General features: G+C 32.6%; 15 protein-coding genes across 21 annotated transcripts; 6 read left to right on the plus strand and 9 right to left on the minus strand.

Moving 5' to 3' along the window:
* Nucleotides 1-1,316: 1,316 nt before the first annotated feature.
* LOC125071794 (zinc finger protein 570-like) lies at nucleotides 1,317-15,051 on the minus strand. 2 transcript variants are annotated; one of them, XM_047682176.1, is made up of 14 exons: nucleotides 14,689-15,051; nucleotides 10,582-10,740; nucleotides 9,901-10,065; nucleotides 9,531-9,779; nucleotides 8,166-8,441; nucleotides 6,144-6,333; nucleotides 5,229-5,406; nucleotides 4,817-5,010; nucleotides 4,036-4,406; nucleotides 3,667-3,951; nucleotides 3,167-3,241; nucleotides 2,654-2,719; nucleotides 2,327-2,419; nucleotides 1,317-1,834 (listed from the first exon to the last, which is right to left on the minus strand). In XM_047682176.1, exons 1-14 carry the CDS (start codon nucleotides 14,821-14,823, stop codon nucleotides 1,727-1,729), a joined length of 2,544 nt encoding a protein of 847 aa, XP_047538132.1. In that variant the 5' UTR covers nucleotides 14,824-15,051; the 3' UTR covers nucleotides 1,317-1,726. The 2 variants fall into 2 exon arrangements, with proteins under 2 accessions (XP_047538132.1, XP_047538133.1); XM_047682177.1 differs by having other exon boundaries at nucleotides 1,320-1,834; nucleotides 2,654-2,716; nucleotides 14,689-15,050.
* A 795-nt stretch (nucleotides 15,052-15,846) lies between these two features.
* On the plus strand, nucleotides 15,847-18,619 carry LOC125072015 (solute carrier family 35 member G1). Its single transcript, XM_047682481.1, has 2 exons — nucleotides 15,847-16,027; nucleotides 16,109-18,619. The coding sequence occupies exon 2, from the start codon at nucleotides 16,119-16,121 to the stop codon at nucleotides 17,154-17,156; it is 1,038 nt and encodes a 345-aa protein (XP_047538437.1). The 5' UTR covers nucleotides 15,847-16,027; nucleotides 16,109-16,118; the 3' UTR covers nucleotides 17,157-18,619.
* A 1,034-nt stretch (nucleotides 18,620-19,653) lies between these two features.
* On the plus strand, nucleotides 19,654-21,833 carry LOC125071749 (mediator of RNA polymerase II transcription subunit 21). Its single transcript, XM_047682109.1, has 3 exons — nucleotides 19,654-19,837; nucleotides 19,993-20,271; nucleotides 20,462-21,833. Exons 1-3 carry the CDS (start codon nucleotides 19,796-19,798, stop codon nucleotides 20,585-20,587), a joined length of 447 nt encoding a protein of 148 aa, XP_047538065.1. The 5' UTR covers nucleotides 19,654-19,795; the 3' UTR covers nucleotides 20,588-21,833.
* A 5,302-nt stretch (nucleotides 21,834-27,135) lies between these two features.
* Nucleotides 27,136-104,044, plus strand: LOC125071849. 3 transcript variants are annotated; one of them, XM_047682251.1, is made up of 3 exons: nucleotides 27,136-27,261; nucleotides 91,943-92,901; nucleotides 102,980-104,044. In XM_047682251.1, the coding sequence occupies exons 2-3, from the start codon at nucleotides 91,950-91,952 to the stop codon at nucleotides 103,573-103,575; spliced, it is 1,548 nt and encodes a 515-aa protein (XP_047538207.1). In that variant the 5' UTR covers nucleotides 27,136-27,261; nucleotides 91,943-91,949; the 3' UTR covers nucleotides 103,576-104,044. The 3 variants fall into 3 exon arrangements, with proteins under 3 accessions (XP_047538207.1, XP_047538206.1, XP_047538205.1); XM_047682250.1 differs by lacking the exon at nucleotides 27,136-27,261 and adding an exon at nucleotides 57,378-57,393; XM_047682249.1 differs by lacking the exon at nucleotides 27,136-27,261 and adding an exon at nucleotides 73,776-73,914.
* A 5,494-nt stretch (nucleotides 104,045-109,538) lies between these two features.
* LOC125071997 (phosphatidylethanolamine-binding protein homolog F40A3.3-like) lies at nucleotides 109,539-115,499 on the plus strand. Its single transcript, XM_047682450.1, has 4 exons — nucleotides 109,539-109,621; nucleotides 112,898-113,021; nucleotides 114,669-114,882; nucleotides 115,344-115,499. Exons 1-4 carry the CDS (start codon nucleotides 109,544-109,546, stop codon nucleotides 115,480-115,482), a joined length of 555 nt encoding a protein of 184 aa, XP_047538406.1. The 5' UTR covers nucleotides 109,539-109,543; the 3' UTR covers nucleotides 115,483-115,499.
* A 614-nt stretch (nucleotides 115,500-116,113) lies between these two features.
* On the minus strand, nucleotides 116,114-128,778 carry LOC125071933 (protein D1-like). The gene is made up of 5 exons (XM_047682371.1): nucleotides 128,746-128,778; nucleotides 118,696-118,847; nucleotides 118,221-118,341; nucleotides 117,014-117,218; nucleotides 116,114-116,329 (listed from the first exon to the last, which is right to left on the minus strand). The coding sequence occupies exons 2-5, from the start codon at nucleotides 118,837-118,839 to the stop codon at nucleotides 116,176-116,178; spliced, it is 624 nt and encodes a 207-aa protein (XP_047538327.1). The 5' UTR covers nucleotides 118,840-118,847; nucleotides 128,746-128,778; the 3' UTR covers nucleotides 116,114-116,175.
* A 2,039-nt stretch (nucleotides 128,779-130,817) lies between these two features.
* LOC125072116 (protein D3-like) lies at nucleotides 130,818-135,874 on the minus strand. The gene is made up of 4 exons (XM_047682628.1): nucleotides 135,764-135,874; nucleotides 134,451-134,574; nucleotides 131,697-131,901; nucleotides 130,818-130,965 (listed from the first exon to the last, which is right to left on the minus strand). The coding sequence occupies exons 1-4, from the start codon at nucleotides 135,872-135,874 to the stop codon at nucleotides 130,818-130,820; spliced, it is 588 nt and encodes a 195-aa protein (XP_047538584.1).
* Nucleotides 135,875-138,694: 2,820 nt separating this feature from the next.
* LOC125071710 (protein D3-like) lies at nucleotides 138,695-143,603 on the minus strand. Its single transcript, XM_047682059.1, has 4 exons — nucleotides 143,359-143,603; nucleotides 140,339-140,462; nucleotides 139,840-140,053; nucleotides 138,695-138,936 (listed from the first exon to the last, which is right to left on the minus strand). Exons 1-4 carry the CDS (start codon nucleotides 143,515-143,517, stop codon nucleotides 138,798-138,800), a joined length of 636 nt encoding a protein of 211 aa, XP_047538015.1. The 5' UTR covers nucleotides 143,518-143,603; the 3' UTR covers nucleotides 138,695-138,797.
* Nucleotides 143,604-145,519: 1,916 nt separating this feature from the next.
* LOC125071981 (phosphatidylethanolamine-binding protein homolog F40A3.3-like) lies at nucleotides 145,520-157,928 on the minus strand. 3 transcript variants are annotated; one of them, XM_047682435.1, is made up of 5 exons: nucleotides 157,806-157,928; nucleotides 153,760-153,856; nucleotides 150,098-150,221; nucleotides 148,932-149,145; nucleotides 145,520-145,949 (listed from the first exon to the last, which is right to left on the minus strand). In XM_047682435.1, the coding sequence occupies exons 2-5, from the start codon at nucleotides 153,838-153,840 to the stop codon at nucleotides 145,811-145,813; spliced, it is 558 nt and encodes a 185-aa protein (XP_047538391.1). In that variant the 5' UTR covers nucleotides 153,841-153,856; nucleotides 157,806-157,928; the 3' UTR covers nucleotides 145,520-145,810. The 3 variants fall into 3 exon arrangements, with proteins under 3 accessions (XP_047538391.1, XP_047538390.1, XP_047538389.1); XM_047682434.1 differs by having other exon boundaries at nucleotides 153,760-153,881; nucleotides 157,806-157,917; XM_047682433.1 differs by lacking the exon at nucleotides 157,806-157,928 and having other exon boundaries at nucleotides 153,760-153,936.
* LOC125071982 (major centromere autoantigen B-like) lies at nucleotides 155,561-157,328 on the minus strand. Its single transcript, XM_047682436.1, has one exon. The coding sequence runs from the start codon at nucleotides 156,179-156,181 to the stop codon at nucleotides 155,579-155,581; it is 603 nt and encodes a 200-aa protein (XP_047538392.1). The 5' UTR covers nucleotides 156,182-157,328; the 3' UTR covers nucleotides 155,561-155,578.
* Nucleotides 157,929-158,060: 132 nt separating the features above from the next.
* On the plus strand, nucleotides 158,061-164,764 carry LOC125071978 (histone deacetylase 3). Its single transcript, XM_047682431.1, has 7 exons — nucleotides 158,061-158,777; nucleotides 159,244-159,432; nucleotides 159,924-160,198; nucleotides 160,610-160,797; nucleotides 161,583-161,723; nucleotides 162,841-162,950; nucleotides 163,399-164,764. Exons 1-7 carry the CDS (start codon nucleotides 158,537-158,539, stop codon nucleotides 163,557-163,559), a joined length of 1,305 nt encoding a protein of 434 aa, XP_047538387.1. The 5' UTR covers nucleotides 158,061-158,536; the 3' UTR covers nucleotides 163,560-164,764.
* Nucleotides 164,765-167,464: 2,700 nt separating this feature from the next.
* Nucleotides 167,465-170,669, minus strand: LOC125071977. 2 transcript variants are annotated; one of them, XM_047682429.1, is made up of 2 exons: nucleotides 170,303-170,669; nucleotides 167,465-168,811 (listed from the first exon to the last, which is right to left on the minus strand). In XM_047682429.1, the coding sequence occupies exons 1-2, from the start codon at nucleotides 170,476-170,478 to the stop codon at nucleotides 167,542-167,544; spliced, it is 1,446 nt and encodes a 481-aa protein (XP_047538385.1). In that variant the 5' UTR covers nucleotides 170,479-170,669; the 3' UTR covers nucleotides 167,465-167,541. The 2 variants fall into 2 exon arrangements, with proteins under 2 accessions (XP_047538385.1, XP_047538386.1); XM_047682430.1 differs by having other exon boundaries at nucleotides 170,299-170,413.
* A 2,656-nt stretch (nucleotides 170,670-173,325) lies between these two features.
* Nucleotides 173,326-247,770, minus strand: LOC125071976. Its single transcript, XM_047682427.1, has 25 exons — nucleotides 247,634-247,770; nucleotides 234,370-234,511; nucleotides 233,600-233,797; nucleotides 212,345-212,452; nucleotides 211,976-212,116; nucleotides 209,934-210,086; nucleotides 208,394-208,524; nucleotides 186,135-186,288; nucleotides 182,871-183,032; nucleotides 182,293-182,392; nucleotides 182,066-182,204; nucleotides 181,013-181,179; nucleotides 180,856-180,935; nucleotides 180,327-180,470; nucleotides 179,750-179,857; nucleotides 177,798-179,664; nucleotides 177,610-177,709; nucleotides 177,296-177,518; nucleotides 176,688-177,091; nucleotides 176,387-176,577; nucleotides 175,729-175,861; nucleotides 175,148-175,275; nucleotides 174,872-175,002; nucleotides 174,337-174,516; nucleotides 173,326-173,539 (listed from the first exon to the last, which is right to left on the minus strand). Exons 2-25 carry the CDS (start codon nucleotides 234,487-234,489, stop codon nucleotides 173,384-173,386), a joined length of 5,418 nt encoding a protein of 1,805 aa, XP_047538383.1. The 5' UTR covers nucleotides 234,490-234,511; nucleotides 247,634-247,770; the 3' UTR covers nucleotides 173,326-173,383.
* Nucleotides 194,741-196,597, plus strand: LOC125071979. Its single transcript, XM_047682432.1, has 2 exons — nucleotides 194,741-195,832; nucleotides 196,371-196,597. The coding sequence occupies exon 1, from the start codon at nucleotides 195,057-195,059 to the stop codon at nucleotides 195,792-195,794; it is 738 nt and encodes a 245-aa protein (XP_047538388.1). The 5' UTR covers nucleotides 194,741-195,056; the 3' UTR covers nucleotides 195,795-195,832; nucleotides 196,371-196,597.
* Nucleotides 247,771-445,905: 198,135 nt separating the features above from the next.
* On the minus strand, nucleotides 445,906-448,533 carry LOC125072117. Its single transcript, XM_047682629.1, has one exon. It carries the CDS (start codon nucleotides 448,531-448,533, stop codon nucleotides 445,906-445,908), a length of 2,628 nt encoding a protein of 875 aa, XP_047538585.1.
* Between the last annotated feature and the right edge of the window lie 100,496 nt (nucleotides 448,534-549,029).

Below are 549,029 nucleotides of genomic sequence, written 5' to 3' on the forward strand. Positions count from 1 at the left end.
TTATGCTAATAATATAATTCTAGTATGAAGAAAAACTCAAGAAGCCTAGCTTTAAAAATATAAAAAAAAATTGAAGCAAATACCTAAGTATAGAAGGCAAAAGTAATTTTTTTTTATAATAACACAAACGAAGGCGTACATCACAGGCTGCGCGTGGAAGCTAGGTATTTAAATCCACATATTTTAAAAATACAAAAATCATTTTCATATTCTTATTTCTTATTTATATATTAATAATGTGCCTTTGTTAGGACGGTATCCTAGATTTTAATGAAATAATGATTATAGTTTCTATTTCTGCATATCTATATTCTGTACATTTCGTAATTTTACAATACCCATTTAATATAATGAGTTATGCATTTAAATAGTTTATTTTCAATAGCAATTACGATTACAGCACCTATAGCGGTCATGTGTGAAATTATATTGATGGCTTTATATTTTAAAACATTATTAAAATCAAAGGTGATATAATTGGTGAGAAACAAACTTGTGGTATAGGTTCTGTATTTAAACCAACAATAACTATGCAAGGTATTATCATAATGTATATAATATGCACTGTTTCTAATTAACGTCTACACTAATCCAGGCTATTCCATATAATAAGCACCTAACACTGTATTATGATTATATGAAAAGTAGAAGGAATAAAGCTAACAAATTAGATTGACATATTACGTATATAACGTCTTTATTTTTAGTACATATATATCCAATAGAATTTTACTTCTAATGTTTTGATAAAAAATCGCCAACATTTAATTTTCCGTTTTTCACCAATCCATAATGATTATCATAGATCTCGATCAATAATGTCATGACAAACTTCAAGGTCAAAGGTGTCTAATTATCTTTATTTCCCTGTCGAATTATTGCCTGCATATAATTTGAATAAGCAAAAAATGAAATGGATTGGATTAGACTACGTCACGTGCACCGTACACATACTATACTATTGCTACTGACCCGACAATGTACGATGCAGAGGCACAAGTGGTAAGTGATATTGTTAATAATGCTTTAATATTTGAATGGGTATGGTAATGGTAAAAAGTTTTAGTTTAAATTTGAGTAATTCTTTAGTTATATTGTTAGTGACTTTATATTTCCATATAAATATAATTATTTGGTGTTTGGTATGAATGTAGAAATAATGAATTTTTTTAGATATTTTGACCAAATCAGTTCAATGACAACCATGTTTGATTATTGTTTTCTTATGATAATTTTAACGTATAGTGATAAGTAAAACAATAAATTTATGACCCAAGCTTAAATAAAATAATTGTAAATCAATTAGTAAGTACACATAATGCTTCAACGTTGAACAAAGAATTGGGACTATAAATTATAAAACAATTGTTATATCTCTGAATAAATGTTACAACAACTTAAATTAGAAAAAAAATAAAACGAAATATGAACAGAACATAAAATTATATTTCAGTCGGTTAAAAAAAAAAACTTTTTGCAACCGTTGACCAATTACATTAAAATATCTGGTTATTTAAACATCCTACTATTTACATTTTGGTACATATAATCAATATTTTTATGTACGCACATTCTCGTCAGTCTCCCTGTGACTCATAAAGCTAACTTAAAATAAGGGTCGAAAGTAACGTAACTATCTTTACGAACAATATTTGTGGCATCACGGTGTATATATAGTTATACGTTTAATTTTAAATCGCCAAAACGTGCGGGGCGAGTGTGTCGCTCAGTGGTGGATGGTGTAGAGTGCGGGGTGCGAGGGCGGCTGCAGGATGATGCGGTGCACGCCGCCCAGCTCCGGCGCCAGCCCCGACACCACGGCGCCCGGCTGCAGCTGCAACGAACACCATCATACGCTTGCTTATCATACATATTCCCAAATATTTGACTGCCTCTTTAGTCTGGTGGCTCACGAGCTTGTAGATCCTGAGGTCTTAGGACCAAACCCCGGCTCGAGCCAATAAAAATTGGATTTAACAGTATAGAAATTCTCAGCAGTAGTCTGGAAATTTGACTATTTATAATAGAGAGTGCACTGATGTTTGCAAACAAATTTGTTTGCTTTTATATGTTACAAATGAAAATCTATTTTTTAATTTTTTTCAATAATCTGTATATATATTTTATTGTCTATGATATTCCTTTCAACCAAAGACTTTCAAAATAGATGTCGCTTCTTGACAGTTGCATTGTTCAAGATATTTATTAGCAATATTGTTTGCCTTAGCCCTTAACGTCGCTCTAACGAGAGTTGAGTCTGTACGATAGGTTTCCCTTACGTACTTAACCTAAAATACTAACAATCAAATCTATAGTTAAGAATAACCTGTAGTATGTTGGGCAGCATGGTCTGACACGAAGACGTAGCTACATGCAGCTGTTCCTGCTGCACTTGCTGTACTTGTTGAACGCCCACCGCCTATAATGCAGTATTTGGCATTAATATATTAAAAAGACTAAAAAACTAGACTTACTATAAGAAAAAACGGTTAAAGTGACTGTTAGTAAATATAACTTCACCTTGAATCAATAAACAACTATTTAGCTGGAAATGAACTGGTGAATCTTACATAAATATAATGAAGAATAAAACCGTTACTTTAAAAAGATTATTGTCGAGATAGTTGTTAAGAAATAAAAGAAATTTAATTACATGTATCTGAATGGGCTGGTGCTGAGGATGTATCTGGATGGTCTGCACCTGTAGTTGCGGCTGCTGCTGACAAATACATTATCAATTTAATAAAAAAATTAATAGCATAGTGAATTCCAAATACGGATATTTGGAAAAATCCATATTTAGATGTCACTATATTAATATTTTGACTGGAAGTCGAATAACAATACGGGATAACTTCAAATTTTATTACACACCATTGGTCGAGATTTAAATAATCTACGTTATTCGTGATGGATTCGTGTCGATTGCTTTTGAATATAAACGAACTTGCTATCAAAAAATGGCAGTAAAATTAAAGAGGACAAGAGTAGCTAAGATTTACAGTTATGTATTATAAATAAAGATATAATAATCAAGAACTGTTTGTTATGTATCATATGGCAGTACTATTAGCAAATCATATGGAATATGTACACCTAAGGTTTGTTTATGTTTACTCCACGTACCATTGAAACATACTTTACATATGAGAATTAATTATCTTACCGTATTTATCTGTTGATGTGTCTGTTGCAGCTGCAATGACTGAACTGATGATATTACCGGGTACTGTTGTCCTCCCTGGAAAAATGTTTTCCCCAGTTATAATTTAATGCTAAATGTTCGTAATTATATTTAATATCTTCTAAATGATAATATATATTTATATTTGTATCTCTGGTAACAATACCATTTATTATCACGGATGTGCATTATATATATACTTGTAAATATATTTATTAATTTACACTATACATAGTATATGAATTTATATAAAATAGACAGATGTATGAGTTAATGGGGCACCTGATGGTGAGTAGTTACCACTGCCCATAGACATTGGCGCTGTGGGAAATATTAATCATTCCTAACAACACCAATGCCCCACCAACCTTGGGTACTGAGATGTTATGTTCCTTGGGCCTGTAGTTACACTGGCTCACTCACCCTTAAAATTGGAACATAGATTGTCCGTCTGTCTATATACTTTATAAAAAAAATCTCACCCCAGAAACAGTGATTCCTTGCTGTACGTGATTAGTGTGTATCGGTAACGTAAGTTGTTGCACGCTTCCCACTTGCAACACTTGCTGTTGGAGCTGTTGCACTTGCTGCTGCTGCACCTGCTGTTGTTGAGCTTGCTGCTGCGCTTGCTGCTGGAGTTGTTGTTGTTGTTGCTGCTGCTGCTGCTGCTGCTGCTGCTGTTGTTGTTGTTGTTGTTGTTGCTGCTGCTGCTGCTGCTGTTGTTGTTGTTGCTGCTGTTGCTGTTGCTGTTGAAGTTCTTGCTGTTGCTATGCGAAAAACAAATAATATAATAAAAATACACACAAAAATGGGGCGCATATTTTAGTTAAATTAGTATTTCGTTTGCATACCTTAAACGCATATAACTTCTCCGACCCGTCCGGACTGAACACACACATCTGCACGTGGTTGAGCATGTGTTTCTTCAAACTGTGTAAATACATATAGCTTTTCACACATATACCGCATTTAAATCTCTTTTGCGTACCGTTCTCCCCTTGGTTTTGCACTTGGACTATTTGCCCTTCTATCTGTGCGTGCGTTTCTTCAGTTTCGGCACTTTCTTCTTTATCGATGGATTTCACTTCGGGCTCTTTGTTCGCCTGCGTTTCCGTTTCGAAATTCGTATCCGCGTCTGTCGTGTCTGGATTAGCTTCATTATCTTTTTTTTCCAGTAAATGTGTCTTTATGTGTTTTTTGTACGAATTACATTCCACGAAACCTGCGAAACATATTTAGCTTCTATTAAAAAAAAAACGAAATCTTCCAGCCTTTAAAAATCGATTTCGTTTCACTGGATTCCAATTTATAAAATCATGATTGCGATTTAATTCACATCGATTTAAGACCACACGCCGCCTTCAGTTCAATATTAATGACGAAAAAAGATTCGGCAGATTTTTTTCTTAGCATAAAAAAACGCTTCTAGGTTTGTTTCCCCTCACCATACGGCTCTCCGAGGCTTTAATTGAAATATGCCCTTCATCTACGCAACCCAGACCAGAAGTGGGGTAGCTGTAATTTGCCAGAAACCACTGGGCGATTATTCAGTATAATTTTAAATGTTTGTTGGGCCACCCTGTTTATTTTCTAAGGAAGTTGTATTCAAATTTTGCAAAGCGTTCGGCTCACCCTTCCCGCAGACGTCGCACTGGTACTTCTTCTCGCCGGTGTGCAGGCGGCGGTGCACGGCGAGGTAGGAGGCGGAGCTGAACCGCTGCGAGCACAGCGCGCAGCCGAACAGCTTCTCGCCCGTGTGCTTGCTGGAGTGCACGCGCAGCTCCGTGCGCGACGAGCAGCCCTTGAAGCACACCGGGCACACGAACCTGTGGCCACACGGACAGTGCTCAGCGTCGGGAGTCGGATACGAGGTCCTGTGCCGCTTCCGACGGTACATATCAATAATGAGATAGATCCAGATTCGGAATCGCTAATAGGGAAAACTTTGTGGTGCTAGTTGTCTGAGCTCTCGGATGTCTATGGGGTGACGTTATGACTTATTAAAGCCAAATAAAATCGTTTCGGATACATCGACAGGACTCACTTTTTGTTCCCGGTGTGCGTGAGCAGATGGTTGTTCCTGGCGGAGGAGGTGGTGAAGCGCGCGGGACAGGCCTTGCAGGCGTAGGGCTTCTCCCCCGTGTGCGTGCGGCGGTGGTAGATTAGGGCGGACTGCTGCGCGAACTTTCGCTCGCAGAACTGACACTCGAAGGGACGCTCGCCTGGCGGGCATCGAATATATAAATATAATGCTTGGTGGTAGGGCTTTGCGTAAGCCCATCTGGGTAGGTTTCCACTCACTCATCAGATATTCTATCGCCGGCAGTACTCATTATTGATGTATTCCGGTTTGAAGGGTGAGTGAGCCAGTGTAGCCAGGCACAAGGGACATAACATCTTAGTTCCCAAGGTTGGTGGCGCAATGATGATGTAAGGAATGGTTAATATTTCTAAAATAAAAATAAATCCTATTAAGGATTACGTTTTAACTAGAATTTCCTCATTCCGAAAGCAGGATGAGTTACCTGTAGCAGGATTGTGTATGCCTATTGAGTAGTTACCTGCTCATTTACAAATTATTCTACCGACAAAGAGTAAAAACTTGTATTGATGTAATTTGTTACGGCTTGAAGTTTAGTGTGGCAGCTTGATAAATAAATGGCATGGCAGCAATGTAAATAACAAGCACAAGACATAGTATATTCGGTTCTTCAAGGTTCTTCTCGGTAGAATCTACATTCCGAACCGGTAGCTTTACTTAAAATATTTTGCTAAATGACGATTCAAAAGTGCTTGTAAAAGCCTACTTGAATAAAGTATATTTGACTTTTGGGCGCTTTTCCAAAGGCTAGCATTTCGCTAATAACTTATCAGCATTACAACCAGCCATAATTTAATACAAGCGATCGTTTTGACAACGTGTTTTATACAAATGGTTTATATTTACGAATCAATATACCTGTATGAACTCTCATATGCGCATTCAGCTTCGAAACTTCATAGAACGCCTTTGTGCAAATCGTACAGACATGGTTCCGGATACCTCGGTGCTTCTTCATGTGCTGACACAGAGTCGAGTGTCTTCGGAACGTCTTGTTACATTCGGAACACTTTAGAGGCTTCTCGCCGGTGTGCAAGCGAAAATGAACCTAAAATATAAATAAACAACTTGAAACATTCACATATATTAGGAAAACACAGCAGACGTTTTCTTGTCTGTATGTTTTATATAACAGTCCAAGCGATAGATACATATAAAACTTTCTCGATTAAAAAGGTCATACGTGCCAATTTAAATTGTGATCAGTCAAAAAAAAGTAACAGCCTGGAAATGTACCACGCCGGGGGGTAAGGTCTCTTCTAACATTTGAGGAGGTATTGAAGTTTACTCTAGCACGATGCTCCAATGCATGTTGTTGGATACACATGTGACAGAATTTCATTGAAGTTAGGCACACGCAGGCTTTCTCTCATGTTTTCCTTCAGCGCCGAGATCAAAATTAATTGTAAACGCAAATTAAGCTCATGGAAATTCAGAGATGCTTGGCTAGGTTCGAACTCGCAATAATCTTTTTAAATTGAACCCGTGCTAACCCCCAGGCCACCTTGATCAGTCAAACGACATTGTAATCAATTTATGTCAGATTTATAAATATTTAAATTTCATTGAATTGAGGTAGGCTGGTAACGAAAGTCTAATATCTTAATAAACTTAATTGTCATTTCACATGACATATTAACACGTCGATTTTTGGCATTTTATAAAAATAAAATAAATATAACATGGGATTTGACTATTACAGCATTTTGGGCGTAAAGCGTTCCTGTGATCAAATCGAAATTAAAAAGGCATATCGGCGGCTGGCACTCAAATATAATCCTGAAAAATACGGTAACGACGAAAACATGATACGAATATTTGGTCTTATCGGAGAAGCCTACGAAGTCTTAGTAGATCACAAAAATAGAGCAGTATACGACCAGTATGGAGAGGAAGGGCTTAAAAGAGGTGTTCCGGGCCCTAAAAAATATATCCAACCTTACACATATCACGGTGATCCCATCAAAACATACCAAGATTTTTTCGGAACGAAGAATCCATACGCTGATCTCCTAGACTACTATGAAAACCCACCACCGATGTTCGAATCTCCACTCGGGAGAGGTTACAAGGAGAAAGATCAAACAATATTTCGGCCACTCGCTCTCACTTTAGAGGAAGTTTACAAAGGGTGCTTAAAAAAAATGAAAATACAACGCTTAGTATTTACAGACGAAACATGTTCAGAATTAAAGCTGAGAGAGAAGGTATTATCAATACCAATAAAACCAGGTATATATCCTAATACGGAGATCATATTTAAGGAAGAAGGCGATCAAGGTCCGACAAGAATACCAGCTGATGTGATCTTCGTCACTGAGGACCGACCTCATGAAAATTTCATAAGATCTAGCGTAAGTGATCTCTTGATGGTCCGAACGGTTTCTCTAAAAGAAGCTCTATGTGGCATAACTATCACGGTATCAACATTGGATGACAGAGTTTTACGAATCAAAATAACTGACGTCATAACACCGTCGTACGAAAAAGTAATCGAGGATGAAGGCCTTCCCCTCCTCCCGTGCCCAAGTAAAGCTAAAGGGAATCTCATAATACGTTTCCAAATAATATTTCCAGTATATTTATCAACACGCAGTAAAAAAGCCTTCGAAGAGGCATTCCAATTTCAAGATAAGGAGAACGAAAGATTCGATAAACTTCCCTGTGGTACCTTGGACACTTTATCTAATTACGATTAGTTCGGTTATATTATTAATATATAATTAACAAATTATAATGTTAAAAGTAACTATCGGTCTATTTGTCTATCAATCTTATCATAATGAACCATAGACACAGAGATAGGCTGAGAATTTGATAAGCCAATTGATGTTATATAAACCTATCAAATCATTTATATCATAAGTAGAGCAAACTCACCTTCAAGTCAGTAGGATTATAGAAACTCTTGGAACATATAGCGCACATGTAAGGCCTCTCCCCTCTGTGCCGAGCCATATGCGACCTTAATGCGTATCCACTAAAGAAGCGTTTCTCGCAAACGGTACACTGGTGCGTTTTCTGTTCGAAGTGCGTTTGTCTATGCCGATACAGCAACGTCTTGGTCGGGAACGTGCGTTGGCATACAGAACAAGTTGGCTGTTTCGGTGGTCGCTGTTCGTGGGTACGCATATGCATTTTCAACATGCCGGGACCCTAAAAATTATAGAAATGCCTAGAAAATAACATTAATAGCAAAATTTTGTCATATGCCGAAGATTTTGATATTATTTTTAAAATATTATTTTATGAATATTCCCATGAGTAGGGCTGCCTGATCGTATAGTTAGATACAAAATATATATAATTAAAGTAACATTATGTATCCAGTTTGTATACTAAATTAGTTGCTCTACTAGCAGCCCTGTTCATGAGTTGAGCGATTCACAGATTAAGAACAAAGAGCATAGGATCACATCGTTTTAAAAAATCACTAAGTAAGTTAAAAAATAGAAATGGTCTATGATATATTCCTAATATCTTTGGTTTACGTATATAAAATCTGAACAGCTAAAAAGACGAAAGATAAATTAAAAGATGAAGTGCATTAAAGTACCCACCGACACAAATAAAAACTTATTAAATATTTAAAAGAGAACGTAATTTTTACATAACATTACGCATATTATTTTAAAGACATTTCATAACTTTTTTTTATTTTATTTCATAGCCTTGATTTTCTCTTTTAAATCTTACAATTTTTATTTGTGTTGCTCAATACGTTTCAATTGTAATAATGATACAATATCAACATAAATTTTATTGATTTGAAGGATCAATATGTATAATTTTATCACCTACAACTATATTATTACAGCTGAATCTATTTATAGTCTATTCCAACCATAAGAGGAAAAAAGTCAAATAAACAACATTTGACAGCAAATTGACGCGATATTGGTCGAGAGCCGAGAGAGGATTTGCCAAAAAATTGCGTTTTGAACGTCGACGAAAGTGTTATCGGAATTTTGGATGTAAAATTAAACTGGAAATAAGTTGGTAATAGCAACAGTGTTGTATTATAAATAAATATATATTAATCATAAACTCTTAGTAGTGCACAATACAGCTGAGTTATTAGCAAATCGCGTGAAATACGTAAATCTAAGGTTTGTTTATCTTTATTCCTACTTCGATCGGAATAGACTATAGATTATCTGGTTTAATTAAAACCTAATGCAGCTGTCTTATAAGATTGTCTTAGAATCCGATCCGCTTTAAGCTTGATATAGTTATGTCACTTACTTTGAAAGTTCTCTCACAAATCGGACACTTGGGCGGTTTCTTGCAGTTTGCTTTGATCCAGTTTGAATGTGAGCGCATATGTAGTTTTAGCCATCTTGCATGTTTGAACTCTTTATGGCATAAATTACAAACATGGCGTCCAGGTGCAACTGATGACGTCGCTTGGAAGACTACCATTTGGAGGTAATTCTCTTCATCCGAATTCAAACCTTCGTCCGTTTTCGTTTGAGGTACTGGTTCAGTATCCAGCTACGAAAATGTTATTGCAGAAATATTAACGTGAAGGCCTTAGCCTTCATTGTAGACTAAAAATAGTAAAGTATAAATGCACGTGAACGTATAAAATATAAGTCAATCATAACGTACGAACCTTATCGATATCAAAATCTTCTTTTTGCAATATTTCTTGAGTTATATTGGTCTGATCAGCTGTTTCCGTGAAAAAACCTTCTAGGATTTGATTCGCATTGCTACTAAGGTTCGGTACTTCTATGAACTGTATAGTTCTGTATACGGATTGCACTTCTTTCTCCTTCTGCAACAGTACGTATGTTGCTGTTACTGGCTTTTATTAAGATATTATTATTTTATTAATGAATCACAGTGAGAGACATATAGCCGTTTGCTTTCTAACAGGTGACTTTTTATCCATAAGTCGTGATTACACACACATAGATGTATAATGTGCAATCATACATCGTTGCGTGTATTCATAAACATCCTTCTAAAATACAATGATATAGATCTATCCATTCACGAAGGCGCGCCACTGCCTGTTAAATTATATGCGTTTCAATGAAATAAAATTAACAAATACAATCTGATTTGTATTTTTTTTTTTGCTATCTGTACTTTTACTCATCTCACGCACACACTTGCGTGCTCGTATTTAGAACAATTTTTGTAAGCACGATCTTCACTCACTCCTACTTATGCAAGCCGATAGTGATTTAATGCAGAGTACACCTTCATGAATGAATAAATCTAAAGTACCCTACTCGTCAAAATGTTGGCTAATAATCTGACAAATTACAATGTTTAAGTTGCGTACCTCTAGATTCTCTTTGAGAGTTTCCTCCGCCATCGCCTTCACTTGTTCGCGGAGTAAACCATCGTTTCTCTCGACGAGATCCTTGAACGCGTGAGAGCGGGATATCTGGTGGACACATTGTAAGCACAGCTGGGATGGTAGTCCGTCGCCCACTGCTACCTGAAACGGGTAATTTATTTAAAGCAATTTCGCACACGTTTGAATATATGAGACAATATCGCTGACAAAAACATCTATAGCAGTTTTAATTAGTATTTTTAAAATGATTTATATGATTTTTTTTTATACATTACATTAACAGCCTGTAAATTTCCCACTGCTGGGCTTAGGCCTCCTCTCCCTTTGAGGAGAAGGTTTGGAGCATATTCCACCAAACTACTCCAATGCGGGTTGGTGGAATACACATGTGGCAGAATTTCGTTGAAATTAGACACAGGCAGGTTTCCTCACGATGTTTTCCTTCACCACCGAGCCCGAAATGAATTATAAACACAAATTAAGTACATGAAAAGTCAGTGGTGCTTTCCTGGGTTTGAACCCGAAAGAATCGATTAAGATGTACGCGTTCTAACCACTGGGCCTTCTCGGCTCTTACCCATTTATATGAATACCCATTCTTATTAAATTCAGTTACATTTGGTATCGCGTAGTAACCAAAGTAAGTTCGAAGTGCAAGAGTCGTGACATTTTTTGCCAAACAAGCGTCTACGATAGTCTAATTAACGTGACCATTGAATCCATTACGTGTTGTAGACTACACAATTGCTTTAGTCAAGCATTTTGCGCTTAGCGATGGTCGCGAGAAATACAACAATGTTGTCATTGAAATAACCACTACGCCAATATGGTAACTCTACTTAGAACCATTCTGATGATCAATCGTAAAAAACGTTAAAAGTTATTACAGTAATTGAGCTTGAATAACTTTTAACAAAAATTACCACACATAGGTACCTGGTAGATATGTGTAGTTATTTTTGAAGCTGATGCATCAGAATGGAATGAAATGAAAAAAAAATGAAACCACAAACTCGGTATGGTTGTAGTCTGATCACTGGTTTAAAGCATGGATTAATAAATCGTACGACAAAATATTTACTAAGAATGCATTACTTTGCCTCACCGGTCTTTGTTAGATTGACATTTGACTTACTTTTACAACAACTAACAGCGGTCTATTAACTATCGCTATTCAAAGGGCAGACTCTTTTGCTCAAAGCCATTATCAAACTCTGTAATTAGTTCTATTCCATTCGCCATTCAACGAAGAAAACCAGTTGGCTTTTCACAGCAAAACTATACTTAGTACAGAGATTTGTGCAAAACCACAGTTGGAGTCTCTAAAGAAAATGGAAACTGCGCTATCATAATGAAAGATTCTAATAAACCGATGAGACATCTATCCGTGATGAACGGTGAGTGCACAGGTGCAGGACTAGAGGCTTTAGCTGCTTTTCAATGCATACCAGTATTAACATTGTCTTCCTTGGCAAAAAAAGACAAAATTTCGTTTGAACCCCAAATCTTACAAGCTAAGCAACAGTACTCAGAATTGTTGTGTTCCGGTTTGAAGGGTCAGTTAGCCAGTGTAACTACAGGCACAAGGGACATAACATCTTGTTCCCAAGGTTGGTGGAGCTTTGGCGATGTAAGGAATGGTTAATATTTCATACAGTGACATTGCCTACGGGCGGTGGTGATCACTTAGCATCAGGTGGCCCATGTGCTCGTCCGCGAACCTATGTCATAAAAAAGGCATTAGGTACATAAAAGTAATAAAAGTGTGGAAAAGTATTTGTCGATTTTGTTGTACGATATACATATATATATATATATATATATATATATATATATATATATATATATAATAAAAGTATTTCTTGACGGTTTTTGTCGATAAAATTACAATACGAATCGGTTAGTTTCTATAAATTTTGTTTTCTATCAATCATGTAGAACGGCTATTGTTTATTTAAAATAGTATGCAGGGTCTTATCTGAAATGTTTATTCTTATTTTACGTCGTTAATAACATCGGATACATAAGACATTGCAGTTACGAGAATATTAGTTTATATAGTTTCGGGTAATTATCTCAATTAGTCATTTAATTAACAGCTTAGTCTCTTTACTAAGCGGCGCCGTTCAATCACCGCAGACTTTCAATTTCAAATATGAGAAGGATGCATATATAACCCACCAACTCCAAATCCTTTTAATGGGTGAATTAAGAAAACAATACCATATTTCCTTCCTGGGTATTCAAGGTCCTTTCATACGAAAATGCATCAAAATCGATTGAATAATTTAGCCGTGACAGCTTAACAGGTCAACAGAGAGACAATTACTGTTGTAGTTATAGCACTAAGGAAGTAGTATAAATATACGAGTATCTAAATACTACTGCTACGACTACTTCCAGCACTCTCGACCAGAGCCGGACCGTGAATTTAGGGGGCCCTGGGCTAATACTACTCAGGGGCCCCACATTAACACACCTGAACGTAAACTTGAATTAAATTAATTGAATGGGTTTTAATAATTGCAGGGCTTCAAACCATACGATCTGTTTAATTTAGTAAAATGATGGATTCTTTTACATTATCGTCTAATTTTGACATTGACTTGACTTAGCTGAGGGCCCCTTGAATCCACGGGGCCCTGGGCTGAAGCCCAAAAAAGTAGATCATAGGTAGATCCGGCCCGCTCTCGAGAATGAAATTAGGCGGTTGACACGTACAATCATACAAAAGACTCCATTAAAATAAACCCATCATATACATAACCGGAAAAATTTACGGAGCCCTTATACGAAATTAATTTAGAAGTTTTATCGTACAATTATATTAAATTGATTATTATTTTCATTATTAAGAGCATTTTCTATTATTATTTCAATCCAATTTTTCTTTTTATTGATATTTATTGTTAAATGAATACATTGTTCTTACGTGTTAACTTCACCTTACTAAAAATACATTCTGCTAATGCACCAATATTGGATAGGTTAGGTCTTATTTACCTACTAGCTGTGCCTGCGAATTCCTGCGCGTTTGAATTAAAAAAAAATATATTGTTGTAGTCTAAGTTACTTCTTATTACAGTCAAGTCAGTCAAAATCGGTCCAGCCGTTCCAGAGATTAGCTGGAACTAATACACAAACAGACAAAATTGGAAAAAACTTATGTTATTTTAGTATATGTACCGTGTATACATATGTATACACAAATGTATTTATAAAAGTAAAGTAAAAAGCGGTTATTTTAATATTAAAAACAGGTACTCCAATTTTATTATATGTGAAGATTTATTACGTATACATATAAAAAATTAACAAATTTTGGCGAATTCGCGGAATTTCTTTTTTTAATACGTAAGTACCGATTACAATTTAATTAATAGTATTTAATAGACTTTCTTTCAGATCAATATAATAAAATATAACATTCTGGTTGAAATAATATCGTTTAACAGCTAATTAAAACATAATTAACTTAGACACATCTTTTAAACATTAACTTATTTCATTTTCATTCAAAATTTTTAAACAAAACATACATATATTTCAGCTTAATGTTTTACGCTTTTACAGGTATTATAAAAAAAATGAAAAGACCTCAGTTAATTATTATAATCTATTCACTTACAATATTGCGATACATCGGAAATATACTATTTAAATATTGTTAAAAATTAAAATGATATTTAAAAAATAAGTTTTAGTATTATTATATTTATTTGTTATTGAATTGTCAAATTTGTATATATTACAAATAATCTAAGAAAATTTTACTTTATTTAAACTTAATTAGTGTTATTTTCGATAACTTAAATTTCGGCAACTACTACATAATAAACCAACCATCTCATTCACTCGTTCACACAAAACGCCTAAAATCAGAAAAGGATAGCCAGCTATTACTCAATGAATTTCCTAGAATATACAGGCACCAAAATCTTAAATGACTACCTGCTATCACGTGATTTCTAAACAAAGATGACTTGATGCGACAACCACTGTCATCACAACTCGCTTACATGCTATATAACGAGTGAGAAAGAGACAACAACAATTTCCAAAAATAAATTTATCAATCTGTTATCTCACCTGCACTTTTGATATGCCCATTAACATTGTAGCAGTAAGTTGCTCAAATAATGGTCGCATGTCCTTCTTTATTTGCAAACAAGCACGACATATTTTCTCAAAATTATATTTCTGCGTTTTATTAGTGGCCGCCATTTTGAAGGACAGCAATCGAGCTGTTTTTGTCCTTGTTATACGGATTTCACATTTAAATTATTAATTTCTTAATATACGTTACTATTTATTTTATTTGCTCACATAATATTATTGACTTTCACACTAAAAAGCAAAACACACATCAATCGGCACAATTTATATATTAAATTTCATCCATTATAAAACGCATGTACACAAGAAAGACAGACATAGCTTTATAGTTATGAAGTCATGAGACTTTGCCAACTAGCCTATAAGGAGTGGGAGAGTGTCAGTTTCGTATGCAGTAAAAGTCCATGAGTTGAAAAGAGATAGCTATAGTTACGCAACATAATCATGGTTACACAAGTAAAATGTGAAAGGTAATTGTTTTGTATTTTCAAAACTACGCTTCAGCTTATCTCATAGAAAAATATGACGTTTTAGCGCAATCGTTTATTATTATTATGTACAATATTTTTCAAGTGAAGATATCAAATAAAAAAATCGACACATATGGATACGACAATAAGTATGTAAGCATGAGAGAAAGAGACAACCATTCTATTCTCACAAATTTTATTTTTTTAAAAATAATCAAAAATTTCAGTATTATTGAAAAATTAAAGCACTAAATATTTTAGGCATCAATTATGTTTTATAACGAGTAATTTATATTTGTTGCTAAATACGTTATATTATTATTGGCAGTTGTGGCTAAATTCAGAACAAAAAATGTCTACCCGTCTCTTTTTTTTAGAGCCAATTGTTAGTATGTAAAAAGAGATAGCTAATTCTATATAAAATGTATCTTGGATTATTGTTAGGGGCAATACCGTATACCAGTTTATTTATGTATATTTTTTAATATATATTAAAATGGTATAAAATTTGTTGATATTACAATAAAAAATATTATTTTATGGTATAACATGATTTAAAATATATTAAACCTTATATCTTGATGATATATGTAAGTATTTCTCTACTACATTGTCAATGTACCTTTTGTCAACCAATTGTCAAATTCAATAAACATGAAAACCTAGATTGTCAATATAGGGAATTAAAAATACGTTCTATATTCATGGGTATTTCCAACTCCAATGTCTGAATTAAAGTATTATGTGAAATTGAAGTAGTGGTATATTATAATAACAATGAAACATAATATCTAACGTTTTCCTTCCTAAACCGCCTAGTATCCTAAATATACAAGACAAATGTAATTAATGCTTTACTAAATTCACCAAGAATTCTTTGAGTAATTATTAATTTTAATGTTATTTTACGGGTGTGCTTACAGATATCGAAATATGCCGGAGCACTTGGAATTGCAACATCTTGTAGATCTATCGGTCGGGAGTGGCGATGAATCTGTACCGAACTTACTGGAGAATAAGAGGCCACTTATAAAACGATGTCCTTATCTCGGTTTGATACTTGCGACACTCTCATCACTATTTTTCTCACTATGCTCAGTTATTGTGAAGAGCCTGGTAAATATAGACCCTATGCAACTTGCAATGTTCCGGTTTATAGGGGTTCTATTACCAACAATACCTATTGTAATATATACAGAACAACCAGTGTTCCCTCAAGGTAAACGCGTGCTGTTAATTTTGCGATCTATTGTAGGCACAGTGGGACTAATGTTAAGTTTTTATGCATTCAGGAATATGCCACTAGCTGATGCATCTGTTATTGTATTTTCCGTGCCAGTTTTTGTGGCACTTTTTGCTAGAGTCTTCTTAAAAGAACCCTGTGGTATTTGGAACACAATATCAATAATATTAACTCTGATTGGTGTTATATTAATAACTCATCCACCATTTATATTTGGTACCTACCAAATTGAAACAAATCAGAATTATAATAGCTTGAGGGGTGCTATTGCTGCATTTGTTTCTACAATTTTTGGTGCAAATGCTTATGTGTTACTCAGAGTTTTAAAAGGCTTACACTTTTCTGTAATTATGACCAATTTTGGTGCTATTGCTATAGTGCAAACACTGTTTTATTCTTTTATTTTTGGTGCATTGTGTATGCCGAATTGCGGGACTGAAAGGTTCCTTGTTGTGTGCCTAGCCTTATTCAGTTATTTAGGACAAATTTTGTTAACAATGTCTTTACAAATGGAGCAGGCCGGACCAGTTGCTATAGCTCGTTCTGCAGATATTGTTTTTGCATTCTTATGGCAGGTTATGTTTTTTAATGAAATACCAAGCAAGTTTTCTGTATTTGGAGCAGTATTAGTCTTGAGTTCGGTAATGCTTGTAGGCTTACGCAAATGGGCTCTGGCATTGCCTCCTGATTCACAATTGAGGAGTAAGTTAGGAGTATTGGCACAGTAATTAAAATATCTTTTTCTATGTAAATGCAACATTTTCTAAACCTATATAATGTTCACTTCATAACTGTAATATAAAAATAAATACTCTTGCATGTCCAAGGGAAGCCTGTTTGACTTTAGGGATTCCCTTTAAAGCATAACCACTCCTGTGGGACCAAGTATTTACAAAATCCCTTTATTTTCTTGGTCACACAGATATGGCCATAACTTTACATTGGTCATGCATACATTTTTCATCTTCGATTGATTTGAGAAACCTTTAGTATCTGTTAATGATTATAATCTTGTAATTATGGCCGACATATTTAATTATACATTATTGAGAAATCTTAACCAATACTCAATTGTAATAATTCACATATAAATATATCAGACTCATATGCTCATATATATAGCATGAGTATTTGATGAATATTTGACAATATATATGTGTTATACTTCATCTTTTGAAGTATGGCATATAATGTAACGGTAAATAATGAAGACTGTTCAAAGTCTTGTGTTGTGTGTACTTGCCTCTATATCTCTTGTGTTGTGCTCCTTATAAGCTTTAAATATTAATTTGTTGACATAATTGCAAATCTATTTCATATGTAAGTTTATCACAATGTTATTTATATACTTAATGTCTTTGTATTCTTCCTATTTAGATAATAAATTCTAGTCTTAAAAGTATTATTAGTTATAAGAAACAATATTGAGCTGTTTAAAACATAAGACCTATTTGAAATATTATTTTACATCCTGCAATTGCTTCTAGTCATTTGTTTTTTATATATATTATATAGAAGTTAGTCTCTAAGTGGTAAATAATAGAAAAAAAAAAAACTAAGTCTAGATGTTAAATTTGATATAAAACGAGGTTTTATCATTGCTGCAAGCACTAGCAACTAGATTTCTTGTCATTCACACTCAAAAACCATAGTATTTAGTATTTGCACAGATAAAACTTATTATTAATTTACAAAATAACAAAGCTAATAAATTTGCTGTATGCGTTACAACATCAGTGAAAATTAATCTCATTTTGTTTAGATACTTTTTAACTATGTGCATGGTCCCCTTTAGGAAATCCTGTCTAAAATGTAAAACAGAAATACTGTTTAATATATATCAAGTCTTTCTAAATTATTTTTAAGTATATCATTGCAAACTGAAGACTATTTAAAATATCGCATCATTGTATAGTAGGTTATTTGTACAAATAAAAAATAACCTGTAACTTATATTAAACAAATAGTCCTTTCAAATTTATTATGTGTACCATGTTGTAAGCTGTTATATTTTTGCCGAATAGGTACTTGTGATATTATTCATAATTTAAATGTATTTGTTTAATCGCATCGCCATATCAATATAGTCATAATTTGAATTGTTATCATTAATACTGCATTAAAACTTTCTTTTATATAAAATTGACAATTATTGTGATATACATCTTTGGCCAGGAATAAACCTATGTATCCATGCTTATTTGAATAAAACTGAAGTTGAATTTGTTTTAGTTTCTTTATTTAATTTACGTTTTAGTCGAAGTAATACGATGTTTATTTATTTTCTTAAAATTTTGGGATGGTAATATTCGATAAAAAAATTGACATTTAAATTTATTAATCCTCAAGTATTCGACCTTATTCTCTGTCCTGAGTAAGTTAAGTACCTACCTATTTATGTCAGAGTTCAGTGGGTCAATAGGTTTGCATATTCCGCGAACAATGGAGTGTAGAAGTAAGGAGAAGTATAATTAAATGGATATTTGTATATAAAACGTATAGGGTATGAAGTCACACTTACAGGAAATTCTGGATTCAGTTTAGTAATAAATATGCATGTAAGATCGATTTAGTTATTAATAAAAATATATTTATAGATCTGTAAAGCATTATATACGGATGGATACAACATTATGGAAAAGTTCATAAGGAGATTTTAATCGAAACCGGATTTGTGAATATTTACGATACATTATAAAAAGTACCTTAATTGTTTTAATTATATTAGGTATACTAATTGGCTGGCCATTTATGTGGGATACAAAGTGTGCAAACACAAGTGCACTCTATTCCTTACTCTCATAATTTGATCGAACGGCAAATGGAATACGTCTAGAAATAAATCAAGTTCAAGACTTTACGTGCATTGCGAGGCAAGACCTGGAAGACCTGGGACATCAGTGTCAGTCCTTACAACCTAGCCACTCAAACAAGGAACGATATACGATAACTATGTTGATAATGGTAGCTGATAGTTTTAAGATCCAGACTTTGCAGTAATTGGTAGCAGCAACAGCAGCAAAACCACCGTTATTGGTTAACAGCGACTCATCAATTGTTCTACTTCAAACAACAATTACATAAATATAAATGACTATTCGAACAAATAAAACTAGTGACTCAGAGAAGAACTTTAAAAGAAGCTCACAAAATTAGACCTTTGCCTAAAAAAAAAAAACCATTCATTATCATTCACAATGACATCTGACAGTGGTCTGACAACCGTGTCATTGCCAGTCACGCATCATTGATTTTGATCACAATTTACATTTTGATGTAGTATGGACTAAAGTTAAACAAATTGATTAATTTCTTTATTTATAATAATTTTAATTCCTAAGCAAACTGCTCTTCATCCCACAACATAATGGCGGATCGACTGACACAGTTACAAGATACCATAAATCAGGTAAACACAAAAATATAATTACAAAATAATCCATAAAAAACATTGCGGTCGTAGCACAAAGATTTATAAATTTTAATTAAATAATCAAAGAAGAAAAACAAGTCATAAAATATAAATTAAAACATAACCGAAAATAACCTAACAAATATTTTTAGCAAGCTGAGCATTTCTGCAACAGTATCGGTATATTGCAACAATTTTCTACACCGAGCAAGTTTCCTGGGTTCGATCGCAGTGGCTCTCAAACACCGCAACAGCAGCAAAACCAAGAGGACTATGCTATGTTATTTGCAACATTAATTTCCCGCTGTGCTAAGGACATTGATACACTAATTGAATCCTTGCCAAGTGAAGAAAGTTCTACAGAACTTCAAGTACAAAGCTTAAGGCGCTTAGAAGCTGAAAATAAGGAGGCTGCTGAGCAGTTAGAAGAAGTGAGTTGCTTTTAAATTGGATACAAGTGTATAATTAATTATTATCAGTATAAATTAACTTGTTAAATCTTGATGCAAATTTTAAATGTAAAAACAGTTAATTCTTAGAATAATTATTGAATGAAAATGATGTCCTAATGTCTAATTGAAATCAGTCATTTGATAAACAATTTTTAATTATAATTTTTAGGTTGTACGCCAGGGCGAGATACTGCTTGAAAAGATCCAAGGTGCTCTCAGTGATATTGCACAGTCTCAGCTCGATATGCAGAACCCAATACTCATCCTCAATAAAGATATCAAACCACAGTTATAGGATCTGAGGAGGTCCGGCGGTTACCTACGTCGGTGATCATTTTGTTACAGGATAAAATAATATGTACACTGAATAATCGCTATGTAATACTTAAACCCAAAATAATGGTTAAAAAGTACATAATATTGAATATGTTACTTTTTAATGTTGATACTGTACTTAAACATCTGTGAGTCAAACAAAAAATTACTAATTTATTTAAAATGAGGCTACTTGGACAGTTTATTGATTTACAAGTTGTATAATATTAACAATTTCAATAGAATTTTTAACTATAAAAATAATATTAACTGTTGCCGTAATATAATAAATAAAAAAACTAATAAACATTCTTTACCTTTGCATTCTTAATATCAAGTTACTAAAGACTGGGAGATTTAATTATTTGTTTAACTTTACACTCATACAATGTTTATTACTAAAATGGTTTAAGTATATTTTTGTTATTACTTGTTTTTTTAGTTTTACAGTTCACACACATGATTTGAAGTAATTTTATGGAAGTTTGGAAGGATCTGAAAACTTTAAATTAAACATTTAAAAAGAGCTTATAAAAGTTCCACTATTGGGTAAAAGAGATGATTTTTCTCCTCTTTGTGTTGGTTATATATAAATGGCAAAAAATCCTCAGTCATTATATTTCTTATTTCATCATAAGGTTTCTGGTATCACTGAGCATGACCATTTGTAGAAATTAAAACTTACAATATTCAGTTATCAAACATATTTTCAATTTAATGGATCATCTCAGCTCTTAAAAATTAGCATTGAAGGTACGTTTCATGCAAACAATAGATCTTATTAGTAAAATAAACAATAAAAGGCACTATTAATGCTTAAAATTGTTTTATATGTTATGGGTCCAAAAAAAATTCCATCCTCTCAAAGACAAATAACCTTTATGACGACCTCCGTGGTCGAGTAGTGCGTACACCGGTTTTCATGGGTACGCCACTCCGAGGTCCCAGGTTCGATTCCCGGCCGAGTCAATGTAGAAAAAGTTCATTAATTTTCTATGTTGTCTTGGGGTTGATTTACCATAACACAAGTTCTTTAACTACTTACATTGGGATCAAAGTAATGTGTGTGAGGTTGTCCAATATTAATTATTATTATTATCAAAATCGGTCCAGCTGTTCAGAAAAAGTTCAGTGACATTCACACATGCTGAAAAATGATATATACAAAATAAAAGAATATAATAAATAAAAAAAAAATTAACAGCAGTATTTGAAAACATTGAATATCGATCTACGCATTTACAAATTAAAGTTCATTGCCACTGAAGCTGATTAAACCAACACAATTAAACCACTTGAATAAGTATACTTAATATATTATTTAGTAAGGTGTGAAATTCTGATCTTGCAGTTTATTTAGATTTATTTAATTTTAAATGTTTTTTTTAAAGATTATAAGTGTTCAAAATAATAAGATTGTCAAGAAAAAAAGAGTTCATAGAGATACTACTCTTTAAAAATCGACATAATATATTGTAAATAAACATAATTGTAAAATGGTTCAGTATTAAACTTTTTTTTATATTGAAATGTTTATTTTCTCAGATATTTTGAATTCGTGAGGAATGTCTTGTGGGCTATCAATATCGTGTTAGCTGAAGTCTTTTTTTTATAGTTGTGCTGGCAAATGTTTGATCTGATAGAAGATTATAGATATTGGCGCATGTAAGAAATATAATACATCCCTTACATCTTCAAATCGTAACCAATAGGCTATTTGACAATGCGAAAAATAAAGTGTCAATTATTGTAATCAGTATAAATTAGAGCTTAAAAATTTATCAACGAAAGTTGAAAATATTAATTTATTTAAAAATCCATAAATAAAAATGCATTTTTTAAACGTTTGTCACGTGACACGAAACGCTCCTCATTGGTCAAGCTTACGATGACGTCACTTGCTTATTAACCTCGATTGCCTTCTGTTTGTGGATTATATGTGCCACTGTGCCAATACAGGTAAGTGACGTCACCGACCCCATTGCAGCGCCATATTGTCAAAGTAGCGTTTTCGCGCGCTATTCAAATATGAAATTTTTATTTTGATATTTTTCAGCAAATATGTACTAGATTTAAAAAATGTATCTTGTACTGGGTTCCTTAACCTCTACTAAATAATGTAAAATGCATTTTAAAAACCATTTAAATAGCCTATTGTGCGAACGTAGGAAATACTTAGTAGTTCTGTCTTGCATTAGAAAATTCACCTGTATAAAAATGGAGTACGAGTCGTCGCAGTCGTATTTTTGTATAGGTCACTTACTATTCGTAATTTAAAAATAAGCAATGTGAGCTTCAGATATATTACAATTATTATTCATGTAACAAACATCAAATATATATTAATTAAAAATAACAACCAATGTTAAGTACATTAACTGAAATATACACACGTAAAAATATAAACACAAAAAAATGCGATGGCGTTGAGGCTGGTGGATAATAAATATGCACAGCTTGCAATGCTTGACATTTAATTCAACACCGTAACGTTCAAAAGTGCTTTTATGAACGTACTTGTATAAAGAACATTTTGATTTGTCTTGATTTGTTAATGTTGACTTCCATAGGTGGTCACTAGTTCCTCTTCTTAAACATTAAATTAGTTGCAAAAGTAATTCAAATATATTCGGGATAGAGAACTGGTTTTAGTACCCTTGTTTGATATATTCTTTGAGTTCTTCAATATCTTAATCGTGACTTTTAAGAGATCTTCTTCGAAATTTATCGATGGCTCATTGTTCTCGTTTTTAAAACCTAAAATCTATTGAGAACGGTCTGTACAAGGAGCATACAATCATTACATTTTAGCTCTGTGAAATTATGGTAAAATACTTAAAAATGGAGAGCCGTGATTACAGTGTTGGTTAAGACTAACATCCTGTAAATGTCAGCAACTGCTGAGCTATAGCATCCTCTCCCTTTTGAGGAGAAGGTGTGGAGCTTATTCCACCAAGTTGCTCTTATTTGGGTTTGTGGATACTAATGTCGAAGAATTTCTAAGAAATTAGACATACAGGTTTCATCACGATGTTTTCCTTCATCGCTAAGGACGACATGAACTATATACACTAATTAAGCACATAAAATTCAGTGGTGTTGGCCTGGGTTTGAACCCGCGATCATTCAAAATACCCGCGTTCTATCCACTGAGCCACTGTGAATCTTAACCGATGATTCTGTTAAACCCAGGCAAGCAACACTGAATTTATGTGGTTAATTTGTTTTTATTTCAATAATGTATCTCATACTCCACGGTGAAGGAATACATCGCGAAGACCTGCACGTGGCTATTGTGTATCTGCCACAGCCTTGACCAGCAGTGGAACATTAAAAACTTGCAAATGTTGGCAATAAGCAAATCCTCCGGTTTTGAAGAGTGCTGATGACGTAACGAGACGACAAGAACGTAATTATTTACCTCTACCTAGGTTTTGCTTGAATTGAAGAAGTTTTCCCGGAAAAAAAGGCAATGACATTTTTAATGAAACTTGACTTAACCCTTTGTAATCGTAAATTAACTTGATTAAATAATTTAGATATATCTATCAAACAAGCAATATACATATTTAATATTTTGAAATTCAGGTTTTCGCGGAGGTTTTCGTCGCGTGAAAATCACCAGTGAACTAATTTCGTATCTCACTCATGATATGATTAAAACTGACATACTATGATATGCTATTGTTGACGCCTGTTTTAAATGTTATAATTATACATATCGCACATTCATGGCCTGATTTCAAGGTCTGGAGTAACAAAGGAATGGAGACTGTCAGTCAGGGTTTTTAATAATTTATTTTGGGAGGACCTTCTTTTATTTCAGTAAATAATAAACGTCAAAAAATATACACATTAAAATGTTAATTTCCTTGGAATGATGTTCTCATGCAGACGCCCATGGGCAGTAGCACTATTTACCCTATTCTAAATCCGGCCCTGCGAATATTATCTGACATTTCACTGCTGACTTTTAAGTTTATTCTTACATAATATATTTACAGTTCAATGTCAAATATATTTAAAAAAACCCATTCAGACTCTCTTAGAAAGCCAACGTAACTGTTTCTGTGTACATCAGCAAACAAGTAATCCTTATCTTTTTCATTAAAACTTTACAAAATATGCAATCGGTCATTCAAGTAACTGCTAACTAAAACTAAACTGCTTCTTGTCTTATTGATTGCCTTCATAACGTAATTCAGCGGTTTCTGGACACGTTCATTCAAATTTTTGCAACTACATAAATAGTGTCGAGGAATAATACAATGAAAAGTTAGTACATTTTGTATTGCTCGCAACAAATGCGCTATGGGACCCATAATACACTGGACGTATGTTAATTGAGCACTAGTGGCATCAGCCCACAGAATAGTTACAAGCAGGAGTATCTTACAGAATATATTTAAATATACAATGTATATACTTATATTAAATATTAATTCATAAGTAGGTACATTATTATACGTAAAATTTATCAAAATTAGTCAAAAAAGGTTCTTAGATTTTTTTTAATGTATAACAGCTGTTGTTTATGTGACATTGACAGGCGATACAGACATCGCGAAAATGCAATTTTTCAATTCAATTCTTAGTTTAATGGCTTTTAGTTGTGTCACAGGGCACAGATTATTTCGCCAATGTCACGTAGGATGGAGAAGACACGAATGAGATTGATCGGTATGGTTGAGATAACAATGCAATTTTTCAGGAGAAGCATATTTTATAACTTTGACATTCTCCAAGCGTCGCCGTGATTCGCGCCAAAACCATAATGACACTCACGCCATCTTACGGAAACTATGTGTTACGGTTATTGCACCAAATAAAGGTTTGCTTCAGGACACTTATTAAGCATTTAACTATTTTTTTAAATTTTTACAGAAGTGACGGTCCCACAGCAGGGGTGCGACATAATGTCAACATATTTTCTTGGAATATGTACATGTATGCAACGAAATGTTTTGTAATGACTTTCTGATTTTTACGGACCAACGTTAAATTTATTTTTCAAAGATCCAATATTTTCCCGTAAAAGATTAAAATTACATTCTGGAAATCATATATGTCAATGTGTCGTACAGTGTTAAGATTTATCCAAAGTAATCAGCAGATTTACGTTTTTTTTTTAATCCAAGGATATTTAATTTTACGTCCCTAGTATATTATTCAAATTGGATTGAAAATATCGGAAGTGCAGGAAATCATATTAATTATTTAATCAATAAAAATATTTTTTTTAGGCGCATAGCTGGATAAGGTATTTTATTATTTATATTGGCGCAAAACAAAGTTAGCACCACAAGACGGAGAAAGCCGAACATTGTTATGCGAAAGATAATGTGTTAATTATATACAAATTGAAATCAAAATGATATATGTCAAAATAATGTCCCACCAATTCCCCATTTAATCGCAGTTCCGATTCTGTAGCTGAGAAATGGGCCAGTGTGTCACCAGTAACACGGGGTATTACATATTTAAATTTTCTTCACTATCTACTCTAAAGACTTTCTGTTAAATGTATATAATACCACCTAATTTAGCTTTCCTCAAAATGTTTTCCTCTGCCGAGTACCATATAAGTTATAATATAAAATAATTCCAGCAAAACAGGTATAAAAAAATAGGTATTTTTTATTAGGGTTAAGAAAGCTAAGGAAAAAATAATGAGCTTCAGTTTATCAAATAATAATATCCTTTTTTATTTTTTATTCTATTTTCTATTAATTTAAAATGCGACCCACCTGCATCGTGTACAATTCCGGGTCATCCGGAAAACCGGCTACTTTGACATTAGCGTCGCATCATACATTGCCTTCTCGAAGTTCTCGAGTTCTTAAACTTAGTTCAGACCTTAAATTAATGAACGTAAAGGTTGTAATAGTGCAGAACATCATACATTCACGCGTCCCCTTACAAATATAATAACGGTCTGCGCGAAACGCATTTGCTGAGTTCTTATGAAAGACTAAGACAGCAATACATGATTTAATGTTGTATGGTTGATGCTATCCAAATTTATATATATGTTTTATTGGTTGGTTATTAATTTTTATTTTGTAATGTTAATAATGTTATATAAATGAAACTATAATTTGTATACAATAGTTGTTATTTCTTAATTAGAAATTATTTATATAAATCTCCTGAATAGCATAATGAAAGAATTTTGTCTTCTTCATGAGATAGAAAACAACATAAATTGTATATTCAGTTTGTATTTATTTATATATTTACGTACCGCGTAATCCGCGCTATACGTCTGTGTAACACACCCAGCCTCTCGCCGGTTCGCTTCGCCTTCCACCTGTAGTTGATAACCAACCTCTTTGGCGTAAACACGCTGATGCCATCGCGAGTTTCTAACTACGTTTTAACTCGTTTATTTTTTTAAACATTTCAATTTTAAATTGACTATGCTGTGTTTAATCTGTACTTATTAGTCTCTAAGTCAGTTTAGATTTTTTTTGTTTTTTTTTTCTTTTTAATTATTTTTAAGTGATATTGGATTTAGTGCAGTGACAATTTTTTTTCGATGTTGTTTACACGACATTTGTTTATTTAATTTACTTCACTGAAGAAGGAGTGAATGTGAAAACTCGAAAACGTCCGGAAGGACGGGCCGACTCTCCCTTCGCATTTCCGCAACAGGTATGTTATTGACCAGTTTAGAAATCGTAATAAGTAGGTTTAAATTTCTGAGATGAAATTTTAATAACATACAGATTAAAAATTCGTCAGTTATTTCAAAATTTGCAAATTGCAAATATATAACAATTAAAGAGTTTTCGTTTAATTCATTTTATATTTAAATTTGACTTTTTCTTATTTATGATAAAAACAGTCTTAATTACGAATTAATTTATGTAAATTTAATTCAATATTTGCATGTGTACGAGCAAGTAAAAGTAAGAAGACATAATTAGCGCATAATCATGCTAGAATAAATGAAACTGATTTAATTTTTTTCTCTTTTTATAGAAATTTTGGTAAAAGGTTGAATTATTACAATTAAAAAAAAAGATTTAGTATTTCAATTATGTACCTAAACATAACTTTAATATTTATTTGATGGATTCTAGATTTTTCTAGATTAAATATTAAATAATAATATAATAATATTGAAATAATATACATGAATCTACTTACATAAATAAATCAATTAAATGAATCCATCTAGTACTATTTTATTAAATAATTTTAATGATTTATTAAAGATAAATCACGGATCTTAATATACTACTAGCATTATGGAAGTTATATCTGTGTTCAATTGTTTTAGTTTAAACAAATTTGTACCGAATAATACTTGTAATTCGATTGATATGGAATATCTAAAATATTATAGGTCGTCAGTATGGACCTATGCTAAGGGTGTTTTGGTGCAGTACACACCTATTATAGTGCACACTTGGCGCAAATACAGAAGCCTTCTCTGTCTATATCTATCTATCTATAAGGCAATGGTACGGCAAAGTCGACACGATCTGAAACTGTTCAGGATCAATGGATTTCTGTCACTTCCTACTTCCAGCTGGGTTCCTAATGAGAATTTTTCGAAGGAAAATTCCGATAAATTGTTATCAGCCCCATCTGGGGTTTGATCTCAGAACCTCGGATTTGAGGCCTTATATCTAGCCACCAGACGAACGAGACAGTCGGTCAATATATCAACAATGCTGTGTTTACTTTCCAATGTCAAATCAGAAAACAGCCAGAAAAGGGGGATAGTGTTTAACTAGCACTCGCTAAGAAACATTTAATTAACGCAAATTATTAGATTAAAGTGTAAATCAGCGTTTAGGCGCTTGTATATATAATTATATTATATAATTTGCTAAAACGTTTGCATATATTTCGCGAAAATAGTTGGTCAAAACAATGTATGGTTTCTAATTAAGTGAAATAATTTCTTTTTTTTTTATAGCAGAATATTTATATTAAATTAGAAACAAATTCATGAGATGAATTAAACTTTTTCGTTTATTTATGTAATACTAGTTGTCACGCGCGGCTTCGCTAGCGTTCTAGGTACTAGCGTGTTAGGGGTTTTTCGTCAGACGTTAGGTATAAAAAAGTAATGTATTTCCTTAGAGTTCTAGGTTTCTCCATATCAAATTTAATCAAATTCAGTTCAGTGGTTTGGTCGTGAAAGACCAAGATACAGACAGACGGAGTTACTTTCACATTTATAGTATATTAGTATAAATAAAAAAATCGACCTTCGGTTATATATACCTTATACTCCAAATATTAGTTGATGTAGTTGTCTTTATTTCTCATTGTACTAGTTGAACCTAGAGCTTTACCCGCAAGAAATGTATAAAATCTCACCTATAGCACACGAACCATCACCCCCATTATGACTCCCTTTAAGGGTCAATTAAAAAAGTAACCTATGTCCTTCCCCGGGACTCAAACTATCTCTAGGCCAAATTTCATCTAAATCGGTTTAAGCGTGAAGAGGTAACAGACAGAGTTATTTCGCATTTATAATATAAGTGTAGAAAATATTTTATTAATATTTATAAAGTATTGTAGTTTCAAAGCAACAATAATGTACATTATGCGAAATGAAATCGCGAATAGTTCTATGTATTGCTTTGTTTAAGACTGACAATTGCTCATAAAGCCTGAAAGTATTTAGAGCCTAAATCATGGTCCATTACCTATAAATTCATAATAGTTATCGAACAATTCAAATTAATATTCATGTCGTTTTCATTATTGCATCACGAATGACCACAGATTCATAAATACAATTGACATGATTTTGAAAATCGTTAATTTTCTAATGTTCTTTTATACTTGCCAATGTTTTAACGTAAAGTAATTTCACTATGTAGTATTGAATTGAGTGAGAGTCCTTAGTTAGGTCTAAGTAGGTAGTAGGGCTTTGTGCAAGCCCGTCTGGGTAGGTACCACCCACTCATCAGATATTCTCTCGCTAAACAACAGTACTCAGTATTGTTGAGCCAGTGTAACAAGGGCTTAATATTTTAGTTCCCAAGGATGCGGAATTGGCGGTGTAAGGAATGGTTAATATTTCTTACACCACCATTGTCTATGGGCGGTGGTGACCACTTACAATCAGGTGGCCTATTTGCTCGTCCGCCAACCTATGCCATAAAAAGAAAATAGTAGGGCTGGGGTGTCGGGATAGGTACCTCATCCACTATTAATTTATTTAAACGCTAAACAGCAATGTAACCATAATAAAAGCTGACGTGGATTTGAAATCATAACTGATATAAAAAAATGTTCTCCCCTTCTCCTGTTTTTTTTTCATATGGTCCATTTTCACTTTTTAAGCGTTGACGTGTTTAGTTCACGGAAAGCGACTACAGTAAAAAAAAGATTTGTTTTCTATAATTTGGCGACCCCAGCTCGGGTCCCTTTCGGGCCCATAGTGAAATTCGCCCCTAAATGCAAGCAGTACATTATATAAAATACTCTTATATTATGACGGTGACCAGTGTTGCTAGTCTTTATAATATAACGACAATGTACTTAATAATAAATCCTAATATACCTATATATATATATTTAATTAAGTACGTTGTTATCAATAACTTATAAAACTTTATGTTTTATTATTAATTAATGTAATGTTATTTCGATAAAATAAATATTAGTATCCTTATCAATATCATCTTGAAATATTCATTAAATTATATTATGTCTATGTGTGCTCAATACACACATGTACGTTTTCAAATACTCATTGTTTAATTCACATTGACTTGACATGTCTCATTGCAAAATGTTTAAAATTGGATAAAGGATGCTAATGAAGTAGGGTTCAATAAAAAATATATAATTATAATACCTAATATATAATATATTCGTTACTGTTTTTTATACTTTAGTCTCATTTTTTGTCACAGAGCATAAATATGGAATAATCATTCTTTTTCCGTCTAAACTTGTTTATATTATAAATGTAATATAATTTATTTAATCTATGTATGTTTATAAGGTATGATTATGATGCAGTAGAAATATAATTATAACATAATACGTATTCAAATGATTTACAAAAAGAGTTACAAAAGATTTACAAACAGAGCAACCAAGGTTTTTCCTAAGGGGCTGTACAACACTCGCGCAATTAACGCTTTGATTTAATCTAATTTTGACTTAAAATTGATTCCACGATGATTACACATCATAAAATATAAGAGTCAAACCATGTTTATGTGTTATCAAAATTGATTTTTATATTAGAATATATTTTTTGTATCTTTTCAATTATACATTCGGTTCCTATATCTTGATAAATTTGATATCTTATTATATTTTTTACCTATTATTAAACTTCTAAATAAATATATTACTTGCACATTAGTTATGTATAGATCTATTCACTTACATAACCGCGCCCCTACGTAAAATTATTATTTATCGGCGTATTGGTACGAGTGAATGACTTTCGTACTTGCAATGTGTCTATGTGTGCGTGTGACAACTAAATGTAAAGACAGCAAAAAAATACATATAAGTTTATATTTTTAATTTAATTTAATTAAAAAATAATTAAATTAACACGGAGGGCATGACTTTGTAAGTGAATAGATCTATAAAACAAATCAAATGTTTAGTACTTATAAATGTTACTTGAGATTTGACTAGTTGACATACGTGTATGATGTGCTTGTTTTTTTTTTATATCAAATGTAACTGAAAAAAAAATCAACGTTAAACTATAACCTATAACAAAAACTCAAAGTTATACCGCTAAACAATGTATAAACCTTTTAATCATGTGTTGGTAATAAAAGTTCCTGATTTCGTTTGTCAACGAGAATTGACGCATTGTTAAGTCTGGGGAAATGCAAATGTTTGAGAAATTAGGTATTATTAACTATTTCAATGAAATATATCATGAATTCATGGTACGTATAACATTAAGTTATTTATATTTTGGCAGTACTACTAGTAATCTTGTACTCGATAAATTAAAAAAAAAAGCTATGTAATATATCATTAGTCTTCTAAGAAACAAAATATAAAACTTTCATTTAATCTTCTGTAAAAAGTTATCATTAGATATAACTTAGTGTCAGACACTTTGAGTACTGGATTATTCGAACTTGAATTTCTATTACCATAAATGTGAATAATTAATTTGTAATTAGCACTTTCGTCATGACCATATTTATATGTCTTGATTTAATTTACACTTCATACGTAGTTTATACTAATAAAGATAGAATTAGTGTTATCTCTTTTTAATTTAAAATCATGCCACGGTGCATTTATTAAAGTATGTAATTTCTAGGTTATAAAAGCGATCGAACCCGTGACATCCCGCTATGATAGGAAGATGGTTTTTAGTAGGTAGTCTCTTACTTGGTCAAGAATCTACTAATCTTGTGTAGCGGGATCCATAAATTAATTTTATAACTTAATATAAAAAAAAGTGAAGAACTTTCTGGACTATCTGTTTTTATAATAAATATTGGAAAAATATAAACTTACCTATTTTCATTTCTTACTTGTAAGACACTTAATTTTTTTAATTCTAATAACTATGTATATATTTTGAAATTAAGTTTTCTCGCGACTCTGACTGCCTTAAATTAGTTTTCATTCACATACATTGCTTCTATATAAATATGTCTTTCTCCGGGTTTTCCTCGATGTGAAATAACATAACGATTGGTTCCTTGGTTTAGTCGTGGCGAGGTAACAAACAGACAGACAAGAGTTGCTTCCGCATTTATTATCTGTTTGTAATATAAACAGTAACACTTTCTAGTTTCTATTGGGTTGTAGTAATTCAATGTAGCAACATCACGAACAAACATTGATATTCATTGGTTCTTACTTACTTAACCTTTACAAGAAACTATTTCGACATCTGGATTCCAAAGAACCGATTATTCAAAACTGTGTATTGTGACCGTTAAAAGTGAATGAAAATGTCATATTTTTTTTATTAAATTGATCACTATATTAAATGTTGCAATAATTTAAGATTAATTTCTTCATAATAATATTTACTTTTTAAAGTTATATATCTATACATATTGTTAATTTAATTTGTACAGGTACATATATGGATTAATAACGTAATATCTTAGTTTCAGACTGGTATAAGTTTTGTTCGTTCGTGATTATTGATTCTTGAATAAAAACGCGTGTGACGGCTCATTAGCTTCGTAATGGCATTAGAAAAATGTGTGAACTTTTCGAATCTGTGCAAATACATTAGCAAAATTTTAAACTATTAGAAATTTCATAAAAGATAGCTTACTTTTACAAGTTACTAAAAACTATAAAAAAAAGAACAGGAATTTTCTAAGATAAATTATCCTATAATATAAAAATTAAAAAGACTGATTTTAACTAGACAATTGAAGGTAAAACCTTTATGTTCACTTGTCATTTACTCTTTAGTCTGTATACTAGAAATAAAAAAAAAAGTTAAAATTATGTTTTAAGCAAGTGTTAATATGCGCTATCAGCTTATTTTCAATAAATACAATACAGTATATAAAATTAATGTAATTGACATGTATAAAAAGTATTTGAATATAATATTTTAATGTTATTTACGATATTATCAAGCCTTCAAACAATTCTTTATGATATACAAATCAATCACGTAAAAACCGTTCGCCACGAGAAAGTGTTGACCCAACGAAACCGGCTTTGTGCCTCATTCCACCTGATCTTCATATATAACATAACAGAACATATGTTCATAGTCATTTTTTTTTCTAATAGAAAATACTTAATACTTTTTTCATTATTATAGTAATATAATTAATGAAGACCATGATCCCGTGTAATTGTAAGGGTACTATGACTAGCTTATTATTAGAACCCCATCTATTTTATAAAAAAAAAAAATTGTAGGTTTAAATTATTTGTTTTATTTTTAGGGATATTTTTTTTCCTATTAACTCTTTCTCTGCGCTGTTTATCACTTATGAGTCATAATTAGTGTTTAACTGTTATGTCGTTTATTTGTACGGTGAACCTGTTAATATTAGTACGAAAAAGTACCAAAGTTTTGTTTTGAGTCGTGAGTTCTCTTTTCTAGCCTATCTAAACCTGTGTTATTGGTAGAAGTTAGTAATAATCATTAATAATTCAATTGAAGAGGAATATGAGTTTGTTACTAAACAGTATCCTCCGTGTGCATCCGCAACGTTACTTAATATAATATACAACTAGAAAAAACATTCAATTCTTGACAGTCGAATGTGGCCTCTATCGACCTGTTATTACGATCACGACGACCAACCATCCACGATCGATCAAATAAAATATAATTATGATATTCACCGTTTATATAGTAGCTTTGTTATATAGCCAAATAACGAATGATTTGAAACGTTTTCTGTTTGATGATTTACATAAAATAAACCCAGTTTGAGATTATTTCTTTTTTTTTTCATATATTATAAACGTGGTGATTTGGAAACGAAAATGCGTCGTGGCAAAGAGACGAAAAAGAAAGAAAAAAAAGTTTTTGAAATGTATACACACCTTTTAATTTTAAACTTTATTGTAATTTTTTTAATTTCAATCCTGACTCAGCTGTTGTCAAATAAAATAAATTTTACAGTAGGTACTCTTTTATAAACATTTATGCGGCCAAGACTTCAAATTTAATTATTCATAATTGTCATATTACTTGAAAAAAATATAACACAGATAGTCAGTTTTAGATATACTTAGAACATACTATTATATTATATATATTACTTTGCTTAATTATATGTGTATCTAAGAAATATATTTATGATTAATTAAAAAAAAAACTAACTCAGAATAAACGTCTAAAAAGCTAATTAAGGTATTCAATACTTTTATCATATAAATAAATGTTATTTAAGGTGTCATACACATGTTATAAATAAAAATGACTTATTCGATTTGTTTTATAACAATTTTAAAGATGGTATTTGTAATAACGAGTTTTGAAAATCGATTACCATATTCAAAAGGCCGTTATGTTTTGAGCCCACGAATTAACTTGTTCTGTTCTTGTTTATATCATTGCCATTGCAGAATATTTTATACATATATAAAAAAAAAACAGTTTTTTCGTATAGAGTTAAAACAACCGTTTTTTTTAATTTATTTATTATTGACTTAGTTGAAACATGAATGATATTGTGAGCTGGTGAATTGGTTTTGTTTTTATATTAATAAAATTAAAAATAATAAAGATTTCTTTTTTATTTTATTTTTTTTTAATTTATTTAATGATATGGTTGTCGTCAAAATTTTTTTACAAGAATCGTGTATCTTAATATTTAAAACTTTCTTTTTACGTCCGTAGTTAAGATTTTTGTATATTTGTACTTGTGCAATATATTTGGTTATGTGTGTCGTAGGAGTAATCTGTTCCGGTTATGAATCTCTTAATATTTAATTGAAATTGAAGTAGGAGTAAAAATACGTTAATTTATGATTATGGTTGCTCAGAAAGGTGACCGGAGGTCAACAGGTTGTGATAAACAAATTCGGAACTCGACATTGAAATCAATCGTGAAGTGTAAATATCGATACCTGTTTTCATGAAAAAATCAATGCAATAATAACGACAATTTAGATTTGATTTTAACGATATAACTCTTCTAGAAAGAGATAGTGAATGTGCGAACAATATTAAGAAGTCAAACCAACCGGAGATTTATTCCTGTGACGTGAAACAGCCGAAGTTTTAGAAAGAGAAAACGCTCAATCCGTTTCATTCGATACAGCGAATCAATATTTTGACATTTCGATTTCAAATTTACCGACAAATTCCCATTTAATTCTTAAAGAATAGTTCTATGATTCATTTGGAAGAGGATTGCAAAGACGTAAGCGACAAAGCGAAACGGAAGTAACAATGACGTTTCTGCAAAATTTTTGACGACGCACTCGAAGCGAAAGTGTATTTCCCATAGTTGCTTCGCTTGGTCGCGCAGATTGTTTTCAGCCTGCACTTGCTTCTATCGAAAGCTCAGATGTATTGTGTAAAAACATTAAATGTTAACTAATCAGTCCACTGGCTCGAACAGAACCGCGATTATAATCATTAAGTTCTATTCTTACAATTGTTGATTAGAAATGAAACGTATTTAAAACGTAGACAATTTCCTTGTTTCGCGTTCTGGCAAAGATCCATTAACGTAATGCTTTTTTTATTTTTATTTAATTATAGTTTAATTTAATAAATTAAAAACAATATCAGTAATGTGATTGCGAATACGTGTGATAGATTTTAAACGAAGAGTAAACATGTGATTAATGTGTTTATAATTCATCTCGTGCTCGGCGGCAGACGAAAGCGTCATTAGGAAATCTTCATAACAATTTGTCGATGATTTTCTCATATGTATATGTAAAAAGGCCAAACTGCTGTAGTGAATTGAGGTAGTGGTGGATAACGCTCCAAGCCTTCTCTTTGACGCGAGAGCTATTGCCCAACAGTGAGACATTTACTAGCTCTTACTCGATATAAATAACATTAATGCAACAGCTAATGGTAGCAGATAATATACGTAGTAGAATATCGATATTAACGAAATAGTCGATAAAAATAACGTCACTATGAGAATTTATACCTTAACGAAATCGATATGTGACGTGGTATTGTTAACATGTAAAGTGTTTTTATGAAAAACAAAGTTTTCAAGGCCGTCTATGTATTTGACGTTTGTGCCGTGTATTCACACCTGTTAAAACTTTTCTATTCTTTAATAATAACAGAAAATTACGTTCGTGTTTTGACAGTATTTGCTAAGAACCACAGATAATAAATATATAATTATTTTTTTTTATACTTCACATTGTATTTAGCTGTTCTTTAAATTATTTATTCGATTAAGATTTTTCTAATATATTTATATCGAATAATACAATATATATTTTAATATCTTATTTCAAATATATCAAATATATATAGGTTCGTAGCTTTCCAATTATTAAAAAATCCGAAAGTAATATAATTATCAAGTGCTTTTATTCTCATATACCTTATGTTCTCGCTTTTTTAAAATGATTTATGAAAATATTTTTAACGCCTTTACTAATCTTTAAAGCGTTTGTATGTTAATATTTTTAAGAGATGATATTTGGTATAGATCGAAGGACGATGCATGATGTCATATAATATTTAAAAACCAGCAAAGTAGATTGTATAAAGAGGAAAATAAGGCTTATTTTATATATTTTTAAGTTATGGCAATAACTGTTTACTTATTCAAATTCGAATAAACTGGTTGAAAATATTTATTTAAGAAAAAGTTGATAATGTGCTTTACGAAATTTGAACTTGGAACGTTATTTTATGAAACGCCTAAAATGACTAAATTTAGGGATCAATTAAGGATTGAATAAACAGTTTTGAATAGTCAGTTAAAATTATTATAATGCAAGCATAATCAAATTATTTGACTCCAATTAAAATCTCAACTCATTTTAAAAGGGTAACCAAAGTGCTTACGTTATATTTCGTAAGACTTTGAAGCACTTTTAATAAAATAACTATGTAGGCCTTTGATTTAAATATTTTCCGACATCATGATTATGTGATACGTCAAAATTCTATAATTATATAATATTCATATTATTTTGCATACACGTTGGTTGTCCGGGGTACAGAAAAGGACCCATTGTACCAAACACGTCACACACATCACACGTGGACGAAGCCGCGAGCGGATACTAGTATTATACATTATTTTAATTTTATCTTAGTTACTACTAAATAGTAATATAGTTTTTATTGCCCTTGCGTTTTTCTGCGTTATATATATCTATGTATAGCCGTGATGACGTTTTTTTGTTTTTTTTTTTCCTAATCGTGTCCAGCGTAGGAATTCATAGATTATAAATTAATTAATTATTATAAATATTATGTTTATATTTTTTTAACACTTCTAATGCCTATTCTGTGGTGATCTTTCAGGTCTGCCAGTCTGTCAATATAACTAAATGTACAGAACACTTATTCGTAAGGTTTGCATTGCAGTTGCTGTTTTCGATAACGCCATCTTGTTGTTCACCTTGACATTTAGCAGATGTGTAAATCTTCTTTTGGATTAAGTACTTGTCTCCGCAATTTATTTTGCAGTACATATTTTTTTTTAATAATGCGGATGGATACTAGTTTTTTTATATAATTTGTTTTCTAAATAAATCCATACTTATACTACAAATCCGATTCTAACTCAGTCGCCAAATGTAGGTATGTCACTTTTACGTCAAATTAACTGATTTTGATGAATTTTGGTATCGAGTAAGCTTAGCTATTTTTTTTAATTTACCGCTCTAAGAGGTTGTTGGGGATGAAGGTTTGTGTACTATCAGCTATGAACGTTTTATAAATGATGTTTAGTTTAAGCCCGCGGCTTTTTTAGTTTAACTTGTGCTAAATAAGTCAAGTAAGAATTACAATAATGTAATTAATAACGTTGATAGCTGTGTGTGCTAAATAATGCATATTTATGTACAGTTTTAGTTAAAACCGATAGACAAAGGTCTATCTATGATTATACTGTATATGTCTATATTATACCAATTTCATTGCGATCGGTTGAACGTTATAGAAATTGATGTACTGCAGCGCTTTATAGCTGAGCGTTACGACAAAGTATGTATTCGGAGTATAAAAACCTTATCATGTATATATATACATATATAAATGGTATCATGCTAACATATTTGTCTACATGGTATATATGTTTTAAATCCAATGAAACATACCAACGACTATATATATACATATGTGTATTTATAGATGAAACAAATTATTTTGAATATATAAATTTTATGTACTAAATCAATTTAGATTTACTTGCAACATATACATATATAAGCCATAACACATATACATAATGTAATTCGATTTCAACGGCGACGGAAATCATGAGTAGATAAACCTGCATGAAAATCTACTAATACATCTACCCACCAACCTAAACTCCAAACTAGCCCAGCAGTGGGATAAGCTGTTAATCTATCTAGCTTCAATTGTCAGTGTAATTATTGTGTCAGCGAGCGTGTTTTACAATTAACCTGGTGATTACATTGAATTTGATTTAGATGAGAAATATCAAGGCGTTCGCGAAATGGAGTAATAAAAAATAATAATTCCAGTTAATGTTCCATCACATGTTCAATATCGTAGATAGGGTGGCTTCGTGTGAAACGGGGAATATTATGAAATCACTCGCTATTACAGGATAACTACAATGATAACAATCCACAGACGAAATAGCCGACGATCGTTTTTTGTGAACATCTTGCTAATCTTCGTTATGGATGTTATGAAATTAAATATGTAATGTATTTACGTAATTGTGTGAGACGTGTCTATGGTAAATCATAGTGAAATATACATTGAGTTTCGTGTTACGAGCAATCAAGGCAGTTAATGTTATTGCAATTGTTTTTAGGCTGTATAAAGATCAGTCTTAAACATATTTGTTTCAGATAAATTATTAATATTTTCATGACACGTTTCTTTTTCGGCGTTTCATGTGTGTTTTGTGTTGTTGACTCTAAAAATATCGACTTGATTGTTAATATAATAATAATGCACCCATTCATCAATTTCATTAATTCTCTAAAATATTAGATACCTAAATAGTTTTGAATATTTTTTATTGAATTGAAAAACAAAACACAATTACCTTTTTTTCAATTATTTAAAATACGTTTATATTTGGAAGTATTCCTATATGTGCGATAGATTATTAAGTTATTTATTTTTATTGATGTAAAATGCTTTCAATTTAAGACATCAGGATAGCTACCCTTTCGTGTTGAAAACGATTTCGTGCTTGAACGGTGAACGGTAGGTAGTTTACTAAAGTGTTATCCGTGCCTTCGAACTTTGCTTAATACCATCAAGGGAATTGGTGCCAAATAGCTATCGTTAAAACAAATTGAAATGAAAATCGCAACGCTTATACTTTATTGTTATTATACATGAATACACGATGAAGTTTTTATCACTATTAAGAGAGTTATTGAGTGACACGGAATAATGAGAAAATGATACGCTCGTTAAATTTCGAAAATCACATTGAAATATACATTAATTTTGAAATATTATGTATAAAAATACTGTTACCCACCCGCTTCGCTTAAATAAGCGAGAAGGATCAACGGAATTCTTTGTCTTTTATACAATAAGTAGGCGGACTGGCAAATGGGCCACTAGATGGTTATTGGTCACCAGCACCAAGAAATCGGCGCCGTAGCCTCTAACCTAACCATTTACATTAAATATCGCCAATACGCCACCAACCATAAAAACTGAGAGACCCTTGTGCTTGTAGTTACACTGGCTCACTCTTCCTTCAAACCGCAACTTAATAATACTAAGTATTGCTGCTTCGTGGCAGAATATTTGATGACTTTATGAGTTAATCTTATATCTTCGTACGAATATAAAATTAGAGCATCAATCAGTTTCCACATGATTGTCAAGAAGAAGAAACATATGATATTGAAGATTGTTTAATTGAATAATAATAATTAAATCGTTAAATATAATATTACATTTTATAAAAAAAAATACTACAGTTAAGGTTGCGGTTGGTATTTTATATTTTATTTTATAGATATTCATGATACTTTTTTTTAAATTAATCTTTTAATTTATTTACCACCGATCACAAATTTACAGCCATATTAAAAACGGACTGAATCGAATTATTTTCAATTTAAATTTTCATCGGCAACCTTTGTTTGAGATTTGCATGGTAAATTTTCGGCCATTTTGGCGTCCGTTTATCGAACTATGATTGCTTTTTAAAATGTTGATACACATTCTAACAAATTAGATATTTAATTTTCTTTCTTTAAATTTAATTTATACTTATATGCTTAAGGTATAAGTCACATTTTTTACCATATTTGTCTATTAAGCCAGTTTTGTGCATTTTCAAACACGATAGGAAATAGCTCAAGTTCCTAACGCGAGGTATAAGATAGACGACTTCCTTTCAATTTTATGAAATAAAATTTAAACACGGATTATATCGGTAAATATACTTAACAAGAATTTACTTAATTTTGTTAAATGCTATACAGACAGACAGATTTTTAAAACTGTAACTGTAATTGTAATTGAATCAATGAAGGTCAACCTACATAAACTAAAAGTTTTAAGAAGTAATCAAAAATATTTTTTGTATAAAAAATAATATAGACAGACGGGCAAATGGGTCTGATGGTAAGTGTCAAACGTCCATTATCGCTGTAAGAAATATTACCCTTTCCTTACATTACCAATGCGCCATCAACCTTGGACCTTGAGCTAAAATGTTGGCCCTTGTGCCTGTAGTTACACTGGAACAAAACAATACTAAACATTGCTGCTTGGTGGTAGAATATATGATGTGGGTATCCTACCCAGACAGGCTTTCAAAAAACCCTACCAGTAATTGTTAGAAAAAAATAAAATAAAAAGTCATAACCTAAAACATACTGGCGGTAACAACATTCCGTCATTGCAGATAATACTATAAGTGCATACAAGTATCAGTCATGTAAATTATTTCGACACAGTTCATTGAGTATGTAGATATGTTATACGGAAAATTCTAAATTCTACACGATTGCTAAACGTCGCGAATTAGCGCGTTCGTTGGCCGAATAAGTAAATAGTTTGAGCAACTAAGCGACATTTTAAAATCGACGTCAGATGTTTATCGAGTGATGTTGAAATAAGGTCATAGGTTATTTTTGTTTAGGACTTTTTGACGAATAATTTAAATACAAGGAAGTCCGTTATATAAGATATGATTTATTGAGTTTTGGTGCTTGCTTGGGTTGGAAGTTTTTGCTATAAAAATACCTTGACTGATTTAAATTAAATTGTAGTGAGTGTGGTATTTAACCTCATTCAATTAAGTCTATACCTACATATACTATTACAAAAAAATGTAAAGAGGTTATAATATATATTATAATCTTGAATTAGATAAGTTTAATCGATTTTAATAAATAGCTGAGATGGATTAGTGGTTAGAACACGTGCATCTTCCTTTGTTGCCGGTTCAAACCCAGGCAAACACAACAGATTTTTCGTGTGCTTAAATATGTATTTATATAAGCTCCAAACCTTCTTATCAAATGGATTGGAGGCGTTAGCCCTAGTAGGAAATTTACAGAATGATAATTTAAAGAAAACAAGATATATTATGACTCATGATCCAATTAAAGAGTATGACAAATCTATAAGTATTAAATACAGGTTCGTGATTTTTAATTTCATCAAAATATATATATATGATAGTATGTAGGTTATTCTTAAAATTGTAACACGAGTAAAAGCAAGGCCTCTTTTTACTTTCGTCGCGATCACCGTCTCCAAGGTTTTTCGTAAAATATCGTAAAAATGTTTCAAGACCATCCTATATGCGGAATAAAAGTAATATTCAATAAGAAATATAAGTCCGAGGATTCTACTTAAATATCAACTTAATATCGATACAAAAAAAAATTAAAATGAGATTACATTGAATATATAAGAATTTATTAATGCTTCATATTGAGTGTATAATTTTAATAATAATTATTAATTAATGTAAAAATAATTAAAAGTATTTGCGACTCATATTTGAAAATGTCAGCCAAAAGTTAAACTGATATTGTTCTGTCAATATTCATCAGTTTAATTACAATTAAAAGATATCACCGTAAGTCAGCAGTGCGATTCTGTAAGAATTCACTTCGCTTCTCACTAGAGATATTCTGTAAGAAGTAAACTAAACTCACCGCAGAACACGTGCGTCAGAAATGATGTGACATTGACGACTATAAATTTATAGGATACACGTATCAACATGGTGTATCACGTGACTTTACGTAACATTTCACGTTCGTGTTTTGCAGCGAGTTTCGAGTTTACACGGAAAACCTTTTTAGTTTTCAAATTTGTACGAGTAAGATTCAAATTCAATTTGATGAAAAATAAATAAAAATATTCATGTTTTCAGAAATAATGTTTGACGTATACCCACGTGGACCAGCACAGCGCCCTCTAAACGTAATGTTATATATACGTAATAGAGAACTAATTATTTCTATAAAAAAAAAAACTACATTATATTTTATAGCGGATATCCGACTAGCTGCTTAAATTCTGAATTCAATTTTAGTTATTAGACATTAAACCGGATTGAAATTGATATACTAGTGAAAGTAATAAATTGCCGATCTAAACGATTATTCTATATATAATAACATAGTCGAACGTTCATTATATATCTATATATCTATATCTATTATAGTCATTCGGTTGCTTATATATGATATGACTTTCAATGTTGGATGTCATAGTTATACGTCTTATAGATAATTGGTTTCGAAATATAAAATAAATATAAACATAAATTATTTATCTAGTTTTTTAGGTGTACTTCCTAGAAAATTGTATTTTCTTAGAATCTTATTTAAACATATATTTTCTTATGTCATTGTCAATGATAGGAAAAAAGAATTGGAATTTGGCCTCATTACTTATATATAAGTACTGGTATTCATTCAATACCTACGCGTTATAAGTCTGTCTGGGTATGTGCAAATTGTTTGTAAAAGAAATTCACGCTTCTTAAGGGCCTGGAAATTCAGATTGTAGTAAATATAATTTACATAAATTACATGACTTATGTTAGAGAAAGAGCTTCGTGCTCCAAAAACTCGGTTCATATAATAAAATGTACAATAATATTATAGCTATGTGCGTCTTATATGGTGATTATGAAGGTCAGAATACGCCGTAGACATCACCCGATCGCGGCCGTGAAATTTAGGGCGATATTCTAGGTTTTTACTCATTTTTACTATGCGTTAGTTCACCGTTATTTACTCCACAATAGCAGAATTAGCCATGCTTGTTAAGGTGATACGGTGAGGTAATGGAAAGTTGCCCAGTAATTGTTGTTTTATTGGCTGTTACATATTTAACGTTTCAACCAGTGGTTTTATTCAAGTCCGTGCAGTGTTTGTCTCATGTTATAAAACAAAAGACAGGAGCGCACGGAACATTAAATAGCGAAACGACGCGTCTCTTTGTTAATAAGTCAATCAATTAATAATTAAAGTGTCTTTTGACGTATTAACTGAATATTTTGTTCTGTGTACTCCATCTGTAGTAAACATCCGAGCCGAGCCGTGTTGACAACGATAGAAGGAAATTATGCAAGTTAAAATCCGGGTAAGAACCACTTAATTGGCGGTACTACTTGGCGGTGAGGAAAAAAATTGTGACGAATCTGCCACATGTGTATGGCCACCACAAAATGCACTAGCGCAACATGATGGAACAATCTCTAAATTTTTTCCTAGAAAAATTTGGATTTTTTTTTGTAATAATTTGTAATAATTCAATTTAGTAGTGAATATACCTACATAACTTTTTGCTTGAAAGTTTGTCCGCAATCCCAGTAGTGTTAATCCCATAAGTGGGAAATTATATGTTATTGCGTTTTTACCCAGAAAATGCCTAATCGCTGTTGTCCTGTACCTGGTCTTTGTAAACGTGTTACGTATCTACATATATTAATTCAATTTATAAAATACAATATCCAGCGATTCCCAAGCCACAATTACACGGGAAGATAGATAAAATACGTTAAAAACGACGCGATAAAAACGTATTTTGTTAACTCAACACGCACTATTGAATCACGAATCTATACAAGAATTTGGAAATTTAAATGCGAGAATGCCTAGATATTGTATTATAAAACATAAGATCTCACTTGGGATTATGTAACGATAATCTATACACCTAAATCTGTACTTACACAGGTACTTAACCCTGAAAAAATTACTCGCGTAAAAACAGATCAAATTGAAATATCATCATTAATTTAGTTAGTTTGGAGTGTCGTCTCTACTCTCTACTCTCTACGTCTCTACGTCTCTACTCGTCAATACGAGTTCGGGTAGCGGATTCTATAGATAAGAATAGGCAATTCAGAATCTTGTATATATAATACCTACAACCAAGATTATTCTTGATAATGTTACATAAAAATATTTCACATAGATTATACACACGTTATCATCTCATCGACACCAAAATATATATAAACGGCGCAACTACGAGGAATTATTATATAATAAAGATGTCGAGTTAAGAAGGCTATTATCCAATCACGCAAATTGTCATTACATCATAAATCTGCCATCACCGAAATATTTGCATTGAAATGTTAATTCAATTCAGTTAATTTAATATTCAATTTCGTGACACGTCAAACGTCCATTTTGGCGCTAATTTTGTACGTTATTGCCTATTGGTCGATCTTAGTTGCTGTGTTTTGTAATGTATAAATTTTATATAATAATATAATTGAATTAAATTAATTCTTATGAGAAATAATTAACGGAATGGATTTGATTTATTTCATTTTAATCGTAAAATCAACCATAAGCGATTCTGCTTCTTTATTTACTTCTTTTTTTTCTTACGTTTATGGCTCAAATTATTCTGCCAGTAAATTTATTTTAATTCCCGTTTTAAACAATATTAAATAATTTAATTTTTGGAATCTACTCAGAGTTCTGAGTAAGTACCTTACGTTGTATGTACTTTAGTTTAAATATTTCAGACATACTACTAAGTATGTCTGAAATATTACTATACGTTATATTTTTGCTTATAAATAAAACTATATATATTGTATATTTCTTTTGATGGCTTGACTATTTTGAATATTTTGTTCACCAGATTCATTTTTTTATTGACTTTTATTTAAAAAAGAAATCGAAACGAGGTACACGATTTAGCATATACTGATAAAGTGATTCTGTCAGGCAACAATAAACTTAATAATAAATCATATATATATTTTTTTTCATCTAAAGATTTATTAAAAGAACGTAGGTATTTGCGTTAAAGAAAACTTGTTTACTACAATTCTAGTTCATATTTCACTCGGTAATAATTATATTTGCTATAACTGTGTTAGTTTAAGAATTAGAACGTCTCGTTAAATAATTCATTCGCCTCCATTTGACCTTACATAGTGCTGGCAATGTGACTGACTCCGTTTGGAATGTGCTGACAAAATATAACATAACTCTTATATCGTAATATTAATATAGTAAATTAAATATTAATTACGTAACAATTATTTAATTAAACATAACGTAAATACGAACAACAACATAAAACCTTGTAAGCACGTTATTTAGGGAATGACACGTTTGAATTCAATAATATTATGTTAATTGCATAATTGAATCTAATTTATGATAATAGAAAAGCCTATTATATTATTTAATTTAGCCCTTAGTAAACAATGATGGACCAAGTGTTTATGTGTGAGAGAGAAATCACACAGGGGCAAGTTCGTAACTTTGTTTTGACAGATGAGTTAATGTCATTTCATTTGTCAAAACATTAATCTATCCGTAATATTATATTATTTACTTCTATAATACCAATATTATTTTAACAAGTCGATGCTAGTCAGTAACGTTGTCGTAATTCCAACGGGAGTGGCTTTGTATGAGGTAACACAGGACAAAACACGCAGACCGTAAATATAAAAAAAAAAATCTTAACAAGAAGCAGTGGGATCCATGTATTGTCGATTTGAATAAGTTTTATTGTATAGAATTTATATGGTTTTATTGATTGCTTGCTCGGTCAACCGGAATGCATGGCGTAATTTAACATGGGAATTGGAAGACACGCCCTTGAATTTCGACATTTATTATATTGTACAATACACATACTTAAATGGCTGCATTCATCATTCCCGAGTTTATTAAATGTTGATACTTTATAAATAAAATCGTTTAGAAATTATTGTAAACGGTCAAGTTTTTAGCAAAAGAAGTTTTCAATACAGTTTAGAAATCCCTCCTCCTGAGAACTGAAAATAAGACTATAAAATTGTAATATCAAAAGATTTTTTAACTATATATTAGACTGCTTATTTAACCTTTTTATTTATTAGGAAATGTATAAATAAATAAAAATCACAAATAAATAATAATAATAATAATAATCGGCATCACTTATAATAAATAAATAAAAATATATAGTATCTCAGCTATGTTATACTAGTTTTCGCAAGCAGGTTTGGTCTCGTGTGGGGCTTAGGTATATTTTTCCGGGATTAAGTGACCAATGTGCTGTTTCAGAATATAACCTATATCAGTAAAATTTTTATTTAGATCCGCTCAACATTTCTGGCGTTATTGAATAACGAATATCCATCCATTCAAAGTTTATAATATACATAAAACTATTTAATGTTTTGATAAATATCAATGTCAACTAACAATATATATTGTGTTATTCCATTTACAAACTAAACTAAACTACAAACTATACTACAGAAAATAAAATACCATTTTTTTCTTTTGACCGGCTAAAGTCTAGTCACGTAAGGTCACAGCAAAAAACTGATAATAATATCAATCTCATATTAAAAAATAAACTCTTTTCATGTAATTTTCAATGACGACGAGGACTTGAATTGTCACTATCATACGGAACTAAGATTGTAAATTTTACCGAGAACTGCATAGTCAGTAGTTACTCTATTATACGGACTGTAATGTTACCATATGTTTTTAATATAAGCTTCCAACTATATAAAAACGATAATAATATAACAACCAAAAATAAGTACTAGTAAGTAAGTAATACATCCCAGTGTTAGGCTTTTTTGCTTTAGTGAAGAAGTCTTGGAGTTTTTTTCAATGCGAGTTGGCTGATTCGAGGGAGAAAGAATTTTAAACGCCGAACACGAGATTATAAATATAAATTAAGCACCTGAAAAGTCAATGGTGCTTGACTAGGTTTGAGCAATCATCGGTTAAGGGTTACGTCTTCGAATCACTTCTGTCTTATCTCTGCCAAACTTATTAAGTGTCAAATGTAAAAAGGCATCTTGATTAGTACATCTCAAATAGCATATCGTGACCTAAGAAGGATGTATTGATTTTGCGAAGTCTAAAACTTAGCATTGAGCTAAGCTTTACTTATCGTATTAACACAATGGTTGTAACAGTTTCTATCAAAATAAATATTATTGGGACATAGCTTTGATGTATAATATAATTATAGATGCAGCATTTTAGTATTATTTTAATTATTTCTGCTTGCGTGTGCCTTTTTACATTTGTGTGTATGTACGCGTGTTTACGTGTATTTTTATTAGTTATGAATAAATATAATTTCGATATGACTATTGTTTCCAGTCATATAATGGGATAGTCCGAGCGTTCGGTTCTACTTCGTTGCACACAAACGCACCGACGTACTTTTACGTAATATCATCGCGTAATAGGGACGGCGAAAGTCTTATAAAAAGTTGAATATGTAGCTAATATACGCACACATCAATACATATGCACCTCGATAACACTGAAGACGTTCATATACGAAGAGAGTAAACGTAAACCTATTTGTGAAGATACATTTATTTCTTGAAGAAATATTTATATTCTAATGCAATAGTTTAATTTATTTTTGCACTAGTCACACTGAAGCCGAATGGAATTCGCTTGTTACGAATGTCATCGTGCTATTTTAATTTTATTTATTAATAATGATGCATATTAAAAATATATATTTTAAAAATATAGAATAATTGGAAGCGGACGTAGTTTAGCGAGAAGACTGTTGGACAGTAACTATACGATCCCAAGTCACGCTTTTCTGATTTTCAGAAGTTATGACTGTGTCAGCGTAGTGGACTATGGCCTCACTTTTCCAACACTGAGAAGAGGCCAGTGTCCGGTAACCTATGCTTACCTATATAAAGGTAAATTTCCTATGTTTTAAAACGAAGGATCTCCATAATATATAATGGGGACTGTATATATTTCAATAACTTTATGATTAAAGTGTAAAAAAAACGTTAAAATAACGTTATGTTTAATTAAAAACTGTTCTCGATACTTCCCTGAGTATTAAGTAATTAACACACACACAGTAATTTACACATTACTGTCTTCAAAAATTATAATATCTTAATTTATTGAATTGCAACTACTTATTTGAGCCCCATTGAGGCTTGATATAACTGTTTTTTATTTGTACCTGAATATTATTGTTGATATTTCTATCGTGACAGTATGGCAATACCGTATGAGGTCCTATTGTATTTCTTTACATAATACTACCAAGAGGTAAATAAGTAAAGAAATACAATAGGACCATTAAAAATGTAAATGTACAAATGGGTATCCATTTATGTACTTTCATCTTCAAAATTGATGAACTTACACAACTCTTTATGTCCAAATTTACCCCCTAAAAGGGTGAATTTAAAAGAATATAGGACCCTTTATCCTTCCTAGCTGCTAAAACTTGATTTATATAAAATTTCATTAAAATCGGCTTAACGGTTAAGCTGTGAAAGCGCAACAGACAGACAGACAGAGTTACTTTCGTATTTATAATTATAAATATATATATAAGTTCTAGTGTAGATATATCACAGGGTTATTGTAAAATACGTGACATTATATTTCCTAGAGAAACTACGTATAATATCACGATACTGACATCAGAATTGCACGAATGATACAAATTCATGTTTATTTTAATTCATTTTTTATGTTACATATATTTTATAGTGAGTCCTCTGTCAGTTTAGTAAGAAGTATATTATTTTAGTCATAATATTATAATAAAATAAAAATACAAGCATACTACTAATTTATTACTTGTATTTTTCGTTTGTTCGTAAGCCATGAAACGTGGCACATATAATGGTCATGTATTTTCATGGAGAAGGTTTATACAATCATATCAACTTCATAAATGGCAGCCAACGGGCAAAGGCAACAGAACGTCCGCCGGATTTTGTTAGTATAATAAATTAATGGGTACGAAAAGTTAAAAAAGCTAGTTTTAATGAAAGCGAATTAAGAAATACGACTATAAATCTTTTATCATTAGTTTAGTTTATTAGTTTTCACACCAGATTTACAACCGGAAAGGCAGTTTATTTTGACCGGTTATTACATGAATTCTGTCGGCATACAAACAAATAAAAGATGTAATAAAAACTAAACACTTTTTTATTTATCCACTTGGCAAGAATGTATCGAAAGTGTCTTAATGAAGATTAACGAACCTCAAATTTCTATATGATAAAAATATGTACATTTGTTAAACCATAGATTATTAATTAATTTTTTAAATATTGTGTATAGATACACTTGGCATAGATGCCAAGTTGGTTTTAGGGAAGCCCATTTAGGGAGGTGCACTCACACGTCGATACTAATTTTGTTTTCACGTTTAGTATTGTTCCGATTTGGTACTTGGTGGTAAGGCTTTGTGCAAGTCCGTCTGGATAGGTACCACCCACTCATCAGATATTCTATCGACAAACAGCAAACCAAACAGCAAATAGCAACCCTTCAAACCGGAACACAACAATATCGTACTCGGTAACTATTGGCACAAGAGATCTTAGTTCCATCTTAGTTCCCAAGGTTGGTTGCGCATTTGCGATGTAAGGAATGGTTAATATTTCTTACAGCGCCATTGTCTATGGGTGGTGGTGACCACATACCATCATGTGACCCATATGGTCGTCCGCCAACCTAGACCATAAAAAAATTAGAGCGTGTAGTGTAATTACAGGCCTTAGAAGCCAAAAAAAACTAATAATGTTTAAATCAACGAAGACAAAGATGCTTGTGTATTTTTTAATGTAATTTTTTTTTTGAAAACGGTAAAAATGTAAAGTTGTATGTCCCCTCTGTCTATTATGTTTCAAGAAAATATTCCTTTGGCGCCATTGTATGTTCGTATACGCTTTTTATTAAGTAACAATCGATACAACCGTTTGAGCAAAAACTTTATTTATTCCATGACTATGCAAATATTTGAATTATTGTTTATTTAAACGGGTATCCCTAAGGAATACGAAGAGCAACATTTTTATGTTTAAATTTAATGATAAAAGTCAAAATAACATTTAATTACTACGACTTAATGTCGATTTTCCTTTGAAGGATTTCTTGCAACGATAATGGCCAAAGAAATTCATGGGAATATTAAAGGAGTTCCTCGTTCGAATTCTCATCCGCCATTAATGCACCTTCATGTATATTCGTGTTTAATTAACAGATAATCAATATTCGACTATTATTCGACGCAATCATTCGATTCGTTCTCAATCCATTGTTTATTTAACGTCTAATAATGACTGTAGGAGATTTATTTTTATGAAATGCACATTAGCACTTCGATGCAATTAATGGCGTAACAAGAAGCGATTCCTGTTTTGTTACTTGTCGGTTATTATTGCAACTGTTTTTTTTTTTTTTAGTATAATTATTTGAACATAAAACATTTGCCTTAATGTTACATTTTGAAAATCGAATAAATCGTACCTAAATCAAAATGTCATTATTACATTTTTAATCTTTTTTTTTTAATAACAGTATATTCTATGTAAAGAACACGATACTTCTATTCGATATTTGAAAATAGTAATATTTGTTTTTGAATATCAAAACAAATATTTTTTAAATTAATTTATGACTGTAGTATTTATATTAGTAGATATTAAGTAATATATTTTTTTATAATGATTTTGATTTTTTTTGTATCTAGTAATGTTCTTATTTATAACTAGAATGATTACTATTTCTATAATCACTTGTCTAAGGCATAATATTATGTAATGTTGAACGAAGTAACTGCTAAAATGCATGTTGGACAAATCCCCTTTTTCTATCAATATTTATTGTCAAAGAAATCGACTCTCAACAGTACGTATTACTCTTGCGAAGATATTCATCGTCAAAAGTTTATTGAACTAAAATTTAGACGTGTGAAAAACCAATAAAACATTTTTATATTTTAAATATGTATATATTTAAATGATAATTCGTGTCTTATATTTATACAAGCTAACGGAAACCTAAAAATATATATATCAAATTAAATTGGAACATTAGTCATTTGTTTTAAAGCAAATGAGCAAAAGATTAGCTAATCAAGGTCACCTGAGAAAGGCTTACATTGAGGTAATCAATAAGAGACGTCCGTCTGCATAATGCATTGCTCATTGGGACACAAGCATGGAATTTGACGTGTTGTACATCTTAAATGTTGATGTTCTATGGATTATCTATGTCAGCTCACCCATTTAACGCTAACTCATTATTGCCAATAATTTTCTACTACTTGGTTCGAGAGTTGGAAGTTGGTTGCCAATATTTGATGTGAAATTTGTCGGTTTATAGTTTTCCTTTGTTTTATGTGAATATTAGAACCATGTACCAAGTACAATACAAAAGTAAGCTCTATCAGTAAAGTATCATCTGCGGAGACTGGTGCCTAAAATGATTCGTCAGTACATCAGGTCGCCAGGCTTTCAAATATTGATATAACATTAAATGCACGATAAAAAAATGATAAATTTAAATTATTTGCATTCATTTCTATTATAGTTATTTGGTTGTCAAAGTTGTCATGATTATTTTAATTTTGGAATAACGAATTAAAAAGTACATTTCTACGAATACAAGTAAGTGTTGCCACTTTTAAATATATCGGGAAATATTTAAATGTGACAGTAAACACAGGTACAATGCTTTACAAATTATTTAGCAAGATAAGCATACACATTTCAAAAGTAGGTAAACGATGTTTTGTGTTACGTTATTGGTTACTGAGGTTAAACAAATGCACGTACATGTTTCGCTGCGTTCAGTTTATGGCTAGGCCTTTGTAAAACTATAAAACAGGCTAAATGGTACATTGAAACACGGTTGTACTCGAGTTGTTATTTGTTGTTATTTTCTTTTTGTTTAATTGATATTTTTTGTTGTTATCTTATTAAGGTTAGATTGGGCACTTGATGGTAATCGCCATTTAGTGCTCGCATTAGAACGTGTTCCAAATTCAAATGTTCCTTAATATGTTGTCAATCATAAGATCTATAACGTTAATTCACGTGGACTTCTAGCTGTATTGGCTCATTGTAGCTGCCCATTGAGCCAAAATAAAAATAAAAAATTCTCTACATAACTAGAATTCTTCAGCCATACACAAAAAGAAATATAGACTAGGTAAGCTTAGTCAGGCAAGGCTTATATAAATGTTTGAGCACCTCGGTCGATAGTCATAAATTTATCACAGCGCAGATATGGCTGGCTCATTTACCCCAAAAACTGAACCACAATAACTTAAGATTCTTTATTGATGGTTATTTAATAATATCCTGGGGACAATTTATAACGGTAATGATACGCGATTATATTCTGATCCAACTTCAACTATTCGTCACAAAAATTAACCTCAGCTTAACAGTAATTGAGGTCCAATTCTATTTATTTATGTCGGTTATTATACGATCCCTATTATATTCCGATCCAACTTTGATCTACAATCGTATCGTTGCGTTTGTAAAAATGGTACTCGACTAAATGGCAACGATTATATTTCGATTCGATTGCGATAAACTGACAATTTGTTAGTAGATTTTGACGCAATGTGTTTTAACAAACAGCTGAATATATAAGAATATTCTTGCTGTAATAAAAAAATAATAATAAAAGATTAAATTTCGACGTCTACCTTTTAACACACTTGTATAAATATGAGCAACTATTGTAACATCATCTATAAAATTTGACAGTTTCTTCAGAAAATAGCAGAAATTTAAAATGAACGCAGTCATATAAAGTTAGTTTATTTACTTAATAAAAGAATTATGTTCGAAATAAAATTCAGCTATTAAAAAAAATGATTTCTTACTAATTTTGATCATATTACGTTTGCCTAATACAATTTAAAAAACAAAAACATCCTGGATAATGTGATTTACAAAATTAAACTCAAAAACGAAAAAGAACTTGATTCAAAACATCTGTTTAACTATTTTCACAATGAGCGAATCAAATTTTACGGTGAGATTGTGAAAATTATTGAAAGATCGCTTGATTTGATTCGTCTCAATAAATCTTTAATTTACAAGATATTACAATATTTGCGTAATTCGCGTTTTCTGTAACTGATGAATACATATGCATGTATGCATTCATTTAATGCATGCGATATTTGTTAATTAATGAGCCGCGTTCGCAACTTTAACATGGAAAATGTCATTGCCCGTGAAATCTTTTTAGTTCCGTGATTTTTTATCACTTATTTGTATCGAAGATATGAGATTTCTAAGCCAAGTTAATTTGTGTACTTTTACGCCGTGGTCTTCGCGTGAATGCAGACGATATTATAGAGATTTTACTAAAAAAACGACGTTTTTTTTGGTAATGAAGCTATATAGAGTAGTGAATCTTTCAAATAATATCTCATATAAATACAAACGTAATCTTTGATATATAACGTTTTCAAACTTAGAGAGAGGTTTCATGATTATATTTTAATATCATTCCTCTGATTTCAAATTATACCTATAAATTTTAATTTAATTCTACACAATGCTAGGATTCTAATTAGATAATAAAGTTTGTCTATGGGACCATCTGAATTGCTAGATTAGAGGTTTAATGCAACTAATGTTATTAACACAAACGATAGTTTATTAATATTGATTCCCTGTTCTGATCCGAATGAAGAGAAAATAGTTCAACAACGGTAACAGGTTTTCCAATATAGTAGCTATCGCCAGCAATACCAGCTCTAAAAATTCATATAACTTCTAAAGACAATTCTAGAACTTCTAATGAAGTGATGTAAAAAAAAATATCTAAGCCATGATTCAATATAAAAAAAAACTATAAATGTCAAAATGACAGGCTAAAAATATCCAAAATAACATAACCTATAAACTGACTCGCCATTAAGATTATAATAATAAGACATGTTTTCCAGTATATTTATCTTGAATTTAATGAAGAAATAATTTGTTCAGATGGTAAAAAATAAAAGGCTATATGTTCAGTAATATCTTGATAATAACTACATAAGTAGGTATGTAGGATCTATGAAAGTAAATATGGAATGTAAAATAAATACGAAAGATCATTTATTAGAAAATAGCGATGTTTTTTTTTACATTGGAAATAAATCGAAAATAGTTAACACTTTCTAAGGCTAATCTTTAATATGTGGTTTTGCATGGAAGTCGGTTAAATGTACATATTTTACAATCAATAAGAGTTTAATTACAGTACTTTAATATTGCATTGGGTTAATGATCTCATACCGAAAATTAAAACGACTTAACTGTCAAGCTTTACCGAATGGAGTAATTTTAAAGACGCAGTCACTTCAATAGAATGTCGTATACGACAGTTCTGATAATATTAAAATAATGACAGAAGTCGTGGGTTGATATTCTTAATTAAAACATGAGATATATTACATCGGAGCTAGTTCAACACAGGCTCCACTGTTTACACCAGTTGACCGCATTCTTAGTAAATGTCCACGAGTGCACTGTACGCTCCCTTTTACCTTCAACTCGAAGTTAAGACTTTTTACTTTAGATCACACGTGCGATAAGAGATACCTAGTGCATTGAATTGTTTTTAAGTGATCACAACCCATTCTAGTTTTGGATTTCCTCTTAGTTATATATAGAGAGAGCTATTTCAAACGACATTTTTGTTTCATCTCTATGATTTTGGACGTCGTGGGCGAAATTGATCAGGAGGATAACACCATAATTAACTAGCAAATATTAACTAATAATGCATTTGCAATACATAATAAAAACTAGTAACGTTTATCGTAATTTCAAAATCTTAATTTATTTGATATGTTAACAAATTAGCTATTAGCGAATATGTGTTTTGAAATCAAATCTTGATTGAATCAGCGATTAATTAGTTGATTCATTAACTTTGATGTATTTTTGAAATCGATATAGAGATATTATGGTATATTAGGTAGAACAAGTGCATCTTAACAGAATATTGTGGGTTTGAAACCCAGGTAACCACTAAGTTATTTGTTTTTATAATAATTCACCTCATGCTTGGTGGTGAAGGAAACGGTCGTGAGGTAACTTGCCCAGCAGTGAGAAGAAAGTGATACTATTTAGCCATTTTAGCCATTAGCAGCCCGTAAATGTCCCACTGCTGGGATAAACGCCTCCTCTCCCTTTGAGGAGAAGGTTTGGAACATATTCCACCACGCTGCTCCAATGCGGGTTGGCGGAATACACATGTGGCAGAATTTCGTTGAAATTAGACACATGCAGGTTTCCTCACGATGTTTTCCTTCACCGCCGAGCACGAGAAGAATTATAAACACAAATTAAGCACATGAATTTCAGTGGTGCCTGCCTGGGTTTGAACCCGAAATCATCGGTTAATATGCACGCGTTCTAACCACTGGGCCATCTCGGCTCTTAGTGATACTATATTCTTGGCGTATTTTACGTGATAACTGTAACGTGTTTATAAATTGAACTTAATTGTTTGTGAATAATAAAGAAGTAGCTATAGGCGTCTTTCAAATTTCCGATCACCATTTTACCAAAATTTCAAAACGACAATTAATACCATACAATAAATTCGAAGCGTCAAAGGCGCAAAGTTTTACGGGCCGACTAGTGGTGTAAAAAGTCGCAGGATCGATCCTGACTCCTTGGGCTGTTGTCGTACCCACTATCAACACAAATGATAAGCTTAAAATTAATTTGGGCATTGCTACTATACTTAAATAAATAAATATCATGTCAAATCAATGTCAAATTTTATATACACTACTATTAAACAATATGATTGTGGCCTAAATTAATTTCATACTATTTCTAAGTATTGTTCTTAGGTAATTAACAAGTGACGTCCAAACGTCAGGTTTCAGAGCATTGTATGCAGTTCACACGGAGAAAGCTGACTGTATTCATAGTACTGTCTCACGAACAATGTGTGTATAATGTGTTATTGTTTTCAATTATTATAATAAAATATGAAAAAAAGATATGGAACAGAATTTTCTTTTTAAAATTCGAATTTTAAATTAAAAGTAATAATTAATGTAAATGTATGTAATGCGAAACCTGCGATTGAGATATGCAAACTTTTTTGGTCCATCGCTCGAAGAGCTATAGACTAGACTAGATAAAAAAGTTCGCTATTAATTAATTACTAACCTGGTATACTAATTAATACCTGGCACCGAAGTTTTAATGCAATCGAATGGATGGTATAGGGTTGTTATATCCATGATTTATTAATGATTAATTTATGACGACCTCCGTGGTCGAGTAGTGTGTACACCGGTTTTCATGGGTACGCCACCCCGAGGTCCCGGGTTCGATTCCTGGACGAGTCGATGTAGGAAAAGTTTATTAGTTTTCTATGTTGTCTTGGGTCTGGGTGTTTGTGGTACCGTCGTTACTTCTGATTTTCCATAACACAATTGCTTTAGCTACTTACATTGGGATAATAAATTATCATTCACATACACATATTATACGTAGTTATTTTTGATATATGAATTATTAAGGATAATAAAAGGAAGTATTTTCGTAATATGTTAGTATTCGACAATAAATTATTTTAACTAGAAGTGTCATTTGATTCTTAGTAGTCACCTGTAATTGCATTGACAGACTCACAATCAAACTGGATTAGATTAAGGATAGAATAAATCTGGTGAGTCGTTGGATGGGATCCACTCAGACGGGCTTGCACAAAGACCTACTAGAGAAGTTAATATGAATAACGCTGGTTACATTGCATTACAAATATTTGCCGTATTCCAGAACTCTATGTGAAAATATTAATCTTTAAAATATTATAACATAATATTAATTTTAAGCTTGATTCACAATACTTAACAATTATTTTTCATTACAGGTAATATCACCCTTCTAAATCAACGTCACTGATCTATTTAATGAGGTGAGAACTATTAAATATTGATCGTATATTTATGAAATCGAAATGCTTATAACTGAACAGGTTTCGACAAAATTAATTTAAACTTTCGCTATTTTTTTTTATACTAAATTATTATCGTTCAAATATATTGAACGACAGAAGCACAAATAAAAACTTGTTAAGATTGAAAACAGAAAAAACATTTTTATAGTAAAGTTTGAACAATGTTTTTTACGTTATAAAATTAGGAATATAGATAGCTTATACCCTGACTCTACTGAACACCTGCCCTTCTCTCATAAACGGGGCAGGTCGGGATCTGCTGATATGCTATATAGCCATGTCTGCAGGATTGTACTTTTATATTTGTCATGTAGTGAAAATTTAACAATATTATGGATGGTTGACTATGAAAGCGTATTTTCATTTATATAGTATTATTTTTAAAAGGCAATGTTTGTAACGAATTTCATTTTTATTTGATAGGCGATAAAGCGATCGCGAAAAAAAAGTATGGCATTCCATAGCATACCATAGCCGTCGTTGTTATTATCATCATGAAATTTTTATTCAATTCTATATTTAGGTTAATAGCTTTTAGTTGTGCTAAGAACGAACAGATTATTGTCACGTACGAGGAAGACTGCATCATAGTTTATTACTTTGAGGTTTCTTATAAAAAAAAATATTGGTTCATAGACCTAGTTACTAGTCTATATGTATATTATAATATTTATAAACTTACATGTACATGAAAAATGATCGGAACCTTTATGATATGAAGCGTGCTTATGTGTAAATGTCACGTGCTGTTCGGTAAATTTCAATAAAGAACAATAAGAAACAAAACAATATATTATTGACATTCTTTCAATATTGTCGAGAGGTTTTGTAAGAAAAATAACTTGAATGTTGAAAAAATAAAGAAGAATATAAACCGAATACTGTATTTATAGTGAATAATAACTAAAAGCACGTGGTTAGCTATTCTCCGTTTTAAATGTTGTTTAAATTAACATAAGATATCCTTATATATTGTAGTTATATAAATGTATATAAAGTAGTTGTTTAAGTAAAGGTGATAAAGAGTACGACTGAGATTCTTTCCGGTTTTCTCATCAGAATGTAGATTCTGTACTAGCTTTACTTTCATTTAAACTGAAGTATTAACAGTCTCTTTGAATACATATATGGGGAGTTTTTTTTTTAATTCTGTAAGAAATAAAGACATGGAACTTAAAATTATTGCTAAAAATGTTGCCATCTAAAATTATATGTTAAATTTAAATCAAAATTAATTTAAAGGCGGTACAAAATTAAAATGGCGTATTTCAAGCAGCCAATGTTGAAATAGCTCTTTCTTTCTTAATTTCATAAAACAGATATTAATGTGATGAATATTGATATTTTATAATTAATATGTTTATTTACAAATAACTCGACGTGTTATAACGCTTATAAAATATGCTGATATTTGACCTAATTTTAACGTAAATTTTATGCAACTGCATGTTGATTAGCATAAATATGGCAATTTCATATGCAAAGAGTGTACATAACTGCGTTTTTTATAAGTGTGTTAAATTAATTGCTTATATGCACTCTCGATAATTTTTCAAATATAATAAAATATATATATATATATATAATTAAAGTAATGGTTCCGTCTATACGAAATACAGTGTAACCTGTTTAAATAGGCCCTTGATACTCGAGAATCCTCTACTACTGATACGATGAAATCCCGTCAATTTTTCAGTAAAATATATCTATTACAGGAGATAATTAAAACTTCTTGACTGAGATTTAATTTGTTAGACTTTTTCGATGTTTAACTCTTTCACATATATGAAGCGGTTTCACTCGCGTTTTAGGGGATTCAAACTTGCTTTAATCATATAATATTTATTAATAATACATATATACAACATTATATTTAATTTAAACTCTATATTTGAAAAACGATATACTGCCATCTCCCGTCCCTCGCTAAATGAAGCAACTGTCATTTTAAACCTAACTTTTTGGGAAATTGGGTAATGAAAGGCTCTTTAATGGATAACAAATCCTAGGTCGCCTGAAATTCTAATTATTTACTTCGTGGTAAGGCTTATTGCAAACCCGCCTGGGCTACCTCTAACTCATCACAAATTTTACAGTCAAACATAAATACTTTGTATGGTTTTGTTCCTGTTTGAAGTATGAGCAATGAGCTACCGACTCCCTACTACAAAAAATGTTATCAAGGCCACACGTTACAATATTTAACAGTTACTTACTATTGAATTTATTGCTCGTCTTTTTATTACAATCTACAAGATTAGTGATGCTTTATTAATTAATTTTGTAAAATGACAAAGTTATTTTTATTTGGGATACTTAGTTCCCGGTGAAGTCCATCACTGTCAAGTTTTCCACACTAAATTAAGTACATATGACAATGTGACTTCGTTATATATATATTGATATATAGACTCAAACAAAGTCTACGTAAACAAAGCCGCGGAAATAATATAGTATTGTATAAAAACATATAAAACAGAACCTACTTTTGAAGCTTGTTAATAAAACGGTTTTCTACAATACAATTCGATGTACTAAATATAAAACCCATAGAAACGATAGTAATTATGTTGTTAAATGCATATCATAGTTCCGTTCGGTTTTAAATGATTCGGCGTTTTTCTTTCACAAACAATAATTGGACATTTGTTTATTAATAGCTCGATTTAATAACGGTAAATTGTTTATCAAATGCATGTATAAATAGATTTGAGACCATTTTTTTAATTAGATAATGATTCAGTTGATTTTTTTTTTAACAAAGAAGTTGTAATTTATGCCTTCGTCCTATTTATACGTAGTTAAACTTTAAAAAAAAGAGATGTGTGATATGTTTCCATTTCAAAATGTTTCAAATTATTTTGAAATCACAAGCTTAACGTTTTTTGAATTTGGAACTTCAATCGTAATATTGCATCATTGGTTTAAATTGTAACAGATTATATTAACAATTTTAATGGTTCGAAAATCAAAAACGAGAAAACGTTGTATAAATAAAAAGTATTTCAAAATATATATCATGTGGAGCTTAAATAACATTTTCGGATGAACTTCTGTCACCTGCACTAGCGCAACATGGCGGAATAATCTCGAAACCTTTAGAACAGTTCCTTGTCCAGCAATGACACATTAACTAACTGTTACTAAAAGTTTTATTTACATTACGTTTAAGTTATTTTAATTAATTACAATATAACTGCCTAGAGACTTAAATTATTAGTATTTTCTTGTAAAATATTTCGAAAGTACGCGTTTGTGCAGGCACGTTCTTAGGTCACATCTATAGAAGTCATCTTTTTCTCGTTTCGACATCGTAGACAAAATGAACAATTTCACATATCGCCCTACTCCGTTGACTCACATACACACAGGAGTGCTTTTATAATGAACATCATAATGACTTAAATATCAGTAGGGGTTTACACACATACATACGTGTAACACGTGCATAGGTTTTTGTTTTTAAATTGTTTTCGAGTCTAAGATATCATTTTTTTTTTTGAGATTATTATGAAATTAAGGAAATAAGTTAAAAATACTTATAAATGATTGAGTACTAACGGTGGTACTCCCTTAACTCACTTACCATTATTTTTAATATCAATTAACAATACTTTGGTTCTAGCTTTAATGGTAAGTGAAATTACGTATTAGACGCCTTGAAGTAGTTTCCATATTACAGTCCCAGTGCAAACAGGAGTGTACTTCATCTTAGATAATTCGTATGCACTTTTAATTTTCTAAAATAATGTCAAGCAAAATGTTTTTGTTGCTTCTGAAAACATTTTTAAAAAGTAATAATAAATCCAATTAATTTAATTTATTCATAAAATGATCTATTTGAGTTAACCACTTGCAATTTGCAAATATACTCGTACAAAAAGTTTTTAATTAGTGCAGCAACGTCTTCATCGATTATAACGAACGTGTTTTTCGTTCGTCCAATTAATGTGTTTGTGTATGTATGTATTGATGTTCTATGTGTGTGTGATAGAGAACATTTTATATATTCGGTGTAATATCATGGTGTAATATCAAAAATATACAATTTTTGATATTACACCATGATATACGAGTATGTTAAGATCTCTTATATACCTTATCTTATGAAAATATATCATATATACTCGTTGGCTTCATATGGGTCTACAAAAAACGTTAATATCAAACATACGAAGATTTTTCTTTTTGTATGGTTAGGAAGTACGCGGAAGAACTCACCAGATTTTTGTGTGTATGTTCGTATGATTACTAAGGACAAACAGACTATCATTTTTTGTTAATTTGAAAATCGTTTATATTAACCTACGTACAGTTTATTAAGGTTATAAAATGCACCTTATATACATGAATATAAGGTTTTAAGAAGAATGTAGATTACAGATTATTCTTATATTTTTTATTGTGTATAAAATCTGTCCGTTTCTGTGCATATGTTAGGCAAAAATCTGACATTTTCAAAAAGATAATAATAATAAATCAGTTAGTATTCTAATAGTCGACTAGTTGTCGCCCGTAGTTTCGCTCGTTTTAGAAGTTCGTCTTCAGGTGTTAAGTTAGTAGTCTATGTCCTTATTGGAGTTTAAGTTTAATAAATAATAAATTTCATCAAATTCGGTTGAATGGTTTGGCTCTGAAAGAATCACATACAGACAAACTTTCACATTTATAATATTTAGCACAGAGATTTTTGTTTTTAGATATGTTTGAAAAATATTTATAATAAAACGATCATTTTGATATTTCTGTTTTTTTTTTTTAATATAACTTATTGCGTGTAATTCTACAATTCTACTAAAACTAAAGATTTAAAAGGCGTACTTAATTACGGAACAAATATCTGGTGAGATAAACAAATAAAAAGTAAAAAATACTCAGCTTTCTCTATGCATGAAACCTGTTTACGGCGAGTTTACACGAAAACGGATATAGATCTTAACATCTAAACAATAAGGATTATAATATATTAAATGTTATCGATCGGTCTATCAAATGTTGAAACATCTAGACTTTACGTCAGCGAAACCTGACTGGAAATCCGTTGAAATTAGATAAAATTAAAACGAAATGGAGACACTAATCAAGGTTGTTAATTAATTTGGTCACGAGTGGTAATAAATTATTTTAAGACATTGCTCTCACATCTCTTTTTATAAAAGTAGGCGATGTATAAAATATATTTTATGAACATGTTGTCAAAATATATAATATTTACTCAAGCGGGCTCATAAAAGCTTGAACACTATTTACCGCCATCTACTAGAAGAACCAGTATCTATCTAGAAGAACCGCCATGAAAGCAGTTACTAGGCTTTGTAAAGCATTAATCAATAGAAATAATATGTTATTGCAATAATCCGTCATTGTATACTTAGTTTTTTTTTTACGTTTACTCCTTGTTTCATCTTAAAGACTAAGAAATAATTATTACAGCTTATATTTTTTAATAAATTATTGTCTTAACAAATATCTATCTTATATTTATATCTTATTATTAATATTGTGTACATATATAAAAAAATATATTTTATTATTATCTAAAGATATATATTTTTTTAAAGAATATGTATACATATTCTTTAAAAAAATATATATCTTTAGATAATATTATTTATTGCTAATAAAGCTGAACTATTTATAGCATCATTGCTTTATTTAACATTTTCGCCTTTCGTTCAGTGTCGCTCCGATAAACGCTGATAGCATTCCCACCGGCATTCCGAGTGGTTATTAATCGTATAGTAATTGCTTATAATTTTTAATCTGTACCGATATTTCATTCTTCTTATGTCTTACCGTATGTAAATGCTTTATATATTTCTAAATCTAAAGTTTTTTTTAAGCTAGCCGTTGCAGTCATTCATCAATTTAGTATCTGTGTTCCTTTTTTAAAGGGCTCATATCACATAAATAGTCAATGGAAGCTTCAATAGCGAAACTCTTGGGTTATCGTCGTCCCCAATCCCAGCACAAGCTTTAACCTTAAATGAAGGGGTAAATAGCGGTAATTCCCTAAAAAGAAGCATTGACAGTATTCTTTTTTTTTTATAGTGTTGCTCAATTTTTGTATTAGCTTATAGAATGATTATCGCGTTAAAGTCAGTATTGTGTCTAAAAAAAAAAAAAGTATTTTTCGGTGATAGCTGTCTTTGTAAATGTAAATTTGCAATCGATTTTTTAAAAAATCTTAATATCAAAATCAAAGAGAACATAATAATAGGAATGACTCAAGATATACAACTACAAATATATAATATATCAAGAACAATATAAAGAGATAGGTTACGCAAATCGTATACGCCATCGTGAAAGGTGATTTCGACTCTGCTTTTTACTTTCAACATAATATAATTAGATTTGTACGTAACTGGTCCCAATCGTGGATCTAAGTGTGATACAGTCTTACACGGTGAGAAACTTTTCAATAATTAGTTTTTTTATCTGTATGTACATAGTCACTTGCAATATTTATCATTAAATCAATTTCAATTTAAGAGGATAAATATAAATGAGGAAGTAACTGTCTGTCTGTCCGTGTAAAAGTTAGTATGAAGCAGGCTTGAACCTTTATACCTAACTATGGCGACGCGAGAGAATCACTATAACGCGAAAGAAATCGCGGGCGATGCCTATTAATACATAATATTATATAGATGATAAAAATAATAATAACAGGATAAATAGATAAGTGACATTATTACAAACGACACATTAACCAGAAACTAAAAAAAATTTAGATGTCGATGTAGAAAAAGTTCTTTACTTTTCTATGTTGTTTTGGGTCTGTGTGTTTGTGGTACTGTCGTTACTTCGTCCAATATTTATTATTATTATATATTATATTTGATCAGTTAATATAATTTAACATGCTATAACCATTGGAATAGTAAAAATGTAGGTGCGCCATGTATCAACTTAAAAGAATTAATAAAAATTGATAAATATACTACTAGAATATATAAACATACACTATGTTAATTAATAGGTGGAAATGTAACTACTGTTTCCTACCGGTTTTCTCGGTAGAATTTTAATTTCGAGCCGTTGGTAGCACTATATTTAATTATTTTATGAACTAGATAGGCGGATAGGCAAATGGGCCTGATGGTAAGCACCACCGCACGTAAACATTGTCGTCGTAAGAAATTTCAATCATTCCTTTCATCTCCGATGCGATACAAGCCTTGGGAACTAAGTTATTGTATCCCCTGTGCCTGTACTTACAGTGTGCGATTAATTATCTGTAATGACAGACATATAAAAGTCAGTAGACAGATGTTTTCCCTTGGACTAAATTAAAATTCTCCTAATTGAATTATGATCTAATAATGACAATGAAATTAACAAATTTATACTTTTTAATTCTTAATAATTCTTTCCTCGAGTTTAGTTTCTCTTAACTTTTCTTTGCATATTTTTTCCTTGATTTTTACTCATTTTTTATTAAATTTCAGAGTTGATCATCTATCATAAGGTAGTCTAATTACGAGTACTTCTCTTCCCTTGAAGACACTTGAAAACAACACCAGACAACGCACAAAATCACGATATGTCTGTGATTTTTATGTTCATATTGATTGTTCTTGTACAAAATTTTGGCTAGACTTTTAGGCTTTTTCCAACACTAAAAATAGCGTAGCAACAGACAGTTGACGATCGGCTTATATTACTAACGTTACCTCGAGGTTCGAATCTCGCCTCGCTATTATGCGTAAACGATACACGTGTTCAGTCACGGTGTTTTGTCACGCGAAAATTATTTTTAACTCACGAACAAATATACAATACGTAATATGTGCTAATTTATAACTTGATTTACTGATTTTAATTTACTTATTGTGTTTAAGGCTTTGTGCGTCTCTCTGTGTGTGTATTTTTATAAGATAGTAATTTCTATTTAAAAAAAAATTGTAAAAGGTAGTTAGGACTGATTTTTAGGCCATCTGATGATCAGTGGTCGCCACCGACTAAAGATATTGAGCATATAAGATATTTTAACCATTCGCTTTGGCACCTGTTTTAGGGACTAAGAAATTAATTTATACTGGCCCAAACATCATCAAACTCGAAAACATAGGTTTCATAGGTGATGCGCCTTCGTGAGTTAAAATCATACCAAATTAAAATATACTTTATTCAAGTAGTCTCTTGCGAGCACTTCTGAATAGTCATTTACATTATTATATAAATGACATAACATACATACATTAGCAGCCTGTAAATTTCCCACTGCTGGGCTAAGGCCTCCTCTACCTTTGAAAAGAAGGTTTGGAGCATATTCCACCACGATGCTCCAATGCGGCTTGGTGAATTTCGTTGAAATTAGACACATGCAGGTTTCCTCACGATGTTTTCCTTCACAGCCGAGCACGAGATGAATTATAAACACATATTAAGCACATGAAAATTCAGTGGTGCCTGCCTGGGTTTGATCCCGAAATCATCGGTTAAGATGCACATGTTTTAACTTCTGGGCCATTGAGTCGAGACTCAATAGTCATTTTACATGATTAAATTAAATGCAAAGCTATCACCGGTTCGGAATGTAGATTCTAACGGCAATAAACTCAGTAGCTAATCCAACATTCAGTCACATATATTATTAAATGCAATAATTGAATGATTTCTTGCCATACATGCAAATTAAAGAATACTAACTGCACACTTTTTTATCATTTACAAAATCCTTTATCGAGAACGCCTTATATCAAAGTACTTTTTTAACGTTTGATTGAAATGAAGTATTTGGCAAAGCTAAAAGTATTTGAGGATTTTTATCATAGAAGCGAACATCTTGTAGAAAAGATTGACTTTGCGGAGATGGAAACCAGGTTCTATAGATCTACATTTAGCTTAATTTGATAAAAAAGAATGATAACAAAGCGTGGAAATAATGCTTGTTGACTTCCAGGCAGGATATATAGCATACATATATAATTGTATTTAACTAACATGACTGTATTTTTAGATGTTGAAAAAGACTAAACCACTGAGTTTCTTGCCGGTTCTTCTCGGTAGACACTATATTCTGAACCGGTGGTAGCTTTACTTAATATAGTTTGTTAAATGACGATTCAAAAGTGTTTGTAAAAGCCTACGTAAATAAAGTATATTTTGATTTAGATTTAGTAGCTGAATGTTTAAATTGCAAGTATATTATGACAATAAAGCTGCACTGCGGTAAAGCAATAAATAACAGACATTTTATATTACAATATTCGCGAATTTATAATTGAGTTCGCAATATTCGCGTGTAAAATGCATTAAAGCGCGACTCGTTAGCCGTGTGGACCAATAAAATATAATTTGTTTCTGTATTGCGTTTTTATTTGAAAGGGTAAGCTATGTTGACTTATGTAATTTAATGGATGGGTGACCGCGTACCCACTAAAAAACAGCGGAACTAACTCCATCTCTCCGGTCATCTTCGTGCCAATGGCTGAAAATGAAATCACTTCACTCGGCTGATGAAGTAAGCTTCCAATTCTGAACCCGGACTGGCTACGACCAGACAGGATGAACCAACGCTCGTCCACTTGTAAAATTAATATAATGTGAAAATAGCACCAATGAAATTTGTGGGGGCGGGGTGGAGGGTAGCTGTACCGAGATCATAAATAAACAAATAAAAAATATGGACAGTTGTAATAAGTGTAAGTCGAAAAAAAAAAGTTATATCAGGCCATATTCTCGAGTGGTAGGGCTTCGGGCTAAGACGGGCTGTATTAATCCGACTAAGATACAAACAAGAGAGTCAGTTTTTGAAATATGTACAGCATAGACAACAATTAAACATTACCATCGTTTTAATTCTGATCAATTAATAAGAATCTGTTAACAAAAAAAAACTATAATATTTGTCGTTCCAACCGTACACCGTACCAATATATATCGGATATAGATTGTTATTCGAATTAGACAGTTAATCAAATATCTTACAGACGATAGAGCAATCGTGTACATGAAGATACACGCGACGTCAAGCGAGCAATTGCGGCTCTTGGCGCCCTTTCACTTTCAACACGTTTCCATTGGATGTGTTGTATATCGGATTATTGTATGGACAGTCAGTTTATAATATTTCTAACTAGATTGTGAACTGTTGCGAAATTAGGAAAAGCGTATATTGTTTATTTATTTATGCTTTATTGCACCAACGCTTAATAATAGATTATACCTAAGAATTAACATTTAAAAGTTGCATGGATGCAACTTTTAAATGTTAATTGCGGCCTTATAGCTAAAACAGCGATCTCTTCCAGGTAACTAATACTTTTTATAAATTATATATTATATTGTAAATAAAATATAATAATACACATAATATACATATAACTAAAAATATAAATGAATACATACATGTATATAATATAATAAAAAATTATCATGATTATTATTATTAATTATTGTTTTTAAAATGACGGGACGGGATTTCACAATAATCCAACCTAAAATATTACAAATAGTCGAAATGTAGCGTTCAAGTGCGTAATTAGACGGTGGAAATGTATATTATTAACTAGTTTAGATAAAATAAAATAAAAAGTATCCTATGTGATATTTCGAACTATAATCTCTCTCTGTGCCAGATTCATTCAGATCCGTTCTTCCGTTCATTCAGTAACCAACATTAATTCATTCAAACATTCGCATTTATTATATTAGTAAGATTATTTTTAAACGACGCCGTAATCACAGCAAATATATGTTTTAGTTCTGCGTCTATGCAACTTAAATTTGTACGTTGAGAAAAAAATAATTTAGAATATTCAGTTGTTCTAGTCTTTAAGGACACATGTTCGTATATTATATGATTTTATTTCATAAAAGTATAGTTATATGATTATAATGCTTTACAATAAAAGTTTTTGTAAAAATCATCTAGATTAATGTTTTGATTTTGATTAAACCTTTATGCCTTAGAATAATGAGTTTTGAGCAGTGACGAATCTACATACTCGGTGGTAGGGCTTTGTGCAAGCCCGTGCAATGGGCAGACACCATCAACTCATCATATTATATTCTTAAACAGCAATATTGTCGTTTTACGGTTTGAAAGGAGAGTGAGCCAGTGTAACTTGAAGTGGTGCATTCAGCACACAAAGAATGGTGATATTTCTTAAAGCATTAATGTCTGTAGGTAGTGGTGACCACTTACCAAGAAGTGGCTTAAAAAAACTAAAATTTGTTTTCTATCTTTTCGTTTACTAATTTCTGTGTCGTAAAAAAGACTGACCGTAATATCGTGTCGTTGTCATGGAGACGCGCACGACCCACGCTGACCCGGCGCGCGTGTTCCGTGAGTTTTTGCCCGGGGCTCTGCTAGAATGAAAGCTGAACTTGCTCACTTGCTTACGGATCTCTAACTAATACATAAGAGTGTGTCAGTAAGCTTCTTCATATTGAAGTTAATTGGATTGAAACAAAGATGTTATGTACTTCATTCCTATTTCCTTTGTTTTACAACTCTATAAAAGTGTGCGTATGTGTTATGTAAAGCTACACTTCTGTGTTCAATATATTTTTCAAATAATTCAAACATAATTTTATGTACAGTTGTATCCGAACATCTACGTAAATACATTACGAATGAGTTAAAAGGATATTGAAGTAAATTAATATAAAATGTTAATTTCAATAATAAGATATTAATAGTTTGGTCGTTATCATTAGAGATCTCGATTTGCGAATTGCTTTCTTATGTTTATAGAAGAGTAAACTCATCAATGTTATGTAAACAACTTTATTTACATAACATTTTTTATAATGAAATAATTTATGTCATATTTATATAGAGTCATCATTATGTATTTAATTTTATATGTAAACTAGCGATCCGCCCCGGCTTCGCACGGTGTGCTGATACTAAATATACTACAGAATATCTTACAACTTTCACAGTTTTTCAGGCATTAAACAATACAACCCGTATTTCGTATGGTTCAGCCAGCGTTTGCAATGTAAGCGCAAAATATATATTTATTTACGGCATCACTTCAAAACCATCCTCAACCTCAAAATTTCAACCTCTATAATTATCAGTGTTTCTCTACTATATTAAGCATGTATTATACATATAAACCTTTCTCTTGAATCAATTTATCTATTAAAAAAAACCGCATCAAAATCCGTTGTGTAATTTTGAAGATCTGAGCATACTTAGGGACAGACAGCGGTAAGCGACTTTGTTTTATACTACGTAATCATAATCAAATCATCAAAACGAATTAAGTCTTCCGCCAAAATAAAAAAAAAAATAGGTTAAGGGGAATTTATTTATATATTTATAACAACTTTACCCTTTGTATGTATGTGTATTTATTTGTATGAATATGATTAAATTTATTATTTGTGTGTAAGTTTATGGAAAAACCCATAGAGGGCTTTTGTTAATGGTTTTTTTAGATCTCTCTCATATGTTGTGTGGAAGAGATGGCTGATTACTTAATTAGTCATAGCCCGTTTCATATACTTTTTTAGTCATTCATTTATTTCTCCTTTGCATAAGTAGAAACTTACTTCCGTGCACTTACTAAGATCAGCGGATAGATAATGCTTTCAACATTAAATCCTTCTTTAAATAAACTAAACAAATGAAATATTTAATTAACAAATCGATCTTTAATCGATTTTATTACTTTTTATAAACTCAAATACAAAACTACAACTTTACAGCTTATGACTGAAATTGCAAATGTTTATGAATCTGTCAATGACATCGACTATCTCACTAACCTCGTTAGCTATTGTTGATAAACAGCTTAACCAGCTCCATTGTAACGACGTAAAGGGTAAATTATCTTATATAAATATAAAAAGTACATTTGTATGGCGTGAGACCGGATATGTCCGGAAATAACTTTCGTTTTGAAAGTAATCGATTATACATTAATTAATGTTACATAAATGTCTCGAGCGAGTTGTCTGACCTCTCTTGGGACTCACATTACTCTGCGATGTCTTTGAACTGTAAACAATTAATAAACAAAACACGTACAATTGTTGACAGTTGGGATTATATAATTAATAAAACAGGAAATTATTTTTTACGATGTGCAAATTGTATGTTAAAAAAAAAATCTTTATTCGAATAAACATTACAAGTATTTAAATCGTTTTATTATATGATTAAATACACCACCGGTTCAGAATATAGATTCTACCCGGAAGAATCAGCGAGAAAGTCATTAGTTGCATTTTTCAGTCAAAATATATATTTAATAATTCTTGTATGTGAATCAACGAATATTAATTCAAAGCTTCGTAATCTATATTATCTCGTACGTTTTATTAATATTATATTATTAGATATACTTAAGTTTATTTATTGATAAGTATAAAATATTAAATGATGGTTTGCATTTTCCGTTGTGTGCTATTCTTTATAATTCATTAATATATAAGATTTTTAAATCTTACTCTTATAACTGCGATGCGATTCTGTTTAAACTCAATAAATATTTAACTCCAAAAACAAAATGTTTGTTACGAGTATTATTTTAATAAGACTTTCTGATATGTCATGATCGTGTTCTGTAGTGAGTTTCGAGTTAGTTTTTACAGAATAGTTCTACTGCAGTGGTATTCTGTAAGACTGCGTATCTCATTCGTGAATGTAGAAATAGTTTAGAAACTATAAGGGAATGCAACACGCTAGTCATGGAATGTGTTAAATTCCATTGCCGCTCTATTTTGTATATATATGAGTATGCGAACATAGATAATTGTATGTTGTTTTAAATATTTATTGTAAAACACTTATATCATTCAAAGATTGATGGTAAATTAAAAGTTTTATACCTAGTATTCATAATTTGCAATATGAATTTATCATCAAAATAAATTAGTCTTAGTTAAGCGCAATGCAAATTCATAGCCAAGTATAAATAAAAACTATGATGTGTGCGTCAGACTGATTGCGGCTGCAGTAGCCGTTATTAAGGGAGACTAACTAACTTTGAATGATATATATGTATTACTACTGTACAAGTGTTTGCGCTTACACTAGAGCACTAATTCCTAATTTATCACTCTTATATTGTGATGGGACGGCAAATCTGATGCGACCGGTGTTCAAGCGTTTAAGTGCAGGACCAACAGCTGTAAGTGCTTCCTGAGGTACGGGACAAAGTCCAATTTTAAGACATCACTTCTACTGATTATTTTTTCCTCAAAAACCCAAAATTTGTGATGCTGCCTGGCAATATAATGCATGCAGATTAAAATAAGAATTATTGTAAATAATGTGACATAACAACAAGATCAGCACGTCGTTGGAGAAATTATAATAATATAAACATATTTTTAAATTATATTAGAAGATATGAAATTTTGTACTAATTATTAAGAATTGCATTATTTTTTTTAAAAGAATGGTGAGTAAGTCGACAGTGAAATATACGGAAAATGTCAATTAGAGAGGTTGTTATTTGAAAAAATATTTGATCTTAAGATGAAGTGTTACAAATGTAGGTTACGGAGACGACTCACGCATTACAGCGAAGACTTTAGTCATTTTTATTGCTGAATATTCCGGAATTGCGTCGTAAGCGGATTTTACTAATAACACCAAGATCCTTATATATGAAATGTGAAAGTCTGTTTGTTCAATGTTTGAGAACTTATTAAGTCCGAACGGAACAAAATCGAACAAAATTCGTCAAGTGTTCCTCAAGAAGGATATCCTAGATGTGCCATTGGTTAGAACACGTGGATATTAACTGTTTTCATAGACAACATTTTTTTTAGATGCTTAATAATATATAATTAATAAATAATGCTTAATTTGTGTTTACAAATTAATCTCATGAAAACCACATGTGTATGAACCAACCAGCAACGGAGCAGAGTTGTAAATATGAATTAAAATACATCACAATTAAAATTAGCTACTATACAAGATCGCGTGGAATTACAAGAATGCTAGCAGCATTTCCCCGTTGGATCGCAATTACTATTCTCTGGTCGAAAAATTAACATTGGATGCAATATAACGGTTATGTTTAAGAAATTATACAGCGTGATGTTTTTAATTCTTACATGTGTTTAAATTTTATCATGAGACGCGTATTCCTTAGAAATATGTATAATAGGGTTTATTATATACGTAGAAATGTTGACACTATAAATAGATATTCTCTCAAAAGTACAGTAACAACGGCTACGTACCGTCACTGTCATCTCCGGTACAGATAAATATAGTAATAATTACTTGTTTAAAGCAGCTTAGTACAGATATGTAGTCGTATTATTTGATTCCTATCCAGCTTTTCCGTTTGTTCTCGATAGTTCGAGATTCAAATTAAAATATCTTTATTCAACCTAGAAGAATTACAGTTTTTTATTGATTGTCAAAATTCTACCAACGGTTCGGAAACAAACTTGAGAAGAACTGGCGAAAGAAACTCAGTGGGATTTTTAAATCGCATTCTTATAAACTTACAATAGAAAAGTTTTCAACGTTTTCTGGAATCTTCTTGTAACAGTGTACACATTGCCCAATAGTCAGATAACAGGAGTCCCAAGGTTATGTTTGTTCCTTGTGTTAATGGCGTGCACGTCAGCATTTCTAGAAAATTAGTTCATATTTTTACAAAAATACATTTAAGTGATTAATTGATTTATTTTAATCGAAGATCGTGTTATCTAATACGAACAAATGTGTTTTTTTAAATCTCATTATTAATTAAAACGAAACATTTGTTGAGAAATAAAATAATGTCCTGACCAAAGAATTAGCAATCTGTACAAAATATTAAACAAAATATTATAGGGTAGCTGTACGCACCACGAGTATACACATATGAGTTAACCACGGATGAAGTGTACATAGGAAATTCTATATCTATTATTTTTAAATGTTTTCTCAAATTAAGAAGGTTTTAATTTTATTGATACGAGTCGCCACGACGACTACGTCGCGAAACAAAATAATAACGCCCTGTCCATAGGATGGCATGGTATCGAATAAGGATTTTATTACTACACATATACATACATTTAAATAATACATAAATTTTTAATTACAGTAAATATTCATAAATTAATAATAATTAAATGTGTAAACGATAAACATATTTTTAACCTAAAACTTTGAGTAGTAAGAATGGTCTTGGATGTTAGTTAAATTTTTATTGTGCCAAAAAAAAAACGAAAATATATAATGATTAGTTAATCTGGAATCAATGTAGGTACAAATTATTTTAATTCTCTTTAATTCGTGTGAAAATAGCCTTGAGATATTATGTGCGTGATTTTTCTAACGTCCGTCTATCGTCACGTCTCGACGTATTATGACATTCTACACAATCGCTACGATTTATTTTGATTACAAAATTCACGTTCTATTTTCGATTTTTAGTATTTTCTATTAACTGTCTAGGAGTTATGTCTTTTAAGAAGAAAAGTGTGAGTGCCGGCAAATTATATAATGTGTGTTCAATCGTACAGGATGTTCCTTAAAAGCTTGTGGACATTCGTGTAAGTTTTTTTTTTAAATTATTGTTTGTCAAAGATAAATTATAATAATGCCAAATAATACGTTTTATAATTATATGTAGCATTTGTTTGAAGGTTTTTGTGGCATTCTTTAGTAGTGAACGGACCCATGTTCAGTCGGATTGTGACTGGATAGGAAATTTTGAATGTATTTGGGCATCCGTTTATAAGGGCTCATAACTTATTTTAAATGACTAAAACGCCTTTAAAATTTCACCAGAATTTTTATCAAAGATATTAGTTTTTATTGCGGTTACATCCGCAGTAAATTAGGATCGTACATGACTGTTACACATATTAAGAAGACGTAGTAACTTCAAGTAAATAGGTTGTTATAACATTTCTCAATAAACAGGCTATTTAATGGAAAAGTTATTTTTCAAACGGGATTAGGGTAGTACCTGATATAAGCGCTGTCAAACGTATAAACATATATAATTTTAAAACCACATATCATTATCTAGTAATATAATATTAACTTTTTAGTGATGTTACGATATAACTTTTTTTTTAAATATTTATATAAAATTATATTATTGATACTGACTAACTGTAATCATTATATTTAAACACTTTATTATATTATAGTTTTATTTATCTGTTATGAATTTTAATTTGTTCATATAGAATTTACTCTGAATAAAAGTAATATATAGTAAAAGTAAAAGTATTATATGTAATCAAATCAATTTTATTAAAGTCAATTTCACAATTAAGCGTTTTTGAATCGTCGATATTTAAATACTACCGTACATACCATACATATGTATATAGCATTATTATTATAACATTATAATACATATACATCAATATAATATAAGACTTTGTGTCGTAAGCTTAATAAAACGATTTTTACAACAACGATTAAAAAAATTACATAATAGTTATCGAATGGTTAAAAGTTTTGTAAACAAGTCGTTCCACTAGCATTATTTTAGTAAGTCAATTGAATATTTTCCTGATATTACAAAATCTAGATTAAAAAAAAAAATTACAAAACAAAAGAATATTTTTATTTATTTCCTTAAAGCGTAACGGTCACAGATGCGAATGATGCGAAGATTTTGAAACAATAGAAATTCACACGCTTCGAAAATGTTTAACATAATTGTTTAGATTAAATCTTTTTCTTTCTTAAAACATGTACTTTCATTAAATATACTTATTTGCGACAACTGTAATCTAATAATAGATAAATATTTCCCGGCTTTGTTTTTTTTTTTTATTTTTAATTATAAAAACTCTTTTACAAAGTGTGTTGTAAACATTTTGGCATGGCATTATGATTTGAGCTTTTGACTTTCGAATTAAAAAATATAATAAAATTGCGAGCTATAAAATCTTTTTAATTTCAAGAGAAGTATCGTATCGTCTATACAGAAATAGGAGTTAATTATTTGTTGATGAGAAATCTGTCATAGAGTACAATCGATCTAGCTTATCTCAACCAGTTGGTACCCAGTAAGAGCTTACTGAGTATTTTTATTAGTAATTCTATCTATCAATCGCATTTGTGGTAGCCAATGTCGCACCTGTATGGTAGCGGAGTGTCAATCTAGCAAAAGCATTACAAATGAGGTTAAGGGTCAAGCAGGTGGGCGGTAAACGTTTGACAAATCCGTTTATTACGTAGCTTACACATAGCGTTGACATAAAATAGATGGTAATTATAATCGTAAGTTATATGACTATTGTTCCATGATACTCCCTATTCTGATGATTTTATCCAAATTTAACTTATAGCTTGTTTCTGATAGCAGATTTAGTAGGAACAAATTGAAATTCATCACAGAATAACCACAAAAATTGGATAAGTATAAAAAGCAAGAGTTGATTTTGTGGTAGGGCTTTATGCGTCTGGGTAGGTCCACTCATCAGATATTCTTCCGCCAACCAGCAATACTTATTATAATTATTATGTTCCGGTTTCAAGGACGAATGAGCATGGCATAACATCTTAGTTTCCATGGTTGGTGTCACACTGGTGATGTAGAAAATGGTTATTATTTTTTACAGCTCCAGAATCTGAGGGCGGTAATGACCACTTATCACCAAGTGGCCCATATGACCGTCTACCTATAATACCGAAAATAAGTATTAGAATTGAACAAAAAAATTAAAATGTTTTTGATTTTTTTTTCATCTAAACAGAAAAATAATATTTCACACGAGTAAATATGCAGAAATAATTTATTCCAACAATGGCAACACAGGCTTAAACAGAATCAAATAATACAGAAAAGTTATGTCAAAGAATACAATTAAATTAATTCATCGTGATGGCAGTTATATTTTTCAACGTTTGTCGCGGACGAACTTCGATCCTAATTATGATGCATATGTGAATATAGATGTCATTTTAACCTTGAGTATCCATCTAACGATACTCACAATATGCATCGCAATAAAAGATAAGTCTGTTGTAAGCCATTGTATTGTTATGTCTCTCGCTTTAAAGGATACGAAAACGAGCTTATTATGAATTATAATTAAAATTGAATTATTTATATTTCACCGCCATTTTATTTTAATGATCCATAGAATATTATGAATCCTGAACTCAAACGGAGACAATAATGCTTGCCCGGATTTCACTGCATGTTTAATATTAACTGCATTTGTTTAATTTTAAAATGTCTGTAATACCTTTAATTGAGAAGGCACTTAGGATTTCTTGTATTTTTATTGTCTGCTTTTATAAGTGTCTTGTCGGTTAAATAAACTTGTAACGTTTTGGTAAGAATGATTTGTAATATTCACTGTGGCATTGGGTTCGTGTTATATGTAAAAAAATATATATTTGATATCGAATAAAATTTCTATGAGATAGCAATAGGCAAAAGGAAAGTAAGGCAAAAACTAATCGGACTTTCGTTTTCATCTCATTGTGCTTCCTATTATAGCTAAGAAAAAAATATTGTTATCTGTGCTACATAGCAAAACCTTTGTGCTCGATAAACTTTGTGTCATTTATTTAACAATAAACATATTGGAAATATTAAATTTATAATAATATTTTAAGTCAGCGTATTAATGCGTATTTACGTAATTTTAGTCAGTGTAGGAATAAGTAAGTTCATCGCTGTGAAAAAATGCAACAAAATGGATGACATACATACGACTACAATCACAAATCACATGTACACATTTAAGTGGAATATATTGATAATAAAAATAAATTTAACTTGAAAATTTATACATGTAAATATTTAGTATCTGATCCGCCGATTAAAGGAAGGAAACATTACGTATCAGTGCCATGACCAACTTCGGTGAGGCAATCAATAAGATTATTACTATCTATAAACAATAAGCGTTTGCTATTACGCCGTCCATTCTTCACCTTCGAATCACGACGCCATTATTTTATCTGACCTGTTGAAAGGTGAAATTTGTAAATTATTATCGTTAATTTTTATTTATGATTAACATTATTACTAGTTTAATTAAAATTGTATTTTCACGAGTGACCCATCCTGAACTCAATGATGAAATGTGTGATGTGTACATCACTAGGCCCTTTACTTTCGGGTCATTGACACACTAAACAATAATATTTTAGAATGCAAAAATATTTATTCTTTGTCATTTTAAAGTTTTATAAAAAATCTGGTGTCAGTTATGACAACAGATTATGTAAAATATTTAATTCATTAATTTATAGGAGTTTTTTTTTTAAATTATTGTACACAATAAGCAAGTTGCTTCTATTTAATAATGTTTACGAGTATAGTTTTGATTTAATAAATTAATTTTCTTTATTTTTTTAACTATCATGATTATGCTTCTCGTCAGCCATTAATTTATCAAGTAGGTGCTAAATTCGGAAACATCTTCGGCTTACTAGTTGCCGCCCGCGCCTTCGCTTGCGTTTTAAGTGTTGGCAAGGCCTTGGGGCCTTGTATCTAGCCAGTAGACCAACATATCAGTCGGTAAATATATTAACAATGCTGTGTCCACTTTCGAATGTCAAATAAATAATGACAGAAAAGGCGGATAGTGTTTAACTAGCACTCGCTAAGAAATATTTAATTAACGCAAATTATTAAAGTGTAAATCAGCGTTTAGACGCTTTTATGATATAATGTGCATATTATTCGCGAAATTGGTTGGTCAAAATGATGTAATTACGTGGTCGTTTATGGTTTCTAATTAATGAAATAATTTCTTTTTTAGTTTCCGCTCCGCTAGCGTTTTAGGGGTTGGTTGTCAGGTGTTAGGTATAAAAAAGTAACCTAAGTCCTGCCTTGAGGTTCAAGCTTGCTTCATATTAAATTTTATCAAATTCGCTTTAGTAGTTCGGCAGTGAAAGAGCAACACACGGACAGACAGAGTAACCTTCGCATTTATAATATTAGTATATGAGCCGGGAGTTGATATACTAACTTGTACGTTGATAGAAACAATTGCTATCAACAATAGTACAAAGTGTCAATTGTGATCTTAATCGGATGAATAGTATAAGAACGCATACGGGACAAACAATGAACCATTTATTTATATATATACTAGATGGTTCGCGTGGTTTTACCCATCTTTGCTGTTCGACCGCCGGGGAACATAGCATGATGTTATACTATAGTCCATATAGCCCATTCATTGATAAAGGTTATATTTAATAATGTAACCTTTATCAATGAATAGGCTATCTAACGGATGTTTTTTAATCGAATTGCTAGATATTTTGATAAGCGCGTTCAAATATCAAACCCTCAGCATTTATAATATAATTATTATTTATATATGGAATGCTAAATACCGCAGATGTTGTTCTTCCTGTGTGTATAAGTATATATATGCCAATAAACATAGCAATCGGTTGAACGGTATAATAGTTATGAGCTGCAGTTACATTGAGTAGCGAGTTTAACACACTAGTCTTCGATCATTGGTCGAAATACGAAAAGAATCATCATTTAAAATTCTAGGAAAATATTTTGAACTTTTCTCCGATTTTTTTTATCGCCAACACCGAATCTCGTTAAAAGTTGCCAATACTAAAAACGGTTTTTTGTCTAACAGAAGAGAAAAAGACGCTGAACTGTTTTGTGTATGCCTAGTTATAGATAGATCTTTGATTATTTATATTCAGATAGACCGTTACAACTGAGAACGCCTTGAAAAAATGTGGCTTTTAAGTGTGAATTTGGCTACTAAGTACACGCACACGCACACTAAGATAAACAACTTAGTTCGTTTGTTTTAGTTCTTTTGTAGTGCGACACTCCATCTAGGTATGTAAATAATCTCAAAGATACACATGACGTTAACTTCCAGAGAATATGTTTTAAATTGCCGATAGTTTATCATACCTTCCTCCTACCAGAGTTCTTCCGTCGCATTATCTGTGATATGTTAGGTAATATTATCCTTAGCTTACAAAAACGCATTATTGCGTGTTGGTGGGAAGACCACACAAGTGTCAGATGTATGCATCAATTTGCATGGACATTTCCTGTATATTTCTACGGTATTTACAGTTAGCTGATTCTGTGAAACGATTTAGGCTCAGGATGGATGCTTGCTTTATACTATTTACCATGCAAATTGCTTTTGTTAATAAACTAGTCCTTTGGATTTACTTTAGATATCTATACTATTATTAAAAGTGTGAAAGTCTGATAACCTTTTCACACTAAAGCCGCTGAACCGATGAAGATGAAATTTGGTATGGAAGTATTTTGATCCTAATCCCAATATTGTTATCCCAATCAGCCCTTGAGGGAGTAAAATGGGGTGTGACGGTATGTGAGCTATACGTGAAGTTTTATAAATTACGCGCAGATACATCAGCAGGCTCAGCTCATTCACAATACACTTATTATTAAAATATCAAATAATAGTATGTTAAGGACTGCACTGTTGATACACTAAACGAACATACAGCAAGAAGTAAAATACCTGTATAACAGTAGTTGTTTTATTTTTGATATTTATCATTAACTTACACGGATCAATGACTTCCGAAATTTGAATAAATTAATTAAATATATCCATTCAAATTAAAATATATCGAATGACACGCTTCTGTCATCCTAATTGACATTATTATAATCTTTTTGATTAGTTAGTTTTATGACGACTTATTTGTATTAAAGTAAAAAAAAAAAACCGGGCAAGTGCAAGTCAAAGAGACACAGACACTCGTGTATCTAACAAAAAGAATTCGGTTATTTATTTATTTCCCTTACTTGTGCTACAAGATATTGCTTCTTGATAAATTTCATGATTCTAGGTTAACGAGAAGTACCCTATAGGTTTTGATTCTAGAAAGTGAAAAAAGGTGAGTTCCTAAAAAAGGGTCTTGACGTACAGAGGGACAGGCAGACAGAATAAAAATGGACAAACGGACAACGAAGTGATTTAATTTTATAAAGGTTCCTTTTTCCGTTAGAGGTACATCTAAAAATAAGTCTTATAATGAATTCAAAAATAGTTTGTACTAGATATAATGGATATGGATAGCATTCAGGAATAATGTATTTTTCTTCCAGTAAAACAATTGATAGGATTGGATTATTACTACTGTAGATTCCTACATACAAACAAACAAATTTCACCTGTTTACAATATTAATGTAGATTATATTTATTTGTTCTAGATTTAATTAAATATCTGAGATCGGAGATCGGAACAAAGTTTCAATTTAAGTTTAGAAATATATGTTTAAAAAATTGCAAATATCAATCGTCCGTTGCAAAACCGGTTCTTTTTGGAACATACGAAAACCGTATCTAATACATTTACATACTTATGATATATCTGCTCGTTGATTTTTGTGTCTAATTTTTATACATATTAATATTTGAGCGTGTTTTATCTGTATTTAGATTCAAATATGGGTACGTCCTGACTATCGTTTGCAGTCTAATAATCTAGATTAACGAGACAATTAACGAAATTAAATCAGCAATAAAAGCCGGAGAGTCTATTACCAAGTATACAGAGCCCTTTTTTCTTGTTAGGGAAACACACATGTGAAAATATTATAATATATATATATATTTATATATAAAGGTAAAAGGCCGAGCAAATGGGTCACCTGGTGAAAAGCGGTCACCACCGCCTATAGACATTAGCGCTGTAAGAAATATTAAACATTCCCTGCGTTGCCAATGCGCCACCAACCTTTGGAACTAAGATGGTATGTCCCTTGTGCCCGTACTTATACTGGCTTACTTGCCCTACAAATCGGAAAACAGCAATACTGAGTACTTTTTTTTGGCGGTAGATTATGATGAGTGGTACTCACCCAGACGGGCTTGCTAAAGCCCTACCACAAAAATAATACACAATAATACCTTGAAACACGTACATATATCTAGTAATATATTTGCTCATCCATGAAATATATTTAAAATATATCATATAGAACTATAGTTTAGATCTGCTTATTTGAAATCTGTCATAAAGGTAAATGTAATTTTAATTAAAATATATATATATAAAAAATTAAATACCTATATAAGTAAATCTTGTTCGGCGTGTCACAGACTGGTGCGTCTGAAATCTGGTTAACACTTGTTAGTCCGGCCGTCTATGACACCGAAACGGTATATTTCTTCAAGAAATTCAGAGAAACATTACTCTAGTAAAGTAAGCTTAAAGTTTAATATAGTATTAATGTAATTAGAATCAACGTTGTTTTTTTGTACGTTATGTTTGCCTAGTACTCATTTTAATAATAAGCACTAAGTAATTTTAGTAGTGTTTTGATCGGGACTACTGGTTGTTCTTAAATTATTCTCTACATAGTTAAACACTGCGCGATCTCTGCCCTCTATCACAAGAACGAGTGGAAGTATAAAAAAATGTTACAAACAAAAGTTGTAGATAATTTTATCTTCTACAATATTGATAATAAATACAAATAGCGTAAACCTCACCGGAAACGAGATATTTGCAAAAAATGTGCAAAAAATCGGAATCTCGAATTCCGAAGTAATACCACTAAGATGGCTATAGTGACAGTTATGTGATTTTCAACATCGATCCGAAAACAACTAATATATAAATAAGTAAGCTGCTCGTCCCGACTTCGCTTGGTGATATTGCAGATTACAGATCAATTGGGTTAACATCGGTTTGAATGTTGAGATATCTATTTACGTTGAAATTAGAGATGACATCTAATAAATCGAACGGTACAAAAAATTGGATTTATTAATCAAAGATTCGAACCTGTTCTGGTTATTTCCATGCATATCTAAAATACTTTTCTAGTCACACCGGTGGTGCCTGATAATCAATAAACAGGTATAACGCATTATTATTTAAAAACTAAAACATCCGATATACGTTGTCCAGTCATATTTACTGTGAATACAAAAATGGCGTAGAAAAAGTATTGTCAATTTAAACCAAATTCCCCGAAACTTTTCTTATTTTTCTTGTCCTATAACGAGTACAGCCGTTCTCAAGCGATGCGCTCATCAAAGAATAGTATTTTATTTTTATCGATAAATATTTTGCTTTAATCAAATACGTGTTACGATACGGTGTAACAATCGACCTAGCAACAGACTTACATGATTTCGTGAAAGTAATAGTGGGTGATAAACGTCTGCGCATGCGCGACTGGCGACCATTCTAAGTGGACGATCTTCGTTAGAAGCGAAATATTAATATGAATGTGAACATCCTTTCTAAATTTACACTCCAATAGTGATTCTGATAATAACTCCTTCGAGACTCGAGTTAACATTTATTCTTATTTATTTATAACTTATTTCTTTTTTACTAACTACCCAATATCTAAAATTTAATCTGAAGCGCCGTAACTAGTATTCTGTATTCAAAGTCTAATGCAAGACAAAGTCAAAAATCTTTATTAAATATGGAAGCGTTACACTTGCTTATTTATATTGAAAAATCTACCACCGATTCTGAAATTAATACCTCGGACCTGTAAAGAACCGGCGAAAGAAACTCAGAAGTTCAAAAAGGGATCTCAGTGTGTATATGTCTGTGTACAATTACACTCAATAACAACCGTTGGCCACTAATAATAATAAACTAATCTTGGGGTGACTAAGTCGTAGCTTTTGATTTTTTATCATGTAGGTTGGCGGTCAGGCAAATGGGCCAACTGATAGTAATTGGCCACCACCGCTCATATAGGTACATTGGTGCTGAAAGAAATATTAAACATCCTTTCCATCGCCAATGTGCTACCAACCTTGGGCACTAACATGTTTTAACTCTTGCCTGTATTTATGCTGGCTCTCTCATTCTTCAAACCGGAACACGACAGTACTAAGCGTTGTTATTTGGTAGTGGAATATCTGATGAGTGGGTGGAAGCTATCCAGACCGGCTTGCACTTCACGCAATGTAATCGGCAAGTTCATTTATCGTCCAAATGATTGGAATTGCGATTCAACGGGAAATGCTTCTAGTATTTTTGTACCCGGTCATGATTTGTACAGTTATTTTTTTTATTTGTATATAATTAAGACCTAAGTTATAATTATTAATATAATGTATTAAACTTATTAATAAATATATAATTGTGTAATGATTTCAAATAAATAATAGTCGTGTATAATTTCACATTCCAGTACCAAATATCTCTCGTGATCATGCTCTGTTTACGATTATACAGTTTTAACAAGCTGAGAATATCTCGTAAATTATTAGATCTTCCTAAGAAATGCAAGTTTTTTGAGACATATCACGTTACCGAGTAATAAAAAAAATATTACGTAAAAAATAATTGTTAGTTACAAAATAAAATACAAAACAAGCCTATTCGAATAAGTAAACTTTAGTATCCGTTCCGTATTCGGATTTTTGGAATAAAATGTGTCGTATTTGGTAAGGTTTAGGACCTTGATCAAAATAACACCACTTCCGTGAATATACAAAGTACCGTTTTCGAGAAAATGCAGAAAAACTATTATAACTTTAAAATGCGTAAACGTATTGAAATATAATGTAATATCACTGTAAGAGCAGGAGAACGTATTGATTAAAAAGTGCAAGACAAGGATGCAAGATTCACGTTTGTCAAAACATTGTCATTGTCAAAACAAACGTGTCAATGTCACGAATATTATAATTGACTTATTTTATTCGTGTTATGATAGTATTCATTGTGCTTAAAAGTTCTATTGTAGTTATTTTTGCACATAGAAGTTAAGTTAATGTAACATTTATAAATTATATTTTATTTGTAGGCATAAACTTAACATTGAACTGATGACCGCGATTTTAAGAGTTTTACATAATTTTCTGGCAATTCTCTACCATTAAACTTAATAAAATATTTCCTTCATTATTTACTACATATATTTTATATATGTACATATGATACTGCTAATCTTCCATTTCTTAAACGTGATTCAAAATCAGATTAACTAATTCTACTTTAATCTACAATCAACCAATGACATTTCAGATTAAGGCCAAAATAGGTGAAAACAGAGGATTAATATCGCATGTGTGCAAACTAGCTAATTTTTGATAAAATTAGTTTCTTTTTTGTGTACATTTTAATAGTACCTTTCGAGTAATATAAGTTTTATTCCCTGTATTTTATTTTAAATATTATAGTAATGTACCTACGTAAATTTATATTTGAAAAATAATAATAAAGGTTATAAGCAAATATCTATGAAAAACTAAACTAAAAAAACATATATAAGTGATACTGGAACACTATCGCACCGCTTTGAATTCGAGGTTTACAAAAATCATTCTTATTTATATTTTTCTGTCATGCGACATCATCCTTATATTAATAATATAACACGAACATCGATGTTCCTTTTCCAAATAAAAAAAAAAAACAAAGATATATTTTCTATAACATGAAAACTGAGCTAACATGATGTGAAAGTTGTCTGTCAATCGGATTAGTAATTCGAAAATCAAATAAAACTTTCTTATTTATGCATGTATATTATTATATGAAATGGGGGGCAAAATAATGTTTGTTTATGATGACAACGTATTATATTTAAACTTTATACATTTATTGTAATGGAATCATATAATAAACGAAGGTAGAGTTAAAATATTCTCGATCCGATAAGACTTTATTGTAAATCGTACTTGAATAAAAAAAATGATTTGATAATAATCCTACTAATAATAAATAATAAAAATTTGAAAGTTTGGATGTATATATATGTAATAAATAACGAATAGATGATGAGTTTTAAATAAAGATAGCTTATACCCTGACTTGCTTAAAATATATTTCATACCTGCCACAACCACACACGCGAATGAAGTCGTGGGGAGAAGATTGTAATTCATAATGAATTACAATTCTATAGACATTATCATAAATAAATATTTTAAAATATTTGTTTATGGTGATGTCAAAATTTTAAATAATGACAAATATTTTAAAAATATTTGTTTTACGTACTTTAAACATAGATGATTGACCTTGTGTATAGAACACGTAGTTCCAAAACAAATGTCTTGGGCTCAAATTTAAAACCAAAAAGAATTTAAGTATTCGTCTCACGATCGACGGTGACGGAAAAAGTGAGGAAACCAGCCATATCGGAAACTTCAAATCTTTTTCCTTAATATTGTCCTTTTCCTTAGTATGCCTTTACTTTATTTTATACATTATTGTACATCACAAAGAAAATAAATAAATAAAACATGCAAAGCCTTTCTTCAAGGCTGCTAATGTTTAGGTTATCTCAGTTAAATATTCCATATATAAACTCTGTTATAAAACTTTAATACTTATCGATACTAATAATTTCGTGCAGGTCTACGAATGACCCGATCGAAAACTATCCACAATTATAGATCGTTAAAAAATAATAATTTTTTTTTAGTCGACAACAAATATATAAGTAAAAATCGTATAATCGAGATATTTCGATTTTCGATATTAAATAAATGACGTTACAGTTCAAGAGGCGGCCATGTTTGACATTTACGGGTGCGTTCAGAAAGTGTGTTGCAAATAATAATATCTTACGCTAAACTCGATAGAAATATATCCACAATAAATTATTGATAACGATTTATGAAAAATTATATGTTATATAAAAAGTATTTGATAAACCGTATTTTTTTTTAGTTTTATTTAGTTTACCCGAGCGAAGTTGGATTTTAATCTAGTACATAATAATGTCATGAATGCAAACGAATTCATAAATCACAATAGAGAATGCTATTCGAATACAAAATTGCAAATCGATTTTCATTAATAATCTGTATTTGCATAGAATTGGCCTTGATCTTCCAAATATTAGGCAATTTAAAATTCTCAATATTAATTTATCCGTGTGTATAATTAAATCATCAGCTTTTTAAATTTATGGTATTATTGGCGTAAATAGAAAATTACAGTACAACTTTAATGAAAATTTAAAATTGTTTATTTATTATTTATATTGATAAAATATACAATTCTTAAGTTAATTAAGTATTTGTATTTGGGACCTTCTAGAAGAGTATAAAGAAAAACTCGTGTCTCAAGTATCGCCTTAATAAAATCGTATTAATTTGTATAAGTTACGTTCTTTGCCATTTGAAAAAAAAACATGACAAAAACGACCAGTACCTAATAACTTACGTTACTTTTAACATTCAAATTAGAAATTTATAATATTTAAAAAAGTAAATTATGTAAACATTATATATAATATATAAATATTATAAAAATGTTTAATTTTTAAATATGTATAAATGTATGCATTACAATATAAAAACTTTTTAATCGTTTGCAAATACTTTCATTAAAAATAATTATTATAAAATGGACTGATTAAATTAGGTGAAACCGGTTTTTAGCTTTTATTAATAACATTCTAGACTAGACACTCAACTCTCCAAATGTTTATGGTAGAAACGTACAATATCACCTTTGCTGGATTATCATAAAAAAACTACATATTCTTGTCAAACAATAGTCATTATTTCTATCGAAGAATATTTTTAAAAATCGATCCATACATAAATACGAAATAAAATGGTATTCCTTCCTTCCTTTGAATTTTTAAAACCAGCGCAAAGTATCGTTTAATAAAAACCTATTGGGCCTTTAAGTTTCTGATAAGTTTTAATATAAATAGTAATAAGAGAGTGATAGTCTAGTAGTTACAAGACGTGAATCTTAACTCAAGGTCTTGAGTTCAAACCTGATACAAGCAACACTGCTATTATTGTCATTTTTGAGATATAGTTTATTATGTCATATAATTTGATTTTTTATTTGGTGCAGGCGCTTTACTTGCTCACGCTGGAAAAACTTTCTATTTATATATATATATATATATATATATATATATTGATTTATAGATATCTTAAAGAGCCCAAAGTGTACTAGTGTGATTTTGTGTATTACACTAACTCACTCACCATTATTACCAAAATACACGTAAGATGGTAGAATCTCTGGTGAAATTAGTCGTCTTAAAAATCTACTCCGTATAATATATGATTAAACTTTTATTCTCAGCAGTTTTTAGACTTCTAAAGATTAAATATTCAGGCAGCAAAGAAAAAAAAAACATTTAAAAATGTGTTCCTAAATGTATGTAATGTATTAATATATACTCGGTAATATGTATCAAAGTCATTGTAGGCCGTTTGAATCATTAATACTCGATGTTAAGGATCAAAGTCGTTTGACTCAAGTGAAAATGTATTTTAGTTTTTACACAATGTGTTTTGTTAATGTGTTCACAATTTAAGTATGAAACTCCCAGAGATAGCCGAGAAAGTTAAGTAGATCCAGCCATTATTTTGTGTAAGATAACAAGCAATTACTTTTTTTTTAAATGCGCATAAATTCATTATATACGTACAAAAAAAGTTATATTAACAATACTGATTTTTTATTTTTTATAAAATAGGAAGCAATTACTTTTGTAATGCAATATATACTTTAAATTCAATTTTCAGTTTCATTTTCAGTAAAAAAATATTTTTTTTTTTTTATATAAAAAGAAGGCATCGAAATGTTCGCGTTGGGTCGTAATATGGAGTTGTTTATGTAATTTCAGTGATTTTAATTTATTCAAATGGTTTTAATATGACATGTTTTCCAAATCAAAAATCGTATTTCCACGTTTCAGAATATTAAAAATGATATAAACACACTTTTAGATAAAAAAAAAGAAATTACACTTGTCTATGAAATAACTATAAAATATATTGTCATATATTTATGTCACAGCTAACCAGTTAAACTTGCCTTTTGATGAACTGACTAGCCATTTTACTAAAGGGAGCCGTTAAACCAGCGGCTTGAATGACGTCAGACACTACACATTACAATAATCTTACATAAATTATACTATATTAAAAATAGAATATCTAATAAAAAGAATATAAATTATGGAGAATATATTAAAAAATATATATATATAATCCTATACTAAAAAATAGACGTTATACCATACTAACGATTTTCTCATGTTATCGATTCGCGGTGTCACCGCCTTATCGCCTAACATATTATGCGGGAAATTACGTGGTGCTGAACGTACCTGACACTTTTCCCCTTAAACACACGTCCAGAGGGTGTGAGATTTCGCACGGATCTTCTTAAAAATAAATTAGCTTCGTTCCTTTATTCGGAGTTCTTTCTTTAAGCGAATCATTATTTTAAATTAAAAATCGATCGTTTCTATGTTACGGCTAGCGAGCCTTACAATCGCTAATACGTTACATATGTACATCCGAATTGTATTTAGACGTTTTTACCGAACATAAGTAAAGCGTAATCGTTTATTAAATACAGTAAATGTACATTAGTTAGCTTTAACGACGCCAAATAGCTATTTTAATTGTACGCTGCCGGAACCACACATCGAGAAAAATAATAAAATAGATAAATATAGTTTTATGATACAGGGCTAATAAAAAATGAGACATCAAGGTTGACCCACATATGATCGTTCCATATATGTAGCGCAGAAGCCAAGGCGAGGCGACTTGTATATTTATAAACTCGGAAGAGCTTTGCAATGGAACGAACTGGCTATTTTTGCTATTGACCTAGTAGTGACCTATTATTTAAGTATATAAGACCATATTTTCTCAATAAAACCTTCTTTTTTTTCTTAGGCTACTAATGATTGTTGACTTTTTAAAACATAGAGCAAAGGTAGAGTGTTTTGGTTAAAGTTTTTTTTTTAAATATTATATTAAAATATCGGCACGGTAGTTCGAGTCAAATTAAATAAAATAAAAAAAAACTATATAAGATTCAATACTGTCAGTTATAAGTGAGGAATTAATTAAAACGATGAGGCGACATTTCATGATTTACAAACCCCCTTTACAGTATCATGGTCGAATAAACCCCAGCCATGATGACCTTAAAATGACAGACGTTTTGACAGCGAGAAATACAAGGACAATTTTCGATTTTCAATATATGTACTTAATTAATATATTTTTGAATATTCCATTAAATATATTTAAATTAATTTATCTTATTTCATTATGCTATTGTTTATGACGTACACATCTATACCTAAGGGCGACTAAGTGTAAATAAAAAAATAAAAAAACAGCTGCAAATGCAAAGACTAGAGACAAACAAATGTTTCTTTGTATAATTATAATGCTATCTAAATTATTATGTCAAATCGTAATTATCTAGAATCGTCATGTAATTATCGTAGTTTCGTCCCCAGCTTTCTATTTAAAGGTTTAAGAGAACATAAACAGCGATATAATCGTGTGAGAATCATTTGTATGGCGAAAACTGAATGTCTCTGAGAACTGGTGATTGTTGATACGGGAGACAATTGTTTTCATTTGTATTAGAAAGATTCGGATTAGAACTTGGAAACCACATGTTGTGTTTGCTTTATTTTCGTGTACGTAAAAAAAAACGGTGATATAAAATGTCAGCGTACATTCAATATGTTCTATTTTTAAAAATGTTCATTTATTAAGAACTATTCTTCTTTATAGAATGCATAAGCCCGTTTAGGTAGGTACCACCCACATGTCATTTATTCTACCGCCAAGCTATAATTTGTTGTGTTCCGGTATTAATGGTGAGTGAGCAAGTGTAACTGACAAGGGACATAATAGCTGAGCTCTCAGGGTTGGTGTCGCATCGGAGATGTAAGGAATGATTACAATTTATCGGGTTTTATCGTCGTCATCTAATACTTAGATTGAAAATTATTTTAAAAATAGTTTTCAAATTTTTTAACGTATTTATGACTTTTCAAATAATTTGAAAGCTACTACAGCTTCATATCAAGAGGCTCTGCGTTCGAATTCAATAAATATCATCAGGGCTTTCCGTCAAGAAGAATAGGAATGGAAAGGCTTGGAAGTAAAAAAGTGTTGGTTTTACAATATCGTTCTTCAGAAAGCACGCGATGTCGTGTTCAGCGTTTGATCTCTTTTCTGTGAGATGATAGAAAGTTCACGTATGCTAACTAACACTTGTTTATACAGTTGTGTTGGATCGATGTCCCATTTAAAAATGAAAATGAGGGCATAGAGAGTGAACCTGTAATTTTGAACACTCTTATGCAATTTATTTCTACTGCAAACTAAAAAAGGTCTTGAAATTCAAATTTATTTTGGTCTAAAGTATTAGACATACGCCGTTCTTCAAATTGTGTTTGGTTTATTTAAATTAATATATAATATTGCACTGCACAGAAAAAATAAATATATATATTTTTTATACGACCGATAAATAAAATCTTTGTTTTAAATATTTGGAAATCTCAGTTCTAATATTTGGAAATGTAGGTAAGATTGAAAAAAAAATGTCAAGGAAAAATTACATTATACAATTTCAATTAATGAATATCAGTACGCTACCGGCACAATTAGCATACACACTCGGAAATGATCTAGATATAATGCTAGTATTTTTATCAATAACACAATCACATCCGGATGACTGGTACACGTGTGAAGCGGAAAGCGGAAAATAGATAAGCATGAACAGATAGATAGAATGAATCAGATGTTGAGAATCGATATAAAAACGATGTAACGTCTCTTGTACCTTTAGTTACACTGGCTCACTCGATCTTCAAAACTAATAATAAAATAATAGGGTGGATATGAAGCTCCGTAGCCGTATTATTAAACCGTCGGATATCCGAAATAAAAATCTATCCGAAACCGTGTAACCTAATCCGATAAACGAAAAGGTTTATAATAGTTTTGTTCTTGCGTTTACTTAAATAAAGTAGCTGATTGTATTTTAAGGCTTATTATGTATTTTCTGTGATTATACCTAATACCAAATAATAACGTACAAATAAATTCAATCTGTTACCTTGTAATATTCTCTTTTACAATTTCTAAACAATCTAATATTCGCTACTGAAACTATTCGAAACAAAATAATCCGAAATCATTTCGTATCCGTAACCGTATCTGACCGGTATTATATTATTATGTCCGTATCCATATACAGATCCGAAATTACTAACATCTCTGATATTGTTGCTGTTTGAGTATTCGTAAATAAATTAAATCGCTGTATCTTGCAACTCAAACCGTATCCGCTGATGACAATTAATCAGCTCCCGGGTGTCTTATTTCCCAGAGTAACAAGGCACCTGTTATTTAAAAAAAAAGTTGTCTGTGACACTTCTTACGCTTTCTCTTGATTACTCAATTGTTTCTTTCTTACATTTCATATTTTATAACTCATTATAGGGCTTCGTGCAAAACAATGCCACACTACATGAAAAATTTCATATACGTAATTTTTTAATTTGACACGACCGAGTGTATTATATTATGTAATTGCTCGATACGAATGAAATAATTTCTTAACGATCGAGGAAGGAGGAGGAGGAATTCTATTAGTACAGATTACGATTGACTATATGGAATAATATTTAAAAATAACTTTATTAATAATTACATTGATTATTTGGTATAAATGCAATTATACATTATATGGATAATTCGTAACCCTCAATATTATTAAGAACCCTTTAAAATACAAAATAAATAAAAAAATAATTACTACAATTACGACAGCAATGAAACAAAATTGAAAAATAATTAGTATTTTTTTTCTTTGTCCACAGATCAATAATGACGGTTAAGAAAGGAAGCCGGTGTGGCGGCTTAGCTGCAATATTGACGCGACAGAAGCTTCACAATTCCAATCAACAGCTGGACATAACTGCCATTAGTAAATCAAATCACAGTTACAACACCAGTGTCGGTTTCAACGAGAAAGATCAGCTTCAACTAATAACAAAGGATGAAAGCAATGAAGATGAGAAACAAAAGCTGATCAAAGATTACGATATCAAGGCCGGCAAGCAAGAGAACATCTGTATAGACGACATCGCAAACTGTGTCAACATTGACAACTATCCGAATTGTGAAAACACGCTTGTTTTTTACGTTACAAAGAATTCAAACAAAGAGGCCATCGCTCTTAGATTCGAAAACGAACAGGATTACAAAAGAATTTATTTCACTTATAAATATTTCAAAATGCGAAACAGATTGACAAGGAACAGTTACAGCAGCAGCGATAGCTTGTTCACGAAAAAGAAAAACGTTGATACGTACAACAGTAGGAACAATGGCGTCGACGATTACAATTCGCTTGATAAAACGCGATCCGAGTTCGATCTGATGCAGACCGTCGACAATGACGGTATGACACATATATCAGTGCAACAGAAAGGCTTTAGCACCCGCTACGATCAACCATTAAGTCTGATCGGATTGAAAAATGATAGAGATCACGGTGAAATAGATAGTGTTATTTATACAGATATAGATATACCGACTAAGCCGGAGAAGAAGAGATTATTTCACAAAAAAACCAAGGCGCCTCCTCCTCCGTTGCCTATTAACAAAGAAACTCCAAAGATACTTAAGGGCGAATTCGTAAGAGTGAATGTTGAAAGATCACCAGACGTAATACCTAAAGACAACAAGCACAATAAAATACCAGATATTCTAATGCTAAGAGATAATAAATCGAAAAAGAACAATCAGAGCAATCTGTGGACCGTTAGCAACAAAGGTAAATTAATTTCTTTATTACTAGTATTAGCGTTAGCAAAACTTACGTAATTCCGTGGAAACTGATCGCAATAAGGAAATAGTGTAGCGTTGGTTACGTTCGAGGCATTAATTATGATGAGCAATTTGTTTCGACGACGAACATCATCCGGCTTTATCGTTATTTATTATTTAGTTGTTTTACTTGGCCTTATGTGATGGCCGTCTGGTGCAGAGGCCTTCTTTTAAAACCATATTTAGGGATATCGCGGGTTCGACTTTCCATTTTCGTCTTGTATTCTTTCAAGTCAGACACATAAGAACACATGAGTCACCAATTAAAAAACAAATAAAGAATATAAAATTCTTATAGCATGTTAACCAATAAAACATAATTATTTAAAAGTTAATATTTAGTGTAGTTATAAAGTCTGATGTGTATATATGACGTTAATTGCAATTTTTTTTAAACAAGATTTATATCGATCCGCATCCACAAACAAAAATACAACAGTTTTGTTTTTAAGCTAACAAATTAATATCAGAATTTTTTACCAACAAATACTACAATGAATCTCATTTAATTAAAAACATTTGTATTGTAATTAAATCTTTGTGTGCGAATAATGGTTTGGAATTACAATTTCCTATATCTAGATATAGACTGGCGATACGAAAAAACATTAGAACAATTTACGAGAAGTTTCGTTGGAAACGTTTTCGTTTCGTAATAAGACAATTAATTGTTTTAAACGTTTCATATTAGCTTGACTAATTAACAAAGTTAATGCGTTAATGAATCTGGGAAGTCCTTTAGGTATACTGGCTGATGTTCTATACAATTTAATCTGTGGAAACATTTGTAATTGTGTGTGATAAAATTTGATATTTGAATCGAAAGAAAGTTAGAATAATCTTCGTTCGTTACTAGGACTAGTAAGTTAATAGAATTTGGGCTCATTTTATTTGAGAGAGAAAAAGTAACAATTTTTTTTTTATTGTAATGACGTAGGCAGGCTGGCAAAGGATAGGAAATGTCAATGTCATGATCAGCGCTGCTCATAAATATTGGCAACGTAAGAAATATTAATCATCATCAATGCGCCAACAACCTTGGGGACTAAGATCTTATGTACCTATTTACCTAGTACCACCACAGGTAACACATTAGCAAATAACTATATTTTTAATGCACGAACAGCATATCTAAAAAGGTGACACTATATTAATCCTTTTTGATTTATACGATTCAAAAAATTAATTCTTATTTTCAAACAACGTAATGACATTGAGGTAATATAATTCGGAATGATTTTTAGCACATTTCAATGCTAAATTATAAAAAAAAAAAAACAAATATCCAAACTCAAGCAGGTTATTCTTAATTCCGTGTTTACGTTTTACATTTATTACAATACAAAATACTTATATAGTATTACTTAATAGAACGCAATTTGAATTTAAATTTCGAACACGGACGAAATTTTAAAATTCTCAAAACGTTTGACCTAAACGATATCACGATTTTCGAAATCTCATACGAACGTTCAAAAAAAAAAAAACAAACCGTGTAAAATTGATGTGTTTTACATACAAAAGCATGTATATAATGAAATTAGTCGAGCAATTGCATGCAAGTCAAGGCCGTGTATGTTACAATAGGTTGTTGACCCGCGTAATGACATTAGGCTTCTTTCGTTATGCCCGTCAGTTTTTCTGACCAAACATTTTACATAATTATTCTTTTATTTCTGTTTTTAAACACCATTTTTAGTCTCATTTATAATATCTATACATATAATAAAATTGGAGTGTTTGTTTGTAATATTAAAATAACCCATTTTTCTAAATGCATATGTATGTATACACGGTACATATACCAAAATAACATTTTTTACAATTTTTGTCTGTATGTCTGTTTGCTCCGGCTAATCTCTGGAACGGCTGAACCGTAATGTAATAAGGAGTAACTTAGGCTACTTTAATTTTTTTTTTAAGTAAAATAACTTAAATTCAAACAACGCGCACGAAGTCACGGGCACAGCTAATATTTAATATAATATTATTAAGTCCGCTATAAAAATATTTTTTTGCGTTGACAGCCTATTTATCGAAAAATATTGTTATAGATTATATAACAACTCGCAACGATTAACGGAGGCGGAGCAGTAGTAAGGCTGGAAGATTGCTATGGTTGAATGCGCTAATCTTTGGAACTACAAATACAATTTGAATTATAATTTCTTGATGATAGTTAGTGCTGTATAATAAAAAAAATTAAGACGAAATAAACTTTTCAACACATATTTTTACCTAGAGACACCAGAACAGCATGGAGTTTGATTTCAGGATGAATTTATATAATTATAATTCTAAGATATTGCATATTATTCATGGCTATAGATGTTTAATTATTTGAAAATAGAATTATCAAAAATATATTTAAATCACGTCTATAACTTTGAAGGGAAGTTAATAATAGCATTTTTTTTTAATTATTCAAGTTCATCTTGTAATAATAATCAAGCACGTTTTTAAAACTTTACCTCCTCATTGGGCAATGTTTGTTGCACAAACAGTAAACGAATCGTTTGACAAATGGACAAATTATTTGCTTTGTGGAGGTCACGCGTGTTTGATATGAGATTAAAAAACAATTCAAACAATTAACCGAACAATCAAAGGCCGCGTTCACATTCAAAGCTGTACCTGACAACAGGTAAGGGAGATACTGGAGTAGCGACAAAGTCAATACCGCATTTTCTTACGGACGTTCGCGGCCATCTTTAATTTATACTTTTTCATAGCATTATTCTGTAAGAACTCACTACAAAACTCACTCTCGAAACGTTGACAACTGTCTTACGGTAAAACGCTTTTTTGGCTCGCGTATTATTTAAATAGAATTAATACTGAATTAATGCTTCAAGAACTTATCCCTGATCCCTTTAAATGGTGAAAAATGTAGCTTAAGTCCCTCCTTGAGGTTCAAGCTTACTTTATACCAAATGTCATCAAAATCAATTGCTGACGCCGTGAAAGTTTTACAGACAACCAGAGCTACTTTCGTATCTATCATATTAGTACAGAAGTACAGATGTCGCAATTCACTCATTGATCACTGCGGTCAATTCCAAGTATTATAATATCACGGAACAGCTTTACTAATTTCGGTCTTGTTAAGATCAAATGTCGGGAGGGTTTTATAGTAAGCAATCTTCAAAAATCCTCTCTAATATCTAATATCTAATATAATAAAAACTATACTGCATGGTACAATATAGAATTACTAAAACAACAATTTATAGTCAAGTGTATACATGGAGCTCATTTCTATTGCACGTAAGACCTGTACCACAGATAACCAGGTCCTTAACCCACGGAATTAGGTATAGCATAAAATAACTTGAAATAGAATCATTTATGAAAAACAAAACAAAATCAATTTACTCGGTGATAAGACATTAAATCAATTTAAAATGAGATTCATCCCTTAACATTACAATCATATTATTTAAAAGTATTTTCAGTATTGGATTGCTTGATTGTTAGAAACAGCATCTTATAATATATATTTAATACGTCGATGTAAAGTGCATTAATTCGATATATAATATTATGTTTTTATATACTACATACTATGTAAACATAATATACAGATATATTGTAATAGATCAATACGCAAAAATCAAAACAACACGGATGTAATTCACATTGGTAAAAGAAAAAAGAATCACACGAAAAACACTGTTTTAAACCAATGAGCAAACATGTTAAACCAAAGTACTTTTAATATAACATACAGGGCAGTTGGTTCAAGGTCAGCAATGGGTTAAGATAGTATTGATGGAATTTCCAACTAACCCTTGCACCTGTATATTGATTTTGTTAACTGGCAATACTAATAAAACTACTATTGACTAGAGAAGAATTAACAAAAAGTCATCGAATCAGCCACATACAAGCATTTGATCGGTTCCTGTTATCCCAATGTCGATCTAGTCCCAAATCATCCTAGTGGCTACAACTTTTTTTTCTATAGTTTCTGTACCAGTGAAAAACTTTTTTTTTTATAGTTTCTGTACCAGTGAAAAACGGCCTTTACTTTAAACAAACATTTGAGTATCCAGTTACAATTGAAGGTCCGTTTACTTAAAATATTTGTAAATAACTTCTTATAAACGACTCCGGTTCGTGATTCTATTTCTAGTATGTCATTGAGGTTTCGTATCGAATATACCTAATAATATCTGAGGATCAAATTTTATTAACCCATATACGTATTTGTATATACATTAAGTGTCAATAGCCCGATGTAAAAAGTCGCAGGATCGATCCTGACCCCTTGGGCTAATGTCGTCCCCGCTCCTTACGCAAGTGGTAAGCTTAAAAGGAGGAAGTAAATAGGAATAATAGTAATTCCTTAATTAATTAGGAGAGTTGCTACTATCCTTAAATTTTACTATCCAAATTCTGCCACATGTGTATCCATCAACCCGCATTGGAGCAGCGTGGTGGAATATGCTCCAAAAATGCATTTCATGCACAAATTTGCATGCTGTTAACAGTAATGCTACTATCCTTAAAAAACAATGATATAAATGACCAGATATTTTAAAGGTTCTTTACTGATTTTAATAATTTTGCATAGATTGTATTTATGTTTTATTTTCGATGGGCCTGTAAAAACTTCTTGGGCAGATATGCAATTAATGAATTGTGATAGTTTAATGATATAAAAACATTTAATCATTACTGTATTATCGATAACGTAACCGAAAAGGTTTTAGTGTTTAAATTCAATAATAGAAGAAACGTTTTGATGTTTTGTAATAAAGTCGTTAATATTCGAATTTACGACGTTGTCATGTCTTACGCTGTCGTAGTCATAAAAGGTACGTCAAACGAACATCAAATGAACGATCTACTGTATTGTGAGGTTCTGCAAGGCCTTTTGTAAAGATATGTTAACGACAGCTCATATTATACTAGTTGTCGGTTGCGACTTCGCCCGCGGGGGCGGTCATAGGTTTTAGGTATAAAGAAGCCTTCATTGGAGTTCAAGCTTGTTTCATTACAAATTTCATCAAATTCTGTTCAGTGTTGACGACCTCCGTGGTTGAGTAGTGTGTACACCGGTTTTCATGGGTCCGCTACTCTGAGGTCCCGGGTTCGATTCCCAGCCGAGTCGATGTAGAAAAAGTTCATTAATTTTCTATGTTGTCTTGGGTCTGGATGTTGTGGTACCGTCGTTACTTCTGATTTTCCATAACACAAGTGCTCTAGCTACTTACATTGGGATCAGAGTAATGTATGTGATGTTGTCCAATATTTATTTATTTATTATTTATTAGTGTTTAATCGTGAAATCGTAAGAGACAGACAGACAGAGTTACCATCCAATTAGTGAGTTTATGATTGATAGCACAACTTGGGAATGAAACGATCGCCTCCTGGCTATTTCTTTTCATATTCAATATATTGTGTAATACCAAAAAAAAGACCCGCTGAGTTTCTTTCGCCGGTTCTTCTCAGAGTATTTTCTTTTCCGAACCGTTGGCAGTGTGTTATTTGATTATCAATAAGTAAGTAATGCTTCTATATTGAATAAAGGAATTTGAGTTTGAGTATTTATAATAATTCATGCCGTCGACATCACCATTGTTGGCGAGTTGGTGTCAGGGGTTAGGTAGAATTGAAATACTGATATAAACCATGACAAACACCATTTGTCTTTCCCTTTAAATTTTTAATACAATATTTATTATGAATGTATATATTTAAGTTTTATTTACGCGTAAATTAATAATTAATGTATACGATATATAATATACATATTGATAACTATATAAGGTAGGTTCGTAAATTTTTTCATTTCTTCCATTAAATCTAAATATCAAAATAGATTTATTGAATAACACTAAATATTACTACAAGTATTTAAAACGGGATATTTACCATTTTTTTTTAATTTTTATTTGGTGGAGTTCGATATTACTATACTATTTAATGAGGTGAATCTGAAATGCTAATGATTAATGTATTTAAAGTTTTGTTGACGATTTCATGACAAAATCAACGCAGACAGAACCTGCTGATATACGCTAGTTTGAAAGATACAAAATATTATAGTTCTATTGACACAGTTACGCATTATTGCAGTAGTACATTATAGGAAGCGATACGTGCAAAACGAACCGCGCGGGAATCAAACCCGCCCTTCATGGTCGGCTTGTGTCACAGATATCCTGTTACTCAGCCACCGAGGTCATACGGTAGGCTGGTAACTAATACAAACTCAAACAAATTTACGTGATCGTCTATGAAGTTTATTTCTAAAATCATTATTGAATTTATATTTATTATACGGTGTTCGGCTATATAATCATACAAAAAAAAAAATAATGACACATTTTTATTACATAAATTGAATGTTGACGAATATAACGTATCTGTACAATGTGTTCTTTATAATATCTGTTTACAAAGGTCAAATCTTTATCTTATCGTACTCAAAATAAATATAAAATTATATAAATCTCTCGTACTAAATGTACCGACGAGCCGACATATCTTTATTATATAATCATTATTTCTCTTTATTTTAAAACCCGTGTCCGTTTGACCTTAGTCTATAGGTACATATTAAAAAAAGATATCGCTTGCGACAATAATTAAAATAATAATAAATACGCAAATATAAAATTTTATATTTCCTTGACAGGTTAATAACAACAAATTTTTTTTTTTAAATAATATATATAGAAGCGAATGATAATAAGGCCAATATTAAGTATTTAAAAATTCAAAAAAAAAATGATAATAATAGATGCAATTTGTAAACATCTCCAGGATACGGAACTGTATGAAAATATTGCTATATATACAATGCATTGCCGGATTACCATTTTAAAATAAAAATCATTTATGAAAACAAATTAATTTCCTTAAATTCTGTATTTATAAAATTGATTTTGTTAAATTAATACATAGTGCACAGCGATTTGAACGGTTATATCATAATAAACGGAAAATAATAATAATAAATACAACAGTTACTTTTACTCTTAAAACCTAAAATATTTATATACTTATACACACACATATATAAATACATATGTATGTGTATAAGTGCATAGGTAGTTTATTATTAATTATGGATTTATTTAGTTCGTTAGTATTTGCTGTGCCCGTTTTGTAAGAAACATTTGTATTCGTAATCCTATAATAGATCTCGCTTGGTGGTGATATTATTATTATCATATAAACTTGCATTATTGCCTTCTAAAAGGCAAAAAACAATAAAACCTATAATAATTATTATTATTAATATTTAATTATTTAAAATCGCAAAAATATTGTGAAAACGAGTGTTCACCATTCAATGAGCATTTCATTTATTGCTGCGGTAACGAACATTTTAAGATAAATCGTGTGTTATGGATACAATTTAGACAAATCTATATATAACAACGATTTTCTCCTTCGGAAACAACGTGTTTACGTGTTGAGAGTACGAGGAACTCGCTGGTACTGGGTGCATCGGAATATAAACTAAAAAACGAACGGTACGCTGTCCCTTCAAGGGATGTCACAGGATTGCATGCTATAATGACGTGATAGACCGACGCTCGGTCCACTATGTCTCCAATACCTAGGCCGGTTATCTTATCTAGAAATATTCCGAGGGGAAATAATATCAAATCGAATTGCGTCCCGCGTAAAAAGTGAGTCATTGCTTTTCCTAATATTGACCTCTAAAAAAGTTATCTCTTGAATCGAGTTTCGAAGTTAACCTCGCCATTTCACGAAAGGTCTCGTCGACTATTGCATAAATTAGGCAATTTGTCTCGTGTCGATAGCAAATACATCTCTACGTGACGTCTTGTTCTGTGCAACATTACAACGAAACATGTACTTAACAGAGTTAAGAAAATTCATAATTTATTAGAAAGTAAATCTCTCATAAAGGTTAATTTAATTAATTACTTTGCTTTAAAAAATATGTTTATATAATAATTAATCGCCTCGCTGGTCTGACCGCTGCAGATCTATAATTTAAACATGCAGTCCGGAATCTGAAAGTTGATGTGTGTACACTTCTGTACACACCTATGCTCGGCTTCCCAAGGGAAGCACGTAAAGCCTTTGGTCTTGCGTCTGAACTCTTTTCCTTCGTATCCGATTGGATTTATGATATGTATATAGGAGATAGTATAGCACATATAAGTGGCTTGTTTCCCTTAAGAACATCCGTACACGAAATTTCTTAATAGGACATTTTATAATTTTTATTAATAAAATAATTGTTAGTTGTAATAAAATATTAACATGTTACTTATTTTAAAAACGATTTTATTCAAGGTATAATATTCATTAAAATTATTTAATATCTGATAAATTAAAAAAAAATGTAAATTAATTCTCGCTTTTAATACTATTTAAAAATGTCATAACGGAATAATTACTTGTATTGAATCTTTATCACATGCAAATGTGTTCCTTAATCAAATTACTTGTAATGTCTCAAATAAAATTGACCTTAAATGTATCTGATGTTTTCCTACATGCAGCCTTGTATCGTCCTCTAGGTCAAAATAAAATTAACTAATATTACATTTATATGCGCCAGAGCACGGAAGCCTCCGTGTATCGAATTAACGAGACTAAAGCGTATTAAGCTTCACGACTACGATACGATAACGACATTTCGATAAAATAGTTTTTTTTTAATTATAATACAGCAAATTTTTTATGCCTTATCAAGTTATCAATTATTTTTTCGTCAAAAAGCAATACTTTGTATATTTGTATTCCTTTTTGATGGGAGTGTGTTACTACGACGCAAGAAGAGACGCAAGTGTCATAACGTCTCAGTTTTCATGTTTGGTGGCGCAATGGATATTAAAGAAATGTTAAAAAGAAAAAGTTTCAAATTTCATACCTTACATACATACATACTCAAAATCTATGGGTAACAAATTGGCGATGTAATGGATGGTTTAATATAGTGAGAATGAGTATGGGCGTATACTGACTGACCACCTGATGATAGGGCGTTATCATCAGGTGGTCAGTCTGATATTGAAATGAAAACTGTTTTCAAATATATAATAATGTTACTATTTTAAAACAATTCTAGTAATGTTAGGCTGGTCAATACCACAATAATATGAGGAGTGAGAATCGTTTTTGATTAGACACAAGACAGCTGCCTACCTGATTAACTATATAATAGCTCGTAATATACGACTTAGACAAGTAAATACTACAATAATTCAACACGACAATAAAATAAAACTTTACCAAACATTTCTTTTAATAATATTATTAATAAAATTAAAAACAAAAATTATACCGCATTTACCACTGTGATTTAAATAAAAAAAAATATTTAGCTGGCTCTGAATTATAGATACAATATAAAAATATATTCATTAAAGGCATTCAAAAAATATACTATAACATAAAAAGTACACACACTCAAAGGTGAAGTTAGAAAAAACTTTGTAATAAATCGAGCTGTCCTGTCCCGTGTCGTGTCCGTGTCGTTACGTATAAAGACAGTGAAATGATGTAACCGAGAACATGCATTCGATGCTGTGATTTACTCGTGAAGAATTACGTAAGATTGAGAAAAAAAAATTTAATTGAATCATTTAAACTTCCTATATAAAATAAAAACTAAATGTCTAGTTTTTCGTTGTTAGACATTAAGTACGTATATAAGTATATATATAAGCAAAATATAAGTACGTATTTTAGTCAAGTAGGGGTTAAGGTGGGTCAGTGGTTAGAACGCGTGAATCTAATCAGAATACTGTGGGTTAAAATACCACTCAATGTCATTTGTCGAATTATTTCTTTCTTATTCCAGCAACTCGGTGGAATGAGCCTTCTCCAAAAACTAGGAGGTATTTGCCCAGCAGTGGGATATTTACAGGCTGTTACGTTTTCCTTACAGGCACTTGTCATTTTCGCGTCACACTTTCGGAATGTCGATTCATCTTGAAAGAAGAAATTCATTGTATTTTGATTAGGTAACATTATCATTGTTATTAAAGTTTAATGTTTAATTAATGTACTTTTTCTATTTCCAGTGACCAACGGCTACGAATCAGACAGAGAAGAGTGGAGAAGCAGCCGCTCACAGTTCTCCACAACCGCCTTCGACAGCCTCGCTCGGCCTACAAAAATGGCAATGGCGTTAACATTTAAAAAGCCCCAAAGACTCGAACCAGTACCGCAATATTTTCGCCTAACGAGCGATTCGAAACCCAAACTCACCCCCCTACCGTTCCGCCCGAACAACTTTCTCCAAAGAGCACCGAGATTGCCGCGACCCAGCACAGAGATCAAAAGGAATCTCACGACGGATCATAGGAAATATATGTCGCTACAAAATCTCGAACTACCGAAGAAGCTAAGCGAACCAAAAAAGCAGAATGACAAAAAGGCGAACTACAGCAACATCTCACACAGGATAACGGGTCTTACGAATAAACTACGTGATTTAGGTAATGGCAACACCATCGGTAGATTTAGAGCTCAATCGCAAAGTGATGTTGCGAATTTAAAACCAGTATTGAAAATGAACGTTCACGATGGAACGAAACGTTCAGTTGTAAGGACTTGTAGTGTAGAACCACCAAAGAAAGTTACGTTTAGTGCCTTCGCCACCGTTCAAGTAGTTTAAATTTTAAAAAGTTAAGCTCAATTTTGGCGGGCCTTAAATTATAACCTTACATTCATAGTATTAAGGTTAAATAAATATAAAAACATTGACTTTTAAATATTTTCTGTAATAAGTATTTAATTGTTGTAATAATTATTTCTTTGTAATGATTCGATTTGTTTCTTAACTTTGCCCTCATTAACAATTAAGCCTAAAAATGTATTTCCAATTTTGATTAACTAATACTAATAGTTGTATATCATAGATAAGTAGTAAACAAACAAAGGAAAAGGTATTATTTAAGTACAAGTCATGCTATAATTAGGGTTCCGTAGACTAAGAGATATTTTTTTATAACTAAATATTTTTTTATAATATGACACACGTGTCAACAAATTTGATTTGGTCATGTAATTTTTGGGGGGTTGAGGTTTTGCCAATAGCACTAACGTTTTGAGTAACGTTTCCTGCAGACTGACGGGTAATTTTGAACGGCTCAAATCTTTTTGCAATTTAGATTTGATTTGATACATTTTTTTACGAATATATATAATGATTAACGTATAATCATCCTTAATCATTAATTACTGTTTATTGTTTAATGTTTAATGTTAATATTTGAGATACGTTTGTGTCACATAATTATCACATCTACGGAACCCTAGTTCAATGGTTAGTATTTTGTAATAAAATGTTATTATCACCTAATGGGCGCGGTAAAGACAAATCTGATTTGTAATCTATATGACGGTTTTTAAACTTTACTTTTTTTTTAATATTAATAGATACGTAATTCGTTAAAAACGAAACAGGTCGGGATTGTGTGAATATAAAATTCGAAAAAAATGTCATTTAAGCATATATTGTTTATAATGAAAATGATGTATTAATTCGGGAAATCGTTCCGAAGATATTTAAAAGGTATTCATTATTCAAATCTATTATCCATTAGGTATATAAGAATACTTGTAAATAACATAATATATTATTATCAAACTTGTCATAATTTTTAGTCTGTGTTGCATGTACATAGATAATATATTGAAATTAATAATTGACATTGTTACGAACTGACATTTATTCATAATTTATTAGGAGGTTAGGATATTTTTATTTTTTTTGAAAAATTTTAATTGCATTTGTATTTTAATGGATTCTGAAAATATAATTATAATAATTTTATCCGATTTGACAGTTGTTGAAAGATTCTAACTCATTCGCTCACTGTACATTAAAATTTACAAAAGTGTGCAAAGATTAAAGGCATATTTACCTTTAAAAAAATGGACCAGTCAAATAGATTCACTATCTTATTTTGAACGCAACGATTAAATATTGACCACAATACTTAAACTACTTTGATCAATCCAGGACACCTTATAAACTTACAACAAATTTTAATCTACTACTAAACTAAATGGATCAAAAATTTCAAACAGGGGGACAATTCTACGAACTTAACGATTATGATACGTTCTCCGTTCTATTCTGATGTTGTGTTAATGGGAAGACGGAACGTCAACGATCACGTTTCGATTCGATTGCGATTAAGTGATAATTTATAATGTCAGTAGAATTGGCGCCCTAGTTTGTTCGACAAGAAATTTATATAGTTAAATATTTTATATAAAACTTATTAACATAAAACCCGCCGTCCCAGCTACCTGTAATCTGTTGTCCGATTATTTACACAATCTTTTTAATTATTGACGTGAATACGACTATAGTTTCACGCCCCTTGCTGTTAGACTTTGAAATTTTTTGATTAATCACATACATTGCAATAATTTAGTATAATTCTGATATATAATTATATCCTATTTCATATTGATCATGAACTTGAGTCATACCTCCTTTGATACTGTCATCGTTTGTTTATATATATATATATATATATATTACCTACGTGTATGTAGTTTTAAGTATATTTTCTCCATCTTTATTATTACTATAATCTCTTTATCAAATACTATCAGCTTAATCAATGTGAGAATCGTTAAGAATGTGATTCACACCAGATATTTATTTATAAAATAAAGCCGTATCTACATGTCTTCAATACATAAACTGTATACATGAAAATTATTTTTTTAAAGTAGAAAAATATCTGGTGTCTATAGTATTAGCTTTCGATCGTTCCTGTTCGTGTGACATGGATAGTTATTAAAGGATTTGTTAGGAAAAGTGAGCCAGCTTTCCGAAAAATTCACAGATAATATAAAATTTGTTTTTTTTTTTTTTTAATTACATATTTTTGCTATTATTTTTTGGTAATATACCGCTGCATTTGTATTACAAAAAAAAACGCCATTTATAATTTATTCTGTTTATTATATGTCAATTTATTATTGTATTACGGAAAGCTTGCTCAACATAGTATTTTGTTCTCGAATGTTCCAAAGATTGAAATGCCACCAATCTTTAAGAGATTGCTGTCGGTCAGTTTCAGGTGTAAATAAAAACCTAAATATATTATTTTATGTTATAAAAATAAGAATATTTAACATAATGTCTTTAAGACTGGCCGGCGAGTTAATGTTATATGTAAATATTTGTCACGATTCGGTACACCCATGTAAATTGATCTAACGATTTTGACGAATAATCGATTAAATTTAAAATTAAAAAGAAAATGTATTATAAATTAAATATGTATAACAAAATTCTTCATTATGTAATTTTCTTTCAAATGTGTGTATTAATTGTGTATTAATCAAGTCCTTATTTTATGTTATATATGTTTAAACTTTTATATTTATACCTTCTTGTAATTTATTCTTTATGAATAATTTGTTATTCAAGAAGAATATTAATAAATACTTATGTTCCGTATTGTTCGTTCTAATTAAAATAGTTGACAATATTTTCGTTTGCAACTTTCAGTGTCCATAAATGTTTTTAACAATGTATAAATTTTTCGTTGACCTGCGTGAAAAAAGATACTTTTGAACCCATATTGTTAATGACAACCGTTTTTAATTTTCTCTTTGGTTGAGACGCAGCTTAAGATAGATGTAAAAATGAGATATTTTTGCATCGATCTTAATCTGCGTCTATAACGGCTCGATAACTTCTTACTAAAAAAAAAAAAAAATTGTCAGCGGAGAACCTGACAACGCCCTGAGCACTTAACTGCTTTTAGTTTTGTAAAGTAAAATTTAATTTAATAACGAATTTTAAATATTTTCTTATTACTTTAGAGACGCCATCATAATTCCTAGTCCAGTAAACTCTAAATTCTATATAAAAAAAATACCGCATTCATATTTAAGTCATTCAAGGCGCGAATCATTTTATAATTCTTATTTCATACTTTTAAAAGAAAATAAAAAATAATCATAAATAACAGGTGACATTCAAATTAGTCATTCTTTCTCTTAAAAGACATTTGCTTATATTTTAAATGAACGGGTGAATGATTAATTGTCAAATCGTACAACGCAATCTTGAGACTTGAAAATATGAAGATTGCTTAAAAGATCCATTCATCGATCCATTATATTATGAAACAATTAATATTTGATTGAAGATTGGATTATAAAACTTTTTTTTAAACAAGCTTTTATTTAATGCATGTCGTTAAAAATATACAATATAGTACAGTCGATTGTCACCAATCACAGTAATATTCAATCTCAATTGGTTGGTTAAATATGGGGGCAATTCTATTAAATATTGTCACTATAGCAATCGAATCGAACCGTAACCGATGCCGTTTGGTCGTATCAACTAACACTACGATGCAGTTGCGATTCGGTCGAAATTGCATCGGAATAATTCGGGAACGTATCGTAAACGACATCTCTAAAAAATGTATCACATTTTAAAATGTGTAAAGAGTTCATAATCGATTGATAAGTTTTGACAAACAGAGATACCAACATAAGATGAAGTTAAATAAAAGCTTGTAATGATTCAACATTATAGGTCGGGAACACACGTGAGAACAAGAATATCGCGAATACGAATATCTAATACGAATATTTGGTTCATAAGTATGGACACAAAGCAAAACGAATATAAAACACAGTTCGACTTGAGTTCGCACACAGTCACACACAATAGTAGTAGTCTCAGTAGCCATGGCTTCATGGTTGAGTATTCTTCGGACAGTCCGATTACGTGAAGTTTATTGACGTTCTTTGAACATACATTACGTCTTCATGGAATCGCACGAACATGTTTGACGTATTCAGAGTCCGATGTTCGTTAGTGGTACGCATGCGCAGTTATGTATCATGAACGCATCCAATGTGTTTGACACATACGATTTAAAGTTAGCAGTGAGTAATGGGAAATATTTTCGGACAGAGCTGCAAGCAAAGCACTAGTGCGTTATAGTAGTTTGTTTTTAATAAAAGGCATGGAATGGGTTCGTCTAAGTCATGAATTGAAGAATGAAATTATAATTAAACGTTTCGTAAAAGAACTAGTTGAAATTAATTAAGTTCATTGTTAATTAATGATAATCATAAATGCTTACGTGTTAAATAATTTAGTGTTAATTTAGTATTTACGATTACTGTAAGCGTATGATACGTAAATTGTTGTTACTTGTTTTTGATTTCGTCTTAAATTTGTTTAAAAAAATAATAAACTTTTTTTGTCTGATTTCTATTGTTTTTGTTAATACCCGCACAAACATTAGTTTTTTTTTTAAATTGGTAACAGGAAAATAATCTTTGTTTTTGGGTTTTAGCCAAGTGTCATGCTATAAAAGGCATTACAACTTTGGCGCTCTCTGATTCCCACCTTGCAAAAACTTTAAATACAAAATAGACGCCAATTAACACTCATACCCATTTTCTACCACCAAACAGCAATACTTGGTATTGTTGTGTTCCGATTTGAAGGGTGAGTGAACAGTGTAACAGGCATAAAGGACATAAAACCTTAGCTACCGAGGTTGGTAGTGCATTGGTGAAATGTAAGGAATGGTTATTATTTTTTACAGCGTCAATGTCTATGTGGTGACCACTTACCATCAGTTGGCCCATTTGCCCGTCCGCCTAACTATAACATAAAAAACACCCGCCAGGTAACACTATTGTGATACGTAAAAAATCAGGATTGGTCCAGTAAGTTTGATTTTTATGTAAAAAGCCTCAAAAACTCTCAAGAGCTTCGAAGGCTGCCTATACTATCTCGTGTTCTAAAAAAACCTTATACGCACATGTGCCTATTATTATCTGCTACATTTGTCTCCATTGTATTCATTTGAATTATCGATTTCGACCACAAAATATATTCATACCATAACCAGTATATAAAGATACTCTATCCATAATAGCACTTGTATAATTTTGCCAATAAAATGCCACGTTATCGCCAATTGTTCGAATACCTAAGGAACGTAGGCTATCGCACATTGGCTCTTATCAGTATAATTTTGTTTTCTGATACGTGAAGTTTCGCTGGTCAGTTTTTATAAGGAATTCATCTTGTGACATCGCTTTTACAAAGGTAATCAAATGTAATATTGTATAGATATTTTAAATTATCACACATGGCAATATTTCGTACTAAGTATGCTTTGAATTTCACAAATATTTATTATATTTTCACTTTAGTGATAAATGTTTTAGATAAAGCATAAAATAGAGAGAATCGTATTTTAATAATTGAGATTTTCAAAAAGTGGAGTCACAATTGAAGTGCAATCTTTAAACCGCTTTTTCCTTTTTTTTTAAGTTATTTTAAATGTAAACAATATAATATACGCTAATAAATTATACGCTTTACAATTTTTATAAACGAGTTAAATAAATATGAAATATATTATATTTATTTTACACACACATAAAATATTTATCTTCCTGTCAAATGCTAAATATCTCATCTCATCTATCATTATCATAGAATTAATGATACATAGTATTATTAATCCCTCCCAGTACTGTAAAGTTGCCTGGATGATTTTTTTAGGATCAGTATTTAAGATTTTTTTTATTTATTTATTTGTACCAAACAAACATTTTTTACAGACAAAATGTCGGTCGCCAGTGCCTTCCAATCGAGCAAAATTGTTCCAGATGTCATCCCTACCCCACCCAGCAAAACCATAGAGGTATTTAAATTTTTACAATATTTTAGGATTAAATTTAAAAAATGACAATAAATAAATACAATGCTATCGGCTTAAAATAATTATTAACGTAACGGACATAGTGTTACTCGTTGATTTATATACATATTGTGATAAAATAAAACTAATTCCAATTTTAAAGATAATAACACGTAATAATTATTCTAAATATGAAGTCGTTTACATAAATAATAATATATATAGTATAGTCTTTGTGTTTTATATGTGTAAAACTAAAAACTAAGTAAATAGGTAGTTATATAATTATTACATGTTGGTGGTTGGTTGGTTTATAGCAAATAATAGTTTTGTTTTTACGGTCACAACAATGCCATAAAAATGCTATATTGTCTGATTCATTCATAAAAGCGCGTTGTTTTGCTTTATTTTAGCATACAACAGTGTTAGGTTACGGTTTATTACCAAATACTACTGTACTGTACTGTACTGTAGCCATCCGTTTTTTAATACGATTTTATAGAAAAAATTAATGGACGCTTTATTGTATCGAGTTGCATCATGTTGTATCAATGTAAATTATTGTATTCTCTTTACATAACATTCTCTGTCGCAATAAGTAAATGATAAAATTAATTAATAAAAAAAACGTACGTACGTTTTTAGTACTCAGAATTATGGTTACTTACAAATAAAATAAATAATACTGAACATCTAGCTCGCTCGATTCTAAGGATGCTGAATAACGCTAATGTTTACACATACAAAAATAAGATGCTACTTACAACAATATTTATATATTGTCCACTGTCCTATATAAAAAAATAGCGAATCTTGCCATCGCGATTTTTTTATCATTTTAAAATAACGCCATCTAGTATTCGGAAGTTACAACACGTAACAACAATAAATAGATACTTTTATAATAAATACGCACAATGTTCACGAATACTTTAATTCATACTGTAAATACTAGTCTATGGATTATTAAAATTAAAACTGTAAGGCTGTATCTAATATTATAGAATATCTTTATAAAATATATTAATAACTCAACTCTTCCTAAATGGTTGCACAGATTTCGGAGCTATAATTTGTTTGAAGCAAATAAAATAAAAGACTAGTTCCGGACGAAGTCAATGAGACCTTTAATGACTTATTAAAAACATTTTTGTAAAAAGATTCGTGTGTAATTACAATGGAATAATGTTTACATACTTTAATTATCATTATATAATCAAATTTACACATACATATAATATTACACTTATCATTAAATTCTAATCTTAGTTCGAACATTCCATTGTCACATTTATCTCATTTTTATTTTGTGATAAAGAAATTATCACAATGAATGAAAATAATGATTTAAGCAATTATGTAATTTATCTTTAACATAAATTTAGGCGATTGTCTCGTCGAATAAAACAAGTTATATCTTGCACTGAGTACTGCTATTTGGCGGTAGAATATCTGATGTTTGGGTGGTACCTACCAAGACGAGCTTGCACAAAGCCCTATCGTCAAGTAAAATTTGTAATCTTTTGAGTAGTTAATGTGTATGTACGCGAAGTAAACATGAGTTATATTGATTATTTTTTTCTCAGTAATCGTACTGGATGTTATATACAATATATACAATTAAAATTAATTATATATATTAATAGCGTAAGCCGATTTTTATCCCAGTAATTATGGGACAATAGCTGCACACAAAAAAACGGTTATCTCATTATTAAGAGCTCCAGTCGTAGATGTGCAGAAAAATAAAGAGGATTCTTGATTGTAGTTTACTGAATTGTTACGATACTATAATAACGGCTGTATAAGAAGAAAGATTTAAAACGTAAACATTCTAACTGAACTTAATGCATACTATTTGATTTAAAAAAAATCATTTAAAGGATGTTTCATCATTTGGCGCCGAATGATTATAATGATATGAAATCAGAACAAAACCTGTCATAGGTTTCGTCTTCATTAACTTCCTAAAAAATCTGTTGAATAAACGCGAAGTATCGCAGGTGACTCACTAGTTATATATTAATTAATTAATGAATTGGTTTACGTGTGTGATTGTTACTACATACATTTAAAGATATGGTATACATTGTAAGGCATCTTTTATTTTTAACAATTTTTCGAAAATACTTTGCTGCGCGTATCTTGCTGGTACTATGCCAGAAACCAAACGTTTGTGCCAACGATAACTGTACAAAGTTGACTCAATTGGATAAAAAATATTACGTATGTAAAACTTAAGTTGAGTTTTAAACTGTTTTTAGCTTATACAAACTTTAATTATATAAGAATTGTTCATGTAATATCGTTAAGTATCTGCAAATCGAATATATTCTTAATCAATTTAGAAAATTAATAAGAATCGAAAAGAGTTTTATTTTTAATTTGTTATATTTGTAATGAAGTTTATTTATTAATTTCCATCAGTAATGTATTTAGACATAATAAACAATCAAAGGTAGAAAACTAATTACAGCAGAAATAACCGTATGATTGATTAATTGTTTTGCTGAAAGATATTTAAAAAAAATGGTCACGTAACTATTAATTTTATCTCCATATCTTTGTTGGATTGAATAATAAAATATTTATATAATAGCGTAAGTGAATTTTAAATTTCAATCTAATATTTAAAACAACGGTAAATAATTGCTTGTGACGATATATTTCAGACACTCGATATCAAATTATAGTTCATTCAATGATAAAATGTGTTGATAAAATGTACAGTAAAAAGTCAAGTATACAAATCAAAATTTAATTTTGATACCCTGTAAAAAATATAGCATACGATAAAGTTTTTCGAATTTGACTGATAACTATTTAGACATTTATAAAAATATTGACCGAAAGAATATCTGATGAGTGGGTAGGTACATCTATTGATGTTGAAAAAGAGTAACTACTGAGTTTCTTGCCGGTCTTCTCGATAGAATCTACATTCCGAACCGGTGGTAGCTTTACTTAAATTAGTTTTTTAAATGACGATTCGAAAGTGCTTGTAAAAGCCTACTCGAATAAAGTATATTTTTATTTTGATTTTATTATTAGATCGTTTATGAGTTTGTTAGTTTTTGAAATGATAAATTTCTTATGGGAGATACATACACAAAATTCTAATGTACATATTAAAATTATCGTTTCAGTTATCACCTCTATCGGGCGTCCCTTGACGCACATATATTTTTTATTTAGTTTATAGATTAGCCGATTAATAGTCAATTTCCTTAGCGTAAGTGGTTATTGTTATACTAATATAATTGTAATGTTCCTAATTAGCTCACATACCCAAGCGGTGTCGTAGCTCAGCAGGGAAATGAACTCACCCCCACTCAAGTGAAGAACCAACCTAACGTCTCATTCGAAGCAGACTCCAATTCATATTATACCCTCATTTTCACCGGTAAGTGTTCTTATATGTATATCTTCGTTATATTTTAGTTAATTTTTCTGTGCTTTCCATAGTGAACTCTTTCTTGTACAGCATACCACATCCAGAAGCCGAGATGACCCAGTGCTTAGACCGTGTACATCTTAACCGATGATTGCGGGTTAAAAACCAGGCAAGCATAAGCATATAGGTGATGGTGGCGGTGGTGACCACTTAGGTACTATCATGTGGCCCATAAGCTCGTTAGCCAACGTAAGCAAAAAAAAAGAAAATAAATCCATCAAGCGCACATCATCAAATCATCATTGTATCAATCATGAGATAAGCTGCTTACTTTCAGCCTATCTGTCATGTAATCTACTTTTAAACTTACATACTATTTGCTATCATTCCAGTCACGTCACTCTACAAAACCATCTTATAACTAAAAATTATCTTCTTGACATTTTGTATTCGCCTTCTACTCTTACAAACTGATGTCAGTTTTCTATCCTTTCCTTTAAGTTCAAGGAGAAGGTTAGTTTAGCAAGTAATCCTTGTTGTAATTTTAATACTTACATCATGTATGCGTGAATTTTTTATCCAGATTCGTTTCGTTTGATATCCCGATAAGCCGTGTGTCCGTAAGCCAAATTTAAATACCGTAATCGAAAACGTTATCAAAGATTCTCTGAGTATTTTAATCTTGTCTGAATTTTTTGACGTATAAGTATTTTATTTTATCAATAGCGGCTTAATAGATTTATTCCATACTTGTTACATTATATTGTATTTTTTTTTATTTTTATGGCATTGGTTGGCGGACGAGCAAATGGGCCACCTGATGGTAAGTGATCACCACCGCCCATAGACAAAGGCGCTGTAAGAAATATTAACCATTCCTTACATCACTTATGCGCCACCAACCTCGGGAACTAAGATGTTATGTCCCTTGTGCCTGTGATTACACTGGCTCACTCACCCTTCTAACCGGAACACAACAATACAGAGTACTGTTATTTGGCGGTAGAATATCTTATGGTACCTACCCAGACGGGCTTGCACAAAACCCTACCACCATGTAAACAAATAACCTCTGCATTGCATGATATTTAAAACGCTATCTGTAAATATGCAACTGATTGTGTTCTCTCGTTGGGGATACTGTATGGCATAATAGTTTGTACAAACTCAAGTGCTCGATCTACTTTCTCCCAATCTTATTTTTTTATGGTACAGTTTGGCAAACAGACAATAGGTTATCTGATGATAACTTATAACCAAGGCCCATAGACATTAGTGCTAAAAGAAATATTACCATTTCTTTCATCGCCAATGCGCCACCAACTATGAGAGCTAAGATGTTAAGTCCCTGGTCCCTTGAGCCAATGTAGTCTGTAGAGGCCAGACTAGACTGGCTCACTCGCCCTTCAATACGGTACACAACAATAAATATATTTTATAAGTATATTTGTTTCGCGGAAAATTTGATGTACTGGTGGTACCTTCGCAGACGGACCAAATCGGGACAAAGTACAAAAATGCAAACTCTGGTCAGTTACTGAGAGTTTCAAACTTACACGGTCCCGGGAATAGTAATTCGGAATTTGCAAACTATTAATTATGTATATTCCAGTAATATTATCGGATTGAACTTCATCAAAAATTTTACCTTTATAGATCCAGACAATTACGATGGTCCAGAGAAGGTCTACCGTGAATGGCACCACTGGCTTGTAGTGAACATTCCAGGCAGCGATGTATCTAAGGGCGAAGTCTTATCCGGATACATCGGTTCCGGCCCGCCAGAGGGTACTGGCATCCATCGCTACGTGTACATACTTTACAAGCAGCCTGGAAAACTAAGCTTTGATGAAACGAGGCTGACTAACACGTGAGTTTAAGATGATATTTCTTGTTTCATAGCACGAATATTTAATGTTTTCACTGGTTTTGATTTGAGCATGTTTTCAAAATAACTACTTGAGATACCCGTGACCCGTAACCCATGACCCGCGTCCCGTGTAAATTTTTTTATCAATATATAAAAGGGTAAGTTAGATCGGCAAATAAAATCAAATCATACTATATTCAAGTAGGCTGTTACAAGCACTTTTGAATTGTCACTTTAACCCAACAGTACTAAACGTAAAGACTAACAGACGTAACAGACTCAAACTCAGTAGTTATATTGAATCAGTACCATAGACTGAGTGTTCAAGACGTTTTAAAATGCAGTGGGACTTATATATCCTATTATCAATTTTGGATACATCCTTAAATTTTTGTCTTAATTTCATAAAGATTTAATTCTATTTTTATCCCCATTTAAATGTCCAAATTTTATTATATCAGGTCGATCGACGGTCGTGCTGCTTTCTCCACTCAAAAATTCGCCGAGAAGTATAACTTAGGAGCTCCAGTCGCTGGGAACTTCTACCGAGCACAGTTTGACGACTACGTACCTCTCTTGTACAAGAGCTTGGGCGTTTAATAAATTCTATTCACAAATATATTTTTTTATTGTCACTTTCTCCCATATTATTGACATTTAAATGGGTCCAGTACCGTAGGCAAAATAAGTCAAATGGTTTACATTTGTACAATGAATATTTTCATTAAAATTATTTTAAAACTGTTTGTTTTAAAATAATTCTACGATATAATTTCATACTAGTTGCTAATTCCACCCTGGATGGATGGAATAACCTTCTGCTGAACATTAAGGAGGATAACCCTTTACTAATGGGCGCTCTACCTGTTCTCTTTCCTCATCGTATCGTCAGTTCATGTGTCCTGTGTGGGTTATTATAATACTAAAGATAATTTTCAATTTGTAACGTTTCAATGGACATTATCTAAATATATTTAAATCTTATGTACTGTAATCGTGTATATAACTTAATTCTTCTTAAATGGTTGGACTGATTTTGTGATTTATTTTTGTGCATTTGAGTGGTTTATTTTTTTTGGAGCCAGTATGTGCTGCTACTATTGGAAAGTAAATAAAATTTACAGATGATGTCCGAACGTACAGCTAGTTGAGATGACGAATTTAATCATGGATATTAGAAATAATAACACCATGAAGTAAACTGAAATACGTTTATTTTGATTTTAGTAATTCTAATCAAATATGTTAATAACACGCAATATGTATTTAAATCGAAGTGCAATAAAATAAATACTAAAGAATGGACGGTCGTAAAGAACTAATAATATTTTCAAGCGCATCAACCGATAAGTATTGTTCTCGCATAAAATTACCAGCTAAGGGTCCGGTGAGGCTGTGTTGTCTCTTAAACTCCACGGGGTCAAAGCCCGGACGATTTAGAATTAAACTGAAAAAAAAACATATTGATAAATAATTTTCTAGATGCTATGGCATAATCAACAACAGGAGCTGTTAAGACAAATAAACAATCATGTCATTGAATTGATGGGAGCCGCTTTGGCCGATGTCCTCAATGTTCTATGACGTTGGTTATGGATTCGTAATTCTTAAGTTTGTTTATGTTTCATTTCTTCCCCCTTCCATGCATGGAAATCTTACTATAATACGTATTTACCTTTCAGAAGAAAGCTTGTTTAAGGAATGGGAACACAAAGGATAAGATGAGGCTTACCAAATATATGTGGTTTATTCACTGATCAATATTATGTTTCATGTCACTGATTCATATGCCCGTGTCTTAAAATTCAAATATAAGTCCTGTTTTTTCTAGAGTTGTCATGAGCAGGTTTACTTTTACACCCCCTTAGTAGTACTCCCATAATATTGAAATAAATAATAACTTAATTGAAGAATTATTTTTATAAATTACTTTTCTTGACTCATTTTTTGAAACTAGATGGCGCTGTAGAAATTTAACCTTTGACTAGTATAAGGTCCAATCATGGATCAACCGACTGCCATTAAAATTAATAAAATAAGCATAAACATAACAGGCAACATTTGGTAGGATTTGTTTGTGCAGTAAAAATATTAATTCGAATAGAGTTTATTAAAACGGATAATTATTTACCGTAGCGAATTTAGAGGTTCAGGGTCAATCCTCTCGTTCTGCTTATAAAGGAGAAATAAGTAGGGGAAGCCTCCAGGGTACGGAGTGGGTGGAAAATGTGTAGACACGGTGTCGCCATTTTCCATATCTTCACCCGGAATGTTCACGATCAACCAGTGGAGGAACTGCGTGTATCTTGGAACCACGTCGATTGGAAGATCTGGCCCTGATTTAGGAGATATTTATTTAATATAATATTATCAATTTAATATTGTATCATAATAAAATGAAATAAATAGGCGGACTGGCAAAGAGGCATCTGATGGTCAGGTCAGACCATCTGGTCTGACCGGGTACGTCAGTGTGGTGGTGGTAGCGGTGGTGTCCACCACCATTAGGTAGCGGGTAGTTCTTGGTTATCTATTATAATTTAAAAAAAACATTACCTTAGAAATAATATCTCATACCCATTGTGCCTGCAATAACTCACTATCTCCACTCTCCACTCTGTTTAGCAGTGGAATAAATAATGCCTATCATCGAATACTGTAGATGATATAGTTAAGCGGCCGAGCAAATGGTCCACCTGATTTTAAGCGGTCACCACCGCCCATAGACAATAAGCATTTTAATTTACTTCATTAAAAATTCCTTACATTGCTAATACGCCACCAACCTTGAGAACTAAGATGCTATGTCCCTTGTACCAGTATATTAAACTGGCTCACCCACCCTTTAAACCGGAACACAACAATACTGAGTATTACTGTTTGGCGGTAGAATAGCTTAGACGTTCTTGAACAAAGCCCTACCACCAAGTAAAAGACAAAGCGGCATCGGAATATAATCGGGATCGTATCGTAATCGATATAAAGATGTGTCGTTGAACACTCGGTTTGAAATAATTAAATACGTATTAAATAACAGACACAATAAAATAAATTAACAAGACTTGAGAAAAATAAATTAGCGTTGCAGAACTATCGATAGTTGACCTCGAAAACTTTACTAACTACGTTACGTAGCCATTATAAGTTTATAGAATTGGCCCCAAATTTATACCAGTACATTTCAGTAAGCACTAGCAGAAGGCAAAAGAGCAGATTAAACGTGTCTTGATTCACTTCCATTGTCTTGAGCAACGGTGACACACGATTGTGATTGACTGTCAGTTTTAAAAAAAAACTTTACAAGACCATATTAAAAAAAAAGTTAATTATTACATTACCAAAAAACATAAAAGTATATAACTCGGTCGAATTGGCTTCGTAACTCACAGACGGTTGGAATAACGTCTGTATAGGGTTGACTACAGTACCCAAATCCACATTTACGGATGAGTAATTAACCTGAAATTGTAATTAAACATTTAGGTCTAAAAATAAGTAACAACTTTTTTAATGCTCCACTGCTGGGCTAAGGTCTTCAACTGAGGAAAAGACTTATAGATTATTCCACTACGCTATTCCAATCTGAGTGAATAGATACACAGGAGGCAGAATTTCATTGGAATTTGATACATGCTGGTTTCCTTACCGCTTAGCAGAAGACAAGTTATAAACATAAATTTAGTGGTGCTGGTCTCGAGTTGAATCCCCGGTTATCGGTTAAAATGCACCCTAACCTCCACCTCATACAACTGTATGTAACATGAATTTCAAAATGTTTATGCATTTTAATAGCATCGCCTGATAAATACTTACGCTTATAAAATTTTGTGGCGCCACAACCTCAATGTTGGGTACGAGATTGTTATCTAAAAATGCGGTTGCGACTCGTGAGTTTTGTGTGTCTCCATAGCAACCGGCTAGGACAAGCGATACAAAGATGCAGTTGAGAAAGTACATCTTTCCACCTGCAATTAGATAATATTTATAATTTACTAGCTGACCCGGCAGACTTCGTACTGCCATAATCGATAAATAAAAAAAGTTAAGCTTTCGTATAAAATAAATTTTCAAACAAACAATAGGAATTCGTAATTAATAAAAAAAAAATGCTTGTATGTAACCTCATTTATAATGAGGTTATATTATTATTATTTTCAATTAATTCCATGTGTAGTTATATATTACACATGTAATTAATATATAATTAATTATTATATTTTATTTTTGGGCTACTGTATTTGTCTTTCATGGATCACAAATGAAAAGATACGCCAAATTGCTTCGTTTCTACTTATATAGCGACCCATCTGGTACTGTGATACTTCATAATTTGCATCGGTTATAGCGAAGACGGCCATATCGCTACCTTTGCTAACATTACATATGTACTTTATAGACATCACAGAGTTACAATGTTCTACATTAATGTGAGTTTCAAAAGCTTTGGACAATATTGGCGAGTATGGCACAATCCAACGATTGTCTACATCAACATTTTGTCCTTTTACCCTAACAACTTCCAATCGACCATTGTCCGCAACTTATCGCCGACGATACAATGAGTATCCATCATTTCCCGTGATGGTTTCAGCAATCAGGTCTCTTGGGAATCGCTTGGAACACTTGCCGTCGACCATACAGTTGAAAACTCTGCGAGGTATAGACCTTGCAGAGTTTAGATACAGATAGATACATGGGTATCATGTGTTTGGTAACTACTGCATGCAATTTTGGGTCAACTGTTTCATAGCATTTATAATTAATGTATTTTTCAGATCGAAGCTGTCTTTGGTTCAATCGGATGTATGTCAATCGTTCAGTCTCAATTGACATGCATGTCAACTGCAAACTGATGGAAAAGCACCTCAGAATATGATAATAATAAGATTTACTTCACCTTCACGGATCATGAGTCTTTATGAATAGAAATTCATAGCAATAACTTTTTGTGGGCACCTGTTTGGCATCAGCGCCTGTTACTTGTGTAACCATTTTTATATTAAAATGGTACCCATCGTCTCCCTGCCAGACGATCAAAGGAAATTGTAACACATCATAAGTCCTGTGTGTTTTAGATACATGTTTCAAATCATTATTCCGACGATGAAGCACAATATCTCTAGATTGTAAATTTTCTCCTACAATGACATCATCCACTTCGTCAATGGTGAGCGATTTAAACCTCCTTGTTTGTCATCAGCCTCATCGGCATCGGCATCGGCTCATCGGCAGGTGTTTTGTCAGCTCGAACGACAATATTATGGCTTTCGGATGGCATTCGATACAATGCTATTTTGAACATGTTTACTAAATTGTTGTTCCGATGAAGAAAATATTGTAATTCATGGACAATGGTTCTCTTCACTGTTAGATTGTGAGCACAACGCTTACCAACTTCCGCATCTGAATTACATAACATAAACAGCCCGTAAATGTCCCACTGCTGGGATAAAGGCCTCCTCTCACTTTGAGGAGAAGGTTTGGAGCATATTCCACCACACTGCTCCAATGCGGGTTGGCGGAATACACATGTGGCTGAATTTCGTTGAAATTAGAAACATGCAGGTTTCCTCACGATGTTTTCCTTCACCGCCGAGCACGAGATGAATTATAAACACAAATTAAGCACATGAAATTTCAGTGGTGCCTGCCTGGGTTTGAACCCGAAATCATCGGTTAAGATGCACGCGTTCTAACCACTGGGCCATCTCGGCTATCACAAAAGTTAAAAAAGAGCACATCGCAAAGGATCACCGAAGTAAAAAAAGTTCTCGCACACGTAGTAGTAACCGTCACTTACAAAGATAGAAGCAAAGAGTATAATAATATATAGGGGGATAGAAGGATGCAGAATGCACTCTTTGTCATAAGAGGAATCAATCGACAGTAAAGGTTCGATCTATTTGTTGGTTGGTTTGTTGGTTACCATGTTGCAAAAATATGATTATGGCGTCGATAATGACATAAACTAAACTACTATGTTATGACATAAACTAAACGCACTAAACATCGATGTTAATTGATGACATCGGTGTTTTTTTGTAAACTTTGCGTCGTCCTAAAGGTAAGAAATTATTAAATTTGAGAAATAGATGTAACGATGCTTTAAATAAACCAAAATCAATTTTAAAACATCTATGTTTTATTGTCTAACATCGAGGATCATCGAAAATCAATGATAATCGACCATCCCTATTTCTAAGGAAAAACAAAGCTGTTTTTATTAAATTCCTAGCATTATTATCATCCTTACTCACCTTCTAAACCTTCCCTGGACTTCCACAAATAATTCAAGACCAAAATTAGCCAAATCGGTCCAGCAGGTCTCGAGTTTTAGCGAGACTAACGAACAGCAATTCATTTTTATATATATAGATTATTAAATAAATATTCTATGAAAAAACTAAGTTAAATAGTACAAATTATAAAGCTTCCCACATAGCGAATATTTCTCTACGAAACGAGTTCCTAAATAGAAATCCCTCGTGAACTCGTAGGTTAAAAAAATACGCGTGACATTCAGCCAAATCATTTAATTAGGTTTTTTTAGTCGCGCAAATCTACCGAAAGAGTGAGAGTAAAAGATGCGAGTATTTTGTTCATGAGAAGTTCGACTCGTGGAATGGACTTTAGTAATCCCACGCTAGGAGACCAGTTTTCATATTAATTCATAAATTTATCAATAATATATAATTTAAGCAAAAATATAAAAGATTTAAAGGCTCAATGTGATAATACTTTATTTGGTTTTATTAATTTACAAAAGTAACTAGCAAGGTAATATAATAATTAATAAAAATGATTAAAATTATCTATGTTCAAAACTTATTGTTTTTATACGCTTTCTATTATAAATATTCCTTTTATGTTTTCACTACACTTGAGTACATATAATATTTGTAAGCCAATACGCTATAGAAAAGTCTACGACGGAGGTCTCTGTAATAATAACCTAATAACAATACAACTACATATGGGTAAAATAGGATTTTATATTCTATTTTTATTTAACGAATGATATAATTATATGTGTTACAGATAAATAACTTAATTGGCTATTGAATAAACAGCCAAGACTTTGAACTAAGCGGCGCGCTTAAATCGACGATTTTTATCTTTTAAATAGACATACTAAAATGTTTATTTTCTATAATTGTACTTAATTAAATTATTTTGCTATAGCCTAACAAATATTAATATTTCTTTTCTATTTTCAGGAGAATCTACTCTTACCTATATATTCTATACATATACTAAAATTGGAGTGTCTGTTTGTAATATTACAATAGCCGCTTTTTACTAAATGCATGCATATGTATATATAAACGGTACATATACCAAAATAACCCTTTTTTAATTTTGTCTGTCTATCTGTTTGTTCCGGCTAATCTCTGAAACGGCTGGACCGATTTTGACCGGACTTTCACTGGCAGATAGGTGATGTAATAAGAAGTTACTTAGGCTACAAAAGTAATTTTTTTGGTAAAGTCGCGGTAACAGCTTATCTATTCCTTGAAAGGAAGATGTATTGGCTGAAAGTCATTTAAGAGGACGCTTGTACGCTGGTAATTAAACACCTGATAAATTTTGTTGGCTGCGACACATATAACACTAGTGGGTCTCCTGCGAAACTTCGCCTATATTCAAAAGTTTTTTTTGGACTTTCGTACCTTTAATAATTCTAATTAATTTAAAATTAATAATATTAATTAATATTAATAATATTAACTTTGATTATTATTATTACTTAACAAACATAATTTTAATACACACTACCGCATAGATTAAATAAAACTTACTTATTGATAGACAATGTCAAAACTACCACAGGTTCCGTAAAGACAATACGCTGACCAGAGAAGGACCGGGAATAGAAACTCTTTCCGAAATAACTTATAAGTATTAAAGTAGCTGATCTATTTGCACAGGTATTTATACGTCAAAACTAAATTTTCAAATGCCTTAAAATGCCTAACCTCTATATATAGATATAAATAGAATTTGGTACAACGCATCACATACAAAATTATTTTTTTAAAAAAAAAACAGGTTAATTGCGAGTCGGTCTCCGATAAGGTAACTAACTATTGAGACAGGAAATTCTCAATATTATGACAAAAAAATCGTTCTAATACTAAAAAATAATAATTAGGAAACATAATCTCACGTTACTACTACTACTACTCCATGCATTTAAAACTATATTAACTATACTCTGGGCGGGTACTCCCCAGTACCAGCTCCTTCCATTTGACCTTATCCAACGTAGAGCAGCTAGAATTATCGACGATCAAGCCTTTTCCGATCTGCTTGATCCTTTGGCTTCGCGTAGAGATGTTGATGATTACTCTGCATCTTCTACCGGGGAATGTTCCGAGGAATTGTTTGGATTAATCCTGGCTGCTGAATTTCACCTTCGGACATCTTGTCAAAATTAGAAGTACCATCCGTAGATGTATGAAAATCCACAACAGCCCGATTTTCAAGATATTTTCTGCCTCGCACAACCACTCTGTGGAACCAGCTTTCACCGGTGGTTTTTCCGAACCGATACGACTTGGGAACCTTCAAGAAAAGAGCGTACTCCTTCCTTAAAGGCCGGCAACGCATCTGCAAGCCCCCCGGTGTGGCAGATGTCCATGGGCGATGGTAATCACTTTCCATCAGGTGAGCCTCCCGCTCGTTTGCCACATATCATATAAAAAAGTACTACTAAATAATATAAATTTTTTAGCTACAAAATTGGACCCAAATGGATTGTGTAATCTAACAGAAGCTAAATAAAAGTTAAACAAAAATGTAATGTGTGTATAAGTAATTGAAGTATAAATCAGAACAGCCCAAAAATCCTAATATTTCCCATGTAAATTAAACAACGTAGGTTTGACAGACGGTATTTGACACAGACGAGAGTCATCGATAAGATAATAATTAGCTTTCTTATCAGAAGCACAAAAATATAAAGAAGATTACATTAAGGTTAAGTTTTATTTATAATTTAATAAAAAAATCTAAATCCCATTTATAATATTTCTACACAGTATAACACAAAGTCACATCCCGCCATACGTACCTAGTCTGAGATATTTTAACCTACGAACGGTTTTTAATATCAGAGTAATTCAATAGGAATCACTCTGATTTAATAGGAATGAAATAAAATCATATTGAATCATTCATATTGAATCACTCTGATTTATATTATAGTAGAAATAAGCCGAGAATTTGTTCTTTAAAAAACAATATTTTTTCTATTTTTGTTTGTTTTTCAATCTAAATGTTGTATACATACCCTTATTGTACCCGATTGAAGCCGGGACGACAAGCTAGTATAATATAACAGGTGTATATGCGAGAAGCATGAATAACTCATACAAAACAAAGTCATTTAAATTATTAGAATAAGTTCTATTCACAATCGTCACGTTGCACGGTATACAAGTATAATTTAGTAGCAGTAGAGCGGTTTCCTATTGGAACAAACTCGAATCTCACCGGAGAACACGATTGTGAAATATCAAAAGTTATATGCGACACTCGGTATAATAATTGATACCTTTAAAGGTTAAAATAGGCCTTAAAATAGGGTATTACGAAGTGAGTTTATATATGTAATACTAGTTGTCGCCTGCGGCTTTGATGGCGTTTTAGGTGTTAGTCATCTGGTTTTAGGTGTAGAAAAGATGAAGGAGATTTTTTCAAGTTCGGTGAAAACTGAGAAATATAATAGACCATATTTGTGTACAGGAGATTTGGTAATGACCAAAATTTCAGAAAATTCCGAAATATGGGTTTTCGGTATGTTTTTGGCAGTAGCTTAGTTGTTGTTTAAGAAAAGGAATTACATAATTAGATCGATTTATTTATTATATTGAATCAATCCTTAAAAATATACTAAAGAACCGTTAATATTTTTAAATTAAGAGTAGTTTCAATATTTATATAAACGCATGAGAAAGAGGTTAAAAAATCTGCTTCGTTTATAGATAACTATTATGTTATTTATATATATTATACTACTATCATATATTATATGAAGGGTTGGTCATCAGGGCTCAAGGCTACGCTTTATATGTTTATTAAATATATAAATACGAAAGAGAAGGTAATAGTAACAGAAACCTTGGGTAGTAAATTGTTCTTTGTACAATTTACGCAAAAAAATAATAATTAAAAAAAAACAATTTATTTGATAAGATAAGTCTTATTTCCTGTTTTTTAACTAACTAAAACGTAATACTAGTGTGTCACCCACGAAATTTCCGTTCGTCGTTCAATCAAAATATTTTTTAGGAATTTCTAATAAAATGACTGAATGAATAGACTTTAGAATAGGCGCCAAAATGATTAAACCATGGCGCCAAATTATTTAAATGTTTTTTTTTTAATGTCAAATAGTATACAGTCATTAAAAAAAATGTATGGTTTCAGTCTCAGCTGCTAACGATCAACATTCCAAAAACTTACTTCATTATAGTTGTACCTAAAAACAAAAAAAAAATGCTATTTTTACACCTCTTGTTATAAATAATATTGCTATTGAAAAATATTTAGGACTTGTTTTGGATAATAACACGACACGGAAACCTCATTTAGATAAAGTAAAAACAAAACTAGTGTCTTTTACAGGAGCATTACCCGGTATAATTCGATACCTTCCGCAGCGAGTACGGTACATTATTTATAATTCACTCGTGAAACCTGACTTAGACCACCGTATTGAAGTCTGAGGAACTACTGCCAAAACTCATATAAATGTTTTGCAAATAGCACAAAATTAATTAATTAAAAGATTATTTAAATATAACTATATATGGCAAACAAAATATTTTATTTACAGGCGCTAAACTACATAACCAGTTATTATTATTATTAACTTTAATTATGTTTACGTTTTTGTTTCTTATACAACAGTAGTACCGCTCTCTATCCGGCCAGTAACTTTTTTCTGCTCTCCAAAATTAATTCTTTGTTAAATCGTAAATCGTAATTTTCGTAAATTGCAATCAATAAACCTCTTTATTTTTCTGCACATCTCCATAGATGGAGCTCTTTAAAATGAGTCCATAACCGAATTTTTATGTGCAGCTATCGTCCCGTAATCACTGGGACAAAAGTCGGCCTATTAATATACGTATAAGATTTGTACAAGCCGATCATTGTTTCCGATCGCCCTGTTAAATAATAACGAAGATAAATATTATATAAGTGTTTAATACGTACAATATGTTCACACTTGTGTACATATTGAATGAATAAAATACATAGTTATCGCGTATTTTCGGCCGAGCTGAATGCTTTAAATCGTTTTACAACCTTATTAGTCAGTTTACATTTGTGTGTACAAATAAGTGATCATGATAATTTAAAGAAAGCCTTATCCTGTTTATGAATATCAGTACACACTAATATACTGTTAAATATCATCGTAATGAAATTTAATATATTTTAAATGAAGCCAATTTTTATTTCGACTTAAATAGGATGTAGTGCATGTAAATGTAGGCGTACAAGAGTGAATTATTTTCACTTCATTCATGCATTTGCATGAATATGTACGATTGTAGAGTATAAAACGTTCAACGGCTTTGTCTTTTCGTATTACGTAGATACCGAAATAGCTTTTAATGTAGTTGTATTTTACATACGAATCATCCTTCATAGTTTGTTTTAGTTAAATAATGTGTAATTTACAGAAATCAATTACCTACATTCAAGAATTTACAATCACTAAGAAGAATTGTGGGGTAGCAATCGATTTGTGATCGATACAATTTTGGTAATAATCTATAAATTAAATAATATCTTAACCACAGGCGATGCGAACTGCGGTTAAAGTGTCGAATGAAACAAACATAGCATGATGCGGAATCCCAGGTTTTGTAGGAGTTCAAAACTTCGATTGTCTCGTCAATTAGTGTTATGTTTAACACCCGTCTGGCGGGGCTTGGGGACCGATCTCAGGTACAAATATCACCAGCGGGCGGCTGCGAACCAGAGGTGCAGCAAACTGGTCCAACAAATGTCCAGGCTAAACCAACACCCACTATACTCCTAAACGAGAACCATCAGCTGCTTCACCAGCACGGATGATTCAGCTATAGGAATGCAGGAGAAGTCCTGGGCTGCTGTGGTTTATAAGCGAAAAAGGGTAAAAAGGCTACCCTCCCTGAGGGAATTACCACCACGGTTGCACATAAGGCACCTCAAGTGGCCAAACCTAAACTAGCCGCTTGCACGGCTGCAATGGTGGTAACGTGGTGGCAAGGCGGAAAAAGAAGAACTTTGCTTTCAGTGCAATGTTGAAGGCCACAAGTCGTCGATATGCAAAGAAAAATTGCACTGCGCAGTTTGCACAGACGGCCCCGTTTCTTACGAAGGAAAATGCGTTTTTACAACGAATAAAAAAATTATAGATATAAATCAAATCAAAAGTATTTTATTCAAGAAAACTTTACAATAAAGCGTTTCTTGAATCGTCAATATTTAAAAACTACCACTATTTCCGAAAGCAGTCTCTAGCGTGAAGAAACGAGGAAAACGAAGAAACTCGCATAGTTACTTTAATAGTTTAACTTGAAATTTGACAGGGAATGTAACACGTATTAGCATTTATTTTTGTCAAACAAACCAAGGACATGTGTCAGAGCACTGCTTACAACGTTGTTCGTCTTTGTGTCAAGTTTAAAAATAAGAGATCATCTGCAAATAGTGTAATGTCACAGGGCTTATTAACAAAATAAGGTAAATAATTTACATATATTAAAAACAACCTAGTCCTAAAAATGAGCCCTGAACCCGTTTGCGTCAGACTAATTGATGAATGAATGAATAATTGAATGTTTTTTTTTAAATGAAGAATGTATAGACCACGTATGCTTTTTGTTGTTTTAAGTGTTCGTAAGAATCCTAACTAATTAAATATTAATTTAACAACACAACATTTGTGTTTAAAAGAACCTCCAATCGAAACTTGCATGTACAAAAATACACTTTTTTTGTGTTAGCGAGAAATTACTGTAGTAGCTATAGATATCTTAGTAGTAGTAAATTTTCTTTGGGAAGTAACACAGAAAAGAACTGAAGAAAACATTGTTTATTCCTCAGATGATACTATAAAGACATGATATACAAATTATAGAAAAAAACACGCGGTCCAAAAGTTCTCCTATGATATTATACCTCAGACTCTGGGATTATTACCTCTCTGAATCACAGGGCTCAGTCTTTAAGCTAAGAATCTAATGGGTCACCAGAAGTGGACCAGCTTAGAAAGGTATTTTATTAATTTTTTAGTATCCAGATGACCACACCAGTTTGGTTCGTTTTATAAATGTAAGAATTTGCGTCGCTCAAGTACTTTTGCAGTGGCAGCATCTGCATTGGGGACGTGCTAGACAAGAATGACACGTTTGGTATTTTTTTTAGGAAACCGACGAATAATTGGGTAAATGGTCACCTTATTATAGAAAAACTGGACTATAAGAAGAATTTATTAATAGTCCAGTTAAAATAAATTTCTTCCAAAACCATCAATCGTTACCAATCTCAAGTCTGGGAATTTTTGTTTTATAATCGTATTGGTTTATTCACCTTTCTTGATCAACAATCTTGAATTTTACCCGCAATTTCAGGTATCCTTTCTCGATACTTCAGAATGATGAGAGTTCAAATACATAATGTTTGGTATATATATTGTTTATAATTTAATAAAGAAAAACTTAAAGAATAATTAGTTAAAATAACATATATAATTTTTACACTACAATAATTTAAAATTTATAAATACAATTTAAAAATAACAATTTTAAAATTCAGCTTTGTGAAAAATATTTTACGACATTATTAATTGTTGTTACTCACTTGACTGTCTGCAATGCGTTATGTGAAACTTAATAAAATATTATCAGTTATATAATTGTATTCTATATAATATTCACTTTTATAACGTTATATTACAACTATAACATAAACAGTTTGGTTTGTTTATTTAAATTAGAAAAAAAAATATATATTTCCTAATTCATGACAACTTCAAGTGAAGCCAAGTAGTTACGTATTTTCAAGTCGAAGATATCATAAATATATTGATATGAAAGGTTAAACCTTAAGCAAAACCATAAAAGTAAAGAATTTAATTAAAAGAATGACCTTATTTAAGAAAGTTTGAACTCCAAGGAAGGGCGTAGGCTACTTTTTATGGCTAAAACCTGATGACTTCTTTTTATGACCAACTCCGAAACCGTAGGCGAAGTCGCAGGCGATAGCTCGTTATAAATAAAGTTAAATTAATCACAAACTATTTGTAATGCATAACATAGAGCTATCAGGAATATGTAAAACTATCATTTGTTTATCTATCCGTTTGTTTATCTCGATTTTGCAAGCGATTGGCGTAACGTGTCGACTTAAATTATTTATTTAGACAAACCTAATGAAAGAATAATTTAATATAACTTCTTTGTTACAATAAAACAGCATTATTGCAGTTATAGTTATATATTGCTACAAAATCGTGAGAAATAAATATATTTTATTATTTATTTAAAAGTTTAAATGTTACGTTAAAGAGCGTTTGTGTGCTAAAGGATATTATAACACTAATGACTTTTTAGTTGACTGCACACCTTGGGAATGAAATGATCGCCTCCAGGCTGTTTCAAATAACTAAAATTGTACATGGAAAATGGTTAAAAAAAAAATATATATCCTCTAAAAATATAGCTGAGTTTCTTTCGCCGGTTCTTCTCAGGTCCGAGGTGCTAAATTCCGAACCGGTGGTAGATTTTTGACAATCAATAAGCAAGTGTAAACACTTCTATATTGAATAAAGATTTTTGACTTTGACTTTGTCATAAATTGTTCGTTACAATACGTACGTCACGTATGTAGTATATTACTAATATACAATTATGTAAACGGAATAATTTTTAACGATTTTTAAAACTGTGTTCAAATTTATTTTTTATGAAAACAGACTTATCAAATTTAACAATAATAGTTATCAAAATGAGCTTGTTGAAAAACTTTCGCAAGATCATCATTACATCAGTTGAACTTGACAGGTTAAATATTTTACTTTACTTGGTGGTAGGGCTTTGTGCAAGCCCGTCTGGGCAGGTACCACTCACTCATCAGGTAATCTGCCACCAAACAGCAACACTGAGTGAGTCAGTATTACACTGAGTGTTAGTGGCGCATAGGAGGTGTAAGGAATGGTTAATATTTCATACAGCGCCAATGTCTATGGGAGGTGGTGACCATTTAACATCAGGTGGCCCATCGTCCGCCTACCTGATATACATAATATATATAATCGACTTGACAAAGGCATAACTAGAGGACAACAAAAACGGAAGCGACAAAGATGAAGTAAACTGTACAGGCTACGATTTTGGTGCGTTTCGAAGTTTCGAGTGTTTCGACGCTGTATATGTCAATTTAGATGGAATTGCGGCTGTAGTATATGAAAATTTTCATAACACCTACTGCGTATGATTACATAAATTCTGGAGCAAATAAACATATTTGAAGAATAAAAATTGCTTTGTGTAGCTTAATATGTAATCCATTAAACTCTTTTATTTTTAGAATTTGTCAAGGGAAGAAACCTGCCATTGTATGTGATAGTATATTGAAGTTCAAAAAATATATATTAAGACGTCTTATTTATTAAGCCAGATACAGAAAGTAGTTAAACCAATCCAATTCAGAGTAGAGGAGCCGCATTAGCCCAGAAATTGGACATTAATAGGCCGTTACTAATTGTAACTCATTACAAATAATAAGAAATGTTTTTGCTGCTAAATTTTATTCACGCAATAGTAGAATGAATCTTTTCAAATAATTTTTCATTCTTCAATTAATAATATTCATTATTGTATAAAAATAACAATATCCATAACATATATTTAGTGATTTGCGACGTTGATATTTTAGTTGTCATTTTGATTTACGAGTTCATGAAGGATGGGTACATAATCATCGTACTGGGCTACGTAGAAGTTCCCGTTGACGGGGTCACCAAGACCGTACTTCGTGGCAAAATGTTTAACGAAGAACCAGTCACGATTTGCAATAGAGCTGAAAAAGACAAGGTTTGATTGAAATAAATTGTATTTAAAGCTTAAATCTAAAATTGGAAAACCAATCTAGTATAAATAATAAGGGAGGAGGTAATCATTAGATATTCTTTTTTAAAATCAATACAGCAAAAATTTGTTTGGTAAAAAAATTGCTACTGCCAAAAACAAACCGAAAACGAATTTCGGAATTTTCTGATATTTTGGTTCCCACTCCTGTACACAGTTGTGGTATATCTGTTATAGTTCTAAGCCTGCTTACTGAAAAACATGAACTTACAATTATCTCTTTCCTATCCCTAGTTTTTATACCAAACAATAAAATTTTGATTTTAACATTTTATCAAGGATTTATATTTATATTGTAGAAATAGATTGAATAATGCATACATGGTTACAAAACGTTATGTTGTCGTTTATATGCATAATAATCGTACGGATAGTACGCCCTTCAACTCGTCGTCTTTTCCCAAGAACACAGGATAGGGGCAGCCGTCTATGAGGACGTGCGTCGTACGCTACTATTTTGCCACTTATAGTATCTTATAGTATATACACACTAGTAGGTATCTTATTGATTGAGTATAAAATGCACATTCCATTGTGTTTTTTACATGACATAGTTCTCATGTTTGTAATATCGGCCAAGCATTGTAGCAATAAATAATTTTTTTATAGAAATACATATTTTATATTAAATTAAATAATTAAAGCTACATTTAAATGATCAACCTGTTGGAGATACGAGGCTCATCGAAGATCAATATCTCGGGCTGTTGGTACACGAGAAACACGTAGATGTTGCGATCTCTTGGTAGAGGTGCGGAACCAATATATTCAGAAATTGTCTCGCCTGAGGTCACGTTGTTACCGGGAATGTTACCAACCAGCCAGTGTTGCACTTCGCGTTTTATACGATTCTCGATGTTCGTGGCATCTAGAATATGGAAATTAATATCAAGATATATAAAACCTTATTCAATTAATTACATATATACAGGTAGGACACCAGTGTATCTTTAAATAAGATGAGATTATATTTGTGTTTTACATCTTTTCAAATTTTTTTAAATTACTCGTAAGAACATCTATGCTGTTAAATGACAGACAGTTTATTTTGTAATGCCTAACTGAACAAACTATACAATATAGAAGTGGCTGAAGATGCAGTGTGTTTCGGAGAAGATTTTGGTATTTTGGTAAATACTATTATATAAGTAACCTTCCTCGGTTCCTCGGGTCATATTGACCCGAATCTGATTTTAACTGGCAATAAAAGTCGTAATTATTAATATAATTTATTACGACTTCAGGATAATTATTAATTATGCATTCACTCTATATCAGTACTGTAAAATTATGGTGGAGTCTCTTATCTTAACAAACATAAGTTTTTTCTATCTAAGGTTCCACGGGTCAATAATACCCGAGTCCGAAAAAAGTCCTCGGGTCAGGGTAATTTGAGAAAAAATATTTGTTTACATTTGTATGCGCTTAGATTATATTAGTTTCGTGAGATGGATACTTTTATTTGATTCATTTGTTGTTTGGACTTGACTAATTCTATGATTTCGAAAATCCTAAACTACTATATAAATCGATCGAAAAACGGAGAATAGTTTGGATGAAAATCCTGCCTACAATTTTCAACTCAGTTTAGACAATGAAATCAGTAGTGACGAAACAAATAGCGATGAAGAGCCTCTTTCAACCAATACCAATACCAGTGCTAATGAAAACCAAATGCTATCGAAAAATACTGAATTTGTATGTTCAAGAACCCCATTTGAAGTCAGAGGTCATTTGAGTAGCGCAAACGTTGTAAAACTTACACTAGGTATTACCAGGTATGTTTCTAAACGCATAAATACATTTATAATTTAGCGTATAAAATCTATAATTTTGAAACAAACAAATATAGAAGGTTCTTCACGTTTCAGAAATAAATGGGAAGCGTTAGATTAAACGGAGTTAGATGCATATCTAGGTATTCTTATTTTTGCTGGAGAGTTTAAGTCTAACGATGAAAGTTTAGAAAGATTATGGTCCAAAGTTTACGGGAGACCTATATTTCGGGCAATAATGTCCCTGAAACGCTTCAAAGAAATTTCAGTGATTATGCGTTTTGATAAACGTTCTGACCGAGAATCAAGAAGACGGAGTGACAAATTAGCGGCTGTGAAAGATATGTGGAATGAATGGGTAAAGCTGTTGCCTATGTTTTATAATCCAAACAAATATCACAATTGACGAACAGCTACTTGCATTTAGAGGTCGATGTCCTTTTCCGACAATATATACCAAGCAAGCCAAGTAAATATGGCATCAAATTCTGGATATTGTGTGACAGTGAAACAGGATACGTTCGCTCAATTCTAAAAAAAAAACTACATGGAAGTGCTCTGGTAAAAAAACAAGGAATGCGTGTAGTTTTGGATCTGACAGAAGGTTTAAAGGGGTAACAACCTTACATGTGACAATTTTTTTTACATCTTATGAATTAGCTGAAAAACTTTTAGATTGTATAACTTACTATTCTTGGAACCTTACAGAAAAATAAACGTCAGATACCTGTAGATCTTTGAGATATAAAGAAACCTGTGTTTTCATCCACTCTTGCATTCAATTCAAAAATGGTTCTAGTTTCGTACATTCCTAAAAAAAAACAAATGTTATTCTGTTGAGCACAAATCACAACAAAATAGAAAAACATGATTCAGAGCAGAAAAAACCAAAAATGATCATAGACTATAATGCAACGAAGGGTGGTGTTGGTTTTCTAGATAAAATGTTTTCGACCTATAGTTGTAAAAGAATGACTAGAAGGTGGTCAATAGCCATATTTCATAATATGATTGATATTTCATGTTTCAATGCTTACGTATTATACTGTGACATCCACCCAGACTGGAAACATAAGAGAATCGTACAAAGACGCTTGTTTCTAGAGAAATTAGGCATGAAATTGGTAAATGATCACATCGAGCGTAGGCAAACTATTCCTCGGACAAATGTTTCGCGGGAATTAGTACAACGAATACAGTCAGATGTTATCGAGACAATGAATACTTCCACTGCTCAGAGTTTTAATAAAAGAAAAAGGTGTAGTGTATGTCCATCTTCAAAAGATGTAAAAACTTCAAAAATTTGTAAAAAATGTGAGAAATATATATGTCTGAATCATTCTGAAATTTTGTGCCTTTCGTATTGCCAAGAAAATGAGTAATTTACGTATAATGTAGTCGTTTAATGTGTTTGTAATTTTATTTAAAAATGTGTTTTAAAAATAATTAGATTTCGTATTTAATCCAAAACAATTACTCCATATTTTTGACATCGGGTCAACATGATCCGAAGGCCTCAAGTGTACATTGTATTTGAAGAACCGAGGAAGGTTAAGTCTATACTATGGGCAATTTCATGTCTTTGTAATTTATGTGTGTAAAATTGGCCTAACGTACATATAAATATACAGCTTGTACATACCGACCATGACGAGCACGTAGTAGCTGTCAGATTTGGCATTCCACGTCACGAATGGCTCATCCTTAACTTGAGTAGGAGTGAGCTCTTTGCCTAAATATACTTCAACGCCGCTTGGGTATTTCACCTGAACGAGATAGTAATATGCACTAAGAAATTTGAACTTACTTTCTGAATTATCAAGGAATTAGGGAAAAATCTCTTTCTTAAAGTAAACATATCTTTACGTAATTTGACGATTTTTAAATTAAATAATGGTCACCGCCGACCGTATACCTTGCTGATGTAAGAGATATTGACCATTCGTTATATCGCTAATAACCAAACTTCAGAACTAAGATGTTATGTATGATGTTAATTATTTAGTTAGCCTCGGGACGTATCGTCCCCAACGTGGACACTAATACACGGTTTAACTCTCTCACGTTATGATTCTAAATATCTAATTTATAAGGAGAATTCCATAACCTTGCATTCTGTTTACCAACATTCAAGTTGAGCATCACTTGGTGGGAATACAAATATTTTGTTTTAGCTAATTGCTTTGGCTTTTAGACAAAATTGTTTATCACTACTATAGAGCATCGTTGATAGACCATCGGTGTCGGATTCTATGGATACATTTATTTACACCTTGCCCCGCCTGAAGCGGGTTGGTACTCACCGGCAACCGAATGCCGGAATGCCTACTAAAAACCAGTGTCTGTCTCGCCAAAGGGCGCCATGGGATCGCTTGTGCATACAGCCGTGACGCCCGACAGCGGGACCGCCAATCTAGACGAGTTCCAGAGTTCAGAGTTAACAACGTTAGTCCTTGTAATGCTCGCGGCTGGGAATAGAGATGGACGCACTCTCCTCACGCATCCGCTCCTACGACCGCAAGTAGCTTGAAGAGTCTCATCTCTAATTTGCTTAGATAAGTATTCATTAGGCGATATGTATAGAAATGTAGATAAAAGTGGTCTTAATGTCTTATGAATAACTTTGAGAAATAATCTTAGATGTAGCACTATCTCGAGTACATCTTACATACCAGCTAAATGATGTCTCATTCAATAGTAGTATATTTATATATAATGTATAGTATATGTGTGATATTGCTCTGTTTTGAATTCTTAGTGTTGAGCAGAAAATAGTTGGTTCGCTTTTCCTATGATTGTGATTCGCGTTTTGTTTAACCTTTTAAAAGAGATGTTAAGATTCTGTTTGCACGTGCGTAATGGTTTCTAAGTGACCTAAAAATGGTTTCGAAGGTTGGATAATTCGATTTTAATTCATAGAATAACGATAGATTATTTTATTATTATAATACTGACCTTAACCAAACACGGAGGCGCTCTGGGAATGACATCGGGCACAATATTGTACTCTTCGAATGCTCTTATCACAGGTGAGACATCATCAGCTAGCGCCAATAAATTGATCATGTTATTCTCTGCTAATAACAAAACAAACGCAAACGAAACGCAACGTCTCAATAGACGACTCATTTTGATAGCACACGACACGTACGAGACTGTCTTCAGTGGCTGTTAATAGTCAAATGAAAATTTGAGAAGGCAATGTCTATTTAAATTGCTTTGAGTTTGATGAGACCCTCGGAAAAAAGTGAAATAAAACTGACTGAAACGTTAATTGGAAGAATAAATTTATTTGATGTGTTTGTTTGTACGTACGTATCATTCGCGCAATAGGAACAAACACCTACCTTGCATCCAGCGAGTAAAAGTGACATTTTCCAAACGTTTTTTGAATTTTTTCATTGACTATAGGTTATCTTACAGCCAAGTACGTTTATGATAAAATTGTATATTTCCTATGAAATTGGCTTGAACGTCCTTACGTCACTAATACTAGTAGTTCTTTTAAGATGATGATCACTTGGTTGTAGGGATTTGTGCGTCTGGGGAGATACAACCCACTGAGCAGATATTCTACCGCCAAATAACAGAACTCTTTGTTGTTGTATTCCGTTTAGAAGGGTGAGTGAGCCAGTGTAATCAATTAAAGGCCAATTTGGAAGGCCTTCGCCTTCCAAATCGGAAGTTTTCAACCTCGGTGCCTATCTCCAGTAGTTTACGATTGACTGATGATTGAGCCAGAACGATAATAAAACAAAAACATAGATACACCGTATAAGAGTGGATGACTATATTTCAGAAAAACGAAAATAAGATGAGTAGACGACGACTGGAAAGAAATGAGCAAAAGGGCAAAAGCAAATTATGAGAAAGGGTAGGCGTAGGTTCATAATGAATGTAATCTTGGAGGATTAATTGAGAACAGCTAGTTTATCTATTCAGACATGCAAATGTGAAAATTAGACGTCATAGATACATATTTAATTACACAATGAATATATAATAGCATTATTGCACTCTAATAGGAAATTTTATATGTCAACTAGCGGAAGAACACGATTAATAGAATTGGAAAACATAATAATATTAATGTACAGAATAAAATAATGTATTGCGATTTTTTCACAACTCATTTCGTACTCGAGCACAATTCATCATTTTACTTGAAAACATAGTAGAAAATGCAATAAACTGAGCAATAATTTTTACTAATATTATGAATTTGAACGGGATAGTGCCGATTCCACTCGGCGTCTTTCTGAAAATCTGCAACGTCCGTATTCACCAACCAGTGTTGGAGCAGCGAGGGAGTCTTAACGCACTAATGGGATACCCAAAGGCTGCTTGTTTCATAAGACATTGGAAATTTGTTTATCAAAATATTAAATCATACTTAAGCCGAATAATTACTAATGTTAGTTGTATATTAAGACAATAGACGAACATATTTTCAGGAGGACTGTTACGTAATCTATTTAAAAGAGAGTATAAAACAACTACAATATTACAAAAAGGCTCACCTTAAGAGATGAATACCATCTCTTTTAACACAATTTAAATGGGACTAAAATGATAATTGACACCATTGAATTTGCATGTACTTAATTTGTGTTTATAATTCGTCTCCTGCTCGGCGGTGAAGGGAAACCTAGATGTGTGTAATTTCAAAAAAAATCTGCCACATGTGAGACCCGCATTGGAGCGGCGTGGTGGAATATGCTCCTCATCTTATCCTCAAAGGGAGAAGATGAGGAGCATATAGGCCTTAGGCCCACAGTGGATTTTATTTTAAGATAAATTAACAGGTATTTATTCATTTTGCACAATGTACATGTTGTATTTTCCATGGAACATTTGTATTTTATAATTATTTTGTTTTAATTTTATTAGGACCAGGTTTTCTCAGTTAACCCTCAAGATTGCATATACAGCGCACCTATCGTTTGTAAACTTTTCATTTCACTATTATTATTATTTATATTTTAATCGAATTTCAACGTTTTACTAGTTTTAGGTTGAATATAAAATAATTTAGATAACAGATATCGAATTTTTAACAACATTCAAATAGGTTTGGTAAAAAATAAAGTGTGGAAATTTATCATAGTGACGTTGGGAACGTGGTGTTAGAAGGTTTACACAATGATTATTACTGTTTATTTCAAAAAGATCAATATTATAGTACACATCCTCTTTTTTTTTAATCTATTTTTTTTTTTTGTACTTTTTAGCGACAAAGCTAAATGTCAGTCCCATCGTTGCCTTAGTAAAAATTAAACCACCAACAAACATCCTCTTTGTTAAGACATTTTTTTCCATCTAACAAAACTTGAAAACCTTGTAGATCCGTCAATCAACAACTACTACTGAAATTACTTTTTTTTTTATAAACTTTATTTTAAATTTAGTAGTCCGTAGTAGTATGTTTTTGTTAAATTATTAAGAATATTTTATAATACTGCAATAGTTATATTTTTTTAAATAAATTATTATTATTATTTTCTTTATCTTTTTTTCTCCCTTTTAGAGGGTTGATAAAACAGATACAAGAGCCCAAGCCAAGCGTATCAGTTTGTAGAATTAAGTATATGATGTGCAAGAATTTAGGTGTAAGACGGTAAGTGTTGAGAATAACTGCTTTTTAAATAAGTGTAATGGTGGATGCAGGCATTTGATTTGCAGGGCGTTTAGGTTATTCAAAAGGGTTTTTGTGACAACGCCCGTTGTAGATATTACAATGGGCAAGATTTTTACATTATCTGCTTGCCATTAACTTAACCTTTGGAAGTATTGAGGTAAAATCCAAAAACCCTGTTGCTAACTAGTAACAATACTTTCTACAATCATAAATTGTACATTTGCTTTCAAATAAAAGGTTAGTTTTAAAATGATAGTTTCGTCATCTTTATTTTATAAAAAAAATATAGTAACAATATTAAACAAATGCTATAATATTAATAACAGAATCAAAGTACAGTTTCGATGCTGCTTAAGGTCGAAGTTGCTTAAACAGGATGGGTACATAGTCATCGTATTTGGCTTGATAGAAGTTGCCTTCAATGGGGTCGCTAAGATTATATTTCGCTGCGAATTTGGCGATCGAGAAACCTCCACGATTATCGGCAGATCTGAAAAAAATATTGGGATTAACGTCAGTGGGCCATAATATATTGGTTGCCAAGGTTGGTGGAGCAATGTCGATGCCAGGAATGGTTGATATTTCTTAAAACACCAATATAGACATTGGTGACAATTTACCCATATGCGTCATGTTGGCCAGTTGCCGTCCACCCAAGCAATATTATAAAAAAGACAACAATAATCTTCTATTTTTTCCTGATGTTATATAATCTGATCCTGCATTGTGGTAAAGAATGTGGTGTGTGTGGTAAATAATGATGTTGTCCTCCTGACCGATTTCGGTCGTGATGACTAATTTTAACTGGGACTAACCAAATGCATAGGATGTATGCAACAAATCCAGTCTCTATTCCTTTTTTTATAATCCGATGGATAATCCAGAAGAAAAGATTCAGGTGCACGACTAACTGCTTTTCGAGACGCAAGAGTCTAAGCACCAAAATTTCAACAACTTTTATTTGCCCAACTTGGGGAATAAACCCAAAGCCTTGGAGTCTGCAGTCTTATGGTCTGGGTAAACAGTAGTTCTTATTATTGTAGTGTTCCAGTTGGAAGGGTGAGTGAGCCAGTGTAACTACAGGCACAAGGGACATAACATCTTAGTCCCCAAGTTTGATGGCGCATTGGTGATGTAAGGAATGGTTAATAATTCTTATAGCGCCATTGTCTATGGGCGATGGATACCATTTATCATCAGGTGGCCAATTCACTCGTTCGCCTAACTATATATATCATAAAAAAAAGTCTTGTAAGATAGAAGATCAAAGAGACGGCTAAATCTTTTTTGTAAAGTGCACTAATAGTGTATGTAGCGCAAGGCGTTAACCTCATAATTATGTATTCGAAAATAGTTATTTGTTATTCGTATAAGATTTGAAGCTTTTAAGTACTTGTTGGTAAGACGTGGCTCATCGAAAGTCAGTTTCCCAGGCTGTTTGTAAACAAGGAACACGTAGCGATGCAGGCCTGTCCCCTTCGGAGGTCCAGAGCCGACGTACTGGGAGAGGGTTTCGCCTGAAGCCAGGTTGTTTCCGGGAATATTGCCAACCAGCCAGTGGTGCCATTCGCGCAGGGATGGTTCGTTGCGGGATGGCGCATCTGGATCTGTAAATGTTACATATACATCAATATAATATTAATAAATATATTTTTTATAATTTAACTATAAGTGTATTCTTGTTCTGTTTAAATTTAAAAGTACATTACAAATAGGGATACATTAGTTAATTCAAGATTTTTCTATTTATTTTATCACAGTTTGAAAAGTAAATTGCAGGTAAGTGAAAAACATTACATTTTTTATTTTACATAATAATGATTGATAATGGCATTGAGATATAGTTTGTATTCAAAATTGAATAAGATCAGATTAATTTAACTTGTAGATACCCGTCATGGCGAGCACGTAGTAACTGTTAGTTTCGGCTTCCCACGTCACGGATGGTATATCCTTCACTTGCGTTGGAGTGAGCTCATTGCCAAGGTTTACTTCAACACCGCTTGGGTATTTCACCTGAAACAAATTGAACTTTACCTTTTATTTAGATTCAATTTTCAAATTACAAATTAACTTTACTTCTGTCTTCTTTTCCTTTCTGTTTTATTTAAAATAATTAAAAAAAACAGAAGAGCAAATTGACCACATTAACTTGGTAACCTTCGTTTTGACATTGGAATTGTCGTTATAATAAGTAGGTTACCTACGGGATCGGATGTCTCTTTTAAACCTAGTGTTGGTACAGTGACTTAACGTTCAAAGTATTGATGTTGTCAGTAGAATATTTGTTGAGCGGGTTATGTACCCGTCCAAATAAACCAACTCCTGGTGAGTTGGTTTATTTGGTTTTTACCAGCAGTACAACGATACTTGCCGAGATCACCCAGTGGCTAGAACGCGTGCATCTTAACCGATGATTTCGGGTTCAAACCCAGGCAGGCACCACTGAAATTTCATGTGCTTAATTTGTGTTTATAATTCATCTCGTGCTCGGCGGTGAAGAAAAACATCGTGAGGAAACCTGCATGTGTCTAATTTCAACGAAATTCTGCCATGTGTATTCCGCTAACCCGCATTGGAGCAGCGTGGTGGAATATGCTCCAAACCTTCTCCTCAAAGGGAGAGTAGGCCTTTATCTCAGCAGTGGGACATTTACGGGCTGCTAATGCTAAAAACAACGATACTTTATCAGAATATCAATGCAATCATGGAGTGATGTATACGCTTGGTCAGACGACATTTATATAACATATAGATAAAATAAGTTTACAAAAGTATGTTCCGGATAGTCTTTGCGTAGAGCACTTGAAATAAGCAAAAGTTTTAATTCATTACAATTAGACTAATATATCGTAAAGACTAGAGGTTGGAAAATTAATCTCCACGTGTATGTGAGAGTGTATATTACAAATTAGAATGATACTATATTGAGCCTTTGCAATTGCAAAACTTGATCAATAGAACAGTTTGTACAGGAAAAGATCTATTACATCCAATAAAAAAGGGAGACGAAATATGTATGTCAGAAAAGGGATAACGTCAATAGTCAACAAACAAAAGTAACAGAAGTTGAATTCAGGAAGATCTTCGAAAAGGCCTGTAAGATAAAATTGGTAAGGCATTAACAATAAATTGGGAAGCACTAATTGTGACAAAGCATATTTATTTAGAGAGACATTGCATTCCTCGCTCAGTCAAGGAGTGAGAAAAGGTGTTCGAAAAATTATCTGTTCTTTTATTCCTATTAATTCCGGTATAAAGGTCGACAAAACAGCTGCATTTGCAGCCCATTTGGCATGTTCGATAAAATAAAAAATCACAATAGACCGTATCGGAGGGCAGAACAGCGAAGATCAGGTAAACAGTCGCTGTAGCAGAAATCGGCTAGGTAAGACAGTGGTATTTCTAAAGTCCGGATACAGTTACTCACATTAGTGGTATTGAAGAACAGTATAACTTGTGTAACAACAAACTGTGTTAAAAACTGTGGGGCTATATTAATACAATTGGTACTAACTAATACTATCCTTGGAGTTACAATTTTTATTATTATTTGTAATCAGCTCAATATAAAACTTATATTAGTTTTTGTAATCCGTCATATTGCTATAACTTTTTACAAAGGTTCACGGGACTAAATGTAGGCAATTTGATGTAAAAGGGAATGGAGCTAAAAGGTGCATATTTTTATCATATCGCTTATCAACGCAGTCTGTGAGGAAATTTTCAATGAAGGCGCGTTCCAAGCGTATACTGCCAAGACAATCTGTTACACGGATACAGGAAAACTTTTCACGTTAAATTTGTAGATTTTGAAATATTTACAGAAGTATCTGCATACAGCAGAGCAAAATCTAACTGATAGGCAAACGTCTTTCCTCATTTTGAAAGTCAGAGTCAGCGGGTTTGTGGAAACATAAGTATTTTTTTAATGAACCTTAGATGTTGGAGCTGTAACAAATATTAACCATTAAAATTTAAAACACCAATTTTGGGAACTAAATGTTGAGTATTGCTGTTTGGCGGTACAATATGTGACGAGTGGATGGTACCTACTCCGATGGGCTTGGACAACGCTCTACCGCCAAGTAAAAAATAATTTGCACAATAACAGTATTAGTTTCTTCTTGTCCGAGCATGAGATGAATTATAAAAACAAATTAAGCACACAATCATTTAGTGGGTCTTGTCCGGATTTGATCTTGCGATCTTTTGTTAAAATTTACATGTTGTCCTCGAAGCCATGTCGTCTTTTACAAGATACCTACCATTACCTACCTTATACCTACCTACCTATTGATCAAAATAAATACCATTAATTTGACAATAGACATTATAATATTTTACTTTATATATTGATCTATATATAAAGAAAAAAAACATGTTTGGCTGTCTAAAACATAACTATAATGCGAAGTCGGAACAGGTAGCTTCGAGGTACTTTAAAAGATGTTGGCGCAGTATAGACTTCTCCTTTCTCATGACATACTATCAATTAACACATACATATTTACTAAAAGAGAAAAGGCTACACTTGTTATTTTGATATATTTAAATGATAGGTTCGATTATTTGGTAGGTATATTCAAAAGATATACTTCTGTTTTTTTTGTACTTTCATATACTTTTACCTGGATAAAACTGCAAGAAAACTTTACGCTATTAAAAAAAAAACAGATGTCAAACAAAATAAAACAATATTAAATCTATATACATACATATGTATTTCTTCTCAGTTTGTCAACCGATTTTTTTCTTTAATAGCAATTGATAAACTATAGCATAATCAAAATTAAAAAATGGAAATAAAAGAAGAAAAACATGGCCATAAATAAATTTTCAACAGTGGTCGGTCGAATTTCGGTCACAGATACGCGAACACTAGGATTAACAATGGAATAAACGAACTCACCTTGACTAAGCACGAAGGAGCTTTAGGAATTACATCAGGCACAACTCCGTTTGATTCAAATGCTTTTGCCACAACTGACGAGTCTTTAGCGAACACCCTAAAATTGACATTGCTCTCTGCTACTAACAGAATTATCGTAATTTTTAATAGACGACCCATTTTGATTGCACTCGACGACCGCTCAGATAACAGATAAGACTGTCATCGATGGCTGAAGACCGGCGAATGACAATTGTAAGAGGCACCGTGTCTTTAAATAGAAACCGGTTTTATCTGAGCATCGAGTGAAGGTGAATGATTTTTCTTAACACACTTGTCTGTTTATGTGCATATATTAACAACAGGTAAAGGATAAAATCTTAACATATTGTTTACAGAATTTGAAATCCAAATTGTTGTTAATACATTAATAAATGAATCAGCCGGACGTTGAATGGGGAATAATTTCATATATCAACAAAAATATCAATTTATGATAAATATATTTTTATTGAGCTATTTAAATAAAACTAAATATTTATTATTTCAAAGATAAGCGGCTTAGATCGAGTGATAGCTAGCTAAATCTTTATATTATAATATAAATATAATAAAAAACCTAAGTACAGATAAAATTCAAGTCAAACCGATATTAAACAAAAAATTACTAATTTGGAAATAAATCATGGAAATAATTACGCGTTTTTAAGCATAGATTGTTGGCGTCTACTAAGTTCACGTCAAAAACTAAAAAGGCAAGTGCAAAGCAAAAGAAAAAGATACAGTACAACGAGAAAAACAACATTAATTTTGTGCACAACGAAACTCATGTACAACGTGAGAGTAAATACAGGAAGATAAACAACCGAAAAATAACTCATTCATCCGAAATTAATGGAACAATTCTTAAAAGATATCAAGAATATCGTGCTCGTATGTATAGGTTTTTTCTTCGAAATGTTTTCCTCAAATTTAAATTTCAAATTTAAAATTATATCAAATCTTATAATAACATTTTTTCTGGGCATACTAGACGTTTTTTTAAAAACACAACTTCAATACACAAATAAAGATAACCCGATGGGTTATATTAGTTTTGTTTGCAATTATCTTAACAGCATTCAAATGTTTAGACGGCGTAAAAGTCCTTACTTAAAAATATATAAATAAACACGAAAAAAAAAATACAGAAGAATTTGCGACAATTTCGTAAACTTTGTGCCAAAAAAAAAATTCAGTAGGTATAGGTAATATTAAAAACATTAATAACAGTTTGGGGAAAATAGTGTCATAAGGAAGAGGTCCATCATAACACTACCACTTTCATCAAAGGCAACTCACAGGCTTCACTTCGCCTGACTGAACGTGTTCTTGTAACGATATTTGATCAAATTATTGACGTGTAAATTAAACCACAACCAAATTCACATAGTATAAAACAAAGTCACTTACCGCTTTCTGTCGGTGTTTTTTAATAAATTGATTCAAGAAGGTTTATATGTATAATACATGCACAATATAGTAGAGACCACAGATAATTTTAGAGGTTTCTGTAGTGATGTCGTAAATAAATACATTTTTTGCGCTTACATTGCAAACGCTGGTTGAACCCTACGAGATATATCAAAATAATGTACTACAGTATTGTACATCTTAAAAAGCAGGTCAAAAAAGGCCGCGATGGTATACGTCTATCTCTTAGGGAAAGCCCACAACTATTTTTTATCCTTTACTTATTACGATAAATTATTTTAAGGCTTATTTTCGAAGCGATTTTAAGCAAAACAGCATTAATCCTTATCCAATTTAATACCTTGAATATATTGTGCGTTTAATATGGACATGGCAATATGGCTTTTTACAGCATGTAATATAAATATTTTCGAATATTTTCGAAGATATTACAGATTTCAAACGCAGGGACACTTCAGGGACAGGGGTTTTTATTGTCTAATGACTGAAAAACTGTGAACGTTGTATACATTCTGTAGTTGTTAGTATCAACATTGCACCCGTGCGAAGCCGGCAGGTCGTTAGTTTGCTATAAATTTCGATATATGTCATATTTGTCCAAATAGAGGAATTCAAAAGATTCTCTAAATATTTTTGTGTCCGGACAATTATTGAAAATACGCGATCACGATTTCTGTTAATGTGTACTGGAATAATAAAAGAAGCTGAACACACGACGAACTATATATTTTATTTTGGAAGGTAATCTTACGAGCTAAATATACATATTTATATGCCATTATTTCAAACACCTTAATGAGTTTGGATTTGATGTTTCTTGATTATATTCAAGTAATATATCAACTTTGTTGATTTCAGTCTTTTTATAAAATCCAAGCTCATTAAACAACATCCTGTATAGCATGATATGAATCATAAATTATTTTTAAAAGCAGAAATAATAGGTATATTTCACAGGAATTAAATATTAACAAACTATACAGGGGTGTTTAAATGTGGTTTAGCCTCCCAGTTGCTTATACAGAATTGGTACGTAATCGTCGAATTCAGCTTGATAGAAGTTTCCTTCGATGGGATCGCCAAGGTTGTATTTCGCAGCGAATTTTGCAATGGAAAATCCTCCACGGTTATCGCCAGATCTATAAAAACATTAACATTTAATATAATTCGGTCATGGATATGAAATTATACATAATAATAGTGAAATAAATGCTACGAACGTGACAATGATTGTTTGTGGAAGTTAAAAAGGAAGTAAGTATCAACTGCGTCTTCAATATAAAACAGGTCTTATGTTTCACCTATGTGAAGTCGGCAATTAGGTGTACAAGGGATATGGGATATCCTTACAACGGATAGTTATTGTAGTTCTACAAACAGGCTGTCACGTTAATCTATTCATAGACTGTTTTGGTTATTTTCCATCATACGATGGTACGTCGGATACATTAACAGCCTGTAAATTTCCCACTGCTGGGCTAACGTCTCCTCTCCCTTTGAAGACGTTTTGTAGCATATTCGACCACGCTTCTCCAATGCGGGTCAGTGGAACACAATTATGGCAGAATTTCGTTGAAATTAGACACATGCAGGTTTCCTCACGATGCTTTCCTGCACCGCCGAGCATGAGATAAATCATAACCACATATTTTAACATTAACATTAGCGGCCTGTAAATTTCTTACTGCTGGGCTAAGACCTCCTCTCCCTTTGAGGAGATGGTTTGGAGCATATTCCACCACGCTGCTCCAATGCGGCTTAATAGAATACACATGTGTGCAGAATTTCCTCACGATGATTTCCTTCACCGCCGAGCACGAGATGAATTATAAACACAAATTAAGCACATGAAAATTCAGTGGTGCTTGCCTGGGTTTGAACCCGAAATCATCGGTTAAGATGCACGCGTTCAAACCACTGGGCTATAAGCTCGGCTACAATTTTTTTAATTTTTCTTTAATATATATCATCATTATACCCAAGAGTACAAATTTTACAATTTATTTTTTACTTGAATGTGCTATTTTACGCGTTAATGAGTTTTATGATAAGTTCTCGTTTTATCGTCGTTTGTACTCGTTTGTACAAACACACAGGAACATATATTCAACAATTTATTTTTTTACAAGACTTCACGTCTATTTAACGAGTTAATTGTTAGTTTTATAAATATTCGGTTATCTTTTACCCCTTTAGGTAGAAACAATTCATAATGCGGTTCAATTTGAGATAAACCTGGTACAATCGAATATAAGTCATAAAAATTAAATACCTTTTGCTGACCTACCTCTACTACTACTTCTTTTTACGCAACCCCGTATCTCTTACCCCCTTAAAGTACATGCGATCACATCAAATGCGGTACAATCGAATGGAAATCTTTGAAAATAAATATTGTATGTATACTTGGTGGTAGGGCTTTGTTCAAGCCCTTCTGGGTAGGTACCACCCACTCATCAGATATTCTACCGCCAAACAGCAGTACTAAGTATTGTTGTGTTCCGGTTTGAAGGGTGAGTGAGCCAGTGTAACTACAGGCACAAGGAACATAACATTTTAGTTCCCGAGGTTGGTGGCGCATTGGTGATGTAAGGAATGGTTAATATTTCTTACAGCGCCATGGTCTATGGGCGGTAGTGGTCACTTACCATCAGGTGCCCTATTTGCTATTCCGCCCACCGATATTATAAAAAAAAAATACCTATTTGCCAGGCACATATAGGTTTAAGTTTCCTTAATAAAAGATACAATAGACAGTCTAAAACCAAAATTGGGAGGTTTACTATATGACAATAACAGAACAATTGCAGATCTTTACATATTTAGTTGAACCAAGGTCAACATTGAATATTTATCTTTATTATTAAGGAATACAAGGAAGAAAATGGACATCGATAAAGCAAGCTTTTGGTGTTGAGTGAGTTAAGTCATGATTTGCAAGTCTCAACTGCTGTCGGCTGTGGACGTTCGGAAACGTTTCGAGAAAGGAGCACAGTGGCAGAATTGGCGAGAGGCTGGTGGGTCTTCCTACAGGAACACGTGTGTTTTGGTCTCTCGCTAAGGCTGTCTTAGGGTATTTGTATCGGCCTTCTTTTCTATCTTTGCACCGGGACGGCGAGTTGCTGGCCCATACCGCGATGGAAAAAGCTGATATTTTAGGCTCTTTTTCGGGTCCAACTCGACTCTGGACGACTGAGGATTGACACTACTAACAACCCCATTGTTTTATACCACGGTACCGGATGTAAAAATCCGACTAAGTGCACTTCCTAAAACACTTCTTTCCTTGGATATTCACGAGTCGATTGGTCCCGATAGCATACCTTTCATTGTTCTACGAACATATGCTCCGCAATTAGCATTAGTTTTGGACACCTTTTACACCGGCTGTGCTAATATTTCTCGGGAAAACGTCGAGTCTCCTTTACTTTCGCGGTCAATTGGTCATCTCTAAATAAGGTATGTAAGTATGATATAGTTTATAATTATGTATATAACATTTGATAGTCTATACTTATATAATCTTATATATATATTAATGGCATAAGCCGATTTTAGTCTCAGTGATTATGGGACGATAGATATATACATAAGATAAGATATGCACATAAAAAATCGGTTATGGTCTCATTTGGATCTCCAGCCATAGATGTGCAAAAAAAATAAAGATAGATTTAATGATTTGTTACGATTTAACAATAAAATTAATTTTAGACAGCGGAAAAAAGTTACTGGCCTGGTAGATCACTATGAATGTTCGACCGAATTTGACCGAGGTATTGTTTGGATTAATCCAGGATGCCGAATTTTCCCTTCTAACATCGCTTCAGAATTTGAAGTTTTGTTTGCATGAACTAGATGTTCAAAAATCCATAACAGCGCGATTTTTAAGACATTTTCTGAATCGCACTACTTTGAGGAACCAGCTTTTGCTAGCGGTTTTTCCGAACCGACAAGATTTGGTAACATTCAAGAAAATAACCCACACATTTCTTAAAGGCCGGCAACGCAGCTGCGAGCCTCCCAGTGTCGTTGGCGGTCGTAGTTATTTTCCATTAGGTGAGCCACCCGTTCATTTGCGTCCTATACCATAAAAAAAATATTACACTACAATTATCTACCTGTTGGTAAGACGCGGCTCATCGAACGTCAGCTTCCCGGGCTGTTCGTATACAAGGAACACGTAACGATGAAGGCCAGTCTCTGGCGGGGGTCCTGAACCAACATACTGGGAAAGTGTCTCGCCTGCGGCCACGTTGTTTCCGGGAATATTGCCAACCAGCCAGTGGTGCCATTCACGGAACTTTGGTTCCTTTCGGGATGGCGCATCTGGGTCTGAAAAAATATCATTTATTGAATTTTTACTTTTTTTTAAGGTGATGGACTCTAGTCTTTATTTTCCTCATTTAAGATATGTCTATGAAATCAGTTACCATTTTCAGTATTAATTGACACCCTTCCAATATCAAGACGCAATATCTCGATATTTTCTAATAATTTCTCGCCTTGAATTTTTGAATTTTTGAATACGACTTTTTCTGCATATTACAATTTCTTAACTTACAACTTTATTAGCAGTAAATTCCTAACCATAAAGGAATAAATCAAACTTTACATAACTTTCATGCAATTAATATATTTTGTAATAAATCCTGAGCTACAAGTGTTAACAGAAAGTTTTCTTACATATAGTTGCTGTTGGGGTGAATCTTGGGCACATGTGATATAATAATATATTATATTATTCGTTATAATAAGTAATCTCAATTACACAAAAGAAAATGAAGCGTACACAGGCAAACCCAAGATATCTCAATATAATTATAATTATTCATGAGTAGTAATAACCATGATACGCTTTTTTACTTATAGACACATCTTATTGTTTGAATATAGGTAACAAAATAGTCAAATGTGATAAGTAACGCCATCTATGTATTGCTATGTGTAACGTTCTTAAGAAAAATAAAGTTAGTCTATTACGGAAAGCAACTTGTTTTGATATCTATGTGTGGTCAGACTTTTCATTAAATAACAATTGGAAATTGTTGATATCATTATCATTACATAGTATAATACAAAGTCACCGCTGTCTGTTCGTCTGTAAAATTACTTTACTTTATTTAAAACGCAGGGACATAGCGGTTTGTATTGTCTAACGACTGAATAACTATGAACGTTTTAAGACATTCTGTAGTATATTTTGTGTCAACATTGCACTCGTGCGAAGCCTGGGCGGGTCGCTAGTAATGTATATAATGTTAATTTATATGTAATATGTACATACCAGTCATGGCAAGCACGTAGTAACTTTCAGGTTTGGCATTCCACGTCACGGTTGGCACATCCTTCACTTGAGTGGGAGTGAGCTCATTGCCCAAATTAACTTCAACGCCGCTTGGGTATTTTACCTGAACAAGATAAAAACAATATTTTACTTTTATTTATTTTCAGAGTACAAACATCTTCTTGTTCTCCATAATTAGTACATATACAGATTATTAAGACTATATACGTATTAAAGGTAGAAGAGATATATAAAATTAAAGACTTGTTATTATAATAATAAATGTGCGAACATATATACACTTAATTAGCCGTCTTCGAAAAGAAGGAGGTTATCAATTCATCCATATGTTTACAGTTGTATTATTCTCAATAGCTTTGTGAAGGTATTGATAATTTTTTTTGGATAATTTCCGAAAACCGGATTCTGAATTTCGTCATGAAATCTGGCACAGATTTTCCATTAGACAATCTAAAGAACTAACCACTGAACGAAACTACATACAAATTTTTTTTCGTTTTCCACATACATAATATTATTTAAATATATTCAGCCATACGTCGAAATAACTTTCAGAATTTAATGTTTCGTTAAATATATAAGTCACCAAAAGTTATTTTGAGGTACTCTTAGTCCTATCCGAAATTGAATCCGAATGACGAAATTCGTTTTCCGGTAATCCTAACTTCATTTTCTTAATTTATTTAAAAATAAAACCTCTCCTGAGAGTGGACAAAGGGTAGACAATATTGCATTAGTCCCTTCTTCTTCGTCAATCATCGCATACTTAACAATTGTAATGATTCTCATTTTATTAAATATTTTTTTGGGTGCATAAATTAGAAACGTCAATAAAAATGATAACAATAGAAAATTAGGTCATATGTCACTAATTGTGTATGCTAGTATAAATTGATCTTAATAAAACGTGGTGATGAAAATTGGAGCTGGTGTTAGCCAAAACAAAGCAAGATAAAACTTAGTTTAGGTATGAAATACGGACTAATGTAATTGGTTTTAATATGAATACCATTAAAAAAGTTTCTTAGAAAATAATCCTTCCCAAAAACTGCCCAAAATTTTGGTATGACCGAAACATCGGAAATGATCTCTATTCTTGGGTACTAAAGGCTCAATTCATTTTGTCTATCATAGAAATATTTTATTATGACAAGTATACATCTCAATTATTCTCATAAGGAGTAATGAGATGTTTTAACGAGCATATAATCTTACTTTAATTCTTTATAGTTTTACTCGATTAAAGTGGTACGACAGATATATGGTCTCGCAAATTACGGTAATCATTCTCATCACACACCGGAAATATTATAACTAAATCATGTGGTTACAGCAATATAGTCGCAGTGAATATAATCTATATACTCTATTCTAACCATAACAGGAAAAAGTCAAATAAACAACATTTGACAGCAAATTGACGCGATATAATTGGCTGAGAGCTTGATTAATCTATGATACTCACTATGGATTTGCGTAAAAATGGCGTTTTGAACGTCGACAAAACTGTTATCGGAATTTTGGAAATAAAATTAAAGTGGAAATAAGTAATAGTGTTGTATTATAAATAAATATATATTAATCATATTCAACTCTTAGTAGTACACAATATAGTTGAGCTATTAGCAAATCGAATGAAATACGTAAATCTAAGGTTTGTTTATCTTTATTCCTACTTCGATTGGAATAGGCTATACGTGAATCATTATTAATAAATAATTAAACGACATTTCATATCAGACATTTGACATAGTACGAAAGTAAAAGTGTTTTTATTATTTTTTTTATTTACGACAGTATTTTCACTTTGAATGATCAAATTGTATATTTGACATTTATGTCGTAAGAGATAGTGCTTTGTCTTTTAAGAATATGAGTGAATTAATTTAATTTAAATTAAAGTAATGTGAGGTCATAGCAACTAAAGTGAAGTGGTCTGAAGTTGGTGATGCTGAAAACTTAAGAAATTCTCCGAAAGTAAAAATTCACGTCAAGTGGTCCGGAGATTAAAAACGTCGGTGACATCTGAGATGATGAAGATAATAAAAAAGAAATAGTCTATTAAGTATTAAGCTACAATTGTTCACTATTAGTTAAGAGAATTCGAATATAGATACCGCAGAATGTCGTACATTTTTTAGAGGATGTAACGATTTATTTAAGAAGGTTTGTAAGTTCTGATGAAACTATAATTATATACGCCTATTTCAAAATTTAATCCAACAAAGGAATGAGAATGTTGGCTTCAACTCCAAAAAATCCTACGGTTTGGCAGCATAAGTGACTGGTTTCAAGTTTTGGGACGTCATAACGACGAAAAGTTCCGAAGAATCTTCCGAAAATCAACTAATGTAAAAAATATATATATCAATGAATTTAATTGCAGTATTGTTTTTGTACAAAACTAAAGTAATAATAATTTATTATCACATTTCCAGCATGATATTTCACGTAATGATGAACGATAATGATAAATAGATGTTGTTATAAAAGTCCTTACATTAGCCGTAAATAACACACGCTAAGTAGCAGCTTGATTTGAGAAAACATACAATTTCCCGTAATTGTGAACAATGGATGGCGGATTGGCGTAATGGTCATTACCAGTATCTTCTACTTTAGGGGTCCGATCTGATTACCGCGAGAAATTACACAGTCGGGATTATTTTATTATGCATACCTTCCAAACTATATCAGAACATATATATTTAATTTTATATGTAAAGCAATTATAGTCCATTAACATTGTCTGAATACAACTTATAAGACTTTTCAAGATAAGATACGATTAGAAGATTTAAAAAAATTGATAAATGTTTGCGGTCTAGTGAGTTCGATAGGTAGAATTTTTCTAGAACTACGAGACATACAAAATGGAAGGACAAGGCTTTATCCACTGGAAACTAGGACAGGCATGTTTCTCTTAACAATTGAATATTTTTTTCTTAAATGTACAATGATGATGAAATAAGGAATAGGGATCCTAAGGCTAGATGATAGGACGATACTCGCAAATAAACTAGTGGCGGACAATAAAAGAAAACTACCTGCTGATGATGATTTAAGATTAAGCTTAAAGGTGAAAAATAGCCGACTAAAAATAAAAGCCGTGTGACCAATTGTCAGGATAGTAACCTTACGCCGTCTAAAATGTGATCATGTGTGTCGGATACTCACCGTGACATCGGGTAAATTTTACAAAATAGTTTTGTATATTTCATTACGCTTCAATGCAATTGTGGCTAAAATTTTTACCAAGTACTATTTCAACACCGTGAAAACATTAACCGTGACAGATTACAGATTATTTTTGAATGTTACGTTCTCGTTGTTTTCATAACACTTACGTTTTGACCAATAACATTTTTAATCCTGTTAACGTTTCGTTAAATGTTAACGCAAACATTTCCTATAAGTAGGATTTACTAATTACATTAAAAAATTAAATATGTTTTCTCCAAAAGAATAAAAGCAGACTTCAAAAGTTTTCCTGAAGTGTGTGAAGCGTATTTTCAGGTAAATTCTTGAATTCGGTAATCCAACACATAAAAATATTTATATATACAGACGAATTAAAACCACTTTGAAGTTTTAAGTGTATTTATAAAACAATATTTTCTTATTTGAAAAGAAAAACTCACCTTGATGTCTGTCGTTGGTGCTTTAGGAACGACATCGGGCACCACGCCATGCCCTTCGAATGCTCTCGCCACGGATGACATCGCTCTCGATAGCACCCTAAAATTGACCATAGTGCTCTCTGCTAATAACAAAACAATCGCAAGTCTCAATAGACAACCCATGTTTATAGGACAGGACAATTACATAGACAGCAAGACTGACTACGATGGCTGATGGCCGTCGAATGACAATCGTTGAAAAAAGTCTGTCTTTTTAAATGGAACCAGTTTGATCTGTCGAGTACAGGCGAATGTAAAGCTATAATTAATTTCACTAGCTATTTCCTCCATCTTCGCGAGATGATATGACGTTTTTATATAACTATTTTTTTTTTTTTCAAAAGTTTAGAGGCAAAAAGAATACATTCAATATCTCAGGGTAATGATATAATAATTAATTTTTTAATCATAATATTATTCTACTTGTATATAAAATATCCTTTATTTTTTTTAACAAACTTAATTTTTAATTTAGTTCCTAAATAAATACATAATTTAATAATGATATGTACATATATATTCAAACAGAATACAAAACATTACTAATATGTATATTCAAAGTTCTATAATATTTTGTTTATAAGAAATTATAAAAAACTATTATAGAACTTTGAATATAGTAATATTTTATATATTTTTATATTTAGTTTCTGCTCGAGAATATGCCTGAGAGTGACATAGAGACAATTTCGGATATTACTCTTTGTGCTTTTCTGTGCCATTGATGTATTTGCAAAAATCATGATGATTGGTGAAAGCATAACAAACAAACTTAGGCATTTATAATATTAGTTAAAATAACTAAATAAAACATCTATGAGACTTGTCTCCACATGTGGTAGCACATCACTAGAACTCATGGAACCAGACCTTAAATTTGCAATTGTATATGCTTTTTATATTTTTTCAATGCTGTTATGTTATTATTCAAGAATATGTATATATATTTTGAAAGTTAAATTAACCAATGAGTTAGCTTAACAATTTAATGATATATAAAAAGAACCAAAGAATTTATGATTTTTAAATGCTTAAAATGTAACCATCATGGGACATAAGTAGTATAAACATTTTTGATAGTTTTTAGTGACTGTATTGACATTGTAATAGATGTGGTCCCACAAAGGTTGACTGTCTCATGCTATTAGATTAGCAGCTATTTGTTGTATGTTGGTGCACATCAGCTTTCATCATAATTTAAATTACAAAAAGGAATGATAATAACCATTCAAGAACATTCCAGATCATCCACACACTATATACAAGAAAAAAAAATCATTGAATTAAATTTTTTCAGTTTTCAGTTTCCAGTTTCTTTGCTTTTGTGGTTTGAAATACATATACAATACAAATTATAAGATATATATTTTTTTGGTTTTTTATATGTTCCAAAATGGCATAGATATAAGAATTTTCCATCCAAATGTAATTACTAATCATATGTTTTTCTAAACTACCTCCAAACTATGTGGGCGAAAAATTATACTAATGTACTTAAGTAAAAAAATACAGTCAAAATCTGTTATAACGACATTGAAGGGACTACTCATATTTAGTCGTAAAAATCGATAGTCGTAACAACCGTGATGCTTATTTTTTAATGAAGTGGTATCATTTAATGTGTAGGTCATAGGTATTAATAGGCAAAATATATTAATTTATGAAATTAAATTATATTTCATTTATTTCAATCAAAACGTTTATTAAAATTAATATTAAGAAAAAAACAATGTAATTTTCCTGTATGCATAAAATCTGTAATTTTTGTTTGTTTGGAACACTACTGTCTTGTATATACATTTTGTAATTCACGTTGGAGTTTAATCAGCTTATTGTTATAATTGCCCTGCAGGTGAAACTGTTCATAAAAAAGAACAATTTTGCGTAATACACAAACAGCATTGAGACCATCACTTAAAGTTGGCACTGTAAATTGTTCTTCAGAGTCGTCCTGTTCGTCATTTTCTTCTTTAACTTCTCGAACTTCTTGTACAATATTATCTTCCGTAGCCGATGCACAAGTCACAATAGACCTATCTATATTAAGAAACGCGTCTGCTTCAGTAGTAGATGAAGCAGGTCGTAAATTTTGGGCTAATTGGAATAAAGAAATGTTGTCCTCTTCGTCATCGTCAGTCACGTAATCTGAGGTTACTGTTGGGAGATCTTTAAAACCTGCATGTCTAAAGCAGTTAGCTATAGTTTTCTGTGAAACTTTTTCCCATGCTTCTGATATCATCAAGATGGCATCAAAAACCGTAAAGCTGTTCTGATTATTACTGTCCAGGTTTTGTATTAATTTTAACACTTGCATTGTTCTATAATGAGATTTTAAACATCTTATTACACCTTGGTCCAGCAGGTTGCAGCACAGATGTAACATTTGGTGGTAAGAACACAAGTTTAATGAACTTTAGATTGGTAGCAGCTGGATGAGCAGGACAATTATCAATCAAAAGTAGTACTTTCTTATTGTTTGCTTTTAATTCAGCATCCCAGTCTCGCAACCATCTTTCAAAGATTTTTGATGTCATCCATGATTTCACATTGTTTTCATACGTTACCGGTAGTGAGCGAACAGATTTAAAGCATCTTGGTTTCTTAGATTTCCCAATAACTAAAAGCTTCTTTTTACAGGAACCTGTCATATTTGCTGCAACCATGATCGTTAGTCTCGTCTTGGACATTTTTCCTCGCAAACAATTCTCTCCTTTGAACTTTAAAGTCCTGTCTGGTGTCATATTGTAAACAAGTCCGGTTTTGTCCGCGTTAAAAATGTCGTCTGGTGTGTAGCCTTCGCATAACGTGGGCCACTTTTGCGTCATCCAATCTTCTACAACACCTTTATCAACACTGGCAGCTTTATCACTCATTTTCCCGCCGACATTGCCGTGCCGAGCCCGGAAACGTTGAATCCAACTAGACGAGCAAACAAAATCTTCACCAAAGCGTTGAGCAAAATCGTTTGCTTTTTGTTGAAGAATTGGTTCATTTATTGGCACATTATTTGTCCTTTGATATTTAAACCACTTTAACAAAGCTTCTTCAATCTTCGTATGCTTCGTTGTACGGGCTCGTTTCATTTTCAAAAAGTTTTTGTCATAGAGGTTTTGAATTTTTTCCCTCCATTCCAAATGGTGGAAATTGTCGAGTGTGATACGCCATATTCTTTAGCTAAGACTTTGTTTGGAACTCCGCTATTTAACTTTGAAATAATACGCGACTTTTCTTCGATATTAAACTGCTTTCTTTTGGCTCCCGACATGTTGACAGTTTCACAATTAACTCAACACTGTGTTTTGGTGCGTCTTGTGTACAAATAGGTGTGTTTTGTTTCTAAGAATTACAAAAGACCCTAAATCTTTAATTTGCGCTTAAACTCGACACGTGTTTACTTTTACGACTTTTACGATAATAGCCATTTACCATAAATTACATTGTGCCTATTCAAATTGTTTACAATACGGATCAGCTGGTTGTTCGACAGATACAATTTTCGAAAACATTAGCCAAATGTGGTCGTTTAATGTGGTATGTCGTAAAAAGCTATATTTTTATAAGACAGTTATATAGCATTCAGCCGGGACCTTTGATTTTGGTCATTATAACCGATATGTTGTTCTAAACGATGTCGCCATAAACGGTTTTAACTGTATATATTTAAAAGTGGAACACAGTTGTAGAAGATTTTGAACTACTTTATAAGCTCATTAAACGGAATAACCTTTACGGGTGATCATTCGCAATAATCTCATAATTATCTAAAACGTAAATGTCACCATAAAGTAGTGATAACCGGTTTTTAATGGAACTAACTAACAATTTTGAAATAAGGAAATATGCACTCAACATTAGCACCTTTACGTAACGTGCCTCGAGGGATTAATGTACATCTGATTGTGATAGCTATGTGATATGCATTGATAAAAATAAAAATACAACCACGAAATAGGTTGTTAAAAATAAATCAAATATATATGGTAATATTATTCACTTATGAAACTTACTCAAGTCACTGTTGAAATATTAATAGCGAACAAGAATATATTATGTAAATAGTATTATAACAATTCAGACAACAGTTACTATGCTATACTTTTGGTTTGGAGCCGGTCAATTAGACATTTAGTTGTGACGTATCAGATAACAATAACAACAGAGTAAATAGGAATAACTATTTAATAAATTTTGTTTGTAAGCATTAGTAAAAATATTAATACATACATATTATGATGCCAATTTATGTTTATGAAGACTGTAAGAAGTACTGAGCTTAATACTAATCAATTTTATTAACAGTGTATATTTTATTTTGCATAAGCATAGACGCATAATGGGTTCAATATATTATTTAAACTCATGCAATTTTCGCGTTTGCTCTTTAATATAATCACTATGCCCTTATAAATAATAAGGAACAAGTATATAAGAAAAATATGATATTAAAAAACTGTATAGACTGACAAGTGACAGTGACACATTCTGACCTTCGGGTGTCGAAACTTCGAAAGCCAAGAAGTTTTGTTGACTGTTTTCTATACCATTAATATCCAGATAAATATTTTCAGTAGCTATTGTAAAATAAGACTGACTTATATTGTCAACTGAAATATTATAGTTAATAGTAGACGATTCGGAGTATGTTCGGTGACATTCAATTAACAAAGCGTTTAATTGTTATTGCCCTAGTCCTCGGCATTATTTTAATTCTTAAGGAATACGTGTTTGTTTTTCCACTATGAGTCAGAGTAGAGTTGCATATTTCTATAATCCAGATGTAGGTAATTTTCATTACGGCCCTGGTCATCCTATGAAGCCTCATAGGTTATCCGTGACCCACAGTTTAGTTCTCAACTATGGTCTCCAGAAGAAGATGCAGATATACAGACCGTATCGTGCGAATGCGCACGACATGTGTCGTTTTCACAGTGAAGACTATATTGAATTTCTGCAAAATGTGACCCCTCAAAATATACAGAGTAAGGAATATTATTATTATCAGAATTATATCTGGCCAATTTAGACCATCATGGAATGCTTCTATATAAAGTTTAATAAATGTAAATGAGATGTTTGTGGCATTTATTTAGTTTATAAAATTAAAAAAAAAAAAACGTATATACTGCATTAATATTTTTGTGTATCAAATCTAATTATTCTTTATAAGTAGACTCATAAAAGTATTTTTGTATTGTCATGTTACAGTGTTAAATTAAGTGTAAAGCTACAGTAGTTACTCTTTTCTACATAGTACAATTCAATTTAAATATATACAGCCTGCCTTCAGAAATCAACAAATAGTAAGGCTATTTTTATCAAAAATATAATCTTGTATTATGTAATATGTCTTATTTATCAGTTTTTTTTTTAACATGAGCTTCAAATTGTTTTATTAGGCCAAATTGTATTCATTATTATAACAGGTATCAATGCATTTGGTTTCAGCATACTCAAAGGATCTTCTCCATTATAATGTTGGTGATGATTGTCCGGTATTTGAAGGTCTGTTTGACTTCTGTTCAATGTACACCGGTGCTTCTTTAGAAGGTGCAATGAAACTAAATAACAATGCCTGCGACATTGCCATCAATTGGTCTGGTGGATTGCATCATGCTAAGAAATTTGAACCTTCAGGTAAGTTATGTTATTTTACAGCATATTTACCAAAATATCCCATCTGAAATTATTTTTTTTAAATTCTTGCAATATAATAATAAAATAATAGCATTTTTTTTAAATGTTTTCTTTTTTTAGTTAAAAATTGTATATGTTTATATATTATGTTGCAAGTTCTGTGTTTTTCTTACTAACATTTGTGTTTCTAAAAATCTTATGTTCTACAAATAGTACAATAGTAATAATAGTGCTTTAGATCAAGATGGATAGTTTTTGTTTTTGTTACTTTAGATGTGACACCTTCTTGTCCATATAATCTTTGTCTCATATGTGCTTAAGTTACTTAAATTATTTAAAAAAGGCTTTTTCTTAACAATGCAATATTAAATAGCTTTTTTAATTTAATTAAAGTCCATAGAATAAAAAAAATTACTGAGTTTTTTGAATGAAATCAAATTTACTGAAATATTTTGATATATAATATATTTATTATTGATCTTTGTTTACAGGTTTCTGTTATGTGAATGACATAGTTATAGCAATTCTAGAACTCTTGAAGTATCACCCAAGAGTTTTGTATATTGACATTGATGTACACCACGGAGATGGTGTCCAAGAAGCATTCTACCTGACAGATAGAGTAATGACTGTTAGCTTTCATAAGTACGGTAATTATTTCTTCCCTGGAACTGGTGATATGTATGAAATTGGAGCTGAAAGTGGACGATACTTCTCGGTGAATGTTCCATTGAAAGAGGGTATTGATGATCAAAGCTATGTTCAGGTAAGATTTATAGTATTATAGAAATGGTCAAGCTGTAAATTGTTTGTGTCAATACACTAAGGCAATATTTACCATTGTTTTATGACTTTCAGTGTTTCATAGCCATTTTATTGAGAAAGGTTATAGATTATATAACATCATGTTGATATATATGATATACGAAGCAGCTATACAATGTAGATGGTCTAGTTACCTAGGTTTTAATTGACATAAGATATTTAGTAACAATTTTATTTTTTGTTAATTTATATATTCTTGAATTTTGTTCAATATTGTATTGTGCCTTTTATTTTATTTAATAACAATATATAACACAAACAAATTTGTTTCAATTGGTTGTCCCATGTTACTTTTTTATGTTTTCAGTTTTTATGTAGCTCGAAAATTTGTATTAAATTTTTTTTTTTCTAGGTTTTCAAACCAGTGATATCCACTGTGATGGAGTTCTACCGTCCTACTGCTATTGTACTGCAGTGTGGTGCTGACTCGCTGGCTGGTGACCGACTAGGATGCTTCTCTCTATCGACTCGTGGACATGGAGAATGTGTCAAATTTGTCAAAAACCTCAATGTGCCCACGTTGGTTGTGGGTGGAGGGGGGTAAGTCAATTAGTCACTGTAATAGAAGTTAATGTTTATTGTGGCCAACATTGCCATGCACATTTGTATCCTGACTCTCATTGATATGTAACTTTGTTAACAGAAATTGAAAAGATTAAATAAAAAATATGTAACTATTATAATAATCACGGATGCATCGATACGCCTTTTTGCCGATACGATACCGATATCGATACTCTTAGAAAAATATCGGCGATACCGATACCGATACACTTATCGAATTTAAATAAAGGTAAAATGAATGTAAGTAGACATGTTGATTGATTGTTTTTATTTAAAAAAATAAAACGTTACAGTCTTGGAATGTGAATATTGGTAATTAGGCTCAGTAATTAAGATTCATTGATAAGAGTTAGTAACTAAAAAAAACAATAATCAATATTTTTGTTTAAAAACAAAATATTATCTCGTTTGCAACGAAAATGACAAAATAGGAGGCGCGTTTACATTACTTTTTTAAAACATGTAATTTGAAAAGTATCGTTGTATCGGCCAGAAAAATATCACCGACACCGATATATCGGAAAACCTGCTGTATCGCCGATATTTCGGTATCGGTATCGGATGCATCCCTAATCGTAATGATAATAAAAATAACTATTAAAAATATTAAATTTGAAGGTGTTATTCGAGTCAATACAACACAGGCCATAAAAATTAAAGAATAAATCAATTTATTTTGTTTTAAAACTAACACAATAACACAATATTGCTAATATTTGTACATATAACTATAAATCAATAAAGAAGCTAATAATTTGTAGATATACACTTCGGAACGTAGCAAGATGCTGGACTTACGAGACTTCTCTCCTTGTTGATGAGAACATTTCAAATGAGCTGCCTTATACGGAGTACCTTGAGTTTTTCGCGCCAGATTTCCAATTACATCCAGAAATAAGCAGGTTTGCTATACACTATATTACAATAAGTTTGCGGGTAGTTGTATTTGACAGCATCAACATACAACTACCCGCAGAAGACGTTACAAAGATAAAAATGATAGACGGCCTCGAAATTGTAGAAGGAATAAAAAGACTGAAAGTAGAAAAATGTCGAGGGCCTGATGGAATTACTAAAGAGGCAATAAAAATAGGTTGTAAATGTGAGAGGGGACAGATGGGTGCAAGATGCACGTCCCCTCTCACTCTCCCCTCTTTAACTCCATATTAGATTCCGGCACCACATCTTTACAATGGTCAGAGTTGACCATGATTCTGCTCTACAAAAAAGGCGATCCTACGAATATAGGCAACTATCGTCCGATCAGTCTGCTGCCCGCACTCTACAAACTTTTTTCAGTAATAGTCGCAAAGAGTATTAGTAAGTGCAAGCTGGTTTTAGACGTGGATATCATATACAGGCGATTGAACAAATTATCGAGAAATATAGTGAATATGGAAGAGGCCTTCACCTGAGAGAGGTCCATGCAAACACAAAATTTCCCAGAAGAAACACCTTACCTATGAAATCAAATTTATGTTTTATATATTTAAACAATTTCATAATTTTTTTACTTATTTATATTACAAAAATTTATTTTTATATAATTAAAAAAAAAAATATCTATAATTATAGATTTTGCATGGAATGCAATGCAATGAAAAAAGCTTTTTTATTTATTTATTAATTTATCTTTTTTTATCACTCTATGTTACGTCGACTATCAAAAAGCCTTCGACACAATCGTGTATTATATAAGTTATAAATTCAATTAATATTATACCCATAACTACATTATTTATTCTAATAACTATCTAATATTATTATTAAAATGTAATTCATAAATAACTTTAATTATGTTAGAAATAAAAAGCTTTTTATTTTATTTATTACAATGCTTTATAAACATATATGCACTTACAAAGATTATCTTCCTAAAACATTTGTGTAGAATGGACACAGAAAAAAAAAATTATGCCTTTTCTGGTGTATTTATAATTAAGAAGACAAACATACTAACAATTCTTTTTATATATAAAGTTGACACAGTGTATTTATATATAGTTTCATTATTTTCAGCACATCAAATGCTAATACTAAACAGTATTTGGAGGCCATCACTAAACATGTATACGACAATCTCAAGATGTGTCAACATTCGCCTGCAGTTCAAATGACGCATATACCGGGTAAATTATTTCTCATCAGTTATTTATAGGAAACTTCTAAGAATATTTAAAAAAAGATACAATAGAACAATAGGTCACTATGCTATAACATTTTGTCAAATTTCAATTTATGTCATAAATGAAGGTGTTATGGCACAAAATGAAAAGTTACCTATCATCTTCATCCACTCATGCCTTTTTTATTATAAAGCCTAAAGTAAAAAGATATTCATTTGCTTATTGCAGAGTTTTAGTTCTTTTTTTTTCCCATAGTTTTCATCTCCAATTGTAGAGGGGTACCATTTACATAAATAAAAAAAATATTATATATCATAATTGGTTCATCAAAGAAACTATATACACTGAACTGATGACAATAATTTTGAGCTCCACTTTAAATGAAGAATGTCTGAATATTTATGTTATTTTTATTATATAATGATAAGTTTTTAAACTTTCTGTTTCACAGGTGATTTTCTACCGGAAGAATACAGGATAAAGGATGAACCTGATCCTGAGATACGTATAAGTCAAGAAGAATCTGACAAAATGATTGAGCCCAAGAATGAGTTCTATGAAGATGAGAAAGACAATGACAAGGAACCAGTTCCGGAGACTAAAGAATCATAGCATACGGAGGAAACCACCCCTGCGGTGGCCATTTGACAAGAGACACCTTACAAGAAGTATAAGAAGAAGTTCATGTGACCTCTTACCGAAGAGGAACAGTGAGGTGATGGAACACAAGTGACTTAGTGAGGTTAACATGGACTTAAGTGATAAAGTGTTGCCCGTTAATAGAGTAAAGACTAAAGAGCTTAGTTAAGATTATAAGTGAAAAACCAGTAAATAACATTCTTTATTCCATTCCTATATAAATTATATATAGGATAACAATAGTGATATAGATAACAATTTTACACTATTTGAGTTGTTATCTATTAAAAATTACACCAATTAATAATCAAACTAATACATACAAAACACAGACAGAGAGATTTTGAGTTGTTATAGTATTTGTACGCCCTAAATATATAATATATTCATGAGCATCAGTATATTATTAAAGCAAAATTTCATATACATTAGAAAATTGCCAATGAGGGAAGATTAATGTGTATGTGAAAGAACTTTTTTATGCTACTGCCGAGTTTCTTACTCTGTATTGCTGATTGGATCTAAATTACAAGTAAACTTATGAGTAGAATCGGTTGATGCAATTGAATGAGATACTGATTGTACGAATGTGCAATGTCCTAATCCTTTCATGAACACTTGTATTTGTTATTATTTGTACAATCTTTCTTAAAATTATAGATATTTACTCTAAAGAATCATTAACTGGACTTATATATTATGAAGAAACTCTGTATGGGTAGATATAGCGTTATGTAATATAATCCTTTTTTATGTTTATATTTAAAAGATCATAATGCAAATAATTTAATGTAATAATTCATTCATTCATCGTAATTTAAAGAATACAGTTCCTGAATTAGATCTAGAACTACTTATGATAATCATGATTAATGTATAGTATGATATTCGTCCAAGGTATCTGTTTAAAGATATCATCATTATAGTTGTAAGATCATATTATGCTATTTAATGAATTGATTCTGTTATTTCAATCAAGAGATAAATCGTTGATATTTTACACTAAGTTGAACTATGAAGCTTAGAGTGAGTTTGAAGTAATAATATCTGTTATGTCGTTTAACACTAGGCATATTATACAAATAATTTAAGAAGTACTTAAGACCTGTATAAACTACATGTATATACAAGTCTTAAGTAGTTAAGTTTATCTATAACTATAATTTTAAGGCAGATTTTTTTTTTTTTTTATGTCATAAGGTGGCAAACGAGCAGGAGGCTCACCTGATGGAAAGTGACTACCACCGCCCATGGACATCTGCAACACCGGGGGGCTTGCAGGTGCGTTGCCGGCCTTTCAGGAAAGAGTACGCTCTTTTCTTGAAGGTTCCCAAGTCGTATCGGTTCGGAAAAACCGCCGGCGAAAGCTGGTTCCACAGAGTGGTTGTGCGAGGCAGAAAATGTCTTAAAAATCGCGCTGTTGTGGATTTTCGGACATCTAGGTGGTGCGGGTGATATTTGGAATTTTGACGAGATGTCCGAAGGTGAAATTCAGCAGCCGGGATTAAAAAAGAAAAATAAATAACTTTAACCTTGAATTGATTTGCCATCAATGGTCAGCTCTAAGATTAATCTGTGGTATTTATTATGGATGTAAGTAAAAATTGTATTAACAAATTGTATAAAATTTGTAAAGATAAAATCTTAGATTTGTTTCTCTAAACTCCTGCTATTGTAATATAGTATACACATTGTATACGCTTTTAATTGTTACATTTAAAAGTATCATAAGTATTAGTATGTAATTGTAAATGGTCGGTGATATATATATTTTACATAGATATGTATCAATTATCTGTTAGATGTTCAACCAACCCGTTAACAATGGGTTAAGTATCACTTTATCATTGATAAAGTGATACTTATCACTATTTTATCATTGAATTATTGTAATATATGCTTCCGATTTGGCAGATATTGGGTTGGGTTTAGAATTCTTCTGCGCGATTGTGAAGAAACAAAGTGTTGTATATGTGAGAAGTATGGTCCCTGATTACAAAAATACCACACACGTCGTGCCAAACTGCATAGTTTTCGAGAAAATTAAAAATAATTCTTAACTAAAAACACCTCTAATATATACAATACTTTATTTCACCAAAATCGTGCAGAAGAATTCTAAGCACTTACCGATGTAAAAAACAAATCAGTTTCAATGATGGAATGTGTCGTCACACTAAACGCGCCAACGGATAAAATGACATATGTGTAGTGTGAAATATCCGAATCATGAGATTAAAAATGATTTTCCGTCAGCAACAGTTGGCATCGTCCCAATAAAACGGTAATTTATAGTAAAAGTAAGTACTATGATGTCTTCTTTAATTATTTAAGACAATATGCAGCGTAGTTATAATTAATAATTATAAGAATATTATTAATCTTGTTGCAAATCAGCCCTGCTTTCATGTACAATTGTTATACAAATAAGGGTTTATATTAAGCAATAAGAATAGGTAATAGTAATATTTTATAAGCTAATTAAGTATTTCAAAATAACAGCTGTTTTCAGTTAAATTGAAGCGTGTACCTATATATATATTTTTTAATTTGGTTTAAAGTTATCTAAATCTTAAACAATGTAAATTCATTTCAACAATTCAACACATTCAAAAAATTCAGAAATGTTTATAGTAAAGCCTTTTTTTTTATATATATATACGTGTCTACCGACTAGCAAATGTACTTTTAATAAAATGCTACAAATTTATTATCTGTTTTTATGATGAGTCAGTTTATGAACGAATATACCTATTTTTCGAATTTCATTTTAATTGGATTGTTTAAGTTATATGTAATATAAAGCCTAGTCCAATCAAGACTATCTTAAATCCAGATCGCTGAGATAAAATGAAATGATGACCTAGATTTATTGTAGTAGAGGAAATATGGGGTTGCCATTTTTTTGCATACTGACTTTTCCGTTCCCTTGTATTTTAGTTCCAAATAGAAAATAATAAATATAATGCAGCTGTTTTATTTAATATCTCAGAAAGGTATCTTTAAATAAATATTCACTATTGTATACGTCTTTATTTTGTTGTGTGCAATTCAAATTGTGTTCAATTAAAAGTTTAGGGTTAAAAGGAATGGCAAGTGGTTTATTTTTCTTCCGAATAAGTGAAACTTAGATTACCCTTTTTATAAACTTAGTACCTTAATGTGAATGTAACTAACGCGAATCCTGCTAAACCGCTTCTATTCATTAATAAAATTTAAAATAAAGCACATATGGCCCATAATATTTACATCCACGTGGCGTCTAATGTCCACAGTAGCAAGTAAAGGGACAAATGGACAAGGAGCTATGATATTTTTACAAGGACTTTCTTTTAACACATCTTACGTTGTTAGATATTATATTGACTTTAGTGTCAGTATCAAACGTAATATTTTAAAAAGAGCACTGTTCAAATTCAAGGGCATCTAAGATTTTTAAAAAAAGTTAGGTATCATCAAGTCAGTAACAGTTTTATCAATGAGAAAGAGAATTGGACCAATATTAGATCCCTGAGGGACCCCCGAATTATCTAGAGCCTCTCGAAATATAATTGGATCAGCATTATATTATAGTATTGTTGCTTTATATCTTCAGCTTGCGTTACTAAAATATACATAAACGATATGAATACATATATAAGGTATTTATTTGTGAACTTTGACACTAATTTTTACGTGTCCTTGTATCACAAATTAGTAATATAAAGTAGGTACATTTTAATGGTTTAATTATTATTAGAGAATTAACTAAAAATATACAAAACTATTATTGTAACTAGGATTTAAGCAGTTCCTATATTTTGTCCGGTTAGTTACTATCCTATTATTGTTTAATTTGACATAGAAAACACATTCAAGTGAAGAAATAAAACAAGAAACCATAAAAGATAGTTCTTTATTATATCGCTCCATAACAATATCAATACAATTATAAATAAAACGTAATAGAAATAAATTAATACCCTCCTAGTTTTAAATCGAGATTATTACTATTTATATAATCTAAAATGTCACAAGTGTCTTCCGATAAATCTACCGTGAGCATTGTTAGTGTATCACAAGATCGAATTATTTGTATAATGATGTCCTTAGAAACTTCTAGAGTACAGTCTAACCACAAATTATTGATATTTTTGAGATAGCCCTTTTGAAGAAGACACAACAATATCTCACCAAAGACCAACTTCGTCTGATATTTCAAAACGAGTTTCTGCAATTTCTCCGTGTTATCTAAGAAAAAGAGCAAAATTTCTTCGAGATTAAAGTTTTCATTACCCAATGTCAAACTCCGAAGTTCGGTGAAGATTTTTTTCGGTCGTCTTAAAAAACGCGGTATGAATAAATTATTCGATTGAGTCATTAGACAAAGACATGTTAAATTGGGACAGCACAAACCTATCGTAATAATTGAGTCGATGTTAACGGATTGGTCAATTTCCCACAACGAGAAATGTGTTAAATATTTACCTTGGACTTCTAGAAGTCGCTGCAGGGATTGCGTGTAAGAAAAGAAGGAAGTATTTAATTTTGTGAGTCTTAAATCGCTAGCTCCTATCTCTTCGAGGATAGATTCCTTATCATTAGCCGATAAATGTGTTACGGATAATTCTTTTAAATGGGGACAAATTTTTATTAATTTCCGAATACCGTTAGCTGATGCGAAATGACAATTAATTTTTCTGAGACTTAGAGGTCCAATATTAATGTCGGCTCCTATTATTGTCGAACCGATGTCACATGATTCTATATTTAGTTCTTCGAGATAGGGAAGTTCGCTTAATAGCATAATGATACCGGCTTGGGTTACACATCGACCTATACGACTAGACTTTTCGTTGCGTGGTGGATCCATCGATAGAATTCTTAATTGTTTGAGAATGCTTATACAACACAAACCGACGTCGGACACGTTTCTTATCAAAACTGAAGCGTTGATTGGAGACTTGCAAACGTCAACCCTAGACACAATGTTCAGTTCTTCGAGAAGAGGACAGTGCGTAGCGATAACTTCAAGGATTTCGTCAGTACAAATAAATTTGAGGTCGAGAACGACTAATCGGGTAAACCAAGGAATGGTACTAATCCAGTAATGCTGAGATATGCCATTATCGATATTGCATTTGCGAAATATAGACATCTTGGGATGTATCAGGACATTGAGCTGTACTCGAGGGTCGCCGCGGTACGGGCAACATCCTCTTTCTAAACAGAGGATATCAAATAACCTGAAACAATAAAATATATTTAATAAATTTAGTAATGTAATCACAGGCACAAGGACATAACATCTTAGTTCCCAAGGTTGGTGGCGCATAGGTGATGTAAGAAATGGTAAATATTTCTTACAGCGCCTTTGTCTATGGGCGGTGGTGACCACTTACAATCAGGTGGTCCATATCCTCGTCTGCCAACCAATTCCATAAAATAAAAGTAAAGATAACATTTATTATAATAATATTAATACAGTCACTTTTTTATATTTTATATTGAATAAGACACACCATAGTACATAGATACTCTGTACTATGTACTCTGGTGATTAATTACTATTGAGGTTAGTAATGACAATCCTAAAGCTAAGGAGTAAAAATAAAGTACTTCTGGCATCTGTATAAATACTGATTACTTGTCAGTAATTTTACTAGTTTGAATGGAGAATTTCTGTTTAATTACAGTTGCAATAGACTTTACGGCTTAGACTGAGCTTACATGAATTGACAGTGTAAGGTATGGCTTATTTTCCAATCTTACATTGCTAATGATTATCTGACTCGTTTATATAAAATTAGCCACACTGCATCATTTTACATAAAAATCATAATATTTATGTAAAATATGTCAGATTTTTTTTAAATAAAAGTTTTAATTAAATCCTAATAATTGGTCCTAATGTTTAAGACATTGTGCATAGGTAACACACACTTATTAAATATAACAGTCAAGGAGGTATATTTAGTATTGCATCAGTGTACCACAGGCACAAAGGATGTAACATCTCATTTGGATTAGAACATGACATCAAGTTAGGTGGCTCTTTATTTATATAAGAAATGGTTAAAAGTTGCCAATTATGTGAAGTGTTCAAACCAATTCCCATCAGATGGTTTATTAGGGCATTCGTCTACCACTACCACCAAATAAATTAATGAATTGTCTTTTGAATCATATTTTTTTCCGTGAAGATATAATGTATATGTATAAAGTTGCATTTTGAATATAATTTTGTAATAAAACCTTCATGAATTTATCGAACAAGTATGCACCAAAAATATTCTTCAATTATTACACAAGGGTGAAATTTGATAGGGCTATATTTTTTAAATCCATCAATTTAATTGTATTATTAAAAAAAATACTTTAAGAATAACATTCACATTTTCTTATATTTATTTTTATTTTTGTAGAGATTGTATCAAAATGACATGCATGACACAGCACGAGACTTCCGGTATATCATTATTATTAGTGAAATATTTTAATCTTTGTATTAAAGTTAGATTTAAATTTAAATTAAATAGTAGACTGAATGGATTCTGTAGTTATTTTTATTATGGATACATTTAAATTGTATCATGTTAATGAGAAAGACTTAATTATACCAATAGAGATTCTGTTTTTCTTTTTTTTTATGAAGATTTTAATTTTTTTTTAAACTCTATTGATGTTTACTAATTGCGTAATTAATAAAAAAAATGTCTATATAGTTACATACAAACCTGGCAGGAAGTGTAGACATTAAGAACCCTTTCAAAACATATACTCTATTTTTGCAATCCGTATATTCAATTTCTGTGTAACTTTTTTCGATGCGATAGCAACTATCATTTATCAAACTAAGGGAACTCTTAATACATAATTTAAATAAGTTAGTTGGTTGTTTACGAGGCGACATACTTGTTTTGAATAAATGAAATTATGATCAAAAGTTAATCACTTTGTTATCATTAACGTATTTCGAATATACTGTATGAAAATCATCTCATAAGATAAAAATGGGTCAAAACAACGTTGACTAATTGCACCATAACAATAAATGTTTTGAGAAAATCTATTAATTAATTGATTTATTTTATGTGTGAGTTATCTAAATTTTTGACACTGACAATTGACAAATTTTAAAATCTTTATTTTATATTATTTTTAGGTAAGCAAAGATCTACGCTATACAGCCTTGATTGATATGGACTATCAAATTATTTTCTCTCTCTGTTATTTATTATTCGTTACAGCAAAAGTCCCATTTTAAGGAAAAAGATATAGTAAGTAATTTGTATAGATTTGTTTTTGCTATATATATAAATAAATATACAGAAATTAGATCAAAAATAAAAATCAAAATATTATGTATTCAAGTAGGCTCATAAAAGCACAACTAAATGAGCTTAGTACAAGATTTCAGGTACCAACCACTTGTTATGTATTCTACGGTTAAATTGTACTTTGCTATGTTCTATTTCCGCTGGAGAGTAAGGGAACCAGGTGGCGCATTCACAATTTATGGGTCTGTTAATATTTTTTACAATGCAGTGTTACAAAAGTGGCTCATTTACCAATCTGATTATTTACTTATTAATTAAAGTGAACTAGTAATGTATTTATGTTTAGTCTTCAATTTATCGTTTTGTGTAGACGATTGTCAAAAACTTGATAGTTATCACAACTACTACCATGAAACTGTTTACCTTTCGTCTTAATATGTGCTTTTATATTATAATTGTCAATCAGATAATATATTTTATAATAAAACAGTTTGCTTAGATTAAGCAAACCATTAAATTTAGGTAAAAAAAAAATCATTATTTAATTTTTTTTATTACGTATATTTATTAGTAAAAGTTAAGCGATTTGGTCATTAAATAAAATTACAAATTGCATTGAAGTTTTATTTAATTAATATTTTACCATGAACAATCATAGGCTAAATGAATAATACATTTAAATATATACTACAATACCTACAATCTATGGGCTTTTGTTAGAAAAAAGCTCATCACTATTATCTAAAATGAATATAATTACAATTTGTTAAAATGTCTATTATTATAAGTTTTCATACATTTATAATTTATTCTTGTGCTACAATGAATTCGATAGTAGATTATTGTTAGTATAAGAGATATGCATACCTAAAAAAAAGGTGTTATATTCATTGTCAGAATGCTTATACATTCTCTCCTACTAACAATAATTTGTATGAATCTTTATAAATAACCTAAATTTATTTTTATGAGATATACTACTTTTTATGCAAATAATAAATTTTCTATTGTAAAGTGCTTTTTTATTCATTTAAAAAATTCGGTTTTTAGGAACAATACGTAAATATGGAATGAAATAATTTCTTCTATGAAATAATAAAGTAATACAAAAACGAATAATAAATTGCACCAGAACTTTATATAGAATTTCATTTTATTTTATGACTTTCATTCAAAATCATTTAAAATTTTATAGTTCCTTTTTAAATAGCTTTAAAATCTAGCCTAATACGATAAAGGTGCCTTTTTAAATCTATATTAAATATTTACTTATATAATCAATAGGTACAATATTTTGGCACTAATTTTATATGCCTATAATCTTTTTATATAATATAATATATTTTTCTCATTCAATCGATCTAGCTGTCTTTATAAATAATAAATTTAATGGCGAAGTATAATTGGATTCTAATTATGGCGTTAAAATACCTAAAAAGTACTATTTTTATGTGTGATATTATTTAAGTTGTTGTAATAATTAAGTTTTTATGAAAATTTACGTAGTAGATGGTGGTCGTATCAAATAATATTTGTAAAGTCCACTCCACGAAACGAGCTTCCAAGGGGAATTGCCCTAATGTGCTCATTGTTTAATACGCGTGACCTTGATTTGCCAAAGCAATTCTTAGGATTGCCTCACATGTCAGATTTGTTTCGTTTATCTATTGGCTTTCAACAGCACGCATCCAACCAACCAATGAGGTTCGAGTATTTTATTCCCTACGAAAACGAATCGTGGAATGTATTAAAGTCTAAATTTTTTAATGTAATGAAATGGATAAACTGAGGCTTAGTATAGAAATAGTGTTTTAAACTATTTCTACCGATCATCAAAATTACTATTGAGAATTTAAAACATTACTATAACGACATAGCATTTTGTCAGTTGCAATTTGAAAAACTTAAGTATTTTTGAATTAGTTTAAAAATATATGTCGCGTCCATTTTATTTTATCTGTGGTGTAAAAAACAGCCATCAAAATAATATTTTGCAATGCTTATTGTGATTTAGCTTCGTCAATAAATGCATTCAAAACTATACTAGTTTTTGATTGTAGATGAATATAATTATTTAAAAAGATGCTATGCGACTGTTTAGTTTGTTTAGCTTGCATTGGCTTAGGTTGCTATTGTTTAATATACCGAAAAACCGAATCTTTATACTTTAATAACAAAATAAAATAAGAAAAAACGTGTATCATTCGTTATTACAATGATTATTAATAATTGACTGCCAACAATAGGTTGGTCGTCGCGAAGTCGATAACTATTGTCTCGTCCGTTACTTACAAAACCCATATCTAAATTTTCAATAAATACGGTTGGGAATATATCAATTATATGATTACTTTGACCAGAATTTGATGTACTATTTATCTTATCGTTTAAAATAATATCTTGTTTCGATATAGACGTTTTTGAATTATATTCTATATGATTTTGTATTTTATTTTTACATGCAAAATATTTCTGGTTAATGTTTAATATAGTTTTATTTAAATTTTTGGTCCACGTTGGGCCGTGATGGAAAGCGGATCAGAGTCTCTTGAGATTCTTGTGTGAGTCCGTGCTGGAACTCTTAAGGGAGCCGCCGAACCGTCTGGAGTGAGAGGGGGTCGTTCTCTCTCTGTCTAAACTTGCAGCTCGAAGGATGAGGCCCCTTGATTGTAGGAGGGACGAAGTCGGTCTTACCTGGAAAGTAATGATTTTAAAATATAATTATATTTGTCTATTCGAATTCGATTTGAAAAATAATAAAGAATAATAATATTTTTCTGTGCTCTTAAACGTCAACAGCACAATGTACCCAACGTTATAATGAGTTCTGGCCCCTTCGAATAGTGTCGTACGTACATGGCAGAAAAGTATTGAGCTACCGAGTGCTATTCCGTAAAAACGTAAAAACTTAACTCACATCTCACTCGTGTAATGTTCAAAATCAATTTACTGATAAGCCATTTTGATGTGTTTGTCCTTTAAATGTTATGAATAGTTATTTCGTCAATGCCCATCACTTAATAAAATTTTTGATTTTAGGTTCATGTCTGTTTGTTAGTTTTTCACGGCAAAACCACTCAACCGAAATTGATGAAATTTGTTGTAAAGCAAGTTTGAACTCGAAGAAAGGACATATACTACCAAACAACTACTAAAACGCGAGCGAAGTCACCCTGCGACAATTAGTATTTAATATTATAACTATGTACTTTTATGATATTATAATTAATTATATATTTTTTTACTTTTATGTCGATATATATTTTATTGACTGACAAGAAGGTTCTAGAGAGAAGACCGCGAATTGGCAAGCGTAGTGTAGGATGCCCTGTGGCATGCTGGAGCGATGATGTACGGAAGGTGGCTGATAGAACTTGGATGGTAAGGGCCGAAGATTGGGCTCAGTGGCGCGCTTTATGGGAGGTCTATGTCCAGCAGTAGACTAATACAGGCTGACCATGATTATAACTACGGGTGAATGTTTTATGTACTTGTTCTCCAACAGATCCAACTCGATGCGGTCTCCCCGTACTACTCTCCGTGAAGGAGGTTTCCATTGACTTGTGCGATGCCTCGCTGATTGATTGAGACAGTAGTTGGGTCGTTGAATTTGAGTCTTCCATGTTGGACAGATCGTCTGGACTGTCTTCTCGATGTGGGGTGTCGGATTCCTGAAAATGCACCCATTTTTATAAATATAGTATATACATAGGTAGGAAGGTAGGAAGCAGGTTTTAGTCTATCGTTACTACATGAAAAACAAAGTAAATTTTATACCCTCAGAAGAAAAAGTTAGGATAAAACGAAAGACGGAAATAAATCTTGTTTTGATCATAGAAAAAAAATGTCTGATTCTTTAGTGTCTTACACACTCGCAGTAACATTTTATATAAAATACCAGTATTCGATTTTTAAAATATATACGTATGTGTGATTAATCGAAGTACTTTTTTAATTATTTAATACTTAAAGAGGGAGTAATTGTAATTCTTGTTTATGTCTATGTTCGATAGATATATTGATTACCTCTTCTAAGTCTCTTAAGCCCACGGGGTACTGTAGTCTTTTATTCTCATCTCTTTCCTTCTCCCTCTCTCTCTTTTCCAATTCATCCGCAAGCATCATTACTTCCCAATGGCTACCACTTCCGGCGTAGGCTAGCAAAATTAAGAATTTATTCATTATATCATAATATTTCTGAAGATTCAGTTTTACACAAAAAAAAACTTAAATTTAAATGAAATATTTGTATGGCTTAAAATAATTCTAGTTAAAAAAGTAATCAATTAAAAAGTCGCTTACCTCTGATTGGTGATTCTTGGCCTTGATTAGAAAAGCAACGCGACCTTCTTGAGTTGCTTTCAATGAACTCTTCAAAAACTGGCGTGCGAGGAATTGATTCCGAGTCACTACTTGACGATGTTGAACTACTGAAATACAAATTAAATCTTTCAATATAAACTATTCATACTTGATGCAAGAACGACTGTTACTTATAATTTGTGTAATATGTTCATGATTGATTTGACAATAATAGATAATTATATTTTAAATTAAAAAAGAATTGCGCAACGGTTTAAGTTCTGCCTAGGTATGTAAAAAGTCGCAGGATCGATCCTGACTTTTGTCCTCCACTCATAACGCAAGCTTTAAGCTAAAATAGGAATATTAGTAAATCCTTACAATAGGGCATTGCTAGTTAAAAAAAAAGAGAAAATACATACATACAGGGACTAACCTCTAAATTTCTCATTTTATCTATAATATCTTGTACGATAGAATATTTTTACTATATATTAAGCTACATAATATTTTTTGAAATTCTTTGTGTAATTCTACTGTAACTGCTAGAAAAATCCTAAAGTAAATAAGGTTAATTTTACCAATCGCTCCAACTGTAGTCGCTGTCTATATCCACAACCACATCATTACAGTTCATTTTCGCTGTGGCACCGCGGTTGTAACCGAAAAAAGACCCCAGGCTAAATTTGCGTTGCGGCCGTTGCGAGAGTGGTTCTGTTTGATTAATATTTAAATTAAAGGAAAAAGTATAAATTACATTCAATCAAAAGGGAAAGGAATTGATTACAATACGTTTTGAAATTTATATTGTGTTCTAATGTATTTTTCATATTATACGGTAGCTTAGACGATAAATATTTTTCATGAGATAGGTAATATCTCAAATTTGCATTAAAGCAATCGACACTTACATGAAAAACAGCTGTTAAATATCTTGCTAATAAAAAACCTTCTCTCTTTTTCCGATAAGGTTTCGAGTTTATTTCACCACGCTAATTTATTACGTTTTAGTCGATATAGGTATATACATATAGGATAAATTAATAGGTACATATGTGTATTTTTTAGCATAATATATATATATATATATTTAGATATACGACAAAAATCGCAAATTTCATAATGTTTCTAGACAAATACCATGAAGAATTATTTGACCTAATAAGTATAATTCAATACAGGCTTGGAAATAAAATTGCAATAATTGAATGGATAAGTATTAAATTATATTCAACTCACTTCTGTCTTTCCTACCCGTATGATGCATTCCTGTATCAACTGATAATGTCTTCTTTATCTTCGTTTTAGTGTTGTCGAGGTGTGTGCCCAAGAATTGAAAGGGACGTATTCCTCGTCTACTCATACGGAGACTTGACTGTTCGGGACTTAGCAATGATCGGTCTTCTGATGTCATGTGAGGTGATAGTGGCCTTAAAATAAATATTTTAAATAGGATTTATTTTTAAATTAATAATTAAATATTCAATATTAATTGTTTTTAATTGGTAACTAATTTACTTTTGGTACTGATAACAATTACCGTGTTAAATCTTGTAACTCCATTGTCTCTTGGTAGTTTTGATCCTCCCACGATTTTCTTTGTCTTATCTTTTCAGCTCGCTTTCTCGAATATGTGCCGGCTTTTCCGTCTAAATTTAAATCTAACCTCTTAGACTTATTTACAGACCAATCTTCTTTACTAGAAGATGTTTTAGCAGTTCTTTTAGACAGCGATTCAGCTAACGACTGTAGTTCTGAATAAGTTAGTTTGGATAGTTCTATTCCTTCCGTCATTTCTGTAAGTTTTTCTTCCGACAAAACCTCACTAGATTGTGTTTCTCTTAAGTTTGGCGTTGATGATATTTTTTTATTAGTTGTTTTAATGTCTGTAGCGCTTATTTCCGGTGGAGAAGTGGTAAAAACTGTGTCTAGCGAATCGCCTCTCTAGAAGTGTTTTAACGAATTTATTTTAGCGAACCAAATTATACAATCAGATAAACAAATTGTATTAAATTTTATTTTGTATTTATTATACATAGTTTTTATTATATATTTAAGTATATTTTATTTTAAAAACTATTTTTTTTTTAAGTATTTACGTTTTAGTTGATGTAAGATGGACTATGGATTACAATAAAATGGACATACCATGAAACCTTCATCGACTCCTGATATTTCATCACTTCCTGAGCTATTTTTTGATTGACCCATTGTTTTCAAGTCATCGTTTCTTTGGAATTGCATTGCTTGTTCCGTAGTAGTGTTTGTTGGCACTCCAGGTAACCCTAACCTTTCTAGCTCTTGTATTCGATTTTGAAGTTGACTTATAATTTCATCACGCTTACGAACTTCATTCTCTAATGTATCAAATCTATTAAATAATACATAACATTACTATGTCATTCATAATTAAATTATAATAAAACCCATTAGATAGATAAAAGATAAAAATATGATTAAACCTTTCTTGAAATTTGCCTTGGACGTCGTACAAATGCCTTTGAATTACTTTCTTTATTCCAAAAAGTACTTCTCCAAAATATTCCTGCTCTTCAATTGACCCTGAAAAAATAAAATGATCTTGATTTAAACGAAATATCAATAACTATATTTCAAATTATAAAAACTTGTAGAAACTGTGAATATTTACCTCTTAATAACTTTCTTTGATTTGCAACCGCTGATATTAGTGATAGCTTAGGTTTATCTGAAGGTACTCTAATTTCTTCAGGTCGTAAAGATTTGTAATCGTAGACAGGTTCAAAATTTGACTGTAGTTTGTATTCATGTTTGAGGTTCGGTTGGATATTTTCAGCATTTAATATTGATTGTTTAGTTACTTGAGGCGGAGGTGTTTCTAAAGAATTTGATTTATTGATATCTGAGGGTATTGTTTGTTGGACAGGTACCGCTGGAGTTGGTAATTCAAAAACGTCATCCGAATCATCCATTGGAATACTTGCGGGTGGTGAGGGTAAGGTATGACGATGAAATGTAACGCTTTTTGCGAATTTTGAGTGCCTCATAGCGTATCCTTCTACCGTTGGTGCTCGAATTAGTTTTCTCAATTCCCTGCTCTTTTCAGGACTTTCTGCAGGAGTTACATCTTCCGACAATTTTTTTAATATAGATTTAAGTGTTCGCCTTTCGAGAGTTTCATTAGACCCGTGACTTTCAACTGAATCTATAGATTTTCGTTTAAATTTCCTTTTATCCATTGTACTACCTTCTGAATGGCTTCTCGTAAGGGTATCACAAAGTAAATCTTCAGAGGAGCTTGCACAGTCTAAACTAGAACTTCTAAATTTCATAACTTTTTCAAGTTCTGCCAACTTCTGACGTTCATTGAGTATTTTAAGCTTTTTTACAAATGGAAGTCCACCATATTCTGGAGAAAGATCATCAATAGATTTATATTTTTTATCTTTTGATAACGATGATCTTATAATAGCTATTTTATCATTTGGGACACTACATTTTTTTGGTGACATTGTCAATAAATCTAAGGACTCTTGTTGGACGGGTTCTGAAGGGGTTGACAAGCAAATCTTGGATTTATCTTGCGTTACATTGTCACTTTTAATTTCAGTACTAGCGTTATCTATCTTAACTAATTGCGCAGTATTAATTTTAGGCACACAAATACTTATGCTTGGTTCTGGTAAATTTCCTTCTATTGAATCTTTAGATTCATTTTTATCTTCTGAGCTAGGTTTACTTTTTGTGTCACCTAAAATAGCGGCCTTTTTAAGTTTAGTCCAAGGTTTTTTACTCTTTGGCTCCTCTCTGCTTTCCTTAGTTTGAATAGGTGCTATTTCTAAAGACGATTTTTCAATAACTGGTGTTTTACATTTTTCTGTCGAAGAACTGTCACTTTCTTTTGACGATCCTCCCCCCTGTAATATTTTTAATTTTTCTCGAAAGCTAGACCCGACAGACTTGGCTGGTGACTTTATTTTACTTACAACAGAATGGGGTATTGATATTAAATTCCCTTCTGTTTTTGGTGTCGGTTCTACTACTGCCGCTGGTTTTTCGGCGATTCCTTTACTTAGTGGCTGGCAAACAGCCGTCCCATCACTTTTTACTTGTAATATTTTATCTCTAAAACTTACTTTAGGTTTTGAAACACCATCGCTTGAGCCTGAAGAATTTTTCCTTGATGTTTTGGTTGTTGGACTCTGTAGTTTGCCGGGTGAGCTAGATTCGGAACCTTTTCGCATTGGACTAAGATTTTTTATAGTTGGACTTAGAGGGCTTTTTATTGAGCTTGGACTTATAGTTTCAGAGCTAGAAGGCTGGTTACTGACTGATGGAGTTAACTGATTTTTTTCTTTTTCTTCTTTAGCTTTAAGTAATAACAGCCTTTGTAGTAAAGGGAGGCCAGCACCAATAACTTCTGGTTCTACTTCTGGTGGTGCTGAACTAGTCGAAGGCAATGGATGAGAGGAGGGAGGAGGAGATAATATCACTGAAGATGTTGATAGTCTTTGTTTGGCAACTTTTTCTTCACGATCCTGTTTAAAGTAAAATGGTTGTGAATAACGTACCCCGTAGCTTAGTATTACTTTATATTAGTAAGTATATTTTGCGATACTATACCTGTTTTTCTTTTAACAATTTTAATCGTGACAGTAATGGTAAGCCAGCTCCAATAGGCGAAATAACTTTTTCGCCATCTTTGCTCCCTGAGGTCGTTTCGTCATTGTCCTAAAAAAATAATACTGAAAATGAAGACGATGACTAAAATGCTTATAAAAGCCAAATCAAAAATACAGAATGTACATTATTTACAAATCTGTTTTTGTTACAATATTTTTTCGTATAACAGATTGTAAGTGACACAGAGATAGACATCACAACAATGTGCCTCCAACCTTGGGAACTAAGGTGTTATGTCCGTAGTTACACTGGCCCGCTCACCCTTTAAAACGGAAAACAACAATACTAAGTATAGCTGTTTTGCGGTAGATTATATGATGTAAGTGGTACCTATCCAAACGGGCTTGCACAAAACTCTTCCACTTGCATTTATTTTATAACATTTCTGATTAAAAAAAATGCTATGAGTTATTTAGGATATATAACTTTCCTTATTTCTTACTTATCCTATATACTAGTGGCGCAGGTAATTGCTGTTAAATAAAAATAAATGGAAAAGTAAGAGGTATATACATACATCTTGATGCTGTGGCTGCGAGTCGTCGCTCTCAACGCGCGGCATGCGGCGTAACTTGGGCTCAGCAGCGAGCGCTTGCAGCTCCATTGACTCGCCGGAGCGCCGACCTACACGTGACCTGCTTCGGATCGCGTTTCTTATTCCCTGGTGAATTAAACGAGTTGTTTTGAAAGTGTACTGAATTCTCATAACTTCAATTTGTGTTTGTGTTAAGATAATAATAATAATAACGTGGATGTTTGTGATGAATCCTGTATCTTTAAAAAGGAAATAATATACATTATTTGACATATCTTCTAATTTATTTAAATAAAAGGATCAATACAATTTTCTTGATTTTAAGATACAGTGTATACGTATTTTCAAAGTCTGTAATTAAGAATTTAAATATTATGACGTAGAATTTTTTGATTTACGAAAATCCCAGAAGGTAAAAGATATATTCAAATGCAATTAAGTTAATTAATTAATACTAAATAAGTAACCTTCTTTAATATACATTAGCAAAGTGAACAATTAGGATAATAACCTTTACATCAGTACGTAATTTGTGAACTATCCTTTTTGGAGCACTTTCGTCTCCGGCTGATTTATCTGGACTAATTTCACCTAGAATAAAAAACATCGTTTTATTTTTATTCCTAAGAAAAGTAGTAGATATCATTATTAAAGTTCTCGATTAATACTTTTAACTTTTTGCCTCGACATGCTTTTCGCTTCTTGCAAACGTTTCCTGCCTAGAGTCTGTAAGATATCTTGAGCTTCAGGATAATCTTTCATTGCTGCTAAAACATCTTCTCGTGAAAGAGAGAAAAGTTCAGAATATCCGACAGATCTTACGTCCGCTGTCCGCCTGGAAAAGAACAACAATTAGAACATGTAAAGAAAATGGAATGTCGTTGTCGCGTTTGATGATAAGTTTTAAAATATAAAAGTTGATAAAACTTAAGTACAATAACTTTTAAACCATACACATAGAGAAACGAATACAGAGACAGGAGTATCGATACTTAAACAACGGCATATTATTCGATGATTCTTGGAAAAAACATTATGAGCTTCTTAATGCACAATTAAAGTACGTTAATATTCAATTTTATTTTATTTTAGGAAAACAAACAATGAAATGACACTTAAAGCATAACCATAAAACATATAATATAATTTTTATGATTTATGTATATTAATATGCTAGAAGTATCTATTATTATAAGTGTATTATTATGCTTTGACATGATAAGCTAAAAAAGCGCATCAAAATCTTCATCAAATAGGAATGCTATAAGAAAGCTCACTACACAAGTTGAAGACGGCGGAAGAAAGGAGGTCACCACATAAAATGATAACCAGATGAGGTTATTTTCTATATCAGACCACAGTTTGGGATAAAAGTACACAAACAGTCAACAACGAAACAAGTTGATGATGAATATATAAACTTTTTCGGTTCGTCAATATTGATCCAGTAATGTATGTGATGGATTTTTAGAGCAAACCGAATCTCACATAAAAGATGGATATCAATATACATTAAATGTTTTATGTTAAAGTACTTCAATATATTTATGGAGGCTGTATCGTCAGTGACTTTGTTATAAGTAAATGTGTATCAAGAACTTTTTATGGTTTTTAACGAAACAATAAATTTAAGTGCATCAAAAATAATCTATAAAAACGTATCTAATTACAATTTTAAAAATAAATGTGTGCACAGAAATTGATTTTAAAAGCAAACTAACTTGTTTAGACCATCGAGGTTTAAAATGCCTATTTCACCAAAGAAATCGCCTGCTTTCATTGTAGTTAAAACTCTTCCAGTTTCTGATATTACTTCTAGTATACCATCTGCTATTATAAACATTTCTCTCGCTACTTCGCCTGAAAAATATTTTCATTATAATACTTGCATTATGTTTTCATTAAGTATAAAAGTATTTTATTTATACAATAGAATTATTGTCTCTACCTTTTCTACAAATCGAATCACCAGGTGTAAATATATAGGCCTTCATTTTTAAAACCAAGTCATGAAGAAATTCTGGTTGACATTCTTGAAATATAGTCACCTGAAACAAAAAGTTTATTTTTAAGATTTGGTGCCCAACATGGGACTCATTTATATAGCAAGAACTTATAAATCTGTGATATAGTATTAAAGAAAATATTTTTTTAGTTTTCCTATTTCATTTTTAATGCCTAGTCACTATCTAAGAATCATTATAGTACACTAATAAAATTATATTTATTAAATATAAAAACAATTGAAAAACAAGAAAATATAATAGAAGTTTAGTTTAAAATTGTTTTGAAGTATAAGATTTTAAATTAACATGGTTATTTTTATTACTAACAGTATTTAAGACGGGATATTTACCATGTTTTTTATTTTTATTTGGTGGACATCAACAACATCTACCCGCAAACGTCAGTCTCGTGAACAAAACATTCGAAGATAATGTCGAAATATCGAGCTCCACCAAATAAAAATAAAAAAACATGGTAAATATCCCGTTTTAAATACTGTTTTGAAGTAATTTTACTTACCTTTTTTAAAACGCTTAAATTAACATGCAAAGCCAGTTCGGTCTTCAGTTTATCTGGTAATAGACCCAATGCAGTGTTTATATCACCACCACCCTGAATTCTCCCACGAGACCACGAGTAGTCATACCAACGAAGTACTCGACGCTTCATACCGCCTGGCACCTACAGTAATGAAGCAAAATACATAGTAAAAGATCAATTATAACAGATAAAAAAACAACTTTCACAAAAATACTTAAACGACTACAGATTCCGATTATATTTCCCTCAGGTTTACAATTTATTTTATGTATTTTTCTCAGTCAAGTTAAATTTAATATACCTACAATAGTAAAATCTTTAGTACCAATATTTGATATATGTATTTGTATGTATTTTGTCGCCATTAACACATTTTGGCTACTAGCTAACTTTGTACAATTAGATTCTTCTTTTACTCTAAGAAGAGCTATAAGATTTGTAAGCAAATACACTAAAGTAAAACTTAATTATTAACTTTCGACCTCCGGGATCTGAATTTATTCAGATAAACTCCAATTTATTTGGCTTGTTTAGTGATTTGTCTAAAGAGATCTAGTCTAAGACTATTTGTTAAAAATTATTTCAGATCTAGGCTTTATCAGGTAAGATTACACTAATGAGACGTTTTCAATCTTTTTATATAGATATAATCAGCTCGCTGCTAAGTTATTGTCAAGCTTAATTTTTCTATATTATATAGTGCTATAAATGTAAATATAATTTTGATCGTTGTAGCATGCTATTTAGACGATGAAAAAAGTCGCTATCGTTTTTAAAAAATATTTAAGTTATTTTAGCATGATATAATTATTATTATACATGCAATCCATTACGTACTTACGTTTATGGATTCGGTGCACGGTGAAGTGCTTAATTTGCACGATGGCGCATTATAAAGGAAAGCCAATCATTTTAATGAATTGTGAAAATACCATTGACAAAAGCTTTGTCATCAATTTTGTTAGTTTAGGTTCATAATATATTAATTACCCTTTCATGTGATTCATGTATATTTTTTATATTATTTCAATGATTATAATGATAAATGATACATACAAAATCATTATTAGGAATGAATTCTTAAAATTTGAACCAATGTTCAGTTTATATATAATTATGGCATAAATAAATACTAATTTTTGGAGAAAAATAACTCTGTCATCATTGATTTAATATGTTAAGATAAATTTTAACAACTTTAAGTGGATCGTGTTATGCAGATATGTAATTCCAATCCACAGAAATAAAAATAAAAGTTATTAAGATTTTTGAAATAAAATCATTGAGATGAAATAAAAAAAATATATTTACAGTAGATTAGTTAGATAAGAACAATTGTTATCTCTTTTAAATCTTAAATCTTAAAAATAAATTAGTTTTTTCTGAGAGTTGGAAAAATTCTGCAAAACACGGTCTAAGTATCCTTCAGTTTGTCATTCAGCTTTAATACCGGAGTATAAAGTATTTATATGCTATAATACCAAACTACTCAGTGTTTTTAGAATGGTTATTTGATCAAATTGCACCTTTGTGTTGCGAAAGTTCCAGAAAAGAGGAACAGTAGAAAACGGGTTTCTAAATGCTGTTTTAGATTGTTGACTAGAAAATTTCGGTCAAACTATTCAACTATTCAAAGACTTTTCTGTTTATTATGTAAGTGCTAATATTATATACTACAAAAACAATATTACATCATAATTTAATATTAAGTGTTTTTGGGTGTATTTTAAATAAAACGTTGCTAATAAGGTTTAAAATGCAAGCATGGTTTAAATTTAAGCTTAACCGTCATTTGTAACATATACGACGTAGGAAATTAGGTAGGAGTTAGTGTGAAATGGTGTCAAGTGACGTTTACTACCTTAAAAATTAGCGCAAGTAATGCTAATTGCTAAGAAAATGAGTTTTTCCTATTGTTTCTTTGAACAAATTGTGTCTAATCTGCCTTTGTAGATTAGACACAATTTGTCACTCTCTTATTTAGATGAAAAATAGTGACTGTTTCAATTATGTGTACGTGAAAATATTTGTCTTTATTTTAAAGATCTAGTTACGCGGACGAACAAATGGACCGACTGGCATGGAAATTTCGGCATCAAATATCCGATGACTGGGTGGTACTTACCAAGATGGGCTTGCACAACATAGCCCTATCACCAAGCAATTTATTTAAGTAATTAAATTGTATCAGAATTTTACCTTTCATTAAATTACGTTTGCACAATTTTTCTTCGAATTCCATAAATTGAAAGAATGGATATGGATAAGGTTGTTATACTATAAGTTGAGCCTTTTTGAAGAATTTAAGGTTAGCCTCAAAAGCCTGACTTTGCCTCTAAAGGCTTCAGTAGAGCTATTCTGCAAGAACAAACTCGAATCTCACCGAAGACCAGGATCATCATAGGTTCGAAAGTAATATGGTTCATTGATTGTAATTTTACGTTCAGAGGATAACCGCTCAGGTGACTGTATTAATGTTTATAAGTAATTTTTTAACATTTTAAGAGTAAGATGCGAAGTCTTTTGCTAGAGAATAGTACTGCTTGCTGCAAAGAGTTCGTATATTTTCATTATATAACTACTTAGTACGAAGTGAAAGAGTGTCACAACTCATCACATGTTGTCATGATTTTACACGTCACGTGGAATTAACCAGCCTATTTTTGTCGCTAGAAAAACGCATTACGCGTTTTCCCCACGTGAAGTGGGGGAGTATGTGGGACTCGCCGGTGCCCAGTACGACCCTAGTACACCGGAATAACCTACTAAAAAACCAGCGATACCCTCTCCGTCTTTTCAGCGGGCGTCACAGGATCGCTTTCGCATGCTACCGTGACGTTTAGAATAAACCGGCCTAGCGTCTTATATATATATCTTATATATATTTAGGTAACGTTATCATAATTTACGCGGAGCCCTTACATTAAAACTGTACATAACTGTAATAAAACTGTATCAATTTTATTATAACAAATACTTATATTGTTAGCTAACTAATATATGAGGTACTAGGCAACTATATTATCGCGAGAAAATATTTCGACTTATTTTCCTTATTTTTATTTTTTACTAAATATTTGATGCTATATTGATTATTTTTTATTTTAATTTATATGGAATTTTCACTTGTAAGTGATTCTGTTTACTATAATTAATTATTAAAATATATTTCCGTAAGACAATTGAGTAAATCACTAATTAGACTGAGATGGTAATATTGAATTTAAATGTTTATTTTTTTACCTTATGATGTCTCATGTAAGTCTTCGCTCCGTCCAATAGTCTCTCGAACTCTAGTCTGTTCGCGTTTCTATTTGTAATGACGTTTCCAACTTGACCCACTATCGTTGCAAAGATGAAAACGCCAATCAAGTAGCTTACAATCGTGAATATGTATCTGTTGAAAAAGTACTTATCAATGGCTTAGCAAATTATGTCTATTACCTAAGTCATAGACTAAGTTACACAAAGCTAAATACTTAAAAAAAAGTATAAGTGATAAAATAATATTACAAGGTAAAAAATAAACAAGTGTAAAAAAAGAATTATAGAACTGTGCAAAGTTTTCGAACAGTTGCAATATAAAACACGTTAAAAGTAAATAATAAGCGTAAAAATTACAAAATGGCGGTTTCAAACAATGAAGGCTGTTCGAAAACTTTCAAATACTTCCCGAAACTAACAATCGATGAGAAATAAAGGAAATGGTACAAACAAAAATAAACAATTTCATGACAAAAGATACAATTGCATTCACATCAATTTATGTTACCCGAAGTTTTGTCACTGCGAAGCGAACAGCCTCCAAATTTCTGCCGCCGCCATTTTAATTTTATTACTCATCAAAATGGCTGTTTCCCTCCAACACGTTTTCACAAGCATTAGCTGTTAAGTAGTTGTCGTGTTGCTCGAAATTGAATTCAAATGTGTAATTCTATTGATAACTAAGTTTTTGACAGCGTTGTTAGTGTAAAGTTTTAATTGTTACGTTTTAAAGCGCAAAAAAATAATCAAAACGTGTTTTTGGTAAAATGTGCCAAAACTTACCTGATTCTCTGCATTTTCTCGTAAAACGGATAATCGTTGATTTGAAGAATTTTGTAACATATTATAATAAAATAAATCAACAAAAAACACATTTTATTTCATATAGCTACTAACGGTTGAGATAAACAGCCATTGTTAAATATTGTTAATTAATTGGTTATTCAAAAAGCTTTTGATTGGTCAGATCATGATTACGGTTATATGGAAAAATAATCATTTATTTTTACCATAATTCGAAGATACGATTCAAATTATTTTATTTAGAAATATCTACGTGCGTGGTTCGATCGAATCGTATGGCTTGACAGCGAACGTCATGCCTTTGGCCGTAGTCTCTGTTCAGTAGTACTCTGTACCCAAGTGTGTACGTATCGCAAATACTTCGTTGGTATATATAATAATAATAATATTATAAATTTATTTATTAGTTTCCTTTAATTATAAATTATTCCAACACCTATCAATTTCTATGTCACCTTCTCCTGGGCGTCCAGTGATGTCGTCATGTACAAAAGATTTAATTACAAAACGATATTATATTTGGTTATTCATCGTCTAATTTATGTTTCAGAACTTTCCAGAAACAATTAAAATGACATAATTGTAAATTGGGTTCGTTTGTTTAAATGCTCACGTTGAGGTTCGGAAATTGAAATGATATTAAAATAGAAGATATATACGAGAACGTTATTCATCCATTAAGGGAGCATATAAGTGGTACAACTATTACGGGGGCGGGAACCGATCCACTAGCAAAAGCTTCACAGGAGTATTGGCGTTAGGATTGAGCCAAGCGAACGGTCGTAAGTATACATCCTAAGTAACGGCGTATCGCAAATACGGAGCCGTCCCAGCCTACCTAGTCTACGCTAGCCATTCGTGGCCCAAGGCATATTCAAATATGGATCCTAAAAATTCAGGATAACTTTTTTATCAACAAATATACATATACATTAATGACAAAATTGCTTTTTTTATGTTGTCCAATTTTTTTTTTCAAAAGAGAGGTGCATGTCGAGTATTTGTTACGTGCGCGGCGACCTCTGGGTGCGCGGTACATCTTTACTCAGGTTGCACTGATTGTGCGACATTTGTTTGTGCAACTTAAACGCTGTGCCGATCTCAAGCAAATGGGATAGATTTAGGCGAATAGCGATGTGCCAGAGTTATACCATTATTAATAAATGTAAACTTATTATATAATATTTTCCGTATCCTTCAACCCATCGCTCACTTTCCGAGCTATACATAATATATTTTGGATAGTATAATATGGTAACGCAATAACCACCGCCAGATGCATGAAGACTTCACTTCAGTAAATGTGCAATATGTAATTTGAATATTCATGTAAGTAAGATGAAAAGTTATTAAGCACTATGTTATTCAGAGCAGATTACTCAAGCATTCTATATATATCTATCTATAGTAATATATTATTTATATAAATTAAGCTTAAACGAAACCTAATCGTACCTGTCAATGTTATCTGATATTTAGTTGTAATTAATATTCAAGAAATGTTATATGACAGTATGAGTCAATAACGCATTCGTTGAAAGGAGGTTATATAGGTTAGAATGGGAAGTTTATCCTACAAGACAAAAAAGTTTTTTTTTTTTTAAATCGGTTCATAAATGACAGAAGAAAAATTACAACCGTATTGATTGACAACATCCTGTAATTGAAGTCGTTAATTAAAAAATTATAGTCTATTACTACGTCTAAGTCGAAGTCAACTCAAATAAATTTTGCAGCTCAGGTCGATAAAGTAATTAAAGTAATCGAAAGTAACTTTTATCCTTTAAATACTAATACCAATCTTCGACCAAATTACATTAAGTTCAGAGTTCTTACTGAACTGAAACGTAGTCTTGCTCTTCTGGGAATTGTAATTCCAAGATTGCGGTATTCGTGTTATAATAACGTATATGTTACTAAATCGTAAAGAGAGAAAGAAAAAAGGTTGTATATATTTGATACTATGTCTATATTTTTAGTTTTATATTATAATGTTTAGATTTTTTTGCCTCTTGGATTGGAATTCAGTTATGCTTTTGGTATATTATAATCTACACAAGGAGTTGGTCGTAGACTTAGTCATAGCTCTTAAATATTCCACTGTTGGTTAAGGCTTTTCCGAAGAAGGTTAGATGCTTATCCAAAATGCGGATTCTTTGAACTCAAACATGTAGGTTTCCCGATACTTTCCTTTAACATGAGCACGACGTTAATTATAAATACAAATTATACACGTGAAAATTCAGTACTGCTTCCTCGGGAACAAATCCTCAGCATCGGTAAAGATCACGTCACGAACTTTAACCACTAGGCCATATTGTCAGCTCGTAATGGTTGATTATAATATTCATTAGTAAGATAATTGTTATAGCAGCGTATGTTTCAATATCAGTTACATACAAGTTGATGAAAGCGAATGCAATGTAATAAGTCTTTGAATGAAGTTGATATTATGAAGAGGTAAAATTTGTTTGTTTGTATGCATGTAATGTATGTAATTTCAGGAAGTTATTAAAAAAATAGCGAGTACAAAGCTGCATTATGACAGAGTGCTATAGGATACACAATATATTTATATAATATATTTTTTTAAATTATATTATAAGGAGGATTAGTGCGACTTTCCGAACGTCATACGTCAAACTGTCAGTCGTGATTTAATTCATTCGCTTTTTAGCGGGAAGCGGGGCAAAATACGGTCAGGCGTATCATTGTTAAACTGTTTTTGTAATAATATTAGCAAACCAGAAATTGATTAAAGGATATTGTTATGAATTCATTAATATTTTATATTCTTGTAATAATTTTAATAAAAATAAATTTGTTTTGTTAATAATATTATATTATATATTTATATAATATTATTATTATACAATATTAATACATGTGTGGATGGACACGGAAGGAAATTACGAAATTAGATCGTATTCGCTGAGACGGAAAATTGTTCATATTTAGTTAGGGAGTTTTCATATGAAAATCATATTGAATACGTCTTGTTTATATATTGTATGTTCATAATTCATATTACTGTTAGGAGAGGAATAATTCGCTTCTTAATTTGATAACATTTATTTGGAAATTTTGTATGGAACGTATTATTTGTTCAAAAAGTAAATCATTGAAATCCGTATTATAATAATTGAATCCATTCCATAGAATTATTAAGGTACCAATTTTATCTTCAAAAACTAAAATCGGTCGATATTCATGATGCGATTTCTCTTATATTTGGAAATTCGACCAATGATTTTTTTTTATTGTATATGAGGCAAACAAGCAAGAGGCTCACATGATGGAAAGTGATTACCACCGCCCAAGGACATTTGCAACACCAGGGGGCTTGCAGGTGCGTTGCCGGCTTTTAAGGAATAAGTACGCTCTTTTCTCGAAGGTTCCCAAGTATCGGTTCGGAAAAACCGCCGGCGAAAGCTGCTTCCACAGAGTGGTTGTGCGAGGCAGAAAATGTCTTAAAAATCGACATTTAGAGAATTTTGAGAATATCATGGCCATGTAACTTTCAAATAATATTAATCCTTATAAAAATGTACTACATTATTCGAAGTTCACATTTCAACGTATTACGGATTATAGCACCGTTTTCAGTCATCGTCATTATCGCATTTTTGCGACATTAATAATATTTCCATTAAATAAGGGTTCTTGGGCGAAATAACGTCTAGGACTGGCAAGTGATCCCTTTCCTTTTCAACTGTCATCCTGTACGATTACGGGCACGGCGGCCAGTCTAAAGGGAGACACGCCAACTGCGCAGGAAAAATTACATATATACGCAAAAAACAGGACAAATCACTGTTCCCTTGCTTTAATAATTCGATGGGACGGCAAATCTGATAGGATCGGCAATAATTGAGGCGTAGGGAACCTTTACGTACTTTTAAACTTTAATACTTGCTGATTTTTTGACAGAAAAAGTGAACTAATTCGATCTCAAGGTTTTTATGAATTTTAAAATGTTTTTAGGGTTAAGAATGTGTTATTATTTATTAAACACGGGATCGTACAGGTAAAGGTATATTACCAGTTATAAAGGATTAAGTACTACAATATTTTTTATAAATATTATTTTTATTATTTTTATTTTATGTTATTTTTTATAAATATGACGGCGCCTCGAGCGCGTTCTAAATCTACCTTTTTTTTAAGTTAAGTTAAATGTTAGACAGAGCCATCTAGTATCGATGTCTATGTTAATTTAATTCAATGTTGGAATTTGTAAGGACGAGAGTGGCAACCCAACTGTGGTGGCAACACTCTAGTGAAACGTCGTTGTGAGCGGACGTCCATCTTATGATTGACATCGGTGATTGTCACTTTTTGAAAAAAATAGCGTGGCTGAACGATCGACAACGACGGATCGCTTACGTCCAGTGACTTTAATCTAATTAAATAGAAGACGCTATATTTTTGTTAAAAGACTTCATTGTGATAAATAGAACGTTGATTTATTATCAAAAGTGCCTTTATTTTCGACATACCACGCCTGTGACCGAATCAAGGACTTTCTCAAGTTTAACTACAATGGACCGTCCTGATGAAGGCCCTCAAGAGCCTTTATCAGAAGTGGGATGCGGAGATCGAAAAGAGGCAAGTGATGAGACCAGCGGTAGTAAACTTTTGAGTACCATGGAAGCTTTGTTGACTCGCTTGTTGGCTACAACTTCACCAGCGCCTCATGCATCCACAGCAGCTTCAGCTATGACGAATACAGTGCATTTGGTCCAGTTTAACCCTGACGATGTTGACGCTGACATCGAGGGATGGTGTCGTGTCTCGGAGATAATTGTAAAAGCGAAAAACTTAAATGGAGTTGAACTTTTAGTGGCATTGACAAGCGCTTTAAAGGGACGTGCTGCAACTTGTTTGACTAAGGTACGATTGGAAGATTTGACATGGGACACTATGAAACAAATTCTTCTCGCAAAGTTTTCGAAGCCCAAATTGATCCAGGACTATTTTGACGATATAATGCGCTTCCAATTGGGAGTAAAGGAAACAGCGAGTGAGGCAGCTATGCGTTTGTGGAATCTAATAGAAAATATACCCAAAGTTGAAATGCCAGAGGAGGTTATCGCCGGATTCGTTGTATCTGTGTTGAGCTTGAAAGATCACCTGATTCGTCGTGAGCTGAATTCTCATGCTATCAGTACCCGAGCACAACTATTCCGCATACTCGGTGGTGTTACTTTGAAAAGACGCCTTGACTCTAATGATGATCAGTACCCAGCTGATTCGAAGAAACCTCGATTGAACGATACAAAGTTTAACGGAAAGTGTCATAGATGTGGAGTTCCTGGCCATAGAATAATAGATTGTAAAAGACCTCGTCCAGAACCGGGCTCTTCAAAATCAGTTGAAAACTCATCGTCATCAAAAGAAAAATCAACATCGCCAATTTGTTTCTCGTGTGGAAAACCGGGTCACGTGTCAACGGGGTGCCCAGAGAGGAAGAGTGGTGGAACTGCAGTGAAGGAGGTCAACATCTGTGAGCATAGAGTATCGAGAGGTACCCTTAGTGTGTCATCTGGTGAGAAATTTTGTTTTCTATTTGATAGTGGATCATCTTGCTCTTTACTAAAAGAAAGTATTTCCTCGCGGTTTCATGGTACTGAGCGTAAGAGTTTGGTTTATTTGAATGGCATAGGGAGCTCCAATATAGAATGTACAACACAAATTTTAAGTTTAGTTCAGATTAGTGGTTTGGCGGTGACACTTCTATTTCATATCGTCCCAGACGATTATATTACAGAGTCTGTAATAATAGGTAGCGATATTTTCGAACACGGCGTGCGTGTTGAAATAGACCATGATAATCTTTGTATTGTAAAAAATGAAAAGACCAACGCTTGTGAGCACAAAACGACTGGTATTAATTTTGAGTCCGTAGATACTGATTTAGTAGGTAAAGAAAAAGAAGCACTTCTGTCTATCTTGCTCAAATATGCTAACCATTTTGTTGAAGGCAATCCTACTAAACGTGTTAATACAGGGCAAATGGAAATTAACCTTATAGATCCTAATAAGATAGTACAGCGAAGTCCTTACAGATTATCACCTCCGGAAAAACAAGTGGTAAGGGAGAAGGTTCAGGAGCTATTAGACGCGGGAATCATTCGGGAAAGTTCATCTCCTTTTGCAAGCCCGATAATATTGGTTAAAAAGAAGGACAACACCGACCGAATGTGTGTTGATTATCGGGAGTTAAATTCCAATACACGCCCTGAACATTATCCCTTGCCACTTATCGATGATCAGATAGACCAGCTTTCGGGAGCATACTTCTTTTCATCTTTGGACATGGCGGCTGGTTTTCACCAGATCCCAATTCATCCTGAATCCGTGGAAAAAACTGCGTTCGTAACGCCCGAAGGGCAATACGAATACCTCGCTATGCCTTTTGGGCTGCGAAATGCACCTTCCGTCTATCAGCGATGCATTAATAACGTGTTCAAGGATTTAAAAGACAAGCCGCTTGTGTACATGGATGACGTACTATGTTATTCCTCAAATATAACTGAAGGGCTGCGTCGTCTTGAACAGGTATTAGAAGCTTTGGCTCGGGCTGGATTTTCACTTAACTTAAGAAAATGCAAGTTCATGAAAAATAAAGTCGATTACTTGGGATATGCTATCCAATCTGGGGAGGTCAGACCAAATTCGCTAAAAATACAGGCATTAGCAAATGCACCCGCTCCAAAAACCGCCACTCATGTACGCCAATTTTTAGGTCTGGCGTCCTACTTTCGGAAATTTATACCAAATTTCTCGCGGATTGTAGGTCCTCTGTATCCTTTAACCAGACTCAAAGGTGGTATTAAGTGGACGGAAAATCACGAAGAAATCCGTCAATCAATTATTCAGATTCTGACGTCAGAACCCGTGTTAACTATTTTTGATCATAACCTGCCTGTAGAGCTTCATTGTGATGCCAGTAGTGAGGGTTACGGCGCCATCGTTATTCAGAAAAAGGATAATATGCCACATGTGGTAGCGTACTTTAGTCGTCGCACGACCGAGGTGGAGTCTCGATATCATTCTTACGAGCTCGAGACACTCGCGGTCGTACGAGCTATCGAGCATTTCCGCCATTACCTCTATGGCCGTAAATTTACAGTGTACACTGACTGCAATTCTCTTAAGGCCTCAAAGTCTAAAGTGGACCTTACACCGCGTGTGCACCGTTGGTGGGCTATTTTACAAGCTTACGATTTCGATATCGTATACCGCGAAGGCAAGAAAATGGAACACTCGGATTATTTATCACGTAATCTGCAACCGGATCCGGAACAAAGTAAAGTGGGGATAGATGCTTCGAAATCTGTACAGAGTAAAAATATCGTTTCAAAATCGGTAAAATTTGTAGAGTTGCATGAAGGTTGGTTATCTGTCGAACAGAAACGAGACAGTGAAATTCAGGACCTTATATCTAAATTTTTTAACAAAGAATTGCCTCAAACCGTTGCGGATACATATGACGTTAGGAACGGAATACTTTATCGCAAAATATGCCGGAATAAAGCTGTCTCTTGGCTTCCTATTGTACCGCGATCTTTGATTTGGACGCTTATTAATCATATTCATTCGGAAATTCAACACTTAGGCCCGGATAAGACCCTAGATAAAATCTACGAGTTGTATTGGTTCCCCGAAATGTCCAAATGCGTGCGACGATTTGTAGACTCATGCATAGTATGTAAAGCATCTAAGGGACCATCGGGTGCCCAACCAGTTCGACTTCACTCAATCCCTAAAGTCGCTGTGCCATGGCATACGCTACATATAGATTTCACCGGTAAATTGAGTGGTAAAAGCGATCAAAAAGAATACTGTTCAGTAATTATTGACTCGTTCACTAAATATGTACTACTGGAACACACAACTTCTCTTGATGCGGCTAGCGCTGTTAACGCTCTTAAAAAGGCAGTCTATCTATTCGGAGCTCCAAAACGTGTTATAGCCGATCAAGGTCGCTGTTATATAAGCACCGACTTTAAAGCGTTTTGTGCTGATAACAACATCCAGCTTCACTTTATCGCCACAGGTTCGAGCCGGGCTAACGGCCAGGTAGAACGTGTGATGCGGACCCTAAAATCTTTGTTAACGATTATTGAAAATGACCCGAATAAAAACTGGCGAGATGAGTTAGGTAATGTGCAGCTGGCTCTAAACAGTACCAGGTCAACTGTTACAAAATATACTCCAACTGAACTTCTTACTGGAGTTCGCGCACAACCATTAGGGATTTCTAAACTGACATATGGGAATGAACAAAGCCAAAGGTTAGATATTGAGTCCATCCGCGCAGAGGCTTCCAAAAATATAGAAAAGGCTGCCAAAGCTGATACTGTACGTTTTAATCGTGGTCGTGCCACTATCAAACCATTTTCGAAAGGAGACTTTGTGTTTGTTAAAAGTTCTGAACGAAATCAAACCAAGCTAGACCGTAAATTTAGAGGACCATTTGTAATCACCAATGTCCTTGAAAACGACCGTTACGAGTTGAAAAGTATCACTGGCTCTAGTAGAACATTCAAATATTCTCACGAGAACTTACGTTCAGTACCGAGAGGACATGAAGGGCTAACCGAGGTGGCCTTTAGCATGTTAAACGAGAATGAGGCCATGACGGCGGGGGATAACGATGAACAGTTAGACGGATACCAGTACGACGATTCTGATACATTGTCTGCTCATAGTGATACCTTGACTGCAGGGTCCACAACTTTAACAGCACAATCAGAGACTATGAGCGACGACTCCGAAGATGAATCTCATCGTGAAGAGATAGTAGGTGTGGAGGTTCATCATTCGTAATAGATAATGTAATCTGCACATCTGATTGCACTAAACAGGTACTTTAGTTGTTATTGTGTTGTCCGGTTTCACAGGCTTGTGATTCGAAAGGACGCACGATAAGATATTTTTCTGTAGTATTTAGTTCAAGGAATTGTATTGTCCGGTCCACGCTTGCTTGCGTGTTCGAAAGGACGTACTCTTCCGATCCGTAATGAAAACGGTCGAAAGGACGGTGTTGTCCGGTCCATGTCTAGGTACATGGTCGAAAGGACGCATTTGTCCGGTCCGGTTTGTGTTGAGTACTTTTAAATGTTGTCCGGTCTAAGCACGGGTGCCTAGTCGGAAGGACGCATTTTGTTCCTACGTCACAGTCGAGAGGTGCTTTCTGATCCAGCACAATTTATAATATGGCTGATCGGTAATACGCATTTGTCCGGTCTGTGACGGAAGTCTTTTCATTTTAATATTCACTGTTTAGAGTGTTGTGTGAACTTGTATGTAATATGATCAGAAGTTTAAAGTCAGGGTGGACGAGCCGGATGATTGCGGGGCTTATTTAAATCGTATGTGATAATGTGTGTTTGCTCATTGCAGATACTCGTGATCGCCCGAGGACGGGCGAATGTCAGTCCGGCCGTGACGGCGCCTCGAGCGCGTTCTAAATCTACCTTTTTTTTAAGTTAAGTTAAATGTTAGACAGAGCCATCTAGTATCGATGTCTATGTTAATTTAATTCAATGTTGGAATTTGTAAGGACGAGAGTGGCAACCCAACTGTGGTGGCAACACTCTAGTGAAACGTCGTTGTGAGCGGACGTCCATCTTATGATTGACATCGGTGATTGTCACTTTTTGAAAAAAATAGCGTGGCTGAACGATCGACAACGACGGATCGCTTACGTCCAGTGACTTTAATCTAATTAAATAGAAGACGCTATATTTTTGTTAAAAGACTTCATTGTGATAAATAGAACGTTGATTTATTATCAAAAGTGCCTTTATTTTCGACATACCACGCCTGTGACCGAATCAAGGACTTTCTCAAGTTTAACTACAATGGACCGTCCTGATGAAGGCCCTCAAGAGCCTTTAAATATTATTAAATGTCAATATTTGAAACATTTTAAAATTTGTTATCGTCACAACGCTATTGTCTCGAGGTAAACAATAGACTCTAAACACAAATTTTACTATGCGCGTCAAGATGGATACTTCTTTTAATTATGACGATATAGCTAGGAAACCGATAAAATTCATTTTAAAAGTATATATCTATAATGTTTAATAAAATGACTTTATGAACTCCACTGTATCGTTAAAACTATCCCAATAACGAATGATAAAATTTTGTATGTCATTTAATTCTTAAATTAATTCTTACCGGCACTGATATCGGACAGTCTTGTAGTACATATAAAACCTCAACTTATATTTTACTTTTTAATGCATTTTGATATTTTACATCTGTTTTAAATTTTACATTAATAAGTGTATTGAACACACGCTGTTTTTGTTGATGATAGGGATTGAGAAGGGATTAAATGTGGTGGATTAGTTTAAAATTCAAGCAAACTCAGATAGACAGGTATTCAGTTTAATGTATGTATATCCAACAAAAAACGCAGCATACAAGCGTGGTGCGTTGACCTTGAATCGGAAAAGTCAGAAGGGATATTGAAATACGAGTTTTAACTGTGAAAAATTTTCTTTCACCAAAGCCTTGCTTGAAGAAGTGCTTCTTAAAACCTAATAAAAATAGATAATAGAAAGATAAAACGATAGACCAGTGGCTTAATCATTATTAAATTTATAGACGTCAACCTATAAAAGAGAAGTGGAGTGTTCTTACGGCCTTCAGTGAAACGATATTTTATGGGTGTCGAGAGGCGTCCCATAACTCACAGATATAAGGCCGGACAATTTTCAGCCAGACCTTATGTAATATATTGGGTAAAACTCCACCTTTTTATGTGTTAGGTCGTACTGTGACCTTTTCAAGGGATCGAATTATTATTGAATATTGAATTTAACGTAAGAATTGGCTAATAATCAAACTCTTATTAATGTAATATAAGAGCATATGTCTGCTATGATTCCAAATAGTTAATTATTTGGAACTTCATTTGATATTGATGTAGATTATATTAAAGACAGAGGGTCCATTATTCCTGATTAATTTTAAATTAGAACGGTTTTTGTATATGACCTTTAACGCCTCTTGAGTGATAATTTTTTAGAAACGCTATCTTGTTTATTCTAAAATAAAGTAATTATACTGATTTCCATATTTCTAACTTTTAAAAATGACAGAATTCCAAAAATTCCATTTCATACAAAATTTCATCCCGAGTTTCACCCTTTTGTTTGATGAATATCAATATTCAATCTTTCTTTTTGACATTTGTCTTAAATAAATTAACATATTTTTTAAATCAGATATGAAAAATTTACGTACAAACTTTTATCCCCTTTTAACCCCGTTAGGCGATGAATTTTGAAAAGGCCTCCTCTACGTTCCATACAGAATTTTCTCTTGTTAGACCCACTGCTTTAAGCTGTGCGTGGTATGTCAGTCATTTTAAAATATTATTAAGTAGATAAATACCTACATGAATAATGTACATATATTAATAGTAGGAATGTAAGTTTAGGAATGTGAGTTCGAAGCAGCGGGTGATAACTAGTTCAATATATATATTTGTTAATAGGTGTTCGTCCCGACTTCCTACTCTTATTGAGCTTCGTGGAATTAGTCATGATGATAGCAGAGACCTGACAGACTGACATTGGTTCCCTGGGAACGAGGACGAGTCCTCGTGTGGACGAAACAATATTAAGAGCCGGAGCATTCGCGGAAAATCTGAACCATACAAACGATCCAAATATTCATCTCTTATCCCAAATTTGATATCTTTGTCCCATTTGCAGTTAACAAACTGTAATTTGGAGTAGCAGTGTAATTTTATCCCCAAAGGATCCGAATTGCGATCTTGCTGTTCCACGAGGTCATGATTCGTATAGTTACAATTTTTAATTTTTCTTTGTATAGTGAAGACACTAATGTTAATATTTCTTATGATAATGAAGATTCTACTATATTTACAACATATATAAATATTGTAACTACCAAAGATGTATTAATCCAATTCACCGTCGTTTTTACTGCCATTGTTTCTTTTTTTATAATATATCTTAGTCAGAAGAGAAACCTCAGTCAGACAATTCTTTATAAGAACCATATATATCTGTCAGTCGGTGTATCTTTCACAGCTATTTTATAGATTTGATCAATATTTTTAAATTAATAAATATCCACAGATATTATACGCGCTTAGTATGTCTTTTTAGTACATTGATTTAGTTTTTTTTTTCAAATACCAGCATGTTTTTATTTTCGGTCAGCATTGTATTGGAAATTACCAGATTACAATTTTAATTGCCTCCTTTGTTTTTAACTGTGACTTATTAGTTGTTGTTGGTCTTTCTTGATGGCTGTTTCCCATGCACGTCCTCTTTGTAGATATTCAATTTCATATTCATTTTATTGACCATAAAAATATTTTTTTTGAAATAATAATATGTTTAAAATACATGATTTTCATGCTATATATTATTTACCGAATATACATTTGGAATTCGTTTTAAATTGGCTTTAGAATAACAATTTAAAACGACAGCAAAGATAAATTACAAACGTCGATAGAATTGCTTTATTATCCACGAATGATATATTTAGAAGAAATTGAACAATTTTTAAGATTAATGGGTTCCTTTGCTGAGAAGATTGCATGATAAAGACATTATTGAGACTGCTTCATTTGCTTGACAATTTAGGTTTATTTACTACATGGTTAACGAAGACTGTAAGTAAAAATATTCATCCGTGTGTTTCCTAGATTTTGCTCATTTTAATTTACTGTTTAAATCATCAATCAATTTGGACGAAAGGTGGACGGAAATGATTTTCGAAATGACATTTTTGGTCTATTTTTCACGATAGAAACTCATTGTAGCATATCGATCTAAGACGGTTTTATCATTTAACGATTGAAATACGAAGTGAGTTAAAAAGCTATTGAATTAATTAAATCGAATCTAAATCATTAGGTTTAGGTTTACATAACTTATCAACAAACACATACTACAGTCACTTATGTGATAACATAAATTGAAGTAGGAATATGCAATTCGTCGTCATTGCCATTCTATGTACAATTATTATAAGCATAAACAAATACAATTATGCTGAATTTTGTTCTAATGTTGTGATGTCATTACATCTTAGGTCACAAGGAAACAGTCTATTTACTGCCTTTGCAATATCCTTTGTGAATTAGACGTATCCTCAAGGAAATGCAAATATTTTACTTCCTAAACATAATTCGTTCGCCATTATTTTTCTATTATATCCAGGCCATCTGATGGTAAGTGGTAAAACTCGGCAATCGAAGCTCAACATATTTGGCAAATTCTATAATACTGGACAACATTTTGGGAAAAGAGTATTAACAAAGAAATTCCTTCACTTTCCCTTTACTTGATCCTTTAAATTAATTTAATAATAATAAAAAAGACTACTGCATGGGATAAAGGTAAATAAATCAGAGGTGAAATTGTTTGTTTTGTGATTATGTTTAAATAACTATCGGCTTCACACGGGTTTCGAAATTGTTCATATACAACGTCTATATTGAAAAACAGACGTTTTTTCTTTGTATTAGTTTATTGATGAAAACCGCATTAAAATGTGTTGCGCAGCATAAAAGATCTAAGCGCGCGGATGTCGGGAAGCTACTTAATTTTATTCTAAGTATGTTAGAGATAGCGTTCAACATGATAAATACTTCTTGAACTAATGAAACATAGAAATTCCATTAATTACATTTGGAACTATAATCCTTATAACTTTGCATAATCTTACCAAAACATTTAAAATCAATTAATAGTTCATTTTGACAAACACGAGATACACTCGGGGCCTCGCCAACCAAAGCTAACCTAAATATATTAATGAGCTTGATACCCTAGGTGATAAATGTTGTTCAAGAGGACTGACGTGTGATCTTAGGGGATATACCCAAAACATTTGGTTGAGCATAACAATATCTGGTCAGAAAATGATGATGATTGAATTAGACAAAGTTGTTGAAAGAAGTTAAACAACACCTAATGGCTTAAATATTTTTTTGTCATCTCATAACTTTTCCTGGTGTCTGTCAATATGTTATGACAATTGCACTTGTTTTTAATAAACCGTTTTTAATGCTTACATTCTAAATATTATTATTTCTACAAAAGTGCGCTCGACTTTTTGATTTCTTATTTAAACAACCGAATTTCAAAGGTCGACGTAAATGGAATGAGATTTCCTGTGGTCTCTGTTAATATGGAAATCCTGCCAGGATCGATTCTTGGACGTTTCCTCTATCTCATTTACATAAACTAGTGTTTGCTCAGTGGTCCAAATCCGGCCACAATAGGTTTTATCAACTGCTCTGATTGCTAACGTCAATGATAACAAATAACCTTTTGCTTTCAATTCTATTATTGATTTAAAGATCGTCAATTGTTACCAATAAAAAAAAGATAAGAAAATCGGTTGATGAACAGAGAAGGAAAAGAGTTTTGAAACTGTTTTGTTCTTGCCTATTTATATATAGGTATATAGTATAGATAGACCAGTAAAATTTACGGAATTTCTCGAGCTTGCATAAAGCCCTATCACCAAGTACAAAACCCTATCGTGTTTATGATCTTTTACTTGTAAAACATGAAAAAACTTATCTATGAGGAAGAGAAGATGATAGTTTCAATAAAACTTATAGAATTTCTTAACATTATTATTGATATAAATTACAAAAGGTTACATATGCAAATAGGTCGGTGAGTAGACTAAGCGTTGTGTAGCTGAGTTATACTTAGAAGAATAGCTTTTTATTGATATTAATGCGATTCTTCTGGTATATACGCAAAGATGTAAATCATGCTTTACGTTTTCATGGAATTATTCAATGAATTTCGAATTACTAAATAAGCAACACTGACAAACCTGGATTCAAGGAAATTTAGAAATTTGTTCAAAAATAACAAATGTAGTATTTTTTTTAATTGATGTTAAATTTTGAATAATTAATATTATATATTAATAACCCCCTTCAATTTATAATACATCAGATATAGTAGATCATCAAAATTGAAGAGGGAAAAAACAGCCATCCATCAATCTCAATCATGTTGTTGTAGTTGTCACATTTCATATTCTAGATTCGAAGAGCCGAAATTGCCCAGTGGCGAGAACGCGTTCATCTTAACGAATGATTATGGTTTCAAACCTAGGCAAGCCATCACTGAAGTTTCATGTGCTTAATTCAAACATCCTGAGGAAATCTTGAGCTGTTTCTAATTTCAATGATTTTGCCGCCACGTGTGTATCGACCAACGCTATGTTACACCCTACGATAATATGATCATATTCTTTAATCAGCATTTACAATTTTACTCGAATATTCCATTGTTTTCAAAATCATAATAAAATAAAGAAATACATAATTATTGTATTTCTTTATTTTATACAATTAAATTAAAAGTTAGTTCGATCCTGCCTGCCCCGTAAAGCGCTTGTTTGCTACCGGGATAACAGAAGCCGGTTACAGTGTAAATAAATTGTACAAATAACGTTTTGCGCATGTAGTAACGTAGTTTTTTTTTTTAAAAGACATTTCGGGTCAGCCTCTTAGCAGCTAACAGGAGCAGCATGGTGGAATAAACTCTATACCTTCTCCTCGAAGGTCGAGAAGATCAGCATTGGGGCACTAATAGGCCGTTACGGTAGCTTTAGATACAGATTCACCGTTAAAATCCGAAACAAAACTTTCCAATAGGTAAGATAGGTAGATATTTTATGATTTTAATTTCTGACGGCGACCTAGTTACTGCGATTTAATCTGTTCAATTTCCTTTGATTCTATAGCGGAACGGATATGATAAAGTTGAATTTTAATTAAAGTATCGATTACAAGTAATCGATAATTAGATTACTTGTGTAGAAGTTAGATGCATTTTTAATAACTTTACTTAGTGGTAGGGCTTTGTGCAAGCTTGTCTAGCTAAGCACCACCCACTCATCAGAAATTCTTCCGCTAAAGAGAACTTAGAAATTTTATGTTCCAGTTCAAACAGTGAGTAAGCCAGTGTAACTACAGGTACAAGAAATCATACCATCTTTGATACCATGGTTGGTGATGCAAGCCAAATGGGCGGATAGTGTTTTGTAGAAGAACACAGAGATTCCTTCTCAAATCACGAGTCTCGTAAGAGCTTGCTACATCCTTAGATATCCAATTGAATGGTGGCACGTTAAAGCATTCTAGGAAGATTGCAGACAGTCTGGTAAATGCGTTTTCAAAAATTGGATAAATTACGTTTTAATTGATTAATTGAGTAACAGTTTATAAATAAAAAATCTTTTGGAGATTCGATATATAAAATTTTCGGCCATCATCACGAAAATCTTCTGTTTTTCATCACTAAAGAATAATTAGTATTTTTATTTATCCAAAGTAAAGTTGAGTCTCATCAAAATCCATAAGGTAAGATAATTAATGGATTATTTCTTATATATAAAATACGTTTCAGAATTAGAAAGCTATTAATATTCCTCAATATCGACCAATGGAACGCTCCATATAGGTCAAAACAACGAAAGAGGTTTCCATTAACATCAAGTTATATTAGAAAAAAAATATGGTGCTTTTAGAAATGTACGAAGATTTCAGATTATTAAGGATCTTTATATATTCGAAGTTCTACAGCCTTACATTCATACTTTGCTTATGTATCAGATACATGTAGGTGGTATTTTTTAATGTGTAACTTCTTTCTTTTTGCTTTCCTGCAATCGGCGGAAGTGAATTTGAGTAAAGGGATGGTAATGTGTAACAGGAAGCCGGACGCGCGCTATATTTGATTTACACATGAGCGCGCGCGGTCCTTGTGTTGGTCGTCACTGTACCAACTCATTTTCCGAGCGGATGTAATGGTAATGGCTTTATAATTACTTCTTACCAAGGTGAGATGTCAGATTTGTATTTTATACTGTAAGACCCGTATTTTTTTTTATTAGACTTGGTATCAATGAATACAGCTTGACCTGGAGAATAAAAAAGAATATTTTTTTGATGACATGAATTTGTTTGATGATTTTACAACCAGTTTGTGCAAACTTCAGTTTTCGAATTCACAAATAAGATCATTTACATACGTTCTTTAAACGGACTAATAATTATTATTTTAGTACATGTATCCAATTTTTCTCCATAAAAATAAGATGACGTTCTTATTGTAATGTCTTACTGTAAAAACTACTAAATCCACATACGCGAAAATTATACTAGAAGACGCGGCGCGTTTAGTATACAATTTTTTAATACATAAGTAAGTGCAGTATAGCTAACTGCAAAATTATTTTGTCTATTTCTTATTTTGACTGTAAAAATAAAGTAAATCGCAATATTTTTCGTTTCTTTACTTTATTTCTTTGACCGCGATTCTTTGGAAGAAGTTTAATAAAATTTATGACCGATTCGATTTTACAAACAAATACAGTGTACATACATACAGTGTACGTACATTTATATAAGTGACATAAATATACAAATGATTTCTCCAATAGTATAATAATAAACGTAATCTCAGTTAAGCTAACCAAATAAGTACAGTTTACATTTTTTAATGTTTCATAACGTTATGTAAAGAGTTTGTCTGTCATAATACCACAACAAAATAATGGACACTGACTTTTGAAGTAATACTTTTTTTTTACATATCAAAGGAGTCAGGTATTTTTCTAATTGAAATTGTAAACGGCGTTACCTTAAAAATATTTATATTCAAACTCATTTCACAAAACTTTTTCGTTCATAGCATTAGCGCTAGACTTTAAGCAAGTTAATTCCACCTAGTAAGGCCCGGAAGAAGTTACAAAATGTAAAGTTATGAGGCGAATTTAAACTAGAGCAAGGTCTGAGAACTTTTAACAACGTTAATTTTAATTTCAAATGCGGGAAACCATTGAAAATATTTACCTTTGTATAGAAAACGGCTCGTGGTTACGTTCAATTATAATTTTAAATTTCACTCTTAAAATATAGAAATTAACATTGGCTTAAATGAGAACTCGGTGATATTTTGAATGAGTTCAAGTGGATGATTGTTTGCGTGAGTTTCGAATAAAGATAATTCTTTCTTTTATTGTTGATCTAACTGTGTGAATATTCATGAGAAATTTAAATGGATTTCACAACCAATTCTCGAAGTTTCCTAGGTTATTACCTAAAAATAAAATGAATTTAAAACCAAAGTCTGTTAAACGAATGTTTCTCCAACCTACTCTAACAATTTTAGATAAATATTAGACTAACACGTATCAATGTATGTTAATGTATACGTGAAAATCCACTAAATTTTCGTTTACGTAATTTTTGTTATAAATCATCAGAATATCATAAGAAAACTTTTGTACGTATTTATTCAACAACCCGCATCGATGACAACTCCAATGAAAAGAAAATAAAGTTAAAAGCAGCAATGGGATCTTTATAGACTGTAACTTTTACTTTTAATCTATCTTCCAGACATACTGGTATTAGTTTTTAGGGTTCCGTACCCAAAGGTTAAAACGGAACTCTATTACTAAGACTCAGTTGTCCGTCCATCTGCTGTCTGTCTGCGGCCGTATCACATGAACCGTGATAGTTAGACAGTTGAAATTTTCACAGCTGATGTATTTCTGTTGTCGCTATAATGACAAATACTAAAAACAGAATAAAATAAATATTAAAGGGGGCTCCCATACAACAGGCATGATTTTTTTGCCGTTTTGTAGATACGGTACGGAACCCTTCGTGCGCGTGTCCGATTCACACTATGCCGTTTTTTTATTTCTTTATTTAATTAAGGTATATGTATATAATAGTACTAGATGTAATGTTAATTTTCTTATGTTGCATAATACAAAACGGATATACATTTGAAAATTGCTTAACTATTCGTAACACGCACTAGGAATGTTACAATTTTCAGAATCCCAAACCTTAATTTTCGGTAATCAAAATTATTATTACCATGAAAAATTTAATCATTACTTACATTTTTCGAATGCGAATTCATTTCCTCTATTAAAGCTAAACACATCTGAACTAACGAAGCGAAAGCGACTGCGACGCAGCATAATGTAAGGCTACAGCCACATCTGATAAAGGCAGTTATTTAAACCAGTCTCCGCTATTCCTTATTCTGACAAAACGCTGTCATAACTCATGGGCTGAGTTTCGAAATGACAAATACATGAATTCTCTAATGATTCATAGAGCAAATAACTTTATCGTATAGTTTACTTTGTTGGAAACGCGGTCACAGAGGGGCCAGTGTTTGCTAAAGTTCAGACTAGGTTACTTGTTTGCTTACAATTAGGCACCTAGTTGAGAGTCCACAGAGTAGAAATTTGATATGGAGAAATAAGGGCAGCTAACCTATTATTTCAGTTCACAAAAAAATTTACCTATATAATGATCTATACAAATATTAAAAATGCGAAATTAACTCTGTCTTGCCGTCTGTTTGTTGATCTTTCGCAACCAAACACTACATCGAATTTGATGAAAATTGGTACGAAGTAAGCTTGAACTCTAAGGATTTTTAAGCCTAGCAATTAACGACCAGCTCTAAAAAAAAACTAATGGAAAATACAAAATCGTAAAATAACTCGCGTATCTTGGCGATTTTTTCTTAATAGACTTTATAAAAAGTGGTAATTTTAATGATGATTATGGGTTAAAATCCGATAAATTTCTATGTGCTTAATATTAATTTTGTACTTGGCTGTGAAGAAAAACATCCATAAATTTCAACCACCAATAAGCAATGGAGCAGCGTGGTGGAATTAGTTCCAAATTTGTCCTTAAGGGGAGTTTAGGTTCGGCCATGGTATACTTAAAGGTTGATACGTTTTTTAAACCTGAAAAAAGATTCTTAATCGTTTGTAAGTCTATTTCAATAGAGTTAATAAAGTCAATTGAAATAATTCAAGTATCTAGTTCTAAAGATATCTCGATATTTGAAGCACTTTTGAGTAGTAATTTTACCAAAACAATTGTGTACAAGAAGATAACGCCGACGAGAATATAAATTATAACACTTTTTTATACAATGGGTAAGTTAGACGGAAGGGGAAATGGCCACGTGTGGTAGTGGTCACCACCGTCCATAGGCATTGACGCTGTAAGAAATATTAACCATTCCTTACATCGCCAATGTGCTATCAACCTTGAGAGCCATGATGTTTCGGCCCTTGTGCCTGTTGTAACACTGTCACGCTAACTCTTGAAACTGGAATACAACGATTCTAAGTATTTCTGCTTGGCGGTAGACTATCTGATGAGTGGGTGGTACGTAACCAGGAGGATTTACACTAAGTAATTTTAGGTTGTACCTTTGGCAAAGTTTCGAGAAGGAGAGCCATGATGGCTGAATCTTCACACTGCTTGTAGAACTTAGCATTAGCGATCATACGCTCTACATCGGCTTTGCCCACTGCCCAGATCACCGATGGCCGTCGCATTTTCCTTCGTAATATTGATTAATAACGCGCTTTTAATTTCAATTTAATTTGCTTTGTTACGTTTGTTTTGATTAATTTTAAAATCATGTCAATTTTAATACGATATCCAATATAAATTTCTAAAATATTTTCTTCTCTATTTGAAAAATGATCTGTTTATAAAAATAATCATGATCTGACCAATCACGTGCAATCATTAACGTACCCCCGGTTAGATCTGAATTGTAGAAGACGGGATTTGAGTCCCCGCCGCGGCAAAAATTTGGGGCCTCCATGCGCGCTACACATACAAGCAACGACTCAGTTAATAAAACACTCTTTATTAGAATTATTTACACTCATTTGTTAGAGTGCACTCACTTAAATGCACTCAACTATTAATTTGTTAAAAATTTCGATACATAGATTTTAAATTTTAATAATGATTAAATTTATCCTAATTCGTATCTTAAATGTAAATGAACAAACTCAACCTGGATTAGTATGAGTAATGTTATATGAATCAAAACCTCAGAATTCAATTCGTATTAAACAATTTATAATGGAAAATGTATGTTATGATGTAAATATTAAATTTACGTCTATCCTCATATTTCCATATTAATTGTTTCGTATATTAGGACGTACGCGCACTGCATGTGAAACGCTCCGATTTATTAACAGTTATATAAAAGATAAAATACGATAAAAGCTAGTGTTAGTTAATTTATCGGAAAATGATTTAGGTTTCTATTCGTTCTAATTGAATGTCAATTATTTTGTTGTATTAACGAATTCTAATTGGTATAACTGAAAAAAACAACACTTTTGTGATATTTAGAAATATTTAATACTATAGGTTTTTGTATTAAAAACCTACAAGTACACATAAAAATTACTTACGCATCATTCTGACATTGACTTACGTAAATTTTATAAGACGTAATATTAATTTTAAAGCCAAATAAATATTAATTAATTTGCTTAAAAAAACAACAACAAAATCATGCACGTATACTCACTCAGCGTTAGTCTCAGGCGTAGGCAGGTCTCCTATCGTGGTTAAGGTCAAAGTCGACCAGTAGAGTGATCCAAGATATTTACGCGTCAAAGTCGCGTAGTCACCTGGTCGATGCGGATATGCCCAATCCCCCTAAACAACAAACAAATGTACTGATTGCATGATACTGTCGATTCTGAAATACATCAATTTTATAGCACGTGTATGCTATTGACATCCACAGAGTAATTGCATTTATTCCCCAGAGAAGACTCGCAGCTTCTGAACACAATTTGTCCAGTTCAATTGTTTTTTTCTTTCATAACTTATTTTGTACTAGAATCTATTATTGTTAAACTTAAACGGTTTTATTTATAAGCGATGTGATTTCTTTAAGCTTACTTTTAACTAATTACCTCATAAAAAAACATTTTAAAGTACGTTTGAATAATTTTAAGGTCATATAGAGTGGTTGAAAGTTAAAGTTGAAGACAAATATACCATAGAATTTAAGAAAATGTCCAAAATTAATTCTGTGCTTTGCGATAAAATTGCATGAGGGCAGTCTTATTTGTTTTTAATTTAATTATTATTTTTTACAGATTATTAGAATATGATTTTATATTCAAGTGCAATTTAAACTTATGGATAAAAATACATTATATAAAACTACACTAACTATATATAGAAATTAAAGAAAAAACACGCCGTCGAAAAGATTGTCATGTGGCATTGTACTAAGGAAACTGGCAGGCACTATTACCTCTTTAAGTCACATGGCTCATTTGTCTTTGAACTAAGCAATCTACCTCTTGGGTCACAAGAAGTCTGCACCAGTTTGTTAGTGAGGTATTTTATTACATTTATTTCTTATTTAGAAATTTAAGAATTAAAGACACCAATAAAGTGTGTTACAAGAAAGAACTTTGAACTGAAGCGATTCCAGCAAAGTAATCTACTTAAATGGATTCATTTTCTGTGTATGTATACATTTAAAACTAGTTCTAATCCTTTCGGGTACTTACACAAACCCTTTTAATCTGTTAAATGTTCCACATAATCCGCTTGATAATTTTTGTGTAATTTTTACACCAATTAAAGTCTTGAAGGTTTTGATTAAAGGCGACGAATAAATAAAAATAAATCTTGAGGTGATTGACCTCAAGGTTGATTTTTATTTATTAATAGTTTTAACGGTTTCTGGGGCGTGCTTCGCAATATCTAATTAAATTATAATTAACATAAACCACTAAAGTGTCTTTTATTTTCTTTCTCTAATATAAATTCATAATTATCAATTTCACCACAAGGACTGCTGTTAACGGGGAAATACCGCTAGCGTTCTAGCCATCATTCTTTACGGTTATTATTGGTAACAGTAGATATTCCTCAATTTTGATTTGTATTTAATTGGTTATGTGATAAGGATGTAAATAAATTAATTTCAATTTTAATTATATTTGTATGTAATCTTAGTATTGATTGATCACGTTAATATTGATGACCTTGACGATCATATAATATCCCGTTGAATTATAAAAGATTAATATTATTCTAATTACCTGGAATCCTTCAGCTTCAGACAATAGAAAGTAGAAGCATCCAAACCAATGAGCCAGGATGAGCAAGATGTGGATTAAATTAATCACTCTCCAGAAGTTTGGGTACACAGTCCTGGATTCGACTATGTAGTAGCAGTTTACAGCTCTGTACACCTAAAACACGTTTTAAATATAAACAAATTTAGAACTAAGAAGTATTTTCCATAAAAGTTTGATGGAACTTTAAAATTCGATTCCTTACAAAGATTCTGAATGGAATTAAATTCAATTTTAATATTATTGTTATTTAAATATCTACAAATAATTTAGAATTTTGACTGAAGAATAACCTACAGAAAACCTGAAAACCCTTATTACCCAGAAGATTCAAGAACCGTAGGGATTATAAAAATTATTTTTAGTTCTATTAATGTTAGAAAATAATTGTCTTCTGTCACTTTCAGTAGATCTACATTATATTTTGTAAATCTAAAATTTGTATTATTTGCTTTTATTCGTACTGAGAGCTTCCTCCGTAACATTTTATGATCGATGTGGAAATTTAAGGTGTGTCTTTTATTTTGTCTATAATATTATCTATCTCATTTATGCATCCGGAGATCGCTATGTCTATTTCAAGTTTTCATTATAAATATTGATAATGTTTTGTATGTACCCTTTTTATGGCTTATATTTTTTTGCTGTTTCTTGAGTCTTTTATCTTTTCTTTTATTTTATTTTTCGTTTCTGTAGTTACTGTGTCCACTAAGAACTACCTTTATTAACCACCAGAAATTAAATTATTGGTTAGAGATTGTGTTTAAAAACGAATTTTTGTTTTTTATAATTTCCAGCTTCCAGCGGTGATTGTTCTTTTATCAACTAGCCTGATTTATCAAGAATTATTTTGCCTAGTCTCATTGTGTCAAGATATTTCTTCTATTTGACTCGAAAAATTACTAGATTCCTTTTAGTAACTGAGTTACTTATAGAGAAATTAAAATTTCTTGGTTGTTAATTTTTGTTGTTCTGATTACACTGTTCCGACAAAAGTTCTCGCATATTTTGAAAAAATATAATAATCTTAAATTGTTTTGACAAAACATGCGTAGCGTGTCTAAAATAAAAAATATGTTTTTTTGGTCAAGTATTAAGTAATTGTCTTTATAGTTTCAAACAAAGACTGAAGCACTCTTAAAATGTAATTATTTGAGACGAATAAAAACTCTAAATTAATTCAATTCCTTCTAAAACACTTAAATGCCACTTTCCTTGCACTGATTGACCTCAATTACATTCTCTACTATTTTTTTCCAGTTTCCTCACATTGAAGCTTCTGCAAAAACTAGATTCAATCTAATTTTTTTGCTGAAATTTCGCTTCAAGTTGCAATTTTTCCGGTTCACCAACAATTGCTTCAGCATTGCTTCAGTTTTCAATTTTCTCTAGTTCGCTATCCGGATAGTAAAATACATGAACACAGTTGTGTCCTTTATCCTCGGATTAGCATTACACATATAATCTAGTATAATTTTATGTGTCATTTTTAATTACAATTTTATAACAAATCAACATTATTCATTTCATTGTTTGAGCTATTTCAATAATAAATTTAGCTTTGGGTAACTATTATAAGTAATTGAGAACAAATATTGTAAAATATTAAATTAACATGGTTATTTTTATTACTAACAGTATTTAAAACGGGATATTTACCATGTTTTTTATTTTTATTTGTTGGAGCTCGATATTTCGACATTATCTACGAATGTCTTGTTCACGAGACGAGAAATATCGAGCTCCAACAAATAAAAATAAAAAACATGGTAAATATCCCGTTTTAAATACTGTTAGAAATATTGTAAATACCCACCATACACCATCAATACAAATTAAAGAGTTTTAAAGATGTGTATACTCTTAACTCTATTTGATTTTATCATAAAAATATTGAGTTCACTGTTCTCTATAATAATATTTTGTTTATCGAAGTTTTCTAATTTATCGTTACCGTCGTATTAACTTATTATACAAAAAATATAATATATAAATGTTTTGATTACCTTAAGGAATCTTGGGAAGCGTATAATCGGATTGGTTCCAATCTTCAATTGCAGAAGGTCCAATGGTAGAAGTGCGGTGATGTCTAGCAGAAAAGCTCGTGAGTATACGTAGTGTTTTGCTAATTTTTTTGAATCATATACCTAAAAAATAGGATTTATAATTAAGTTTTTACTTATAATAAACGTCATATGATTTTTATCAACAGCAACATTACGTGAACATTGATAATGTCTGTGCATATAGTACTTTGCAGAAATATCGAAAAAAAATTGGTCAATTTATCGTCTACCTAAAATTTTGAAAATTTTGATTAAAAATCAAAATTGATTCATTTGAGTTAATTATCTTACCATTATAGACAAGCTTACCATTAATCCTTGTTCTAAATATCCGGTTCTTAGCTGAACGACCAGATCCAAAGCGAAAACAATATCTCCAATGCCATCGCAAGCTACCCAGAAATAGTGGCACATTATCTGTTGACAAAATCAAGTAAATTAATATATTAGTAATTTCTTTTGTGAGATAGATGATACCTGACGGTAAATGGTCAATATTGCCCCTAGACATTGCTGCTGTGATAAATAATCACCATTTATTACATCACCAATGCTCCACCAACTTTGAGAAAGATGTTATTTTTCTTGAGTCTGTAAAATGGGTTACCCACTCTTCAAAATCGGAATCCAAATATTGCTGTTTGACGGCAAGTACGAGTATAGGATTAGTTTGTGGTACCTACCCAGTACCCAGACGAGTTTGCTCTAAACTCTACCACCATGTGTAAAATACACCAAAAATTTTCTTGGTTTAAAAAGGTTTTATTATTACGTTTTATGTGTACAATATATTTCACTAACTATATTATATATCTAATATGCGGTTTGTAGACGATAAAATATAGAGGTAAACATACTAAAACGCTAACAGAAATGAAAGTAGGGTAGGATATTGAACACTTTTCCGGTACCTAAAATAACGCAATTGAATTCATGAGCCTCGTAATAAATTCAATTATCTTATATTGCGTAGCGGTGCTACAATTGTATTTACGCTACGAGAGTAATGGCTATGGACGTAGACGGTTACATAAAATCTACACTTTACGCTACGCTACGCTTACGCTAAACTGTTATTTAGTTAAAAACAATAGATGACTAAAAAGATTAATATGAAAGAAATATTTGAATTATACAGATACTTTAACACACAATATATTTATAAATAATTAGTTGTCGTTTCCGCGGTTGGTTGTGTTTTAAGTGCTAGGCCTTTTTATTTTAGTTTAACTATGAGGAAATGCATTTACGCATTCCGCCCGGTCGAAAGAGGGGACCGGGACGGATATGTGGGACTCCCTGGACAGGCCCCGTCCTTTCCACTAAAACCTCTTCGGATTTCTGCCTCACCGTAAGGCGGCAGGACTACGGGAACGCGCGTGGCTCACCACCGCGGATTACGTGCTAGGCCAAGTGTAACTATAACACGCGTACGTTCACAAATCCGGACGTTAAGGAGATAGATTCTGAAATATGTTCGTTTGAACAAATATTCGTTATCCTGTAACGACTGTGCCGCATTTGGCGTCATTGTATTGCTCTCTTTAAGATAAAATAATCCCTAGTTTCTATTTTGTCATCGCTTCGGGTTTTAATAAACTAATACGCCACAATGTGTTTATTTTATCATACAAATAGGTGGACGGGCAAATGCGCCACTTAATGGTAAGTGCTCACCACCACCCAGAGAAATTGGTGCTGTATGAACTATTTACCAATCCTTTCATCAGACCTATGGGCCACCGACCCTGGGAACTAATGCTATGACTTAACCTTATGCCTGTGGCATTTGCGACACTGGTTCACACACCCTTTTAACAATAAAACTTTAGAACCTCTATATTTCCTATGTTATATTTAATCAAGTTCAGTTTTATCAAATCACTATAAATGATTAGTTTACAAGTTCGTTTCGTTTGCTTGATAGCATAATTGTAGTCGTAAAAAGCGTTGATTAATAGTGAACTAAGTAATCAAAATAAATACACTTTTATTGGGGGATGTTTTAGGTGTATTTACAACATTACATTTTCTTAATTACAATATTCATTAGCAACGTTTTATTATGCCACTAACTGAGCTTACTATGAATGTATTACTTCCATAAAAAATACCTCTTTTTGTTTACTAAATAAGTACTATAAATAAAGATATATCGGAAAAAATATTTCACCAAGAAATATCTTAAAAAATCAAAACATCTGTATAAATAACATTGAATAAGAATTTCTAGAAAACGAACAAACACAATCAATACTGATCTATCACTTAGTACAATATAGATAGTGTTTACACAAGTAATTTTTGATAGAGAATATGAAAGATAATTTATAGAAAGTAAGTAGAGAAAGAATTTTTTTTGTCACTTAGTTTTTGGCAACAAATAGAAATGAATTAAATTATATATACAATTCAAATCATAAAGTTTATTAGACCTAGTACTCTACATATTATGTATTTTATTCTACACAACTATATAATATATAATTATTGATATAGCTATCCGACATAACATGTTTGAAAAACTTATAAATAAATAAATATATTCTTCGTCATCGGGAATACAGATAATAATAGGTATTCGCGTTAGACTAACTTTATATTTTTCTCTGAAGTGTAAATAATACTCGCGCTTGGAGATGAAGGGCAAACATCGCAAAACTTCAAGTGTTAGACTAACTTCTGCTACATGTCAACCAAGCTTCAAACATTTTTATTAGGAAATGAAATATTAATATATATTTAAAAATAAGTTCAAATGTTTTATTAAAACTATTTGAAAATAGTTTGAATGGCAAAACTGGCAAATGGGCCACCTGATTGGCACTGTAAGAAATATTAACATCCCTTATGTCGTCAATGCGCCCATGCGCCCTGGCTATTTCAAGTTGTAACACAAAAATACTCAGTATTGCTGTTTGGTTTGGGCTTGCTACTATTCCTTGGTTTTTAGAAGAAAAAAATGTTTCATGGTAATGTTTATACAATATTTGAGATAGTAAAACATGTAAAAACTACGAGTAATGGGTCCAGTAAATTTCTAGAATTTCTTAATATTATTTGTTGATGAAAATGATAAATTACGAAAGGTCCCATATGCAAATAATTTGGCGTATACCCTGAGCGTTGTGTAGCGCACACAAGGTTGCTGAGTTATTGTTGGAAAAATAAAACTGTACAAAGCCCCGCACTCAAGTAAATAATTCTCTTATGTAATAACTGTTATTTATATGCTGTGACAATGATAGTAGTAATACATGCACGTAAGTAACATATGAAGCTATAATGTAAGAAATTACCGATTAAATGAATCGAAGCGAATATTTGCTTTGCTAATGAGGCTATAGATGACTGCGCTCTGGTGTTGGACAGAACTAATTACATAAACGTCTTCCAACGAAGTCATCACACTCGATTGCCATCTAATAATAGGGAGTGAGACATTCTTTACTCCCGAAGGGACAATAACGAGCTTCTCGAGGTCTCATTTTACTTAACCATCTTTGAAAGTTTCAGCTGAACACAGACATGACTTAGGGCAGTCTTTTTTGATTAAATCTAACTAATCTCTATAGATGTGCTGTCTGTATTGTGTTATTCACAGCATACCACAGCACCACAATCAAAATAACGGTCAATAAAGACACAACTTTGAAAGAATAGCAATTATTTCAAGGCATTGACTGTTGACGACCTTAGTGTTTAGAAGGCGACAATTTTAACTGAGGATAGCGGGTTTAAACACTGAGAAGCACTACTGAATCTCATGTGCTTGAAAAATTACCATATATATGTTCACTTCTTTTATTCTACCACGCTACCCCAATAAGGGTTTTATTGGGGTAGCGTGGTAGAATACACTGCAAGCCTTCTTCTTAAATTTCGCGGGTTAGCCCAGCGAAGGGATATCTACAGTGTGTTACTTACTTTTTTACGAACAATATAATTTTTATTTTTTTATGTGCCTTCACGTGAATTCTATTAAATTGACCTTAACAACATGCGACAGGATTGTTGCATTTTTTAATGATTAAATCGGCAATTCTTTATATGAATGTATTAATAGTTAAATAATGAGTCAATAAATTAATTAATTTGTGCTAATTGAAATTTATTAAGGATTGTAAAAATATTTATTGGTACGATTTATTTTGTCTCATGTCTGTGGGTTTCTTAAAGGTTGGATGGGATTGAAGTGCAGTCTTAGGTTGAATAAATAACAGATGTATTTTCAAGATCGAAAACTCTTCTGTATATAAAGTTCGAAGAAAGCGACGGTGTCAATAACATCGTCATCGTTCAGCTCTTTTATATATATATATACTTATATATTTGTGGAGATATTCTATAAGAAGAAAGTCGAAGTTCACGATCGTGAAATACCAGAAATGTCGCATATTATTATTGACAATAATGATTATAACATTTAAAACGAGAAAACAGAAAAAGGCTTACTGCTTGATGGATGGTAAGGGATCAACACAGACTATAAAAAAAAACCATTCGTTTACGCCGTTAAAGTGGTGCCACACATGGGTACTGAGATATAATGGTTGTAATTAATCTGTTTAGGGCTGATTGATCAATCTTTAAATAACTAACTAGCGAACTAACTTATCTGAGTTTTAAAAGAACAAACACATTTCTCGCATCTTTTAATATCCATTTATCAAGCTTATAGTTATCAGTGAATTTAATTGCCAACTTCACAGTATTCTTGTATGAGCGAGAAACATGCATATGGTATAATGTGTGTTAGAAGAGGACAGCAAATGCTTTGAGAATAATTTATTTGACGTTTTTGTTGAGTTTTTGCAGTTTGATGTTTGGTCTTTTGTCAGGGAATCGGTATTATTTTGATATTAATAAAATACAAATAAAATAGCGCGCTGCTAAGTTAAACACTGCTGAAGTTACAACAGTAGTTTCGTTAGTCTTGTCAAAAGACAATAACAATAACATTGCTGGGGTTACTAATGAGGATAAAGACGGGGCTTGGAAAAATATTGGGTGTTCTTTTAACTGAATAATAATTACTTTTACTGAATAATAAGTACAAGGAAGACATTCAAGTATGAAGGTATCAACAAATGTATCCAGAATAATTTTCTGTGCAACGGCAGGAGATTATATGGTCGTCGATAGCATAATGTTAATCTGGAAAAATAAGAAAATCTCGAACCAAATATCAATGTATCTATTTATATCTAATTTATTACTCAGGATGCGGCATTATTGACCAAGTAGAGCCTATCTGACGATTGAAAAATCGGCACTTAATTACTCTTCAAATCGAAACAAACCCATTGAATAACTGAAAAATATGCTAACACATACATTTTCTAAATTTTTTTACTGATGCGGTTTTTCTACCATCTCGACAAAAATCCCAAAATACAGTTTCAAATTGTAAACTTTCTTCCGTTACAGTATTAAGTTAAAATCATTTCTACTTATGATTGTTTGATAAGAATCAATAATGTTCCTCTATAATATATACAATATAACTTTACTAAGGATGATGTAACTTATATCAGGTAGTGTTTATGAACCATGAACTGTTCGTAATCTGGGAAGCAATCTCTCTTGTGGTATTGTAATATCCTGAGGTTCGATAGGAAGGCATTGTTCGCTCAATTCGTTATCTCGCTTAAAGTCTTATAAAGAATTACTCTACTGTATCGGTTAATATATTATATGTTGATAATTATAATTTATTTACTTAAATAAATGTTACATAAGATTGCTTATAATTAAATACACTATAATTATCAAAAATATATATAAGCATGGAAGGCGTGACCTAATAACCTTTTTTTTCTTGCTGTGGAATCTTTCAGAAACATCCACGCGCTCCTGGGAGCAATCAGGCTATGTGAGAATCGGCCATTTGGACATCAGGGGTCAAAGGTGACCCCCCCCACGCACTCCTCGCTAGTGCGTACGTTAGCATTAAGCTATTCTGGATACCGTACACTTCGGGGCAGCCTACAAGGTGTCCTAGTCCGCGCCACTATATATATATATATATATATATATATATATATATATTATATATTACTAGAGAGTAGTTAGATAGAGTTAGGTAGAGTCTAGTCTAATATACTAAGTGTGAAAGTGAGTTCGTCTATGTGTTAAGTTTCCACGCACGTTACTTCGAAAACTGGGTCACAATAAAACCAATGCAATGTAAGCTTAAAAATTTACAGAAATACCTTTTCTTCTTTGCAACTCTAATAAACCCCATTAAAGCGGTATTTAACCAGTAAGTTAAATAATCTATTATCTATTATCACGTAAACAAAACTTTTAAAATTTAACAATATATTTTACAGAGCCTTACTATACTAAAAATATTCTGGGGACTCCTAACTCATGTTACTGTGAAACCTGGTATTGATATATTATTTTTTTTGAAAATTCTCATTTTATTCGTCTGTTAAACATAACTCATGTTACGGTGAAATCTGGTATAATATATGAAATAAACATTTTTTTTGAAAATTCTCATTTTAGTAGTCTGTTAAATACAAGCTAAGTTTCTTATTGTTGTTTTAATTACAAAAGATAGATCTGGAAAAGCTTTGAACACAACCCATCTCAAACTTTGCGATACCTACAATGCTTAATTAAGATATATCTGCGATAGTATCTCTCAATTTAGATAAATCTATATATATTTATAAATAAATATAATAAATATTGGTCAACATCACATACAGTATTCTGATCCCAATGTAAGTAGCTAAAGCACTTGTGTTATGGAAAATCAGAAGTAACGACGGTACCACAAACACCCAGACCCAAGACAACATAGAAAACTATTGAACTTTTTCTACATTGACTAGGCCGGGAATCGAACCCGAGACCTCGAAGTGGCGAAAACCCATGAAAACCGGTGTACACACTACTCGACCATGGAGGTTGTCAAATTTCATTAAAAATACATTAAATATTTAAAATTTATTGGAATAGTCTTTTACTCATAAATATGCTTAAAGACTATTGATGTATGGGTGTAATTCTTTTTAGTTACTTTACACTAATGTGACTTACACTGAATATAATATAACATTATTTCAGATATAAGAGACAGATAGAGCGCCTGGAACATTAAAGCGAAGCAAGAAAAGCGAATATAGAATCAATAGTGAATTTAAATTCACGGTAGAGCAAAACGACGCGTTTTTGTTAATACGTCAAAAGTGCTGGCACTTTAATTATTAATTTTTGACGTCTTAATAAATATGTTAATTACTACAAACACTGCACGGAATTTACAATCGTTTTTAATATTATATTCGCTTTTATTGCTTAAGTATAATGTTTGATGCTTTCCACCTGCCTTATGTTTTATATTCTGATAATAATTATTGAATTTGAAGATCTAAAGTTTGTGATTGTATTTATTTACAGTATAAAATTATCTTTGAAAAAATTAAGAGGAAATTAAGCCTCCGTAGCATCTTAAATATTACACAACTTTTAAATACCGCATAAAAATTAAGTTCACAGTCACAAACTAAATAATTTATAGAATGCTAACGATAATAAATATCTACGTTCATAATACGTACTTTCTTCCTCTTTTAGAGTCGATGGTAATGTAGGTCACTACTTTTAAATACTTTATTTAATTATGTAGCAGAACTTTACGATGGATAAGTTTTGTCTGCTTTAGTTAGATATATGAGTCGAGACAGTAGAGTATCCTTGGTGGTAGGGTTGTGTGCAAGCAAGATATTCTTCCGGCAAACAACAATACTTAATGTTGTTCTGTTCCGCTTTGAAGGGTGATGGAGCCAGTGCAGTTACACACAAGGGACAACATCTTAGCTCCCAAGGTTGGTGGTACATTGGTTGGTGGTAACGAATGGTTATTATTTCTTACAGCGCCAATGTCGCCAATGTCGCCAATGTCGCCAATATAGGTTGTGGCGTCATGTAGCATCAGGAGGTCAATCTGTCTATCCACCTAACTATTACATAAAAAAACTATTACAGTGCCGATACATACATTCAAATCGTTTCTTAAAAAAACATAATAGACAAGGCCCATTATTCAACACAAGATTATAGAACTGATAAAAAAGTGTAGCTAATTCTTGTTGACTTTCAGACAGGATATACTATATGCATTTTTTTTTATGGCATTGGTTGGCGAACGAGCATATGGGCCACCTGATGGTAAGTGATCACCACCGCCCATAGACAAAGGCGCTGTAAGAAATAATAACCATTCCTTACATCACCTATGCGCCACCAACCTTGGGAACTAAAATGTTATGTCCCTTGTACCTGTGATTACTCTGGCTCGCTCACCCTTCTAACCGGAACACAACAATACAGTGTACTGTTATTTGGCGGTACAATATCTGATGAGTGGGTGGTACCAACCCAGACGGGCTTGCACAAAGCCCTACCACCAAGTAATATCAAGGTTATGTATAACCTTATGACATAACCTTGTATTCTAAATGTTAAAAAAGAGTAACTACTTAGTTTCTTGCCGTTTCTTATCGCTAGAATCTGCATTCTGAACCGGTGTTAGCTTTACGTTTAATACACATCTGTAAAATGATTGAAAAGTGCTTGTAGAAGTCTACTTGAATAATGTATATTTGTAATGAAAGACACGGTTTTGTGATTGATTTGTCGTGTGTATTTATAATTAAATTAGCCTCAGCTTAATCGTAACTGAAGTCCAATTCTACTTATTTATATCGATAAGAAATAATTCCGACTATATTGCGATCCATCTTTGACCAAAACGCAACTGGATCGTTGCATTTGTAGAATAGGTACACTGCAATAATAGGTGCATTAATTGGGTTTCTGCATGATGAAATAAATTCTGAAACGTAGAGCAAGTATGTAACGTAAGAGCCAAGATTGCCCAGTGGTTAGAACGCGTACATCTTAACCGATGATTGCGGGTTCAAACCCAGGTAAGCACCACTGAATTATCACGTGCTTAATTTGTGTTTATAATTCATATCGTGCTCGGCGGTGTAGGAAAAGATCGTGACCTGCATGTGTCTAATTTCATCGAAATTGTGCCACATGTGTATCCACCAACCCGCAATAGAGCAGCGTGGTGAAATATGCTCCAAACCTTCTTCTCAAAAAGGAGAGAAGGCCTTAGCCCAGCAGTGTTAAATGAACAAGTATGTAAAGAACAGGAACTATAATGTTACGTAACTATCGTTACTTGTTAACTTAATTTTAATAATTAAAATAATATATAACCAATAAAAGTCCAAGATGATAATTTTAATGTCATCTTACAAGAATGATTCATGTTCAGAGTTTTAAATATGCATCAGGCGTCTCGCTTTACCCTGAATTCAAATAGAAAGTTCCGTGAAATGAGAACCTAAGAATTGTTCAAAAGTTAGCTAGATCGGTTTTAATTAAAATGTGGCTCGATTAATTTTATGAATCCATATATAATATTTCATTATGTTTAATATAAATCTATAAGTGTGTTTGTATAGAGTGTTTTTTTATCCAAGAGTCATGGTCTGAACCAGAGAGAATCAGTCAAACTAAGTGTAACTCGATGGACTGTAACTTGATTACTATAACGTTGATGATGAAGATGTCTTCCTGACTGATTTCGATGGCGGCTAATTTATGAGGAGATTAGCCAGCTACGTTGGATATACTATAGTGCAAATGTGTGTGTACAAGCACACGTTTACTTTGTATTCCTTCATTCTTAAAATGGGAGGCAAATACGACTAGACCCAAAAGAGTTTACTGATAATTTTTTGACATCTAATAACATCGAAGGGTGAGTGAGCCAAACTAACTGCAGTGTCCCATGCAGTGGTTGCAATTTATGCACACGAAAAACGACGAATTTTCAACATCGAAGACGCTTTGGTAGACTAGTGAAGAACAAATGGCATTGAGGAGATTCTGGATTACAATATCAAAATGGTGATTCCCAATAGAGATGAGCAGGTTACGGTCAAACGCGGATTGGCGATTTAAGTAACGGTAATATTTCTTATAGTGTCAATGTTTTGTGGCAATGATTTACCATCAGGTGCCTGTTTTGTCCATTTGCTTATGTATTTAAAAAAAATAAAATTACAAAGTTTCATTGTAATAATATAATTGTTCTCGTCAAAATACCAGAATAGAGGATATCACTATTAGGACATTCAACGATTACGATTAGACTTATAGTTGTTTTGAAAATGTTTAGTTAAACACTAATTTCTCTCCTTTTTTCAACATTGATTTGGCATTCGCGAGAAGAAGACAACATTGTTTAAAAACTTGCCCTCTTAACATAGTTTATAGCTAAAGTCGCCAATAAATCGTCTATGGTCGTAAGAAAGAGGTCAAGAAAAACTTTCGTACTCCATAACTTCTATAATTGTTTCTGAATCTACTGTTCATTGTCCATTTCCCCCAACTGTCATTATTAATTCTTAAAACAATTGCTTTAATTTATAACAACTGGGCCTAGATGGTCCATTGGTTAGAACGCGTGCATCTTAACAGATGATTGCGGGTTCAAACCAAGGCAACCACTGAATTTTCTTGTGCTTAATTTGTGCTTATTATTCATCTCGTGCTCGGCGGTAAAGGAAAAACATCGTGAGGAAACCTGCATTTATCTAATTTCAACGAAATTCTGTCACATGTGTATCCACCAACCCGCATTGGAGCAGCGTGGTGGAATATGCTCAAACCTTCTTCTTAAAGGGAGAAAAGGCCTTAGCCCAACAGTGGGAAATTTACAGGCTGTTAATGTGCTTTAATTATTCATAACTAATTTTGAAGATATAGAATATTATTTATATATAGAATATTATTTATTCAAGTAGACTCATAAAAGTTTCAATGTTAAAAGATTAAAATTAAATGATCAAAATTAAATGTACTACCGGTTCGGAAAGTAGATTCTACCGAGAAGAACCAACAAGAAACTCTATGGTTACTTTTTTCCAACACTTTAATTACAGAGTATGTCAGTAAAGTACACATATATTAACATATATCCTGCCTAGAATCAACAAATACTACTTCCACCCTATTTTACCTTCAATATAATATAACAATATAAATCAAATAATAATAATTGAGACTGTAGTTCTTTAAGAAGTCAATTAAATAGTTTCGGTTTTGATGGTGATTTCGACATTAAATTGTTTGTGATTCATCTTAGTTGTCCAATAATAACGATATTTATATTTTATTTCTAAAGATAAAAAGTGTATGTACATGCAACCGAGCGCTTCCTTTGTTCTTAACGATTACGTCGCTGAACATTTACCAATAGTTTCGCTATTTCTGTCAGCAGCACAACCACCATTGCTTGCAGCTGTCGTGTAGATAATAGCTACTTATTCTTACTAATACATTAGTCTTTATATACAAACAGAAAGCGTAATTTATTTCATCGGGTAGTTGCTTAGTGTGGTAATCATCCAATTTTCTACCGCCTAATATCGATCAATACTGTGTAATATCTAAGGTGTTCTAAAGGGTGATTAAGGTAGTGTCACTAAAGGTATAGTTTACACGACAGTGCCTTTGATCCTATATTTGATAGCGCATTTAACCTATAAGGAGTTACTTATATAACTTGTAGGGTCATTTGGAGACCCGTTCTCCTTACAATGAATAAAAATAACAGGCAGTCGAAATATAATACTGGATCCCAAATCATTTGTACTGTAACACAATAATAGTATCTATGTTTATTAGTAGAATATTTTTAAATAAATATATTTTTTTAACGATATAATTTAATTATGCTTATCATATATATTAATAAGAAGATTTGTTGCTTCTAAGAATCATCTAGTTAAAAATAAAAGTTGATTTTATAAATAAAATGTTGTCATTAAAGTATAAATAAAAATAAAGTTTAAAAATTATTAAAAAATATATTGATTAAATTATTAATAATGTATTATTTGGATATATGGTCTCGATTCGCATTCATTAATAAATTTATGTCAGGATACATTAATATGAAACACTTATAAATAAATATGAACTCGGTTTAAATTCATAAAAATTAATAATCAGTAATATATCATACACCCGAATGTATTTCCATTATATATGTTCATTGCAAACGACCATAGTTCGCATTTTATGTTGTAAGCATTAGCATTAGCAGCCTGTAAATTTTCCCACTGCTGAGCTAAAGGCCTCCACTCCCTTTGAGAAGGTTTGGAGCATATTCCACCACGCTGCTCCAATGCGAGTTGGTGGAATACACATGTGGCAGAATTTTGTTGAAATTAGACACATGCAGGTTTCCTCACGATGTTTTCCTTCACCGCCGAGCACGAGATGAATTATAAACACAAATTAAGCACATGAATATTTAGTGGTGCCTGCCTGGGTTTGAACCCAAAATCAACGGTTAAGATGCATACGTTCTAACCACTGGGCCATCTCGGCTCATGTTTATGTTGTAAATTTAAACTAAATCATAAATATCGGTACTTAGCGTTAATTTTCTTAGTTGGTACAAAACGAAAAAGCTATTTAGAGATAATATTATAACACTGTTATATTAATATTGCAGAACACATTTGCGTTTATTTGAAAACTTGATAGTATACACAATGTTTTGATGTTTATGACATTTTCATTCGATGTAATATTCCTTTGACGATAATTATATATCTTTTAAAACAATACATATAATTGTAAACAAGCATTATACGTTTGTGAGTGATGAACGTAAGGTAAGTCTGAGTTATTTTACTTTTTTTGTATTTAAAGTTCACAAATAAAATAATAGATACTTATATATTTTTAAAAATATATATATTTTTTAGGACGATTTTAGAAAAAGTAATATTTTTTTTTTTATGAATGACGTATTATTTTAGTAAGTAAAAAAATTAAATAAAGTTGCACACGTTTCTTTTTTTTTTTTTTAATTTTGGACGTTTGTCCTGTGTTTAAATATTGATTGTTTTTTTTTTATTATTTATTTTTCATTGTCTTTTACTACTTCTAGTATCTATTATGATTGACCAGATGGCTATGTAACAGTGGGGTATATGCCGAATATCTCTGTTTTAATTACGTACATATGTCTCGTTCCAATTCCACGTGGGGTTTTAGGGCTTGGTCGTCAGGTGTTATTTCTAAAAAAGCCTATTTCCTTGAAAAACTATATTATTTAAACTATATAAAAACTATATATATTAAAATGTTAACTAATTAGATTCAATGGTTTGACCTTGAAATCTTAAAAGACAGACAGAGTTACTTTCGCATTTACAATATTTGTATACATAAATAATTAAATAACACAAATAAATTGAAAAAGGAAATAATACAGTCTTATATGAAATATGTTTATGAATGAATTATATTAAAATACGTCTTTAAAATCAGATGGTTTTCCAAAGCAACAATATTAAATGGAGGATTAATATTCTCTATATTTTTATACAATTAGAGTGTTATAAAAGTTGTTTAAAAAGATTTTAATTTTAAAGAGTTTTACAATCAAGTCTTGCCTAATGAAAGAAAGGGCAGCAAAAACTTTAAGTCACGAAAAAAACCCCATTCTTTATCTACTTTGTGAGCTGAATAGGGTCGAATATCTGCGCGCCAGTAGAAGACGTTATTTACCCAGTTTTAGCACGGACGTAAATACTTTTCTGACTTTATCCAAATAATAAAATCGATTGAATCTAAAACTACTAGTTGCGATGATTTGTCTAAACTGCAATTATCATTTCTATTTTTTCGAACATGTTCTTAATTTAACTTTTATCCTTTCTCTTTATTTATATATTTTTCTTATATGTTGAAACTTTATGATCAACGTCGTATAACGCCTACGTGAGCACATATTGTTAGAAAGCCCCTAGTTCATATATCTTCTATTATACACTATTATTAATATTATGTTATATGTTTTTACTACAGACAGTATAGATCAATATTTATTTTGTAGATACTACGTATGTATGTACTGTATATGTCAGTATATGTTTTTTTAGTTTTATATATAAGTATGTACATATATTGTTATGTATTGTTAGTTATTAATTACCGCCGACATGGTTTTCTGTTTGACCTATAGGTTGACTGACAGAGAATGCCTTCAGGTAATGCCTGAAGTCCGCCTTTTATACCATTTACTTTGCGGTGGTCAATAAAGTATTTAAATAAATAAATAACTCGACTGAGATCGATCAATCCGGTATTTGGTCAAGATATAGCATTCAAGGTCTTGGTTCAAGATTTAGGTAATATTCGTTATAGCAACGATAAAACAAAACCTCTACCTGGAAGTTAGAGTAACAAATTTCCCGCCTCTTAGTAAACATAAACAATCAGTGAAAAGTTCTTAACTTAAATCAATAATGTGTAAGTCGTTAAATCAACATTAATCTTACTCGGTTCAACTTTTAATTGGCTGCAAATGTCAAAGAGAAATAAATGAAAGCCCTTCATTTGTTAATTAAATTCTGTACATTTTTTATGAAAAATAAACTGAAAAAATACACGGGATAATAATGACCAAGTACGGGGTTCTTTGAAATTGTTGAAAGAACTCCAAAAAAAATTACAACCATTACAGACAGACAGACAAACCAATAAATACACCCTAATACAAAGTGTGTGGATTTTTCTTTGTGCATTCCTGGAAACGTTACACCCACTTATTACACCACCCCTTGTCTGTGATGTCTACCTTCATATAGTATACGTAGTATTGTCGTGTTCCTATTGAAAGGATTATTGCATAAAGCTATCGATACGTTACAGATGATGAAGATATTTGTCGTAATGTTTGTAGTAAAAGTGCTCCCGAATAATTGTGGAGACCAAAGAGTTGACCATTACCATATTTGGACCATTCGTAAATTATAAAAAAAATATAATGTTAGACATAGCCCGAAGAATTGCCACACTTAAGTGGCAGTGGGCGGGGCACATTGCTCGAAGAACCGACGACCGATGGGGCCGACGAGTTTTCGATTGGAGACCACGGATCAGATGACGCAGCGTGGGTAGGCCCTCCACATGGTGGTCCGACCTCCAGGTGAAGGTCGCGGGAAGCCGCTGGTTGCGGGCTGCACAAGACCGGTCATTATGGCGATCTTTGGGGGAGGCTTATGTCCAGCAGTGGACGTCCTTCGGCTGAGAGATGAATAATGTTAGAGTATACTTTTCTCTTTTCCTCTTAACATAATGCACCCAGACACCCCCCCCCCCTTTTATTAAACGTGGCCTCACAATATTTTGTATTCCTCGTTTTTGGTTCAAAATACTGGTGTCTCAACGTGAAAGATCAATATGATTCACCCGCTATACGTTTAATATTAAGGCTTAAGTGTCAACTCGGGATTTAAACTTACTACAAACGTTTGTTTTGGGTATAAAGACCAGTCGCCTTCAATGACATAGTTAGTTCGATCTTAATCCCTTGGACCATCCACATAACCATTTCCAACACAAGCATAGATCTCACTTAGAAGATATGTGTACATATAATGCCTTGATAGATTAAATTAATAGCCATCTCTGAAATATAAACAAAAGACCAGTTAACAGCAATTAGTATGGAATTTACAATAATTTGGTACCATCTAGTTAACTTGATTCCCCGTTTCTAAGCAAACCAAAGCTATATATTTTTATCATAGAAGATTAACATGTAAAAAACTATTTTAAATATCACAATATTAAAGCCCATTTATATGCGAGTATATAATATATGGCTCAGTCGTTAGAACGTGTACAACTTAACCGATGATTGCGGGTTCAAATAGTATAGTATAATACATTATAAACACAAAATATAATATATATAAACGAGATGAATCTCGTGCTCGGCGAACGTCAAGGAAAACATCGTGAGGAAACCTGCAAAGGTCTAATTTCAACGAAATTCTGCCACATGGGAATCCATGACCACAGCGTGGTGGAATATGCTCCTAACCTTCTCCTCAAAATGGAGAAGAGGCCTTAGCTCAGCAGTGGGAAATTTACACGCTGTACATGTTGTTGTATATAATATATAACCGAAATAAGTAATAAAAAAACTCTATTAGATATATTCCAGTGATTACAACTGTATAAACATACTACATAGTATGCTGGTGAGCACCGCGTTTTATAGAACGTAATTTCATTCGTACCCTCCACGGTCCTCCACTACTGATTGGGTAAACACGTCTTACAATTAGCTAGAGATTTGAAAATTTTTAATTATCTTTATAACATTTTTTTTTCCTTATCGAACACCAGAGAATTAATTTGAAATTAAGAGACATTAAACTTGATAATATCGTAGAAGCGTTATGTGCTTATTTTAGACGTCTTTTGTTTTGGGAATGCAACAGCCAAATTGACCACCAGATGGTAAGTTGTTGTAGCCGATGGGATCTGAAACTTTAAAGCCTCGTGTACTTACTTATTTTCACCCTTCAAACTGGAACACCGCAATATGGAGTACAGATGTATGATCTACCATCATCATTATTAAATGAACGGTATTATTAAAAGGAATGGGTCTAGCTGAAGCCCAGTCACTGGTAGTATCTATAAATATGATGATTACTTTCAACATTCGCCTTTATCTTGTCTTTGGGGTCGATTCGGAATGTAAACTATATGCAAATGATTTGGCACAATTTAACGACCGTCTACTTGACGCCGTCCTTGTAATTACGTAAACAAAAATCATTTTTGCTAAATATATCAATCAAAATAGTAATTCATTAGCAAATATTCTCACAAACGGATACGAATGAAAGAATGCTTTGTTTATAAATATTATTGTACTATTTTTATTTACAATTATATTGCAAAGGGTTATAATGGTACAAAGTATGTTTGCAGCCATATAATTAAACACTTCCCGGTGATTTAATGGATATCATCCACGATACATTGTTTTCGTTTTAAATGGCATTGTTGATTTATTTTGTTAAGTGTGGTCTAGTGGATTGGTGGCGGATTTTTACATGTTTATACTGAAAATGTTGCGATCGTACAGTAATTATATATTTTTTAATTTTATTAGAAAAATGATTAATTTTTTTTCCTTATCCTCTCAAAAAGGGAGAGGAGACCTTAGCCCAACAGTGGGCAATGTACAATACATCTTGCATGTTGTAATTAAATTTGACAATCGAATTGCGATTAAGGTGGACATTGGTCATACAAAAATTGGACTTACAAATTCAAATCCAAAACTATTGCTCAAGAATAGAGGAAGTCATTGCCAAGCAGTGGGTCATTAAATAGCTGTTTTTATTTTGGTCAGGTAGACCTTTGTCCTGGATACGGTCGGAACTGTGGATAAATGAGAAGAGAACAGTACTTTGGAGCATTGAAGAAGTTTCATATTAAATTAACAAAGTTTTAATGTTCCTGGTATTGTGCACTAGTGAAAAAAAATGCTCTGAACAACGATTATTATCAATGATAAAAGAGCTGAAATTTCTCATTACCTGCAGTGCCTACAGAGGTAAAAAAATCTATCTGAAGTTTTCTTTATACCGAACCGATTTCCATAAAATACGTGATTTTGAATTACTTGTCTAATGAACATGGTGATACCTGATGTACTTACAGATACCATTTTTTATAACCCCAAAATAAAATATGGGATCATCTGGGAACTAACTACAATAGAATACTTCAATAGAATAAAGTTTAATCCAACTAAATCAGTTTCTGATTAATCGATTCTCCTTCGTCGGATGCGGTTAAAAATACAGTGTAAGGCAACTTTAAATTTGATTATAGGTTGTAAAATGTTGATTCAATAGTTTACGTCAAAGCCTAATTAAGTTCGATTCATTATGATTTTTTATTACAAATAAACATTTATTTTTTGCTTATAGAATTGGCATGCGTATGGTTAAATTTACGAAGTCACCTAATAGTTCAGGGCGTCACGGTAGCATGCGAAAGCGATCCTCTGGCGCCCGCCGAAAATTATATTCGATACCTCTGGTTTTGTAGTGGGTATTCCGGTACTAGGGTCGGCTACTCGTCCACCTCTCATTTTACGTGGGGGAAACGCGTAATGCGTTTTTCCAGCGAGTAAAAAACATCACCTAATAGCAGTGATCACTGTCACCCATAGACATTGGCGCTGTCAGAAGAAAATTGCCAATGCACCACCAAACATGGGAGCGAAGATATTATGTTCCATATGCCAGTGAATCCTAGCTATTACAGAGTAAAGTTAGAATTTACACTTTTATCATTATACATATTTCCGAATTATTGATGATTGAAATGATTACGTCATCCTTATCTTCTTTTTACGAATAAAAAAGTCACAAATATGGAGCACATGCCCTTAAAAACGTAGACACATCATTGGACAAGCTAGGTCAAGTAGCGAGCTCATCGATTGAGTATAAAAGATTCAAATAGCATACGACATATGTGAAATCAACTCTGTTTTATACAAAAATATACACTTTGAACCAGTTTAACAATATGTAAACCAAAAAATTTCTTTCTTCAAAGTGATTCGTTTCCAAAATAGAGATAAAGATATGAACATTTATGATACTTTAACAATTATTTATAATACGAATTTATATACTATTATAATATTTAATATTATAAGGATGAGGATTAAGCAATGTATAACGATATAAAGTATTTTTGTTTGCCGATGAAGTACAGACCACTTGATGATAAGTGGTCACCACTGTTCATAAGCAATTGCGCTGTAAGAAATATTAACCATTCCTTACATCATAACAATGCGCCACCAACCTTGGGAACAGTTACACCGGCTCACTCACCCTTCGAACAGGAATACAACAATACTAGTAATAACTAGTAATAGCTGTTTGGCGGTAGAATATCTAATTAGTTGGTGTTACCTACCCAGATCTCGACGATATTGCACTTGGGTGCAATACAGGACTGTTTTTATCACAAGAGTTTTGTCTCCGATTTTTCCTACCCGATAATCTCTCAAAACCATATAACCATCTTCCGCTTGTTACGTTAATACACAGGGCCAGATAAGCTGAGATTGATATGATATAAAAATGTGTGTATAAAACGCATTCCATCATAATATTACAAACTGTGTTTATCAGACAATCGTTATAAATGAGATTTTGAAGAGATGACTCTTAAGCAGCCGAGATGGCCCAGTGGTTAGAACGCGTGCATCTTAACCGATGATTTCGGGTTCAAACTCAGGCAGGCAGCACTGAAATTTCATGTGCTTAATTTGTGTTTATAATTCATCTCGTGCTCGGTGAAGGAAAACATCGTGAGGAAACCTGCATGTGTCTAATTTCAACGAAATTCTGCCACATGTGTATTCCGCCAACCCGCATTGGAGTAGCGCGGTGGAATATGCACCAAACCTTCTCCTCAAAAGGGAGAGGAGGCCTTTATCCCAGCAGTGGGACATTTAGGTGCTGCTAATGCTAATGCTTAAGCAGTAATATGTTTTTAAGACAAGAGTAACCAGATACAACAGTTGAATTAAGTAATGACCCTCTAGGTCATCTGAAATATGAAGCAGATATATTGTGTCAAATCAATTCAAATCTAATTCCTTTATTCAATATGGAAGCATTACAATTATTGATTGTCCTGACCTGAGAAGAATCGGCGTAATAATCTCAGCAATGTTTTCATCTTTTTAAGAACTTTCAATTGTAAAGATAGAAGGGTAATCCTACGCTACGAAAATAAACATATCAACGGATCAATCGTTTAACCATGAGACGTGTGGCATTCGGTCGACGGAACACGGTCGGATGACCCGTGTGATTGAATTCCAAGCTCCAATTCACCGCTACGTGCGGAACACCTAAATGTTACTATGGCGTCTTTATTTGTAATTAGTCAAGTCATTTTTTTTTTCATTAGCCACTTAAAGTCAATCAATTAAATTACACTGCTATTAAAACTAAATATGTCGAATTGATAAGAACTTATTAAATGTAAAGCTATATCAAATTTGCATGAATTTATAAATAAAGAAACGCTTTTTTCTGTAACTAGCCGAATTTACTACTAAGCCGATAAATTTTGACAAGGGTTCAGATCGTAAAAAGGATCGGTGTTTGATCTTGGTTTTAGAGCCTTGTCGATGAAGAGCTTTACTGAGAAAGGTTACAGAGTACATAATATAAAGCTACGTCGCTCGGGGTCGGAGCAGTAACGATTAACTCAGGTGATACCGCTAGATTGATGATCAGTTTATTTTCTATAAAAAAATGATCACAATGAATACAAATATGATTTTGATAATATGTTATTGCACTGGGAGTGCAGATCTCTCTATTCCTTCAGTTTAATTAATCTAATGGCACCGTAATACGACATTACCTACCTCAGAAAGATTAGGTGCAAGGCCTTACGCGCTTTCCGATTTTAATCTTCCACCAACCCGAATTGGAGCAGCGTGGTGGATTATGCTCCAAACCTCAAAGGGAGAGGAGGCCTTAGCCCAGCAGTGGGCAATTTACAGGCTGCTAATGTAAAATGTGTCTTGCTTATGATAAATTATGGTCAGTGGACCCAATAGCTTTTAACGTTTCGTTCTGGATTTCGTACCTAACTTCATGACTACTAATGAGTAATGTATGAATTAATTACAAATGCATATACAACTCTATATTTTCCTTGCAGTTGAAACACTTGGACCTAAGAATAGTAGAACAAAAACATTATTTTTAAATATACGCCTTATTGCCTCCACTGGTGAAAGGCTCATTTTTCGCCCAAAAAATCGGAATTGCGATTTTCTCTATCTACTTCTATCGATCTACTTTTTAGTTCTTATTTATTTATAGTTAAGGAATTGATGGTCTTAGACTCTTTAGGATATTATTGTTTATTGTTATACGTATATGATACGAAATATAGTACATGAAATTACAATGTTAATAAAATTATACTCATACTCTTGGTATCCAGAACAAAGATTCTGTTATAATACAAAAATGTACACGATCAGTATCAGCCTGTATATGGCTCCAAGTTAAGATTTATGCAATATTATAGTCATATCAAGCGAAACTTTAGAACTACTTGTAGGTCGTTACTTATTGTGATTAGTTTGGCTTTAGTGCTTCATAGCAAGTTGAACGATGTTCGAACATTAAAAAGACTTTTCGTTAGCGTAAGACTACCGAATTATCAAATTTTCATATAGTTGTCATATATTCATTTTAGAAACCTGTTCCAATTTTGTGCTTATAAAATAAAGTTCTTTCTAGCTCTCTCTAAAACACAGTCCGTTTCATATCTTAAACTTAAACCGCTAAACCAAATTAGTAATTCTTGTAATGTAACAAATATAAATCCTAAAGTAAGTGATATGCATATATTACCAGTGGCTAGCAGGAAGTGGATGAGAAGGGCCGAAGATCGGGCTCAATGGCACTCCTTGGGGGAGGCTTATGTCCAGCAGTGGACTAATACAGCCGTTATATTGCATGTAAATTAGTCTCAGTATGTATAATAATACATATTCAGTTAGTGGAATATGCTGAGATATATATCTAGATATTTTGAGATAATTAATACCAAAACGTACATTGTAAAATGTATTACCTGCAGTTCAGGGAAGCTCTGTCTCACGATGAGGGTCCATAGATTATATAAGACGCAGATAGTGATCAACCAAAGCCAGTAGAAGTAGAAGTTTTCATCAGGATTCACAACAGTTCGGGGTACACGGACTTTCCGTCGCCTCTGTCGGTTCGTTACTCTTTGCTCGCCGGTAGCGCCTTCTGAGCCCGTGTCCTCTACCTGAATGAATAAAAGCTTTCTTTATTAATCTTGGGATGATTTTTTGTGTTTAAATTATTCATTAAATTTATGCTAATTTTATAACATAAAACAGTTTAAAAAAAATGTTCGTCTTGAAAAGCTTTACCAAGTATCTTGGACGTAAAATTCTCTCAGTAAGTCAAGTGAAATGTTATCTGAACTGCGTTCCCATAATTCTGACAATACGATAGTATAAAATTGTTTGTGACTTTATAAAGGATTGGAAATAGCTGCTAAGGGTGCAGTGGAAACGTACCCTAATATATGAATTACCCGTCTTTACAGATGGTTTAAATAGAAAACCTGGATTATCAGGGACGTGTCCTTGATGGATATAGACGATTATGAGATCGGAAAGACCGTCCGCACCTCGTGCTATTGACCATTGAATATATGTATTTGAAAAGTTTTTAAATTTATCAAACTAATTTGAAATTTTAATCACATTAGAGCGAATTATAAGGAATGACAATTATCTTAAAAACTTAACGATTGCTCGTTTTATTCCTAAAATTGTTAGGGAACTAATGTTAATTCTCTTTAAATCTTACTGTTTCCTGGGTTTCTGGTATTTGTCGTGTCGAGAACCTCTTTAAAAACGAATCTTCTCTCTTCAATGGGGGTTTCTTCTGGATCGCTGAACTCAGTTGCACTGTCGTTCTCAGCTTCATCCATCTTTGATTCGACTTTGTTCTGCATTTGTTCAAGGTTAAATTTTAATTACATTTCGAATTGACAATACGTAATTTTATAGAAGAATTTACGGAAAGGAAATACGTATAAGCGAATGTGTATTTAATTTGTCGTGATTTTGATGTCTCGGAACTTGACACAGGCTAATAGACTAGGCAGTTTTAACGGCCTTACTAGTGAACGTTGTATATCTGGTGAGACGCATCTCTCTCCCTTTTCTGGCATCAGTTACTTAACATTCGAAAGAATGGGACAAAGCATTGTGTAATTACACAAACGTGTTACAACGTTTATTAGTAGGGGAATGGAGTTTAGTGTTAAGTGATAAAGGATCCGTTTCATTTGAAGGCTAATTTGGTGATGTTGCTTTTGATGTGTATATGTAGTATAGGCTACAGATATTGTAATTACTTTTATAAGCGTAGTAAATGCTATCTATATGATAATAAATATGAATTCGAAAACTAGGTAAATACAGATAAATATTTTTATACCTTGTATGTTATTATTATTAATATTAATAATTATTATCATAAAGAAGCATTTGATTTGTACCTTGTGTATTATAGGTAAGGCTTTGAATATAATACTGAATTTAATAATATGTGTATGTGTTGTTAAGATTTCGCTTATAACTGGTATGTACATAGTTTTTCGTGCACACAATAAACATATCTAACTTTATGGACATGCGGCATTGCAATTATTAATAGAAAAGGCAGTTTAGAATCAAGTATTAGTCGTGTGAAGTGAAATAGTGATATCGTATTAAAACGAGAAAGTATATCTAAAACTAATCAACTAACTGAATCTAATTTTAAATTCACTAAGACTTATAAATCTATCAAAATGTCAAACGGCAAGGATGCAAACAATAACAAACACTGAATAATATTTAATTTCCCAAGAGACAGTACGGATAGAAAAGTAGAATTCTTCAAAGTGAAACTAGATAAGGCACAATAGACACGATAAGAACACAATAACCATATTAAGTTACCATTCTCGAAATCCTAGACATAGACGTTTAGCATATTAGTTGGAAACGATAAACAAACAGACAATATATAAATACAGAACAATTGACAACGATGCGGCATTACCGTCTTCGTCATCGAACCTCTTTATTTTCCTGAGTGCCTGGTAGTATGCCATAACAGCTTGGATGTGTCTCCATTTATGGCCTCGTTTGTCAGAGTCAGATCCTGGTCTCTCAGTGTCCTGCATGGACTTGTGAGAGCTTGACGAACTCGATGCAATGATCGGTCGCCTATAAAGGGATGTTTGTGTTACACGCAGTATAAGTGTATTGTTGTAGGTGAAAACCATGGAGTCACGTACCACGTCCTGTTGTGTAAAAATATTTTAACAAAAATACATTTAAATGCGTTCTTTCTTTGTTTCAAAAGGTTACGCGATCAAATGAACCGATATCATATCGTTTCAATGGAACGTCCTAGCTCAATACGAGCGGACGTGACGTGAAAATTTACACGACAAAACGGGTTGCGAAACTCAATCACTTTCAAGTATATTTTGCAAGACTTTACAGAAATAAAAAATACATGCATAATAAAGGCCTTACTGGTAATTCGCGCTGGGTTCTGTACAGTATGGAAGTATGTGGTTTAATTAGCAATGTGATTTCTATATCCAGCTGTGCAATCGTGTACTAATTTAACAATATTCTATGCTTTATGCACATCGACTGTCAGGAGGACCAATTACGTCTTATATATCATCGGTATGGACATCAAACTTGCGTTTATTCTTATCTATCAAATACATCCCATCAAAAGCCCAATGTTGCTGGTTCTTTGAAGCTAAATAAACATTATTTAAGTGTAATATACGTTTTAAATTTGGAATAGTTAAGAAATATTATTGTATAAATATTAGATACACCATTTAATCTCTTCGAATGAATTTTGAATTTCGAATGTAATTTTCTTTTATCTGGTTTTATCCTTACTAGTCTCATGAGGTTTGATATTGATCACTATTAGCTTGATAGCCATACCAATGATAGCGATCGCGTACGTAATCGACGTATACGTGCTGTTCTATCGATAAGCGTTTCCAAAGCGATTGTTCCCATTTCCTTAAGCACTTACATCTCTTCATGGGTCCCATTAGTCGTGAATGGTGACAACTTGTTCAAGAACCTAAATTAACAAAATGTATTGTTTTATTTTTAATCCGATCTTTTATATTTTTAACATTTTCCCTTTAGTTAGTCTATTTCTGCTATATTTTTTAGTACAACTTTTATTGCAGCTAATATTATTTTGTAGGACATTTATTTCTATTTCGTTATTTAATAAGTAGTTTTATCGGCTACATTTGTTACTTATTAGTATCGGTGTAATATTAGACTGTGAATTACTGTGATAGGTTTTTTTTTCTATTTGAGTATAATGTGTGATATTACGAGTATTTATAGAATCGATGTTATTTTTGTCTTTGAAATATTTTTAATTTACAGTGAACGAAGAAGATATTATGACGTTCGATGATTTTATTTTCGTTATTCCATCTGATATTTTATATTATTTTCTTGAAGCATATAAAATTTCTTATAAAATGTTAGTATTTTTTAGAGTTATTTTTTTTTAATTTTTCCTTTTTCAAGACATATAATTCCTTATTCTTTACCTAATATTGATTGTACTAATTTGAAATAGGTATATAATATATATGTTACATACATTACGAATATATTTCGCCGCAGTTGAAACATTGTTGAAAATATATTACAGAACGAACTCATTCCGGCTACACGACAAAAATTTATCGACTCTTTTAGGACTTTGAATATGTGACATAGGTCTGAAATATGATTGACAGGACTGCGTTATCCTTCTACTGAGATACACTACTTACGTCTGGATGGCACTTAAATAAATAACGTTACCCATGTCGGTGTCAAAAGTATAACTGATTTTGTAGGTTAAACTTTGATTTGACTTGAAATAGGTCCAGTCGCATTAAATATGGTGCCGTAAAATTGCAAGGAGTTTATAATCTTATTGAATACTTTTAAATCGACCAGTAACAGTAACTATTAAAAAAAATGTTTTCGTTTATTTATCATTAACTTCTTGATGCAGTTTCAGCTCGGTTTTCCGCCTCGTGAGCCGAGATGGTCCAGTGGTTAGAAAGCGTGCATCTTAACCGATGATTTCGGGTTCAAACCCAGGCAGGCTCCACTGAATTTTCATGTGCTTAATTTATGTTTATTATTCATCTCGTGCTCGGCGGTGTGCTCGGCGGAAAACGTCGTGAGGAAATATGCATGTGTCCAATTTCAACGAAATTCTGCCACATGTGTCTTCCACCAACCCGCATTGGATCAGCGTGGTGGAATATGCTCCAAACCTTCTCCTCAAAGGGAGTGGAGGCCTTAGCCCCGCAGTGAGAAATTTACAGGCTGCTAATGCTAAAGTTCCGCCTCGTTTGGTCAATATTATAAAGTTATAGTTCATAACTAAATTATTATTATTTTATTTAATCAGCGCGTTAAAGCAAAAAGTGTACTCTTGAGCTATATAACATTGAAAAAGTTTTAAATATTAAATCATAATATACATTGTTCAATAACATGATAGTTGAATTAAATAATAAATAAGCCCTATAATATTAGTATTCATATGAAAATAAGGTCTATATTTTTCAACGAATTATTTGATCAATTATATAATAATAATTCACCATGTCCTTGACTAACGGAGCTATTTAGTTTAGTCTAGACATATTATTTTCATCTTCATTAACCCTTATATAACGAGTCATCACTATACTAGACTGATTACTGTTATGAAATTAAGTAATCTTTTAATTTATTTATTTCCATTCAGCTGAAAGACGAGAAACAGTTATACGTGCTTTATGGTCACCCTTGCGGTCTTTCGTTCGTTCTATTTATCAGTAGAACTACTGAATGGTTTATGTCCCACATAAACGACCTTAATATATTCTGATGTGCACGTACGCCTAATTATTTTGTTGACGTTGGTAAATAATCTATGTATTATGTATAATACATTGAATAGCTGCTAATTTATGGTGTTTTAACCAAAAAGATATTTACAACGTGGCTTCAATGTAAACGTTATTATTTTTAACGACAAACATGGTGATAATAACAAAACACAGCTGTCAAAACAAAGTCGATTTATATACTGAGCATGGAATCAAATATATATGTGTCTTATGTAATGTCCGTATATGCTCTAAACTTTATCGATGTGGCTCTGTGCAAGTTCGTCTTAGTGGGCACCCTACCCATCAGTTATTTCGCCACCAAACTTTGTTTGCTATGTCCCAGTTTGAAGGGAAGCAAATATTGTAATTACAGGCACAAGTCTTATATTGAAAAGAATAATTGAGGAATGGTACGTCATTTGAGGATTGTTTTATTTGTGTTTTTAAACCAACCCAGATTTTTTTAACAGCACTTTACTATTGAATAATATGGTACAAGAATAATATAATTACATATTAAATTACTGATACCAGATTTAGATTAATGGTACGGCTTCGTGTAAGCCATTCTGGATGACTATCGCCTCAATTCATCATCAATTATTCAACCATCGAGTATCACTCTGTATAACTATGTACCGGCTTGCAGGATGATTGAGCCAGTGTAATTATAGGAACAAAGGATGTATCAGCTTAGATCTCACTACTGACGACGCATTGAGGATATAAAGTGTGGCCCATGATTCAGGAAGGTGAACATCAGTCGGCCAATTTGCTTGTCCTAATATATATACATTAATACAAAATCATGATTTAACAATTACCGTGTCAATGTCAACAGACGCCCTTATTCCGAGAATAAAGCGAATCGATAACCACTAACGAAGAAACGACTGGAAGTCTCTAAACTCTTAATAAATTTATCGATTATCGGATATTGACGCAGCAAACATTTTAAGCAACGTAATTTATCAAGAATATTGGCGGTTTTTATCGAATTATACCGCCAAGGGGAGAAATGCATTTACATTTTCTACAAGGCGGAGCACTTTTAGAGGAGGTCGCGGAATATGGAAAATATGTATAATACTAAGAGTGGTGAACTGGTTCGTTTTATGTTATACCGCCTCCAAGTATAAAATAATTTGATTTAAACAAATAAATACAACAGTAGTATATGGATAGCATCCTGATTCCATACAAAAATCGTATTAATCGTTTCTTATTACTGTCTCGTTGGTCTGGTGGTGGTAGTTAGTTGGTCATAACTCAGGTGGGGCAAATAACAGATTATTAGGTTTTTCTGTCAAAAAATTCTCAGTAATAACCAGAGGTTTGGAAGTTGGAAGTGTGTACAGAGCAATGCCTTGTAAGCCATTGGTCACCTGACCAGACCAATACTTTGAAAGCACGTAAAGCCGTTGGTCATCTGAGCTCCTTCCAATCGTGTTGGATTTGCCGTGTTGGATTATGAGAGTGAGTAATTAGAGAGCACCTTGTTTGTGCACACACTTGTGCACTATGAAATGTCCTGTTTAGTTGCTTAGTCCTGCTTATTGGACGAGATCATTATCTTTATTAAAACTCTATAAGTGGTATCGATTCTGAGTTTTTTTATTATCTTATATTATTAGCGACTACTTCTTATTAATCTCTATCCCAATCAGTCTGTATCAACCCACTACTGAGCAAAGATGTTCGCAGTTCATGCTATAAGCACCATGCTCCTTTGCGGGAGGTTGTCTCGTACAATTCCAGTCGACGCACTGATTTTCTTATGATATTTTTTTACATATCCAAATACGAGATATAAATACAATTTAGGCAAATGAAAACTTAATTGCCATGCCAATAAAGTTCGAGGAAAATTTTGTAATCTGTTCGAGCCAAATAAAATGACGTAAAAATTTTCGTAGTAATTTTCAGTTTCAAGGAAAAACCTTTTGACAAAATATTCACATCAAATTATAATGATGTTAACATTTTGTTCTTGTGTGTTTTACGAGCGACTACTAATTATGTCAATGTTGTTTGAGAGATAAAATAAGGTTCTTTGTGGCGAACGTAAAATAGTAAAGCAATTCTTACTAATCTTATTAAATAAAATGTTTAATATTATAATTCCGAAAGTGGCTCCATCTATTTATTTGTTACTTCATTACGACCGATCATAGTATGACGTAGAAAAGCCAAAAAAATGGCAAGCATAAACCAAATGTGAAATATTAAATCTTTTTTATTCATGCTTAATGGATTGTCGGAAAACATTTACCTGAAGTTAGACATGGAATAAGATTTTGCTTAAAAAATATACTTTCTTACAAAAGAACATGGAATGAAATTTGTGTGATATCAAAGACGCAATAAGCACATTTTGCTAAAAAAAAAATGCTGGTTATTTGAAAATATTATTCGTATTTTACAATATTAAGACCCAACAAACCCTCTGAAGACAGAGTGGATCGTTAAATCAGAAAGTATTGAATACTTAGGCCCTTGTTGAAGTATAAAATCAACAGCTCTCGACCAAACCATTTAAAACACTTCACAATTCTATTCTAAGTCTCAGGTATTTTAGTGTTGCCATTTCACCTATTTGTAGGTTGATCAATATGTATTTATAAAAATAGAGAGAGGTTTGACGTCATATTTGACCTTGACAGATCTGTATTAGTCTACCTGGCAATTGTCGTCTCTGTTCTCTTGTCTAGCTCATAATGAGTTGGATGGGTAAATCTTAGGTTAGGTCAATAAAGTATTGTTGAGTTTTCTATGAATAAATTTGCGGTAACACTTCGGAATTAAGAGATTCACTTACTCACGCTCCGTATGATTGGATTAATATGATGATAAAGGTAATAGAGGAGGCACCAGTGTTAGCACACATACGTTAGGTTGATAAGAATTCTGGTTCAATTTTCGCCAAGACAATACTGCTATTTACGATTTAACAGAGAAATACACCCAGCATTCTCGCTATCGTTCCATGCGGTCATAATTTGAGTAGTAGTTAATTTAAATTTTTATCTGTATCTTGATTAAATCCTTAATATATATCATTATTATATCATTATTAGCTTGTAGTATTTTTCTTTAATAAAATCTTAATATATTTAATTCAAGTAAGTTCATAATATTGTAAGTTATTTTTGATCATCATATTAGAGCATTTAATTAAGGTAAAATTATTGGCAATACATAAAATAGTTACATTTTTTTCTTAAATAAATATCTAATTATAAAGTTTAATTTAAATTTTACGGAAATCAACAACGAAAATTATCTTTACCGTTTTATAAAACTTTCGTTCAGAAAGGATGCATTGATATAGTGGAGTCAGAATTTTGGCGTTTTAAGTTTACCATTACTTCTCATGCTCATAAAATCAACTGATTCTATGAAAATTATCTCTGTAATATACTGTAAAGTTTACGATACTGTGTGATAAAAGCCAATAATGTAGGAATAATGGCGGTGTGAATGCCAGCCTGGACGTTATCTGCTCTAGAAACTGTTACAAAACTTTGTTTTCAGGAAATTTGAATCTGACAAATGTCGTATAGATTATCCCGTCACATTATATATTAATCTCTTGTGAATTAGTCGTTGAATCTTTAATAATTAAATTATTTAATTTTTAACCCTTATGTTCAGGACTTAGTGTTAGGCCTTTGCGTAAGCTCGTCTTCGTAGGTAGGTAGGTTCATCATAATAATATATTCTACTGCCAAAGTACTATACTCAGTATTGTTATGTTCCGGCTTGAAGAGTGAGTGAGTCAGTATAACTATAGGCACAAGGGCCATAACATATCAAATCACAGGGTTGGTGACACATTTGTTATATAACACATGTTTAAAATTTTATATAGCTCCAAGGTCTATGGATAGTGGTCACCACTTACATTAATTTGGAACTATTGGAATGTTTGTGTGGTCGCCACGAGAACAAATTATGGTGTCTATACCATTATGGTATAGAATTTCAGGTGCTTTGTATGAATAATTTATTCAAAACATTGTGAGGTAACTTACGTGTGTCGCATGAAATTCCAACCCACCTTGAACCCGTATGGGAGTTGAGTGATAAAAAAGGAGATATTATACTGCCCAGGTGTGTGTGTAAATAGATGTACATCGTCTTTTACCTCGCATTAATCTTAATCTGGTGGAGCAGTATTCGACGGCTTCGTTCGTCTTATGTCTATAGATCGCGAAGTTCTAGGTTCAAACCCCAGGTCGAGCCAATAAATAGTTATTGTATTTTTCTGTCGAAAAATTTTCAGTCAAGCCAAGTAACACTCTCAGGCTCTTTCCAAAATACTTAGTTCTAAGGTACGGTAGTTTTTCCGAGGAACACCATAAGTCCTAACTACTATAAATCCTACTACCTGTTTTACAAACATATATTTGACTAACTAGACCAACCACTAGATCAATGAGGCAGATAACTACAAATTGCCAGTAGTTACATAATATTACCGTGCAGGACCTACTATTATATGCTGATAGGTATAAAGTCACGGGCGACTTGGTTCATGGCTAATAGACAGAAACCCTATAAACGCAATTTCTCTGCTCCACTGAAGTAGGTCACAGTGCAAAAGTCAACACGTCGTCTGATTAGAAGTTTTATTTTCTTTTTTGTTTCTTGTGGCTTCATCCATGTGAATAGCCTCTGTGCTCAAGATTTTTGCGAGTTCTGTATAAATATTTAATCAATCTCTTTACGATTACCCTTACTTCGCTTGTATAAGCGTATCAAAACGAGATCGCGTTAAAAAAATATTCAATATTGAAAGCATTAATCTTGTTTATTGGTTGACAAAAACCTACATACTGCTCGAAAAGAAATACCTCAGATTTAAGAAAAAATAACAAAAGAAACCGTCAAATTATTATGATATAGATTATTATGATTCATTATGATGATATGATTATTAAAAATAAGATACATATGTATGTATATGAAATATATTGTAATAGACATAACGTCTATGGAATTAGAAGGACATTATAATAATTATATTTAAATAATCGCTTAATTTTTGAATAATAAATTAATTTTTTTGTTCACATTAACGATAGAGAAGATCCAGATGAATCCAGTCAGAAATATATTCAGAGAAAGTAAAGTTCCTAAGTGGAGGAATGACTTTAAAGAATTTCTACGAAACGATTTTTTATCAAGTTTAGATGGATTGACGGTTTAACTATTTTTCAAACATATACTAATGTCTCCTTTAGGAAATAATTTAATTCACTTTCAAAATAGTAAATTATAATTGTGATTATAATAATTATCATAGTGAGATTAGAGCACATTTTCGAATTGAGATATTATTATTATTTATTGTCTTCATAAATATAATTTGCCAAATGTACTTTAAAAAATTGATATGTTAATAGAATAAGCTTAATATTTGTCACAGGAACAACTTTGAAACGATATGCAAAATAATCAGTTTTGATCACATCATATCATTTCACGAATTCTCACTCAAATTCTCGATATTTCTTTCAAAATATAATACGCAATTTCAGTGAGGAAAAACAAATTTAATTAGTCTAGTTCGTACTTGGTTGTAGCCTACTCATCGTCGAATAAAGTTCGAATTTTTCGCATGGTAAGTTTCGTATTGCTTTTTAACTTCGTAAGTATGGTGTTGTAAAATAATATTTTCGTATAATTTTTTTTTTTTCAACTTTGGTCAAACATTTTCTGGAACTTATACATTTTAATACAGAAAAAATTATTTTTCCTATTCCTTATTTACTTTGAAACTTTTTTTTATCAAGTTTATCAAATAACATTAAACTTTTTTAACGTATAATCTTTTGACTTTGATTTTAAGTATACGTCAAGGTAATTGGATGGGCTGAAATTTTGCACACGCTAGGCACTGATGACTGATGTATTTTATGTATAGGTGATAGAAATATTAACCAACCCTTACTTCGCCACCAATCTTGGGAACTAAGATGTTATGTCCCTTGTGGATGTAGATACACTGGATCACTCACCCTTCAAACCAGAACACAACAATACCATGTATTGCTGCTTGGCGGCAGACTATTTGATGAATGGGTGATACCTACCAATACGGGTTTGCACAAAGTCCTACCACCAACAACTTATATGAAACAATATATTATATTTATAGTTCTATACGTTTCTGTGGCGCCAAAAGTGATCAGTTTCTAATCACATCGATCGAATCACATTTCAAAAATCGAAGACCTTAATTGTTCGATTTTTTAAATTAAAATAATAAAATTCAAACAAAAAGAGAAACACTCTTGACGTAATAAAGCGAAGAGGAAATAAACTTTATCGCTATGACTAAATAGATAAATTTATATTTCAATTGGAGTATTATAATGTAAGAGAGATGAGTTCCCTATTACGTATTGAAATTGCTTGTCTTTTTCTTGTTATACTGGCTATCTCTTTTCCATTAACATTACCTTTACAACAGCTGACAGATAGCAATATAAAATGTGGTAGGTTCATATTTAATATAATATGTTAAGTAATTGGGCTATGACGGACACAGATAATCGCATTTTTAGGGTTCCGTAGCCAAATGGCAAAAAAGGAACCCTTATTGATTCGTCGTGTCTGTTTGTCCGTCCGTATGTCACAGCTTTTTCCGAAACTATAAGAAAATGTGAACCATATTAGGATTTTCACACAAAAATAAAAAAAAGGGGTTCCCCATACTTAGAACTGAAACTCAAAATAAATGTTTTTCATCAAACCCATACGAGTGGGGTGTCTATGTAACTTCTAAAATAATGATAAAACTAAAAAATATATATGATGTAATAAACATCATATATATTTTTTAGTTTTACCATGCAAACTTCCACCCAAAATTGGTTTGAACGATGATGATTGAAGATCTAGTAAGTGTTTTTTTTTAATACGTCATAAATCGTAAACCGCAATTTACCTTTCATTAAAAAGCTACAATGAACTACAAGAAGTTTAATATTATGTGCTGCTACGGAACCGTTCATGGGCCAGTCCGACTCGCACTTGGTCGCTTTTTTTTTTTGGCCACATCAGGGAATATACTGGCAAAAGAAATTTAGCAGTCACAGGTTTTCACCTATCGACCAATGACTAAGCTAACGTTTAATATTACTCGGTAATAAAATCAGAGAATCCTTGGAGACGTTCTGAATAATTAATGATAAAGATGAAAAATTAATTACCTTAGCAAACTTCTTTAAATGAGAAGATATATATAATATTTTAAGGTCGAATTTAGTAACTTTTTTTTCTATATAGACGTTTGTGACCCAAAGTTTAATATATTAGATACGCGCTCTTTCCCCCTTGTAATTTACATTACATCATTTGACAAATATAACTATTTAGATAGCTTTTTGACTAATAGGTAACATCGGGATAATCTCTGCATATTATTTTAAGAGAAATGTTATTTATAAAGGTAAACGGAAATGATTTTCAGACTAAACTAGATTCTAACGGATTAGTTAGCGTTAGAATATCGGGATTGTATTTAAGGTTTCCTATCTAATGTGAAAACTATTATTAGTTAACACTGTCTAGTTGCCAATTACTGGGGTTTTTGAAACGTAATAATTGGTCGTAATTATGGTCGTTACCATGAGACGGGGATGTATAGAAAGAAGTCTTCATATGCAAGTCCAATTCGCTCTTAGTATTTTTTTATTTATAGTAAATATAACTTTTTTTTATGGCATTGGTTGGCAGACGAGCGTATGGGCCACCTGATGGTAAGTGGTCACCATCACCCATAGAAAAAGGCGCTGTAAGAAATATTAACCATTCCTCACATAACCTATCCGCCACCAACCCTGGGAACTAAGATGTTATGTCCCTTGTGCCTGTGATTACATTGGCTCACTCATCCTTCTAACCGGAACACAACGATATAGAGTACTGTTATTTGGCGGTAGAATATCTGATGAGTGGGTGGTACCTTGACGGGCTTGCACAAAGCCCTACCACCAAGTAGACTAACTTTACTCTCTTAGTATTTTAAGTTGTCTGCGGGATAAAAACTCGAAGGTGGGTAGATATATAATAGACCAAACACTTAAAATAGCATCTTTACAAGTGTTATAGATCCATTGTTGAGTGTAAGACATTTTATTTGTACACACGAGCAAAATAGTATTAGAAATAAAGCTTCAAGTTTTATACCACTGAACAAAGGCTTTTTCGTGTAGATAATGTCCAAGATAGTTCTATTATAGTGTAAAATATTATCGTCAAATTTTATTCCTAAAATTTATTCTGTTAGTGAACGTTTAATTAATACGTAATTTTATTTCGTGATTTGTCTAAAGGCAGGTGTTATTTATGCAGGAATTCATGCATCTTATAAGTAATTTAATAAATTTTAACTTAAATTACATATAAATACTTTCATTCATAAAAATGTATTAACTAACAATAAGAGTTGATAAATTTCAACATTGACCAGAAATTTGTACAAATTTAAATAGGTTTTTTGGATTCTACTGAAAATTTATAAAGGTTGAGGTTGGGTTTATTTCGTAGGTTCAAACTCATTTACCATTCATTAAATAATGAACTTATTTTATGTATATGGATTTGTATCTAATTATTTCGGTTTTGCAGAGGGTTCGTTGTTTGCTAATGTAGGTGCTTTTAATTAAAATTATAATTATTTATCACATACTTACTTGATTTGAATAATCATCAACGATGATACTAGACTTAAAATATAGACGTATCTACATACTGTTATGTAAAATCAATTAAAGAATAACCATAACATAATAACCTCATTAAGTTGATTTCAACGGTATGACAAGTAAAGGTAAACAAACAACCTTGACCTTGAATGGACATGTCATTATTGTTCAAGATCTAAATGATCTGTGCTGATGGATAGAAAATCGTAAAACAATTGAATGTAAGAGACAATTTGAATATGAATATGAGTAGTTAAGTTGAATAGTTCATCTTTACTCCTCTTGCCATTGGAATGTACTATAGATGAGTTCATAATTCATTCAACTTAGATTATTGAACCATTTTTAAAATTCATACATTTTATATTCCCTTTGCACAGTTTCTAGTGCTTAGAGAGTTTATTATTAGTTCACTATTTACCTTTGTCCAGGACTCTTGCTTTCATTACTAGCGTTGTTACTTGAGTCATCGTCTTCTTCTCTAGATGTGGCTGCTGAGATTGCTCTCGAGGAACCAGCATTGTTGTCGCTACCATCGTTTTCTTCTCCATCTGGTGTTCGAGTAGTGCCTTCTTCAGCCTGGAAATATATTTAATATTTTAGAAAAAACTTTTGTCTGAGAGAAAAAATGTCTGTCATCCTTGGGATGTTGCAGAACGTTACCAATTTAATTCTGCATATATTTTTAAATGAACTAAATAAGTATTACAATTAAAATTATAATTCTTTGTATTTAGTTTTACTGGTCTAAATCACATTTACTTAAGCCAATCTTGTTTAATTATATAATAAACATTTATTTCTCTCATTCTGTTCTTATCAATGTTAGATTCGATAGAAAGAGACACAACATTGTTTAACTGGCACTATCTGAAAATATAATTTTATAAGTAAAACCGTTGTACGATTAGTAGCCGCTTCGATTTTTGGTAGATATTGTTCTTATTTACAAAAATTATATACATTGATATCCAAATTATATATTACTATTTATATTATTAATATATAACATCAAAACATGGACACGAAATTTTGCCTTACCTCACTTAACATCAAAGTAAAAATTTTAATGTTACTGCACTGTTATAAATCTAGAGTGATTTATATGTCAACATATAATGCAGCCAAAAGTAAAATCATAAAAATACTAACCAAACATAAAATGACAACCACAATAATTTTCGACGGCTTACACAATACAATTATCCTTAATTAATGGAATCCACACAAATTATCGGCGATAAATATAAATAACGACCCTTCATAAGACTTACCTGTACTCTTATAAGTGGAATTCTTTCTTCAATCGTACAAGAAAACATCATGAAAATCAATCAATGCTTTAAGATTCAATTTCAAATCCTCATTTGTTTACACTTTACAAGTCTTTACAGGGTTACTGATTGCGGATGACGGTAGATAATGGATTGTGTCGCTTTATTGATTTTTCTGACGGTGAAATTAATATTTATTAATATAAATAAATTAAATAAATAAATATTGGACAACATCACATACATTACTCTGATCCCAATGTAAGTAGCTAAAGCACTTGTGTTATGGAAAATCAGAAGTAACGACGGTACCACAAACACCCAGACCCAAGACAACATAGAAAACTAATAAACATTTTCTACATCGACTCGGCCGGGAATCGAACCCGGGATCTCGGTGTGGCGTACCCATGAAAACCGGTGTACACACTACTCGACCACGGGGGTCGTATAGATTAAAAAATTGTTAAAGGATGAAAAACCTATCAGAATAAGAATGTAGATGGGAGTTGACGATGGTTTATTAAAAAGCATTGCATTAATATTTAACATTGCGCTTAAGCATAATGAGGAATGCAATAATAAGTATTCTGCTATGGCTAGAACAAATCAAATACACTATAAACAAATTAAAGATATCAAGATATTAACTGTTGCTTCTCAATATATATTCTGTAATGTTTTGTATGTACGGAATAATATAAATGATTTTATGAGAAAATGTGATTTTCATAGCATTGGTACAAGGAACAAACACAAACTTGTTACTCCTGTTACTCGACTGCATAGAGTCAGTAACTCTTTTGTGGAGCAATGTATACGGTTTTACAACAATATCATCGCCTCCTGGCTATTTTTATAATATTAAATATATGTACTTAAATTGATTGACAAAAAAAAAATAAGACCCACTGAGTTCCTTTCGTAGGTTCTTCTCAGGTCAGGGTGTTTTCTTTTCCGAACCTTTGGTAGTGTTTAATTTGACTATCAATAAGTAAGTATAATGCTTCTATGTAGAATAAGGGAGTTTGAGTTTGAGTTAAATATATCGCATATGGTCAAACAGATACTTAATGGAACGAAAAGCGTGCCTACGGTTGTGAAGTCGACTTCGGTGCAGCTCGATACTCGAACTTCACTGCGCTTTCGACAGAGTCGTGAAGACATCGCTCGGGTCTGTGCAGCAGGGCTAGACCGTAAGTTTAGAGGGGCCCTGGGCTAACAATACTTAGGGGCCCACCTAAGACACGTATGAACGTAGACTTGACTTTAATTTAATCAATAAAGTTATGGATTCTTTCGCATTATCGCCTATTTTTGACTATGACTTGACTTAGCTGGGGAACCCTTAAATCCACGGGGCCATGGGCTGAAGCCCAAAAAGCCATATGGTAGATCCGGCCCTGCTGTACAGAAACACTTAAACAACGCATTAGCCGACTGAGATCACGGAACTATCTTACCGTTCCTTAAGTGCTTAGTGTGTTTTAATTCTTATTTTGTGTGTTTACCTGTAATTAAGAACATTCAATTGTTGTAAACCTATTTGTAATAAAGTGTAATTAATTATTGACTAAGTGTTAGTGTCTTTTCACGATAATCCAATATACGCCCACACGATGTACAATAATAGTGATAATACACACTTCCTCACTGCAACGTCAAATACAAGTCCTATCCGAGGTCGTCTGGAAGAGATCGCTATTTCAGCGACGAGACCACCATTTCTACATACTTCTGTAACATTTATATTTGTACTTTATTTAATTTTCTGGTATACCAATGAGGATGTATTATGTACTCTATACTAATACTTTTTGATGAACTTTTGATTCGTCATTTTAAAGAATGCTGTTATATATACAGCTACCACCTATTCGGAATGTAGATTCTACCGAGAATAACTGGTTAGAAACGATTGCAAAGAATTTAAATAAATGAGACGTTAGAACAATGGGCTATAAAATAAATGATCTACATCCCGTCCAGATCTTAAATTCTATTTCGAAAGAAGAAATTGTGGATTTTTTGTTCTAGAATCACGCAACCTTACATACATAGATACAAAACACACCCACATATTAACTGTTTATTTTACTACCAAAGCAACATTTTGTATAATTGTGTACTGTTTGAAGGATGAGAGAGCCAGTGCTATTTATTTTTTTATGATATCTGTAGGCGGACCACCGCCCATAGACAATGGCGTTGTAAGAAATATTAACCATTCCTTACATCACCAATGCGCCACCAACTTGGGAACTATGATGTTAAGTCCACACTGGCTCACCCACCCTTCAAACCGGAGCACAACAATACTGAGTACTGCTGTTTGGCGATCAAATATCTGATGAATGGGTGGTACCTATCCAGACGGGCTTGCACAAAGCCCTATCACCAAGTAAGTTATTATGCGTATAATAGGCGCAAGAGAAGTACCATCTAAAATCTCATGTCAGAATTAGCATTTGCTTCTTAAAATTTATGCGTGAAGTTAGGAAGAAAACAATTTATAAAACCGCTCAACATGTTAGTACGTAACTGTTTACACGATATGATTAATGATCTTAGGTCAATATTCACGTGTTCTATCAACATTTGGCCTCTTGAGTAATCACTTTAATGGGATAATTTAATATAGTTCTAAATTGATCATGTTTCTATAATGATCTATTTAAAATAGTGTAGGTGGTACACAAGTAATACCTGAAGGTATTATCGACCAATCAGCGTTCAGTCAAGATTATACATTTTAATTTTTTATGTATATTAACGACATACATTATTTTGACAGCAGAGACACTAAAGAAAGTATTTAAAGCAAAATAGCTACAACTTTATATGGATATATCTAGTTCAAAATAAAAATAAGAGATTATACGTATGTATATTTTCATCTAGTTTTGAGGGCTTGTGATTGATCAAAAATATTAAATAATAAAAATCGATACAAAAAAAAGGCACGAAATGTCCTCTCATCTCTGGAGATCTATCATTTATTTATACTATACTATATAGCAGGTTGAGACAAAAAATCATCAAGGGCTAAATTGAGGGATGTTTCGTAAAGCCCTTTCATTTTGTTTTTATAACCATAAAATGCTTTTTCCCTTATTACATTTTCTTCTCGAGAATAATTGCATTTCCTGTCGCATGTCATTCAAAATTCAAACATAGATTTGTTTCTTAAATACGTATAAAATATTCACTACGTTGTTTGATAATCAAATTATAGTTAAGAACTATGCCATATCCTTCAGGATCATTTGTAAAATACAAACTAGATATTCTACCGCCAAACAGCAGTACTCTGTATTGTAGTGTTTCGGTTTGAAAGGTAAGCCAATGTAACTACAGGCACCAGGGACGTAACATCTTAGGTCCCAAGGTTGGTGGCGCATTGGTGATGTAAGGAATGGTTAACATTTCTTCCAGCCACAACTTACTACCAAGTGGCCCATACGCTCGTCCGCCAACCAATGCTATAAAAAAAAGACCTGAGATGCATACAATTTCTGATTATATAACAAATAGCAGATGGTGCGCGCGGAACATTAAAGTGTAGCAACAAAAGCGATTGCAAATTTCCGAGTGCGAAACAATACTTATTTTTGTTGAAATGTCAAAAAATTTGAATTGGTGCTTAAAATTGGAAAATACACTCAATTAATTTCGATTATTTAGTTCATTGCTTATCCTAATTATTATAACAAGGAAGAAAGCCATACTTTTGAGACATCAGCGTGCGTCAAAACCAATTGCTGACGTGCAGTATTATTATACAGCTAGTTTAACTACTGGTTGTATTATTATATTTATTACTTTATTTAAAACAATTAAACGTTTTTTTCATTTTTAAAAACAGAGAGGAAGTTGCGTCTCAGCGAGTGATCCCATTGGGTATCTCGTTTGAAATGTTGCCACCAAACACTATGACAGATCAAGGGTCTGGACAATTTGCATATAGATTGATTTGAAGTCACGTGATCAAAGAATCACCAAAGAAAAACGATGGAAATCGCTTCGAAGACGCTTATATAAGCCCATTTTTTTTATTGACTTATATAAACACACAACCACACAAACGCTCTATTTCGTTTATGTAAAAATGGGTAAAATGATCAAGTATTTGTACTGTATATGGTGTATAAGTTATATGTTAAAATAAATGGACTTATGTCCTTTTTGTACAAAAATTTACGTATCTAACGTTGGGCTACGGATGACGCCCCTCGAGGAAGAAGTTGGAAAAAGGACATATGTGACAGATTTTCACCCAACATGCACGAAGGTTCCTCGAGATATTTTCCTTCACCGCCAAACGTGATGTGAATTATAAACGCAAATTGAGCACTTAAAATGTAATGGTACTTACCAGTGACTGAATATGTAATTAGTTACGATTTATGACCTCACCACTGGACCATCTAGGCTCTTAAGGTTTGTTTCATGTTAATCAACATGTTATTTGGAAGCTCAGGATCAAGACGCTCAAGCTCTCTAAGACCAGTGTTTTCTTATACTCAATAGAAGGTCAAAAGATTGTTAAACTTGTAAAAAAAATAAAATAAACAATTTAATCAGTATGACAGAAATGTTTGCAAATACATAGTAATTATTAACTTTTTTAACTTGTGGTCTCACTGGCTTTTTTATTACATACACTTAGTTTTATATGTATTGTTGTTATCATTTTTGTTTTGTTTTTTTTTTTTTAATTTTCCTATTCTCAGTCTCTTTAATGTTATATGTGAGAACTGTTAACCTAATAGTTATTAAGTATTTGTTATTTTTGTTTATCAACGGCTGGATGTTCTCCAATTAAATAAATAAATAATTTACAGTAATAATTTGTATGGGCTTAAAAAAATATTTGCTCCGTACTTACATAGGTGCGGTTATAACGTTACAAAATAATGCGTACAGCTTAGCAGTTACAACTGCTCAACTTATTAATGAAATTGTTACTTAAGTTATTGTTACTTTACATCTTCTGTGCCCCATACTGTCTACTATTCAATTCGTCGTCAAAACTCATAATTACTTATTCAAAATTAGCTGACCTATTGACATTCTAGAAAGATATTCCAGAACTTTCTAAAAATAAATAAGGTATGTTGAAATTAATAAACAACTTCCAGGTCAGTCTTTGGTGACGGTGGGTTTTATAAAAGTGGATGCAAATCAGTATATGTGATGGATAATAGAAGAACTTTTGGAATCTTACACATGGCGTGTTGCACTAAAAGTCGGCCTTGAACTTCTCATCGATAATAAAATAAACAAAACAGCGCTCACTGGAATGTTCTTTTGTGTTGAATAAAAGTATCTAATTTTTATAAAAATATTTATGGCATTATTGAAAAAATATGATCATTATTTTATTTAGTATAATTCCCAACTAATATTATAAACGCGAAAGTGTGTTTGTTTGTTTCGCTTTGACATCTAAACTACTTAACTGATCATGAAATTATGGATACGCGTTGTTATGGAACAGAAAAGGATAGGTAACTGACATTTACTTCTCCCTCTCACACGTGGGTGAATCCACTAGTGAGAACTAGTTATCTATACATATAATAAAATTGGAGTGTCTGTTTGTAATATTAAAATAACCCATTTTTACTAAATGAAGCTGTATGTATACACAGTATATATACCAAAATAACATTTTTTACAATTTTTGCCTTTCTGTCTGTCTATGTGTTTGTTCCGGCTAATCTCTGGAACGGCTAAACCGATTTCGACGGGACTTTCACTGGCAGATAGCGGATGTAATAAGGAGTAACTTACTTTTATTTTAGAATTATATATAGAATAAAAATAAAATCACGCTACAATATCCAAATAACTTAAATTCAAACAACGCGCACGAAGTCGCGGGCACAGCTTGTTGTGTAATAAAAATCTATATCGAAGACAGCTAGCATGGCATTCGATGCAAAATCAAAACTTCGAAAGTACATTTCAAAGGTAAATCCCAGGTTTCCGAAACATATACCAACGTCAGTCGTCAGTGTCACATGTCAAGGGATTCCACTGAGAATTCTTTTGAATGGAGTTTTACTTTAGATATACCTACGCCATTGTATTTACAGAAATTTTGGTCTTCATATTTTTCAGAAAAGAAAAACAATGATTGTGACTTTATTTAAAAAAGTTATATAGTTGGAGAATTCAAACTAAGAACTCGAATCAACCAGTTCCAAATTCTATTCCAGTCTAAAATAATAAAAAAAAAACACGCAAAAGTTTTTAACAATTAATTCTTTAAGCTCTTCGCGTATTTCGATAAAATTATTATCAGTACCGAATCTAATATTTAAAAATAGAATATTTGCAAAGATTATATCGCTTTATATAAATAAATATTTTTTATGATTATTCATTATACACATATACACACACACACACATCAGCACGTATTCATTATATACGTCCCCCAGATAAATCTTCATAAGACATATTTGACAAAGATTATTGTTAAAAATAAGAGAAGAAATTATTTTCGCGCATATTCGAGTATACACTTGAGCTTTTCCCCTCGAACCAGTTATAACCGGTTCAATGATATCGGATGTTAGAGTCAGAACCATTAAGAAGTGTCCCGTTCCGTTTAGAGACAGGAGTTGACAACCATTGGCGTGAGATATCTACCGGTTTCGATTTACGACGCAAAGCTTTGTAGAAAACATTTTCAGTATTCGTTATGAATAAGAGTTTTCAATTCACAATACGGCTTTGTTTCTGATATTTGAAGTTTTCATTTCATATATCTTTCTTCAAAAACTATTCAAGCAATATACACTGCATTTTTGTAACAGTTTGAAAATAATTTAAAGTTGAAATGTTTGATAATATGGACGAGTAATTTTTCCTTACATATATTAAGTATGGTAGAACTAAGTGTTAAAAGAATTATAATTTGTTACAAATTAAGAAGCATGATGATCCAATGGTTACAAGACCTGAATCTTGTCTAATGATTCTGAGTTCAAAATGCATGAACAACTGGATGAATGTATTTATAATGTATCGTGTGCTCGGCGGTAAAAATATCGTGAGGAAACCTGCACGTGGTGGATGAGAAACGGTCTCAATCGCATTGGAGCAGCTTGGTAGAGTTAGGTCCTGAACCTTCTCCTCCAAAGGGAGAGGTGGCCTTTGTCCAGCAGATAGAAGTTACCATGCCGTTGCTTACAATTGACCTCTATTAATAAATTAACTAGGCTTTGGAGAGATACGCTTTGCTGTGCTTTCGATTTGGCTTTGCGTGTTACTCGATAAGACTTAAGTTTACTTGGTGGTAGGACTTTGTGCAAACCCATCTGGGTAGGTTAGGTTACTTCTCATTATATATTCTACCGCTAAACAGCAATACTTAGTGTTCTTGTGATTGATAAAGTGTAACTACAGGAACAAGGGAGTCAACATCTTGTCGTTATCCTTAAGTTGTTGGCGCATTGTCGATTGGAGAAATGGTTAATGTTTATTACAACGCCAATTCTTTGGTTGTTCTCCTATCTATATTATAAAAAAAGGTATTTGTACTTACTATTGTAAATTAACATAACCTGTATACTATTATTGTATTAAGCGTAGCCAAATCGTTATCTGATATGTGATCTCAGCAAAAAGTACCTATTATTTGGAAACAAAAGTAAATATCTTCTAAAAGGTTCAAGGTTGCGTCTTTCTTAATGGCAAAGGTATCTTGATGATTTTGATAGCATCCCCGTTATAAGGTTACGGACTTTCTAAGTTGTTTAAGTGTTTTGTGATTTTATAAATGATGCAGTCAAACGGATAAATAATTTTGTCTGACTGAATGATAATAACAATATTCTTCTGATCGATTTCGGCCACGGACAATATTAATGGAGACTACTGCGTAGAAAGTAAAATGTGCCCAGACATTTGCAAATTTATCCTCTGTTCTTTCTTATTATATAATGGGATAGGCCACTAATACGACACAAATCTGGGCGGCGACGAAGAATGTGACAGCAGAGCAATTTTTTTCGCTGGACGTTTTGTTTAGACTACGATCTTGGGTCTACAGCTTTGTGAGCTAGCCAACAGATCAATTTGGCAGTAATAAATAATACGTATATTACATTGAGAACAATACATATTAAAAAAATCAAAGTTAAGTGTTTTGTTATATTAAATATTGTAATATAATATTTCTAGCATTGATTATTATTATATTACATATGATATTAAATATTTCGTTCAACTACTTTCAATGATTTCCTTTGTTATATTGAACGTATAATTTATGCCATTCTAATAACCACTATCAAACAACCCTTTGAGCTATGCAGAATAAAATGTCGCTTTTTAATGCTTCATTTCCTTAAAATATGCTTAAACTCGCCATCAATTCTTGTCAATTTGGCTTGACATCAGCTTTCTGCGGCTTTATAGACATTCATGCAGTTCTAAGTCCTAAAGTTAATACGATAGGGTTTAGATTTGTCTAAGATAGCATTTAGCAAGATTTTACATCGATTCTGTTGAATGTTGACATCAATTTAGATGTAATTTGCCCTGAGATACAGGAAGGGGTATTTAGATTTGTTATTTGTTGTAATTTAGATTCAGGTTTTATTAAGGCTTTTTTTTATGCTTGCTGTGTACCGACATTTTTTTAATTTCCAATGGCAATTTTATGAATATTTAAAATAAACTGGTAAATTAAATGAAATTGCATCGATGAATATGTGGATCTCAAATTTCATTATTTTTCTAACTAAGATCGTTTTGTTTCGTTACGTAAATATCTGCTCGGTGGTAAGGTTTTGTGCAAGCCCATTTCGGTACTCATCACATATTCTACTCAGCGTCAAGCATTTGATCTGGCTTTAAAAGTGAGTAAGCTATTATATAGTACACTACAAGGACATAACATATCAGTTCTCAAAGTCGGTGGAGCATTGACGATATCAAGGATTTTTATTATTTATTACATTGCCAATGTCTATGGAACAAGGGAGCACTTCCCATCTTGTGGTCAATTTGTCAGCCTGAGTATCTAATTAAAAAAAAAAATATGTTGAGAATATTATATCCGTATTGATTGATAAAAATTAAAAGCTAGTAGCACTCTGATCCGGTAATTCCTCTTTTATCGATAGCCTAACAATAGTCTTTATATTTAACGGTCATTTGTTATTTTCCTGACAAATGTTCACCACGTCGGTCATTGTCAAATGATTTTTTTTTTATAGATTCCTTAAGCGTAAAGCAAGCTATAACCGTAAAACGTAATTAACTCCAAGGTTATTTGGAGTCGTAATATGTAATTAGGACCTTCGTAAATTGTTAAAAGAGTTTAGTTAACATGTTCTATTAAGAGTTAACGTGTAGCTGAGAATACCAGGAAAAAGAAATTTATGTTTTTATTGCATTTTGGACTTAGTGGTGGTAAGTGGTTTCGATACTAAAGTTTAGTTTATTAAATTGTTTTTTTTTTAAGTATGAATAATAAAAAAGCTTTCCAAAAGGAGAATCTTCGTACATGCATTATAATGATGAGGATGTTGTCATCCGGACTCTCAATTGAGATCAGCCAACAATGTAGGACGTACTATAGCACATAAGCTTGTGCACAAACACAGTTGCACTTTCTACTCCATAACTGGGTTGGCAATTTCGACACGAATGAAAAGAGGAAACGAGACGAAGGAAGCCCGAAAGTGTACAAACTTCAAACTTCTAGATTTTTTAATTAAGAATTATTTTTTTAGAATTGGATCATTAGTTCCGAAGGTAAATATACAAACAAACATATTTTTCCTGTTTATCATATTTTACCTCATATGTTATTGATTAATATCTATGGACTATAATTTTATCATACTGCACTGCGCTCTCTGTAGGTCTTACCGATCGATTTCCTACAGGCAACATCCGCCTGCAAGAGATCGCCTTTGCATGTAGTTTTGTTAATTAGCCGTAAACTTGTTTTTTTTTATAATTAATTCATTACCATTTTTTTATAGATGATAACGCTGAAACGCGATTATATCAAGCTAATTAGTATATTATCGTTTTCAAAATCATGTAAGCAAAGCACTGATTTCGTCAAAGTCAAATGTTACTTTGGTTGCTTGTTTGGGTTAGTCCCGCCTTAATCATGTTCAGTCGATATACCGATCCCTTCTATTTCTGTCATTACAAAGGTTAAATTGTGATCATTAGATCTCTCCCACGCTTATGCTTTTCACTTGATGAATCAGTGAAATTGAATTTGTTTTTTTTTTGCAATGTACGTACATAATAGATGTCATTGGTGATATGAACAAATATAACGAGACAAAACGACAGGAAACTTTATGGAGGGAACAGCGTGGGCCGGAAAAATACCTATGAAAGTCTTCACGAGTAAAATATAATTGAGGCTCCTCTTTAAGAGAAAAAAATGTATAAAAGTACAATTATATTAATTACAACATCCAACAGTCTAAGCCAAAAAAAAACACTCTTCAGACCATTTCAACTTATATATTATTCAAAAGACACTTTAAGAAAATCCCGATTTCGTATGGACTCTTTATTATTCAAGAGTGGTGAGACACCTCGTGTGATAGGAAAATCGTCTTTATCAGATTGCAATTACCACACATAATCCTATAACTTTGCTATGATATTACACGAAGTGCCAAGTTTCATATCTTTACATTTTCATTCGTATTCACTGATATTTATTAACCAGATATATGTGGTATTTTGTCAATGGAAATTATTTCAAATGTACTAGCTCAATGTTAGAAATTCAAATAAGCGTCTCTGATCCACCGAATAAAAGTTATTGGCTTAAACTGATCACCTGAGCTGATTTGTGCCCTACTCGTTTACCTATGTTGGAATATTGACAATGCCTTTAAAATGGTCATTGGATATATCTAAGTTTTAAATTTGATCAGTACACAACTTTATCAATAATTATTTCCATAAAAACTTCTTTTATATGAAAAAGTATGTTCCTAAGCAAAAAAATATTTCATTTAGATATAATTGTAACGAAAATCAGACTGAAATCGCGAGAACATGAGCTCATATTTCATAAAAACCATTGCCCATTTATGAACTGCCTCGTTTTCCTGCAAAAAATGGGTCTTAATAAATCGTTGGTTGATATCTATTTGGTGAATTAAGAGAGCCAGCGAGGCGATATCTTCCCATCGATCTTTTCCAGTACCTAAAACGCGCTGAAAACTAGACTTGAGATTACGACATAAAGGTATTTGTTGATCCAAAGGGAAGAAATTGTTGGATTAATGATCTTCATATCTAAATAGTACAGTTTATATTATCATAGAATATTAAAGGTTACAAGAAAAGATCAGCAAAATTTGATAAATTATTCACCTTTGAAAACCGCAGCAATTTGTGATGTTGAATTGTAAATATAAACAAAAATGAAGGTACTTAAGTTTTCTTTGCTTTGAAGTTTCTGAATACATATACTGTTTCACTGACGCCTCAATTACCCTAAAAAATATTTTCGCCTTCTTACGTAATAGCACTCGGCAGTCTACCGGTCTCGTAAAAGACGGAAAAATGAGAGTACTTCCCCAGATTCCAATTTACAAATACGTGATAATTTAAATTTATACAAAACTATGTATCGATATTTTTGGAACAAATTATTTTAAAGAAGCTGACACAATATTTATTCAATTTTCTATATCAGTTAGATTTTTATAAATAAATGTAGGGATTTATGCTCTATAATGCTACTTTGCAGTACTCCATATTATCCTCAATATTATGCACTGTTTCTGTAGCTACGTGTAATTTGTTGCCTTTGTTTGATAACTATTTGTTCACCTCTACGGATTTCTCACGGTCATGTTACATCGAATCTGGAAATATTGATTCTTATTCTATATTTGTGTAATTTATTTAACAATAAATTGTGGCAAATGATGTCAAACGCCTTACGAATGTCTGCACTACCCTGTAGGAGGCTAAATTTTCTTATTAAAGAATTCTGTTACTGCTTATAAGTGACAAAAACTTTCGATGGTAGTAGAGCTGACCTTTTCTTAAGCCACTTTGTGTACAAAATGATACATCTAGTTGGAAACTTTTCTTGGTCAAAGAATAGGTTCAATTTATAGGTCAATGGAATACCTTTCAGTTTACGTAATACCATAATAATAAAAGTAATTATTTGATAACTACTTTGTTTATCATATTTTATTTAATCCATTCATAAATTAGTATTAAATATAATTTGGTATTATAATCCTCTACATATTAAACTATCATAAAAAATTGTCAATATTTTTCGTCAAATAATTACATTTTAGTATTGAATACGATATTCCATCTATTCAGGCTTGAGAATACTTTTGTAGATTTGTTATATAATATTTTATTGCCCAGATTTTGAACTTAAAGCAAACATATTATTTTAAAAGTCTATTAATCATATAATTATTTTGTTGTTTTAAAATTTTGTTGTAGTTTTTGAATGAAATAATTCAAAAAATAGAATCAGTAAGCCGTGTTAACTGTAAAAGGCAACATTTAGATACTGTTTAGATAAAGTGTCACAAAAGGAAAGGGCTGACAGATAACCCTTGAGCTTTTAAAATTTTCTCGTGAATAATCATTTCTATTTTCGAATCTAAATTTTAGCTTTGGCTTAATCTTTGGGTCCTTTACACTGTTTTTTTTTTCGTTTTTATCTGGTAAAGTTAAATTGTATAATAAGTTCGAATTACTATCAAGGATATTAATCGTCGGCTAAAGTATATAATTATGAAGATTGGTATTTTAAAGAGTAAATATATCTTCTATATTTTAAATAAAATATTAAAAATAAAATTTTGTTTTAATTTTAAACAAAATATTACCAAAACATTTCGAGAGGAAAGTATCCAATATGTTAACCTAATACTAACAGTACCATAACCAGTGTAGCAATGCGAAGGTATTTCGATTTTATTAAGTTCGCAGAACGTAGAATTTCAATAAAGTATCCTTGGAACTCACTAAAGATCTTTATTAGCTTCAGGGAGAGATGCAATTTTGTGAATTGTTATACTATTTTACGATTTATTTGGCAATATAGCTGAGATTTCGTAGATATATTTATTACGAATAAATGTTCAAAAACTATAAAATTCGAATGAAGACGAGCTTACATATAAATCTTGAGTTATGTGCATCCTCGGAATCTATTAAGTGTTATTGTATCGTATGATTGTATTTTGTTGAAATTTTATGTATCGGATTTACATTTATTATATTAAACTAGTTATAATAACCATGTTCAAATCAAAGATTAAAGGATTAAAGATAAATATATCTTAGATTTATTATATTCCATGCGATTTGCTGATAGATCTGCCAAATTATACACTATAGGTTCTTGATTAATAAGTCTTTAGTAGTCTGTGAGTGTGAATATTGTAACTGCGCAACTGTGAAATAAACCTTCGAAATTCGAAACATTAATACTACTGACTGAGCTTTGTGTATGATATTTAAGAATGATTATTGATAGTTTTCACTATCTAAACAGAAAATATAGATGTTCTATAATCATAATGTTTATAAAAAAGTTATATGTTATATGAAAATTAAATGATTAACCTTATTTGTTTAGTTTTATTTATTTTACACTTTCTCATCTAGTTATTCAATATTTTACTGATCGAGCCAGTGATATCTTGTCAATTCAACGTCGAAGTAGTTTATTTTAAATTCCTTTGTTCTTGGTTATATTAAGTAGGCTGCAATGCTTCTTTAAGAAATAAAAGTCGAGGAAAAGATGATAAAGAAATATGATTTATCTGCTAATGTATTACAAAAATATTATCAGTGTGATGTCGTGATTGAAAAACTTCTCAAAAAAATGAAAATGGTCTAGTACGTTATAATAATGTATGTTGTTATAAAAATAAATAAAATATTTTTTAGGTATTAAATGGAGAGAAACAACTGAAAACAAGAGATAAAAAAAAAGCAACAAACGAATTGTGGCAGTTTTATAGCAATTATTTCAAGTGCGAATTTAAAGCTTAGGTGGCTTGATAAATAGAACATCGAAAAATACGGGTTCAATTTAAGCATCAGTAAGTTTTTATTTTATTTATCTTTATAATAATTTATGTCTTTTTCCGCAGTTATGAAAAGCAGACAGCCTGTATCGCACCTGCCGGATAAAATTATAATATTTTAATCATCCTGACGCATAAACTCAAAATATTTTTAAGAGAACAGGAGGCCTTTACCAGGGGACGTTTATGGACCGTTACTTTTCCTTACTCACACATTTCTTGTATTACAGTTACAAAAGTTTATTGTCGAATACAGCGTTTTTATACTTATTGAAACCATGAAATGCGATTACAGACGTCTATAACTAATGTTGTTTCACTATTTCTATTTGTAATATGTCTAATCCAATTTTGCCGTTCTTAAGGTTTCAAGACAATACTCCCTATTGACAGTGTTCTATATCAATGATATATTTCATATTTAGAATCACTGTTATAATATCGTTTGAATTGTTACTAAAGAATCTAAGACTCCTTTCTTTTTGAGAAGAATGTTTGATACTTATTCCATGTAACTTGGTATCAATGCGGTTGGTTGGTTGGTGAATACACGTTGGAATCATAAACATAAATTAGGCACGTAAACATTTTATGACGCTTTCCAGGGTTTGAGCCCACAATAATCAGTTAAGATTCTTGAACCATTTTTCGATTATAGATCTCCGCGTATTACATAATAAAAAGGCAATATGATTGCTTCGTATTGAAACAAAATTGAATTAATTTCGTTAGTATATTATAAAACAAATATTTCGTTAGTATTAGTTATAAAACAAATATTAATATAATTTTAGTGTACTTAACACTAAAATTATGTATTTTTAAAGCTTTTATTTGGCAGCCGTTTTAAATAATCTAAAGAAATAAAAAGGAGATTTTGTGTCTCCTAATTAAAAAAAACCTATTAAACCATTATATACAAAACGTATACAAACTTATGCGCGTTTTGGAGAAGTTTTATAATACAAGACAATGTCTATCGAAAGCAGTTTTGCTTATATATAATTTTAAATTTTTTTGCCAACAGAAGCAAGAGAGTACAAAAAATCGATAGTTATTAAAAATGTAATTATATATGCACCAATATATATGCCAGTTGAATGGTTTGTAAATGGTATGGTAGATAAAGCTAGGCTAGTTTAAATATTTTTTTTCAATTAGTAAATACAAGCTAAGAGAACGTAATTAATTTATCTATTTTCACAGACCTGCCTTATTGGTTAACTATAAACTGAACTATTCGCTGATTCCGAAGACCTTTCGAAGGCTTCATATACTGGGTCGGGTGACATTGTTTTATCTGTTTGAGATTACCATGTTTCCAAATGATGAGGGATTATCGGGGAAGTGGATACAAGGGTCGATTTAATACCTAGGCGGCTCTAAATCTAAGGCAGATTGTCGCCAACAAATAATTTTAAAACTGGAAAATTTAAATGATGTAAGTAAAACAATTCAATTAGGTTTTAACTATGGTATATACTCATTTTTGAGTTTTTGAGCATATCTCTTTTAAACTCAATGCTTAAAAACACGTATTAATAAACTACTATATGTAAAAATGTATATATATATAAATGTATATACTAAATGTATATATGTAAAATATATGTTATAACAGTAGGAAGGTTTTTGTATTATTCTGTTTGCTAAATTGATATTCATATAAAAATATAGATACTTGGTATGGGAATGAAAATATATACCGGTAAGATAGCCGTCGGGGTTTTGCTTGAAAATTAATATTTAATTTTGCTCGTTTTCTATGATTTTACGTATCGTTCAACGAATTGAGTTGAAACTTTATACAGTTATCAAAAACGTTGACAGGTCCGTGAAGGTTTACTGATGGTAATAATGTAATAAATAGTTAACCGGTATTTACGATAATAATATAGTTAAAAATGACAATAATTTTAACAAATTCATTGGTAGCTTGTACTTTGACTATAAATCAAAGAGTCTTCTATTAGATTAAATAAATTAAAGAATAATTTGAATTTAAGAAGAATATTATAAATTAATATTCTAGTAAATAGTAAAAATTATGTTAAAATTAATAAATTTAAATCCTTATAAGCTATTTAATAAGAACAATTATAAACATACGTATATCTGTATAAAGATAGAAAAACATTTTAATCGTCAGAACCACATTGTTACCAACTAACTTTTACGTTGAAACTTTTCTATGTAACCAAACGGATTTCACTAGTAGAGACAGTTGTTATTGGAATAATATTCAACAAAGTTGTATCTAATATACGGGTTTTGGGGTTCGTTACATCGGCAAGTGTACTTACAGTTCAAATTTTGATGTAAGTTTAATTTTCAGGCACACACGTCATTTCCCACGTATGTATATATAATATTAGATTTTTTTTAATTAAAAAAATACTTTTAGCATTAGCATTAGCAGCCCGTAAATGTCCCACTGCTGGGATAAAGGCCTCCTCTCCCTTTGAGGAGAAGGTTTGGAGCATATTCCACCACGCTGCTCCAATGCGGGTTGGCGGAATACACATGTTTTTTTTTTTTTTATGGTATAGGGGGCAAACGAGCAGGAGGCTCACCTGATGGAAAGCGACTACCACCGCCCATGGACATCTGCAACACCAGGGGGATTACAGGTGCGTTGCCGGCCTTTAAGAAATAAGTACGCTCTTTTCTTGAAGGTTCCCAAGTCGTATCGGTTCGGAAAAACCGCCGGCGAAAGCTGGTTCCACAGAGTGGTTGTGCGAGGCAGAAAATGCCTTAAAAATCGCGCTGTTGTGGATTTACGGACATCTAAGTGGTGTGGGTGAAATTTAGAATTTTGTCGAGATGTCCGAAGATGGAATTCAGCTGCCGGGATTAATCCAAACAATTCCTCGGAACACTCCCCGTGGAAAATTCGGTAGAAGATGCAGAGTGATCCAACATCTCTACGCAACACCAAAGGATCGAGCAGATCAGAAAGGGCTTGATCGTCGATAATTCGAGCTGCTCTACGTTGGATACGGTCAAATGGAAGGAGCTGGTACTGGGGAGCACCCGCCCAGAGGTGAGAGCAGTACTCCATGTGAGGCCGAATTTGCGCCTTGTATAGTCTTAGGCGATGGGCCGACGTGAAATACTGTCTTGCCTTGCTGAGCACACCAAGCTTTTTTGATGCCAATTTGGCTTTGCCTTCCAGTTGACCGCGGAACTGAACGAGGCTCGAAACATCAACGCCAAGTATTCCGATACTAGCTGTGGTGGCTAACGGAATGTTCTCGAATCGTGGAGATACGACGAATGGTGTTTTTTTAGCGGTTACATGTGGCAGAATTTCGTTGAAATTAGACACATGCAGGTTTCCTCACGATGTTTTCCTTCACCGCCGAGCACGAGATGAATTATAAACACAAATTAAGCACATGAAATTTCAGCGGTGCCTGCCTGGGTTTGAACCCGAAATCATCGGTTAAGATGCACGCGTTCTAACCACTGGGCCATCTCGGCTCTTAAATAATATATATTAGTTAAAAAATACTTAAATAATATATATTAGTTCGATAAATTTGAAGAGTTCGTTTGTTTGATTGCACTAATCTCAGAATTTACCTGTCGGATTTAAATAAATATTTTTGTTAAAGATAGTTTATTTATTGAGAAGACTAGATTCTTATCTAGTCTAACTAACTCCTGATCTTTCATTTTAGGAAAAAAAGATCGCAGCAGCTATTTTTCTAATTTTGAAAATCGAAGGTCACGTATTTACTACTAGAAAATGTTTGGAGCATAATTGACAACGGCAAAATCAACATATACTGTATTTATTATAGAAGACTAATCAGTTCTTTGAAGCAATGAGCTATTTATTCAAACTGTTGTAGTTTGAACAAAGCCACTACGTTTCAATCCAATTTTACTTGAGCTCTCAAGATCAAAACTTATCCGATCGGATTTACAAGTAATTTTTATCTTTCTTTTGTTTTTATGGTTTTAGATAAAATCGAAATTTATCGAATAAACTATTTATATATAAACTTGCATATTTTAGCGTCATCGACTTATTAAATTCAAATAATATGGATGTATACTTTCAGTTGTTTCATTTTAAGATCTGAAGTTCATGTAAGTAGCATGCCAGTAGCATGACAGTAGTATGCAAAGAGCTAAAGGAAAAATATGTAGAACGGCCATACAAATTTTATTAAGAATTAAAGAGCACGTACTTTCTATTCTTTAATACATACCTACATTCCTTTAATACTTATTTGTTTCTTAATCAATAATGTTCTGAATAAGAAATAGTGTATAGTGGTCGTCTAGACTCAACGAAAAGTATCGATGATGGATGACGTCGACGATAGCCAATAATATCTAATGTCTAGTCGATATATCACTGGTATATCAGTATTACAGTTTATAGATGTCGTAATTCTGTGATACAGAAAAGAGATCTGAAATGTTGATTTAAATGACGAAGATCAAATAACGGCAAGCATTCGTGAGTTTTTTATGCTTGTGGTGTATTCATCTCGTTCACTGTGGTGAAGTAAAACATCGCGAGACACATGCATTTGTCGATGAATTACAGGACCACGGAAGAAATTTGTTCTAGGTTAGTACCGACAAATACTGGTAGAAGTTACGCAATATCTTAGAAACAGTTATCGTGATAACAGAACAGTATAAATTGTAGATATAAGATATGATGTATGTAGTATGTAAATGATTATTTTTCCAGTATCGACGAAGGCGAAGGTGACCTTACCATCTAATAGCCTGTGGTATATGGACGATTACATTAAATTTCTTTGAAAATACTTCAGCGTCAAAATCAAATCCACAATTTTTTTTATCATAACTTATTATTTATACGACACCATAAGCCATAATTGGTTATGTTTGTTCTTGAATGAATTCATGAGCAATTCGTTCAAGAGTTTTTGTCAAAGAAATTTATTTAACTGATAATAATGAAATTTTAAAACTATCTTATAAGAATTTAAATATCGATATTTATAAGCAGTTTGCAAAATTGTTTGTTCTTTCAAAATTGAGATATTTTACATATAAATGTGTAACAAGGTTTTTTCACAAATACGGACTTTGTAAGGCGTCCTATACATATTATTATCGGAAGCGAATCACGAGTGCCACAAGGTGGCTCTGTGTAGAGTTTGAATGTCGATTAGTCAGCGTGCTTTCAGTTCAGTTGCATAGTGAATGTTGCCCGCGATACTACCTGCCTAGAAACTTCTCGCTGTTGGGTTTTCTATTGTGATTTGTTATTATTTGGGACTTTTGTGATTACTTATACATTTTTTTCATTTACACAATGATGAAAACTGAGATCTTAATCCATTTTCTACCTTACATTTACGAGTCCATTTACGAGAGTAAAGTAAATTAAAATCGTATTACAAGGTCTTTTTGACAATAGTATGGAAACTTCAAAGAAATCTCAGGCAAATAAAACTAGTAATGTAAAACTATGTGTTAAGCAACAAGAAAACGTATAAAACTTTCTACTCGGTTTAAAATAAAGCCTCAAACCACTTTTAATTTTTCGAACGTTAAATACTTTCTCGTAAAACGTATTGTTCCTGTAAGCGGTTCTCGTGCTTAGTTACTACTTTTTTCTATACAAAAGCTATGAAATTCTAAGCAATTAACTAACGACGAAATGATTTTATGATTTAAAATACGTAACGTTTGCAACGCTGACGACATTTTTGGCAATTGGAGAACCTTTTTCTTTATTTGTTATCAATTTATAAGCGAAATAAAACATTTATTATGGTAAATTTAAGATACATTTGTTAAGCAAGATTTATGGTCTCTTTTTGTGTCATTCAATTGACTCACCCACTCCATTTCTCCTGGTCAGCAACTTCAGCTGATGGTAAGATAGTGCGTCACGATCGATATAGACCATAACCATTAAATGTCAAAATATTAACGATATATACAGGTTTATTGGTAATTCGACGTATTCGACGTTCACATCAATAATATTTTACTAATGGGTCGCCCGCGAAACTTCAATTTTATTTAGCAGTTTTTTAGGAATTTCGAAACCTATGACATGTTTTATTTTTATTTAATTTAATTTTAAACTGACTGAAAAAAAAACAAATGTAAAACGTGCAAACAGACGTCTGTTTGCACGTTTTAGATTTGTTTTTTTTTTTATTTAGCCTTGTACCTTGGTAGAAAGCAGCGTTCTACCCGACTCTAATTAATTTTTCGTTAAATCGTAACAATAATTTTCTGCACATTTACGACTGGAGCTCTTCAGAATAAGACAATTACCGATCTTTGACGTGCAGCTATCGTCCCATAATCACTGGGACGAAAATCGGCTTACGCTATTAATATATAAGAAGGTAGAGTGTGAATTGTACATAAAATACATTTAAGGTTGAGGAAATTGAAATAGAAACTACATAAATAAGAAATATATTACATACATAATAATAGATATGTAAAATCAATCGTTCATAAGGTTTCATTTGTTTAATCGAGTTTAATCCAATACAAACGATCTGATCTTGATCTTATACATACAACAACACAGCAATATAACAGTTATGTACATAAAACATTTATGTATCAGAACAATACAATAGTAGCGTATAATAGTAGTGTTGTACCTTGGTATTAATACAAATTTTATAACGAGATCAAAATAAATACACAACGCCGAACTAGAATGGAATTCGTTGATTTTAAATAAAGAATGCATAGTAAAATATTTTTGTACAAAAAAAATTGTTTGGAATAACGAATACTATTTTTTTTTCTTGGTGGTAGGGTTTTGTGCAAGCCCATCCGGGTAGGTGCCACCGACTCATCGTATATTCTACCTCCAAGCAGTAATACTTAGTATTATTGTTATTATTATTATGTAACTTGTGCTTAAATATATATTATATATTTAAGCACAAGTTAAAACTTAATAATAAGTCTAATAAATGTAAACACTGATTGGGAAGCTAAGATACGGGTTCTCCTAGTTTAGGGGTACAGGGCCTCTTTGTAATTTGATGTATTAACAATAAATATATTTGATTGTAGTGTTACAGTTTGAAGGAAGAGTGAGCCAGTGTCACGTATGTCTGATTTGATTTCCTACTGCACCTATGTCTATAAACAGTGGTGACCGCTTACCATCAGGTGGTTTGCCCGTCTACTATATCATAATAAAACACTTATTATATTGTAAAATTAACGCGATTCTCATTGTTTTAATAAATACCGAGTTTCTCGTCGCATTAACGATTAAGATTAAAATTATGTGTGTGTGTTTGTGTGATTTCTGCGTATGTCTTTAATAAATATATATATATTTTTTAAAACAAGTTAGTTACAACTGTCTCATAATGATATATGACAAGGTGCAAATTCATAGATGCAATCATTCATTCATATTCATAAAATTGTAAATTATTGTTTCCGAATCGGAATTATAGGAACCAAAAAGAGTCTTGACAATTCATATTTTGGTCTTCCCTTTTGATGTAATTAAGGAATTAAAAACTGATTATATAAGTATCACGTTTATCTAGAGGATAGCTTATGAGTAGGTAGATTCAGATTTTTTCACTAATTAGAATTAGAATCAATCTAGAAAGATACCCTAGAGAGTATCTTGGTCTTTCAGGCTAAATCATTTCTTTTTATATCTGCGTATTCTATCCAGTCTATTTGGTTAGTATGTCAATGGTATCCGAAAATCAATTTAATTACATACGAGAAACAATGATAAGAGACGATTCTGCTGCGGGAAAAAGTGGAGCAAAAAAACGAACCGAATATTTGTGTCTTATGTCAAATTACTTTTTTGTCCCATTCGCTGTCGAAACACTTGGCCCTTGGAGTAGTAGTGCAAAAAGCCTAATTAAAAGTATAACACCTCGCCTTATTGCCTCCACTGGTGACAGGAGGCCCGGTTCGTTTTTTACGCAGAAGATCGGAATTGAGATTCAACGTTGAAATGTTTCTGGCGTTCTTGCCACCATTCCACTCACTCAAGATTTTTACAATAACTATTTTTAATTAATATTTGTATATATTTAAGGACTTAATGTTAATTATTCTTATATTCTTATTATGCTTATTCTATTTAATTTAAATATTCTATAATAAAATATACTTGGGCGCAGTTAATCTAAAATACAAAATATATGATGCCTCTGAACCAACATTGGGATAAAGACATATTATAAACTGCGCCCAAAAGAAAATTTGACGCAATAGTAATCTACGTATAATTGTGTATACTATATTCTGAATGTTTATCGATAGGTCGAAAATAACTTGACTGGCTTAGGTTTATTGTTAGGCTTTTTGTATAATTAGCATAATACAATACGAATTTTAATCAGTCGTAGTAAAACGTCAGTGTTCATGTGCTACCACTTATTAATGGGATTGGAATAGTGATGTGAAAATAAAATCGATTATCCTTTCGTTTGTTAAGATCATTCAGTTTAAAATCGATCCATGTTAATCACATAAATTGTAATCACTAATGTTTTATTTAAATATTCATATTTTTTCGTATGTATGCAAATAGTCTTGTCAATGTTATTTCTAATGAAAACGTTAATTTACTTATTTAATTATAAATAGTTAGTTAGGATTATTAGAGTAAAAAATGAAACAAGAGTTGCATGTATGACGTTTTAAATCATAAATAAAGCTCGGTATATACCTATAACGTTTTGAAATCGGTTAAGACGTTATACAAATAAATTAATTGCCAGACAATTTTATGCAAGAGAAAAGCTTATGGAAACGATGGAATACCTAAATATTAATGAAAATTATCGAATTCATAGGAATTCGATAGTGTAATATAATAATATAAGGTATAGACTATAGGTATAGACTATAGGTAGGTATAGACTTACCCTAATATGAATATATTGTAGCGCTCCATTTCCTTTTTATAAAGAACATTCGTGAACAATTCACGTCGCTAATACGACTTCTTTAAGTTGAATGGTTCTTACTTTCGTCATACACCCGTAACAATTGGGAATATTTTATGAAAGAATTTGCCATTAATAAGCAAGCAAATGTATGGATTCGTTACAGCTATTATTGTTACACTTTGCAATAATAATGAAAGTTACTTATTGACCTCTAAGTTTATAATAATACGAAATGATTTATTATCTATTGATTTAAACTCCGTTTAATAACTCACTATCAAATCAAACCAACATTTACAACACTAACAGCCTATAAATTTCCCACTGCTTCGCTAAGGCCTCCTCTCCTTTTGAGGAGAAGGTTTGGAGCATATTCAACCACGTTGCTCCAATGTGGGTTGGTGGATCAAATCAAATCAAATTATTTTACTCAATATACATGCATAGCGTTATTTACTTGTTGATTGATACATTAAATACTACCATTGATTTGGAAAGAAAATACCCTGACATGAAACTGAGCGGGTAAACTTCTCGAAAATCTCGCATATCCTTGTAATGTGAGTTTTATTAGTGTGATAAGATATCATTATTAAAAAAAAACGATTGGTTCAGTTTATTTTATTTTATTTTTATTCCAATAGATTGGCGTAGTGGCAAATGGGCCGTCTATTGATCACCACTGCCCATAGACATTGGTACTGTATGAAAAACTAACCATTCCTCATATCACCAATATGCCACCAATCTTGGGAGCTAAGATGTTATGTGCTTGTTACTGGCGCACTATGTTCACGCGTTGTACACGCGTATTATGTTCCGTTTTGAGGGTGACTTTACTTCTTTTACTTCTACTTTATTGAAGGCAGCAATACCTTTTTAATTTAATATACATCATCTTTTATTTTTTGACGGTGGTTAATAGACCTCGAATGATGAGGGGGCACAACCGACTATAGACATGTGTACTGTGTACTAAGATGTTATGTACCTTGTACGTCTAGTTACACGGACTGGCTTCAAGTTTAAATCGGAAGACAGCAATACTAGGCGCTGTTTGGCGGCAGAATATGTCGTGAGTGGGCTATGCGTACCAAAAACCCATAACCGAGTAAATATCGATTACAAATTATTGCGTCTAATCTAACTATAGTATCAGACAAATACAAATGAAAATATTAAAAGAAGTAATTTATTTAAGTTCCAAACCGGTGTGACTAATAACAGCCGCTAAAACAAATTAGACTTCACTTGAAGGCACTCTATGTGGGGCATACTTCGGATTCCACATGTCGCCTACGTGACCATACGGGTCCACGTATTCCTCGCACGAAGTTTAAGTACTTTAATTATGATGTTGAATGTGTAATTACTTTTAGAATGTTTGTAGTTTATTTCAATATTTTTTTTTTAATATGGATGTCACGTTGTGTGAAAGACGATATGGTTAGAAAGAATGTTACTTGTGAGATGACGTCCGACAGAGAAGTATGGAAGAAGAAGACATACTGCGCCGACCCCAAGTAAAATTGGGATAAGGGTAGGAGGATGATGGAGGATGATGACGTACCCCTTTACTTAACACGTATGAAGTATAAATACACATTATCTTCTAATAACTTCACCATGAGTATAGTAATAGTAATTTCCAACAAGTCACCGGACAGGATACCCAGTAGATGTAAAACATCGAAATTGAGATTATTGAATGAACTCATAATTAAATCAAAATCTTTTATTCAATATGACACTTAGATACAACTTTTATACTCACTTATTGGTTGTCAAATTGAACACTACCACTGGTCTGTAATAGAAAATACCCTGAGCTGAGAAGCATCGGCAAAATCAGCGGTTTTTAGTATCAATTTAGAATTATTTACTAATAAATTAATTAAACTAAAAACATTAAACAAACGATCAGGCGGAAATCTATGAACTCACTAATTGTATAATAAACATTGCCCTACAAAAGACTTACTGACTTCATGCAGTCGAGTAACAAGAGCTGTTATAGATAGATTATTATATCAAAGATAGCATTGTTTACGTTTTCATTATATATATATTATATATATATTTTCATTATATATATATTTTCTTCAAATTTAAAAAAACGAAGCAATAGTCATCAGTGTACAGAGTGTTGTTGATGATATCTTCCTCGCTTGCTCCAGAAAAAGGCAACATATTTATATATACTGGAGGGACCTCCATACCAACTGAGATCCCAAGAGACCTTTTTCCTTTAACTTCAACCCTCTGAGTTCTATTGTTAGAATAAGAAGTCAAAAGGTCGACCGCATCACGTCGTATAATTCCGTAGTGATATAGTTTCCTGATCAGTTTTACTATGAACACAATCAGAGGTTTTGGATAAGTCATAGAAAATCCCTGATATATTCTGAGACTCCTCTGAGGTTTCATAGATATTATTATTAAGCTCGATACCCGCATCGCTTGAGGACCATACGTAAACAGATTATTTTCAATGAAGCAGATTGTGTCAGGTAATGTAGGCAAATAATTGATTTAAGATATTCCTTCTACTATTTTGCTAAGGGTTGATACTATTGAGATTGGCCTATAATTGTTGGTGTCTGACGAACTACCAGATTTAAGTATTTAAATAATTTTACTGAGTTTTTAATATTTTTGCAAGATAAGGTGCAATCATATCAGTTATTGCATCTTTCTCACCTTTACGTAAATCCATACAGAATAGCAGTTTGCTTTATATCGAATGGCTTAAACGTAATTTTGGTTTATTATGTCGTTGGTATTAGCGATGGTAAAATTAAAGTTTGCATTACATTATCTTCTATCACAGATTCAGCAGCATTTGTAGAAGAAATCAATGATTAACTCGATAAGGCTGGGATGCCGGCAAAGATTTGTTTTTTTCTAATCTGTGGCATAATTCCTTATACTATTTAAGAGCCAATTATTGTTATTTAAGGTCAATTCAGAGCTGCATATGGTCACTCTAACATTTTAACAATTAATAAATTTCCTAGTCATTTCTATTTATCATGTGTATCCACAAAAAATAATTTCTTTATTAGATCCCGATATTTTTAATATAACATCTTCCAAAATATATATTTTTTAACAAATCATTACTACGTTCAAGCTATTCACAGGCTTTACGTCTAATAGCTCAAAAGAAAGATTCACAATAAGGTCTTAACGTTCTCTGAATCACAAATGTTGAATATTTTGGGTGCAGCAGGATTACAATTTTATTATTATTTATATTTCTATTCCCTTTATTGGTTTCTATGTTAGATTTTTTTTTTCATAATGAAAATTGAAGAAACTTCCTCTATTGTGTTTACTACATTACATTCAACTACTAAATTTCAAATAATTATTATTACAATTCTCAATAGAAAAACTTTTCTGATCAACAAAAAATTGGTTGATTTAGTAATAATAAAGTATGACAACAAATTTGTTATCATTTAGATTTAACAGTTAGAGTAAAAATATTCCAAAAGTATTTTTACCTAAACGAGAACGAGGAGCACGTCCTCATCATCATCACTCTTTATCCCAATTAACGAATACTCACAACCACATAAGGCTCGAAAGTTTCATTATCGTAGGAAGTAGGAAGAAAACAGGTTTTAGTAATAACACCAATTGTATCAGCTAAAATTTTACTGTTTATAGTTTTCTAAGAAAGGACATTTGCTCTAAAGACTCGCTCTTGTCCATATATGTAACGAGATTAAACCGGAGCATACTCACCTAAAAGCCCATTCACTCTTGCTTTGAAGAGAACTAAATTAAATTGTTCAGGAAATTGTCTTTGAGAAAGAATGCCACGGCTCGTCTATTATATTATATATGTCGAAGCATCAAAAAGTTTATTTTTTATCGTATCGTTTTTTATCGTCATTATGACGTAGAGAACACGTGACAGCCGAAAGTGTGTCATAGTTGATAGAGTATCAAAGAGTGATGTATTAAGAACGTGAACGAATAGACTTACATTTCGGATATCATCATCCATAACCCAGACAAGCACCACGAAATTTTCATATGCTTAATTTGTGTTTATAATTCATCTCGTGCTCGGCGGTGAAGGAAAACATCGTGAGGAAACCTGCATGTGTCTAATTTCAACGAAATTCTGCCACATGTGTATTCCACCAACCCGCTTCGGAGCAGCATGGTGGAATATGCTCCAAACCTACTCCTCAATGGAAGAGGAGGCCTTAGCCCAGTAGTGGGAAATTTACAGGCTGTTAATGTAAAATAAAGGTGTAAGTCTTTTAACTTATTAACTTTTTCATATAAGAACTAGGTATCCGGTTCATATTGATATATAATTTAATAAATATGCTACATATAAAGTATCTGCTAGATGCTAGATGCTAATGTGGTAGATACATTATGTAGTATTTTTGTTTTTTGTGGATATACTTGTATAGATATATACTAACGGCGGACTAAAAATTGGGCCAAAATGGTACTGTAGTATAAAAGGATTAATAATTATTTTTGTATCACCAATCCGCCATCAACCTTGGGAACTAATATTTTATGTCCATTTTGTCTTTAGTTACACCCTTCATACCAGAACACAATGCTAAGTATTACTTTTTAAACATAATATCTGATGGTAATAGATTTTCTGACTGACAAGTGAATGTACCTGATGGTAAGTAGTAACCACCGCCTAATGACGTTGTCGCTGTAAGAAATTTTAATTATTCCTTACATCACACCATTGCGCTAAAAAACTTGGAAGCTAAGACGTTATGCCCCTTGCGCCTGACCTGATCTGAGTGGGTGGTACCTATCCAAAGGGGCTTGCACAAAGCCCTACCACCAAGTAACTCAATATTTATAAAAAGTGCTTCTTTATTGCACCACTTTCTCATCTTTTTCACAGTATTATTTTTACCCAAAAATTTTCTGGAAGAAATTTTTACTTATTTATTTATTTATCCGTTATTCTCTTGCTTATCGTTTCTGTAGTCGATACTTACTGCATATTAATATCAAATTTCTGGCATAAAATATAACAAATTGTTAAGGTTTATGACAAAAGCGAGGACCATATAAATAGAAGGAAGTCCTATTAGTGACGTGAATTGTTCACGATTACCGTAATAATCAGTCAGATTTTCCATATAAAAAATGATCAGATTTCCTTATAATAAATGTAGCGCTACAATTCATTCATATTAAGTCAAGTGTAGGATATAATAGGCACTTCGATTATAGCCATTAATATTTATTTCTTCGTTTCCATAAGATTTTCTCTTGCATAAAATTGCCTGGTAATATAAATGGATAAATAATATCCGGGCGAAATGTTTCGCATAGAAACGTTGACTGCATTTTGTTACTGAATCGTAATTTCCGTAGGTTGTTCTCGATCGAATTCACCTTCCGAACCGGTGTAGAATATAAGCGACTTCTTAGATAAAAAATCTATAGATTTTTATTTTATTACAAAGGTGCCTACCTTTGGCCGGGCAAATAGGTAACCCTGATGGTAAGTGGTCAACAGCGCAAACAGACATGGAGCTGTCAGAAATATTAACCATTCCTTGCCAAGTATGTGTATGTATATGTATGTGTATGTATGGATGTGTATGTATATGTATGGATCAATTATACTCACTTGACGTTGTATTTATTGTTAGTGTATGTTTTTGTCGCCTTCATATTATGGGCTTCGTCCAAATCGATGTTGGACATTCAAAACTAAATACATATTATCTATAATATTAATAACAAAGAGTCTGTAGTTATTTTAGGCATGTATTTTTGATGTAAAACTGCGATTAGAGAAGATTAATATAACTTTTATTCAGTGCATATATCGATCTCATAAGCGTCTACAACACAAATTGTTTCGAGAGACTATTGCACCAGCAAAGGAATTTCCAAGGAGAGAGCTCGTCTTATTGTAAGTATGTGTAACTGTTCCTCATAAAGCTGACCTTGTTACGACGTCTACAGATACATTAATTTATTAGTATTTTTTTCCGCCCTTTGCCGTCTACTGCTGGACGAAAGCCTCACCTATAGAACGTCAAACGACCCGATCTTGGGCAGCTCGGCTCGGCCAGTGGCAGGTACGGAATGGTACGGGACGGGGATTAAAAAATTATTATTATTAATGAAATATTGTTTGTTCTACAATATATTTTTGTCGGCACGTCCACTGTGAAAGCAAAAATGTAATAAAAACGTCTGAAATTCAATCGGGCAAGTTCATTCAAATAGAATGGCGGCACGAAATTGTTCAAATATCGCCAGACCAAAATATCTATACAAAAAAAAAAGAAACGAATGGCCGTCTGTGATTTCAATTACCTTTTATGTTAGGTTAATTTGTTTATTCGCAAGTTATCAAAACCGTTACCGCCTATATTTTTGCTTGTTGTATCAAAGAGTAATCTCCAAAACATTTTACAATGTTTATTTCAGTACATATTTAAATCTGTGAGTACGTGTTATAGTCGTTTTGAAGAAAGAATAAATTACAATTATCATAATTTTAATATCGGTAGGAAGTTTATAATTAATTATTCACATGCAATTATAAGCTATTTTTCATCTGACAATGAGTATAACATGTCAAATGCGTACATAACTAAACGCTTCTTTTTTATAATAAATCAATGTTTAATAAAAAAGTCAACGCGAATAAAAACCCGAGGCACAGCTAGTTGCGAACAATACGTGAAGGATTTGCAAGGAAAGAACGTAGATGGCAAATTTGAAATATCTTTGTTATACGTGCCATAACCTCAATTGCTTTATTAAAACAGCCATTTAATGGCCACAGCTGTTATTAAGAAATGTTGTTTAATATTGTACAAATAAGGAACAAGCTTATTCTTGTATTGTCAGTTGTTAGGTTTATAGACATTTATTCTCAAAAATACATAAGCTTACATGAGAATACACATACATGGTAATATAACATTCGCGTTCGTCTTAAATAATAATAATAATATCTATATTAATAGCTACCCATTCAACGTATTGTTTTTTTTTAACGTGTATGTACTTTTATGTAATCAGCCAATTTGGTCTTAAATGCGCTAAATGAGTTTACATTGTTTATGTGAGCGGGTTTTTTTTTTATATGGTTGCGCTCCTTCATATGTAACGGTTTTGTTTACCATATGATGTTCTAGTTTTAGATAATACAAGAAAATAAGTCGATGGTACGAGACAAGCTTTGTACAAGTTTGTCTCGTACCACCGACTCATCACATATTCTACCGCCAAACAGCAATAGTTAGTATTATTGTATTCCGGTATGATTCATGATTCTTACAGCGGCAACATCTATGGTTTTTCTTGGATTTTATCCGCTTACTGAATTATTCTACCTTTAGTTATTTATATTTGAAACTCGCACTGGGGTATGAATAAAATGGAGAATTTATTAGACTTGGAAGGTGAATATTTTATTGAGAGATTTAAGGAAATATAAAGGAGTTACGCGTACACGATGCTGCGTTTTAAATAATCTTAATGTTCCTTCTGAGTGAGTGAGTGAATGTTGACAACCAACTAACCAACTATTTTGATACATACATACATTACATACATTTACATTAGCAGCCTGTAAATTTCCCACTGCTGGGCTAAGGCCTCTTCTCCCTTTGAGGACAGGTTTGGAGCATATTTCTCCACGCTGCTCCAATGCGGGTTGGTGGAATACACATGTGGCAGAATTTTGTTGAAATTAGACACATGCAGGCTTCCTCACGATGTTTTCCTTCCTTCCTTCCTTCACCGCCGAGCACGAGATGAATTTTAAACACAAATGAAGCACAAAAAAATACAGTGGTGCCTGCCTGGGTTTGAACCCGAAATCATGGGTTAAGATGCACGCGTTCTAACCACTAGGCCTTTCGATACGATATCCTATAATTCATTGTCGCATAACACATTTGAAATCTCACGCTCGTGTTCTACGGTGATATTAAAGTTTCTTTTAATATATAGCTCTACTGTCCAGACTGTGGGCAACAGTGATGCACACGAACAGTTGTTCTGACGGATCCGCGTACGTCGACATTCAGGACGTACACTTACTGTGATGATATGTTCGTTTTTCTCAGCATTATTGACATACATAATCCTGATTGGTTGTAAATTCACTAGCAGTCCCCTAAAATCAAAACCGACATATATTCATTGTACTTTAAATAATATGTATCTGTTGGATAATTTATTAATATATTTGGTGTCGAATTTTGGAACATTTCACGAAATTCTCCTGGAAATGTACATCAAAGAAATAACCGTCTTTAATTCCAAATTATATCTTAGTTCCGTTTGCACTTGGAACAGTTGAACCTGTAGTAATATTATAAAAGCATTTTTAAAACATAACACTCCTCGTCTTATTGCCGCCGTATTTCGTCCAGAGAATTGGCATTGCGATTCAACGGGGAAATAAAGCTAGTGTCATGCAGCTATTCCACGTAGATTAAGTATATATATTTTTATTTTTTCGATGGCTTAGGTTGGGGGATGAGCATATGGGCTACCTGATGGTAAGTGGTCACCACTGCCCCTAGACAATGGCGCTGTAAGAAATGTTAACTCTTTTAAATATTTCTTACAACGCATTAACCTGGCGAACTGAGATGTTATGTCCCTTGTGCCTGTAGTTACACTGGCTGACTCACCCTTCAAACCGGAACACAACAAAACTGATTAATGTTGTTTGGCGGTAGAATATCTGATGAGTGAATGGTACTTACCCAGACAGGCTTAAATAAAATATATCATTATAACAAATATAATTCTTCTTAGAGTAAGAACTTTTTTTTTTAAATCACGAACAAAATGTGGTTACTGTCTTAACCATTTGAACATCCAACAATATAATGTGTAATTTATATGATGATAGGATTAGTGGTTTGCGACGCCGATGAAGCACCTCCGAACGCTAGCACTGTTATCAATCTATTCTTCAACTCGATCGTATGCCGTCCTATTGTTATTTACTAAGTAATGAGGCGAATCGCGACCTTGCTTGAGGAGCTCTCACTTATACTCTTCTCTGATTGGCTGCTGCCAATCGTTATAAGATACACTTGACTCGAAATCGATGAAATTTCAAAAATCTAACATTTAACATGATAGTAGGGCTAATTAAAATATCGAGGATTTGCTTGCGATATAAAAGTTTATTTTTTTACTACCTATTTGTAAGTTTTATTTCATGTTTTTTTTAATCGTTAAAATTTACATCGTTAATTATCTTTGCATATTGTTACACAATATTTTGTCTTCCTCTTTCGAAAGTAATTTTAACTATAATAGAAAGTGACAAAACACTCTGTCGTTATTTACTATGCTTATTTGTAACTGTCACAGTTACTATAAAATATGTTACAGCTTCGAAATGTGTCACCGTGCTGCTTAGCTATTGATTATGCCTTCCAAAATTTCTTATAAATATTTTTTTCGATACGAAATGTTTTACAAAAAAAAATTTTTCTCTAAATGCTTACACTTAAATTTGAATTCAATAATAAATAATTCTTAAATATGTAACCTATTTTCAGAACAAGTAGAAAATAATATAGATTGTTTTGTTAATAATTCTTGTGGGTAATATCTTTGATAAATTCGTACTGGTTTGTTTACCTATACGTGAATACATTATATCCTCATAAGATTACCATGTCGAGTACACGAATGTGGAAAAATATATTTGAAACGCTACCGTACTCAACGTATTTCAACTTCATGGAAAAACACCAGCCGAATACGACGGGAAAATTACTACTCGTGTGCCTAGACGTGAATCTGTTTACTTTGTTTGTACTTAAGTTCAATTTGTTGCATCGATCGAAAGTATTTATGTTTAATTTTGAAAATCGAATCAAAGATTGTGAATGCAGTCACACGTGTATCCGTTTCCAAATTGAACTGAATAGTATTTGTAATTACAGAAGTAAAGAACAAGCAAATGTGAATTCAGTGCTGGGCCTGTACCTATGACCTTCGTTTAAGTTTGAAGTGTATTATACGGTATTGAAAAGTTTGTTATTTTAGTCTGAACGCGCCAATCTCTGGAAGTAGCATAATATTTCGAAAAACTTTTCTTGCTTCGGTCTAAACTTCACCTATATAAAGTGGAACCTCTTTCATCCACTACAGTGAGTTTCTAGCGGTCATTATCTCCCCTTTAGATTTATGAAATCATCTCCTTTCCTCGGTGTTTCCTCTGAGCTAAAATATATCCGAGCTTTGCTAACGCTCACGGTGACCATTTACCATCTACGACCCGTTTGCTCGTCTACCTCGAAAGGCAATAAAAAAACCTTGATGCATTTGATGACCCAATTCTTGAGAAAGGTGATCACGTAACGCTACGGCCCACGTCGTCCGGAATAGTATCGTTTAACGTCGAGTATCTAGTTTACATCATATTATAGCAATAAAGTTGGAAGAGAACTGATATCAAACATAACTACATTATGTATTATAATACTAACTGAACTTTCGGCTTTATCCGCGTGAAATTTATAAAACATTACCTATAACACACAAATCGTCATCACTCCATTATCCCCTTGAGGGGTGAATTAAAGAAGTGACCTATGTCCTTAACTGGGAGTCAAAATATCTTATACCAAATTTCATCTTAATCGGTTCAGTGGCTTAAATGCGAAGAGATAACAGAGATACTTACTTTCCCATTTATAATATTAGTATAGATGTTGTGAACTAATCTTGATACTTGATACTTACTAAAGATTAGGACAAGGGTCAAATAATTGATTTAAAAATGTGTTAGTTAATATCAAATCTTATAAAATTGTACATAACTAAAAATAGTATGTTATTTATAATTGGTGGTATATAAGAGTTAAGCTTATTAGGCCATACTAGACGACTAAAAAGCTTTCCTCCATTCAATAAAGAGCTATACGCAAAGTTATCTATTTTATTTATTTATAGAATTAATAGAGTATAGATGGACTAAAACAATACTTAAGATTTTAGAGGTATTTTAATGAATAATTATTAATTTATTTTTTCCAAGTACGTGTTATGATTCGATAAATAATAGCTTATCTTTGATTAGCACTTTATCAGTGGTAGGCCGGCTTTAAGCAAGGTTAATTGTAGTGGACATTTGACCGCTTTTAGTTGCATTTTAAATAGTTTTTATAAATACCACATGTGGTCACCTGTACGGTTCTCTGATGAATCACCAACTATAAAAATTGTTTTAATGTTTTAAGTTATAACGAAACTAGCCTTTCTAAGCTTTATTTGTAGCCAAGTCAGAAACTAGATTAAAATAATACAAAAAGTAAAAAAACATATACTTCACAATGGGTGAATGACCTTTCCAAAATTCAAGACTTATTTCCATATCTCAGAATTTGTTCATTAAAAATTGCTATTAATAAAGTAATGCCAACTTCAACCAACGGCAGTCATTTGTTCAGAAAAGTATTAGGCCTGCATCCTATCCATTCAGAATTTATATTACAGATAAACACCTACATAAATTATTCTTGTGTTTCGTGTGAGCCGGTGTAATTAAGACTAGTTTACTTATATTGAATAAGCTTGACATAATATAGTGACGTGTGGATTTGTGTTGACGAATGATGTGAAAATAAATATTTTTTTTTTTTATAAAACTGCCGAAGTAAGCGTATGTCAAGGGCTAACCCCTAAAATGCAAAGGTTGGTGGAGTATTGACATTTTAAGCCGAGCAAAGTTAAGTCAAGCAAAAATCTTTATTCACTTGCTTATTTATAGTCGAAAATCTACAACACCTCGGATCTGAGAAGAACCAGCGGGTTTATACAATAGGAATAAATATATTTTCGTTGTTTGAACTACCCTGGAGGCGATCATCTCATTTCCGAGGTGTGTAATCAATTAAAATGTCATTAGTTTTATAATAACACCCAAACTATTTTTAAAGATTATTTTAAATTTTACAATTGGATAAGGATAGGATAAATATCGCAGTGGCAGTCTATAACTAAGTATGTTTATGTATCTGTTCAATCACGAAGGCGCGCTCCTCCACGTTAAATTATTATCTACGTGCCTGAACAGATATAATCTAATTGGTATTTTTTGGCTGTATTTATATCTTACATTAGTCAACTCACGCACACTAAGAAATCTTGTAAGCGAGAGCGTCACTCATACTAGTGCAAATGTAAATGCTTTCGTGAGTGAATAGATCTATTCAGTATATTTACACGACTGCTCTCCTAAAAAAACTGGTACAAAAGATGAACAGAAAATTTAGCATTTAAGTTTCGCATCGCAGTTCACTAAATCGAAAAGCGAAGATGAACTCTCAAAGTTCCTTGAACGGGCAACATTTCCCATCAAGGTTATACTAAATAAATTAGAACAGTTTGAGAAGCAATAATCGTAAATATCTCGTTTGGTATTTTCACACGGACGACATTTCGTATCCTTTCTCATTCTTAAAATATTCCTACGATAACGATTTTGTAAAAATCGTGACTACATCCAGAACTTTATATTGGAAAATGATATTTATTTTGACATTTGATTTTTTTATTTTCAAATCGTATGTAGAAGATTCATTTTGGGTATAAGCAACCTTTCAGATATTTAAACTGCTGTATTTGCCGAAACTATAGACATAATGTCTCTTAAGCCTTTATAATATTTACTAACATGTATAGTGTACATATATAAACAAAAATAACTACAATTATTACTTATATGTAATATATTATATTTATATATTTATAATTAGCCAGTCGCTGCTCATGATGAACATGTGTAGGTACATTATATGAGTATACATGGGTCAATGATTGATTTGACTCACTCGTTGGTCTGGTGGTTGAATATAGGGTCGTAGGTCGGGCCCTGGGTTCTAATACCAGGCGTAACCGATTAAATTTTTTTTTATTTTTTATTTATTATATAAAAAAGTTATTGGTTTTCCTATCAAGAAATTCTCAGTAACAGGTTAGTGTCTGGAAGTTTAAGATCTTTGAGAGAGTTTCTTGGAAACACGTAAAGCCGTTCATACTCCATCTAAACTCTTTCAAGTAGTGTATTTGCCATCACATCGGCTTATGAAAATGTGGGATTGTATCTGTGTATCTGTGTTTGCGAACACACTTATTCCCTATAATATGTCTCGCGTAGTTGCCCGGTCTCCCTTGAGATCGACCAGGACATTATTATTATAATTAGTCTTCCTACTGTTTCGTTGATCTAGTTGACAGAATATAAAAAACAGATTCCGAGGCCTTGTATTCAAATCCCCGGTAAGTACAATAGAAATTAGTACTTTTCTGTCATTTTTTTTTTATATCTAAAGCGCCTCGAAAAGCATATAAAACCTTCGGGCATGCAATTCACTATTTACAAAAGATTATTTAAAATGTTAAACGATCTTGACGTAAATGCAATTAAAATATTTCCAAGAAATATTTTTTGTCATCCTTCAAGTTACACCTTAGTGCAGATTCCATGTTATTTTAGCACTCAAACTCAAAAGAGAAATTCAAAGACCTAAAAAGGCTATAAGTCAACTATTTTACTAAACATATACTGTATTATATTTAATTATTATTAGAGAGTCGAGACAGTTCAGTGGTAAGAACACTTTGACTTAAATATTCCCAATCGATGATCGAGGGTTCAAAACCAGAATTTTTATGTGCTTAATTTAATCCTTGCTACATGTGTCAGATGATAAACTACCTCATATGTTAACAGTGCGTTGGAGCAGCGTGGTCCAAGCCCACTCGTCAAGAGACATCATACCGGCTGTTACAAAATTTAATAATAATTAAACCAATCAGCGCGGAATGTCTTAAATAATATTGATTATTAATTTAATAATAAATTACTCGTACAAATACAATTTCATTATACAAACATACATCAATTAGCGAAGCAAATGAAATCCATAAGCCGATTTATTTACATCGTATAGTAGGTCATAGTGTATATCTGTTATTGGGAACCTTGTACTGACACCCATTATTACCTCCCATTATGTTGATATTACATTTTTGTACCAACTATGTATTTAATTATATCTTTCTTATATTTCGTTGATAAATTAAAATAAATTCTATGAAAAACGTATTTAAAAGCATTCAGATAAGTTGAAATAATTTGACATAATATATATGCCACAAATCAATATTACTTATTAAATTGGTTGAGCAAAAAAAGATATAATGAATATAATGTATACTATAATAAATGAGTAAACTACTGAACAAATATACGTAAAACTTTTACCAGAGGATGTGTCGCATTTCGGAAAAGGTTTTTGTAATTTTAGTTGTTTTGCGTTCCGCAGTTCTACTCACTTTGAATTTAGACTATTGACGTGACAATGACGTGACGCATACTTCATGGTCTCCGATCTTACATACGAATAATATTTTTGTTTGTGTCATGTATGTGCGTTCCTAAGCCATTTATCCGATTAAATTGAGTTTCGTTGTAGTCGATACTTCCGTAAAGGTTTCTCGTATAGTATACGTCACTAACGAAGGCGCGCCCTTCCATTCTAAACAATCAACGTGCATTAGTATGAGTGCTTACAGTATGTCTTAGTGTGTATGAGACAATTTTTTTTTTTTTTTATGGCATTGGTTTGCGGACGATCATACGAGCCACCTGATGGTATGTGGTCGCCACCGTCCATAAACAAAGGCGCTGTAAGAAATATTAACCATTCCTTATATCACCTATGCGCTACCAACCTTGGGAACTAAGATGTAATGTCCCTTGTGCCTGTAATTACACTGGCTCACTCAACCTTCTAACCGGAACACAACAATACAGAGTGCTGTTATTTTGCGGTAGACTATCTGATGAGTGGGTGGTACCTACCCAGACGGGCTTGCACAAAGCCCTACCACCAAGTAAATAAGACTAGATAGCAAAAAAAATTATTTGTAATAATTAAACCATAAATTAAATTTACTGCACGCCTTCGCGATTGAAGCGATCTATACTTACTATCAGTGCTAAGTAAGACAAGTCGTCGTAACAGATAATTATTTAAAAATATTTAGTAACGAATACAACAAAACATCAATAATCTATCGAATTAAATATGTATCTATATTTTCTATTTCTCTATGACACATTGGTTTTTATGTATAAAAGTTGACATGATTTTATCGCTTTTGGTCTGAAAAACAACAACGTAATCATGAAACTTCGAATATCAACTATTTATGGACGGGGGTGAAGAAACTTATAAAACAAATAATCAAATAAATAGGAGAAATTAATCGACTGGAAAAGTGCTTTCCAAAATTTATATTATATTAAAAATAATAAAAGCAGTTTAATGCTTAAAAACTTTTTTATAAAACCTTCTTTTAATAATAATTGCAAATTACTAATTGATCGATCGTTTCTGAATATTATATTGCTTATTGAAGAATTTTCATTGCAATGTGACGTGTTTTGAACAATACATCTGATTAACCCAATTATTTATTGTTTCATAATTATTATATCAAGACGAATTATATAATTTAAAAGCATTGCAAATTTCGTTATCGATTCCTTTTTAATAGAATATGATACTTTAATGACTCTTTGCCTCAAATGGGGAGCATTTATCTGGTTTTCGGGTATATATTTTTTATTTTACTTTAAATATTCACTCTACGTTCCTTATCAATGATATGTGCTAACGTTTAAATAAAAAAAAAGTGTAAATACCATTATATGCCATGCAAAGGTGCATTATGTAAAAACCTGTAAACATGCTCATATCCCAATTGTACTTAATTCTTACCACGGAAGGCAAACGAACAACTTTTTTTTTGGTTGCCATGAAAATTACAGGCTTAACAGAAAGAGAACTCCTTTAAAAAAAAACCACAAGCACTTTTTGGCACTATGCACACTTTTCTTGACAGTTGACACTATAAAAAAAAAAAACACGCGTATATTTTATCCGTCGAAAGAATTTACGAGTGCGCGGGGAAATACTACCTCGCTTCGAAGCTGGCGGTGAACTGAAGGGACTCGACGTCTAACGTAAGAAATAGCTTAAACCATTTGTTTTAATTGTATCCGTTGAACTTCAAGTTAAAATTCGTTAACTTGACAATCAAGTTTATCTAGACTTTGACATGACAGAGAGTTACAGCGCAGCCATTTTGGAATTATAATCAGAATTAATTTCGAATATTTAAATCTTATTTACAACAACATTTGTTCTGGTAATCAATTGATAAATATTGTTTTATTTTTTAAGCATTTATTCTTTCTAGAACACAAGCTGTTTAATTTTCTTTTCAAATAAATAATCATTCTAGATATTTGAAATATTTTTAGGTCCCACTTAGAATCACACTGGTCATGTTAATACTTTCATCCATTGATGATATATGTTTAGGGTTCCGTTCCCAAAGGGTAAAGGCCTATTACTAAGACTGTCGGTTCATCCGTTCGTGTGTCCGTCTGTCACCAAGCTGTATCTCATGAGAAATTTTTACAGATGATGTATTAAAGGGGGCTCCCATACAACAGACATGGTTTTAGTGCCGTTTTTATAAATATTTTATATTTAAATATAAGCAATGTGAATTTGGATAACGTACACCACGTTATCCAAATCCACGAGACTTATCCGCCCGTTCTTTGGTAATACGTCTCAAGCTATACGTATTTTTCTTTCGCGCCTTTCCGGATATACTGATTAATATTGCAAAGTGTTAAGTGTGTTTTTTTTTTATGAACAGAAATTGCTTAAAGTTTTTGTGTTTTATTTTGATAAGGATTAATAATTGAACTATAACCTTTTTGATATACTAGGTGTTATTGTAACTTGTCTATAAATTTTATTAAATATATATATATATATATATATATAAATATTTTGTACGTATGTATGTAGCTAAAATCCTCCTAAAACTTTGGATAGATTTCGATGTAGTTTTTTGTATATATTTAAATGATTCCCTAAGTGGTTTGAATTAGAAGCAGTAGTTAGCGCTGCATTCAAGAGAAAAATAAAAATCTTATTTTTACCGTTGTCGAAGTTGGGAAGATCAGTTAGTATAATTATTATTATTATACTAGCTGTTTTTTTTTTGCAAAGTTTACGTTACGTGTAAGCGTTCGCTTCAAAAGCGCTTGAGCTGGAAATTTTTACTCCGACTACGTTGACGAAATGATACATCGAAGGTATCTCGAAAAATATTCATAATATAAATATTATATGGTCTAATCTAACATCAGGATTCTATAAAATAAATTCGAATATAACTATAAAAAAAATTTGCTTATCGTTGTTAAATTAAAACAATTGAAAACGAAAATCTGTTCTCTTTTACAAGTCTATGCTGTAACCAAACGCTTATTTAACTGCTATAGTTAAACCAATACATAAGATTTTATTGACATAGAAAACAGTCTATTTTTACTCACAATACAAGAGCTGTTCCATGCTTGAACGGCCATGCAAGTACGAAACAGCTCTAGTACTATGAGAACTCTTGTATTCTTGCTTATACGACAACCTTCGCTGAATAATAATAATAATAATATCATATGTGCTTTTAGGTGCACTGCGTTGCGTTATGTCTAATTTAAAACTCTAAAATGACTAACCTCTTACTGTGTATTTACAAACCAATAATATCATAAAGAAATTTAAAAAAACCGGCCAAGTGCGAGTCGGACTCACTCACGAGGGATTCCGTACCGTGCCGTATAAAAACGGCAAAAAAAATATTTCTGTTGAGTGGGAGCCCCCTTAAATATATATTTTTAGTATTTTTTGTTATAGCGGCAACAGAGATACATCATCTGTGAGAATTTCAATCTATCTAACTATCACGGTTCATGAGATACAGCCTGGTGACAGACGGACAAACAGCGGAGTCTTAGTATTAAGGCCCGTTTTACCCTTCGGGTATGGAACCCTAAAAAGGTGTATAAAGCTATGGAATATGCCTTTGTTTCCCCGAGAATCTTTTTCGTTCCTCTAGCTTTACCTACGAGTTGCTTGAAGGAGGTCGCCCTTTTAGCAATAGGGCCGACTCTAGTGCATTCCTGTTCTGTATAAAGGTTTCATTAGTGAGATAGAGTGTTTGTATTGTAGGTTATTGTTCCTGTAACGTCACAAATGGCCAGCTTGAGATGGATCCTTGGCAAATAGTTTTGTAAAGTTTAAGCGTTTGGAAGACACTTAACCTTTTTTGTAGTTGAATACAAAAGATTTTCAGATATACGTATGAATATGTATATGTATGGATACGAAATACGAAGGCAGATATTTACTTTGGCGTTAGTTACAACAGACTCATTAGATATTTTGCTACCAAACTGCAATATTTAGTAGAGTTATGATGCGTTTTGAAGGTAAAGAGTCCGTGTAACTAGGGACAAGGGACATATCATCTTAGTTCCCAAGGTTGGTGGCACATTGGCAATGTAAGGAATGGTTAATATTTCTTAAAGCGATAATCTAGAGCGTGGTGTTGAACACTTACCATTATTAGAGCTGTCTTTTTAAACACAATGTCATAAGAAAATAATTATGAATTAGGTCTCACATAATGTCTATTATAACTTACTCTGTAAATGCTTAATAATTGGGTCTTAAAGAATGTTTCTTAGCTGTATAGTTTTAAAATTGACATCTCTCACTTGATTCTGGAACGTTCTCGAATGTGTTAATATACGGATTAAAAATCTTTTCTCATCTCTTTGGTGTTTGCATTTCCGACATTAATCTATCAACCATCACGTGGTACAAAGTTGGCTAGCCTCTTTTGACAAGTGGAAAAACCTGCGGCGAGCTTACTTCATGTGATCGACAGATACTGAGTTCATTTCATTCTGTGTCTTAGCGGAGGAAACATCGGACGAATAGTTTTAAATTAAAGTAAAACGACCGTATAGTTTGCCCTTATTATAAACATATTCCTACCTAGACGACCTCCGTGGTCGAGTAGTGTGTACACCGGTTTTCATGGGTACGCCACTCTGAGGTCCCGGGTTCGATTCCCGGCCGAGTCGATGTAGAAAAAGTTCATTAGTTTGTTTGTACCTATGTTGTCTTGGGTCTGGGTATTTGTGGTACCGTCGTTACTTCTGATTTCCATAACACAAGTGCTTTAGCTACTTACATTGGGATCAGAGTAATGTATATGATGTTGTCCAATATTTACATAACATAACATATTTATTATTTATTATTATATTATTATTCATTTTAATATTGTATTTCAATGTATTTTATTGATAAAAATTGTAAATCTCTTATTAGAGTATTATTAATCATGTTAACGTTTTGTATATTAATTTATAGTATAATATGTTATTTAAAATAATTTATCGTAAATTCGGGTTGGTGGAATACACATGTGGCAGAATTTCGTTGAAATTAAACACATGCAGGTTTCCTCACGATGTTTTCCTTCACCGCCGAGTACGAGATGATTTATAAACACAAATTAAGCACATGAAATTCGGTGGTGCTTGCCTGGGTTTGAACCCGAAATCATCGGTTAAGATGCACGCGTTCAAACCACTGGGCCAACTCGGCTAATGCTCTCGGAATATGCTCCAAAACTTCTTCTCAAAGGGAGAGGAGGCCTTAGCCCAGCAGTGGAAAATTTACAGGCTGCTAATGTAAAAAATGTATGTAAAAAATATCGTAAATTTAACCAAAATCTATTAATATTGCTTGATAAATAAACGAGTGTTAAATATCGTTGTTTTTAATCATCGTTTCGAAGTTTTTTCATTTAGGCATCACAAAAATCGTCTTCTCATTTATTTATAGCTACATAGAGAATTTGTGGAGGTGTCGATACGTACGATGTATTGAAATGCTTCAAATGCCGTTCACAGTTTGACGTCACGTGAAGCATTATTACAAACGGTAACTGTAATAGTAGATAAACTAATAAGATAATAATGAAATACTTAAAAAAATGTTGCATTTACGAATATATATATATATATATATATTATTACCAATTATTTTTATTACTATATTTAGTATATTTAATAATATTGTCACCGGCGTTAAAATTTGATTACAGTTTCGAAAAAAAAAAAACATTGTCATTTGATGCTAAGCTTTCAATAATTCTAAAACGGGACTTATGTTTGCATTATTTCATATAAGTGGTTTAAATAATCTATACAAATAAATATAGTTTAAAAGTAAGTTTTGAACGTTTGTTCTCGATGCGTTTCGAAACCATTGATTGATGGTTTTTGCTGGTTTATAAACAAAAAAAATCAAGGTATTATTTCTGCAATATAAACAGCGTATGTATTCTATATATGTGAAGACGGGGCGGGTAGTGAACGATTATTTATGGTTAACTAGCCTGCGGTATCGCTCGCGTCTTAAAAATAGTTAGGCATAAAAAGAGCCTATGTCCTTATTAGGTGTTAAAATTTGCTCTGTACCGAATTTTATCAAATTTGTTTCAGTGAATTAATCACGAAAGAACAACAGACAGAAAGACATTCAGAGCTATTTTCGCATATATAAAATATTAGTATAGCTATACTGGATGTAGATATATCACTTTGACTGTTAAGGTTTAGATTGAATTAGTGTTATTACAGTCACAAGGGACATAATATCTCAGATAGCTTCACATCAATCGGTTCATAAGCCAGTAGACGTTCTATTAGTAAAGGTGAACATCAACACTACAGAACTACTATTGAAATATGTAAATGTAAAATACTTATTATTATTTTTATAAAAAAAAAAGTAGGTGAGTAAATGGGCCATCTGATGGTATATGTACACTGCTGCCCTTAGACATTGGCATTGTAAAAAGTATTCCTCGCATCGCTAATGGACACCTTCAAAAACCTTAGGAACTAAAATGTTATTTCTCGTGAGTGACATATTGGTATCCAACAATATGAACTAATGCTGATTCTTTTAATTAAACTGACAAAGTTTAAATTTAATAAAATTAGTAGTTGGTTTTCTAATTAAAAGTTAGGAAGTGAAATTATATATATATCAACTCCAATACTTGTGTTTAAGATTTATTATTTAACGATTATTTACATGTTATTACGAATATTATTTTTATTATAAAAATAAGAGGTATGTTTAAATCAGCTATGTACGAAGCAATCAAATTAAATTAATGTACCAACAAGGTACACGAAGCGCTAAATCACAGTTGACCCTTTTAAAATTAGTATTATAAATGAGTTTCCCACCCATAGGACTAAATACAAGAGAAAATTGCGCTGCCGTAATACTTTATCAAAATATATTATGGGCACTTTGGGGTTGAAAAAACAGGGACGCTTAAAAACAATGGAATCTGTTATGTTGTGTGACCGATGAGATTTGAGATAAAAATAATATTTAAATAAATTATACGCCTTACTTATATTATCATCCTCTTAATATGAACGAATCAATACTTAATACTTGATAATATTTACTTCCTCTTTATGAAGTTTAATGTTTTTTATTTTTATTTTAATTAACCTCTAGATGGCGCTGCAGCTCATTAATTTTTATTCCAGCTGAACAACGTATGGTTGAGCTATACCAGTATAAATACGAACGTAACTCTGTCTGTCTGCTGCTCTTTCATGACCAAGCCAGTGAACGGATTTTGATGTAATTTGATATGAAGCAAGCTTGAACTCCACGGAAGGACAATGGTTACTATTTATACTTACCTAATACCTTATGACCAACCACAGAAACGCGAACGAATCCACGGCCGACAACTAGCTACACTATAATCTTGTAAAATTGCAATACAAAAGTACATGTACAATAATATATATATACTATTTGTTTTAGAAAAAAAAAATATATATATTAGACCGTGTTGTGCAGAAGTGTACCAAGCCCCAGAATCACTAATAAAAGTTGTTAAGATTTAAAAGAGCTAACTTGTTTATGATGTTAATTTATACATTAAAGACATTTTATATATTTTTTTTTATTTCAATCGTTCTCTCATTTAAAACATCACATGGATTGATGGGTCAAAACAATTACAATGAAAATCACGATCGTAAATAACAAGAATATATTATAAATTATATTCTCTTTAATTTAGTTTATTAGACCGAATTTAAGCATATATCTGATGCGATGATTAGTCGCGGCGAATTTTAATCGAGTAGCCGATAAGTTAAACGTGGTTTTTAGGGATTTACGTGTATTTAGACCCTAAATACCGCGACGTATATAGTGTTAGTAATTAAGTTACTTTTGGACTTTTTAAATTATTTCAATATGATGATCAATAATTGTAATATACTTCTTAAAAACACATAAATATTAGATTTCTAAAGTAATTATAATATTTATTTATTTATTTATTTATACTTTATTGTACACCACAAGATACAGATTAAAATATGTTACAAGAAAAATTTAGATATTATTGTAGAGTACAACGGGCGGCCTTATGGCTAAGTAGCCATTTCTTCCAGACAACCCAATAAAGAGAGAGGTTGTATGGAAGTTGGGTAGGTGGTGCTAAGGCGGTATTATAACTACACTTGCATACAAATATCTACATGTAAATACTTATACAATGTACATATATACACTATATATATATATATACATATACATATACACATACATATATATATACATACACATACACACATATACATATATATCAATATTATAGACTAATAAATAATTATAACTAAACTAATAAATAAGCACTAATATAAATCGTCTCTATGCAGATTCAAGATAAAATTTCTTTAGGGAATTTTTGAAAATTAATAATATTTTAGATTTTTTTATATTAAGCGGTAAATTATTCCACAACTTAATTGCCTGAACGGTAAAAGAGTCACTGTAGAATTTTGTTTTATGTGATATGTATAATATGATATGTATAATATCATGAATAGGTGTAGCGATTTTTTTTTATAATAAATTTTAATGTTTTCTTAAATTATGTTGTTTGTTTTGTCAAATTATCCTTAAACTTTACTTTTACATTTTAGATACGATTTATATTGACATGTTTGAGAATTGACTTTTTAAAGGCTTTTTTAATTTTAATTTTTATTCTTATTTTGTTTTCATAAATCGAATAAATTGTGAACGAATTTACGAACTAAGTAGAACTACTAATTCACTTCTCTTATTTTATCTTTAATCATATGAAGCTGCCTTAATAATTCACTCATAACTCATGAAATATCTGAGGTATTATAATATATGTAAATGTTATTTATTGTATTATTGCCACATATTTTATTGTATTATTAATTTGATACAATAGTTTCATTTATATATTAAAGTGATTAATATATTACTTTATTTAATTTTACATATATCTAAACGATGACCTGTGATAAGGGCCTAGTACCCTTGCGCAATTCCTATTATATTTGCTCCTGAGACCTTTAATCAATACGAAAACGCAATAGGTATTGCGCTAGCATTTAATACTTCGTAATATTGGTCTCCGTTACTGAAATGACTCATAAATGTCTCAATACTGAGAAAACCCCTACTTTTCTCTTGATTCTCAGATTTTGAGATCTGGAGGGTCTGGGGTTACAAAAGAATTATTATTTTCCTTATAATATTATTATTTTTTGTCATTCGGTGAGTTCAATACGGTACAAATTAAATTCTTTTAACAAACACAATTATGTAGATATATATTTGAATACATAGAATTATTTTATTATATCACACTTATATTTAAAATGTTATCTCGGCGGAATTACGTTCTTTTACAAATCTCAATTGCCCCTCTCTTGTGAAAACCCCGGGGCTTTTTCCCCGAATACCCTCTTTTAAATACGGCGCTGCTTTTAAGGTTTGCCGTTTGTTCATCCTCACTGCTCAACTGTGGGTTAAATTGTCAAGCTGGTTGTTTGATTGGGTTGCCTTCCAGGACCTTTGGTGTATTACAAAAAATATCACATAAAGCTCCACAGAAATACATATGTATATGTAAGTAAGACTATCTCTCGTGTTACTTGATAGTGACTATAGATATAGTATGTACGATACGGATGTTTTTTTAGCTCGTTCAATGGAAAACGGAACATGCCTTCGTTACTCAAATAAGAACCCAAGCGAAGAAACTCTTCTAAGAAATACTCGCAACTTCCAATAGATGGCGTTGAAACGGAATAGAGTTGTTTTTCCGGACGTTTCCAATCTTGTATACCATTGGGAATGAAGATTTATATTTTTATTGTACTATCTGGCACGTGTACCGATATATTATAGATGTCGAAAGTGTAATGTAATACCTCAGGGGATACCCTGGTTAATTTTGTATACTTTTTCTTGGATACAAATTATAATGATGGTGTTGAATGATAAGATTTTATCAGTCCCGTCTTAAGCACAATAATTACTCGGAGGCGAGGGGGGTACAGTGTTCTGGAAATTTCCACTACCCCAAATAAATGTTTAATGCTCCAATTAAAATGATTCACCATCATCGGTAAAGCCTAGTTCCAACGCGCGGCGCTCGGATGTTTTGCAACCCTGCATTTTCGATTAAGATGGAATATACAAAAATCGAGGCGAGTTTATCCTGCGATAAGTTTTTAAGTGAAAGTAATACAATTGGATTTACGCTTTCAATGTTGATTTTCTTTAAGAAGGGCAAAAGGTAAATTGCTCGAGGAAAATTATATTTGTCTCCAGAGAATTTCTGAGATTTATATACGTTAAGCCATACTAAAATACTGTGTTGAAACTAATGTTTCTGGGAGTAATAGGACAGAAGACCTGAGGCCAGGGACTAGTTGTTTTTAATATGCGAGTATTTAGTATTATTATTATTATATTTATTTCAGATATATGTCTATACATTTGTTTATATAATGTACGCAGTATCTCACAATTTGAATATATATTTATATATTCAAGTCAAAGTCAAAGTCAAAAATCTTTATTCAATATAGAAGTGTTTGCACTTGCTTATTGATTGTCAAAAATCTACCACCGGTTCGGAATTTAGCACCTCGGACCTGAGAAGAACCGGCGAAAGAAACTCAGCGGGATATATTTTTTTTTATTCAAAATGTAATCCACTCGAGTAGTCTTAGAAGCACAGATTTAAAAGTCTAGTTCGTGACTCTTTCAAAAACAACATTGATTTCCTCATAGACAATTCCACGTCTATGATTTTATTACATATATTTTTAAGTATATCTTGCATAATCCTCCCAAGCAAGCTCTCCTAAATGTATTTCAATACACTGTAGTATTTTGTTATAGTGTAGCCGTACTGATAGATAGTTCGTCAGCAAGCGAAAATATCTCTTGGAGATAAACTGCATGTTACGTACAAATATCAATAAGCCTTCATTTACCCTTACTAACTTAGAATTTACTAGCTTTAGTTTAGTACTTGGTTAGCTGAAATTTTGCATCTATATTAATATAAAAAAGAGGTTAAATTTGTTTATCTGTATCTCTGGAACAAATGACCCGATTCTAAAATTATCTTCTGGTGAAAATCTTCATAATTCCTGAGAGCATATATGATACATTAGAATATATTATGTTCATTTTTCATTTTCTTTATTAATAAATTGCACCCTTGCGGAACAGGGCTGGGTCGATAGTGTTAAATATGTCAGAACGTTTAAGACGGATTTATGTAATACGCTTTGCTCGAATTTCATAACAGCTGATAATATTTCTATTTCATGTTGCGATAAATGACGGCTATTGACAGGCTTTTAAGATTATTTTTAATCTGTTAATATTAAAAACGGAACATTTTCACTGTGTTTGAGATTTTTAATAATTTATCATGATATCAGCTCGTCTGCCACGATGGCAGATGATAAAAAAGCGTGGAGTTAATGCTTGTTGACTTCCAGGCAGGAGACATAACATACATATATAATTGTATTTAACTAAAGAAGAACTTTGAAAAAGAGTAACTACTGAGTTTCTTGCCGGTTCTTCTCGGTAGAATCTACATTCCGAACCGGTGGTAGCTTTACTTTAAATAGTTTGTTAAATGATTGTTCAAAAGTGCTTGTAAAAGTCTACTCGAATAAAGTACATTTTAATTTTGATTTTGATTTTGCTGTCTTGTACAGAAGTTGAAGTTCGATTCTTAGGTTCGGCCAATAAACGTCATTGGATTTTTGAGTTATGAAATGGGCGTCTTTACTTTACTGTACCTCATAAGCAATTTTTGGCTTTGATCCTGTGTCTACCCTCTTTCCTTTCGTGTCAAATTGCTTTCTAATCTGGAATAGTGTCCCTTGAGAACGCCGCCGTGGTGGATATCGATCGTATTATTATTTTTCCGCTTTATTAATATATGTTTTCAATTACATTATGCCATAAAATAATAAGTGAATATTAATAGTTAACATAGTTGCCATAGAGATCTTGATTTTGTGGGGTGAGTCTAGGCTTTAGACCGAAGGAGAACCTAAGGCTCCAGGTTCTCCTCCAACAGTAATCTTAGCGACTGTGAACATGATACAAACCCGCTTGTCGCTATGTAGCGAGTCACTGGTTGCGAGAATATTTGGCACACTGAACTTTAAGCTGATGCTTGTAATCACCAAACAAGGGTGGTAAAAACCTGAACGAAATAGCCAGGTGGAAGGTGACACCATTCTGCCTTTCTTCGGATACTGCGCGTAACACTCTAATAAAATGTACTCCTTGGGGTACTCCAGTGCTTTTTTTCTGACAGCCATTGTCATCGGACATCTCTCGAGCGTGATAAATAGCTTATCCGCAAGCGAGAGGTGCTGGAGGAGATAGTCTCATTTTGCGAAAACGTAGTGAGTCCGTGAGGAGAGTGGCTTCGCTGACTCACTCCACCGATCAAAACCGGGGTGAAACAGACGATGTTATGTGCTTCTCCCTGATCACAGTTAAATACGCAAACGGTCAAGTGGTGCTCCCCAAAAAGACGAAGAATCCCCCTGGAATTAAGTGCGTTTCGGTACACTAGACGCCGTTGAATCTCATTTACCAACCCGTCTTATGCGAGGGAAACGCGTAAAAACGTTTTCCAGCGAATCAAATACTCTGATTTTGAATTCTGATTTTTAAAATAATTGTTGATGTTGTTGTAAATTTATTTTTTGTAACCAAAATATAATCTTCAAAGTGTAAACTTAAATATTCAAAACAAGAAAAAGTCTACTGGGCTGGTCATATCGTTTCCACCCAACCTTAGGTGTTTACTTTGTTATACATATGAATAATTAAAATAAACGTACATCGTTGTTACTGATGAAACAGGAGCATAAATGACTCATAAAGTTAGTATATTTCAGGCACGTGTAAAAAATACTCAACTGAGAACGCGTTTTATTGTGAAATCAAACTTTTATGATAAAGATCCCTTGGAGGAATTTTACAACGGTTATCTTTACACGGAATTATTAAATAAAAACGGCGTAAAATGTTTTCATAGTAGCAAGTTTATTGTCGGTTAGGAATTTTCAATAACCAATAAAATCAGAGCGAACTTTTCACTTGACTATACAGGATGATAGCGTAGAAGATTATGTTCCAAGTGGTTTGACACGGTTCGACTTCAGTCAACCAGTTATTGTTAGTCGAGTTATTGTTGGTCAAAAAAAAATAAACAATAAAAGTTGAAAGATGATATATATACATATATTGTATCTATTTGGTTGCTTCAATTCAATCGGAAGTTCGTTGAGACGAGTTTTAAGTATTTAATCACCTATAATAGTCTTAACGTTTAAGAACCGTTTAAAAAAACTATGTGTAATACAAATAACACTAATGAGTTCATTGATCCTGAGTGTTAGTGATTTATCACGTGAAGACAGTAGAAAACATCGTGAGGTTACCCACAACGTAGGACGTAAATTTTAGTGATCTGCATCAGTAATTCACCAACGGACGACCTTTAGCCTTTGCGACGTCTCCATATTACTTTTATGAAGAACGGTTTACCTGTCCCGACTGGGCATTTGTGCAATTGAATTTCAATCTCGAGACTGTTTCCATGATGAAAATAAACAAATCCGATCATTTATATAAGAATTACAGTTACGTATGAAATTTTCATATTAGTTATAATTATTGATAAGGTTTATTACGAAAAAATTAAATCCTTGATTTGTATTCGTTTGATTCATATACATAATGTATAAATTTCATTGTTTATGTGATTCATTTTAGAAACATAGCCGCACTTCATCTGTGTAGATGTATCTTTTCTAATATTATAAATGCAAAAATAACTGTCTGTTAACACTTTACGCTTAACACGCTGAATCGATTTAGATGAAATTTGGTAAGGAGATAGTTTGAGTAAGGACATAGGTTAGTTTTTAACGCGTAATACATCTCTGGTGTTAAAAGAATGGGTGGGAATTTATGTAGGGTATCAATGAAGTGAAGGTGAAGGTTTGTATGCTTTAAAGTTTTAAAAAAAGTGCGTGGGTAAAGGTTAGTATTATATATAGATACTAACTGAATCTGCAGCTACCAGCCCAAAATTTATAAAACACAAAATTCGTAAGATTCGTTTTTAGAGGATGTCCACACCCTATAAGGAACCTACCTGCCAAATTTCTTGATTAATCAGTAATTGGTATTTCGCTTATATATGTATAGATAATATACATTAGAAAACCTTTACTGTTCCAAAAGCATTTATATAATCCATAACTATTTATAATATTTTGTATTGAAAAACATTGCAAACAAGTCTTGTTTGCTTACAAATAACTTAACACAATGCAACGTTAGATTCCGACATCAAAGTAACGGTCTGAAATGCGACTAAAGTTTTACAACTAAGAATAAATACTATCCTCAATTCTCGTCACGGTTTTCTTACATTGTTCGAAACATTTCGATGTGTAAACATATGATCGTTACTTACGCTTTGCACTTTTATTACAATCTGTGTGGCTTGGCCGTTTCGTCCTACAAGAACTATTGTATAACAAGAAAGTAATGAATAGTGGATTAATTTTTCACCTTACGCCTTGAATGTAGCGAAATGGCCAAGCCTTTGACTAAGGTGTAGAGTTTGTGAAGTTAGGCCTTATAGAGTTAGAAGCTTGGCTCTACATGTGATCTGATAACTTTTTATCATTGCGAGTCATATGGTCTCGTCTTGATAACATTTAACGTGAAAATGTTTGCGGTGGTATTAAGCTTGTTTTAAATAATACCTATAATTTAATTACAATTGAATATTATACATTGTTCGATAGCTTTCAATGCAAAACGTAATTAGTATTGTATTATTGACAGAGAACGCAAAAAATATATACTGTAGTTGATTTTTTTTTTGTATTTCTTCTTAATATTGTATCACGGATAATTTTGACGGATTCGAATAATCAATCAATTAATTTTGATAAATATTACTTTTTTCGCGTAATTTGTCGTGGTGGCTCTGCGCCTGTAGGTCCTTGTAGATCTATTTGAATCTGTTTGGTAAATCATAAACTTAGCGCGTTCAAATATACAACCCTTCAATTTCACAATATTCGTATTCATATTCCTTTATTGTTTTTATAATTTCAGCTCTTATTAATTGCAGATCAATTATCAATATCTCAGGTCGTATCTCAGAAGTATTTTGTCAAAAGTTTTTTTTTTTATATTTAAAAAATAACCTGACAGTAACTTAACTCTGATGGCTTTTTCAAAACTCATTAAAATTACTTGTTTTGTAAACCAAAACAAATGTGTTAGTAATCTATCAAATTATTAGGTATGTCAGAAGGCTCAGACTGTGTACAAGTCGTGTAAATGTATTAGTATGCTGAATATAGTGAAATTACTAATTTTTTTTTTATGGCATTAGTTGGCAGACGAGCATATGGGCCACCTGATGGTATGTCACCATCGCCCATAGACAAAGGCGCTGTAAGAAATATTAACCATTCCTTACATCACCTATGCGCCATCAACCTCGGGATCTAAGATGTTATGTCCCTTGTGCCTGTGATTACACTGGCTCACTCACCCTTCTAGCCGGAACACAACAATACAGAGTACTGTTATTTGGCGGTAGAATATCTGATGAGTGGGTGGTACCTACCCAGACGGGCTTGCACAAAGCGCTACCACCAAGTGAACTAGTTAAAGAATACCCAATAACTTAATATTGATCATAATACAAAGTTAAATTTAAAATACATAAAACTGTTCTAATATAAAAACATTTAGAAAGATGTGCAAAAATTTTAAAGTGAGATAACGGAACCACTTCGAGCTTCACTTGTTCACACGTAAATAGAAAATGTCGAATGCAAACTTATATCTAAATGTGTTTTAAATTGAACCGAATACACTCGTACTATTATGTAAGAACTCACTTCGTATCTCACCACATGTTAGAAACTGTGATTTTAATACGTCTATTAAAATGTTATAAGTGTTGTGTTTCGCGTTATGACATTTTACGATCGTGTACTGTGATGAGTTGGTTGTCTAGTATCTAGGTCTTATTTTAATCGATATATACATATTAAATAAGTGTAAAAATACTTACTTTATCAAATCCTAATATCATTTATTGAAAATATTGCTCGGCATATTGTTTTATGAATACTGTTTCCATCAGTAAGTAACACTGTTATCACTGAATACTTAGTGATTCCACTGGAAAACATCAACACCTTGTATAGTTGTGTTACAATTATAAGGATTATTTAGCACGTATAATGACAGTCGCAAGTCACAATATTACGACATATAGTCTATTCCAACCACATGAGGACCAAAACCAAATAAACAACATTTGACAGCGAACAGACGCGATATCATTAGCCGAGATCATGATTAATCTATGATATTCATTATGGATTTGCGAAAAAAATACGTTTTGAATATCGTCGAAACTGTTATCGGAACTTTGGAAGTAAAATTAAAGTGAATAATTAAGTTATATATATATATAATTAGTTAAGTTTAATAGTGTCGTGTCATAAATAAAGTTATAGTGATCACTCTTTTGTAGTGCACGATATAGCTGAGCTGTTAGCAAATCGGATGAAATACGTAAATATAAGGTTTGTTTATCTTTATTCCTACTTCACAATATTACGACATATAGTCCTACTTCGATTGGAATAGGCTATATATAGTAGTAAGCAGGCTGTGCGCGACGCGCGATGGTACCTAAAATTATATATTGTTAACACTCTAAAGACTAAGAAATTATTATTTTAAAATCGACTTTAATTCTGTTTTTTTTTTCTAACGTAGACTTATTATATATTGACTGAAAATTAAATTTTGGCGCTGGCTAGTAATAATTAAAAAGATAAGATACACCAAAGGCACGGATAACATGTCTGTGGAGATATAAATACATTTAAAAAAACTTTAATAACACAAAAGAAACTGTTATTAGCAATTGTTTTATGTAATTTGCTGTAATGGATCTTTATATCTATAAGCACAAAATGAACAAAATGTACTGTCGCCTCTAGTGTGTACCAGATGAATGAGTTATTGGTCAAATATAGTCGAAGTTTATTAAAATCGACCATATATACAAATATCCATACTTATTATTATAAATAGGTTTAGCATACAGAAGCCACTAAAAAGGAAATTTGCAGTCCTATCAGTGACTCAGACTACGGTTACATTTTGAACTGGCACGCCGAGCAACCTTATTAGGCATTCAATTGTCGTCTCTTCCGTCAGACGTAGCTTTGTCCGAAGGCAATTTCAGAATAACGACACTGGATATAATTGGAGCATATTTGAATTTACAGGAAGATATTGATTAAAAAAAGTCAATTAAATTAATTAAAAGTCTTTTTAATACTTTTTAATTATGAAATTATGATTTTCACGCCAGTTTCTAGTATTGAAAAAAAAGTTAGGAGGTAAGTATAGTATGTTGACCCATTTGTAGTGAGTGAATTGCTTTTATATTTATTTATTCGAATAAAATAATAGCTGGAAAGTATGAAATTTAAATGGCGATTGGAGACTTTTAAATAATAATATACAATATCGTATAATATAATTATAAAAAATAAAAATAAAAACGATTTGACAAGAAAATTAACATTTTCTACTTGTCAAATGCATTAGCATTAGCAGCCTGTAAATTTTCCCACTGCTGGGCTAAAGGCCTCCTCTCCCTTTGAGGAGAAGGTTTGGAGAATATTCCACCACGCTGCTCCAATGCGGGTTGGCGGAATACACATGTGGCAGAATTTCGTTGACATTAGACACATGCAGGTTTCCTCGCGATGTTTTCCTTCACCGCCGAGCACGAAATGAATTATAAACATAAATTAAGCTCATGAAAATTCAGTGGTGCCTGCCTGGGTTTGAACCCGAAATCATCGGTTAAGATGCACATTATGTATGTTAGTAAATTTTATGTATTCAGCAATTAAATAAAAATGAAAATTACGTTACAAGGTTTTTTCAAGAAGGTAAAGCAATATTTTGATAAGGTGTTCTATTTTCAAATTGTCTAATGAATGTTCAAAACAAATGATGTATTGAATGTCAAAGAGCCATATTATGCATTTAAACATCATCTGTGAGCTAGATTGATAATAATTCTTCTTATCAGTTCTTTTTTTTTTAAATAATGCAAAGCACCTTGATAAGCTATTCCATTTTCAAATCGTATAATTAATGTTCATAACAATTAATATAATGCAACGTCAAAGAGCCATATTATGACGACTGACAGATTGAGAATTCTAAATATAATTCTTGGTAAGGGGGATATAACCGGTCGTAACTAGTTTTTCATTAGTTCTTGGTGAATCAATGAATGATTTGAAATATTTTGATATTAATACTGAACGTAACATTTTTTTTACTTAATTACCATTTGTCATTGGCACTGTTATTCTGAAAATTAATATATCGTTACGTAACGAATAAATGCGCTATCCGTGGGACTAAAATGTCCCCTTTGCGGTGTGCCTCAATTTATGTCGCAGCCAACTGGTTTAATTAGCCTTTTAATTAACAGCCTAGACAATTTGGCGCCGTTCAACCAGCAGCCTGAATTCCACCGGCCAATACATCTTCCATTCATACATATTGGTTGAGGTTCATACAAGCCACTGGTTGAACAGCTCCGTTTAGTAAAGTGCCTAGACGTTTCATTGTATGCCTAATGCCTAGCTAATTTAGCTAGGTGAGTGAGACTTGCATGCACCAAGTACTACCATAAACTAATTACTAACTATGTTGTGAAAACGTCGAAGATATAAAATTATAGAATTTAGCAAAAACAAGACTGTATTGAATCTTTATTGTGAAAGAAGATATTTCTGTTGGATATCGTCTATCGTGTTATTGAATCTGTTGAAAAGCGTAATATCATTGAAAACAGTAAAAGGACCGCTACAGATAAATGGCTCATTGTTTCCAATCGTATATATTTTCCATTGGTGGTTTTATTTTAAGAATTGCTGTAAATGTGATGTGTGTTACACTAATACAAAATGGTGCAAGACTGTACTTGTCTTCTATTCTAGTATCAACCAATCTTTTTGTTTATTTTCCTATCCATCACATCGTGCCATCAACATTGGAAACTGAGAGGTTATGTCCCTTGAGCGTATTGTTACATTGGTTTATTCACACAAACGGGAACACAGCCAATCGTTGCCAAACCAAGCCAAGTATTGCTTATAGTAAGTATATGATGAGTGACTTACTGAACGAACGCAAAGACCTACGACCAAGTCACTTTACTTATTTTTGTAGTCACTGGAATGTAGTACTGCTGAATTCTTATCTCTGAAGTCTTATATCTATAAGACTTCAGACTTCATCCACTCATAAACGTCGTCCACGTTAAATAATCGGCGTTATTAGTACCTATTTATTGACGCTCGAGCTTACAAGATATCTTAGGGCGTGGACCCATGTCTACGGTGCGGCGACGTGCCGCGGCACGGCGTCGTGTACCGGCACCCCACTCAACATGTATACCAAAATTTGGCTTGAGCTTGAAAGAACGGGACGTGCTTCCACTAGTGAAATCAAAAAGTCTAAATCTAAATCGTCCGCCATTTTTTGCAAAAAATTACCGCATTATGCAACTGATAACACAATAATAGTGAGCACGTGCCGGTACAGACATGGGTCCACGCCCTTAGTGTGCGTCAGACGATTTCTATAAAAGTAAAAACAATAGCAATACAAATTAAATTATAATATTACCTTTCTTTTTAAATTTAAAGTGAAGTTTAACGTGGAGGTCCCGCCTTTGTGAGTGATTAGATCTATATTGAGAATTTCTCGTAAGAAATCAATATTTTTTATTCAGACTTTCGTTTTGAGCCAGATATTTCGGGATTTTGAGCCTTGGGAGCTAGCCACTAGACCATCATACATACTGGGCCGCGTTACATCGCTTTATATACTCGTAACATACATTTTTTTTTTAATTTGGTCTAAGTGTTAAAGGTACAATTTTGTAGTAGAAATTAAACACAATTAATGGTTTAGAGCTCTGGCTTCGGGAGACACGTCTGGCTCGGTTACCGGCACGTTTTTAGGCGCCAAACTCGTTTATCATTTCCTCAAAAGGGATGATTACTTACGGCTTCAACAGTCACGTTCAAAAATATTCATAATCTCCAGCGATAAGGACGAATGATCGTTTTTTATACAAAAAGTCGTAAGTGGATATTATAGCCTAAAGATTTTGTTCTTTATATATTTTATATAGCAGGCTATATAAAATATTAAAGATCGACAGTGTCAACATAGTACGTTTAAATACGAATTTGGAATTTGATGGACTATTTTCTTAATTAACCATTTAAAATTATGAAAATAAATAATCTTTTACATTCCAAATTCAAATTAGTAATTTGTAGATAGTATACTAAACAACGAATGTGCAATTTAATTGAATTTTACAACTACATTTAACCCAACGACACAAAACATTACTTGCTGAGTTAATTTTAAATGCAATGCTTTCTTAATGATACTTTTACCTAATGTTTAAAAGTTGCTTCTTCTATTCATAAAGCATAGAGTTTTAAAAATAACAACCTCCTTTCTCGTAAAGTAAAAATGAAAAGAAATATATGGAATACTGATGAATGCAGATGAATACACGCTAATTGGATATTAGATTCAAAATATACTCTAATTTTGAAATATCATTACCAGCTTAGTATTTTTTTAAAGTCATTTTGGAAAGTTGTCTGGGAAATGGGCAATCCGATCGTAAGCGTTCTACGCTGTATATAAAATTTGTACTTTTGAAAATATTAATAATTCCTCATTTAACTAATGCACCATTAAGCTTACTAAGACGAGTCCTCCTCCAGTTTGAGATTTTTCCGAGACGTTTTTCTAATGTAAGTAATTGACACATATGGCGATTTTTTTAGAAGATGTTTTCTTAGCCGAGCACAAATTTTAAAGACAGATTAAGCATATAGAAAGTCGTTGGTATTTTCCCGGAAACTTCTACGTTGAACCGGTCGTCTTCGGTTCTGATTCACTAGTTTAATCCACTAGGCCACCTCTACATGAGATTGACATTTATATATTGTTTTTTATAAGTATAAGGTTAATTACTCAGGTACAGAACATAACTAATAATATATACTAAATATATAAACATAAGCTATGTAACTTAAATCAGTAAAATATATAAGAACTTGAACTTCTATCGACTCGATCAACTTTGAGATACGACATGGCTTTGACGTTAAACTTGGAATCAGAAGTCAAACTTTACAATATGTTTTTTTCTTAATACGAACATACTTAACTTATAACTTAACAAATGTACCTAACTCATGTTAAAGTATTTAGTAAAATGTTTGTTTTTATATAGCGTATCTAAGTTTCGACAGTCAGTATATATTTAGCCTTTTTATGTTCTAAAATGATTCCCTAATGTATTTTTCCTTTATACATAGTATATTTTTTGAGATACTAATTGTTAGGTATATATGGAATGTCCTAATCGCAAGACTTGTCTTCGATGTGGAAGACAATAAAAATAAAAATATATAAAGCAAAGGAGTGTGCATAAATACAGTTGCACTATCCATCCCCTCGCTTGTGTAACCCAATGTAATCGGATACGACCGGTGAGTGATCAGAAGCTAGATCAAGAAAATTCCAAGGCACACCACACACACCACCAATATCACCTTAGCAACTTAAAAAAAAAAATCTACTGGCTCAACTCTGAGCGTGATGTTTGAATTCAAAATTCGAACATCAGGCTTACTACTAAGCCCACACAGCAGTTCCTAGAGTTCTCACATAATTAGCTATTATAGCTATTCAACGATTTGTTATGGTACTAACATGCATACTAATGACAATAACAAAACGAATAATTGTACTATTATCATCAAAACGAATCACCAAATAAAATACTATTGATGTCGTTAGACATCTACATAATGCGGTGTTATATTAATTCACTAAAATAATAAATAATTCATGATATGGAAAGTAGCCGAAGTTAAGGGGGGAGTGAGTAATGAAAAGTGTTTACAAGTTTTTTTACTTTCGCGATTTAGAAGATGAAATTGAAGAAACGGAACGGCGATGGTTATTTTTCTCTCTTGATTTCATTCACATGGATCACGTGGTTCTTTATCGAAGGTCACGTGTCCAAGCAGACGAATGTCATTGACCTTTTAAGTACTTCATTTGTTTTAACATTGAATCTTGTGAAACTTGTGTTAATTTGTCGAATGTTGTTTTAGCAGATATATACCAATCCAATGTGATTAAAATGAGCTTCAGCATTTTCTTCACAAGACAGCAGTCCTTTGATTATTTGTGGAAAAATAGCCGTACGTCTGCTTCGAAAAACTTTAAATGAACACTTTTATTTACTTTGAAATAAATTTGAATCTATACTAATATTATAAAGAGGTGAGATTTGTTTGTTTGTACAGCGGGTTATCCCCGAAAGTTCCAAATTCAGTTACTAGTCGTAGTTAAGCTTGTAAACTTCCCACAGCTGGGTTTCTGTTCTTTTGAGTGTTGGAGCTTTCAGATAGTTGGCTACACAGATGTTTATTCAAACCGTGCTGGTTTTGCCTGTACTTTAACGGCATCTTCGACTATGGATCACATTTGTAACTTCAAGACCGATAGATTCACTATCATTAAAATCAGCGCACAATCACCATGTTTTTAGTGTGAATTACAAAAAATACGTTATAGATTGATATTATCCAACCAGTTAAAGTTACCAAAATTTAATAAATGACGCGTTAATATTTTATAATAAGAAATTTTCATAGAAATTCAAGCCCTTGGTAGATCCTCCGCTCATTTCATAACGCTGTCAAACTTTTGTAATATTAATTAATTTCTAAGAGGCCCATGACTACGTACAATATTTCCTCGCTACGGACTTATCTGTTTTTTATTAAAAATAAGCCGTTATGCAGCTAACAATTTAAGACTCAAATTGCTTACAACATTCAGCTGATTGTTAAATTTTATGCCCAAACCGAAACCAGGGAAACCTCTAACAAATATAGGTGTCTATAAATAATCATCCATCATCCTCCTGCCTTTATCCCAATTTTACTTGGGGTCGGCGCAGCATGTCTTCTTCTTCCATACTTCTCTGTCAGACGTCATCTAACAAGTAACATTCTTTCTAACCATATCGTCTTTCACACAATCCATCCATCGTTTCTTGGGTCGTCCCCTACCTCTATATCCATCCACATCCATACTCAAAACCTTTCTCACAACATGGTCCTCATTCCTCCATATCTATAAATAATATTCTATATGATTAAATAAATATATATCCATTTTGACCGATTACTATAAAAATCTACGAATTTGTGGATAACATTATCCTCTCAGATCAATATATATTTCAATGAGAGTAAATTTTTTTTTTTAAGTTATATAGGGCAAACGAGCAGGAGGCTCACCTGATGATTACAACCGCCCATGGATATCTGCAACACCGGGGTTGCCGGCCTTTAAGGAATATGCCTATTTTTCTTATCAAATTCATTACCAACGCGATGTCTAAGAATACACACGAGATAACAAAGCAGTTTAAGTTTTAAACATAAGCAAACACCCAACTTATATATGGCACAGTATATTGTACCCCTAATTTCGTTTATTTAGTTACTCTAACAAATTTGCTATCAATAACGGTTTAAGACCTTTATATTAAAGTGGTTAAAGTTCAATTTGCAATGTAATTATTAAATACGTCGAGATCAAAGTGACGCATGTCGAGTAATTAATGACTCGGCACTCACTTCACGATCAACATTTCGCGGCAAGATCAACTTTGTAAATTAATCAAGAGTTTATAATGCGTTTTGTTAGCTAAACCGCGTTTAAACTATGTTTAAGTTATAAATATGTTGTTGTCATGTTAAATTAAACGATTAAAAACTATTAATTGTCTGGTAAAAAAATATACATAAATAAATCAGTTCGATCTAAATAAATTAAAGATACTTGAATATAGATACATTTTCAAGAAAAAATATATCAATACCGTTTATTAAATAACATTTTACAAAATATGTTTCAGAGATTTTCTATCGCTAAACAACAGTATTTTTTTTATGGCATTTATTGCCGAACGAGCATATGGTCCACCTGATGGTAAGTGGTCACCACCGCCCATACACAAAGGCGCTGTAAGAAATATTAACCATTCCTTATGCGCCACCAACCTTGGGAATGTTATGTCCCTTGTGCCTGTGATTACACTGGCTCACTCACCCTTCTAACTGGAATACAAAAATACATTATTATTAAATATATATTATTTGGCGGTAGAATATCTGATGAGTGGGTGGTACTTACCCAGACGGGCTTGCACAAAGCCAAGTAACTCAAAAAAAATATTAGTCTTGTGTTCCAGTTTGAACAGTGAGTGAGCCAATGTAACTACACGAGGGACGTAACATCTTACTTCACAAGGTTGGTGGCACATTGGCTGTGTAAGGTCCGCCTACTTATATCATAAAACAAAATAGGAAATCTCATATGTCCGAAGGAAATATAAGACAATGAATATTCTAATCCGCGGTTAAAAAACAGCTATTAGCCGCAATGATTAGTGGTAGGGCTTTGTGCAAGCCCGTCTGGGTCAGTCCAGTCCACTCTTTAGATATTCTACCACGAATACTTGCAATAACAGTAATACTTAGTATTTGTGTTCCGGTTTGAAGGGTGAGTGAGCTAGTGTAACTACAGATACAAGAGTTGTAGGCAATTAGCGCTGCAAGGATTGGTTAATATTTCTTAGATTACCAATGACTGTAAGAGGTGGTGACCACCTACTATCAGGTGGCCCATGTGGCCGTCCACTGACTTATATCATACAAAAAATATATATACAGTATATTCGAATTTTTAAAAATAGAATTAGTGTCTTCACATAAGATACTTATTTTCTTCCAATAACATGGTGGGTGCCATGTTGAATGATGTGAAGTGATGGTATTATCGTATCGGAAGTAATTAAATCGCTATGCAAATAACGAGGTACGTTTTGAACATTAGAGAGCAATTACCAAAGAACAAGGCTTTGGTGATAATGACCGCATATTGTTATATTCGCTAATTGGGGCCAAAGCTTTGGCACCAATATTTGGTGTTTTGCACCAATTAACTTAATTTATTCTCTAGTAACGTAATCCATCTTATAAAATATATAACTAGTCTGTGATCATTTTCATACTCTAAAGTTTTTTATAGAGGGACTTCTTGGACCGGATTGTGTAGAAGTTTTGGTGCACATATGTACATGTTATAAAATTTCATAATATGGGGAGTTCCTTACATTTGACAGACTGCCCGTGACCACGAACACTGCAAAGAGCTCGAAACGTCTGGATGTTAAAATAATTAATATACGCGATTAAATCCGTTAAAAACTAGTTTTATTTCAATGTATAATAATCGTGAAAATCTAAGACAACAGTATATATCCTGACTGAAAATTAAATTAAATTGTACTTTACTGACATACTTTGGAATTAAAATTGTGGTAAAGAGTAACTCCTGGGATTGTTGCTGGTTCTTCTCGTTGGTATCTTCCGAAACGGTGGTAACTTTACATTTGTAACATGACGTTTAATAAAAGCCTTTATGAGCCTACTTGAATAAAGAGAATATTTAGATTTTGTATATCCTAATACCAAAGTTTCTATAGTGTTATAATAAATGGTCGAATTTATTTTGCACAATTATGCTTTGAAATTGAACTGAAGAATGTGGCGTAATTCTTTTCTGATAAGAGCGTCTGCTAGTCATAATGAGCTTGTCGAAGTTTGTGAAGATTTTGATGTTTTCTGCAGAAAACATAATAATATACATGACAGAAATGTTTGCAAAGACATAGTAATTTTTAACTTTTTAACTTGTGGTCTCACTGGCTTTTTTATTACAGACACTTAGTTTTATATGTATTGTTGTTATGATTTTTGTTGTTTTTTTTTTCTTTTATTTTCCTATTCCCAGTCTCTTTAATGTTATATGTTAGAACTGTTATTGGCCTAATAGTTATTAAGTATTTGTTATTTTTGTTTATCAACGGATGTATGTTCTCCAATTAAATAAATAAACAAATAATACTTAATTTATTAATATCTCATATAGCAATGAAAAAACAGAATCTTAAATAAGCTTAATTTAAATTGTAAATCACATGATCAGTATAATTTTATCAAAATTTACATAAATGTTGATAGTCTGATCCATACTGACCTCTACATTTGGATTTGTATTAAAACCGCCAAACTTAGTTTCAGAAAATACATTTGACTATCCTTTCAGTACATTTAATATCTAAAATCGACCTTAATTCCATGGACATTTAGAATATTATTGCTTGAGAATGTAAATTTTAATATTGTATTGTGATTATAATATAAAATACAATACTAGTTGAATCGAAACGCGATTACTTTGAAAGTTAAGTCGGAAACCCTTTTATAGTATTAAAAGCAGGTAGCGTTAATGGATGTTAGAATAATGCTTGAATATATTCATAATCGTATAATATTTTTGAGCAAATTTGCATGTACATACATGTACATACATACATGTACATACATACATATGGAATTTAAAAAATAGAGTTATACCTTGTCTATGGTCACGAGGCAAATTTTAAACGAGTTTTGGAAAAAAGTTCTTTTACTTATAAATTATTAGAAAAATGCTTTCCAGAAAACCTTTTCCTCTCTTTGTCTACCATTCTTTCTCTCTATTAAAACTCACTCTTTCTATTGAAACGGTTTAAATTAAAATTATTTAAACTTATTTCTTTGCTGTTGTTTTTATTTACACGAGATCTTTAATGACAGTTCTTGTAATTTATTTATCTTTTTAAGTTAAGTAATTATCATAAGTCAATTAATATTTAAATCTATTTTATTTTTTATTTTATTCATTTACGGGTCCGATTCGAACACTACAATAACATATATCACAGATATACGTTTTATATGTGTTATGCTTGTATATTTTTAAACGGCTTTATTAAGCTTAACTTGTTTGTTATTCGCGTCTAATTAACTAATTGTAATTTAACCCCTTCCAGTTGACTGATTGACCTGATATTTAGTTTTTAGTTTTGATGACAATACAATGAAATATACGAAGTGTCATTGTGAATCCAAGATGGCTGCCACCACTAAATGACTGAATACATATTTTTTCACAACCTCTGCGATGTGGGTGTCGAATGAAACCTTGACAAAATTAATAATCTAATATGTCTGGTATCAAATGGAAAATTTAATCTACATACGTCTATTTAATAATCCCCTTAATATGCTTCATAAATAAAAAATAGCAAATATGGTTTATATTGAAACTGACTTCTAGTCGTCTAATCAAAACAAAGAACTTCGTTTATAGAGTCAGGGTTCAAGCATGGATCCCACCCAATAAGCCAAGATCTCATTTAGTGTTGAGGTTTGTGTTTTGTTAGGATAGCTAAAATGATACGTCGTTAGCGGCATACCCACAAGTTGAGGTAGAAGATAAAGGCGCGCTGTAGACTGTTGCATTTGATTGGATAAAAAAAAACTATGTCGTTAGCGTTTATATATATATATAAAAATATTAATATTAAAGTTTAGTTAAGTAATATTTTACTGATTTTGGTTCAATAAAATATGCCAGCTAGACTCAGTGTTCGTCACTTGTAATAAAAGGATTTATGAAAGACTTTAAATTTTAATAACATATCTTAGTCTACTCTATGGTAACTTGAGTATATATACGCAGGGTACCATGAAGACTCACCACGATTTTAATTTCGAGTCTGTCTGTATGTAGGAATATCGAACACGTTAATAAACGTAACAATTCCAAACTGTTTCTTTAATTGTACTAGCGTAAAATTGAATGCGTTTTAAACACAACATTCATGTGTCTGACGTCAACATGAAAATTTTCAAAGAAGCAAATTAATCCGAAAACTCAATTTATATCCCAATTTCAAATACAAATTGACTTTCACAATTTCGCAAATCTTCTTCATGTTAATATTCTGCATGTTTTCTTTCTAATAGTCGTGCAAATTTATGCCTTAAATCTTCCACGTAGAACTGTTATTTGCTTATTTCGGGTTATGCATCATATCGGATCCTGTTTATAAATCCAATAATGAGCGTTGTGTACCACTTTTTGTTCCGAATACGAATAATCAGGCAAGTTAAATAATCAAACTCCTGTCAACAGTGAAATATGAATTTATATTGTTGAAATAAACATCTTAGCCGAGCGACATCTGCATGACGTCACACAAATTAAATTAAAAAAGGAGGCGGTAGTTGTGCGGCGGACACATTCGATCCTAGCCTAGTAGGATTAGGACGTATTGTACTTCGTTATTCCTGTGTAGTGTGATTATCGATGGTTATTTGTGTTGTAGATAAAATGTTTTTCTTTTGTTGTAGGTTGTTGTAAATTAAAGATATTTTTTTTAAGGGTTAGCCTATTTGTTTTTTTTTTTAAGTAATTCCTACTTCTGGTACTAAAAATATATATTATACTTTTATTATTATTAACACTATGACCTTAAAAGTGTACAAGAATAATTAATCAAAGTTACAGTATAAATCATGAGCACGTGGAATGGTAGCAAGAATGCTAGCCGCATTTCCCTGTTGATTCACAATTCCGATCCTCTGGGCAAAAAATGAACCCTCTTGTCACCAGTAGAGGCAATAAGGCGAAGTTATACTTTTAATGAAGGTTATTGCAATATCATTCCAAGGTCGAAGTGTTTCAACACCGAATGTGACAATTTTTGTCTTATTATATTTAAATATAAAAAATAATAGACCTTTTTTTTTGTAACCATTTAAGCTCATACTTACTCCGCATTGAAGGTCCTATAATTCCTATAGTCTGGATCAATGAAGTAGTCCATTGGACATGAACTACTTCATTTACCCCCAAAATACGGCTAATACACCGACAATACAGTAAAAAAGACGAATACTTTCATCAATTTATCAACTGCTTATTTAAATTAACAAGGTTAGGTTTAAATATGCGATTGATAAAAAATAAAGTACCATCGTAAACATAAACATGTCACATAAATACAATCAACAGTGTATTCTATGGTCCTAATTATAAGATTGATTTTGGCATATTACGAAAGAGTCGCGTGATCTGTTGCTATAATACCAACGCACATTATGGGATAGTCGGCCAGCCCTTAGATTTACTGACATTACAATTGATTTCGTTTATTTTATTGGTTCGATACTAAAGTAATACGTGTAGGTCACGTTTATTTGAGTAAAACTTTTACTATTGGAATTAATCAACAAATTAGCACTAAAATCTCTTTCGAAATACCTAAGAAGTCGTTGATTCGAAATTTGAATTTCAAAATATTTGCATTATATAATAAGTACATATCGCTTCGACCGATTGTAACAACCTTATTTCTTAAGTTTAAACATGTGCACATACATTCGTCTCTCACAATCATGTAAATACTGCCAACAGCGTAACTGCAGGCTTCGACTGAGAATACTTGACTTATATGATTGGCCGTGAAGTTTGTTCAGTGGTTAATTTATAAGTCTACAGATCTTGATATACTGGTTGTACTCGTGATACAAATAGGATCTCAGTGGACTGTATTAAGTAGAAGGTGGCAAATTTTAAAGGTCTTTGGAGTTGAAGAAGACAAAACAATGGATTTATTTAATAGTATTTAATAAAAGGAGAAAGCCTACATACGAACGTGGTCCACACGTTGTGTTTATAATTAATCTCGTGCTCCGCGAAGGTGAAGGAATACCGCCGAGCACGAGATGAATTATAAGCACAAATTAAGCACGTCATGAAAATTTATCTATCTATCTAACCAATCACCGGTTAAGATGCACGCTTTCTAAACAACCAACTCGGCTCTTTGCCAGTCCGCCTACATGTATTAATAAAATAAATAAATATAAATCTTGGAGTTCGGGTGCTTCCCACAAGAACTAACAGTTTATTTGAATCATATTTAGTACGTTTGGTCGTTGCTGAGGCAGTTTAAAGGCAATATTAATTAACTTCACGCTACGACTCTAAGGAGCGAAGTAGTAACAATAAACGTCAACTAAATTCACAAAGCGTAGGCGAGGAAGCAGTTTGGATATTTTATTATTAATGAAGATTGTGGATTTAGGCAGCTCCACTGAATTTTCACATTCTCGTATATATCTCGGAAAACATCGTGAGGATATCTTGTATGTCGTGTATCTGTTTTTTTTTTATGGCATTGGTTGGCGGACGAGCATATGGGCCACCTGATGGTAAGTGGTCACCACCGCCCATAGACAAAGGCGCTGTAAGAAATATTAACCATTCCTTACATCACCTATGCGCCACCAACCTTGGGAACTAAGATGTTATGTCCCTTGTGCCTGTGATTACACTGGCTCACTCACCCTTCTAACCGGAACACAACAATACAGTGTACTGTTATTTGGCGGTAGAATATCTGATGAGTGGGTGGTACCTACCCAGGCGGGCTTGCACAAAACCCTACCACCAAGTGTATGAAAGTCCACAGCATCCAGTATTGAAGGGGCGTTGTATAATAAAAATAAATCACTATAAAGCTTCTATAATTAAACTATCTTATATAAACGAGACCAAAGCCTAATAGTTCGTATATTGAAATGGCTGTTACTTAAATAGCTGCAGATGTTTTCGTATTTTTATTAATGACTAGCGAACCGCCCTGGCTTCGCACTACTGATACTAAATCTTACAACGTTCACAGTTTTTCAGTCATTAGTCAATACAAACCGCTTTGTCCCTGCGTTCTAAATCTGTAATACCTTCGAAACTATTCATTAACATTACCTGCTGTAAAGAAAAATCCATATTTATTTATATTAAATGCACAACGCATTTAAGGTACTTAATTGGTTAAGGATTAATGCTGTATTGCTTAAAATCGCTTCAAAAATAAGCTATTACTTGTCGTCAAATGTAGAGAATAAAATTATTTGTTGTGGGCTATCCATATACCATTGCAGGCTTTTTTGAAGACCTTTTTAAAGTGTACAATATTGTAGTACATTATTTTGATCTATCTCGCAGGGTTCAGTCTGCGTTTTCAATGTAAGCGCAAAAAAATGTGTTTATTTATTATATCACTTTAGAAACCTCTAAAATTATCAGTGTTTCTCTTCTATATTGTTCATATATTATACACATACACCTTCCTCTTGCGTCAATCTATCTAGTAAAAAAACTGCATCAAAATCTGTTGTGTAATTTTAAAGATCTACACATACACAGGGACAGATAGCGGTTAGCGACTTTGTTTTATACTATGTAATGATTATATATATATATTTTATCGCTATGGACGTTATTTTAAAAACATATTTATTTATTTATACTTGTAAAGCACCTAATTAAAGTAAAGTATTAAGTTATCGTTAAAATATTATTATTGGTCAAAACAAGAATCTTGCTTAAGATTAGTAGCGATATCCTGAAGATATTGTCATTTTGCCAATTAATAAATAAATTTATATTTGTTAGCCGCTACAATTTCTTCTCAGATAGCAACTGAATATTACATTTAAGGTTACATATAATTGCAAAACCAGCTTGTATCAATTTTCATACAATACATTTTGGCAACTTATTAAACGCTGTCCGAGTTAATGCCATAACTTTATTAAGCAGTCTTGTAAATTGTAAATTGCAGTTTATTTTATAAGCGGAAAAGGGTAAATGGACAAGCATTTAAGAAGCGTTTTTTGACCGACGCAAAGCAATCGTTAAACGCGATTTGTAAAGTGAGAACCGCCGTTCGAATAAAATATTGCGAACGAGCTTGATAGACGCTTTTTTGTCACGGTAGCGTTTTTACTTGCTGTTTCAAGTAAGTTGAGTTTTTTAAGCATTTAGCATTATAATAACGTATTAAATCGTAACGAAAATCTAGACTAAAATATCGGTTAAAGTCCCAGTAAAAAAAATAGGGATATATTATGTAGGAAAGTAATGTATAAAGCTTAGAGTTATATTATTATTATACAAAAGTAATGCCTCCGTGTTAATTCTCGAGAAGTTGGTACCACGGTCGCTTCAGACTATTCGCTTAGAATTCTGTCGTAATTAGAACAAATATTTATTATTTATAATATAAATAATCTTATCGCTTATATCTCTTGATTTAAGTCGATATGCTTTTGGCTGTAGACAGGCAATTCATACCCATAGCGGCTAATTTAAAGACCATAGACGATATTAATACGGTACCATTATTCACGAACTTCGAAAATCTTTAAAATAACAGGTTTTATTTTAAGATGTACAATATGTTTCGAATAACGTTTTAGGATTTACAGATTATAGATAAAATAATATCATATTGAAAGTTTAAAAATTATAACAAATATTGCGTGCGTGATTTATATTTATCTTAAGTGTACTTAAGTTGAGTGAAACAGTATATTGCAATTTTAATATCTGTTATTTTTATAAAAAAAATATTATTGGACAACATCACATACATTACTCTGATCCCAATGTAAGTAGCTAAAGCACTTGTGTTATGAAAATCAGAAGTAACGACGGTACCACAAACACCCAGACCCAAGACAACGTAGAAAACTAATGAACTTTTTCTACTTCGACTCGGCCGGGAATCGAACCCGGGACCTCGGAGTGGCGTACACATGAAAACTGGTGTACACACTACTCGACCACGGAGGTCGTCAAGGAAGGAAACAAATTGATTTAATTAAAAGTTTAATTGAAAAGTATGTTGTTCATAATCATAAGCAAAATGTTCAGTACATTATTTATGTTTCAACACACAACGAGTGCATTTTCTTTAGTTGCACCGTATCTAAAGAGAGTTTCTATTTTATTTGATAAGAAATTATATTCAAAGCAACACTCTCTGTCAATAATTTTTATTCAATATTCAATTTTATATCTAAAAGGAAAAGGTTGAAAGGACTACTAGACGTAATTTAATAATATTGCTGATTGAGTATCGGGAAAATTGCTTGCCACCTTGGTCTCCTTTGTAAATGCAAGTTTTGATTGTTAAAGCTTAGCTTGGACTTGAAATTATAAAACAAGAAGTGTTAATATGACAAGAATGTTATATTTAGATTTTTCTATGTGGTCCTTGGTCTTTCTAGCAATGTATACCTCAAGTTCGCTTGTGTTCCCATGTCTTATTGTTAGTGATATACTAACAAGCTTAATATACCTTGTGTTAAACCATGCTAATGCGTCATAATATCGTGGGCACAGACTATATTTAGTAATCAGCAAAATTACGTAACTAAGGTTTCTTTAACGATTTTAACGAAGCCTTTGATTAAATGACACACGAAACGCTCTATGTGAGCTTGAACAGTATAATAGAATTAAAGATAAATCTCATATTTATATTACTCTCTACTCAAGTAAAATAATTCATCATGTTTGCTTTAATGGGTTGAAGTCTTCTGAGTCTAAGCTAAAATAGTTGTTCCACAGGGATCAATTTTAGATACTTTTTTTGTTTTACTATATATAAATGAACTAAACTATGATATAAATTTTATTCGTGGTATTGTAGTTTGCTGAAGATCTTATAAAGTAACTTAAATACTTTTAAAAGCTATCAGAAATAAACTTAATTTTAATGCTGTGCACAACGAGGACCACCGATACAAGATTGGAGACAATAATTTGCTTTTAAGTATATGCCGTATAAACAAGTACCAACTAGTACTTGTTTATGAGGTATATTTCCATTTGATTTAAGTTTCAATAATTCGCACGAGTATTTATTTAAGCTCGTATATGTTTTCATTAAATTTGTTTAATAAATTAAATGATTGGAACTTGTGGAAATAACGGGCGTGAGACTGGAATACTCTGGAAGCTTAGTCTATTTGTTTGTGTAAATGTGTACAATTCAGCTCGTTGCTATCAGATTCCATGAGTAAATCGTTAACTGCTTTTAATAATTATTAATTTTACACTACAATACTATACTTTGTTTATAACGATAGCTTTAAGTTTATTACAAGTAATTGAAATAGAAAAAACTTGAACAATATCTGTAAACGCATTTTATTTAATAAAATATAATACATTTCTTATATTTTTTTATCAATCATTATTTTCCGGAAGGGCAAGTGCTACCAGTGAGTAAGTGGTATCCATTACCTATAGAAATTGGCGCCGTAAGAAAATTTGACCATTCCTTACATCGACAATGCTGCATCAACCTAACTATCTAAGGGTAACTGTAAGGGAACTAACATGTTATATGCCCTGAGCTTTTTTTATGGCTTAGGTTGGCGTACGGGAATATGGGCCACCTGATGGTTAGTGGTCACCACCGTCCATATACAATGGCGCTCTAAGTAATATTAACCATTCCTTACATCGCCAATGCGCGACCAACCTTACGAAAAAAGATGTTATATCCCTTGTACCTGCAGTTACACTGGCTCACTCACCCTTCAAACCGGAAAACAACAATACTAAATACTATTGTTTGGTGGTAGAATATCTAATATGTGGGTGGCACCCACGCAGACGGGCGTGCACAAAGCCCTACCACCAACTAAAGCCTAAAGTTACATGAGCTCACTCAACCTTCAAACCAGAACTCAACAATGCTAAGAGTTGGTGCTTGGCGATAGAATTAATGATGAGTGGGTCCAGACGGTCTTGGACAAAGCCCTACCATTAAGTAAACGATTCATAAGAAAATAAGAATAACATCAATCGTTCTAAAACTTTGTAAATTAAATGGTTACGGAAAACTTAACAAAGTAGGCGCGGGTGTATAAATGAGATATATAAAAATTTACACAATATTGAAATGTACTACCAGACATACGTTATATAGGGGACGAAATGTATAGTGTACTGTACGCGCAAACTCGTCGTGTGCATTACAAATTCCCTCTGTGTCTAATCCGGTCGAATAGTATCTGATACGTATGAAAAGGTGCAGAACCAACCAACCAACTTCAACGTGATTTGCGCCACGTCCTTTAGGCTAAAACTGATAAATCTTTGACCGAAAAATTAAATCGGATTTCATATCAGGGTATCAAAATTTATAAGCTACCTACTAAACTAACGAGAAAGTTTTAATAAAAATATATATATCAAATGTCTGTAACATTTTTTTATGATTTAGGCGAACGAGCAAATGAACCAGATGTTAAGAGGTCACCACTATCGCTGTAAGAAATATCACTTGCATCGCCAATGCACCACCAACCTTGGGAGCTAACTCACTATTCAAACACAATAATACTAAATTATTGCTTCTTGGCGGAATATCTGATAAGTGGATGGTACCGGGCGGTGGTGGCGGGCTTGCACAAAACCCTAGCACCAAGTAAACGAAAAATTATGTCATACATGTGATAATTACAATGATCGTACTACTATGGTGCGGTTTTTGTTTCATTCTTCATAGAAGGCGTAAAGTATGAAGTATCATGTGATTTCAATGAGTTTGATTTTGCTAAACCGAACACTTTAATTATTCGATGACACTCGACCTGGTGGAAAGGCGATATAAAGATACCAAACGAAACAATGTGATAGATTTTACGTGACTATAAAAAAACAACATGAAGTAAAGCTTTTGTACAATCAAACGGTTTTCTATAAACTCAGTTAAATTTTTATACTGTGTTTGTTAGGAAGCATTCAATCAAGTTCTTTTGAAATAAATTCTCAATTTCAATCTCATGCTATTCGGAATGTTGAATTTCTAGACGTTACTAATAGAAGGTAGAAAAATGTGTTCGTTAATTCGCATTGATTGACCAAAGAGGTTCATTGAAAATAGTTGGAGCTAATTCAATGGGATGGGAAGATCAGTTTTTTATGACATCGGTAAGTACGAGCAAATGGGTCCCCTGATAAGTGCCTGCTCAGACGGGCTTGCACAAAGCCCTAACATTGGCGCCATATGATTTTTTTATAATTTCTTACATACCCAAAGCGCCACCAACCTTGGAACAGAGATGATAGTATGATATGTCCCTTGTGCTTGTAACTACACTGGCTCAAATCTGGCCTATTAAATCAACAAACTATAAAATAGAGTGTTAGTGAAATCACAATGAAACCACTACACCTAATTTTATTAAAATTGACGTGGAATTAGTTGAAGTTCACATGTTTTATGAATAATCAAGGATTTCATTTTTTCAGATAAATAAATTCCTTTAAGAATCAAACAAATAATAAAACAAAGTCGCTTTCTGTAATCTACGCTAACTTTTTTTAGACCACTCAACGGATTTTGATGCAGTTTTCACCAATAGAAAGAGCAATAAGCGAGGAAAGTTTGCATAATAATGATAATCAATTTCTACATATATTGTATATAATTGGTAATCTATGATGGTATTATATGTATCATATATAAAACAATATAATAGAAAATCGTAGGTCTTAAAAAAGTCTATAGAAAAGTCCACGATAGCATGTGTTTATCATCTAAGGTACACTATTACAGATAAGTAAAAAACTGTAGGCTATTTGCGAATAATTTTATTTAATTATTATTTTATCAGATAAATATATTTTTTTAGCATTAGCAGCCCGTAAATGTCTCACTGCTGGGATAAAGGCCTCCTCTCCCTTTGAGGAGAAGGTTTGGAGCATATTCCACAACGCTGCTCCAATGCGGGTTGGCGGAATACACATGTGGCAGAATTTCGTTTGAAATTAGACACATGCAGGTTTCCTCACGATGTTTTCCTTCACCGCCGAGCACGAGATGAATTATAAACACAAATTAAGCACATGAAATTTCAGTGGTGCCTGCCTGGGTTTGAACCCGAAATTATCGGTTAAGATGCACGCGTTCTAGCCAGTGGGCCATCTCGGCTCATTATTATAAATATATTAATTACTTTGAATATAAATATTTTTATATGATAGGTGGCAAACGAGCGGGAGGCTCATCTGATGGAAACTGACTACCACCGGCCATGGACATCTGCAACACCGGGAGACTTGCAGATGCGTTGCTGGCCTTTAAGGAAGGGGTACAATCTTTTCTTGAAGTGATGATAAAGATTAAAATTTTCTTTTACATATACATTTACAACACAATACAATGAATACTAAAGATGATATAACCGATTACAAATAACGTGGAATGAAAAAAAAAACGATCGCTGTAAACCGGGTCAGATAATTGGCTCTATCAATTAATGTTTAACCTTGGCAGTTCATTTACAAACCATAAACAATTTTCGATCGACAATAAAACAACTATTTAAACCAATGGTGATATTATTCATATTTTTCATTCATTACCTATAATTATGATCGAACTTATATAGATATAAGTTATAAATAATAAATAAACGCTATAAAATAAATGTACTAATTTAAAATTTTCTTTCCAAGATCGCTTGTAATTCTTTTATTAATAAATTGCACCCGTGCGAAACCGTATCGGTAACCGTATCGGTCGCTAGTGAATTGTAAATAAGTAAGAACTGAGTTTTTTGCCGGTTCTTATTAGTAAAATCTACTTTCCGAACCGGTTGTAGTTTTACATTTAATTCAACACTGTAATATGGTGATTCAAAAGCGCATTTAGGAGACAATTCGAAAAAAAAAACAAAATTAAATTTTGACTAATTTTTAGTTAGTTTTAAGTAATTAAGCTTGTGCCTAAAACTATATTAAATGTAAAGATCTCAATCGGACCTATTCTCGACAGAGACTATAATGGGTAATACATGGGCAAAATACATTACATCCAATAGTACGACAGTCGCCCTCAATTCAATCGAAAAATAAAGAATTTTATTTGTGCTCAATTCTAATCATACGATTTATCTTATTGGTTTCATTAATTATTATTTATCATATAATAATTTTAAAAAATGTATTATATTTCTTATTTTTAATTATTATGCTTATATTTAATTTATATTTTCAATAATAACATTGTGTAATATGATAATGCATGGTGAGACTACCTGTAAGTAGTAGAACTTTTGCCTTGATCATTTTGAAATGTTTTTTTTTTTTTGATTTAATATTGTATCTACTGTTTGTTGTCCTTATGAAAATAAAATAAAATATCCATGTGTTAAATTTGCACACAGTTACACTCTATTCCTTATATATAATCTTTAATTAAAACGAAAGGCCATTTAACACGACCAGATAGAGCTGAGGTGCAGGATCAACGTAAAATAACGTAAAGCTACTATAAATAGTGGAAGGACAATTTCCAGACTTCGATTTTTCCGAATCAGGTTTAGAATCCCAAACCACTAAACCATTAAGACGAGAGATATAATGTATTGTTTTATGATATATTGAAATATTGTTGACCAGTAGACAGTCATTAAAATCATATCAAAGATGTTTCTCAATTCGAGAGCAACATCGCGTTTTACGATGAGAACACGCACCGACTGTTTTATGAGTTATTATCCGAAGGGTATGAAAGTCATTAAACAAGATATTCTTTTATCTGGTATAAAGCAATTGTTCTAGTTTATAAAATAATTATAAAATAATTTTGTTCTTATCTAACATGCGTCACTGTTTTATAATGTCCAAGTTCAATCATCGGTTCAGAAAGTTCAGCTATAATCCGACTATTATAAATTGATGTTACAAGCCTTACACTATCTACGTCACGAAGAGGGCATTTCTTGTTTCGTGTTATCAATTATGATGAGCCTAAATTAAATTTATAAAAGTATAATTATTTAATTATTATTCTAAGCGAACCTCTGACCGTATTTTTTCCATTATTTCGTTAAATACTTTCTGTTTGTTATGTTATAAAATTTTTGTTATAAAGTATTTACAAATAAAATTAAAATTTATATGTCACTAATATTGCTAGTTACTTTTAAAGTCGGATAAGACTGCCAATGTGCAAAACTTAGCTTTATATTTAATTTGTGTTTCAAATTGGTTGGCTTTGGTACAAACAAAGGTTGTTTCACACTGTCCAATTACCATCCCTTTTAAGTTCAGTCTAAATTGACAATGAACAAAATTTACCTTAGTATTGAATCGTAAAAACAACAGTGGGTTAACTTTATACAATAAATTTATATTGTGTCTTTGAAAGCCAACTTTAATGTATATTATTCCATTACATAAAACGATTCGCTAGTTTTCTTTATATTTTACGTTAAATTATATCATGTTTATGATATCACATGGTAAATTGGATTTAGGAATAAATTAAACTTAAGTTAACTTTAAGTTGGCATATTAATATATATATTTTTTATCATTTAATTATTGTAAATTAATTATTTATACAATTAAATTTAGCTTAAGATTAAATATACGATTTATATAAAAAAATCTCAGGATTTGGCTCGAAGATTATAATAACATCCGAGAAGCTTGTGCGGATTAAAATAAATGCTTAAAATTAAATACTAAAACACAGACATAAGAATATTTCACACAAAACATAACACATAATTTATTAAATAATGTTTAATAATTACTTATGAAACAGTGCTAAAGCCGCGAAAATAACTGAAACGACCAAACGATGCAAATATCTTATTCCAAATTATGTCTTTGTCCCAGTTGCATTTGAAACACTAATAAAATTACCATAATAATACACATAAATATTTAACTTGAATTAATAGTGTAAAAACATTAAAAGTGTAACGTCTTCTCTTAGTGCCTCCAATGGTGACAAGAGGATGGTTAATTTGTAGGCAAGAAGATCGGAATTGAAGTTTAAAAAAGTGGTAGTGGTATTGCTTCTAGCATTTTACCCACTATTCTACACGGTCATGATTCATGAATGGCGCATGAATTAATATACAATTATTACTATTTACAAAATAACAAATATAAAAACAACAAACACACAAACAAAATAAAAAACAATATTTTTGTTTTGTTTGCAAGAAACACTTGACATTTTAACAACGAATATTACATAATATAATTTTATAATATAATATAACATATCTTATTTTATTTAGTATTATTAATAGGGATTGATATTTCAACTAAGCTTTATTTATTTAGAAAAATATTTGACATCATATAGAGAAATGATTATTGATCCTTTCGACTTCGATTCACATGAAAAAATTCTTATATGATTTTACTATTCACAGAAATTATGCGAAAACATTTTTTTCTATATAATGAATTGTTTTTTTTCAGCTTTATCATTTCTTCTAAGGATGCGTCTTCTGTCCGTGGATGACTGATGTAACTGCCGAATTCTTCAGGTCATGGAGGCGAGAGAGTACACGGGTGTCTGCACATATTCCTTCGCCTACATGACCTGAAGAACAAGGCACTGATACCGATGGAACTTTGGCCTTGAATAGCTTTTCATACCTATAAAATAAAACTATATTATATTTATAATTGTATTACTACTATTATTTTATTTCATAAAATTAATTAATTAATTTCGTATCGTTCCTTGAACTGTTAATCTTATAAGTTATTGCAGTAAATGAAAACAATTGTATTATGTACAAATTATGAATTAAGTACTACGATATGAACACAGCACTTACACAATCATGTTCTTCGAGAAGTTACTTATCATTATTAATTTTATTAACATTAAATAACGACAAAATAAACTAAAATTACATTTCGTAAACTTGGGTTTGATCAAATTCTTACACTTCTTAGGTACGGTGGATATTTTATTACAATTATATTAAATTGTTTAACTAACATTTTCATGGACGGATGATTGAACTTAGTGTGACGAACTCGTAAATAGACAAAAAGATTTTTAATATAGACGGTCGTATTTTTATGTCACTTTAATGATTATTCTTATTTAGAAGCAACAACGGAACGCGTTTTAAAGTGGTCAAAGTCTGTAAATCTAATGATTTTTATAAACTTTTGCTATTTTTTTAAAAGTGTCTTAATCCGTGTATCAATTTTTTAAAACAGCTTATTAAAACCTCAAGAATCCCAGCTTATAATATTTTGTATTATAAACTGTATCTAAAATTAAGCAAATCGAAAATAGCTCCTCAAAAGTTGGATCTTTGCCATTCCATTTTTGAAAGTATCGATGAAATTACATCGATTAAAAATATAATACGTCATAAAATGTCAACTTTTAAACGAAAAGTTGAAATGAGTCATTCTACTAATAACAGTATAAATATTATCTGAAATTAGTTTTAAAACAAAAGTGATGTAGTTACTATTCTATAATGAAATATTTGAAGTTACATTTTTTTGCTAGAATTTTTAGCTTTTAATATGAAAATTCTTATCGTACACTTTGTAAGATAACTCTGAACTCTGTTTGGAAGTTTAATACTGTATTTATTAAATTAATCCTATCAATTATAAAAATCGTTAAGGACTGCGTCTACCATACTTTCATACTCTGCACAGATTCATTGTCTATTAACGGCTCCATTGAATTTATAAAAAGAGTTAAGTATTTTAAATGAGATAAAATAAGAATTGATGAAGATTGTCGACACTTTGATTGACATAAATTTAGGTAAAATATTTATTATCATATTTTTTATTATTATTTAATAATGATTATTAATTTATTGTGTCTTATCAGAGAACAGCTATGATCGTCACCAACCCTACAAAACCAATACATTCTAACAATAGTAAGCCATCATAAACTTACGATAAGTGGTATATGACCATGGGTATCCTCTGAACGTGATTACGAATATTTATCAAATATGAAATATATCACAAATGAGTAGTTTTGAGACCGGTGTACAGAACCATTTTTAATAATAATAATTGTTTATTTGCTAACAACATTTTACATTATAATAATAAATTAAAAAAATAAGCTTTTGTCTATTGTAAATGGTATGAAGGTGAAAATAAAAATAAATTGACTTATTACGCACCATGATAGTGAATTATACTTTGAATAATAAAGCCACATAAATTTCTATTTCATCTTAAACAATTGCCAACAACTATGATTGAATATATTCTATGATTCTTCCTACGAAGATTCGATATAACGGCGCAACAACATTACTAAGTATCCCACATGGATACTTAGTAATGTTGTTGCTCCGGTTTGAAGGATAAGTGACTCAATGTAACTACGTGAACAAGGGGCAAAACATCTTAGCTGAAATTGGTTTGGATTGGTGGAACATTGGCGATGGAAGGATTAGTTAATACAGCGCCAATGTCTGAGGACAGTGGTGACCACATACTATAAGCCAATTTATCGCATATATTAAAAAATCGATATCTCGTAAAATTTATGACTAAAAATATTAATAGAAATAATCAATGTATCGTATACGCTCCCTAACCATTAGTAAGTTAACAATTTTTCGTTTAATTTAATTTTAAGTCTTTTTAAATATTGATAAATTTGTATGAAATGTATAAATGTGTATTTTTTTGCGGTTGTTTTGATGCGGTTTTTTTATAGATAGATTGATTCAAGGGGAAGGTTTATATGTAAAGTGTATAGCTAATACAAGCATGATAGAGAAGAGAAACATTGATAGTTTTAGAGGTTTCTAATGTGATGTAGTAAATAAACACATTATTTGCGTTTTCATTTTATTTTTTATTATCAAAAAAAAAATCCTTTAAATAAATTTTAAGATATTTTTTTTGGAATAAGAATAATTATTCAATTATTAGTGTTCATGTTATTCCAATAAAAATACAAGTAATGTATGTAATTGAATACTATTATTGATAAAGATGATTTAAAAAAAAAATGTACTCCCGACCAATTTCGTTACATAATATACTATTCACTCTCACCATCCGATCCGATGACGAATTCGATACGAACGGAGAGTTCAGGAAAAGGATCAACGGTTACATGCGTTTTCCGAGGTACGGGAATGTACGTCCAACATTCAGTCTCCACTGCCATTGAGAATTTTTGGACAGAAAATCCTTGTAGCTTTTAACGTGACCTGGAGTTTAAGTTTCCAAGATCTGCGGCCACTATACCAATCAGGCAGTCAATAACATGTGTAATAATATTAATCAATTTAATGTAAACTAAATCATCGATGCAGTAAAATACAATTTCGTCGAGTTTTGATGTGATATTGAAGTGATAACTTTTTATGGAAGGGTAAGCCGCATCGTTACGTAACGCGTTACGGCACCAGTCCGTCTGGTTTCCCTTTCTCTTACGCACACGGTAAGCAACCTCCTCCTCTCCCGCTCTAACCCACAGCGCTAGCCGTATTTCGGACAGACGTTCTCTTAAGTTACTTCAGTTGGGTGTCTCGAGACGCACAAGTATTTTGACTAGTTCTTTTTAGATCGGGAATAGATCGATGATAGAATTTTAACAATCAATAATAATTAGCGAACGTAACTCTTCTATATAAAAAAATTGACTTGGACTTCGTAAACAAAAGTTTGAGCCTACGGAATTTTATTATAGTAAACACGCAAGTCGCAGAATTTTTATATTCAGTAAACATTAATCAAATACTTTTCCTCGCCTTGGGGGCAAAACAAATTGAGACACTTACTTGAGTCTGTACGGGACGTTGATATATTGTATTATTTTCATTATTATATGCTGGAACAGAGTACAGAGAATAAGTGGGCACTCATTAAATAAATCTACAAGTAAGTACTATCATTTGTAACGTTTGTTGCTTTGCTTCTAATTATTTATTGTAGCAGGTTAACGTGCAGTTAAACTCCTGTCATCGTTGAAAATAAAAATTAGAATTTAATGTCTTTTTTTTTTAAACAATAGTAACAATTTAAATAAGGAATTACTAATATTCCCCTTTACCCTTCCTTTTAAGCTTATCACTTGTGTTATAAGTAGAGACGACAATAGCCAAAGAGGTTAGGATCGATCTTGCGACATTTTACATCGCTAGGCAGTCCGTAAACCATTGCGCTATTGTCACTTCAATATATAACTTCAAATTAAAAAAAATAAATACAAAAATAGGTTATACTTTTTTAAAAATTAATAATAATTCTGATCTTTAAATATATGACGGTCTAGTTTTCGTTCAATAATATATATATATATATATATATATATATATACATATAACGAATCTAGGCTGTATAGTCAATTTATGTCATATATTAAATTAGCATATTTTTTTTAACTAAAATCATTCACAATTTTGAATCATTATGGAAATATAATTTATCGTGCTCTAAGGTAAACGAAAAACAACGTGAAAATGTCTTTGTTGAATGTCTTGGTCACGAAACGCATATTAAAGCAGATTAAAATTGTAACTGGATCTAATGCTAAACTACCCCAGACAAGGAAAATGTGGATATTTTAACAAACCTGAAGACGATCATGGATTTATCTGCCAGGGTAAATACTTTGGCACATAAAGGGCAAAAATTAAAAGACAATGTCCATAAGACATTCGGAGCCTGTGTATGCCGTAATGGAGCACCGTCATGGACTCCATGACTATTCCTTACGATTAGATGATGCCTTTGACGAGAAGTTCGTTTACAAGTTGATACTATGTTTGGCAAAATAATAAACGTCTATGATCAATATAAAAGTAATCATAAACCGCCCCAGAAACGCGTATCAATAAAAACATGCAGTCTCAATAAATTCGCTCATAAACATAAATTTAATTTCGGATTGGTTCGCGTTCCTGAAATTATCATTGAAGTTTGAAGTCTCCTAAAACTTTACTAACCTATATTAAAACTCCAAATATAATTCGATATTTGACTTAAGTACTTGATTTGTGTAATAACTATTGTGATGACGATAACATTTTGTTTTATTTTTGAATAATTGGACACTTAATATTCAATTATGCAAAGATGGCTGGACGGATTTGGATGTAATTTAGAATACATAAGCTACGTCTAACTCACATCTGATTCCAAACACACGGGGTGCAAGTTAACTGAAATTCGTAATGTAAACGTACATTTATCTCACGTTTGTCTTGGTGGTAGGGCTTTGTGCAAATCCGCCTGGGTAGTTGCCGCTCTTTATATACTCTACTGCCAAGCAGCAATTATTGTGCTCCGTTCTGAATGGTCAGTGAGCCAGTTTAACTACAAGCACAAGAAACGTAACATTTGACATATCAGTTTGGATGAATGGTTATTTAGGAAATGTTTAAAATTTCTCACGGCTCTACTGTATATGGGCAGTGGTGTCTACTTACCACCATGTAGTATTAAGAGACAAGTTAAAAAATATAGTTCGAAATACATAAATTATAAGAAGAATACGTTCATATTAATTTAATCGCATTTTTTTATCTCAATATGTATTCGATTCATTTTTTTTCCGGTAAAATAAGTTTACACAATATTAGCGAAGTAATTAAATTTTCATGCCATTCTATAGCGGATTGTTGCGTTAAGCATTTCCTGCCTGTCAACATTGTAACCTCAAATGGCAATGTGCGAGTTGAATTGAAATTTGATTTTTGAGATATTTACGGCCAATAATACACTTACACACTTTTGGGACACCCTGTATAAGCAAAATATTTATACGGGAACGTTTCTCTTGAAAAAACAAAATTAGCATGAAGACAATTTTAGAATCAAGATTAAAGCTTTCTAATACACTGATAATAGTTTTATTCTATATTAAGGTCACTTTTATTTTTTTAATTAAAATAATCAATTACAATTTTATTTAATAAGATCATACTAATAAAAAATAAATAAATAAAAGCCTTTATTAATCCAAGACATTTATCATTAAGAGTCAAGGCAAGGCAAGTTTATTGATACAAAATTAATTCTGCGGCTTCGGTTTGGGCACATCCCATGCAATAAGTTTGTATTTCTGATGCGGAAAACAACATCCCCGAACTACACTACTTGTAAAGTACCTGATGATCTCTTGCACGTATTGGAATGTGCTCAGAACGAATCAGTTAGAATAAACTTAATTTAGATTTAAAGTCTATAGGCAGATCCAATGTGTCGCAAAAATGTTGTCCAAATTAATTCATAGACCTCTGAATAATTAAGATGGTTATAAGTTTAATATATATTATTTTTGTATAATCAACCAGAGCGGCATGTTCGAATATGCGAAAAAGCCTTCTTTTTTTAAATAAAAAAGTTTACATAAAATAGTTTGTAATACACAAATTATATGAAGTATACTAGTCGTCGTTGTAGCTACCACTCTAAATATAGTTTGTAAAATGATGATTCAAAAGTTCTTGTAAAATCCTACTTGTATTAAGTATATTTTGATTTTAATTCTTTATCCATATGTTCAATTCTCAATTTTCTTAAACATAAAAAATATTCTACTATTGATGGAATAAGCTTCCAAGAACTTACTTACAATTCAATCCGAGACGAATTTTAATTCAATAAAATAATAATTTACCATTTAGAGCCTGCTTAGGATTATCTATTGTGATAAATTTTCCGAAATCGATATGTGATGTCCAAACTCAAATCGGGTATTCCGAAATGGGGGCTTATGGCGCTATAGCCTTAAATCTCGTCCCCATTTTATATCCCAAGTAAATGAGATGGCTCGGATTGGCGATTTCCGTTAATATTTTAACCTCACGCCAGGACGCTTGAGTACTTTTGAACTGCCTCGCTTCGTTAATAATTGACAAGGGTGAGCCGTGATTTGAGATTGTGAGATCTATGATTTACCTTTTCAAAGGGCTTAGGTTATTTAATAATTTAAATAAATAAAACGTATATATAATTTTTTTTAATTAGTGTGAAGCAAGTTTGTACTCCAAGGAAAGTCAAAGGCTACTTTTATTTCTGCCTAACGCCTGACGATTTTTTTTATGATATAGGTATGTGGACATGCAAATGGGCCACCTGAAGGGTCACCACCACCCATAGACAATGGCGCTGTAAGAAATACTAACCATTCCTTACAATGTGCCGCCAACCTTGGGAGCTAAGATGATTTGTCCATGGTGCCTGTAGTTACACTGGCTCACTCACCCCTCAAACCGAAACACATCAATACTGCTGTTTGACGGTAAAATATCTGTTGAGTGAGTGGTACCTACCCAGACGGCACAAAGCCCTACCACCAAGTAAAGGACGATCAACACCTAAAACGGGAGCGAAGCAGCGGGTGGCAACTAATTTTAAATAAATGTATAATCGTAAAACAGATAAACTAGTTGCTAGTATAAAATGTAGAAACGCTGACATTAAACAGTCGGTCCCGCTAGGCTGGCTTGGAAGCTCGCCAAGTGGAATTGTGGTTTTTGTAACCGCGCTTAGCGGTTTGCAATACAAAACACCCTTTTCCTATTTATAACACAATATTCTAGAATTCGGTAGGCGGTGAATCGACTTGAATAATTCATTTTCTATATTAAAACTTTATCTGAACTCATTGAGTTTAAATAATACAAGGAAATATAATTTATATTATACATATATATTTAATATAGAAATCGTCATCACATAGTATTTGATGACCTCCGTGGTCGAGTAGTGTGTACACCGGTTTTCATGGGTACGCTACTCTGAGGTCCCGGGTTCGATTCCCGGCCGAGTCGATGTGATTATTTATCAGTATAAAACAAAGTCGCTTACCGCTATCTGTGTATGCTTTGATCTTTAAAATTGCTCTAAAAAATTTGATCTAAAAAATTTTAAATTCTTTAAAATTTATGAGAAAATGTGATTCTCATAACGTTGGTACAAGGAACAAACACAATCTTGTTACTCCTGTTACTCGACTGCATAGAGTCAGTAACTCTTTTGTGGGGCAATGTATACGCTTCTACAACAGGATCCCAGAAAGCGTTCAAAATGCTTCTGTTGCGAAATTTAAAAAAATTGTTAAGGAACGCTTGTGTGCGAAAGGTTACTATACAATTAGTGAGTTTATGTTTGATAGCACACCTTGGGAATGAAACGATCGCCTCCTGGCTGTTTCTACTCATATACAATTATGTATATAATTAATTTGACGTAAAAAAAAAAGTCCCGCTGAGTTTCTTTCGCCGGTTCTTCTCAGGTCAGGGTGTTTTCTTTTTCCGAACCGGTTGTAGTGTTTAACTTGACAATCAATAAGAAAGTGTAATACTTCTATATTGAATAAAGGAATTTGAGTTTGAGTTTGAGTTTGCACAACTGATTTTGATGCGGTTTTCAATAGACGTATAAAACATGCACAATATATGAGAGAAACACTAATTTAATTTAAAAGGTTTCTAAAGTGATATCATAAATATAGACATTTTTTGCGCTTACATTGAAAACGCTGGCTGAACCCTACGAGATAAATCAAAACAATGTCCTACAGAATTGTACACTTTAAAAAGATCTTTAAAAAAGTCCGTGATGGTATATGTCTATCTCTTAGGGATAACCCACAATAACAATTTGTTATCCTTACTTTTTACAATAAATAATGGCTTATTTTCGAAGATATTACAGATTTAAAAAGCAGGGCCATTGCGGTTTGCATTATCTAATGAAAAAAAAAGCTGTGAACGTGGTAAGACATTGTGCAGTATATTTATTGTCAGCATTGCACCCGTGCGAAGCCGGGGCGGATCGCTAGTTCATATTTACATCTCTCATCACAAGATATCTGAAACTAAGTCAGATTTAAACTTAGCCTAGCAAAAAAGGCAGGCCTTGTTTTTATTTACTAATTCGTGCGTGTTTAAGTATGCGGGTGTGTAACTAAAAAGTTTTTTTTTTATAAACTAATGACTTATCACTAAAACAAAATGTAATTTAGCAATAGTATAAAAATACATTCTTTTAAATGCACGACAGTGTCACGTCACAGGTACATATATCTAACACGAAACTAAGTTTAAATTGAAAAGTTAAATTACTGATATATCAAGTCCTCGAGTTCCATCGCAAATTTTACAGACGCCAAACCCCTTTGGCCCCTCAGAATCCCCTTTACCCCTCTCTGCGTGAGCAAACGTTCCTTAGGGCTCTTCTGATAATACATATTGGAAAGTCACGTATCACCAGCATTGTATGGATTTTTTATCTCTTCCTATTTAGAAGGGTTCACACACAAACATCATAGCCATAATCCAATGGTTCCGTTTTTTTTTTTAATTTATTTATAATAGGTAAGTTACAAGCTGACTGGCACTTGGTCTAACTTGTTGTAAGTGATCACCACTGTTTATAGACATTTTGCACTGTAAGAAATGTTCACCATTCTTTAAATACACTATACGCCACCGATCTTGGAAACTAAGTAGTTACGTCCCTTTTTCCTGTAATAACGCTGGCTGAATCACTCTTCAAACCGAAACATAGCAACACTAAGTAGCTCTACTGAGCGATAGAATAAGCAATTAATGGGTGGTATCTACTTCGAAGGCCTGGCACAACGCCCAAACACCTTGTATCTATACCATGTTGGTCATGGAACCGATAAAAAATTATCGGATTTTTCGGTCGAAAAATTCTCAGTAGCAAATCCGGGGTCTAAAAGTTAGAAGTGTATACATTCCTACGGAAAGTACGTCAAGCCGTTGGACTTCGCTTGAACTCTTTCCGGTTGTGTCCGATTTGCCGCAAGTAAAAAGTGCAAACGAACGAAGTAAACAATTTCCTTTCCGTCTCTTCCTAGAAGAATCTACATTCCGAACGGATGGCAACTTTGCATTAAATCTTGTAAAATAGCTATTCAAAAGTGCTTGCCTACTTGAATAAAGCATATTTTTCTTTTGATTCGTGCAGGTTTCCTCACAATGATTTCCTTCACAGAGATCTAAATATATTTCCCTACGTACTTATGTAACATTTGTTTTTGTTTGTTATTTTTAAATATTGCAATAAAGCATATTATTGTATTTGTATGTCAGGTTAATCCTAAATCGTACTTAAACATTTTTATTTTATTTTTAGGGAAACAAACAATGATATGACACTTATGGCATAAAAATATACAATATTACACACATCAGCTAAGTTTCCACTGATACTAATTACACAGTTATTAAAATTAAAAAAAAAGACTAACATACATAAAATCAAATAGGTAACATTATACAATTAATGAAATCAATAAACATATACTAAGCGAAATCTTAAACAATTACGAATAAAGTTAAACATAATTAAACGAAATGAAATTAAAAAAATAAACTAAACATATTCTATCAATTGCTGCCTATAAGATACATTCTTACATAAACTTCTTTCAAACCCAAAACCCAAAATATAACTAGAATACCGTACAGATTATTTTATTTATTTCACTCATAGTTCACGAAGATAGCAGTTGGCAAACAAAAGTTTGTAATATCCGCTCTTCGGACGAAGTGGAAATCCTTCTTGAAGTTTCGAGGATATATTTTGAACGAGATTGTTACTTAAATAAAAAGTGATGCCACAGAAATGATTGGCATGGATGTTCAAAAGAACATAAGCTATATTAGAAATAAACTGAGCCCGGGGTCTCCCCACATGAAACTTATAAAACACACACAATATATTTTTTAGAAGAATTGTAGCAATGCCCCTAATTAATCCATTTAAGCTTATCACATGTATTAGCAGTGGATACGACAGTAGCCTGAGGGGTGAGGATCAATTCTGCGACTTTTTACATCGCTAGGCGGTCCGTAAACCGTTGCGCTCTTGACGCTTCGAATTTTTATTCATTCCCAATTTGAATGGTTAATTATAAAACTTAGGCCTATTTCATGAGACTTAAGCTACCTCATAACAAATATTGTTAAAAATTGGCGAAATGGGCCAAGTAGACTGCCACAGATATTGGTACTATGAGAAATTTTACCCATTCCCTGCATCGCTAATGCACCGCCAACCTTGGTAACTAAGACATTATGACCCATGTGAAAACTCACACTCTCTTATGATTGTACACATTTACAAATAGTAAGTTAAAACAATTAGTAATCCTATCGGTCTCGGTCGGTCGAAAATAAATTAAAAAATACATACAAAAGTTGCCTAAATTGGCTGGTTGGTTCTCAGGACCATCTTCTATTTACAGATTTTGAAACTATTGGCCATAAAGCCTTACAAAATTGGTTGGATCAGACACAATATCCAATATAAGAAGTTGGTGCTGGTGGAGAACCAATCGACCAATCTAGACTTTGGAAGTTAATGTTGTAAATAAGTCACGTGTCGCAACTTACCATGGTTTTTTTTTTAATTCCTCAACCGACGATATGACTAATCATTATAACTTCTCATTTGTTCGGGTACAATTGTGAGTAGATAATAGTTTTTGTAAGATTAGTGGTACGGGTTTTGCAAGTTAATCTGGGTAGTCACCACTCGGTACATACCACTATTCTACCACCAAACAGCAATATTAGGTATCGTGGAGTTCCAGTGTGGAAGTGTGAGTGAGCCAATGAACAGGCACATGGGAAATAGCATCTTAGTTTCCAAGGTTGGTGGCACATTGGCAATGTAGGGAATTGTATATATTTCTTACAGCGCCAATTTTTATGGGGTGGTGTCCGCACATCATCACCCATTGCCACGCCAACCTATTAAATAAGAAGTGTTTAAAGGCAGAGTATAATAATTTTTTAGGTTTTTTTTTTTTCAAACTCCGTTAAGCTATGTATTTCTAGAAAAAGAACAACTATGTTTTATATTTATTAGAGAAAACATAAAAAATAAAGCGATAAATTAATGGATTCCTGAAAGGAGGATTATTATTCATGAATATGAAATATTCAAATCACTTTCATTTATATTTCACTAGAACTTTCTCTTTGAATACAAACTAAAGGTTCCTTTGTTATCACGATCACCACAGACTACATAAGACTTATTTGTATATTATTTACATTTGATTGAAGCCGAGAGGAATTAAATAAACTTACGGATTCGATACTTATGAAATATATGGTTTTCCGAAAATGTTAATTTTAGTTTAATATTCATAATATTCAGAGAGGAAGGTCTGTTTACTTGCTCTTTGAAGACTCAATTCCGATTTTATTATCATAAAAGGTTTTTAGTACATCAACTGAAAATAAAAGGTTCGAAACCGAAGCACTGAATTTATATGTGTATTTATTTATATTGTATAATGCGAAAGAACACAACTTGAGAAAACCCTCATGTGTTAAATAAAAATGCCACATTGGATCAGCGTAATGAAATAAGCTCCACTTTTTCCTCAAACGAAAACGAAAGCATGCCTTAGCCCAGCAGCGGGTTGATAACTGTATAGTGTTAATTTTCTATACTATTACATGTTGGCTAAAAAATACGAGAAATGTAGTTAAAATACACAGTAGTTTATTTTGTTTCGTTCTGAGTTAAATTGACATGATCTTGGGGTTAATTTAAAATTTGACACTAAATTATACGCATCCTACATTTGTGTCTAAATGTGTACCTATTTAGCAAATTGTGGGGAAACCAGATAAATCTTTACATGTAGGTACTCATATCCACTAATCTGGAGCAATCATGATGGATTCAACTTCAAATTCTTCTTCCTGATACCTTTGCCCGAAAGCCTACATATGAGCTATACCACCTCACAAATATGTTTTAATTGAACTGTAATTATAGCGCCTTAAAAATACTAAATTCATTTACTGTTATTATATATTCAGACATAATATTCCACAATATTGTATAAATTCTTTGTCAATTTTTCCTCTGAAATCACATCGATAAAGGCGCATTTGTCCAAACTTCGATAAACTTATCCGAAAATTTCATCAAATGTACTATTTACTCGGAAGAAATTTCCGACTCATGATATCCGATAAAAATTCAATAAAGCGAAATGGACACTTCTCGAAAACAACTCCAGAACAAAAGTCATGTTTCATAAAACTCGTGAAAGCTCAACGTGTTGGATAAGGTTATATATGCTGAGAGTTTATACGGCTTGTTGAAGATTGAAATATCCATATGATCGGAAAATTGTTAACTCGGTACATTTTCTGGACATTTGGTGATATGATGCCCTACTTTATTTAATTTTTGGTAATATATTTGATGGATTAGATAAAGAATTATATATATAAATAGAAAAGAATAAGACATTTTCTGCCTCGCACAACCACTCTGTGGAACCAGCTTCTGCCGGCGGTTTTTCCGAACCGATACGACTTGGGAGCCTTCAAGAAAAGAGCGTAATCCTTCCTGAAAGGCGGGCAACGCATCTGCAAGCCCCCCGGTGTTGCAGATGTCCATGGGCGGTGGTAGTTACTTTCCATCAAGTGAGCCTCCTGCTCGTTTGCCACCTCTAACATAAAAAAAAGAATCCATTGAGATTCTTGCCGGTTCTTTTCAGTGGAATCTACATTGCTTACCGGTTTTGACTTGAAATAAAAGTAAGCAATTAGAGGGAAATTCTTATATAAAGTACGCGTTAAAAGTGAGCCTTGAGCTCAAACTCATCGTAGCTTTGAAACTTGGTAAATAAGGCAATATTAAATCTAGCTTAATATTTTTTGTTGGGCCTTATAATGTTTTTTTTATTATTACAAATACATATAATATAGTTATATCTGCTAGATAATAATGAATTAGTTAAACAAAGAGTATGTTATAATTTTAAAAATGAATTATGAGTCTTATAAAAGAATATATAAATATAATATTTAACTTGGTGGTAGGGTTTGTGCTAGCCCGTCTTGGTAGGTACCACCGACTCATCAGATTTTCTACCACTAAACAGTATTATCTAGTATTGTTGTGGTCCGGTTTGAAGGGTGAGTGAGCCAGTGTAACTACAGGCACAAGGGACATAACATCTTAGTTCCCAAGATTGGTGCCGAGTTGGTGGTGTGAGGATCGGATAATATTTCTTACAGCGCCATTGTCTATGGGCGGTGGTGATGGCCTATTTGCTCGCCCACCTACCTATATCATAAAAAAAATATATATATTTTTGTTGCTTTGTGTATTAGGCAAGTCATGTCTGCCTTGAATTTAATGAGACATCACATAGTCAATAAAATGCGGTATAAGGCTTCGGCTACGGGCATCTGTAATATGTGGACCCGAAAAAACCGAGGCTGGTATGCTTTTGACTGCATACGATCCGCATCCGGAGTAAAATTTTATCGGTCGCTAGCAGTAAGGAAGTGTCCGGAACGAGATTGTTTACGGTATCGTGTGATCCACTCAATACAATACATAATTTGTTATTGAATAGGTAGGTAGGTAGGAAGTATTTAAATATCGACGATTCAAAAACGCTTCATTGTGAAGTTTACTTGAATAAAATTGTTTTGATTTGATTTGAAACACGCCACTTGGGCCGGCAAAAAACTGTTACTTGGTGAGTGTACAACAACCCTGTCTGGGTAGGTATAACCCACTCATCAGATGTCCTACCGACTATTAGCAAAACTTAGTATTGATATGTACCGGTTTGAACTGTGAGTGAGTCAGTATAACTACAGACATACGGAGCGTAACATCTTAGCTCCTAAGGTTGGTGGTGTACGGGTACGGGATGGTCGGTCTACGGGTTGTGGTTACCACATACTATTAGGTGGACTATTCACTTGTCCGCTTACCTATATTATATAACATACACATACGAATATATTGTCAAATAAATACTATAATATTGGAACATTGAAGAATAACTGTTTTCTAAATATATTTAAGTCAATATTGACAGCTTACCTGCGGTGTGAAGTTGGGTGGTTGCAAAGGGTTGCAAGATGGCGGCGCTGCGGTACTCCCGTAGTGCTGCTGATAGGACGACGTCAAGATTTTCTTATGTGCAGCAGCATGTGCGCGATACGCACTCACGCTGAGTTTCATTTTTCAAATATTTAACACTAAATATATATTACAATACTATTATTAGTTGAAATTATTTTTTCTAGATACATAGTGTTTTGAAAATTATTTTCGTACTTTACTAAATATTGTATACAGTACACAGTGTTATTCTAGTACAATAAACAAATTCAATATTATCGAATTTAAGTATATATTTACAATTTTTTTAATTTAATTAATGCACTGATTTATCACTTTACGTTCACTTCCTTCCTTTAATGTTGACTTGAATCTGAAACAAAAAAATATATTTTTAAGTCTAAGTAGAATCTACATTTCGAACCGGTGGTAACTTTACTTTAAATAGTTTGTGAAATGACGATTCAAAGTGCTTGTAAAAGAGTACTTGAATAAAGTATATTTTGATTTGATTTGATTTTATTTAATTTATGAAAAACATTAAAATATATACGTGATATTTCAATGTTTACGAATAAGTACATAGATTTATTTTACTTTAGTGATTTTTACTTTACTTATTTGTTATAGTATTAATTTGTTTTACTTTAGTGATTTTTACTTTACTTATTTGTTATAGTATTTTGAATGCAAAGAATTTGTAACCTTTCTATTTGTTATTAGCCTTGCGACATTTCTTTTAAACTGTTTATTAATAAATCATTTGTATGGTCAAATAATATGCATCTATTTTGTATAGAATTGAGAAGATTCAGACTCTGAACAATGTGCTCTACGTGCTATCCGAGATATGGGAATATAAACACTATGTATATACCGAGAGTGATTAGAATTTCTTGTCAGAAAAACGCAGTAACTGTTTATTAGCCAATGGTCCAACGAGGTAGTAACATTTACATATATATATATATATATATATATACTTTTTTTTGAAGAAGAACAGAATAATTGCAATTTTTAAGGGATTACTAATATTTCTATTTACTCCTGTTGAGTTGTGAGTGAGGACGACTAGCCCAAGGGGTCAGGATCTAACCTGCTACTTTCGCTATTGCGCTATTAAGAAATAATCTTGTAGGCTATTAACTTATAGTTCGAATATATGAATATCAATAGTAATGATATTCAATTTTCTATTGATTATATAAAAATTAAAAAGAGACCTGGAATTGCTTTTAAATCTTGAATTTGCCGAATGAGACACGGGAATGAATAATGTTTTAAATAAATTTCGAATTCTTGAACTAATGATGGGATATACGAATAAAGTTATCGATATTAAAAATAAATCAATGCAGTGCATAATAGTATTTAATTTTAAAATACTAAGAAAACTCTTTTTATCGTACATAGTAATATAAATAAATAAATATAAATATAAAACGCAATTATTATGTATATTTCTATACGACCCGTGATTTTCCACTGGTTAGTACACGACAAGCACCACTAAGCTAGCGTATGTTTAATTTTGTTTATAGTTAATCTCGTGCTTGATGATGAAAAAAACACCCTCAGGAGATCGTCGTCATTTTATCTCATATGTTTTAGGTTCACTAAGCTCGTTTATCTCGAATTTGAGGCCTCAGCTCGGCTACATTTACAGGCGGTTACTTTTAATAAGGACTCTTATCCGCCTGCATATCTATTACAACACTCAAGAAATGCAAAATCTTCAGGTTTCAGATGATGTCCAAATCGTGATCATCAAACAAACAAGACTGTCGTATACGTAAGTAATTTATAAGCTTTAATTACCAATTACTACGATGTTCGTTCGTGTACATAAATATACGTTCACATATATAAGTCACATTTTTGATATTATTACATATTACATTAGCAGCCCGTAAATGTCCCACTGCTGGGATAAAGGCCTCCTCTCCCTTTGAGGAGAAGGTTTGGAGCATATTCCACCACGCTGCTCCAATGCGGGTTGGCGGAATACACATGTGGCTGAATTTCGTTGAAATTAGACACATGCAGGTTTCCTCACGACGTTCCTTCACCGTCGAGCACGAGATGGATTATAAACACAAATTAAGCACATGAAATTTCAGTGGTGCCTGCCTGGGTTTGAACCGGTTACAATGCACGCGTTCTTACCACTGGGCCATCTCGGCTCACGCTACATTTATTAAATTTATAACCATAATGAAACTGTTTACATATTATAAAATCGATTTAAAATACCCGATGATGTAAAATAACTAACAATAAAAATACCGATAAACACTACGCACATCACTAAGCGACACGACTGGCGCCTCAGTGTCGAGTGCAAACGGCTGACGATTGAGGGGACGGCAGCAACAAAGCGGTAGGTATTTATTGATCTCGTTAATACCTCTGATATAGGAACAAATGTAACATTCAAATAATTGGCAAACATTGTTTTGTTTACAACTGCTAATGTAATAAGGCTTAAGTGTTTTTAATAAGAAAAGTTGAGACGAGCCAATTACGAAAATATTACGCTCTTTGATAATGTATTTGGTTTTGATAAAACCGAGAGAGTTTTGAGAGTCGAGATGGCCCAGTGGTTAGAACGCGTGCATCTTAACCGATGATTTCGTGTTCAAACACAGGCAGGCACCACTGAATTTTCATGTGCTTAATTTGTGTTTATAATTCATCTCGTGCTCGGCGGTGAAGGAAAACATCGTGAGGAAATCTGCATGTGTCTAATTTCAACGAAATTCTGCCACATGTGTATTCCGCCAACCCGCATTGGAGCAGCGTGGTGGAATATGCTCCAAACCTTCTCCTCAAAGGGAGAGGAGGCCTTTAGCCCAGCAGTGGGAAAATTTACAGGTTGCTAATGCTAATGCTTTGATAAAACAACATCTTATATGTTAATAGCGTAAACCGATTTTTTTCTCAGCGATTATGGGACGATAGCTGCAGATAAAAAATCGACTATGGTCTCTTTTTAAGAGTTCCAGCCGTCGACGTGCAGATAAATAAAGAGGATTCTCGATTGCAATTTACTAAATTGTTACGATTTAACAAATAATTAATTTTAGAAAGCGGAAAAAAGTTACTGGCTGGATAGAGAGTGGTACTACGGCTGTATAAGAAAAAACATGTAAACGTTAACATTCTAACTGAACTATTTGACATTACTAATTTCACTTAAAAGAGGTTTCATATTTTTTGCGCCAAATTTAGATGAGTAACTTGCATACGTTCACAGTGAAATTAAATAGAAACAAAACCTGTGATGGGTTTAGAAATTCCTTAAATAGGTATCTTTTCAATAAACGCGAAGTTTCGCGGGAGACTAGTATCTATTTAATGTCATATTAACATGTACGTTAATGATTATGATTGATGTCAATTGGTGGGTAATCTTAAATGAAACCCGGCAACCATACAGGGCATATAATAGTGCGCAAGTGTGTACGCAAACACGGGTGCGCTAACTATTCTCACAATCTCATAATTCAATGAGATGGCAAATTCGACACAGCCAGAATGAGTTCAGGCGCAGGACCAACGGCTTTACGTATTTTTCGGAGCACAGGAATGTACATACATCCAAATTCCAGACTTCGGACTGTTATTGTGAATTTTTCTATAGAAAAAAACAATTACTTTTTTTTTGCCTGACGTGGGATTTGAACCTCGAGATCTGCGCCACTAGGCCAACCGGCAGTCATCATAATTATACAGTTCGTAGTTACTGTACCTACTGTTACAGTCACCACGAAGTTGAAATCATGATAAAAATTATGTCAACTTACCCAAATAATACATTTTACTTAATTCATATTTTGACATCTCTTTATGAGAAATTATTAATATTGTAATTGAAAAGTAGCTGTGTCTGTCTGTAACGCTTTCACAACCAAATTTTATTAAATTCGGTTATGTTATGAAGCAAGCCTGAAGATAAGGAAGGACTTGGCACTTTTTTATACATAACACCTAAAACGCGAGCTAAGGCCGCGGGCGACCACTTGTCTTTATTAAAGATATTCTTTATATAAATTTGGTGTTCATTATGCTTGTTCTCGATTCAAGGTATATTACTTTGGGAAAAAAATTCACCATTAAGTTTTAGTTAAGTTAGTTACTTTGACTGGAATCATTTAAAATACATGATTCCTTCCTGTACGTCGAATTTTTTAACGAAAACGTATCCTTTTTCCTCTAACTTCTGACGATCATTTAAGTTATAAACACAAAACTAAAACATGCTTAGTTTGCTATATTTATACCTGTAACCATCACTTGAATATTCACGAATCTTGGTATTAGAAACTAATATTATAAATGCGATATTTGAGTATGTTTGTTACGCTTTTACATCTTAACTACACGTTGTTTGGTTATATTGGGTAACTTAACACCTAAACATTACACACGAAACAGCCCTCACACAAGCAGCCAAAGCCGCGGGCGGGCTTATTGTATATTTTACTTATTCGCCCTCTTATCAAATCGACACGTGTTACGTGAGGATAATAAACAGATTTCCCCTTATAATAACATTATCAAAAACTCGTAAAATTTCTCTTTTTCGTCTTATTTCCAAGAGTTCCTTTGACTTTTCTTTTTTTATTATTTAATTTCCGCTTCCTTTACGTACAAAAAAGTTTTTATATATAATATTATATACTAAATATAATAAGAGTTATCGTTATAGATTGGCTCTTATTGTTTAGCAACGAACAAAGTAAATTATACCTCAATTGAACCTTTAATTATATTAGGTTAGGGTTTGGTTGAAGCGACTTTCTCTTAGTAGAATAGTTTTATAATATGTATTTATAACACTGTGAACGAGGACAATTATATCAATGGATAGACTTTAAGTATAGGTGTTCTAATGATGACGTCAATAGCCACACGCTGGTATTAGAATTTTCAAGTGAGTATGCAAAACATAGCTGCACGGTATTTCCTTACTCTTTATAATACTATAATTTGATAAAACAGCCATCCATAGAATTATAGTATGATAAAAGAAAGAAGAAGAAAGTGTAGCCGCGAAATGAACAGCTTTAGGCGCTTTACGAGACACGGGAATGTTAACACTACCAAACATGAGGGCAAATACAGAGAATTTTTTGACAAGAAAAAAATAACAAAAAACTTTTTGTAGTCTTTCAGTGAAATGGTATAATGAATATAATCTAATAATAAAATACATATCCATTTAATCTATCCCCGATTCAAATACCGAGTCGGTCAAATTTTTGGGATTTTCGGTTGAGAAATTTTCAGTAGCAGTCCGGTAAAGCCAAATTTCAGAAAGCACAGAAACCGCTTCTGCGCTTGATCTGTTTCCAGTTGTATCGAATTGATATCATCTGTGCGATTTTTTAAGAATCCATTTCGTATCTCACTCGTTAAAAGTTGGCAACCGCCTTAAGATGACACGCCATTTTAATACCATGTTTCCTCGTATCTGACACTCGTGTACTGCAGTGAGTTTCGAGTTTCATATAGGAATACGAGAGTGGGATGCCTAGAGAAGGCATGATATGTCCTGATGGGTTGGTTAGTTCCTGACCTAACTACCGTCACCGGAAACTAAAAGTCCGATATTATTTTAAACGTGTACATAAGCCGACCTTGAGATAAAAGTTGTTTACGCATTATAATAGATAAATAATTTAAACAAAACAAATGGCTGGGGAGAACTTAAATACATTTCTTGAACAATAATAAAGTTATTTTGTACTTTGCATGCAAAATATGTGGTTATAATAGACAATTACTTCGCAGTCTTTGAAACACGACAAAATGATTATCTTTTTTAAATTGATATGACTATAGTATGTACTGTCTATATCTATCTTATCCGCATTGAGGCAACACGTTGAGATAATCGTCTTAAAAGAACAAAAAGCCTTTGTCCAGTAATGTAACAATTACGGCATATTATATATACGTAAAGAGCCGACATGGCCCAGTGGTTAGAACGCGTGCATCTTAACCGATGATTTCGGGTTCAAACCCAGGCAGGCACCACTGAAATTTCATGTGCTTAATTTGTGTTGATAATTCATCTCGTGCGTCGCATTGGAGCAGCGTGGTGGAATATGCTCCAAACCTTCTCCTCAAAGGGAGAGGAGGCCTTTAGCCCAGCAGTGGAAAAATTTACAGGCTGCTAATACTAAAAATGCTAATATATACGTGATTACTGGTATTTTAGACGAGTAATATATCAGCCTGTAATTATCTCACAGCGGGGCTAAGGCCACTTCTCCCTTTGAAGCTAATATCACCACGCTGTTCCATTGAGGGTTTTTGGACACACGTGTGTAGAGTTTCATTGAAATTCGACACATTTGTTTCCTCACGATGTTTTCCTTCACAGCCGAGCATGAAATGAATTGTAAAAACTAAGCACAAAACAATTCAGTGGCCCAGGTTTGAAGCCGCATCCATCGGTTATCTTAATCAAACACGCGTTCGTTCTATTCACATTGTGGGACATTTTAGATCTTCTTATTTAAGTGATTTGTTTAAAATAAAACTGTACTTTATTCGAGTGGGTTTTTATATTTTATTGTCATTTTAAATTAAATTACACGCTACTATAGGATCACAATATAAATTTCACGAGAGGAAACGGAAAAACATTCGTAGTTACCATTTTCACCAAATAAATGATTACATATCCGTTATAAAGATTCTACGAATTATTAAACGGATATTAATTAAAGGATTTTTTAGTATCTACAACATTAAGTTCATACTTGTCACGTCGATACCGAGCTTCTTGTCGGTTCTTCTAGGTAGAATCTACTTTCCGAATCGATGGTAGTATTAAATTTAATTCAACACTGTGACTTGACAATTCAAAAGTGCTTTTACTACTTGATTTTGATTTTAAAACGCAGAATAAAATCTTCTCCAAAAAGCAGAGCATCTTCTGCTAGTTTGAGTTTTTTTTATAATCGTTCATTCAGTGATACGCCTTATTTAATCTTTTTGCAAGCTACGTCGAATCCGTAAAGTTTTTAAATGTAACGTCTTGCCAATGTTGCAAAAAAATTTCTCAAGTGTAAACACGACCTCCTTTACTTTATACGTGCATTGTTTACGGTTTCCGTCGGTTGTTCATCTGTTTTTCATATGTCTCAGCATTGTATAAATCTAGACGTGTAATTTTGAATTTGGAACAAGTCCTTGGCAAGATGGGTGCTTATTTTTTTTTTTCAATAATGTAAAATTACGCAACAGTTATATAACCTGAATCTTAATTGCATTCCACTTGTACAGAATGAAACGTATAGGTTACAAATTATACAGCTAATTTATTATGATAATATTTAAATACGCTGAAATTGGAGCGGCGCGCTTCGGTTATGATATCTGATATTTTGATGTATTTTCTGTATATTTGTACAGTAGCGTACGAACTTTGTATATGCATTTCATATAAAATGAATATCCTTTTCCAATTAATGATATTTTACCTAGACCTTGGCTCGTGTTCTTTAAAGTACATCTCACTGTATATGTGTGTGAGCTGTTTAAAGGACTGTTGCCTTCATGGGTGGTTTTTTTCATTGTTATATAATGCGTTATGAACATTTATTAACAAACATTGAATGATATATAATATATGATACTAGGACTTAGTGCAAGCCCGTCTAGGTAGGTACCAGCGTCATCATATATTCTACCGCCGAGCAGCAATACTTATTTAGTATCGTTGTTTTTGTTCTGTTTGAAGGGCTAGTAAGCCAGTGTTAGTTACACTGACACACGCGACAGAACTTCTTAGCTTTCAAGTTTGGTTTCATTGCTATGATATGGATGGATAAAATATAGTCTATATGGGTAGAGACCAAGAAAAAATTAAAAAGTAACATTTATGACATCGTCGATTACCTCCAAGGAAATTGAATAAGTTTTAGATATGAGAAAAGGAGACACACAATCTTAACATAACAGAGCAGTGACGAAGAGGATGGATAAATTGTGAGCTCACTGACAATGTTGTCTAGAGCGAAGTGAAAAGTACAGAGGTAAAAAAACGGACCCCGTCGCGAGATGGATGAGTTATAAGTATGTAATATAATGAGTAATTATCTAGTTATTTTTATTTTCGAATTCATCCTAAATGTCTTTTAAAAATTGCATAAAAATGTTCTCAAGTGTAAACACGGCTTTACAGTTTATACGTGCATTCTACATTGTTTACAGATTCCGTTGTTCGCGTTTAAGATGTCGTCGAAAAAGATTCTAGAGAATGCGAAATATAAAGCTCGTATAAATTACAAGAGTCTTGTAATTAAATGGCGAATTCAATGAGACAATTAAATGGAAGTACCTAATAATATTATAATTTATTTTTGAAAAAATGATATTTTTTTTCATTATTATTATTATATTTTTTGCAATAAGAAGTAGCTTAGGGATTAACACAATTACAATAAAATTATTATATCAACTATAATTATGTAAACGTTAAACGTATCATATATTTTTTATGAAAAATGTTTCATAAAATGTAAATATATCAAAACATACTTCGAATATTAATGTTTCTAAAATCTATATTCAAAATATAATACCGAAGTGTGATGTGAAAACAAATTAACAATTTATATATACATATGTATATATATTCTGTGTTTTGCTGAATATTTTTTTTAAACCGTTTTTTTTTTTTTAATTTTTCTATATTCTTATGCCACCGTTACAAAGTCGGGACGAACTCTACTAGTATATATAAAACACAAACATCGTTTCACTGATCTTGTTTAAAATTTAAATAAGGATCTATCCTAAATTTGTAAAAACCTAAATCTAAAAATAATTACCGCAACAAATCAAGACCGCTTGGAATGGTGACAGGAATTCTCCCATCGAATCGCAATTACATTTCTCCGGGAGAAAAATGAGCCAACCCTCCCGTCTCCAACGCGAAATGTAATGGAGGGTTAAGTCTCTCAAATTGCTTTCAAAAATTATTTATAATCAATTTGTAGTATTTATAGAATGATCCCGTGGTTTAAGTACACAGTAACACATTAACAGCCTGTAAATTTTCCACTACTGGGCTAAGGCCTCCCTCTACCTTTGAGGAGAAGGTTTGGAGCATATTCAGCGGCAGCCTTTGGAGCGTCAAGCTCACTTGGGCGATTGTTTCACATAATCTCTCCTTGTAGAGGATGTATTTATACAGCGAAATAAAAAATATATATTTGCAGACAGAGCCATACACATGGCAAAGCTAACTATGAAATTAAACATCTATGACGTATCAACGTTTTGCATATAAGATTTTATATCATTGACTTACTCTGAACCTAACCCAACAGCAACAATAAGTACTACGTGACGCTTGAATACATCTATCAAAGACTAACTATATACAGCTTATATTCATATATTTAAATAAGCACTCTGAGCATGATGTACAATAATGTTTTGCATATAATATTTTAAACGACAAATTTATCTGAGTGTACACGAGAGTTGTACATTTTCTGTTAACTTTTCGAACGGAATTCATTGATTCATTTATTGGTCGCTGCGTGTTCATTTCATCGAGTGTACTACACGTCGTAAATCAGTGAACAGTGCTCTTAATTAAAGAAAAAAATTAAGATGTAATAAATATAAACTAAAATATCGCACAAGGGCACTAGACAGGGTATATTAGCTGGGGAACACAGTTATACTTGTGTATTTATTTATAAAAAAAAGTATCGTTGGATACCCGGTTAGTAGAACTAAGTCGCTAGTTTTTTGTTTTAAGTGTCTATTTAATAGCAGACACAATGAAATAAATTAATAAGTTTTGTAAATAATTAAATGATTAGAAATAAAATTGCCATTAAAAATCCTGTGTGAATTAAAAACATTAAAAAATAAATTTTAATGAGCCGAGATGGCCCAGTGGTTAGAACGCGTGCATCTTAACCGATGATTTCGGGTTCAAACCCAGGCAAGCACCACTGAATTTTCATGTGCTTAATTTGTGTTTATAATTAATCCCGTGCTCGGCATTGAAGGAAAACATCGTGAGGAAACCTGCATGTGTCTAATTTCAACGAAATTCTGCCACATGTGTATTCCACCAACCCGCATTGGAGCAGCGTGGTGGAACATGCTCCAAAACTTCTCCTCAAAGAGAGAGGAGGCCTTTAGCCCAGCAGTGGGAAATTTACAGGCTGCTAATGTATGTATATATGTAATATTTCTAAAACCGTGTTCAATAGAAGATATACAGAGAGAGGAAAAGGTCGCCTGGAGGCATAACGATTTTGACGATTTCGGCAAATTCACTAAATTGCAAGCCGCGTAAAAGGACTTCGTTCCAAAAACCCGCTGAGTTTCTTCGAAGAATAATATTTATCGATCATATGAGGACGGTACGTAGACAACCTGAAATACCAGTCTTTTTTTATATTTATTTTGTAAGCACACCGACCCCGACCAGGATACTAAGACAAACATATGATATTATTGTATAAGAATGGCCCAATGACAGATAAGTCGAAAGATGCCATCACCATGCCAGCCGGTGTTAAGAAGACGATACAGAATATATTGCCAATGGCATTAGGGAAGGTTTAACTACACTTTTTATAAAAACTACTACCTAAACAAAATGCAATCTCTCTTCCTGAGAAGGAGACTTTCCTTTGATTATCGTGAATAATCAAGCTGCTAAATACATATTTTACTATTTATTTTTTGTATCTGGTGATACGATTTTAATACCCAAGGTAGGTGGTACCTTGGTAAATGGTCGCCAATGCCCTTAGATATTGGCGCTGCAAGAAATATTAACCATTCCTTACACGCCAATGAGCAACCGACCTTGGGAATTAAGATGGTATACATCTGATGAGTGGGTGGTACCAACCTAGTCGTGCTTGCACAAACCCCTACCAACAAGTATGAGTTTTTTGAGCACCCCTTTATTATTACATATAATAATAATCCAACCTATAACCGTACTATTTATTTTACCTTATTATATATGAATTTATTGTTTTTTTAAATATATTATATAGGCGTACCGGCAAACGTTGATGTTACCACCGACCATAGATATTGGCACTGTTAAAAATATTAACCATTCCTTACACACACACACATCAGCCCGCATTCGTCCACTGCTGGACATAGGCCTCCCCAAATGCACGCCACTGTGGTCTTTCTTCGGCAACTCGCATCCAGCTCCTGCCAGCCGTCTTGCGCAAATCGTCACAACCATTCCTTACTTCGCCTTAATTTGTCCCTTGTGCATGTATCCCTTGTGCATGTAATGAGTGAGTCAGTGTAACACTGACTCACTCATCCTTTAAACCGGAACACAACAATACCAAGTATTGCTGCTAGAGGCAGAATATCTGTTGAGTGGGTAATACCTATTCAGACGGGCTTGCACAAAATCTTACCACCAAGTAACTTGCAGTTGCAAAGTTGTTGCGATAAATTGTTTAATAATTTTTTACTCTCTGATTAATATTATTTTGTTCATATGTCATTATTCGGGTAAAACATCGTCGCACAACACGAGAATTATAAATACAAAATAAGTACGTGAAAACTTAAAGTTTTTGAAGTAGTTTCGATGATTTCAACGTAATCTCAAAAATTGATTTTCGTGATTAAATTTAATGATTAGGTCTTATATCTTCTTTAAAAGTTTAATCCTTCTAAAACAAACGTAGGAAATAAAGTTATTATGAACGAGGACGGACAAGTTGACTTCTAAACAAAACTTGGAACCCTTGATCAGTGGATCGTAAATGATTCAATTAGCAACCTCTTGCTGTTATAAAAATTGTTTTTTTTTTTCTATTATTTTTGTAATAAATATAACCTTTTTTATAATTCGATTTCTTAAATACAATATAAGGATTTTATCCTAAATTAACTGTACGTATTTTTATTCAATATCTTCAAATCCGATTGCTGCGTCAATAACCGGGTCCATTTTAAAACATTCACTTACTCCAACACATAAAAAGAATTCCATCAAAATCGGTTCGAAGTGACATATACACGTACAGAATAATTATTTATGTATATATAAAAATAAGAAATAATTAAAGACTATATATCAGTTACAATACAGGTTGGTGGACCTACAAAAAACAAAAACAAACTTAGAAACTAAGATGTTATCTCCCTATTACCTGTCCATACACTTGACCATTCACCGAATTAATACAAAATATTGCTGTTTGGCAGTAGAATTCTGATGAGAGATTAATTTGAGGGTTAAGATAATCACGAGAAATATTTTAATAAGATTAAAGGGTTAAGATTATAATATAATTAGAATTGTAGCCTAAAATAATTATATTCTGTAATTACAAACAACGATTCGGCTCATAATTGTTCTGTGATGTCGAGGACACAAGATTCATGTCGTTGTTTGATAGAAATATAAAATGAAATTTCCATTAAAGAAGAATAATATTAAGACATAATATGTATGTTTATAGAATAGAGTAATAATAATAGATCACGAAGGCACACACCTCCATATCAAATTATCGGCGTGCATCGACAAATAAAAAAAAAAATTTTTTTTGCCATCTTTATTTTTCACAAGTCATCTTACGTACACTAAGACATCTTATAAGAATGAGTGGCAGTCATTATAACGCATTTCGTTAATTTAGCGTGTAGGAACGCGCCTTCGTGAGTGAATAGATCTATTATATAATGAGATAATAACTTTAGAATATGTTAACGATTTCCTCCACTGCTGTCAAAACTGTGTGCATTTATGCTGAATCTATATAAAAATTTAGAATAAAATTCTAAGCTCTTAATTAAATCAGAGCTACACAAGATATAATTGATATTAATTATTATTGGTTTCACCAAAAAAACCAAAAGCTCTCAAACGGATTGAAACGCTATTGCAATTACGTGCGGCTAAATGATTATTTAATAATATTTGTATATGAAGCATTGCAAGCTCACATGATGTTTTATCGATTGTAGTATTGATTGTTATCGATGTATATTTTACACATAAGCAAAAGTATAATAAGTATGACGTTAAGTGGTAACCTCTTAACCCAATTGATTTATACCATATAAGCTAAAAAGCCTACAAATTTCTGAAAAGGTATAAAGTATTCTGGGACTGTACTAAAATTGGACATGCCACAAGGATCATTCGAGGTCCTAATCTATTTTTGGTATACGTAAATGATGCCCTATTATATTTTATCAGTATTTGTGAAATTGTATTGTTTGTTTGATGAATAATCCAGTTTTCTTTAAGTTGATGAGATAAACTCTTTTCAATGAACTATTTTGTCTTAAATTTTACTAAATGGAATGTTGCACTTGTGTTATACGATATACTCGTATATATCATAAATGCAATATTATTGGTAGAAATTACCATAGATTCAAATCTTCAATAGAAGATTCATGTAACAGGTAAACTCTGATCAGCAGCATTTGCGGTTGATGATTTTTTTACACTCTTAGGAATATTAACAGGAGTTATTTTAGCATAATATAATTCACGGTATCATTACAATATATTTACAAGAATATCACCGCGATCACCTTGACAAAAACTATTACTTCGATAAGAACTGACACCATTTTTTCGTAAACATGATACGTTATGATAAATTTGTAAAACTAATTCCCAAAATCGTTGAGATCTTCCCGGGGCAGATAATTTGTAAAGGCTCATGTTAAATTAAACCGGGATAGGGCAACTGGGACTTGCGCACTGGAGGTTCCGTACCACCAGAGATATAGACAAACTTACGTTACAACAATTTTACGGTTTTCGAATGTTTTTCTATACTTGTGGTACTAGATATGACTCTTACCAAATTTTTTGATTCTAAGTCAACATATAGGCTTTGATTCCCTTTGTGAATATATGGGAAATGCTACATAAACGGCCATATCTTTTGATTACGTAGATTAAAAGCTTTGATATTTTCACAGTTTCAAGGTACTGCAGACCTCAGAATTCGGTATTCATTTCAAATAGTTACCTCTTTTTTTTATACCTCTACGCGTACCTCTTGAGAAAAGGGTCTTGACGGACAGATAGACTGATAGTCACACAACGAAGTTATCTTGTAAGGTTTCCTGTTTTCCTTAAGAGGCACGGACCCCTAAAAATATTAAATTGAAAAATGTTAGGGGACACTAAGTTGAAGTTAGTTTCGTTGATTTCATATAGACGAAATTATCTTTAATTGTAAATAATTGATGAGAAAGATTTACTACTCAGATTTAAGCAAACAGAGGATGATTTGATGGATCACTGTTAGCATTGGAAATTGGCAACGTCAGAGATATTATATTGGCGTAATATTTATGCCTTATACAGCTGCTGCCAACCGTGGAGCTTAACTCATTATTCCGCTTGACCTAATACTGTAATAACATGTATTCACCATTCACGTAGATAATCTGTTATATTATTAAAAATATGTCAAATTGGTTCAAATTGCATGTAGGGGGTAATATCCAGAACTAATGATCCAATTAAAAAAAAAAACACTTTTAGTAACCTATATTAATAGTGTGTACTATAGAGTATCACCACAAATAGCAGCAGCAAAGCCGGAGCGGGTCCAAGTAGCGTGGTTTCCATTTATCATTTACATGAATATACAAAAATATACGTTATTCAGCAAGCTTTTACTTTAGAAATAAATAATTCATGTAATATAATAAGATTAAATTATAATACGTAATGCTGTTACTTTAATTTATCAAAGGAAAGGAATCTCGATTAAATATTAACAAAACTACATGTTCAAAACTATCTTTACTTTTTTAATTTAATTAGTGCTTACAGTTCATTTTATAAACGAGATAAAACATCGGGAGAAAAATATTTAATTTATTGTTATAGATTCATCTCTCATTTCTTCTCTTTAAAAATAGATGATTCATGATTGCAGGCTATTGCTAAAATACATTTAAAAAAAATCATCATTGAATTTGGTGACCGAACTGGAGAATTCGCCTTTGCGGAAGTGATTTAAGTGCACAAATAAAGGTGCACCCTTTATTAGCTCAATCCCATCTTCCGGTGTAATCCCAATGAACTATATCTATATTTACAAACTTTCAGAAGCATTATATTGTAACAACAATGTCCCTAACTCCAGGTGGCTACAATAAATTTATTGCCGAAAAAGCTAATAACTTTTATTGAACTGGCTCAGGTTTTGGACCCTAATAATCTATTCGACTAAACGAGACTGCAATAATAGGTCGAAAATATAAGAATTTTGATTTTTTTAAATAAACAGACCACGGTAATGTCTATAGGACCTACTTAGTATTTATAAATATGTTTCTTGATACTAAATCAAGATGTGCGAAATTTATATTGTGATTATCAGTTATTGTGCACGAATAAATTTGACAAACAAATGGACGTTTTATCTGTACAGAACAATTAATACTTATTGATTTATTTATTCATTGCAAAAGTTACATCATCAACTTATCGCTAAGCACTTAAAATTAATATCTGATGTGGGTAGCATTCAAAGTGATACGTCTTTAAATGTGTTAACAACATTGACCTTCAAAAAGATTTTTTATATAGTTTATATGAACCAAACTAACCTATATAAAATATATAATCAAACTTTAATAACTAAATAATAATTGAAATAAAGACAACAAAGATAAAATACTGTACTGAGGTATATAAAAGCAAATTAGAAAATTTAAATAAAGAGAAAAACTAGACACATTAGTTAAGTAATTGTTATGACCTCTATTTAGAGCCGTTTGCAGTCCCAGAAGTGTAACCTTAAATTACATGTGTCAGATCACATTTTGTTCAAAGCAGGGCCGGATCTACCAAATGCTTCTTGGGCTTCAGCCCAGGGCCCCGTGGATTCAAGGGGGCACAAGCTAAGTCAAGTCAAAGTCAAAAAAAGACGATAATGCGATAGATTCCATAACTTTATTAAATTAAACAGATCGTATGGTTTACAGTCCTGCGAGTCCTGCAATTAATCAAACCCAATTTAATTTAATTCAAGTTTACCTTCAGATATGTCTTAGTTCCTCCTCCTCCTCCTCCTTTAGCCCCTCAGTAGTGTTAGCCCAGGGCCCCCTAAACGATGTTACCGCCCTGGTTCAAATTAGTCAATAATATACAAAATTCATGTTTATATAATAATTTAAAATGCAAAATATATGTAGTCAAGAGTTGGCCTAATTTTGCAACGGCTGTCGATCAAAACACTTCACTGAAATTGAAAATGTTGGCATCAGGTGCCGAAGCTGGGATGAATTATTCTTGCGTATTAACAGCCAACGCTCTGAATCAATCAGAGATATAGCGAGGGTTCGAGAACATGTGGGCGAATTAATCGGTAAATAAGACAAATATGTCTATTGCGGGGTGAAATTGTTTATTAATAAAATAAATGTCCTACTTTTGAATTTTATTAATAGATTTGAATAAACACGTTTGAATTATACTATACTAAAACTGTGAGTCTTACCCGAAGTTCGCAATTTTGAGCCCAAGCAAACATAGCTGAGTTTTCACTTGTTTCTTTTATTTATACGAGCTCAATGGATAATGAAATATCGTGAGGCAACCTGCATATCTCAGAGAAAGTCTTAAGAAGAGATTTCTCAACTCAGCAGTGAATTTGTATTTCGTATGGAGATTCTAGGAAAACAAATCCGGCTTTTTCATACGTACCTCGATCACAGATTTAAAATATTCCTTATTAGCAAACTTAATGTTCAACTTGTATCTTTCCTTTTTAACCTTTTTATCGAGATCTAAGTACTTACCAAAGTTTTCTGCTTCGACATATCTAAGTAGGCTCTTGTTTGGAAAAGGACAAAACTTTTTCTATACTAATTTTGTGACACATGTGTGTGTATATATTTTTATGTATGTGTTGTAGTTAATATAAATTAATATGTTGTGATATATGTGATATATGTTGTTCTATTAAATTTTAGTTTTTGCTATCTTAACTTCTAGTTATCACGTAACAGAAAGTAGTAGGATTTGATATATGTTCCACTTCGGGATCGCAGTCTGATGAATATTGTCCATAATAATTATTATCTTTCTTCCTATGGTAACAGTTTCTACAATCAGGATAAATGTTAAGAAGATTACATCGATTACATCCCTCGGTTCATTAAGAACCGAGGGATTTCCCTTGATACATGTACATATACGTCTGTTAATTTTCTGATATACTCGTAGTTTTAAGGATTCCAAGTGTATATTTCGTTAGCCATAATCACGACTTGGATTTTAAGCACCTGTTACCTTAATAGTGCTTATTTTTCTTTTTGATCTACATTGTATGCATTTTTTAGTAAAACTCCATTAGAAATAAATTCAAAAAGAGCAATACGATTTTTTGCTTTCAATAAATATTTATCTTAAAACAAATTATTCAGAACCAACAATGGCTTGGTAATTTTACTTTACACTAATTTATCGCCCGGGTGCTGCAGTGTTCAGGCCTTTGTCCCACTAATAGCATACGAAAAATGAATTCAACACATGCAGAAAATATCTCTTGCTGACTCAGTGAAAAAGTGGAAGATTAAAGAGCAAACGAAAAATAAATAGCACGAATACGAAAATTTTAAGATTACTTCTTCTTTACTTTTATTTTAAGATTACTTTTTTTATTGTTTATAGGGCTTTGTTCAAGCCCGTCTGAGTAGGTACCACCCACTCAGCAGATATTCTACCGCCAAAAAACTCAGTATTATTGTGTTCCATTTTTTTCCATTCATAAAGCCACTGCCACAAGGAACATACTATCATAGTTCCCAATCGCGCATTGGTGATGTAAGGAATGGTTAATATTTCTTACAGTGCCATTGTCTATGGGCATTAGTCACCATAAAAACTATAATAAATAATATATATCACTAGCTGTCCGTCCCGCCATCGTACGGCTAAATCCATTCAAAGTTACAACTACTACACTTCCCATTCTCTCTTAAAGTTGAAATTTCCAAATATCCTTGTATAGTAAGCGAAAGGAGAAACCATGTTTATTCGGAGATCTCAGTCAGTAGATTATTTATATACCGGTTCTAATAGATAAAAGGATTGTGACAGCGTCGTAAATTAATAATCAATATTTATTTCGATTCTTACTGACCTAGTTATAATTGTTGAGATATCCTAGTAAGCAAAATATCTGTGTCAAGATATCTCGCTCTTATATACTAAATACATACTCTAAATAAACATAAAAAAATAGTAATAAGAAATTGATGAAAATGAATGAATAAATTAGTATCAACAATTATTACATATCAAGCTGTTCAGCAAAAAATTTAGTATGAGCTACAATTGTGCAAAAAGTATCAGTGTGGTTTAGAAAAAGAGTAAACGATTTAAATTCAAGTCCTGCGGTTGGCACAGCATTGCAATTAGCTGCATTGTCAGTTTCTACATTTAGTTCATGAGCTTTTATTGTATCGCTCTTATTTTAATGTACCATTTCATTATAACTGTTATTTAATAAAGATACCTCAACTTGAGCTGAATTATTGATGGTTCATTATCAATATAAATAACACTTATATAAAAATAATCTGTGTGTTGTATAATCCAATAAAATATTAAGTTTATTATATATGCATGTCTGTAGTCTGTTGTAAAGAAAATATAGATGTATTTCTTGTGTTCTTAAAGTAGGAATAAAAATAAAAATGCTTTTAGTACTTGCTACCAAATGTAGTGGAAGCCATTGTTTGTCAACAACGTATAAATAACGTGTTATTTTAAAATGATGGTATATAACTTTAGGTGATAGATATTATAGGTATGATATGCAGATAGTGAAAATATTAACAAACACATATGTACAATATTATTAAGGATAAATGAAAGGTCAACACTAACGCTGAAATATATTCGCTCAATTGGTTTTGTTGCATATATTTCTCGGAACCTTTTTCTCCAATACAATATTACGCAGATCGATTTGACTTCCAATCCGCTGAAGGGATTGAACTTACTCGTATGTATACGTTGAATAGTATTCTCACTCTAAGTGCACTTTCAGCGACTATTCTTGGAAAACTAGATCCGATTGTATTACAGGATATCTGTATATTTCCCAAGACCGCACTTGTTTTATCTTAATGAAACTTTTATTCGCCCTTTTGTAGTTCTTGATTTTATTTACAATGAATTGAGGGGCTTTAGTTTTAAGATTATTTATACAGATTGCAATATATTTTACTGAAGAAGATACACACGATTCAGCTTGCTGAATCATTTCTAGAAGTATTTGTGATATTTTTTGGCCTTGGATATAAATTATAATCCGTCTATTTATTCATTATATTAATACCTCTTTTTATGTTATTATAATAACTACACAGAGGTGCTGCCCGCGTCCTTGTTTAATCATATTATGTATAATTTTAATGGTGTTATTTTAATGTGTCTGCATTTTATTGCCAACCAGCATCACAATTTAAATATTATATATCGATGAAGGATATATCAACGATTTGCAAAAGCATTTTGCTTCATTTTAGTATTTGTATTTAGAACAGGATCGGATAAAACGTTTAGTTTATTTTTTAATGAATAGTCTTAAATGGTTAAGACTATTAATAATAGTCTTAAATGGTTAAGACTATTAATAATAGTCTTAAATGGTTAAGACTATTAATAATAGTCTTAAATGGTTAAGACTTAAATTTTGATCAAAGTTATCGAATTCAAAATTGTACTATTCCGATTTTAACGTGCATAGTATTTGTCGTAATGCTTCATCTCATTTAAAGCACTATCCAAAAATGTGAGCACCGACCACTGTTGAGACAGCGTGGTGGAATCACTTATTTGTAACAAGAGAGAAGGTATACATGAAATGTTTTCTTATTATCATTTTTAAACATACTAATTACGTCACATGTTTGTTCAAAACCAACTAAATGTAAAAAAAATTATGATATTTAAACATGTAAAGCATAACAGAATGTATAGGTTGGTCAGTGACCTTGGAAGAGGCATAGATCAGCATTAACAATCGACTGAATGACGATGATAAATGTCCTTTTCCCTTAACCAATACTTGAACATATATCACATGACTTTGGTTATTTTTGTATATACGACAAATCTGTCAATCAAGCATGTCAAGATCAGCTGTGATCGTGAACATTTCATAGCAAAAAAGCGACTCACGTATGAGTATTTTGTATTGCACAGTGACAGTACACTAGACATAAAAGCTAAGTAATTATAATGACGTCTAAAGGCGTCTAATCAATATCAAAAAATGTTAAATCTTTTTAACAAAGTTTGCTGTTTTACCGACTGTATTAGTGGCTTAAACGACAGCAGTTTGTTAACAAAATTGCAACGTTCACTTTTCCAGAGAATTAGCGTCAATTCATGACTTATCTTCCCATCATGTAGGTCAGCTTTGACGCTGATAAAATTATGCACAAGCCTATTAAGATGCCACCTGAGAATAATCCATTCAGCCAGAAACATATTTCATTTTAGTATAATGACCCGGAGAAGTAGGTCAATAGTCAAAGGTTTGATATTAGAACATGCGGAAAAAAAAATAGATGAACATATAGATGACTTATTATATATAAATACACTAAGATAGTAAGAATACATAATATAAAAAAATACAGAATTAAAGATCGAGTTAAACTAAATTCCAAGAATAAAATGTAAGCGACTGTTCATAATAACGCACTATGTACAGCGGCGCGACATATCACGTGACATCCATTTCCGACGCCGTAACACCATATTTTGTTGGCCCACGACATTAGTGTCATCATTATCGCAACCGCGCTGGCGAACAACACTGACTATAATAAAACTAATATTGTAATATTATGCACTCGTACATGAACTATGTTTAACTTCCTTATTGATCTAATGTCTAGAAGACTACCGAGCTTGAGGTCCTCGGTTTTGACACTGGGACGTACCAATATAGTGCTATTGAGTTTTTTGTCCAGAAATTCTCAATATGAAACACAGAAGTCGACAGTGCTAACTCTCGTAACTCGCTAAGAGCGTAAAACTACTGGTTCTACGTCTAGCCTCTTTCTCTATCCCATTGAATTATAAAAATAATTTATAAGTGTGTTTACCTGCATAGTTTGCTTCTCAATTGAAAATAGTCTTAATGGCCGAAATTGGAGATCAGTACATAACTCGTACATTAATTTAAGTACAAGTCTATATATTTAAAAAGAACTATCGAAACTATCATGTCCACATCAATAATTTTACCTTTACTCGTTTTATGTTTCCTATTAATTCGGGATATTACACTCTCACTAGGGCTCGTTTTAATTATTACGCGTAACCACATTTCAGATGTCTCATATTGGCGTGCGTCTCAGATTACAGACTATTCGAGATTTCTGATTGGTCGATATAGAATATTGGAGCTAAGATTTTTGGCCAGTATAGAAGACAAATCATACTAATGAAATGAAAAAAAAATTAATCAGACTAATACTACCAATGCGAAAGTAACTCTATGTTTGTTTGTCACGATGAAACCACTGAACTGATTGATAATTGTGAAATTGAAATTTGACTTAGGGGTGACCGCCTCGATAAAGACATAGTCATAAAATTGATGCGATTTTCAAAATTAAACTTGCCACTTATCAAGTTGAAGCGAACAGATAGACCGTAAGATATACATATATTTTAGACTCTAAAATAATATATTCATGAGTAAAATCAATATAACAAATGACCATACGAACTACCAACTCCACCGCACGATTTATCTATCAAACTAACGAGGAAATAGAGACCTAAGTTTTGTATTATAGGTATCTTCTTTCAAAAAAGATTTGGTAATCGCGAAATAAAAATAACCCTGATGAAACAAAGAAAATTTTAAAAAGTAGCCTGACTTCTTGTTTAAAATAGAAAATTTCCTTAAATTCTATCATCTAATTTTAGGATTGTCTTTTTGATTTGAGTTACGAAACTACATTTACACGACTCAGTGATACACAATGATTGCAGATTAAATGGGAGCCGGTAGAAGGGCCTATACTTTTCAAATTTTGCAACACGCGTGTTTGTCCAATAGATTTAATATATCAAGTTAAAATAAGAACTACCTAATCCCCGTACGATTTATCTATCAAGGTAACGAGGAAATAGAGGACGTTAAGTTTTGTATTTTAGATATCTTCCTTTTAAAAGATTTGGTATTCCGAAGAGAACTCCCTGATCGCCAGTTCGTGTAATTTTATCAGCCAAAGTGCACCCACCGGGCCATGTAGATGCTAAACTGTGGTGTATATCGTATTCGCTTGTACGATATGCTTAGAACGATAAGAATTAAAGCTATTATAATTATACAAAATAATTAATATTTTAAAGCGAGTCATGTTATGTAAATTATTGTTTTGTTAATTTATTTTTATTTTCATTTGAATAATTGTTTAAATAAGACTCTTTTAATTCAGTGGTAGCGCATCTTCTGAAGACTAAATGTCAAAATTGCGACGATGCCAAGATTAAGATAATAGAGCGTTTAAAGAAGTAAAGTTACCATTAAAATTGCTATATAATCTTATTGCTGTGTTAATTAGATATATTTTGCTGTTTTTTGATAAAATGTGTGTATAATATTTAGACTTAGTTAAATTGAATAAACTGAGAATTATGTTTTTCAAAAATATTCCGAGATTTAACATTGAACTTCTAATTTAAATAATATGATATATCGTTTATTCGACCTGTGATTCTATGTAGTTTAAATGGTTCCTTTTAAGGAGAATGTTTGAATATTATTCCACTGCTCCAATGCGGATTACATGATAGACGCGTATTAGATTTTTATCGGTCTCTCACGGGTTTTATTACAATGTTTTTCATAGCCGAGCAATGTAGTACAAATTAAGTACACGGAAATGCAGTAGTGCTTGTCTTTGTTTGAACCAGCAACCTTCAGTTAAGATTCTCGAATTGAAACTACTGAAACACCACAACCAATTACCAGTTTAAGTTTAAGCAAGTTTTTAGAAGATACTGAAATGATACCAAGTAACTTTAATCTCGAAATCGCTTCTAACAACTAAGCTTACACATTTAATCCAATTTGCATGAAATTCAAAGTTTTATGACTTTGTAGATCTTACTTATAGCTTCGAGGTGGTTAGATCGAACTCATCTTATTTTGAAGAGAAGTTATAATGATGTAATCTATTTTGATGCAGTTCGACTTTTAAAAGTTGATAACCTTTGGATCTGCACAAATCCGACACGACCGGAAACAGTTCAGTGGTTTCCGGGGCATTGGATTGTAAACATTGTTAACTTCTAGGCTACGGCTGACCCATGGAACTTGGGCATGAATACAGAAACTTCTTGGCCTGCAGTCTTGAAACTAGCCACTATAGCAACAAGGCAGACATATTTTTTAATGTTGTATAAGCTTATGGAATTAAAGTTTTTTATCCTTGGTACGAAGATGGAAATTCTTTCTCAAAGAACATTCCCAAAAGTGTTTTAAGTTTTTCGTATACTTTATAAGTAATAGCCGAGAGCGAAGATGACTAATGGCGAGTTTTATCTGTATAATTTAAGTTTTTCGTTCTTAGCGGTAAAGAAAAACATCGTGCAAAAACCCGGATGGAGCGAATATAATTCTGTCAAATTTGTAACGAGTATAGCAGCCGCGTTTCTGTAAGATACAAGAAATCAATCAATCAACAGTAAACCACCGCTGGACAAAGGCCGAAATTGCGGCAAAACTTTTGGTTCTGCTTCAGGCTGTTGTTCCTGTCATCGGACTAGCCATGGGGTCCCTAACGATGCGTTCGCCTTTGCGGCCTCCACTCTAGGTCACGTCTGTTCTAATAGCCCTGACCTATGTGACTATTCAACAGTCACTTCAATCTGTTAACCATGCAAGTTGTGTCAGCTACTCTGGTTCTTCTCTGGGTCATTTGTTATAACAACATCATCATTCAGGTAAAATAATTCTTCATGTCGCTTACCGAAATACGCAATTTCAATAAGCAATAAAAAAAATGTTTCTCACTCTGCACTGAGGTCCTATAAGAATTCACGTCGTATCTAACTTGTAAAATATTTGACACCTGACTTACGGTGATACACCATTTTGATACATGCGTCCAATTAATTTTATAATTATATGGTCAAGGTCGCAAATCACGTTCTGACATTTCACGCATTTCGTTTTCTGTAGCGAAATTTCGAAATTCTTCTTAGAGAATGGCTCTACTGGTTTGATCCTCAAGCCTTTACGCTTATATTGTATCTACTGGTTGATTTGATGATGGTGTTAGATAAAAGCATTGTCAGATGTGAACGTGTAGTCATTTTATTACGATTTTGTATGGACACGCTTTGACTTCGTCGCAGTTTACAAATCAATAAACATCTCACATCAAAGAGCTCTTAACGTCCAAAGCAGTCCAGCATGTTGCGAAACTATAACACTTTGACTAAAACTAGTCGATTAGCCTTACGGTTTCGTTACGACGAGAATAAACCTTTCAATTAAATTGCATTTCGTAACATATATACAACCTTTAGTATTTACTATCCGATTACATCACCACGTACTTGCCACATCTACTCTAAACTATTCAAGAAGTCCAATTCGTTGAAAATCTCATCGAAATCTTCAGTTCTAAAGTTCGGTTCGATACACCCAGAAGTTTTACAAATACAAAGATAAGCGAAATACCACCGACTCATCACGAGATATCCGATATCATTGACCCAATTGACTTGAAATTTAGTTATTACTTTTGCAACGTAGACGTTCAGTAAAAAACAATTTTTGGAAATTCTACACCTAAAAGGGTAAAATAAGGATTGAAAGTTATTTATGATATCGTTAGGCGGACGAACAAATGGGCCACCTGATGGTAAGTGGTCACCACCGCCCATAAACAATGGCGTTGTAAGAAATAATAATCATTCCTTAAATCACCAATGCGCCACCAACCTTGGGAACTAAGATGTTACGTCCCTTGTGCCTGTAGCTACACTGGCTCACTCACCCTTCAAACCGGAACACAACAATACTGAGTACTGCTGCTTGTCGGTAGAATATCTGATGAGTGGATGGTACCTATCCAGACGGGCTAACACAAAGCCCTATGGTGAGTATGTAATTTTATTTTTGAATTAATAACTATATTAATAATTACATTATATTACATTATTCGACCATATTTCGTTGCTATTTCATTAAAATATAATATACATTAGATTATAGTATATTATGGAATCCTTCATAGATACCAAAAACTAATTAGCTGTCAGTATTATAATAATACATTGAATAAATGAGACGTTATTTGTACTATGTCCTTTATTAGTTGAGATATCAGGTTAATAGCTAATAGTCTCTCGAGACATTAATAGATGAAGCAAAATCGTAATTATATTCTAAAATAGATACTGTCGTGTAGGAAGGAGGTTGACTTATAAGCAAACTCCTTTTAACGTTGATTTTTGCTGGAATTCTAAATTTAAATATTTAATTATTTGTATTTTTTTATTATTTGTTGTTTAAAGCATTATAGTTATTTGGTACTTACTTGAATGTCTGCATAGCTGGTTGACTGACACAAAATGCCAGTTTGGCGTTGAGTCTGCCAGGACACGTTTGAGTTAAATAATGAAATAAAATTAAGTTATGTAATCATCACTAAGAGAATATATTCTGGTTAGTAAATTGTAAATTAAAATTTATTCGTGGTCGAAAATCTTATTACAGCAAAGCACAAATCGACACAACTATTCATATTTTGAATTTAAATTTTAGCGAACCAAACAGTGGCAATGAAAGTAAGTTTATAGGGAAGTGATAAAAATTCAAATAGTACTAAAAAAAAAAATTGTAATAATGTCTCGTATAAGGAAAAATTATTAAAGAGTAGGTTATAAAGACTTTATTATTAGTTGGAAAGCACGTTATATCCTTTTGGTCACAGAAAAATCGAGTATATTGCTTTGGATGTTTTTTTTTTAAATATATATTTTTTTTTTTAAATGCTCTGGGGAAATTTCGTGAGCTCAGAGTTATATCTAGGGCTGATTATTATTATTATTAATCATCTTACTATTAAATATAAATAATACATTTTTGAAGAGAAGCTGTAGAATCGAAATACCTGGTGGAGAATTTGATATGCTAAATTTATATTTATCAACCTTCTTTATTTGATATTGGCAGTTATACTAGCATCAGGCCGATAGGAGTGGTCAACAGTCATGAAACACATGCACATAGAAAATGAAAGAAATAATAATCCCTTACATCGCCAATGCGTCACCAACCTTACGAACAAAGATGCTTTAGTTTGACACAAGTTAAATATTAGTAAAAACGTAGAATCGACAAATTAAGAAGAATACCAAAAACCGTCAATTTGACGAAGATTGAGTTATACATTACAAATTATATTATTACGATTGAGTAAAGATCATTTTCGCATGAGAAATAAATAAATATTGATGATTTTGAAGTAGTAGCCGAGATGGCTCAGTGGTTAGAACGCGTGCCTCTTAACCGATGATTTCGGGTTCAAACCCAGGCAGTCACCACTGAACTTTCATGTGCTTAATTTGTGTTTATAATTCATCTCGTGCTCGACGGTGAAGGAAAAGATCGTGAGAAAACCTGCATGTGTCTAATTTCAATAAAATTCTGCCACATGTGTATTCCACCAACCCGCATTGGAACAGCGTGGTGGAATATGCTCCAAACCTTCTCCTCAAAGGGAGAGGAGGCCTTAGCCCAGCAGTGGGAAATTTACAGGCTGCTAATGTATGTATGTAAAAATGTAATGTAAAAAATGATTTTGAAGTAACTTAATTCGGATGTGATTGGTTTTACGAATTTTGCCGATGCTAGTTCTAAGCTGTGTCGTACTAAACGTCCCTTGTGCATACGACTCACTCATCCTTCCAACCGGAACTCAATGCTAAGTATTGCTATTTGTCGTTAGAATATATAACGATACTATCCGATTATTTTACCAGGCGGACTAGCACAAGCGATTTACGAAAACATTGTGCATCGTGAATATAATCAAAATATACTTTATTCAAGTAGGCTTTTATAAGCACTTTTGAATCGTCATTACACAAACTAGGGTGATAGCTTCACTTATACTCATATAAGTGAAGCACCGGTATCACCGGTTCGGAATGTAGATTCTACCGAGAGGAACCGGCAAGAATTTCAGTAGTTTTACATGATTTAAAAGTAAAAAGTCATGTTAGTTAAATACAAATATACTTATAAGTATGTAATACATCCTGCCTGTATGTCAACAAGTATTAGCTCCATGCTTTTTATCATCTATATAATCTTGTTTCGAATAATATGCCTTTTATTAGCAATGTATTTTTTACAAATGATTTGAATATATAAATCGGCTTACACATATATGTATATCTGTGTGTACATATATATAAATACACACATGAAAGCAGTTTATGTTCAAAGTCAATATAGCCGCCATTTATTGCAATGACTAACTTCATTAAAGTTCGACACGAACTAACTATTGCGAGCTCGTTGAAAATATTTTCGTTACAATTATTAACATAAAAAAAAACTCGAACAAAACAATGGAGAGATAAACTATTATTACGCAGACTGGTTCTGGCTCGTGGCCAAATTTTAATTCCAGTCATTCTATGCGACGGCCAGCAATAACAGTGGAGTGAGCTCTTGTGGCAGAGCAGACTGTAGACAAGACAGTTGTTGAAAAATTGGGTTAATGTCGGAGAGCCGTTGTGAAAGAGCATTGTGCTAAAAGTTTTATGTTTTTGGTATTTAATGGCGTAATTATTTGCGACAATTATGTCGTGCTTACCTATTTCCGTCGCGGCGTCATTCTCAATGGAGATTCGCCATTAGCATCAATATTATAGATTAGTGTGTATTTAAAGGTGCACTTTAAATTTAGATAACAAGACTAGAAATATATGGGCCGCAGAATGAGGACTTTACGTGCCACGGGCTCCCGTTTTGCTCTAAAAATCAGAATATGCTTAATTAATATTTTATTTAAGGAGACCTCTGCAAGCATATTTTTATAGTAATTTTACGGGATTATGTTAAGTGTTAAGCTTTGATATGTAGATTCTATCGAGGAATCAGTAAGGTAATTAATTATCTTTTCCTTCATTGGACATACAAATTTATGTCAATCAAATACAATTTTATTTTATTTAAACAAATTATATCAATATCATATCATAATTCCTGCTGGTAAGTAGTTACTATAAAGGGCATTGTAAAATGCATCAATATTATAGTGCATTGCATAAAGTATATGTGTCCAAACAGCTGAGCAAAGACTTTCCATCATCTTAAGAAGGTTTCGAGCTTATTCTACCAAGGAGTTTTTATGCATGATATTTCTAACACAGATGCAAGTTTCCTCACGCACACAAGCATGAGATGTATTGTAATACACAGAATCAAATAGAACCGTCAGTGGTCCTCGGTTTTATGTTCGCAATCTTGGATTTACATTTACGTGTTCGTGATTCGCGACTAAGAATTTCTTTTAAATTGTTTTTCTTATAATAGAATATATGATCTTGTACTTCTTCACTTTATACACACACATTGAAAACAATAGTACCTGTATCTTAAATTATTATATCCTGTTCAAGTTAGCTTGATCTTTTTGACGGACGGGCTAGTGGTGAGAAACAGAAAATATAACATATATAACAGTCGATGGAACGATGGAATGCGTAATTCAAATTGGAATTCTATTCTTTTTTAACTTATTTTTCTGATAAGAGTTATACCAGCCAAAGAGACTCCAACCAAGAGGACCCCGTTCGTAACAATAACTTAACAATGATCTTTAATAATTTTATTTTTGTAGCAGTTACTGCCTGTTATTCGCGTCCCTACCATCCGACCGATATAATATTGTACAAGCGACTATTATTTTCAGCGTTTCTATTTAAATTTTACTTTGAAGCAATAATATATAATAGAAAGATTCTTGAAATTTTCGGATAACGTTTGAATCCTTAGGAACTTTTGTTTTACTTTTATATGTATTTTTTTAAATATTTTTACAATTTTCAAAATCATTAAATTAAGAAAATAATACGTTTGTCATTGCAAAGTTATGTCGATCAGAAAAAATTATATCTGTCAAAAAGATCGAGCTATCTTGTACAGGGTATAGCGTCAATAGCGCAATGGTTTAAGTGGCATCCAGCGATGTAAAACGACGCAAGATTGATCCTGATTTTTAGCTTTAACCTTGATTGGAGAAATATTAGTAATTTCTTATAATAACCTTCTATTCCTTAAAACAACAAAAAAAAACAATTACTTTTAGTCCTCAATTAAATAACTATTCCTTTTTTTATAAGTATTATTATGTGTCTAATTGCCAAACGGCGTTTTAATATATTTTTGATAGGATTGATAAGTTTCGTGAAATCAGTTACAAGAAGTTTCATCTTTGCATTTTATTAATTTCGAAATTGACCTCAGTATTCTCATTCAATCAAGAATACCTTTTCATGTACTTTAAGGAAATATTTCTTAGTGAGCGCTTTTAAAGTTAAGAAAACACGCGTGAAAGCTTTACTAAACTAAACTAAACTTTCGGCATGGCAAGCAGTTACAAAGAATCCGTTTTGGGTCGATGGAAAGATTGAAGTATTATCTTATTATTTGTACATTTCCCATTACATATGTAAGACTTTCAGAAATAATATGATCTTGTATTTTAAGCTTCCTAAATATCAAATTCTATGTTATTTGTTTTTTTTAAGAATAGTTTATATATCACGTCTTATATACACTTACGTCTAGGTTTTTTTTACATAATCTATATTGAAAAATAAATATTATAGCAACAAATATGTTAATTAAATTATATTTTCAACTATATACCATTTTAAAATGAGAAGTTGACTCGATAATCGCACAGAGACAATTTCAAGTAAATTATTTACCTTTAAGTAGTGCCAACATGACACAGATAATGTAACATTTTTTTTTATCTGGGCTTAATTTGACGTGAGTCTGCAGTGTATTTAAACTTGTATTTTAAAGTCTCTCAATTTATTTTTTGCTAACCTTTCATAAGGGTGAATCCGTTTTTAGTGGTTAGAGCGCATTGCTTAGTACGAACGTTTTAACTCCACTTCAACACTTATTTTTATGTGTGAAGTTTTCACCTCAGGTTTAAAGTTTTGATGCTATTTACGTCATTGTAGTTTTGTGAACAAACAAATGAATGTTTTACATTAGGTTCCATCGAGAGCATTTTGTTAATTTTGGAGATACTCAAAATAATTTATTTAATTGAGCTCATACAAACTTACATATGTAGTTTATAAATTTATTAATAACGTCGAATTATATCACAAGAATATTTATATATATTTAATAACAAATCGGTGAGCGGAGAAAAAAATTATTACAAAAAAAATATATACTAATAATGTTCCTTCTGTTCAAAGACTAAGTTGTGCTTGTTCGTGTATTTAAACTTTTTAATTCATAAACTTTATTCGTAATAATATACACACTGAAAATCCGGCAAATCGTATCTATTAAATCAAAAACAAAATAAAATTTATACAAGTAGACAAACACTTATGAATCGTCATTTTACAAGTAGAACTCTTTTTCAACATTTAAAATACAAAAGTTATGTTATTTAAATATAATTTGAAGACGAGATTAATCAGAGATGATTATAATGCAGCCAACTGTGTTAACGATGTCAACGGTAAGTTACAGATAAGTGTGGTACACCGCACCGTATCATGAAAAGGGATATTTGTATTTTATCACCAAGCGATCTCTTAGATACTATAGAGATAGATACTGCTCGATTAGTAACCGGAAAGTACTGACAATTCAAGTGGGCTCCCATTCAAACCATATTTAATATAAAATTATTAACATTTAGTTTATGAAGTATAATATAAATAGACTAAGCAAGCCCCCCGGTGTTTGTCCATGGGCGGTGGTAGTCACTTTCCATCAGGTGAGCCTCCTGCTCGTTTGCCACCACTGACATAAAAAAAAACTAAGTTGCAACCAAACACCAACTTCAAAAATTAACAAAGATGTACAGTTGTACACAGAGCTTAATACCGAATAGTAAACAAAAATGGTACATTTTTACATAGTATAAAACAAAGTTGCTTACCGCTGTCTGTCCCTATGTATGCTTAGATCTTTAAAATTACACGAAGAAAATATAAAATATAAAAACCCCACAATAACCATTTTTTATCAGCAATACAGCATAAATCCTTTTCTAATTAAGTACCTTAATAATTAAATACATTGCGAATTTAATATAAATCAATATGGCCCTCTACAGCGCGTAATTTAAATGAATATTTTCGAAAATATGACAGATTTAAAACGTAGAGACATAGCAGTTTGTATCCAATGGCTGAACTGTGAACGTTGTAAGACATTCTGTAGTATATTTAGTATAAGCATTGTACGCGTGCGAAGCTGAGGCGGTTCGCTAGTATATGTATACTTTTATTAAATTATATTAATTTAAATTCAATATAATATACTTAACATATGTATTATTATGGTTATAACTTTGCGTCCATTAGCTTAACACTTTCTGGGCAAGGCGGTCAATCTCAAGGGAGACCAGCCAAACGGAGAGTCACGAGAGAGAGTTCACGCAATGGCTTTATATTCTAACCGAGGCACGGGTCTGTACTCACTTCCAATATCCAGTCTCCGGGCTGTCACTGAGAATTCTTTAACTAAAAAACCCAATAACTTTCTAGTGACCCAACCTGGGGTTTGAACCAAGGACCTCGGGATCTGCGGCCTTACATATAACCAAACGCCTACAGACCTTACAATTACTTATCTATTGTATCTTCTGCAGAAACTATTATGATTGAAAATGTTAACAAACGAAATTTAAAAGCTGGATATGATACGCTGCTGGTCACACAGGCCTCGGGTGAAAGTATATTGATGACAGTTTGAGATATGTCTCGCGGGATGATCGTTCATCATCCCTGATTGATGTAATCCGCCTTCATGTTCGAAGCGTACTTAGCTGGCTGAAATGAACATTCGTAACGTACACCACGATAAGTTAAGATTGAATTTTCCTTCATAAATATTCCTTATTTGATTTTTTTTTCCATGAAGACGACATAAAGTGTAGATTGGTTTTTTCTCAGTATTACCTCGTTTAACTTCCTGAGTTTTTCAGTTATCTTGAAATCTTTCTGTATTTATTTTTATTACGAGATAGTTCATTGCGTATCTGTGCATTGATGTACGAATTCGTTTGATTTATTTTATACTTAATATATGCATGTAATGCTTGTTAAATAAATGCTTTTCAGAGAATTCGACGACCTCCTTTTTCGAGTAGTGTGTACACCGGTTTTCATGGATACGCCACTCCGAGGTTCGATTCCTGGCCGAGTCGATATAGAAAGAGTTCATTAGTTTTCTATGTTGTCTTGGGTCTGGGTGCTTGTGGTACCGTCGTTACTTCTGATTTCCATACCACAAATGCTTTAGCTACTTACATCGGGATTAGAGTAATGTATGTATGTGCAATATTTATTCATTTTTTTTTTTGAATAAATTGAAGTTGTAACGATTACGATGTCCTTTAGATCACTCGATATTATAACGTTACAATGTAATTTCACTTCACTTAAAATAAACTTACTTCACTAAAAACAAAACATTCGAATGATTCAACGAACTCGAATCGAAATTCAAGTGATTCGTTTTGGTAAAAGTAATTCGTTTGATTTACATACTTCATAACAGGAAAGAAATATCAATTCTGGTGTATTTATTGGTTCGTGAAAATGTAACACTTTTTATTTAAATTTATTTAATAAATATTTTTATTTATTTAACGGTTAAGCTTTTTTAATTGAATGAATGGTTAAATAATTGTTTGTTTACGGAGCTTATTTCGTTTCAAAAGTATTCTATAACATCCCTTTTTTTAGTTATCTACAACATTTTTACATAATTAACAGCCTGTCAATTTCCCACACCTGGGCTGAGGCCTTCGCTACTTGTGAGGAGAAGGTTTGGAGCATATTCCAACACGCTGGTTGGTGGATTTTAGTTATTTATGTTCGCTAAATTGTACTTTACTGACATACTCTGTGAATAAAATGGTGGACCGGATTAACTACTGAGTTTCTTGCTGGTTCCTCTCGATATAATTTACTTTCCGGATTGGTTGGCAGCTTTTCAACACGGTAACATTCAAGACGATTCAAGAATGATTTTCTGAGCCTACTTGAATAAAGAATATCTTATTTTTGATTTTTGATTTTGATTATTTGTGAGTTTATGTTTTTGCATTTGGTGGTGATATACCATAAGAAGATCACTTCATAGACTATCTCATATAGTATGCAAGTACTGTACATACAATACAGTATGTACTTATGTACGCGCGTGTACTTATGTACACGCGCGTACATAAGTACATAGTAGTACATAGTACTGCTTCTTCTTCGGCGTAATTTTTAATAGTTTTTAATTGCGCACAGAAATAATAAATACAAATAAAATATCAATACTCTACTTATTGATAGTAAAATTATTCTTACTATTATGTTAAATATAATTTCTTCTTTTTGTAAAACTACTATTATCGCTCAAATTTATACATTTACAAATTATATTTTTAATAATATTATCTTTTTTGAACGGCTTGTCACTTAATTTTCGGCCTAACGAGCAAATACATGGTGGTGGTGAAGAATGCCAGCAGAATTTCCCCGCTGAATCGCAATTCAGATCCTCTGGGCAAAAACGAACCAGCCGAACCAGCAGAACCAGGGTCATTCTTTTAATGAAGCTGTTTGTACTACTACGCCAAGGGCCGAGTGTCAACAGCAAATGGGACAAAAAAATAATTTAGAGTAAGACACGTGGAATATTCGTATCACTAGTTCGCTTCAGTTTTTTCCGCAGCGGCGCCTAAATAAAGTATTTTTTTTAAATATATATTATTTTTTATATTACTTGGAGCTCAATACTACAGATATAATATATACAAAAATACAATAATGACGCGTCAAATATAAGGTCTAAAAATTCCTTGTAACGATAACCCGGTACATTTAAAACTCTACCCTATTGTATTAATTTAATATGTATTCCGACGTTACATAAATTGCGCTACATTTCGTTTCATCCTATCACTCGTGAATCACAAAAGAATATACAATGATACTTTATTTTAGGCGCAATTCGTCTCGAGGGAGGAAAAAGTTCTCGCCTCAATTTTTCTGTGCCCACGACTTGTAAACGCTTTGCAAGTCTAATGTAAATTGGCATATCTCTTGTACTAGCAAATTGACCCCGACTTTACACAAACATTTTCTATTTTTCGATATATTCTCTATGTTACTGAACTACTCCTTAACGGTTCTACCGTTGGATTTGATTTTATTTTTTATGGATTAGTTTTTGATTGAACCCATGAGATAAAGCTGCGATCGGGTTTTAGGTTTATTTATAAAATAAATAATGTTCTTATTTCACCCGAACGAAGTCAGAATGGGCCGCAACATATATATATATATATATATATTTATATTTAGAGGCGAGATAGTCCATTGGTTAAAACGTGTCCATATTAACCGATGCTTGCGGGTTCAAACCCACTGAATTTTATTGCACCTTGTTTTGTGTTTATAATTCATCTCGTGCTTGACAGTGAAGGAAACTTTGGGAGGAAACCTGTATATGTGTTTCAACGAAATTTTAGTATTATTTGTATCCACCAAACCACATTGAAGCAGCGTGGTGAAATAAGCTCCAAACCTTCTTCCCAAAGAGATAGGAGCCCTTAGCTTTCTACTTTATATATATAACTTACAACAATACTAAACTATAAATAAACCAATTAAATATCACAACTTGTACAACAAATAAAAAAAAAAATCATACATATGACTGTATTTTTCTAGTTCCCATCTGGATTAACGAACTGAAATATTTTTTTTGGGAAAAAACAGATACTAAATACGTGAAAGATTAATTGCATATCAACTTCTAATACCTAGTCTAAACTACGGTTTTGGGTTGATTTTTTAGAAAATTTCAGATATATGACTGATAAATTTTATTTATTTGGAAGGAATATAATGGTAAGGCCATTATTGCTACATTAAAAAAAAGGATATTCAATTATAAAAGTAAAAAAAAAAAAAAACAATTGCCTTAATCTTATATTTACGTAGAAAGATCATATTTATTTTGTTAAACAGCTTATTACTCTATTCTCAATTGGCTGTCATTATTATCAGATATTTTTTATAAGACCCATTGAAGATCATTAGTGTTGTCAATTAAAAAAAAAAAAAAACTATGGAAAAAGTTTCCAGAACATACAATTCCATTAATGGTTTCGATTGACGCAAAATTTACTTGGAATTCGTTATCGTACGCGTTATATTATTTCATCTATGTTCACTGGCTAGTCTGAAGGTTGCATTTGAGTCGAGGAAAGTGACTGAATATGGATGGATGGCCAAAGTTCGGATTTGGTACTCGGGATGAAATATTCTCCGCAATGCTGTTGACAGTGATCGATTGATTTGACTATAAAGCCGCATTCTCGCTGATAGCGGGCTCGGAGCGAGAGCGTTGAAAATGTGAAAACGGACAAGATTAGTTCGATATCGATGGACGGTGATGAGTACTGCATAAGTACCATTGCTTCTTTATTTTATGATATGATATGATAGACAATGGCGTTGTAAGAAATCTTAACCATTCCTTAAGCCACCAATGCGCCACCAACCTTGGGAACTAAGACGTTACGTCCCTTGTGCCTATAGTTACACTGTTACCCTTCAAACCGGAACACAACAATACTGAGTACTGCTGTTTGGCGGTAGAATATTTGATGAGCGGGTGGTACCTACCCACACGGGCATGCACAAAGCCAAGTAAACTTTTTTTTCGTTTTGACTAGTGTTGTTATTATCCAGTATTCAGTACAAAGCCATTAGAATATATAATTAGTCAATTTTAACACAAATATGTTTAGATTCGTATATGCAGTAAATAATTAGTAATGTATTGAATTTCGAAGTGGACTTGAATTGTGTTATGTAAGCGCCATCATTATTAAAGTTGCTTATGTAATTATTAACCTTTTCTACATAAGGATATCGCATCAGAATTTCAAATTTCATCTACTGTGTAATAAATCAAAATCAAATCAAATCAAATCAAAAGCTCTTTATTTGGACATACACATTGTACAAATCATAAAATAAAATAAAAAATATACAAAATGACAAAAAACAGGAAAGAATGTGATGCCCAAATTGGTAAACCACTCAGCTTGTGTTGAAACCATTGTTAAATGAGCTTCAACGCTGGTATTCTGTGGTCGCCAGTAGCTACGTACGTCACATAATAAATAATAATTTATATATAATAAATCAAAATATACTTTACTCAAGTAGGATTTCACAAGCACTTTTGAATCGTAATTTAACAAACTATTTAAAGTAAAGCTACCACCGGTTCGGAATGTAGATTCTACCGAGAAGAACTGGCAAGAAACTCAGTAGTTACTATATATGTAAGTGTGTATTAGGTGTAGAGCCGAGATGGCCCAGTGGTTAGAACGCGTGCATCTTAACCGATGATTTCAGGTTCAAACCCAGGCAGGCACCACTGAAATTTCATGTGCTTAATTTGTGTTTATAATTCATCTCGTGCTCGGCGGTGAAGGAAAACATCGTGAGGAAACCTGCATGTGTCTAATTTCAACGAAATTCAGCCACATGTGTATTCCGCCAACCCGCATTGGAGCAGCGTGGTGGAATATGCTCCAAACCTTCTCCTCAAAGGGAGAGGAGGCCTTTATCCCAGCAGTGGGACATTTACGGGCTGCTTATGTTATGTTATGTATGTATTAGGTGTAACTTCGTATATAAGATAATATAATTCGCGACTTCATTATTAAAAAGACAATTCGTCTCGACAATTATTATTATCACTGCTTAGGTAGGTAATTTGTCATGTATTATTTTTGAAACGAAAATCTTTTACGTGGCTACAGTGAACTGGCATAAATCGTCACTTACTAATAAGTGTCCCCATCAGTCAACCTTTTCCTATATTTTAAGTAGCAATAGCGCGATGATTTAAGGGAAGCCTAGCGATGTTAAAAGTCGCAGGATTGATCCTGATCCCTTGGGCTTCGCCTACTGGATCCTCGTCCCCACTCCCAACAAGCTTCAAGCTTAAATGGAGCGGCAAATAGGAATAGTAATAACCCCTTAATTTAATTTCGGCATTGCGAGTATTCTTTAAGTAAAAAAAATAATGAGGCAAATCTTTATCTTTCTTTGTTTCTCTCTATTATGTATAAGGTTTAATATAACATTATTTAAACTTATTTGTTTTTGTTTTAATTCACACGATATTAAAAATATTTCGTGTTTTATAACCAGTTAACCAGGCTGACGCTATCTTGTACTGTGATTGCATTGTTATTACTATTTGTCTAATTAAAAATACATTTATATGGTAACTTTCATAGTCATTGGCCAAAACGATATTGAAGCCTATTTATTTCGAAAAGATATTCCAACATACAATTTATGCATGTTTGTAAATATAGCTTAAATTATTATTTATTTAATTCTGTTTTTTTTTTTAACTTGCTTTATCATAAGGCTTCACCTGCAATGTGTGCTGTCAATACTAAGCTTTTCTTTTTGTCTATTGCCGGTAAAGCCTAATATAAAATGAGTTATTTGGACTCTCGCTATTCAGCAAGTAAAAAGAAATTTATTGTTAATGATAGTTCTTTTAGTATCAAAAAAATAGTAATAATAATTTTAAAATCAATGAAAAAAACATCAAAGTCTTCATGGTATGCGTATGAAATTGCGTACCTTATAATATAACAGTATTACTGTTATAAGCTCATTTCTTGGTGATGATGTCGACCTGATCGATTGCGCCCACGGCGGCTAATCTCAAGGGAGATCAGCTAACTATGCATGTTTTAGTGGAACTCTCTGTTTCATCTCTCATAAGCCGGTGGGCCAGCAAATCCAAAACGATTGGAAAGACTTCAGGCGCAGGACCAATATACTGCTTATTTATATTTTACTGAATTCGAAACTTAAAACTCGTACAATTTGTAATAAACGAATTTTGTAATAAAGACTTATTTAAGCAAGAAATACCCCGTAACATTAGCCAGTAGACCAAGGAGGCAGTCAGTCTTTTGGTATAAATTTTATGTATATTTATTAATGTAGATAGTTTCGACATGTTTATTGCGAATATCAGGGCCGCCGTAAGCGGGCGTGCAAAGCGTACACCGCACACGGGCGGCACGCCCAGGGGGCGGCAAATTGAGCAATATATCACGTACCTAAATTATGTCATTGTCATAATACCCACCAATCCTTAAGTATAAAAATTTATTCATAGCATGGAAAAATACCGTACCGAATGAAGTTAACACAGCCACCTATTGGCAACCGTTGAAATTAAGACGCATTCGTAAACGTCCGTCGTCTGTTATCCTATGAAAAATAGTACTGGCGAAGTTAGGTGAATCCCCTATAAGCTTCCTTCTTGATTGGTAGGTACCTAGTTACTAGTACGCATTCTGACAGTGTTTTGGTACATAAACAGTAACGATGACAAATTGAATTGCAATTATTTTGTTCATAGTTATTTTGACGTGTGTTTCGGGTGTGATTATAATTCAATCATAATAAGTACTTAATAAATGTTTATCTTCGTTAATTTTTATTTTATTCCCCACCATAATAAGGAAACATTATTTATCTTTTTTTTTTGACAAAACTCAATGCAGTCGTAGGGCGGCTTATCGCGGCGGGTATCGCGCCGTCAGGTATACTGGTGGTCGCCCGAAATAGCAGAGCTAAGGGCGACGTCAAACCGGACGTGGAGGGCATATGTTCGCTGTCGCAGGCGAAGCGGCCTCAACGCAAACTTAGAGGGACAGCTGTGGGCCACATATCGCCAGTGGAAAAAGGAGTTACAAAAGGCGATAAGTTGTATCAAACAGAGAGCAAAGGAGGAGCTTCTAATGGGCCTGAACAGGGATCCGTGGGGGCACGTACCTATCGTGGTTTGCAAGGGAAGCTCTGGACACACGGAGCTCTTGTTACGGAATTGCTACCGCCAGATCTCCTCCTGCGACTGGTCGAGGAACTATTTCCTCAATCAGCATGTGCGCATGCCCCATCAAATATGGCCATTCGCTCCGTGCCGGTTAACAATGTTGCTCCACCACATATCACGGAGTAAGAGATGGAGATGACCCTGGATCGATTGAGGGCCAGAACTACAGGTCCAGACGGAGTTCTAAGACGTGTTCTGCGTGACGCCCTGAAACACCTAGGAAGGAGGCTTTGGGAACAGTGGACAGTTCCCGAAGCCTTGGAAAGAGGGAAAGTTGGTCCTGTTGCCGAGGGTGGGGCGTCCACAACTCTTCTTCGGCATACAGGCCGATTGTGCTGCTGAATGGGACGGGCAAACTCGGCCTGACACATCCTGATTGAGTGTGCAGCATGGGGGCCTCAGCATCATTACCTGGCGGCCATTGTATGATAAACGCTATGATCGACAGCGAATGTTGCTGGAAGGAAATCTGGAAAGGTCTCGTTCTGTGAAATCGTTATGGTACAGATGGAGGTCACGGAACGGGAGCGTGACAACAGTGCTGCTGAACCGTTTCGCCGAAGAAGACCGGGAAGAAGGCGTCTTCACTATGGACGTCTTCTCCTCCCGCCATAAGTGTCGCCGGGGCTTGAGATCTCTCTACCCTGAGAACCCCCTAGGATGTGGAGGCCCGCAGAGGTGAGGTATGCGCAAGCAATCCCGTGACGTCCCCCAAAAAGATGGAGTGGGTACCGTTGGTTTTATAGTGAGTATTCCGGCGCCTGCAGCGCCGGCGAGCCCCACATACTCCCCACATCATGTGCGGGAAACGCGTTACGCGTTTTACCAGCGAAAAAAAAAAACAAGGGCGGCATAATCGGTATTGCACGCGGGCGACGAAACAGCTAGCGGCGGGCCTGGCGAATATTATAAAACTGAAAGGCAGTCAGCCAAAGAATTATTTTTATGTATATAAAGAGTAGTGTTAGAAAACAAGAAACTATTCCAGATTGGATATTCTAAAGAGAATAAAATGTTGTGCGAGAAATTCATGCAAAAGGCGTAAACTTCACGCCGGAAATCCAGCAACGTCCGATCCGGTAATGCAGAGACAGTTAAAAATCTTTTGTTTCAGCACTTCATATTCTATGTAAGAAAATATTCAGTTAATATTAAGAGGTAAGAGTCAAAACTAACATTACATAATATTTTTTTCTTTAAATTCATCGCATTTTTTTATTTATTATTTAATACAGAAAACATTTGAAATTACCAATTATTTATTTAAAATGAATGAAGCGTCAATACCACAATGGTTTAGGGATTACCTTGCGATTTAAAATTCGCAGAATCCATCCTGACCCCTTGGGCTATTAATTGTCATCTCCATTCCTAACACAAGCTTTAAGCGTAAAAAAACATATTTTTTTTCTTAATTTATTATTAAACTAGCTATGCCCGCGACGCCATGCGCGTTTGAATTTAATAAAAAAGCGTGACTTTATTATTATTTTACATATAATTCTAAAATAAAAGTAGTCTAAGTTACTCCTTATTACATCAGCTATCTGCCAGTAAAAGTCCAGTCAAAATCGGTCCAGCCGTTCCAGAGATTAGCCGGTACAAACAGACAGACAGACAAAAATTGTAAATAATGTTATTTAAGTATATGTACCGTGTATACATATGCATTTAGTAAAACGCGGTTATTTTAATATTACAAACAGACACTCCAATTTTATTATATGTATAGAAGATAAATGCTGTCCAATAATATTTGTAAAAAAGTTAAAGCATCTTATTATAATTAATTTCTACGTTTATCTTTATCATTAATTCGTTTGAAAAACAATGGTTGTTTCTTTGAAAACTTTAGAGTTTAAATTCAGATGAAACGCGATATGAACAAGAAATGGTATCGCAGACTCTTCGAAGTGTTTTTTTTTCTCGAGATGATAAAACATATAATATTATACCATTTCGAAACTTTTAAGTGGTACCATTTGTTTTGTGGAGCATTCTCTGGAGTAATGTGATATTTATTTACTTATATAAGACGCGGTTACTTTATGTTTATTTATTTTCCTGTCAAGAGTCTTATTACAATGGTGATGATGAAGTCTTCGTGGCCACGCCTCTAATCCTAGAAGGAAACCAACTGACTGCGTAGTATATAATTATAGTAGTGCACAAATATGTACGTAACTATTGAATTTCGGAAATAGTACATAGAAATAATAACGAGAAAAGATCGTTAAGAAACCCGTATGTATCGGATGAAATTCTATCTTAGTTATCCAACCAACTCTCTGTGGAACCAAGTGCTGGAAAAAAAAAATAATTATAATTTATTTTATATATATTTAATAGATCCTTGATTTGATTACAATTGCTGCCTCATTGGTCTTCTATGTCATTATCATATGATGCTCGACGGCCTGGGTTCAAACTCCAGGACTGATCGACAAAATGTTAGTGAGTTTTTCTTTTGAAAAGTTCTCTGTCACAGCTTGGAGTTTGGAACCGTGTCTCGGAACCATTGGTCGTACGCTTGAACTTTTTTCGGTCGTGTCGGATTTGCCGTATCATCGGATTTTGCCAGTGACGGAATAAAGTGTGCACCTGGGTTTACGGAAACACCAGTGCACTATAATATGCCCTGCATGGCATATTGGCGGCTGAAAATTGGTCGCCCAGACCAAAATTGGTCAGGGCGACATCATCATCACTAATGCAGCCATAGAAATAAGTATCATGAGTATTATATATAATACAGATTTTTATTTAATTGTTATTGTTATATTACAAACGGAAGGGAGAAGGTCGGAATAGTATTCCATGGCAATACTTTTAAATTGAAAATTAATTAACGGAGTCATAACGAACTTATAACAAGATTGTTGAATTTTAAAGTAAACAGAGTCTGTAGTCAATATTCAAGTTATCGGAAATGTTGATTCACTTTATAATAGAGTGTCGATCGCCAAGTTTTTTTGGGTTCCGTACCCAAAGGATAAAACGGGACCCTATTACTAAGACTCAGCTGTTCGGCCGTCCGTCCGCCTGTCACCAGCCTGTATCTCATGAACGGTGATAGTTGACAATTGAATTATTTATAGATGATTGATTTCTATTGCCGCTATAATAAAATATCCTACCAACAGAATTAATATTTTTTGCCGTTTTTATAGATAAATGTATAGAACCCTTCGTGCGATAATGCAACTCGCACTTGCCCAGATTTTGTTTAACATCGACGATCTCTCAAGGCTACGTTAATAGTCTCTTCTAAGAAATTCGAGTAAGTTTTTTATTGAACATTGTAAATTAAATCAATTTTACTGTTGCATCGGATGTCGATTCTTTTAAAGAAAATTGTTAATACTTAATATCTCTAAAAATTGCTTAGAGATATCACATAATAATAATAATAAATAATGGACAAGATCACATACATTACGCTGATCCCAATGTAAGAAGCTAAAGCACTTGAGGTGAGGAAAATCAGAAGTACCACAAACACCCAGACCCAGAACAACATAGAAAACTAATGAACTTTTTCTACATCGACTCAGCTGGGAATCGAACCTCGGAGTGGCATATCCATGAAAACCGGTGTACACACTACTCGACCACGGAGGTCGTTGAATCAAACAGAAACAAAGAAATATGCAGTACTATACTATACTATTCACGTATCTTTTGATAGTAAAACGAATTATAATTTGTTGATTTACGATATGAGTGAAATAAAATAATATGTTTAACTTTTTTGTTAAAAAGAACATCCTGGAACCCAAGCGCCACCTACCGAGGATCCAATCTGAAATAGATCGACTCAAATGCACAAAAAAAGATTAATCAAAATCAGTTCATCTCTTTAGGTTCGATGACTTTTACAGAAGAATTATAAGTTAAAAGAAAAATAATCTTACAAAAAAAAAAAAAAAAGTTTATGTATAGCAAGTTTAGTTTATGTATTGAACTTGTTGAAAATTGTCTTAATTTTGTACATATAAATGCGCAAAGCATTCCGGCACATTACTCTGATTTTCTCGCATCATTTAGCAACGTGCAGGTCGACGGTATCCTTGTTTCTGAGTCTTGGTTAAAACCTTCTCTTCCTTCAACTCTTTACACTTTACCGGATTTCACTCTAATTCGTAATGACAGAGTTTCTCAGAGAGGGGGAGGTGTTTGCATTTTCTTACGAAATAATATACCCTTTCGGTTAATACAACAATCCTCAAACCTTTCCCCTAACATCCTTGAATACCTCTTCATAGAAATTTCTTCCCATCACACTAAACTCCTTTTAGGGGTCCTCTATTGTCCTTCCTTAAATATTAATTATTTTAACACCTTTGAAGACCTTCTTGAGAAACTATCACCTTCTTATGAACATGTGATCATAATGGGTGATCTTAACACTTGTCTCGTGAAAAATGATCACAGAGCGACAAATCTAAAATCTATCGTGTCTTCTTTTAATTTTACTATTCTTCCTCTCTCAGAAACTCATTTTTCACCTAATTTTACTCCGTCTCTTCTTGATGTCATTATTGTCTCCAACCCTCACAGTGTGTCAGCTCATGGTCAGCTGACAGCTCCTTTCTCCTTCCATGATTTACTCTTCGTTAGCTATAAACTCTCCTTCTCAAAGCGCAAGACTAAAACAATTCTAAGACGCAATATGAAAAATCTAAATATTGCAAATTTATGTTATGACGCCAATGACATTGACTGGAGTAACGTCTATGCGTTTACGAATGTTGACGATAAGGTGGCCTACTTTAATGATTCATTAACAAAGTTGTATGACAAGCACGCTCCAATTAGGAAAATTAAGGTAAAACATCTACCTGCACCTTGGCTCACTCAAACTATTAAAAATATTATGGCAAAACGTGACAAAGCCAAGAGAGTCTCTAAAAGGAATCCTACTGACCTTAATATTGCGACGTACAAAAAATTGCGAAATCTCTGCAATAGGATGTGTAGAGATGCTAAACGCCGTTTCATCCACTCCTCCATCGATAAACTGTCTACTTCACAAATGTGGAGATTTTTTAAATCTTTAGGCGTGGGTAATCCCTCAAAATCTTCTCAACATTCATTTGATCTGAATTCTCTAAATAAACATTTTTGTACTCCCCCTTTAACAATTTCAGCCTCTACGAAGGCTGAAACATTGTTAAAGATGGCGAACGCCATCACGCCTGATTGTATTCCTTTTAATTTTCATACAGTCACAGAGAGCGAAGTCAAGAGAAGCATCCTATCTATCACTTCCAAGGCGGTTGGTAATGACAACATTAGTCGGGATATGTTATTACCTGTTCTTGACTCTTTAAGCCCTGTTATTACCCACATTATAAACTTTTCCTTTGAATCCAATACCTTTCCAACAGCTTGGAAGTTAGCACATGTGATTCCTTTACCCAAATTATCAAATCCCTCTTCATTTTCACAATTTCGTCCCATCTCTATTTTGCCTATCCTATCAAAAATCCTTGAAGACGTTGTACATAAGCAACTGTCAGAATTCCTAACACATAATCATCTCCTTAGTCCTTTTCAATCCGGTTTCCGTTCCGGTCACAGTACTTCCACCGCACTGCTTAAAGTCACTGAAGACATTCGCTTCGCTATGGACAAAAGAGAGTTTACTATTCTCATTTTGCTCGATTTTAGCAATGCCTTTAATTCAGTCGACTTTGATGTATTGCTTGGTATCCTTCGCTCACTTAACTTTGCTCAGCCTGTGATTGATTGGTTCCAATCTTATCTTCGTGGTCGTCGGCAGATGGTAAAGTCTGATGAGGCTTCCTCGGACTGGGCTGATCTCTCTGCTGGCGTTTCGCAAGGCGGCGTACTTTCTCCTCTTCTGTTTTCAATCTTCATTAATGAAATTACCAAAGTTATTTCTTCTCACTACCATCTCTATGCAGACGATTTACAGCTTTATAGACACGCCACCTTATCAAATCTGTGTTCGACCATACATGATATCAATCATGATCTTGTTGAAATTAAGAACTGGGCTAAATCCTTTGGGCTTCTTGTCAATCCCTTGAAGTCGAAGGCAATGGTAATAGGTACCAGACAGTTATGTAGCAAAATTAATTGGGACATTGTACCATCAATTGTCTATGATGGAACTCAAATTGCATATAGCGACCAAGCTACTAATCTGGGGTTAGTCATAGATTGCAATTTATCATGGAGAGCTCAGGTTAACGAAGTCAGTAAACGTGTCCATTTCTCTCTGCATTCTCTAAAACGTTTGCAGAATTTCCTTCCTTTTAAAACAAAAATATTACTTGCACAATCCCTTCTCCTTCCCATCCTGGACTACGCTGATATCTGCTATCTTGATGCGAATGAAGAGCTACTTGACAAACTAGATAGACTTCAAAATTTGTGCATTCGTTTCATTTACGGTCTGCGCAAATTTGATCACATTTCTCAATTTCGACGTCAGTTAAAGTGGCTTCCTATCCGACTTCGCCGGAGCTTGCACATATTATCGCTTCTTTTTAATATATTAAACCATGGTAGCCCTGATTACCTACATGAGCGTTTTCTGTTTTGTCCTGCTCGTGAAAGACCAGTACGCGCATGTGTGGCGTCGAAAACTCTTGAGGTACCATTTTTTAATACTACTTCCTATGGTAACTCGTTTTCCGTTGTTGCCGCTCGCCTATGGAACTCTCTTCCAGATAATATTTTCTATAATAATGTTACGATAAAATCGTTTAAAATCAGAGTTAAGCAACACTTTCTTGCCACTTAAGTTTAATTTATTTTATATGTATGTATATATATTTTTTTGTATCTATGTAAGTTGAATGTATATATATATTATAGATAATGGTATATATTATGTATATATTTGTATTTAGTGTGTAATATATTCATTTATCGCTAAGTCTACTTGAATTCTATAATATAAAACTAATTGATATTGTACCTACACCATAAATATGTATTACAAATAATCTCCACTAAATTCAGGGTTTCTGGAAGAGATCTCTTGTTAGAGATAAGTTATCCCTTTGTACACATTTTTCATTTATATAATTTTCTGTATACTCTGTTGGTACATAAATAAATAAATAAACATTTTATAAACAAACTTGCTTTAACTTAATTTATAACGCGACGAGACTTACGGATCTTAAACTGACTGACTTTTTACCAAATCACCTTTATTTTTAAATTTAATTATCAATAAAAATCTATCAATTTTAAACTTTTATATTATATAATAAGCATACAAGATGGTTTTAAGATGATTAAAATTTAATAGAAAAAAAAAGCGATACAAGCATACGTCACACTTTCGTTCATTTGGTTTCATTTGATATATATTTTTTAGTATTAATATACATCGATAAACTTAATGATATTTAACAAATTATTTTCTATAGAGCCTTTATTTCAAAAGCATAACACACAGTAACCAAACATTATTCATCGTAGATTCCTAGTAAGTAACTATTCTCCTCGCAAATATCCATCCAACTATCCACACAGAGGCCAGAACAAACACATCGTACTTCATATCTTATCCCATTTCTCATACAATATGAGATTGGGTTCTTCAATAACATAGTATGATATAGGCACTTTAAAACATTATAGCTATGAAGCTAGTGTATGAAGTCTAGAATGTTTGCTTAAATAGCTCTGGATATGCAATCTGCAAAATTGATTTAATTTTAGCAGTTTTAGTATTTATTATGTTTACTTATATGTTTTTTATTGATAACATTAAGTGCTTAAATATATATACAAATATGAATTAAAAATAAATCTTGACCGCGTGGAATGATGGCAAGAATGCTTGCAGCATTTCTCCGTTGAATCGCAATTGCGATCCTCTCGGCTAAAAGCGAACCAGCCCTCCTGTCACCAGTGGAGCATATGAGGCGAGGTGTTGTACTTTTGATGATGCTTTTTGCACCATTACTCAAGGGCCAAGTGTTTCGACAGCAAATAGGACAAAAAAGTAAATTGACATAAGACACGAATATTTAGAACTTTTTTTTTTACTTTTTTCTTATTTGATTAACCACTTAATCTTGGAAGTTACGTGTATTGAGTCTTTAGTACACTGGTTCAATCAACATAGATAAGTATTGCTATTCGATGATAAAGTAAATGATATTTGAATGGTATTCATCCACGCAAACCTGCACCCATCTGCTATTAAATGTTTAAGTGCGGATCCAATTCTAAAGTAAAGTCTTAATTGAACCAAAAATATCACGATGGAGATTAACACAAAGGAATTCTCATTACTTTTTTCCTGTGTCCGCTGCAGATAGCTAGAGGCAGATTATTTGGCTCTTTTTCAAATATGCGGTTTCAGTGAACTCTTCTATTTAGCGATTTGGCATAAACGGACCAATTATGTATTGGCACTGAATTCGAACTTTTGAAATATTATTGTTATTACTATTGATCATTACTATTCGATCGTCTTTTCTGGCAAGACTAGACTTGTACAATGGCTATCTTATTTTCAATCCCTTATCACGAACATAGCAATCTTTTCAGCCGATTTAAATACCACAAACATATATGCGACTACGTCTACAAAGAGTCCTTTGTAAAAAAACCACTATTAAATATAAAAAGTACATTTCATTAAAGCCTAGACGGCTCAATGATTAAAAAATTTAATCTTAATCGCAAACTATGGGTTCAGCCCGGGTAAAAAAGCAGTTAAGAAGACTGGAAACGTTTTCAACCGTGCTTAAGTGATGACGTAAAAGAATTTCATCTGACAATATTATTCTTTACCGATGATTATGCGTCGAATTACAAACCCAAATTAAGCACACGAAAGTTTCACACCAGCTATCTCGACTATACGGTATTACTTACAAAGTATATCAAAAGTTCAAGAACTTTTTGGAATGTTCCTCGAGAAAGAATTTCCATCTTCGTAAGAAGGCGAAAAGTTAAACTGCTTTAAATTAAGTACTCAATTTAATTATAAGTAATTTATAATATAAATTTGTTATTGACCCAGTAGATACAGTTTATACATAAAATATCCATTCACCTCTATTGGTGTCAGGAAAGCTGTTACTCGCCCAGATAATCGGAATTGCGATTCAATAGGGTAGGGGCTGCAAGCATTCCTGCCACGATTTCGTTCAGTCATGATTTAAGCCGTTTAATCCTTTATTTGGTAAGAGTTCCAATATAACATTAATTCCACAAATTTCCTCAATTTGAACAGTCAAGCATCGGTTCAAATTCACATTTTATATTTCTATTTCGTCTTATACAAATCACATTGCTAATATTTTGCTTGTAATCTCAAAATCATAAGAAGGAAACGTTTTAATATGTATAATCCAACTGCAGACTGGATATAGCTATTTCCTTGTCTTCAACGTTGAGATCTTTGTCCAAAACACATGTTTATTCATAAATAATGCAATTTTGACGAGTGTGTTTTAGACTGACTTAGGCTTAGTACAAATTAGGATCGCGTTGAATGGTGGCAAGAATTCTAGTAGAATTTTTTTGTTGAATCGTTTCCGATCCTCTAGCAAGTGGAGCCAATGAGTTATACCTTCAATAAAGGTTTTTGCACTATTACTCCAAGGTCCAAGTGTTTTAACTCCAAATAGGACATAAAAGAGTTGCTTGAACTATTTTATATACATTTTAATTAGAATCTGTCGAACTATTCGGTATAAATGATACAATTTTGTGTTGGCACCAATTCGAGACAAAGACTTATCGCTATAGAAGCCTGAATATTAATAATAGGTTTCTTTGTACTGAATGTTGCCAACATAGTAATTTATCTACTCAGTTGCTTAAAAATATTTCAGGCATGGTTATATTAAGATCTTAGTGCCAGTAGTTGACAGCGCATTGTCAGTGTAAGGTATAGTAATTATTTTCTATAGTTCTAATGTCATTCAGCGCTGGCAACCATTACTCAGGTGGTTCATTAGCACGTCTTCCGTCCAATTAAAATTAGAACGCTGATTATTAAAAAAATTCAATATTTTTGAAAGAGTGTATTCATTTTGATTTAGTTCAAGGACTTTACTATATGAGAATATTATATACAGTGAATTTGATTTGATATGTTTAAAAACCTTCTTCCTTCCATAGAAAAACGCTTGAAGTTTATTCCACCACATTCAGAGCGGGTTGATGGAAGAACGGTTAGGTCTTACAAATTACTAAAAATTATATAGATATCTCATCCTATTATATATTATCAGCGGCGTTTCTAAAAGACCGATCAAAGAACGTTAATTTATATATATATATATAATAAAAAATCATATATATAAAAGCGAAATACCACTCAATGATTAATCAAGAAATCTCAGAAACTTTAATACCTAAAAACTTGAAATTTGGCAGATAGGTTCCTTATTGAGTGTAGACATCTGCTAAGATGACCATTCGGATTTAACGAAATTCAACTCCTAAGCGGGTAAAACGGGTGTTGGAAGTTTGTGTTTTATAAATTTCACAACGGCAGAGCCGCAGGTTAAGCTATCTATTATATAAACTTGAAAACGTTACAGGAACATCGTTCAACGCGAAGTTAACTTGTCTGAATGCCTAATTGGCTTCGTTTTATTTCAATTTGATTGACTAGCGGCGATTAGCGATACTGAGAGACACTGAAACGTTAATAATCTTTTGGAAATTTGAACCATTAAGTTAATTTGTTGTCATTTGATTAATGTTTCCGAAAACTAATTTGACTTCACTTACTAACTTTACTCGTTCGTCAAGCAGACTATAACGCTGCAGATACACTGGTCCTGGTTGGAAACACCGGATCGAATTAAAAGTTATTACCCAACTCTTAATTTGATCCAACTTATTGTCGACATTTTTATATATATATATATATTCAATTATTACATAATTTAAAATTAAGTCTCCCCTGCCACGTCTGTCATTCTGTCTTTCTATCTATATGCAAAATACCCGAAAAACTGAACTTATTTTCATATGGTTTTCACCAATGGACGCAGCAATTTATGAGAATTTAATTTGCGAGATATGACGATGTCGGAAAAAATCACGTCGGTTGAGGGCTTTACTGACCTAACACATAAACCAGCTATATTAATGAAGACATAAATATTTTTGAATATCCTTATTCCACCCGTGCAAAGGTAGGACGGGTAGCTCGTGTATTTTAAAATAGACTTCATTGTCTAAGTACTGAAGGTAGCTAAAAAGTTACATGAACCCTAAGAGTTAAAGTTGAATTCTAAGAACCTCATATTCTCGGGCAAAACTTTGTCTTCGGGCTTAGTAACGAAACTCATACCTGAGCTACTAAATTTGCCGATCTTTAACAACATAGTCGCTTAGAAGAATAGGAAATAAGCACTTTCTCATTCCAAGATTCACTATTTAAATGGTCACGTGAATATTAACTGTAGGATGCGGGCGAAGCCAGGCCAACTAATAGTGCTGCTACATTATGAACAAAACTGAGATGGCTCAGTGATTAGAACGCGTACATCTTAACTGACGTTTGCGGGTTTAAGGCCAGTATCACTAGGTTTTCTTAAGTTTAACTTAAATTTATGTTTCATATCGTGTTCTCTGAGGAAAGCTATCATGAAAAAGCCTGCATGTTTCGAATTATATTATGTAACATGACGTGTAGCCACATTATAGCAAGGTCGTGCATTAATCTCCAAACTTTTTCCTCAAGACGAGAGGGTTTTGCCCAGTAGTGATAAAACATCTGGCTCTTATTTTAATTTGATATACTTTTTGTTAGATATTACTGTGAACTCCAACCTTAAAAGACTTCCAAGAACCGAATATTTTGATTACCAGCTTTTGACCGACACTATTTAAAATGTCGAGAACATTCTCCTCATTTCTTCAAAACTGAATAAATATTAATGTTACAAAATTTAAAATTTTCTTTATTTCTATCTTTATAACTATTTGCTAAATTACTGATGTGTAACTTTAGCCCATTATTTAATGTTCTCAATTAACACAATTTAATGAACTTGAATGAAAATGAATTTACCTTTTAGGAAGTAAGGCATACTTCCAAATGTAGGCTATTTCTAAGTTTTATACTTGGGGCTGAGTCGTTGAAAGTAACTCACTAAACTTTGACTTTCTTAAACTAACATTTACAATTGATTAATGTAATTATTATAATAATTATATATAATTATAATATACGTTGTGTTTTGGTTTGAAGTATGAGTGAGCCAGTGTAACAACAGACTCAAGGGGTATAACATCTCAGTTCTCAATGTCGGTGGCGCATTAGCGTTTGTTTTTTGTTATACCTATATTTCTTGTTAATATTTTTCTTTGCTATATTTTTTACGGTGCTGATTCTATGACCTGTAGTGGTCACTTACCATCAGGTCATTCGATCGTCCTTCGATACTTTAACAAAAATCTGCAGACAATACTGTCCGAGTTTTGTAGTTTCAGATAATAACGTAACTTGAAATGCATATAATAAATGAGGCATCGGATGCCACGTACGTTAAATATAATAAACTCACGGCATTGTGTACAAAACTGGATACGGGTGAAAAGATTGCAAAACGAGATATTAATTGTAAAAAAAACGTTTGTGAAATAGTGTAACATAATTACAATACTATCGACATTCGTTCAATGACCCTGGAAATAGAATATTCATCTACGTTCTGAGCAGATTTATTTTGCAAGAGAAATCCAATAAATCAAATTTGGTGAAAAATCTTCCATCGTATCGGTTGAAATAAGTTTATATCTGATATCGATATTTGTCTGAAATACGAGATGAAAAATCGTGCACCGATACTGCAGCTTACGAAGTAAATTATAGTAAAAATTCAATCAACTATATGACCTGTGTAATTCGAATGCTACGCATAAATATATATAAATAGTACTACGGTAATTCTGGATTACTGTTTATTTATTGAAAAAGTTACACCATCAACTTATCACTAAGCACTTAAATTTGATATCTGATGCGGGTAACATTCAAAGTGATAAAGCCTTTAAAGGTGTAAAAAATTACAATCTCAAAATGGCGATCCAAAATAAATGACTAGAATATAGGTAATCAAATAACATCCAGACCAGAGTGCAAACCAGAAACCCATGAAGACTAACAAATCACTACTCAACAAAGACAAACTCCGAGGCAATGAAGAAGTTGTCGTCGTAGAGTTCAATGCAAACTTTTCGACACCAATTTTCAATCCAAAGATTGAAATTGTTATGCTGCCTGGCAATAAAATGCAGAAAACTGTAGTGCATTATATAGCAGAACTATTAGCCAATCGCGTGGAATATTTAAATCATAAGATTATATTAAAGTTCTACACATGTTTCTACATTAAAATTAATTTTATATAATTAAATAATTTACTTAAAACATTTTTGTCTCATAATACATTAACATAACGAATTTTTAGTAAGCTATAGACCTCTTCAAATTATATATTTAATTTTCATTCAATATTCAATTTTCTATAATAAATACATAAATACTTATAAATCTAAATATAAAATACTTATAAATGTAAATTATTGACGATAGATTTTTTATTGAGGAAAAGAAACAAGTGGTAAGTTTGAATATGTATATGGGAATCGAACATAGAATAAAATTGTTAGCACAGAATATTGCCGGAGAGGAGAATGGTATGGCAGTATTAATGAAAACGATTTCACAGCCTCCACAATCCGTGCCGAGGTAGGTAATTATAGGGATTTTAGTATCTTACATAGCCCAGGTATCCCTTAGAGTCTAAAAATCTTGAAATGATTTCCCATGCGTGAAAGATATAGATTTGAAATTGGAATACCGAGAGAAATGAGACGAATATGAAAAAACGAAAGATATTTTGTTTCCATATATATTTAATTATAAATATGATAAATTTTACAAGTGATTATGTACGCATTATATCGTGGACCCATTTAAAAGACTTTTGAAATATAATCAAAAATATAAAAGCAAATACCATATAAATGAATTCAGATCAAAAAATACTTATAACGAACATTGTAGTACTTTAATCCTTTTTATTGTGAAAGTTTTAATCTGCCACGAAACCCTTTGGGATGGAACGTTGAATCGTATCTACACGTGACGGAAATAATTGTGTAGGATCGTGTAGATAAATATATAAGAATGAAAGCGATTTGTTTTTAGGGTTCCGTACCTAAAAAAGGAACCTTTAGAAGATAACTTCGTTGTCCGCCTGTCTGTTTGACTATCTGTCAAGACCCTTTTCCTCAGGAACGCGTAAAGGTGTATAAGGCTAAAGAGTTGAAATTAATACCAAATATGGAGGTCTGCGGTCCCTTAGAGTTGTGAATAAATCGAACCTCTTAGTATACGGAATCCAAAATAATGGCACAAAGGGAATCAAAACGTATCGAGTACTTACTTCCCGTTGACCCAGGATCATGAAATTTGGCAAAAGACGAAAAGTGTTAAATTTCAGGATTGTATGGTGGTACGGAATTCTCAGTGCGCGAGTCGACTCGCACTTGCCCGAATTTTTAAACTAAAAAGGGACGGGCAATTGGGCCATCTGATGGTATGCCATCCCTGCCCATCGAGATTAACGGTAAAATATTTTAACGATGCCTTACATCACCATGCACCACCAACCCTGGAAACTGGCTCACTCACACTTCAAACTGGATCACAACAACACTAAGTATTGGTGCTTGATGGTAGAATATATAAACCGGAACAAACTTGTGTCTGAAATCGAGTCTTCGTTAAACAAAGTCTCGAACTGGGGTCGGCTAAACCTAGTCCATTTCAACCCCAAAAAGACGCAAGTTTGCGCGTTAACTACTAAAAAAACACCATTTGTCGTATCTCCACGATTCGAGAACATTCCGTTAGCCGCCATAGCTAGTATCGGAATACTTGGCGTCAATGTTTCGAGCCTTGTTCAGTTCCGCGGTCAATTGGAAGGCAAAGCCAAATTGGCATCAAAAAAGCTCGGTGTGCTCAGCAAGGCAAGACAGTATTTCACGTCGGCCCATCGTCTAAGACTATACAAGGCGCAAATTCGGCCTCACATGGAATACTGCTCTCACCTCTGGGCGAGCGGGTGCTCCCCAGTACCAGCTCCTTCCATTTGACCGTATCCAACGTAGAGCGGCTCGAATTATCGACGATCAAGCCCTTTCCGATCTGCTTGATCCTTTGGCTTTGCGTAGAGATGTTGGATCGCTCTGCATCTTCTACAGAATTTATCACGGGGAATGTTCCGAGGAATTGTTTGGATTAATCCCGGCTGCTGAATTTCACCTTCGGATATCTCGTCAAAATTCCAAATATCACCCGCACCGCCTAGATGTCCGAAAATCCACAACAGCGCGATATTTAAGACATTTTCTGCCTCACACAACCACTATGTGGAACCAGCTTTTGCCGGCGGTTTTTCCGAACCGATACGACTTGGGAACCTTCAAGAAAAGAGCGTACTCTTTCATGAAAGGCCAGCAACGCACCTGCAAGCCCCCCGGTGTTGCAGATGTCCATGGGCGGTGGTAGTCACTTTCCATCAAGTGAGCCTCCTGCACGTTTGCCAGCTTTTGACATTAAAAAAAAAAGTCTAATTGTTGTATTACACAAGGACTTGAAGTTCACCTTCGTCGTGCTAGTAGATGCTTAGTCTTGATTAGCAGCGAGTGAAACTGCGAAGCGCAGTCATGTGACAAAGTCGTAAAGTATCAAGAGAGTCTATTATTCACATTATAAAATTGATATAATGATAGCAATATTATTATAGTTATTTTAAATAATATTTTTTTTTGTGTAAAATAGGAATGGACTCAAGATCAAATACATTTTACAACTACAAAAAGTTTAAAGTCACCTTATTATCGGTATTTAGATTCCAAAGAGAACAGTGGTCATGGTTTCTTACTTATTAAGTTATATTAATATATTAAAATAATGAACTATGATAAATAATCATGCATGAATTTCATTGAAGGCGTTCAGGTTTTATCACGTGTTTTCTTTCACGAGCACGAGAAATTTGCTAATGCTTAGTGAAAACTCAACTGTGCAGGTTTGAGTTGGTAATATTCCTTTCAGAACCACTCGTTCTAACCACTAGGCCGGCTCCCATTTTTTGCCACACACCCATTTCCTCTGAAAGCGTTTGCTTTCCTGCTATCTTCTCGTAGTTACGTGAAATTTGGTCGAGGTAACACTCACTATGTATGTCGTATACTCTATATGCTAATACGAAGCAATGAAATTTTGTAAGCCAAAATTTCATTCAAATTTCCTGAGCTGTTAAGACTTGTTTGAGAATCATTGATTCTGTATCTAACTACAGACAAATCTCTTACTACGAGCGAATCGAGGCGTATAATGTTGGAAGTGTGTATGCTTTAACGGCCTCGATGCTTCAGTACCTGTATTAGAAGTTTATAGATTCCAAGGTTGGGTTCATTCCACTGATATTATAAATGTGAAAGTTTTTTTTATAGCGTAGATTGGACAAGCATATGGGCCACTTGATGGTAAGTGTTAGCATGGCCCATAGAGAATGGCGCTGTAAGAAACATTAACCATTCCTTCCATCGCCAATGCGCCACCAACCTTGGAAACTTAGATGTTATGTCCCGTATGCCTGCTGTTACACTTGCTTACTGACCTTTCAAACCGGAACACAACAATAATAAGTACTGTTGTTTGACGGTAGAATATCTGATGAGTGCATGGTACTGACTCAGACGGGCTTGCACAAAGCCCTACCACCAAATAAATTGTATATTTGTAAGTTTGTTACTAAATAACTCATAAACTTCCGTATTTGGATGAAATTTGAAATCGATATAGCTTGTTTTGTTCTGTTATGTATAGAATTATTTAAATAATAACATCTATCACATAATCAAATGCAGGATCGAGAAATGTGTACGTTTTGAATGATTATTTTACGTATGTTCAGGTTTTTTTTATGGAAACAGAACTAAGTTCGAAGACAGCGGCGAAAAATGCTGACGATGCCGAGCTATAAATTCGTCTTGAATTCCAAATTTAGTCTTGCTTTTGTGCTGCTTGCATTTAAAATATTTGGACTTTAAACAATATTTGAACTAAGAGTTCAAAGAAAATCTTGCCAACATTGCAGGCAGTCATGACGTCATACAAAATACTTTATTTTTTAAAATGATGAGTATATAAAAAAATAAATATAAATAGTTCTTGTGTTATAAATTAGCTTATATTTATTGTGTCAGCAATTTATATTTCATATTTATAATAAAATGCAAACGTTCCCTCAAGCTTGAAGGCAATTTTGCCTTCCGGACGCTTCTTTACAAAACATGAAAATTGTATTGCCGCTGCATATATTATCCCCCTTTCATACTTTACACTATATGCCGCATTCAAACAGAAAATGTTGCACATAATTTTAAAATGAATATTTAATTCGATTGAAGAAAATTGCGAATAATACGACTACTATTTTCACGTTGAATATAATTGTATACAGTCTTTAATTCCTTCGTAAAACAGACTCTACGCTTTGCATTAAATTGTGTCTTGAGTTTGACAGATTAAGTAAGAAATAAATAAATAATTAGACGATTACAAACAAGGCTTACACTATGTATTGTATGTTGTAATCAATTCTGTAAAAATAATAATTTAATTTAAGTTATTTTTGAATTGTGTTTATAAGATTGATATTAAATGAGAGGGTACTTTGACTTTTCTGTTCATTATTGTGAGTTACGTGATTTGTAGTGAGGCCTATATAAGTGATGGAAGCTTGGTACAGAACACTTACTTTTTAACGTTGATCCTGGACCAACAAGGTGCTAACATTTAAGGTACGATATAATTTTGGGATACAGTATAATTGTTATTGCTTGTTAAATTATTGATGAATATATGAATTGTATTTTTTGCTATTATCAAGATACAAAGTTAGTATTAAGGTAATTGGTGTTAATTTAAATATTAATTGATATAATATTATGATTACTACAGCTATCATAATGGCTAAATAAATATTTGTGTTTGATATATAATATTTTATTGTCTTAAAACCTTAAAATATAATAAAGTAATAAAGAAATAGAAATTATCTTAAAACATCCTGACACAGTATTGAGTCTCTATAAAAAATCTAACAAGTTCAATTAACTGGTTACTTAAGACATTAATTAGATAAAATATTGATGCCATACTTTCTGTTACTTAAAACATCGGCGTTGGTCTAATCTAGATTTTGCTAAATCTCGTGTCCCTTTTTTTAAATTGAATTTGAGTAGCAAAGAAAGAGACAAATATCATAAGCATTGTTTCGCATTAAATAAAGTAAAGAAGACACTGTTTGCATGACAATTGATTTACTTAGTTATAAAAAAATATATTATTATAAACAGCTATTGAGTTTATGCAGATGCAATAATATTATTGGCAATATAAATAAATTTAATTTTCTTCAAAATTCTAAATTAATCGACTATATTAAAAAAAAAAAAAACTGAAATATATTTAATACACGAGGTATATGAATAATATAGCAACTTCAAGGTTGCCTTTGGTGTCCATTTGTAAATCGTTCTTGCACTGACGTACATTAAATGTGAAGGTATTTGTTTTAAAAATCATTTCAAAAATACGATAAATAGAAACTCGCTCTCCCTGCATATCACACCCGAGGTGACATTTCAACTGTTTATAATACAATTTCTACACTTGGCTTAAAATAACAGTGGCACCATCTGTAAAATTCTTTGAATTTTTTAACATTCGTTTCAAAAAATACAGCTCAAGTCCAGCGCCTCTTATCGCGCAAAAGATAAAAATGAAGCTCTGTGTTACGAAATGGTCGGTCTTAAATCATTGCGCTATGATTATAAATAATTGCGATATAGAAGGCCGGCAGCACACCTGCAAGCCCCCCGGTGTTGCAGATGTCCGTTGGCGGTGATTGTCAACTTACATCGTTTGCCGCCAACACCATAAAAAACGTATCTCAAGCATTTTATAGTAATGTTATAATACTAGATGAATAACTCGGGAATATCAATTTAATTACCCAAAAAAAAAGATTTCTATTAGTGTTTTTTTTTTCGAAAATTGTATATCGACCCTCACCTGAACCCGTGTGAAACCAGAACGGATAGCTGATAGATTATAAAATAGGAAAGTGTCTTTGTTTAAACAGACTAATCTCAAGATCTTTAAAAATCTTAGATTACTATATTCAATATATCTATTCAATAAATTTGACAAAAAAAAAAAAAGACCCGCTGAGTTTCTTTCGCCGCTTCTTCTTAGTCAGGTCAGGGTATTTTCTTTTACATATCGGTGAAAGTATTTAATTTGACCATCAATAAGTAAGTGTAACACTTCCATATTGAATAAAGGAATTTGAAATCGAATTTTGAGTTTGACTTTAAGAAAGGCTATAAAATTAAACTGTAGTATGTACTTTAAAGCACGAGACTATGTGGCTAGTAGATAGTATACCTATTTAACGTCAATGTATATTTTAAATGTAAACAAAGTATACCACAATGTTTGTCTCTAGTAAAATGTGTCGCAGTGACTACGCTTTTATTCCCTTTTCCAAGCTATTTGATCCTACACGTGTTTCAAGGAAGGATGTTTGAAGCAAAACAAATACCAAACGATCGATAAACAAGGGATGACGATCAAAGCCAGATATTCGTGTTTTGTTTTTATTTATTTAGGTTGGCAGTCTGGCGAATTAGATATCCGATGGTAAGGGGTCTCCGCCATAGGCGCTGTAAGGAACATCTCTGACATCATTAATACGCATACATCATATTTTAAAATTAGTTCTGTTAAGCCGCGTAATATATATAGACCTACTAAGTCTTCTACGTACTTCCAAAAAAAATAATTTCTATTTGTAAACATTGAATGGTTCACGATAAATATACTGTAATGTGTTTAATATATAAAAAATATGTTTGTTCCTTGAAAATAATTCATTGAGCTGATCTTGTAATTTCTTCATCGTAATACATTACTTATATTGTATTTTAAGTCTTTTTCTATTGCATCAAACGTTAAAATTAATTTACATAAATGTAAAGTCTGTCATTGTGAAATATATATAAATATGAATTAAAAATGGTTACTGTATAAATCTTGACCGCGTGGAAATGCAATATCTGGAGAATTTATTTGATTGTTTGAGTGTTTACTTGGTGGTAGGGCTTTGTGCGAGCCCGTCTGGGTAGGTACCACCCACTCATCAGATATTCTACCGCCAAATAACAGTACACTGTATTGTTGTGTTCCGGTTAGAAGGGTGAGTGAGCCAGTGTAATTACAGGCACAAGGGACTTAACATCTTAGTTCCCAAGGTTGGTGGCGCATAGGTGATGTAAGGAATGGTTAATATTTCTTACAGCGCCTTTGTCTATGGGCGATGGTGACCACTTACCATCAGGTGGCCCATATGCTCGTCCGCCAACCAATGCCATAAAAAAAAGGAAAATTGACCGTCGGACATCGCGTCAGAATTCCATGTTTTATTCGCACCACCAGATATCAGACATTCCACAACTGTGGCATTTTCCGTCTCGCACAACCACTTTAGCTTTTGCGGTCGTTTTTCCCTAAAGGCTGGCAACGCATGCATAAACCCGATGTTGTAGATATCTATGGGCGGTAGTCAAATTCCATCAGGTGAGCCAAAAAGGTAAAAAAATAGAGGCAAATCTTAGAGTCTAATGGGTTTAGACATCGTGATCGTTGAGGTTATGTACTATCATATAACGTCAAACTACTAACTTGAAGCAAAATGTAAATGTATGAAATTGTGGTGACAAGATCCGTTTGGTGTGCAGGAGATAAGTAAAAGTCGAGAGATGCTCGAATAATGGATTGATTGATTTATTGAATTTTCTATCTTTATTTCGAAGCGTTGTATATTTATAGTAGTTAGAAACGTGCGTCATTACAGAATTTGCTGATATATATTTTGATGCGTTGAATGTTTACAAAAAGCGTTGTAGTATGTTACGAATAGCGTCATTGCAGAACTTGCTGATGTTAATGTAGGTTATCTACAAAATTTTCAATTGTTGAGAGGAAAAATATACATTTGTATACCTAGTGATGATTCTATATAAATTAGGCTCAGTATAAGGTGAACCTGTCTCGATTATATTGATAATAAACGTTGTTAAATTTTAATTAAAAAAAAAAACATCATTGTCTTTATATTTTTATTAAGGGACTTTTTAGAGACAAAGTGAATGTCTCATCATTCCCTTAATAACATTTTCACCACCATCTATAACCATAACCTTATTTTAAAAAATGAAAGATGCCAACACCCTTTAAACTACACCGAAAGGACCCGTCAACTACTGTATCTTTGGCAAAATGGCACTACGGACACATTCCACGAAGATGTACCCGTATAAATCACAGAGTGGAGAATTTAATTTGTTCATTTTAAATCAAAATTTATTGAGTGGAACATGTTCGGTTCACAGCCGAGAGGCATAATAATTTGTTGACGCTTCATTCCTAATTCGCAAAATAACGGGATATGAGGGAGCTTGCACGGTTCTTGTGCCATATTCCCTTATATTTCGATTCAAAATCTTATAACGTCTCCGTTGTAATAAATAAAATAAGGAGATATGTCGTAGGACGCCCGGGTAGAGCGAAGTTTCTTCAATTACATGCTATGTATAAAATGACAGATACAATTAAATGAATTAACAAAGTTTCAAAATAATTAAATTAGGTACATTGACATAAATGTTATTAAGAAACCCGATTGGATTAAAATAATAACAAAAGTTTAAATAATTGTATATTAAACCGTATACAATAATAACAAATATAATTAAAAAACTAAAAATACGCTTTTAGCACGCACTAAAAATTACAAATGGCAAATCGTTTTGTCCAAAAATAATAGCTTAAAAAACACTTTTTTAGCTTTAAGTACCCTTTCATTTAATACCCACATGATGGGGTCGCATTTCAAATAGCTAATCCGCCATCTTAGATGACGCCATGTTGGATTTAAGTCACGTGACTATTTTTTCGTATTCCTGACAGCAAACCCTTTCATTTGATACCCATATCATGGGTGTGCATTTCCAATAGCCTCTCCGCCATCTTGGACGTCCACCATATTGGATTTGTAATGAAGTTTCTTAGCTAGTCATGTATTGCCATCAGAACTCATCAGAGCGTGTGCAAAATTTAGTCTTAATCGAAGACCGGGAAGAGGGTCAAATTAAGATTCCAAGATTTTCTTACATACATAGTTACAATTGAAGCTAATAAAAGCGTGTTAAAAAGAGAGGGAAAGGTCGCCAAAGAAGCCAAACGTTTTTTCCTTGCGTGATGATTCCCAGTTCCTCTACTGTGAGACGCGTAAAAGGACTTCGTTCCAAAAAAAAGCAAAATTCTCGACACAATTGTCTGTGTCGCTGATATGGTTTTACAAGCGTTTTGTTCACTGAAAACAAACAGAACGACAATTCTCTCTTCGATTCCGTTGACGTTGGACGTTTTGTTTGTTTTATATGCATTCACGCGTCGTTTATCCGATTGACTTGTAACTTTATATACTAGTAAACGCGTGAAGTTAATAGTATAAACGTACTATGGTTAGATATCACAACAAAATACTATAGACTAATAACTATACGGTAGTCGTGTTTAGGTACATTGTATAGTGAGTATTTGCTAGCAGAGCAATATAACAATAATTAAATTAAAAATAATAATAAATTAATGTTAAAATAATAATAACACTGTTGGGGGTAACTGTCTTCTGGAACTTATTTCGCCACGTGGCTAAAATGTTAGTAATTATTTAGACATGAAAACTATTTGGTATTTATTCGAGATTGAACGCGCGGACTTCAGTTAAGATTTACGAGCTCTGATTGACAAGAATGAGCTACATATTTTTTCATAAGAATTATATTTATTGGTAAATGAAAATTGCTTCTTTTACCATAGACCTCTACTCTGCTAGCTGTAGATTGATTAATACACATATTATGACAAAGGTTTCCTAACAATTAATTAATTCGTCGTAAAAACTCAATGAAGGATAATTATGAATACTGCACAACCCACTATTGAACGAGGTATCTTCGCTTCAAAATCCCTCTTTTCCATAAATTGAACTACAGGAGCGAATTTCTAAAAAGAACACAAAAATTAAACTTATTTTTTTGTAATAATTTGTTATACTTAAAAAGAATTTTCATTGTTCAAACGCTAATCGCCGTCAACTTTTAACAAGATGAAACTTAATTAGGAAAGTTTAGAGATACCCGAGAGATTTGCTGCCACATATCACCGAATTGTTTCCAAAGAGCTTTAATTTATACCTCTGTAGAAGATGTCTACCTCATTATACAATTTATTTATTTTCATACTATGTAAAGATACGGGATAAGTATTATATTTATTTGGTGGTAAGGCTCAAGGCAGGCTCAGTCTAGGTAGGATACTTAGTTTTATTGTATTCCGTTTTAAAGTTTTAGTGAGCCAGTGTAACTATAGGCACAAAGAATATAACATGTTAGCTTCCAAGGTTAGTAAAGTTTGTGTTGTCTGTGTATATATTTATAATATAGGTTTTTTTTAATAATATTCTTATAAAAAAAAATCAGTTGTCTAGTCACTTAAATGGTATTTAAGTTTAAGTTTTTAGTTTCTTTCCTCTACTTAAAGGTTGCCTGAAAGAGATAACTGTTTTAGCGACAAGGCCGCCTTTGGTGCACATTTCTCGAATGTGACTTATGTATGCGTTTATTGATGTACAATGAAAGATCAAAGATGTAAAATCTATTCATATATTCTAATTATTTTTTATATATTATAATCATAATATGGCTTTTAGAAAATGAAATTAAAACACATTTGTAAAGCAGTTTTACTTATCAAAACTGTTAAAGTATAGAGTTAATATTCTTAAATATTTTTATGGCTTTGGCGAGTGGCATTTTGTTTCGTTTACGCGTAAAAATAACCTTTATTTGAGAAGCATAAAAATGCTTTAAGCTAGAAGGGATACGAGTGCATTTAATATTAAAGGTTGGGCCGGATTTATGACGTAATAAACATGTAATTTACGATACTTTATAGTGACGGAATACGAGCCAAACTTTCTTTTATACCAGTTTAGTATGATTTGACTGCGTGATAGTCGTGAATACTTTTCAATATTTACGCCAGACCATTAAAGACACGGGCATACGAGCCACCTGATGGTAAGTGGTCACCACAACCCGTAGACAATGGCAACGTACGAAATATTTACCATTCCTCCTAATAACAATACGCTACCTTGGAAACTAAGATGTTATATAGTTGCACTAGTTCAATAACCCTTACCATCGAAATATAATAATAATAAGTATAAATGTTTGGCTTCAATAATATCTGATGAGGTGATGATATGATGATAACCTACCCAAGCAGGATTGCGTAAAGCCCTACTATATTATAAACTATCTCGTGAAATAACTGTGTTTATATAAATGGCAAAACATTGATGATGTTAGTTGGATAATCAAACTATTTTAATATTAATAAGTACGATAAAGATAATATTGCCAGAGCTTTAGTTAATATTTGAGATTCACAAGCAAATCGAACGAAAACTATTCACAGAAACGACATTTGAATAATTCAAGAAACAAATTTAACCGAGAGCAATATTTATTTAATCTCAAATGTAAATCATTTAGTTTCGTTAGATAATATTTTCTGTTCCTACTTTTCATTGACATGTTTTATTGTATCTTTAGAGCCGAGATGGTCGAAAAGATGAAACACATCATAACCAAAGATCACTTTATGTTCGTAGTTTACAGTTCTTAACATGAAAAGAAAACATCGTGAGAAAACTGGCAAATGTCGGATAAAGTTCATCCACCATCCAGCTCGAAGTAAAATAAGCTCCAAACCTTAGAAGTTTTTATCCTAAAGAGAAAAGGAAGTTTTATATTTTGTAAGAGGGTTTTAACCAAAAAACCAAAATCCTGCAATGATCAAAATAGGCCAGCTTCACACTCATCTTAAGCATTTAAAATATATTTAAAATTTCATCGAATACTTATCTTAATTTTTTTTTATTTATACTATATAAAAGGCAGATCTATTTCTGTAATATGTATGACATTGTTATGTTGGTCTAATAGCTAGCTTATGAGACAGCTAATCCTGGGATCCTAGGACCCTTGAATCGTGCCAAAAAATATGTTGGCTTTCTTTGCCGATAAATTCTCATTATCGACTCAGAGTCTAATATAGCTAGTAGTGTCAAAACTCCTCCTTGCCTCACAAATCACGTAAATCCATTGGTCCTGTGCCTCCCTGATCGTGCCTGATTTCTCATCCCGTCAGATTTTAAGAGTGAGAGAATAGAAAATGCACTTATGTTAGTAGGACTACTTGTGCAATCTAATACATTCTGCACAGATGATGTACTCTTAAAAAATAGCTAACGTGACCTTAATCGCTCAGAATAACATCATCAACACCTTCGAGATAGGCTTGTATTTATATTTAAGTTTTATGATTAAAGCTAGCCGAATCTGTGGCATACCTGCGCAAAATTTACAAAACTTTACCCATAGCATACAAATCAACATCCTCCATTATACCCCCTAAAGGGGTGAATTAAATCAACAAACTACGTCCTTTACCGGAACTCAAAGTATCTCCATACCAGATTTCTTCCAAATCGGTTTCGCGATTTAAACGTAAATAGGTTACTTTATATAATATTAATATAAATTATTTTGAAGATTTTAGTACAACAATTATATCAACTCTTGTAATTAATGTCATATCATACATGATGATACTGAGTACAAATAAATTATAACATTGAAATTAAATTACCATCTCTTAAACATTATAAAATTAACAAATAACCCTTATTAACATTTTCAAGTTTATTATCGCATTTTCGGGGACTTAAAATTTCGGTATCAATTTCTTGTCAAACGTTAATTATAGGTTTGGTCGCAATTAAAGGGCTGTTCGCACCCTTATCTTAATTAAGCAGTCGCCTCGGTGTAAGCGACTTGTTTACAGAGATCCTTTCGGTTAAATTGTCCTTCAAAATTACTTATACCTTCTCGTGTAATACTTAGGTTTCCAGTCTAATAAACATAACTTTAAGTCTATTTGTTTACAAATATTTATATCAACATATCGTAATTCAACATCAAAATCATATTGTCACAATGGAATGGAAGCCTGAAAGGAGCGCCAATAAATAAAAGTGAAAGAGAAGACATATGAGTTAGAACGATCATGTGAGGCGGAGAGAGGAGACACACGGTACTAAAAGAGTGATGAGTATGAGCTTAAAAGCAGGGGAGGAAGAGAACGACCTAAGAAAACATGGATGGACTCTGTGAGGAGGATAATGAGAGAGATGATGTGAAAGATCAGATGACGAATAATAGAGGAGAATGGAAAGAAGACACATGTTGCACTGACCCCAAATAGATTAGGACACGGGCAAGGAAAACAAAAGAAGACATGCCGTAACCAAATGACGTACGACGCTAAATTAAGGATATAGGTGGAAATCGAGCAAGGGGCTCACCTGAAAGAAAGAGACTAACACATCCATGAACATCTGCAACACCAGGGGTTTGCAGGTGTGTTGCTGACCCTTAAAATTGTGTACTCTCTTTTCTTGAAGGTTTCTAAGTCGGTTCGCAAAAACCCTCGACGTACGTTTCACTTTTTCGACATCTTCAACAATCATTTGCCATTAATCAGACAATTTACGCAAACCTTTAATGAATTATACAACTCTTTTAATGATATTGGTTGGCAGACGAGCAAATGGGCCACCTGATGGTAAGTGGCCACCGCACACAGACAATGGCGCTCTAAGAAATATTAACCATTCCTTACATTGCCTATGTGCCAATTTTGGGAACTCAGATATTATGTCACATGTGTCTGTAGTTACAATGGCTCACACACCCTTCAAACTGGAATACAACAATAAATTAATGCTAGCTATGTATTATTAAATTCTATGATATTTATTAAAGCCGTTTGAAGTCGCTTTCTTTATCCACAAATCCATCTTTGTATCACACTTAGAGAACCGAATATTCCATACCAACACCATATTAACATTAAGTGTTTAATTCGAAATGTTGGTAAGCAACTAAGCATTTATCCATTCTCTGGAAATATCTTTTTTTTCTTTAATAAAATTCAGAAAACATAATAACAGATACTAATTATTTAATATTTTTATAAAAGTTTCTATTATTAACCAGAACTGAGTAAATTAAATGTATCACTTGTTTCATCTCCAACGAAGCATTCTTAAATTCGTAAAGACTGTTATATACGGTTCGAATATTAAAGCCACAAATTTTATACAAACAGCTGTATCACGTGACCTAATCTATTTTTATCTGTAGATGTGTAAATAAAAATGTATATTGACGTGTTTCTATGCTAAACTTTTGGTTCGATAGTGATGAAATTTGACAGTAGGACGTCCGCGCCATATAATAAAACTATTTGTATATTATCTTTATTCCACCCTATGAATTACTTCTCTTAATAACCCTCTCTTAAAATTGTATAATAAGTATTATTTTTTTAATACCTATTAATGCGTACCATTGGACTTTGTGCGAGTTCTTCTGGGTAGATACTGCCCACTCATCACAAATTCTACCGCTGAACATCACTACTTAGTATTATTGTGTTTTGATGTTTGAAGGAAGAGTGAGCCACCTTAATTACAGGCACAAGGGACGTAACATTTTAGTTCCAAGTTAATATACCGCTTTTGCTTGAGTGGTTTATTAGTCCACCTAAATTTCTCATAAAACTAGACAAGATATCAAATTTATATGAACGATCAAAGATTATTACATAAATTATTTTATAAAAAATCATATATTTTAGAGTCGATATGGTCCAGTAACACGAAAAGCTTAACCCATGATTGGAGCAGCGTCATGGAATAAACTCCAAAACCTTCACGAAAGGAGAAGAATCACAAGCCAAGCCGTGGAAAATTTACAGGGTGTTGCTTTAATTTTATTTTATAACTAGCTACCCATCCCGGCTTCACAAGGGTATAATATGGGAACATAAAACGAAAAATTCTTGTACTTTTCCCGCAAAGAAAGTTGAAATTTTAATATACATTTTTATTTGTTTTTCAATGAAATCCACTTTCAAATCCGTTACTTGGCTTAAAAGATCTAAGCGTACAGATTTTTGCCGGCAAGTGATATTTTTTTTATACTATTTAAAGATAATCATTTTAAGTTAAATCGAATACTATCAGAATTATAAAAGACATTTAAGTTTCGATATTATCGGAGGTATTCTTGCATTAAATCTGCAATAAAATAAGAATGTTTATCTTTAAGTTCTTTGCAAACTCTTCCAAATAATCCCTTCATTGAAGCAATCGTCTCGACGTAACGCTTAGACTGGTCGACGCCTGCGATAAAATACAAGTTTTTATATACCTTAATTCCTGTTGAAGCTATTTTTCCTCCGAAATGGTATTTATGCTATAAACCTTCTTGATTGTAAGATTTTGGATTGAAGTTTCCTTTTTCTTGATTGGATTTAATTGACTCTTTCTTTTAAGTTCCGTTTCTTAATTTGTTTTTCTCTATATTTTGATTCATCAGCTTTACATTTAACAATTACCCAAAAAGTAAGATAGAACAATTACAATCTAAAATGCGAAGCCACCTACAGGTAAACACAGCACGCATCATTTATACTTTGAAAATAATTAAATTTAAACTTCCTATAAAATTTCCTGTTATATGCCGCTGGAATTAAGTTGATTTCGCTATTTGTAATACACATATTAAAATACAGATATGACGCAATTAATGTACAAAGTTTCAGAATAATTCAATGTCAAAATATAAGTTTTAATTATGTTATACAAAAGAGCCAAGATAGAGATGGTGGTTAGAACGCGTGCATCTTAACCGAAGATTTCGAGTTCCAACCCAGGCACCACTGAATTATCATGTGCTTAATTTGTGTTTATATATATTCATCGCTCCGTTATACCGCTCTCGGCGGTGAGGGATAACATCGTGAGGAAACCTGCATGTGTCTAATTTTAACGAAATTCTGCCACATATGTATTCCACCAACCCGCATTGGAGCAGTATTGTGGAATATGCTCCGAATTTTCTCCTCAAATAGAGAGGAGGTCTTAGCCCAGCAGTGGGAAATTTACAAGCTGTTAATGTATACAAAGAGAGCCCTTTGTCCTTACGTGACGGTTTCTATTAGTTCACTCTATTCTAATGCCTCATAAAAGAACTTTATTATTTTTTTGGAAAGTGACTTTTGACTCTTCAAAAATTATTTAGTTTTTTATAAACAAATAACTAACATTAACTAATATTTTTGTAGATTTCTGTTATAGATAGCCGACTATGTACGATGATCGAGTTTACTGGCATTTGCAGCCTCTGTTTAATCAGTTTTAAGTATTTCTATTTATTACACTTATGTATTTGTATAAAAATATAATTTCAATTCGTAAAATAAACGGATAGCGTTGTAACTAGTCGTCGCCCGCCGCTTCGCTCGCGTTTTAGGGGTTGATCGTCAGGTGTTATTTATAAAAAAATACCTATGTTCATCATCGGGGTTCAAGTTACGAGTAGCTCAAATTCCAATTCGGGTCAGCCTAACAGACTGACGGTTACTTTCGCATCTATCATATCAGTATAGATAACTCAGACAGAAACGTCGCTAGCATAGAAAATTATACTATTATGTCTACTCTTAAAAGCTCTTCAATTTTGGTAACAATAACATTTCTTACGTTACCTAAGGCTTTTTATTTATTATTAATTAATTTTCTCTGAGCGACTTAGCGTCCGTGCTTCTCATACCCTCATTAAATATTAACTAGATTGTAAAAAAATTGTTTGCATATGAGGCTACCTATTAATTTCGTAATAGTTCTTCTCGGTAGAATCTACATTCCGAACCGGTGGTAGCTTTACTTAATACAGTTTGTTAAATATCGATTAAATAGTAATAAGAATATTTATTTTAATTTAGATTTTATTTTATTTTATTTTGATTGATAAGTGAGCAAACGAGGGGTAAATTAAAGTAGCCTATATCCTTTCCCGGAACTCAAACTATATCCCATTCCAAATTTCATCTAAATTGGGTCAGCAGTTTAAGCGTGGACAGACAGAGTTACTTTCACATTTATAGTATTAGTATTTATAGTTGTTTTCTTATGTATTAAAAACATTAATATACTATTTTATTATCGTCTTCTGACTTTATTTAATTTATTAGTAGGAACCTACTTCGCCTCTTTATCAATATTTATGTAAGCGCTCGTCCAATTAATTTGTTCATGGGCGATGTCAGTATATTTTGCGTTTTAGACATTCAAGACAAAACAAAATAATAATGAGAAAATACATAGTCACACTTATAAATGCACAAAAAATTACAACGTTACAGAGCTTCTGTCACATGTGTAACACCAAATAAATGAAAAATTATATCAAAAATAATAAATAAATATGGACCGAAATAAAAAAAACACAGTGTTTCGTTAGTTAAATGAATTTATTTTACTTGATATAAATCCCCGGGGGTGCCCGAAGATATATCACAGCAATGAGCGCTTATAAGTTAAAAACCGTTCAAACTTGTCAAAAACCGATACTATATTTCAATGTTAAGGCTCTATCGAAATATAAATATAATGATATCATGGAATAGAGCAAATTGTACTTGTCATAGAGTTTCATAAAGGTGAGGTTGATACGGGGTAACTGTGTGGTGGATGGCTGCTACGCATCTCGGGAGCGATTCGCCCTAGGGAACTCCAGACGGAGGTGCTCGCGGAAGTATACCGGTTTGAAAGCGTCAGCGGCGATCATGCAGACTCCGTGGAGGTGGTTCGGATCAGGGCTTTAGCCTAAATAGTCCTGATTCACAGATCAGCGTAATGACCTGAGGATTTCAAATATTTCTCATCAACAGTGGAGGTGATCCGCTCCAACTTAAGTTGCTGAATAGAACGGAGTGCTCACCGGAGATGGTTGGTTCTTAGTGACGCCCTTTTGCCACAAGTGTGGCTAAACTTTAACTAAGCTATTCTTTTAGACTGGTACTTTCAAACTAAATAAAACAAGAATATTAGCAATTTAAAACAACAAATTGTCATTGGCGCTTCACGCTATTACTTTTTTTTATTCTATTCGAATAATACAACTATTTTTGAAAGTTCTTCCTCGAAACTTCGATGCGAATAAATTTTCAAGGTCGAATGATCGATGAACTTCAGGGTTAGTTTGAGAGCAAAATTTATATAAGTGGTATTATGAAAGACTGAAACTTTCGGAACGCAAAGAAGTTTCGTTTTTGTCTCTGTTACAGATTGTAAACTACAACGAAGTAGAATATTTTGCGTAACGGGTTCCTTGAGAAGAAAGGAGGTCAATGACCAGCATGGAATATTTATGGCTGTTACTATGCTGACTAATATCATACATGCGAAAGTTTGTTTTAAGGAACAAATATCTTTAACCTGCATTTTCCTCCACTCTTACCCCCTCCCCCTACATACATAGTACTATAGGTATATTTGTCTCGTTAGTCTTATCTTACAAATTAAATCCAAATACCCTTTATTCAATATAGAATCATTACACTTATCGATGGTTTACCAACAGTGATTTACTAAGTTACTATTGGTAAGGCTTTTATGGCTACAGATCCCGAAAATCAAGATTATTATATTATATTGGATTGATTTGCGAAAAGATTCTTGGTATCAGCTAGGTATTTAATTGCGTCACGGTAGCATGCGAAAGCGATCCAGCAATTTATGGAAAAAAACGCTTCTTAGCATTGGAATACTCAAACTCAAACTCAAACTCAAATTCCTTTATTCAATATAGAAGTCACACTTTCTTATTGATTGTCAAGTTAAACACTACCACCGGTTCGGAAAAAGAAAACACCCTGACCTGAGAAGAACCGGCGAAAGAAACTCAGCGGGACTTTTTTTTTTACGTCAAATTAATTATATACATAATTATATATGAGTAGAAACAGCCAGGAGGCGATCGTTTCATTCCCAAGGTGTGCTATCAAACATAAACTCACTAATTGTATAGTAACCTTTCGCACACAAGCGTTCCTTAACAGTTTTTTTAAATTTCGCAACAGAAGCATTTTGAACGCTTTCTGGGATCCTGTACTCTACTCACAAACTCTACCAGTGGGTCTAGAACAATTTGAATTTGCGCAGCATTTCCATTTACGTAATAGGAGTGCACTAAGATTTTTTTTTTTTTAAATTAACCTTTAAAGGACTTAAATAGAAGACGAAAGTTCGACGAATGTTTCAAGTAGGAAATATTAGTAATGACAGTGTTACTCAATCACTCCAGGCGATGGTTGTAAATGGCACGTTATTAATAAGACATTTGATTAAAATATAAGGAAATCTGAAGTTATAAATATTTCTCATTAGTATTGAATTTCGCGAAAAGTTTTGATATATAGCGTTCGCCTAGAGACAGATGTCACAATATTTCGTGTACCATCTGCTAAAGAAACTTTTGGCTTAGAATTGCCGACAAGTTAGCCAATACGAATTCAAGTGACGCTGAATTCTAATCTAGTTTTACCGGATTGTTCGATTCGTATTGCTTCCTAGTAATATTAGTGATTTTTTTTTTAAATAGGCGGACGAGAAAATGTTCGAAATAGTAGTATGGACTCTACAGCCTATAGGCGTCTGTAAGAAATATTGAACATTCCTCATACCGCCAATATGCCACAAGCCTCTGGACCTAAGATGTTATGTCCCTTGGATCTTTTGTTACACTGGGTCATTCACCCTTCAAACCGGAACACAACAATTCTCAATAATGCTGCATTGTGGTAGAATATATCATGAGTGAGTGGTACAAAAGCTTACCACCAAGAAAAGTTTGCGCAGAGGTCCAAATTTGACCATAAATTTTCACTCTTATTTCTATATTATTCTTATTAATACCAAACAAAATAAAAGAAATTAGTTTGACAAACAGAAGAGAAAATGCTACTGAACTGTTTTGTCTCTGTCTGTTCATATAAAATAGATAGAGACGGGTTGCTATCAAGGCAGTAGTAACCATATAACGTACTAAAGCACACGAGCGATTTGCTTAGTCTTTGACCTAATTTGCTTACAAATATTCAGTATGATATTTTGATCAGAATAGATTACTATGTTAAATTGGTCTTGTAAATGATCCATTTAAAAAAGATACGATACTATTATGAACTTTTATAACGTTTATAAATGATATCGATTTAAACATGCAGTAAAATAAAAGCTTGTATGTTCGGGTGAAATCTTAAAACTCAATTTAAAAGCAGATATCTTTAACATATTGAGCTGAAATTTTTGTATAAACGTTGAGTTTGATGAATGCATAGTTAACTGTGTGACGTAATTTTAAATCCAACATGGCGGCATACCCAAAATGGCGGACCAATTATTTTTCATTCACGCTTACAATATGGGTACCAAATAAAAGACCTTCCTAAGAATAACTCGAAAAATAATGTGACACTTTTAATTCAATACAGCTTATCGCGAGAAATACTTGTGTAAATAAACAAGTAATTTAAATAATTTAATGTAAATACTTTTATCAAATAAATTATGTCAAATGTGTCAAATGTGAAGTTAATAGTACAGCTTTAGTGTAAAAGTTATATTTTTCATTTGGTGCTTATAAAACGTTTATTAATTTTAAATTAAATAGTTCATCATAATGAGCTAAACACATAATATATAAACTAAGTGTTAAAGCTATTTCCATTTTAATGATGTATTCATGTTAACTGTATTAGTAATGATTTGAATTCTGAAATAAAAACAATCAAACTATTTACAGGAAACAAAACAAATAAACAAACTATTCATCGATACTTATAAAATGGTTTGGTTTTGTCGTCTAACAACACGAAAGCTATCAGTAAAATATTTAAAATAAAATAATTTAATTATATAAATATCAGAGGAGCTTCGAAAGAAAAACTATAATATATAAAAAAAATATTATCGTAATCTTTGAAAAATGAGCGTGTCATTGCATTTCATGTTGAAAAGAGATTTGTTCTTTTTTTTAATTTATTAATTCGTATCGATTTTGTTTTTCTTTTTCACGCGTTTTTAGTTATGTTTAACAAATAAATCAATTTCACGCTTCCGAAAAGGACTTTTCGAATTAATTCTATAGCTAGGTATTAAAAAACTAGTGATAAAGAAACCTAGCCGGACGGATTTGCTGGCGGACGTCGATAGATGTAAAGATCATTAATCAATTCAACCAACTACGCCTACGTCACACAGAGATAATTTCATTTTTGTACAACGAGTAGTAAAGGTAGTAAGTAAGGGCTGGATTTTTCTAATCAGGTTATATTAATGAGCTCACAGAAGAAGTAGAAGACAAGTTTTCACTTGGCCAAGTCACTTCTGCCAATATATAATGACGTAATCAGTGATGAACACTTTACGAGTTTCATGAAACAATGAAATGACTCAAAATCGTATTTTTTTGAAGGCAAATTGTATTTCCTCCACGGTTCAGGCATTGCAGGCAAAAGCCGGTTCGGTTAGGTACCACCCAATCATCATATAATCTACCGCCAGGCAGCAATACTTTGTATCATGATCCGGTTTGAAAGATGAGCCAGTGTACAGCCAGATATATTAACACAGTTACAAAGGATTGTGGCATATTGGAGTTTGCACTGGTGACCATTTACCATCAGATGACCTATTCACTTGGCCGCCAAATTATTTCATAAAAAATGGTAAATGTTAAAATAAGTACAAAAATATTTACTTTATTAAAAATTATAACTATTATCATATAATAATAAGTACTTATGTAGTGGTGTAATCAAGGTTCCACTCGGGGTCAATTTGGATGATATCTAAATATACTAATAATTGAAAAAAATTTTTGTAATTTCTACCTGAAAAGTAACAAAACAATAGTCATAAAACTTAAACCTGAAGATGCAACACGTACCGTCGAAGGTTCTCGTTTATAATATTATGATATAAGTTGAAGCACTTCACAGTTACGCCCGCATTGAAATTAAGACTATTGATAAGCATGAATTTCATGTCCTTGTATTCATATATATAACTGTTTTCCTATTTAGTACAACTGATATAATTTTAATATTGTCATGATCAGGACATCGATTATATGATTGCAGCAACACTTGACGACTAAGACAGTTTTCTTGAGACTTCATACATAGTCACGTTTGAATTTGGATCCTCAATCTTCAAGTTAATCCAATAGCAGGTTGTTTCAAAATGTCCCTTAATAAGTATACTTTAAAAATAAATCCAGCTGGAACACACAACGCGACAAGTTGCGCTAGTGTTATATATTGCGCATATAAACGTGAGTAAAACTCATATGTCATAAAACGTCGTTATATATATCAGTTTCACTGCTCCGGGATTTCTTCCTTATACAATACGTCACGGTCGTGTGCGTGCGAAAGAAAATTTATTTTGTGCGAAAATCGCGATACGAATTCAAAATTTTCACGGAACGAAATTTCGCTGGAAATCTTTGTTAGTATTGTTGGAGTATTTTCTTTAAAAGATTGTGATTTGTTTCTTAGAAGTTTAGTTTGACCTTGAACTTTAAAGACAGCTAGCTCCCATTCCTTACCACGCCATAGACAAAGGCACCACCGCCCATAGACAAAGGCGCTGTAAGAAATATTAACCATTCCTTACATCACTCACATACTCATCCTCCAAACTGGAACACATCAATACATACTTATTATTGGTGCTTGGCAGTGGAACATATAATGAATGGGTGGTATCTATCCAGGTGGTCTTGCATGAAGTCTTACCACCGAGTTAACAGAGAATTTCTAGAAGGTATAATATCAGGAAGCCGCATGAAAAAATCTGTGTTACTCAAATTCTGTTTTTGGCAATGTTATAAGACATACAACGTTGACCATATTTTGAATATATCAGAGTCAGATTTAAGAGACTCTGTCAGACGTAATTTATTCAGGGAAACTGGTTTGACCTTCATTTGTTTGTAATACGTAAGTTGTATTTGACCAAAGGGACCGGAAATCCTGTGGCATTCGATTATGTAAATGGAAATATATCAGGCTATCCCCCTGAGACCTCTTTATTTCCAAATACTCCTTTATATTGACATTGAAAAATGAACATACAATATTTAATTAAGATACACGTGCTGAAATCACTGAGCCACACTGGCATACAAATAATTACGTTGACGATTAGAAACATGTGATATTGTAGAGAAAGGAAATATTTTTTGGAAATAGTTTTGAGGTTATTGATTTCTTTGAAAAAATATTTCTTGAACAGCATGAAAACGAAAAGCAAAAATGTAAAATTTGAACTACGAAATAAACTAAACAGCTATAACAGACTCAGTAAACTTGCTCCTTGTACATGCAGATTCGTACGTATCGTTTGATATGGTTACTTGACTCAACCTGATGCTGTAGTGTTTGATTTGAAGGCAATTTTTATGTGACGTCACAATTCGACTACGAAACAGTGCATACAGAATAAAATAAAGTTAAGAGGTATAAAAAGCATCAATGTACGGATTCGGAGAGTTACTTACTTGGATTTTTGTGGCAGATTGGGGTTGGCTTATCCGGTCCAGCATATTTTAGCTGACGACGACTTATATAATTATGCACAATGAACCACACATACATGATGAGCAGCGTATCGCAATAATCCAGTGGTTAGAATATATGAATCTTAACTAAAGGTCACTAACCCGAGCATGCGGAACTGATGATTTTTGTTGTCAGATTTGTGCATATATTTTTTTAATGCTCACCAGTCACCGTAAAGGTGAAGGTGAAGGTAAAGATTGTCCATTATTATGTCCTCCATCATTACCATTATTCATACTAAGAAAATAAAACAGATTTTATAATACACAGCCTACAGGGCATTATTTTATTATAAGTTTTCAAGCAAGCATTCACTAAGAAAGGATGTTATATTTGTATGAGCTCACACCTTACGAAGTGGGACGGATAGCAAACATATCTATATCTCTCTCTCTTTTGATTAGTCCATTTAATGTCAGACAGAATCCAATGACATTATTGGCTTCCAAGAAATACACCACCATCCGCCTGAACGCCCGCGTGCATACCTAACCTTTTTAACACTGGGACGTCTGGGAAATTTTGTTACCAGGAAGCTTAACTTTTACATACGAGTCGAAGTTATTGGAATTTCATTCTGAATAATGAAAATTGATTTAGTTACCCGATTTAGCAATTCCGCAAACTTAGATGAAATATGATTAGGTTAGCAGCATTTCCGTTTCGACTTTCCGATCTGAAGTTATTGCAATTGGTCAGAATATTGTAACTCCAAACTTTGTCCAATATGCATCTTACATTTTATTTTTTGTTCTTATTTCAAACATATATACATATGTATGTGTATTTTACAGTATAGAGTATGTATATTTGTTAGGTTTTCAACTATTAAATACGAATTACGATATAAATAAATATCTAATGATGTTTACATTAAATTTGAACATAAATTTTTTGTAAGACAATATTTGGATCAAACTAACTACCAAATGTAAGCCCATTGGCCAACAACATCGTGGCAAGCCTTGACAGATTAATGATTGATAATAATTTAATGGCAAATGAGCGAGAGTTCCAGCAGGATTAGGCTTATCTCGCAAGTGAAAATAATAATAATAAAACTGTGATAAGACTAGGAATACATAAATGACAGCTAATATATTTTTCATGATATGTAAAAAACCAGTATAAGTAAAAAAGTAAAAAAGCCTTCTGAAGACTTAAAATTTCCCTCTGCTGGGCAAAGGGCCTTTCTGCTGAGGTTTAATTAAAGGTGAAATTAAAAATGAGAGATTATGTAGTGCAAACGGACGTTAAAGCAATCTTGGTACTAGAAAACTTAACTCTAAAACGTAAGTCGAACTTATTAGCATTAAAAATTACTTTTAAAACCAGTATAAAGACATTGTTTTTTAATACTAATGTTGAATATCAAAAAATTCAAAATTTTCTAAGCAAGCTACCTACATCAGAGCCTAAACTAAATAGTAATATTAAAGAAAAGTTTATAATGGCTAGAATCTGTAAGAAATAACGTTTAGTATATCCGGTTATATTATAATCAATATATTCACTAACACTACAAGAAGGTTAAAAATTAAATTTGATCGTACAAGTGATAGTTTTTTAAAATTATTACTTATTTCTTCGAGCACCACAACGACGGACAAGACATACAGATCTATTTGACACCCCTAAAGTTAATACGAACTATGCACAAAACTCAGTTTTAAATCGTTCGGTTAAAACATACAATAAATTTTATGCTGACATAGATTTATTTAATTTACCTAAAGGAGCGTTTAAAAAAGCAATAAAAAGCAAATGTTAGGCTAGCTTACTCAATAATGACACACACACATATACACACACAATTTCACAAACATACTGTTTATGAACAGTACCTTTACCTATCACAAATTGTTTAACTTCTATAAATAACTAGTATAAAATTTTCATATTGTAACTGCTTTTCGAATTCATGTTATAATAGTGAAATCCTTTTTTGGTCATAATTTTTGCATTATATTGTTAAATTTTATAAGATATTGTAACACTGTTCGATTGCCAAATGAAACAATAAATAAATAAAATAAATGATGACTATTGAACAAAGGTAAAGGTGAATTTAAAAACATAACACTTGCGGAAATTTAAATTTAGAATTCAAGAATAAAATTAAGTTTTGTTCATAAAAAAATATGTTATTATTCAAATAATCTGTAACAACGAAGTATATAGTACTAGCTGAATCTCCGGCTTTACCGGCATTTATAAAACTTTACCTATAGGCCATGCACCCTCATCTCACATTTTACCCCCTATGTCCTTATCCGGGACTCAAATTATATCCATACCAAATTTCATCTAAATCGGTCTAGTCGTGAAGAACTAACAGCCAGAGTTACTTACGCATTTATAATATTAGTATAGAAAAGCGTTACGCAAACACTGGGGAGAAGAACGCGGCGGTGCAGTGGCATATAGGGACGATCACCATGCCGTTTGCCGTCTCGGAATAGGTCGGTCTTACCGCCAAGGCGCGACATATATACATATCGGAGCGTGGTTAGTTTGGTTGTTGATTTAGATAATTAATGAATCGAGTAGTTGGCAATAATGTTTGATGGCGATTTACTTTTAAGAGCAGTCACACCGAATGGAGTTGTAAGTGTCATGGCAAGGCGAGTCGTTATGTTTTGACAAGCGATTCGAATGCGATAGTTGCTTGCAAACCCATTTGCTCTTAATCGAGATGAATTATTGTAATCCTTTGATATTATTATGGTGTACGATTATTGAATCAATTAATACAGCGATTAGACGATATTAAATACGTTTTATTTTGTGAATATCTCCGTTGCACGCCCACATAGTCTTCCAAATGTCGGATCAATCCCCAAACCCAACTGTTCGGCATCCTGCTCCTCCGACATACATATACATATACTATCAATACACGCTTGTAATCAGAATAGTTTCACCGGCAACATGACTTATATGACATAACGAAATAAACTATGTTAAATAAATTTTTAATTAATAAAACTATGTATATGATACAAGATACGCATTTATTCGGTACTTTTGTAATGTCTGAAAAATGATGAAATGAACTGATTGTAGAATTATGTTAATACAATATCAGCAACGGTAATACAGCTGAGTACATAAAAGCTTAATTTTATGTTGTAGTAGGAGAAGCAGCAAATGGTCCCCCTAATGGTAAAAGACCACCATCACCACCATAAGTAATATTAGCCATTCCTTAAATCGCCAATGCGCCATCAACCTTGGGAACTAAGACGTTATGTCCCTTGTGCCTGTAGTTACACTGCCTCACTCACCTTTCAAACCAGAACACAACAATATAGAGTACTGCTGTTCGGCGGTAGAATATCTGATCAGTGAGTAGTACTTATCCAGACGGGATTGCACAAAGCTTACCACCAAGTAATATACATAAAACTAACTTATTATTACAAACATATTATGTAATTCCACTAATTGAATTACATAATATGTCTGTAATAATAAGTTAATGCGTAAATTTCTTTTCGTTTTTCTTTCGGCTAAAACTACATTCCGAAAAAGGTGGGTTTACATTTAACATAATCTTGTCAATGATGGTTCAAAATTGCTTTTAGGAAGAAGTATAGGTCTGTTTATTTAAGAAGGAGCTCCCTTCCACGCCAAATATAAAATTTAATGTATATTTTATTTTTTGTCGTCTTTCTTTTATTAGTCAACTCACGTACTCTTAGACATCTCCTAAGAATGAACGTAATTTATACGAATGCAAGCCGATAATTAATTTAGCGTAGAGCAGCACTTCGATTTGATTGAATATATACAGTGTATATCTATTTATTTTTTGTTATTTATCTTGTATATTTCTTTACTTTAGCATATGCTACAACGCACCTCGTTGGTACCATATTGTACGTGTTTTCGACACATGTCGCCAGTCACGTACCACATTGTATGTCGACGTTTATACAGTTTTACGTGAATACGTGGTTTAATTCTTGCGAGAACAAATACAGCTAATATCATTTGGTTCAAGATTAATTAAATTATATAATTTGGAATGAGATTATTCTACTGATAGAAAAAAAGCCCCAAGTGAACAACTTGAATAATTAAAATTATTTTAAGGAGTAACAACTGAATTTCTTGCTGGTTCTTCTCAGTAGCATCTACTTTACAAATCATAATGACAATTTAAAATCGCTTCTGTTGAATAGACAATATTTTGATTTTGAATATGTTGTAAATCATCCAAATCGTGTTAGCCGTTTTTGACACATGTTTGACACATGTAATAACTAAAAGATGAATAAACACACTGAACATAGACTCTTTGATATATCTGCCTTATTCTGACCGAAAAAAAAAAATACAAACATCGCAAATAAAACTACAGTTACACATAGCTAGATTAAAAGACAATCTGAGAAAAGCCACGTTTTAATAATATTCTGAAGTTGTTAGTTATTTATACATCGACTTAATAAAACGTAACGATAACTTTTCGACACGAAAGTGATTTCATAATTTCAGTTGTATACTAAGGTCGAGGACGTCAAACTACTCAACTTAATGGAATAAGCCTTTTTAATTAATGAAACTCTTGTTCACTGAGACGGACTTTCGGAGGTGAGTGTGACGTCGGTCGAGGAAATACGGATTCGTGAACTTTACAAGTCACTTTAACGTGATATATACATATGCTATTTATGTATTCGTTCTATATTTATCCTCTTGCAGTCTATATAGACATAATAGCTACACGTCCCGACTTTACTCTGTCATATTACTGATTCTATCACAAATATTTTTTGGGAAACTTTAACCGTTTACGCAGCGTACGATTTACTTTCATTGATGCTTCCACATTTTGATTGAAGCTTTCAAGCTTCAATCACTGAATGTATTTTTATCAACGTGCTATTTTTTATAAAAAAATTTACGGCAACACAATCAAAAATGTTGTATTACTGAAGTCTATGTATAATTTTGATTGAGTCTAAATCTTATTATTTAGTTGTCGGTTTTATTTAGTCTGTTTAAGATTTAAATTATCTATTCACCACAGGTTATTGTTAGAAATGAGGAGATTGTCGACTGTAAAATGAGATTCTATATATATAGTCACTACAAATTTTATTGAAGTTAATGATGAATTATCGTAGACTTTGCTCTACTGGAAAATTGTCGCCTCTTCCATTAAGACGAAAACATTGCGTCAAGTTCATCCATTGAGGGTTATAAACCAATCAATATATAATCACCACCTAGTTCCTCAACAATACATATCATCATCTCAGCCGAAGGACGTCCACTGCTGGACATAGGCCTCCTCCAAAGATCGCCAACAACGACCGCTCTTGTGCAGCCCGCAACCAACGGCTTCCCACGACCTTCACCAGGTCGTCGGACAACCTTGATCACCACGCTGAGTCTTCCGGTCCGTGGGTCTTAAAATGAACATGGATAAGACGAAGATTATGTCGAACATCTATATTGTGCCCACTCCCATAAAAATCGGAGAATCTACACTCGAAGTTGTCGATGACTACCTCTAAACGATCCAATTAGGTAAGTTCAACTTCGAAAAAGAGGTAAACCGTCGAATCCAACTCTGCTCGTTCGAGAAGCTACGAAAAATGTTCTCGTCCCACATACCGCAGTGCCTTTGACCAGTATGTGTTGAAACGTGATCCTTCACAACAATACGTATGATGCGTGACAATTTTCCAGCAAAGGCATTCCCATGAAATGTTGGAGTCAGACAAGATGCTGATAGTTGAAACTTCCCATTTCCTTTTTATTGCAGTGTTTATGTCACACAATGCGCCGACATCAAAAAAATGTTATAAGGCTACGAGAAATATTATATTTTTTGTTTAGTTTGTATATTAAAATGTGCGAAAAACTAAAATTTATAGTATATTTTGTACAATAAAACCCAGTAAGATTTTTTTTTTTTTTAAGATGTCGGTTAGCGGACTAGAAAATGGGCCACCTGATGGTAAGTGGTCACCGTCGCCCACAGACAATGTCGCTGTAAGAAACATTAACCATTCCTTATATAGAAAATGGGCCATCAACCTTGGGAACTAAGATGTTATGTACCTTGTGCCTGTAGTTACACTAGCTCACTCACCCTTCAAACCGGAACACAAAAATACTAAGTACTGCTGTTTGGCGATAAAATATCTGATGAGTGGGTGGTACCTACCTAGACGGGCTTTCATAAAACTCTACCACCAAGTTTCATCACGATAACACGGTACCACGATGAAAATTAACGTAATAGGAAAATTATTATGATGGCTAAACTTGATGAACTCATTCAAAATGCCAATTTATATTCCGTATACAGTGTATGATGTATTACAAATCAAAGATTTTCTTTTTAACAATGTATTTTTGGTGCATATGAGACTCTTGACGAACTATTTTCATCTCATTACAGATGAAACTTCCGACGAAACGAATGCGGAAAGTGTTTGTCAACCCACATAGTTTCAGTCGATTGCTCTTGTGTCAAAGGCGCTCTCAACTATTCAGATAATTTAAAGAGACTTGTCCGTCCAAAGAGTTTCAAAAGCATAGCATTTGTTTATACCGTGCATTAAGTGTATATTTTAATTAGCTATATATTAAGCTTCGATTCACAATAAAAATCTCAATGAAATAACAGAAAGTGAATGTTTCACTGTTGGCATGAGATCTATTCTGCATTGAGTTGGTATTATACCACGTTGTTCTGATTTGGGTATATGTACATGTGGCAAATTTTCTTTCGTTCCATTATTTCTTTTACGAATTTCCTTTAACGCCGAGAATTAAATGAATAAACACAGATAAAACATATATCACACTCATTAGTTAATTCCATGTGTTTTGCCCATTCAATTAAAATTCATATTCAAAATTTCAAAATAAAAATGCTTTATTCAGATCAGATCCCGCTTGCGACGATATGCTATCTTGGTCTGAAGCTGACCAAGATAGCACATCATAATCCTTCTGAGCAGAGGTAAGGCCCTCAGATATAAGGAAATCAAAAAAATATACGTCTATTAAGTGAATATTATAAATATTTTAAAATGAGTATTTAAACACTTACATCCTTAAGAAGTTTCTAAATAAAAATTCTTAAACTTAAGACTTACGTAAAAGTTTACTTCAAGTGAAAGAGCGGGCAGTAATAATAATTTCACGATATATGTTATCGGTCTTGATTTCGATCCAATTGGTACAATATCAAAATTTACGTGGCATGAGCGCTCTCATAACGTATGGTCATGGTTAAGCCAAATCCTGAGCGTATATAGCAGTTTACGAATTTGGTAAAAGTAAATGAGGAGCTCACACTTGAATAGTGCTACTGCGTCTTTAGAAGTGGTTGTTAAAACTGCTCAGTAACCATAATCTGCAGATAATTTACTCATTGCAATTTATGAACTAAAAGTTCTAACGAAGAGTCTTCTAATACTGATTAAAATTTTTTTTTCAAAAATGACGTCACGTCTCGAAACAAGAAGATCGTCCTATTCAATGAGCAATTAAGATATACTTTAATAACAGGTGAGTCCCAATTTGTGAATTCAATAATGACATCGTAGTGATTAATGATGGTAATATCGATGACAATACGACTATTTTTTAAAGGCTATGTGACAATAAATCAAAATTGGAAAATTATCTGGGAAAATGATTTTGTGAAAGGAACAGATTTGATAGCACGGTTAAACCATTAACTCAGTTTATTTTCATTATTTTTCATTCTTAATTTTACGAATACTATGACTAAAATTTTCAGATTTGTACTGCCAATTACAGATTTGTACAAACAAAGCAACCTACTGAGGTTGCTTAGCAAAAAAGAAAAAGTTAATATTACATTTAGAAAATACGAAAAACCACTTGAGGAAATCGACGAGACCTTTTAGACAAGAGAGGACGAGGGGCCATTGCCTCTACCTCATAACAATAAAGCACACACCACAGTGGCGTGCATTTGTAGAGGCCTATGTCTAGCAGTGGACGAATGTGGGCTGATGATAATGATGAACTAACAATGACATCGATAGAAATCCAATCCCACTTTGATCATTCGTGACGCATGCATAAACATGGAAATTGTATTTTCATCAATTTTAGCAACGCCTTCGACAAGGTAAATCATGTTATGTTATTGAACAAATTAGTAGATAAAGGGTATTATTGATAATTTTGTCTGAAGGAAAACAATTAGTTATTGCAAATAGATATCAATCATCTTCCTACTTAGCACGAGGGGTACCTCAAGACTCATATTTAGGACCTATTCTTTTCACAATATTCATTTGTGATAAAGTTAATTCGATACAATTTAGTAAATTCTCATTTCATTGACAATAAATCTATAAGCAAATTACAAGTCCAGTAGATGGGGAGATGATCGAATCTGACCTGTCGTACAAGAGTTGTATGAACGAAATTAAATTACTCTCAATATAATCGAATATATGATATTAAGCTTACAATATGCGAGCGTATCATAACAACAACTTATAACAATATGTACAACTAAGGAGTTAGCTTTATTAGGGATCTCAGAGTCCAGTTGGATAACAAGATCATATACATATCGCACTTAGATATTATAAAGTCAGTTACAAAAGCTGATAAAATGACGGGATTCATTAAACTAATATGGACTAACTTTAAAGTAACAAAGACGTTTCAAATTTATTACAACAGTTCTGTATAGCGTCCTCAAGTATGCATCACCAGTCCGGAACCTCTTTATAAGAAAATATATATTGATCGTAGTGACGATCTACAAGGAAGCTTCACCAAATATCTAGAGATACCTCTACCTTAGGAGATAAACTATGGCTGAATAGAGCTACCTATCGAGAAAGGTGAAATGTAGCAGACATTTCAATATTAACTTCGTATCACATCGCTGAAACACTCTCGATCTACTCACTGTACACAAAATTGTAAACGGAAAACATAATGTTCTCCTGTGCTTAATCAATTAAATTTACTCGTACCATGAAAATTTATATCAGATTTGAAAGAAATAAATTGTCTTTCGCAATAAAATAATATCACACAAACCTTAAACATACGAATCCGATAAACCAACCGATGAAATCCTACAATAACATTTACCAAACAACAGACACATTTTATCAAACTTATTAAAAAACTTTTCGAAACAAAATTATCCAATTAAACCATTTTTTAAATAACTATTTATTATAATTAATTAAAAATAATAATGAATATGTATTTTTTTTTTATTTCCAATAAGAGGTTAGAATATTTTATATTAATTTAGACTATAAATTTTTATTTTTAAGATCCGAGATGAACCAGTTAGAAACATTAACCATGGTTAGAATGCGTGCATCTTAACCGATAATTGCGGACAAACCCAGACAAGCACCACTGAATTTTCATGTGCTTAATTTGTGTTCATAATTAGTCTCGTGTCTTTGCAGTGAAAAAAAAACATCGTGAGGAAACCTGCATTGGAGCAACTTGGTGAAGTATGCTCCAAATCTTCTCCTCAACGGGTCAGGTTTACGGGCTAAAATAATATAAATATAATGAATTTTAAATGAATATATGTAGACTATAAATTTGAATATTTTTTTTTATATGACTTTTAAATTTAATTTAATTTAACTTACTGATATTGAACTTTGTAATTAAACTTATTATACAAATTAATATCAATAATTTAAATGCAATACAGTACCTAGATACTGGACTGACAGCATTGACATCAATTTCATGTTACCTAGGTACTTTTTATTCACCTACCGCTTATTAATTACTGTTAATATCAATGTTTCAATAATTGTAATAATCATAAAATTGTAAAGACGAAGTTTGAATACGTCTTTCTGCAAAAGTTTTAAGTTTTTTTCTTTCATTTATGTTATAGGGGCAAACGAGCAGGAGGCTCACCTGATGGAAAGTGACTACCACCGCCCATGGACATCTGCAACACCGGGGGGCTTGCAGATGCGTTGCCGGCCTTCACGGAAGGAGGCTCTTTTCTTGAAGGTTCCCAAGTCGTATCGGTTCGGAATATATATTACTCACTGTACTCAAATGATGCGAGTATGTCATATGATTTTATATTTTGCACACATAGTAGTTACTCATTCCTTTGTCATTGGCGCATGTTGTTATTATAATAATAATAAATTAATAATAACAGTTTAAAATGATTATACATTGTCAAAACATTCAAGAGGGTGAATATTTTTTTGTAAACATCTTAACGTACATGAATATCATAATACGCTAATCTTATCCCATTTATCTGCAGTCGCCGCAATGGAAAGCGTAAACACTGCAATAAAACGAGATTGGAAGAATCTAACCTTTCTTTGAAATACTTTAGCCGATGGCCTCCCTTTCATCATGAAAATTGTTGAGTTGCTAGATTCTGGTGGTAGAGATATATTGGATAACGCTAAAATCCTACTAATATTATAAATTATTAATAAATCGATTTTAATGAAACTTTAAGAGTTACACGAGATATCAATATTATATTGAGATAAAATTTGTTTGTTTGTATGTAAGAGCCGAGATGGCCCAGTGGTTAGAACACGTCCATCTTAACCGATGATTTCGGGTTCAAACCCAGGCAGGCACCACTGAATTTTCATGTGATTAATTTGTGTTTATAATTCATCTCGTGCTCGGCGGTGAAGGAAAACATCGTGAGGAAACCTGCATGTGTCTAATTTCAACGAAATTCTGCTACATGTGTATTTGTGGTGGAATATGCTTCAAACCTTCTTCTCAAGGGAGAGGAGGCCTTTAGCCCAGCAGTGGGAAAATTTACAGACTGCTAATGCTAATGCTTGTATGTAAGGATTAATCGACGTTATACCTGACATCTATAAAGTGTAATATTATATTGATATCATATAATTTTCTTCATTAATAAATAACACCCGTGCAAAGCCGGAGCGGGACGCTAGTTTCTCACAAGAACCCCTTTTTTAAATATTAGAACATATAAATTTTATCGAAAATATATCCTCGAAAAAACGTACAGTTAAAGTAATCTTCGAATTGAAATAGATCTTAATCTATCTCATTCATCATTATCTAGGAAATTTATTTCCTCTCACTACAATCGATACAAATTAATTAAACTTTTAAATAAATTCGTCGTCTAAATAAGTTATATTATATCTGTAGACAAGAAAAGTTCAATAAAGGTGGATGCACTTCAAAGAACAGTCGGCTAACTTAGATTAGATATTCCAATATCACTGGAACAATCTTCAACAGGAACAGATATATTACTTGATATGATTATATTTAAACTTTTTTAATATTGTAACAGAATCCTCTATATATTTTAAGTATCTTACTCGATAAAAACGAAATCCATCAATGAACGTAAATAAAACGATGGTAAGTAAAACTAAATTACAATACATCCAGAATGTTGTCGAAATAAAACTGTTGATATATTTAATTAATTATGTTATGTTTTATGTTATTTAATTAATTCTTCAAGATCTTCTTTTTGTCTAAGATTTTTCTGTCTTAATAACTTTTAAAAGAGTTTATATAATATTAACATTTTGTGCTTAATATTATTACTTTAATGCACAGAGAGAGGGAGAGAGAGATATATATCTAATAACTATTATTACTTTTAAAAAATCTATTCATGAAGGCGCGCCCCGCGGTAAAATATTAGTGTGCGTTAGTATGGGTGACGCTCGTGCTTACGAGATGTCATTGTGTGCGTGATATGATTAATGTAATAATAAAGACAATATATTTTTATTAGTTGAGTCATTTTAGAAATTCCATGTCATTATAGACAGCCAACCTAAATGAAGAAAAAGTATCTTATCACATTCTCGTATCGCGACGCACAGCCGATCTATCTAAATAAAACGAAATACAACCTCTTTTTCAAGGTGGCGGCAAACGCACGTAGGTCAAATCAAGTTCGACAATTTCACGTCAAGCTTTATTATGCTCCTCTTGCAACATATCCAAAATTCAGCCTTCTCGGTTCATTTGTATTTTTCTGCCTGTTTTTTTTTTTTTTTTGTATATTATAACAGGACTAATATATATTTGTTAACTAGTTATTTTTTAGTTATTTAGTTTCTTTCCGGCTAGGAAAGTTGAAATTCTCGGCCTTTCTCTACTATAATATGCATTTATTATACATATAAACCTTCCTCTTGAATCAGTCTGTTTATTGATTAAATTTTGTATTTAATTCCGTTGCGTAGTTTAAAAGTTCTAAGGGTTCAGACGGTAAGGAGCGACTTTGTTTTGATATACCAATAATATAACATGGAGGATCTCACTTCTCTGAGTGAATAAGTCTGTACTGTTCTCATAAATGTAAAAATTTATTTTTGTCCAATGAAACACAAGGGTTACTACCCAATAAAAAAACTGTCAGACGGGTATCGAATCGTAGAGCTTTTGAAATTAGGTCTATTGTTACTGGCGCAAACGTTGTTCTTTGAGAATAAATGTAATCCTCACGAATTGTCATGATAGTAATTTTATCTATTTGTTTGGCTTTAACGTATTCGTATTCATAAAGACAAAAATCATTAAAAACACATGGATTGATGCAGTGTGATACAACACTATTACAATTATTTATTAAAATATAGAAGTATTACCTACTTAAATTAAATAATATAATCTTTAAATAGAATAAGCATAGAAAAACACGTCGGCTAAATGCTTTAAAGGTTTATCTTCTAATTACTTAACCGATTAAAATAATAAGTAAAATTTGCATTCGTTTTCAGTGGTTCTGAAAAGGGCGAACTGTCGGAGGGACGAATTTGCAAGTGGAATTTAGTGTGAACATTACTAGTTGAGACTAATGTGCAATATATTATCTTTACTAATATTATAAATGTAAAAGTAACTCTGTTTACTGTTTGTTCTTACATGGCCCCATCTATTAAACCGAATATGACGAACTTTGGTAAGAAGCAGTCTTGAAAACAAAGAAAGGTCATGACTTTTTTTTTCGAAGAGCTCTATGGTCGAGTAGTGTGTACACAGGTTTTCATGGGTACGCCACTCCCAGGTCCCGGGTTCGATTCCCGGCCGAGTCGATGTAGAAAAAGTTCATTAGTTTTCTATGTTGTCTTGGGTCTGGGTGTTTGTGGTACCGTCGTTACTTCTGATTTTCCATAACACAAGTGCTTTAGCTACTTACATTGGGATCAGAGTAATGTATGTGATGTTGTCAAATATTTATATTTAATATTGTTTATTCCTAACACCCGACGATTAAATCCCTAAACGCGAGCGAAGCCGCAGGCGACAAATAGTAATTTATAAAGTAATTCACAGTATCACAGGCTTTAAAGTTCACCGTAATAGCCTTAATTAAAATAAAAGATTTTCTTTCGATTGGATTTACGCTTAGAAAGTAATTAATTTACGATCTTAACAACTGTTAGCGAAACGTTCATTGAATAATTTTTAAATTACTTTAGCAAACGTTTGATAATAAATTGGTTAGTAATATAACTTCCTGTAACTCGATCTCGGTATGTACCATCCACTGATCAGCTATTGTACATCATCAACATCATCATGTCAGCCGAAGGACGTCAACTGCTCGACATAGGCCTACCCAAAAGATCGCCACAACGACCGGTCTTGTGCAGCCCGCAACCAGCGGCTTCCCGCGACCTTCACCAGGTCGTCAGACCACCTTGTGGGGGGCGCAGGAAGACGGAAGACGAAGACCGGTCTATGGTCGCCACTCGAGAAATCATCGGCCCCATCGGCCATCAGTTCTTCGAGCAATGTGCCCCGCCCACTGCCACTTAAGTGTGGCAATTCTTACACTATTGTACCGACTGCATAAATTATTAAATAATAAGAACAGTATTATTATATGCATATATTAGCAGCCTGTAAATTTCCTACTGCTGGCCTAAGGCCTCCTGTCCCTTTGAGGAGAAGGTTTGGAGCATATTCCACCACGGTGCTCCAATGCGGGTTGGTGGAATACATATGTGGCAGAATTTCGTTGAAATTAGACGCATGCAGGTTTCCTCACGATGTTTCCTTCACCGCAGAGCACGAGACGAACTATAAACTCAAATTAAGCAAATGAAAATTCAGTGGTGCTTGCCTGGGTTTGAACCCGAAATCATCGGTTAAGATACACGCGTTTTAACCACTGGGCCACATAGGCTCTGTAAAAGGACAATCTGATGTTAAATAGTCACCACCGCCCATAGACGTTAGTGGCGTCAGAAATCGCCACCATCGTTTGTTATCATGTCTTCATGCCTGAAGTTACACTGGCTCACTCACCTTTCAAAAGTATTGCTGCTTAGAGGTAGAATATATCCCATCAAAAACATAAATGTAAAAATGAGAGCCAAGTTAAATATTATGATATATACCTTGGTTGTTGACTTCAACGACAAAAGAAGTGAGATCTAAATTTGTGCCAAGTTAAATAGTCCTTTCTGAAATTTATTTATAACTACATAAAATATCATTTCTTCTTATAACTTGGGGTAATATATTATTGCCTAAGGTCTGACTTGGCTAGTTCTTATATGTTTATAAACACAACTTGTAGTTTGTGTTTAGAATAACAAATTACTCTAACTATACTTATTACTCTAATAACTCAGAACATCTAAGAAGAATGGAGGACAGCTCAGTATTGCTTAGTTAGGATTAACGTACATTAAGAGCTGCGATGGTCCAGTCACTAGAAAACATGACCAGATATTGCGAGTTCATACCTAGACAAGTACCATTGAATATTTGCGTGCTTAATTTGTGTTTATAATTCATTTGTAAAGGCTTAGAACTTACGAAGGCTATAATATAATTCGTATATGAGAACTAGCCAAGTCAGACCTTAGGCAACAATATATTATCCCAAGTTATAAGAAGAAATGATATTTTATGTAGTTATAAATAAATTTCAGAAAGGACTATTTAACTTGGCACAAATTTAGATCTCACTTCTTTTGTCGTTGAAGTCAACAACCAAGGTATATATCATAATATTTAACTTGGCTCTCATTTTTACATTTATGTTTTTGATGGGATATCACTACTTTTTGTATATAAATTATTAGTAGGCACTTATTAATAACAAAATTAATACCAAATGGTTTTTGTTAAGCTATTCTATTTTCCTACGTTTACGGGGTATAATTGTCTTTTTTTTTATACGTTCTTATTTTTCTTGTAGGTACCTCTGAAATGTTCGAGTGAATTGCCCATTAAGTGTCCGGATTTTTTTTACGCGTTTTCTGTTTATACTTAATTTGGCCAAGTCGGGCGGTATTACGTGCGCAGACGGTTGTACTCTACAATAGAGCTCTCTTGTGTCTTGATTTGACTTGGACCTAAATTGATAAGATGTACTCTATCTAAGGTTTTAACTCTGGAGAGGCCAACGTAAGCCTGCTCTTTACTTAATATAGAGAAGCCTATGTCGAAAAGAGCACCGTCAAGGCGAAGGCCTTGTAATTTGTGTATAGTAGTAGAATATGCTAAGCAAATAGAGAATTGTTTCCTTTGAACATATATGTACATTACTTAATATCTGTAACTTGGTTTTGACTTCTAGTTCGCAAATTAAATAATGTTTAAATTGAATTGTAATTTTACGTGCGCTATTGCTGTTATCGACGTCCCCAATGTACCTTCTCTATTTTTCCATTGGACCCATTCACCAGTCCTTTGCTGACATCAGCATGCTTGCTCGATACTGTTCTTCCAAGCAATAAGGATCCCCGTTTGTAGCGCTAGAGTACAAACTTAAATCATTCCAGTTACGATATACATACTCTACTACAGTCTCACGAAACCTATTTTATTGTTGTATACTAGTATACTCAAACAAAAAATATGCAGTCGAATAGACTAGGCAGCTTCCATCGGAAGGCATTGAAATAATTCTTATGAGCGCGGTTGCCACTCGCTCAGACACGTCCGCGTTAAGGCTTAATCGCAACGCTCCTTTCCCGCTGCTCCGGCGTCGCGTTGCGCGCCGTGTACCGAAATGCCTATTATTATTATTTTTTTAAGTATAATTATTTTGCACCATTGATGTGCGCTAAATGCTAGTTAATAACGTAATAAATACGAAAGTCGGCCATACTCATAAGTACTAAAACGGAAATATTTGGATTTAAAAAACTTAAGGGTGGTATTCAACTTGATATATATTCACGTGAAGACCTTTAAATTCACATTAAAACCGGCTGTCATAAGTTTTGATTGCTGGTTCTTACATCATTTTTTTTTATTTTACAGGAACTATAAGTATATAAGTGTTCCTATAGACCCAATAAAATGAAAAATGTTAAATTATAATAAAATGATAAAAAATTACCAGTTTCAGATTTTTTCCTTTATATTGGTCTAATTATCTACCTGCATGCCAAATTTGAACTTTCTAGGTCATCTGGAAGTAGGATATAGTTTTGATCTATAGGTCAGTCAGTGATAAAAATGTCGATTTTTAGACGTTAATATCTAAATAACCATTTGAGATACGTTTATGAAATTTGGAACACATATGTATCTCGCAAGTCTCAATATATGAGCCAAATTTGACATATTTATGTCAAATAGTTTTTGCGTTATGAGGAGGTCAAAAGTAGCTCCAAATGGTTCGTGTAATATTACACACGGTGCTGCTAGCCAGTTCTGTCACTAGAACTTGGCTGACACGCTACCGCGTGTCTAGATGAGATGGATGGTACCTACTAAAACGCACTTAAATAAAAAAAAAAAAATAGACAACGGTTACCATTTGCTCTACTATCTATATCTACTTACCAATAAATTAAAAAAAACCGTACATACGCTAATAATATTGCTTTCCCACCATACTTGTGCTCCGAATTTAACCTGGGATTTTTTAACTAGCGATCTGTATACCGTGTTACTAAAACTATATAACTTGAACTTTTTTTATACTTACTATTCGTATAATGTTTTTATTACTTGTAAATACTGACTCGGCCATTTTTACCTGAAACAAAAAAAATAAAAAATAATATTTATTTACATTTTATTCATATAATATTAATTATGATAATAAATAATGATTTAATTTATAATTAATTAAATATTACGTGGAACGTATTGTGAAAGTCAAAAGACCAACTATTTGATTTCATACACATTAACAATTAAATAAATATAATATCACGTTGAAATATACATATTCATTAAATCTGTACAATATCGAATAGATGATAAAAGTTTATGTTATCAATCGTTGATTTTCATACAGGATATTATATTAATTAAACTGCATTTAGTTATTATATATATAACGAAGGGTTGGGTATTATTTCGTTATCAGACATATTTATTTCCAAAGATATAAGTCTCGTCGTTTTTGTTCGTATCTTTTTACTTAATGTTCAATCAATCCTCACACTTTTCGATTCTTTTCTTTTTTAACGTCATACTGACGTTGCCAGCGTGTACGATAAAAATAAATAAATCTTAATTAAACTAGTTGATGCTTCGACATATATATGATATATAATAACGTAAAAGATCAGAAACATCAACAACAAGAACAACAAGAATCAAAAATAACATCTTGACACTGTGAAGTCATTACGTAGGCAAAGGTAAAACAAGTCTTTGCCAAACAGCAGTACTCAGTATTGTTGTGTTCCGGCTTTAAGGATGTGTGAGCCAGTGTAACTACAGGCACAAGGGACATAACATTTTAGTTCCAAAGGTTGGTTGCGCATTGGGGATGTAAGGAATGGTTAATATTTCTTACAGCGCCGTTGTCTATGGGCGGTGGTGACCACTTACTATCAGGTGGCTCATTTGCAAAGTTTCGATTTAATCCGACGTTTTGATGGGGCCGAAAGGTTCGAACAAAGTCTCCGTTACATACATAGGCGTTACCTGTATATAAAGCTAATAAAACATGTTGAAATGAACTAAGTCTATCGTCATTTATTTTCGATGGAATATTGTACACCGTTGATATACTTCGATTTCATTTATTTCGTATAATGCTCATACAAAAAACTTCGCAAGTGTTCAATAAAGCTTTCAACACTTTATTTATCTTGCTAAACAATAAAATAAACATAATTAGAAAGTGGCAGAAAATTTTTGTTTACTCGATTGTATTGTTATTACCATTAAATGTTCTTGTTCATTTTATAAATGTGAAAGTAACTCTGTCTGTCTGCCTGTCGCTCTTTCACTGCCAAACCAATGAACCGAATTTGACGAAATTCGGTATGAAGCAAACTTGTTGAAAGTTATGTGGTCTTACAATCAATTAATTCGCCATGCCCGCAATTTATTAAGTATTATTCAAGCTGTCCCATTAAGGAACAAAGTACCCGAACATATTAGAAAAGCTACCTCAAAATTCAGTACTAAGTATTATTGCTTGGCGATAAATATATGATAGGTGGGTGGCACCTACCCGTTTGGGCTTGCAAAAATTCTTACCACAGTAACAGCCTGTAAATTTTCTACTACTGGGATAAGGCTTGCTCTCCCTTTGAGAAGAAGTTTTGGAGCACAACGCTGCTCCAATTCGGGTTAGTGGATACACATGTGGCAGAATTTCGTTGAAATTAGACACATGCAGGTTTCATCACGATTTTTTCGTTCATCGCCGAGCACGAGATGAATAATAAAAATTAAGCACATATCAATTCAGTGGTCCTTGTCTGGATTTGAACCCGCAATCATCGGTTAAGATGCACGCGTTCTAGCCCATCTCGACTCAACAAAGCGTAACATACAATATATTCATTTTATAATGATAATCGTTTTTTCATTACATACTCGGCGCAAATACTATAACTCACAGCCATTTCATTGCTTCCCAGACCCAGTCAAGGTTTTTAATATTACCACAGAGATTTATGAGCGAATCAATAACTACTGCGCCCACGATTACATTCATTGGACCTCGATAATGAAAATACATGGAATACTCTCGGACTATTACCCGGATTCGTGAAACGTGTTGTACACATAAAATATATAAGGCTATAAACATAAAGATTAAACTGCAATACTTTGTTTGATATACAATTTTTACTTCTGGATTCGATTTTTGTTTTTTAAATAAATAATACTAGCAATGCCCCAAATTTATTAAGGAATAATTAATATTCCTAGTTACCCCCTCCTTTTAAGCTTATCACTTGTGTTAGGAGTGGGGAAGACAATACCCCAAGGGGTCAGGATCGATCCAGAGCATTGCATTAGTTTTTATATATCACTTGCAGTGCCCGCGACTTTAGACAACAAAACGCACACGAAGTCGCGGGCACAGCTAGTTTTATACAAAATTCTAGCCTAGCTTAAGTTACTCCTCATTACATCAACTATATGCCAGTGAAAGGCCCGTTAAAATCGGTCTAGCCGTTCCATAGATTAGCCGGAACAAACAGACAGACAGACAGACGGACAGACAAAAAATTGTAAAAAAAATGTTATTTCGGTATACGTACCGTATATACATGTGCATTTAGTAAAAAGCGGTTACTTTAACATTACAAACAGACACTTGTTTAGGACCGATTTCAATCACGGCGTCTAATCTCATAGGAGACCAACCAACTACGCAAGACATATTATAGTGCACAAGTATGTGCGTCCACACAGGTGCACTCTCTATTTCCTTACTCTCATAACCCGATGGCAAATCCGACTGGAAAGAGATTAAGCGCTGGACTATCGGCTTTACGCGTTTTCCGAGGCACGTGAGTGTCATACACACACCACTAGACCTCGGACTGTTGTTAATTTTTCGACAAAAAAAAACCACTATCGTATCGGCCCGACGTGAGGTTTAAACCCAGAACCTCGTAATCTGGCTTTATATAAAGCCAAATCAGTACAATAGTAATATTGGGGTATTCAAAAAATACAAACTTTAGCGTACCAATTATAATAAAAATTATTTATCTTAGGTTTTTACAAAGATGTTTCAATTTCAGTTTCATGAATTAGGTAACTTATACGTATTATGTAAAGTAAAAAGAGTTAATACTTCTTGATTTCCAGGCGGGATATATAACATACATATAATTGTATTTAACTAACATGACTGTATTTTTAAATGAGTTTCTTGCCCGTTCTTCTCGGTAGAATCTAAATTCCGAACCGGTGGTAGCTTCACTTAATATAGTTTGTTAAATGACGTCCAAATCCAAAAGTGCTTGTAAAAGCCTACTTAAATAAAGTATATTTCACTTTGATTTGATTTGAAATTGATTGTTTAATTTCTCCAAATTCTTCTGATTCAAACTACAGTATTCTGTCGAGCCATCACCAATTGGGGTCATCCATTAAAAGGGTTCATTAATTACTGTCTTTGGAAAAAAAATTCTCTAACTTCACTTCATCGTTCAAATTCTTCCATTTCAAATTTGTTTAATTAACATTTCTTTGCGAACGACTTTATTTTTCGATTAAAATTATATTATATACTTAATAGAAAATTCCATTTGTTTTAAGTACTTGATAAAAATAGAAAATTATTTCTTTAAACACTAAGATTCAAAGGAGGTTTTATAAGCCTACTTGAATAAAGATTATTTTTTGATTTTGATGTTTATAAACTTCTAATATACATATATCTTTAACCTTTTTGTTGTGAAACATTCATAATTCATATTCACCTTCGTTGAGCTTAAATATACTACCTCTGCTTAAGTTGGTGTCCTGTTGTGTATTTGCCGCAGTACTAGTTATATAATAAATTTGTTTGTTTGTATATAAGTAGGTAATCACCGGTAGAAATCTACATTTATCCTGAGTGCTATAAGGTATAAATAATATTGATATCATATCATTTTCTTTAATAATAAATTGTACACGTGGTTGGGCGGCTAGTTGAAATATAAGACTCTCCACCAAGTCGACTCCAAAAAAAAAGTAATTAAAATAATATCGATTTATCTGCTCAGGAACTACGGTACCACAGATAAACTCAAACGCTTTACGCTACACGCGTTAAATTTATAAAAAACTCTCTTTTTGCAGCGGTAGTTTAAAATATAATGAAACTACGTGACTACGTCGCCGTTTTTTTATAGAAAAGGTAGACTGACGGTGAAATGGACGATCTGGTGGTAAGTGTTCACCACCGCACTTAGACATTGGCGCTGCAAGAAATATAAGATATGGCAGTCATAAAGGATACATTCATACATCAAAATATCATGAAGCATATAGTGCAAACATATAGTAATAATAGAGTATAATCGTAAGTCGGCTTTCAATATATATACGAAAGAATCACGAAGTAGTTTCTGGAAGTTTCTACAACTTTGTCGTTAGAAAGAGCAAAGTGTAATATATTTATATCATAACACTATAGAATCACAGATATGTCATTTCTGTAACGTGATGTTCTACTTTTTAAATTAATGTCATAAAACCTCAATATTATGTTGAAAGAACAGCTAGAAACTTTTGTAAAAAAAGCTGTTGAAAAACACCCAACCTGACAGATTTAAAAAATATCTTAAACAATCCAACCGACGTAAAAGTTTTGTAACAACGATGTTCCAATTAAAATACATTAATTAGCTTTGTCATTTGTAATCTAGTTACGCGAAAAGGGAAAAAAAACGACGAAAATCTTGTTTTTTTTTTTTAATTAATGTAATTTTATACTCAGAATTTTCGTAGCATATTTTTAGTACTCGTTTATACGTACGTCAACAAAATCGTAAACGGTAATACGCGAATATTTATTTTATTTAACTCTTTTGTGTAGCTGCTGACGTATCGGACAAGAATTGGCATACATTGGTTATATGATTTTGCGAATTTCGTACGCAGATCGTGATTCCAGAAATCGGACAAGACTTCCCAGAGGTGAGCCAGGAGAAAAATGCCGTAAGTGCAACTAATGCTTCATGTGAGAACGATCCCACATTCTGCGATAAGAATCCGTTTTTTTCTCCATACGTGGAAACCTTCAGGAAGGTATATACCTCTCCAACCCGTGCCGACCATGGCCGATTTCGGCATGGTTAGGATGGGGGATTATGTCGAGTGTAATCGTTATAACGCATCCGAGGCCCCTTCCATGTTCTGCTCCACTAGTAGCTCGGCTCATCCGAGCGTAGCTCTCCTCAATGGGCGAAAGTACTCCCAGGATTGTGCACTATCTTTAAAGCCCGGGGCTTCGGGTCTGTGGGAGGACGGTTACGGTCCAAGACGGGATCTTCGTTATCTCTGCCATGTGGGATCGGCCCATTCTCATTCCCCCTCCACAATCTCCTCACAGAATGATATTACGCAACTCCACGCCGATATAAGAATCCCATTCCAAATAAGTAGATTAAACGTTTTAGCTCCATAATACTGTATTTTATTTGAACACCTGGGTTCCAATATTAAAAGCATCAAGGCCAGTACGAACAGACACAAAACACACATCTTGGTCGACAGAGTTTAAGTAAGGAATAGCTAATTGCTCTTATTTTTAAATACAGCTTACCAGAGAAGACGGTAATTTGGATCTTTTTTTTGTTCAGTACGTGGATGATGAAATCGGGAATTGTTTCTCAACTATCGTATTCTATAATTGAGCGTCTTTGGGAGCCTATATAGATATTCCTTCTTTATTTAAAAAGTTGCGTGACTTTATAATATTTTCATTTTATCATATAGTGAAAGAGACACGTTAATATGAAGTCCTTTATACCGTTCTTGAAAGTTAATAAGTTTCCAGATTCGATATGAGTTTCGTATTAATATGAGGAAAGTATCTTCTGAGTGAGCTGGGCACTTTATGAATCGTTATATTATTATTTTGAATTTTTATATATATTTTAGTTTACTTAGTGGGTTTTGTGCAAGCCCGTCTGGGTTGGTATCACCCACTCATCATATATTTTACCGCCAAGCAGCAATACTTGGCATTTTTGTTTTCCAGTTAAAAGGATAAGTGAGCCAGTACAACTAGGCACAAGGGACATTACACCCAAGGTTGGCGGTGCATTGTTTATGTAGCCTAAATGTAACATAACAAAAACAAAAAAGAAATACCTACGAATGATAAAACTGAGATCATGTTTATATTATTTATAATTTATAAGACAAATACAGGCTATTGAAAGATGAGGTCTGAATGACGGATTGCGCACGCGGAATCCAACGCGTAAAAAATACCTAAAAAGTTTGAACCTGTCCGATTCGCGAGGGGCCATGCACATGATCAATTGCGTTAGAATGGATTTGCGTGGTTAGGTGGGGTTAGCGTGCTCGGTGCACCGTCACTCGGGAGATACACTCAAGTAAATTATCTGAACCTGCAGTTTCTAAGAAGATTCCTTCAAAATCATTATAAATAGGTACACATTTAATAATTAGTAAGAAAAATTTGTAAATGTTTATCTTAGTACAGTTAATTTATATACAAATCTCAAATTAAGAAGTTTTTTAAATTAGATTCAATGATGCTCGCAGTATTTGATCGTACGATCATCACTTAAATTCTACGTGGTATATCCCCTTTACTATCCCGGCTCTTGTTTCGTGACTTACGAATAAAATACACTGTTAAAAAGCTTTATGTCATTCAAACGTCGTTAGTTGTATCAGAAGTTTTTTTCTACCATATTTCTGGTTATGATATTATTATGCTTATAACTCTTGGCGAGTCTACTCGACTCCGGATCTGACAGGTCATTAGTTTTTATGAGAGCGATTACAACCTGACCCAACATAAATTGCATATCGAGTAAAATTTAGTTTGTCGTACATTGTATCCATTGTCAATAAATTGTTTATTACAGTTTAAGCTTTTGTTGCTTCACTATAATGTTCTGCACGCTCCGTTTGCCTTTTGTTTTAAAATCTGAGCTACAAATTCATCGCTATTACTCCTGTTATCAGACACACAGTTAGCAGTTTTTTTTACCTATGTGTCTTAAGCCTAAGACTTTAGCGAAATCCCAAAAAAGTTCAAATAGTTTGAATTAAAAAAAAACATTTGTAATAACTGTTGATGTATGTATTACAGCGTTTCCATAATTCAATATAAAGATGTTCTCTCGAGGTTTGAAAATAAATAAATACATTTTTTTAGTTAAGAAAAATTAAATAATAATAATAGAGCCGAGTTTCTTCCGTCGGTTCTTTACAGATCTGAAGTATTTCGAGTATGCAAATATTGAATCAACATTGTGACCTTGATTATAAAAATCAATAATTGCATCTTAAATAATTAATTGAGTTGAACACAGATATAATAATATTAAATATAACAGGCAAAGTACCACTTATGTCTGTACCACAACTGGTTTAAGGTTCTTTTCTTTTGACGAGTTCTGGAGCGTTCCCACCACATCGATTCGGGTTCGATACACATGTAAGAGATTCTCATTTACCACATGACACAGGACACAGGAGATGAATTATAAATACATATAATGACATACAGTACATGAAGTTTAGTAATACTTTACTGTGCTTAAACTTCAGCCGATCGCAAACTTCGATGAAGATTGTGATGTTATGTAATCTAGGCCTATTGATTGATTATCAACGTATCAACGCAACGCAAATCTATAAAGCTAGAATTTGAATTTAGAATAGGTTTATTTTATAACGTAATCATCCGCTGAGGATTTTTGGAAATTTCAACTGTAAGCAGGGTTATGAGATTTTCTTTGAGTATTAGCCCTACGAAGGCGGAAAAGGCTATAATGATACCCTTTGTATTTTTTTATATTTAATAATTTGACGGATTTTCTCTTCCCTAACTAAAACATACTCATTGCTCTTTATATAATATAACATAACTTATTCTTCACCATTACTATACTTCCAATTTATGTTCAAACAGCGCCTTAGAAGAACTTTTGAATCGTGTTAAAATAAATCATTAGACCAATTTCGTTCCATTGCGAGCTGATCGCTTAACGAGTGAGTACAAACCGTAGATCTCTTGACTATCGTACACGCTATGACAAGTGGAAAATTAATATCCACGGCACGTTTCATGTGTTTATATAGTATTATTAATATATATTCATACGGTTCAGTTCAGGATGTGACCTCGTTAGCGGAGTCAGCGAAGGCAGACAATATTCCGTGCAATCAATCCGCCCTCGGAACTAGGTCGACTGTCTTACGTTCTGTAGATTAAAAACTATATTGGAGATTCCTAGCAGACAACTGCTTGTATTGATTTATAAAATAAATAATTAAGTATAATCTTCATTCATAAAAAAAGCTCTAAAACGCATATTAATTGTAAGTAGATTATTTTAAAATAACCAGCTATACTGTTACAGTCCTTAAGCAGTATAGAGATAAGTGTGACTTTTCCATGACTGTCTGATGACAGGAAAATTACAAAATAGTGCTATTTTTGTTTTATATATATATTTATTTTCTAAATAAATCAATCTCTCATAACGAAATTAATGACTTTGTTTAATAAACTCAAACTCCATTATTCAATATAGAAGCATTACACTTAATTATTGATGGTCAAATTAAACACTACCACCGGTTCGGAAAAAGGAACACCCTGACCTGAGAAGAACTCTTAGTCGTCTCACGCACACTAAGACATCTATTAAGTACTCACGTCACTCACTTACACTAATGCTCGTCGATAACGATATTTTAAAGTGGAGGGGAGCGCCTTTGTGAATGAATAAATCTGTGCTCACTATTACTTATTATTAATAAATAAATAAATAATTATTATACATTCTATATGAGGAGTTAGTTGTAAGGTACCTCATTTATTTTTCTATACTTCTAATAAAGTGTATGCATAAATTCGGTATCGATACAATATTAGTCAGGATACTAGTACAGAAACCAGTTCGTATATTATATATGTGTGTATGTGTGCTAAGATAAGCAAATGATGACATAGGTCTAAAATAACTAAATATAAAAAAAACGATTAATTTCTTGAAATAAATAAAGAATTATTTTATTTATATATTTTCTTTCATATTGTATACATTGAAATGTATGTACATGACACCGGATCCAGTTCCACAAATAACCGACTAAAGTTAATCGTACTTCTAAAATACCGAGATAGGATATTTGAACCACCAAAATGTCACGTTCGCATCTGCACAAACAACTCTCCAGCTTTTTAAGTGCTTCTCATATTTTACGTTTGTTTCCATCTGTGAGAGAAAACATCATTAGGTTTTTACGTATTCAAAATTTTGACGAGACCAAAAGATAGAACAGTTCGATGATGTCGTTGCTCGGATTTCTTTGCTTACATAAAATATTACGTGCCGGTGATTCATTGACTTAGCTTGTCATTTCGTAATTTCTAATAATGGTATTAGATAGGCTCACGATGCTTGAATGATATCAATATTTAAGGAATTATTGTTATTCTCAATGTCAGAAATGGTTACTATGGTTAAATGGTTACTATATTACAACAACGATAGTTAGAAAGTATTAAAATAACAATATGTACATAGTAAATTTTACTTTAACGTAATAGGATCGCGCCTAAAGCCAGCAAAATTTCCCTTTCCGCCGCACGTCCCTCCCACGCCCCTCTCGTAGGCGATCTCATTTCTATGCTATAACAACCGGCAGTATTGTATTTTTGTTTTTAAGTAGCCCATGTTTAATAAATTACTAGTTGTCTCCCGCGGCTTCGCTCGCTTTTCAGGGGTTGGTTGTCATGTGTTAGTTAAAAAAAGTAAAAAAGCTTCACGCCAAATTTCGTCAAATTCGGTTCATTGGTTTGGCAGTCAAAAGAGCGGCAGACAGACAGACATACGCAGTATAGTATAGCATACTTTCACATTTATAATATTAGTATAGATTCTGACGATGTTGTAGTTCTTCAAACTATACGAAAATACAAAGCCCAATTTTTTTCATAGTCCTCTCGTCTCAACGATGCTGATTACAACCGATTTAAGATTTAACCCTATCAACTAGCCATTAGAACAACGTTATGATTTAATAATACCTACATCCTGTTATAATGGAGGTCGGAGCAGAAAAATGAAGTTAGCTTTTTTAAGCATTTACATAAATTTCTCGTAATAAGATAAAAAGAACCATTTATGGTATAACCATTTTCATTTATGATCATGAAAACTTAAAAGACTTCAACAAAGTTGAAAATTAGGTCAATCAGCCGGCGGTTGGTCGGCACGGCAGGGCTTGTGTTTTTTTTTTCTTTAATAAGGCAGTCGAGCAAATTAGCCATGGGCCTAATGTACCTGATGACCTTTCCCTGTAAAAACTGGCATTGCAAGAAATATAAAACACTTCTGCCAACGTCACTGTGTTGAAAGCCAAGGAATATAGAATGTTGATAGATAGATAGATCGCTCTTTTAGCGATAAGACCGCCTTTTGTACCGTGTTTTCTATTTTGTTGTGTTGCTTCTTGTATTTTTTTTGTTTCGGTGTACAATAAAGTATATTTATCTTATGTTATAATTATTTATGAGTAAACTCAAAGTCTAAGTATTTTAACTCTTTTCATCTTAAGTCAATACTAATAATAATTATTAAACATATTTTAAAATAAATAAATTACATACAATATCACTGCATTGCTATTTTGATGGTCAGTTGAAGACTCAGAAATTTCTTCGAATACTCTATTGGTATTTACCTAATTTGTAATTTTCCAATTGCTCAAATAAAGTTGACTTTAGTTGCCTTTATAGCGCCATAGACGAGTTCTAGGCTTCACCATAAAATTGAGGGTGTTTCCTATGCGCTTTTTATAATTTGTACTTAATATTTCATCCAATAATCTTCGTCTAATGATCTTTTCATTTGATATATATTACTCAAATAAATAATGAATGCATATTATGTATGCATATTATATATATTATATAAATTATCTCTCGGATTTTTTTTACCCCTTCATTTAAACTTAACGCTTCTGTTAGGAGTGGGAGCGACAATAGCCCAAGAGGTCAGGATCCTGCGACTTTTTAATCGCTAGGCGGCCCTTAAGTCACTATTAACGCTTATATTTTTATACAAATGCTTAAAATACATAATCTCATTAACAAGTTTAATGGATGAAAAATTCCTAATATCTGATATAATTATATCATTTGCAAATCCTAGCTTGTAATTACCGGAATTATTGCATAAAGCTTGTAATATTACAAGCTATATGCTAGTATATTTATGTTGTCTGATGTACCGCAGAAAGGCACGGATGGGTGGACAAACATGCTTATAGGAAGTGATATAATTGTGTGTATAATCTAAATTAGTAGAACAGATAACCACATGCTTAGTGAAATGATATTATGTAATATCTTGGTATTTTTGATTATGATATTATAAAGCTTTGGCCGATTTTCGAATTCAAGGAAAAGCAAGATACCTAGATATTTCTACCTGGCTAGTGATGGCTGTTGGTTGGTTACGCAGAAGATAATATTATAGTCCACAAATGTTTGCGTAAACATAGATTCGAACGGATAATCCGAGGTTGACAATCCGACACAAGTCAAGGGCTTTACATATTTTCCGAGGAATATAATAAATATTATTGTTTGTACATTTGTCCTCTCTGCGTTTCTAAACTATTTATCGGATTGTGATGAAATTTTGGTAAAATATTTTTCGTACAAGAGCAAAGTAACATGAACATGAACATCTAGCTCAGTCGATCCTAAGGATGCTCCACAACACTAACGTTTTACTAATAAAACTATTAGGTGCCACTGGTAACCATATTTATTCAAAAAATTTATAAATGCTATATGCAAACAATTAGCGAATCTTGCCATCGCGATTCAGAATTATCTACATTTTGACATAACGCCATCTAGTATTTACAAGATGAAATATGTACATTAATTACGTATACATACATCGCCCCCCAAGGGCAAAGTGCAACTTTGTCCTTTAACATAACATATATTAATAATAATATTTGATAATAAAACAAACAGAACTAATAAAAAATAATGTTAAAATTTTAGTTCTTTGTTACAGGCAAGAAACACAACTCAGATATTGGTCTTTTTAATGTTCCACTTTTAGTTTTAAGACTAACTACTCTGACAATATTGTCTGCACCAGAATGAGTAGCTATGACTCTACCATAGAGTCAGCGACATGGAGGTAAATTATCCTTCTTTACTATAACCATGTCCCCGATAATAGTTTGAGGATTGTTATTAACAGCCCATTTATAGCGTTATAAGAATCGATTTAAATACTCTTTTGACCACTTTCGCCAAAAGGCTTGCAACATTCTTTGAGTGTGTTGCCATCTTCTCAGACTGCTTATAGATATTTCTAATCACACTTTATACTTTTACAGTTTCTTATTCAGTTTCTAATTCTTTTGGTTTATGATAAATAATGGATTCACAAGTAATTAATTTCGGCCCACGAAACCATAACTCATTATTCACCAGATCAGGTGGTTTCATTCCTCGAGATGCATAATCAGCTGGATTTTCCTTCGAAGTCACATAACACCACGTCTGCGGATCTAAGCTACTTAATATTTCAGACACTCGATTTGCTACAAAAACATTCCATCTGCTTGGGTGACTATTTAGCCACGCAAGTACAATTGTGGAGTCGGTCCACGCATGAAGATTGTGTTTTTCAATTTTCATGACTCTTGCAACTTCGATTATCAACCTTGTAGGCAAAACAGCTCCACACAATTCTAAACGAGGTATTGAGACCTGCTTTACTGGTGCCACCTTTGTTTTAGCAGTAACCAAAGACGTGTTGACCTTTCCTTCAGAATCAATCACACGGACGTACACCGCTGCTGCATATGCTGTTTTGGATGCGTCGCAAAATCCGTGTAATTCAACTAGATTATCATTTGACTTTGTCCCAACCCACCTTGGTAAGCGAATATTACCTAATACAATCTGTTCTTCACGGTAAGTTAACCATTCTTGTAATAAATTTTCTGGAATTTCCTCATCCCAATCCAATCCTGCCAACCACAGCTTTTGTATCATTACCTTTGCTATGATAAGGCTTGGCCCTACCCACCCAAGTGGATCGTAGAGTCGTGAAATATCAGATATAATTTTTCTTTTCGTTACAGGTTTCTGCAAATGAGGAAGGCTTACTGCGTAGCGGAAGGTGTCATCACTGCGGTTCCAAGTAAGTCCCAAAATTTTTGTTATTTCATTTTCTTTTATTTTTATTTCTTCCTTTATATCATTTTCCCTATTTTCCTTTTGATTCATCTCCATTACTAGGCTATCATCATTGCTATTCCACTTTTGTCTTGAAAACCCTGCTTTTCCCAATAGTTCGTTCATTTCCACAAATACTTGTTTACCTTCTTCGCAGGTTTGAACTCCCGTCATAAGATCATCTACATAAAAATCGTTGAACACTCTTTCGACTGCCAACGGATAATCAGCACTATGATCATGAGCAACTTGTTGAAGAGCCTTTACTGCTAGATATGGAGCAGAAGATGTGCCAAAAGTAACTCGAGTATGCCTATAATATTTTATAGGCTCGTTTTTATTATTTCTCCACAGTATTCTCTGACAATCTGCATCTTGCCTTTCCACTTTAACTTGCCGATACATCTTTACGATGTCAGCTGACATACAAATTGGTGAACACCTCCACTGCATGATTATATGCCGCAACTCTGGCTGCAAGGTAGGTCCAACCAACAACTGATCATTGAGTGATAGGTTGTTTTTGCCTTTGCAGGATGCATCGTAAACAATTCTGACCTTCGTAGTTTCTTTATCATTTCTGACAACGGCGTGATGTGGTAAGTATATAGCCCTAAGATCATTTATATCTTCTGGTGGTACTTCTTCCATGTGATCCAGCTTAAGATATTCACTTATTACCTCGTGATATTTTGTTTTCAGAATCGGGTCCTTGCTGAACTTGACTTCTAGCGATTTAAGACGTTTTTCGGCTATGTCTCTAGATCCTGTGACTTCGGGATATCCATTTTTGAAAGGAAGCCGAACTATATACCGCCCACTGGGATCTCTTTTGGTAGTCTGAGTGAAAAGTTGTTCGCAAAGCCTTTCTTCCTCTGTAAGCATGCTGGATTTTTGTTTCGGAACGTCTGATTCAAGTTCCCAAAATTTCTTCAATAAATCCTCACTTTCGCAGCAATGCATTACACTTATACGAGATGAGGGCTTGATGTTGCAGCTTACAGTACCGGACAGAATCCAGCCGAGACTGGTTGCTTGTGCTATCAGCGTTCCTTCAGGATTTTTCTTCATACCTTCCTGCAGAATTACTCCATATACGTCCGCACCCAAGAGAAGATCAATATGATTTGAATTGAAGTACTCCGGATCAGCTAGCATTAAGCCTTTAAGTTCCTGCCATTCTTTGGCTTCCACTCTTCTAGTTGGCAAGAGAGAGGTTATATTCTTTACCACGTGTGCGTTTATTAAAATTTTAAAATCTGGTTTGTACCGAGACTTTATTTCCATGGTGACCATAGTCTTAGAGACTATTACCTTATTTCCTCCCAGCCCTGCTATATGACTGGTGAAAACAGTTTTCTTTAAACCCAAATATTGTACGGTAGATTCGGTTACAAATGAAGCCTGCGACCCCTGGTCTAGGAGCGCCCGAATGCTGTACTCATTACCATTCCTACATATAGCCTTGACTAAAGCCGTGGCAAGTAGCACTTGTTGTTGTTTCTTACCGGCTGCAACACAAGACATCATAAAGGATGATGGAGAGGCATTCGAAGATGAGGTTGTGGCACCTTCTGAAGAATTAACAACACACTCAGTCTTGTTTTCCTCAGATGAATTAGCATCCTTAGGATGCAATAGCGAATGATGAGTCCGCTTGCAAATACTACACCTAACAGGTGTCCGACACTCCTTGGCAGAGTGATTGCTTCCTAAACAATTGAAGCAAACATTATTGTCATAAACAAATTTACGACGAGATTCAACAGTTTCTTTACGGAACATTTTACATTTACTTAATTTATGACCTTCCGAACATAACGGACATGTTACAGAACTTGCAACATGAAGTGTTTTTACTTTACAATTATTTTGAAATTTGTTTTCTGGTTTTGAAACCGGGCCCAAAAACTCGATAGCGCGAAATCTATTTGTTAAAAAATCTTTAAATTGAGTATAGGTGGGAAGTTCGACTGACGAAATATTTGATGATACACTAAACTCCCATTGACGTCGAGACTCTGGATCCAGCTTCAGAGTAAGGATATGAATTATTAAAACATCCCAGCTATTTACATCTATACCTAGATTTTTGAGAGTAACTAAACAATCATTAGTGGTGTTAACTAGATCTTTTAATGCATTCGCCGACTCGAATGACATATTCTTTTGGCTAAAGAGTCGTTTTAAAACGTGGTGGCAGATGTATTTTTTATTGTTATACCTTTCCTCTAGTAACTGCCAGCACCTTTCAAAATTTGACTCTTGAATTGGCATATGCCTCAAAAGTTGCTCCGCTTCACCCGCAAGATGTCCCTTCAAATAATGTAACTTTTGTACATTGTCTAAAGATACATTTTGAATTATTAAAGATTTGAAAAGATCTTTAAAAGAAGCCCATTCTGAGTAAACTCCTGAAAAGGTAGGAATATTAATTTTGGGTAATTTTACCTGAGCAGCTCTTGTGCTTACATTGTCAGATCCACTTCCACATTGTGTCATATTAAACTCTACCAACTTAGACTTTAATTCACATTTGTATTCCAAATAAATTTCCTCAGTTTCATTATATTTGTCAGACATTACATAATTTGAAGTATTTAAAGTTTTAGGTTCGTAATTTCTCATTAAATCCTTATGACCACATAAGAATTCAAGCCACAATTGATCAATAGCCTCTAACCTTCCTTCTATATAAGCCTTTGTTAACCGGTCTTTAGGGCTTTTCTTAAAATTCAACCTTGATTTACACATACGCGTGGACTCTACTACCACTTACCATCAGGTGGAGCAGAGTCATTTGCCCTCCCGGGCAATAAAAAAAAAAAAAAAAAAAAAAAAAAAAAAAAAAAAAAAAAAAAAAGGCTTTGACTTGAAAAAAAAACTAATTTTTTTCCTTATATGTTTCTCCTTCAATATAAACGTTTTTTGTAGACTCTTATTTTACCCGTGACTCATTCTATATATACGTATCTCGTAATAAAATAGAGAAAATGCAATAATTTGACTCGGTTACTTTGTTTACGTTAAAAAAAAGATTTCTATTTATATTAAGTATTAAATATCCACTTAATTATCTTAGTCAGAAGTTCAATAGAAATATCAACAAAGCATAAATTAATACGAGATCCGACAGATTGAGGCATGACACCTGGTGGCCAAAACAGAAACTAGTTTAAGGTAACTATTATAAACTAAACTTGTAACATCAAGTTTCCGAATTCACAAAGTTTATACATTCAGCTTGAAACAGGGTATTGATTTCCATAATAAAATCCAATGGATACTGCTTATGATATTCAAATTTGTTTAAGAATTTTAATAAAATAGATGATTTTTATTGCAAAGTCATATACAGATAAAAAGTATGGAGTTAGCTTTCGTTGATCTTGTATGATCTTATATGTATTGAAATTTAATTAATTATAAGATTAACTACAAAGTTTCTTGTTGGTCTTTCGACATGGTAGCAGATTTACTTTGCAAACGATTCAAAAGATCCTACAACACTAAATATATTTTGATTTTGAATACATAAGTTAAACTATATAAGATATAATAAATATGACTTTGTTGTGTGACTTGTTTCTTCCATATTTTATGTATTAAATGACAGACACAATAAATTAAATCAACGTTATTTGAGGATAATTACAGGACAATAACAAAATTGTTATTAAAATCCCGTGCGAGTTAAAATAAATTAACAATATATAAGTTTAATTAATAAACAATATATAAGTTTAATTAAAGAGACAAAGATATCAAGAAATTAAAATATAGTTTACTCTACTGCAAAACCACAAAAAAAATCGTTCCATGAAGATTATTTTAATTCTAAAAAACGATCAGGTTATTTTTTTGATTTTAGAACACAAATCAAGCTCTTTATAACTTAATTTAAATATCGGCTTTGTACAGTCAATAAGTACCGACTAGATTGAATGTCGAGTGAGCTCTTGTTTAAACAACAGTTTGCCATTTGTTTTTTTAAGTACCATCAATAGACATTGGCGCTGTAAGGAATATTAACCATCCACTGCATCGCCTGTCGTTACACTGTTTCACTCAGCCTTCAACCCGGAACACAAAAATATTAAGAATAACACAATATCTAAATCTTCAGCCAAAATTTACGTTACTGGTTCATTTCGGTCCGTTAAATAATAGTTACTACACAAATTATAAGAAGTTCGAGATGATTATATTAAATAAAAATATTCATCTATATTCATATTTTTCATGATAAAATTTCTCATTAAATTCATTGATAACCGAAAATTATTTCATATTAAGTTCTGAAGAACATGAATATTTCTATAGATATTAAAGTCGTCCTTCATCCCTCATCATCCTTCTTACTCACGTCATTGATATGATTTAGGAAACATTTATGGGAACATATTTAGATAACTTGACGTCATACAGGATATGGAGTAGGCAATTTAAAATATCGCAACTAGACAAAAAATTACCCATACCTCCTGTCACCACTGGAGGCAATAAAAATTTAATATATTAATGAAAATTCTAATGGGTCTCCCGCTAAACTTCGCGTTTATTCAAAAGGTTTTTTAAGAATTTCCTAAGTAAACCTATTATTAACTTTTGATTAAATTTCATTGTAAACTGCAAGTCTACATTTGGCACAAAATTAAACCTTTAGTTAAGTGTAATTTAATAAATTGCAATCAAGAATCGTCTTTATTTTTCCCGCATATACGGCTGGAGCTCTTTAAAATAAGACCACAGCTGCTTTTTATATGCAGCTACCGTCCCATAATCACTTGGACAAAAATCGGCTTACGCTATTAATATATAAGATAATAACATATTTTATTGATCTTTTCTTTAATTATTAGTACATAATATTTGTAGTTAACTATGACACAATTTACGCCCCGAATTTATTAAATCGAAAAAAAATATATAGTATTATTTTATTTATTTTAACAAAATGTACAGTACCCATTACATGATTTTTAAAAATAAGATGACGTTTTATTTGTTATTCTGTGATTTGATTTGATTTGACTTACACCGTGAGACGCAGAGGATTTCATTCGAAGCTTGAGTTACAATATCGTTATATCTATAAGTATATGCACTTCGCAGTTTTACCCGCTTTAAATTAAGACAATTGACATGCGTGAATTTTAAGTTCTTTAATCATATTTGAAATTAATCAAAATCAAAATCTTCTTAATGCAAGCAATATTGACTTTGTAAGGATTTAGTATCGTTATTTTGACTTTACTTTGACATTACCCATCGTTCTTTCGAGAAAACAATTTAACAAGAATGATCTTTTTAGTATAAAAAGGAACTTAAACAAAATGCTGATAAGAATGATGTACAGGAGGTGGCCGTACCGATAAGACAACGATCTCTCCAAGACGGTATTGAGGTAGAGAAAAAAAGAAAGGTTAACACAAGTTAAAAAGAAATGCTTTATATAAGGTGTTGTCTGTCTGACTATCTGCTTCTGACCGATTCCGCAGAACAGAGACTAGCCAATATTACAGGCGAAAGAACTTGCTAAACTCAGAAATAAAGTGATGTTTCTTACGTTTTCTTATATTATTTTATAATAATTATAGTGAATGTTTTACACGACGCCCAATAAAATCCTATATAACATTAACAGCCTGTAAATTTCCCACTGCTGGGCTAAGGCCTTCTTTCCTTTTAAGGAGAAGGTTTGGAGCATATTCCACGCTGCTCCAAGGCATTTTGGTGGATACACATGTGACAGAATTTGGTTCCCTCACGATGTTTTCCTTCACCGCCGAGTACGAGATGAATTATAAACACAAATTAAGCACATGAAAATTCAGTGGTGCTTGCCTGGGTTTGAACCCGCAATCATCGGTTAAGATGTACGCGTTCTAACCACTAGGCCATCTCAGCGAAATCATATATCTATTCCTTCAATTTTCCCGCCATGACGAGTATCTGTCAATGTTAATGTTGCCAGATTAAAAAGACAATACTATACTAATTATTATACAAAGTGACAGACAGATATTCGTCTGTAATATATATATATTATAAATATTCGTATAATATTTCATATCAAGCATTACATTTAATGGAGTTTTACACAGGAGAGTTTGTGCACGAGTGTCCAAAACTAACTCACTCTATATTCCCACACAGTGATGACGATCTGATGTAAGGGCAAACCGTCACCTTGGAAAGAGTTCCCCAATCAACGCTTTACGTGATTTTCGAGGGGACGACTTCTTGGATCTTTATTATTAGTGAAGTTGGGAATATAACTTTTAATAATATGCTTTTATCATTTATTTGTATTGCAGTTCCAATGAAAAATAACCGTCAAAATAATCAATCACTAAATTCCCTCGGCATCTACTCAATTTATTAGATATTTCTACATATGTCAACGTTTCGATCAATCTAAGTCAAATACATTTTCGTTTATAAAGCTTTAATTTTGAGACCTATCATAAATAAAATTTCTACAGTATAAGGATATTATTCCGCTAAAAAGAAATACGTGAATTCTTAATTTTTTTTTTTCTTTTATTGTTTCTAAACATTTTATAGATGATAAAAACTACACAAATCATTTAAATGTCTAAAATAAAACTAAAATATACTCTATTCGTTGTTACTTTTATTAATAAATTCTATATGATTGTAAATGGGGAGCAAAATTTATATATGATTCGCTTTTGCAGATATTATTAAGCTGTATTAGTGCGATAAGAAACATTAAGAACCGCGCCTGAAATTAATTAGAAAAAAGGGTATAGTAGAACTCCTCATGTCTGCATCTACGGCTTACGTTCACAATTTAGAAGACTAAAGACAAAAACTAAAATATCAATACAATTATATCCAGATGTCTGATCACATGTGTAGCTGTGTATATATTACTACATTGTAAAATAAAAAATAATGTTGATTATGGTATTCGCTACTAAAGCATGGTCTTCTAGCGATATGGCTTATTTTGAAGATTAACGTTCCACGTTAACATTTAACACACACGACCACACGCGCACATACATGAAAAAAAATATGTTTTAATGCTGACGTCAAAGATAATAAAGAATCCCGGGAAGTGATAAAAATAGGGCCTTTATATCGGACACTGAAGTCACGTAAGTGATGAATGAAAATATGAATAGGCACTATCATCATATCACGGGTTACGGTTGTTTTTTTTTATTAAATCAACGGATTCGATATCCACTTTCCAGCTAGTAAATCAGTATCGGTTTTTATTAAAATCGAGGCCCAAATTTCTTCGAGCATTTTTTCGATATTCCTTTTATATTCGGAAATTGTCATCTACGCACACGTCATCAGCGTTATGTCTATACGATCTCACTGGAAATAAGAGATTTATTTTTACTATTTCTTACCTATTTCGTTTTATTGCATTATCATTTTAATAAAATACCAATAATTAATTTTAATTTTTATTTTTGTGCGTTACATATATCAGTTTTTATATGGCATTTTAATAGCACTTTAACAATTGAGATTTAAAAACGGAATCATAATTCAATCATTTCTAACCAACGAAAGAGGGGCCTTGAACTTATTTAATAAGCTGTTTTCGCTTGGCCCAATCCGGCCCTGACTAAGAGCTGGTTTACATTTTCGATTCGATCCGATAATTTTGTCGCTTGTCGACTATCCTACGATATGTCCTACTATATTGATGGCTTATTTTTTTTCGCTGGACAAAAGCATAATGCGTTTCCCCCACATGAAGTGGGGGGGGGTATGTGGGACTCCGCGGTGCCCAGGGCACCTAGTGCGCTCTAGTACACCGGAATATCCACTAAAAAACCAGCTGTACCCACTTCGTCTTTTCGGAAGGCGCCATAGGATCGCTTTCGCATGCTACCGTGACGCCCTGACGGTCGGCCAGCCTATGCGGACTTTCGATTCCTAGGGGGAACTCCCGGGATGCTATATTGATGGCCTAATACAAAACTATAATAAAATAAAAATAACTATACTATATAAATACTATAATAAATTAAATTGTGGCAAATCCTTCACTATAATTTTAATGGTCCATAGTTTTTTCTTGGACGCAATTGGGACTTATACTTTAATGATGTAAAGGGTTCTTCGCTTATAGACTCAGGTTCTGTAAGAAGAACATAATAAGCACTTCTAACACTATACCGTACTTATAATGCAGCGGCAACTATGGAACTATTCCATGTTTTATACCTCGTGCCTTTAATTATACTAACTCACAGCTTAAGCCGAATCGTGATACAAAGTTATGCTAATTTTCTGTTGAATAAATAGTGCCAAATGCCAAAACCGTACCACCGGAATCCACTAAATGGTCAAATATCCGACACATTTATTGGACGAGACGTCAAATCTGTCGTTCAGTAAAACGATTATGTGAACAAACTCTAAGGCGGACTTTATTTACAAAATAGTTTTCAGCAAATAGCGTAATTTGTTTATGGGATTACATTTGCATTTAAAAGCCTCTTAAAGTACAAGATAGACTTTGGTGAGCAATTTTGTTTAATGGGGCTTGTAGTAAACTGTAGACGGCTTGGCTTCGTGTCAAATTACACTGAATACTTCGTTTCGAGACTATACTTTTTTATATTTAGATCATGACTGTATCTTTAGAAAATGTACGAAAGAATAAAATGATATGCATACAAAAGCTTTGTATAAGCATAAGTTAGCATGCATATTTCTTACTTTGAATGCATATCATTTTATTATATGCAGCCTGCCTTGAGCCGAGTTGGCCCAGTGGTTAGAACGCGTGCATTTTAACCGATGATTTCGGGTTCAAACCCAGGCAGGCACCACTGAACTTTCATGTGCTTAATCTGTGTTTATAATTCATCTCGTGCTCGGTGAAGGAAAACATCGTGAGGAAACCTGCATGTGTCTAATTTCAACGAAATTCTGCCACATGTGTATTCCACTAACCCGCATTGGAGCAGCGTGGTGGAATATGCTCCAAACCTTCTCCTCAAAGGGAGAGGAGGCCTTTATCCCAGCAGTGGGAAAATTTACAGGCTGCTAATGCTAAAAAAAATGCTAATGCTAATATGCATTGAAGAAGATATGATACAGATTTATAGATATTATTATACAGTTTTATATAAAACAGAAATACTGTTTGTTTATTTATTCGAACACGTTAATTTAAGAGTCGAATGATTTCGGTTCTGTTGAAATGGATATGCCATTTATTGGAACAGGTTATAAAATTCGATCTCGCTACGAATGGAATAAGTTTATGGTTGGTGTTCTTTTTATAAAATGGGGCGATGGACGAGCCAATGTTGGTAGGACATTGGCGCTGAAAGAAATTTTAACAATAATTCTTACATCACCAATTCATCACCAACTTTGGGAACTACGATTTTATGTATCTTGTGTCTGTAGTTAAACTGACTCAATCACCCTACAAACTGAAACACAGTACTAAATATTTCTGATTTGGTTCCGACCCAGAAGTCAAGTAAAGTAAAAATATCCACGCAAATAACAATAATTCTATGTTTCAATCCAATCAGGAATACTTAAAGATTATTTTTAAAGTTAATATTAATTAATTAAATATATCATTACTCAGTAAGATAATTCTTAGATCTCGACAAAAACGCGTATCGGATGTGTCAAAGTATTTTATTATTATGATGGAACGCATTACTAATTCTGATCGATCTCTACGGTACCATTATTCAATTTCTTTACAAAAATCTCTGTTCATAGTGACGTTTTACGAGCATACGGCTGCTGTCTGAGCGCAGGGATGAGCCGTGATAGCGCTTTTACGTGTACATGCTCTACGCCCAAGTAAATAGTACTGTCAAGATAATAGACTGAAGACGTTTTGTTTATTGACGTGCTATTTATTGCTTCTCGACGGCTTAAAAGTGTTTTGAAATAGGAATAAAAACCTTTTTTTTAAATTATTAGAAATCAATTGAGCAATTTTTTCATTTTTCAGTGAAATTTATTTTATTTTATTCTTTATTTTTATTTATACGGAACGATCAATGGAAATTAAAAAAAATATTAGTGTTATTCTACGGACGATTCCGCATCGATTGCTCATAGTCACCTATATTTTCAGTAAGTTTTACGTAATTGTCGCAAAAATAATGAGTTAGCTACTCATTGATAAGTGGCGAATGGTAGTAAGATCTAAATAAATGTTTTATACGTAATGCAGTAAAGTCAAATATTATATTAAAATTTAAAAAAAATACTAGTACTATTAAAAGTAGCAGCCTCGTGTGAGGGGCAAGTGCTGCCATTTGTCCTTTTTTGTACCCCTGACAACTTGTATGTAACATTTCATAATTATCGGTTGAGTAAAGACGAAAAAGCTTAACGAACAAATAAACTCACTTTCGCATTTATAATATTATTATATAAGATATTAATATATATAAATAAAGAATAGTAGCAATGCCCTATTTTAAGAAATTACTAATATACCTATTTACTCGTCCTATTAAGCTAGGAGTGGGGGTGGCAATAACGCTGGGTGAGGGTAAGAGCCGAGATGGCCCAGTGGTTAGAACGCGTGCATCTTAACCCATGATTTCGGGTTCAAGCCCAGGCAGGCACCACTGAATTTTCATGTGCTTAATTTGTGTTTATAATTCATCTCGTGCTTGACGGTGAAGGAAAACATCGTGAGGAAACATGCATGTGTCTAATTTCAACGAAATTCTGCCACATGTGTATTCCACCAACCAGCATTGGAGCAGTGTGGTGGAATATGCTCCAAACCTTCTCCTCAAAGGGAGAGGAGGCCTTTAACCCAGCAGTGGGAAAATTTACAGGCTGCTAATGCTAAAAAAAAAAAATAATGAGGATAGAACCTGCGATTTTTTACATAGCGCCGATTGTGCTATTGGGGTTTGAGAAACATCGTTAATTATCTTAAATTAAGTCAAAATTTCAAAGTATGATCAGCAACTAATTTTGCAGAGCTAAACTACGTGTCTTGACTTTAAAAGCGAGATCTTTAAGTTCGCATTAGCAAAAAAACTTATGATACAACTAGAACCCCTCGAGCGCTTAATTTATGGAATTACGTCACTGTTCACATTCTGAACACATATCGAGAGTTTGTATTTCAAACTTGCATTGAATATACTGAATTGAATATTCATATTTAATAGATCGTATAAGGAATATTGTATCAATTGAGGGTTGAGGGCCTGCTGACTTGATGTATAGGTACTACCTTCTGCAGCAGCTATCAGCAGCAGTTTGGGTTGATAAATGACAATATACTTATGTGGTAAGATTTACTTTTGTACTCTATGGAGAAATATAATAAATACATTAAATTCCTTAGCTTGATTTTAATACGCATTATAATTTACATTGAATATTTTTTTTTTATATATTAATTATTTTTACTATACATATTAATTATTCAATAAAAGATTATATAGATGATAAAAAACTTGACTTTCAGGCAGGATATATCATATACATACATATATAATTTTATTTAAATAACATTAATTTGTATTTTAAACATTTAAAAAGTGTAACTACTGAGTTTCTTGCCGGTCCTTCTCGGTAGAATCTAAATTTCGAACCGGTGGTAGCTTCACTTAATATAGTTTATAAAGTGACGTTTCAAAAGTGCTTGTATAAGCCTACTGGAATAAAGTACATTTTGATTTGATTTGATTTGACTATAAATAAGGTATATTATATTTTATAGAATAATATCAACCCGGCTGTACAATGGTAGCTTCATAAGGTTCTAATTAAAACGTTTACATTAAAGGACAAACATACAGTAAAAAAAATCTCTCAAGTTCATTAAATGTGGTAAATCTACTTCTTTACTATGAAAACTTTAATTTACTTTTCAAAATAACACAGTGTTAATAAATATTTTTAAATAAAGAATAAGAACACCTTAATCAAATTTGAACAATAAAATACTTTAAAAAAACTTAACTTAACAATATTGGCAACCAACGTCTCTAATTACGCTTTATAAAAAAGGCTAAATTATAAGTATATATTTAATTTAGAGCGAACGTTAAATACTACAGGAATAAAACTTAATTACTTGCGAGTCAGGAAACTGTGGTGAGTTTAAATCCTAAATAAACTGGAGACTCCGTTTGGCCTAGATCAGCTAACCACTGGGTAACCACTATCTAAAAGCTCGCCTCAGCTACAAGCAATTTGTCTGCTAGTGTACTACAGTTTGTAAAATGTGTTTTTTTTTCCTTATTAACTCAAAGTTACCTTAACATACATCCCAAATATGGAAATTAAATATCTATATACGCGATTATCATGTCAATGAAAAACTTGTGAGTTTGAAAATCGAACAAAATAGAATTATCATTTTGAATGTTAAGAATCAAACACATCTGCGCGATCAGGAATTATTATGTATGAACCAAGCACAGAAATTATGCCATACCGCAACATTCACTGATGAGAACTACGAGTATGTGTGAAACTACGGCAGCGCCGGTGTAATTACATACTCGTAATCGTTGCGATACCCGACGTCAGGATTTCAGTTCAATTTCGAAATTTAATTTGTACTTGTAACCAGACAATTTCGATGAGTATAAATTCATTTTTTTAGTTAACGTTGCTGTTCTTTTTTTAGCTGACTTTTTATATGTATTTATTGTTACGATGTGTTCGAGGGTACATATATTTGATAACTTTATGCTTGATTTATAGATTTATACTCACACATATAATTCTTCTTAGTAGAAGTGAGGAATTACTTATTAGGAAACCTATTAGCATTAGCATTAGCAGCCTGTAAATTTCCCACTGCTGGGCTAAAGGCCTCCTCTCCCTTTGAGGAGAAGGTTTGAAGCATATTCCATCACGCTGATCCAATGCGGGTTGGCGGAATACACATGTGGCAGAATTTGACACAATTAGTCCCCTCGTCAACGCGAATACCAGATGTGGAAGATCATAAACCTTCCCTGTTGGACCTTCTGCTGACTTCCCATCCGGATGGCTACCAGGTTACCGTCGATCCCCTCTGGGCTCGTCGGACCACTGTCTCGTCCGAAGTACAGTGCCGGTTGCGCGGTACTCACGACCTCGTTTCGTGGGCTGCCGCCGAGTGTGGCACTACAGGTCAGCAGATTGGGATGGGATGCGGTCCTTCTTTGCATCCTACCCATGGGGGCAGGTTTGTTTCTCGCCGGATGATCCGAGCGTTGTTGCTGACTCTGTCGCCGATGTGGTGCTTCAGGGTATGGAACTATTCATTCCGTATTCTGCGGTCCCTATGGGTGGCAAGTCCCAGCCCTGGTTTGGTCGTTTCTGCAAAACGGTTTCGCGCCGAAAATGGGAACGCTACCAAGACTGGGCTAACGCATCAGCGTCTCGTGATGTAAATACTAGCGCATTCAGAAAGGAATATAACTCTGCCTCTAGGTCCTTCAAAAACGTGATCGCTAAAGCGAACACGGAGTACATTGGCAGAATTGGCGAGAGACTGGTGCGCCTCCCTTCAGGAACACGTGCGTTCCGGTCTCTCGCCAAGGCTGTCTTAGAGAATTTCTGTCAGCCTTCCTTACCATCTCTGCACAAGGACGGTGAGTCATTGGCCCATACAGCGAAGGAGAAGGCTGATCTTTTGGGCTCTCTCTTCGCGGCGAACTCGACTCTGGATGACCGAGGAAAGTCACCACCAACAATCCCGCGGTGTGATACCACGATACCGGAGGTTAAATTCCGGCAAAGTGCAGTTCGTAAAGCACTTCTTTCCTTGGATATTCATAAGTCGAGTGGACCCGATAGCATTCCTCCAATCGTGCTATGGACTTGTGCTCCCGAGTTGGCGCCGGTCTTAACGCGTCTTTTCCGGCAATACTATGCATTCGGCGTCGTCCCGAACTCCTGGAAGACTGCTTTGGTGCATCCGATCCCTAAAAAGGGCAACCGCTCAGACCCGTCCAATTATAGGCCTATAGCCATCACCTCCTTGTTCTCCAAGATAATGGAGTCCATTATAAACTGCCAGCTCCTGCGGTACCTAGAGGAGTACCAGCTGATTAGCGACCGCCAGTACGGTTTCCGTCGGGGTCGCTCAGCCGGTGATCTTCTAGTTTACCTTACTCATAGATGGGCGGAAGCAGTTGAGAGCAAGGGGGAGGCATTAGCAGCCAGTCTGGACATAGCGAAGGCCTTCAATCGCGTGTGGCACAAAGCGCTTCTTTCGAAGCTTCCTTCTTATGGGCTTCCCGGGAAATTATGCAATTGAATTACCAGTTTTTTGGCAGATCGGAGCATCAAGGTCGTTGTCGACGGTGCATGCTCTGACTTAAAATTCGTCAATGCTGGTGTTCCACAAGGCTGCGTTCTATCACCCACTCTGTTTCTTCTGCATATCAGTGACTTGTTGCAAATCAGTAACATTCACTGCTATGCAGACGACAGCACCGTAGACACCTCATACACCGGCCATGCTAATATTTCTCGGGAAAACGTCGAAGAAAACCGGAACAAACTTGTGTCTGAAATCGAGTCTTCGTTAAACAAAGTCTCGAACTGGGGTCGGCTAAACCTAGTGCATTTCAACCCCAAAAAGACGCAAGTTTGCGCGTTTACTGCTAAAAAAACACCATTTGTCGTATCTCCACGATTCGAGAACATTCCGTTAGCCGCCACAGCTAGTATCGGAATACTTGGCGTCGATGTTTCGAGTTTCGTTCAGTTCCGCGGTCAATTGGAAGGCAAAGCCAAATTGGCATCAAAAAAGCTCGGAATGCTCAGCAAGGCAAGACAGTATTTCACGTCGGCCCATCGTCTAAGACTATACAAGGCGCAAATTCGGCCTCACATGGAATACTGCTCTCACCTCTGGGCGGGTGCTCCCCAGTACCAGCTCCTCCATTTGACCGTATCCAACGTAGAGCGGCTCGAATTACCGACGATCAAGCCCTTTCCAATCTGCTTGATCCTTTGGCTTTGCGTAGAGATGTTGGATCGCTCTGCATCTTCTACAGAATTTATCATGGGGAATGTTCCGAGGAATTGTTTGGATTAATCCCGGCTGCTGAATTTCACCTTCGGACATCTCGTCAAAATTCCAAATATCACCCGCACCACCTAGATGTCCGAAAATCCACAACAGCGCGATTTTTAAGACATTTTCTGCCTCGCACAACCACTCTGTGGAACCAGCTTTCGCCGGCGGTTTTTCCGAACCGATACGAATTGGGAACCTTTAAGAAAAGCGTACTCTTTCCTGAAAGGCCGGCAACGCACCTGCAAGCCCCCCGGTGTTGCAGATGTCCATGGGCGGTGGTAGTCACTTTCCATCAGGTGAGCCTCCTGTTCGTTTGCCACCTATGCCATAAAAAAAAAAATTCGACGAAATTAGACACATGCAGGTGCATTCCTTATGATGTTTTGCTTCACCGCCGAGCACGAGATGAATAATAAACACAAATTAAGCACACGAAAATTCAGTGGTGCCGGCCTGGGTCTGAACCCGAAATCATCGGTTAAGATGCACGCGTTCTAACCACTGGGCCATCTGGGCTCATAGGAAACCTATGGCTGCTGCCAAATCTTACTGTATGAGATATCAAAGTGAAGATATTTAAATCACCATTCCAAAAAATTTATACAGTTCCTGTTTATATAATTGAGTATCTAGTTAATATAGGCAAATTTATAATGTCAGTAAAATACATAAAATATATATTAATATTTAATAATAGCAAGAGAAAAGATGACTGTCATTATCCGTTCCAACATAAACGCAAATTTTTGACTTTTGGTATCAACCGGGTGCGTGAGACCGACGTCACATAGTTAAATTATTGGTAACTTTTATTTTTTAAGGTTATCTATATTTTTTATGTACTCTGTATGTCGTTTTCATTGACATTTTTATGATCGATTTTTTTGCAAATATTTGACGTAACCCCAAATTATGAGTATTGTTTTAGCATGACGTCTGACAATGAGCAGCGTAACCCCAAATTATGAGTATTGTTTTAGCATGACGTCTAACAATGAGCAGCGTCATTTCGTTATCTGTTACAAGAAACAACATCAAATTACCAACATAAGTTCAGACGTGTCGATCGTGAACCTCAAAAGCTTGATATAGTTTTAGCCTATAATGACACCAAAGGCGGTATTGATATCACAGATCGTTTATGTGCGAATTGTGATTGTATCCAAGCAATGGTATGTTTAATATAAATACCATTAGCATTAGTGTGTCAAATACAGACTATTATCTGTACAATTGAAAATTTCAACCTCGTCACTGCTATGGAAATCAGGCTATGAAATTAATTTATCTCCATATAGCAGAAAGTCATTATTGCCTGACTTATACGGATGGAGGTGCCTGGAAAGCGTAGAAAAACCAAAAATCGTTGCCACAAATGCAAGGAAGGTATAATTTTAGAATGATAACATTTTTTGTTTATTTTAAAAAGTTTTATTGTATAATAAGAATGATTGAGTCGGAATTTCTTTATAAATCTTTGAAGAGTGTTTTTTTATTTTATTTTAAAGGTTATGTTATGACTGACTTCTAAGTAAAAACTTTTTGAAGAAATAAACTGTAATGTATGGAAATCTTTTGTTTTTTTTTTAAAGCAAGAAACATTTTAACCAAAACCAACTAGCAGTTAATTAATTTAAAAACTGAACTTGTATTGAAAACCTCTGTACTTTAAATCAGTGTCACCGATAATGTAAATCAAACTGACGATACCGAAGAGTAAAAAAAATATTAAAATACCTAACTATAACTCTACAATATTTTTGTAAGCTCCATTGTTTGAATCAATTAAAAAAATATATAAAAATATTTCTCTAGATTTTTGTTATTCTCGACCAGACCACCCATTTATATTACCAACAAGTGAATTTGTTCTTATCTACTCTAATAAAAGCATAGTCAAGAGAGCGTATGATAGTGAACTATATCTTTCCTATTTTATCAAAACAATGAGATTCAGATTTATTTCTATATTGGATACGTTATCCAATGTAGAACCACTTACCATTGGTACTGGTTATAGTTTGGCAAGGAAGTCCATGCACAAGTGTCGTATATCAAAGGCCCAGGTCGGAAATCGTTAAAGAATTACAGTAAGTAATTTAGATATAAAATTTATTAATTAAAAATACTCCTTAAATTAAAATTGATCCTAGCATACTTTTAACATTATATTAAAGAAGAATATCCTCTAATTTATCTTCTTGGCTTTTACCTTGTGTATTTTCTCCCCAGTTCTCCCCCCTTAGAGAATGATTATATTATACAAATTATCACGACGTTTGTGTGAACGTCATAAAAGTTATTGATCTGTAGCGCGATCTAGTGGCAAGTTAAACCTTTTCCATGAAGTGAAAGACTGGGTCAAGTTGGAACCTGGCTTTCAGACCAAAAGGATTGATGTGGTAGTCGCGGATATCGATGAGGAAAAGCCCGAGTATAGTTTTATTGCGATGATGAGCTAAGATAAGATTGGAATGCTATTGTTTATATTTTACGATACGAAGAAAAGACGATTTATTTTTATATGAACCATGTATATAAACATGCTTGTTGGTTTTGAAGTCAAATTTCTAAACCACCAAGCATCTTACATATACGACATTTAGCATTAGCATTAGCAGCCTGTAAATTTCCCACTGCTGGGCTAAAGGCTTCCTCTTCCTTTGAGGAGAAGGCTTGGAGCATATTCCACCACGCTGCTCCAATGCGGGTTGGCGGAATATACATGTATCATATTTCGTTGAAATTAGACACATGCAGGTTTCCTCACGATGTTTTCCTTCACCGCCGAGCACGAGATGAGTTATAAACACAAATTAAGCACATGAAAGTTCAGTGGTGCCTGCCTGGGTCTGAACCCGAAATCATCGGTTAAGATGCACGCGTTCTAACCACTGGGCCATCTCGGCTATACGACATAGTATAACAAAATAAATGAATACTATAATTTTTTGTCTTGTATTATGAAATAATTTTCAACTATTTCATAATTAGCAAAAGCAAATTCCTTAAGACTTTAATATAGCAGTCTAGTAATAGAGTTGAGATAAAAGCTTCCACAGCTAAGCCTTTTATCCATTCAGCCCAGCAAAGCGCTTCAGTCAGCTCCATACTAGATATGTATTATGTTGAAGTAATAATAAATAAATTCAAATTTGGAACATAAATATAACAACTTTGGTATAGTTGCTTACAATTTTAATAAATAGAGAAATTTAAATAGATTTCAACGCAAAGCCATCTAATAAAAAAATACCCATATTTCCCATTTAAATATATTTAAACTACAATAATTATTAACCTACAAAATTCAAAGGTCGTACAAGCCTCTAGCTATTATTACAGAACTCACATACTTAAAACGATGTTATATAAAAGTTACTTATGACAGCCTTCGTTAAGTCGTCTTGCGAGTTTCTTGCCGTTCCTTCTCGATAGGGAATGCTTTCCGAAAGGGTAGTAGTGTTGACGTTTCAAAATTTTTTAACTTTTGATTTGATTTAAGTCCTTTCGTCGCCGCAACCGCAACATTTGAAGATTACCCAATTCGTGTTACCTACCATACAGTGGCTAAAGGTCGACACTAACCGCAGGACTATTCCACAAATACAGCGTGCAATGGTACGACCTACGCTTGTAGTATCTTTAAACAATACAACCTGAATACGATATTATCTGAGGAATATTTATACCGTTTTAAAATTCATAACTCATTTTCATATTAAATATTATTGAAACTCTAGAATTAGTAACACTCATAACTCTGGAAGAATCGACATAGAAAACTCAGCGGTTTGTGTAGTATATATATAAATCAAGATATTTAAATAAATAGGTTTTCGAATTGAAAAAGATCTATGCAAGTATATATTTTTTTATTTGAAATAGGTAGGTATACTAGAAAATAGGCCACTTGACGTTAAGGATCCCTATCGCCCAAATATATCAGCACTGTAAGAAAATTAACTAAATTTATGCCTTACATACTATATTGTCAACGCGTCCCCAACCTTAGGAACTAAAAAGATAAGTGTATCTTTTAAGACTGAGTGCAGTCTACAAGCCGAAGCACAACAATTATAAGTATTAATGTTCCTTTTAAAAAAAAAAAAAATCATTAATTCGACGTAGAAACATGACACTCTCTTATTGATTGTCAACCACCAATTCTACCACCAGTTCATTCGGAAATCATCTCAGACCTGAGAAGAACCGGCGAAATAAACTTATCGTGATGTTTTTTTGTTTAGCAGAAGAATATGTTATGAATTGATACTGGGAAGATAACTTTGAAGTGGTTCATTGTTATTTTGTATTTGATAACTTAAAAATACACCTAGAAACAATAAAGTTTATTACAAAGACTATTTTGAGAAACGACGAAAGATCATTATTATTCAGAGCAATTCTACTATTTTGTTTGAGCATTGTTGCTTTTATTAACTTCAAAAGGTTTGAGATACTTCATAATGGCTTATTGTTTGTTATTGTTGCGGTAGGAAATGTGTGGGAGGTTCGTGAAATAAATAATTGTATTTCATTCGCACTACAAGGATTACAAGAATATTACAGAACTACTTTTTTCTATATCATATATTACAGCCGTAAACTGAGTCGTTATATGAAATCAGTTTTTAAGTATTAACCTAACATTTATATGAAACTAGCCCCAAATTATAATATAATACATATAATATGATAACACTAAACATACTACAGAATGTCTTTGTATACAACGTTCACAGCTTTTTCATTCATTTCAGGGCCGTATAGATCTACATTAAATGCACAATGTATTTAAAGTACTTAATTGGATAAGGATTAATGCTGTATCGCTTCGCAAATAAACCATTTCTTCTCGTAAAAAGTAAAGTAGGTTATTGTGGGTTATTCCTAAGTGATAGAAACGTGGAGATGTACAATACTATACATGTACATTATTTTGATCAATCTCGTTGGGTTCAGCCAGCGTTTGCAATGTAAGCTCAAAAAATGTGTTTATTTACATCACACTAGACTTCTAAAATTAGCAGTGTTGCTCTACTATATTATGCGTGTATTATACATATAAACCTTCCTCTTGAATCAATCTATCTATTAAAAAAACGCATCAAAATCCATTGCGTAGTTTCAAAGATCTAGGCATATATAAGCACAGACAGACAGTGGAAAGCGACGTTTTTTTATACTGTGTACTAGTATCACTGATATCTACTCACACACATAGACAAACGTGTATGCATATTCACACAATTACACATACATAGAAAAAGAAAATATTGGACAGTATCTATAGGTATCATATTAGAAATGCAAAAGATACTTCATGTGTTTGTTTGTGACCTTATAAGGGATAACGTAACTGTACGGATTGTAATGTAATTCAGCATTAAGAGAACCAATCTTAAAAGGATATTAAATATTTTGATTGGAGATATTAAAGTAATGTAAAAAGTGGTAGCCTGTTTTAAGGGAACACCGATGAGGGTTAGTCGAGTCACGTGGCAGATTCTTTTCAGCCACGTGAAGGGTTCCTCGCGATGTTTTCTTTCACCGCCGAGAACGAGATCAATTACACACAAATTGTGTTTGCCCCTAAGACTCTTATCTTATAACTACTGGAATATCACGGCTCTTATAAATAAATAAAAAATGTGTTTTACTACCAATTTATGAAATTGTAGTCAAGTTATTCTAATATATAGATAAATAATTCTATACATAGATATAGAGATAAATAATATATAAAGATATATAAAGAAATAATATAATATAATTATATTATAATTTATAAATTAAGAAATAATTAAATAATATAATTAATAATTAAATACTTCGTTGTATTTTTCTCAATCTTAAAATAATCTGGCTCAAATTTATCAACAAAATTTCTCTCTGGCAATGTTATTTTAATTTCTTTGATAACTTAATAATATTATACTAATAATTCAGCTTGTCTAAATTTGATTTTTTTTTTAATTACTAAAACCGTATTTAACGCTAAGGAAGCAATGTTAAAACTATGTGTGAATTTAAATGAATCATGATAAAAAATGTTAAGGTTTCCATTCAATAGTTAAAGAATAGCATGGAAAAAATCTTTTACCTCTCGCTAAAACTTTTAAATATAATAATAATATTTGGTATAATACAGTCCAAAGCGCAAAGTTTAGGGTCCAGTTAAGTAAAGTTATTAAATACGGGAATAATGCGTGTTCCCTCAAAATCATATACACGTTGATTAGTTAGTGTGGTAAACATATGGATAACCATAAGATCTAAGTAACAAAAAGAGCATGACTTCTAGGGAGAGAAGTTCTACTTCTTCGACTAATTAAAAAAACAATTAAAACTATTGAATTATTGAAATTAAAAGAAAATATGTTTTGTAAAGACACATAATTGAGCAAAACATTTGCAGAATTGTTACATAGAAATACAGACATTTGAACAGGATTTTGATAACCCGAACACGTTCTGAATGACAAAGACGATAGGATCACATTAGCAGGGAAGGAGACCGATACACACACCACCCTTACACCGTCTCCGCCAGCGGAAATAAGATCCCCGATTTCCGACGTCTCATCGACGGACCTCGTTTGACTTTTTTTTACTTAATAAAATCATCAATCAGAGAGAAATTTATTCAGATCAGCTTATTTTGTTTTTTATACTGAAAAAAAAAATTGATTTCGTAATACTTATCCAAGGAGAATAAAACGAGACCGTTGCCATCATTTTTCTTGGACCTCGGTCTAGTGTTTCGGTATAAGGCCGCAAATTCCAAAGGCCTCGGTTGAAAACCCAAGTTTAGCCGATAAAAATTTATTTGGTTTGACGGAAAACCCCGTCGAAAAAATTCTAATTAACAGCTCGGAGTCTAGAATTTGGTAGAGTATACCATCATCTGCCTGGTAAAGCAGGTATGGCCACTAAATCTTTCCGGTCGTATCAGCTTTGCTGTCTAAGGGGATTTTATTTGCACTACAAGTGAATACTTGTGCTTATGTGCCCTGCGTTTGCGTTGCGTAGTTGGCTTGGCTTTTAAATTTTCCTTTCCTTTCCCTTTAAATTTACCGCCGTGGCAGAAATCGGTTACGACGAACTTATCACCATCATCATCATTTTCTTGTATCTAATTTTAACTTATAAAAACCTTTATTTATAGAAATATAAAACAGAAAGTATACTTAATGATAAATAATCACAGCCGCTCACATTACCAAGTTTTTAAACGTAAAGATAAATTTAATTATAATCTTTCATTCATACAAAAAAATATAAAATTTACATCAATTTGTTTTAAAACCAAAACTCGAGACAATTTATTCGTTATAAATATTATAATAAAATAAGATATATTTTTAATTTTGTGAAGTTTGTATATTTTAATCTAAGTAAGTTAGCCTGTTTTTATTATTTGTACCGTTTCTTTACACTGAATTCGATTCGAATTTGTACGGTTTTTGAACTGAAACTCTTCAATCAAATCAGTGAATTACTATTCCAGTCACTAACATGCCTTGCTACTATCAAGATCTTTTTGGAAAATCTTTCAACGAGGCTTAAAGTTTCAAGTCGAATGAAATTCAGCTAACATTTTCGTACAATATTATTTTCTTTAAGTTCAACGGACGTTGCTTTTATTTATAAATCTTACAGTCATTTATATAATGAAGTAATACAACTGAAATACCCAAGAACATGTGAATCGTAACTCGTATCGTAAATTTATAGTTCACACCCAGGTTCCATGAGTCTTCGTTCATTTGTTTTTGTAATTTCTGGTCAGTGGTATAGGAAAATAACGTGACAAGTTCTGCATGAGTCGGAAATTTTTCCACTTGGTGGTAGGCCTTTTTGCAATCCCATCTGGGTAGGTTTATGTTTGAAGGGTGAGTGAGCCAATGTAACTACAGGCACGAGGTAACATATTTGTTCCTAATTATAGTGGCGCATTGGCGATGCAAGGAATATTTATTTTTTCTTATAATGCCACTGTCTGGGGTTCCGTGCGGTGCCCACTTACCATCAAGTGGCATTTGATCGTCCGCCTACCTATATCCTAATATATACGAGTATATACTATGAGCCCCCTTTCAAGAGTCGTGTTGAAATATCACTCACTCACTCCTCTAAAAATGATACGACTCAGACTATTATGTATGCCAACAAAATAAAGACAGATTCAAGATATCTACAAATCTTCAATATAAAGTTTTGATTGGAAAGTTATTACTTCGAAACCGTCCGGACCGACAATTTCCTCTCTGACTACATTGCATAATAATCTATATTTAAAAAAATACAGCATGTACACATTCTACATAGTTCATGGCCTATCATAACATGAACTTTCCATGTTAAATAGTATAAGTAGTTTTAGCGTGAATAAATATAAAACAAACAAAACTAACAGCCTTCTATGTAATAGAGTATAATTTTATTTAAGTCAGTACAAACATTACCTATATGTGTCCGATTTTGGTCACAGCGGCGACACTCAAGGGACATTTACTAATTGCGCAAACACATATGCGCTATTTATTTCCTCACATTTGATGTGATAATAGAAAGAGTTCCAGCAGAGGTCCAACGGATTTTCATCCTTTCCGACACACGGCATTATAAACACTGAAATTTTTCGATAGAAAAATCCAACAACTTTTTATTGGTTCAAGCCGGAAAACAAAACCTCGAGATCTACGGCTCCATAATCTAGACCAACGAGTTAAATTTACATAATAATATTATATCAAAGTATATAAAAAACTTTTTACAATTAAATGCCTTACGAGACTTAACCCTTTTTTTTGTTTTCTTGTGGTATTCACCAGTGCCCAATAACCCTAAAAAAACAGCGGTACCATTTTCGTCTTTCCAGCAGGCGGCACAGGATCGCCTTCATATAGCATCTTCGCATGCCTATACGGGCAATTCCTAGGGCGGATTCCCGGGTATTGAAAACCTAGTCCTTGCGGTACCTATTGAGGCGAGAGGAGAAGGGGCTTGTAGCGTTATTTACGAGGCTTAACCTGACACAACCATAGAGGCACTTCAAATTATGTTATGTTCACAAAACTTAAGCTTAAACTTAAGTTTTTTTTGTAAGACGGCAACACTATTGTCGTTTAAATTTCATTCAAAGCAAAATAATAGGTTTTTTTTTGGTTTATAATTGTGCTAATAGGGCACAGATTATTTCGCAAATGTCGGTTAGAGCAGACACGAGTATGAACCGTAGCATATTGCTTAAAATTCATCGTAGGTAATGCTGGCAAGAAAGCGCATATTTACCCAATCGCAGTTCGGATTCTCCGGACGTTTTGATTTAGTAGCATAAAGTGAAATTCTAGAATAAAATATTTTACCAAAAGGTACGTGTTAATAGCGCTGTTTATAGAAAGCTGATGTAACGGACTATACTATACTATTTACATAAATACGTGAGAATGAATTATTGTTATTTTAATACATTTTTTTTTTTTAAATATAAAACATAACATCGGTCGCAGCGCCACCTACCGGGTCCAATATAAGCCGTCCGTAGACTTAGTTAAGCACATATTAAAATTTAATTAAAATTGGTCAAGTTGTTTTGGAGAGTTTACATACATGCATACATACATACATATATAGAATTATATGTCATATATAGAAACATAAAAACATACATACAAATAAATTCATGAGATTGCATAGTAAATGTAGTAAGCGCCAGCCTTTTTCCATACAAAATTCTATAGATTTAAGGCTGACCTGCGCCGAATGTCATACTCTCGTGAAAGCATATATAGGGGTATGATGCTTGGCAGCTCGGTTCAAATTGGACGCGTGGAGTGATGCGCTCGCCGCATCGGCCGCGTGCAATAATGCATATCAAATTACATAATAAGAAATGATACTAGGCGGTGCAGCTGTGCGGGTTATACTGCGAGGCTGCTAGCTATGGTTGATTATTCTGAAATATAGGAGTGGCGCAGATCCGTGTGTCGGTGTAGTGCCTACTCATATATTAATGGTGGATGCATGGCAAAATATAATTATAATGAGAATGTGCTTCGTGCACTTTTCCTATAAATAATACAAATGATTATTACAAATGACGGTAAGGCAGGTCGTCATATGAATGAGTGTTCTCAATGAGACATTATATTTATTATATAAAAGCGATATAAAGAAGGTCGGGGTTAACCTCGAATAAAATATAATAATGAAATTAATATGATATAGAAACGGTTTGATGGTAGCCGTCTTGCGATAATATCTAATTGAAAAAAAGTATGTACTGGGCGATGCATACTGATAGTAGAGGGTTACCTCGGTGACTATTAATTATGAAATTTAAATCAAGTATATTAACAAATAGCAATAAGGCTATAAATAATGATTGAACTTCTTTCAATAATAATTAATTTGTAAAATAACTAAACATATTGCTTGTCAACTTTGTCTTCCATGTTGCAGATTCTTGTAAACCGTAAGCGGAGCAAGTTGTAGCGATATTATATTGTAAAACTGTGACGATCAACGGATGTAAGTTCGTATAGCGGTCGAAATCAATAATCTTCATGTAAAACTGTGACGATCGACGGATGTAAGTTCGTATAGCGGTCGAAATCAATAATCTTCATGTAAAACTGTGATGATCGACGGATGTAAGTTCGTATAGCGGTCGAAATAAATACTCTTCATGTAAAACTGTGTCGATCGACGGACGTAAGTTCGTAAACCGGTCGTTCTAAAACTCCACAATTATTATCAGTAAACAGATCCAAGTTTGGTATAACTGTTTGATACGATCACGACGACAACGATCTAATGATGTTGATGTTTTAAGATTTTTATTGTTAAATAACAAAACCTTTATAATATATTTGTACTATGCACATGCAAAATGATCGCGCACGAGTACTGTACTGAATATACTCTGGTGGATTCTTGATGATTCGACGCGTGGTCTGAGGCTGTGTGGCTCGACCGAGAGTCGCTGCATTAGTGTCGTGGCGATGTCGTCTTGAATTTGCTTAGGTGATGCAGTTGCGAGGTGTGATGTTACTGTATAACGTCTTCGGCGATACGGTAGTGTCCCTCCTTCTGTTACCAATGAGGCTGCCTACGTGAGATAGTTTCGGGGTTTGAGGTTACTGTATAACGTCTTTGGCGATACGGTAATGTCCCTCACTCTGTCTTACCGGGTTACTAGAGTAGTGTATGTGCTATGTGGTACTGAGCTATGGCTGGTTGACGTTACGATGTCTTTATTGATGTCTCTCATCAATCGGTAGTACTGGAATCACGACCGAATGTTGCAGGGCGTTGCGGAGGCTGTAATAATGCTGAAGTGATACGTTCATGCAGTGAAGGACCCAAATAATGGATTTCATCCAGGCTGGCATCACTATACATATATGGCGCACTAATCGCTTTATACGAGAAGTGTCGTTTGTAGCAAAATGTTCGTCCTTTTAGGGACGCCTCCTTAGCCCAGTGTTAAGGATATTATAAGAGTCATTGTAGTAGGGCACCTAATTTAGTAATAAGACTGCGTATATCTCTTTGAAGTTGATTATCACATGCAAATAATGATCTGAGTTCAAAGCTGGTTTAGGTAATCGACTGTCGGGTGTGTGCCTGTTGTAGAGTTAAGTATATCCACTGTATAGTTATAGATTTAAGTAAAACGTGATACGCGAAGCGTATACAAGGTTTATAAGCTAGTTAAGAAAACGTTCGATTTAGTGATAAGTCTTAGTTATAAGTCTTAGATATAAGTCTTAGATATAAGTCTTAGTTATAAGAAAGAATACGATTATACGTTTATGATACATGATATATATATATTCATACTTTATAACCTACTACGGTAGAAAATATAGCAAATTATGCTAAATCCACTTAAATGATTCCTACGCGGTAATCTATGAGTTTAATTGAATATTATTCCACTATGTTTGGAATTAATACGTATTATCTTACGATAAAACGACACTCTGCGACAGTGGATATAGCAACGAATAACGTTGTGCTTGCATTAGGCCGCCTGATGGTCGTGCACTTGAACTGGTATGAGAAACAGTGATTTAATGCAATGATAATCCAGGGTTAAACCCATTGACTACAGATTTCCTCATCTATGACAGATTGACTATTTATGGGACTTTGATCCTTATTTTTATTATTATTGTTGTAGCATTGGCTACTTTATAAACACCGCAGTTACGACTGTGAAACCCATTGGACCACGGTCTAGTTTGTTGATTTATTTTTAAGTCTAATCGTCGATTTGAATAACATAGTTATTACTGTGCTATCCGCTAGACTACGGTCTTGATTTATTTATAAGACTATTAGTCTTTTATACACCTCAGCTACGGCTGTGATACCTGCTGGACTTTAGTTCTAGTTCATATATTATTTAACAAAGTGTTTGCACACTATAAAATCGCACTTCCCATGTTCGAGGAAGGTTCGCCGATCTATGGTTGGAATCTACAGTTGATGGCGGGCGCGGGGCCATTTCAACCTCCTCCCCCTTTTATATTTTTCAAAAGAGTTAAATATATAAAGATGGGTAGGAGCGACATCCTTCAGCTACTCGTAAGAGGTGTTAAAGGAAATGGGACCGGTATCTCATACATTCGATTATTATTATTCAAATTAATTAAACAAAATATTTATATTAAAAACGTATTTAAAAGATAAACCTGGTTTTATTTGACTCCTCTATAGTCGATTGAATTTATAATCTCTGACGCTCTAAAAGAACACGGTTATTACACAAAGTCAACGTTATATGGATCCTAACTAACTAGACAAAATCACGAGCCAAACCGATATTTAAATATAAGAAATTTAAACGTAAAATTATATTTTAACTAAGATAGGCAGGGAATAGTCACACTTAATTATATTCATAAATTTTGCCACGGATGTGAAATGAGATACAAAAAATACGACGGCAAGGAATGGCTATGTTGAAACATCTGCGCTTCAAATGTTTGCTACACAACGCAAAAGCGGTTTTAGTCGTTTTTTCAGTGACATTTGCAGCGTATATGTCGTATCTACATCCAATTAAATACAATCCAATAATTCCATCGCTTAGAATTCCCGGTTTATATTTTAATATTGCTATACGTATTGCCTTAAAGCGTTATCTACCATCCATCCTTATGTAAACATAAAATTTTTTAGTAGGTGTGCCAAATATGGTGTTAGAAAATATTAATAAAATATTACTTGGTGGTAGGGCTTTGTGCAAGCCCGTCTGGGTAGGTACCACCCACTCATCAGATATTCTACCGCCTAATAACAGTACACTGTATTGTTGTGTTCCGGTTAGAAGGGTGAGTGAGCCAGTGTAATCACAGGCACAAGGGACATAACATCTTAGTTCCCAAGTTTCGTGGCGCGTAGGTGATGTAAGGAATGGTTAATATTTCTTACAACGCCTTTGTCTATGGGCTGTGGTGACCACTTACCATCAGGTGGCCCATATGCTCGTCCGCCAAGCAATTGCAATAAAAAAAAAAAAAATAGGAGCACAATTTTTATATGATAAAACTAGAAAAGTATATATTAAGAAATTCCAAAGAAGTACTTAAAAAAAATGTCTGTTGGTGTGTTCTCATTACATCTTCAGTATTCAACGATATATATGTTTGTAGAAATAAAGAAATGGAAACCATAGAAATGAACCATGGAAGCAAAGGTTTGAGACATTGTTTCGTGAAGGTAAGTTATATTCTAAGAAGAAGTCTTACATTGACAATTATATGAAGCATATTATTTTGGGAAGATAGAATAGTTAATTGAGCATCGTGCAAGAATAACAGAAACCAGAAAATTATAATTTAGGTATATTAATATATATTAAGAGCCGAGGTGGCCCAGTGGTTAGGACGCGTGCATCTTAACCGATGATTTCAGGTTCGTGCTGGGCGGTGAAGGAAAACATCGTGAGGAAACCTGCATGTGTCTAATTTCAACGAAATATGATACATGTATATTCCGCCAACCCGCATTGGAGGAGCGTGGTGATTATGCTCCAAACCTTCTCCTCAAAGGTAGAGGAGGCCTTAGCCCAGGAGTGGGAAATTTACAGGCTGCTAATGGAATTTATGAATATTTAGTTAAAACATATTTGTAACTAGGTAGTTACAAATATGTGAGTCCTATCTTTGCCGGATAAGACGAATTTAGTAGCGGGTCCATCTAACTCATTGAGCTGAAATTTTGTAAACTTCGGAGTTAGTGATAAATTAATAATACAATCTAGTTGTGTATTATAAAAAGCCTTATAATAAGAAACGATACGTTATTGAAATAAATATATTTTTATGAATTATTCCAATTCGAATTGAATATTCATAGCAAAGGCAGGACAACGTCTGTCTGGTGAGATTGTAAATTATAGAACAGTATCTGTAAATCACGAGTCGGAATACTTGTGATCGTCGTCAACTTGTGTCACTCTCCGTTGAATACGGTCAAATGGAAGAAGCTGGTACTGAGAAGTACGCGCCCAGAGGTGTGAGTAGTACTCCACCTGAGTTAATCAAATATACCTAAATTATAATTTTCTGGTTTATGTTAAAAAAGTAGGTACATACTTATCAAACTCGTCTCGTCTTTTTGCTTTTTTTCTAAGTAGGTCTGTGTGTCTTGTGTTTTACGAATCAGCAAATTTAACTTATAATACTAAAGATAATTGGTAAAACATACATACCTACATGCACTCACATGTGTGTATATGTATGTACACATTTAAGAGTCATGAAATTTATCTGTTTAAATAGATTAAAATATATAACTAGACTATATAGATAGACTAAAATATATAAAATTAATTATAACCCTTTAAACCCTTACATACAAAAGATAAAAAATATAAAGATACCTAGAACACGTGTCCTACAATCAGGCCAGTTTATCTCCGCCGGCCCCATTTATCTTAGCTTGATATATCACTAACGGAAGATAATGAAGTCTTGCGTTTAAAGCCTTTTACGATTCAGAGTTCCGTCTTAACATTGGGTATATAGCGCAAATTATTACGACGTTAAGTAAAATAATTGTAAAAAATCAGGACATAACAAAATTATAGAAACTTACCGCAAAACTAAACGTGAAATGTCTTTTTATAACATTGACTATAAAAATGAAGAATTTAATTTAAGAATTTATTTATAAAAATAGCATATCACCGTAAGTCAGTTAAGAATGCTTAACAAGTGAGATGGGAAGTGAGGGCTTACAGAATAGCAATGCTGGGATTCTATTTTATTAAAAACTCTCGGCAATGTTCGTCTTTCGTCTGTCGTCGTGTTTTCATCAATTGCTCTTTACTTGTATAAAGTAGCAGTTACTCGTCGTTTCGCTTTTTTTGAAATCTTATTACTGTTGCAAACTAATTTTAAATGTAAAGATTTATTACCAAATTCACAAAGTATAGTGACATCATAAATAAAAGATCTTTTCGTGACAACATTTTTTTTAATAACTAGAATCTGCCCAATGAATACTATAGTGCACAAATGCGTTTATGCACAATAAACAGAAGTTTTGTGTTTATAATTTATCTCGTGCTCGGCGGTGAAGGAAAACATCGTGAGGAAACCTGCATGTGTCTAATTTCAATGAAATTCTGCCACATGTGTATTCCGCCAACCCGCATTGGAGCAGCGTGGTGGAATATGCTCCAAACCTTCTCTTCAAAGGGAGAGGAGGCCTTTATCCCAGCAGTGGGACATTTACGGGCTGCTAATGCTAAACAGAAATGTAACTCTCTATTTTTGCACTCCCATGGACAGTGAAGGAGAAATTCAGCCATAATCTGTTATGGCTGAATTTCGGGCGCAAAAAAAAAACCTGATCGAAAAACTCAATCAATAAAATTCTTACTGATTTCAGTCCTGAACTTTAAGATCTACAGTCTACTAATTAGCTACCAGAGCGATGAGGCACTTGACTTAGTACCATATTAAGCATCATATCATAACAAATAGAAAATTCGATCCCAATAGGCACCTAACATATATTTATTGTGAATTTTTGAATTGTTACAGATTTTCCTACACTGAAAGTAAAATAACAAGGCCTCCTCATGTCACGTCCTAGCTTCCGTCGCACAACAAAGACGAAATATATATGTATATTAAGATGAAATAGTACTAGAAATCGTCGATAACATTGGATAACATGAGAATTTCCGAAGAAGTTTTATTCATTTCACGTCTATTGAGCCCGCACTGTTGTTATACATATTTTTCTTTACGCATCAATTAATTCTTTATTCAAGTCAGACTCTAATAAGAACATTCAAATCGCCACGTCACCGCTTCTATAGATTATCTATGGTAACATATAAATTCTTTTCTTTTTTTATGTCTACGTATACCGACCACTAAAGGGCGAGCAAAGACGCAGGCGAAATATAGTTTATTATACGTGCAAATAAAGTGAGTAATATAACACTAATAAAATAAATATGTCTTGCTATATTTAAAAATATAAACCTTTAAAAATCTAAATCCATAATAAAATAGTTTGAACTACCCCGTATTAAATACATATCGCCAACTCTCAGCTTTATATCAGACGTAAAATATGTACAAAAGACTTCAAGCAAAAAAAAATACGATCCATATTTCAAACGGAAAATAATCTCTTATATAAGACGGCATACAAGGGGAAATCGATGTAGCTTCCTTTTCATCCCATTACGCAATTTAGACCATTTGACACATGATATATTTGAGATTATCTCCGTCTTTCTATACATATATATACTAGCTCTGTCCCGAGACTTTATCCGTGTCAAATAAGATAAACTGATACATAATGATTTGCCCGTTCTGCTCTGCTATGACGTGCAGTGGACACTAACTGCGGACTAGTCCACAAATTCATAGTCACTAAGCATTCTTTGGAGCGAGCTATAGGTACTCGGAGTATCTTTGTAGGGTAAAATCGTGTTCTATAGTTCAATATAATAACTAGACACGATTATACTTTGTAGATAAGAGTCATATTTTTGGCAAATGTCACCACCACCAATAAAAATTGGTATTGTAAGAAATATTAACCTTCCCAAATATATTATATCCCTTGTGCCTGTATTTTCACTCACCCTTCAAACCTATATTAATGATTGCTGTTTGGCGGTAGAATATCTAAAAATATGAAGGTACACTACCCAGACGTAACCTACACAGACGAGTTTGCACAAAGCTCTACTACTAAGTGATAGATGTATAATTATCTTAGTCTCAGTATCGACAAAACAAACATATCATGTGAATATGGCCTTAATCGTTCAAGTCGTTTAGAACTGACATGATCCCAAGTCCATCAACGATTATTATATGTACATAAAGATATATAATATTATTTCGTGTGTGTAATTTAGTTGGAATACGAGCTTGTTGAATACTTATGCAATAATGTACAAGTTCGGCTGGTCACTTGATATTCTCTGGCAATTCATTCTTATCGTATCTCAATTTTATTATTGTATGGACTAATAAAGCGACCTATCAGTAATGAGAAAAATGTACAACTAAACCTATCCTGTATATATATATATATATATATATATTATATAATATAAGTAGGTGGACGACCAATTTGACCACCTGATGTTACATAGTCAGCGCCACCTATCATTAGGAGCTGTAAACTGTGTTATTGGAGGTACCACTTATACTATCGCCATTGCTCCACCAAACTTGAGAGCTAAAAGTAATGTATTGTGCCTGTAGTCACAATGGCTCACTCATCCATCAAACCGAAACACGACAATACCATTCATTGCTGTTTGGCGGAAGAATATCTAAACGATGTTACCTACAAAGGCGGGCTCGCATAAAGCCCTACCCTTATTTTATTAAAGTTAATTGTCCAGTTGATCGAGTAACTAGTTTATATGGCTTCAGAGCCTGAGGTTCAATCCTCAGCAAATAAAATTATACTTTTATTAGCTGTTTAAAGGGTCGTATTATATTATATAACCCTTGCAAAAAATACAGCTATTGGTCCTGCACTTGAACTCTCTCCGGTTATTTCGGATTGCAATTTCATTGCATTATGAGAATGAGAAAATTGCGCACTCCTGGCTAGTACACAAATCCTCCTTCGTCTTCCTATCCTGCAGAGTAGTTGGCTAGTCTCGTTTGAGAACGGTTAAGGCCAAAACAGGTCAACATGAGCTAAATGTCTTTACAACTCAACACACACGTACGTACTAAGTTAACGCACTTTTATATTGGAACTGATTATTTACTATTTATTTATTTATTTATTTATTGGAAAAGTTACACCAAGTCAACTTATCACTAAGCACTTAAAACTAATATATGACTTGGATAACATACAAAGTGATACGTCTTTAAAGGTGTAAACAACATTAACCTTCAAAAATATTTTTGATAGTAAACTATATAAGCCAAACAATCCTATATAAAATATAAAATTAAATTTTAAAAACTAAATAATATTTTAAATTAAGATAACAAAGAAAAAATACCGTACTGAGTAATAAAAAAAATTAGAAGCTTTATAAAAGAAAAAACAATACTTAAATATATTACTTATAAGGTATGAGATCGAACAATGAGATCTTTGGAATGTTTAACAAAATTAGTTTCATCTTATAATTAATAATAATAATATATAAAGAGTTAAAAATTGTATGTTTATATGTAAAGAGTAATCTCTGGAACTAATAATACAAATCTAAGTAAAAATTAAGTTCTAGAGAATAAATTATTCATATCATTTTCTTTACTAATCAACTGCATACCATGAAAAGCCAGGGCGGTTCGCTAGTTTAAAATAAACATGTTTAAAACATGATGCTTTACAAACGTCCTACAAAAGTCTTACAAATACACGCGATAATTGTAAAAAAGGATATTGCCAATTAAAATGTGGAAATGTAGCGAACAGAACAAAAATGTGAGGATAAATCCGAGGTGTCGGTGTCGACCACTTCAACGCATTATCATTGCAAAAACAGGGTCACACTTGTGGCCTGGTATAATTTGCGGCGTATATTTTACTTGTATTGACTTGATATATCAAACCGAATGGAATTAATTATACCAAAACGACACTCGAAAAAGGAAATTGGTTTAATATTTTGTGAACTCGAATATTTTTTAAATTCTGTTCTTGGTATTGTTGTGTTCCAATCTAAAGGTCCTTGACCTTGCTCGATTGGGCGTTACAGATAAATATGTCGCGTGGAAAACTCAACCCGTGCCCTGGATTTAATTATAAACTAAAAATCTTGTGATAGATAGCTTTTAAAGACCTACTAACAAATTCAGACTGCACTTTGCTTTTTTTTTCGGAGATAATGAGGAACTATTATATATGATGTGATTATATATTATTATTATGATAATGTAGCTCAAATTAAGTCATTTTACCTAAATCCACGCCCTAAGAGCGCTTATTGATATATGCTTATAATTCCAACATTGTCAATTCTTATTTTATTTAGCTTGTTACTGCGTATATTTTCATAAACACAATTACTATTAAAATAGTCATAAATTAGTCAAGCCAATCGATATAAAGCATCGTGATGCTATTACTTTATTTATTCCGTATATATTTTTAAGGGTTTTATTTACAATTGTACAGAAAATAAAATAACGTACGAATCATAATAAATCACTGAAATATTTATAATGTATTGGGCGTACCCACGATTAATATATAAAAAAATAAAAACTCAACATAGTCATATGATGTATTACCATAAATTTAACGATGTTTACGATTTCTGGAGATTTTAGTATCACATTGTGCCGTCAAAACATGTAGGCTATTTTTTGTATGACAAATGCTCTTAAATGAATAAGACAGTATAGTGAAAATATGACTCGTAGTTATTGGAAAATTGTTTAAAAACGAAGAAGCAGGAACATTACACTTACTTATCGAGTGACAAAAATATACCAGCACCTCGGAAAGAAATATCGCACCAAGAAAAACCGGAAAGGAAAATCAGTAATAATATTTCTTCTTTAGTAGAGACTTGCTAAAAAACCAGAACTCCCATTTATCAGTCACATGAAATGCTACGTCACAGACAACATCGTTTTCCGAATGTTATATCGTTTGTTCAAGATTTAAACCTGACTATCCACAAGTTAACTATAGCATCGCATAGCATAGCATCTCAACGTAGCATTTTATACGATTATTCAAATAACGACCAAGTTTTTATTACGACGAAGGTGCTAATATAATACGAACAAGACATTAAATTTGATTTTATTTCAAGCTTTAAATTAATTGCTATTTGGGCATTAAGAAATATTCATATTTAGTTGACTAATTGTATTGTTTTCCTGTAATAATAATGAATATAGTACCAAATCACTGTTTAGTTAGTTTAACAAGCCTATAAATAGCATGTCAAATGGACTTAAATCCATTCAGTCCACCATAATAAATATTGACCATTACCGGTATACCGGTTACAAAAATCTTTATAAAAAATATATCGCATATTCGAAATTCGAAAATATTTTTAGAAATATTGAACATAAACAAAAAATGTGTTCCAAAGCAAAGCTTATTTCTTGTTTATTGTCGTCGTCTGGGTAGGTATCATCCACTCAGCATATATTCTACCGCCAACCAACAATACTTAGTATTATTGTCTTCCAGTTTAAAGTTTGAGAGAGCATGTGTAGAGGCATAACGAACATAATATCTTAGTTCACAAGTTGGTAACGCATGTGCTTTTTAAGGGATATTTCTTAGAGTGCAGTTGTCTATGGGCAGTGGTGACCACTTGCCCTGTGCTTTGCTAAATTAAACTCATAAATTAAACACATTCATGTTATTAAATAATATTTCATTGCGTTCGTTTTAGTTTTATTTAGAGTATTGGTTTAGATATATGCGATAATATAAACCAGTGAACGTCAAGTCTTAACTGCAAAGATGTCAATTTGGAAGGGATGATGAACGAGTCCAAAACGAATATGAGTGGCATACATCATTGACGAAGTTTACTCGTGACGTGTTTCCGATATTTTTTATGAAACCCATCTCAGTTGGGTAACACACTCGTCATGTTCTTATGGAGTTTTGACGTTATTTTATCGAACAATAAACAAGACGTAGGTGTTATATATTATGTATGTTTTACAAACTATTATTTGACTTCACACTGGACCGCTGGTCCAAAAACTTACTTAACTTTTACTGAATAGTCTTCCAAACCCGAACATGCATGTTTAATTTGCATTTTTAATTAATCTCGTGCGCCACGAAAGGAGAACATCGTGAATAAACCTTTATGTGTCGAATAAAATTATGCGACATTTGTATTCACTGCATTGGAGCAGCGTGATGAAATACTGCCAAAAATCTTCTCCTCGAGAGGAGTCTTTGTCCAGAAGTGGGGAATTTAGAAGATGTAACACTTGTAAGTATATATATAAAGAAAGTGTATATAATCAATTAATATCCTTTAGATGGAGCTAAAATTTTACATCTTGCACAACCTTGTATTGCTGGTGATATTATTTAAGTATAAGAACTTAGTATATTAATCAGTTCTAAATAGAAAATCAAGTTTGTTATAAAAGATTTAATTGTTTGTGTTAAGTTTTTTATTGTTTATTTTTTTAGGGTTGGTAATTACAAACATCATGACATAATTATATAAGAAGCTGTAACTCTCAAAATATCTCCAGACATTTAGTGAACACGGAGAATATTATTGGCACCACCGAGATTAGGCTTATGAATAATATTTTTACATCATTAGCATCCCATGCTTGTCCACTGCTGGACACAGGCCTCTCTAATCGCAGGCCACTGTGTTCTATCTATCTATCCTCGCATCTCATCCACTTTTACATAGTACCGTTAAATATTAAATAAATTCAAAGTAAAAATACTTTATAAAAAAAAGCTTTTATTTAAATGCTCTAAAAATAAAAAAATAAAATTTTCCTTTAAAATTTTAACTATCACCTCATTATATACACTTTCTTTAATCATAAAAGCTTGACATACATTGCAAGTTAAATAAAAGCTTTTAAAAATAATCAATATAATTTCATACGAATCCTTAGTTATAGGTTATACTAGCTTAACCTGGCAGAGCTATTATCGTGGTCATCTGTTAAAATTTAGGTAGTACAGAAATTTCTACATGAAAAATAAAAAAATATATATTGCGCCAACTCTCATGGCGATCGGTTAAACTGTGTTGAAGTCTATTAATATCAAACAGATAGACTTGTTCACTCACGAAGGCGCGCCTCTCCACGGTAAATTATCGGCGTGCATTAGTGAGTTATACTCGTACTTGCAAGATGTCTTAGTGTGCGTGAGATATCTTCACGTGGAAGGTCGCGCCTTCGTGAGTGAATAGATCTATACCAGCATAACTGATTTATTTATTAAACAACATTTTTATACAATAAACATTAATAATAATAATAATGATATCCTCCTTGGCAGAAATCGGCCACGTCGGGAAATTTTAAGGAAAATTAGCAACTAAACAGGCCAAATTATCGTGCACAGGTGTGTGCAAAGACACAGGTGCACTGTCTATTCCTTACTCTCATAGTCCAAAGGAAATGGAAAGAGTTTATACGCAAGTTTAAAAGCTACGTGCTTTTCGAGGCACTGGATTGTACACGCAGCCAAATTCTAGACTCTGGGCTGCTACTGAGAACTTTTGAAAACAAACCCGAATATTTTTTATCGATCCTATCTGGGGTTTGAAGCCCTGGTTGTATCTACTTAACCAACAAGACAGACATAAGACAAATACTACATTTAGTAAAACACACAATTCAGAAACGCGACCACATATACATACATAAGTATATTATATATTTAGCTCTCAAAATACGTCTCACGTTATTCATATGCCTCCATCTTAAATGTCTGTAATTATACAAAGCTATTGTCCTCATTCCTTTCGTGAAATCTTGTATAATTTTACCACGATTACCATTTAATATTATAATGTAATATGAACGTAGACTGAGCTTATTTGCATGGAAGAAATTAAATTAGACGTGTGGTGTTTTATACACTTTGTTTGTATAATTGACGACCTCCGCGTTCGAGTAGAGTCTACACCGGTTTTCTTGGGTACGCCACTCCTAGGTCCCGGGTTCTATTCCCGGCCGAGTCGATGTAGAAAAAGTTCATTAGTTTTCTATGTTGTCTTGGATCTGGGTGTTTGTGGTACCGTCGTTACTTCTGATTTTCCATAACCCAAGTGCTTTAGCTACTTACATTGGGATCAGAGTAATGTATGTGATGTTGTCCGCTATTTATTTATATTATATTTATTATTTATATATGAGACTCAAATCTTACAACTGAAGTTCAATTTTTAGTATTGTTGTGTGTTCTGTTTGAAGGGTACAGCCACAACTGATATAAACTTTTAGTTACAAAGGTTGGTGGAGTTTTGGTTAAGGCTGGTTAATATTTCTTTTACTGCTAATGTTTGTCAACGGCGACATTATCATCGTGAGGCCCATTTCCTAGTTTACCTACGTATTTCAAATTATTAAAAAAATACTTTTTTGTAAAATACACTTTATTTTTCACATATATTATTTGATATGTACATAATATAATAGTGTGCTAGCCTGTCCGGGTAGGCACAAAGTCAAAGTCAAAAGTCAAAAATCTTTATTCAATATAGAAGTGCTTACACTTGCTTATTGATGATAGTCAAAAATCTACCACCGGTTCGGAATTTAACACCTCGGACCTGAGAAGAACCGGCGAAAGAAACTCAGCGGGATTTTCATTTTTCCATTTTGCATGTACAATAATAATTATATTTTAGTTATTTGAAACAGCCTGGAGGCAATCATTTCATTCTCAAGTCAACTAAAAAGTCATTAGTGTTGTAATATTCTTTAGCACAAAAACGCTCTTTAACGATTCTTTTGAATTTTATAATTAAATAATTTTGAACGTTTTCTGGGATCCTGTTGTAAAAACATATACATCAGGATCCCAAACGTAAAACTAATAACCTAGTAAAGTGGTGTGAAAAAAATATTTTGTATTAGACCACCTATTATTTAGAAATAACATCACATTACAACCTACATAAGCGGAGCAGAAAAAGTTAAAGCGAGCGCAACATAAGTTCCACTCCTTGACTTTGTTCACGTTGAAGAGCAAGGAGCTAGGGCGATAACTTTCCAAAAAAATCTCTGACAAACATATCCCCTGGCAAACCGATCCCCTGGCATACTTTTAATTTGTTAACAATAACTTAAGTCAAACCATACGATAATTTATGAACCATCCCCTGGAAAAACTACCAATTTCTGAATAAATATACCCTTGATGATAGTGGTTTCTTATGATATCAAAATGTTAATTACCACTAGTTATTTTATAACTTCCGCGTGCGGTGTAGGAACGAGTTTACTTTCCCCTGCTTTGATAAATAGTTCAGTACGATTAATCTTTACAAAATATGTCTTAGGAACACGACTCATCATATAGATAAAATATAACTAAGGAAGTTGATATATCAATCACCAGATCATAATATCGTGAACAGTTCTTATCTGTTTAGTGTGATTGATAGTTTGAAGTATTTTCTTTTATCTCTTGTTGCTCTGATCATTTTTTCTGTCCTTAATCTATATCGTTCGTCATTTCCTTTTTTCTATCACCATCATTATCATATTCATTTATTTTCATTTGTAATAGGTAGGCGGTGGCAAATAGCCCACCCGATAATAAGTGGTGATCCATAGACAACGGCGCTGTGAAAAATGGTTAGCCATCTATAACACCATCAACGTTCCATCAACTTCGAAGAGATCTTATGTCCTTGTAGTTACACTGGTCATCTACCCTTCAAATCGCAAGACAAAAATTCAACAACAAACATACACAAAGCCCTACAACCAAATTAATTTTACGCGTATATGCTTGATTAAAAGTTTCGTTTAACAAAGTTCTCTTAATCAGCTGTTAAGACACGTATAGTTTAAAATTGAGAACTAGTTGATTAAAAATATCAATTTGTATAAAAAAAAAACAATATGATTGTAAAGGTCAATAACTTCCAGTTAACCTTCCACAGCTGAGCTAAAGTTTTCCACGGTACACAAGCGCGGTATAAACATTTCTCAGAATTTATCTTGACATATGCAAGCTCCCACGTCTTGTTTCCCCGAGCACGATATCGCTAAGATAAACACATTAAAAACCCAGTAATGCTTGCCAATTTAAAATCCCCGTAAGCTAATTACTAGGACCTAGGTTATTAGGTCAACGTGGAAACTCTATATAAGAGTATTCTATTAATTATCTGAGTACATTACAGGCAGCTCTGACTGCTGAATGAAACTTACTGTTCATGGAGTACAGTAAGTATTCTTTTAACGAATTGTTTCTTAATCGAATCGACACGTTATTCTATTTTACTTACCGAACGAACAATTTGCGGTTCGGTCAAAGTTGGAGGGAAGTAGAATTGGAAACGCATGGTAACCGTTATAAGTTTGTAGTATTGGCTCCAGTACTGTTGAGAATTTTTAGGAAAACTTTGACATCATAATACGGCAGTACATAAAAAGAGTTTGAAGTTCAGTTTCAAGTGTAACAATTTATGAGACTAAAACTATAAGGCAAATAGATATGCTTATATACGTTTCTGGGATTAGACAAACTTGACATCCAGATATAGTGTCTCAAATTGATTTTAATAATTTTATATATCAAAAAATGCAATGGTCTTTATTAAAAAGAAGATGTATCAATAACTATAATTATCTAGATTGTTCTATACGACAGTTACATCTCTACTCCTCTAGCTTAAATAAAACTGACTCCAAAAAACTACTATTAAAATAACATTTAAAAAGCATAAATCATTCATTTAATCTCTCAATATAACTAAAAAAGGGAGGACAAAGTCATCATAAAATATGTCGCGATAAAGCTCTATGTCACTGAGCTCGGTTCAAAAACGTTTTTCGACTAAGAACAATAATACTAGACGTTCTACTTTACATGACAAATGACGACAGCTGAGCGTAAGGTGTTTTGTCTTAGAAGTATTCTCACACGGCAGACATTTTATCTTAATGCATAACTTGAAGTTGTTACATTAGATGTTATACATAGTCATATGTGATTTATTCGGTGATAAGAGGCCGTTGACACAATTACGTATATAGCCAATTGAAATCTAAGACGAAATTAAGACAAACCTTAGATTTACGCATTCATGCAATTTGCTAATAGCTCGGCTATATTACGCACTACTAACAGTTGTTGATTAATATATTATTATTTTAAGACTTACCTATATCCACTTTAAATTTACTTCTAAAGTTCCGATGACAACTTCGTCGACATTCAAAACGCCATATTTTACAATAATCCGTAATGAATATAATAGTAATAGGTTATTCAAGATCTCCGGCGATATCGCGTCAAATCGATGTCAAATGGTTTTTTATTTGGCTTTTGTCGTCTTGTGGTTGTGCTAGACTATACCAATACGTTATGATACCCTCCTGTCTCATTATGACCGAGGCGGTCTTAACTGAAATATGCAGCCTTTTTTAAAAAACAAGTGTCACTTTATTTCTTCTAACTTGTAATCCAATGCGATAGTAATTCAACAAAACCGGTGATAATTCTGGCGCATAAGTATTGCCTTTACGTTCTTTCTGATTGTAAACACTACCAACTTTCAATCTTCAGACTGCTGACGCGAAATGTGAAGCTAAAAGCCCAAATGTGTAGCCTTATTATGTTATTAGCCACACAAAATCGCAGGTGCTAGGAATGGATACTGTAGTATCTGCTATATTATATACCGGCGACATTACTGGGGTCACTACTGGTGAGACATGGTAATGTCGCCAGACTAATATATTAAATTATTCTTTGTTATTTTTTAAACCATTTTTTATTGTTTTTTTTTTGCGGTCACAGTCGTCGTAGTGTCAGGTGTGATGCCGAACTATTGGAAAACAACGAAAATTAAACAAAACTGCAACATGATATTTGCCGGAGGCCAATCCTACTGACTTATATGTTATGATACGTCCCCGATTCTATCAAAAATAAATCTTAGCTTAATCATAACCGAGGGCCAATTCTTTACAGTTATGTTACGATCGTGATTATATTCCGATCCAACATCGATCGAACCGTAACTGGATCGTTGTGTTAGTAGAATAGGTAAATGACTGAACGGCAACGATAATATTTCGATTCGATTGCGATAAAATGACACTAGGTGATAGGGTTTAGTGCAAACCCGTCTGGGTAGGTACAGCCCACTCATCAGATATTCTGCCGTCAAGCGGAGATACAGCAAAATTTTTGTGTTTCGGTTTAAAGGGTGAAAGAATCAGTGTAACTACAAGAACTTAGATCTTAGATTAGATCTTAGTTCCCAAGGTTGGTGTCGCACTGGCTGGTTGTAAGGGATGGTCCTATCAGCGCCAATATCTATAGGCCGCGGTGCCCAATTAAACTCAAACTCAAATTCCTTTATTCAATATAGAAGTATTACACTTATTAACATCAGGTAGCCCAATAGCCGCTCCGCAAACCCATCACAAAAAAAAAAAAAAATTGTTAGTGGAATTAGCGTCCAGTATTTTTCAACCTACAGAAATGAAATTACTTAAATTGGAAATTTTGAAATATTATTTACAATATCCAATTAGATACTTTTAGGAGTATTTTTTAGCCATTGCAAAACACGGCAAATCCGATGGAAACAGAACCATTAAAAATGGTTAACAATCGAACTTTTGAGGAACAGGCACAAAAAATAAAGCCGACACGATAACCATTCTCTTTTTAAAGTAAGCGAAAAATTAAAATCCCTATTAATATTATAAATGCGAAAGTAACTCTGTCTGATCTCCACAATTAATCCGCTGAACCGATTGAGATTAAATTTTGAATGGAGATAGTTTGAGTCGCAAGGGCCGACTTAGGCTATTTTTTTATTCGCCTTTCTATTGGCCAGAATTTGTGACTATTGGTAAACTGTTGTGTGCTATTGGTAGTTTAATAAATTTTACGCGGGTAAAGCCGCAGTACGCCGTACTGTTAATTTATAATATTTTCTTTTTTTTTTGTGTAAAAAATATTGTCGCTTTTTTTAAAGGTGAGGTTAAACAATTTTTTTAATCTCGTTGGTGTCTGTCAAGCCAACCTATATAATTATGCAAACACTCTTAATTGAAGTAAATGAATAATGTAACATTTTTTTCACACACACTCGTAATGAAACAGCCTCGAGTTGGGAATTATTAAAAACGCAACCACAATTTTTGATACTTCACATAATTAACGTAAATCAAGTCCCCGAAGGCTCGGCTAAATAGATATTAATTATACGAATGATTTAATTAAAAAGGAGCAGGTACTATTCGGTTGCTTATCTTTTATGTTTATTACCTCAGAATTAAAGTCACTCATAAACTGATTTGGAAAAATCTTATTTTGTTTCAGGGATAAAATACTATCCCTAGGATAAAAAAATATGGAATGAATTTTTGATGGCCTATATATAATTCTCTTAGTATTATTTATGTACACAAATTTTACTCAACTAGCTGAAAACCCGGCTTCGCTCGGGTAAAATAAGTACATTACTTTTTTTTTACATTAACAGCATTAATTTATTTGTATAATTCATCTCGTGCTAATTTCAACGAAATTCTGTCACATGTGTATTCCACCAACCCGCATTGGAGCAGCGTGGTGGAATATGCTCCAAACCTTCTACTCAAAGGGAGAGGAGGCTTTAACCCAGCAGTAAAATAAGTAAAACTAAGCATATACACTTTAAGATTTAATAATAATTTATTATGGATAAGTTTCCATTGAGTTTACCGTATCCCTGCACGAAATTATTATTAGGAACACACTTACTGAACGCACCCGTAAACGTCAAACATGGCCGCCCGTCGAACTCCATGTCATTGAATTTTATGGGTTTAATATCGAGATATTTCGATAATACGAATTTTTGCGGATTATTGTCGACTAAAAAAAATTATTATTTTTTAATGACCTGTAATTGTGGATAGATTATTAATATAGACACAAGGAGGAAAGGTAAACTAATAGCACCTAGATTAAATAGCATAATTTACAGTTCAGAACTTAATAAAAGTATATATTTATAGGTGTGGTAGTGCTAGGGTAAAGAACGATAATTTATTCTTAGTTATTAAAAATTTAAATGATTTAAACTTTTATTTCAATCAATAGTTAACTAGAAAATGAATGATCGCTTTTTGTCACACATTACAGAACTACGTCACTGAAAATTTCTTAAATTCTTGTGTGGAAAATGGAGACAGCTCAATATAAAAAAAAACAAAATAAATCACAGCTTGTTGATATCCCAATGCTGGGCTACATATGTTACAGATTTTATTAGGCAATTAAAAAAAAAAAAAGATAAAAAAGTTTATTTAGGACACGGAACGATTTAAAAAAAAAGTATAAACAAGACTGACCACAAAAAAAACTAAAAACTACTTAATTAAAAAAAAACACTACAATAAAGAAAAGAAAAACAAAAACTCATCGATTTAACAGACAGGCCGCCGGCGGTGAATCGACGCAGTTATGTATCCTTCCACTTTGGATTATTTTAAATTTTAAATTTTAGAGGTTCTTCACTTTGTTTTCCTTCATCCCCGAGCACAATATTAATTATAAAAGCGAATTAAGCATATAACATTTTTAATAAGACTTACAGAAGCAGAAAAACAAAATATATCAAATTAAACATGCAGTGAAAATTAAATAAGTGATAAAAAATTGCATACGATTATACGATTGCATACATATATTATATTATTTTATATAATCAAAAAGTATATCCTAATATTTCAAGCTATTAATAAATGAAGTCTACAGCCGACATGCCGTAGAAATTCCATCATACTTAGATACGCCAACTTCGAACACCATTCGACTTTAAAGAAAAAAATATCTAAAGTACATTTTAAAACAGATATATCTACAGTCTTGCCAACAATCATTCAAGCGTCAAAGACATAATCCCTCTGACATGAAATAGAGTGAAAAATCAGGGGAATTTATTTTAAAATGTCAGGTAAATTATCTTGCGAAAGGAGATTTTCTGAGCTTCAACGTTGGCTGGTTCGTCTAAATTCTACCTTACGACGTAGACCATACTAAAACAAAATGCCATGTTGTAATCGTTGTTATAAAATTAAATAAATTTGTATTTATATAAATATTTAATTTTTACACACATTGATATACTAATTTTTACACACATTGATATACATAATGCTTCGGCTTCACATAAGCCTTTTAGAAAATCACTATAAGTCATACAAATAAAATTTTCATTGCTACGTGTAAGATTCGTTTGATAGTTTGAGCGGATGCGTCATAATCACGTAGTCATACTACTTTATTGTATGTATTACTTATGATATTCGAATCATTTGTCATTAAGCCACAAAATACGGTAAAGGACTACAAAATAACAATGAAAACTACAGAAAAGAGGGATAAAACTTTGATATAATTTGTAAGAACAGCACGTTTTTGCTAGCACGAAAGATTTGTCGCTAAAAACATTTTATTCATATAGTTTTAACTTTAAACATTTATCTAATTGGGAGGAATGCATATATTACAAACATACTATATTACAAAGTTACAAACTAAAAACTAATTATAGACATGGAAAAATCCGAACATGCTCCGTCATCAGATCAGCTTTATCACACCAAATTGTTATATTATGAACTATTATCCTAATTACACACAATAGTAGCTGTGTTCGTAATGACGTGTATAAGCCTGCAAGTGCACTTATCAGATAGTCAACCGCAAAACAGCAGTACTTAGTATTATTGTGTTCCCATTTGGAGAGTGTGTGAGCCAGTGTAAGTACCAGCACACATAATGGTTATGTTAGTTACGATTATAATTTCATATGGCGCCAGTGGTGACCACTATCGATGCAGGTGGCCCATTTGCCAGTCGGCCAAACGACGTCATAAAAAAATATGCATTTCTTCCAATTAATAAATATGAAATTGATGCATATGTCCTCTAAGTATTACTCATTCATTCATTCAATTGTCATAAAAAAAAATTACAGTTCTTATTTTTATATTTGTCATTCAAAACATGGAAAACCTTGCATTTCGCCGGAACAAGCGGGGGTTTGTGGGACTCGCCGATCCTGGGATGGCTGGTGCGACCCTGCTCACCGGAATACCCATTAAAAAACCAACGGTAGCCACTCCTTCTCTTTGGTAGGACAGCAAGGACTCGCTTGCGCTACCTTAGCGCTACCTTACCTTAGTAGCTACCTTAGCGAGCCTTCAAGCTAGAGGAGTTCCCGATAAACCTCCTACACCTGGCGACGTCTACAGCTGAGGGAGAAGGCACGCATAGCGCTGACACTTTCTCCCAATCTTCTTCGGTAGAGGGAGTCAGCGAAGGTACTCTCCTAAATTCAAAATGTAGACCTTTATTCTACCCGTACGAAGCTGGACGAGTAGCCAGTATATAAAAAAGCTGAATAATCTTAATGAATCCCATTAAAAAGTCAGGACGGGCAAGTTACGATTATATATAATACAAGCTGAGCCCGCGACTTCGTGCAAGTTTGAATTTAACAAAAAAGTTATTGTTCAGTTCGCAAATTTTACTATAACTTATTAATTTTATTAGGCAGATTTTGTGATATTAGGTCGCTGGTGGAAGGCTCCCGACGTGACAGCGGAGTTGTGACATGCGCGAGAACATTGCAGCGTGACTTTATCATTATTTTATGTATAGTTCTAAAATAAAGTAGCCTAAGTTACTTATTATTACATCAGTCTGTTCTATCTGTCAGTGAAAGTCCCGTCAAAATCGGTCCAGCCATTCCAGAGATTAACCGGAACAAACAGACAGACAAACAAAGAAAAAAAAACTCATTTTTGTGTACGTACCGTGTACGTACATATGTACATGAATTTAATAAAAATCGGTTATTTTAAAATTACAAACAGACACATCAATTTTATTATATGTATGTATAGATATTCTAAATTTATTTTTACCATAGATAGCATATTTCGTTTTGAGATTGTAGGACTTGGGAATACGTGAGTGGCACTCAAATTACGACTGCTCGTTAAAGTAATATAGAAGCAAAATGGGTATACTTTATTCGGGATAGCGTTTACAGTATATGGACGGTATTTTGTACTTAATGTATATGAATGAGGCGAAATTCATATGATGTAGTAGTCTCTTTTAAATTTTATTTGTGACTAGAAAAAGCAAAGCAGTGTGAGTAAGAATAAATGAATCTACTTTTACGAAGGCGCGAACCCACGTAACTCTTAAACACAAAGGTACCTTATTACCTATTTATCTATTTTTTTTTTGGCGTATTTACAGTTATTTGGTGGTAAGGTTTTGTGCAAGGCCATCGGGATAGATGTCGCTCTACATATATTCTACTGCCAAGCAGCATTTCTTAGGTTTTTTTCTGGTCTGGACTATAGGGTGTGTGCGCCAGTGTAACTAGAGGCACAAGGGACATAACAACTCATGTCCTAAGTTTGATGGACATTGGTTGTTTAATAAAGGTTAAAATATCATAAGGTGCCACAAAAAAAATGCGCCATCTTGTATGCTCGAAAATCATACAATAAACTCAGAACGCCGATAATTAAACATGGAGCGGCGTGCCTGAATGAATTTATTAACTTTTTAACAAATCGTAATCCGAATAATTTATTTTTGCCAGAATATGACACATGTAATACATTTACACACTTGTGTATGGTAGTATTATTAATTATTTTATTGTAATTATTCCCATATTAAAAAAATATGTGGGAGATAATATGGTTTCAAATTCCGGTCTTATAACACGGTTGTGTAATTGACTCAAATGACAAGTCTTTATAAAAAGGCTCGACAGATGTCAACAGATCAGAAGTGGTTCAGTGTTGAACACAGCACTATCGGTGCTCTGAACAGTTTTAAACCAGGTGAGCGTATTTTTGTTTTTATTTAATATTTAATTTACCTTAATTATGTTATCTATCGAATCAATTGTAATCAGTGTTTAGAGATAAGTATTACCTGTTATTATTTTACATATAATTTGTTTACTTATAAATTGGTTTTACTATTTATTTTGTCTTCCGTTCTCTCACAAATACATTTTATGGTTCTGTACCAAAAGGACCCTTTTACTGAGACTCCGCTGTCCGTCTGTCTGTCACCAGGCTGTGTGTCTCTCATGAACCGTTATAGTAGGTTTCTTTACAGATGACGTTTTTAAACGAACACTAAAAACAAAACAAAATAAATATTCAAGTGTGGCTATATAACAGCAACTGCAGCATTTTTGCCGTTTTACAGATAATGGTACGGAACCTGGTAATTCGAGCGCGAGTCCGACTCGCACTTAGCAGGTTTTTTCTAATTTTTCCTAACTAACTATAACTATAGATGTATTGATAATTAATCTCCTGCATAGCGTCAAACATGGTAAGAGACTTATGAAGTTATACCAAATTAAACCTGATACTTGATACTCCACGTACACAAATATTCAAACCAAAATTAAGAACCGTTATGGAAATAGTTTCCAAACATCTAAGGGTTTTGCCAACTGGTTACGTTACCAGCTATTATTTACTTCTATGACGCTAATTAATAGCAGACAATATCGATTTAAATGCAATTCAACTACAAACAAATACATTCTTCTTGCCAATTACAGCACAGTCGAGTAAAAATACTGAAGATTTAATCGCATTAAAGCAATCCCCTACTTAATCCTAACATTCCTTCACTCTCTGCGGGCATGCAGAGAAGATTCAATGACCAAATTACGAGTCGGCGTGAGGGAATTTTATTACCAACAAGGGAGACGCGTAAATTAAGCAATAAAGTACTAATAACGTTCCGTTCACGTAACTATGTCCATAATATTAGTATCAATATCTTATAGACATTATTCTCACAGCTGTCACTGGGCATTTAAAATCTAAGTATTCTTATACGTTTCTCCAAGAGATCAAGTGACGGCCGATAAATGTCTCGGCTAAGGCTTCTTTGAGGAGACGGTTTAGATATAATCCCACCTTACTATCCCATTGCTCATTTGTGGATACATATAAGACAGGTGTTCCACAAACATGCAGATTATCGTGTGATACTTTTCACCGCAGACAGCGAGATCCATTACAAAGATAATTTAAGGACATTCATTTTGATTTTAATTGTAGCTGCGTGCTATAAATAAACAGATAAATAACTACTGGGTAATCTGAGATAAATATCCATAATAGATCAGTACGTGATAATATTCATTTCGTCGAAAAATACTAACTAGAAATCCAACAATAAATGCATCATTTTGCCTGAGTTAGAAATTTAGAATGTATAAAAAATAAATCCAAAAGCCTAAAAATAATGCACAAACTAAAAATACTTGCTGAACATCTAATGGACAATCAAATGGTCATTTTGGATCCATACAACATATATCAACCTCAATACAAATTATATACATTTTTTTATAGCATTTATTCGTACCGATAGAATAGAAATTATTTCAACAGTGCGATGGATAAATAAATTTATTAGTTTTGACAGGCAGTAATATAAATTCAATTATATTTTAAAAATCGTCTCCTCAGATTATAAAACAATACACAAATGAAGTACACATAGTCATAGGCGGACACGCGAATAGACTACCTAACGGTAAGTGGTCTCCAACGTTCAGACAGACGGTGCAAGTAATATTAACCGCTCCTAACATCGCCAATGCGTCACCAACCTTAGCAACTAAGATGTTATTTCCCCTGTGCCTGCAATTACACTGGCTCATTCAAACTAAATCACAACAATACTAAGTATTGCGGTTTGGCGGTAGAATATTTGATAAATGGGCGGTACTTACATAAAAGGACTCGCAACTACCACGTAAATCCCTGCCCTGAATTAATTTATATCTAGTGCAATTTGGGATGATATTTCATACATACACGAACACAGAAAATATTAAACTCTTTTTTTTGGAAATGTAAAAAATAAAACTAACCATCTAAAATATCTTCTACGAAACATTTTGTTAACTCAAATAAATTGAATCAAAAAAATATCGGGTTATTTATCTAAAAGGAAACTGATTTAGGTAAACAACATTTTACCATAATTATACTCAAGCCCAGCTAAAACTTGAGGTTCAATGTTGGAGGATAATTGATGTTCATTTATTCCAACATTTAACAGACGTTTTCTAAGAAAAATACCTCATGAAAAAGTTAGTTATATACTTCACTACGTATTGTATTTTTATTGTAATGTAATAAAAAAATTACAATTGTAATTTATTTTTATCTATTGTGTGATATAAAAAGAGAGGTGTGGTGGTAAATCTGGTTTGGAACGAAGTTTATTTAACGTTTTGGATATACGTGACGTATTCAATGTAACAGAGACAATAAAATAAATTAACTTCCTTTGAGAATAATTCAATGACGATGAAAAAATTGTTATTCAAATTCCCGTGTGAATTAGAATATAAGCAGAAAATAAATTTAAATAATATTATTTAGAACCGTATACAACTGAAAGAGACAGAGTGAAAGAGGAAATGCTACATTATACTATATTATATATAAATGAAATTGATGTATTATATATAAATTATATTTATATCATATTATAAATTACACTCTTGCAAAGCCGGGGCAGGTCGCTAGTTTTATTATAATTTGGTGTGAAGGCATATTTTTACTAGAATAAGGAATTTTTTGTGAGATATTCAACGTGCTCCTATGTTTATTTTCATCATATGTATCAGGTTTTTAAAGTGTTTCTACAAACACGACTGAACTCAACAAAGTGAATACCGTTATTTTTGCACAATCGCTGTCAAAACATGGAGGGTTCTCCGCAGAGCGTGCACAATGCATGATGCAAGAGTGTGATATCAACTACCGGACCAGTTAGAGGCGGAGCACAATCATACACCCTAAGAAAAGCTTGCGTCACATTCCGTCTATGATCATTATTTAAAATTTGAGTAAAATATTTTACATGAGCCAAGATGAGCCATCAGTTACCACGTAGTTAACACGTCCATATTAACCGTTGATTGCGGGTTCAAGCCCAGGCGATTGCTTAATTTGTGTTTATAATTCATCTCGTGCTCAGCGGTGAAGAAAAACATCGTGAGTGAGTAACGTGATGAAATGAACTCCAAAATTCCTTCTCAAAGAGACGACAAAGCTCACGAAGGACAAATACAGGCTATAACATTCTTTATAAATTACACACATAGAACTGCAATCGATATAACAACGCACACAACACACACAAAATATTATTACGTACGTAAAATTGAATTTTCTCAGAATGAATATAAAATTTTATACAAGAACATGATCACAAATGAGTTTGCGCTAGCATTACAAACAACAGTAACAATAAATTATATCAAATGAAATAAATACTAAATAAAATTAATCTATATAAGATTAGCCTTTTATTTTCATAACTGCGCAAAGTATTTCGCAAATGGAGCAATATAAATGCAAAAATGGCCTTTATTCTATAACGTTTACGTGTTTACCGCAGAAGTGTAGTAGCCCGGGCTGAAGTTTCCTTTTAAATTAAAATAAAGTAGCCATCTGCTTATGCAGAGCGGAGAGCTTTCGTTTTTAATGAGTAAATTTGTGGTTTTACGCCTTGATTATATGCATTTGAGACCTCATTTGTTTAAGTTAAACTCACTTGGAGTCATAAAAATATTTTTGACGCGATTGGATCAATTGGATCATTCTGTATTCACACAGAATTTAATATAATATCTTAATACATAAACGAAAAATAAGTATGTCCTTATTAAACTCTACAGATTATTTCCTTTTGATTTAATTTAATAATGATTTAGTTATTGCATTAAGATAATACTTGTTTATGTTTTTTTTATATTGAAAATAAAAAGGCGTATCTGTTTTTAATTTCAATTTTCGCAACAGTTCAAGTTGATAATATTATAATAATGTCATTCAAGCTACGACAGACACGTCAAGGCAGACTAACAAACTATATCAGATGTCGAGCTATTATTAAAAAAAAAACCACAACCACAACCAGTAAAGACAATTTATTATATACAGCTAGGTCACTGAAATTAAACAGATTATAATCTTATTACATAAACTAAGAAAACAAAAGTGCTGCAGTGATATCGTGAAATTAGGAAAAAATTCTTTTTCTTCTAGGTTTACACTAATATCATACGATCACTTTAGCATCCTAGAGAATCAATCATAAAAGACAATCCATTGTACAAACTAAATACACAAGATGACTAACATTACATTACATACATTAGAAGCCTGTAAATTTCCCACTGCTGGGCTAAGGCCTCCTCACCCTTTGAGGAGAAGGTTTGGAACATATTCCACCACGCTGCTCCAATGCGGGTTGGTGGAATACATATGTGGCAGAATAGACACATACAGGTTTCCTCACGATGTTTTTCCTTCACGCCGAGCACGAAATGAATTATAAACACAAATTAAGCACATGAAATTCAGTGCTTGCCTGGGTTTGAACCCGAAATCATCAGTTAAGATGCACGCGGTCTAACCACTGGGCCGTCTCGGCTCTTGATAAATTATAGAAGATGACTAAATTATACACTTTTTATATCCAATTATACAATCTGGCAGGCCAGCTGAGACCAGTCAGTAAACCAACGAGGCAGTAATGTTTAATATCTACTGATGTGCTTGAAATAGCCTTTAAATAATTGTATATTAATAGTTGAAAACGTCTTTATCATTCAAGGCGATACGAAACACTACGAGATAGCTTAAAACTCAACTCACTTTGTCTTACAACTTCAACTTCAACTTTGAAGTATTTTAAAGATGTAAGCTTGACGAAGCGAAAAATAATAATAATATTTAAACCGGGAAATAAAATTTACAAAAAACATTTTTAGTCAAATAAGATTTTACAAGATTCAAAAGTAGTACTTGCAAAATATTGAGGCTCTTTAAAAGTTGATATTAAATTTTGAAAAAGGAACTCTCCCTTACATTGTATATTGTAGAAAAGGATCTGTAATGAAACTCCGATTCAATCTTAACCCTAATCCTCGAGACGATCTCGTAAACATTGAGATGTTCCTCTTTATTGCTGAGCTATAAAACGCGCGATTAATTGTATTCCGTGCAATTAGGTGTAGGACAATGTCCTATCAGTCATAAAGGTACAAGTATAGACATTATACAGCTAAAATTAATTATCGTTCTGATTTTCTGTGTCATTACGACATATTATTTAGAAGCGATAAAATAATTCGATATCAATAGATTCTTTGGTATTTAAATAGGATAAAATTGTTTGTCTTGTCTTGAAATTTTGCGGTAACGAATATTTTCTGGAAAACTTAAGGAAAGTTTAAGGTGAACTTTTTATTCGGAAATTATTAATTATTCATTTTGTATTTGCTTATATGTCCGTGTTATATACGTATGTGTGTATATATGTAGTTATTTTAAGACGGGTCGACGAAATACCTAATAGTAAATCCCCTTTATCCCTTACAAACTGATAATGCAAGAATATTAAGCCATTCCTTACGCCACTAAGGCGACAACTATAGGATCTAGGATAAGATCTAAGTAATGTATATATAACACTTCCCCTATTTACTATATATTATAATTAAAATGAAAAAAAAGTCAGTGTGGGCCATGTCTTCCAAGAAGACGACAAACTTGAAGTACAGCGTCGAACGTCTGCTGAACTTCAGTAAAAATATAAAACGCCAAAATTTATAAAAGTTCTAAGTCCACATTTACAATTTAGGTCCGTATTTACAAGATCGTTATTAAGACCTTACTGATAGACCCGTAAAACGATCCACTTTCAAATAGCCGGAATTGTATTTCAACTGGATTGAAAAAGTGTGTGTACACGTTTGTGGGTTATTTTTTTAAATTAATTTATTTAAACAATATCTTTGTTTTTTTTTTAAAGGAATGTAAGTTTTTGACAAATACTAATAATAATAGTATTTGTCAAAAACTTAATAGTAATGTTTTTAACAAACTATATTCAATCTATGCATACTAAATAAAGTTCGAATAAGAAAGGCACCTGTTACTTTTCAGTATTAAATGAATAACTTATAAATTTCAAAATATTTGTATCAAAATTCGTCGTCATTCTTCGGAGTCTAATGACTCCACACGCCGACAAATTTGATTACTATTATTTTGTACAACTACACACGCCATTGTTGAAAAACACCGTATCCAATTAAACGGTCCCATCAAATTGACCGCTGTGTAAATGTTGTTAGATATTATGCCTGTAAATACTGGTTCTCTCGTACTTCAAGGAGAACACAGCCATACAAATGATAGCTTATTGGAATAATTGCTTAACGGGTACGCATACAAATAAAGAGGAAGCCTAACCCGTGTATGTTTCTTGCATTTCAAATTTATGTAAAATATAATTAGTAAATATAAATTTAACTTTATCCTAAATAATAAATCCAAAAGTGACTTTGTATGCTACGTCTTAACTTTTGAACATCATGAAATTTTGCATGCATACGCGTCGACAAGGGTATAATCTTAGATTACTTACCAATAGTAGTAGTTAGTTTATAGCCCGTCTGGGTAGGTACCACCCACTCATCAGATATTCTACCGCCAAACAGCAGTACCCAGTATTGTTGTGTTCCAGTTTGAAGGGTGAGTGAGCCAGTGTAACTACAGGCACAAGGGACGTAACATCTTAGTTCCCAAGGTTGGTGGCGCATTGGCGGTTTAAGGATTGGTTAATATTTCTTACAACGCCATTGTCCATCAGGTGGCCCATTTGCTCGTCAACCTACCGATATCATAAAAAAAAAATTGTCCCTACAAACTGATAATGCAATTGTCATGTGATGGAGTCGCATTACAAAATAACTAAAACAAACGAGCTAACTTTATCATCTTGGTGTGCGTGACAGCTACGCTTGACGCTCGCCAAACCTCACTACTTTTCTAGTGAGCGTGTTCTTATTGACCAACTGTTGGCCACTATGTGTTCTCAGTTCTCAGCTTTAATAGTGTTTCTAGATATATAAATAATTAAAGAGTATAATAATTCTGTTGTAATTAAAAACTGTTTTATAGTATATTTAATGTTCCTCTATTTCCAAGCCTATTTAAGACGTTTTGGTCCTCCATGGTCGAATAGTGTGTACGCCGGTTTTCATGGGTACGTCACTCCGAGGTCCCGGGTTCGATTCCCGGCCGATTCGATATAGAAAAAGTTCATTAGTTTTCTATGTTGCCTTGGGTCTGGGTGTTTGTGATACCGTCGTTACTTCTGATTTTCCATAACACAAGTGCTTTAGCTACTTACATTTGGATCAGAGTAATGTATGTGATGTTGTTCAATATTTAATTATATTTACTTATTTATGTTGCTGGGCCTACATCATTACCTTTTTTAAATCAATAAGTATCTCTACGATTGCTGAAACTGACATTACAGGCCCGCTTCGTTCCAAGCATGACGGAGTGCAATAAATATACATAACGATTATAAATGAAATAAATTATATAGTCTTATTATTATTAATTATAATGAGACTAATAATTAGATCTCTACTACAGTATTGTAGATACTCAAGTTTGTTACACGTTAAAATAAAAATAGAACGGTGCGTATAAACAATATCCCACTTAATAAATTAAATCCATACCTATGAAACGGCCAATGCTGTATGAACAATAAGGCAAGCTGCAAACAGTGCTATTAATTTCCACATCCACCTTCATCAAACGGCCAGTGTAGAATGAACCTTACGTCAACATGTAAACAATGTTCTTATTGTTACTCAGTATCGTCCGAACACAGTCAGCCAACATATACTGCAAGCTTCAGGTCTCATGGTTAGCGGAGCATTGTGGATCGTGCTTCCTGCAGTACCGGTGTTTATAGACTTAAGTGCTCTTACGCCAGATAGCCTATTTACTTTTTAAAGTAAATAAAGAGCTGAAATACAATTTCAGTCGTGATCCTAGATCATACGATAAAGTGTACGTTACTAGATATAACTGGTCGTCAGGTGTAAATTAAAATTTCGCATATTCTTCGCCCTTCCTTGGAGTTCAAGCGTGCTCCGTATCGATATTTAAATATTATCGATTCGGTTAATTTGTTATTTATTTGATTGAATTGTACGTTTATATGTTCTTGCTGGTACATATTACTTTAACATCAGATAGGATAAACAATCAATTACTTTAGAATACGATGTTATGTGTGTATATATATTTTTTTAATTCACTTATTTATTTGTGTTTGATTATTTTATCTTTTATATAATTAATAAAAATGTTAATATCAATTTTGGACTCATATTATTACATTAATTGAAAATCTCTATGCAATTCCATTGAGGTCGATTCAGTACATTTAAAAGGGGCAAATTAAAAAAAATCTAATCGAATTAGATATTTCTATTGGTGTGGGTTATGTTGTGTGCTATTTAGCAATCAAGTATATATATTTATTTGACCGATTAAATTAATTTCGAAATATAAAATGTAATAATGACTATATTAGAATTAACATCTAAATCATAAGATGAACTATAAATTGAAAAACACGTCCAACCTACCGACAGAGGTTTATTTTTAAAAAGTATTCAAATACTTTATTCAAGTGGGCTCTTAGGATTCACTTGATTAAAAGAAGTAGCGTTTTCACTAAGAAATAAAGCGATAAACGATGAATGTTTGTATATATAATTTTTAAATATTTTCAAGAAGTTGACATAATTACGTCTAAAACTTCGAAGATTCTTTCCAACAATTTGCTAGAAAATTATATGTCTTCAAAGGCTCACAAAAAGTCTCAGATACCAAAATGTGCCTATATCTTCTGTGGTATACTCAAAATTAATTTATTTATATGAATAAATAAAAAATAAAAAATCATCATATATGTTGTTGGCCGACAATAAATTATTTGGGAAAGTAACTTTACCACAAATGCACATTTAAAAAAAACGTAAGCACGAATTCCACTAAAGGTGATGATAGTTGAATTTAAATGTTAATTTCACGGAACGTAGCATAATTAGACATTCGTCAATTAATGTAATTGGGACGTTTAATTGGTTAGAACTGCCAAGAACTCGCTATACAGCGTAATTGGTAGATAACGAAGGGACCTTCAATAAAGGATATTGTAATGGCATTTAAAGTAAAAGTAAAAACCTCAAAATGTTCTCAGCTTTCCTCGCGATTTTTCATATAAAAAGGAAATTAGAGTTCATTTGTGCTCGCCTGGATTTGAATCCGTAGTATAATCAGTTAAGTTCGACATCAGCACTTAACAATATACGTATTGTAAATTCCAATTACTTACAAAACAATTTTAATCGGACCCACATAGGTATAATTTAATTTGACTACATATGTTTAGTTAAATGAAGCTGATTTTTCAGAAACACAATTCGATATACCATTACGTTACCTAAACTCTAATTTATTGTTACGACTTCGTTGGTAATAAAATGTCGTTGAAAATAAAATGCATACAGTGCACAAAATGTAACAATTCGGTCGTTTACAGAAGTGCAGTCCTGGTCTTAGTCGCAGGTATCTTCTAGAGATTTATTTACCGCTAGTTGTTGCCTGCGGCATCGCTTGCGTTTCTGGGGGTTGGTTGTCATATGTTAGGCAAAAAATGTAGCCTGTGTTCTTGCTTGGAATTCAAGTTTGCTTCATACGAAATTTCATCAAATTCGGTTCATTGGTTTGGCAGTGAAAGGGAGACAGACAGACAGACAGAGTTACTTTCACATTTATAATATTAATATAGTATAGATGGTTCAAAAATGAAGACTATGTTGCTTGTAGGATAGTACAATCCCATCTGATATCACCCACTTACCATATATTTTAATACAAAAAGAGCCATACTTAGTATTGTTGTGTTTCGGTTTGATAGATAAGTGAGCCAGCATAACTACAGGCACAAGGGATATAACATCTCAAGGTTGCTGATAGTTTTGTGATGTGGATTAGTTAAAATTTCTAACGTTCATGTCTATGGGCAGTAATGACCATTTGCCATCGGGTGGCATATGCCTACCACTGATAAAACAATATGTATGCATTTAAAACACCGTCTTCGTAGCTTTTTATAATTATTACATAAACTTAAGCCTTTTTTAAGAGATTTCAAGACCTCGATATAATCTAGCCACAACACTAACGAGGCAGTCAGAATATTACATAAGTACCCCAATTTTAGTAAAATATTGTAATACCACGTACGATATCCTAAGCTTGGCGGCTTAATTTGCTTTAAGATAGTACAGGATTTGATGAGAAAACCGATTTTAAGCCTAGCCCCTGCCCCTGTAATCTCAAACGCCCTTCGAACACTCACAAAAAATATCCCATTTAAATCTACTTAGGTATGGTTTAACTGGATAAGTATATTGGAACAGTGAGTGTTCTAATACTAAAAGTAACAAACCTCATATCCCGACTATATCTGTCTCTGTGAATGAATTTTATTGGTCAATTGATATGGTTATCCTTTTCAAATTTCTGATTTTTATACTTTTGAAGTTTGAATACTTAGAATTCCAAATTCAAATTAATTTCATAATAATAAAAAATTCTTTTATATAATCTGTTCCCTTTTGTTTTTCCACCGTTTGGTAATTCTTTTATATAGCTGTTTCTGTGACAATGGAAACATCTAAATTATAACAAACAATAATATAAGAAAATCTAATTATATCTGTATATTACATGACATTTATATTAGTAATGGAAAAAGACTTTGTTTCGGTTAATACCTCGTTTATTGAGGAACGATTCCGAGTGAAGCATAACCGTCAGCTGGATTAGCCAGATTGGCAAAGACAAGGAAGCCAGAATCTCTATGAAACACGCATGTACTGACTGCTGGAGCGGACACATACCTTAAAGACTCGAGGTCACTTACGATAGATGATACGATCATTTGTGATTACGCAAATAGTTAATTAATAAATGCAAATGTTATTATCATTCTTGCTGTGATGCTTGACGCTCAAACGCGAGATCGCGTCTGGTTTATTTGATTCAAATTGAAATACGATGTAATTGGAAAAGAAAACGGATTTTCATTTATTTCCAAGCTTGTAACGCGAAACGGCGCTCTAGCAAAAGTACTTTTTCAATCAGACGTAGAAAGCATCCATTGCTTAAGCTTAGCTTATGCTAAGCTATGTCCACAATAAGTTTTCTAGAACTAGAACTAATAAAAGCAAAGTTGTCTGAAAGAGCATTTAATTGAATTATTTTATATTTTTTATTACAATAGGTAGAGTTAAAAAAATACCACTTTTTGTATGGTGGACATCCTCAATCATATATATTGGTACTGTAAGAAATATTTACTACCCCATACATCTCCAATGCACCATAAACCTTGAGAACAAAGATGTTATATTCCTGTAATTACACTAATATCATCATTCTTCCTTAAAACCGCAATATAACGATTATTTATAGTACTACTGTTGGGTTTTGTGTAATGTGTAAGAAATTGTTGGTAAAAGGGAAACTTGCACAAATACTCTCATAGGCCCTATTGGCCTATGAGAGTATTTGTGCAAGTTTCCCCAACCAACAATAGGGCCAACTTCCAAACAATAGGCTGCAAAAATTGCTTATCCGAAAAACCACTTGTTGGTTTTAACCCAACTTTTCTAGACCTCAGTAGCTCGGTAACTCAGTAACAGCAGCCTGTAAATCTTGTAAATACGCCTATGTTGTAGTTTAACCAAAAACTTCACGATGGGTGAATTAAAAAAAGTAACTAATGTCCGCCCTTGAAACTCAAACAGTCTTCATAAAATATTTTATCTAAATCGGTTCTGCGGTTAAAGCGTGAAGAGGTAACAGATAGTTAATATTATAATAGTAGTATCTAGACACGCGGTAGCGTGTCAGCCAAGTTCAAGTAACAGAACTGGCGAGCAGCATTAAATTATACACTTGTCATGTTTACTTTGAATGGTAAATGGTGAATGAGTAAATGTTATTGCAAATAAAAGACATAATTTGTTATTGAATGATTGATTGTGCTTTTTTATTTTAATGAGTACATCGATATAGTTTTTTTCGTCAACGGACTAGATCTTCGTAAGTTAGACGGTGGACTATCAGGATTAATCTCAAGTACAGCTTAGCTACTTTTATATACAAAATTAAACAGTGTTGATTTCAGTAAAAATTAAACAGCTCCGAAGAGCTTCTGGCCTGCCAACTTGTACTGTGCATATTCCACACATTGCCAACATTGTAATTTTAATTTAACTTCCGGAATGAATAATAGCAACATACGAGCAAACCAAACATAATCATAATGTTTGCGAACGTCCGTGTACCGTATAATATTAATAATGTTGACGATACAAAATAAAATTATGAAAATACATTCGATTTTTGAAAATTATTTAACTTAACAAATACGACTGGTTGCAACCCAATTTATTTATTTTTTCATAATTGTAATTCCGTGTACCGTATAATATTAATAATGTTGACGATACAAAATAACATTATGAAAATACATTCGATTTTCGAAAATTATTTAACTTAACAAATACGACTGGTTGCAACGCAATTTTTTTTTTTTTGATAATTCTAATTTTAAAAATATTAAGCAGTTCTTTCGTTATGTACTCTTTTTTATAGATATATCTGTTAAATTATTTATAATATTATGTTTATCTTTACTTAAGCTTTTTATTGTATAGACTCTCGAAATCATACAACTGACAAATTTCTATCTCACACAGGCAGGTTTCCTTTCTGAAGAATTAAGCACATAGTAATCAATTTTCTATATCGTACTTTTGGTATTTTTTTAGAATCAAAAATACATTTTTCTAACAATGTTACATTACATACATTAGCAGCCTGTAAATTTTCCACTTCTGGGCTAAGGCCTCCTCTCCCTTTGAGGAGAAGGTTTGAAGCATATTCTACCACGCTGCTCCAATGCGGGTTGGTGAAATACACATGCGGTAGAATTTCGTTGAAATTAGACACATTCAGGTTTCCTCAAGATGTTTTCCTTCACCGCCGAGCACGAGATGAACTATAAATACAAATTAAGCACATGAAATTCAGTGGTACTTGCCTGGGTTTGAACTCGAAATCATCGGTTATGATGCACGCATTCTAACCACTGGGCCATCTCGTCATCTAACAATGTTAACATTCAATAAATGTTTTATCCAATATATCACATATATTCACGTGACACAAACAAATTGAGTAAAAACTTTAAAGAGGTGTCAATTTACGAAAACAGAGATCAATTATTGCAATATTAAAACAATGTTTTATTTCTTACACTAATTATTATTACCAATGGGTCGCCCGCAAACCTTCCCGACTATTAAACAGATTTCTAGAAATTTCGAATTAGTTTTCTTACATTTGTTTTCTTTTTATGCAGCCTAAGCACCGCTTAAACTTAACACTCTAAATTTTTTATTTTTTTTATGTCATAAGGTGGCATACGAGCAGGAGGCTCACCTGATGGAAAGTGAATACCACCGCCCATGGACATCTGCAACACCGGGGGGCTTGCAGGTGCGTTGCCGGCCTTATTTTATATTATTTATTCATTCATAACAAATTACTAAATTGCAATCAAAATACTCTTTAATTTCCTGCACATCCCATAATCATTGGGAAAAACATCGACTTACGCTATTAATTTACTATTATTATTCATAAACAAACAACGGAAATCGTCAACAGACAACGAAAGAGGTTTTTCTTGTAATACTAACGAGGTAAATAGTCGTTTCTACGTAACATATATTGGGTACATATTGTAGGCAATAACATTTACCGCTTGCTTGAGCGTAAATCAAAATTATCGTATAACAAGCGTTTACGTAAATATCTGTATAATGAGAAAATTTTCAATATATAACGCTTATAATAGAAGCATGTTACCTTATTGCATAATGTCCTCATACCCACGCCTCTCACGTGCAGTTTCTATCTATTTAAAAATAGATTTAACACAATTCATTCGTTAAAAATAATATGAATCTTTAAGTAGATTCTGAATATAATGTTCGTTTATGAAACGAAAATCATGCAATGAGATCATTAGGGTGTTACGCAAGATATTTAATCGCAAATAATTATTTAAGTACAGTTAGCAGGTTTAATAAAAATACATTTTTTTAACTCGTATTTTTTTTTATGGCATTGTTTGGTGGACCGACATATGGGCCACCTGATGGTAAGTAGTCACCACTGCCCATAGACAAAGGCGCTGTTAGAAGAATTAACCATTCCTCACATCACCTATGCGCCACCAACCTTGGGAACTAAGATGTTATCTCCCTTGTGCCTGTGATTACACTGGCTCACTCACCCTTCTAACCGGAACACAACAATACAGAGTACTGTTATTTGGCGGTAGAATATCTGATGAGTGGGTGGTACCTACCCAGACGGACTATTATCGTATTTATTTACATTTGTTAAATATTGCCAATAGCTAAACCGAAAAAAAAAACGATAATAAGCAGAAGAGAAATAGGTACTGAACTGTTTTTTCTTTTTTATATATTGTTGGAGATAATCATTTATAAAAATAAACAAATATTTTGACAAAAAAAAACCGACTTCAATAGAAACAAATTAATATTCTCTAGCATTAGCATTAGCAGCCCGTAAATGTCCCACTGCTGGGATAAAGGCCTCCTCTCCCTTTGAGGAGAAGGTTTGGAGCATATTCCACCACGCTGCTCCAATGCGGGTTGGCAGAATACACATGTGGCAGAATTTCGTTGAAATTAGACACATGCAGGTTTCCTCACGATGTTTTCCTTCACCGCCGAGCACGAGATGAATTATAAACACAAATTAAGCACATGAAATTTCAGTGGTGGCTGCCTGGGTTTGAACCCGAAATCATCGGTTAAGATGCACGCGTTCCAGCCACTGGGCCATCTCGGCTCTAAAAAGTAAAAAAATAATTGCGTATTATTCTACAGATTAATAATCAAGTTACTTATTCTATTTACCAATACGTCCGTACGATCTTTGTGTTTCCACGCAAGAAGATAAGTATATACCTACCCACTTTAAATCTAACTTAAGACATACCTATGAATAACAAAAATGACCAAAAAATTTTTTAGATTTGTCCTGTGTAAAATGTACTTCAAAATATTTAGAATACTTACTAGACTTACTTACTATATTTTTAGTGTATGTTACTGTTAGACATATTAATGTCAGTCGAAATCAAAACAAATAATTCGCAGTATAAATAAAACCTACTTTTGTCTGTCTCTTATGCTTCTTTTTTTTTAATTTTCTAAGCTGTGAGTGATGCTGCAAAATCACAGGTGGTCAATTAAATGTTTACCCACCGTTTCGAGTTACAGCGTCTACTGAAAAAAATCGACCTTAAACCTATTTCATACGAATTCCAATAGATATATGAATTACTGATAATACAATGTTAACATACACGTATAATACACGTGAAATGACACGTGACTTTCAACAGAAACAACAGAAGTTATTAGAAACTTTCTTTATCTTTATAAACAACTTCGCCTTGTACGTGTAATACGTCCCCGTTGCCAATTTTCTTGAATGTCTATCTCCCGCTAATTAGATTGCTCAAGATCTCCTAAACAACGCCGCTTGTAACGTGAAGATTCATATCTTTTAATTTTGCCTTCTTCATACAAAAACAAATGAACGTATGGGTTTTGAGGCAGAATTAAAATTTACTAGAAAACAAATGTGACGACCTAGATTTCGCTTGAGTGTTAGGGGAAGCGGTCGTTGATTTTTTATATAAAAATTAGCCTATGTCCTTCCTTGGAGTTCAAGTTTGCTTGATACTAAATTTCAAAAAATTCGGTTCATTGGTTTGTCAGTGAAAGAGCGACAGACAGACAGAAAGATTTACATTCACATTTATAATATTAGTAAAGATTAATAATATATACTTAATAAAACATTATTTATATAGCCAAGTGTTTAATATGCAACACATCAACACCAAGTTAAAGAAAAAGTATTCTTAATATTAAACCCAGGGAAAGCCTCTTGAAAGCCTTAAAAACTATTCAAAAGGAAACTTACTAATGAACTTCTTAAACTCCACAAACGCAAACCGCTTCTTAAATCGGTTATCCGCATTTAAAATTTAATGAAGTAATATTTCTTAAAAAAGAATTGAAGCTGGTAAACTAAACTTAACATAAGTACATATGTATATTCTAGAATTAAACAACATTAAATATCAAATTGTCGATAGCATTTGACAATCTTAACGAAATAGCCTCACTTTGCTGTATATAAGGCGACGCAGTTAATACCTTTTGAACTTGGAATATCAGTGTGCGCTCGACTCGACTTGTAACCATGTGTTTTTAATTTGAATAAATTAATTAATACAACTGCTTTGTTTTATTTGAGTTTCATAAAGTTAATTTTGGGGTTTTATAAGGATACATATGTGTTATTAACATGTATGACTTTACTGAATTAATTTTCTTAATAATACGAATGTGACGGAGCCATTAAACATTTACGTACAAGATTTTTTTATTTCTATTTACCATCCACTTTTGTAAGGAATAGCGACGACATTAGCCCAAGGGTCAGGATCGATCCTGCGACTGTTTAAAACTCTAGGTGGCCCGTAAACCATTGCGCTGTTAACGCTTAATTTACTACAACAAAAAGGAATTTAAAAAGGCAGGACGCTAAGTAACTCTGGATAAAAAGCTAAAGGTGACTGGTTTTGTTAAACCAAACAGCTTTAACGCGTGATATCCGTGATTTATCACATACTTGGCGGTAAAGGAAAACATCGCGAGGAAGCCTGCCTTTATGTCGGATATAATTCATCATATGTATATCACCAACGAGCAAAGAGAAACTATGCGAGTTCGTTGACGTTTGTTTTCGATGGAATCTGTTTTCAGTAACGGTGGTAGAGATGAAATATGACGAAAAGCAAGTTTATCTCTTGAAGATAAAAAATATCGTATAACAGACTTAACAGGGAAGAAATATAGACACGTGCAATTACACAAGTTATATAACAGGAATATTTCAGTAATTATTGGCGTAAAAAGTGGTATTCGTTTATTTATACTATTAGATTATTATAATATTATTAATCTTAACAATAATATAAAATCATATACAAATGGTCAATTAGTCAGTTCGTTTGTCAAGCAAATAGAAAAACTCTGTTCTGTTTAAAGATGACAATAGAAATAAATAATCGTCGTTATCTCGATGCAATGAACGGATGCTGAGCCCATTAGTGACGATATTACGTACTAGGTTGTTGCTTTGCACGCATTTTTATTTCTATTTGGTAGGCGGACTTGCAATTTTTCCACCTGATGGTAAACGATGACCAACCATATATAAGTAATGATACAACCTCTGGAACGAATAAGTTATATCTCTTGTATCTGTAATTATTGGTTTTACCCTTCAAAACAATACAACATGGTATTTAGTATAGAATAAGTGATGAGTGGGTACCCTTACGAATTTGCATAAAGCCAAACCAACTGACATATTTGTATCTAGTTAGTATCGTGTCGTAGCAGTTGGTCTTCAAGTGTGAGGCATTAAAAAAGGAAGCCTATGTTCATCCTTGGGATTCAAGCCTGCTTCATCAAATTCGGTTCAGTGGCCTGGCCGAGAAAGAGCGACGGATAAACAAAAGTTACATAAAGATATAGACAAAATATTATATTATAGACAAAAGTTTCGCATATATAATATTAGCACATCAATACATATATAATTGTATTTAACTAACATGACCGTATTTTTAGAAATTGAAAAAGATATTCTCAGTAGAATCTACATTCCGAACCGGTGGTAGCTTTACTTTAAATAGTTTGTTAAATGACGATTCAAAAGCCTACTTGAATAAAGTATATTTTGATTTTGATATTTTTTTGAGTATACATAAGTAATAGCTAATATTATATTTAAAATTAATATTAAATAAGTCTTTTTTCATAAAAAATTATTGAAATATATCAATGCAATCTGTGGCCCGCGTCTATCGATCTTCCCGCCCATACTATGCCAGCCTATCGGCCTCATCTTAACGCACGCTTGCCTGCTTATATACGGATTTAAATATGTTCGAATATATTTTGCAAACGAGTTAAGTGTGCACAAACAGCGTCTTACAAGGAGATTCTGGGCTAAAATGGAAAAATAGTGCACCAGTGCAACCAGAATACCACCTAGACCGGCGTAATAATAATCAAGGAAAACAACTCATACAACATTTGGGTCCATACGCAAAAGGCATGCACAACACATCTATGGAAATTGTTTTACTTTGAAATATAAATATAATTTCCACCTTATTATCGCAAAATGAATGAATTATATAATAATATCGAGAAATAGGTTGAATTTTGGGAATTATTTAAGCGAGTCGTATCCACATAAGTTAACATTAAAAAAATTAACGACGAATACAGCTTAGCCGACGATTCTATTGCGATCCCAAGGAATTCTACAATCACAAAAATCATCTAAATTCGATTGCTTTGGTAAGAAAACACCTGAAGCTCATCTAATGACGTAATGACGTAACTGCCTAACTAATCAAATCGCAGGCAAGTTCAAATAGTCTGGGATAGAACAATATTGATGAATATACAGAACAATATTATGAGAGAATTGAACTTTTTTAGAGATACATTTTGTTCAAAATATTTTCACCTCAGGTCTAAAAAAATGTTTTTAACAACGTCGAGAGGCCTCTCATAAATACAATTGTTAAGTAACTTCCCTGTGGAAATACGTGCTATCATTTGGTTTAATATATTTTTTAAGTATCTCGTTAAGAGTTTGTTGCAGATTCAACAATCAATTATTGAATCACTCAGACGAATATAATACAGACTGGCCGTTTTCTTAATTCGATTAAATAATTTGCTATTTCGTTTTCGCGATGTAACATAAATCACTTTTAGGATTTAATCGCAATCACACCATTTTTGAATCATTCGAGCTACCTAGATTAAGTATTTTATAGGCTATGTAGATTATATCATGTAGTAAATAGCTAGAATTTTAAATTAAAATTTCATAAATACCAAGAGAATTGTGAATAATTCAAACTGTATTCGACAATGAAGTGAATAATCGTGAAGCAAGTTCCATGTATTGGACCAAACTCTGCCACAAATGTATAAACCAACCCGCATCGAAGCAACGTGGAATATGCTACAAATGATGACGTCCCGGCCGATTTCAGCAATGGCGACCAATCACAAGGGACACAAGCCAACTATACAGAATATAATATAGTGCACCCATGTGAGCACAAATAAATGTGCACTTTCTATACCCTCTCATAATTAGATAAGACGGCAAATTCAATACGGTAAGAATTCAGACGCAGGACCAACAGTTTTACGTGCTTTCTGAGGCACAAGAAAATACTTCCAACGTCCAGACACCGGGCTATTACCGACTACTGTACACATATCTAGCTACGAGATCAACGAGGCAGACAAATGCTGCAGAAATAAAGTCTTTACATTAACTAACCACTATACTCATTCATAAACAAACAGTTCTAGAATATTCCGACTACCATAAACGTACTTACTTATACCTTTCGTATATAAGTAAGTACCTTTATCTTCTTTTATATGTATTAATAGCGGAAGCCGATTTTTGTCTCAGTGATTATAAGACGTTAAATTTACTGCACATATCGACGGTTATTGTCTCATTATCAAGAGCTCCAGCCGTAGATGCGCAGAAATATAAAGCAGGATTCTTGATTGCATTTAACTAAATTGTTAGAATTTAACAAAGAATTAGTTTTAGAGAGGGAAAAAGTTACTGGCAGGTTCATTGGCAGAGCGGTATTACGGCTGAATAAGAAAAAAAATGAAAAACGTAAACAAAATCAAAGGAAATCGTTATCGACAAACTCCAAATTAAACTGAACTAATGTGTACTATTTGACATTAAAGATTTCATTTAAATAAAATTTCATCATTTTGGCGCCAAATTTAGATGAGTAACTTGCAGTGTACAATGAAATGAAATCAAAACAAAACCTGAAATTCCTAAAAAATCTTTTGAATAAACGCAAAGAATTGCGGGAGACCCACTAGTTATCTATTAACATAAAAATTAAAAAGAGAATGCAGCTTCATGGAACTGCCCAAGGCTTCAGAGTGTATAGTCTTAAGATATTTCTATTTGCTTGATTTCCTCGAGGCTTTCAGTGCCTTTGAAGTTGATTATTTGTCCCACTACAGGTCCGGTCTATTGACTATCTGTGACAATTGGTCTCTCTTGAGATTTGCAAGTTTGTCGTTATGAAATACACTCACGTTCATTTGTTTGTGGTTTATGTCTTTTCAACAAAATTATCGTTATTTCACTTCAATCGAAATGTATGTGTGCAAACACATAATATATGTACGTATACATATGTATATCGTTTTTCTCTTACTCTTACAGATTTTTACATTTGTTATTTCTTAAATATTATTATCTCGTGTTTATTAAATAAATCCAATACTTCGTACTAATCATTTAAATTAATATACTTTATGATATTTTATTTTACAGCACGTTTTAAAATGTATTTTGTGTTTTAGCATTGTATGTGTGCAGATACTTTAGGTAATTCTATTCCAACTCTGTCTCCGCTTAGTAACTTTGACGTTAGGAACTTTCAGAAGTTTTAAAGTTCTTTTTTGCTGTTTAATCTTATTGTGATACAATAAGCTAAATGAATAAAGATGATTTATTTCCAATTAGTTAAAGTATTTTTAAATGGTGCATTGGTAAGAAAGCATGTATATTAATCGAATATTACAAGTTCAACTCAGAGTAAGAACCATTAAAATTAAATTTCAATTTCATTTAGTTTTCGGCTGTGAAGGAATTTATGGATTAAGTTCCCACATAACTTATCAAAAGAAAAACTCTTATTAGCAGCCCGTAAATGTCCCACTGCTGGGATAAAGGCCTCCTCTCCTTTGAGGAGAAGGTTTGGAGCATATTCCACCACGCTACTCCAATGCGGGTTGGCGGAATACACATGTGGCAGAATTTCGTTGAAATAAGACACATGCAGGTTTTCTCATGATGTTTTCCTTCACCGCCGAGCACGAGATGAATTATAAACACAAATTAAGCACATGAAATTTCAGTGGTGCCTGCCTGGGTTTGAACCCGAAATCATCAGTTAAGATGCACGCGTTCTAACCACTGGGCCATCTCGACTCTCAAGAACTCTTAGCCAGTGAGAAATTTACAAGCTTTATTTTGTATTCAATATACGTAGAAATAAATCACGTCTTATGAAAACTATCAGATTGTATGAAACAAAAGCTTCAAACTCGATGGGATTTAGAACTGAAAATGTTAGTTTAACATTGCTTCGGGATTTTCCTGACATCAATTGGTAAATATTTACGTGCTTAGCATATTTGTCGACTGGAATAAGTAACGATCGCCGATAGTCTCGCTTTCTCAGGATATACATATTATAAATTCTGATATTTTCTAACTTCTGATACATTCTGGATATTTTTCAAATACGTCTTGAATTAAACGCCAATTCTTCATATTCAAAGGAGAGACATGAACAGGCTGATGATAAACAAATGCAGATCACTATTAATCATCCAGAGCAACTTTGTCACGTCTGAAGTCACACAATTTAAATCCAAAAGAAATCCACTTTCAAAGTCATACACCAGACACGATAACTTAGTAATTTTTATGAACTCTATAAGCGTTACAGGTCTAAAAGTGTTAATTACACAACAGCGTTGTTTTTCGAACACACCAATGATAATAGATTATCATATTTAATATTTATCATATATAGTATAGATACTAATATTATAAATGCGAAAGTTGGTCTGTCTGTCAAACCACTGGGCAGGAATTCATTATATTGGGATTGAAGCTAGTTTGAACTCTAAGAAAAGATTTTGTTATGCCTTACACCTGACGATATACCCCTAAAATGCAATCGTAGCCGCAGGCGGCAATAAGTCTACAATATAATCATAAAATTAAAACGTTATAGGAATTCATGTCCCGCGTTATTAAAGTTCATATTAGACAAATGTCTTCCTTTTAGTCCTCTTAGACTTTGTCTTAATATTCGCCATAGTTTGCTTTGTGCTTTGATCAAGCTCGATCGGTCACTTTAAGAAGCAATTTACGGCTGAGCTCCATTATATTTATTAGCGAGTTTAGGCTAGCTACCCGCTTCAACTTTGAACGGGTGAAAAGGTTGTTTTATTAAAAATAACATGGCATTCGATCGCAGCACCAAAGGTTGCAATATACAGAAGAATTATGTAAATATAGATGTAATTTAATAGGTATAAATGTTTTTCTAGAAGGTTCTTCTGGGTAAAACTAATTTCGGGACCTTAGATCTAATTTAGTCTTGTTAATAGATTCAAAAGTGCTTGCTTATTTTGATACTTGTTGATATGCAGGCAGGATATCTTCTATATCTATATATACATATAATAATATTGGAGTGTTTGTTTCTAATATTAAAATAACCACTTTTTACTATATATACCAAAATAACCGAATGACCAAATGAACAACTTTGACGGGACTTTTATTGACAGATAGCTTATGTAATAAGAAGTATCTTAGACTATTTTTATATATAAAATAAAAAAAGTCACGCTGCAATGTACAAATAAGTAAAATTCAAACGTGCACGCAGTCGCGGGCACAACTAGTATTATATATATACAATTGTATTTAACTAACATAATGTATTTCAAATGTTGGAAAAGAATAACTCCTTGGTTAACTGTTTCTTGTCGGTACCTCTGGGTTGAATCTACATTCCGAAGTTCATAGTATAGTTTTGTATAATGACGATTCAAATGTGCTTGTAAAAGCCTACTTGAATGAAGTTTGTTTTGATTTTAATTTTTGATATTCATATTCATATACGATGAGAATTATTGAGACTTTCAAGAACAATATTAAAAAAAAAATATTTTTTTATGTTATCGGTAGGCGGACGAGCAATGGACCATCTGATGGTAAGTGGTCACCACCGCCCATAGACAATGGCGCTGTAAGAAATATTAACCATTCCTTACATCACCAATGCGCCACCAACCTTGGGAACTAAGATGTTATGTTCCTTGTGCCTGTAGTTACACTGGCTCACTCACCCTTCAAATCGGAACACAACAATACTGCTGTTTGGCGGTAGAGTATCTGATGAGTGGGTGGTACCTACCCAGACGGGCATGCACAAAGCCCTACCACCAAGTAAATATATTTGGTTCTCAGCAAATATATATGTCGTCGATTATGAATAATTATTAACTTAGATGATTTTGTTGTATCTGTGGGGTGTGAACATTGTGACGTAATGAGTCACGTGATCGAAATCGTTTGAAGGGACAACGGTCACATTTTTCAATTCTTTGGAGAGCGGTGGGTCAGAAGCTAGATTTTATTGTAGAGAGCGATACAGCTCGGACCTTCCAAACAAGACCGTTGGTTCACGCAACTCTGATAATTACTGTTAAAATAATATACCTACTTTATAATTTGTGACTGTAGATTACCTTTAGAAAATCCAAGAACTATCATACTGTATCTTTGTAATTGATTGCCTGAGACCTACGCCATGCACCCGATTTATACCTCTAGTGAAAAAATAACACAGAACGAAATGCTTATATTAACAGATATTTGTAATGTATATCAATCCCATAATACGAACAAAAAAAAAACCGGAGAAGTGTGATTCGGACTCGTACACTGACGGTTCCGTATCACCAGACAGATACTAATGTACAACAAACTTAAGATTTTTTCTATACTTGTGCTACAAGATATTACTTCTTCCAAATTTCATAATTCTTGTGCAACAGGAAGTATGCACCTAATAGGTTTTGATTCCTTTTACAAATTTATGGGAAATGCTCCATGAAGGACCATATCTCCGATAGCTCCGATTGTAACTTTATAAAGAGATAAAAATAATGGAATCACCTTTGTTAAATTATAAGTTATCTATAGCCAACTATGTATTGTCTGTGGTAAATTTCGCGCCTTTTTCTTTCTTCTTACTCTGCTCTGTGACACAATAAAAACTATTTGTTATAATTAAAACTTTTATTACAAAAAGGCAAATCCACTAAGTACTTTAATAACCTTTTTCTTAGGCACTTGTCAAAAAGGGTCTTGGCGTACAGATAGACAAACAAACAGGCGGACAAATGGATAACGAAGTGATCTTATTTGAAGTTCCTTTTCTCCATAGAGGTACGGAATCCTAAAAATAATTAAATTCTAAAACTTAAATTGTGTTGTGTGGTAATAAGAACATGCAGACAACCAAAAATAACAAATTAAACATAAAATACACCAAAGGCACGAACAATATACATGTGGAGATACAGATATAACAATAAAATTAAATAAAAAAAGAAATCCTTTTTATTTATGCGTGCGAAGTCGTATCGACATACTAGATTTACATATTGCTAAAAAGTTATGATATAAAACTATTATAAATGTGATACGATCGAAGTATTTCTATCGTTTTTTATGTCTGATTTAACTTTACTCGACTTTGACAAGAAATATATTATCTTTACGTCCTTTTATGTAAGCTATCCAATATCTATGTTGTTTGCGCACATTATATTTTGTTTAGCTAGCATATAACAGACCCGATTTAAGATAACAACATATAGATTTAAATAATTTGTTTTTTTAATATAATCAAACATAATTATGGTGTCGAGGTTAGACGTAGTATTTTTTTTTTTAATATCCTTACTAGCAATTTAAATAAAGTATAACTATATTGAAAAGCACATCTTGCTCTACAACCCAACATTGTTGGTGGTTGGTGCAAGTCCGACTTAGTTAGTACCACCACACATCATATATTCTACCGGCAAACAGCAATAAAATATATAATTAGCGTTGTTGTGTTTCGGTTTGAACAATAATTGAACCGGTTCAAGTACAGGAAAAAGGGACATAACATCTTAGTTCCCAAGGTTGGTGCCGCATTGGCGATTTAATTATATATTTATGTTTAATATTTCTTTCAGTGACAATGTCTATGTCTATGGGCTATGGTTTCCACTTACTATCAGATGACCTACTCACCCGTCTGCCTTAAATATTTATAAAAATAAAAACACTCAGGCACGGTGGAGTGACGATTTGCGCAAGACGGCTGGCAGGAGCTGGATGCGAGTAGCCGAAGATAAATTACAGTGGCGTGCATTTGGAGAGGCCTGCGTCCAGCAGTGGACAAGTGTGGGCTGCTGATAAACACTAGAACCAATTTTACTATATACAATATTAGCATCATACAACATACTATTTTCATTCTTGTAACTTAGACAACAGATCCCGAGATCATCGGTTAAGATTTTAGGTTAACCTAACAAAAAAAATATTTTTTTCAGAATATCGTCAAAACAGCCAGGAAATTGGAAGTCAACAGTGAAAATAAAACTTCCGTACCTGGAAATGCACGTTAGTTCTGCGTTTGAATATTTGGACGTGTCGGATTTGCCTTTCCAAAGGATTATGAGAATTACGGATAGATTGGGTTTGCACACAATTGAGTCCAACAATATCAATTGACGAGTCTCTCTGGACAATAGGTCCGGAGCAGATTTTACCACAATATTACTGACAAAACAGTGTTCTTTTTATTGTGAAGGATAGATGAGCTAATGTACATATCTATACAAATCTGCAATGTGTTTTATTTTTTTGGGTAATACTAGTCACGGATTGCCTCCTTTGAGAATAGCCGCCGTGATTGAAATCATTCAGGAGGACATTGTCATTATTATATTAGTTCCTTTTATTTCTAAATCTCTTTTGTTTTTTATTTATCTTTGTTTGATTTCAACTTTCATAATTTACATCTTCTCTTCCGCATAAATTCACTTCTCAGTACTTTAAACGTTTCTTGGAAGAGATTCCTTATTAGGATAAGTCAGCCGCCTTTGTACACTTTAATTTACTTTAATTTTATGTTTTGTATTATCGTTCTTGTAATATGAAGATAAAATAAAACGAAAACATTGTTTGTAAATATAAAACATAGAAAACGTAAAAATATTGTTCTTTTATCCTTACACTATCTGCTCCGGCTACATCCGCGTTAAGCGTTCTGCCGACGTAGGTATATTTCTAGCTTCACAAGTATTCGAAACCATATTGAATTCCGTTCCGCTTACAAATAAACTTAACTTTTTTTTGCAATCAATTTCGACGTCAAGATATGAAAATGTTTTTACAACCTTTTTGTTTTCAACTACAGGAAATCTTGTACCAGATCTGAAGGAGCTATCTCAATTCAATTTGAGCTTGGGAAATGGTTAATTGCCTCTCAAACTCAACCTTTGGAAACGATTATGACATTGACCTTATTTTCGACCGTGTAGTCTGTTTTTTTGTTTCATTATTTGTAGAACTGTGATTAATAGATAATATTTCAGACCAGGGCACGCACAGAGATGTTTTAATAAATTTTTAGTTTTTTTTAATAAATCATTTCGTGCTCAGCGCTGAAAAAGACAACGTTAGTAAACCTGTATAAGATTTTGGATGAAATCTGATTTGTGTTATACATTGTTTTATGGTTTGAATACATATCCACCAATTCGGATTGGAACTGATTTTTTCTTAAGAGCTTGCCTAACAGTGGAAAAATTACAGGTGGTACTTTTCATTATTTTCCCCCAAAAACAAATTTGATTTATTAACAAATTTAAATTAAATAAATATATATAATTTTATCACTTTGCTTGAAGACTGCCGCTAATTCTGAAGCTATTAGAAAATAAACTTCCACAATATTTATTTAATCTCAAGTTCATCACGAGGCTGACTCGAAACCGAAATTTCCAGAACGGCAGCGATCAAAACAACTTACAAACAATTCGAAATTTATCCATAATCACAAATACAGCGATATCTAAAAACAATTGATGTTTTATTGATATAAATAAAAAATCATGGATTAAATATCAAAAATAATTCGTAATCGAACTAGAAAACATCAACTTCATAAGATTTATACCTACTAGTATTATATTACAATTTATTATACAAAAGAATAAAACACAAACAACAAAATAATTATTTCCACCAGAGTACAACAAATTCTAACAAACAATACCAAACAAAAAGGCGAAGGATATTCGAATAAAAATGAGATCAAGACAAGATACTTATATATGTCCTCGTTGGCTTAGAATCTAGCTTCCATATTCCAGAAAATCCCAAGGTTCAGTAATAGGCAAATAAAAAGGTATTCCTATTAAAGAATTCTTAATAGCGGCCTGACGATAGAAGTTAGCATTCTTTACACTCAAATGCAAAAATGGTAAAGCCATTGTCCTGTCCATACAGATTTTCCGTTCGTTAAGAATTTAAAGTCTCATTGAACTATGACAGTAAGGAAATAGAATATGGTTCACTTGTGATTACGAACTCACTTATGCAAGTGTATGTGCAGCAAGGCTCATTTGAAAATGGTTGCCTTTGTAGATATATGTATGTATCTACTAATAAAATCTTCTGGTAGTAGTTTTAATTCCTTTATTTTCTTTTATAATTGCAATGAAACAATGTATTATATATTGACACGCAAATATTAATAGCGTAAGCCGATTTTTGTCCCAGTGATTGTGGGACGATAGCTGCACATAAAAAAAAAAACGGTTATTTTGATGAGCTAAAGCCGTAGATGTGTAGAAAAATAAAGAGGATTCTTGACTGCAATTTACTGAATTGTTACGATTTAACAAAGAATTAATTTTACAAAGCGAAATAAAGGCACTGGCCGGATAGAGAGCGGTACTACGGCTATATAAGAAAAAAAAAATGAAAAACGTACACAAAATTAAATTAAATTTCTATCGACAAACTCCCATTCTAACTAAACAAATGTATACTACTTGACATTAAAAATTTCATTTAAAAATGTATTCATCATTTTGAAACCAATTGTAGATGAGTGACTTGGAGTTTACAATGAAATGCAATCGAAACAAAACCTGTCATAGGTTTCCAAATTCCTAAAAAAACCTATGAATAAACGCGGAGATCCACAAATATTCATTTATTACTATCAAATGATGAAAAATGCTTTAGTGGAATTGTGATGTAAACGGGTATCTATGCTATATTAAATTTAAACCGAGAAGCAATATAATTTGTTATATCGACAATAAAAGTTATCGGCTGCAATATGTCGATAAGGCACGAAACTATTTCATTAAGTCGGTTCCACTACCTACACAATAGGCGCTCGACAAAAGATTCAAAGATACCTTCAGTAATGAGGGTGTGTATGGTTTCTGAACTCTTTCAGAAATTCTATTGTACGGATAGATTATTTTGAATGCAACATTATCAATTAAATGATATTTTGGGATATTGCGATATTATGGAATAATTTAGATAGAATTTATGTTCTTATTATAAAATTAAAGCATTTACAGGAAATGTTGCCATCTTTTAAAACTTTAGACGACTATTTGAGATCAGTACAGAAGGAAATTTTTTTCTTATATTTCTAGCTCTACGGACATGTTGTACGTGCCTTACCTTTAATGCCGTGTGTCTTACCTTTAACTTGATTTTTTTTTCCATTGCGGTCTACCTGCATGTTTCTGGTCTTAACACTAAAACCCAATAACTTTTATTGATCTAACTGGAACCTAGGACACTTAGATCATCAATATCTACTCTGTCAAAATTTCACAAATGATTTTTCGTAAATATCTTCCCATTTTTACCAATATTATTATATTCATAGGAAATTTCACGAAAAAATTCGAGCACAGATCAAGATAAACAAACAAGCAAGTTGATACTTTACTATTATCTCGAAACACGTTTCAATTTCAAATAGACGTATGTGTGGATTGTATAATCCACACTTATGTACATTTATAAGCTGAAATTTACCAAGTCTTGATAGCTTTAATTGCGTTATGACACGTGACATCGACGATTATAGGTCACGTTTCAATATTCACTCACGAAGGCGCGCCCCTCCACTTTAAATTGTTATAGACCTGCATTAGTGTGAGTGTGTGGAGCTCGTGCTTATGTCTTTGTGTGTATCAGACTATTAAGAGTAAAGTAAAAATAAAATACAAATTAGATTATGTTTTTTAAGTTTACCTCATTGACATATAATAAATTTAACGTCGACAGGTGCGTCTTTTTGTGTGAATATGAACCGTGAAGCAAGCCATGGAAAGGCAACGAATAATAATAATTGAGAATAAGAATTTGTGATGTTGAATGTGAGTATAATTTTTTTCATTTCAATGTACAATCTTTTCGGAAATTCAGAAAAGAGAGAGATTCGACTTAACTTATAAATTCTGCTATTAGGGAGATTAGTTAAGCAAGCAATAACTGCCTCGTCGCTAAAATAAGGCAGATCCCGAGGTTTTGGGTTCAAACTCCTGCTAGGGCCAATAAAAAGTTATAATGTTCATCTATGGAAAATTTCTCAATAACAGCCCAGAGTCTGGAATTTGAAATTGTGTATCCCTACTTCGGAAAGCACGAAGAACTGTTGGTCCTGCGCTTAAACTCTTTCCGGTCATTTTAGATTTGCCGCTGTTTTTATGAGATTGAGGGATTTAGGGGAGGAATTAGAGTACATTAGTATTTATCAATGTTTGCGCGCACACTCTACACCATAATATGTTTTGCGTAGTGTGCTAGTATCTCTAGATATTGTCCGCCGTGACCAAAATCGTTTAGGTCGACCTCGTCAGTAAGCAATGTTGTGTCTTTTTCTTTTGTCTATCAAATTATTTATGATAGAAAGAGACAAATCAGTACATAAGATAAGGATAAAGGTAAAATAAGTTAATTTGAATTACATTGATTCCGTTCTTCTCGATAATGGTAAAATTATAAAAAGTATAGATTTCCGCTTCTCCGAGAAAATTAATAGTGTAAATTATATGAACAAAGTACCCTCTGAATTAGTTATTATTAGATTTGTTTTATTTACATTGAAATATGAAGGAATTTAATGAAAAGGGATCCTTCGGTTTATTTTTAAACATTTTTATAGTTTTTTTTTACATCATCGATACGCGTAAATCTTGATTCAAACCCTATATCGTCTAATAAATCAGTGTAGGCGTCAAACGTCTCATCGTTGTGCTGAACGGACTTGTGAAACTTTATAATCAAGGAACGGGGGATGTGAGTTTTCCACGCGACACGCATTATTGATAACGCCGAATCTTGCAAGGTCATCAAATTATGTCCTCCTCTTAACTATACAACCGCTAATCAATGTCTTTAAATAGAGCAGCTCCAGTCTAGATATCTGTTAAAAACTGACTAATAGGGTATAATTACGAGCAGTCTGAATAGTTACGATATGAAAATAATAATTATATGGATAACACAAAACTGTGTTTATTTGGTGTGAAGCTTATAAGGTTGATATGGAATCATATCCTGGGGTCCTGTTAGTAAATTTCTGTCTAAAAGTTCTCAGAAGCAGCTAGCAGTTAGAAAGGTCTTCAGTAGTTAATCCTACGCCTGATCTCTCTCTTTACACGTCGGATCCATCCACTGGAATATGAAACTGTAGAAATAAAGAGTGCACCTATATTTGTGGCACACATTTGTGAATTTTAATATCAACTACGCATTTAGTTAATTCTTGTGATAAACAACCTTGAAAATCAGATATATTTTTAATGAAATAGGTAAAAAAACAGCAGCAAGTTCACCAGATGGAAACTAACTACCACCCTTAGGATATGAATAACCAAAGAACAAACTCGAAATATACTCTTGGACACAATTGTGAAATATCAGAAAGTTATACGCGACATTGATTATAATTACTATAACATAGGATAGGATACACAATAGGATACACAATCCTATACAAATAAACAGATGACGTGATTCGTGTAACCGTAATTTGAGTTTCAAAATTTCACGAGTGAGATACAGAGTGAGCTCTTACGAGCACTGAAATTCGTTTGTAATTCGGAGTTCGAATAAAGTTGATTAAAACTAGAATAAACCAGTTATTCGGAAGTTGATGGCAACATATAAAGTAGATTATTGTCTTAAACGACATGAAAAACTATATATTGGCACTAACGGCGAGTTTGTAATCGTGTTTTATGTACTATGTGTTAATTACTATTTTAAACAGCAAAATGGAAGGCATTGCTTTGATTACTCATTACCATATAGATTGCATTTCTGCTCTTAAGGTTTATGTTTATACGTTTAGTATTCTTTAGAACCGGAATGATCTAGTGGAGAGATACCATTGATTGAAAAAATCGACCATTTGGTTAATGATTTTCAGATGAATACACAATTTGGAGCAAAGCATTTTTCTGAGAAACGACAGCCTCTACACGAAAATAGAAATTCTTAAAAAATTCTTAAGGCCTACAACTCTTTTAACGAAACAATTTCCTCTAAGATCAATATTAAATAAATATTGAAAACATAAATTATTTTTTTCCAGTTTTTCCTAAAAAACTGAAATTTGCACAAATCTTTACTATTCTCAGCTCAGTGAGTCAAAATACATATATGTACGTATACGAAATTACAAAGAATAATGCGGTATGGGCTTTGTGTAGCTACACGAACTGGCAATAAAAATTGCAGGTACAATAAAAGAGAATAAATTAAATTACAGACAAGATACAACAAAAGCACGGACAAACCGTCTGTGGACATATAATAATTTAAAAAAAAAAACAGATTAAGAACGATTCGGAGTCGTGCACTCATGGTTCGATACAAATAGATAAACTGTATGTAATGTAACAAAAAATTTACAGTTTTCGCATTTTACCTTTACTTGCGTTACTGATTGGTATTTTACCATTATACCTTTACCTGAGGTCTTGACGCATAGAATGACAGACGGACAACAAATGATTTGATTAGGGATATTTTTTCCTTTAGAGGTATAGAGCCCAGAAAACGAGCGAACAATAATTTGCAACTCAACAAAAATTTGCAATATCTGACATCTCAATTTGGCAATAAGCAAAATCAAAAAGCGTTCGTTACCCAGGTTTCCTGTTACACCTTACCGTCGAATTCACGCCCATAGAGTGCAGGAAATCGAAAGTAAAGATGATACGCATCGATAAATAAAAATTATTCATATGTGTGAGTTTTGTGCAGAAGTCCTGTCAAAATATTAAATAAAAAAGCTTGAAAGATCTATAAAACAGATACAGGATAAATATTTAAAATAGGAATTCACTTTTAATTTAAGATAAAAAAAAAATACGTATCGTCACGGAGCTTATTTTCAGTTATGTAGGAAATTATAAAAAAAAAAACATTTGTTTTTTTGGACTTAGACAAAAGTGCTCTGCTGAAAAGCATGCATGTATGTTTAATCAAAGTTAAACAGATCCGACTAAAGTCATATACACAAGGGAACTAATTAATGTCACCATAATTTACATCGTGGTACTTTAAAATAAGCTCTGAGTAAAGATTACAATCTCAAGAGAAATAAAATTTAGTGAATAATTTTGTTGGTCTTGTCTGTAGTCAGAAAAGTTATATCGTTTATGTCTTTACGTTGTGTTTTAACGTTGAGAATTATATACATATGTACTTTGGCTGACATTTTTTTATGGAATCGGTGGAATTTGGAATGGTGGTGGAATTTGTCTGATAGAAAGTGACTACCAGCGCCCATTGTTATCTGCAACACCGGGAGATTGTAGATGTGTTGCCTGCCTGTAAGGAATGAGTAGGTTTTTTAATGAAATTTTCCAAATCATATCGATTCGGAAAAACTGCCGGTGAAAGCTATTTTTACACAGTGGCTGAGGCAGAAAATGATCCGAAACAGCGCGATATTCGGACATGGAGGTAATGCGGATGAAACTTGGATTCCTGAAGCTATGTCCGGAGGTGAAATTTAGCGGCCGGGATTAATCCAAACAATGCCTCTGAATATTGCCCGTGAATAATGTGGTACAAAATGCAACTCCAAAAAACTACAGCTAAATTCAACATTACCTTAAAAATATAGCATAATTCATGAATATTAAATTCTGACTTCTATGTCTACTCCAAAATATTAAACAAAACTACTAGTTATACTAGTAGTAGTAGTAGTATTAGGAGTACTTTTAGTATTTAAGTAGTAAGCATTTACTTTTGCGCAACTTAATATAAGCTATTTGTATTGTAACGAAGTACTCTAGACCGAATTTCCAATACAGCGGAAAATGTTCCATCCTATCTTGGGCAGCATATTATGGCAAGGCTATTCGATCGTAAAAATATCAAGCCCACCAACGGCTTTACTTGCTCACAAAGGCACGGGTAGTGTAAGCACTGCCACCTTAATCCGAGCTGCAGGACCAAGAATTTATTTACATATAACATCTCATTTTTTACCAATGTCAAGTCATTGATAGTATACGAGTATGTTATTGCTCAACATTTTGTCTCCACAATGTACGATATTGTATAAGTGATGAGTTAGATAATTATATAAGAAAAAAATATTTATGGCGAAGTTTGACAGCGCTTTGGCAATATATGGAATGCGTAATCCAATCCAAAACTATGCGGCTCGGCTATTTGTCTTTATAGTACCTAAATCTACATTAATATACGAAGCTGAAGGGTTTGTTTGTTTGAACACAGTTTATGTAAGAATATATACAGTCTGACTTGAAAAAATGGTCTATGTTAGATAACAATTTATTGGGAAAGGTTATAAAATATGCCATACCTCACGCTATGCGTTTAAGCCGAGTGTAACCGTGCATAACAGATAGAAGTCAAATGTATTTCGAATGTGAACTTATGATATTTCTTGGAAATTCGCCAGATTTTTTTTATATACAACACAAAAAATATAATATATTGTTTGCACACCTAAACCTAAATATTAAATGATTAAATTATTATCGTTTCGATAACTATAGCCTATCGATGGAAAAGTCGACATGAACATCGTACCTTTGATCAACATATTCCATGCGATTTGCAAATAGCTCGGCCATATTACTACAAACAGTTATTGGTGTATATATTATATTTATGTATAATACGATACTATTTCACTTCACTACGTAAATTTAATTTAATGCTGCTTTCAAAGATTCAAAGAAAACTTCGCCGATAAAACGACATTTTTTATAGCATTGGTAAGGGGATAGGTAAATGCCACCTGATTGTGATTGGTCACCACTGCCCACAGACATTGGTACCGTAAGAAATTTTAAGCGTTCTAAACATCGCCAATACACCAACAATGGCAACTAAGATTTATATTTGACCCTTGTACCTTTAGGTACACTGGGTCACTCGCCTTTTATACTAGAATAAAATAAACTAAGTATTGCTGCTTGGCAGTGGCATATATGACGACTGGGTGGTCCCTCAAACGCGCTCTCTAATCACAAAGCCGTATCAACAAATGATAATGATATGATATGTAATATCAAAACAATCAATATAAACTATATTGTATCTTTATTTTTTCTCTGATTAGAATAAGTCAACAATAAAGAACAGGTGAAAGGAAGACCTGGAAAGGAAGAATTCTGTTCATTTTAAATTAAAAACGATTTTCAGTTACAACTTAAACAATTAGCAAAATTCATAAAACACTATTTATTTAACCATCGTTAATTTTACATGATTATATAAAGCATACAGTAAGTTAAACTGAGACCCTCGTTGGTCTATTGGCTAGTCTTTTCAATTGTAGGTTATAAGGTCTGAGTTCAAATTGTACGAAACAGGACTTTGTACTTTGGAAGCGTTTCTTAGGTGTCTTATTCTTGGTGGTAGGGCTTTGAGCAAGCCCGTCTGGGTAGGTACCACCCGCTCATCAAATATTCTACCGCCAAACAGCAGTACTCAGTATTGTTGTGTTCCGGTTTGAAGGGTGAGTGAGCCAATGTAACTACAGGCACAAGGGACGTAACATCTTAGTACCCAAGATTGGTGGTGCATTGGTGATGTAAAGAATGGTTAATATTTCTTATGTCGCCATTGTCTGAACATCCATGGGCGGTGGTGACCACTTACCATCAGGTAGCCCATTTGCTCGTCCGCCTACCTATCATAAAATAAAAAACCATATAAAACTATTTGTTCTGCTGATTTATTTCCGTTGAATTCGGTATCGCCGTCCCATTAGATTGTGATTATTAAGTGATGTCATAAAGAGAGCATTTGAATTTGCATCAACAGAGCAATATTACCTGCAAAGTTAGCTTAACCGTTGAGAACCTGGATATTAATTCGTCATTATCGTCATAGTACAAACCAACCAGTGCACGTCAATATTCTTGATTTTTAACATATTTATTTTGGATCAAAATACCAACCAATTGCTAAATAAGTTTTTTATTTTATTCATAACATGTAGTATGTCGCACAAACTCTATAAAACGATATGCAGAAGAAATTTGCATGAGATAATACATTTGTTGTTTTCATTACTACGATTGTGTTGTGATTTAACTTTGTATAATAACTGTATCACTTTCAATACAATCATTATTTTTAACTTATTTTATCTTTGATTCTCGCTGAATTTATTTATATTTTTTATTTGGTAGTAATGCTGTGTGGAAACTATATGGTTATGCACTCCGAGCGCGCGCAATAGGAATGGCGAGCGTACGAATACTTACCTAGTTCCTCGCCTAGTTTATGAATTACCCACTGATGTACGAGACCATATTACTCCTCGTAACTTAAGAAGATACTAAAATCATACTTTTTAGGTAAGTTATGATAGTTTATACACATGTTTAACTGGCAATAATGTTCTGTAGACAACGAATCTAGATTTAACTCTATGTTATCATTTATTACAAACCTGGGTGGTTTTCTGAGGCTAGCTATAAGTATTTTGTTTTGTAAACTTTTATATATAAATAAATAAAATATTATTATCATATTACTAGATTAATTTAAATCAATATTATGTTACTACTTTTTTTATCAAATAGTATGTTTGTTTGTTATGCTTTTACGTCTTAACTACGCAACCGATCATCATGCCCATTTACGTTGCAAGGGGTTCAGACAAGGATATAGGGTAACTAATATCTACACCCCTCCACGCGGAAGGAACGTACATAGATTAAATAAAAGCTTGTTAAAGAGTCTTTTAATTCATTGTACTTATTTATTCTATTCTAACAAATACCTTTAGTTATTTAAAGTAAATAGTTAACAGTTAATAAGTAGTTAATTAAGAATTTTATTGGGCGGACTTTTGAGTATATTTCTTACCATGCTTACAGATCACGACTGTAAAATATCAGATGAGATCTGGATACCCATCGAATAGCGAATGATGGCAAGTGCTTCTTCACCATCTCACGAATGAGTCACGAGTGAGTTTTACAGAATAGTGGTGCAGCCTATCAACAAGAACGCTGATTTTTTACCAAAGAACTCTTGTTCTTCGCCAACAAGCCGTAACAATTTATCATTTAATTGTTTATTCTTCTTCTGATATTAACTTCTTCGTTAAAGATTCAAAACTCGTTACGAGAGAGGTATTAAAAATGCTTAACTTAAATTGAAAGATAAAGATATATCGCGCAACAGAATTATTTTCTTAAGTTGTTATAAGCATGAGTGATTGGTGTCGCACTGGGGTTTCAGTCACGGAAACCGAACAGGAAAAAGCTCTATTGTCAATTCTACGGGTTTTACCTGATTAAAGCGATTATTTTGAAGAGTTTTACTTACTTACAGTTACTGTTATGTCGAGAATCCATGTTGTGGCTCCCATAAAAATAAGAAATGAAGCCTCATAAGAAGGCTCAAGGTCACCCAAAGGGCAACGGAGAGGGCTATACTCGGAGTTTCTCTGCGAGATCGAATCAGAAATGAGGAGATCCGCAGAAGAACTAAGGTCACCGACAGAGCCCGAAGAATTGCCACACTTAAGTGGCAGTGGGCGGGGCACATTGCTCGAAGAACCGATGGCCGATGGGGCTGACGAGTTCTCGAATGCGGGCTGCACAGGACCGGTCGTTGTGATGATCTTTGGGGGAGGCCTATGTCCAGCAGTGGACGTCCTTCGGCTGACATGTATGTATGTATGTACTCTTACTCGTACGTTCACTCGCATTTTAGGGGTCTACTCGTCAGGTGTCCTAACCCCTGTAAAACACACACATAAAAACCTACATCCTTACTTGGGGTTCAAATTCGCTTCATACCAAATTTCATGTAGGGGATGTTACTAGGTCACATAAAGTTATAAGCTATTACGATGCGTCATTGAAAGTAAAACAAAAAGGATTATTCGGTATACTAGTGGTTAAAACAAATGAACCTCAGCCGCAGCTTACAGGATGAAAACACAAGCACCACTGAATTATCGCATGCTTAATTTGTGTTTATAATTAAGGCTACACATGCAGATTGAACTGACATTGGAACTGCGTGGTAGACACATACCTTTGTCATCTTGTCAAAATACTTTAGCAGTTAGACAACCAGGTAATTTTAGTTTGGTTTGAGTAACAATTACTTACGAAACTATTTCAAAATAAAATTTGTATTCAACATTTACCTCGTTTAGAAATAAAACAAATAGGTAGGTATATAATTTAAATTTATAAATACATTAAATAAAAAAAGGAATCAAAAACTACGAACACGTACGCTTAAACTAATATTAGAATTTAACGTTTACTGGTAAACGTTTTAGTTTTTATATAAATAAGCTCTTTTAAGCGTGCCGCTGAAATTAAAGTACCGTTTATAGACACAGTTTGTTAGAGAAACATTAGTTGTTGCAATGTTATTATTATTGACACAGCCAACGAATAAACGAACCTTATCCTCATGGAACACATACTTCTATACTGATATTATAAATCCAAAAGTAACTCTGTCTCTCTGACAGTCTGTTGCTCTTTCTCAATCAAATCGCTGAGCAGAATGTCATGAAATTTGAAGAACATTTTTATATCTAATACCTGATAACCAAACCCTACATATTTGTTAGTAAGCTACTAAGTATTCCTCGAATTGATTTCGAGGTCCTGGATATAAGAATCGGGTCGTGTCACTAAAAAAGTTATTCCATTTTCCTTTCAAGAAACTCCTCCATCCATGCCTCGAAAAAAAAACGTGAAATTCCCATGTGAAGCGTCTTCCTATCTTCTCAGGCCGCGATTTTAATAAAAAATCCTCCTGTAACATCTGATTACGGAGATGTGACCTGTATACTAAAAGATTTCATTATTTAACGGGACGAGATAAATCAAATCAAGGTAACATATATTATATATATTTATTTATATATGTATTTATTTATTTTAATTTAAAGTTAGTTTCAGTCATATTTTTGGCATATGATATTACTTTAAATATTCTTATTCGAAATTTAACAAAATAACCAAAGCCCCCCCTTCATCCTCTAATGTTTTCACATTGTAATATTGCAAGCATTCCTGCTACCATGATTCGGTCATGATGCTTACCATATATTTGTGAATTTTATTTTTATTTCTATATACATACTTATATAAGTCTTCATTGTAAATCTTCAGTGTATTATTATAATCTATTATGTACGTATGTGTACCCTATAACTGCTTATAACCAGAAATTCTGTTACAGTCTTCGCGGACGTGCGATACAGGTTAACTCAATTGCCTCCGCTACTAATTTTGTAAATATTCACTCGCTATAAGCTGATGACGATGATTTTAAGACTGAAAAAGCTTTCAATCAATATTTCCTTGTTGAAAGGTTCACTTTATGTAGTTGTGATTGAGTTAATGTATTCCACCAAAGAGCTTTATTACGGCTATGTTTCGGCTTGAAATTAATGAGCTATTGTCAATAGAGTCACAAACGCTTAAGGAACATGACGTGTTAATTCCTCGTCGCAATGATTTTGTATGGAGTTATTTATATATCTTACACTAAAAATGTCTTTGGAAGGTAGTAAGCACTACCCATCAGGTCATTCTTTTGTGCTTCTGCCTCTTTAACTTAATTTAAATTATACATACATATATATGTACATAATTAAAACATAAGATTCGATTTTTAGATTAATGAACTCAAGTTATAACAATAAAACAAATATATACTAATATTATAAAGAGGTAATATTTATGACTTTGTATGCCTACATAATATCCAGAACTAATGATCCAAGTATATTTTTTGGGTATAATTTATATTTACATCATGCATATTATCTGAGATATCAGATTTTTTCTCCAACAAGCCGGAAAGAGATACTCCTTAAAACAGAATATAGAATATATAACACTGTCGGATAAATATAACAATAACATTTGACCTTTCTGTATTAAAATATTGCAACATTACGAGAATGTCAACAAACAGGTTCAATATATTTCATAAATTAATTTGTGACAAATATTTTTTTAGCACCCAGTTTCCCAATCTTATATGGTTCCTTTTTGTATTTATCTAAATACATAAGTCATTAAAAAAATCTTGACAATTATTATAAGTTCTTTTTAACTTGGTATATTTATCGATGTCATGCAAACTAAACCAGCGATAGTGATTATTGCAACGCGGCACAATGAACGCACTAAATACAAACTTAGCTGTGTACATTTTTGTAGCCCTCTGACTGATAATCACGCTTGTGACTGATTGTAATCACATCTGCAAATTATCTTGATGGGCAAACAATCGGAGTTTGAATCAGTTGCTGGACGAAGTAGCCGATACTACATTTTCGCTAGAAAAGAGATAGGAATGAATACAACGTCAAATGACATTACATCTGCAGAAGTGCGAGGTTTGAGATTTTTCCTATTCCAAATTCAAGAAAATTGAGAAGCGCTCAGTGTCTCCTCAAGGCTTACGTTATTGTGTACGTTGGGACGTCTTGGTAAAATCCGTATAATTAGCGTAAAGTAACCTTAATGATTCGGATAAATTTCTGGCTCATGTGAACTTGAAGTAAATTGGTGAAATAATCCCCAAATCTTCAATTTTAGAGCTGGAAATGGGACTTTTACTGATTTTTATTTTTCGTTTGCAGTTGTTCTTAAAATGTACTTTTTGTTTTACACTATATACATTTATACAAAACTATTCGCATATAGCAATAGCCTAAACAAATTATTAGACTATTATGACCACGTATTGACTTAACGATCAATTGGCTTGAGATGCTCAGTTAGCACGATGACAGCTAAAAAAGTCCTATTCCACTGATTTAGAAACAACCAAAAAAATCCTCCCCTCAAAATCACTTGTTTCTCAAAAGCCTGGTAGAGGAAAAAAACAACAATGATTAATCAGACATTATATAATCTGACACATATTAATTCTTCTTGCATTCTTATTTTAATTTCAGAGACATAATAATTCAGTAACATGATTTAACCTTTTTAAAAATATTTTCATCAATCCTCTATCAAGAACAATATGCCCAAAAAATCCTTATTCCTATCTATACTGCTATACTAATACTTAAACGTGAAAGTAACTTTGTCTGCCTGTCGCTCTTTCACGGCCAAACCAATGAACTGAATTTCACGAAATTTGGTACGAAGCAAATTTGAACTCCATAGAAGGACATAGACTACTTTGCCTAACACATGACAACCAACCCCCTAAAACGCGAGCGCAGCCGCGAACGATAACTATTCTGAAATAAATTAACTAAAATAGATCTCATGCAGTTTATTGTCCTAATAATTAAGAACCATATCTTAAACAGGGTCTGGAAGCTATACCTTACCTTTAACATGGTAATCAATGGAAAAACTACTGAAAGTACTTTATTTAAGTACGCTTTTAGTAACATTAACAAAGTCATTGTGCAAATCTGTCACGTCAGTTATGGATACGTGAAGGTACTTCCAGTTAGGAGTGACATTTGCACTGAAAATAAATCTTACTTACCCCCGAACACTTTTGAGTTAAAACACAACTTACGTGGTGTTGGGACTTTGTGTTAGCCCGTCTGGGTTAACTCAAGGTCACAACGTCTCTACCCAATCATCCCAAAATTTACAGCAATACACAGTATTGGTGTGTTTCGACTGGAAGTGTGAGTAAGCCAGTTTTAGAGGCACATGACATCTTAATGTTCAAAATGGGTGGCACATTGTGTGATGTGTGTGTCATGGGTGGTGGTAACCACTTACCATCAGCTGATCAATTTGCCAGTATGCCTACCTATGTAGTCGTTAGAAGAACGATCGTTTCAAATTAGCGCAATGTGCTATTCGTATCTTGCTTATATAAAGTCGAAAAACGTCTGAGTTCGACGGCTGTATAGAAATTATGGAAGCAACAACTCTGAACTCACCGTTGAACACGAGCGTGAAATGTACGACACTTTTTTACATGATATAGGTAGGGGTAACAAATGGGCCACCTGATGATAAGTGGTCACCACTGCCCAAAGAAAATTGGCCTGTAGTTAAACTGGCTCATTATGCAAACCGGAACGCAATAATACTAAATAATACTGTTTGGCGGTAGAATATCTGATGAGTGGATGGTAGCTACCCAAACGGGTTTGCATTAATAAAAATAGATATGCTAAATAGTCCAAAACATTAGTTCTAGGTTAAGTTTCAACATTAGAACTAAAACAGGATTTGTCGCACGAATAATTTTTCAGCAACTAATACGTTAACTGGTTTAAACTATTTTAATGCGGACCGACTTTGAATTAAGCTCAACTACCAGCTCGTTTACAACAATTATACGACTTTTAAAGCGACGTAATATATTTTGTAGACGACTTTTAGCAAAATAGTTAATTTTATGGTCTAAATTTTAATTAATTTATTGCATATTTATTGATTATTTACGTACACTCAGTGTTTTATATATTTAAAATTTTGTTCTAAAACTGGTGTTTCTTAAAAAAAAAAAACTTACTTCTAGAAAAAAATAGACAGATACGGTACGCTCGGCATATGTTACGCTTTGACATTAATAGTTGTTGAAATAATTAAAGAAAACATATGAAATAAAATAATTTACACAAACAATGATAAAATAATTATATTTTCCTTATAGTTTAGTACCCACCAAGGACACGCAAGGTAGTGGAGAGGGATAACTGAGTATACTGGGGGTATATGAGTATCATGCTGTATGACGTCACGGCATACGAGACGCTCTTACCCCCAAGGCGCGTCGATAGATGATTTTCATAAATAAATACCTTTTAATGATATCCATACCAACTAAACAAAATTAAATTCATAAATATGAAGAATATTCAATTCAAATATTAAAAAAAGTATTTTTTTATACTTTATAATAAGGATAACTGCAAAGAAAAGTGTGATCAAATAAAACATTCGTATAAAAGACGAGGATGACGAAACAAACGAGAATGTACTTCAGAGTGATATAAAGTATTTTATAAGATTTAAGTCGGTCGGCGTCGCAAAGGTGCTATGAGAGTGGACTTATGTTAAATCTAAGCGATGTAGAAATGAATCTGAATAAGAAAATGTTAAATGGAATATAATACAAAAAATGAACGTCAAACAGGTTATATAATACTGGCGCAATAAAAAACATTGATAGATAAACAAATAAGGATTTAAATAAAATTACAGAAATTATGAGTTATACCGAAAAAAAAAAAAACAATTGCATGCAATGGCGGCTCTAATAATTTTTGACTGATGACTAAAACAGAAGTATTGACTGACATAGAAGAGCAGTGCAAGTATAATTCTATATAATGTATAAAGTCTCTCTACTCCATTAACTCTTAAAACTACATAAATTTAGATGAAAATTCTCATGGATAGAGTCCCAATGAAAAATAGGCCACTTCTTTTAATTCACTTTACACTCAAGGGTGTAAAATTTGGATTTGACGGTTCAGCTAGTAATATATAATTATTGTGACTTCGACGTGTGACATTAGTCTAATATTCGTAAAATTATATAACCATATTTATTTTGATAGGTTAGAGAATTAATATCCTTTATATATTGCCATATAAACCGGCGGCTTGACCCGATTGTAATTTAGTTTGTGACGGAAATGCTTAAAAAACTCGTTTACGACCGTTTATCCACAACATTATCCCCACAGAGGGTGAAAGAATATACATCCTTGGGATTTAAGCTTACTTCGTTCGAAAATTCATTAGAATTGATTCAGTGTTTTAGCCGCGAAAGCGTAACACACAGACAAAGTTACTTTCACATTTATAATATCAGTAGGTACAGATTGTTTAGGCTGTTCTTTGATCTCGGTATCTAAGGCTAACCACTAAACCAACGAGGCAGTCGCTGTTATAATAGGGCTTCCATATGTAATAACACTAATCTATGATGTTTGTAACAGATATTTTGGTAAAATTGTTGTAAGCAGATTGTAGAAACACGCTACAAAACAAATATACATTTGTTGGATGCCATGGAATGCAAATATACATTTGTTTCGCATATAATGTTCAGATTTTAACTTGATTAAAATGACTTAATCAAATATCAATAAAATTATTTTTATAAAAAAATATTCAAAATAAACATAGTTGGCAATACTGAAATTTTCATTAAAATCTCTAAATGGCAGAAATTACCTACATCTAAAAATGACCAAATAACTAAACTAGATTCATTTGCCAATTTCTAGATTTAAAAACAAGAACAGTTTGCAATAAATTACGGCTATTCCGTATTCCTAGAAACCAATACATAGATTTGTAATCTCAAATCCAATATATTGCATTTCAAGGTACGGTAAGTACAGATCAATAACGGACAGATATCTTCGTCACGTTGAATGCATTTGTTAATATTCCAAGCCGTTGAAATCCAGCTTATATTACTTCTTCAACATACTTAACAAAAACAAACAAAGTATGAAATTAAGATTCTTTTGTTATTATTTATTTAGCCTAGAAATAATTTGTAGCGAAATAATTTAGGTTCATATATACGAATGAATTATATGAAAATAAATAAGGGATCATTCAAAATAAAAACATCCATCGAATAAAAATGCTTTATAAGTAAATTGGCCGGATTCAAATTGGCTCGCCGAGAAATTCGAGTGCTTGTTTGAGTAATATATAAAATATAATAAATAGCTTAAAATTATTTTGCAAAATTTAAATCCAGCTTAAAATATTTAATACACACATTTACAATGTCAAAAATTAATTAAATATTATTTTTATAAAAAAAAAACTACAATAAATGTGAATATTTTAAATTTTAAAACATATGCGTTACACTCTTAAGTAGCAGTATTATATTACATAGGTATTTAAATACTTATACATACATACGAGTACATATATATTTAACTAACTAAGCATCTATGATTTTTAAGTTTAATTATTATACTGACTACAACACAAATTTTACCTAAATTAATAATGCGTTTCTTATTATCGTAAATAGCTAATTATTCAGTTAGTGGAAATCATAATCGTGAAAATGTATTACCTATCACTTATTCAACAATTTATCCGATTGGAATAAATATTTTCATGAAAAATCAAAGATCAAAAACGAACTGTCAAAAAGGCCTCAAACGTCAATTATTTTATTTTAGTATTTCCTTATTTGTCAATATTAATTTCCTCATTTCTCTACAAACATTCCGCTAACATGCGGGATCGCATTGTTAAAATAATTATTACCAAAATAAAAATACAGAATTATTTTTTCAAAAATTAGCCTTGGCTGTATGTCACAAACCCTTGCCTATCCCAAATAGAGTAAATGAAACGGCATCATAAAACAATGTAACTAATCAAATAGAACATTAAACGAAACATAATAATAAATTATTTAATTAATTATTTAGTTAATATTTGTTAATTGTGAAATAATAATAATTATAGTATGATAATTTTAATGAGGATACGATCCGAGGTAATTATACGAAATACATATAAATTTAGATATTATTAAACCGCAGATCATCATGCTTTACTTACCTTTAAAAATTAAAACAGCCTTTATAAGATCTTAAACAAGTATTTAATAACTTTCTTGAATATTCTTACATTAGTAATTCTTCTTCTTACAACCCCAAGAAACAATAACGGCATATATTATAGAAACTGTAGAATTAAATCTAAAGCATGTCTTAAGCCGTTGCCGATATTGCCTCGTTAAAAACTTACTTAAAAAGCTGTCGTTTTCGATCCTCAATAGCAGCCCGATATCTGGAAGCCGCCAGTGTTCACATTCCTTAGAATGCGTCACTTACTTACAACTCACATACTTATATTAAACTTGTAAGCTAAGATGTTAAATCTCTTGTACCTGTACTTACACTGGCTCAATCACCCATGAAACCGGAACACAAAAATACTATGTATTGTTGTTTGGCGGTAGAGTATCTAATGAGTGGGTGGAACCTATCCAGACGGGCTTGCACAAAAAAGAGGTAATATAGATTGCAATTGTCTTCAAGATTACATTTGATCATTGATATTAGTTCATATTATCCACTTATGATACCAACGTGATCCTCCTGGCAATATGAACGATGACTACCATCCGCTGGTATTTTATCTGCATTTGTATTATTAAATAAAAATAATAAAAGCCTTTGAAGGAGGTAAAATACATTATAATATCAAGCTGGAAAATCATCCACTTGATTTTGTACTCTTAATGAATCAAGATCCTTTAAAGTGTTTCTAAGTGTTATCGAAAATAAGAACGCTCTTATAAAAAAGGGACTATATATTTTAGAATGAAGACTTTATGTAAAGAAAATATTGATATTTATTGTTATTACTAGATGAAAACCCGGCTTCGCTCAAGTAAAATAAATAACTAAACAAATATATATATATATACTAACCACTCTACCCCTGCAAGAAATTATTATTTGTAACACACTTTCTGAACGCACACGTAAACGTCAAACATGGCCGCCCGTTGAACTGTCATGTCATTGAATTTCGTAGATTTAATATCGAAATATCTCGATTATAAGAATTTTGCGGATATATATTATCGACTAAAAAATCGTTATTTTTTAATTATGAATAGGTGTTGTCTATCGTAGACCTTCGTGAAATTAATAATATATATTCTTATATAAATAATAAATAATTATTTTGATTTTAGTTGTTGTAGGTCAACGCACTCAAAACCAAAAGTTTTTCTTTCAAATAGGCTCTTACAAGCAAAAGTGCTCATCAATTAGTCAACTGCCAAACGTTAATTGTGTTGTTGTATTCCAGTTTAATGGAATGGACCAGATTAACAAGCACTAATTGAATATAGGGTAATAGGGTATAAATTTTTTTACATTATTAATGGCAGGCTTAGTACACCTCTAGTCTAGGTACCACCTACTTATTAGTTATTAAAACCAAACTTAAATATATTTTTTAACTGTATTAATTTTTTTTGCAAGGCTAATTATAGGCACAAATTTGGTTTATACTTCTTTTATTGTTTGTAAAGTCTCAGATGTGACATTCAATCAGGTGACCCAGTTAAGCGTCTGTCTTAAGGCTAAAAATAAAAAAATATTATAATACGCTTATTAGAAGAGTTCTACACGCATGTTCAGAGTGTAATTACAAACTTATTATGGTAATTAGTCTTGGAGGTCCTATGTAAGACATTTCGTCTTCTTTTTTTTTTTTTTTTATATTCTGTTCTCATTGTTAAGGTGATAAGTTTGACATATAAAGGACTTAACATACTATCGAGCGAGATATACAAGAACCTTCGTATATCTCGCTCGAAGTGCGCGATTCTGTAAGAATTCACTTAATATCTCACTAGTGAAATGTTTACAATCGACTTACGGTGATACCAAATTAATTCGTGTATCCTATTATTATAGTCAATGACGCAATTACATTATTTTATTTGACGCTAGTGAGTTTCGTTTCGTACGGAAGTAATCCACAAAAACTAGTTAACAACTCCTGAAAAAAATTTAAAGTATTGAAATTTTTTCTTATCTTGCCCCTTTCAAAATAGATATACTTAATTTTTAAATATGACATATTTAAGTTATACAGTGCTAATTTAAAACGGCGTGATATACAGAAGCCGTACAGCGACTAATATACGAAGGCGATTATTGGCTTATTGTATAGTAGAAAAATTTGTTCGTCGGTTTCGTCATAAATACAATCAGATTATAACAGAAAAATCTAGCCTTTTTTATAGCCGACAGGCAATCAACAAAATCGAACATCAATCGGATGTTAGTCAGTCAGAATTAAACTGTCATCGATAAAAAACCGATCGTCAAGTGGCTAAACGTATGTGGTGGAGTTCATCAAACTGTATCAGATTTCAGTGACACGAAGTTATCAATCAATGTCATTGTAATTTAAAAAACGTGTCGTCCGGCATTGGCAAAACATCGAAATTAATGTGTTTTAAAATAATTTATAATTATTGAAAAGCAATAAATAAATTTAGAATTAAATAAATATAAATGTAGAGTCTCGTTAACAACATACTATATTTACTTAGCATTGACGTATACACTCTGATATATGTGTATGCTCCACGCACACACAAGAAGTATAAAGCGGAGACGGAGAGAGTGTATGACGGCGTAAAACAGTGTCGTGCCATTTGTTGCCATGACCTAAGAATTGGTGTTATTCCTAAGGCATTAAGGGTCTTTTTGGCATAGACTGATATCACTCTGATAGTATATTTGTAACTTTAACAACTATTAAATATACCAAGAGTTATGAGTAAGATGCGTCTCCAAAATCAAAATATGGAATTAAATTATTAAGGAATAAATTTTAAACCTACTTCGTCTAGTCTGGGTCTAGCATATTTTGAGCTCCCACATTAAAATTCAGAGTCGGGTCAATAGATTCGTCTTTATTTTTGATTCATAGATAAAAAATGGCAGGATTGCACTTCAGTGATTTGGTAAACATTTAAGGGCATCCTGTACCTAATCTTTCTCCAGTCTTATTGGTATGGCTGAAATTCGGTTAAATGATCCAGTGCCTCTCAATTCCGTACTGGTTTCAGTTTTAGAATTCCACATAACCTAGTTCTACCCCAAGAGTCCCTTTCTGAAGATTTCAAAATGAGGAAGTATTCAAAATGACCGAATGTTAATGATTTATTTCTTATATACTGTAAGTTAAAAAAAAAGAACGAACTGCAAGTTTTATTCTTTTCCTTTCCATACGTACGGAAACAAAAACGTCTAACAAGAGTTTAAAACTCATGTTCTCATTTCTTGAAAAGTAATAAGTGGACTTTATAATTGCGTAGCTAACTGAAACCGTATAACATTTTGTAATTTATTTGAATAGCTTCCTTTTATGTTGCCGAACTTACCTGGCTAACAAACTTAGTCATAGAAGCTTATCATATAAAGATCTTCTTAGAATTTTCTTCTTATTCACAGTCCATGTATCTATTAATCATACAACGTTCGAGTTTTTTTTACTGACACATTTTAACTAGATCAATCCCCTTTTTGCTTAGAGAACACGTAAAAATGAAGAATTTGGGATCACGTACGAGTAATGACTAAATAATTTTCATGTCCTTAATTCGTACCATTTAACTCAGAATTTTTATGTTACGATTTAGAGGGTGAGTGAACCAGTAGTGTAACTACAGGCACAAGGGACATTTACATTACATTGACGATATAGGAAATTGATAACAATTTCTTACAGTGCCAATATAAGTGATGCAGACAACTAACCATCAGGTGGCCGTTTGCCAGTTTACCAACGAAGGCTATGTGGAAAAATAGGGAGATTGGTCAAATATCGAAAATAAACTGGCAAATCTATATCCACAAAACAACCAATCTAGACAAGCTTCCATACAAAGCTCATTCATTCATGTCAGCCGAAGGACGTCCACTGCTGGACATAGGCCTACCCCAAAGATCGCCACAATGACCGGTCCTATGCAGCCTTCACCAGGCTTCAAAGTAAGTACAAAAAAGTAGGCACCAAATAAATATACTCAAATCACTTTTCGTTTACGTTTCCAAATGTGTATGAATTAGTTATTATATATCCTAACAAACAATGTCCTAACGAAAAACTGTCTTATTATCCTTAAAACTCATGTATAATTTCTTGTTTGCGCATCCAAAAGCGAACTGGTTTGAACCAGTTATTCCAAAAGATGAAAACTGAAATCCACAGTTTGCTCAGTTTAGCGGGAGCAAATAGTTCAAGCTTAAATTAATATAACGTAAAGTTAATGTCGTTTATCATCTTGCTGTAACTTGACTCCGTAAATCCGATTAAGCTTTTAAGTAATTGCGTATAATCGAACCAAAATTTGCGTGGGTTGTGAATTCAGAATAATAATCGTAAGCTAAAAATGTTCTTGGATACTATTTGTATCGTACCTCTGAATAAAACTCCTACATCATTAAAATATTGATTTAATTTTATTTCAAGACACAATATTTGTTGTTACCGTGTCATGTTTCGTCTATTTATTTTCAATTCAGTTATTAAGTTTTATATAATATTAGACCATCTTTAATCGATGTTCTTTTTTTAATTAAATTTATTTACATTTACATTAAATTAAGGATTATATTTAATTTCCTAATTAAACGTATTTTATTATTAACTTGGTGGTAGGACTTTGTGCAGCCCCTCGTCAGATATTCTACCACCAAGCAGCAATACTTATTTTTTTTATATATATTTTGACGGTCGATCATATCTGAAGGTAAGTGGTCACCACAGCCCACAGACAATGGCGCTCTAAGAAATATTAACCATTCCTTACATCGCCAATGCGCCACCAACCTTGGGAACTAAGATGCACCAACTAAAAAAATAAATTTTACATATATAATTAGTTTAAAATTATTTAATGCTGTTGGGATACACTTGAAGGGTGAGTAAGTCAGTTTAGCTACAAGCGCAAAGGACATAATATAACATCTTACCTTCCAAGGTTGATGTCGCATTGCCGATATTAGAAATGGGTAATAAATCTTACAGCGCCAATGTCCATGAACAATAGCGACTACGTACCTAACCACCAGGTGACCCGTTTGCCCGTCCACCTTCATATATTATAAAAAAGGCTAATGTCTTCATTTGTCCTGCATAGAAAGTTACATTGTAGTAGTATCAACTATTCGTAAAAACTTCAACCTATCGATAACAACGGAATGAAGCTGTGATGTCCCTTGTGCCTGGAGCTAATTAGCCTGGCAGTCGTCCATATACTGCCACTGTCCAGTACTTAACATCGGTCTCCCATTAGAACTGTCGCAATCAACACGCTTGGCGGACAGGTTTGTTACCGCAGATCGATCGATAGTGTCTTTGATTTTTCCGGAGGGTGGTTGTTTGTTGATCATCTGATAAAACCATCTATGTATCGTGTATTTAGTTTTTCTGTGAAGCTAGAGAAGTAGAATAAAGTCGTTATACTGGGAACCTTCTGAACTAGAATATACGTAAAATGAAATGAAAAATCGCTTTTGAAACTTATATTCTACTAGCTATCCGCGGGAGGGTTTGTATTTAAAAGTGTTTTCTTTGATCATGTAGCTACTTGTTTTGTTTTTTTTTTATATTTTTTTATAGTATTGGTTGGCGGACGAGCAAATGGGCCACCTGAATGTAAGTGGTCACTACCGCCCATAGACAATGGCGCTGTAAGAAATATTAACTATTTCTTACATCGCCAATGTGTCCCTTGTGCCTGTAGTTATACTGGCTCACTCATCCTTCAAACCGTAACCGTAAACACCAAGTAAACGGCTTATAGGAATGCTCGGACTATCATTGAAGAATAAATCGGAAATGAGATTAGAATCAAAATTTCTGACACAGAATACAGAAAGGAAATTAGTAGTATTTAAAATTGGTCAGCATTTATACGAGTAGTCCGCTGTCCGTGTCCAAACCTGAACCGTCTCTCCGAAACATCGATAAATGACGTAGTTGAGCCGATTAAATAATAATAATAATATATTAATACTTACATTTTGTTGTAAAATTATTAATTATACTTCAAAACTGATAAGTATAATATACATATTCATAAATATATAAGAATACGAATATTCTTTTCTCTCCTATTTGTCAACCAATTTTTTTTTCTTTTTTCAAAATTACGAATGAGATATTATGTTTTGTTGAAATTTTCAATTGTAAATTTAGTCAAAATTGAATGAAATTGTTATGATCTATTCAGGAATTGATGATCTTTGGTCCCATTACACCTCGATCACATTTACTCGATGGTACAATATTGCGCCACTAGAATTGCATTATGCAAAATTTGGAGTTAATCCACTGCTGAGATGTTGGCAATAACTTGATTAAATAAAAACGTTCCAATACACATATTTTATTTAGTATAAATTATAAATTTTCGGACATTTGAAATTATAACTACTTATTTGATACGAAACTTAATATATTATAAAAAAATATATTTTTGTTGTTTATCGGATCATTGCAGTTTTATAACACCTCACTAAGGCTATAGACAAAGCTATAAACTACCTATGCCACATATTTTGTCAACATATCGGAGATACTGATTACGTGAACGCACTATAACACAAACAGGCTTCTAAAATTATAACCACCTTTTCTTAGCTGTGTTCAGTAAAATCGACGAGTTCTTAGGAACCCATGTGGATGGGGATCCTATAAAGTAACACGTTTTTATTCTTCCATCTGTCTTTCGTCAAAAACGGCTTAAGTTATCAAGTTGGAATTAATATACTTAAAACCAAAGGCTCAAAAGCACTGAAAAAAAACAACTCTTAGCTGAGTGTAATAAAATGAGCCGTCCTTAATTGTATCTCCATAATTAATAATCGAAATCATTAAAGCAGTGGGTAGATTAGCACCAGTTATTAAACTGGATTGGAAACTTTAAAGATTAAAAAACAAAAAACGAGTAAACGAAAAAATATCCGATAATTCTTGATATTATGTATCGAAGAACATTATCCTCGTATATTATTACGGAACCATGAGAACGTGGCTCATACTAGGAACTGAACATTTTTATAAAAAATATGACGTAACCTAGAATCGCCGAGTAATACGACCTTTGAAGGACAAATTATATATGGCCTGAAATAATTTTCCTTTAAATTCGCAAATATCCGTAATACTTATACCCAAATTGTGTGATTTTCTCTCTTTTTCTAATGGTATACTAATAGACGTTGCTGAAAAGATAAGAGGTTACATCAATGTAGGTTCTATTACTTTGTTATACTTGGTGGTAGGATTTTGCTGAAGCCCCTCTGGTCAGGTACTATTCACTTATCATATAATATACTGCCAAGTAGCAATACTTAGTGTTGTTGCGGTTTGAAAACAGGCACAAGGAACAATAAAATCTTACTTCCCGAAGTAGGTGACGCATTGATTGGATGTAAGGAATTGCTGTTTGCCCATTTGCCCGTCCTCCTACCAATATTATATATATAAAAAAACAATATATGCACTGGTTCGTTTTCCTTTGAACAATATAAAGAGAGTAATTGCGAGGACAAACATTAATCTTCAGCCATGATTGGCGCATTAGTAATATAAGGAACGTTTTATACTGATGAGCAAAGGTAACTCGTGTAACATTTGCCTAATTGCCTTCCTGCAATTAATATTAAAAATGTAATTATACAAAAGTCAAGAAAAATTTACAATACAATAAAGACAGTGTCTATATTAAAAAAAAAAAACTTATCTACTTTTTAGGCTGTATGTATTTATCCATACATTATATTATGAATTAAATTTATAAACTGTGGTAACCGTACAAACAGAACTGTGAAATGATTGATGTTATCGTGGGAATGCGATCTGCTTTCATTATACGGGTTGCGTATAAGCCTGAGAGAATTTTCGAAAAAAACTATTGGTCCCTTCAACGGGGAGATCTACTTACTAAAAGGTATACTATGTATAGACTTAACTTATGTCTTTTTCTCGATCATATGTTGTGTACATGCCATGTAAAGTATTTAATTGTTAAGAATTAGTAAGGAGGTTCAGAATATCACCATTATTTATATAAAATCAATGCTGTATCATTTAATTCATAAAACTCCTCTAACTCTCAATATCAACCTATTACTCTCCCCCAATCTCTGTTCTTTACAAAAGCACCCCTTCTATTTAAGAGGAATACTACAGTCCCTACTAATGACATTTACCTGAAAATCGATATTATTAGATAAATCTTAATATTTGACGATAATTCTGACGACCCTTTGGATTCCAATTCAAACTTACAGCTTACATAATCGCTGTCATCTAATCACGAGACCTTGGAATCTGATGACGGGAATTATGCGGGTCTGTTAAACTGAAGTAACCATAAAAACCATTCGAAAGTTTATATTGTTTATATGTAGAAATACTTCACCAATTTTAAGTTTAAAAGTTGAAACTCTAAGATTAAAAAGATTCATATATTTAAAAATATAAACGTCCGCTTTTGAAACTAATTATTATGAATCCTGAAATGAAAATATATATATACGTATCGTACACGCAAATCACGTAGGAGTATTTTAGTATATAACTATAAATTAGTATTTAGCGATAATAACAATTACTTCAAAGTAGGTAATATGAAAGCACCTTTTTTTTTTGATTGGCATAATGTAAAGTTATTTAGCAGTTTATTTACTATTAAATCGTGTAATTTTAGTATAGTACTCATACACGTATAAAATATATATACTTACCTAAACAAATTCAGCACTTTCTCCGTCGTATCACAACAAACACTAGTTTTTTTTTTTTTTTTAAATAAAATGTACACAATGAAATCACTACAAACTTTTCACAATAAATAAATTATTCCACAATCACAAATTAATATTAACAAAAGTACATAATATGAGAAATTAATGTATTTTTTTTAATATGAAAATTTTGTGCGCTCATTCCAAATTTGAAAATTTCCGTTGGCGGGAGTGGAGCTCGCGCTCGAAAGCTTCCCTCCGCTTGTTCCAAACATTTTATCGCACTGAATGACTGAACCGTTAGCAAAATCTACCAGTAGTGCTG

Source organism: Vanessa atalanta, chromosome 20 (assembly GCF_905147765.1).
Source record: "Vanessa atalanta chromosome 20, ilVanAtal1.2, whole genome shotgun sequence".
Lineage (NCBI taxonomy): Eukaryota > Metazoa > Arthropoda > Insecta > Lepidoptera > Nymphalidae > Vanessa > Vanessa atalanta.

Excerpts from the sequence above, each read along its gene's own strand:
- LOC125071794 (XM_047682176.1), bottom strand. The coding sequence starts at position 14,823 with ATGGCGGCCACTAATAAAACGCAGAAATATAATTTTGAGAAAATATGT. Across the intron at positions 3,242-3,666 it reads AAGGAATCACTGTTTCTGGG|GGAGGACAACAGTACCCGGT; the intron begins GTGAGATTTTTT and ends ACATTTTTCCAG. Across the intron at positions 2,420-2,653 it reads ACCAGCCCATTCAGATACAT|GCGGTGGGCGTTCAACAAGT; the intron begins GTAATTAAATTT and ends ACTGCATTATAG.
- LOC125072015 (XM_047682481.1), top strand. The coding sequence starts at position 16,119 with ATGCCGGAGCACTTGGAATTGCAACATCTTGTAGATCTATCGGTCGGG.
- LOC125071749 (XM_047682109.1), top strand. The coding sequence starts at position 19,796 with ATGGCGGATCGACTGACACAGTTACAAGATACCATAAATCAG. Across the intron at positions 19,838-19,992 it reads TACAAGATACCATAAATCAG|CAAGCTGAGCATTTCTGCAA; the intron begins GTAAACACAAAA and ends AAATATTTTTAG. Across the intron at positions 20,272-20,461 it reads CTGCTGAGCAGTTAGAAGAA|GTTGTACGCCAGGGCGAGAT; the intron begins GTGAGTTGCTTT and ends TATAATTTTTAG.
- LOC125071849 (XM_047682249.1), top strand. The coding sequence starts at position 73,865 with ATGTGTGTTCAATCGTACAGGATGTTCCTTAAAAGCTTGTGGACATTC. Across the intron at positions 73,915-91,942 it reads AAAAGCTTGTGGACATTCGT|ATCAATAATGACGGTTAAGA; the intron begins GTAAGTTTTTTT and ends CTTTGTCCACAG. Across the intron at positions 92,902-102,979 it reads GTGGACCGTTAGCAACAAAG|TGACCAACGGCTACGAATCA; the intron begins GTAAATTAATTT and ends TTCTATTTCCAG.
- LOC125071997 (XM_047682450.1), top strand. The coding sequence starts at position 109,544 with ATGTCGGTCGCCAGTGCCTTCCAATCGAGCAAAATTGTTCCAGATGTC. Across the intron at positions 109,622-112,897 it reads CACCCAGCAAAACCATAGAG|CTCACATACCCAAGCGGTGT; the intron begins GTATTTAAATTT and ends GTTCCTAATTAG. Across the intron at positions 114,883-115,343 it reads GAAACGAGGCTGACTAACAC|GTCGATCGACGGTCGTGCTG; the intron begins GTGAGTTTAAGA and ends TTATTATATCAG.
- LOC125071933 (XM_047682371.1), bottom strand. The coding sequence starts at position 118,839 with ATGTACTTTCTCAACTGCATCTTTGTATCGCTTGTCCTAGCCGGTTGC. Across the intron at positions 118,342-118,695 it reads CGCCACAAAATTTTATAAGC|GTTAATTACTCATCCGTAAA; the intron begins GTAAGTATTTAT and ends TTACAATTTCAG. Across the intron at positions 117,219-118,220 it reads ATATACTTTTATGTTTTTTG|GGCCAGATCTTCCAATCGAC; the intron begins GTAATGTAATAA and ends CTCCTAAATCAG.
- LOC125072116 (XM_047682628.1), bottom strand. The coding sequence starts at position 135,874 with ATGATCAATTTATTGGCGCTAGCTGATGATGTCTCACCTGTGATAAGA. Across the intron at positions 134,575-135,763 it reads CGCCTCCGTGTTTGGTTAAG|GTGAAATACCCAAGCGGCGT; the intron begins GTCAGTATTATA and ends TATCTCGTTCAG. Across the intron at positions 131,902-134,450 it reads CTACGTGCTCGTCATGGTCG|ATGCCACGAACATCGAGAAT; the intron begins GTATGTACAAGC and ends TCCATATTCTAG.
- LOC125071710 (XM_047682059.1), bottom strand. The coding sequence starts at position 143,517 with ATGGGTCGTCTATTAAAAATTACGATAATTCTGTTAGTAGCAGAGAGC. Across the intron at positions 140,463-143,358 it reads CTCCTTCGTGCTTAGTCAAG|GTGAAATACCCAAGCGGTGT; the intron begins GTGAGTTCGTTT and ends AATTTGTTTCAG. Across the intron at positions 140,054-140,338 it reads CTACGTGCTCGCCATGACGG|ATCCAGATGCGCCATCCCGC; the intron begins GTATCTACAAGT and ends TAACATTTACAG.
- LOC125071981 (XM_047682433.1), bottom strand. The coding sequence starts at position 153,921 with ATGGGTTGTCTATTGAGACTTGCGATTGTTTTGTTATTAGCAGAGAGC. Across the intron at positions 150,222-153,759 it reads CACCAACGACAGACATCAAG|GTAAAATACCCAAGCGGCGT; the intron begins GTGAGTTTTTCT and ends TATCTTGTTCAG. Across the intron at positions 145,950-148,931 it reads GAGCCGCGTCTTACCAACAG|ATCTGGCGATAACCGTGGAG; the intron begins GTAGATAATTGT and ends ATGTTTTTATAG.
- LOC125071982 (XM_047682436.1), bottom strand. The coding sequence starts at position 156,181 with ATGTTACATCTGTGCTGCAACCTGCTGGACCAAGGTGTAATAAGATGT.
- LOC125071978 (XM_047682431.1), top strand. The coding sequence starts at position 158,537 with ATGAGTCAGAGTAGAGTTGCATATTTCTATAATCCAGATGTAGGTAAT. Across the intron at positions 159,433-159,923 it reads TAAGAAATTTGAACCTTCAG|GTTTCTGTTATGTGAATGAC; the intron begins GTAAGTTATGTT and ends CTTTGTTTACAG. Across the intron at positions 160,199-160,609 it reads ATGATCAAAGCTATGTTCAG|GTTTTCAAACCAGTGATATC; the intron begins GTAAGATTTATA and ends TTTTTTTTCTAG.
- LOC125071977 (XM_047682429.1), bottom strand. The coding sequence starts at position 170,478 with ATGTCGCCTCGTAAACAACCAACTAACTTATTTAAATTATGTATTAAG. Across the intron at positions 168,812-170,302 it reads ATGTCTACACTTCCTGCCAG|GTTATTTGATATCCTCTGTT; the intron begins GTTTGTATGTAA and ends TTATTGTTTCAG.
- LOC125071979 (XM_047682432.1), top strand. The coding sequence starts at position 195,057 with ATGCGGACCCTAAAATCTTTGTTAACGATTATTGAAAATGACCCGAAT.
- LOC125071976 (XM_047682427.1), bottom strand. The coding sequence starts at position 234,489 with ATGAAGCTGAGAACGACAGTGCAACTGAGTTCAGCGATCCAGAAGAAA. Across the intron at positions 212,453-233,599 it reads AGAGCTTCCCTGAACTGCAG|ATAATGTGCCACTATTTCTG; the intron begins GTAATACATTTT and ends TTTTGTCAACAG. Across the intron at positions 181,180-182,065 it reads AACCTCGATGGTCTAAACAA|GCGGACAGCGGACGTAAGAT; the intron begins GTTAGTTTGCTT and ends GTTCTTTTCCAG.
- LOC125072117 (XM_047682629.1), bottom strand. The coding sequence starts at position 448,533 with ATGTTCCGTAAAGAAACTGTTGAATCTCGTCGTAAATTTGTTTATGAC.